We start from the raw sequence: 550,141 nt of genomic DNA on the forward strand, positions 1-550,141 counted from the left end.
ACTATGCCAAAGCCTTTGACTGTGTGGATCACAATAAACTGTGGAAAATTCTGAAAGAGATGGGAATACCAGACCACCTGATCTGCCTCTTGAAAAATTTGTATGCAGGTCAGGAAGCAACAGTTAGAACTGGACATGGAACAACAAACTGGTTCCAAATAGGAAAAGGAGTACGTCAAGGCTATATACTGTCACCCTGTTTATTAACTTATATGCAGAGTACATCATGAGAAACGCTGGACTGGAAGAAACACAAGCTGGAATCAAGATTGCCGGGAGAAATATCAATAACCTCAGATATGCAGATGACACCACCCTTATGGCACAAAGTGAAGAGGAACTAAAAAGCCTCTTGATGAAAGTCAAAGTGGAGAGTGAAAAAGTTGGCTTAAAGCTCAACATTCAGAAAACGAAGATCATAGCATCTGGTCCCATCACTTCATGGGAAATAGATGGGGAAACAGTGGAAACAGTGTCAGACTTCATTTTTCTGGGCTCCAAAATCACTACAGATGGTGACTGCAGCTATGAAATTAAAAGACGCTTACTCCTTGGAAGGAAAGTTATGACCAACCTAGATAGCATATTCAAAAGCAGAGACAATACTTTGCCAACAAAGGTCCATCTAGTCAAGGCTATGGTTTTTCCTGTGGTCATGTATGGATGTGAGAGTTGGACTGTGAAGAAGGCTAAGCAATGAAGAATTGATGCTTTTGAACCATGGTGTTGGAGAAGACTCTTGAGAGTCCCTTGGACTGCAAGGAGATCCAACCAGTCCATTCTGAAGGAGATCAGCCCTGGAATTTCTTTGGAAGGAATGATGCTAAAGCTGAAACTCCAGTACTTTGGCCACCTCATGCGAAGAGTTGACTCACTGGAAAAGACTCTGATGCTGGGAGGGATTGGGGGCAGGAGGAGAAGGCGACGACAGAGGATGAGATGGCTGGATGGCATCAGTGACTCGACAGACGTGAGTCTCAGTGAACTCCGGGAGTTGGTGATGGACAGGGAGGCCTGGCGTGCTGGATTCAGGGGGTTGCAAAGAGTCAGACACGACTGAGTGACTGATCTGATCTGATCTAATCTACCCCTTGGAAGGAAAGTTATGACCAATCTAGATAGCATATTCAAAAGCAGAGACATTACTTTGCCAACAAAGGTCCGTCTAGTCAAGGCTATGGTTTTTCCTGTGGTCATGTATGGATATGAGAGTTGGACTGTGAAGAAAGCTGAGCACCGAAGAATTGATGCTTTTGAACTGTGGTGTTGGAGAAGACTCTTGAGAGTCCCTTGGACTGCAAGGAGATCCAACCAGTCCATTCTAAAGACGATCAGTCCTGGGTGTTCTTTGGAAAGACTGATGCTAAAGCTGACACTTCAATACTTTGGCCACCTCATGTGAAGAGTTGACTCATTGGAAAAGACTCTGATGCTGGGAGGGATTGGGGGCAGGAGGAGAACGGGACGAAAGGATGAGATGGCTAGATGGCATCACCGACTCGATGGACATGAGTTTGAGTGAACTCCGGGAGTTGGTGATGGACAGGGAGGCCTGGTGTGCTGCAATTCATGGGCTCGCAAAGAGTTGGACATGACTGAACGACTGAACTGAAATACAGAAGGAGTAGGAGTTTGTGAACATTTGAATGTCTCAATTATTCCAGGCCTTCACTCAGATCACCTCAACAACATCTTGAAATGTAGACAAAATGGGACACAAGTGATTAAATCAAAGCACACTTGTCTGCTGTAGAAATAACTGTAGAATAGAAACAGTGTAATCTGAAGATTTAATCATCATCCCTTTGCCTGTCTGCAGAGAAATGACATTATCTGAAAAAATTCCTCCTTTCCTTTCTCACTTTCTTTCTTCATGTTTCTTTTTTTTTTTCCTTTCTTGATTTCCCTCTATTCTTTTCCTATTCAATTTTCTTCTAATTAATTCTTCAACAACAAATTCTTATTAAACATCACATATGTGTGGAAGTCTTCTGTTCACAGAGATTAATTAAGCCGTTATTGCCATCCAGGAAGTAGCAGTCCAATTTGTGTAATAAGACATGCACATAAAAATATATATAATACAAGATGAAAAGTATTACTGGCCTTAGACGAAGTTTGGAAGAATATGCAGTGGGGTAAAATGAAATGTCAGGTTACTTTTAACTGAAGATGAGCCTTAAAGGACAGATGGAATGAATGGATATGATATATACATAAAAAAGGGGGAAAGGAACCTCCCGAAAGTTCTGTGCTCTGCAGAATAATGCCCACACCCAGTGATGTCCACATTCTATTAATGCCCCAGAACTTATGCCTATGTTACGTTACAGGGCAGAGTGGAATTAAGGTTGAGGATGGGATTCAGGTTGCTAATAGAGTGACTTTAAAATAGAAGACGATCCCAGGCTATCTGGGTGGGTCCAACATAAGAGTCCTTAAAGGTGGAAGAGGGAGGCAGAAGGAGAGAATTAGAGGAGGTGTGATAAGAGAAGCAAAGGTCGGAGATGCTATGTTTATTGCTTTGAAGATGGAAGAGATATGGTCATGAGTCAAGATGAGGGTAGCCTCTAAAAGCTATAAAAGTCAAGGACTATGTTTTCTCCTAGAGCCTCCAGGAAGGAACACAGCCCTGCCAATACTTTGATTAGCTCACGAAGATCTGTGTCAGACTTTTGACCTTCAGAGCTGAAGGAAAATAAATGTGTGCTGTTTTAAACCACTAAGTTGGTGGTGTTTTGTCATAGCAGCAAATGGTAAACTAATATAGGATGAATCACATGGTGCATGGGTGGGAATTTAATCATATTTTTTTATAACACAAAGTCCACAAAGGAGAAAGTAGGAGATGAGACTTGAGAGGCAGGTAGAGTCTACCAAGAAGGGTAGTAGGAAGGCACTAAAATTATTAAAGAAGAGAGTGACAGGATCAAATCTGCATTTAAGAATGACCAGTGTGGCAGTTGTGTGAAGGAGAAATTAGAGCAGGTCAGGAAAATCAGTTAGGAAGCTGCTGGAGTGGTTTAGGCAAGAAGTGTTGAGGCCTCTGGGAGAGCAACGTCGTGAGAAGAGATAAGGGTAGTCATTCATTAATTCAACAAATTATTTTTGAGTGTCTGCTAAGCACCAGGCACTGCTGTAGGTGTTGGGGACATGGGCAAGCCCATGGCTAATATCCTGACCCTCCCTTCAGGATTTAAAGTCTAATGGGTATAGGGAGGCAATAAAGAAATAGGTATATAATGTGTCAGGGGTGATAAGAGCTCTGAAAAAAATTAAGTGGTGAAAGATGCTTAGAGAGTGACAGGTGCGCACAGGGAACTATTTCAATAGGACTTTGGGGAAGATCTTTCTGAGAAGAGGGTATTTGAACACAGATCTGAAAGAAGAGAAGAAAAGAACCAGGCAAGTATATCAGGGCAGAGTCTTCCTAGCAGAGAGAAGAAATAGAAGTGCATTCACAGTGAAGTATAGAGGCTGGTGTGGCTGGAGGGAAACGAACACAGGTGTGAGTGGTGGGGGCTGAAGGCAGAGGCATGGAACAGAAGCGTCTCTTGGACAGTCTTGTTGATCACTGTGAACTTTTAGAATTGATAGGACTAGGAAGCTGTTGAAACAGAGAGTTAGGGGTCTGAGAATAATAGACAGTCTTCTCCTATGGCTTCAGTTGTCAAATTCATCCTGAGCCAATCAGATGCTCCCACCCAAAGGAAGCCCATTCAGACAAACACAGGAAACATGATCTGGGAAACGCCTCATCTTGGAATCATCCAGTTCCAGCTTGACTTCAAAGTAAATGCTTTTCAAGAAAAGAAATTTCCACATTGCTGTCCATGTTTCCCTCATGGGTCAAAACCAGATTGGAGGTGTACCAGAGAAAATCTGGGTCCCAAATTTTTGTACGTTAGTCTGGATAGAGACAAACCAAGAATTGTGTTCAAGTTTCAACTAGAAAATATCCCGCAGTAATGACGGCACCAGGTGTAGCTTGGTATGTAGCGCTTAACCTTCCTAGGTCTCAGATCCCAAGTGGAAAAAAGGAGGATCGTTTAGGTTCTAAGAGATCACCTGATCTCTTGAAGGCCTTTTGGTTATAGGACCTCTAGTTTTATGCCTGAAATAAAAACCTAAAATACATTCAATAAATACACACACAAGGCTTCCCTGGTGGCTCAGTGGTAAAGAATCCACCTGCCAACGCAGGAGACACGGGTTTGACCCCTGAGCCAGGAAGCTCCCACATACAGCGGAGCAACTAAGCCCAGGAGCCGCAACTACTGAGCCCATGCACAACAACTACTGAAGCCCGCGTGCCCTAGAGCCTGTGCTCTGCAGAAAGAAAAGCCACCACAATGAGAAGCCCTTGCACTCCCACTGGAGAGTAGCCCCTGCTCACAGCAACTAGAGAAAAGCCCACACAGCAACAAAGACCCAGCACAACAATAAATAAATAAAAAGTTTAAAAAGTTTATTAAAAAACAAAATCAATGGGCAAACAGACAGAGGAGGGGAAATCAGGGGTTGTCCATCTGGGATTTTATGTGGCCGGGTGTTCTGATATTACAGAGCAAAAAAAGCATCTCATTGTAGAGATAAGAGCACAGACCCATGTTTTAATTTCATCTCTTATTGGTTGTGGAGTAGAACAAGCCAGCATACAAATACACAAATGTATAACCATGTGACTTTGAACTCATGATTTCCTACCCACTTATGCCCAGATCGTCATCTGTAAATTGGAGATGTTCATATCTATGCCATAGTGGTATTGTGAGATTTAGAGAAAATGCAGACAGGAAATGCTTATGAGGCCCTTCACCACTGAAAGGTGTTCCAGTGAAAGAAAACACTGTTCTTGTTACTTTAAAAATAAAACTAGAAGTAAAAATTCCATTAGAAGTTGAACACTGCAATAATCCCATTGAGGAAAAGCACAATAAAGACACTAGCTTGGGCAGAAGGAGAAAGGTAAGTGCAGGTTCTCCACAGCTGCTCCTAAAGCAGCGAAAGGTCTCAGATGCACAATCTCTGCAACAGTCAACCTAAGAATTGAGGGCGAGCACTTTCTTGTTCTGTAATCCTTGACTCCTACCCAGACCTCTCATTAGCTCGCCAGGAGTTCCCTTAACACTGATTGAGAACCACAGCCCTAAGGGGAACTCAGGGGCTGTTCAAAGTAACACTGATTTCATCTAGACTGTATACACCCCCAGCCATCTCTGCTGAGAGGTCCAACAGGTTCTGTCTCTTGATCTTGACCTGCTCTCTCCCTAAGGCAGGGTTGTGATAGGGGTCTAGCCCTGAAGCCTGCATTTCCCCAGCATGATATGAGCTGCACTGGGCCAATGGGAGGCCCTGGACGGAAATGCAAGAGCAGGAGGAAGGGAGCCATCCTGGGGATGCTATTACTCCCCATTTCTCTTTCTGTTCAGAGAAGAATTTCTGAAGTCAGCGATGTCTTTCCATGGTTCCAGCTCCCACCTGCTGACCCCACACTCTGGAGTCTGGCTTCTGTCCTCTGTTACTTCAGTCTACAGAGGCTAGAGGCTTCCTTTGATGGAAGGTGGGTTGATTTGGTATACCCACTTTGGCTTTGCAGATTTTCTTTTACCTATGTGAACGGTTCCCTACATTAATTTCCCTCTGTTTTTAATGCTTACAATGATTTAGTTTCTGGTTGGACTCTAGATAAATGCAGTCATATTGAGAGCTGGCTGTAACCCGGGTCGGGTGGGGTGAGCTCAGGGAGCTCTCACATAGCAGCAGCACCCAGAGGCTGCAACATACTCTTAAGTCAGTCTATGGTTAAGTTGGTCCAGAAATTCACTTTTGTCTTGGGCCCTGAGCCAAATTAAACTCTAGGAAGTCGACTCACAGATTCTAAACTAGCAAGATTTTGAAGGATAAAGCATAAAGTCCATTTTAAAATTCTGATGAGAAATGGAACTGTGGCATGGACTAGAGAAATCTTATCTGCAGAACCCCCACAGTTTCTCATACAGAAGCCTGATACAATCAGAGGGAAATCTGCAAAGACCAAAGACAGAAGAGCTTATGTGTTTAATTGTGAAGAGTATCATATATTAGTATCAGGTTCTGAGAGCCCACAGAATCCATGGCCACAGCAGAGATGGCCTTGACAATCTGCCAATGTCATTTGTTGGGAAATTCATATCAACAGGATAAACTGATCCTACGCTCATGGAACATTCAATAAGTCTCCAAGTCCAGCGGCCATCCCCTGGGGAGAACTCTGACTGGCACTGCCCACATCCACCTCTGTGACCCCTTTACCTATACTTCCATGACTGACCACCCCCTGCTCCAATGAGCACATTGCTGCTTTGTTTCTCTGTCACCTGGAGAAAAAGTGTCAATCATTCATCAGTTGGAAATGGTCTTAGGTGAGGCAGATCCCAGAACCGGTCCTCTCCAGACCTCCCAAGGGAGACAGGGCTCCTGGGGAAGTTACCATACAAGTGAATCTAAAAACCTTCCTGTTGGAAAGTGAGGCCACACATGGAATGAAGCATTCTCCTCTAAGTATAATATGAAGGAAATGAGTTCATTCTCCCTCTGGAACCTAAAGGAACCATTAGGAACTTAGGGCTGGTGTGGTTTGCAGTGACCACAGGTCAGGGCAGCACTCACACATAAACACTCATACACACATCCTGTAATAACAGCAGGGTCATCTCAACAGTGAGTAAACCATTCAGCATCATCTGTTCAGCAGCACCATACATGGCATTCACTGAAGCCAGCCCTGGAAAACTGGGCCTTCTGTAGGACTGATTATATTCTCTCCATCTCTCTCTATGAAGCACTTGGAAACAGGGGCATTTTACCATCCTCTATTTCTGATCCATACTCTAATAATCTAGAATCTAAGTCTCAAAGATAATTTTATTACTTGAAGCCCAAATTTTGGGAAGGGTAAGGATGGCAGCATGCAAGTGGTATGCTGGGAAACCAATCTTCAAAAAAATGAATTTATAACTTTGACAACTTCTGTTGCATACATTTTCCCACTTTGGCTGACTTTAACAAAGTGTAACCAACCAACTGACAAAATTCCTTTATATTTGACAAAATTCTTTCTCATGAGCTGGGACAAATGCAAACACGTGACTAGAACATTTGTTACCCCCCTCCCAACCAAATGAATGATCATCCCCCAAAATGAACCATGTAGGAACTCAAGAAAATCCATCTACGATTAAAATTCACTTACAGTTTTCTCTGCTATTGCTACCTAAAGCTGTGGAGAAAAATTCTTACCATCATAAGGATCTCAAGTCTATCTCTCAACAGGGATTATGTTTGCTTATTTGCCTGTTTATTTATTTATACCTTCTTTTTTCAATAAAGGATTTACGGTGGATAACCTAAATACATTCAATATAAAAAGTAGATAAAACTGAATTTAAAATAAGTGGATGAGAATAGTGGGACAAGGAGAAAATGAAAGTTTTAATAATAAGAGAAAAAATGCAATCAGGAGTGAGCTTAGCACCCAAAATACACTGTGTAAAGCCTTCTGGGCCATTCATGCAGAGAAGGTTCAGAGGGAACAAGTAGACACTCAGTGATGGGCAACTCACAGGAGCTCCCCTGTCCAGATTTTAGTGTATCTGGCCATCTGTGCAGAGTTCTGTGGCTACTGGACTCCAGTGCATCTGTTTGGACATTAATGTTACACCCAGGACTTCTATGGAAAGGTGGTGAATGGGTCTTGTGTCCCACTGTTTGCCTGTAGAGGCTCTTGGCAGTCTAATGATCTCCCATTGCCCTGCCAATCTGTCAGAATTGCTGTTCTGGAGGAAACCCCAGTCTCCAGGAACAGGCTCGCTAGGGGCACTCTCTGGATGGTGAATTCATCAAGCCCCTTCTAAGTCAGACTGGCAGTCTACAAGCACATCAGTCCAGCTCTGCACAGATAGAACACTGTCAAGTAGAATAGTGGCCCACGTTCTCTCCAGGTGCCAATCACCTAGAACAGCCAGAAAATCAACTCTGGGGACATGAGTGACCAAAGAGGCCGGAGAAGAAGAAAATCATTCAAATGGACATGTATCTAGGCTTTGGTTACATGAAGTCAGTGAATAGCTAGGATATGAACTTTGGCAGGCTTTTCATATGTTGTGATAAAGCTCCATTACTCCCCACTTGGTTCCCCAGGGCCCTTAAGGAGACCTCCAGGTTTCTCCTCTATGATGGGCTCATTCCCCGAGTTGGCCTCATTATTAGGAATGTGTTCCTGCTTAAAACAACAACAACAAAAAAGTACATGCCTGGCATAGAGTGTGGCATTGAGCAATGAGTAGAAAGGAAACCCCATACCTGACTATGCCAGTCATTCCTGTCCTCCTAAAGCTGTCAGTGGCATCTTTGTGGTAAGGTCTCTTTCCTTCTGGGGTCCTATCTGAGGTAAAGTTCATTTTCCCAAGATTATGACCATGAGACGCCTAGATGCCTCTCACCCCCATGCCCCACACCCCTGTGTTCAGCCAGGCCTGATACATATTGAGCTTGCCAAACTCTCTGGGCTCTGGGCCTTCCTGCTTGGCTATACTTCCAGAGCCAATCTCTGTAGCCAGGACAGATTCCTCAATGGTCTTTATTTCATGCCAGGCCCATCCTACTTTCATGCCTTCTCTGGGTATAAATCTGCAGATAAGACCTCTAGAGTGATGTTTTGGGGAAACGGCATTAATCAGGCATTGGTCCATCAGCCTTTAGGGCACCAATACATGGCAGGTCCTGAGAATTCCATATGCTGAATATCGGTGAGAATTGGCAGAACCTGCTGAGTGTTGCATGCCCAGAGACTTGTCCTCTCTAGTCTCCACTCAAAATTTTCCAAGAGCAGGTCATCAAAGCTATGCAGGCCTCAGCCACAAAGCAAAGATTCCTTTTGGAGACAGCTTTGCTATTGTGAGAAAAACACAGAGCTTAGAATCAGCAGAACTGAGTACAAAAGAATTTCATTTATCAGATTCATGAACTTGCATAAAGTAATATTTCCAAATTTCAGTTTTTTAATCTGTAAAATAGGAATAGTAAAAATATCTAACTGGAGTCAAGGTCTAAAAAAGAAAATGTATATAAAAATTCTTCATAAATTGAAGCACAATACAATGTTATATATTATATTCATTTACAATTGACTTTTCAAAAAGTTTGTTAAATTTTAAAAAGCAAACTGAATTTAAGGAAGTTCCAGATTTCAGTAGTGACAAAGTATCTTGGACAGGCTAACTCTTATACAGATAACAGTCACAAAGTGTGTACAAAATATTTTAGGAGCATTGGAGGGTACCACAAACTGGCAGAAACTGAAAGGGAGATCAGTCTTGTTAGATAGGCAATGCATTGGTGAGATTTGTGAATTAACAGTTTTTTACCTGGGGGTATATCCTAATCCTTATATTTCAGGATAGTAGAAAACTACAGTACTGCTAGCTTGAGGTGTCAGAGAATGGAGTTCTGGGCTGGCAAAACTGCTGAAAAGTGTGTATGTGTGTGTTTATGGTAGGGGGAAAGATCCTGGAAAGGAGGGGGCTACAAAGGTCATGAGTACAAAAATCTGTACAAAAATCTGCAAATAGATTCTGCTAAAAGTATTGATTGACTGCTGAAAAAAAGGAAGAATACAGAACTAAAATCTGAGTGAGTTAAGTTGCTCAATTGTGTCCAACTCTGCGACCCTATGGACTGTAGCCTGCCAGGCTCCTATGTCCATGGGATTTTCCAGGCCAGAATACTGGAGTGGGTTGCCATTTCCTTCTTCAGGGGATCTTCCTGATCCAGGGATCAAACCCAGGTCTCCCGCATTGCAGGCAGACTGTTTACCTTCTGAGCTACTACCAGGGAATCCCCAAAAGCTGAAATAATTGTATTGATTAATTCCTTCCAACAGAAGATAACATTTTGGAGTTTAAAGTCAGCCAAGTTAATTAAACAAATGTAAATATTCTTCAAAAGAAGATAACAAAATCTAGAGTCTCTAGATTTTATCTTCCAATATACCTTCCAAATTGTCCACATATAAATAAAAAAATTAGTAGACATTCAAAGCAATAAGACTGTACACCCTGTAGTTCATGGATAAGCAGTACACTCAAGAACTTCTAAGAATATATATCAGTGAATCAAGAATAAGAAATATCAGCAAAAAACACAACTATTTTAAAAAAGCAAAGTTTAAAGCTGAAACCACAAAACAGAGTATTAAAAATGTCAGAGGAAAGAAACAGTAAACTCAAAGATAGATGAATAGAAATTATCCAAACTAAAGAACAGAGAGGAAAATTTTTGAATAAAAATTAACAAAGCTTTAGTGACCTTTGATACAATATCAAGCAATCTAATATACTTATAATTGGAGTTCCAAAAGGAATTCAAAGACAGAATGGAACAGAGAAAAAATATAATGATCAAAAATTCCCCAAATTACTTGAGAAAGTTTGCTTTGTAGATGCAAGAAGTCAGTAAACACCAAGGAGAATAAATATAATCAATACCATATAACACCATATCAATGGTTGAATCCCAAGATAAAAAGAAAATCTTAAAAGGAGCAACAAAAATCATACATTATGTATAGAAACATAATTGCACAAATACAGCTGACTTCTTACCAGAAATCATGAAGGTCACAGGCAATGGAATGAAGTCTTTAAAACAATCAGAGAATAATCAAGAATCCTACAGCCAGTAAAATTGCTTTGTTTGGTTTTGTTTTGTTTTGTTAATTTAATTTAATTTTTTAACTTTACAATATTGTATTGGTTTTGCCGTATATCAACATGCATCCGCCACAGGTATACACGTGTTCCCCATCCTGAACCCTCCTCCCTCCTCCATCCCCGTACTTAAAATTGCTTTTAAAATATTAAAGGCAAAATAAAGACATTTTCAGATGAGCAACAACAACAACAACAAAAACAAATGGGAGGATTTGTAGCCATGTTATTTACTCCGCAAAATACTCTGAAAGAAGTTCTTCTGGCTGAGGGGCAATAACGCCAGATAGAAAATCAGATTAACAAAAATGAATGAGTGACACAAAAATAAGTATTATATAAATATGAAAGAGTTTTCCTTTTTCAAAAAAATATGACCATTTAAACAAAAATAACTAATATTTTTGCTGTGTTTATAGTGTATATAGATTGTAAAACGTGTATGCACGTGTGCTAATTTGCTTTAGACATGACTGACTCTTTGCGACCCTATGGACTACAGCCCACCAGGCTCCTCTGTCCATGGGATACTCCAGGCAAGAATACTGGAGTGGGTTGCTATGCCCTCCTCCAGGGAATCTTCCTGACCCAGGGATCGAACCCAGGTGTCTTATGTCTCCTGCACTGGCAGGCGGGTTCTTTAACACTGGCGCCACCTGGGAAGCCCCAAATATGTATGTGTATGTGTGTGTGTGTGTGTGTGTGTGTGTGTTTATAGTAACACAAAGGTGATCATGTCAACAGAACCTAATTGTTCCAAGTTTCCCAATGTCTTGTGAAGAAGCAGTGAAAAGTAACACTGTGAAGAGTTACAGGTACATACGATAATCATCAGTTAAATGCTGCTGCTGCTAAGTCGTTTCAGTCATGTCCGACTCTGTGCAACCCCAGAGACAGCAGCCCTGGGATTCTTCAGGCAAGAACACTGGAGTGGGTTGCCATTTCCTTCTCCAATGCATGAAAGTGAAAAGTGAAAGTGAAGTCGCTCAGTCATGTCCAACTCTTCACAACCCCACGGACTGCAGCCTACCAGGCTCCTCCATCCATGGGATTTTCCAGGCAAGAGTACTGGAGTGGGGTGCCATTGCCTTCTCTGAGTTAAATGCTGAGTAATTAGTTAAAGTCATGAAAAAAGGTATGGTTAAAAAGCCATTAGTTAGAATAAAAGTGAATATTGAAAACTGCTTACATCAAAACAAGAAAGGTGAAATGGAGGAATGAAGGGATTGTTGGAACAAGCAATAATATGCTAGATCTAAGGGGCTCAGATGGTAAAGCATCTGCCTGCAATGCAGGAGATGTAGGTTCAATTCCTGAATCAGGAAGATCCCCTGGAAAAGGGAATGGCAACCCACTCCAGTATTCTTGCTTGGAAAATTCCATGGACAGAGGAACCTGGTCGGCTACAGTCCATAGGATCACAAAGCATTGAACATGACTGAACAACTAACACACAATAAAATTAATATCAATAATATCAATAATTATATCAATAATATCAATAATTATAGTAATATAAAAGGACTAAACTCTCAAATAAAAGGCAGAATTTGTCAGATTGTATTAAAAAGTCAAGACCCAACAATACGATGCATAGAAAAGACAAATTTTAAATACCAACACAAATAAAGGAAAGCAAATCTCGTGACTATATCTAACTTTCAGGCGAGTACAAAAGTGTAACCCTACCATGTGGTAAGATAATGGAAAACCAGTTATCTTTGCTGCAAAAACAGGTACCATCGGTGATGGTTAAGAGAGTGCTGCATGTGTCTTAAACAGCACACACCCACTTGTCCACCCAGCTGACCACAATGCCTAGTGAACATTATGCCCATGGTTCCTGTGCCAAACCCAATCCCCACTGATAACCATGCATGAACTAAGGGTGGCATTTTCAGAAACCAGTGGAGTCCAAAATATATTGGACAATACCAAAGGGATAGGCAAGTGGCCAACCCAACCCTTTAAAATCCAGCATAGGTGTTCATTACTCCTTAAGCACTTGAGAGAGAGACTTAGACCAGCAAAAAAAACATCTCCTCTATGGCTGGTATCCCACAGAAAGAAATTACACCAGTTATTTTAACAGGAAGAATAAAAAATTTTAATGCAGGTAAAAGAATTGTTATCTAGATATCTGAAAAGACAAAAAGATGCACTAAGGTATCACAGAGATAGCAAATGCATAAAGTTACTACCCCCAGGAGTGGGTAACAAAGAGAAAAGATGGACACTCAACTTGAGAAGTGTGGATGAAGGTCCCTTTGGCTGTTGGTTCTTCAAGAATTGGTAAAATTGGCTTCAGCTGTAGTTGCAGAAACACCCTGCTGCCTAGGTAAAGAAGGAAGCCCGAGGTGACCCACCAGAAGCTCCCAGGAAGCTGAGAGGAAAAAGAAACTCCCTTCTTCCTCCCCCTGCCTCCTAGTTGACTCTGGCTCCCCCTATTGACAAAAACCTATGTTGGAGCTGGGGGCACAGCAGAAATGAGGTGTACAGGCTCCAGTCTCAGAATCACAAATTGGAGTGCGGAAGAATGAGTGTGGAGTCAACAGACAACAGTGTAATACTGGACTCAGAGGGGCTATGGCAAGTCCATCAGGGACTGCTGGGGTGGGTTCCCCAGGCAAGGAATTTGACATGGGAATTGGAGGGAAAGCTTTCCTAGAATATTTGGGAGCAAAATGAGTCACAGGGTGACTGAGTCCAGGGAAATGTGCAGGACCACAGTGTGGAAAGCCAGACTGCATATTAGGGCAAGGGGGATTACAGAGCTCATGTCAGGAGAGGAAAGTGCAGGAGACTAGCAAATGCGGGAGCACAGCAAGGCATGGGGAGAGTAGATTGGTAATGAAACAAGAAGGCACAGAAGTCTGTAGGGCCTAGACTCTCCCTGGGATGGCTGTATGCTGATAGGCAGGTTAAAGACATGCTTCGGATAGGGTGCTCTAAATTGAGACAGAGAGCAATAATAGTTATCCATCTGTTTATCAATCAGCCTTATTTTGTGTTTTAGAGGACAAGAGGTGTATAAATAAGTGTGTGTCTGCAAGTGTCCATGCATGCGAGTGCACACAAACACAGATGCATACCCCAGGGGACTGTTCCAGAAGAACACTGTAACACTGATGCATGGGCAATATCATATGTATTTATTACGGCTGGTGACAAGAACTGTGTCTTAATGGAGACGGCGATTGTTATTCATGATTTCCAAATGGTTAACTAGATCCAGAGGATTTGCATTAAACCAAGTCATTCCCCTTCCTTGCTTGATGGCCATGATCGATGGAAATGTCAAGTCCCACGAGATGTCTGAGCTCACATTCTCGTTCTACTAGAACCGGGGCATTTTCTTCCCGACCATTTCTGCTCTGAGTCTCATTTCCACAAAGAGTGCTGGCGGTATGTCTATGGATTTGATCTTCAATTTCTGACTTCTTTTAAAGGGCATTGTCAGCCTGCAACACAGTTGCTAAAGCAGGTATTGTTTTGGCATCCAGGAAAAAAAATAATAAAGATGAAAGAAGGCAGGTGACTCTGAATGTGAAATGCAAGATTTCACAGAATCATAGATTTTCAAGCTGGAAGCGCTTTAGGGATTACTGAGTCCTGTGTTTTCAAACTCTGTTTTAAACAGGGGAGCTGTTTACACCGGATGTTGAAACTGGTAGTAATTTTCTGAATGAACAAGGCAGAACGTGTGACGGAGGACTTTTCAAGTAGAAGAAATTACAGGATCCAAGATACAGGAGTCACGACATTGTCCACGGTTTTCTGATTCACGGAAGCCAAAGTGTAGGAGAGGGAGAGGAAAAGGTAGAGAACGAACTAGTTTCCTACATTTCCTACATTGAACTTAATCCTATTCAATCTAATAGTTGAAGAACTAGTGACAGATTCTAAGCAAAGGAGATAAACAATTTCATTTGAGTTCCTAATATATTAGATCAGAGGCTGTACCATAAGAGGGGGGTAAAGGGATTTTGCAATAATCAAAATGAGAAATTATAAACTCTGTACTAGAACCTGAAGACTGGGTAATTGGGAATAGGAAGAACAAATTTAAGAGACATTTAGACATTAGACTTGCTGTCTCCAGCAAGTCCTAAGTAACTGAATAGAAAGAGGGTACACAGGGATACAGAAGAGTCTGAGATGACCCCCCAGGACTCCAGTTGACACTGCCGAGCTAGTGACGGTCTTCCCCAAACTGAGGAGCCCAGGAGAAACACTGGTACAATTACTATGTTTGGTTTTAGACATGATAGTTTGGCTCAATGTGGGAACCTTAAAGGCAAAAGTAAAAAAATGAAAAAGCCAAGATAAAATACTGATAATCTTCTGGATGGGATGGCAACCTACATAGACTGAGTGGGAGACAGGACATAAAATACAGGCAGCACCAAATATGGCCACCTAAGTTCCACTATCAATGTCAGAAAAGGTGGGTAAGAGGGAATATCCCAGTAGGTTAGGATTAATTTCCACAGAATTTCCACACTATTGGGCTGGGCCTTTCTCCTATTCATCCCCTTCACAGGGTCTGAAAGACACAGTAGTCCATACACAGCTTCTGAGGGAAGACACGAGAAAGGTTGGCTTTATCTATTACACAGCTTCTGCATTCTACCTCCAAGGAAGCACATAACCATTAAGCTGGAAAAGGACGTCTCCATCTCAAGGGAGATGGAGCTGTGTGGGTAGTGACTTTGGCGAGCAGTCCAACCTCAGAGAGGGAGTGTGAATTGCCGCCCGCACACACAGAGTGGCTCTCCTCGACTGCCTGCCAAGGAAGAGATGGTTCTCAACCAAATCAGTCTGTGGCTGCCAAAAGCTCTTGTGAGGGCCCGGTTTTCCAGCAGGAAACATAACCTGAATTGGAAAACATGAGTGTAAGCTGGAAAACAAACAGCTCAAAATATCTGTGTCCTGAAATGAACTATAAGCCATTCTGTCTCCAGTGCTGAATCCACTTACTCAAAGGAGCAGAGGGTCAGAGGAGACAGAAGGGAGGGAGAGAGGAAGGAAAGACCAACGGATGGAAGAAAAGAAAGAAGGAAATTCAGAACAAAAAGAACACTGAGCTTTTGCTCTATGCCAGGATCTGTGAAGCGAGGTCCACATTCATTTTCTTATGAAGTCTCTCGGCAACCACATGATGGGTGGAGAAGCTGGAGGTACGATTAACTGACTCAAGATCACATAATTAGGATGCAGCAAAGAGGGGATTTGAACTCAGATTCAATGGCTCCAAAATTCACATGCTTTCACTAGAATCTTTTACGTCTGAAAGAGGCAAAGGGGGAAGTGTTATCGGAAACTGCCTTGGAGAAGGTTTCCCGAGTCCCTGTTAGGTTTTCTCTGAAAAAAAGAAAAGGATTAAAGGTTTGGAGGTGGCCTTCATCAGAGAATTCCTGAGATGGACTTACGGAGAGTTGTCCAAATAAGTAATTGAAAGTTTATAGGGCCCATGTTTTTTCCTAGAAAATCTTCCTTTCTCATCTCCCTTTTTTCCTGCATTTCCCCTGCCCTTCAAGGCTCCACTTGAACCATGTGCTTATGCGTGAAACTTTACAGGGTCAAAGGATCTAAGCAATCCTGAACGATAAACGACAGAACTGAGATTTAAACCCAGGTCTTCCGACCCCTCATTCCAAGCAACTTCCACTGCATAACAGCTTTCTCTACAACATCTGCCTACCACAAGAAGATGCAAGATAAACAGTGACCATTAATTTGTCAATTCCAGTTGCCATGATATTTGAGTGACCACTATACCAGAAGGTAATTTCAGAAAGCCAGAAGGATTGGGCCAGTGTCAATGAGGAAATGATTAATGAAATAGGTTAAAACTGTAAAGTGATACCCAAATGAAAGCTATTACTATCATTTTAATAACATTCTCTTTGCTCTTTTCAATTTTAAGTGAGTTGTCCAAAGTCACAAACCTGGAAAATGGTGAAGCAGAAATACAAATTCCAGCAAATGATCTCCAGGAACTACAATTAAAACCACCTCAAAACAATCCAATGAAGCAGGTGACATCATTGTATATCCTCTATTGCATACATAAGGCAATAAGAAATTATATTCTTTGTGCAAAGTATCCATAACCAGTAAGCCATGGAGCTGAGATTTGTATTCAGGTTGTCTGACCTCATAGTTGGTGGCATTAACCGCAATTCTACTGGTGCTGCCTTGGATGGAAGATAAGAGAATATCTCAAAATACAGGACTAGTTTCTCATTGTAATTTATAAAATAGTAGAGCACTGAAAGGTGTTACCATCATGACCCATGACAGTTACCAACTATTGGTTGCTTAAACCCATCTCCACTGAAAACACCTTAATTCCAAGCCATCAAGTCTCCCATAGACAACCTCTTACTTATGTACCTGTCCTCAATCTTTTCCTCCTGCAACTCATCTCCCACTTTACCACAGGAAGAGTCTTTAGAAACATGGATCTGATCATGTGACTCCCCCAACAGAAAATGGTCTCTGGCTCCCTATTTTCTTTAGGAAGATGTCCACAGATGCTAGCACCATGCTCCCAGCCTCTACTCCAGCACGTGACCGCCTCCCGGGTCTTGTCCCATTGCTGCAGCTCTACCACCTTACACTCTCTACTCTACCTCTTTGAGCCACTTCCAGTTCTCTGATTCATCCATGCTGTTCCCTGCCCCTTTGTCTATGCTCACAATGCTCTCTGTCTAGCTGGAACGTTTCCTCTTCCTTGTATACATCTGGTGAACTTCGTAGTCAGGATACCCCACCTTTAAGATGCCCTCTCTTCCCAACGTCCTCAGCTTTCCAGGCCTTCTTTGGGTTGCCTTTATACTAATCATACACCTCTTTCATTCTCCAAGGTGCATGTCTCCTCCATAACCAACCTGCTACAATACAAAGTTAGAGACCCTGTCTTAATTTTCTTTGGTCCTCAGAGCCTAGCATAAGGGTTCAGTAAGTGCTTGTCAAAATAAATTTAGCTGGCATCTCTGTTCCTTCCTTGCTAGCCCCTGGTCAAGATAATAAAATGCCCATCCAGGTACAGAAAATGTATACTTCTTTACTTATTTCTTTCCTGATTCTCTTTCTCTCTCTGCATATCCTCTCTTCTGTTCTATGTACTGTGAAGAGATGAGAAAGCAAGAGGCTGGATGAAAAAGTAAACTTGAAAGCTCTATCCTAATGCCAGTTTGTATTATTCCTTCCATGTCTGTAAGAGACGGAGGAATGGGGAAGGGTGAGGATGTGCATGCAGGTGGCTGTGGGTAGCAGTGTCCCCACTGGGCAGCATCTCACACTGTGTTTAATGGCAAGCCTACTTTGGGGGACGGTGGGGATGGGGAGCAATAGACTGACTGCTGTGTGTGCCAATTTCAAATTGCTAGCTATACCCTTAGCTAACACCAGTGTTTCATGTTGCAAATCCAGTGTTACTGCATGAAACAGTCAGCAAGTACACTTCTGCCAGAGATAGAGTAATTTGTTATCGGCTGGAGTGAGAAGCTGACACAGTTAGCTCACAGAGATGCTTTTATTCAGATGTGCAGGCTTCCCCACATTAACCATGACTGTCCCGGGTCTCCTTGGTGGTGTATGCTCTCAGCAGTAGCTCCGTGGCCAGTGCTGCTGCATTTTTGAAGAGGGTCCCCTGTCTGCTGTGCAAACAGTTTCTGGCTTTCCTATCTTAGCTGTTTCGTGAGGGTGGCACAGGAGGGTAGGTTGGAGAGGAACAAAATTCAGAGGCAGTAGGAAAGGGCAGGCTTCTGTCTCTGGTCTTGTTTCCCTTCCATCCACCCTCCAGTGTGCTTTTCTAAAACTCTGGCCTGACCATGTACCCCTCACTTAAACTCCCTTAATGATCCGTGTCATACTTAGGAAGAAGTTCAAGCTTCTCAGACTAGCATGTGAGCCTCTGTGTAAACCTGGCCCCTGCTGACTAGTCCACCAGCAACTCTTGCCTTTGACTTTTGGATCCTGTAACACCAACCTATTTGCTAGTTTCTTCACGTATTGTTTTTGTCTCCACACCCTCACTCAAGCAGTTGCTTCTGCTTGGAGTACCCTTGCCTGCACCCCTCACCTCTCACCCACTTTGCTTAGCAAACTTCTACTTATCATTTAAGGCTTAGTGAAAGCATCTACTCTTCTAGCTTCTTCCAACTCTCTAGGTTAATTAATTTCTTTCAGACTCTCATAGTCCTTTTCTACTTCTCCCATATGTATTACAGTGATCAGGGAAGCAGCAGAATACAGTGGGTAAAAACAGAGAAGTACCAAGGGGAGTGGTAGGAATGGTCTGCTCAGGATGCAGGCAATTAAGGGTGCATTGTATGTAGAGTATGTAAAAAAAAAAAAGTTTTAAAATGCACTAAAAGTTTTATGTACCTGCAATTCTAAACAATCTCAGGGATAAAATCCTATTCCTTACAAGGGCAATCTACTCCATCTCCACCCTTGGCTAATAATTCAGGGTCTGTAGTGAAACCTCTTAGCTCCATCATTTGACATCATTACATCATGTGTGGTCTCAGGCACATTACTTATCTTTTTGTTCCTCAGTTTCCACCTCTGTAAAATGGAGTCAAGAAAACTATCTGCCTGGTTAGTTCACATGATGATTACATGAGGCAATCCATGCAAAGCATTTAGAATAGTAACTGGGATTGACTAATCACTCCATAATGTTAATTACATTTTGCTGATGAGTCTGTATTCCTCCTCTTTGGGTTAAAACTCCCTCATTAGCTTAAAGATCTTTGAGAATCTATCTTTGTTCACTGTTGTATACACTCTGCCTAACTTAATGTATAAATTAACCTTATAAATGTATAAATGAATTTTATTCATCTCTCTGTGCCAAGTACACAGCAGACAATGTGAACTGGCAATAGGTGCTCAGCAAACATTTGTTGGATGAATGGGTATTATTGAATAAACAACAACTCATAAGAGAAGAAGAAACTTGCAAAAGGAACTGGATGCGAGTGGTCGTAAAGAGACACAGAAATGGGGGCATAAAAAGTAGAGAAAGTCAATGGTGAAAGTGAAAGAAAGACCCCAAGCTACCTCTCCATGAAGTAACCCAGGAGGTGGGACCTAATGAAATGTTGGTCTATGAAAACTGGAGTCATACCAGCCAGTTGCAGGACTTGTAGATGCCTTGAGGAGGGAGAGGAAACTCCATCCATCATGGGGTCCAGGAAAACAGCATCAGTGCAGCAAGAAGACTGTCCCACAGTCTACGCCCCACATAAAATCAGATACATGCTGCAAAGAGGGAAATGCAGATCTGCCAGTTTCTTATTCCACTTACTGTGTTAATGTTAGATTAAAAAAAAAAAAATTTGGTTGACAAAGCTCATTAGTGTAATTATCTGCACCTAGTTTTTTTTTTTTTTTTTTATATTATGCACCTAGTTTTTGAAAGATATGTGACTAAAATGTGATCATCACATGGATTACCCTCAGGTTTTCCAGGGTGTGATACCTCCTAAACCCAGTGAGATATGCATAAAACTCTAGATTGGAGCCATTAAGAGAAGTAATGATGATTATACACTCAAGACTATCTCACAACAACATTTAGAATTTGCCTCCAAGGTTTCAGTTCAAGATGGCAACACGGGAAGATCCTGCATGGACACATCAAATCCACAGCTATATATGGAACAATTCCCTCTGAAAAAAACCCAAATACTGGTAAACAAGAGGGAAACCATGTTGAAGTAGGTAGGAAAGGCTGAGACACAACCTCACCGTAAACTCTACTATTGGCACAGTGACTGATAATCAGGAGGGAACTCAAAACCCAGAGCTCCTCCCTGAGGAGCAAAGGGTGTGAATGCCACACTGGGCAACCCAACTTTTAAGACCAGTACCTGAGAGACGAGGTCCTGATATATCTGGCTTTGAGGAATAATGGTAGTCATGCCCACGAGACCCACAGGACTGCTGCGGATTGAGGAATGGCTCTTAAGTGCACACGTGCAGACCCACCTGCCCCAGGGGCCAATACAGAAGAGAGAGAGAGAGAGAGAGTGTGTGTGTGTGTGTGTGCGTGCGCACATGTGCACAGGCACACACTCAGTCCCTAAGTCATGTCCAACTCTTTGCAACCCCATGGACTGTAGCCCACAAGGCTACTCTGTCCATGGGATTTCCCAGGCAAGAACACTGGAGAGAGTTGCCATTTCCTCCTCCAGGGGATCTTCCTGACCCAGGGATAGAACACAGAAGTAGCTTCCTTGAAAAGCACCCAGACACTATGAGATAAAAACAGGTGCTCTCAAAGAACATAGGCCAGCAGATAACCATATTTGCACCATATCTCTGTCTCACTACAACTCACTGCTATCTCCCAGAAAGAAAGCCTTATGGCAACTATGAAGCAAAAACCTATAGTTGATACACAAAAGATAATGAGAATGTCCCTCTAAAATACTATTCATTAATGTTTAGCTTTAATAAGGAGGAGGAAAGGGCCATGCCTGGGTTCTGGGAAAACTTTGCTAGGTTATATGTCATTACAAGGATTCCAGAGGACCTTAATAAACTGAATTCAAACCAACAAAATAAGACGCAATGAAACAAGTCCAAAGCTTGGTTGGCATTTATATTCAACACGAAAAAAAAAAAAAAGATTGTCCAAGCAGTCACAGTTCCATTCAAAATTGGTTGTCTCCACCTAGTAACCCATATTTGGTCCTCTGGATGCCAAGAGCAGTCATTACCTTCTCGTACATCACAGCTCACCAGTGACATGGCAGTAGCTTTCATGTGCTGCTAACCCATCAGCTAAAACTTATGTTTTCCAGAAATAACTATCCCCAGTTGCTTAAGCAGAACTAGCTCATGTGACATGGTTTTCTGTCTAGTCTTGTCATTTGAATCAGAAAAGAAGTAGCTCCTGAAATGTATTGGACTGATTTAACCTCTCTTCTGATGTCACTCAAAAGCTCCATATCTAAACTGTAAGAAATCACACAGGATATCTGGTCTGATCACCCATTCACTGAAACACTTTCCTCTACAGTCCTTTTGTTTGAACTTCACCCGCTAGTAAGAGGTATACTATCTTCCAAAGCATTTGTTGGAAAGAAAGAATGGAAGAGGTGTTATTTCTTCTTCTGTTACAAAGAGATCCAAAATAACAGTGGTTTTAACAATCTGGTGATTAATTTTTTTCAGGGAGATGGTCCAAGTCTGATATGACAGCTTTACAATCATTATGGATTCTGGTTACATTTATCTTTCATTCTGCTATCTTCAAAATGCAGCTTCCATCTCAGGGTACAAAGTAGCTTTTCCAGCTCCTATTGTCACCCGAGATTACATTTCTACTAGCAAGAAAGAGAGAAGAGGAAGCCCTTTCTGTTGAGGGTCCAACCAGACCAGAAGGCACACAACATTCTTGCTCAATTCAGGTTGATCAGGACTCAGTTACGTTCCATGGATGGCTAAAAGGAAGCCTTTATTCTAGACCACCACAGGCTTATTAAAAAATCAAAGATTCTACCACAATAAAAAGGAAACAATGGAAATTGGAGGAAAACTGGCAGCTCCTTCCATACAATGCTCAAAACGCTTCCTCATGTTTAGGGAAACCAACCTGTTGTTCTTTTGTAACCAAAAATAATTTATTCTCTGGAGACAAAAACAACAAAATTACCCTTGTCAAAAAATTAAATGCAACTGTCATGGAACATCCCCTTACTAAATCTTTCTTTGCCAAGGAAAGCAAGCCCCCATTCTTTGCTCCTTCTATAATGTGATTTCTGCAAACCTTTGCAACTTCACCACATTCCTCTTGTCTTTTTACCAATGTTTCTCACATCACTTTAGAATTATTTTTCTATACCTCTAGGATGACATCTAGCAATCATATTCCACAAATACATATTTATTACTGATATTTTCCAAAACCTATCTCAGTATTGGCAATAACTCAAAGAGGACATGATGTTTAAACTTAAGAAGCTCACAGTCTAGGGCCACATTAGACAACTGATGCATAATGACCTTACAGTCAGTTCAACCCTTGTACACATTTTTCATGAGAACAATTAAGTCACACCATTCAGAACTTAGATAATCGACTTTTTCATTTAACTGAGGGACATGATGCCCAGCTAGGCTGTACTTTGGTTTTCAGCCTATTATTCTATCAGTTGGAAACTTGATTGTGCCCTTACATATTATGCCACCACTCCCAATTTTATGGATTTGGAAATTTTTCCTTTGATAGACATGCTTGGAGGAAGCATCCACACAAGTGATTTGCTGGAACTCAGATAAAATTCTAAGTATAACACTCATCACTCAGAAGAGGGTAGAAAACCATGATTTTTATTTTTAAATCAGAACTCTTTTCTTTTTGCATTTTTTCTTCTGTTAAAGATGCTATAAAAGGATCCTGACAGCATGAATGGCTCTGCAGGTAATTTGCCAATGCTAACTGAGTGCTGCCCCAAAGGGGCCGAAACCCACTGGCACACTGGTGCCAGTGATACTCCATATTAGTAGCTGCTAATGTTGGCATAACTCTAGAAATTGTCCTGTTTCGTGAGTTTAATCCTCATCAACAGAGGCTTCCCCCATGCTCCACCTCCGTTTCTGAAAATGCAAATGAAAGTGATTTATAGTTTGGGATATTTTCAAATTCTCCAAAAAAGGACTTCTGTGTTCTTAGGCTGTGAATGATGAATCAACCAGAAGTTGAAAATTTTTATCACAAGAGCTTCATATCAGCCATGGGTCTATCTCTTTTCAACAGGAACCTTGCACTTGCAGAGTGGGAGATAAATAAAAGCCTTGTTCCACAGTCTCCACTTCTTTGTGTTGTCACACTCATTCCCTGCCTGTGTCATCCATGTGACAGGAAGAAGGAAGTGGTCAATACCACCCTCACACACACAGGTCATACTGCAGAAGAAGATGGGAGGTGGTTTCAACAATGCGGAAATGCTTCACAATTTTATGTTCTCATATGTAAATTGGTGAGCCCTGTCCTCAAAAATAAGAAAAACAGATCTTCCATCATTCTCTTCTAGGGAAAAGACTGAACTCAGGAGGAGGATTAGGGTTAGGGATGGGCGAGATCAACAGGGTGGCCGGACAAGTGAAGAAATAATCCATTCCCTTACTAACAGGAGAATGGGCAAGGAACCTGGTATACAGCATTCAGGGGAAAGTGCATCCTTTCACTGCAGCTAACAAAAGCTCTCCATTTCCGTGACCTTTCAGCAGTAACAGACAGAGAGAGTGGAAAGTCCTTGCAAATAGAAATACATGCTTCAGAGAAGGAAGTGACATCTCAGAGCAGACCTGCTTGGGGCAACTACAACTGAGGAAACACAGTGTCCCTGATAATAGCCTGCACTCAACCTCCTGTCCCTTGTGGCCACAGCCAGAAGACCCAGGATAACTCACTAATGTTGAACACCTACTATGTACCATAGCAGTCGCGATTCTTGTTGCAAGCCATTTTGATAGATGTCAACCAACAAAAGTAACTGAGTCCCAAGGCAGATAAGCACTTACAGAATATTGCTTTTTCAAGGCATGTTTGGGCAGGTTGCCTGCCAGTTACTTTCACATTACACTGTTGCTTTTTTTTTTTTTTTTTTTTTTTTTTTTAACTCCCTGAAGTATACTTCGGAGAAGGCAATGGCACCCCACTCCAGTACTCTTGCCTGGAAAATCCCATGGATGGAGGAGCCTGGAAGGCTGCAGTCCAGGGAGTCGCTGACTTACACACCCTCTATAAGAAAAGTTGAAATTAGCAAATAACATTTATGGATAACAAAGAATTACCTCTCCATGATTTGAGGCTTCTAGTAGCAACAGAAACGTGAATCAAAAATGAAACTGGATTAGGGGTCATGAGGCAGCCTGAGAGTCATCGATTATTGTATGAGATACTTTATGCAAAACCCTAGCATGTTGCCTGGAGAAGACTAATTACTCAAAATATCACAGCTGTTGGCATTGTAATAACAAGTGTTATTGATGTTTTTACTTCTGGTGTTATAATTATTATGACTGAGGCCATTACATATCAATAGTTCTAAAATTATCCCTACTTTATTGGGGCTAATTTCCTAGAGATGAATTGAGGAAAATGGGGGAAGAGAACCTTCCTTTCTAATGAAAGATATATTGGAAAAAGTGCCAAGAAAGGTATAGTGTACATCCTTAGAATGAATTCTTGGGAAAGATGGCAATATTTTACATACAAGTTCATATAAGTAATATAAAACACCATCATGCCTGGACTAGGATCATGTCACACATTAAAGGAGTCAGATGTGGCCTACAGGATGACCTAGAGGTTGGTGCTTGCATTAAGGAAGGAGACAGATGAGTCTGTGTAGGTAGATGGCAGAATATTCCAGCTTTAAATTCATTATATGTGTCAAGCCTAGATAATCTAAAGGCTTCTTAGTTGCAGACAACAGAAGCCATTATATCTAGCTTAACAAGAAAGGTCTGTATTGTAGGGTAGCCTGGTAGGCTGCAGTCCATGGGGTCATGAAGAGTCGGACATGACTGAGCGACTTCACTGTCACTTTTGACTTGCATGCACTGGAGAAGGAAATGGCACCCACTCCAGTGTTCTTGCCTGGAGAATCCCAGGGATGGCAAAGCCAGGTGGGCTGCCATCTATGGGGTCGCACAGAGTCGGACACGACTGAAGCGACTTAGCAGCAGCAGCAGCAGATAGTTCACAGAACTTATTGGATGACTGAGTGCTACCCAGCCTGGAACCACATTGTCAGGAGAAATGTTCAACCACACCATTGAACCTCTGTAGCAGATACCCTGTTGCTGTTGTTACCTGCTGCTCAGTAGTCATGCCAAAAGGGACCAGAAAGAACTTCCACCCAGCTGCACCATGGAAACCACATACATCTGCAATGAGGTCTGATCTCACACATTCTCTCCAAGTCTCCCACAACTGTATCAACTTAGCGGAATCTAGGTAATGTAAGTGGAGAAGGCAATGGCACCCCACTCCAGTACTCTTGCCTGGAAAATCCCATGGACGGAGGAGCCTGGAAGGCTGCAGTCCATGGGGTCGCGAAGAGTCGGACACAACTGAAGCGACTTAGCAGCAGCAGCAGCAGGTAAGGTAAGAAATTCTTAGCTTCATGATAATTGCTAAGAATATAGATTTTTCCTAAAGTATAAGAGAGTATGAGGAAAAGGTATTGGAAGTGGGTGTTGAATAAATTCATCTGTAGCATCTATAACATCAGATTTGGAAACTAAGTAGCTTTTTAAGGGTATCTGGTTATTAAATCTGGGAATCTCTTTTCATACTAAGTGGCCTGGAGCTGCTCCAGGACTATGGAATGGCAACTACTGTCAACATTCAACTTGATGGACAGAAATCCAGACAAAACCTAGAAACCTTTTATTTTGCTGAACTCAGGAAGCCTCAGCACAGACTACATTGGTTACTTTCAATATTGAAAACTGCTTATGTGCCTTGCTTTAACGGTACTCTCAGGCTGGAGGTATGGATGTAGATCAGTGTATCTCAAAATATATCCTGCACGACACCCTCATCAAAACCCCTTGGGGTGTTTATTAAAGTGAACATCACTGGGCCCCCCTCCAAACTCTGGAGCAGAATCTCTGGATTAGTGGGATCTATATAGTTAGAGGACCACTTATCTGTATTTTGAATATATGCTCCCATGCTAATAGAGCCTCGACTTAGAGTGTAGGCTTAGAAATCCCTAGTTATCTCCATAAGAGCTCATTATCCAAGTCTAAAAGTTGTAAAGTAGGAAGTCGGAAACTCCTCTTTGGCCTTGTCAACTCAAACCTTACAAATTTACCTATAAGCTCAGGCCACAAGAGCTGAGAATGACAATATACTGAGACTCAATTAAAATGCATAATGTTTTAAAGCTACATTAGCATACTGTCATATCCTAAGCATCAAAAATATATAAATCAAAATTGAACTCATAATAACCTGAATATTTGCGTGCAGAATCTCTTGCTCAGTTACAGGAATAAGGTCACAGGCCTGAAAAATTGGTTACAGATGTCTCTAAGGAGATAGCATTAAGACATTTACACATGGTGTGCCCTGTTTTTACATGCGAGCTAGCCTCTCTGCTATGTTTTCCTATGAATGTGTTTAACTCTACAGAGAAATGTGACAACCAACTCCTAGCATATGGAAATATTTCCACTAGCAAATTATATGGGAACTAGGGAGAACAAGAAAGATTTGTAAATACTGCGAGTTTAAATGTATCTTTTCAAATGCTATTAGACCTAAATCTTGCTGTATTTAACTAAAATCAACCTACATTTACTGAAAACCTACTGTGTGCCAAAATCATTCTAGATGCTTTTTCATATGTTATCTCATTTAATTTTTAGAACAATCCTATAAGGTAAGCATTTTCAACTCTGTTTCATAGTTGAGAATACCAAAGTTCCAAGAGATTGGGTTAACATGTTACAGAGCAAAGACGTGAAGCCAGGACTTCCTGGCAATAAATCCCATTCTCTTTCTACTCTATAATTTTAATTAATGCTAATTAAGTATTATTTAATATTTAGTTAATACAACCCACTATATCTCACAGCAAAATACATTTTTACCAAGACCATTATCTCCTTTGAGTCTAGTGACAGCACACAGGCCTGGTAGAGAATGATGTTATCATTGCACATTGGAAAAACAGAAGTCCCAGGAGATTCAGGAATTCTTCACAGGCCACAAAGCTCACAGCATCTGAGACCTATTCTTTTGATTTCAAATACATGTTCTATTTGCTATCTCAGAGTTTAGGAAAGGAGAATTAACATTACTCGCTCCTAGTTTATGGTAATCTGCTCAGTGTTTTACATATGTGAGTCCTAATCCTCACCACAACTCTGAAAACTAAGAAGTAGACCCATTTCACAGATGTCTAAACAATGACTTAAGCTGAAGTTGGGGCTTCCCTTGTGGCTCAGCTGGTAAATAATTCACCTGCAATGCAGAAAACCTGGGTTCGATTCCTGGGTTGGGAAGATCCCCTGCAGAAGGGAAAGGCTACCTACTCCAGTATTCTGGCCTGGAGAATTTTTATGGACTGTATAGTCCATGGGGTCGCAAAGAATCGGACACGACTGAGCAACTTTCACCGCAAGCTGAAGTTAGTCAGTGTTATAACCAATTCAAACCCAAATCTCTGAGACACTGATAAAATTACATATTATATATACACATGCACACAGGCTTCCCTCGTGGCTCAGATGGTAAAGAATCTGCCTGTAATGTGGTAGCCCTAGGTTCATCCCTGGGTGTGAAAGATCCCCTGGAGAAGGGAATGACAACCCACTTCAGTATTCTTCAGTATGCAGTCCTGGTGAAACCCATGGACAGAGGAGCCTGGCGGGCTACAGTCCACAGGGTCACAAAGAGTCGGACACGACTGAGCGACTAACTTTCACTTTTGCCATGAAGAAAGTACAGATAGCTCTTAACAGAACTTTCTATTTGGAAACTCCTAGTTTTGATCTTGAAAGTGTTGTTATTCACTATCCTTAAACATGAAAGTGAGCAAATGTAGACAAAAATCTTTCAGTGGATTCCATATAGGCATGACTGTTCCTAAAAGAAGAAGAAACTGGTGGGTCATTTTAAAAGCACTTGGCCATGCCTATGAATGTCCACTGCCAGGAAAACTTCAAATAATTATGTCCTTCATGCCATTCACCCAGTGTCATTCTTGGAAGTGATGTTCTTAACAGACATGTAGAATCAATGAGGCCTTGTGCTTAGAACTCCTTGTAAATGAACAGAAAACTGGGTAAGTAGAACTTGTTTACTGAATGAGAACAGCAGGGAAGCCAGCACTTTCACAGATACTCTGAAAATCACAATTGCTATAAAATACATGAGATTTTACCTGAGGACCAATAAAGTATTTTCTTTGTTAACCAATAGCTCAGCAGGTAAGAATAATAGTCACTAAGACTTGTGTGTATTTTTTATAGATTATAAAATATGTCACACAGAAAGATCATTTGATTTTCAGATTGTAAAACACCTTAATCCCGTTACTTGGCCCACAGTGGGCTTTCAATAAATGTAGTTGCAAAGAAAAGAACTGAACAGAGTTAAGAATTGTTAGCCTTTTCAAACACATGAGAAAATGGATAAGTGACTCACTAAGGGTAAATGACTTGCTCAGTTTCACATGTAAGCTTTGACATGTTATTAAATTCTTTTACTCATTCATGAGTCTTTTAGAAATTATTTAATTCTATATTGCTATCAAGGAGTAACAGTAGACCATCTGATATACATAAAAATTGAATATTTTTTCCATTAAGATGCCTCTCCATCTTAGTCAAAAAACCTGGATTTGATCAATCTTGGTTTCCAGAATAGAACCCCTGAAGAATTTAAATCCAGATTTTTTGAGTGATCCATATGCCTGAATCAGTTGTTTTTGTCAAACATCCATTACCTCATGGCCCAGATTTCCATAATTAAATGAGGTCAAATGAGAATATATGGAAACTGAAAAGCAGTGTGTTAATATTAGCTGTTATCAGTGAGATGTATTCTTCTTATAAACACAAAGATAGTAAAGGGCTTCCTTTATAAAAGAAAGAATTGTCCAGCCAGCTCACAAAAAAGTGTGTTACTGTACATCTTGAATATAGAAATTCAAAGACAAATATGATTGGTAATAACTCTGTTATATTAGACTCTCTGACAAAATAAGCTTAAAGTTCAGAGTTTGATGTTTGAAAGGAAAGTCAAATGTTACAGGTATAGAGAACTTTTACATATTTAGTCCATTATGAAAATCAAAGATTTACCCAGGCATAACCCTCTTAAAACATGGTCATCTATGGTTTTCACATATTACAAACTCAGCCTCCTTGATGTCTTCAATCATTAAAAAGCTGTTACCAAAAAAAAAAAAAATTAAGGCATTGGAAGGAATATATAGTATACTGTATTCAAATAAAGGCATTTATTGAATGCCTACTAAGTGACTGATAACTGCAAAACAATCATTACTATCTCCATTTCACTGATGAGAAAACTGAGATTTAGATTCATTAAAGCGTTTATCAAAGATGATAAAGATAATAATTAACAAAGACATGCACTAAGCACAAGTATTCCAATGGTGTGTCCCATATTAATTTTTTCCTCAACTTCTCTGTAAGTTTCAAAATTGACCAATGTATAGATCCGGAATGGCAACACTAATAGCCTTTTGTTCTTTTCATTGTCTTTTATTAATGTAACTATTTTTAACATTTGCTTACACTTAATCACTCTGTTTTATGTCTCTAAGGACTCAGCTATTAAACATAACGAAAAGACTTCTGGTGTTCAGATGCCTTTTGTTTCAGATATCACTCCCAAAGTAACAAGAAATATGAACAACAGAATTCAAAATCTTTTCTGGATCAAACCTTGAAACATCTATAAAATCCCACTGTATACGATTAAAAGATGTTAAGATGTGGGATCAATGCAAGAAAAGAAGCTTGCAGGAGCAGATCTTAACATGTCAGGAGAGCACAACCACCAAAACAGATGGGGCACTGAAAGAAGCAAAACACAATTACCCATCTTGGGGAAAAAAATAAAGGGAACAAGATGCCCAGGCAATGTAGAGTACCAAAAAGTAAGCAAGCAGACAGACATTCCCTTTCTGTAAGATATAGTGCATTGATGAGTTGCAATGAAAAAGAAAAGTCAAAGGCTAAGGAAATAAAATGTCCAAAAAATTATCACAGAGACATAAACGTACATATACACTTGGGGGTGGAAGATGGGAAGGAAAACAGACAGAAAACTCTCCCTACATTGTGAAATAGGGAGACTCCTACTGGCCTGTGATATACCTTGGTTTTTTTCCATGAACTTCTACACATGCAGTCCGAGAACTCAATAATTCATTTTATTCAAAAGTAAAAGCAATATTCAAAAAGAACCAAAGATTGTTTAAGAAAAAAGGAAGAAATTGACAAAATTGTTTTTCTCTTCTAACACACATACACACACACACACACACATGCAAATATAGCAGAAATGTTGTTAGTGGCTCAGACGGTAAAGAATCCTCCTGCAATGTGTGAGACCTGGGTTCAACCCCTGGGTTGGTAAGATCCCCTAGGGAGGGCATGGCCACCCACTCCAGAACTGTTGCCTGGAGAATCCCCACGGATAGAGGTGCCTGGCGGACTACAGTTCATGGGGTCGCAAAGAGTCAGACTTCACTGAGCAACTAAGCACAGCACAGCACAGGAAACGTTAACAGGCAGAGGAAAAGCATTGTGATGAATCAAAAAGCATTAAAAAAAAATCAAAGAACCCAAAGTAAAAAATACAAGAGTTTAGGGAATATGTAGCTGAATGATAGAAAAAAGTAAAACAAGAGAGGTCAGAGCTAAGAAAAGATGAAGAGTAAAAGGCATTAGGGCTTCCCTGGTGGTCCAGTGGTTGAGAATCTGCTTTGCATTGCACGGAACATGAGTTCAATGCCTAGTTCAGGAAGATTCCACATGCTGCAAAGCGACTAAGCCTGTGTACCACAACTACTGAGCCTGTGCTCTAGAGTCTATGAGCTGCAACTACTGAAGGCCATATGCCCTAGAACCTGCACTCTGCAACAAGAGAAGCCACTGCAATGAGAAGCTCGTGTACCACAATGAAGACTGTGGTACACAGCCCCCACTCGGCACAGCTGAAGAAAGTCCATACACAGCAATGAAGACCCAGCACAGTCAAAAATAAATAAATTAGCTAACACATACATTTTTTAAAATTCTTAAAAAAATAAAGCATTAAAATAATGAAGACACACACACAAAAAAGAATAGTCCTATGAAAACACAGTAAAGAGTAAAGGATGATAAAATGGCAAAAAGTAAACAAAATTAAATTGAAACAATTTATAAAAGCAGCTTAGAAAAATTATATTAATAAAAAATATACTAAGGAGATCTTTCACACATGATTAATAATCCTAAAGAAAACAAAACACAAGGAGAAAATTTAAGATATATTTCAAGAAAACTTTCAGAAAGAAGATAATGCTTGGTTCAAAAATTAAAATGGCCCATTCTAAGAAAATGAATATATTACAGGACAATGAATAAAAACATATCTCAGTAACACCACTGCATGTCAAAAGAAACCTCTGGGTATTCAAACAAAATACTACCTATAATAATAAAACAAAACCAGCTAACCTTAGGTGTCTCAAGGGCAAACTTCAAGAATAAAATAAAGTTACAGGAAACACTATGCTTATCAAATCCTAGAGGAAGATTTGTAATAATTCAAGTAAAAAGACGAGAGAAAAACATTTGTAACTTGTAAAATCCAGAAAATATAAATTATATGAAAAGAAAAAGCCTAAGTAAATTAAGAAATAAATGACTATTAAGAAAAAGTCTGGCAGGGACCACTGAATACAGGTAGTCACAAGCCCAAGTCTAAAACAACTGTGGAAATTATAAATATAAAATATAAATCTCAGAAACCATTATAATGTAAAAATAATTTTAAAATATATATTTAAGCACATAATATGAAAAGCATATATATAAGGTACCAGAAGAATCAGAAAAGAAACAAGAAATAAGGATAGGAAAAAGTGAAGATTGCTACTTTTATCACTGCTTAATATAATGTTGTTTAAAAAGAGAGAATTTAATACTCATATAAAGTTACAATTATGAAGGTAACAAATAGAACTTTAAACAAAATATAAACTTAAACAATCATGGTGATCCAAGCCTATGCCCCAACCAGTAATGCTAAAGAAGCTGAAGTTGAATGGTTCTGTGAAGACCTACAAGACCTTTTAGAACTAACACCCAAAGAGGATGTCCTTTTCATTATAGCGGACTGGAATGCAAAAGTAGGAAGTCAAGAAACACCTGGAGTAACAGGCAAATTTGGCCTTGGAATACGGAATGAAGCAGGGCAAAGGCTAATAGAGATAGGCTAATAGAGTTTTGCCAAGAGAACACACTGGTCATAGCAAACACCCTCTTCCAACGGCACAAGAAAAGACTCTACACATGGACATCACCAGAAGATCAACACCAAAATCAGATTGATTATATTCTTTGAAGCCGAAGATGGAGAAGCTCTAGACAGTCAGCAAAACTCCTTATTGCCAAATTCAGACTTAAATGGAAGAAAGTAAGGAAAACCACTAGACCATTCAGGTATGACCTAAATCAAATCCCTTATGACTATACAGTGGAGATGAGAAATAGATTAAAGGGACTAGATCTGATAGAGTGCCTGATGAAGTATGGACAGAGGTTCGTGAAATGTCACGAGACAGGGAGACAGGGATCAAGATCATCCCCATGGAAAAGAAATGCAAAAAAGCAAAATGTCTTTCTGAGGAGGCCTTACAAATAGCTGTGAAAAGAAAAGCGAAAAGCAAAGGAGAAAAGGAAAGATATTACCATTTGAATGCAGAGTTCCAAACAATAGCAAGGAAAGATAAGAAAGCCTTCCTCAGCAATCAATGCAAAAAAATAGAGGAAAACAACAGAATGGGAAAGACTAGAGATCTCTTCAAGAATTAGAGATACCAAGGGAACATTTTATGCAAAGATGGGCTCGATAAAGGACAGAAATGGTACGGACATAACCAAAGGAGAAGATACTAAGAAGAGATGTCAAGAATACACAGAAGAACTATACAAAAAAGATCTTGACAACCAAGATAATCACAATGGTGTGATCACTCACCTAGAGCCAGATATCCTGGAATGTGAAGTCAAGTGGGCCTTAAGAAGCATCACTATGAACAAAGCTAGTGGAGGTGATGGAATTCCAGTTGAGCTATTTCAAATCCTGGAAGATGATGCTGTGAAAGTGCTGCACTCAACATGCCAGCAAATTTGGAAAACTCAGCAGGGGCCACAGGACTGGAAAAGGTCAGTTTTCATTCCAATAGCAAAGAAAGGCAGTGCCAAAGAATGCTCAAACTACCGCACAATTGCACTCGTCTCACATGCTAGTAAAGTAATGCTCAAAATTCTCCAAGCCAGGCTTCAGCAATACATGAACCATGGACTTCCAGATGTTCAAACTGGTTTTAGAAAAGGCAGAGGAACCAGAGATCAAATTGCCAACATTTGCTGGATCATGGAAACAGCAAGAGAGTTCCAGAAAAACATCTATCTGCTTTATTGACTATGCCAAAGCCTTTGACTGTGGATCACAATCAACTGTGGAAAATTCTCAAAGAGATGGGAATACCAGACCACCTGACCTGCCTCTTGAGAAACCTATATGCAGGTCAGGAAGCAACAGTTAGAACTGGACATGGAACAACAGACTGGTTCCAAATAGGAAAAGGAGTATGTCAAGGCTGTATATTGTCACCCTCCTTATTTAACTTATATGCAGAATACATCATGAGAAACACTGGACTGGAAGAAGCACAAGCTGGAATCAAGATTTCTGGGAGAAATCTCAATAACTTCAGATATGCAGATGACACCACCCTTATGGCACAAAGTGAAGAGGAACTAAAAAGCCTCTTGATGAAAATGAAAGAGGAGAGTGAAAAAGTTGCTTAAAGCTCAACATTCAGAAAACAAAGATCATGGCATCTGGTCCCATCACTTCATGGGAAATACATGGAGAAACAATGGAAACAGTGTCAGACTTTATTTTTGGGGCTCCAAAATCAGTGCAGATTGTGATTGCAGCCATGAAATTAAAAGACACTTACTCCTTGGAAGGAAAGTTATGACCAACCTAGATAGTATATTAAAAAGCAGAGATATTACTTTACCAACAAAGGTTCATCTAGTCAAGGCTATGGTTTTTCCAGTGGTCATGTATGGATGTGAGAGTTGGACTATAAAGAAAGCTGAGCGGTGAAGAATTGATGCTTTTGAACTGTGGTGCCGGAGAAGACTCTTGCAAGTCCCTTGGACTGCAAGGAGATCCAACAATTCCATCCTAAAGGAGACCAGTCCTGGGTGTTCATTGGAAGGACTGATGCTGAGGCTGAAACTCCAATACTTTGGCCACCTCATGCAAAGAGTTGACTCATTGGAAAAGACCCTGATGCTGGGAGTGATTGAGGGCAGGAGGAGAAGGGGATGACACAAGATGAGATGGCTGGATGGCATCACCAACTCGATGGACATGAGTTTGGGTGAACCCCGGGAGTTGGTGATGACAGGGAGGCCTGGTGTGCTGCGATTCACGGGGTCTCAAAGAGTCAGACACGACAGCAACTGAACTGAACTGAAAATTTAAACAATTATCAAAAAGAAAACATATCATTTGGCAAAAGATTTTTTTTAAAGAATCAATAAAAAATGATGTGTGTTTAATATTTCACTGCAAAATTAAGACTAGCCTGTAGGGAAAAAAACTAATTCATAAAGAAAATCTGACTACATATCCACACACAAAATACATTATATGTTAATTACATGTATGAATATATAAATAATATTCTCATATATAATTTTACAACTTAATAATAGACAATCCAAATTAAAATGGGCAATCTGAATTCATTTCTCAAAAAAAAAAAAAACAACACAAATTGCCAGTAAATACTAGAATGTGCCTACTATCATTAGCCATTAAGGGAAAATACGAATCAAAATCACCATTAGGTCTTACTTCACACTAACTACCATCAGTTCAGTTCAGTGGATCAGTTGTGTCCAACTTTTTGTGACCCCCAAGGACTGCAGCACACCAGGCCTCCCTGTCCATCACCAACTCCTGGAGCCTACTCAAATTCATGTCCATTGCGTCAGTGATGCCTTCCAACCATCTCATCCTCTGTTGTACCCTTCTCCTCCTGTCTTCAATCTTTCCCAGCATCAGGGTCTTTTCCAATGACTGGTTCTTCACATCAGGTGGCCAGAGTATTGGAGTTTCAGCTTCAGCATCAGTCCTTCCAATGAATAATCAGGACTGATTTCCTTTAGGATTGACTGGTTGGACTACCATGAGTATAATCAAAAGTAGACACTAGGAAGTGTTGACAAGTATGTGAAGATATTAGAAGCCCCATATATTGTGTGTGAGAATTTAAAATTATGCAGTCCCTTTGGGAAACAGTTTAGTAGTTCCTCAAAATGCTAAATATAGAATTACCATATGGTCAGGAAATTCCACTCCTGGGTATCTGCCCAAGAGAAATGAAAACACATATCCACAAAACTACTTATACACAAATGTTGGTAGCAGCATTATTTGTAATACCTAACAAGCAGAAACAATCCAAATTCCCATGAACTAAAGAATAGATCAATAAAATGTGGTATATCCATAAAAAGAATATTATTTGGCAACAAAAGGGATGATGTACTGATACACTACATAACATGAATGAAACTTGAAAACATGATGTTAACTGGAAGAAGCCGGTCAAAAAAACCATGTACTGTATCATTCCATGTACATGAAATGTCAAGAAAGGGTAAATTTTTATAGAGAGAGTAGTTAAGTCATAAGCTACCTAGTGCTGGTTGGTGAGGGGTTAGGAAGTAGGGGGAAGCTGTGGGTAAATAGGGAGTGATGCTAGCGAGTGTGTAGTTCCTTTTTGAGAGAATGAAATGTCCTAATATTGTGGTGAGGGTTGCAAAACTGTCTGTTAACACTAAAAACTATTTGATTGTGGATGTTAACTGGGCAGATTAGTTGATGTACTGGTTATATCTTAATAAGGCCATTAAAAATAAACTATCAGTTTATAAAAGAGGGCAAAGAACAAGTATATAGATGGGAAACTAGAATAAGAAACTGACCACATATACAATTTTAAAGATTACAGAAGACCATTTTGTTTTGACTCTAGAAATTACTAGAAAACCTGAATGCAATGGATCATTTTCTAGGAAAATAGAAATTAAAAAAAAAAAAAAAAGGCCAATGAAATGTTGGAAAATCTATTCAAACACATGCCTATCATGTTGGTGATACCACCCAACCATCTCATCCTCTGTCGGCCCCTTCTCTTCTCACCTTCAATCTTTCCCAGAATCAGGGTCTTTTCAAATGAGTCAGCTCTTTGCATCAGGTGGCCAAAGTATTAGAGTTTCAGCTTCAGCATCAGTCCTTCCAATGAACATTCAGTACTGATTTCCTTTAGGATTGACTGGTTGGGTCTCCTTGCAGTCTAAGGGACTCTCAAGAGTCTTCTCCAGTACCACAGTTTAAAAGCATCAATTCTTCAGCACTCAACTTTCTTTATGGTCCAGCTGTCATATCCATACATGACTACTGGGAAAACCATAGCTTTGACTAGATGGACCTTTGTTGGCAAAGTAATGAATATAATGAAAACTTTTAATTTTCATAATTAACAAAAATATTAATATCAAATCTGACAATGATAGCACCAACCTCACTTATAAGAATTCATGAAAAAAATCCTTAATAAAATATAAACAAGCATAAACCAGAAACACAAGTGGAAAATGAACCACAACCAAATTGGGGTTGTATCATAGATAGCCCAATGTTAGGAAATAGTATCATATTAAAAGATTAAAGGAAAAAAATATGATTATTTCTGTTGATGCTAAAAGGGCATCTAATCAAATTCAAAGCTATTTTTTATTTTTATAACTTTTATTAACATAGAAATTAATTGATACTTATAAGACATGATATATATGTGTGAGAGAAAACAGCAAACAACCATCAAACCTGCAAAAAAACATTAAAAGCATTCTTAGCCAAGACAGAAAATAAGACAAACATTGTAGAATGTTATCAGTTGGATACATACAAAATTAATATCACACCATAAGAAAAGATTCTGCTTACAGTAGGAAAAAAATAATCATGAACATAAAATATATAGAAATAAGCCTAACAAGACATAGCCAAGATCTAGGTAACTTTAAAACTTACCAAAAACTCCAGAAGAAGGCTCAAATAAAAGAAAGGAATGCCCTATTCTTAGATAGAAAGATAAAATATTTTGAATATGTATATTATTTTTAGACACCTATAAATTTGACCTGGTCCTAATAAGAATATAAACAGGATTTTATTTTTACAATCAGACAAATTCTAAATTTCATGTGGAGAAGCAGGATGGGGAACACATGTATACCTGTGGCGGATTCATTTTGATATTTGGCAAAACTAATACAATTATGTAAAGTTTAAAAATAAAATTAAATTAAAAAAAAAAAAAAATGAAAGAATATACAAGAAAATTCTGAAAAAAGGAGTGAGGGAAGCTACTCCTAAAAGATATTAGAAATATTTATATTTAATATGTCATATATTTATGTTTAAACTAGCATAATTAATTCAATGTAGTACTTGTGCATGAATGGAAAATTTAGAAATAGAAAAACTGTGTATAGGAATTTAGTATACAACGATGTGATCATGTGGGGAAATGATGGATTGTTCAATAAATGAGTAACCTTCTAGGAAAAAAAATTTCCTTGCCACATAACTACTTTCATGGATCTCCACCATAAATTATGGATGGACAAAAGGCTTACGTGGCTGAAACTGCAAAATTCCATAAAGAAAACATCAATTTTTAAAATAATCTTAAAGATAAGATTAATACGATTAAATAATCTTATTTATTTTATTAATAATTAATAATCTTATTAATAAGATTAAATAATCTTAAAGATAAGAAAAGGACCTATAGTTTCAATATGAAACTATGTATGAAAGCTTATTAATAATGAAAGTTAGTAATTATGATATGAAACTCAGTAATTATAAAAGACTGCAAAACAATTAACAAAAAATATTGCTATATCTTTCAAATTTTTATGCATGGCAAATAAAAATTAAAGTTAAAAGACAAAAATTGGGTGGAAATAAATAACACATAGGAAGGCCATTTTTGTGTATAGACAGAGCTCCTGAAGATCAACAAGAAAATGGTCAACAAGAAAATGTAAGAATATGGTCATTTTCTTACAGAAAAGTTGGGAAAGAACATGAACATGTTCTTTACAGAAGAGTAAATACAAAAGTTTTAGATATGGTAAAATGTTCAAATTCATCCACAATAAAAGAAATGCAAATTAAATCTAAATGAGATAACATTCAATAAGCAAAGTCAAAACCCATTCTAAAATTCTGGGTTTTTCAGGGGATGGAAAACAGGGAAACTCTCTTATTCTGTTGGTAGGAATTTAAGTTAGTACTAGAACAGTTTAATAGATATTAAAAAGATACAATAAAAAAAGACACCTTAAATTTCAAAACTGAAAACTGCCATACACTGCTGAAAGAAATTAAAGAAGACCTAAATGAATGAAGAGATATGCTATCTTGCTGCAGCTGCTGCTGCTGCTAAGTCACTTCAGTCGTGTCCGACTCTGTGCGACCCCATAGACGCAGCCCACCAAGCTCCCCCATCCCTGGGATTCTCCAGGCAAGAACACTGGAGTGGGTTGCCATTTCCTTCTCCAATGCATGAGAGTAAAAAGTGAAAATGAAGTTGCTCAGTCATGTCCGACTCCTAGCAACCCCATGGACTGCACTCTACCAGGCTCCTCCGTCCATGGTATTTTCCAGGCAAGAGTACTGGAGTGGGGTGCCACTGCCTTCTCCGATACTATGTTAATGGACTGGAAAACTCAATAGAGCTAAGATGTTAATTCTCCCTAAATTGATTTATAACTTTAATGCAGCAGGTTTTATGTTGTTTTTTAATTTCAAAATTTGTATGGAAAAGAAAAGGTCCTAGACTAGCTAAAACAATCTTGAAGATAATAAAGTGGGGGATTACAATCAGGACAGTGTAGTTCTGGCATAACGGGAGGTAAAGAGAAATGGAATGGGAGTGGGAGGTACAGACTCACTCATACATGGACCATCAATGATTTCAATACTGATGCCAAAACAATTCAATGAGGAAAGGAATGGCTTTCAACAAATGATGCTGGAACAAGTTTTAAAAGATGTGGGGATTATAAAAAACAAGTGCTTCAAAGCCTACCTCACACCACACATAAAAGGTAATCTGAGATGGATTATAGACCTAAATGTGTGGCAAAACTGGAAGGTATCTCGGAGAAAAATAAGATAAGATGGTTGTAAACTTGGGATATGAAAATATTTCTTAGAAAGAACACAGTAAATCAGGATGTAATTATAAAAGAAAAATATTAATAGACTAAACGTCACAAAAATAAAATAATTTGCTCATAAAAATATATTGGTAAGAAACTAAAAAGGCAAGCACAGACTGGAAGAAAATATTCACAAAACTGTATCCTACAAAGGGCTTGTTTCTAGAATTTTAAAACTGCATACAAATCAATAACAAAAAGATAAACAATTTCAGTTTTTTAAATGGCAAGAGACTTGGGACACCTCACATAAAGAAAAATATATGAATGACAAATAAGGACACAAAAAGATACTCAATGCTATTACTCATCAAAGAAAAGAAATTTTAAACCACAATAAGATACAGTTCTCATATTCATTCAAATATATAATGTTTTTTAAATGACAACAAATATTGGTGAAGACGCAGAAAACCTGAACTCTCATACATTGCCTACGGGAATGTGGAGATTGTGTGGCAGTCTCTAACAAAGTTAAACATGCATCTATCCCATGACCTAAACGTTCTATTTTACACATCTACCCAAGAGAAATGAAAACATGTACCCACTAAGAAACTGTTAAAAGAATGGTCTTTGCAACTTTGTTCATAATAGCCTCAAACTGGAAATGACTCAAAAGTCTACCAATAGAGAATGGGTAAATATTTGTAATATATTCATAAAACTGTACACTACCCAGCAATAACCAAACTACTTACATACCCAACAACATGGAATGAACCTCAAAAATACTATGGGAGGGAGGAGCTAAGATGGCGGAGGAGTAGGGCAGGGAGAACACTTTCTCCCCCAAAAATTCATCAAAAGAACATTTAAACGCCGAGTAAATTCCACAAAACAACTTCTGAATGCCGGCAGAGGACATCAGGCACCCAGAAAAGCAACCCAAGTCTTCAAAAGGAGGTAGGAAAAAATATAAAAGACAAAAAAAGAGACAAAAGAGGGAGGGACAGAGTTCCGTCCTGGGAAGGGAGTCTTATAAAGAGAGAAGTTTCCAAACACCAGGAAACCTTTTCACTGCCGAATCTGTGTAGAGCCTTGGAAGCACAGAGGGCAACATAACAGGGAGGAAAAATAAATAAACAATTAAAACCCGCAGATTACGAGCCCTACGGTAACTCCCCCAGCGGAGAAGCAGCGCAGACGCCTGCACACGCCATTAGAAAGCGGGGGCTGGGCAGGGAGGCACGGTGTGGGCTGCATCACTTAGAGTAATGATCTGGCCTGAATACCCCGAGCGCTATCTGAGTGAAATAATTTGGACTAGCAAACCAGACTGTGGGATATCTACCACACGAAAAGCCAGCCCTAACCTAAGACACCACCAGGCCCGCACACGGAACAAAGGACTGAACAGAGATAGCCGGCTACAGACCATCCCCCTCCAGTGACAGGCAGCCAGAGCTGGAAGGGGGCAATCGCAGCCCCAGAGAGACATTATCTATAAAACTGTAAACAGGCTTCTTTGCTAACTAAGATTTCTTGGGGGTCTGGATGGTCAACATCCATCTGAGTAGGTGTGCCAGTTGTACACGTAGATAACTGAGCGGCAGGGAGGTGATAAGTTGCAGCAATCGCACTCGCCAAACACCTCATCATCTGAGCTGCTCGGACCTGGGAAGGGCACAAAACGCAGGCCCAACCAAGTCTGTGCCTCTGAGGACTACCCGAGTGCCTGAACCTGAGCGGCTTGGACCTGGGAGGTGCAAGCAGCCCAGGGCCAGACACAGATGGTTCCTGGCGGAGCAACCTAGAGCCTGAGTAGTGTGGGCAGGGAGGCTACACGCGCCGTGAGCGGGGGCAGACCCAGTGTGGCTGAGGCACTGCGAGCACACGCCAGTGTTATTTGTTTGCAGCATCCCTCCCTCCCCACAGCTCCACTGAACAAGTGAGCCTTAAAAAAAAAAAAAAAAGTGTCCTCCACCATTCCCTTTGTGTCAGGGCGGAAACCAGACACTGAAGAGACCAGCAAACAGAAGAAGCTATAACAGAGGGAACCGCCTTGGAAGCTACAGGCAATGGATTAAAACCCTGTGGTTAGTACCGTCTACATAGGAAGGGGCCTATAGATCTTGAGAAATATAAGTCGGACCAAGGAACTAGTCGAAAATGAACTGAACCCACAATACCGACAACAAAACCTGAGAAAGTCCTAGATATATTTTTACGATCATTTTTCTTTCTTTTTTTATTTTTAATTTTTAAAAAATTTTAAGTCCTCTATTATTCCCTTAATTTTCACTTTTATAACCTACTATTACTTTGCAAAAAAAAAAGACCCTATTTTTTTAAAGCAAACTTCATATATTTTTTTTTTATAATTTTTTGACCTTGTTTTTTTTTTTTTTTTCTTTAACATTGTATTTTTGAAATTCCAAACTCTACTCTAGATTTTTAATTTTAGCTTTTTGGTATTTATTATCAATTTTGTACCTACCTATTTTTTTCTTTTTATAATTTTTTTGTGACTTTTTTTTCTCTTTCTTTCTCTCCTTTTATATAACATTGTATACCTGAAATTCCAAACTCAACTCTAGATTTTTAATTTATGCTTTTTGGTATTTGTAATCAATTTTGTACCTATATTTTCTTTATAATTTTTGCAACTTTGTTTGTTTTTGTTTTTCTCTCTTTCTTTTCCTTCTTCTTTTCTTTAACATTGTATTTTTGAAATTCCAAACTCTACTCTAGATTTTTAATTTTTGCTTTTATGTATTTGTTACCAATTTTGTACCTTTAAGAACCCAATCTTCAGTACCCATTTTTCACTAGGGAGCAAGATTACTGGCTTGACTGCTCTCTCTCCCTGTGGACTCTCCTTTTTCTCCACCAGGTCGCCTGTGTCTCCTCCCTAACCCCTCTCTACTCTACCCAACTCTGTGAATTTCTGTGTGTTCCAGACGGGGGAGAACACTTAGGGAACTGATTACTGGCTGGATCTATCTCCCTCCTTTTCATTCCCCTCTTTTATCCTCCTGGCCACCTCTGCCTCCTTCCTCCTTCTTCTCTTCTCTGTATAACTCCGTGAACATCTCTGAGCGGTCCAGTTGTGGAGTGCACATAAGGAAGTGATTACTGGCTAGCCCACTCTCTCCTCTATTGATTCCACCTCATCTCATCTGGGTCACCTCTAACTCCCTCCTCCCTCTTCTCTTCTCCATGTAACGCTGTGAACCTCTCTGGGTGACCCTCACGGTGGAGAAACTTTTCATCTTTAACGTAGATGTTTTAGCAATGGTGCTGTATAGAAGGAGAAGTTTTGAAACTACTGTAAAAATAAGACCGATAACTGGAAGCAGGAGGCTTAAGTCCAAACCCTGACTCCAGGGAACTCCTGATTCCAGGGAACATTAATTGACAGGAGCTCATCAAACGCCTCCATACCGACATTGAAACCAAGCACCACACAAGGGCCAACAAGTTCCAGGGCAAGACATACCAAACAAATTCTCCAGCAACAAAGGAACACAGCCCTGAGCTCCAAGATACAGGGTGCCCAAAGTCACCCCAAAACCATAGACATCTCATAACTCATTACTGGACACTTCTTTGCACTCCAGAGAGAAGAAATACAGCTCCACCCACCAGAACACCAACACAAGCTTCCCTAACCAAGAAACCTTGACAAGCCACCTGTATAAACCCACACACAGAGAGGAAACGCCACAATAAAGAGAACTCCACAAACTGCCAGAATACAGAAAGGACACCCCAAACTCAGTAGTTTAAACAAGAGGAAGAGACAGAGGAATACTCAGCAGATAAAGGAATGGGATAAATGCCCACCAAACCAAACAAAAGAGGAAGAGATAGGGAATCTACCTGATAAAGAATTCCGAATAATGATAGTGAAATTGATCCAAAATCTTAAAATCAGAATGGAATCACAGATAAATATCCTGGAGACAAGGATTGAGAAGATGCAAGAAAGGTTTAACAAGGACCTAGAAGAAATAAAAAAGAGTCGATATATAATGAATAATGCAATAAATGAAATTAAAAACACTCTGGAGGCAATAAATAGTAGAATAACAGAGGCAGAAGATAGGATTAGTGAATTAGAAGATAGAATGGTAGAAATAAATGAATCAGAGAGGAAAAAAGAAAAACGAATTAAAAGAAATGAGGACAATCTCAGAGACCTCCAGGACAATATTAAACGCTACAACATTCGAATAATAGGGGTCCCAGAAGAAGAAGACAAAAAGAAAGACCATGAGAAAATACTTGAGGAGATAATAGTTGAAAACTTCCCTAAAATGGGGAAGGAAATAATCACTCAAGTCCAAGAAACCCAGAGAGTCCCAAACAGGATAAACCCAAGGTGAAACACCCCAAGACACATATTAATCAAATTAACAAAGGTCAAACACAAAGAACAAATACTAAATCAGGGAAAAAACAACAAATAACACACAAGGGAATTCCCATAAGGATAACAGCTGATCTTTCGATAGAAACTCTTCAAGCCAGGAGGGAATGGCAAGACATACTTAAAGTGATGAAAGAAAATAACCTACAGCCCAGATTACTGTACCCAGCAAGAATCTCATTCAAATATGAAGGAGAAATCAAAAGCTTTACAGACAAGCAAAAGCTGAGAGAATTCAGCACCACCAAACCAGCTCTCCAACAAATACTAAAGGATATTCTCTAGACAGGAAACACAAAAATGGTGTATAAATTCGAACCCAAAACAATAAAGGAAATGGCAACGGGATCATACTTATCAGTAATTACCTTAAACGTAAATAGGTTGAATGCCCCCAACCAAAAGACAAAGACTGGCTGAATGGATACAAAAACAAGACCCCTACATATGTTGTCTACAAGAGACCCACCTCAAAACAGGGGACACATACAGACTGAAAGTGAAGGGCTGGAAAAAGATTTTCCATGCAAATAGGGACCAAAAGAAAGCAGGAGTAGCAATACTCATATCAGATAAAATAGACTTTAAAACAAAGGCTGTGAAAAGAGACAAAGATGGTCACTACATAATGATCAAAGGATCAATCCAAGAAGAAGATATAACAATTATAAATATATATGCACCCAACACAGGAGCACTGCAATATGTAACACAAATGCTAACAAGTATGAAAGGAGAAATTAACAATAACACAATAATAGTGGGAGACTTTAATACCCCACTCATAGCTATGGATAGATCAACTAAACAGAAAATTAACAAGGAAACACAAACTTTAAACGATACAACAGACCAGTTAGACCTAATTCATATCTATAGGACATTTCATCCCAAAACAGTGAATTTCACCTTTTTCTCAAGTGCACATGGAACCTTCTCCAGGATAGATCACATCCTGGGCCATAAATCTAGCCTTGGTAAATTCAAAAAAATAGAAATCATTCCAAGCATATTTTCTGACCACAATGAGGTAAGATTAGATCTCAATTACAGGAGAAAAACTATTAAAAATTCCAACATACGGAGGCTGAACAACACGCTGCTGAATAACCAACAAATCACAGAAGAAATCAAAAAAGAAATCAAAATTTGCACAGAAACGAATGAAAATGAAAACACAACAACCCAAAACCTGTGGGACACTGTAAAAGCAGTCCTAAGGGGAAAGTTCATAGCAATACAGGCATACCTCAAGAAACAAGAAAAAAGTCAAATAAATAACCTAACTCTACACCTTAGCAACTAGAAAAGGAAGAAATGAAGAACCCCAGGGTTAGTAGAAGGAAAGAAATCTTAAAAATTAGGGCAGAAATAAAAGCAAAAGAAACAAAGGAGACCATAGAAAAAATCAACAAAACCAAAAGCTGGTTATTTGAAAGGATAAATAAAATTGACAAACCATTAGCCAGACTCATCAAGAAACAAAAAGAGAAAAATCAAGTCAATAAAATTAGAAATGAAAATGGAGAGAACACAACAGATAACACAGAAGTACAAAGGATCATAAGAGACTACTATCAACAATTATATGCCAATAAAATGGACAACGTGGAAGAAATAGACAAATTCTTAGAAAAGTACAACTTTCCAAAACTGGACCAGGAAGAAATAGAAACTCTTAACAGACCCATCACAAGCACGGAAATTGAAACTGTAATCAAAAATCTTCCAGCAAACAAAAGCCCAAGTCCAGACGGCTTCACAGCTGAATTCTACCAAAAATTTAGAGAAGAGCTAACACCTATCCTACTCAAACTCTTCCAGAAAATTGCAGAGGAAGGTAAACTTCCAAACTCATTCTATGAGGCCACCATCACCTTAATACCAAAACCTGACAAAGATCCCACAAAAAAAGAAAACTACAGGCCAATATCACTGATGAACATAGATGCAAAAATCCTTAACAAAAGTCTAGCAATCAGAATCCAACAACACATTAAAAAGATCATACACCATGACCAAGTGGGCTTTATCCCAGGGATGCAAGGATTCTTCAATATCCACAAATCAATCAATGTAATACACCACATTAACAAATTGAAAAATAAAAACCATATGATTATCTCAATAGATGCAGAGAAAGCCTTTGACAAAATTCAACATCCATTTATGATAAAAACTCTCCAGAAAGCAGGAATAGAGGGAATATACCTCAACATATTAAAAAATATATATGACAAACCCACAGCAAACATTATCCTCAATGGTGAAACATTGAAAGTATTTCCTCTAAAGTCAGGAACAAGACAAGGGTGCCCACTTTCACCATTACTATTCAACATAGTTTTGGCCACAGCAATCAGAGCAGAAAAAGAAATAAAAGGAATCTATATTGGAAAAGAAGTAAAACTCTCACTATTTGCAGATGACATGATCCTCTACATAGAAAACTCTAAAGACTCCACCAGAAAATTACTAGACTTAATCAATGATTATAGTAAAGTTGCAGGATATAAAATCAACACACAGAAATCCCTTGCATTCCTATACACTAATAATGAGAAAACAGAAAGAGAAATTAAGGAAACAATTCCATTCACCATTGCAACAGAAAGAATAAAATACTTAGGAATATATCTACCTAAAGAAACTAAAGACCTATATATAGAAAACTATAAAACACTGGTGAAAGAAATCAAAGAGGACACTAATAGATGGAGAAATATACCATGTTCATGGATTGGAAGAATCAATATAGTGAAAACGAGTATACTACCCAAAGCAATTTATAGATTCAATGCAATCCCTATCAAGCTACCAATGGTATTCTTCACAGAGCTAGAACAAATAATTTCACAATTTGTATGGAAATACAAAAAACCTCCATTAGCCAAAGCTATGTTGAGAAAGAAGAATGGAACTGGAGGAATCAACCTACCTGACTTCAGGCTCTACTACAAAGCCACAGTCATCGAGACAGTATGGTACTGGCACAAAGACAGAAATATAGATCAATGGAACAAAATAGAAAGCCCAGAGATAAATCCACGCACCTACGGACACCTTATGTTTGACAAAGGAGGCAAGAATATACAACGGAGAAAAGACAATCTCTTTAACAAGTGGTGCTGGGAAAACTGGTCAACCACTTGCAAAAGAATGAAACTAGAACACTTTCTAACACCATACACAAAAATAAACTCAAAATGGATTAAAGATCTCAACATAAGACCAGAAACTATAAAACTCCTAGAGGAGAACATAGGCAAAACACTCTCCGACATACATCACAGCAGGATCCTCTATGACCCACCTCCCAGAATATTGGAAATAAAAGCAAAAATAAACAAATGGGACCTAATTAACCTTAAAAGCTTCTGCACAACAAAGGAAACTATTAGCAAGGTGAAAAGGCAGCCTTCAGAATGGGAGAAAATAATAGCAAATGAAGCAACTGACAAACAACTAATCTCAAAAATATATAAGCAACTCCTACAGCTCAACTCCAGAAAAATAAATGACCCAATCAAAAAATGGGCCAAAGAACTAAACAGACATTTCTCCAAAGAAGACATACAGATGGCTAACAAACACATGAAAAGATGCTCAACATCACTCATTATCAGAGAAATGCAAATCAAAATCACTATGAGGTACCATTTCACGCCAGTTAGAATGGCTGCGATCCAAAAGTCTCCAAGCAATAAATGCTGGAGAGGATGTGGAGAACCCTCTTACACTGTTGGTGGGAATGCAAACTAATACAGCCACTATGGAGAACAGTGTGGAGATTCCTTAAAAAACTGGAAATAGAACTGCCTTATGACCCAGCAATCCCACTGCTGGGCATACACACTAAGGAAACCAGAAGGGAAAGAGACACGTGTACCCCAGTGTTCATTGCAGCACTGTTTATAATAGCCAGGACATGGAAGCAACCTAGATGTCCATCAGCTGATGAATGGATAAGAAAGCTATGGTACATATACACAATGGAGTATTACTCAGCCATTAAAAAGAATTCATTTGAATCAGTTCTAATAAGATGGATGAAACTGGAGCCTATTATACAGAGTGAAGCAAGCCAGAAAGAAAAACACCAATACAGTATACTAACACATATATATGGAATTTAGAAAGATGGTAACAATAACCCTGTATACGAGACAGCAAAAGAGACACTGATGTATAGAACAGGCTTATGGACTCTGTGGGAGAGGGAGAGGGTGGGAAGATTTGGGAGAATGGCATTGAAACATGTATACTATCATGTATGAAACGAGTCGCCAGTCCAGGTTCGATGCACGATACTGGATGCTTGGGGCTAGTGCACTGGGACGACCCAGAGGGAGGGTATGGGGAGGGAGGAGGGAGGAGGGTTCAGGATGGGGAACACATGTATACCTGTGGCGGATTCACTTCAATATTTGGCAAAACCAATACAATATTGTAAAGTTTAAAAATAAAATAAAATTAAAAAAAAAGAAAGAAAAAAAATACTATGTTGAGCAAAAATGTGCATGCTGCGAGCTTCCATTTATATGAAATTCAAGAACAGGTGACAGCCAACTACCTTCAGAAATAAGACAGTGATTGTCTAATAAGGAAATGGGAATTGACTAGAAAAGGCACAAGGAACTTTGTGGTAATGGAAATGCTCCATACCTCTATTAGAGTGGTGACTTACATGGGTAGATACACTTATCAGAACCTATCAAATTATACACTTAATATACATGTATTTCACCGTATATAAATTTAGCTTCAAGTAAAACAAACAATGAAGGAAAAAAATCTACATTCACTTTGATCTTACAACTCTAAGAATTTATCTTAAAGATAACACATAGTGTTCACTATAATACATTCTAAAACATTCTAAATATCCACCAATATCCACAATGAAGAAAAAATGATGTACCACAAATGATAAAGAATGAGGTTCAATATATAAAGTGCTAAGTTTAAAAAGCAAGGTATGGAACAGCACTTAACGATACACTATCACAAGTATTTAAAAGCAACACGGTAAATATCTGGAAGGATAAAAGGAGATTAGTAACCCTACTTGTCTCCAAGGAACTGGGTGACTGAGGGACCTGGAGTAGGAAGGACTTGTTTTTCAACATTTCTCCTTTGTATCTCTTGAATTCCATCTTAATTGTACCTCATTTCTTCTAAACTTACACCAATGACTTCTTTCTATGAGAGATAGAAAAAGGGGAAGATTTGGTTAAAAAAAAAAAAGGGTAAAAAACAGAAGAGAAAAGGAAGTAGAGAGGAACAAATGTCAAGATAAAGAATCTTAGAAAAGTTAAGATGGAGTTTACTGGAAGGGAAAGTGGAGCACATTTAAAAATTGAGAAGAATAAAGACTGTTGATTTTGATTTTGTCGACACAGAAACACAAAAATACAAGGAGAATGGCAGTTGCTTCCTTAGGACCCGTGATAGTTAATCAGACACTAGAGGATAAAAGGCCAAAAGGCATATTAAATACCTGTTTCCCATCTGCAGTTACAATCGAAGAAAGTGGATAGTCAGACAAACTGAGGATCAGGTTTCCAGGGATAAAAGAAGACGGGCAGACACAAATCAGAGTGGAAATTAAAAGTTTTTGGAAATTCAGAAGGATCTCGCCAAAGCATGAATCCCATGAAGGGAGGAGAATTCAACATGTGGGTGAGGCTTGGCAAGCCCTGAACTCACAGCTCACGAGGCCTGGCAAAGGCTGCCTCCTTTCAAAATGGATGGTAGAGGCAGAGATGAGAACAGAGACCCAGGGGCTCCTCACAGTGCCAAGGCTGCAGGCTCCCTCCTCTATCCCAGGAGAATGCCTAGCTCAGGATCTTTGCCTTATCTTCAGTTAATATTTGCACAGACTTAGAAAGGCTATGGAACAGCTCTTCCTAGGCTTTCATTTCCCTGGGAGCTCAGCCTCTCTGATGTGCTAGGAAGATATCTGAAGGGATAATAAAATCCACCTGTCCATTCATTCATTCATTATTTGGACAGATGTCACTTGGTTACCAATTATGGGCCTGGTACTCTAAGTATTGATGAAATAAAGATAGGTTAATTATCATTAAGATATCCCAGTCTAGAAGGAGAAAAGAAATAAGTAATAGATAAGGCAGACAGAGCAAAATGTTAATTGTAGAATCCATAAGGTGGGATTATTTGCTTTTGATTTTTCTGTAATTTTGAAAGCCTTTATAATAAAATGTTGAAAAAAAATAAATCACAGTACAACATGACAAGCGCTTATTGACACTGAATTCACAGTGAGGAGGCCACCATTTTTCTAATGATTGTTAATAGGAATAGCACAAATAGAGATGTGTAGTCAAGTAAGTTTGGTTAAAGTAAGTCAAGTAACATTTGGTTAAACAAAAGTAAACCTGTTCTTTACTGCTTCATGTATTGATAGCTCCAAGACATCCTAGGCCACATGATTCTTCTAAGACCAAATGTGCAGAATTTTCCAGGTTTATTTGACTATATGACACTTTTCCTATTCCCTGCAGAAATGTCATGGGGTTACACAGGTAGTATTACATCTGCTATACATGGGGATTCCTTCTTCAGGTCACAGTCTAAACAGGAGTTTATTTTTCTCACGTATGGCTGTTTAATGCATACAAGCTAGTATTACCAGCACCATGTTCATGCATAGAAACACTGGGTGGTGGCCTTATATAATACAAAGATCAGAAACAAACATGAAGACTCACTTCAAACAAATGCTTAAGCAAAATTTAAGCACTTAAATAATATTAGTTAAGGACCCTGAAATGAGAAAGGGGCATCTCAGTCCAGACTGACGTATAGGAGAGGAAAAGCAGCACCAAAATACTGCACGCAGCAAAGACAGATTTTTTTGCCCTGTGGGTTTAGAGTCCTTTGATGAAGGAGATGGATATCAGAACCCGTAAAATAGTATTCAGAATGATACCTAAATAGGACTTTATAGTAAAATATACATAATTCTCATCCAAGATGACATTTTCAAATCCTTCTGTTTTTTTTTTTTTTTTTTTCCTCAAAGTCCCAAATGAAAGAGCCCTGGTAAGTACTGGATAAGGCATGCATATGTCTGCATTGGTAAGGAACCTGCCAGACAATATCTGTTCAATTTTGCTTCACAAAGTGGGTAAACTAAACAGAAAATTTCCAAGAATGTTCTCTTAACAAGCTGAACTTCCCTCTTGCACTATGTCTTCTATAATCACAGAGTATAGCAAATATTACACTTTACTGTAGTTATTTGTTTACATTTTCATACGAGAACACTCTGTGTAGTGCATTACAATGATCTATGTATGCACTGGCCTCCGTAATCAAACTGTGAGCTTACGGAAGAGGGGACTGTACTTTTTTTTTTTCCATTTCAAATCCCATGTGCAAATTCTGAAGGTCCTGGTATGCCGCTCTAAAGAGTTTGGATCTTATCCCAAGAGCAATTGGAAGCGCTAGAGGCTTTTAAATAAGGTCAGTTTTTAATAGGACCAGATTTGCATTTAGAAAGCCCTTTGGCTGGATTGTAGAAAGTAGATTAGAGGCAAGAAGCCAGGTGGCAGAGAGGCCAGCGAGAAGGCTACTGCAGCCATGCAGGTGAGAGAAGCAGAAGCCTGAAATTAGGGCTGCCGTAGACCAGGGGGCAGTCAGAGGGTTTTAGGAGGTAGCATGGGCTGGATTTGATAACTTACATGATGCTAGAGATAACGAAGGGATAGCCTTAAATGACAGATGTTTCTAGCTTTGGTGATACCAGTGACTGAAAAGAGGGAACGTTGGAGAGAGAACCAGACTAGGAGAGCAGAAAATTATTATATTCATCATAAACAGTCTCTCTTGGAAGAAAACTCTGTGCTGTGGAAACACTGGGGAATATTGTATGGTGTTAGTTGCTCAGTTGTGTCTGACTCTTTGTGACCCCATGGACCATAGCCAACCAGACTCCTCCGTTCACGGGATTTTCCGAGCAAGAACATAAATGGTCTAACTTACTACTAGATTCCAATTGTTTATAAGTTGATTGCTAGAAACTGGAATGTATTTTCCCAAAATAAGCAATACTATAGACTCTGATTTGAGCCTAAAGGCTACTTCCAGCCCAGTGGTCACACAGTATGGTATCAATTCTGTGGGAAGGAAGGCAATGTTGAGGGAAAAGCCCTGGGTACATAGGTAGAAGGCTTATGACCTAGACCAAGGTTCATCACTGACTAAGATCGTCATTTGCTTAGTTAGGTTCTCTTTCAATAAAATGAAGAGTCAAAATAATCCTCTGCTTACCAAGGAGGGCTGTAGAGACAGCCAGTTGGAAAATATTTTGTACACTGTAAATTTTTAAATGTAAAATTTGAAGTTATCTGGTACTTCCAAGGTGTAAATGATTCAGGATAGCTGTGTTTGCAACACAGGTTAGAGTTTGTTCCTTAGAATATGCAACAAATTTTTTTTCTAAAATATTAACAACTCTGTAGGTATAGAAAGATTTCCAAAATACAGCCTCTATTACAGAGCACACTGAACATGAGACCAGGACTAAAAACGATCGATACTCGTTGAGTAAAGGTTTATGATCTTATTCTCATGTGGCTGCTCTACTGGTTTCTTCCTCATCTTCCAACAACCTACTCAACATCTTTGTCAAATAAGCTTGTCACATTTAACATACCCAGAATGATTCTGGATTCTTACCCATGCCCCAATTGCAAAACCTGCTCCACTCTCAGACCACCTAATCTCAATGGCAGCACCAGTTGGCTATGGGCTCTGATCAGAATCCTTGGAGTCAGCCCTGACTCCTTTTATTCCCAGTATTCAATCTATCAGCCAACACGGACTGTTCCACTTTCAAGGTCAACTCTTATTCCAACCATTTCTCATCATCTCTATGCTACCTCCATGGCTGAGTTATCATCATTTGTCCTACAAATTATCACAAGAGCCTCCTAACGTTCCTTCCTGTCACCTATTCCTCAAGTAGTGGCCAGTAGGGCCACGCATGTAATTCATGTCACTTCTTCACTCAAAACCCTCCCAAAGATCAGAATAAAATCCAAACTCATTTTAATGATTTATAAGCCCCAGTAATCCAACCCATTTATCCTGTGCCCCCTACTCCTAGGACGAGCAGCACAAGTCCTGACCCAGAGCCTTTGCTCTAATGGTTTCCATTCCCTCAAACTCTCCCTTTGATATCTGCAAGGTTCACACTCTTAATCCCATTCTCTGTTCAAACTTCATGTCACTAGAGAGGCCCTCTGATTTCCTTCAATAAAGCAGCACCAGCATCCTCCAGTTCCATCAGTCTCTCTTCCACTGTTGGCCTTTATTTTCCTCTATAGCATTTTAATGACCCTTGCATATTGTATGTGTATTTGCACATAATATTTCAAGTGGTACAGACTTCTGCCAGCCTGCAAGCTTACCCATCTGCAACAAGAAACAGAAAAAAAATGCTTTGAAACTTGCTTAGCCACTTGACAGAGAAAGTTTATGCTTGTAGAATCTAATAATAAAAAATTAGGGCTTGTGTTTTCTATGTCCTTTTAATTTTTTGAAAAATTTCCAAAATACCAGTCTGTAAGATACGGGAAAAGTTGTTTGTTTTTTTTTTTTTTAAATTTTTAAGGGAAAATAAAAAACCTCACTCTTCATCAAAGATTATCCAAAAAGCACTGGCTTATGTCACGTGTGGGACTGTAAGCCCCAGGAGAAGAGGGTTGCTTTTATCACATGTTCAGTAAACACCTACTATGTCCCTGCTGCTGCTGCTGCTGCTAAGTCGCTTCAGTCGTGTCCAACTCTGTGCGACCCCATAGATGGCAGCCCACCAGGCTCCCTCGTCCCTGGGATTCTCCAGGCAAGAATACTGGAGTGGGGTGCCACTATGTCCCTCAGATCAGATCAGTTGCTCAGTCATGTCCGACTCTTTGCGACCCCATGAATCACAGCACGCCAGGCCTCCCTGTCCATCACCAACTCCCAGAGTTCACTGAGACCCACGTCCATCAAGTTAGTGATGCCATCCAGCCATCTCATCCTCTGTCGTCCCCTTCTCCTTCTGCCCCCAATCCCTCCCAGAATCAGGGTCTTTTCCAATGAGTCAACTCTTCACATGCGGTGGCCAAAGTATTGGAGTTTCAGTCTCAGCATCATTCCTTCCAAAGAACTCCCAGGGCTGATCTCCTTCAGAATGGACTGGTTGGATCTCCTTGCAGTCCAAGGGACTCTCAAGAGTCTTCTCCAACACCACAGTTCAAAAGCGTCAATTCTTCAGCTCTCAGCCTTCTTCACAGTCCAACTCTCACATCCATACATGACCACAGGAAAAACCATAGCCTTCACTAGATGGACCTTTGTTGGCAAAGTAATGTCTCTGCTTTTGAATATGCTATCTAGGTTGGTCATAACTTTCCTTCCAAGGAGTAAGCATCTTTTAATTTCATGGCTGCAGTCTCCTTAGCCCTGTACTAATCTCTGGGAGTTAAACTTGAATAAGATATAGACAATGCCCTCCATGAACTCACAGTTCAGTGGAGAAGAGAAACATGTATAAACAAACAGCAGTAGAGTATAAAAGTCCAACAGTGCAGAGAAGGTACATACCACTCATGATTTACAGGGTTTTATATTTACACACCTGAAAAAAAACCAACACCGGAAGTGGGTGATGAACAGGGAATAAGTAGTCCCAGAGAACACTCTTGGGAAGTCCTTTTGCTACACTGGTATTTGTCTCCCTCTCGATTCATGTGAGTACCTTTGTGCCTCTTCCTTCAGCATCACCTTACATATTATATATCTATTTTTTCATTGTTTACATCAGTGGTAATCAGAGTATGGTCCACAGCCTGTTTGTTACCAGGGACTCAACTGACACAACCCCTTTTCATCCTTTCTGTCTTTCACACATATCACATATTTATGCTCCCTATCCAGAGATGAGTGTTCTCTCTCCCATGTTGGTGTGGCAGGGGTTGAGAGCTCCTGTGGGTCAGAATTCCTCCTAAGTGGCAGAAGTTGTAAGCAAGAAGTAAGAGGACAAGTAACTCCTGAGATCCCGAAGCTTACAAATATCTGCCAGAAACTGTTTATTTCACATTCTCTGGACCAAAGTAAAAACACCACAACTCCCAGCACTGCCTCTAAAAGAGGGCATCTCATTTCATTAAAAACAAATGCACTTCAACATCAGGACGCAGAAGCAATCTAAATGTCCGTCAATGGATGACATGGAGTATTAGTCAGCCTTAGAAAAGAACAAAATAATGCCACTTGCAGTGACATGGATGGATCTAGAGACTATCACACTGAGTGAAGTAAGTCAGACAAAGACAAATACTACATGATATCACTTATATGTGGAAATCTAAAAAATGTATGGTACAAAGGAATTTATTTACAAAACAAAAATAGACTCACAGATTGGGAGGTTGAGATTGACACAGACACATTACTATATATAAAACAGATAATAAGGACCTACTGGGTAACACAGGGAGCTCTACACAATACTCTGATGCCTATACAGGAAAAGAATCCATAAAAGAATTGATATACGTGTAACTGATTCATTTTGCTGTACACCTGAAACTAACACAACACTGTAAATCAACTATATTATTCCAATAAAAATTAATTTAAAACAACAACAACAACAAAAAAAAAAAAAACAAAGTCATCTCACCGTCTCCACTGCAAACCTGGAAGTACTTTGAAGGTACGAATGCAGTTTACATAATGGTTCTCATCCACAAAAATACGACACACATTTGGTACAACACTGTGCAATCCAGGAGCCCTCAACACTAGGGTATTTTAATACTCATTTAAAACTTACTCTTTTCCAAAAACAATTATTTGAGATATTCAGTTCAGTCACTCAGACATGTCCAACCCTTTGCGACACCATGGACTGCAGCATGCCAGGCTTCCCTGTCCATCATCAACTCTCGGAGCTTGCTCAAATTCATGTTCATCAAGTTGGTGATGCCATCCAACCATCTCATCCTCTGTTGTCCCCTTCTTCTCCCGCCCTCAATCTTTCCCAGCATCAGGGTCTTATCCAGTAAGTCAGTTCTTCGCATCAGGTGGCCAAAGTGTTGACGCTTCAGCTTCAGCATCAGTCCTTCCAATGAATATTCAGGACTGATTTCCATTAGGATTGACTTGTTTGATCTCCTTGCTGTCCAAGGGACTCTTGACCATCTTCTCTAATATCACAGTTCAAAAGCATCAATTCTTCAGCACTCACCTTTCTTTACAGTCCAATTCTCACATCCATACATGACTACTGGAAAAACCATAGCTTTGACTAGACAGACCTTTGTCAGCAAAGTGATGTGTCTGCTTTTTAATATGCTGTCTAGGTTGGTCATAGCTTTTCTTCCAAAGAGTGAGTGTCTTTTAATTTCATGGTCACAGTCACCATCTGCAGTGATTTTGGAGCCAAATAAAATAAAGTCTGTCACTGTTCCCATTGTTTCTCCATCTATTTTCTATGGAGTGATGGGACTGGATGCCATGATCTCAGTTAATAATTAACAGCAAAAAAAAAAAAAGGATGAAAACAAGGATTTATTGATCAAGGCATATTGTATAGACCTTTGATTATTTAATCTTCACAGTGTACCTGGGAGAGAGGGAGGTTATTCCCATGAAACAAATGAGGAAACTTCAGGCTCAGGGGAGATGGGTGGGGAGACTACACTTCAAATCATATTGCATTATTACAGAGCTATTGACTTAAGTAGGGCTCTGGAAGAAATATGATAGCAATAATAACTACTAGGCCATCTATGGGGTCGCACAGAGTCGGACACGACTGAAGTGACTTAGCAGCAGCAGCAGCAGCAGCAATAACTACTAGAGTTCCTACAACTGCAATATAATTGGCTACAAATATTTTGGTTTCACAATTTCTAGCAGCTAAAGCATGAAGAGGAGGAGGAGAAGAAAGAGGAAGAGGAGAACAATGGAAAGCAGGGGCAGGAGGAGAAAGCATCTCAACTTCTCAAAGGTAAAATTTCTCACATGAGACTTCAGATTAAAAGTCATGGAAAAAATGTGGCCGTCAACAATTTATTCATTTATTCAACACTACTGAGTGTCCTGTGTGTCTGGCATCATGCCAGAAGCTGAAGTTCTCGGGGATACGATAGAAAACAAGGACTCCTGGTCTCACAGAGCTTAGCGTTCTCCAACACACACAGATGGGACCATGCCTTTTCTCAATAACAATGCTGTCATTTTGAAATAACAATTCACCAAAATAAAAATATTCAACTCTCCATAATATCCAGAGACTAATGATAAGTGGACTTCAGTCAAATCTCTTGGTAAGTTGCTAAACTAATACAGCTCAAGAACATAACATTTTCGAGGAGCTAATTTGATGCAAAGACAAAATACAGAGCTGTGGATAGAAAATGTGTCCCTTTATCCTTTTTCCTCCAAATACTCCATCTCACAGCCTGGCTTAATTGAGGTCATAGTCCTGACTCAGACCCATACACAGGGTTTTCTGTGTTGCTGATGGAAGAAAGATCCATTTGTTTTAGATGCCAAATTAGCAGATAGAAGAACTGTGATCAAGCTCTGGAAAGTTGAAAATCCAAACCAATTTCATTCAAATGGTTCACAAGTAAATTCATATTAACTAAGATTCCTTTTTCCTTTCCTGCTTTAATCCTCTCCAATTGTCCCCACATTTGGAGACTCACTTGGGTGTACACACATTTGGGTGTACACATTTATACACCATATGACACAGAACAGGACAAAAAATATTTCATAGTACTGCACAAGACACAAATGTATGATTGGATTGGGATGACACAGTCCTCATTTGCTTCATTTTAGTGGGATTCTTTCCTTCGAACATTCTAGACTTTAGTTTACTATTAAGTATAATTATAACCACTTATTCACTGAATAGTAAATGAGTATCTATTGTGTGAGTATTGTGTGGGAATACCAGACCACCTGACCTGCCTCTTGAGAAATCTGTATGCAGGTCAGGAAGCAACAGTTAGAACTGGACATGGAACAACAGACTGGTTCGAAATAGAAAAAGGAGTACGTCAAGGCTGTATATTGTCATCCTGCTTATTTAACTTCTATGCAGAGTACATCATGAGAAACGCTGGACTGGAAGAAACACAAGCTGGAATCAAGATTGCCGGGAGAAATATCAATAACCTCAGATATGCACATAACACCACCCTTATGGCAGAAAGTGAAGAGGAACTCAAAAGCCTCTTGATGAAAGTGAAAGTAGAGAGTGAAAGAGTTGGCTTAAAGCTCAACATCCAGAAAGCGAAGATCATGGCATCCAGTCCCATCACGTCATGGGAAATAGATGGGGAAACAGTGGAAACAGTGTCAGACTTTAGTTTTTTGGGCTCCAAAATCACTGCAGATGGTGACTGCAGCCATGAAATTAAAAGATGCTTACTCCTTGGAAGGAAAGTTATGACCAACCTAGATAGCATACTCAAAAGGAGAGACATTACTTTGCCAACAAAGGGCCGTCTAGTCAAGGCTATGGTTTTTCCTGTAGTCATGTATGGATGTGAGAGTTGGACTGTGAAGAAGGCTGAGCATCGAAGAATTGATGCTTTTGAACTGTGGTGTTGGAGAAGACTCTTGAGAGTCCCTTGGACTGCAAAGATATCCAACCAGTCCATTCTGAAGGAGATCAGCCCTGGTATTTCTTTGGAAGGAATGATGCTAAAGCTGAAACTGCAGTACTCTGGCCACCTCATGCGAAGAGTTGACTCATTGGAAAAGACTCTGATGCTGGGAGAGATTGGGGGCAGGAGGAGAAGGGGACGACAGAGGATGAGATGGCTGGATGGCATCACTGACTCGATGGACGTGAGTCTGAGTGAACTCCGGGAGTTGGTGATGGACAGGGAGGCTTGGCATGCTGCGATTCATGGGGTCGCAAAGAGTCAGACATGACTGAGCGACTAAACTGAACTGAGGCATTATACTAGCACTAGAGAGGCTCTCAGGAAGCTTACATTCTAAGGCAGAAACAGAGCAAAAAAACAAAATATGGTAAGCACATTTCTACAATAGAAATGGAAATAAGCTGTGGAGCCCAAAGAAAGAATGTAGTGATTATTATTAGAAAAAGTATTATACAATGACATTATAATCATGGTGAAAAATGAAAGTGGAACAGACACTGTAAATTTTTACATTTCAACAAAACAAAGCATTTTTATTTCCTTGTTCCCTTCCTGCCTTTATCTATGTTCAAAGTTGAATTCCCCAGATGCATATAATTTTATTATTTTTATTTGTTATGAATTAAGAATATCTATAATTGTTCTTTATAATTATCACATAGTAGTCTAGTCTATTATAATTTTCATATCAAGTTCTCTATTGTTGAATACTTGGACTGTTTCTAAACTTCTGTATAAGTGACATTGTAGTATACATCTTTTTTTTAATCACATTTTTCCCTAGGATAAATTCAGAAATAAAATTTAAAATATCAACATTTTGCAATTATTCATTCACTTTTGCCTTATTGTTTCCTAAAAGGGTTGTATTCATTTATCATGCCAGTATTAATGGATATAGGTAATTGTAATCTCATGCATCTCAAATTATTGCAATATATATATATATAAGTTCTTTGCTAAACTAGTATGGTTGAACAATTCCCAAAAGCTTTGCATATTAATCTTTTGTGAATTTTCAGATTCTTCTTTCAAGGTGTGTTTATTCTTTCTATAATAAAAGCATTGTTATGTTGCTGTAAATGTTTTTTTATAATATACTGTTACTTTTTTTTCTTGAACATATATTGTATCTCAGTTAAATTGGACTATCTTCAATTTTGTGATTTAATCTCTCAAAATTTATAATGTAAGCATCATTCCAGAATAATATATTGATTTCCATTTCCTATTACATTGTCTCACTAGGTTTTTTAATGGTGTTTGCTAACTCTATTCTCTAATTCAAATATATTTTCAGGACTTGTGTGCATTTAATTACATGATACTACCTCACTATTCCAATTACTGTGTATTTTCCCATGTTTTAATATGGGATGCACTGGACCACTTTGTTCATCATTCTTTGATTTTTTAGGCTTTTTTTCAGATGAATTCAATAATCATTTGATGACACTTCAAGGAATTCTTAAGAGGTTCTTATTGGTAATTATTTAAATTTATAAATGCATTTAAGAGAAATAAGCATTACAGAATTAAATCTCTCTGCAAGAGGATCTTATATCTTCTTTAAGCTGAGTCCATGATCTGAAATCAAACAGCCTGAATTTAATCTTGTGTCTACATTCACTATGTTTGGCGCAGGAGAAATTAGCAAAAATTTTATTTTTTGTCTCTCAATTTTCTCAACTTTTCCTTCTTTTTTACATAAAAAGGAGTATATGAGATGTATTGTAAAATATGTACTTTTCTTTATGTGACCATCTTTACCTTCCTCTATTTAGCTTTTCGGTGTTTCTGTTGGTATTTGCGAGGGTTTCATTTTTTGTGTGTGCTAGTAGCTACCATCACTGGAGAAGGCAATGGCACCCCACTCCAGTGTTTTTGCCTGGAGAATCCCAGGGACAGAGGAGCCTGGGCTGCTGTCTATGGGGTCGCACAGAGTCGGACACGACAAGTGACTTAGCAGCAGCAGCAGCTACCATTACCTTGTAATCTGTTTCCTTATTCAGGTTTCTGCTATTTAGATTTTCACCTTTAAACATACCCTTTGACTTTTACATTGTTGTTTAGTTGCTAAGTCATGCCTGACTCTTGCAACTCTATGGACTGTAGCCCGCCAGGCTCCTCTGTCCATGGATTGCCCAGGCAAGAATACTGGAGTGAGTTGCCGTTGCCTTCTCCACGGGATCTTCTCGATTCAGGGATGAAACACACATTTCCTGCATTGGTGGGCATATTCTTTACCAGTGAGCCACCGAGGAAGCCTGACTTTCACATTACTTATGAGTCAATCACTGAGTTTTTATTTTTCTTTTTTCTCTCTCTTCCCCCTTATTATGCTACGTCCACTTTGTAAAAGAAAATGTATAAAATTTATACCTTCTATATTGTTATATTGGTCTTAGGCCTTTCTCTATATTTTTTAACTGTGACATCCACAATTAGATATATTCAATGCTGACCAATGTGCCAAACTCTCCCGAGTCATAGCATCCTTGAAGGAAGTTCGTCCTTTATTAGATTCATCAGGAAGTGCAGTGTTCCCTGAATTCTTATATGTGTAAAACTATTTTTCCTCATTCTTGATTTTTAAGTACAAGCTGGCTGAATAGAAAATCCTTCACTAGCATTTTATTTCCTTAAGCCCCTTGAAAATAGCACTCCACTACTGTCTGTCTTTGTATTTTGCTGTTGAAAATTCTGATGCCCTATTTTCTTTTTTTAGTGACTTTGTCTTTTTACTGGAAGTCCACATGCTATTTTGCAATTTATTGTTAAAGACTTTGATTTAGAATGGCTTGTTCTGGGTCAATTATTCCAAGTATTTATGGTGAACTCTTTCAATATGTAGATTTAGGTCTTTTTTCCAGAAATTCTTCTTTGATTATAATTTTAAATACTAGTTCTCTTCCATTATCACATTTTAATTCTTCAGAAACTCCAATTCTAGATATTTGGGATCTTCTTTGCTATGAAAGTGAAAGTCACTCAGTTGTGTCTGACTCTTTGCGACCCTATGGACTATACAGTCCATGGAATTCTCCAGGCCAGAGTACTGGAGTGGGTAGTCGTTCCTTTCTCTAGGGGATCTTCCCAACCCAGGGGTCAAACCCAGGTCTCCCACATTGCAGGTGGATTCTTTACCAGCTGAGTTATCACTTCTTCTTTCAACATTTCAACCTTCCATTATTTTGTTATTTTTCTCCTAGCTATTTTCTTTCCATTTCCCAACTCCTCTTACTGTATTTTCAGTTGAGTCTATTCTCCTTAAGCACCTTGCATTTTATCTTCATTTCTGAGATGATTTTGCCTTTTCTTCCACATTCCTTTTGACTGTATTCAACACTAATATCCAATCTTATTGGATGTTCTGTCTATTGCAAATTCTAAATTCTTGTGGGGTTTTTTTTTTTTTAGAAAGTTTTTCCTGTCTACTTGATTGAGGATATTCAAGTCCAGTTGGAGTAATATGCTATAGTTTTCCTAGGCTTCATTATTGAGCTGAAGGGAAATTTTTTTGCTTTGTTTTCTTCTCAAGATATTATTATCTATTCAGTAGATATCATTATCTATTCAGTTTTCAATGTCTTATAGTTTTCTGACCAGCAATAACTTGTTATGTAAGCAGAAGTGATGGGTTTAAATGACTTATCAGGTTTCCTAGTTCAAGAGTACCCTCTTCTATTGCTATGTGAAGTCAATTCCTTTACTCAGTCCTTAAACAAAGGTTTCATTTGGATGGAGGCTGCAGATAAGGGCTGATGTGTCTTCTAATTTTATGATTATCCTTTGTTTCTGAAATATGCTTTATTTGCACAGCTTACTTTCTGCTTTCCATTTAGCACCAGGGTTCCAAAGATAGCTACTCCCTTCAAATCAGCTTCCTTTTCCTCCAAAGCAGTGGCTTCTCAAACTGCTACTCTTAGTCTACATACTTTAAACTCTCTCTGTTTTGAGTCGCTAGAAATCAGTGCTCCAATGGATGTCTCAGAACCACTTTCAGTATTTCCCCACTAAGGGGAGGTCTCCTTCTTTATAAGGGTGATTTTATTTGATTCCACCAATGTTAGTATTATCTCTCCCCCATTCTTCCTTCTTTTTTAGGAAATCTCTACAAAACTCTTCTCCAGCACAGACTTCAGAGCGTCCCTAGGCACTGGAATATTTACTTCCCTATGTAGTAGTTTCCCCAAGCTTCTGTAACAAATAGCCAGGAACTTGGCAGCTTAAGAACAACACAACTTTAGTATCATGTTGTTCTTGAGGCTGAAGTCCAAAGTGGTTCTCAACGGGCTAGATTCAAGGAGGTGACAGGACAGAGGTCCTTCTGAGGCTCTAGGGAAGAATATATTTTCCTGCTTATTCCTGATCCTAGAGATCATCCACATTCCTTAATGAGTGGCCATGCTCCTCCATCTTTAAAGTCAACAAGGTCTTGCTGAGTCCGTCTCATAGTCTCATCTCTCCAAGTGCTTCCCTTCTTTCTCCTTCTGCCAGTTTTCATATTGAGCCCATCTGGATAATCCAAGATAATCTCCCCATCTCAAGATCACCTGATTAGCCACTATAATTTTCCCTGAAATTTGAATTCCTCTTTGCCATATAAGTAAAATATTCACAGTTTCCATAGATTAGGATGTGGAGATCTTGGTGGGCAGTGTCGAAGGGGTGTAAATATTCTGCCTACCATACTTTGGCCACTTGATTGACTTATTGGCAAAGACCCTGGTGCTGGGAAAGATTGAAGGCAAAAGGAGAAGGCGGCAGTAGAGGCTGAGATAGTTAGATAACATCACCAACTCAGGGGACAAGAATTTGAGCAAACTCCAGGAGATCATGAAGGACAGGGAAGCTTGGTGTGCTATATAGTTCATGAGGTTGCAAAGAGTCAGATACGACTCAGCGACTGAACACAACAAACCCAGGCTCTACTTGCACAAAAACGGATCTGTAGCACTCTATGTCTTTGGGTACGCTGTAGGTATGGATTACAGCTAATTTTATTTGCCCTTATTGACATGTATGATTTTTGGAGGCAATATGCAGAGATTTGGCTTTAGGCAACTACCATTATTACCCTACTAGAAAGTGGATTTCACCCACTCATCATTTCAAAGGCCAGATTATTTTTTTTTATGTCTTCATCCCTTTGTTTGTAATATACTTACTTATCAAAATGTTCTTGATTCTTTATAAAACCCAAGTACAGGTGGCACCTCTCCCATACTCCATAGACAGAATCAATCATTTTTTCTTTGTGGTTTGTTTAAGACTTTGCACTTAATCTACCATTCCATTTGCTGTGTTGTATTAAAATTATTCCTTTATGTGTCCCACTGGATCAGGGGATATTTGAGAGTGAAAAGATTATTTCTTATTCACTGTTGTTTACCTACAGCCTAGTACAGTATACAGAATATGTTCTGGTCTATTATTGTTATTACCTATATTAATGATATCAATATTATAGCTACCATGTATACTGAACACTTGATGCATTATTATTAATGCCATTCTAAAATTCAATGGCATAGGTCTTATCATCCTTATTTTACAGAGGAAAAGACTGAGACTGAAATTGTGTCCAAAGTAATAGGGTCAATAAATAGTGCTATAAACTGATCTTAATCCAAGTCTACTTGCCTATATGCAAGTCTTAAGCTGTTTTCACTTCATCGCATGTGTTCTTGGGGAGTCAAAAGAAAAGTGGAAGATTCTTAGAGCAGTTAGCAAAAGAAGATTCCAGACGAAGATTCCAAAAACTCTATTGTATTCTCTTCCTTCATGTTCCAGTAAAATTACAAGGTCTCCCTGGAGGCCACAAACCTTTGCTAGGTGGACAAATATAAAACTTCTCAACCAAAGCATAGTCTAAATAATCTTGGCAAGGCCTTGATCATTTTCCCAAGAAAAAAGGCTGGCTGAACTTTGGGAGCAGTGGAGAGTGTGGACACATGCCAGAGGCTTTCAGGAAAAGCATTCTTCTTAACACAGACAGCCAGAATGCTCTGGACAACCACCAAAGTCCTCGGGACAGGCTGAGAGAAGTGATACAATTCCTTGTTTTATGCAAAGCTGATAAAATTCCTAGCCTTGGCTCAAAATGACCAAAATTGAAATATGAAGTTGCTACATGAAAACTGATTTGCAGGTACAGACCACCAGGAATCCACAGATTCTATTGTTAAGATGGGAAGACACACCTAAGAGGCAGAGGAACCAGAGAAATGAGTGCCAGGCTCATGCTGGCTAACTGGTTGTAGGCTGGGCCTAGATGCTAAGTTTATAGCCCTCCGGATGTGTTTCATAACTGCAGGTGGCCCCAAACTGGGAGAGGCCAGAGCAAAGCAAACTCATGAAACTAAAATGAAATCCCCTTCAGTTCTGCTTTCAAAAAGCACCTTAACAACTCTTTGAACTTCTTAAAGGAAGCGATAGCATGACAGCCATAGAAAACAATCTTCAGGCAGGTCTGATGCAAAGAAAGACATAGTTCCTGTATGCTGACCATTGGTCCCTAAGACCTGATGTGGACTCCCTAGTATAACAGAATGCAGACCTAAGCAAAATAGTATTAACCAGGAAGGAATTAAAATTCATAAGTCAGTGCCACCAAATACTGAGCAGACTCAGTTCAGTTCAGTTGCTCAGTCGTGTCCGACTCTTTGCGACCCCATGAACCGCAGCATGCCAGGCCTCCCTGTCCATCACCAACTCCTGGAGTTCACCCAAACCCATGTCCACTGAGTTGCTGATACCATCCAACCATCTCATCCTCTGTCGCCCCTTCTCCTTCTGCCCTCAATCCTTCCCAGAATCAGGGTCTTTTCAAATGAGTCAGTTCTTCGCATTATGTGGCCAAAGTATTGGAGTTTCCGCTTCAATATCAGTCCTATCAATGAACACCCAGGACTGATCTCCTGAGTGGACTGAGGAGTGCCAAATAATGTTACTTAAGAGAAGGCTCTCATAGTGCTGGTACCAGAGAAGGCTGGATGAATCAGAATGATCTGAGAGAGACGGGCTCCAAGTGCAACTTCTGCCTCTATTGTTACATGACTTGATGGCTTTAAGAAGGGAACAAAATCAAGCCACAATGGTTGACTTAATGGATAAGTGGCTACAGGCTCTGACCTGCATGGCACACAATGATGATACAGTATCTCCCACTTTAACAAAGGTAAAACCAAATGAAAATGAAACAGACAAAAATAAAAGAAAACCTCCCTTGACCCACAGCTCTTTGTAGTCACTCACACATCATTCTAAGAAGGACAGCCTGTGCTCACTGTTTCTATTTCTCTCCCTTCTATTCTTTAATGAAAATACTCCAATCAAGCTCTTCTCTCCACCACTCCAAACAAATTGTCCTATAAGGGCCACCAGTGCCCTCCACCTGGATGAAGACAATAGATGACTTTTAGTCTCAAGCATACTTGACATCTCAATAGCATTTGGCAGAGTTAATTTCCTTCTCCCTCTTGAAATACTTATCTCTCATCTTCCAGAAACAGTGCACATCCTGTTTTGTTTCATTTTTGTTGATGGTTTGTTCATTGGTTTCTTAGACTTTTCTCCTGTTTCACAGACTCTTCCTTCTGAGGCTTCTTTGCTATTCTTTCTCATTCTACTCTCCAAATGTTGGGATCCTCAAGGACTCTGTCCTCAGCTCTGGTTTCTTCTCTTTTTATACACATGTCTAAGGCACATTCTTCCAGTTCCACAATTAAATGTCATCTATCCTGCATGGTGTCTAAAAGTGATTCTCCAGCCCCAATCTCTCCCTAGGTTCTGTGTGTTGACTAATAAGTACCTCCAAATTCCTACCTGGATATCTAATAGGCTTCTCAATATGAATGTACCCAAAAGAGAACTATTGATCCCCATTCACTCCAGCATCCTGCGTCTTGCAAGGAGACCCTTATCTGATCCTCTTTGGCCTTTTCCAAGTCAGTAAATGAGAACACTGCTCAGACCTTCTGGTCCATATGCTGAACTGTATTTACTCAACTTAAAAAACAAGAAGCAAAACACTGACCACTTCTCACACAGCCACCTCTGCACCCACACCCTAGTTCTAGTCTCCATCTCTCCTGTGAACAAATAGAAGACAACAGCCTCCTCAGTGGTCTTCGCTGATACCTCTGAGCCATCCTCACCTTTGCTACATTGGCCAGTTGCTCCCCACATGGCAGCCACGGGGATGCTTTTCAAATATATGTCATATCATGACACCTCCTTGACACAAAGCACTTCAAGGGTTTCCCACCTTACTTGGACTAAACTCTAAATTTTTGGTCTTCTTGACCAGAAAATATGCATAACTAATGCTTCCACTGCCTTTAATTTTTTGTTCAAATGTAGTTTTTTAAATGATTCTTATACCGACTGCCATGTTTTCAATTGTAGCCTACCATCCCTCTACTTCTGGTCTATTTTTTTCTGATCTTACTCTGATTTTTTTTTTAACAGCATGTATCAACATCTAAGACATTACATAATTTACATATTACAGTTACCGTTTTTTTAAATTATTTATCTATTCTGTTGCACTGCTCTTAGCTGCACCATGTACAATCTTCGATCTTTGTTGCAGCATGCAGGATCTTTCATTGTGGCATGCAAACCCTTAGTTGCAGCATGAGGATCTAGTTCCCTGACCAGGGATCCAACCTAGGCCCTCTGCATTGGAAGGGTAGAGTCTTAGCCACTGGGCTACCAGGAAAGTCTCTAGAGTTATTGTTAATGGTCTCTTGTGCACCACTAAAAGGGAAAGGTCTGTTTTTGTCTGTATTATTCACTGATCTGGCCCCAGAGCCAAGATGAGTGCCTGGCATATGGTGGGGACTCAACAGATACCCACTGGATGGTGACAGCGACTCTGTCTTGCCCTGGTGACTATGTCCCTGCCTAGATCCTTGGTCTCATTCCTATCCCTCCCCTCATGCTCTCTGCCACAAATTGCCTTCTTCAGTTCAGTTCAGTTGCTCAGTCATGTCCGACTCTTTGTGATCCCATGAACTGCAGCACTCCAGGCCTCCCTGTCCATTACCAACTCCCAGAGTCCACCCAAACCCATGTACATTGAGTCAGTGATGCCATCCAACCATCTCATCCTCTGTCGTCCCCTTCTCCTCCTGCCCTCAATCTTTCCCAGCATCAGGGTCTTTTCAAATGAGTCCGCTCTTCACATCAGGTGGCCAAAATATTGGAGTTTCAGCTTCAACATCACTCCTTCCAATGAACACCCAGAACTTAACTCCTTTAGGATGGACTGGTTGGATTTCCTTGCAGCCCAAGGGACTCTCAAGAGTCTTCTCCAACACCACAGTTCAAAAGCATCAATTCTTCAGCACTCAGTTTTCTTTATAGTCCAACTCTTACATCCATACATGACCACTGAAAAAACCACAGCCTTGACTAGACAGATCTTTGTGGACAAAGTAATGTCTCTGCTTTTTAATATGCTGTCTAGGTTGGTTATAACTTTCCTTCTAAGGAGTAAGCATCTTTTAATTTCATGGCTGCAATCACCATCTGCACTGATTCTGGAGCCCAGAAAAATAAAGTCTGCCACTGTTTCCATTGTTTCTCCATCTATTTGCCATGAAATGATGGGACCAGATGCCATGATCTTCGTTTTCTGAATGCTGAGCTTTAAGCCAACTCTTTCACTCTCTGCTTTCATTTTCATCAAGAGGCTCTTTAGTACTTCTTCACTTTCTGACATAAGGGTGGTGTCATCTGCATATCTGAGGTTATTGATATTTCTCCCGGCAATCTTGAGTCCAGCTTGTGCTTCTTCCAGCCCAGCACTTCTCATGATGTACTCTGTATAGAAGTTAAATAAGGAGGGTGACAATATACAGCCTTGACATACTCCTTTCCTATTTGGAACCAGTCTGTTGTTCCATGTCTGGTTCTAACTGTTGCTTCCTGACTCGCATATAGGTTTCTCAAGAGGCAGGTCAGGTGGTCTGGTATTCCCATCTCTTTCAGAATTTTCCACAGTCTGTTGTTATCCACACAGTCAAAGGTTTTGGCATTGTGCTGTTCCTGAAACATGTCACTCACATGCCTCCTTCACACCCTTTGTGCTTCCTTTCCCTTTGCCTAGAACAGGCTTTGCCCAAATGGATAACTGCCTCACTTCATTCAGAGAGCACTTCCCAGATTCTCAGCCAGGTTGAATGTGTGCTCTGTGTTACACTGTATTGCCATCCACCCAATACCCCTGTTTCACTCCCCATTGTGGCTCACTCCCCATGGTGGCTCACTCAGTGGGCACATAATAAGGTAGACATGGCCATTTAATTTGCTTTGATTAATGTACTGTGGACAGAAGTGATATGTATCACTTCCAGGAAGGAGCTTTCAGAGCCAGCCTGTGGTTTATTACATCTCTTTCCTCTCTGCCACCATGACCGGAAGTGCTCCAGATTAAGGCCTCTCTGTTAATCTGGATCCCAAACCATGGATCAGAGGTGCAACTAACCTAAGACAGATATGGTGCAGAAGCAAGGAATAGCTTGCTTATTGTAAGCCACTGACATTTAGAGCTTCTTTGTTACTGCAGCATAACCAACCCTTTACCCTCCAAAGCATCTGTCATGACCTGAAAATCCAATGTGCTTTGGATTTGATTCCTTGTTCAACATCTCCCACTAGAACACTGGGGATGGGGACTCTGTGTTGTTCACTACACAGCTCTCACCTAGAAAATACTTGTAGGTGCTCAACAGACATTTATAGAATTGTTAAGGAAGCTCTGTGCTCTAGGGCAACTAGCACCGGTGGGTCCAACCTGTGTGCTAGGTATTCTAGAGTTTCTACGTCTCTCTCAAGGGAAAGAATGTATTGAGAATGCTGACCCAACAGCTCCCCTGTCTAAGTATCAGCATCCTTCCTTCCCTCCCTCCTGTTGCCTCCAGGTGTTGACAGAGCGGCATATCTAGAAAAATTCATCCAGACCAGGGGCAGCTGACAGAAAATCCCCAATCCACTCTGAGCTATGTGAACAGCAGACTGTGTAATTCCCTCTCTGAAAGGGTCCTTCCACCCAAGATTCTCACTTTTACTTAGCCACGCTCTCCTGCTTAAAGGAAAAAAGTGGGACAAAGCTCTTTCTATTATATATCGTGAAGTCGTGAATTCGCTCAGTCGTGTCTGACTCTTTGTGACCCCATGGACTGTAGCCCACCAGGATCCTCCATCCATGGAATTTTCTAGGCAAGAGTACTGGAGTCGGTTGCCATTTGCTTCTCCAGGGCATCTTCCCAACCCAGGGACCGAACCCGGGTCTCCCACATTGCGGGTAGATGCTTTACCATCTGTCTGTTATATACAGAGGCACACAAATACCATAAGGGGTACAGGGCTTGGAATCTTTGCTTTGGGCCCATTTCTTTTCTTTTCTTTTCTTTTTTTTTTTTATGCCGGTGAATATTAAACTCTCTGTTCCTTATCTACAATAAGGCTAGTAGTGGTTCTCAGTGAAGTTGTTTAGATTCCAAATCAAAAGAAGGAAGGAAAAGAAAAGCATCAATTTTGCTTAATCCCAAACATTAACCAAAGAGAAAATTGCTTGCTTACTTGATGTGATGACAGAGCTTAAACCCATAAAGCCTTGGGGCAGTGAAAACTCATCTCATTTTCTTTTCCTTTCCCACAGGCCAGTGTCCCAGTTCAGAATGTTCTGCTCTCAACCTTCCAAGGTGCTGTCCATCCTGTACTGCTCACTCCCAGTGGATGGGAAGGTGCTCTCCCACTCAACCACTGCACACCTAAACTACTGGAAATGTCCTCCTTGAATTTAGCTGAACTCTGTTCTTGATAGCTTTTTGTACATTATCTCTAGCTCTGATCTCTGACATCACCATCATTAACCTTTCCTGTAGGCCAACTCTTAGGAAAGCCAGAGGAGTCGACTGGATCTTCTCAGAGAAAGGCACTGATAAGCAGATATTTCATAAAATAAGTAGTAGCAAGTCATATGAAGAAGACAGGAACCTTGAAAGAGGCAAAAGGAAGAGCACACGCTTCTGCCAAGAAGGAAGAAAAAATGTGGTAAATTCCAAGGGCTTAAATGCATTTAATGTCCCAAGAGTTCTAGTTCTGGAAAACCTTAGAGAAGAAAGGGCAAGGAATGAGTCTAGAAGCATAGGAATACGGAGGCATTTGTAGAGATGCTTAAGGAGTTTGGATTTCACCCTAAGAACATCAAGGAACACTGACTGCGTCAGCAGTGGAGTAAACAGATATACATTTTAGGAAGACCATCTTGACCAGGATGTGGAGAATGGACTGAATGGGGTATAACGTAAGAAGGAATTAGGGGAGACCATTAGGAGGCTCCTGTAGCAATCAGGGTTCCAGAAGATGGGAGCCTGTTAAAGGAAAATAGCAATGAGAAAGATAGAGGTGGACAGAATTCAAGAATTTGGAGCAAGAATGGACAGAACTTAAGTGAATGATGTCTTGTTTCATTCTCTCAGTATGTGTTTTATTGGGCTAATAGCCCGGCATTCACTTTGTTTCTGTATCACCTTCTTGCCTCTCTTGGGCTCCAGTTCCCCTGACTACTGTTTGCTCATTCTGTTGGCAACAGGCCAGGTGCTTCTCCTTGGCAGGGAGAAAAGAAACCTCAAAGAGGAAGTGAGAACTCTCCCCTCTGCCCTCTGAATGTGACATGTTGCTATCAGTGTATTCATGTAATTGACAAAGAGCCAGAATAAGACTCTGTGTAGGAGGGTGACTGTTGTCAAAAATGAAGGAACACAAAAGTGCAAAAGTATTTGTTTTCTTTTATATTTCAAACAATGCTCCCACATACAGATAAAAGATTATCAGATGTTATGTAAATTTAACAGCATTTATGCTTCCATCATCTCTATTTTGGGAAGCAATCGAGAGATGTGGTTAAGATAGATCTGGGTTTGAATCTCAACTATATTTTCTTAAAAGCAGTGTGACCTTGGACAAGTCATGTAAATTCTTTGGCTCCCAGTTTTCTCATGGGAAAAGCAAGATGAATAATGTTGTTTAGCCTCTAAGTTGTATCCAACTCTTTTGAGACCCCATGGACTATAGCCCACCAGGCTCCTCTGTCCAAGGGATTTCCCAGGCAAGAATCCTGGAGTGGGTTGTTTCCTGCTTCAGGAGATCTTCTTGACTCAGAGATTGAACCCAAGTCTCCTGCATTGGCAGACAGGTTCTTTCCCAATGAACCACCGGGGGAGCCCAAAGTGAGTAATACCTACCTGTTACTGGACAGACAGTTGGAGTCCAGAGCTCTTAATGGCCTGTAATTCACAATCCCTTCCCATCTATAAATTAACTTATAACATGATCTGACTTCTCTAAGGAAATGTCTACTGACTTTATCTGAGAGTTCTCTGTACCCCTGTGAAATCTCAAAGCTAGTGAACCACTGAGTTCTAATCACCAAACCAAGGTAGCATGCTGACAACTCTGGTCATGTGACAGTTGACAAAGCACTTGATCATCTTGGAACCTCACCACCACTCTGAGTGAGAAGCAGAGTAAAGGTCCCCGTGCCTACTTAGAAAGCAAGCCTAGAGAGGTTAGGTCACTTACCCAAGGTTATACAGTCAAAAGAAGACAGAACAAACACTAGAGTGAAGATCTTATAACCCGTGATAATACCTTTTAAATCCTTTTTACTCAGGTTCTCCACTTAGATTCAGCCAACTGCTTGGCCAAGGACTTCTGGGTCTGATGGCTTCATAGAAAGTATACAGGCCAATGGCCTGCATACTGATAGTGCTTGACCTCTGGTTATTCAAATAAACCAGAGCAAAGAGGAGAGTAAGTTAAGGGAACAAACAATTTCACAGCTCTGAAGACCTCAACATGCAACTCCCTGTTCTAGATATGAAAACCATCCTTCCTCTGACATCACACTGAATTCATAGCAGTGTCTCCTTTTCAAACTGAAAAGGAGACAATTTGGGAGTTGACTCCAAAAAATTCACAGAGTCATTATTACCAGGTTTCATTATTACCATTAATTTGATTAACATTTACTGAGCACCCACCATGTGCTAGAGCCTATACAAATTCTGGATTCAGAGAAGGAAAAGATACAATTCTTATTCTGAAGACAATTAGAGTCTCTCTCCCTCTCTAACACACACAGACACATTTATATAAGGAATATTAATTGCATTGCATAATCACATGATCAAAGCACTGTAATCTACACATAAGCACTTTGCAACTTAATTAATCCCATGAGGATAGGCACTGTTATTATTCCTATTTTACTGATAGAGAAATGGAGGCCTCAGAGCATAAGAAATTTTCCCAAGGTCTAAGTAAATAGAGCTAGGATTTGAAACCAGGCACTCAGATTCCAAAATTCATCTGTAAGTCTGCTCTAGTAGAAGGAATACAAACTCCTAAAAAACTAAACCTTTCAAAATATTTCTAACAGATGGTAGGTCAGTTCTGCCTAAGATGAGAGAGACCCTGGAGCTGATGATGGAGCCCACCACACCTGAGATCAGTGTTCTCCTGAGTTGCAGATCAAATAGAAGGTATGAAAGCAATTCATGAGCAAAGCTGCTGTTGGAATTCTATGTCCACTACCCAAGCAGTATCCTACCTCTTTTCTGAATTTTTTCAAAGCACCACTTCTTGATGATTCTGCAGCAGTCCCAGCCAGGATGATTGCAGATACAGCACTAAAAAAAGAAAGCCAGGAGTGGGAGTAGGTGAGAGATGGAGGGGGTTAGGCGGCATGGAGAGATACTTTAGTCTCATTGCTGTTGAATCTGTATTTTATCTTTCAAAGCTGAAACAAGCAATTCAATCCACATAGTCTTTCCCCCCTCCAATAAATTGCATTTTTAAAAGAATCAACTGGTGCAAGATTTATTGATCTGAGTTGACAGTGAACCTCACAAATTCATACAAAAGAGTTTTCTCATTATAGAGTCATTTAGAGGACTTGTTAGTTCAGAGCATTCGTTGTAAAGTTCACCTGTAATATTTTTTAAAAGGCCAGAAAATGTATAAAATTGGGCCCAAGCCATTTTTTTTTAAATCAATTGTATTTTTTCATCATATTCTTTCAGCTATGTTCTCTTCAATTTGGACAAAACCAAGATGTGCGACCTTGACAATTTTTTCACCAAGAAGCAGAAAGAGAAATCTTTCTAGGGGTTTTAGACAGTCAAAGCTTGAATCCAAGTGCTAGAATTAATCAAAAGCTGATTCTAGGAAAAATCATGGTTTTTGTCTGCAGGTTCCCCCATGGCCTCGCTCCATGTGGAAAGGAAGTGGTTTGTCATCAAACCACATATTGGGGTTCTTGGCCTTCATATCAGACATATCAACCCCACCATCTACTCCTTTAACTTCCCAGATACAAAGACTTGTCTTCAGCCAAATACATGAAGCCTCATCACACAGTATCAGTCTCATAATGCCTGCAGTCTGGCCTCTGACAGAAGTTCCTAAGTATCTGGGGAAGATACTCACACTAAAACCATTCCTTTAGGCATTTACCACAAGGTCATGAAACCATGCATGAAACAATCACATACTTGTCCTGAGTTGCCCTTTAATCATATGACCACTGTTTCCATGGAGGGATCATATCAGAAATATTATATTTCTTGCTGTATTTGTCAGAGGAGGAGTTAAAGTCACATGCTCCCTAGGTCAGGCTGCCTAAGTGTTATTACTGACTCTACTGGTAGTGTGTCCTTGACAAGTTATTTAACTTCTTAGGCTTCCATTCCTCCACCGGTAAAGTGGGAATACTAACAGCATCCATCATGTAAAGTGAGAATTAAAAGCAATGGCTGCTGCTGCTGCTAAGTTGCTTCAGTCGTGTCCAACTCTGCGCGACCCCATAGACGGCAGCCCACCAGGCTCCTCTGTCCCTGGGATTTTCCAGGCAAGAGTACTGGAGTGGGTTGCCATTCCCTTCTCCAAAAGCAATGGACATACACATATTTACAGCTATCCCTGGCTCAAGAAATGCAAGTTTTTAGATTTAATCATGCTTATAAAAACTACCGTGTAGACACTGTGTGTTAAATCATCTGATGTCTCCAATGTTGGGTTTTAATTGTAAACTTTTCTTAAGAATTCAAACTAAAGAAAATACAGCATCCACTAAGAATCACAGCATTCTCACATTGAGAACCTCTGTAATCTAACCTGGTTACCATTTTTCCTTTGCAGAAAGTGAAAGTCACTCAGTTAAGTCTGACTCTTAATGACCCCATGAACTAAACAGTCCATGAAATTCTCCAGGCCAGAATACTGGAGTGGGTAGCCAATCCCTTCTCCAGAAGATCTTCCTGACCCAGGAATTGAACCGGGGTCTCCTGCATTACAGGAGGATTCTTTACCAGCTGGGCTACCAGGGAAGCCCAAATCAAATGTGACGACAGCCTGTATCTGACTGACCATGTTTAACATAGTCGTTTCACCTCCTTAACACCAGGATTTTGCTACTGCTTCAAATTCATTTTGGAAAGAGTCTACCTGATTGTTTCTTAGAACCAAGGTGTCTATCATTCCTGTTTGCACCCCATATCCATGCATAGAGCTGAAAATAGCTGTTCATAAATATCTAGTGATTTGCATATTTGAGAAAATTTAAGAAAATGAAAGACATCTAAAAGATAGAGCCTGTAGTGTGATTATCAATGACATTGCCTGAGGTGCAATGAAAGAAATTTGGGCCTTCATCAAAACCTTTCAGTTTACTACCATTAAAAACACTCTTTCAATATAGTATAGTATCTGCTTAATCCAGTGTAATCAGTTAATTGAGGGACTTGATCTCATTCATCTTCCTTTTCCTACATCTAGCCTTTTGGTTAACACATTTGTGATAAAGGTAATAAACAGACTTACAAATGAATATATGACTAAGAGTAACAGATGGTCAGAAAAATCCCCAGAATGAAATGAAACTTACACTTCACATCAAACACATCACAGTTAAAATGACTCAATGGAGGCAGTTAGAATGGGTTCAGGCCATTCTCAGTTAATCTAAAAGAAAGATAAAAAGGAAGAGCACAGAGGAAAAGGTGCAGGAAGCCTTCTCCAGCCACATTTATTCCATCAATAAATATTTCTTAAGCACCTGCTTTATGCCAAGCTCTGTTCTAAACACAGTATTATAAGAGTGATGAATCAAAGGACCTCCTCTCATGGAGCTTGCATCCCAGTGGAGACAAATAAACAAAGAAACAAACAGAATAAATAAGATAAGCTCAGAGAGCAAATGCCACTGGAAAAATGACACTGGGTAATGTAATAGCACAGAATTGACTATATAAAGGTGGGTAACCTTAGATAAGATGTCTAGAAAGGTCTCCTTCTGGTCTCTATTTGAGCACTCTGTCCTATAATCTTTATATCACTGGGTTATGACTATCTTTTCCTAAATTCATCTCCCAACTGCCCAACTGAAGAATAACATATCTCAGCCTCAAGTACAAAACAGTGTCTGCTGTCTATGAGTGAAAGTGAAAGTGTAGCTTCTTAGTTGTGTCCGACTGTTTGCAACCCCGTGGACTGTAGCCTGCCAGGCTATGTTCATGGAATTCTCCAGGCAGGAATACTGGGGTAGGTAGCCATCCCCTTCTCCAGAGGATCTTCCTGACCCAGGAATCGAACCCAGGTCTCCTGCACTGCAGGCAGATTTTTTTTTTTTTCCATCTGAGCCACCAGGGGCACCCTCATTGGTATCTATGAAGCCCTCTATAATTTTTGCATGGATTAAATTCTTTAAAGCAAGCACTTTCTCTAACTTTGAAGACAAAGAGGAAGGAAAAAAATCTTTTATTTCCCCCCTCGGAAGGAAAGAGGGGTTGAAATCAGGGAAAGCTTCAGAAAGTGCATAAGGAAAGGCACAGGACATTACATGCCACATGTGAGAAACAGTGGTAATTCAGGAAAGTAATGAACATTGATTGGCAGAGGTTGGTGGCAAGGTCGAGAAAAGCCATTGTTGCCACGCTTGGATTTTCACCTTTAGGCAAGGTGGGAGCCATCAGAGATTTTACAACAAAAGAGCCACCAACAAGATCTGAGAGGTGGAAAAATCATTCTGGAATCTGAAAGAGTTAGAGGAAAGGGGAAGAGACAATAGGAAGGGAATAATGTCAAAAGCAGTTACAATGGTCTAGTTGAGAATAAAAAAAGAGGCTGAGCTGGGCAGTAGCAGTAGGGACAGACAGTAATGAAAGAGAATCTATAGGTCTTGGGAACAATTGCATCTGAGCACAGAAGGAATTGGGAAGGGGGCATCAGCAGCTGCCGGTTTGGTGAACCTTGTTTTCTCATGGTTTATCCGTATGAGAGACTGAGACACATAAGATGTCTTAAGAAAACAGGTACCTTGAGCAGGTGGCAATTCTGTCAACAAATATGGAATCATTTTCCTTTCAGCCTACATGAGAGTCTGAACCAAGAGGCATCCCAAACCCTTTATGGGTCAGCTACCAGCATGAACTCTCACTCTCAGCTGGCCAGTTTGACATGGAGCCTTTTTTATCTAAGGATGTCAGCCACTGAACTGTGCAGGCTAACTCTCATCTTCCCAAGCAGAGTTTGTCTGCACAGCAATGGCTGGCAACTTAATATTTTGCATAAAAATTCATGAGGAGCAGTATCCATTTCAGCTATGTTATAAAGTAGTAAAAGGAAGAGAGAGGGAGGAAAGGAGAAAGTTCAGCCCTGCACTCAGATAGGGTTCATTTTGAGTGATGATTGCGAGCCATCCTTGGAAATTACAGATGCTACTTGGTTCACTATTATTTTGCAGCATCTCCAGTAATCTTCCGTGATCATTTATAACAGCATGTCTGATGACTTTCAAAATGTAACGGGAAAGGGTACTTCTGTGAAGCATGTCTGCTCAAAGGAAAAATCAATCTTGGCTGCTAAGGGAGTGAACTCTGTACCACCACGATTAGACAGTTAGAGATTTCAACATATAAAAATAGGAATGGCAGGGGTCCAGTCTTCCCAAATATCTGTGTGTATGATGTGTGTTCCAGTTGCTTGAACAGTTTCAAGATTTCTCCTTTCATCCAAACAAAACACAACATGTGTCAGGAATCCAAATTGGCACACTCCAATAGAAAATAATCATGAACCCCATAATAATAACCACTAATGTTTACACACTGCCTTTACAGTTTGGTAAAGTACCTGTCACACACCTGAGCAGCTAATCATCAAAAACACCTCACACTTTGCAACCTTTTTTTCTTCTCTGACAGCCATTCCTACTGCCTGCAATGTTCTATGACAACATCTGTGCTCCCATATTTCAAGGGCAAGCTTAAAATCTCCCTGCCTGTGGCTCAGGCTCTGGTTATTTTAAATCTTCCAAGTGAATAATATTGTACCATGTATAAATATCTCTGAAAGATAGTGGAGTGTGATACAAAGTTAACAGAATCAGAAGACCTGATTTTAAGGACTATGCATGTGTGCTCAGTCATGTCGAATTCTTTGTGACCCTATGGACTATAGGCCACAAGGCTCCTCTGTCCATGGGATTTCCGAGGCAAGAATATTGGAGTGGGTTGCCATTTCCTCCTCCAGGGGATCTTCCCAACCCAGGGATAGAGCCTGGGTCTCCTGCATTACAGCTGGATTCTTTACCATTTGAGCCATTTATTACCTGTATGACTTGGGCACATCTTTTAACCTCAAAACTAGAGTAAATTATTACCTACCTTATATGACTTTTATGTAGATCAGAAGGGACATTATATGAAAATTTGTTTTGTAATACTAATAGGTACATAAACATTAAGTATTAGTTAACTATTGTGTTTATCATGGAGGATTATTTTGATGACTAATTTATGTAAACACCTAGCCCTGTGCCTAGCACATAAATGTTCAATTAATGAAAGCAATTATTATTAAAGTTTATTTATTAATGTAGCAATTATGAGTTAAGCAATGTTATGTGCAATACACTGTAATAGATATAGCATATCACTCACCTTCTAAATTATTTAGTAATAATTTGTATAAAAATCTTACTGTTGATTTTTAATTTAATTTTTTCTTTTTTGGCCACACTGCACAGCATGCAGGATCTTAGTTCCCTGACCAGGGATCAAACCCATGCTCCCTGCATGTGGAAGCACAGTCTTAACCAATGGACTGCCAGGGAAGTCCCTACTGTTGTAAATAAACAGTATAACAGTGATTAGGAACACTGGCTCTGGAATCAGATAACCTAGACTCTAAGCTTAATTCCAATTCTTTAGAACTGTGATCTTAGCCAAGTTACCTAATCTGTCTGTGCCTTCATTTTCTTATCTATAAAATGAGGAAAACAGTAGATCTTTAAATACAGCATTGTCGAAAAGATTAAGAAAAGTAATCCCTGAAAAGAGCCCAAACAGTTCCTGTCACATGGAAATAAGTTCAATAAAAGTTAGGTATTATTTATTCTCTTGCTGTAATGACCTCAGAGATCGCTTTTCATGTGAATCAAGACAAAAACACTTTTGTAGTCAAACATGTACTCAGTTATTCATTCTTTGAATCCATTCCACTGTTCCTAACTCACCTCTCTGCTTCCATTCTTGGCCTCTCTCAATGTTCCCTCCACACTCTAACCAGTCAACTTTCTAAGGCATCAAGCTGATCAAGCTGAAACCTGCAATGGATCCTTAAGATGCTTTATGGTCTCCATCACCTGGCTTTACCTTCCTCTGTGGCTGCTCTTCGGCAACTCATCTCAGCTGATTCTCCTGAATGACCTCATTGCAGAGCCATGGAGATGACTTGGGAGAGATTAATCCATCCTCCCCAATAACACCCAAAAACCACACAGCCTCATTTTTTTAACATGGGCAATGGATAAATTGTCATTTTTGTGTTAAAAGGCAGTGAGAATTCAGCTTCAATGCTTTTCTAGTTCTTTCTCCCAACCAGTTTACTTCCCCCAAACCTATCCCATGTAGAAATTCTGAAGTCATGTTTAACTGCCTGCCCATTCAGATCAACCCATCTCCTTTCAGACCTCCCCATCATTTAGCCAAGCAATTTCCTTTCCCTGGATTCCACCTCTGCCATCAACAACAATGCCAGTTTATCACTTCTAAACTCAACTCAATCATCACCCCCCTCTAAGAAGTCTCATAGTACTCTCCAGGCAGATTCAGCCATTCTCAGGCAACTTCTATACTTGGTGGAAGATCCCTATAGTAAGTGGTCCTCAAAGCAGGATTTGGCTCAGTACTTTTGGCACCTAGTATGAACAAGCACTTAGTAAATATTCAACGAAGCTTAATCTCAGTTAATATTTGGAGGATCATATTATACACAGAGAATGCTTTGGATAACAGAAGCATAAAAGTCAAAAAGCACCAAGGATGTCAGCAACTGTAGACTGCAGGCCAATGCCAGATTTTTTGGTTTAGCATCTTCATAATAATAATGAAACTCTCCAAAAATCAAGATAGCCATTTTAATAAATATCAATAAACATTTTTATCACCATTCAAAAAGACACTGAGGGTTGTAAAATACTCATCTCTATAATGGGCCCTAGATACACACGGAGTGGGTGGCCATTTCCTTCTCCAGAGGATCTTTCCAACCCAGGGATTGAACCCATGTCTCCTGTATTGGCAGGTGGATTCTTTACCACTGAGCCACCAGGGAAGTTCATAGATACACACAGAGATGTTAAAGTAGCCATATATTCTGAATCAAACAAAAACAAATCTTAAGGCTCTAAGACGATAAAGAAGCACAATGATGATAAAAATCTGCCACCAGGACTTCCTTGGTGGTGCAGTGGTTAAGAATCTGCCTTGCAGTGCCAGGGAATGAAGGTTTCCCTGATCAGGGACCTAAGATCCCACATGCCAAGCAGCAGCTAAGCCCATGTGCCACAACTAGAGGAACTGCATGCTGAAACGACCAAGTCTTCGCATCGCAACTTGTGCACCACAACAAAAGATCCCACACGATGCAATGCAGATCCTGAGTGATGCAACTAAGACCCGACACAGTCAAATTAAAAAAAAAAAAACAACTACCACTTACTGAGTACTATGATGTCTCAAGACTATGTCTGAATAGTACAGGCAGTCTCTCACTTAATCCTGCAAAAATTCTGAATGTTAGATATTTTTATCTCCTTTTTCTAGATAAAGAAACTGAGTTTGGAAAAGTTAAATTACTTTCCCAGAGTTATAACTTGGAAATGGAAATCAGAATTTGAACCCTCTTCTGAGTCTTCAGAACCTGTTGTTATACTATCAATTTCAAGAATAACCTCTATCTTGATGAGATAGTTTCAAGTCTCAAAGAACTCTTAGTCTGGACATATAAATAAGCACCAAAACAAGAGCAAGCCTCCAATCTCTTTTGTTTTGTGTATCATGGACTTTATTTCTAAGGCTAGCTTCAATGATAGTTTCTCCAGCTCCAAGTGGCACATGCCTCTCTTCACCAAATCATTCCATGTATTACATATTATATATAACCCTATATATTATGGGGTTGGCCAAAAGTTCATTTCGGTTTTTGTTGCAGCATATGGAAAAAACCAAACAAATTTTTTGGCCAACCCAATATTTCCAAATAAATCACCCTCACATATCACTTAAATTTTGATAAGGTTAAGAAGATAGACTGGAGCAAAGTAGTGGAGGCCTTTTAGAATTTAGTGAAAAATTATCTTCCTATTTGGGAGGGTCCTATTACATTGAACGTTTCTGAGTACAAAAATGTTAAACGCACAGCAAGGTTGTAGAATATAAAATATTAAAATGTAAGACAGAATGTAAAATATCTACCAGTAATATAAAGACAGACAAGAAAGGCAAGGAGACCAGCTCAGAGAAAATACTTTGTTGTGACGGAAAACTAGAGAATCAATAGCACAATGGGAAAGAATGGAGGAGTATAAAAGATGCTGTAAGTGTCTAAGTAATAGGGAAGGAAGCAAAAGTGGAGACAGATTAACTGTGAAGCTGGGGTAATGATTGTGAGCTGTGTTTAAACTATACTTGCTAAGGTGATGAGAAGACAGCTAATTGCTATGTCTGCAAATAATCAGAGTTGTGACAGAGGAAGCAGGAAGACAGATGGGTCAGTGGGTAGCAGCTGAGAGAGTAAGAGTGGCTCAGATTTCTAGGGAAGTCAGGGAAGAGAGAGAATTTCAGGATTAAGCTGAAGGATAAAGCAGTGAAGCAGAACTCCATTCACAAGACTCAGTCATGCAGTCAATCAGTGTTTGTGGAACACCAGCTGTACTTCAGGCACTGCTCAAGGTCCCGGAGATACAGCAGTGAGCCGAGTCCCAGTTCCCCTGCAGTGCACAGCAGAGTCTGAGAAAGAACAGACAGAGAGGCACAGAAAAAATCAGGATGCTGCAATCATCAAGAGTTAGTAAGAAGTTTTGAAAGGAACCACATCAATTTACAGTCCACCCTTTTCACCAGAAACTCAAAAGATAAAACTATGCATCTTCAAGGTGTGACACTGCCCAAATGATCTTCTTCCAGAGCCCACTCTTGGACTATTAGAAACATCTGTCAGAAAAGCTAAAGCGATTGAAAATTAAAAAACAGGTCTCTGAAACCTCTTTTGGATGGATAATTGTAGGACCATCAATGTGTTACTTTTGGCCATTCAAATAAAGTCCCCAAAGTGGGACAGGACCCTAGCCAGAGGGGAGAAAATAGAGAAGCTGAGGGAATCCTATATGTAACCTGTCTCAAACCATTTTTAAAGAGGAATGTGTATATTTTAAAAGGAATTTAATCCATATGTTCCAAATTCTTTAACTACAAATTCTTTTACAGTCTACAAAAAAGAACGAAAGAGTTCTTTAATGTTCAGAGATCTTTCCAATTCTTTTTATGAAACTTGTTATGCAGAATCACTGCCAAAATGGAAGTTTTGTTTTACCCAGAGTAAACAAGCTCACACACAAGCAAGCAAGAGTTTGGATCAAAGAAGGAAAGATACAACCCTTAGTAAACCTGTAAAATGTAAAAATGGTTTCCTTCCTTGACTTCTGTGGTCCACATGTAAGGGGACATGAATCAGCCAAGTATAAAACCAGACTACAAGCAAGTACATCATGTTGAAGACCAGCTGCTATAGACAGAGACAGGGGGCAGGGAGAGTGGCCAGAGAAAACACAATTGATAGTTTGGCCTATGAAGCAATCATAGAATAAATGACTTTTTTAATCTGAGGGGAAGAAATTATTTTAGCCAACTCTCGGCCCAGAAATTGTTTCATCCACCAAAAGCCAGAGAGAGCTATAAAAACTCTCCCATCACAAGAGTGCAGAAAAGGAGGCATTTTGTAATAGGAATTTTACAAAACACGTTTTCCTGAAAGAATATTCTGCCTCCAGCGTTTTCACAGACTTGTGCAATAGCAAATAAAAACAGAAATCATGGGAGAAATAGAAATACAAGAAGAAACCTTTACTATATAGATTGAACTTAAGCAATTTCATTCATAAGGATTAAAAACTGTGAAATCAGTATTGAGAATCTGCCAAGCAGCTTCTGTTTCTCCACTGAAACTGAAAACAGAAATTGATGCAACTGTAAGACTGACTCAGTCATCTACAGCATGAGTGTGGCAAGAGGCGTTGGTGATGTATTATTTTTCACTATAATTGATGTCATTTCCTTTAGAATAATTCTCTCTGTGGGACATTGGATCTAATAAACTCTTTCATTGGTCATTTCTGAGATTTTATGTTTCATTAGAAAGAAATGTTTATTATTTTTAACATCCTTTTACCATCTATGGAGGGCGCGCTCTGACAAATGGAGGACCCACCAGTGGTCAAACCAGGTATCCAAATATTGCAGCGCTGGGACAGAATCAAACTGGTTAGCCTAAGAAGTGAGAATATTAAAGTGAGAGAATTTATGAGAAAGTGAAGAAAGGAGCCAGTTGGATGGGGGGAAAGGTGAGCTGGAAGAAACCCCTCTGATAATACATGTGGAAAGATTTGAAAGAACAGATGAATGTTTGAGACTTTACCTGCGTGATCTGCTATGCACAATTCAGTATGGCCCCATGATGATTCTATTTCAAGCAGAACCTGACAAACAAGTAGAATGTTATGTCAAAATGGGTCAGGAATCAAAAAGAGTCAAGCCATGCACGTGTTAGGGACTGGGACCATCTGGCTTGTATTTGGAAAGAATGATTTATCTCCCTACCACCTGTTCCTCAGCCAGTCCACTGCTCTGAGAGGTAGAAAGAGGCAGGGAAATATCAAACAACACAGACCTTACGCCCAGAGGGCTCTGTCTCTATGGACAACACTGGAACGCCTATCAGTGACACTGAAATCCATGACCTAACCCAGAATGTCACCTGTGATATATACAGCTTAACACAGTTCCTGACACACAGTAATGACTCAACGGATGTTGAAGGAACGAATGAGCAAAGAAAGTAATCAGTCTTATATGAACTGACAAAGGGCAAGGGGATCCACATAGAATTAGATCTGCAGATGCAACAGAACAAGAGAAGGACAATAAAAAAAAAAAAAAAAAGACATCCATTGCCTCGCTACTCAAAGTGTAGTGGCTGAATAGCACTGGCATCAGCTGGGAGCTTTACTGCAGGTCCTCGCATCTGAGTTTACGTGTTAACGAGGTTTCCAAGAGATCGGTAAACCTGTTAAAGTAGGAGAAACACTGATCTAGACCATAACTGAGGCAATACTAAAGGCACACCCAACCAAGAGTTATGACCATCACAGAGAGGTGGAATTGGTGGTTATCTGCAGATCACCCTGTGGTGATGCCTATACATTATTTACCTGTCATTCTAATGAGTGAGCTCTGCCACCGCAGCTCTCCTTTTGCTTCATCAATGCCCAAAGAAAGAACACAGTTAGATAGAAGGATGATAGATAGCTAGGTAGACAGACAACAGGCAGGGTTATTTTCCCTTCTGTTGGGCTCTATGGACATTTGCAGTAGTCAAATCAGCAGCCTAGGGAAAAATAAGTAGTTTTAGATATACCATGTATATTATCTCTTGTAATAGTGATAACTATAACAACAATAATAAAGGCTAACTCAATAATAAAGGCATTGAGTGCTCACAGGCACAGTTCACATGGTTTACACATCTGACCCTCTTAAGAGCTCTGTGACACAGATTCTCTTTTACCCTCATTTACTCCTTCAACACTGCAACATGGGTATTTTTATGCCCGCGTTATAGTCACAGATATACAAATCAGAACAACCTGCATTCTGATAGCAGATTCAACATTTTACATACCAGGGATTTTGGGAAGGTCAATTCACTTCTCTTAGCCTCAGGTTCTTAAAAATGTGGATTAGCAACTCTAAGATCATAGCATCCGGTCCCATTACTTCATGACAAATAGATGGGGAACACGTGGAAAACAGTGGCAGACTTTGTTTTCCTGGGCTCCAAAAATCAGTGCAGACAGTGACTGCAGCCACAAAATTGAAAGACACTTGCTCCTTGGATGAAAAGCTATGACAAATCTAGACAGCGTATTAAAAGGGAGAGACATCACTTTGTCGACAAAGGTCTGTATAGTCAAAGCTATGGTTTTTCCAGTAGCCTTGTATGGATGTGAGAGTTGGACCATAAGGAAGGCTGGAGAAGACTCTTGAGAGTCCCTTGGACAGCAAGGAGATCAAACTAGTCAAACCTAAAGGAAATCAACCTTGAATATTCATTAGAAGGACTGGTGCTGCGGCCAAAGCTCCAAAACGTTGGTCACCTGCTGCAAGGAGCCAACTCATTGGAAAACGATCCTGGAAAAGATTGAGGACAGGAGAAGGGGCAACAGAGGATGAGATGCTTAAATAGCATCGGTGGCTCAGTGGACATAAGTCTGAGCAAACTCTGGGAGATAGCAAAGGACAGGGAAGCCTGGAAAGCTGCAGTTCCATGGGGTCTCAAAGAGTCTAACACAACTTAGTAACTGAATAACAACAACTAATTGAAGCAAATGTTGTAGGCATCCCGACCATACTCCCTCAAATCTTCCACCTTCCAGGAACTGCACTTTTTTGCCTAAGGATTTCTCTGTCTTCAGGTGCCCATGCAGCTCATCCATGGTAGGCCAGCAGCAGTGAAGAATTAATATGCTCCAGAGTGCAGTTCTCAACCACTGAGTGATCAGAACAGTGCATAAAACATCCCATCTCTATCCCATCTTAGTTGGGACAAGTCCAAGGCATTTGTCCTCTGTTTTCCATATTTCCCCAGAGAGAAGCCCAGTTGTCCACAGTGTTTAACTTGCTTGATAACACTCCGTTTATCAATGCTTCCCTTCCCCACTCACCTCCCCAGTCCTTCACCAATGTCTTCTGCATCACTTCCCAAATTAACAACTTGCATTGGAACCTTGTCTTAGGGCCTGCTTCTAAGAAAACCAAAGTATGACAGTGGAATTTGCACTGCAGAATTATTTTCAGTGTAAGAAACTATGCAGGTAAAGAACTTGGTATGTAGTAGGTAACCAGTAAATAGCAGCTATTGAAATAAGTATGTTTCCATTCAAGAGCGATGATAATAGTTGTGAGGAACAGCGACATGAAAAGCTTTGCCTGCTTCTAGAAATACACTCTTCCTATTTTCATACAGGAATGAAATCCCTTTCTGATGGAGTCAAAGTGAATTTTCATTCTAGATTTTATTTAGGAAAGGGAAGGAAAGAAAGCATAAAAGAAGGGACAGGCGAAAAAGGAGGGGAAATATAAATTATTTTCTTTTTTCTTGTTCAAATACCAATTCCATCACCTGTAAAGAGTGTACCCTTGGACAGCTTTCAGAAGCTAATATTAACTTCCATGTAAAGCTGTAAGTGGTGGAGCTGGGAATACTTGGGAAAGATTCATAAAATCTCAAAGCCTCAATTTTTTTCAGCTGACTTGTTCAAGGTCACAAGGGTATTAGGGGATGGAACCACCCACTGAACCCAGGCAGCCTGGATCTAAAGTCTACATATGTAACCATTACGTTCTACTCCTTTCCCCACAGGAAGTGTATTTAATCACCCAGCTGGGACCTGCATTTAAATCAGTCATACATGAAATTCTGAAGGAATAAAATGCCTTTGCATTGAAGTTAATGTACTTTCTGAGGTTTCTATAGCAACAAAAATCTAAAATCACCTCTGGTGGTATTACTTACAAAAGAAGAGAGCCATTCCTGCTGACCCTTTATCAAAGAATTTGTTTCTTCGGGACAGGTCTAGCCACATGGAAGAGAATTGTGCAATGGATTCTCAAAGATGTGATTGCTCCACTTGACTAATACAATCGACAAATATTTTTGAACATTTATTATGTGCTAGACCAAAGACATTAAAATATTGTTGTTTCTTTTCTACAGTCCAGTAGAAAGAAAAAATGTGTATTACAGTTGTCACAATAGCACGTGACCTGATTTAGTGATATGCAAGAGCCAAACACAAAATGTAATGGGAACAAACAAAGGTAAAAATCATAATTGGCTGGAGAATCAAAGAAAACTTCCCAAAAGGTAAAAATTAAAGAGCTGTTCTCCAGATGGAGGGCAAACCAATCATTACCACACAGCTTATCGTTTTTCCTCTTTGCCTATCTTACCTTTCCCATCCCCTCATTTGAGTTTCCTAGGATAACCTCCCAAATAAACTACCCTCACTCAAGAGCTTGCTTTGGGAGTCTGCTTTCAGGAGAATCCAAACTAAGATGACATCAATTGGGTTGATTCATTCTGTTCCTTGGGGACATAATTTATAGTTAACTCAAGTTCATATTAAGAGGCTGGCCCTTCAGCATCCATTAAACCAAGTTCACCTGTATTACAAGACTCAGGGTGACCACCTCCAGCACAGACAGTGGTCCAATTCTTGTCCCTGATCACTTGCCTTCCTTTAGGGGTTAAACTTGACTTTGTTTTGAATTCTTAAGTTACCACGTAGAAGTAGGTACAAAAGCAAAGCTCAAGAGCACGTCTCCTACATTCCCAAGTGTCCCTCTGATGGGAGTCACAAGATAACTGCCTTCACCCTCACAGACTGAGTTAGAGGTCGCTGTGGTCCCTCTGTTGTCCTTCCAGAATGCTAGACGGAGAGCCATTAGAAATTTCCGATGAGTGTGTTGCTAACAGCGCTGTTCAGCACACCCTCCATATAAGGCCCTTCATATAAGGTTCCACACTGGTGAACTGCTGCTCCCAAACAGTGTCAGGAAAAGCTTTGCTTCTTGTGAGTGAGTGAAATACTTTTCTATTCCAGTCATAAGATCCAGGACACGGACTATGTCTTCTTTTTCACTCCTGTCACCATGAACTCAGTATCAAAAATGAAGTTCACCTATAGTCAATAATATCCTTTGGCTCTCAGAGAAACCCAGCTAGTGTTCTTTCTGTCACCAGACTTCATGTTTTACTTCTTTTTTTGATATTTTCCTGTTTTCCTCATTCTGATTCTTCACTTCTATTTGATAATGTTTTATTGCAAATGACCTTATAATCAACTAGCTCAAGTCTTTTGTGGAATTCAGTCAAAAAATGTTTTGAGTGTCTATACATGCCAACATTATATTCAGAAAAAGGAATACAACAGCAGATAAGACAGGCCTGGTCCCGAGCACCACAGAGCTTGCTTTCAGGGGGAATAGGTGGAAAATAGATTTTATTATGTCATAAATATTTTATAGAAGAATATTGGCCCACCAAATGGACATACTTTTTTCTATCAGAAAAAAAAAAAAAGACTTAACCCATTTTCATTTTGTCTTTCTTACTGGGACACTTGGACAATGTTTAACATTAAAGTCCAATAATTCATCTCTGACTCCTCATGCAATTCCTTCATTTTTCCCAAGTTGTTTTGGATATTTTATGGACTATCTCCATCATACTTTTTTTTTTCCTGCAAGAGTCAGTATACCTATCTTAATAAATAACTGCTTTACCTGAAGTCCTAAAATTTCAGCCCCTCTGTTGTATGCTGTTTTCCTTATAAAACCTCTAAATTCAATTTTAACAAGTTTGGAAAACCTGCAAACCCAAGGTTCTCAGTGCACTAATGCTGATCTGAGGTGAGAAGTCATGCCAGGCAAAATGAGATGGCAGCATCTCTTTCCATTCCCACACCTTTAAAATAACTAGGTCTTCAGGGAGAGCAATGAATTTGAGTCTGGAACCCATATCTTGAGTTGACTCAGATGACCAAAGAAAGAGCAACTGGAGTTGGGGAGACCCTCAAAACAACGCCTTGGAATGAACTGATGGAACAATCGGGGAAATTTAACTTGGAGAAGGGAACTCTCAACAAGGAGACCAAGTCTTTAAATATCTGAAGAGGCAACAGATCTGTAATACATGGCTTCATTGGACCAAAGGTAGAATCGTGGGTGGAAGCTTCAACTCTGAACATGGAAGAACTTTCTAAGAGATGTGGTCATGCTCCCTGTGATACAGATGGGCTTCTCTACTGGCTGTTTTGTTCCCTGCAACAAGATCCAGAAAACCACTCTATTTTCCTCTTTGAAATAATGCCATTTGCAGCAACGTGAATGAATCTGGAGATTATCATGCTAAGTGAAGTCAGACAGAGAAAGACCAATATCATATGGGATCACTTAAATAAGTGAATAAATAAAAATGATACTGCTGCTACCGCTGCTAAGTCGCTTCAGTCGTGTCCAACTCTGTGTGACCCCAGAGACGGCAGCCCAGCAGGATCCCCCATCCCTGGGATTCTCCCGGCAAGAACACTTGAGTGGGTTGCCATTTCCTTCTCCAATGCATGAAAGTGAAAAGTGAAAGGGAAGTCGTTCAGTCGTGTCCGACTCCTAGCAACCCCATGGACTGCAGCCTACCAGGCTCCTCCATCCGTGGGATTTTCCAGGCAAGAGTACTGGAGTGGGGTGCCATTGCCTTCTCCAAAAAATGATACAAATGAACTTATTTACAAAACAAAAACAAGACTCACAGACCTTGAAACCAAACTCAGGGCTACCAAAGGGAAAACATGGGGGGAAATGATCAATTAGGAGGCAAGGATTAACATATAAACACTGCTATATATAAAATGGATAACTAACAAGGACCTATTGTATAGCATAGGGAATTCAACATTCTGTAAAAACCTATATGGGAAAGAATCTGAAAAAGAATGTATATACATATGTATACAACTGAATCACTTTGCTGTATACCTGAAACTAACACAACATCAACTCTACTCCAATAAAAATTAAATTTAAAAAACTAAAAGTAATACAGCAGCTCTAAAAGATAATGAGTTCCTCATCACTGAGAGTAATCAAGCAAAAAAAAATTAGACATTTACTAGGTGGCACTGTTGCTGACAAAATATGTCTTTCCCAGCTATCACTCAGAGCTCTGGGATCTGAAAGTACGTGTGTAAAGTACAGGGAAGCAACCTCCTCCCGGATTCTGTCTTTGATGAGAACAAGACATCTTCCTTGTCTTCTCACACTCTGCCTAAGCCTTTCCAATTCGTGTAAGTACATTCCTCTCACCCCCTATTCCAACACATTTCTCACACGAGGTAGAACAGACGCTGGGGTAATGCCGGCTAAAAATAAAAGCAAGAGGAGGGGGAAAAAACCCTCTTTTACAATAAATATCTCAGCAGAAACTTTATATCCTGAATGGATCCGGCAGCAAACGAGCAGCTGCTGCCTCTTTTGCGGTTCTTCCTTCTCTCACTTTTATAACCTGATTAATATGCCAATCAGAGTTTTGTAATCAGGAGCAAGGGACATTAACCTCGTAAAGCATATAAACTGTATCTTATCTGAATAAAGAAGGATGTATTTCATCAATTGGGCTCTTTGCTCTTTTTTAAATTTCTAATTGCACTGAGAACCTAGCCTGTCAATGAAGACCAAAGATCCCTGTCATCTTCCAGGCACTTAAAGCACCCTGGTATGCTCACCCTTGCTCCAATGTGCCAGACAGCCACATCCCAAGGACATCCACTGCACTGAGGGATAATGGTACCTACTGAGGCTGTCCCAAAAGACCACAGTCCTTAAATGAGTCTTGATACCCTCTGGCTCTCTCTAGCTATTCAAGCCAGAGATTGACTGATATATTAGAAAGGCTGACCCCAAGTGGCTACACCAGTTTCTGAACATTAATAAACTAGGCCATCGGTGTGCAGCCTTTGTTGTTCAATTGCTCAGTCGTGTCAGACTCTTTGCAACCCCATGGACTGCAGCACACCAGGCTTCCCTGTCCTTCACCATCTCCCAGCGTTTATTCAAACTCCTGTCCATTGAGCTGGTGATGCCTTCCAACTACCTCATCCTCTATTGCTCCCTTCTCCTCCTGCCCTCAGTCTTTCCCAGTATCAGGGTCTTTTCCAGTAAGTTGACTGGTTGCATCAGGGGGCCAAGTATTGGAGCTTCAGCATCAGTCCTTCCAATGAACATTCAGGGTTGATTTCCTTCAGGATTGACTGGTTTGGTCTCCTTGCAGTCCAAGGGACTCTCAAGAGTCTTCTCCAGCATCACAGTTCGAAAGCATCAATTCTTTGGCACTCAGTCTTCTTTATGGTCCAATTCTCGTCATGGAGCCTTTGATCACACACATACATGCAGTGATTAAGCACCCCTAGGTACAAGGCATGCTGAGAAATACAATCAATAAGGTATGGCAGCTACTCTTTAGAAGCTTATAATCTAGAGGAAAAGACAGGTTATACTAACAACTAATTTTAAAAAGGCAAAATGAAAAGAGGTAGGCGACAAAGAAGCACCACTGATTAAATGAACAGAGGTTCAGAGCAGGGAAAATAATACTATTATATTGGGGGGAGAGAATACACTTAAAAATGGGGAGATGCATTGTGGAATGAGGTGGCATTGGGCCAACTCTTGGGAAATGAGTAAGCTTTGGACAAGCAGAGGTAGGAGGAAGATGGTGGTGGAGAGTGGAAGAGGAAAAGCAAAGATCAAATGAAGGAGACATCCTGAACAAATATAAGGGTAGGGAAGCACAGGGCACATTCTGATGGTCAAGTCACTAATTCAACTAAAGCCTGGAGGAGAGGGAAAAAAAAAGAGCAGAGGGAGGCTGGAGTCAGGGAACAGAACAGAATTCCAGGTTTTACTTTTTATGATGCCATGATGGAATATTAAATCCATAGTCTTTTACAAAATATATTTATTTACTTATTTGGCTGTGCCAGGTCATAGTTGCAGAGTGTAGGATTCAGTTCCCTGACCAGGGATTGAACCCTGGTCCCCTGCATTGGGAGCGTCAAGTCTTAGCCAGTCACTGGACCACCAGCGAAGTCCCAAACCCATAATCTTTACTCCACCCTGTTGGCTAGTCGATGCCACTCATTCCCGAGTATCTTCCCAACCTTGCCAAAAAAAACAAAAAGCAGGGGTGAACCCAAGGTCGGTTCTGGACAGTAGATCCTGTAACATGCTGGCTCCTTTAAACCTTGATACACGGAATCTGTAATCTCCTTTAAAATCGTCCAGCAAATAAATATGTACATGTGTCTGCGACAAGCTTATGTATGTGTAAAGCATATTCAGCAAAATGTTGATAATTGTTGAACCTAAGAGATGGACATCTGTGCATTCATTATTCTCTTCTTTTTGCTCTTTGCAATTATGAAAAGGCTTAAAAACAGTTTTCAAAAGGTTAACAGAATATACAGGATTGATGCTAAAGCTGAAGTTCCAATACTTAGGCCACTCGACTCATTGGAAAAGACCCTGATGCTGGGAAAGATTGAGGGCAGAAGGAAAGAGAGGGTGACAGAGGATGAGATGGTTGGATGGCATCATCGACTCAGTGGACTTGAGTCTGAGCGAACTGTGAAGGACAGGGAAGCCTGGCAGGCTGCAGTCCATGGGGTCACTAAGAGTCAGACATGACTTAGCAACTGAACAACAACAACAACAACAAAATAAATGAACTCCTGGGCTACTGACCTGAGAATCAGTGGAGGGTCTCATTTCCAGCAGAGGCTGGCAGGATTCCCCTACACCTGAACTTCTGTGTATAAACCACCCCCAAGACCACATTGTGCTCAGACTAGGGGTCACTGGGATCCTTGGTCAGGTCTCCGCGGTGCCCAGGATGCAACTGCAGAGTTAAGAGGCAACAAAATATCATCATGTGTGGGAAGCAAAAAGAGCAGAGCAGTTTGCCATGTGTTCATTTTCACAAGTTGTAGGCGCTTTCAGTGGCAAAAATATTCATGGGGTTAAGAATCAGCTTGTTTGGTAAACTGCAATTAGCATGAACTGGGTCTCCTCAGCTTCTGGAAAAGGGATAAATATAGATGTCGATATTTTCTGTGGGAAGACAGAGCCCAGAGCTTCTATTTTAGAAACCCAGAAGAAATGCCTCAGTGAGGGGCATCCCAGCTAGGAAGGCAGGCCTGGGCTCTGGACCCACCATGAAGACAAGGGAATGCTCCCTGGGTAAGTCAGCCAGATTCTGGGTTCAGGGCCTGGAAGTATGCTCTGGCCGATCCCTCTGAGAACTGTGGTAAAGAGACAGAAGGCAGGGAGGCTCAACATGGATTTGGGGAAACAGACAGCCCGCGCTTGATCCCTACTTTGCAGTCCACCAGCTGTGTGACTGGCTGCACACGGCTGAATCTGTCTGTGCTGTTTCCTCATCTATAAGATGGAAATGTGACTGGGCACCAAGGAAGTAGTAGACACATATTAACTGTCATTTCTGGGCTTTCCTGGTGGCTCAGTGGTAAAGAATCTGTCAGCCAATTCAGGAGACATAGGTTCAATTCCTGGTCTGGGAAGATCCCACGTGCCACAGGGCATCTAAGCCTGTGTGCCACAACTATTGAGCCAGTGCTCTAGAGCCCAGCTCTGCAACAACAAAAGCCACCGCTACGCGAAGCCCATACACGGCAACTAGAAAGCAGTCCCCCACTCACTGCAACTAGAGAAAAGGGAGAACAGTGAAGGCCAAAAATAAGTAAATAAAGTTGTTTTTAATAACTGTTAGTCTTTAATCTTATAAAAGGGAAATGCGCATGAACATTACCTACTATACGGACCTTACCTGAATGTCACCAGTTTTTCCACTCCTGTTCTTTTTCTCTGGTTTAGGATCCCGTACTGCATTAAATCATCATGTTTCTTAGACTCCTCCAATCTGTAACAATTCTTCAGGCTTTGTCTTTCATAACCTTGACACTTTTTAAGAAAACTGGCCAGCTGTTTTGCACAAAGTCTCTCAGTTTCAGTTGGTTCTATGTTTTGATGATTAAATTGAGGCCGTATATTTGGGGGCAAGAATATTGCAGAAGTAACACCATGCCTTTCTAGTACATCACATCAGAATGTCCATGATTTCAAAAAATTAATCCAAAATAAAATTTTTTTGAAAATGTATAAAGAACTTGAAGGGAGCTTGAAGACAGTTTCTGGAGACCTAGTAGAGTTCTATTTTTATCCAGGTGCTGGTCACATGGGTGTGTTCAAGTTTGTGAACATTCATCAAGCTATATACAATTATGATTTGCATATTTTTCTGTTTGTTTTGCTTTAGCAAAAAGTTTTTAAAAGGAGGTCACAGAGTTTTATAAATGTGGTTTGAAGGGAATTTAGCTGTAAAATACATGGTAACAGAAAATAACATGCATGAATTTCTTCATGTTGTTGAGTTCCAAATCATCTAGGATCTAGATAAGGGTTTCTATCTAGATCCTACTCAGAGCCCTTCCTTGCTTCTTCTGTGTTCTGTGTCATCTTTTGAGTTATTTGCATCCCCCAAAGTGACCCATCAAGCTGGTCACTTCTTCAGACCTGAACTGAAACATTATCAAGCCTCAGTATATCTGCAATTTCCTGACACTCCATCTCTAGGCTATTCAGACAGTCTGCTTTGCATTATATCATTTTCAGAAAACTTGCATTGATAGTTACTGATAATATTATTTCAATTAATGGATTCTTACCTGTGTTGTCACAGGTATACACCTCTATTAAAACACATGCTATGTTGTTTCTGTAGACTTTGAATTTCTCAAAAGAAGAGAATTAATCTTCCCCATATCTGAGTCTCCAGCGCCATATTGGGGCCTCTCTTAGTAGCACCTGACTTCACCAGAGTGGGCAAATGAGAGGGCCCGGGAAGAGTGTGTTAACAAGATGACCATCACAATCTTTTGTAATCCTATAGTGAAAGTGACATACTGCCATTTTTGCCACAGTCTATCGAATAGAAGGAAGTCACTAGAACTAAGTCATACTCAAGAAGAGGGGATTACACAAGGGCATGAGACCTAAGAAGCGAAGATCACTGGGATCATGTCAGAGATGCCTACTACAAATGAGATTAAGAGACAGTGATAAAGTACAGGTAGCTTTAGAAATCTGTTCTAGAGACTGTTGGCGGCTCTGCTTCTTCATTTCTTTTGGCACACCTATGTGCGTCCAAACATAGCTTATGGTTTACTTCTGACAGAAGTAGCTAAGAAGTGTTTCAGTGGTTCAGGACACTTGCAAGCCATGTAATAAATTTCTGTTAATTCCCTTCTTGATATGACATCACCTTGCAGCAGCCCATGTTTCATCTATTTATTATTAATAATCATGTCAAAGACAAGAAAGAACATAATTCAAATTCACAATCTATGTGTGTTAGTGCATTTCTTCACTCTCTTTCTCCCTCTCTTAGCTAAGAGCCATTTTTGCTCTTCTCTGCCCTCACCTAGGCACGTCAAGGTATAAAGAAACCCCTGATCTAAATGCAAGACAGAAGTGTTGGCATGCATTCATTCGTACCTCTAAGGACTCTATTTGCCTGAAGATGAAAAATAGGCATGAGAGGGAAGAGGAGAGGCAATTAAACATCCAGAAGAAGAATCTGTCAACCTGAGGGCCAGGCAGGACTCAGCACTGATATTTTCCAGGAAGAACACTCTAGGATCTATTGCCCAAGCTATTTGTAAGCTCCCTGAATAGATGGTACAGGCCTTGGACACCATGTGCAGAGGTGAGGCTTGAAAGGACAGCCTTGCTCCATGACCAGAGTGGAACCTAACTAAACATATTAACTCACTCATTAATAAACTAGGAATACAAGGATCTAAGTTGAGGATTAACCCATAAGAACTAAAATATCAGTGAAAGCATTACCTATTTTTATAATTATAACTCACCAATAGTAGCAACTATCATTTTCAAAGGTCTTTTTGTTTTGTTTTGTTCTGTATTATCCAGATAGGATAAATATGATCTTCCTGTACTATCTGGTTAGGATTATTTATCGCTTGTGCAAAGTTGGGTCAGTGGCCTTCCTCCATCCTGTTAGCTATGCTATCTGAAACACAAAGCATCCAATGTGCGCACAGGAGAAGAAAGAGATCGAGAAGATACATACGCTCTTAATAGCCTTGACCTAAATGGACCAATATCAGTTCTGCTCACAAGTCATTGATTGAAATTAGTCATGTGGTCAGACCTATCTGCAAGGGGGTGTTGACTGTAGAGGAAAACATGGATATTTAGCACTAACTTAAGGCATCACTGCAGAGAAGGCAATGGCACCCCACTCCAGTACTCTTGCCTAGAAAATCCCATGGATGGAGGAGCCTAGAAGGCTGCAGTCCATGGGGTCGCTGAGGGTCGGACACGACTGAGCGACTTCACTTTCACTTTTCACTTTAAGGCAACACTGAGGCTCTGGAAGCTTAAACAACATATCCAAGATCATATATTAATGAGTGATTACATTCCTAAATATTTTTCTATGTTCTGTACTTAAATACCACAAATGCTCTTCAACTCAGATTACCTTCTTTCTTTCTCACTCATTTCTACCCATCAGAAAAACAAAATGCTGGTCAACACCACAGATAATATCATTCTTACCCAAGCTTATACAAGTTGTTAGAAAGGTGAAGATGTAAAAAAAAAAAGAAAGGTGAAGATGTTAGACAAAATTCTTGTGAGCCCAAAGAATGTCATGTTACAATTTAAAAATGGTACCATTCATTTGCAGATGGTAAAGTGCGTACATAAATGAAGACCCTAGCCTGCATGAGAAATAAAAATATCAAGGTTTCAAAGGGAAGGAAACATTTTTTTCATGAAAAAAATGTTAAAACATTTTCCTGGCCCATCAGTCACAATGACATAGGGTTTAATTATTCAAAAAGAAATTTTATTTCTGGAATCAAAGATTTAGATCTTTCTTCACAGGGCAAAAGTTTTGAGACATTCACTTTGTTGAGTGATCTGTAAGTTTTTCTCTGACCTTATTAGAATTTAACACTCCATGAGATAAATTGGTGCCCATGACTCAGAATAGGAAGGCTCTCTCAATCTATTTTCCAGAAAAACCATCCTAAACCACAAATCAGATGTCAATCCTCTACTTAAATATCTCCTTGGCTTCCTTGCTAGATATTGGCTGACTGTTTAATCTCCATTCTTTCCTGGCTAACCAAACTCAGATTTTATTCAAGCATTGGATAGATCTTAACACATTGAATATGTCCAATGAGAACATCTCTCCCAAAATCCAGGATACAATTCAAAATAACCTGCATTAATCACCGAAGTGGATGAATCGAGAGACTGTCAAACAAAGTGAAGTCAAAGAGAGAAAAACAAGTAATGCATGCTAATGCAAACATGTGGAATCTAGAAAAATGTATGAATGATCTTATTTGCAAAGCAGAAATAGAGACACAGATCTATGGATACCAAGGGGGAAAGGAAGGAGCAGGAGGAATAGGTAGATTGGGACTGACATAAATACAACTATCTATATTATGCATACAATACATAACTAGTGAGAATATACTGTGCTATATATAGTACAGGGAACACCACTTAATGCACTGTGGTGACCTGAATGGGATATGTTGGGATATCCCACATCATCAATGGAATATGACCTTGAATGGGGAGGCAGTCCAAAAGGGAGGGGATGTATGTATGCATATGACCAATTCATTTTGCTGCACAGTAGAAACTAACACAACACTGCCAAACAACTATACTCCAATAAAAATTAATTTTAAAAAATCACGACCCATTCCGATGCTTACCTTTCTAACCTCACAGTAGCCAGCTAAGGGTGAACATGTGACATAGTTTAGATCAGGGAGATGTAAGAGGGAAGTCATCTTGAAAATTTCTAGGAAAAATGATATAAATCCAAAAGGAGAGGTTTCTGGCACTGCACCTTCATCTTTCTTCCTACTTGAAAGTGATTATGTAAGAGGCAGTACTTAAAGCAGCATTATCCACACTGTAACACGTGACAGAGTCTGCCAGCTGACCAGCCAACATATCTCCTCTTCTTCTGAGGCTCACTGATGCTCTTCATTTCCCATCTTCCCTTTAGGTATAACTGAGTTCTAATCAGTAAAATACAGGGCAAAATACTGTACAACACTTTCAGCACTCGCAAATTCAAAAGCATATATGGTCCTTCATATTCTTTCCCTCTCCCAGATTGAGGCAAATAAGTACATTTGTCTTTGAGGACATACTGAAGCTGGTGAAGAAGATGAAAACTATCTGAATAAAAGCCACCTGCTTATTATGAAACCTGTTTTGGACTTTACAGAAGGGGAGATATAAACTTTTGTTGTATTAAGACACTTAAAACTGGGGGAGTTTTCTATTATAGCAGCTAATGTTACACTGACTATGAGGCAAAAAGCCTATGAATGGAAGGTCAGCATGGGGAGGATGCAAAAGAAATAATAGGAAGATCTTGAGCCTTTGAAGACATTGTTGAGATGCTGCATCAAACCGCATGGATCTCTGGACTTACAGCTCTCTATAAGAAAATGAAATGTCTCTGCACTTATACCACTGTGAGCTGGACAGTCTGTTACTTGTGGCCTAAAACATTCCTAACTAATAAACTACAAATATCCAAAGGAAAAAATACACTGGTCTTCAAGTTCTTTATCAATTGGACCCCCAATCTACCCTTTCAGCCTATCCGCATCTCAAGAACTCATATCCCGTAATGAATTAAACTCTAACCCTGATTTATCTATGGATCATCATGCTTCTTTGATAATGAAAATGTTCATCCCTCACCCAGGACTTTTATTCCTCTCTTCTCCATCAATGTCTTCCTTAAAGATCTCAACTCAAAGGGCACCTCTTCCTGTATTTTCCCCTGACTCCAGCACACAGATTTAACTGGTTCCCTCAACTATATTCCATAGAGCCTTGGAAGAACATCCAGCATGTCCTTGGCTGCTCATTAACCTGCCAGTATACCTGCCTGCCTCCCTCACTAGACCAAAAGCTTCTTAAGGGCAGAGACTATATATTTTTCTTTTTCTCTTTTTTTTTACTTAGCACAGTCCCCATGGAAGACTCTTGACAAATACTCACTAAGTTGAAAAGAATCATCAAATGCTGAATTGTTTATTTTTTCCCTAGAATTGACAGGATCTTTTAAGATTAAACTGTCCTTCCTCCTCATTTCATAGATTAAAAAAAAAGAAACCCTGAAATGACCAACAATCTAGTGTCAGAACTGGTATGGGACATAAACCTTCTGACTTTCGGGCCACTTGAGAATTTTTTTCCATTCCCCAGTTTCTAGGCCAAAGCTATTTTTTAGTTTGACCACTTTATTCAACTCTGGTGACATGACCTTCCCCCAGCTCTAGCTTTACCAGTCATAGAAATAATTTTTCATAAATCCTACTTTGAGCACAAAGAAGAGAGAAATGTCAGAAAGGAAAAAAAGAATTCATCCCAGCTTGGAAATCAATCTTTCCCATGATCATACTAACCTAGCAAGTCCTGCCTTACTGGAGACATCCTGGCTTGCAATCCAGACCCCACACTGGGCCTAGAAGCCATCCCTGACCCCCCAAAAAATGGGTAGGGTTTGGTATCCTGTATGACCCTGCCCAGTCAAAATCCTTTCCTGGAGGCAGCTGAATCCTGCCCTCTAGTCTAACAACCACTGCTTGATCTCTTATTCCAGGCTGAAAAGAACACACAGAAACACAAGGATGACACAGAATCCAACACATTGTATTGTGCCTGGAGACGCCTGCTGCCCACCCACCCCAGATGGGAGGTCTTGGCTACCAAGCTCAGCTGAGATGCTCTTTAATCTCTATGACTGGTCTGACACCAAATCCCAGAATGCTGAGTTCATCCAATATGAGGGAGGAAGAAGAAATGGCAGTACCCTTCTAAGGGAGCCCTGTGTAGGATCAATATTCATTCACCCATTCAACAAAAATTTATATTTCTCAACATCACTAATCAGTAGGAAAATGCAAGTCAAAATCATAGAATATCACAGCACCCATCAGCAAGGTCACAATCAAAAGAACACAAAGCAAGTGCTGGCAAGGATGCAGAGAATGTAAAATGGTGCAGGCCCTGAGAAAAACCTAAGTATGGAGATTCTTCAAAAACTTTAAAATAGAATTACCATATGATCCAACAATCCCACTTCTAGGCATATATGCAAAAGAATTCAAAATAAGATATCAGGTATTCACACACCCATGTTTATTGCAACACTATTCACAACAGCCAAGATTAGGAAGCAACCCAAATTTCCATCAACACATGAATGTATAAAGAAAATGTGGTATACATGCACAAGGAAATAGTATGCAGCCTTGAAAAGAAAGAAATCCTATCACATGTTACAACCTCAAGGATATTATGCTAAGCAAAATAAGCCAGTCACAAAAGGACAAACACCAAATGTTCTCACTCATATGGAACACCTGAAGTTATCAATATCTTAAAAACATAAAATAGAAAGTTGGTAATCAAGGGTTGTTTTTACTTACTGCTTCTTCTCTATCTATATTTTTTGTTCTGCAACATCATATATTTATATGTTTGGTGCCCTGAATCGCTGCCCCAGAAACATTCTTTTTAAGATTTCCTTATTTTTATCTTTCTGCTGAAGTATCCATAACAGATATGACTGGTGCCCTGCTTCACATCACCTGACCAATCTCTGGTGTCAGCTGCAGCTGCAATGTACAGTTTCATGGGTAATTGACTTGCCTTGTGCCGACAGTTAGCTGTCCACTTCAACCACTGCCCACATCTTGAAATACAATAGAGGTAATATTCCCAGGGGTATCCCTCAATCAATGGAGATTAAATTCCCAACATCCGCTGGATCATTGAAAAAGCAGGAGAATACCAGAAAAACATCTACTTTACTGATTATGTCAAAACCTTTGACTGTGTAGATCACCACAAACTGTGGAAAATTCTTCAAGAGATGGGAATACCAGACCACCTGACCTGCCTCCTGAGAAATCTGTATGCAAGTCAAAAAAGCAACAGTTAGAACCAGACATGGAACAACAGACTGGTTCCAAATTTGGAAAGGAGTACATCAAGGCTATATATTGTAACCCTGCTTGTTTACTTATCTGTAGGGTACATCATGAGAAATGCTAGGCTGGATGAAGCACAAGCTGGAATCAAGATTGCTTGGAAAAATGTTAATAACCTCAGATACACAGATGACACCACCCTTTTAGCAGAAAGTGAATTGGCTTAAAGCTCAACATTTAGAAAACGAAGATCACGGCATCCGGTCCCATCACTTCATGGGAAATAGATGGGGAAAGAGTGGAAACAGTGTCAAGACTTTATTTTTCTGGGCTCCAAAATCACTGCAGATGGTGACTGCAGCCATGAAATTAAAAGACGCTTATTCCTTGGAAGCAAAGTTATGGCCAACCTAGAGAGCATATTCAAAAGCAGAGACATTACTTTGCCAACAAAGGTTTGTCTAGTCAAGGCTATGGTTTTTCCTGTGGTCATGTATGGATGTGAGAGTTGGACTGTAAAGAAGGCTGAGCACCGAAGAATTGATGCTTTTGAACTGTGGTGTTGGAGAAGGCTCTTGAGAGTCCCTTGGACTGCAAGGAGATCCAACCAGTCCATTCTGAAGGAGATCAGCCCTGGGAGTTCTTTGGAAGGAATGATGCTAAAGCTGAAACTCCAGTACTTTGGCCACCTCATGCAAAGAGTTGACTCATTGGAAAAGACTCTGATGCTGGGAGGGATTGGGGACCGGAGGAGAAGGGGACGACAGAGGATGAGATGGCTGGATGGCATCACTGACTTGATGGATGTGAGCCTCAGTGAACTCCAGGAGTTGGTGATGGACAGGGAGGCCTGGCGTGCTGCAATTCATGGGGTCGCAAAGAGTCAGACATGACTGAGCGACTGATCTGATCTGATCTGAAGAGGAACTAAAGAGCCTCTTGATGAGAGTAAAAGAGGATAGTGAAAAAGAAATCTGGCTTAAAACTCAACATTCAAAAAACAAAGATCATGGCATCCAGTCCCATCACTTCATGGCAAATAAATGGGAAACAATGGAAACATGAGCGATTTTATTTTCTTGGGCTCCAAAATCACTGCAGATGGTGACTGCAGCCATGAAATTAAAAGACACTTTGCTCCTTGGAAGAAAAGCTATATCCAATCTAGACAGCATATTAAAAAGCAGAGACATTACTTTGCTGACAAAGGTCCACCTAGTCAAAGCTATGGTTTTTCCAGTAGTCGTGTATGGATGTGAGAGTTGGACTATAAAGAAAGCTGAGTGCCAAAAAATTGATGCTTTTGAACTGCAGTGTTGGAGAAGACTCTTGAGAGTCTGTTGGACTGCAAGAGATCAAACCAGTCAATCCTAAAGGAAATCAGTCCTGAATATTCATTGGAAGGACTGATACTGAGGCTGAAACTCCAATAGTTTGGCCCCCTGACATGAAGAACTGACTCTTTGGAAAAGACCGTGATGTTGGGAAGGACTGAAGGCCTGAGGAGAGAGGGACAACAAAGGATGAGATGGTTGGATCGCATCACCAACTCAATGGACATAAGTTTAAGCAAGCTTCAGGAGTTGGTGATGGACAGGAAGCCTGGCATGCTGCAGTCCATGGGGTTGCAAAGAGCCAGACACTGCTGAGCAACTGAACTGAACTGAATGTTCCCAGGAGCATCCCTCAATCAATGGAGAATGGGAGACAGTAGATAAATGCTCCAGCCTTCCATCCTTCAAGGGCTCAATTCTAGGAAGCAGTCTGAATGTTTCTCAGGAGGTCCCAGTGAAATTGAGTCATGTTTCCCTTAGCAAGGGCTTCCCAAGTGGCTCTAGTGATAAAGAACCTTCCTGCCAATGCAGAAGACATAAGAGACAGGGGTTCCATCTCTGGGTTGGGAAGATCCCCTGGAGAAGGGCATGGCAAACCACTCCAGCATTCTTGTCTGGAGAATCCCACAGACAGAGGAGCCTGGCAGGCTACAGTCCATAGGGTCACAAAGAGTCAGACACGACTGAAGCAACTTAGCACGCATGCATGCCCTTAGCAGTGGTTTCATGAATGTATCCTTACAATGGATTTTACTTGTTCCCTGTCTAATTCCCCATCATCTAACTCCTGCTTCTAGAAATCATCTCCAAAACACACTGTCTGCACCCCAGTCCTTGCCTTAGTTTCTGATTTGAGGTGACTGAGTTGGGTAGGAGGAGCCAAACCAAGAAAATAGTTTAAGAGACTTTTTTTTTTTTTTTTTGAGACTCTTGTATTTACTTCTCCAGATCATTAATCTGGGTCTCAATATTAATCATCCTTTCCTTAAACTCAAAATTTTAAATAAATATTTAAGTTATTAAGCCCAAGAAAGCTATATTTTAATTGGTCCCCGTCATGCACTCTCTCTCTCATTCAGATGGACATCCATCTCCTCCAGTAGATCTATTTCACCATTTTTGCATCCTAATTGTTCAATCTGATTCTCTTCTCCTCCTTTCTGGCTGTTGGGGTCCATCAAGCCTAAATGCCTTTATATTCTTAATTATGAGAATCTGCAAGAAGGTAAAACTGTGGGTCTGTGGTTTACGAGTGGGATATCAACCCCCACTGAAGCTACTGGGGAAGCTTGTCTACTCTATGTTCTACCTGAACTCTTCTACCCCAGAGAGAAGACAAGATTTAGGCCAGTCATCCAACTCCCTCTCACTGTTTTACATGGTGGAAAATGAGTATACTCCCAAGAGTTGGCACTAGATTTCTTCTAACATCTTAGGATCTCTGAAAACCAGTCTCTCCCCAGAACCAACACTCTCCTCTCCTCAACCCTGGTCTTTGATGCTCTCTCCAGTGACTGCCCAACAATTAGAAAAAGTCTCATCCAGTTCTCTCTCTGTGACCTCAGCAAAGCTTGAGGCCTTTACCCATACCCAGACAGAGAGATCGTGATAACTAGTTGACTCAAACCTAAGTTTACTTGGAACCAGAGAAGAAGGAACTAGAGTTATTCTCAGGTCACTATGCTCCTAGCATCCCCTTCTCTGGGTTATGCATGATAAGCAAGCCTTGAGACTATTTGAGATCATCTAGGAAGTGTATCAGAGAAGGCAATGGCACCCCACTCCAGTACTCTTGCCTGGAAAATCCATGGACAGAGGAGCCAGGGAGGCTGCAGTCCATGGGGTCGCGAAGAGTCAGACACGACAGAGCAACTTCACTTTCACTTTTCACTTTCATGCATTGGAGAAGGAAATGAAAACCCACTCCAGCGTTCTTGCCTGGAGAATCTCAGGGATGGCAGAGCCTGGTGGGCTGCTGTCTATGGGGTCGCACAGAGTGGGACACGACTGAAACGACTTAGTGGCAGCAGCAGCAGCAAGTGCATATATTTAAACAAAGGGCTGAGGACAGGATTCAGGAAGATGAAAACATTTAGAGGACAGAGAGAGGAGGAGAACTTATCAATAATATAATTTAAATAATATAGATTTAATAAAACTGCATTTATTACTAACAATATAAAAGGGAAACCATCACATCAAAGCTTAAAAAAAAAAAAAATCACAGGATCAGAAAGTGTTGGAAAAAATCTAAAACCCATTCATGATTTTTTAAAAGCTTTCAATAAACTAGTAATGAAGTACTTCCTCAACTTGATTTAAAAAATCTACCAAAAACGTACAGCTAATATCCCACTTAATGATAAACTCTAAGCTTTCCCACTAAGATCAGGTATGACACAAGGAACTTCCCTATCACCACTTCTTTTCAATATCATCCCAGAATCCTTGTAAATTTAATACAATAAGAAAAAGAAATTAAAAGGTACACAGATCAGGAAGGAAAACATAAAACTGATGACATTCACTAATGACATAATCATCTGTGCAGAAAAAAAAATCTACAAAAAAATCTTCTGGAACCAATTAGTGCAGTGTACAAAGTTAATACACAAAAGTCAATTGCTTTCTTACATATGAGCAATGAGCAACAGGAACTTAAAAATACAATATAATTTACATTGGCACCTCCTAAAAATTAAATAATAATATGTAAATCTGACAATATATATAAGATTCACATAAGTAAAATATATATATACATATAAGAGCCACATTCATTCTGATGAATGAACTCAAAGAAGAATTTAATAAGTACGGAGATATTACATGTTTACAGGTAGGAAGACTGATAATGTTAAGATGTCAGTTCTTTCCAACTTAATCTATAAATTCAAAGCAATTTCAATTACAATTCTAGCTACTTATTTTGTGGATATTGACAAACTGACCGTAAAGTTTCCAGGGAGAGGCGAAAGACTTACAGTACAGTCGACACAATATTGAAGAAGACCTCAGCTAGAAAACTGATACCACTCGATATCACAACTCACTATAAATTTAGACTACTCAAAATAATGTAGCATTGATAAAAGAATAGGCAAACAGAGCAATGGAACAGAATAGAGCATCCAAAAGCAGATCGGTTTAAACTTTTAGTCACTGATCTTTGATAAAGGAACAAAGACTTTTTAACTAATGGTGTTGAAACAACCAGCTATCAACATGCAAAAGGAAAAAAAAAAAAAAAAAAAGAATCTAACCACAGACCTTACATCCTTCAAAAAAACTAACTCAAAAATGGATCACAGATTTATACTACAATATTATAAAGTAATTAGCCTCCAATTAAAATAAATAAATAAATTAAAAAAAATAAAAAGTCAGAGTATAAATGAAAGTTAGTAAATAAGTATTCTGATTCCGAATAATAATAAAAAAAATGGATCACAGATTTAAATGCAAATTTCAAACTACAAAATTCCTAGAAGATAACATAGTAGAAAACTTAGATTACCTGGGGTATGGTATTGACTTTTTAGATACAAACCAAAGGCATGATCCATGATTGAAATAACTGATAAGCTGGACCTAATTAAAGACAAAATTAAACATTTTTTTCTTAAAAAAAAAAAAAAAAACTAATGTCAAGATAAGAAGACAAGTCACAGAGTAGGAGAAAGTTGGACACTCAATCATGTCCAACTCTTTGTGACCCCATGGACTATATAGCCCATGGAATTCTCCAGGTCAGAATACTGGAGTGGGCAGCGTTTCCCTTCTCCAGAGCATCTTCCCAATCCGGGGATCGAACCCAGGTCTCCCACATTGCAGGTGGATTCTTTACCAGCTGAGCCACAAGGGAGGCCCCAGAGTAGAAGATGTTTGCAAAGATATATATGAAAATGACTGTTACCTGAAATATATGAAGAACACTTAAAGTTCAACAATAAGAAAACAAACAATTCAGTTTAAAAATGGGCCAAAGACCTTAACAGATATCTCACCAAAGAAGATATACAGATGCCAAATTAAAAAATGAAAAGATTCTCAGCAGCATATCATCAAAGAAATGTACATTGAAACAATGAGATGTCACCATAAACAAGAGAACTGTCAAATCTGTAACACTGACAACAAATGCTAAGATGCGGAGCAACAGGAACTCTCATTCAACGCTGGTAGGAAATGCAAAATGGTACTGTCTATTTGGAATACAGCTTGATGGTTTTTTACAAAATTAAAACACTCTTCCCCTATGATTCAGCAAGTGTGTTCCTTGGTATTTTCCCAAAGGAGTTGAAAGTCATTTCTACACAAAAACATGAACATGGATGTTTACAGCAAGTTTATTCATATTGCAAAAACTTAGAAGGAATCAAGATGTCCTATAGTAGCAGGATGGACAAATACAATGGAATATCACTCAAGATTAAAAAGAATTGAACTATCCAGCCATGAAAAGATGTGAAGGAACCTTAAATGCACATTACTAAGTGAAGGAAGTCAATCTGAAAAGGCTACATACTGTTTGACTCCAACCATCTGATATTCTGGAAAAGGCATAATTGTAGGAATAGCTTATGTGTATATATGTATACATATATATACATACATATATATACACACATATTATCAGTGGTTTCCAGGGGTTGGGAATAGAGGAAGGAATCAAAAGGTAGAGTACAGAGGATTTTTCGGGCAGTAAAATACTCTGTATGTTACTGTAGGTACATGTCATTATACATTTTTCCAAACCCACAGAATACAGGACACCAGTGTTAAACTATAGATTTTGGATGATTACAATGTGTCAAGATAGGTTCATCAATTATAACAAACATACCACTCTAGTGGAGGAGGCTACACAGAGGGAATGTAGGAAATCTCTTTCCTCTCAATTTTGCTGTGAAGGTAAAATTTCTTAAAAAAAAAAAAAAAGTTTTCTGAAATATAGAGGGGTAGTACTGAGAACTGTGTGAGCAAAGAGGCCCTAGAGGACCCAGTGAGTACAGTGGGCGACTCTTCAACCTTAAACAGTATAAGACAGAAAAGAAGAGAGACAACATGACAACCATTAGTGAAATTAGTTCAGGTATCTTTCATTGGCAGAAAATACAAGTTGCAAAGGAATTATCTCATGAATTCAAGAACACATTGGCCAAGCAACTTGGGAGATAGAGCCTGTGTCCACACAGACAAGAGATGAGATGGGTCCTGGAGAGGCAATTTAGACATTTGCTACACTCGGTGAATACCAGCATGCCTCATTTTATTGCACTTCACAAATACTCAATTATTTTTTTTCTTTTTTCTTTTCTTTTTTTTTTTTTTACAAATTGAAGATTTGTGGCAATCCTCAGTCAGAGTCAAGCCTGACTCTGTGCCATTTTTCCAACAGACTTTTCTTAGTTATCTCCCTGTGACATGCTTTGGAAATTTTCACAATATTTCAGACTTTTCCTTATTACCATATTTGCTTTGGTGATCTGTGATCATTGATCTTTGATGTTAGCACAGAGAAATCCCGATAAAGTTGGGAAGCCAAAGACAGGAAGAAAGGTATATCCCCAAGGCTCTCATGATCACGAAAACGGACAGAGTCCTTGGTTTCATAGTAGGGAAACAGTTTGGATAGAATTCTAATTTCTATAAGAAGTCTGCAGATCTAGTACTTCCTATATGGGATATATGATATTTTACATAGGGCATCACTGACTCGATGGACGTGAGTCTGAATTCCAGGAGTTGGTGATGGACAGGGAGGCCTGGCGTGCTGCGATTCATGGGGTCGCAAAGAATCGGACACGACTGAGCGACTGAAAACTGAAACTCTTATTACAGGTCTTGCAAAAGTGCCTTCTCCATATCTCAGAGAATCACAGGAGACCTTGGAAAAAACAAACATGCTATCCAAAAATATCCATGAAAATATTTACTTGGATTAATTTGCAAAAATGTGGATGGCCAGGCATACTACTTAAATAATATGTACACTTAGAGAACTTGCCAGTTTGAATCACCTTCACTTTTCTGCTTTAATGCAATTTTTAAAACAGTCCTGCGTGAAAGGTAGGGCAGGTATCATTAATAACCCCATTTTATAAGTAAGGAAATAAAGGCTTACAGGAATTAAAGTACGCACTCCAGATTGCATGCTAAGTGACAGAACTGAGACCAAGACCCAGGGCTGGTACTGCGCTACTGAGGAAGGCCTGGAAGGAAGGGTAATGACTTGTAATTGAAATGTCTACCAGGAGTGCGATGAGCTCGTGTGGGTAACGGCTGCCCCGACCCGGGCTGGGCCGGCAGCAGGCCAAGAGCAGCCTGTTTCCCAGGCATTTCTTCACTTGTTCAAGAGATCATGAAAATTAAATTGGGCTATAACCAGGCCTTAATTCCCCACCCTTGATGTGAGGAGCCATATTTATCTCATTAGCCTAGGTCATAAACTCCAGCAGGAGGGAGAAGAGGAGGCAGAGGATAAAAGGCAGGAAGGCAAAGGAGACAACTGCATGAAGAGAAAGTGCAAGGGAGGGACGTGCGGGGAGTAAGGGGCAGGCACACCTCCTTCAATGAGGTGCATCCTCTATGTGCCAGAAGCACAGGTACATTTTAAGTTTATGGAGCTCCTTGCAGTTCTCTAAACAAGAGTGTGTGCTCTCTCATTTAGTCCTCATTATCTTTTGGGGAGGCAGACAGGGAAGAGACGACCAACCCCATTTTACCAGAGAAGGGAGGAGGCTCTGAGAAATTGAGAGACTTATCGAGTGGCAGACCCAGGGCCGATGAAACCTGTGGTTTTCGACTCCTACTCTGCAGGCCACTGTTAAAATCCCATTGAGGAATGCAGGGGCAAAGGGCAGAGCTCCAGTATTCTTTTGAACATATCATGCTACCTCTTTGGTACCTTTCAAAATACAGCAATACATTAAATGAGGATTTCTATTCCCCAGTAGGTCAGCAGTAAAGAATCTGTCTGCAATGCAGGAGACACAGGAGATGCAGGGTCGATCTCTGGGTTGGGAAGATCCCCTGGAGAAGGCAGTGGCAACCCACTCCAGTATACATGCCTGGGAAATCCCATGGACAGAGAAATCTGGCCGGCTACACAGTATGGGTTTGCAAAAGAGTCAGATACAACTTAGAGACTAAACGAACCTTCTACATAGCAGTCAGGGGTTGATTATGAAAGTTTTATTACCAAATATTACAAAAGCCAATAGAATGTCTGCTGTCTTCTTCAGTTATATTGGACTATGAATGAATCACCTATTGATTAAGCTAGTGCATCAAGAGTGGGAACTTGAAATTATTTTTGTTTAGTTTATGGAGAGCTGCACCATAATGGTGTGGATTAGAGACATTTGATCCAAATTAAGCATGAAAGTCTTAACTTAAAATTACATCTCTTGGATGCTTGCCTTCCATATACAAGAAATATAGCAATCAACAATCTCCAAAGAATCAGAGAGCTAGAATAGATACATTTTTAGAAAAATAGTGAGATCCTGTACAATGATATAGGCTGTCAAACCAGAAAAGCCGGGTTCAAATCCAGTCTCTACCACTTAACATGAATAATACAATAATTAAGAATGTAGAATTGGGGTTCCAAAACCTTGTCCTACCACCTTAGGAAAGTTATATGAAACTCTCAAAGCTCAAATCCCACCATCTGTAACTTGGCGATAACTATGCTTTACTTGCTGGATTATGCTTAACAAATAGTAATTATTAAGAAATATCTATTCTTCAGTGAAAATACATTTTACGATATCTCTTTCCTAAATAGGACTTAAATAGTCCAGCTGTACCATATAAGGTTTTTTCCAATAAATATATTGATTGGACATCCTTCTTATCTTTTCTCATTTTCAGTATTGGTACTAATTTGCTAAGTGCTTCTAAATCTGCCTACCCTAAAAAAATCAACATAGATTATATTTCTGCTTCAAGTAGATAGAGTTCACTACATACAGGACACTAGTAAACTTCTGTTGAACTGTGTTGGAAAACAATAGGATTTTGTTAATTGAAGTAGATTTCATGGATTCAAAAGAAAGTTAAAATATTTTATATCTTTTAAAAGGAATTCTTAAGGGTTTAGTTGGAGGCAAAGTTGAAGCTTTCCATATTTAAATAGTTCTGCTATATACTGAAAGTAATGCAGCATTTGCTGTGACTTTTTGTTTGCAATGAAGAGACTGGCCCATGTTCATAATACTGAACCTTCAAAGAAAAATCAGTTTATCAATACGTGGTCAAGTAAAATTTTAGATTCTCAAAAAAAAAAAAATCTTTCAATAATTAGAGGGTCAATGACAACCTTCATGACTGGCAGAATTTCCATGTATCTTTATATGGAAATAAATGGCCTCTTGCAGAGGAAATACAAAGTTGCTTAGGCCCTGCAGCCCCTTCTTGGGTGAATCATAAAGGGTTAAAGAAAGCAACTCTACCTCCTGACACCTGAGACATCACCTGTGGCTCTCCATCGACTGAACTAGGATTAGACTATTAAGAGCCAAGCCTCTCTTAGTCCTTCAGAAACTCAAATGTTCCTGCTTCCATCCCTGGAAGAATTTTTTTGGAGTAGAATAGCATAATTGTTCTAGAGTCAGAAGGCTTCCCTGGTGGCTCAGATGGTAAAGCATCCGCCCGCAATGCAGGAGACCTGGGTTTGATCCCTGGGTCGGGAAGATCCCCTGGAGAAGGAAATGGCAATCCACTCCAGCACTCTTGCCTGGAAAAATCCCATGGACGGAGGAGCCTGATAGGCTACAGTCCATGAGGTCACAAAGAGTCGGACACGACTGAGCAACTTCACTTTCACTTTCTAGAGTCAGATGTCTGGATGTGAATCCCAACTACTCATAGCTGACATATGCAAGACTGAATTCTAAGACATATATAATAAACATTTTATATAGATACCCATATAAAAATGCATTCGATCCTCTTAACAACCCTATGACGTAGATACTTGAGTTATTCCCATTTTGAAAGGGAGGAAACTGAGGCAGAGAAAAGTTGAGCAACTTGCTCAGGATCACACAGAAAGTACTGGCGCTAGAATCCAACACAGGCAACCCGGCTCCACTCTTCTCTCTCTCAAGGTCAATCACTTACTAGTTGTGAGGCTTTGAACAAGGTACCCAGTCTCTCTATGCTCCCCTTGCTAAATGGTGATCATCATAGATCACTACAAACTTGTAGGGCTGTTAAAAACAAATTAAGAAAGGCAACTCCCAAATTTTTCTCAGTGCAGCAACTGGCACATGCTAAATGCTAAAAAACAACCACGTATTATTTACAATACTGTCTCCTTGGTGAGGTCAGGGACTGCATTTCATTCATTTATCCACACTTGCTGACAAGCAAGTCATTCAACCTCTCTGTAGCTTCATTTCTTCATCTGTAAAATGGGATGATATTAACATCACAAAATGACACATAAACAAAACTCAAAAACTACTTGATGAATTAGCGGGATCTCTTTATGTAGTACCTAACATAGTTCCACATAAAAATAGGTACCGCAATAAAAACTCCTTGATCATAGCCATCCATAATGTAAAAATGATAATACTGCCGCCTCCGCATCCCTCGGGATCTGTGAGGATAAATGAGACAATCTTTAGGAGAGAGATTGTTAGGAGAAAGGTGCTTTATAAATCTAAGGGGTTGCTATTAATGATCACCATCATCATAATAAATTTGATATTGGAGAAATCATAACTCATCATGCATGACTCCTCCAGGGAAGCCTATGAAGGCCTCCTTCAATGACACAGTGGCAGCTGGTGCCTGAGACTGTGATTCTTTGGGAACATGAGAAGGAACATAGTGATGACAGAGAAACCAGAAAGGTATTCGAGCTGGCCATTTAGAGAGGGTCTTCCCTTCCATGTCCTCCTGCCCCGCCACCCAACACATCTCTCACCACAAAGCACCAATATTTGGGTTCTGGTCTTCTAATTCCCAGGCCTGAGAACACAAATGTGTCCATACATCCAGAGCCCAACAGACTCTTGGAGACACTCCCTATAGGAAAGTCTCAGAGAATCAGACAAGTTGGACAGTGTTTCCTTATGGCAGTCTGATATAAAGTTATCTATTCTTGGGAGACTGTTTTACTCCAAAGGCAAAACACTGGCCCAGATGAGAGAGATGAAGTTAAGATAAAACTAGCACCACATCACAGTGATTGAGGACAGACAGGTCTGGACAGGAATTCAGTTGCTCTGTCATGTGACAAACCTCTCTGCGTCTGTTTCCAGTAAAACAGAAGTATCTCCAAGTGGACTTGTAAAAGTTAAAGGAAACAGAGTCTATGTGTCCAGCACAGCAACTGGCACATGCAATGCCCTCAGATAATGACGGCAATCACCACTGTAGTTGCGGTTAAAATGTATATTTCGGTTATTCAAGGAAGACTGTGTAGCAAAGCCAGGCTAGTATCAGGAGAAAGGAGCAGGCCAGATAGGAGATCAGATGAAGGGTCTTCCCTGTATGTTTCATAATCTGGTCATCAGTATACAGAGTATGGGTGGGTCAATGGTGTCTTTAAAGGAACTGCACCAGGCTGAACAAACTTCCTGAACTCAGGACACACTGACACAGAAACCAGACACAAACATATTCACTTACAGATCCAGGTTTCCATTTTTAGTAACCACACCATATCAAGTACACAGGAAACCCAATTAGCTATGGGAAGATGACTTGGTAAGGTTGAGACAATAGGAAATTAGGAGGTTCAGTAGGGTATTTGGAGAAGGCAATGGCACCCCACTCCAGTACTCTTGCCTGGAAAATCGCATGGACGGAGGAGCCTGGTAGGCTGCAGTCCATGGGGTCGCAAAGAGTCAGGCACGACTGAGCGACTTCACTTTCACTTTTCACTTTCATGCATTGGAGAAGGAAATGGAAACCCACTCCAGTGTTCTTGCCTGGAGAATCCCAGGGACAGGGGAGCCTGGTGGGCTGCCGTCGATGGGGTCGCACAGAGTTGGACACGACTGAAGTGACTTAGCAGCAGCAGCAGCAGTAGGGTATTTATCCCGGTATGTCAAAGCTAAATAGGCTGTCTCCCACAGTAGACTCTACCTCCTAAGTGGTCTGAATACTTGACATTCATGTCAAGCACATGACATTCAGATACTTCTGTTTTACTGCAAACAGAGCCTCAGAGAGGTTGCTGTGTGAGACTAAACAGGGCAATGGTATTCCTGTCCACATCCCAGAACTGTATGCTCCCGTCCATTACACTGCCCTGCTACCAAGTGTAATGTCTCCTTCTGATGGATGTACAGAACTGAAGTCTTACTCCCCTTTCCCCAAAACCCGCACAGAACACTTTCTTCTATGAAGTAAAGGTTTTGAAGTCAACCAAGCCTGCTCCATCATTGACAAGCTGTGTAACTTTGCAACATAACTCAATTTATCTGAACCTCAGTTTGTTGACCCATAAAGTAGGGCCAACAAAGGTCCATATAGTCAAAGCTATGGTTTTTCCAGCAGTCATGTATAGATGTGAGAGTTGGACCATAAAGAAAGCTGAGCACCGAAGAATTGATGCTTTTTGAAATGTGGTGTTGGATAAGACTCTTGAGAGCCCCTTGGACAGCAAGGAGATCAAACCAGTCAATCCTAAAGGAAATCAGTCCTGAATATTCATTGGAAAGACTGATACTGAAGCTGAAGCTCCAATACTCTGGCCACCCGATATGAAGAACTGATTCACTTGGAAAAGACCCTGTTGCTGGAAAGATTGAGGGCAGGAGGAGAAGGGAACAAGAGAGGATGAGATGGTTGGATGGCATCAGCGACTCAATGGACATGAGTTTGAGCAAGCTCTGGGAGTTGGTGGTGGACAGGGAAGCCTGGCATGCTGCAGTCCATGGGGGTCACAAAGAGTGACAAATGAACTGAAAGTAGGGCCAATAGCCTATTTCATAGGCTGTGATGATACTTAGCAAGAATGTACTCAGCACAGCACTTGCGTGATTGTTGTTAAATTAATAGTGGCTACTACTTTAATTCTATTAAGCTAACTGCTTCTAGGTCTTCCCTGGAGGCTCAGTGGTAAAGAATACACCTGCCAACGCAGGAGACGCAGGTTCAATCCCTGGGTCTGGAAGATCTCCTGAAGAAGGAAATGGCAACTCACTCCAGTATTCTTCCTGGGAAAACCTATGGACAGATGAGTCTGGCGGGCTACAGTCTATGGGGTTGCAAAAGAGCCAAATCCAGTGACTAAACAACAACAAAGCCCTAAAGGTAAATCCTAAACACACTGTTTGAATCTATAACTGCTCTGTGTCCACTTTCCTGTCCATTCAATCACACAAGTATAGAACATCTCAGGAGCTGACCAAATCTGACGATGGTTCAATTGACTGAATCTTTGCTGACTTCTGGATACTTTACCTTCAGAGGGCCACCTCATTACCTACCCTTGAGGACATCTAATGTGTGCAGGGAAAAGAAGAGGAATTCTGAAGGGCCAGAGGAATCCAAAGGACTGAATATTCTGCCAACACCAAACAGCTCTTATAACATGCAGCCATTTCTATTTTTCTGCCCAGGACATTTTATTCTTCTCTGAGACCAGCCTTACTCCCCAGGGACAGTTTCTTCCCCTGGCTACTATTTAGTGAAGCAGCTGGCATTAATTTGATGTTACTGGGATCAGCTATAGTGATGTCACATATCACTTTGGGCCATTCTTAATTTACTATAAAATCTCAGGATAAAATGAGCCAGACAGCACTTCCCCCAGTATCTTCAAACAGGCACTTTCTTTCTTTCCAAATACATGCACGAGCCCTGTTCAATGAAGAAACACATTAACAGCAACCTCTCTATTCCCTCTAGGTTACTCGCAAGTCTTCCTGTGTTTTTAATCTTCCCCAAGCTCCAAAACCAACCATGTTGAGTGATGTGAATACCAGGTTTCTCATTTCAGTAAGGAGAGGGCTGGATTGGAGTCTGCGAAGATTAATAAAAAGGGGGAGAAAAAATCCACTCTCAGAAGAAAACCACCAGTTTGAAAAAAATGTAGATCATGATAAAGATTAAGAAGAAAAATAGGAAGGTGTAAAATATTCCCATTTTATCTAGAAGGGTGAAAACCTACAGTACAAGTGGAGCAGTGCTGATGTGCTCTTTAGTAACACGGGAGATAAGGAATAGAGACCCAGAATGAAGAGGGTATCTTCAGCCAAGTACGAGGCTAGGGGCTCGAGATGAGGATCACAGGGAAAGGGGTTGCTGATTAAAGTGGTGTGGGCAAATGGAGAAGCTACTGCTTAAAGCAGTAACCAAAGTTGTTTATTTGGGATACAAGCAAGAGAATATTATTATGGTGGAGAAAAGAAGTCATCTCTTGTGAATTGTCTTGAATTATGCAGTGAGGAGCGAGAGAGGCTCACCACGCATGACATTTAGAATTGCAATTTCTAAGCAGAGTGCCATGTCTGATATATCATTTATTGTCTCTGCGACCATCCTTGCAAAGCTGCGTTAAGGATAGAGGCGAACCTCACTTCCCTTGTTCTCCATTTTCACGTTGATTTGGAGGACATTTACTTATCCTTTGCAAGAGAATCGTTTTTCCCCTTCTCCAAAGGTTTAGTTCATCAGTAAATATTCAGGTCTAGGAGGCGATTTTCTTTTCTCTTTGTGCATGATTTGTCTCTCTCTGGAGCCAAGTCCCTTTGGTTGAAAGCAAGAATCTATACAAATAAAGGGCACAGGTGAGGAGAGAGAGTGGGTGGATGAGGGAGTGAAGGTTTCTTCAGTTTGTGATGGAAATTTGCACTTGAGTCTTCCCGTTTTAGCTGATTTTACAGGAAGGAGGAAACAATGCACATCCGATCGGGTATCAGATCCTGCTGGCTTAGAAGATTCAAAGGGCAGTTTCAATGACTACGCAGGGTATACCTCCTTCCTGCTCAAAAACATTATGCCTACATGCAGATTCTGGGGGTCGCTCTTTAAAAATGAAGTTTGCACTCCATCCTCCCTGCATTTCAGGTGGAAAGAAGCGATTCCAGAAACAGATACTCCAATTTCACAGATTAAGTCAAGTTTCATACTGGAAGGGACTGATACACCCATTTTTTTTTTTTCTTGGTAACTAGAGAAACTGAAGTTTTTGAAGGTAACTGACTTGGTCAAGATGACATTCTCACAAGTGACTATAGATGTAATTTATGTGCTTTCTGCAGCACTTTAAAATTACTATTTTGTTGCACATATACTGAGAATCTCACATTTAGCTCAGGGTCTTTGCCAAGGCCGGGCACTGGAGGTACCTGGAAGTACCATGCAGCCTTTCCTTACCAAGATCAACCTCCGTGGGGCTCTGTGAAGGTGTACAGCAGGTGAAACTGCCCTTGCAAAGCCCATGTGTTCTGGGGGAAAAGTCTATTCCTCTGTTCTCTCTAGTCTGCATCCTTATACAAAGGCATACATCACTCCCTCTCTCCTTCCGGTAACTCCCGCAATAAGCTGAGGCATCTGAATACAATAGCTAGCAAAACTTGTTGTCCTCAAGCAACTTCTGCTTCTAGTCCTGCAGCTAAACCTCTGCAGAAACCAGGTCACAAGACAATTAAAATCTCAGCAAATTGTCCTGCCACACTTGCTTTGTTTACGCCAGGCCCTGGGGCTTTGTTTATGCTTTGCCTTCCACCAAGAGCCTGCTCCCCTTCTCCCCAAGCTATCCAAGTTTTGTTATCCCTCCATATCCCTCCATCATCGGGAAGCCCTCCTTGACCTCTTCACAGAATGCCTGAGGCATTCTCTGTCTCTGTCAATGGCTTTAGCTATTTTATTTTCTGTCTCTGGCCTTTGTGACTTTTTTCTTCAATCAGGTTGTTAGTTCCCAGGTGGCTCTACTGTATACCCAAATTACCTAATAAACCAGTCACGTGCCTTGCAGTGAGGTTTGGATTTGAATCCTGAGCGAATTATTCTCCCTCTTTGTGACAGCATAATAACCACAGAATGTGGCTGGTAGTATTTTTTCCTCAATGGCTTTATTATAACTTTCTTGTTTGTCTTCTGACTATATCAATGATACACTGTCATCGTAAAAAACCCAAAAACTACACGGTACTATAAACAAAATGTAAAGGTCACATGAATTCCACCTTCTTGGTGTAAGCACCATTAACATTTTCTTGGCCGTCTTTCATATATTTTTTTCTATGACTCACTACAAAGGTGTGTGTGTATATATATGATTTGACATTTCATATAAATGGGCTTATTTCATACATCCTGGCTTTTTAAGCTGGAGAATATGGATCGTATGCAAAAGCGTCAAGCAACATTATTTAAATAAAAAAACACTAGCTGAATCTGTGCTCCCATAGCTTTCCCGTAGAATGTGGAGAATAAAGGAAAGCTGACGTTGTCCCTGTGCCCAGGTGGGACATCACTGAAAGTGCTGCACTTACATTAGCCTGGGGCCCAAAGTATGTGGCACAAAGGACAAAGGAACATTTCAATTGGAAATCCTATGACACTAACATCAGATTTCTTCAGCCTAGAGCAGCTTTCAGACTTGGTCTGTATTCTCAGTTTACCAGCTAGAAGGGCCCTTTAATCACCCTGGTGGCCCTGTTCTGCATAACCCTCCACTATCTACATCCTTTCAAGTTGGATATAAACTCCCCCTCTTCCTGCCTTCAAATGAACTGAAAAAGACAAATATATTACAAATCATATATGAAACAAGTTGCCAGTCCAGGTTCGATGCATGATACTGGACGCTTGGGGTTGGTGCACTGGGACGACCCAGAGGGATGGTATGGGGAAGGAGGAGGGAGGAGGGTTCAGGATGGGGAACGTGTGTATACCTGTGGCGGATTCATGTTGATATATGGCAAAACCAATACAATATTGTAAAGTTAAAAAATAAAATTAAATTAAATTAAAAAAAATCAGATCACTCCTCAGAAAATGAGAAATTAACATATTGATTAGTAACAATGTTAACATTTAATTAAAAAAAAAAAACTAAAGAGCCATCTTCGTTTAGTAGTCTTCAGTTCAGTTCAGTCCCTCAGTCGTATCTGACTCTTTACGATCCCATGGACTGCAGCATGCCAGGCTTCCCTGTCCATCACCAACTACCAGAGCTTACTCAAACTCATGTCCATCAAGTTGGTGATGCCATCCAATCATCTCATCCTCTGTCGTCCCCTTCTCCTCCCGCTTTCAATCTTTCCCAGCATCAGGGTCTTTTCCAATGAGTCAGTTTTTTGCATCAGGTGGCCAAAGTATTGGAGTTTAAGCTTCGGTATCAGTCCTTCCAATGAATATTCAGGACTGATTTCCTTTAGGATTGACTGGTTGGATCTTGGTTGACCAGTTGGATTGACTGGTCTTCACTGAAAGTTAAATCCAGACCTATGAGGAATTCTGTTTTCAGATACACAAATATGCTAATGGGATTTTCCACACTCGGTGACAACATCCACTCTCTGGGCAGTGGCCAAGCTACCCAGTTTTTTCTGTCCCATGCAAAGAGCTTGAGTCTGGGTGTGAGTTAGACAATCCATCATCAGCCATTCATGTCACCAGAAGTCTGACTAATAGACTATAAACATTTCTTCTTCTGTCAGCTAATCAGCTGGACTATAAGGCCTGCTACAACACAAAGCAATCCTGCTGTCCTATTCCAAGATGCGTAGGTTGTGACCACCTCCTGGCAGGTATGTGTTGGCCATAGAAGCACACTGACCAGCAAGATGGCCATGGACTGTCAGCAGCCTCATGGAAGAGCCAGACATCCAGGGCTAGAATCTTAAATTTCTCATGCTATCCTCTTTTCTACAAGGCATGTATCACTATTTGAGATTAAATGATTTATTTACTTGTTGTCTGTCACTTCCACTAGATGGTAAAAGAGGTCCCTTGCTCATTGCTAAAATGAACTCCCTCACCTCCCTCTCATCTCTTCCCCTCCTCACTTCCTCAATGAGAAATAGATTAAACTGCAAAGTCTCCAACACACAATTCGCCTTCCTTTTCTGCTTCTGTTAATTACTTTTTTCATCTTCCAACATATTATACAATTATCTATGATAAATATCATTTGTTTATCTGCCCTGCCCTTTGAGAATGAAAGGTCCATGGGGATTGAAATCCTTGTCTGGAACCTGGAAGAATGACTGGATTACAGCAAGTGTTCAATAAATATTCGTTGAATAAATGAAAATAAATCATTCACTTTATTATTAGCTCCTGTAACAGTGCCTGGCACACAAGAACTGCTCAGTGACTGTTGAATGTATTGCTTTCCTATGTAAGCCACTGAGTTTACAAGTACTTTCTCCAGTGTCCAAGTACTTGCCCATCTAAAGGCCCTTCACTCATTTTTTTCTGTTTGTAGTTAATAGCATCTGATAAGAAATAAATGAATCTCTGACAAACTAACCAACTAACAAATAATTGGATTGATCATACTCAATGCTCAGTGCAGTGACTGACATCCAGGCCTGACACTCTTGACACCCCCATCAGCAGCAGCACTAACCTATCCCTACTGCATTTCAATCCAACAAACACTTCCTGAAAACCTACTGTAGGTCATTCTGTGAGATTCTGAGTGGGACAGTCAAGAACAACAAACTCACAAGTGCTTACTGAGCACTCACTTGGTGCCATGTGTCATGCTAAGAACTTCACATGCATGATCCCATTTAATCCTCATCATAACAATATGAAGCAGGGATTACTGTTATGCCCACCTTACAGACAGAGCAACTGAAACCTCTGGAGGTACCTTGTCTAAAGTCTGGCAGACAGTCAGCCAAGACCTGGATCCTCACCCAGACACTACCACCCCAGAGCTCATACTCTCTTAAGTTTGAGGATGAACAATCAGAAAAAGTATGTTTTTTCAAAGAAAATTGGATATATCGAGGGAGGTTAAAAAAAATTTTTTTTTCCAAAAGCTCTGAATCTCTCATCTTTGGGTCCCCCAAAACTACCACAGACTATAGCACACAGCAGACAAGGAATACATTTAGCTAAAACAAAATGATACTAAGCGATAAAAAAAAGTCAAAACTATGAGAGAGAAACATGATTTATACTTGGAAAAAACTGAGGGCAATCCAAAACTGAAACAGTTGAATCAAGAATACTTAGGATTCAAGGAACTTCCCTGGCAGTCTAGTAGTTAAGACTTTGCCTTCCCATGCAGGGGGTGTGGTTCAACTCCTGATTGGGACTGAACTAATATCCCACATGCCTTGCAGCTAAAAAAAAAAAAAAAAGAAAAGAAAAGAACATAAACAACAGAAGCAATATTGTAACAAATTTAATAAAGACTTCTTAAATGGTCCATCTAAAAAAATCTTTTAAAAAATAAGAATCATAGGATTCTAAAAGACTGAGAGTGGAGAGTGTATTGGTCATCTACTGCCACGTAACAAATGTAGTAGATGCAAACTTAGTAGATTAAAACAAAAATAAACCTTTACTGTCCTTATGGTTTCTGTGGGTTTGGCATTCAGCAGCAGCCTGGTTGGGTGATTTCAGTTTGGGACCTCTCGTGAGGTTGCCCTTAAGATCTTGGCTGGGGCTGCAGTCATTTGAAGAGTTGACTGGCAAGAAGATTCTCCTTCAAGGTGAGAAACACATGGCTGGAAAGGTAGGGCTGGTTGCTGGTGGAGGTCTCCACTCCTCCCTGCAAGGGCCTTTCCATAGGCTGCTTGAATGTCTTCAACAACACGGTGACTAGTACTCCACAGAGGAAGGGAGGGATTTGAGAGAGAAAGAGAGTGAGATCCAGGCAGAAGCTACTCTATAACGACATAACCTTGGAAGTCATATAGCAACACTTCTGCCACACACTAATGTCAGAGGCAAGTCATTAAGTCTGACTCACATTCAACAGAGGGAGAATTAGGCTGTACCATTTGAAGGGAGAAGTGTCAAGAATTTGCATATTTTAAAACCACTAGGGAGGCAGCCCACAGGAAAGTATAGGGAAGATTCTAGAATGACAAGTTTTCCAATGTCCCAGTTAATGAACTTCTATAATCTGGTGACCTCTCATTTTTGCAATTTCCACACCTCTGCATCTATTTCTCATACTTTGATCTTTTGGTCTTTGTCATTTTGCAGAGAGAATCTTTTAGCATTTCTTGTCCATTTCATCCATTACCCCATTATACTTAAATATCATTCTATTCCATGTGTTTAGCACTGGAAATACAAAAGGGAAAAAGAAACAACCCTTGTTCTCAAGAAGTTTGTCAATCCATTTCACAATCATATAATGTATGCTCACTCAATCGTGTCTGACTCTTTGCGGCCCCATGGACTGCAATCTGCCAGGTTCCTCTGTGCATGGAATTTTCCAGGCAAGAATACTGGAGCAGGTTGCCATCCCCTACTACAAGGGATCTTTCCAAGGGTATTTAACCAGTGTCTCTTGCGTCAGTAGGCAAATTCTTTACCACTAGTGCCACCTGAGAAGCCCAGTCCACATAATAAGCACATGCAATATACCAAGGGCGATAAGAGAGTTATGACTGAAGTGCATGGTAATACAGAAGAAAGAATTTTCTTGTGAGAGGAACCTTATTGGCCTCCTAAGGAGCTTGCACTTCATTTTCTATGTAATAAAGGATTTTAAGCAGGCATGTTCCAAGATTCAGATCAGTATTTTAGAAAGACAATTTTGAGGATGGAATTGGTGGAAGTTACGTGAACAATGGTATGTGAAATGGAGAGGACAAAATATACTTGAGAGATGTTTATTATAATTGACAGGGCCTAGTGATTAATTCAGAGAAGGCAACGGCACCCCACTCCAGTACTCTTGCCTGGAAAATCCCATGGATGGAGGAGCCTGGTAGGCTGCAGTCCATGGGGTTGCGAAGAGTCGGACATGACTGAGCAACTTCACTTTCACTTTTCACATTCACGCATTGGAGAAGGAAATGGCAACCCACTCCAGTGTTCTTGCCTGGAGAATCCCAGGGACGGGGGAGCCTAGTGGGCTGCCGTCTATGGGGTCGCACAGAATTGGACACGACTGAAGTGACCTAGCAGGTAGCAGTGATTAATTACACATGCAGAAAAAAAAGATTGGAAGTAAATTCTAGATTTCTGGAAGGCATATGATGCCCTCATTATCTAAGACAGGAAATACAGGAGGGGGGTCCAGGTGTTTTGTGGGGAAAAGAATGAAATAAATTCATCTTTAAACATAATGAGTCTGCATTGATTTTAGTTATGTTGATAAAAGATGTATCACATAGGTAATAAGAAATATGCAATCCAAATTTCAGGAGAGAAGTCCCAGCTGAAAGTATAAACTTTGGAATTACTATCACTCAGTACTACTGCACTAGTTAAACTCATAGTATGAAAGGAGATCATCTAAAGTGCTTATGATGTAGAAAAGGCAGCCATGAATGGCACCTCTGGGGATACCAACATATAAACGGTAGTGGAGAAAGAAAAGACATTAAAAACAGTGAAAAGGAGAATCTAAAAGAGGAGGAAGACTTTTAAGAGATTTCAGGGTCATACAATACACAGAAGGAAAGATTTTCAAGGAGAGAGGATCAACAGAGGCAAACAAAAATGTGGAGACATCAAATTAGAGGCAGACTGAAAGTTATACTTCACATTTGTCAATTAGGAGTTAATTAATCACATCAGTGTTTCAGCGGGGTGATGTAGGATGGAATGCAGCTGCAGTAACTTGAGGGGTGAACGAGAGGTGAGGGAGTGAACACAAGGGTAGACCACTTTCACCAAAAGTTTCAAAGTGAAGGACAGCAAAGACATTGAGTGTTATTACTTTGAAGTGGGAACATGAAGAATCCATACATTTCCATTCCATTGCATTTTGTGTGTGCGTGTGTGTGCGTGCGCGCATGCAGTCATGTCCAACTCTTTGAGACCCTCATTCCATTAGGGTTGTGTTTTAAGGTTTCTGTTTTATTCTCAATCCAGTCTCAATAAAGAATATTCATTCCCCCTTCGGTTTTTGCAGCTGCTTCTACCAGAATAATGTTATCAAAGTGAGGCTACTTTAAAGGGCTGAGGAGACGACCAAGAACAAATACAGGATGTAAACTTCAAGACAGAATGCCAGTAATGGAGAGAATCTGGATTTACCAGCCTGCTCATTACATTCAATGGAACAAATCTCTGCTCAATTCTTAAAGGAATTAGCTGGTCAAAAATTTATAACATTTTTCAAGGTAAGTGAAAGTCAACTAATTATTAATGAAGGCAACCAAAAAAGAGGGAAGTATGTGTTTATTTGATTTATGGAAACCCTCCCTTTCCTCTAAGGACACAGCATGTGCCTATGAATACAAAAATCTTAGATTCATAATATTTTTCATCAAAGCAATATTTTCATCATTTATCAAAACATATACAAGAAGAACCAGAATCTAAACATAAATTTCAGCTCTGGTAGACTAGAGGACAAAACTTGGAGATCCAAAAGGTAGGGGAGTGCCACTGAATGGCTGTAATTAGCTCTCTGGTGGGTAAATCTGGACAACTTGGCAGAGCTTCACCAATCAATCTCCGTTATCAGAAGGAACACAGAAACAGAGGCAAACTCTCAAGAATATAAGACTCTGTTTAAAGGTCTTACCAAGCAAAAGTCAATTCTTTCTCTCTCAGTGAAAAATAAAATAAAAAGTATATAGAAAGTATGAAAAATAGAATACTGCCCATAATCCCAATATTTCAGCATTATAATTGTTGTATTTGAGTGCTTCTTTTTAATAACATAGAACTAACAATACTTGTTGACAACCCTTTGTTTCACGAACATTTACTGAGCATTTATCTTAGGCCAGAGACTGTGTTAGATGTTGGCAATCAAAGCAAACCTCTTCCTGGCCGTATGTACTTCATATGCTAATGGCAAAGTAGACATTGAACAACTAGATACATAATTATTTGACAAAAGGGACTGATAAGATGAAAAAGAAGCATAAGGTATAAAGAACGCACTGGTAGCCAAACATCCCCAACTTCTTTTCCCTTATAAGGACCTCTGTCCTTTACCACCTGAATTAAACAACTCAAGCTCCTTTGTGCATTTGGCTGGAAATCCTGTTTCTGCAGGAATGTTCCCAAGAAGTCCTGAGGCAGGTGCTTACAAGTCATGGTTGTCTCTTACCAGCCCAAGTTTTCTCTAAGTCCCCTTGGGCCTGCCGCTCTATCTCTCTCGGATAGATTTCACAGTAATCACAAGAGGGGCCTGCTATTCTTCAAGGTAGCATTTATAATACAAAGTTAACTAAACTGGTTGCTAATATGGGTCTATTAAAATTTTACAGTGATTGAAGAGAAGGAAGGATAAAAAGGAAAATTAAAGCTGTAAGTATTGAGTACCAGATAACCTTGCATCAGCGACACATCCACGCACCTTGTCAAAGGAATCTCCTGCTGGAACCCTCCTCTCTCATCAATCAGATATACTCCTATCTTTCTAAAGGCAGAAAGCTAAGAGGAACTAAAGAATCTCTTGGCAAAGGTGAAAGAAAAGAGTGAAAAAGCTGGCTTAAAACTCAACACTGAAAAAACTAAGATCATGGCATCTGGTCCCATCACTTCACAGCAAATAGCTGGGGAAAAAGTGGAAACAGCAACAGATTTTACTTTCTTGGGCTCCAAAATCACTGAGGATGGTGGCTGCAGCCATGAAATTAAAAGACACTTACTCCTTGGAAGAAAAACTATGACAAACCTAGACAGTATATTAAAAAGCAGAGACATTACTCTGCTGACAAAAGGTCCTCTAGTCAAAGCTATGGTCTTTTCAATAGTCGTGTATTGATATGAGTTGAACCATAAAGAAGGCTGAGTGCCGAAGAATTGATGCTTTCGAACTGTGGTGCTGGAGAAGACTCTTGAGAGTCCCTTGGACTGCAAAATCAAACCTGTCAATCCTAAAGGAAATCAGTCCTGAATATTCATTGGAAGAACCGATGCTGAAGCTGAGACTCCAATACTCTGGCCACATGATGCGAAGAGCCAACTCAGTGGAAAGGACTCTGATGCTGGGAAAGATTGAGGACAGGAGGAGAAGGGGACAATAGAGGATGAGATAGTTGAATGGCATCACCGACTCAATGGACATGAGTTTGAGCAAACTCCGGGAGACAGTGAAAGACAGGGAAGCCTGGTGTGCTGCAGTTCACAGGGTTGCAAAGAGCTGGTCATGACTCAGCGACTGAGCAGCAACAATCTTTCTAGATCTGTGTTTACTCAGAACCAGGTCCTTCCCTCCACCTTCTCTCACCTTCCCAATGCCAAGGCTCCTTACAAACTGCTGATCAGAGATACACTCTGATGAAGTCAAACATGTTTGCATAACAAAAGAGCTTCTAACCTTCAATTTATCATAATACAGCAAAACTTAGTATCCTTAAACTACACTTCATCATACCATCTCACATTATCTTAACTTCACAGCAAAAGTTCCATTAGTATGCCTTCTAAATAAAATACCAGGTTTCTCCTTGAGAATTCCTCATCAACCTTAGACTGCAGAAGTGCTTCCAGTTGTTTCATTGTCATTGTTTAATAGCAATTTTTCCTTTCAGCTACAACAATTCATCAGTGGGGAAAAATGAGCTCTTGGTAAACTAAGAAGTGCAAATTTAAAAGGTCATTCTAATCTAAACCCTGGGCAAAGATTTATGCATAAAAATTCCCAAGCTGGAGTTATACTTCACTGTGGAGGGGGGAGAGGGAGAGAAGCAATCTAAATGTCCCACAATAGGGAAATGACTAAATTATGGTAAAATCATTTGCTGAAATATTGTATAGCCATTCAAATGGTATTCATTTTTGGCGATAAAGGAAAATGTATGTTATGTTAAATTAAAATACAGGATTCTGAATTTAATAGAGGACTTAATATCAAATATTCAAACTGTTTGTATTTCTAGGTCCAGAAAAAGTGAAAAAGTAACTGGTGTGACTGGTTCTCTCTCAACCCTCAATGATCAACCCCATTGATAACTGTGATTGAAAAGGGAGAAGAAAGGAAAGATCTGGGAACTGCCTAATACTATGAGAGCTGCTTAAGGAGCCTAAAGGATACAGTAATCTCAAGAAGGAAAGAAGCAGGAGGACAGTGATATGTATTAGATGCTCCAGGGATAGCAGAGGATGAATTGAAAGATAGCATTTACATTCTGCTCCAGCCTCACTCTAATATCATCTTAAATGGATAATGGCTACCCCATTACCCCTGTGAGATAAAAACCATGGTGTCAGCAGGACAATAACAAGGAAGATCCAAAGCCCTGTTGGACTGAAGAATCAGAGAAAAAAAAGGGGGGGGTAGAAATAGATCAGCAGCTTTCCCCAGCTTTCTAGGACTAGTAGATTATAATCCAGGACAATGACTTTCAAAATGTTTGATTTTGTTTCACAGTAAGGAATACATTTTTTCCCACTTATATATCTTTGTGTTAGAGATATGGAGTTGAAACAAAAGTTTCACTCAACAGTACTTTTATTTAACAACTGTGATGTTCTATGACATTTTCCATTATATTCAATTCTACTTCATTTTTAAAACAGTGGTTGCACTCTATTAAACATTCCCCTGGAAAACCATTCTCTGGGATTAACTCTACTCAGTGCTATTTTTACTAGATAGCTTAGAGAAGAATCCCTAACCAAAGATGTTGCCAGGTAGAGTAGGGGCCAAAAGAAAAAGACAGTCAACAATTTTTTTCTCTCCTTTTCGTATATTCACTTGGAAGAATGTAACAGAGGTTGAGTACTGGTCTCTTGCCCAATATCCACTAGTAGATGGTAGTTAATGATCCAAAGAGAAAATAGACAGCTAAGGTGAACAATGACTTTAAAAAAAAACAACAAAACAGCAAACTGAGTATCCTATGCTACAGGAAGCATAATTATAGGAACATAAATGTTTTACATTAAGTATAATAAATATTTTCAAAATAAGTGAAGATATTGATTAAATAAAATAGAAATAAGAATTAATGAAAAGGACCAAATATTAACTGTGAAAAATATAACAGTTAAAGAATGTAAATAAATGAAATAAATTGCAGAGTGGATGGTGCTGACAAATAAATTAGTGAGCCATAAGATATGATTGAGGAGCTCCTCCAAAAGGCAAAGAATCATAATGACATAAAAAATATGAAAGAAAAGCTAAGCAACACAGAGATGAGATTTGGACACTAACTTCCAGATAACAGAAGTACCAGCAGGTATGAGGAAAAAAATAAAGGAAGAAATAAAGATGATAAAAACTTTCAGATTGAAAACAAGATGAAAAAGATGAAACATGTTTAACTTAAAGGCTCAACAGAGTGCCAATCACAATAGATACAGAAGAACCCTCACTGATACATATTAAAACAAATTTTAGATTAAGGTGAACATTAGAAAGATTAGTACATTTATTTTTAAAATCCAAAAAGGGGCTGCAGAAGACCAAAGAATCATAACATCACATTCTCAAGAGCAAGCACTGGATGTAAGAAGGCAGTGGTTCCTCATTTTCTTATGGGAAGAAGAATATTTGGAACAAGTTTTGTCCAGCCAAATGATCATTTAAAGGTTAAGATCGCAGCAGTTAGCTTCTGGCCATGACAGTAACCAGAACAAAATTTACCTTCTCAAATAGGAAACTGCTGCGGCTACTGCTAAGTCGCTTCAGTCGTGTCCGACTCTGTGCGACCCCATAGACGGCAGCCCCCCAGGCTCCCCGTCCCTGGGATTCTCCAGGCAAGAACACTGGAGTGGGTTGCCATTTCCTTCTCCAATGCATGAAAGTGAAAAGTGAAAGTGAAGTCGCTCAGTCGTGTCCAACCCTCAGCAACCCCATGGACTGCAGCCTTCCAGGCTCCTCCGTCCATGGGATTTTCCAGGCAGGAGCACTGGAGTGGGGTGCCATTGCCTTCTCCAAAATAGGAAACTAGAGAACATATATGAAACATGAGTTTTCAAACACTGGACAACAATAAAATAGATATAGCTCCAATCAGACTAACCAGCAAGAGAGAGAAAGAAAGGAATATTCAACATTAGGAATGATGAGGATACATTACTACAAATCCTACAGCTATCAAAAAGATAATAAGCAAAATACTGATAACAAATTTATGCCAATAAATATGACACTTCAGCTGAAATCGTAAAATACACTGAAAGAGACAAACTACCAAACCTCACTCTCGTTTATTAAAAATAAGTCTTAACTTTATCTTTTTTTAACAATATTTTCATTGGTTTTAGAAATGTAAGTTGACAATTTTTTCTTTCATTACTGTTATATGTTGAATAGTGTCACTCCCAAAAAGATATGTTGCAGTCCTAATCCTCAGTGCCTGTTAATTGGATGTTACTTGGAAATAGGGTCTTTGCAAACATAATCAAGCCATTACAGTGAATCCTAATGCATCATGACTGATGTCCTCAAAGGAAGCAGATTACGCCATGTAAAGAAACAGACAAGCAAGAGGGAAAAGCAAAGTGATGATGGAGGAAGAAACTCAAGTGCTGTAGCTTCACGCTAAGGATTGCCAAATACCACTAACAAAGCATCAGAAGTTCAAAAGAGGTAAGGAAGAATTCTCCCATAGAGGAGATCCTGCCAACACCTAGCTCTTGGACTGTCACGCTCTAAAATTATAAGGCAATATATTTCCATTGTTTTAAACCACTCAACTTGTGGTACTTTGCTACTTCTGTCCTAGGAAACTAATTCAAATACATGAAGTTGCTGCTCCACTGTCTTCTTGTTTGCCTTCTTTCCAAAGAGAAATCTGCTATCACTCTCATTTTTTTCTGTGGGCTTCCCTGGTGGCTCAAGTGGTAAAGAATCTGCCTGCCATGCAGGAAATGTGGGTTCAGTCCCTGGGTCAGGCAGATACCCTGGAGAAGGAAATGGCAACCCACTCCAGTATTCTCACCCAGAGAATTCCATGGACCAAGGAGCCTGATGCGCTACAATTCATGGGGTCACAAAAAGTTAGAGGTCAATGAAGCGACTTAGCACGTGGTGTGTGTGTGTGTGTCCTTTTTCTCTTGCTTTAAAAATTTTATCTTTATAACTGATTTTTAGTAACTGAATTATTATGTTCATTGGTGCAATTTTCTTCATGCCTTGTATTTAGAATTTATTGAACTTTTTGGATCTGAACCTCCAGCTTAGATCAAGACAAAATCTGGCCGTGCTTTTGTGATGTGTTGGGCTGGACAGAACCAATGCTTAGTTGAGAGATGCCCGATCTGTACCACTGAGGCAAGAGCCTTCTGTGTAGTCCACCCAACGCCCAGTGAATCTTGAGTCTTTCCCATTTGTGTTTTCTTGTCCTTTTCTACTAATTCTATCATCTGTGTCATTTCTAGGTTGTCTCCTACTGATTGACTTTTCTTTATGAATAGCATTTTTCTGCTTCTTTGCATATCTGGTAATTTTTTTTAATCAGATAGCAGACATTTTGAATTTAATCTTGCTAAGTCCTGGATATTTTTGTGTTATTACAAATATTTTTGAGCTTTTCTCTGGGATATAGTTAAGTCTTTGGGAACAATGTGATATTTTTTGAGGTTTTATTTTAAGCTTTAATAAGCAAGAACAGAGCAACCTTTAGTTGAGGGTTAATTACACTCCACTATTGAAGCAATATCCCTCTGAGTTCTCTATTTCCTGTTACATGAATCATGAGTTTTTTTCCACTGGACTGGTGGAAACACAAATTATTGCTGGTCTTGGTTGAGCTCTAGAGATTGTCCCCTCTAATCTAGTCATTCTCAACTGGAGGCAATCCCCCACCACCTCAGGGAATGCCTGGTACTGTTTGAAAACAGCTTTGCTTTTCACAACTAGGAAAAGGTACTGCCAGTGTTTAGTGATTAGAGACCAGAGATACTAGGAAACATCCTACAAGACACAAAACAACTCCCCACCCCGCCGACACAGAACAAATTTTTTTGACTAACACTTTAATAGTACCAAGGTTGAAGAATCTTATTCAAACTCTTTCAGATGATTTTCTCCAAGTTTTGGGACAGGAAAATCTTCAAATAGACAAAACCAAAGAAATCTAGAATGTATAAAACCTCTCAAAACATAAAGACAAAATCACAGTAGGTAATAAAAGGAGATGTTATATTCTTATAAAATAAAGAATAGAGCCTCCCTGGTAGCTCCGTTGGTAAAGAATCCTCCTGCAATGCCTGAGACCTGGGTTCAATCCCTACATTGGGAAGACCTCCTGGAGAAGGGAAAGGCTACCCACTCCAGTATCCTGGCCTGAAGAATTCCATGGACTGTATATAGTCCATGGGGTCACAAAGAATAGAGCAATAATATCTAAAGGGCTTCCCTGGTAGCTTAGCTGGTAAAGAATCCGCCTGTAATGTGTGAGACCTGGGTTCAATCCCTAGGTTGGGAAGACCTCCTGGAGAAGGGAAAGGCTACCCACTCCAGTATCCTGGCCTGAAGAATTCCATGGACTGTATATAGTCCATGGGGTCACAAAGAATAGAGCAATAATATCTAAAAATCATGAACCTATATGGATCTAACAACAGAGTCTCAAACTATACAAGGCAACAACTAAAGGCATACAGAAGGAAGCAGATGAGTTGCTAATTGTGGGAAGTGGGCTTCCCCGGTGGCTCAGCAGATAAAGAACTTACCTGCAATGCGGGAGACACAAGAGATGGGAGTTCAATCCCTGGGTCGGGAAGATCCCCTGGACTCCAGTATTCTCGCCTGGGAAATCCCATGAACAAAGGAGCATGGTGGGCTATAGTCCACAGGGTCACAAAGAGTCAATACATCCAAGAGTGTGTGCACACACAACAGTGGTAGTTAATTGGCAATTGTGGTGGAAAATATGCCTTCAGAAACCAGAAAGTAATCAGATATACTGAAGACATAAATATAATTTAAAAGTTTATATTATTAGATATATAGAGATCTTTTCATATTATAAAGACTATCCTTTGTTTTCAAACACATGGTCAAGATTTACATAGACTAAGCATGTTCTGGGCTACAAAGAAAGGGTCAGTATATTCCATATAATTAATATCATAGAGACCAACAGCAAAAACATTGAAATCAAAACACAATCTATGAAATTCCACATCACCCTTACCACCACTGCCTCTACTGCTTTCAGGATCTATACTAAAGGGGAAAAGGATTTGCAAAAATTGAAAAAAGGAAAAAACAACGTAGTCCTCTTAGAGAAGAGTTAGGGAATTTGCATTTTTCCCTCTTGAACTGCCACTGCAGTTGGTCTCATGGTGAGCTATACAGATTCACCTGCTTTCCGCCTGCACAGTGTTTTTTGTCCAGAGAACTTCTGTCATGATTCAATGTATTTCTGTTTGAATCATATGCACTTCCCTCTTCTGACCTCATGTGCTGCATGGCAGACTTACTCCCTCTGACCTTACTCTTTGTAGAAGACTGCAGCAAGAAGTGAGCATGCTCCAATATGTTTTATCTGCCCTTTATATCACCCCACGTGCCTGCTTTCCTCAGTGTACCCTGGGAGCCTGGCATGTGAAGTGGACTTGACTCAAGCACCATCTGAGGGTCGACAGAGTGGCAACTAACTAATATTCAAACTGCCGAGGACCTAAAACCTACAGTTACAGACATGATGATCATATAATTTGTTAGCCAGGCCAAAGCACTTCCAGATGACAAGCCAGGATTGCAGAAATACTCAAGGATGTTTCTAGGAAACCGGAAAACTTCCTAATCAGTCCAGTTAGAGAAATGGTGGCTGGAAAGCCTCTGTGGACATCGTCTGATTGCTCATTAAAGAATTTTTTGCAAACTTGATGGAAATTTCCTGGCTAAACTTTTTTTCATAATTTGGTAATTTAAATGAGAATGGACTAAACTACAAACCCTCAGGCCAGACCAGATCTATTATTGAGGTTTTGTCAGATTTTGATTAAATGAAGATGTAATCCCTCTGAATCTGGTCTTCAGAGCCTTTAGACACTCTGTTAACAGGATGATGATGTTTATGAGGAAATCTTAAGAAGTTTTTTGGTTTTGTTTTTTAATTTGGATCAATAACTACTGTTAAGAGGATGCTGAAAGATTATACAAAGGATTTGTATCTTCTCCCAGAGCGGTCTTCCAAGAACTGAGACGAGCTAGTACATTGTGTACTCAAGTATGTTTCTTTGGCCCAGAGGAAAGAAGGAAAGGATCGCATCATTAACCAATATATCCAAGGATGGCAGGAATGAGAGAGTTACCTGACAAAACAGTTCCATAAGCTCAGGGAAGACCTCCTTAATCAACTGGTTCATGTGAGACCTAAAGGCTGACAGTAAAACCTAGGAGACTTAACGGCTTCTAGGAAATATTAATGCCATATACTAGTCTCAACCATACCTAAGCTTTTTGATCCCTGGACAGTCTCTGGGCCTCTCTGTAACCCCTCAGAGAGTCAAGATTCCCATCACATGCTGAACTTCACAGTTCATGTGGTTCCTCCCCACCCCTCCCCCCAACTGCCTACTTGCAATCTCTTCTGCATCTGAAGATGTTGCCTCCTACAAAAATGCCTTTAAAGTAAGCAGTCCATATTTCACAACACAGAATTTTTGGTCACCTCCACTTGAAGTTTGTGTGCAAATAGAAAAGGGAAAATCATCCCCAGGGACACTGTAGGAAATTAAAAAAAAAAAAAGTTTCTCCCATTTATCCAAATCTTACCCTCAAACATGGCTTAAAAACTCACCAAAATGCAGCCAAAGGTTGGTAACTTTGGGCCTCCACCCATACTGCAGTCTGTGAAGTCCCTCCCTCCAAGTAGATGGGTTGAGGCAACAGCTATGACTTTGCATCCCGAAAAAGGAAGCTCCCCAGTTCAGTTCAGTCGCTCACTCAGGTCCAATTCTTTGCAACTCCATGGAATGCAGCATGCTAGGCCTCCCTGTCCATCACCAACTATAGGAGTTTACTCAACTTCATGTCCAGTGAGTCAGTGATGCCATCCAACCATCTCATCCTCTTCTTCTCCTGCCTTCAATCTTTCCCAGCATCAGGGTCTTTTCAAATGAGTCAGTTCTTCCCATCAGGTGGCCAAATATTGGAGTTTCAGCTTCAGCATCAGCCCTTCTAATGAATATTCAGGACTGATTTCCATTAGGGTGGACTGGTAGGACCTCCTTGCAGTCCAAGGGACTCTCAAGAGTCTTCTCCATCACCACAATTCAAAAGCATCAATTCATCAGCACTCAGCTTTCTTTATAGTCCAACTCTCACATTCATACATGACTACTGGAAAAACCACAGCCTTGACTAGATCGACCTTTGTTGGCAAAGTAATGTCTTTGTTTTCTAATAAGATGTCTAGGTTGGTCATAACTTTCCTTCCAAGAAGCAAGCATCTTTTAATTTTATGGCTGCAGTCACCATCTACACTGATTTTGGAGACCCCAAGAAAGTCTGTCACTGTTTCCACTGTTTCCCCATCTATTTACCATGAAGTGATGGGACCAAGTGCCATGATCTTAGTTTTCTGAATGCTGAGCTTTAAGCCAATTTTTTCACTCTCCTCTTTCACTTTCATCAAGAGGCTCTTTAGTTCTTCTTCACTTTCTGCCATAAGGGTGGTGTCATCTGCATATCTGAGGTTATTGATATTTCTCCTGGCAATCTTGATTCCAGCTTATGCTTCCTCCAGCCCAGCATTTCTCATGATATACTCTGCATATAAGTTAAATAAGCAGGGTGACAATATACAGCCTTGACGTACTCTTTTTGCTATTTGGAACCAGTCTGTTGTTCCAAGTCCAGTTCTAACTATTGCTTCCTGACCTGCATATAGGTTTCTCAAAAGGCAGGTCAGGTGGTCTGGTATTCCCATCTCTTTCAGAATTTTCCACAGTCTGTTGTGATCCACACAGTCAAAGGCCTTGGTGTAGTCAATAAAGCAGAAATAGATGTTTTTCTGGGACTCTCTTGCTTTTTTGATGCTCCAACGTATGTTGGCAATTTGATCTCTGGTTCCTCTGACTTTTCTAAAACCAGCTTGGACATCTGGAAGTTCACGGTTCATGTATTGCTGCAGCCTGGCTTGGAGAATTTTGAGCATTACTTTACTAGCATGTGAGATGAATGCAATTATGCAGTAGTTTGAGCATTTTGGGCATTTGACCTTTTCCAGTCCTGGGGCCACTGTTGAGTTTTCCAAATTTGCTGACATATTGAGTGCAGCTCTTTCACAGCATCATCTTTTAGGATTTGAAATAGCTCACCTGGAATTCCATCACCTCCAGTAGCTTTGTTTGTAGTGATGCTTCCTAAGGCCCACTTGACTTCCCATTCCAGGATCTCTGGCTCTAGGTGAGTGATCATACTATTGTGATTATCTGGGTCGTAAAGATATTTTTTGTATTCTTGCCACCTCTTCTTAATATCTTCTGCTTCTGTTAGGTCCATACCATTTTTGTCCTTTATTGAGCACATCCTTACATGAAACATTTTCATGGAATCTCTAATTTTAATTTTCTTGAAGACATCTCTAGTCTTTCCCATTCTATTGTTTTACTCTATTTCTTTGCACTGATCACTGAGGAAGGCTTTCTTATCTCTTTGTGCTATTCTTTGGAACTCTGCATTCAAATGGGTATATCTTTCCCTTTCTCCTTTGCTTTTCACTTCTCTTCTTTTCACAGCTATTTGTAAAGCCTCCTCAGACAGCCATTTTGCCTTTTTGCATTTCTTTTTCTTGGTGATGGTCTTGATCCCTGTCTCCTGTTCAATGTCACAAACCTCCGTCTATACTTCTTCAGCCACTCTGTCTATCAGATCTAATCCCTTGAATCTATTTCTCTTCCAGTGCATGATTTTAAGGGATTTGATTTAGGTCATACCTGAATGGTCTAGTGGTTTTCCCTACTTTCTTCACTTTAAGTCTGAATTTGGCAATAAGGAGTTCATGATCTGAGCCTCAGTCAGCTTCGTCTTGTTTTTGCTGACTGTATAGAGCTTCTCAATCTTTGGCTGCAAGAATATAATCAATCTGATTATGGTATTGACCATCTGGTGATGTCCAAGACTCTACAGAGTCTTCTCATGTGTTGTTGGAAGAGGGTGTTTGCTATGACCAGTGTATTCTCTTGACAAAACTCTATTATCCTTTGCCTTGCTTCATTCTGTACTCCAAGGCCAGATTTGCCTGGTACTCCAGGTGTTTCTTGACTTCCTACTTTTGCATTCCAGTCCCCAGAGGTGGTTGTTTTTGCTACTACCTGTTAGACCAGGGGGAAAAAAGATTCATGGATTCACAGATTCACTCATGGACTATTAGCACATGGTTTGAAAACTTCCTCCTGGTCTTACAGATACAAATACTAAAACTGCAAGTTTCTTTTGCAAACATTTATTTAATAAGATTAACAGGTCAAGTATCTCTTTTTTAAAAACCTGAAATTTAACAGTTATTTGAATCAATTTTCTAGATTTTTTTTGTGAGTAGCCTAGGCAAAGGTAACCTTTCTCCCTTTACATTCTTTTTTAGTTTAGATTTATTTTAAACTGTTTATATCTTGTGTATCCAATGTACATACCAAATGTTGTAAGTATAAAAATTATCTCAATTATAAAAAAGCCTTCACTTAAAAAAAAACCATATATCTGAAAACTAAATAATATGGTATTAAATAGCCCTTGAGTTTGAAGGATATTAGAATAGAAATTAGAAACACTTAGAACTGAATGGTAATAAACATAGTATGCCAATATTTATGTTATAGTCAAAGAAGTAGTTATAAGTACATGGGTTGAGATACATTTTATTAACAAAGACAAAATAATTTAATGTAAAAAAAAGCTAAGTTTTTAATTCAATAAATTGGGGGTGTAGTCCCAAGAGAACATTTATTCCAAGAAACACAAAAGCAGTACATATTAAGAGATAAGTATATATACCCATAAAATAAGCAAAAGAAGAGGAGAATTTGACTTTAAAAAAAACTGGTTCTTTGAAAAAATTTAATAGATACTACTTGAACAAGACTGAGGAAAACAGGGAGAGGGAAAGAAGGATCTAAATAATTAAATACAGAATTTAAAGACTACTATATAAAATGGAGAAGGAAATGGCAACCCACTCCAGTGTTCTTGCCTGGAGAATCCCAGGGACGGGGGAGCCTGGTGGGTTGCCATCTATGGGGTAGCACAGAGTCGGACATGACTGAAGTGACTTAGCAGCAGCAGCAGTCTATAAAAAGAATATTCTGACCAACTATCCATTAAGTAATCTGAATCTAGACAAAATGAATAGATTGCTATAAAAAATCACAAAATGCTAAAGTTGATGCAAGAAGAAATATAATAGTTGACTGTAACAATAAGCATGCTGCTGCTAAGTCACTTCAGTTGTGTCCAACTCTGTGCGATCCCATAGACAGGCTCCCGCATCCCTGGGATTCTCCAGGCAAGAACACTGGAGTGGGTTGCCATTTCCTTCTCCAATGCATGAAAGTGAAAAGTGAAAGTGAAGTCGCTCAGTCGTGTCCGGCTCTTAGCGACTTCATGGACTGCAGCCCACCAGGCTCCTCCGTCCATGTGATTTTCCAGGCAAGAGTACCGGAGTGGGGTGCCATTGCCTTCTCCGAACAATAAGCATAAAAAGTTAAAATAACAAGGAAGTTAAAACAACCTCCACAAAGACCTCTCTAGGCTCACAAAGCTTTATTGTTGATTCCTACCAAATTTTCAAGGAACAGATAATTCTTATTTTATACAAATCATTCTAGAAAACAGGAAAAAGTAAGAAAACTTTAGATTATCTTATAAGATTACTGTCATGTTGATGCCCCAATAAAATAAACTTGGTACCCTAATCATAGTAAACATTTAGACAGAGCTTACTTGGTGTCAGGTATTCTAAGTGTTTTCTCTACTTTAAGTCATTTATTCATAAATACAAGGTTTACATTATGTACCATAAACATTGATCCCATTTAAAGATGGGGGTAGATGAAGCCAGAGAGGTTTACTGCCTCCTCAGAAAACATAGCTAGTGAGTGGCCAAGCTGGTTCCAGAGATTGCATTCTTAAGCGCTATGCCATACTTCTCCAAAAGAACAGACTTAATTTCATAGAAACAAAAATACAGGCTAACAACATCTGACAGTATATATAAAACAAAATGCATCATGGTCAGATAAGGTCTGTTCCAAGAAGGCAAAGATGATTCAACACACACAAAAAAAAATATTCCAAGGAAACGCAACACATTAATAGCAAGAAAACTAAACCAGAAAAACCCTAGATATAGCAAAAAAACCCCAAAGTTTATCACCTATTTATGACAAAACTAGCAAACCAGGGATTGAAGGGAACTTCATTAGCATGGAAAATATTATATCTAAAAGTTTACGATCTATATTTCTCTTATTAGAAAAAGTTTAATAAGTATGTAAACAAGACAAAGTTGGTTTTCTAACCATGTACCATATGCCAAAGCCTTTGACTGTGTGGATCACAATAAACTGTGGAAAGTTCTGAAAGAGATGGGAATACCAGACCACCTGACCTGCCTCTTGAGAAATCCATATGCAGGTCAGGAAGCAACAGTTAGAACTGGACATGGAACAACAGACTGGTTCCAAATAGTAAAAGGAGTTCGTCAAGGCTGTATATTGTCACCCTGCTTATTTAACTTATGCAGAGTACATGAGAAATGCTGGACTGGAAGAAACACAAACTGGAATCAAGATTGCCGGGAGAAATATCAATAACCTCAGATATGCAGATGACACCACCTTTATGGCAGAAAGTGAAGAGGAACTCAAAAGCCTCTTGATGAAAGTGAAAGTAGAGAGGGAAAAAGTTGGCTTAAAGCTCAACATTCAGAAAACTAAGATCATGGCATCCTGTCCCATCACTTCATGGGAAATAGATGGGGAAACAGTGGAAACAGTGTCAGACTTTATTTTTCTGGGCTCCAAAATCAGTGCAGATGGTGACTGCAGCCATGAAATTAAAAGACGCTTACTCCTTGGAAGGAAAGTTATGACCAACCTAGATAGCATATTCAAAAGCACAGACATTACTTTGCCAACAAAGGTTCGTCTAGTCAACGCTATGGTTTTTCCTGTGGTCATGTATGGATGTGAGAGTTGGATTGTGAAGAAGGCTGAGCGCCAAAGAATTGATGCTTTTGAACTGTGGTGTTGGAGAAGACTCTTGAGAGTCCCCTGGACTGCAAGGAGATCCAACCAGTCCATTCTGAAGGAGATCAGCCCTGGGAGTTCTTTGGAAGGAACGATGCTAAAGCTGAAACTCCAGTACTTTGGCCACCTCATGTGAAGAGTTGACTCACTGGAAAAGAGTCTGATGCTGGGAGGGATTGGGGGCAAGAGGAGAAGGGGACGACAGAGGATGAGATGACTGGATGGCATCACTGACTCGATGGACATGAGTCTCAGTGAACTCCGGGAGTTGGTGATGGACAGGGAGGCCTGGCGTGCTGTGATTCATGGGGTCACAAAGAGTCGGACACGACTGAGCGACTGATCTGATCTGATCTGATATTATATTTCAGTTAGGTCTTTAAGGAACTCAATTTATTCAAAAATTTATAAGGAAGAAAAAAATGCTTATGATTAGCTAAGTCAGATTTGAAAGAGTAAAGAAAGAGTGGAGATGTCCACTCAATATTCTGTGATAAACTACATAAGAAAAGAATGCAAAAAGAATGCAAAAAAAAAATCTTTTTTGCAATCCCTATCAAGCTACCAACAGTATTTTTCACAGAGCTAGAACAAATAATTTCACAATTTGTATGGAAATACAAAAAACCTTGAATAGCCAAAGCAATCTTGAGAAAGAAGAATGGAACCGGAGGAATCAACCTGCCTGACTTCAGGCTCTATCACAAAGCCACAGTCATCAAGACAGTATGGTACTGGCACAAAGACAGAAATATTGATCAATGGAACAAAATAGAAAGCCCAGAGATAAATCAACGCACCTACGGACACCTTATCTTTGACAAAGGAGGCAAGAATATACAACGGAGAAAAGACAATCTCTTTAACAAGTGGTGCTGGGAAAATTGGTCAACCACTTGTAAAAGAATGAAACTAGAACACTTTCTAATACCATACACAAAAATAAACTCAAAATGGATTAAAGATCTAAAACGTAAGACCAGAAACTATAAAACTCCTAGAGGAGTACATAGGCAAAACACTCTCTGACATAAACCACAGTAGAATCCTCTATGACCCACCTCCCAGAATACTGGAAATAAAAGCAAAAATAAACAAATGGGACCTAATTAAATTTAAAAGCTTCTGCACAACAAAGGAAACTATAAGCAAGGTGAAAAGGCAGCCTTCAGAATGGGAGAAAATAATAGCAAATGAAGCAACTGACAAAGAATTAATCTCAAAAATATACAAGCAACTCCTGCAGCTCAATTCCAGAAAAATAAAAGACCCAATCAAAAAGTGGGCCAAAGAGCTAAATAGACATTTCTCCAAAGAAGACATACAGATGGCTAACAAACACATGAAAAGATGCTCAACATCACTCATTATCAGAGAAATGCAAATCAAAACCACGATGAGGTACCATTTCATGCCAGTCAGAATGGCTGCTATCCAAAAGTCTACAAGCAATAAATGCTGGAGAGGGTGTGGAGAAAAGGGAACCCTCTTACACTGTTGGTGGGAATGCAAACTAGTACAGCCACTATGGAGAACAGTGTGGAGATTCCTTAAAAAACTGGAAATAGAACTGCCATATGACCCAGGAATCCCACTGCTGGGCATACACACTGAGGAAACCAGGATTGAAAGAGACACGTGTACCCCAATGTTCATCGCAACACTGTTTAAAATAGCCAGGACATGGAAGCAACCTAGATGTCCATCAGAAGATGAATGGATAAGAAAGCTGTGGTACATATACACAATGGAGTATTACTCAGCCATTAAAAAGAATACATTTGAATCAGTTCTAAGGAGGTGGATGAAACTGGAGCCTATTATACAGAGTGAAGTAAGCCAGAAAGAAAAACACCAATACAGTACACTGATGCATATATATGGAATTCAGAAAGAAGGTAATGATAACTCTGTATGCGAGACAGCAAAAGAGACACAGATGTATTGAACAGTCTTTTGGACTCTGTGGGAGAGGGCGAGGGTGGGATGATATGGGAGAATGGCATTGAAACTTGTAAAATATCATATGTAAAATGAATCGCCAGTCCAGGTTTGATGCATGATACAGGGTGCTCGGGGCTGGTGCACTGGGATGACCCAGAGGGATGGGATGGGGAGGGAGGTGGGAGGGGGATTCAGGATGGGGAACACATGTACACTCATGGCGGATTCAAGTCAATGTACGGCAAAACCAATACAATATTGTAAAGTAAAATAAATTAATTAAATTTAAAAGAAAAAGAATGCAAAAATTCTCTTTATTTTTTTATTTATAATTTTTATTTATTATTCTTTATTATTATTAAAACAAATTTATTATTCTTTTATTTTGTATATTCATATACAAAATATATACATATATGTATATGTATAACTGAACCACTTTGCTATACACCTGAAACTAACTCAACATTTTAAATCAAGTATACTTCAATAAAATTTTTTAAAAAGAGTGGAAACCTGCTTTCTAGATATTAGGATATGTACAAACCCACTGCAATCAAATCAACATGTAACAAGAGCAAACAAACCAATGGAGGGTAGTAGATAGTTTTGAAATAGATTCATGAATTTATGGTAACCTGATACATAATAAAGGTAGCACTCCAAAGCAAAAGAATCAAAAGGGGCTGATTCTTTATAGATGGTATTAGAAATAACTAGCTCAATGTGAAGAACAACTAAAACTTAGACCCTTCTTTACAACATACACAATACTGACTACAGATGAATTGAAGATGTAGATGACAGGGACAATGGGTTTGATATAAAATAATGTAGGAGAATATCTATATCCCTACGATGGGGAGAACTTCTGAAACAAAAATCTGAAATTTTGATAATAAGGCAAAAAAAATGATAGATTTCATTACATAAAAACTATAGACATCCATTTCATGCAGAACACCGTTGACAATGTTAACAGACGAACAACAGAAGAAAATATTTTCGTTGTCTAAAAACAAGAGACTAATATCCAGAATTCATAGGATATACAAGGAACTTGTGAAATCAATAATGAAAGAACAGGAAGTCTAGCCAGAAAATGGAACAAAGACATGAGCTAACAGGACACTTAAGAGGAATTTCAACAGACTAGCAAGCATACGAAAATACGCCCAGACTCATTTACATTTACAGAAAGACACATTGAAACAATGGGGAAAAAAAGGGAAATCACTACAGATCCCATGGGGATTCAAAGGATAATATGGGAATGTTGTGAATAATACTAGGCTTATAAATTTGATGACCTAGATGAAACAGACCATTCCTTGAAAAACACAATTTGCCAAAACCCACACAAGAAGATTATGCCATTATACATTCATCCAAACTCATAGAGTATAGGATACCAATAGTCAACCATAGGGTAAACTATAGACTTTGAGTGATTACAATGTGTCAGTATAGGTTCCTCAACTATAACAAATGTACCGCTTTACTGGCGGACGTTGATAACCCTGTTAAGTTGCTAAGTAGTGTCTGACTCTTTGATAATGGCAGAGGTTATTATTTGTGGGGTCAGGTAGAATATGGGAAATCTCTGAACTGTCATCTTATTTTTGATGTGAATCATAAAATGTTCTAAAAATTAGAATCTTAACTTTTTAAAAATGTTAGTCAATAAAATGAGCAATAAAAACTTCTAAAAACTAGAAAGCTGGCTAAAAAGCAACATGGATAGATGTAAAAACACAGTATTGAGCAAAAGGAGAAAACTTCGTAAGGATCGTTGTTGATGACATTCCATGAATTGAGGAGTACAATTAACTCAACACTTTGTACCAGAGAGCCTATAATAGCCAAGGGTAGATTTTAAAATATATGTAGTTTTGATATTTATATATGGTTGATGTAAACTTTTATATATAAAATGCCTATTTTTATATGAATTTTAATATATGTATATGTACAGTGGAATGTTATATAGCTAATTAAAAAAGTAAGCTGCTCTTTCTGTGCTGATGAATAATCTCTAAAATATACTAAAAGAATATGGAAGATACAAAATGAGGTATGCATTATGCTACATATAAATTATATATACTTCCATGTGTGTATATATATATTTACTTATAAATATATGCATGTATATATACTGAGAGAAAGAGAAAATGAAAAATAAGAAACTGGTACCTGTGGTTGCCTCTAAGATGGGAAATTGTGTGATTAAAGGACAGGGACACAAAACAGATTTACCTCTCACTCGATGCTCTTTTGTAATTTTTGAATTTTGTACTGCTTACATATATTTCTTCAGAGAAGGCAATGGCACCCCACTGCAGTACTCTTGCCTGGAAAATCCCATGGATGGAGGAGCCTGGTAGCCTGCAGTCCATGGGGTCGCTAAGAGTCGGGCACGACTGAGCAACTTCACTTTCACTTTTCACTTTCATGCATTGGAGAAGGAAATGGCAACCCACTCCAGTGTTCTTGCCTGGAGAATCCCAGGGACGGGGGAGCCTGGTGGGTTGCCGTCTATGGGGTTGCACAGAGTCGGACACGACTGAAGCGACTTAGCAGCAGCAGCATATATATTTCTTAATCAAAATGAATAACCAAGCTAATTATAAAAATAAAACCAAAACATGTGCATATGCTGATACAGAATACTAAATTCATTTGTCTGCATGTCTTCCCCTCCAGACTGAGACAAGGGGTCAGTTATATTCATCTTTATATCTCCTATAATATAATGTGACCGTTTGTGCCACATAGTAGGTACTCAATAAATAAAGAAGGATAAAGACAAAAGGAAGACAAATAAAAATATGCTGAGTGAGACACAATGGTTCTCAGTTCCCTCTTTGTGCTTTTTTGTGATTTTCACATTTTCAAAATTGTTTTAATTAAAAAATAAAACTGTGGTAAAAGTGTGGAGTATGACCTGAATGTGGAGGCAGGCTATTACTTAAGAGGCTACTTTCACAGGCCAGGTGGGAGAGTCTGAGTGGCCCAGCCTTGCTGTTGCCAAAGAGCCGAATGCTCTTCCAGGCTCTTTTCTCTGACATTTGCTTGATGCTGCCTCCTCCACCATTGCTAATTATGTACTTGAAGGTAGAGTGGAGATAATGAGCAGGCCAGGCATCACCAGACATAACAGTAGACCAAGCGACAACCTGAGCCTGCTGAGGCTACTTCTTCCTCTTTTTCAGTCAAAGCTGGAGTTATTCTGATTCCCTCCAGGAATAAGGAAAGGGAAACTGAGCTGAACACAGTGTAGGATCACCAGGCACCCAGCATCCATGCAGTCTACCCCTGGGCTCACCTATCTGTCCCAGAGTGGTCCCCAGCCTGTTATTAATGGATCCCAGCCTTTAACATCCATTTGACCTGCCTCTCCTTCACGTCTTTTTCTTTCCATTTCTTAACCCTCAATTCCATCCTCACTTTTCAGCTGCTCTCCAAGGCTTCACCTTTTTGAGTACCTTTTATGTGTTAAATATTGGACTCTGGTGCTGGGCTCCAGTGAATGTTGCTTAAAACACAAAAGGTTAAGCAGAGAGCAACTGTATTGATTAAACATCCATTTTCTTTCCTTTTGTTTTTGTAAGAGCCCTTGATGTTGTCTCTGATTGACAGCCCCACCTGTACACCTCTGGCCCCAGATTCCCCTTGGTAATGTCACCGAGAGCTACAGAGCACCTCACCCACTCCACACAAGCCACAGATCCTTCACGTACAGATTTCAAAGAAAAAAAAAAAGCAACGTAGCTTTTCGCTCTTCTCCTTTCCTTCTCTATTCCTTAGACATATTTTATTTCCACAAGTCCCTGTTGAACGAAGAAAAGTAAACTGGGGAGAAGGGGAAAAGCTTTTGGCACTCACCCTTGCCTTCTTTCAAATGTCTTCAAGTAGCAAGCTTTTGAATATGCTTTCAAGAAGGTGACAACCTTGTTAAATTAGCTTTTCCTTTTTGCCTCTCATGGTGTGAGTGACCTAAAGAATCCTTCCTGCAAGATTAACAAAATTACACCCATTGAGCTCGGTGCGAAAGGCATGGTATGAAGCCTGCTTTGCCCTGTTGTTGGTTCATGATAATGACTACATGAGCTGGCTTTGCCTCTTCCTTGCTCCTCCCTAAAAGTGTAATATTGCAAATAATAGGGCATCACCTTGCCATCCAAGAAGAGGATAAGCCTCTCAAGCAGAGAAGCCAAATGTCCAGTTACTATATGTAGCCAACAATAAATGAAGCCAAACAATTCCAAAAATTCATCTCCTTCCTCCCAAAACTCCATTTACACCATCGGATGAAGCCTATTCATAAGAACAGGGTCGTAAGAATTATCAATAGAGTTGGCAGGACTGACTAGGGTGTCCAATGGTAAAGAGCACAGTTTTAGCAATTGGAACCTCTATGTGGCCCTTTTGGGCTTCCCTGGTGCCTAGGATGGTAAAGAATCCACCTGCAATGAGAAGACCTGGGTTCAATTCCTAGGTTGGGAAGATCCCCTGGAGAAGGGAATGGCTACCTACTCCAGTATTCTGGCCTGGAGAACGGAGCATGCCATGGACAGAGGAGCCTGGCAGGCTACAGTCCATGGGGTCGCATTGGGTTTCACCCTCACCTTCACCTTTGCTAGCTCACTTTAGACGTTTTGTAGGGAGGAAGTCTAATTCAGATCCGGAGAGGGCGATGGCACCCCACTCCAGTACTCTTGCCTGGAAAATCCCATGGATGGAGGAGCCTGGTAGGCTGTAGTCCATGGGGTCGTGAAGAGTCGGACACAACTGAGCGACTTCACTTTCACTTTTCACTTTCATGCATTGGAGAAAGAAATGGCAACCCACTCCAGTGTTCTTGCCTGGAGAATCCCAGGGATAGAGGAGCCTGGTAGGAGGCCGTCTCTGGGGTCGCACAGAGTCGGACACGACTGAAGCGACTTAGCAACAGCAGCAGCAGCAGCTAATTCAGATCAGATTCTATGTCAGTGTTGTTAGGATTTTAACTAGATGAAAGCTATGGGACAAAGAAATGAGGTGCAAAGATGGAACGCCTGCCTCTCTCTTCTTCGGCTTATCAAGACCCTTTAGGGACTAACACAAACATCCAGAAATGTGATGGAGCCAGATTTTACCAACTTGCAAGAGCTGACTCTTAAATTTTCAGGAAATTTGCAATCCAGTTGTCAGTTTAACAGTTATTATTTAAAAATTAAGTTAGATACAAATGAACCTGTTCACAGAACAAAAACAGACTCACAGGTATAGAAAACAAATATATGCTTACTAAAGGAGAAAGGAAGAGAGGGAGGGATAAATTAGTAGGAGTCTGGGATTAGCAGATATAAACTACTATATATAAAATAGATAAACAGCAAAGTCTTACTGTATAACAGGGAACTATATTTAATATCTTGTAATAAACTATAATGGAAAATATGACAAAGAATATGGATGTGTGTGTATATATACATATATAACTGAATCACTTTGTTGTACAGCAGAAACTAATGTAGCATTGTACATTAGCTACACTTCAATTAAAAAAATAAATGAATTAAATATGCTAAAATTAAATTATATAAACATTATCACGTTATATTAAAAACAAAGGTAATAAATGTTCAAAATTCATCACTTAACTATTTCACTATATTTTACTATTATCTATGCTCTTATGGTTATTTACATCTGTTGATTCTGTATAGTTGAAATATTACATAAGGGTGTGCTATTGTGCATCTGTTCTAATTTCATGTTCAGTAATATCCTGTTGGTAACTGGAAATCAACCATGTTGGAAGTATTTATACCACAGTAATTGGAAAACACTACAAATCAGAGATTGACTTATTGTTCTGTTGACCGGCTAGAATGGGGCTCAGTGATCTATGGCTCAATGAAATCTAGCCCTTAACTTAGTTTTGATGGTCCACAAGCTAAAAGTACTTTTTATATTTTTAAGGGGTTCTAAAAGAAAGAAGAGGAACAGGAGGAGAGAAGAAGAGACAAAGATTCGCTTTTCCCTGCTGCTGCTGCTAAGTCGCTTCAGTCGTGTCCAACTCTGTGCGACCCCATAGATGGCAGCCCACCAGGCTCCCCCATCCCTGGGATTCTCCAGGCAAGAACACTGGAGTGGGTTGCCATTGCCTTCTCCGTCGCTTTTCCCTAAAGAACTAAATAATACATATTCTGTGAGGGCTGTATGGTCTCTGTTACAATTCTCAATTCTACCACTGTAGCACAATGGCAGTCATTGGGTATGGCTATGCTTCAGTAAAATTTTATTTATAAAAGTGGGTGGTGGGTTATATTTGACCACTGTTTATCAAGCACTGATCTAGACTTAGGGAGGCATTCTGAGAGAATCAATTAGCTCTATGAAACTGACAATAAAGGGTACTGTATATTTCATCATGATTTATCAATGTGTGCTATACATGCTTCAGAGAAGGCAATGGCACCCCACTCCAGTACTCTTGCCTGGAAAATCCCATAGATGAAGGAGCCTGGTAGGCTGCAGTTCATGGGGTTGCTAAGAGTCAGGCATGACAGAGCGACTTCACTTTCACTTTTCACTTTCATGCATTGGAGAAGGAAATGGCAACCCACTCCAGTGTTCTTGCCTGGAGAATCCCAGGGACGGGGGAGCCTGCTGGGCTGCCGTCTATGGGGTCGCACAGAGTCAGACATGACTGAAGCGACTTAGCATAGCATAGCATACATGCTTCATGTAAGTACAAAGAATAATAAAAAGAACACACATTTTTACTGGCTAGATAGGTCATTAAATATTAGTATACCACTGCTCAAAGCCCACTCCTTCAAAGTCTGTAATCGAGGCTGCTCTCTTTCTTTTCAACAAACCTTTGCCAAGTGCTTACCACATGCCAGACCCAAAAGAAAGTGAAAGAACGTGAAGTCATTCAGTCGTGTCTGACTCTTTTTGGCCCCATGGACTGTAGCCTACTAGGCTCCTCCATCCACGGGATTTTCCAGGCAAGAGTACTGAAGTGGGTTGCCATTTCCTTCTCCAGGAGATCTTTCCAACCCAGGGATTGAACCCAGGTCTACAGCATTGTTCAGTTCAGTTCAGTCACTCAGTCATGTCTGACTCTTTGCGACCCCATGAACCACAGCACGCCAGGCCTCCCGGTCCATCATCAACTCCCAGAGTCCAGCCAAAGCTATGTCCATTGAGTCGGGAATGCCATCCAACCATCTCATCCTCTGTCGTCCCCTTCTCCTCCTGCCCTCAATCTTTCCCAGCATCAGGGTCTTTTCAAATGAGTCAGCTCTTCGCATCAGGTGGCCAAAGTACTGGAGTTTCAGCTTTAGCATCAGGCCTTCCAATGAACACCCAGGACTAATCTCCTTTAGAATGGACTGGTTGGATCTCCTTGCAGTCCAAGGAGCTCTAAAGAGTCTTCTCCAACATCACAGTTCAAAAGCACCAATTCTTTGGTGCTCAGCTTCCTTAATAGTCCAACTCACATCCATACGTGACTTCTGGAAAAAACATAACCGTGACTAGACAGACCTTTGTTGACAAAGTAATGTCTCTGCCTTTTAATATGCTGTCTAAATTGGTCATAACTTTCCTTCCAAGGAGTAAGCATCTTTTACTTTCATGGCTGCAGTCACCATCTGCACTGATTTTGGAACTCAAAAAGACAAAGTCAGCCACTGATTCTACTGTTTCCCCATCTATTTGCCATGAAGTGATGGGACCAGATGCCATGATCTTAGTTTTCTGAATGCTGAGCTTTAAGCCAACTTTTTCACTCTCTTACTTTCATAAAGAGGCTCTTTAGTTCTTCTTCACTTTCTGCCATAAGGGTGGTGTCATCTGCATATCTGAGGTTACTGATATTTCTCCCAGCAATCTTGATTCCAGCTTGTGCTTACTCCAGCCCAGTGTTTCTCATGATGTACTCTGAACAGAAGTTAAAAAAGCAGGGTGACAATATACAGCCTTGACGTACTCCTTTTCCTATTTAGAACCAGTCTGTTATTCCATGTCCAGTTCTGACTTGCTTTCCTGACCTGCATATAGGTTTCTCAAGAGGCAGGTCAGGTGGTCTGGTATTCCCATCTCTTGAAGAATTTTCCACAGTTTGTGGTGATCCACACAATCAAAGGCTTTGGCATAGTCAATAAAGCAGAAATAGATGTTTTTCTGGAACTCTTGCTTTTTCGATGATCCAGCAGATGTTGGAAATTTGATCTCTGGTTCCTATGCCTTTTCTAAAACCAGCTTGAACATCTGGAAGTTCATGGTTCATGTAATGCTGAAGCCTGGCTTGGAGAATTTTGAGCATTACTTTACTGGCGTGTGAGATGAGTGCAATTGTGTGGTAGTTTGAGCGTTCTTTGGCATTGCCTTTCTTTGGGATTGGAATGAAAACTGACCTTTTCCAGTCCTGTGGCCACTGCTGAGTTTTCCAAATTTGCTGCCATATCAAGTGCAGCACTTTCACAGCATTATCTTTCAGGATTTGAAATAGCTCAACTGGAATTTCATCACCTGCACCTGCTTTGTTCGTAGTGATGCTTCCTAAGGCCCACTTGACTTCACATTCCAGCATCTCTGGCTCTAGGTGAGTGATCACACCATCGTTTTTATCTGGGTCGTGAAGATCTTTTTTGTACAGTTCTTCTGTGTATTCTTGCCACCTCTTCTTAATATCTTCTGCTTCTGTTAGGTCCCTACCATTTCTGTAGGCAGACACTTTACCGTATGAGCCACCAGGAAAGTCGCAAGGAATGGAAGAGTTAGAAATACAAGGCCCATGTTCTCTAAGAGCTCACAATTCAGTATGACATCAACAGGTAACAGATCAACAGCAAAGGACAGAGAAGCAAGTGCGGACACACAAACACCCAAAGTGTTATGGAGCACAGAGAAGGAAGAAATCAGTGTTCACTGTTTCAGTGTTCCATAGTGAGAAGCTGACCTCATCCACACAGCAAGCCCACATAGTACACATTATGTCTTCACAGTATACATGGGCAAACTGAGAAGCAGAAATTTAGTTAATATGCCCAAGGGCATAAAGCTAATAAAGCTGGTTACCAAAGACCCTGTTATTTCACTCCACTCCCAATTAATCCCTTGTTTATAAAAATAGGGTATAAAAAAAAAAAAAATTCATGCCTTGATCCATTGCAAAATGTCTCCCATATGCTTCTGAAGAGTTTCCCTCCCTCTCTAGTATGTCTGCCATATGAGTTGATTATTTCCCCAAATGTCAAAAAGTAAACATTAAATAAAAGTTTTAAAAGAACAAGTGTCAATGTATCTCTGAAACTGTAACAGTACTGAGCTGAACTGCGACCAAGTTCAAAGGTCTCGGCATTCATTAATATTAACATGTTCAGGTGTTTTCAGCTCTTTGAGGGCAGGAGTCAGCCATTCTTCCTACAGTGCCCAGTGGAGGGCTGGTCATATAAAAGCTATTGTCAAAGCACTTGAGTAACTGGGGAGCCTGCAGTGGGATCTGCAGAGTCAAAGATCCAGTGAATCACCAACAGGACTTCCCACAGGGTAGTTTTTATCTCTAAAGGCACGAGGAAATCCAACAAGTTGAATCAGTACCTGAACCACAATCTTAGCAAAGAGGAACCTGTTTGATGCAAAGTTGATACATTTATCAATTCACAGAGATCTAAAAAAAAAAAAAATCAACATTTTCTTAAATGTGTAGAGAAGATTCACAATCTCCCTTGAAATTTTCTTTTAGAGCAGAGCTTCTTAAATTTTGATGTGAATCAGAGTCAGCTGGGGAGCTTGTTAAAAGTATCTCTCTCCAGTCCACTCCCAGATGGCCTGATTTACGAGGTCTCCAACCAGATCTGAACACCCCTGGTTAAGAATCTTCTGGAGTTTCTAAATTCCTATTGTGAATACTTTTTTCAACTGTGCCTAACAAAATGATATGCTACAGATCCACACAGTCTTTAATCTGCAATTCTGAAATACAAAAGCTCTGAAATCTAAACGTCTTTACCTAACTCATCCAGGAGCCAAACCTGTTGTGAGCTTAACTCTTTTGGGGGTAAAACCTGACCTGAACTGTCCAAATACGTTTTAGAATCTCAGTTCATCTAACTTTGTGTGGCTATATATACACTTTGCTGCAGAAACATTAACCTGGTGATCGCAAGGTGCCACTCCAGACCCTCTGGGGGTGTCACAAAAGCATGCTCCATTTTACTTTTGTCAAACCATAAACATTTGATATGTGAAATATATTTGGTTCCAAGCACTTCAGATGGAAGACTGTGGGCCTAAATGAAATCCCTTGTAACTCTTGTTACTTCTCAAGGATGGGGGATTTAGGAGGATTAAGGAAGCAAATTCACCAACATGTATCCTTTCAGCAGCCTCAGTCTTCACAAGGTGCTTGATCTTCAGAAAGCAAGAGACAGAAATACTTCACAATGCAGTGAACACAAGCTTCCTGGCTACCAGCCTTTGGAAGTCCTGTCATTTCCAGGACTCACTCCAATACCTATCCACCCTGGTTCAGGTAAGACCAGCTCTTCATCATTTTTGATGCTCAGTACATTTATGTCATAAAAACAGTCTACACCACGTTTTAAGTCCACATTTTAAGTATTTTAAGTCCACATTTTAAGTATTTTGAAAGTTTCCCTGAATCTAAGCCCCTATTATCCAGTCCCCTTTCAAGAACACCACGAAAGCAGAGAGATAAAAGAGTTGGGTTCCAGGGACTGAGGTATAATCAAGCAGCAGTGTTCTTAGAATAAAACAAGAAAGGCATGAGGATGAAACTGAGAGAAGATGCCAAAACTGAGGTTCTAAGTAGATGCAAACTAATTAACATGATCTTCTAAGTCCTGCATTACCTTGTCCAATTGTCTGTGCCCCCCACATCTTCACTCCATCACTCTTAACTTTATCCGGTTCACTGGGAAACCCTGCTTTTTCCTACCCCTTTGGTATAAGCTGTTTTTTTCTGCCTGGAATACTCTTCACACGCATTCCCCTTTCATCTTGGGTCTTCTGTACACTATCCCCATCCCCAGGTAGAGTTATCCACCTCCTACTTCCCAGCACTGTCTCTACCAGAGTCCATAACCACTGCATTTCAATTGCCTGGTAACTATGGTTATACATAGTCTTCACTTTGCACCAGTCAGTGATCACCTTGGGGCTGGAAACCACACCTGTCTTCCACAATCACACTCCCAGTGCCTGACAACAAGCCTGCCTGGAAGTGACCCCATGCTCAACCGATGTGTGCTAAATCAATGTGTGAATGAACAGATGGATGGAAAGGAGGCAAGAAACAGGCCGAAGGCAAGGAATGGTCCAGAGCTCTTTCTAGGAACACTGTTGGCATGTAGGTGTCCTCTCTTGCTGGATGGGCTTTGGCTGGTGAGTGAGAGCTTCACTAAAGGTAAAGAGGCAAGATCTGGAGCAGAAACCCAAACTCCCTCTTCCTGCTCCTTTTCCCCCTTTCCTTCACAGTCCTCAACAAAATTTCCATTATTTGTATTGCTGTATTTATTTTCCCTCTCCCCAGTAAGCTTCACAAGAGTAGAGACTATTTAGTTCCCCACTTTATACTCAGCCTCTATTGTCATGCCTGGAGAAGTTATACATAGAAAGTACTTGCTGAATGACTGAACAGATGTATGACATTTAATCTCTCAAGTTCCAGAGAATCTGTGTTTTGAAATCTCCTAGGGTCCCCCAAGCCTTCTTATGAGTAAGCAGGAAATTACAAATTGAGATAAAAGAATAAAAACTTATCAGACAAAATTTTATCAATCTATCCCAAAGGAACCTATCCACTCATCCCAGACAACTTGTTCTTCTGAGAAATTAGTGAACTTTACTATAAACACTGAAATAATCACTTGTAAAATTCTGCATTTTCTAGTTGATACTCAAAATCCCCCCTTGATTCAGATCCTCCTACTCCTCCTTTCATTCCACCTTTCATCCCAGAATCCCAAGAGCGATTTCTCCAGAAGAGAAAGCCAGAGACCGATGTTTTCATAAACTTTTCTGTAACCATGAAAAGCTGCTTGGCAAAAGGTAGGAGAAAAAGGGATGTAGTCTTCTCTGAACCCAATTTAAAAGAAAATTAGATGTCCTTCCACCTGGAAAATCAAAAGGCTTCAAGGAAATGTCTTGCCCCAGTAAGTATCTATCTTGGGAAACAAGCAATCCGTGGATAGAACAGAAACATATTTGTATCATGATCACTATAAGTGCTGATGAAAACGAGAAGTTGAAACAATCTTCCCTGAAAACAAAGAATTTATGTTCATATTCATATTCCATTCTCCAAGTCTCTAGAGCCCAAATTCTCCTTACTTTTCCCAATTAAAAATAAATACGTAAATAACCAAAATAAGTTTTTGAAAGAGTTTTGCTTCAAAAGAATATTGAATTCCCCAGAGGCTAATGCATAAAATTCCAGAAATGAAGTGGGATGAAAGGAGGCCTTTCAACATAATTTTGGTAGAAAGGGCTCAAATATGTCATACATCCTTTATATTTGAGAATAATGGAACCAAGACTTTTCTAAGTACCTCAATTTTTTCTGCTACCCCTACATTTATCAAATATAGTTTGTCAAATTTCCAAGATCCACATCACTTTTCATAAGAACCAAACAAGACCATGAAGTATATATAAACAATAAAAGCCATATTAAAATATGTTCTGGGGACTTCCCTGGTGGTCCAGTGGCTAAGACTCCACGCTCCCAATGCAGGGGGCCTGAGTTCCATACCTGGTCAGGGAACTAGATCCCACATGCCACAACTAAGAGTTCGCATAGCGCAACTAAAGATCCTGCATGCCTCAACTAAGACCCAGCACAACCAAACAAATAAATAAATCTATAAATACACTATAGATTCTGGGCAGTCCTTAGAGTTCACACATTTGGTTGAAATTGATGTCTGTCCTGGCAAAATTACAGGTGACTGCAGAGCATTAGCCTCTAGACTCATTTTTGAAAAGCAGAAACGTCGGACGTCAGGTCCATGCACACCAAGAGTCTACTGCCTGATTTTCTCTATCCCTTCAGCCCAACCCCGTCAAGAATAAACCATTCTGTACATGCTTATGGTTGACGTAAACTGTAGACTGATCTGGACAAAGGCACTATCCCGACATGAGGACATCTTGATCTGTTAATTAAGAACTGGTTTCTGCCAGAAAGTGAAGAAGAACTTAACAGTCTCTTGATGAAAGTGAAAGAGAAGGGTGAAAAAGTTGGCTTAAAACTCAATGGTCAGAAAACTAAGATCATGGCATCCGGTCCCATCACTTTGTGGCAAACAGATGGGGAAACAATGAAAACAGTGACAGACTTAATTTTGGGGGGCTCCAAAATCAGTGCAGATGGTGACTGCAGCCATGTAATTAAAAGACACTCGCTCCTTGGAAGAAAAGCTATGACCAACCTAGACAGCATATTAAAAAGCAGAGACATTACTTTGCCAACAAAGGCCCATCTAGTCAAAGCTATGGTTTTTCCAGTAGTCATGTATGGATGTGAGAGTTGGACTATCAAGAAAGCTGAGCACCAAAGAATTGATGCTTTTAAACTGTGGTGTTGAAAAAGACACTTGAGAGTCCCTTGGACTTCCAGGAGATCAAACCACTCAATCCTAAAGGAAATCAGTCCTGAATATTCATTGGAAGGACTAATACTGAAGCTGAAACTCCAGTACTTTGGCAATGTGATGCGAAGAACTGACTCATTGGAAAAGACCCTGATTCTGGGAAAGAATGAAGGCAGGAGGAGAAAGGGATGACAAAGGATAAGATGCCTGGATAGCATCACAGACTCAACAGACATGAATTTGAACAGGCTCCAGGAGTTGTTGATGGACAGGGAAGCCTGGCATGCTGCAGTCCATGGGGTCACAGAGTTGGACATGACTGAGCAACTGAACTGAACACCTAGAGAAGTTTCTAATGGCCAGGCAACTACAATCTCAAAGGAGAAAAATATAGAATGGCCAGACAACCAAATACAGAAAAATACAGAATGGCCAGAAAACCAAAATCTCAAAGGAGAAAAATACAGAAAAAAATCCAGGGAAGAGACAGAAACATGAAGAATGAGGCAGAGGAGAGAAGGGAAAGATGAAATCTAGGAAGATGTCATATTGTCCATTTTTTGTGAGCATACAGAGAGGACCTTTGCAACACTCAGAATGATAACAATCCATGTTTTTTTTTTTTCTGTAGTAAATTCTTCATAGACTAAAGAGATAAAAGAATCTGCTCATAAATTATAAGGCCAATTATTCAGAGTGATACATTTTATAGATACATATGCATGTTTATTAATAAAGATCACATAGCCAAAAGGACACACTGGGGAAACTGCAAACAATAATCTACTTTAAATAAATTTATTTTAAAAACTCAAAACATTCGAAAAATATAAGCAGACAATTTCATATGAATATCCCCATCATCTGCAGTTGTTCAGCCAAGCCCATGCACAACTGGCAGTGGAAGGCTTGAATTTAAGTTTCAGGTACTCATTTACTCTGTGACTTTTGGCAAGATGCCCAACTTCTCTGGTCCTGAATTTCTACAGTTGTAAAATGGGATAATGATAACACTTACCTCACAGTAAGTGCTGTGAATAGCAAATGAAGCGATCGAATAGTTCCGAAATACCACAGTGTGACAAGTATTTTACAGTCTGCAACAACAGGGGAGAAGGATGTATGGATTTTGGATAAAGCTACATATTCTATAACATGCCTATTCTTTGGATAGTACTTCTTTCCTCCTCTTTCAGTGGAAAAATCATCTTTCTATTATTAAAACTAAAGAGTTGGCAAAGGTCCAGCTCTTTCTCTCTGTATGGTTTAGTAAGTGTCTATTGTTTTGGGTTTTATTCTGTTTCGTTTATTTTTCTCAGTTGGCAAAATAAACAGTAGGCAATTCAATATTATTTCTGCAAATTGTTTCTGAACTGTTATTGATCTCTGAAGTCCAAAAGTCAGAGTACTACTAAAATATTATGTGAATGGCAGAGGACCCTATATGGACCTGAGCTGTGGTCACCAAACAGCATTGGTTATGTTTGAAGACAAGTAGGGACACCAGAAGGTAGTTTATTTACTTAAAGAACAAAGGAAATTCAGATGAAAAAAAAAAAACTTATTGAAAGACAAAGAGTTCCTCAGGCACAGCAGTTAATGGAGTCAGAAGATGATTCTAATAAGGTCACCATGTTACCTGTCTCTTGAATTTATCTTTGATAATTTTGTATCTCAATAATACCTATGATGGCTAATTTTATATGTGAACTTCACTGGCCTGAAAGACAATGCAAACTGGTAAACATTATTTCCAGATGTGTCTGTGAGGGTGTCTCCAGAAGAGATCAGCAACTGAATCCCCAGACTAAGGGAAGAGGGTCACCCTAGCCAATGCAGGTGGGCAACACTGAAACAGCTAAGAGCTCATATATACAAAAAGGTAGAGGAAGAGTCAGTCCATCCTCTTGGTTGGGACACTCATCTCTCCTACCCTCAGACACCTGCATTCCTGGTTCTTAGGCATTTTGACTTGGACAGGAACTACACACCTGCTTGCCTGGGCCTCCAGACTGTAGATGGAAGACCCTGAGAGTATCTCCCATAATCACATAAACCTATCTCTCATAATAAATCTTTCTATCTATCTATTACCTATCTTTCTAGCTACCTACCTACTTAGCTACCTATCTTTTCGTTCTGTTTCTCTGGAGAACCCTGGCTAACAAAAGGCCTCACTGGGACTTTCAAGAGGACTATAATAAAACTAAAAGGACTATTTTCACCAAACTTCATAAGCATTGGAGTAGGAGCAAAATAGTACTGCTTTGGGGCTTGAGGAATAAAGCCCCATTCGCGTCACAACAGGCTGAGGGTTCCTCCCCACATGGACGTTCTTATCTCAGAGGCATCGGACAGCAGTCACTATGCTTAGGCAGCATCAAGGTGAGGAAAAACACCAGTGACTTTGGGAACACAATGAGACTGGGCCCTCAATTTAAGTTCCTTTGATGGCAGGCACCAGTAGCCATGGCAACAGGGAGGCACCTTCACAATGCTTCTTTTCAGGTGGCAGACCTCACCAAAACAAACCCAACCTGACGAGGAGGAAAATGGCCAACACCAAGCAGTAACTATGAGCATGCACTCATGAGGACCTATGAAAGAGTCCACAGGGATGCCCAGAAATACAAGGGACCAAGACATAGTGTCAGCAAGGCAGCGGGAATACAGAAGACAGAGGTGGGATCAGGAACTGCAAAGTATTCATACTATTTATTACTATGAGGGCCACTGGGGGAAGCCATGCTTACTCCATTATTTCCAGCTATGCGACTATGGTTGAGTCCCTGAACGTTTCAGAGCCCTGATTCCCTCTCCTAGAAAATGGAGTAACAACAGATACTAATAACTACTTCAGAAAATAATTTTAAGAACTAAAGAGGATACCATGTTTGAAAGTGTTTCTTAAATGCTCAAGTGCAATGTAAATATTAGTTTTCATATTTAACAGTGGATCATTATGTGATATTCAGTGCTGGCATCCTCTCAGGATTCAACCTGCAGTACATCCACTCCAAAAATCACAGCTAGGAAAACATCTTTCAAGGAAAAAGAATGAGGCGGGAATGATCTAGCTGGATTACAAAGTGGCATGGATGAGAAAACCCACCCAGTTACACCCAGAGAACCAATATGCCGTCAATGTCGGGTGACACTGTGAAGGAAGGGAATATGATACACATACTGTAATTACGTAGATATTTCCTCTAAAGCTCTGGAAGGGAGAGATTATCACTCTTGTTTTACAGATCAGGCATATGTGACTCAGAGATGTGAAATGGCATAGCCAAGACCAGCTATATAAATAGAAGACAAGCTAATATTTTAAATACAGATATTTCTAGATCTAATATCAGACAACATTTTTTTTTTTTTTGACTAAACAGACAATCCACAATCACAGCAATCGTGACCTAACTATGATGACAAGTCATGAAGCACATGTACCAGGCGCCATACCTTCTACATTTTGCAAGCCCAAATCTTTTCTTTTTTTTTGTACCCAGTAGTCAGCTTTGCTTCTACCAAAAGGGTTCTTCCAGATAGGCTTCTACTTGAACACTTTTTAAAACATTCTTTTGGGTAGTAAACCATTTTATTTGTCTGCATGTATCCTGAATGATAATAGCTCCAGAAAGAACGAAGCAGCTGGGCCAAAGTGGAATGACGCTCAGGTGTGGATGTATCTGTCAGTGAAAGTAAAGTCCAATGCTGTAAAGAACAATACTGCATAGGAACCTGGAATGTTAGGTCCATGATTCAAGGTAAATTCGATGTTGTCGAGCAGGAGATGGCAAGAGCGAACATCAACATCTTAGGAATCAGTGAACTAAAATGGATGGGAATGGGCAAATTTAATTCAGAAGACCGTTGTATCTACTATAGTGGCCAAGAATTCCTTGGAAGAAATGGAGTAGCCCTCATAGTCAACAGAGGAGTCTGAAATGCAATACTTGGGTGCAGTCTCAAAAAGGACAGAATGATCTCAGTTCATTTCCAAGGCAAACAATTCACAGTAATCCAAGCCTACGTCCCAACCACCAACGCCAAAGAAGCTCAAGTTGACAGGTTCTGTGAAGACCTACAAGACCTTTTAGAACACCAAAAAAAAAAAAAAAAAAAAAAAAAAACCATGTCCTTTTCATCACAGGGGATTGGAATGCAAAAGTAGGAAGTCAAGAGATACCTAGAGTAATAGATAAGTTTGGCTTTGGAGTACAAAACGAAGAAGAGAAATGGTTAAAAGGGTTTGTCAAGAGAACACACCGGTCATAGAAAAACCCTTTCCAACAAAACAAGAGATGACTCTACACATGGACATCATCAGATGGTCACTACTGAAATCAGATGGATTATATTCTTTGCAGCAAAGATGGAAAAGCTCTATACAGTCAGCAAAAACAAAACCTGGAGCTGACTGTGGCTCAGATCACCAGCTCCTTATTGCAAAATTCAGGCTTAAATTGAACAAAGGTAGGAAAAAATTAAGAGGCAATTCAGGTATGACCTAAATCAAATCTGTTATGATTACACAGTGGAGGTGATGAATAGATTCAAGGGATGAGATCCAGTAGACAGAGTGCTTGAAGAACTATGGACAGAGGTTCATAACATTGTACAGGAAGCAGCGCCCAAAACCATGCCAAAGATAAAGAAATGCGAAAAGGAAAAGCGGTTGCCTGAGGAGGTTTTACACATAGCTAAGGAAAGAAGAGAAGCAAAAAGCAAGCAAGAAAGGAAAAGATATACCAAACTGAATGCAGAGTTCCAGAGAATAGCAAGGAGAGATAAGAGAGCCTCCTTAAATGAACATTGCAAAGAAGCAGAGGAAAAAGAATGGGAAAAACTAGAGATCTCTTCAAGAAAATTGGAGATACCAAGAGAACATTTTATGCAAATATGGGCACAAATAAAGGACAGAAACAGCAAGGATCTAACAGAAGCAGAAGATATTAAGAAGACGTGGCAAGAATACACAGAAGAACTGTACAAAAAATATCTTAATGACCCAGATAACCACCATAGGGTGATCACTCACCTAGAGCCAGACATCATGGAGTGTGACGTCAAGTGGCCTTAGGAAGCATCACTACGAACAAAGCTAGTAGAGGTGAATTCCAACTGAGCTATTTCAAATTCTAAAGTATTACACTGTTAAAGCACTACACTCAATATGTCAGCAAATTTGGAAAACTCAGCAGTGGCCACAGGACCGGAAAAGGTCAGTTTTCATTCCAATCCCATAGAAGGGCAATGCCAAAGAATTTTCAAACTAGTACACAATTGTGCTCATTTCACATGCTAGTAAGGTCAGGCTGAAAACCCTTCAAGCTAGGCTTTACTAGTACGTGAATCGAGAATTTCCAGATTTTCTAAATCCAGTACAGCTGGATTTAGAAAAGGCAAAGGAACCAGAGGTCAAACTGCCAACATCTGTTCAATCACAGAAAAAGCCAGAGAATTTCAGAAAAATATCTACTTCTGCTTCATTGACTACACTAAAGCCTTTGACTGTGTGGATCACAACAAACTGTGGAAGATTCTTAAAGAGATAGGAATACCAGAACACCTTACCTGTCTCCTGAGAAACCTGTATGGGAGTGAAGAACCAACAGTTAAAATCTTACATGGAACAACTGATCAATTCAGAATTGGGAAAGGAGTACAAAAAGGCTGTATATTGTCACCTTGTTCGTTTGACTTATATGCAGAGTTCATCAAGTGATATGCCAGGCTGAATGAAGCTCAAGCTGGAATCAACACTGCCAGGAGAAATATCAACAACCTCAGATATGCAAATGATACCATTCTAATGGCAGAAAGGGAAGAGGAACTAAAGAGCTTCTTGATGAGAGTGAAAGACGGAGTGAAAAGGCTGGTTTATAATTCAACATTCAAAAAACTAAGATTATGGTATCCGGTCCCATCATTTCATAGCACATAGATGAGGAAAAGTGGAAGCAGTGATAGAGTTTCTTTTCCTGGGCTCCAAAATGACTGTGGACAGTGACTGTAGTCATAAAACTAAAAGATGCTTGCTCCTTGGAAGAAAAGATATGACAAAACTTGACAGTGTACTAAGAAGCAGAGACATTACTTTGCCAACAAAAGTCCATATAGTCAAGGTTCTTCAAGTAGTCATGTACGGATGTGAGAGTTGGACCATAAAGAAGGCTGAGCGCTGAAGAACTGTGGTGCTAGAGAAGACCTGGACTGCAAGATCAAACCAGTCAATCCTAAAGGAAATCAACCCTGAGTACTCATTGAAAGGACTGATGCTGAAAAGCTCCAATGACTTTGGCCACCCATCTGAAAAGTAGATTCACTGTTAAAGACTCTGATGCTGGGCAAGATTGAAGGCAAAAAGAGAAGAGGGCAGCAAAGGATGAGATGGTTAGATGGCATCACTGACTCAATGGACATGCATTTAAGCAAACTCCGGGAGATAGTGAAGAACAGGGAAGCCTGGTGTGCTGCAGTCCAAGGGGTTGCAGAGTCAGACAGGACTTAGTGACTGAACAACAACAACAAATTCTGAAAGCACTATAGCAAGATTGTTCAAATGAGAAATAAAACCACTTTACTGTGTGTAAATGTAACACTTGTAGCCTACATGGGGAAAAAGAAAAAACAACTTAAATTCAAAGCACATGAGCTGGGTGAGAATGAAGCAGGCAGTAAGCAAGGATGAGAACACCATGCAAGGAAAACCACAGGCTTGTGGCTTCCTGCTCTAGAATGCCATCATGCCAAGGGGATGATGTGGGGCAGCACTTCTGGTAGAGACAGTGAACCATTATTCAGCTTTTTGTGAAATGGGGTTTGCAGGACAGCACATGTGGTAGTAATAGGAAAGATGCAATTCTCCTTGGCTGCTTTTCAAGCTTCACTATTTGGATAATTTGGGGACTTTTGTTTTTAAACTTTGAGACATTCTCTCAGAACTAGACTGATTATGAGGGTATGTCTTGAACTCTGCCAACAGAGAAAACTTGGCTTGAGTTTATTTTTTAAGTTGTGTGCAATTTTGCTAGAGACGAATATGCTTCCTTCCAATCAACCATCTTTTTTCAGAAAACAAACTCAAATGCTGCCTTATAAGAGTTTAAATCTTTCCTTTACAGGATGAAGACCCTTCAGTATTGTTCCCAAAATAAAATCCCCAGTGTGCATTGTCAAGAAGCCAAGTTAAATGTTGAAAATAATCTCATTTCTGTCATCTACAGTGCCCTGAACTTATTGGGTAACTTTCTTTCAATGAGTCAAAACCCTAAGCAGTTCATTTGGGGCTTCCCTGCTGGTTCAGAGGTAAAAGAATCCTCCTGCAAAGTAGGGGACCTGAGTTTGATCCCTGGGTCGAGAAGATCACCTGTAGAAAGGAATGGTTACCTACTTCCTACATGGGCTACAGCCCATGGGGTCACAACGAGTTGGACATGACTGAGCGACAGTTCATTTAGTATTTGCTTCCATCATGTCTGACTCTTTGCAACCCCATGCACTGTAGCCTGTCAGGCTCCTCTGTCCATGGAATTCTCCAGGCAAGGATACTGGAGTGGGTTGCCATTTCCTTCTCCAGGGGATCTTCCTGGCCCAGGGATTGAACCCGTATCTCCCACATCTCCTCATTGGCAGCCAAATTCTTTACCACTGCGCCGTGTGGGAAACCCCATTTGTTTGCGATTCATTAAACTATCTGACTGCTGTGGACTCGGTTCATGCTCAAGGACAAATAGCCAAAATGAAGAACCTACAACTATTTGTTTTCACCAAAGCCAAAGAGGCTTTAAAGAAGAAGCAAGTTTAAAACATGACTTAAATGAAACTATCTCCCACACAAAGGAGATTTGGGGAGCATGGAGGAAAGAGGATGGAAGAGAGAAGAGGCTCAGGTATGAGAGACTTAGGTGTGATCTCAGGCAAGTTGCCTGTCACCAATTCTCTGAGCCACATCTGTAAAACAGGCATGCAGACACTTCCCTCTTAGGGAGGGACCACTGTGAAAGTCCCTGGCTTAGTCCCAGAAACAAAGTTATGCTCCATTATCGCTGGTTTTGTTCTTTCCTTTTTTAATCTATCTCACAGGCTGCATGTGAAGACTGAATTCAATCATGGGAGACAGACTGGGGTCCCACTTACACGTGGGATGTTACAATAAGAAAAAATGAAAATACAAGAAACGAGGATTTTAAAGAACAAGGGCTCACCCACAGAGCCACCAAGGTCCAGAGGTGGGTACTGTGCAGGTGTTAGTGACAGATTCAAATCCCTGGTGGTCTCCTCAAGGAGCCAGATCCATGCTCTTACATATAACCTTATCAGAGAACTCCAAGGGAAGTCTATGGAAAGAATGCCAAAATCATAGACTGCACCACTCAATTAACAAATGTTTATTCAATACCTACCAGACACTATTCCTGAAGCAGTGAATAAATGATAAGGTTTCTGACCAAGATGAGCTTATATTTCAGAGGGGGAAAGAGATAAAATATTTAAATGTACACAATAAATACTACGATGGAGAAAAAGAAGAAAAGGATTGGAAATTGTGGGGCCTGTAGTTTTTAAATGGGGTCATCAGGGAAGCTCCCAAAGAATATGAAGATCTGAAATAAGTGGAGCCAGAAGGATACCAGAGAAAGATGCAGGAAAAGCTTACAGAGATCCTAAGGCGAGAGAATGCCTGTTAAGTCCAAGGACTAGCAATGAGTACAACATGGCTATAGTAGAAGAATCAAAGAAAAGAAGTAAAGCAGCAGACAGATTATGGATGATCTTGTGGGTTGACTTTCACTTGGTAAGAAAGGGGAAGTCACTGCAGGTTTTTGAGCACAGGAGAAGAATTATCTAACTTATACTTTAATCGACCAATACAGTCAAAGCTATGGTTTTTTCAGTAGTCATGTATGGATGTGAGAGTTGGACCATAAAGAAGGCTGAGCACCGAAGAACTGATGCTTTCAAATTGTGGTGCTGGAGAAGACTCAATCTTGAGAATCCCTCAGACTGCATGGAGATCAAACCAGTCAATCCTAAAGAACATCACCCCTGAATATTCACTGGAAGGACTGATGCTGAAGCTGAAGCTTCAATACTTTGGTCACCTGATGTGAAGAGCCAACTGACTGGAAAGTATCCTGATGCTGGGAAAGATCAAAGGCCAAAGAAGAGGATGACAGAGGATGAGATGGTTGGATGGCATCACCAAGTCAATGGACATGAGTTTGAGCAAACTTTAGGAGACAGTGAAGGACAGGGAAGCCTGGCGTGCTGCAGTTCATGGGGTTGCAAAGAGTCGGACACAACTTAGACTGAGCAACAATAGCAGCACTTTAAAAGAATCTCTCTGACTGCTGTGTTTAGGAAGATGACAAGGGCAGAAACAAGAAGATAAATCAGGAATGCATTTCCATCTGCCACTGATTGGAAGGCTTGAACATGAGTGTATGCACGCTCAGTTATGTCTGACTCTTTGTGACCCCATGGACTACAGCCTGCCAGGCTACTCTGTCCACGGAATCATCCAGGCAAGAATACTGGAGTGGGTTACCATTTCCTTCTCCAGACGATCTTCCTGACCCAGGGATCAGACCTGCATCTCCTGCATTGGCAGCTGGATTCTTAACCACTGAGCCATCTGGGAAGCCCTAGGCTGCAGCACAGGAATGGTTAATTTCCCTAACAACCGAATCTATGCAGGTATTAGTGAAGACCACCTGCTTATGGAATAATTCCCTAAATCGACACCATTAACTAAAATACCATCCTTCAAAAAATGGTGGGGAGAGGGAGGCTGTGCTGCACAAACATCCATCATTTAATTAGTAGGTTACTGTTTGCCCCGAGATACCATATATGTGTTACTCAAAAGTAATGTAATCTATTTAACCTACCAGATCTTTTGAAATAGATACACCTTTGTAAGAGTACAAATTTATCCCCAAGTTTTTGCCATCAAGCACTGTATAATGTTTTTCATACATCATTTAGTGTTGTAACTAAAAAGAGAAGGAAAAACAAACCCCCTTCAACAACGGGGCAATCTGATCTTATTTTCCAGTTGACTAAGTTCTCAAATGCAAAACAGGGACTGGAGGAGCCAAATTCATCACTGATAGAAGCCTGGGTAGTCTGAATATTGAAACTATTGGGAAGGAGGGATACAAGTTGAAAGAAATCTTAGTTTAGAGAAATGATGTCTCAGAGATTGCAGGACTTTTTCCAGGTTGAAAGACCTCTGTGGAACACAACATGCAGATGCACTGAGCAACTAACTTTATAGAACATGGCAGCAGAGGGCAGTCACTGCTGGGACACTGTTTAAGTGGGAATGCCCAGGAAAGGGAAAGATTCAAGAATGAAGTTTTCCTGTATGAGAAACCAAGGGAATTTCATGACTGAAGAGCATGGCAGCTGGTTTGAGGGATGTTCAACCTGAAACTAATGGAAGGCTGGAGAAACTAGAAGGCAAAAAGTACTCATTTCCTCCATAACTAAGAGAGCCACCAGGGAGACGTGTCCTTCATGGCTGGGGTTACACCACGCCAGTGGAGGACTGTGAAGCTAAGCAGAGCTGACAGTTGAAGTCTGATATTTTTACCAGGCTGAACTGAACAACTGCAACTCCTCCGTTCATACCCAGAATTCCTTTATCTGGTCACAAAAACATTTTTAGACTACCAGAAAGATATCATGAGAAGTAAAGTGTAACCATCAGTGAACCAAAGGCTATTATAACTAAATTATAAAATTGTCAATGCAAGTAGAGTTAGAGATGTTGGCAGAAAGTTACCAACAACAGAAGGGGAGAAATAAAATACAGGCAAGTAAAAAGATCAGACAGAGTTTACAGTTTGGTTCTATGGATTGGAAACCTACATAAGTTTTCGACCATTCATGAGTTTTGTGACCTTAGATGAGTCACTGAACTCCAAATCAAATTTTTCCACTGTACGGTAGTAATTGTAATATAAAAAGCATATAGCACATAGATTGCACAGTATTAAATTTTGATTCCTACTTTCATCTTAGTACATATATAGAGAGATTTAATATATTCAAAGATTAAAATTACAAAATTACAAATAACTATGTAATTTGGTTAACCACCATAGCTGATTTCATTAGCAATAACTTCACCTTGGGTCCCCTGCTAATTTATCTTTAAATTAACCACAAAATTTCTCACATTTCCTTAATTCAATAAACATTTGTTGAATGTGCACTATAGATCATGTATCACATGAAATAACACAGGAGATGGTAAGAACACTGCTGTGGTTTTGGATTTCTTTTTTTCTAAGCCACGGCCTATCACAATCATCACATTGTGATAATCATTATTATAGAAAAATGTATTGTGAGAGATCAAAAAAAGGAATGAGTGATTCAGAAAACAAAGATCATGGCATCTGGTCCCATCACTTCATGGCAAATAGATTGGGAAGCAATGGAAACAGTGACAAACTTTTTTTTCTTGGTCTCCAAAATTACTGCAGATGGTAAAGCTGAAACTCCAATACTTTGGCCACCTGATGCATAGAACTGACCCTGATGCTGGAATAGATTGAAGGCAGGAGGAAAAGAGGATGACAGAGGATGAGATGGTTGGATGGCATCACCAACTCAGTAACATGAGTTTGAGTGAACTCTGGGGTTAGTGATGGACAGGGAGGCCTGATGTGCTGCAGTCCATGGGGTCACAAAGAGTAGGAAATGACTGAATGACTGAACTGAACTGATGGGACCAGATGCCATGATCTCCGTTTTCTAAATGTTGAGCTTTAAGCCAACTTTTTCACTCTCCCCTTCACTTTCCTCAAGAGGCTCTTCAGTTCTTCTTCACTTTCTGCCATAAGGGTTGTGTCATCTGCATATCTGAGGCTATTGATATTTCTCCCAGCAATCTTGATTCCAGCTTGTGCTTCATTCAGCCTGGCATTTTGCACGATGTATTCTGCATAAAAGTTAAATAAGCAGGGTGACAATGTACAGCCTTGACATACTCCTTTCCCTATTTGGAACCAGTCTGTTGTTCCATGTCCAGTTCTAACTGTTGCTTCCTGACCTGCATACAGATTTCCCAGGAGGCAGATCAGGTGGTCTGGCATTCCCATCTCTTGAAGAATTTTGCACAGTTTGTGGTGATCCACACAATCAAAGGCTTTGGCAAAGTCAATAAAGCAGAAATAGATGCTTTTCTGGAACTCTTGCTTTTTCCATGATCCAGTGGATGTTGGCATTTTGATCTCTGGTTCCTCTGCCTTTTCTAAAACCAGCTTGAACATCTGGAAGTTCTCAGTTCACATACTGTTGAAGCCTGGCTTGGAGAATTTTGAGCATTACTTTGCTAGCATGTGAAATGAGTGCAATTGTGCAGTAGTGTGAACATTCTTTGGCATTGCCTTTCTTTGGGATTGGAATGAAAACTGACCTTTTCCAGTCCTGTGGCTACTGCTGAGTTTTCCAAATTTGCTGGCATATTGAGTGCAGCACTTTCACAACATCATCTTTTAGGATTTGAAATAGCTACCTGGAATTCCATCACCCCGTTAGCTTTGCTCGTAGTGATGCTTTCTAAGGCCCACTTGACTTCACATTCCAGGATGTCTGGCTCTTGGTGGGTGATGACACCATCATGGTTATCTGGGTCATGAAGATCTTTTTTGTATAGTTCTTCTATGTATTCTCGCCACCTCTTCTTAATATCTCTGCTTCTGTTAGGTCCATACCATTTCTGTCCTTTATTGTGCCCATCTTTGCATGAAATGTTCCCTTGGTATCTCTAATTTTCTTGAAGAGATCTCTAGTCTTTCCCAGTCTATTGTCTTTCTCTACTTTTTTGCACTGATCACTGAGGAAGGCTTTCTTACCTCTCCTTGCTATTCTCTGGAACTCTGCATTCAAATGGCTATATCTTTCTTTTTCTCCTTTGCCTTTCTGAGTATCTGCTGCTGGTGCTAAGTCACTTCAGCTGTGTCCAACTCTGTGCGACCCCATAGACGGCAGCCTACCAGGCTCCTCTGTCCCTGGGATTCTCCAGGCAAGAACACTGGAGTGGGTTGCCATTTCCTTCTCCAATCTGAGCATTTACTATGCACCAAACAATATTGTAAATACTTTACAGATGGCAACTCATTAAGCATCACAGCAGTCTGAAATAGTTACTAGGATTATTTCCATTTTGCGTATCAGGAAACTGAAGCACAAGGAGGTCAAGCCACAGGTCCAAGGTCACAGCTATCTACTTTGTTTCAGAGTAGATAAAACTTGGAATTTGTTGTATAAGCAAAAGAAGATGCCAGCAGAAGCAAACTTGAAGGTACATGACAGAATGAGGATGGGAGACTGAGCGACACCACACAGAAGACAGGAAGGGTGGCTGGAGACAGGTGATTGGAGACCATGCATATGAACGAGGTAAGGAGATAAACTCCCTGGTATTGGAAATAGGAGGAAAGAAAAGCCGTGGTAATTCATAGGGTAAAAGGAAGAGAGGTGAGGACTGGGCTGTCTGCTGGTCTTGTCTGCCTGGTAAAATGAAGGCAAAGTTCACAGGCATGAGTCGGAAACCTGAGATCCATCCTCAGTCCTGTCCCTCCCCTCACTCCCTGTGTTCACCCGTCACCTAGTCCAGGTGATCCTGCCTCCAAAGTGTATCTACCACAGAGCCACGCTCTCCGTCTACAGAGCCACCACGGCAGTCCAAGTCACAACCATTTGCAGCCTGGACTCTGTAAGAGCTTCCAACTGCTTTCCCCACTTCCTCTATTAACTCTCAATCCACACTCTCCATACAATTGCCAGAAAGAGATTTCAAAAGTAAAAATTGACTCCAGCTCCTCTATGGCTCTTTGACTACAATAAAAATCCCTTACTCTGCCAAAACTGCCTCAGATCATCTGGTCCAGCTCTCCTCTCCAGCCCAATCATAGACCATTCTCCCTCCCTAACGGTAGTCTAGGCATCTTGACATTCTTTCCATTTTTCAAATAAACCCTGTTCCCCTTATTACTCAGACCTTTCTCCATTCTACTTGCGCTCACTGAAATATTCTTTGCTAGCTCTTTCATTTATTTATGACTGTGTGTAGGATTCCTTCTCTTTCCTGAAGCCTCAGGCTAAAAACTTTCTTCTCCAAAAGGCCCTCAATGACCAGCTTGTCTAAGAAAATCCCCTAACCACTGCCCCGGAGCAGGGATTTAGCAGTTAAGATGGTGGCATGAGGAAACTGCCTGATTTCAAATTCCAGCTCCGTCACTTGTGTGACCCCAGGTAAGAAACTGAATTTTCCTCCAGTATAAAATGGGAATAATGTGAAGCAACTATTCAGAGGGTAGTTACGGTGATTCAACGAATTAATAATCATAAGAAATTTAGAAAAGCGCCTGGTCCTTACAAATGTTTAGTACAAATTCATCACCCCAGTACCTCGTCAATTCCGGCTAACACTTGAGTTTGTACTTCGGTGTTTCATGTTAACTGTATGGGTCATCCACTATTTCACAAGTTCCAGGAAGGCAGAGAACTGGTCCATGTCTCCAATATAAAAACACCAGCTGCTTAATACATACTTAATGAATGGGGCATGAATGAATGAGTTCATATCATGTACAATTCAGTGTACAGGGTCTGAGAGAGACCAAACTGTTGTTGAGAAGAGAGCTGAACTCATTAACCATAGTGACCTATGGTGAGACTGTCTAAGGAGCTATGAAGGGTCTGAGAGGCAGAAAGACAGCACAGTGGTTCCCAAGATGGAAGGTGTCATCGGAATCAGGAGAAGGCTCATTGAGAGTGAGACTAGATCAGGTGAAAGAACAGGAAGATGTGGGAGTAGAGGAAACATCTCAATTTTGGGTGAAGATGAGATCAAAAAGTAGTTATTTCTACCCTAGGGACCATGATTAGAGGCCAGATTAGGGTGATCAGAGTTGAGAGGTCAAGAAAGGGAGAGGACCAACGTACTAGTAGAGTTATCAGTGTGAAACTGAATTCCCTGTGCATCAGGAGACAGAAGTCAGGAAGCACGACACCAACTCAGGGGCTAAGGTCACTGAGCAAAGCAGAAGACCCCAAAGGACAGTTAATGAGAGCAAGGAAGATGGGAAAAAACGGTCCAAGTGGTAACCTGAGTTTCTCAAAAAGAAGACTAAAGAGTGTCGATAGAAAAAGCAAGGGGCAGTGGGGAAAACTGCCGGCACTCCTTCTCATTCCACAAATTTAAAGAAATGGGAACACTCTGAAATAGAGAGGAACCATTGTGTAGTCCAGAGGAACGTATTAGTGAAGGGGGGCAGACAGAAAGTGGAGAGTGGTTGAGTCCTGGACAGATTTGACTAACATCAAGGTTGTAGTGATACAGTGAGATGCAGTGATGGTTTGATGGTCAGAGCCTGAGTTTTGCCCTCTGATCTAAAAGGGATGGGAAACCACACGCTGATTTTTAATCTAATCCAGATACTATTTCTGGAGGAATGGGATGCATTCTCTGCCCCAAGGCAGAGAAGCACCTTAAACTTGCTTCATGGCTCTCTCTCAATCTGTCTCTCTCCCCATTTCCCTCTGCCCAGGGGTGACACAAATGTCCTGCTGCAAATTGATTGAAGCATCCTTCCGGTAGGCCTCCCCAGCGGATATCAGGAGACAAAGGACAGAAATCGAGTCCACATTTAGGAAGGAGAAAATACCAGAGGTTACTGACAGCGGCGTAACCCCCGAGGGGAAATCTCTGGCTGGAATTTGTCTAAACAGATGCAGGAATTTGCCATTTTTCTCATCCTTCCTCATGTGTACTGCTCGACAGCCTCTTCAGATCAGAGCCAAGACTGCAGCCTGCATCAGCTAGATCATGGGGAATACTTGGGTGAAATACTAGCACTCAGCCCTCCCTCATTTTGAGCACTAGGTCAGGTGAATTATTTCAAATACATGCAAGGCCCTTCTGTTTCCATGGTAACTGCTCCAAGAACCGTAACAATGTCAATCATAGAAATGGTGAAATCATAACTTGAACCCATCTTGCTGACAAAGATATCTTGAGAAGTAGCCACTGCTCAGTATCAGACTTCTGTGTCTCATTTGGGTGAGAACGCTTTGTTTATGTCCAATCAGTTATGGGAATAAGGGGAAACAGTGGTTAGTCATTTTCCTTCTGCTTCGCCAGGTCCACCTCTGTCTGTACTTTGCTGATAGGCTTGTAACTCATTTTCCCTGCTTGAAATTTACAGATGGAACAATTCATTTTTCCACTTCCTTTTCCTGCATAGGTGTAAGCACTTGAAGACAAATTATTGATCTTTTTTCCTATACACTTAAAAAAAAAAAAAAAAAGAATGGCTTGTTCATTTTCATTCCACTGTGTTCGCTGATTTAATTTCTCAGTGCCCGTTTTGATGAAGCAAACTCACAATATCTGGAGATGAAGTTCTAATTTGGGGAACCTGAAATAAGATCCAGTATCTTTTGCCAGTCCTGAAAAATGGAGCAAACATCTCAGTTCACAGATTCTAAAATAAATAAGGAAGGTGAAGAGTAATTATCATTTGCTGTTCATGCAAAATCTATACTCTGGATTCTAAGGTGATCTCCCCAGAAGCAGTAAAATCACATCTAGAACCTACATGATAATTCCACCAAGAGTGTTTGGGCACATTAACCTTCAAAATCTGTTGGCCATTTTATTGGCTTGGTTTCATTTTTTAATGTATATTTTAGGACACTCTTTCCCTGTACAATATTTTTATCTTCCTTTCTCCTCTAAAGAATTTCAAAGCAAGAACATTTCTGTGGGTTTATGAGAGCCTTCAGTCTGGACTCCGAATTGTTACAAAGCCAATATTTTTTTACATTTTTCTTCTTAATAACATTCTTTGACCCAGAGAGAACTAAAAAAATAAGCTATTTGATGTCTAAAATTGCAGAGATAAACTGACACTGTGTTCTGAAGGTGTCTTTTCATGAGAAAAATGGAATTGTTAAAAAATGTAATCAAGTTATACAGAGCTTCTCACCCTCAGGTCATCAGTTAAGATCTATCTGAGGTGGAAAGTTGCAGAGAGCTGTAGTGGTTGCTGGGCTCCCAGTGCCCTCTGAGAAATGAGTTGGAGGTCCCAGAGGAGGCCTCCGCTTTGTAGTCACCACCCTCGTAAGTGACACCCACAGACTCTTCCAGGAATAACCATTTCAACAGAAGCACAAAGATTTGGCCCTAGATTCCTAAGTTGGTCCTGTGTACCATTATGTTCACAAGTGTACATTCTCAAATGTTAAGCTCCATGAGAAACAGAAGTCTTTTTTTTTTTTTTAGTAACTCTGGAAAATTTTTGCTCAGTATCCTGCTTAATTCAGCTGAGTCGTGACAATCCAAGAAGTATGAAGGTGAACGAGGAGGGAAGAAAGGGAATAGAAGACAAAGAGGAGCTGGAAAGTAAAATAAACTAAATAAGAAAAAACAAAAGCGAGAGAGAACTAAAGATAAAAAGAAGCAGAAAAAGGAGAAATGGAAAAGAAAACAGAAAGGAAGAGGTGGGGAAAGGAGCGAGAGAGGAAGGAGCAGGAGATGTGAAATTCTATCATGACAATGAGTAGAAACCTCTCCATTCCAGGAGGGCTTTTGTTTGTTTTATACTCATTGTTCTCACAACAGGGATCTTCCTTCTATAGGAATTTCGCTTTTACAAAAGCTAAATCTGGTGCACACACACACAAATCCAGACTTAATAATCACTCTCCAAAGAAAGGAAGTCACTGGGGAAGATTTTGCATTTCAATCCCACAGGGAAAGCATCCCTTCATCTCAGATTAGAAGCCCAAGGCATGAAAAATTGTAATAACCCAGAAAAGGACCCATCTGACTGTGTACCATGGCCCCAGGGAAGAAGGCTCACATCGATATTGGATGAGGGAGAAGACTGGATGTTTGATTTCTGTTACGAAAGTGGACTTCTGTGGACCACACTCCCATCAAGGGAACAGCAATTTAAAGAGTAGTTCTTGATTTGTTTGAAATTCTCATTCTTTGCTAATTGATTTGAAAAAATTACTTTGGGGAAAAAACAGTTCTTAGGGCTTCCCTGGTAGCTTAGATGGTAAAGAATCTGATCGCAATGAGGAGACCCAGGTTTGAGCCCCAGGTGGGGAAGATACCCTGGAGAAGGGAATGGCAACCCACTCCAGTATTCTTTCCTGGAGAATTCCATGGACAGAGTTGCCTGGTGTGCTACAGTCCATGGGGTTGCAAAGAGTCGGACACAACTGAGTGACTAACACACACAAAACAGTTCTTGCATTCTCTCCCTCAGGAAGTTAAAGAAGACAAAGAGATATATTTTAGGCTATGGGCAATTTAATTACAAAGAAATGAGAATCAAACAAAAATGTATATAAAGAAATGATATACGATGTTCTGAAGGTGACAGAACAGGAATATGGCAGAAGATGGGATGTGACCCCAATAGTATCAAGAATTCTTTCAGGAAGGAACCGCTCTTCTTCTGTTCTTATCATCAAGGGGATTTCTACTTCCCTCCCTATGCTGCTGCTGCTGCTGCTGCGTCACTTCAGTCGTGTCTGACTCTGTGCCACCCCATAGACAACAGCCCACCAGGCTCCCCCATGCCTGGGATTCTCCAGGCAAGAACACTGGAGTGGGTTGCCATGTCCTTCTCCAATGCATGAAAGTGAAAAGTCAAAGTGAAGTCGCTCAGTCATGTCCAACTCTTAGAGACCCCATGGACTTCAGCCTACCAGGCTCCTCCGTCCGTGGGATTTTCCAGGCAAGAGTACTGGAGTGGGGTGCCATTGCCTTCTCCTCCCTCCCTATAGGACAGGCCTAAGAAGTAAATCTGGAGTGGTCTTCCAGTTTTTCTTTAAACCATATGACTTGGTGTGGAACTAGGTTGGTCAGTGACATTTGTCATCCAACGGGCCATAGCTCTACCAAAGGGTGGGTGGGTCAGTGCATTCAGAGGCCACCACTGTCTAAGGTGTCTTTTCTCTCTTGTTTCTTCTTACACTTACCTGTGTTTGAAAAGACTGTTCTCTAACTGCATTTTTAGACTCCAGAGAGGATAAAGATTCCTGGGCAGAGATTCTGTAGAGCATGGAGAAAGTTAACCACTTCCTAACTCTCTACCTATTTGCAATAAAGGAAGTAAGTTAAGTTGCTTCTACTGGACATATGTAAATAGTGTCCATCCTAGTTGGAAAACAGGAGATCCAATTCCATTCTCCAATCTAGTTGTTGTTAGAGAATCTTGCATTTGAGAAGCATGGAGAGAGATTTACTTGACATTTCCCTGGTACCTCTAATAAAACTGACACTTGAATTGTCTTTGTTCCTCTTCCCCCATTCTCAGTAAATAATAGATAAATGGTACCTCTATCTGTCAACAATAAAATGATATAAACTGCTACTTATCCAGTACTTCTTATATATCATTTCTGAGTTACATGCTTTTTATGTATACTTCTAAATTCTAATAAGTCAATAAGGTAAGTGTTATAATCCTTTTTTTTTAAACCTATGAGACCAAGAGAGGTTCAGTTAATATGCTCAAGGCACATGGCTAATGAAGACTCTGAACCAGGATTTAAATTTCAAGTTTTTGCCTCTGAAATCCTTTATTTCAATAAATAATAAATGTCTCCCAAATATCCCTAGTTATTTTTCTCAAAAACTTTATAGGACTCCTGATCAAGCTGAAGACTTAACAGAAGTGTTTTGCCATTTCTCCCTCTCAAAACAAATCACAGTGATACAGCGGTACAAAAAGATATGACGCAATGACAAGAGGATGGGAAAGAAAGCGAAAGGAATGAAATTCTGGAAACTAGAGAGCAGATGGAAAGGTAGTAACTTATTCATTAGACACATGGAAATTTAATTCTAAACTGATGATGAGGGTATTCCAGAAACAAGCCTATGCAAGTGGAAGAACTCAAAAAAGCTCAGGAATTCATGGCTCAATGTACTTTTGAAAATTGGAGACCAATGAGACAGAAACAGGAGATAAAGTTGGAAATCTGGATCAGAATCTGCAGCTGGGGGAACCTCTCCTCCCATTCCAGCAGAAGACTAGATACAGGCTGCATAAAGAGACTGAACCAGACATTCTGGTCTCAGGGTTATTAAGCAGAGCTGAAGTCTGATTTCATACTGAAAACTGGAGGGGTACCTGAAGGTCTGTTTACTGAATGCTAAAAGCACCAGTCGGAGAAGGCAATGGCACCCCACTCCAGTACTCTTGCCTGGAAAATCCCATGGATGGAGGAGCCTGGAGGGCTGCAGTTCATGGGGTCGCTGAGGGTCAGACACGACTGAGCGACTTCACTTTCACTTTTCACTTTCCTGCACTGGAGAAGGACATGGCAACCCACTCCAGTGTTCTTGCCTGGAGAATCCCAGGGATGGCGGAGCCTGGCGGGCTGCCGTCTAAGGGATCACACAGAGTCGGACACGACTGAAGTGACTTAGCAGCAGCAGCAGCAGCAAAAGCACCAGTCTCCTTACTCAGTTCAGCAACAGGAATGCTTAGAAGCCAAGCATATCTTCTCCAGGAGGAAGACTGGAAGATTCATCTCTGGGGACAGTGATCAGCCTAATAGAAAAGAGCTAAAGGTATTCTTGTTTTTGTCTCTGTACAACCCTACCAGATCATCCTACAATGAAATTCACCATTTAACAAGCTCTGTCCCTGCTCCCAGAATGTTCATTCCCCTAAGTTTTTAGTGTCCTGCTCTTTGATGAAACAGTCCCACATCACCAGATACTTGAGGGAAAGCTTGTGATGTAAAAGAAATCAAGAAGTAAAAGGATCTCACAGGAAAGAAAAATAATGCAGGGACCAGAAGAAAACATCTCCAAAAAACTGACCTCCTCAAAGAAATAAAAAAAAAAAAAGAATATTGTAAGGATCAAGAAAGAGTATGCATCTATTAAATAAGGAGAATCAGTCTGCATAAAATGAGATCTTTTGAAATTAAAAATAAGTGAGCAGAAATAAAATCAATACAAGGGTTGTAAAATAAAGTTGAGAAAATCTCTCAGAAAGTACAGAAGAAAAAGAGATGGAAACTAGAAGGGAAAGAGAAAGAAATTAAAGTCCTACTTTGGAATGTCTAGAGAAGAGAACAGAGAAACCAGAGCAGAGAAGAAAATTCAGGATCATTCTTCCCTATTCCATGAAACTAGAAGCACAGTATTACAGCCAAATATCCCTATTGTCCTGTTTTGAAGAATCTAAGAAATCCTGACAGTCTTTCCTCATTTCATCCATCTCCATCTCCTTCAGTTAAAACGGGCAGTGTTTCTGTGGATATAATCCTATCCCCATTTCTGGTTTCTGCTGAAGCGGCTGACTGAATTCATAGTTCACTTATATACTAATCTCCTTATCAAATGGTTGTTCAACCTCCCTTCAGAACCAGTTTTCTCATTTTTTGCAATATAGTTATGCTGCAAATTTTCTAAATCTTCAAGTTCTGGCTCCTTTCACTTAGTTTCTTCTTCATATTTCTCATCTCACATTTTATCATAGCATTCAAGAGGACCCAGGATGTATTTTCAACATTTTGCTTCAAAATCTTCTCACTTAAATATCTCATTTCATTGTTCACAAGTTTCTCCTTCCAAAACACACTAGAATACAAGTTTTTTGTCACTTAATAACAAGGATTGCCTTTTCCCTGGTTTCCAATGATGTGTCCCTCACTTCCATCTGAGACCTCATCAGAATGACCTTTAACATCTGTATTTCCACCAACTTTCTGTTCGTGATTATTGACATATATTCCAAGAAAACAGAGGCTTTCTCTCTAGCTCTGCTCTTTTCTGAGTCCTCAAAAGAATCATGTTTAATGTCCATATTTCTATCAACAATCTCTTTATAGCAGGCTAGACTTTTCAAGCATGCACCTCAAAATTCTTCCAGCCCCTAACCACCACCCAGTTTCAAAGCTGCTTTCACATGTTAGGTATTTGTTACAGCTCCAACCCATTTCTTGATTTCAAAATCTGTATTTTGTCAGCTTGGGTTAACATAACAAAATACCACAGACTGGATGGCTTAACCAACAGAAATTTATTTTCTCACAATTCTTGAAGGTAGAAGTCTCAGATCTGACAGAGCTGGTTTCTGGTAAGACCTCACTTGTTGGGTGCAGATGGTCATCTTCTCACTATGCTTCACATGGCAGAGAGAGAGAGAGAGATCTCTTCCTCTTCTTAGAAGGTCACCAGTACAAATAAATTAGGTTTCCTCTCTTAGGAGCTCATTACCTCTTAAGGACCCATGGTTTAGTCACTAAGTCATGTCCAACTCTCAAACCCCATAGACTGTAGCCTGCCAGGCTCCTCTGTTCATGGGATTCTTCAGGCAAGAATACTAGAGTGAGTTGCCATTTTCTTCTCCAGGGGATCTTCCTGACCCAGGAATCAAACCCAGGTCTCCCGCATTGCAGGCAGAGTCTTTACTGACTGAGCTATGAGGGAAGCCCCCCTAAGGACTATCTCCACCTAATTAAACTCAAAAGCCTTTGCATAGCAAAGGAAACCATAAACGAAACAAAAAGACAACCCACAGAATGAAAGAAAATATTTGCAAATGATGCAACCAACAAGGAATTAATCTCTAAAATTTACCAACAGTTTATGCAACTCAACATCAAAAAAACCCAACAATCCAATCAAAAATGAGCAGATGACCTAAATAGACTCTCCAAAGAAGACATACAGATGCCAAGAGGCACATGAAAATGTGTTCAACATCACTGATTACTGGAGAAATGAAAACCAAAACTACAATGAGATATCACGGCATACCAGTCAGAATGGTAATCATCAAAAAGTCTACAAACAATAAATGCTGGAGAGGATGTGGAGAGAAGGGAACCCTCCTATACTGTTAGTGGGAATGTAAATTGGTACAGCCACTATGGAGAACAGGGTATGGAGTTCCTTAAAAAACTAAAAATAGAGTGACCGTATGATCCAGAAATCCCACTCCTGGGCACATATACAGAGAAAACCATGGTTTGAAAGGATACATGCACCACAGTGGTCATTCTAGTTCTGTTTACAATAACCAAGACATGCATGCGTGTGTGGGTGCTAAGTAATTTCAGTCGTGTCCAACTCTCTGTGACCCTATGGACCATATCCCACCAGGTTCCTCTGCCATGGGGTTCTCCAGGCAAGAATACCGGAGTGGGTTGCCAGGCCCTCCTCCAGGGGATCTTCCTGACCCAGGGATCAAACCTATGTCTCTTAGTCTCCTGCACTGACAAGCGGGTTCTTTACCACTAGCACCACCTGGGAAATCCAACCAAGACATGGAAGCAACCTAAATGTCCATTACAGGGGAATGAATAAAGTGTGGTACATACATACAGCGGGATATTAGTCGTTAGAAAGGATGACATGATGCCATCTGCAGCAACGTGGATGGACCTGGAGATCATCATATCAAGTGAAGTAAGTCAAAGACAAATACCATATGATATCACTTACATGTGTAAGCTTTAGAAAATGATACATATGAACTTATTTATAAAACAGAAACAGACTCACAGACACAGAAAACAAACTTAAGGTTATGAAAGCGGAAGACTGGTGGAGGGGGAATAAATTGAGAGTTTGGGATTGACATATACATGCTACTATATTTAAAACAGATTACCAACAAGGACCTACTATATAACACAGGGAACTCTACTCAATATTCTATAATAACCTAAATGGGAAAACAATTCAAAAAAGAATAGATTTTTGTATATGGACAACTGAGTCACTTCACTGTACACCAGAAACTAGCCAACACTGTAAATCAACTATACTCCAATATAAAATCAAAATTTTAAGGAAAGACTATTTCCAAATAGCGTCACATTGGATAGGGCTTTAACATGACTTTTCAGGGGTGGGGAGGGGACTCAATTCAGTACACAGCCAAGGACCAAAGGCTCTAAGATGCATGTCACACAAAAAAGAAAATGTAAAACATAGATTATCTGAGGAATTTGAATACAAAGGGAAGAGATATATTCACTGGCAAATAGTTCAGGGATGAAACAGCAATATATGCACAGAAAAGCGAACAAAAAATTTTCCAATCATTTTTAATTCCAAGAAAGTAAACTACCTCCTTCTATCCCAAAAGGGAAATGTAATCATAATACACTCCATGATTCAGGTGTAAATAATATTTATTCAGTCATAACTGTGTAAACACTGAGTCTATTTTTAGATCTCAAGTGCAGATGGTTGAGTCAATCACATTCCTCAATCCCTAGCTCACCAGCCCTGGTCTCAGCAGAACCCTCCCTTCTTCATTTATGCATTTCCCTTATTTCCCTCTCCCCATATATAACCACCTTGATATATGTGAAATGTATCATTTCATTTATATGAATTCTTTTAAAATGTATATTAAATTATATGCACATATTTTCAATTTATACAAGTTTAATTTGCTAAGTATCTTAGGCTTTTTCTTTACCTCTTTCATTCAGTACCATTTTTTAGAACTATGCATACTGCTATGTGTACATCAAATTCATTGCTTTCAACTCACAAGTAGTCCTCAAAATGCATTCACCACATGTACTTATCTGGCCCTTTACTGATTACCAACCCAACTGTCTCCGACCTCCTGTTATCACAAACAAAGTAGAATTTCTGTAGAACGTACATCTTGGAGTGTACCAGAGCAGCAAGTAGTGGCATAGTTGGCGGAGTGCTCTCCAGAACTGCTGCCCTGGTCCATACTCCCACTACGGAACTTGGCGATCTTTGTATTGCCACAGACCTGACAATGCTTAGCACCATCCAGCTTCCCAACCATGGCCAATCTCGTGGAAGAAAAGTGGTATTTTGACATTTTCATTTTTCTAATCACCAATGGGTTTGAGCATCTCTTTATGTCCTTACTAACCCATGGGTTTTTTTCATTTTGGAATTAACTCTTCGTACCTTTCCCTTATGTTTTACTAATTTCTTGTGTTTTTTGACTTGTAGAAGTTCTTCTACAATTTAGAACTTGGTCTCGTTTATTAATAATTTAGAAAACAAAGCATATCACTGATGAACCAGATGCAAAAATCATCAACAAAGTTCTAGCAAACAGAATCCAACAACACATTAAAAGGCTCATACACCCTGATCAACTGGGATTGATCTCAGGGATGCAAGGATTCTTCAGTGTGCATTCTTCAGATGCACCATAGTAACAGATTGAAAGATAAAAACCACATGACCATATCAATATTGCAGAGAACATTTTTGACAAAATTCAACACCCACTTATGATTAAAAAAAAAACTCTACAGAAAATCAGCATAGAAGGAACCAACCTCAACATAATAAAGGCCATGTATGACAAACCCACAGCAAACATTAGTCTAAAAACTGAAAGCATTTCTCCTAAGATCAGAAACAAGACAAGAGTGCCCACACTCACCACTATTACTCAACAGTTTTGAAAGTCATAACCACAGCAACAGAGGAGAAAAAGGAAAGGAATCCAGATTCGAAAAGATGAAACTCTCACTGTCTGCAGATGACACGATACTATACACGTGTGTGCTCCCTGCTGTGCCCAGTTGCTTCAGTCATGTCCAACTCTTTGCAACCCCATAGACTGCAGTCCGTCAGGCTCCTCTGTCCATGAGATTCTCCAGGCAAGAACACTGGAGTGGGTTGCCATGCCCTCCTCCAGGGGATCTTCCTGACCCAGGGACTGCACCCACATGTCCATCTCCTGCACTGCAGGTTGATTTTTTTACCACTGAGGCACAGACACTATACAGAGAAAACCCTAAAAAATGCCACCAAAAAACTGCTAGAGCTAATCAATGAATTTAGTAAAGTCATAGGATATAAAATCAATACACAGAAATCCCTTGAATTCCTATACACTAACAACGAAAAATCAGAAAGAGAAATTAAGGAAACAATTCCATTCACCACTGCAACAAAAAGAATAAAATACCTAGGAATAAACCTACCTAAAGAGACAAAAGATCTGTATGCAGGAACCTCTAAGACACTGATGAAAGAAATCAAAGACAACAAAAACAGACAAAGAGATACACAATGTTCTTGGATTGGAAGAATTGATATTGTCAGAATGATTATATTACTCAAAGCACTCTATAGGTTCAATGCAATCCCTATCAAATTACCAATGGCATTTTTCACAGAACTAGAACAAAAAAATTCACAATTTGTATGGAAACACAAAAGACCCTGAATAGCCAAAGTAATCTTGAGGGGAAAAAAAAAATAAGAGCTGGAGGAACCAACCTCCCTGACTTCAAGTTATACTACAAAGCTACAAGTCATCAAGACAATATGATACTGATGTAAAAATAAAAATATAGACCAATAGAACAAGATAGAAAGCCCAGAGATAAACCCATATACCTATAGGCACATTATCTTTGACAAATGAGGGAAGAATATACAATGGAAAAAAGCCTCTTCAATAATTTATGCTGGAAAAATTAGCTATGTGCAAAAGAATGAAATTAGAAATAAATGAACTAAAGACTTAAATGTAAGGCCAGAAACTACAAAGTTCATAGAGGAAAACATACTCAGTACACTCTTTGATGTAAATCACAGCAAGATTCTTTCTGACCCACCTCCCAGACTAATGGGGAAAAAAAAATAGGTGGGACTCTGTTTAAAACTTAAGTTTCTTACATAGCAAAGGAAACATAAACAAGATGAATAGACAACCCTCAGAATGAGAGAAAATAGCTGCAAATAAACCAACTGACAAAGGGTAAATCTCCAGAATCTACAAATAGCTCGTACAGCTCAATATCAAAAAAGCAAACCACCCAATGAAAAAAAGGACAGAAGACCTGAACAGACACTTCTCCAAAAAAGACATACAAATGGCAAATGAACATACAAAAATATGCTCAACATCACTCATTATTAGAGAAATTCAAGTCAAAATTACAATGAGGTACCACCTCATACCAGTCCGGATGGTGTGACTGTTCATTCACCATCAAGAAAATCTACAAACAATAAATGCTGGAAAGGATGTGGACAAAAGGGAACCCTCCCGCACCGTTGGTAGGAATGTAAACTGATAACACCATTACAGAAAATTGTATGGAGATTTCCTTTTAAAAATATTAGGAATACATCTGCCTAGGAATGTATGGGCAGGAATGTATGACCCAGGAATCCCACTACTGGGCATATACCCTGAGAAAACCACAATTTTAAAAGACACATGTACCCCAATATTCATTGTAACAATATTTACAATAGCCAGGACATGGAAGCAACCTGGATGTCCATCAAACAGATGAATGGATAAAGAAGCTGTGGTACATTTACACAATGGAATATTACTCAACCATAAAAAGGAACAAATTCGAGTCAGTTCTAGTGAGTTGGATGAATCTAGAGTCTCTTACACAGAGTGAAGTAAGTCAGAAAGAGAAAAACAAGTATCATATATTACTGTGTACACATGAAATCTAGAAAAATGTTCCTGATGAACCTAGTAAAGAATGGACTTCTAGACACAGTGAGGGAAGGTGAGGGTCAGATGAACTTAGAAAGTAGCACTGACATACATACAATATCATGTGTAAAATACAGTAAGTGGGAAGTTGCTAAACCACACAGGAAGCCCAGCCTGGCACTTTATGATGACTGAGAGGGATGGGATAGAGGAGGAATATATATATATATATTTCCCTTAATTTATATATATATAAATACATGTATTTCCCATAATTATATATAATTATGACTGATCCACATTGGTATATGGCAGAAACCAACACAAAATTGTAAAGCAATTTCCACCAATAAAAAGTTTTAAAAATAAACAAGAAAAAGAAAACTAAGCAAACAAGGACATAAGACCATTAATAATTCCATGAAAACCAAGAGTTGCACTGAAAGGAAAATTTAATCATACTCATTACATGACCCAGATGCAAGTAATATTTTCACAATCATAACAGTATAAACACTAAATCTAACAAAAACCATTACCAGACAGATAGGAAGCCTAAACGTGAGTGGAAGGAAGATGTAAAGATGAGAGCTGAATCTCATCTTGTATGTTAGGAAAACAATAGATAATCCTTATGGGTTGAATTGTGTCCACTCTCCAAAAAGGTATATTGAAATCCTAACCCCTTGTACCTCAGGATGTGACCTTATTTGAAAACAGAGTCTCTATAGGGTCAATCAAGCAGAAAAGAGGTGCTTAAGCTGGGCTCTGATCCAATATGTTTAGACGTGAGTTTGAGTGAACTCCAGGAGTTGGTGATGGACAGGGAGGCCTGGCGTGCTGTGATTCATGGGGTCGCAAAGAGTCGGACATGACTGAGCGACTGAACTGAACTGAGGGTCCTCATGAAAAGGGAGAATTTGGACACAAACTTGCATAGCGAGAATGTCATGTGACAATAAAGACAGAAATCAGAGTGATGCAGCTACAAGTCAAGGAACACCAAAGTTACCCAGCAGGGACAGATTCTGCCTCATCACCCTCAGAAGGAACCAACCCTGTGACACCTTGATCTCAGACATCTAGCCTCCAGATTACAGGACAAAAAATTTCCGATATTTAAGCCACAGATTTGTAGCACTTATTTATGGCAGGGCCAAGAAGTTTCAGTTGGTAGGTTGGTAGATAAGTAGGTAGGCAGATAAGTAAATAAACAAACAAAAAATGGCAGTATATATATATATAGAGAGAGAGAGTGCATATGTATACATATATAGCACTATATATATATATATATATATAGCACATATATAATAGTGCATGAGGGCAACCATAAATGTGAATGGTTGCCTCTGGGAAGTGGGAAGAGGGATGGGGGTGTGGGCAGGAGACTGCTGTTTTCCATTATAAGTCATGTAAAACTACTAGACTTTTTAAACTATGTGTACTTGCAACTTTTATAAAAATGTATCCTTAAAAAGCTATCTTGCCACATTTTAAGCTTCTGCAGAATCTTAGGGAAGACATGTTCTACATTTTTACTATTTGCACAGCATCAAAGGTTTTGTTGTTGTTCTGTTAAGAAAATGCTGGTCTTTAAGTTTCAAAGGACATTTTGGTATGGCTTCATGGCCTTGTATAGTATTGATCAAGTCTTGAGCTGAGGCCTAAATTCCAGCTGTCATTAATGGGCAAAAGCATTCACATTTCATGAGTTTGGACAGGGAGCAAGCAGAGAATCTTCTGCTGCTTGGATAATGGGCAGAGAAAGTACAAGCTTTAAAAGGAGACAGAAATGGGTCCAAGATCAAATGCTTCTGCTTATTAAGTTGTATGGCCTGAGGTGAATTCATTTAAATCTCAGAACCTCAATTTATTCATCTGTATGATTGGAAAACAGAACAGTATTTCCCGGGAATTCTGTTGGTTTTCCTGAGAAACACAGCATAATGCCAAGTTCATGATAAGTACTTGATAAATGGTAGTCATATGGTTCTTATATCCATATTAAAAAGCCTTTCCATTTTTTGCAACTGTCTTCAGTCACTAGTTTGAAATTCTCCTTTCTAACCCTCCATCCTTCAGTCTTGAATCACATCATTAGTCAATTTTGCTCCCTGGTTATATGATAATGTAGAACAAAACCTCTGGTTTAAGATCTGCCACCTACTTGACCTCTGGAAAGTCACTTAAATTTTCTGAGCCTCAGATTCCTCATCTGTGAAGTAGGTTAAATAATAGCATTTGTAATGATAAAATGGTATAATGCACAGGCAGAGCGTAGGTGCTCAGTTTATGATGGCACAGGGTAAGCTGATAGGCAAAGCCATTTCCCAAAATATAAAATAGAGTTACAGAAACAAAACACTGCAGGCTCTTCAGCTATCTCATAGAAATATTTTGTGAATATTTAAGAGCCAGCTCCACTCTTTAAAAGGATACCTGAGAAATGAGTTGTAGATCTAAGAGACATGCGTGAGTGCCCAATGCCTTTACTTCATAAAATGCCAAAGAATTAGATTCACACAGCACTCCAAGCAAACTGTCCAGGTTACTTCAATTAATTTCCAATGATATCTAGAACTTTGCATTATTTGGTAATTCTATACAGATGCAAATATTACATACAGCCTGCTATAGTACTTAAGAAATCCACAGTAAAACTTAAAACAAGCAGCTTTTTGTCAGTTACCAGTATTGTCCGTGTTTCAAAAACAATGCAACTTACAAAAAACTCCAAATGTACCCAACATTTAAAACTTTCACCACAGAAAAAAAGTTTCTCAGACTTCCCAGTGAATTCCAGAAAATAATGATTTGGTTTACTGAAAACTGCCTTGCACACAAGTCTCCAGGAACACAAACAGCTATCATCCAAATGAGGAACACTCACAGCTGGAACAAGATTTTCCCTACTTTGCTGCCCATTATCCAAGTGAGTAGGGACTGAGTTTAAATCACCATGTCCCTGCCAGAACAGTCCCATTCCCCCTCACCCTCACCACGGCTGCGGTGTCCTGTCAGGGAGATGTAGGGCTTTCTGAACAGTTGAGTTCAGCAATCTCCTAAAATGCTGATGCAGCTCCCTGGGCTAAGTGAACACAATATTTCTGTGACAACCTTCCATCATCCAAGTAGAGCTCTCTCAGGTCAGCAGAGGTGATCATGGTTTTCTGTCAACCAGGAGAGACTGCTCCAAGTTGTCCTTCAGAGCTGGCAAGGATGTCTTCTCTTTTTATTCATTTATTTTCCTAATAAAATCCACATCCAACAGAAAGTACTGAAAAATATCACTGAAATCTATCTGCTCTTGTGACTGTTCCATACCTAGAATAACATCCCACAACTGGGCTTGATGGCTAATTATATAATGGGGTAAGCCATTTGCACATGCATGAATTTGATGTTGCTGTTTAGACTGAATTCCTCCTCATATTGGCCCATCGTAATGCCAAAGATACAGACCATTCTTTTACTGTTAGACACCCTGACATACCTGTATCATTTATTCTTTCCAGTGAAATTTGCTCAGTCTTGTCCAACTCTTTGTGACCCCAGGGACTATACAGTCCATGGAATTCTCCAGGCCAGGATACTGAAGTGGGCTGCTGTTCCCTTCTCCAGGGGATCTTCCCAACCCAGGAATTGAACCCAGGTCTCCTGCACTGCAAGTGAATTCTTTACCAGCTGAGCCACCAGGGAAGCCCAAGAATACTGGAGTGGTTAGCCTATCCCTTCTCCAGCAGATTTTCCTAACCCAGGAAATCAAACCAGGGTCTCCTGCATTGCAGGAAGATTCTTTACCAGCTGAGCTACCAGAATGTCATCTTCATCATATAGACAGGGAAGGAAGTTGTTGAACATGGTCCTTCTGGACAATGATCCTTCCTAAATGCTGCATCAAAAGCATGAATCAGTGCTTTTGATGACACATGAGCAGAGCAGAACAAGGCTGTGTGCCTTCTGTTGGGGTATATTCAGGTTCTGGTCACTCCCTGGAATCTGATCTCACCCACTTCACACAAGCATATATATATTCAGGAGGGAGAAAGGAGACAGCCAGCTGCAGAGAGCCACCCTAACTCTGAAAACTCAGGAGATACACAGGCCTCTTTTGTGAAAATGAGGTTGCACTTTTAATTGAGTCCCTGGTAGCTCAGCTGGTAAAGAATCCACCTGCAATGCAAGAGACCTGGGTTCGATCCCTGGGTTGGGAAGATGCTTTGGAGAAGGGAACAGCTGCCCACTCCAGTATTCTGGCCTGGAGAATTCCATGGACTGTATAGTCCCTGGGGTCGCAAAGAGTCAGACACAACTAAGTGACTTTCACTTTAATTATGAGATGACATCTGGTGAGTACTTACCCTGGGCCAAGCACTAGACTTACTGCTTTCCACGTTATCATCTCATTTAACTCTCAAAACAAAATGATGCATGCTATTATTATTCCCAAATTTTTCAAATGAAGAATGTTCTCCAGAGAAACAAAACTGATAGGATCTACATAAAAAGAGACTTATTCTGAAAGACTGACTCACATGATTATGGAGGCTGAGAAGTCCCATAATCTGCCACCTGCAAACTGGAGGCCCAGGAGGGTTGTTGTATCAATAGTTTCAGGACAAACCCAAAGGCCTGAGAACCAGGGCACTCGATGGCATACATCCTGATCCTAACCAAAGGCCGGAGAACCAGGAGCACCAATGTCTGAGGACAGAACACAGATGTCCCAGTTCAACCAAATAGAGACTATTAGCCTTTCCTCTGCTTTTTTGTTCTATTCAGGCCCACAATGGACGCGATGATGCCTACTGGCATTGGTGAGGGGCAGCTTCTTCACTCAGGTTACATATTCAAAAGCCAATCTCGTCCTGAGACACCCTCACAGACACACCCGGGAATGTTTTACCAGCCATCTGGGCATCTCTTCGCCCAGGCAGGTTAATACACAAAATTAACCACCACAAGGAAACACTGTAAGTTGCTCACTCAGGCAGCTGATGCCACAGTCTGGGTCCAAATCTCTCTGTTTTGCTGTTCCCATCACTGCCAATCCGCCTCATATCCTTTTTAAAAACAAAATGCTCTTTGTCTTTTAGCCCCACTCTCCTAATTCACACTCCCAACCTCCTGGGAGGGGAGAGGGACTGGAAACTGGATTCAGTCACGTGGCCAATGATTTAGTTAATCATACCTATGCGACGAAACCCCAGTAAATATTCTGGATCTGAGGCTCAGTGGAGCTTCCTGGTTCATAAACACATTGATATGCCATGATGATAAGGCACTGGATTATGTAAGGAAAGGGCATGAAAACCGCGTTCCCCTCCTCCTCCTCCCTTTCCTATGTTTCTCTTCCATTCAGTTATTCCTGAATTGTTTTTTTATAATAAAATTTAGTTGTGACTACAAAATTTTTTTTAATTTAAATAAAAAATAAATAAAAATGAAATGTCCACAGATATCTCTTTACAGTTCCCTAATGTCCCAGTCTAGAGTTGATGTAGCCTTAGATTTGGAAATCAAGAATTCTCAGAATAAACTGGGAACATTCATCCATCACATTTGATAGTAACAAAATAAAAGAGCCCACCTCAATGCTATTGCTTGATATTTCATTTTTATAAACCTGGCTTTTTGTAGCACAAAATATTTCTAAGATATATATGGATTTTGCAAAAATTTTGTTCCCTGCTCACAAGTCTCAAAATTCACCTCTGTTTACTCTGTGATGTAATGGCTCAAAGCTAGATGTACCTACATGGTGTTAGAGATTTAAAACTGGACACAAGAGAGGTTAACAGGCAGAAAGCAACCAAGTTCAATATAATGAATGCGACATTAATGGTATGAACCAAATCCTCTGATGACCAAAAGTAAGAAAGAGTAATGTATTCACTCTAAATGGTGGGGCTATGACTTTATCAAGGTGGTGATATTTGAGATGGGTTTTAAAGGTTGTGTACGAATCTACTATGGACTGAAGGGGAAGAGAAGGGCACCCAGGCATGATCAAGGAATGACTGGAGCACAGAGACAGCTAGTTACGGGGTTTGTGAACTAAGGTATCAAATGGTGGTGGGAGACGACTGCAAAGAACCCTGAATCCGTGATAGTAATTAATTTTTGTAATTCAAGAGAGTTCCAGAAAAACATCTATTTCTGCTTTATTGACTATGCCAAAGCCTCTGACTGTGTGGATCACAATAAACTGTGGAAAACTCTTCAAGAGATGGGAATACCAGACCACCTGATCTGCCTCTTGAGAAATTTGGATGCAGGTCAGGAAGCAACAGTTAGAACTGGACATGGAACAACAGACTGGTTCCAAATAGGAAAAGGAGTCTGTCAAGGCTGTATATTGTCACCCTGTTTATTTAACTTATATGCAGAGTAAATCATGAGAAGCGCTGGGCTGGAAGAAACACAAGGTAGAATCAAGATTGCCGGGAGAAATATCAATAACCTCAGATATGCAGATGACACCACCCTTATGGCAGAAAGTGAAGAGGAACTCAAAAGCCTCTTGATGAAAGTGAAAGTGGAGAGTGAAAAAGTTGGCTTAAAGCTCAACATTCAGAAAACGAAGATCATGGCATCCGGTCCCATCACTTCATGGGAAATAGATGGGGAAACAGTGGAAACAGTGTCAGACTTTATTTTTCTGGGCTCCAAAATCACTGCAGATGGTGACTGCAGCCATGAAATTAAAAGACGCTTACTCCTGGGAAGGAAAGTTATGACCAACCTAGAGAGCATATTGAAAAGCAGAGACATTACTTTGCCAACAAAGGTTCGTCTAGTCAAGGCTATGGTTTTTCCAGTGGTCATGTATGGATGTGAGAGTTGGACTGTGAAGAAGGCTGAGCACCAAATAATTGATGCTTTTGAACTGTGGTGTTGGAGAAGACTCTTGAGAGTCCTTGGACTGCAAGGAGATCCAACCAGTCCATTCTGAAAGAGATCAGCTCTGGGACTTCTTTGGAAGGAATGATGCTAAAGCTGAAACTCCAGTGCTTTGGCCACCTCATGCGAAGAGTTGACTCACTGGAAAAGACTCTGATGCTGGGAGGGATTGGGGGCAGGAGGAGAAGGGGACGACAGAGGATGAGATGGCTGGATGGCATCACTGACTTGATGGACATGAGTCTGAGTGAACTCCGGGAGTTGGTGATGGACAGGGAGGCCTGGCGTGCTGTGATTCATGGGGTCACAAAGAGTCGGACACGACTGAGCAACTGATCTGATCTGACACTCGGCGTAACTCTCTCACCTTTATTCTCACTTGATACTTAAATTAACTACGTAGAGTTGTTAACATTATCCATTCTTTGCAAAAAGTAAGAGGTTAGCCCCAAGTCCTCATAGTTGGAGCTAGAAACTTTACAGTCTTTGGCCTCTAAATCCCATATTCTTTCTAATACTTACAAAAAAACAAAACAAAACAAAACATACCTCCCTACAAGAAACAAATATTGGTGAAGGTGTGCAGAAAAGGGAACCCTTTTCTGTGGTAGGGAAGTAAATTGCAGCTGCTACAGAAAGCAGTATGTAGTTTCTTCAGAAAGCTAAAAAACTGATTCAGCAAAAAACTATCATAACTCAGCAATTCCACTCCTGGGTCTATATCTAAAGAAAATGAAACACTCATTCAAAAAGATACATGCACCCCAATATTTATAATTGTTAAGATGTGTTCAACAGATGAACGGATAAAGATTGAGATATTTATGCATATATAAATATATTTATACATAAAGACTAGAATGTTAGTCATAAAAAAATGAAATTTTGCCACTTGCAACAAGGTAGATATATCTAAAGGGTATTATCCTTATGAAATAAGTCAGAGAAAGATAAATACTGTTATCACTTATACACAGAAACTAAAAAATAAAACAGATTCACAGAGAGAACTAGTGGTTACCAGTGGAGAGAAGGAAGCAAGGAGGGGCAAGATAGTGAGAGAGAATGAAGAGATACAAAATACCAATACTATGTACAAACAAACAATAAGGATATACTGCACAGCACTGGGAATTATAGCCATTATTTTATAACCTCAAATAGAGTATACTCTAAAAATTTATCGAATCACTATCAGTTCAGTCGCTCAAAGAGTTGTGGCCGACTCTTTGCGACCCCATGAATCATAGCACGCCAGGCCTCCCTGTATACGGTACACCTAAAACTAATTTGTAAATCACCTATACCTAAATTTTAAAAACCCAGACTGCCATGGGAAGAACCCAGAGGAAGGTCTCTCTGAAATGTTCAAATTGAATTCTATGCCCTTTGTGCTTGGTGTTCTGCAGACAGGAAGTGCAAGGGGTCAGCACCAAGCCACCATAAGCCCTTCCTATTAGCTTTATCTTGGAAGTTCTCTCCCTATCCCTGGTGTAGATGTCAAGATTGGAAGCAGCTGGGAATGAGGTGATGTAATTTGATGTAGATGAGGAAAGCCTGAAGTCAATTTCAGGATTTCCTTTCCTCGCTCCTTTATCCTCTTAACTTGCTCACCCAAAGTTTGTTCCAGTAAGGCTTATTTATGGGTACATTTGTTTATTTACTTACATATTGCCATGTTCCACAAAGAATTCAAAGCCATTTATATTACATACATAGAATGATAAAATATTTGTCTTTTAGTCAAAGAGAGAAAGAGAAAGAAAAGGAAGGAAGGGAATTAGAATATGAGAGTTAAGCCATGGGATAAAAACAATGTGGTTAAGCAGGTGATGGCATCTCTACCAAGGCTCTGTTTGAGCTGTTCTTTTTGCTCTAAGCTTCCTGGCAGACAAAGCAAAATTGGAAACAATGCATAACCTAGGTCTTTTTATCCATGAGAAGGAAACATATAAATTCTTCAGTAGAAGTTTTTTTTTTTTTTTTTTTTCCTGGTTATTAACTCTAAATTTTTCTTAGGAAGTGTCCCACAGGTGACCCTGAGAAATGCAGCAAATAATGCCAACAATAAGATTTGTGTAGTACCTTAAATGCAACAGAGTTTCATCCAGCACCGAGGTACACGCCGGCTTCCATGTCTTAGACTCCAACAGTCCGCACTTCTTCCTGCTCCCATTTCTTCCCGTTGCTCAGAGAGCACGCAGCCCAGGCACACGCATGCGCCCTTGCTCTCTCTCGCTTTCTCTCTCTCTGGGAGCTCCTCCATGCCCTAGAGGGCATTTCATGTTGGATGCCTTTTTCTCTCCCACTTGTCGGCAACATATTTTTCAAATTAGCACTTGGTAGCTTTGAGGGAAACCCAGACATTGTGGGGAAGACAGTGAGAGGCCAACTAAAAAAAAAAAAAAAAAGTATACTCTATTCTCAGTTTGTTATAAATTTGCAATACAAGCAAAGAAAAATAAACTATTCAGATCCTGCAACTGATATAGAAGTTCTCTGGCTTGATGTGATACCAAAACTCGGTCTTCCCCCAGACCGTCTGCTGTTTACAAGCAGGGAGCTGTTTCTTGTTGGGAAGAGGGGAGCTTAGCCTCCATTCCCACCTCATCCCTGTCTTCACTCCCCTGCTTTCCTGTGGGTGGAGAGAGGTGGAAGGACATCAGAGGCCCCGCCTGGGAGACTCCCTCCTGCCCAAGAAGCCACATGGGTTCCAGGTTTGTGAGAAATATCTGCTTCTGAAGTTGCATTTTTAACTCAGTGAGACGCCTCCCTGCTCCTCTGAGAGGCAGGAAAACTCAGAGAGCTCAGCTGATCTTCATAAGCAAATGGGATGAGCTAGGCTCCCACCAAGGCCTTCCACCTAGGCCCTCTCCTGCCCCTCAGGGGGACTGTTCCCATGGTGACTAAGGTCTAAAGAGAAGAGAGGGGCAAAAAGGAAGGTTTTTCCCTGAGAAGACACTGGGAATAGATTAAGAAAATTGATCTCTTCATTTTAATTAGGGAGGCGGCATTCAGGGTCCGGCAGGGTAGATGGATTTTTGCTGTCGAAAGACACCTGTCTGAAACCCAACTCAGGCAATTGCCATCAGTGTCCTTGAGCAAGTCCTTTTACTTCTTTGAGCCCCAGTGTTCTTCTCCATAAAATGGGGATAATGCCTTCGTAATTGTAAAAATCGAGATGACATTTGTGAATGTGCTTTGACTCCTTGCTGCTGCTGCTAAGTCACTTCAGTCGTGTCCAACTCTGTGCGACCCCATAGACAGCAGCCTTAGCACGATGCAAATTCTAGTTGTTATCAGACAATAGAAGATCTGGTTTCCAGACTCTCCAAGACCCTCCAATTCTAACATTTACTGGCTGGATTGTTTTAACCAATCCCTTATCCTATCTGAGCCGCAGTAAAAATATTGTGAAAAGAGTTACCGCAGAGCACAGGGCTGTTGTGAGAATCAAGTGAGACTAAACATCAGGAAGTACTTTGACAACTGTAAAATGCTAGACAAATATTACTTGTTAATATTATTAAGCAACAGCCTAAAGGCCTGTGCTCTGGTGCCAGCTTTGCATGTGTCTTCGCCCTTGGCGCTTTCTCAGTTGAATTTATCACATTCTCCTACAAGCTGTCTTTTCCCCTGACAATTATTTAATTCCTTTCTCAATAACCAAGTTCCCTAAGTGGAGCCCCAGAATCCAGGGGGAAAATAAATCTATTCCTGTCTTTGGGGAACTTTCACTAGGCAAGGCAGAGAATAAATAACCAAGATAGCAGAAGGAAGATAAAGTGAAAGAATATGGATGTTGAAGGGGAAGATTTGTTTCTGATGCCCAAGACTAACTGAGTGATATTGGGTGAGTCTCTTGGCTTCCCTGAGCTTTAGCGTCTTTTTCTATAAAATGGGTCTGATGATAATAATAATAATACCTGCCCCATGCACTTGTTGTGAGGATTAAATGAGATATTGTCTATTCACAATGCTGTATAAATGCTGTCGTTATTTTAAAGGAAATGTTAACTGATGCCACTTACTGAGCATTTTCTCTGCCAGGCTGTGGGCTAAACCTTTTAAATGTATCATTATCATTAATCCTTACAACAACTTTTACATTAGGGGTTATAATCTCAATTATAGAAATAAGGAAATCGAAGGACAAAGAGGCACATTACTTGGTCCAAGTCTAAACAGGAATTTCTGGAATAACTTTGAATCCATGAGGCTCATTAGTCCTCTTAATGGATAGAGAGCTATAGGGAGAGTGAAATGACATGAAAAGGAGGAAAGAAGAACCTTGGAATGTGGGAGAGTATCGGCCTCTCTCTCAGAGCTACTTTCTCATAGATACTTCCAGGTACCTCTCTGCTAATTCCTTGAACTTATACTTACTGAATACCCACCATGTGCCAGGCACGGTGAAGAGCACTTACATGTGTTACTGCATCATCTTACACTTTTAGACGGACATTATCTGCATTTTATCATGAACAAGACTCAGGAAGGGTAGGAAAGTAAGTTGTGGAGAAAGTTCTGGAGCCCAACTTTGTCTGATTCCAAAGCCCCCTGTTGTTTTCACTACCCACCTATTTTTTTTCCGATAAACTGATAGCAGCAATAATACAACTTCTCAGGATACATTTATTAGCAGAAGAGTGGACTCCCACGCCACTTTCTGCTCATGGCAGACTTTCAATACATGCTTTCTTATTCAGCTTTCCACAGAAGCAGACCCTGAAACAAGGATTTGAGTGCAAGTAAGAAGAAGAGGTCGGCAGAGGATGAGACAGCTGGATGGCTTCACCAAGCAATGGACATGAACTTGGGCAAACTTTGGGAGATGGTGAGAGACAGGAAAGCCTGGTGTGCTGAAGACCATGGGATCTCAAAGAGTCAGACGTGACCGGGTGACTGAACAGCAACAAGTTTATTTGAGAGTGATCCCAGGAAACACCAGTAGGGGAGCTGAGGCATGAGACAGTCACTGAAGGGTTTACTGCCAAACAAGGAGTTTGATTCCATTAGAAACTCTGGGTAGGGAGTGGAAGATATGCTTCAGACACCCCTCTCCTTTGACTGAAGGAACTGGAATATCTATACACAAACTCCTGGCTGGTATTAGTGTTTTGGTACTTCTGCCCTGCTGTGCAGCAGAGCAGCCCAAGACATGTATATACACACCAAAGAAAAGGGAAAAAAAACCTCCCAAGCAAGAGATGTAAATGTTAGAAACCACATCACTGAGTAAATAAGTGAATCAAGACCAAGTAAATGATATGTTGGTGGTGTTGCATGGGAAATGGGGTGTCAGGGGAGGGTAGGTTGGGTAAGGAAAGGTCAAAAAATTTACCCAAGTAGTGGCTTGAGGATTCATCAGTCTCTAATCATTCTTATCATGCCAAAGAATTTGTGTTATTGAACTGTGATGCTGGAGAGGACTCTTGGGAGTCCTTTGGACAGCAAGGAGATCAAACCAGTCAGTTCTAAAAGAAATCAGTCTGGAAGGACTCATACTGAAGCTGAAGCTCCAATATTTTGGCCACCTGATGCGAACAGCTGACTCATTGTAAAAGACCCTGATGCTGCGAAAGACTGAAGGCAAATGAAGAAGAGAAGGGCAGAGGATGAGATGGCTGGATGGCATCACCAATTCAATGGACACGAACTTGAGCAAACTCAAGGAGATAGTGGAAGACAAGGAGGCCTGGCCTGCCGCAGTCTATGGGGTCACAAAGAGTCAGACGTGACTTAGCTATTGAACAGTCATTCTTATGGGGGCTTCCAGGTGGCTCAGTGATAAAGAATTTTCTTGCCAATGCAGAGACATGGGTTTGATCCCTGGTCTGGGAAGATCCCCTGGAAAAGGAAATGGCAACCCCCTTCAGTGTTCTTGCCTGGGAAATCCCATGGACAGAGGAGCCTGGTGGTCTCCAGTCCGTTGGGGGTAACAAAAGAGTTGGACACAACTTAGCGAATAAACGACAATCACATGATGTCATGTACATCAAGAGACCTGAGGCAGTCTGGGTTATTGTTCTAACTTTTCATGCCCTGTCCAATAATGGAATTGCAAATCACCCTTTGCCATGTAACTTGGCAGTGCCTCCTGCTTTGGGTACGGTGTACCTCCTTCCCCTTTGACTCTGGGCTTAACCATGTGCCTGGCTTTGGTCACTGGCAGGTTTGACACAAGCAAAGACTCGGAATAGGGTTGCTTATTGGAGTTTGTCAAAGTTATTCAGCTGGTTGCAACAGGAAGCTAAGCTACCCCTATACAAGCCCAGCCCAGATCAGCTAACCCCAGCAAGTCACACAGACACATGAGTGAACCCTGCTCAACCACCTGTATGAGCCTAACCTAGAACTGAGCTGATCCACAGACACGAGTTTAAAAAATGCTTATCTTTGTATACCACTGAAATTTTCCTGGTTATTAAATGCTTTGAAGCCAAAGATAACTGATACAAAAATTATACTTTCTTCTGTGCTAGCACCAAAGATTCATTCAAAAATTTTAGTTCATCTAACATTTTACCAGTGGCTGCTTTGGGTCATCAGAGGAAATTATTTATTTACTAGTCATTTATTTTCCTTCACAAACTATGAGTTTCATGAAGTCAGGAATTTTGTCTGTCTTGTTCACCCATATATCTCAAGTGCCTAGCACAGTGTTTGTCATTGAGTAGTTTTTCAATAAATATTTGTTCATTGAATTAATATCAGCTGTTGTACTATATCCATTCAAAATGGGATTCTTGTTACATTGAATTTATTGGAAAAGACAATGCATCCACACAAGTAAAACTGAGTCCTCGAATCATTATCTCATGGAAGCATAGAAGAACAAATAATTAATTCTAAGTGGAGAAACAATGGAAGCCTGCTAAAACAATAGCATTGGAGTCACTATTAGTTGACTGAGGGCAAATAGCAATTTTCCTGATGGAAGTGAGAAAAGAAGGCATTCCACCCAGAAGGGACAGCATGAAGAATGGGAGAGAGGTGTAAAAGAAAATCCAGAGTGGCTGAAGCATAGCATGTGTGTACAGGGAGACAGTGGGTGGGGCCCGCTATGAAGGACCATAAATGACATACTAGAAAAAGTGCAATTTGTCCTCTAGGAACGGGGAACTGTGGGAGGCTTTTAATCATACAACTTCTATAAAATAAAAGTAACTATTATTTTAATAAAGACATTAGAAAACTAAGAGGAAAGGAAAGAAAGAAAAGGTAATTAGCTAAGGTTCATCCTGGAATGTGAGGCCAAGTGGGCCTTAGGAAGCATCACTACAAACAAAGCTAGTGGAGGTGATGGAATTCCAGTGGAGCTATTTCAAATCCTGAAAGATGCTGCTGTGAAATGCTGCACTCAGTACGCCAGTAAATTTGGAAAACTCAGCAGTGGCCACAGGACTGGAAGAGGTGAGTTTTCATTCCAATCCCAAAGAAAGGCAATGCCAAAGAATGCTCAAACTACCACACAATTGCACTCATCTTACACACTAGTAAAGTAATACTCAAAATTCTCCAAGCCAGGCTTCAGCAATACATGAACTGTGAACTTCCAGATGTTCAAGCTGGTTTTAGGAAAGGCAGAGGAACAAGAGATCAAATTGCCAACATCCACTGGATCATCGAAAAAGCAAGAGAGTTCCAGAAAAACATCTATTTCTGCTTTATTGACTATGCCAAAGCCTTTGACTGTGTGGATCACAATAAACTGTGGAAAATTCTGAAAGAGATGGGCATACCAGACCACCTGATCTGCCTCTTGAGAAACCTGTATGCAGGTCAGGAAGCAACAGTTAAAACTGGACATGGATCAACAGACTTCTTCCAAATAGGGAAAGGAGTACGTCAAGGCTGTATATTGTCACCCTGCTTATTTACTTTATATGCAGAGTACATCATGAGAAATGCTGGACTGGAGGAAGTACAATCTGGAATCAAGATTGCCAGGAGAAATATCAATAACCTCAGATATGCAGATGACACCACCCTTATGGCAGAAAGTGAAGAGGAACCAAAAAGCCTCTTGATGAAACTGAAAGAGGAGAGTGAAAAAGTTGGCTTAAAGCTCAACATTCAGAAAACTAAGATCATGGCATCTGGTCCCATCACTTCATGGGAAATAGATGGGGAAACAGTGGAAACAGTGTCAGACTTTATTTTTGGGGGCTCCAAAATCAGTGCAGATGGTGACTGCAGCCATGAAATTAAAAGATGCTTGCTCCTTGGAAGGAAAGTTATGACCAACTAGATAGCATATTCAAAAACAGAGATACTACTTTGCCAACTAAGGTCCATCTAGTCAAGGCTATGGTTTTTCCAGTGGTCATGTATGGATGTGAGAGTTGGACCATGAAGAAAGCTGAGCACCGAAGAATTGATGCTTTTGAACTGTGGTGCTGGAGAAGACTCTTGCAAGTCCCTTGGACTGCAAGGAGATCCAACCAGTCCATCCTAAAAGAGATCAATCCTGGGTGTTCATTGGAAGGACTGATGCTGAGACTGAAAGTCCAATACTTTGGCCACCTCATGAGAAGAGTTGACTCATTGGAAAAGACCCCGATTCTGGGAGGGATTGGGGGCAGAAGGAGAAGGGGACGACAGAGGATGAGATGGCTGGATGGCATCACCGACTCGATGGATGTGAGTTTGGGTGAACGCCAGGAGTTGGTGATGGACAGGGAGGCCTGGAGTGCTGCGATTCATGGGGTCGCAAAGAGTCGGACATGACTGAGTGACTGAACTGAACTGAAAAAATGAGTCTGGCAAAATTAGAGAGTAATAGTAGATATATCTCTATTAGAAACAGAATAGACAAATCTATTTTGATTGTGAAAGTCTTTTTCACAAATATAAAGGGAAAATCAAGATACACATATGAAGGAAAAGCTGAGGTTCCCTAAGAACTGAAAGGAAAAGTGCAAAAAGTTCTAATAGGGAAATGAGAGGAAAAAATTATGATGTAATCTAGGAATATTGGATGCTTCTAGGAATCTGGAGTAAGAAAAAACAATCAAAGACATAACTGAAGAAAATTTCCCAGAGGCCAAAAAATTTTTGACTATTTTTTGAATATTTGGTCCAGCAAAATCAAGAAATAGCTGAAATTTTTGTTAATTATATAGTTAATAGAGAAAGTCTTAAAAACCTCCAAGAAGAAAAAAAGTAGCCATCCTTAAAGGAACAAAATTCAAACTGACCTTAGATTTTTACTCTGAAACACTAAAATTTCAGAAGGTCATAAACCAATGTCTATAAAGATTTGAGGGAAAACATTGTTATATGAGTATTTTTGAAGCCAGGAAAATCATTCTTCATTTGAGATTCTTATGCTGGGTTCTGTGTTACATGGGAAGTGATTCTTACCTGATATCTTCCCACCAATTTCTTTACTTCCAGTATATCTTCCATACCCTTTGAATTGGGCCTGCTTCCTCACTAAACACTTTTTAAAGCTATGTGATTTTTAAAGTTATGGAACTAGAACGACGCCCCTTTTCCCTAGGCAACATAATTCTCCTAAAAGAAAAGGGGGGAATGAGAGAGTCAGTTCCTAGGCAGGTTGATAGGGAGTCTAGGGGTCCCCAACGAGAGAGGGGTCTGGAATTCTCAAGGAGGAAGAAAGGACAAACTTTTTTCTTTCTCCACATTCCTTAGGATTATATAACAATAATGTATCCTGCCTGAGGACAGTCTCTGGATTAAGGACAGTCTTTGGATTAAACCTTCTGGCTAATTGTGTTATCTTAAAATGTAAATTATGGGAGTAGGTCTGATGAGGTCTTTACAACCTCCAGACATTCTTTGGATTCACTGGAGAGTATATAACTTCATTGTTAACACTAGCAAGGGGGTACTCTTTCTACCCCCTTCTGATGCCTATGTCAGAAGCTTTCTCTATCTCCTTTATACTTTAATAAAACTTTATTACACACACACACACAAAAAATAAAAGTGTGATGAAACGCTAATGATGGAATCTAGGTGATGAGAAGTGTTCACAATCAAAGTCTTTCAACTTGACTTATGAAAATTTTCATTTTTATAAAAAAAAAAAAAACTTTCACACCATCTTAATTGTCTACTAGATAAGATCTAAATTACCTGCAAAGAGGTATGCAAACCGCTTCAGTCTACCTCAACTTACCTCTCCAGTAGCATCTTCTACCCATTATTCTCACCCCATTTCCCTCTTCCAGTCACCATGAACTCCAGCCATTCCTGAAATGCATTCTTCTTTCATGACCTTCTTATTTATACTCTTCATTTGCCTGGAATTGCCCTCCCCCAGCTACTCTGTTTATCTCTATTCATCCTCAAAGACCAGAAGAAACATTACATCTCTGTGTACAGCAATTAACTGCTCCTCTCCTTCTCCAGGAATTCTTGGTTTATGCTTCTCTTAGAGAACACATTACTTTGCCAACAAAGGTCCATCTAGTCAAGGCTATGGTTTTTCCAGTGGTCATGTATGGATGTGAGAGTTGGACTGTGAAGAAAGCTGAGCACCGAAGAACTGATGCTTTTGAACTGTGGTGTTGGAGAAGACTCGAGAGTCCCTTGGACTGCAAGAAGATCTGTATTTGTTTGTGTTCCTATCACTTCACTCCAACATCAGTGGGCATCTTGAGAATGGTGACTGTGTCCTTCATCTCTGTGTCTCACATAAACTAGAGTCCTACAGAATACATACTCATAAAGGACCTGTAGTTTCTCTCCAGGGTATGTGGGGACGATAGGGGCCCAAAAGGAGAATTTTAATTAAGACAGCATTAAAGTCGAATTTGTCCTGCAACAGCTAGCTTCGAAGACAGACAAAAATGAATACTCTGACATCTCACATAAGTTAGATTTTTATGGCAATATGCAGTGAAAAATGAAAATAACAGGTGTTCTTGTTCAAAAATTATCAAGAATTTCAAGATCTCAACAGCACAGCATTAAACCCAGTGCAGGACCCTTTTGAGTATGAGTCCCGGTGCACTGGTAAAGGTAACACACTTATACATTATATTACCCTGTTTACTCAAGAATATCAACCTGACTGGGGATTCCTGAGTCTCCATCAGTTCCCTTGAGTGCCATCAACGCTGTCTGTCTGTACTGGGTGAGGTACAACCAGGGAATGGAAACACCCAAGTGGGACCTCAGCGAGTCTCTTATCTCTCCCTGCTATGTCATTCTGAGACTTTATGTCTCAGAATGTCTTTAGCAAGCCACATCTGAATCTGATGTCTGGGTCCTGAGTACAGCTTTCTACTCTGCTGGTCGAGTCACAGTGCTATATATTGTCCATACGGTACTTGTATTGCAACAGGGTAATGATGACTAGTCAATGATCAGGCCTCACTATGTATCTCCTACTTGACAGGAGTAAAGAACTGAGCATGGTGTCTATGAGCAGACAAGACATTTTTACACTAGTCGGTCTCCTCATTTAAGAATATAGATCATGCTATGTCTTTTCACTTATCCAAATGCTCTTTATACTACTTCATATAATTTGCTAAATAGTTCCTTCATGCTTTAAAATTACTGCTACTTGTTTTTGTTATAATTGTTATATATTTTTATCTATCATATTGCCCAATATTTTATTTGTGATATAGAGAAAACCTATTCATTTTATATATTTATCTCATATATAGATATTTTACTTAACTCAATACTTATAGGAGTTTTACAGTTAACATTTTCAGGCTTTCTAGGAAGACAAACATGTACAAATAGTGATGTCTTTATGTATTTCTTTACCATAGTCTTTTATTTCAGTTTGATATCTTATTGCATGGCCCAGAACTTCCAGAAAAAAGTTCTGATTTTGGTGGCAATGAGCCTAATGTTTCATTATTAAATATCACAGTGTTTATTTTCGAATAGTTCATTTTTGGCACATTGGAGAAAAAACTACTCTTAATTTCTTAAGATTTATATTTTTAAATATAGAATGTAATGGCAACCCACTCAAGTACTCTTGCCTGGAAAATCCCATGGGAGGAGCCTGGTAGGCTACAGTCCATGGGGTCGCTTAGAGTCAGACACAACTGAGCGGCTTCATTATCACTTTTCACTTTCATGCATTGGAGAAGGAAATGGCAACCTACTCCAGTGTTCTTGCCTGGAGAATCCCAGGGACGGGGGAGCCTGGTGGGCTGCCATCTATGGGGTCGCACAGAGTCAGACACAACTGAAGCAACTTAGCAGCAGCAGCAGCAGCATGTTATTATAAGTCTTTTCACTGTCTACTAAGATTATCATATAGTTCTTTGTTCTTTTACCTAGAGTTATGATGTATTATATTAATTGATTTGTTTCCGTCCTGGAATTAATAAAAGAACTACCTTCATTTTCCCAGAATAAAGCATACTAAGTCACTATGAATGATTCTTTTGATGTTATTGTATTCAGTTTGTAATCATTTTATTTAGGATGTTTGTATCAGTTCATTAGTGAGAATGTCTACCATTTTCCTCTGTATACTATCAGTATTATATTGCTCTAAAAATTTCACAAGATCTATTCATACTGTGCATTGCTCGTTTTAGAGAATTAAATGTAATATTATAGGAATCTCTACCTTCATATTTTCACTTCTTTGATTAAAAAGTTAACCACTGCAAATTCCCTGCAAAGATGGAGTATTGCTTTAATTTCCTTAACAAGATGGGAGGATTCCAGGGGCTTCCATATGTACGCCTCTGTAAGTTAAAAGAGAGGACAGTCCATAGGTTAGTAACAAAGCTAGGAAACCAGTCCTGTAAATCAAGGGACCCTGGGTACATGACCACTGACACTTCTATCATTGGACTCCAGGTGCCATTCCCACCATTCCAGATTCTTTATTCTAAACTGCTCCTATTTCTTTGCTCCACTGATTCAGATTCAAAACTCTGGTATGACAGCCTGCACAAAGCCCAGTTTCTGGGCCCAAGGAAGGCAATTACATGTTCATTTCAGCTTATATTATTTCAGCTTATATTAGGCAATTACATGTCCATTTCAGCATGAAGTGGGTCATGCCTCCTATGAGGACTCACACAAACAGATGGAGGGAGTTTGGAGTATATGCCACTTCCCTTACAACAAAAAATGCTTCTTACTCATTTCTTTGCAATAGAAAATAAGTTATGTATCTGTCCTTTTTAATTCTGAAATAACTTAGCACTAAAATCATCTGGTTCCAGAACATTTTATCAATAATTCTATAAAACATTACCTGTTTCTTTCATGATTGTTAGTATGTTGTAAGAGCTTGTGTTTGGTATATTCAAAGGTGAGTAAAACAAAGCCATTACCCTCAAGGAACTTATAGCTAATACTATTGCAATTATAGTTTTATTTGTATTCTAGCCTCAATCAGAATGCCTGCATACAACTGACTCTCAGATAAAGTTTTGTGAGAAATAGTTTCCAAAATGTAAAAAGAAAATTAACAGGTTCATTTAAAATACTGCTTTGTTTGGGGATTCTGATTTAGTGCCTGCATTAAGATTCTTCTAAAAAAATCAAACCCAGCAATTAGATAACCAGATTGGGCATTAAGGGTGATCCATGCATAGATAAATGAGACGAGTTAATCTATGAATTATAGAGGAATAGGCAAAGCCAAGTGTAGGTATCAATATCCTCCTCAAAAATATATAATTTGAATATAACAATGATCAAAAAATAGTGAAAGTTAGCTACTATTATAGATAAAAGTATAATAAAAATTGCTCAGTATTGTTCATGATAAACCCAGAAGGAATATAGAAAACTGTAATAGCCAAAACTGAGCTAAACCATCTCATTTCACAACCATAAGGAGTGGCCACTAAAGGCAAGTCCATCCACCATTTGTCAGAGCAAACATGTTAAGATTTAGAACCATCAAAAACTAAACCATCCAATCCTCACGGTGAAAATTATAAATATTCTGGTAATCATAAGAATCCTTTTAGAAGTGAGCATATGTTTACAGAAGATATCATTATGGTCCTGTTTTCTTAACCAAGGATTCCTAACTCAGGCACCTGAATAAGGATGCAAGGCCAGAATCAGGCAGGAAGTGGCCATTTCAGAAACCTCTAACTGTGGAGCATGGGAGTGTTTTTTTAAGGCTTTCTTTTACTGCTGCTTTTTAAACTTTTTTTTTTCTTCACTAACTGGTCCAGAAGGAAAATTACAAGGTAGAATGAAAAAGAGATGAAAACTCTCAGCAAAATGATGACATGTCAGTCCTTTGAAAAGATGCTTGGAAGACTCTTTACAATGGCCCCTGTTGATTTTTAAGCATCCAAAATGTGCAAATCGTTGCATTATTTTTCATCACACCAGAAAGCGTTTGCATTTTTATTTTCGTGGGGCAGGGGCAGATGAACTCCTGGAAAAGAAGCTGGCACTGTGCCATCTCTCAGAAGCTGATGTGGATGGGAATCCAGAATCTGGGCGGGAAGGTGACTACTGTATGGATTATGTTACTGTTTTACGCTTTGTCCTCATGCTCAGTCACATCTGATTCTTTGGGACCCCACGGACTGTAGCTCGCCAAGCTTCTCCGTCTGTGGGATGTTCCAGGCAAGACTACTAGAGTGGGTTGCCATTTGCTCCTCCAGGGGATCTTCCCAACCCAGGGATCCAACCCACATCTCTTGCATCTCCTGCATTGGCAGGTGGGTTCTTTACCACTAGAGCCACCTGGGAAGCCCATGTTACTTTTTGCAAATAGCCTTTTTGACATACATCATCTTAACCCTGTAAGGTAAGGAATTAAGATCCCAACATAAAAAGTAAGAAAATTCAAAAAAAAAAAAAGTAAGGGACTTTCCAAACATAGGTTCAGGATAATAAGATTTGGCTTCAACAAGTATGCACCAAATTGATTCAGCTATGTGGTCACCCAGGTAGGTATGACCTTCCCCTAGTTCTGTACTCTTTTGAAGCTGCACAAATGGCCAAACCTTCCTGACTCAAAGACCATCTTCAGTAAAAGAAATAAATAAATAGATCCAGCTCCCACAGAAAACTCCAAACCAGCTTTGAGAGTTCCCTGAACATGGACAGGAACTATGACTTGCTTCTAACCCAGTGTTAGTCACTCAATTGTGTCTGACTCTTTGCAATCCCAAGGGCTGTAGTCCACCAGGCTTCTCTGTCCATGGAATTCTCCAGGCAAGAATACTGGAGTGGGTTCCCCATAGAAAACCTCAAAGGAGATGGGATGTCAACCTTGTGATTACATTACTTAATGTGAGACTCCACTTCACCAGCCAGCTCACTCCAGCTCTTCTGGTGGCCTTGAAGAAGTAAGCTGCTGTGTTTGAACTTCCTGTGGAAAGGGCCACTTGGCAAGGAACTGTAGGGGACCAATAGCCAGTAGCCAATAGCCAATAGCCAGTGAGAAGCCAAGATCCTGGCTTCTATAAACCATGATGATATGAACTCTGCCAACAATCTGAATGAGATGGAGTTGGATTCTTCTCCTTTCAAGCATCCAGATAAGAACACACTTTGGCAGGCACCTTGTTTGCACCCGCTGAGACTCTGAGTAGAGGCCCTGACTCAGCCAGGCCTGAACTTCTGAGCTACAGAAACTACAAGATAATAATTGCATATTATTTAAAACCACTAAATTTAATTATTATTTTTTTCTGGCCTCACTGCAAGCATGGCATGTGGGATCTTAGTTCTCCCATCAGGAATCAAACCTGCATCCCCTGCACTGGAAGTGTGGCTTCTTAACCACTGGACCACCAGAGAAGTCTCAAAGCCACTAAGTCTACATAACTAATGCAAGCAGAGTGGAGCGTGAACCCGGGTTATCCTAACACAAACCTTTATTTCTTCAGTTGCACAAGTAAGAAACAAACTGGATAGCCAGAACAAGCTTACAAACTGTGGATTTAAGTGCGGCAGGGGCTCAGCGGCCCCAGTGAGATGACTATCCCTGTGCTAAGGCAGCAGCTACATCATTGATCACCACTCCATGAGCATCAAAAAAACATGTGATGAACAGAATCTCAGTCATCAGCTCCTCCCTCTACCTACAGACCCTGGCATCACAAAAGGAGCCTTGATGCTCTAATTTTTTATCACTTATTTATTTATTTGGACTTGTGTGGACATGTCCTCAGCCTCCATTTTTCTCATCTTTAAACAGGAGACATCAAAACATACTTTGCAGGGACAGAATGGGATTTAGAGCTATAATGTATACATGAAAGTGTAAGTCATTCAGTCATGTCCAACTCGTTGCGACCACATGGACCTGGAATTCTCCAGGACAGAATACTGGAGTGGGTAGCCATCCCCTTCTCCAGGGGACCTTCCCGACACAGGAATGGAACCCATAGATCGAACCCAAGTCTCCTGCATTGAAGGCAGATTCTTTACCAGCTGAGCCACCAGGGAAGCCCAAAAATACTGGAGTGGGTAGCCTATTCCTTCTCCAGTAGATCTTCCCAACCCAGGAATTGAACCAGGGTCTCTGCATTGCAGGTGGATTCTTTACCAGCTGAACTAAGTGGAAGCTGTTACTATTAAATCATCTGTATTACTTTCCCCATCTTACAGATGCAAAATTAGAATGACTTATCCAAAGCCACAGAGCTCTTATTAATCAGTGAAACTGGGAGAAGAGGCCAGGTTATCTAACTCCAGAGCTTTTCCTACTGCATTTCCCCTCTAATTTTCAAAAAATGTTCAAAACACAGTTCGTTTAATTTATGCTAATTTGAAAGATAAATATGTTCCATTCAGCTCTTTGAGGAAAAGGGTTGTTGGGTAATGAAAAGAAATATTTGAGCTGTCTCTAATCCTTTGTGGAACAGATCAGGATAGAAATGCATTTCCAGAGAAGACAGGAATCCTTGGTTCAAATAATTACACTTAAAATAACCTCCACAATTAAGCAGCTCCTAGAATCAAGTTTCTGGGTTTTGGCACAGGCAGCTGAGTTTCCCTTGAACTTTTCCATCCTAGTTACAAAACAGGATTAATTGAATCACTATGACCGGGTTCCTCCTGCAACTCTGGGGAAGACCAGAGACACGTATGGACATGCAACACATCTGTAATAGCGTATTAAGGCTCTATCCACAAACCACCAAGGACCTACCAATTCTCACTGACTGGTAATAGTCAACACATTCTAATCTAACAAAAACAACAAGAACAAAGTCTGCTCTTTTGAAATTAGCACAACTGCAGACTTAGTCATGAAAATGAAAAATCTGTCTCTTGAATTCAGCAACACACTCTTTTCTTTTCCTCGCCTGTCCAGAACACACAAGCAGGTAAGAAGTTCTGATATCTCTATGCTGCCAAGAAAGTCAAGCAAAGCATCAGATAGGGATTCAAACTAGACCCCCTTTCAGGTCTCACTGAGCCCTGGGAGCCCATAACTCAGATGTGTATTCTGCTATTCCCAAGATACAAAGCATATGAGTCCATGGAGGAAATCAGATTGATAACAAAATGAATAGGTTCTATTCAAGGGTTGCCACTTAGAGTCACACAGCTAGAGAAGTTTGCTGAAGGTACTTATGGACCAGGTTAACCACAGACCCACAAGAATTTCCATTTACCACCTTAGGAAGAAAGGACAAGAGAAGAACCACCAAATCAGGGGGAAACAGAGGTGATGTTTAAAGACAAGCTCAAAGTGTTTTCAAAGTTTAAAGTAACCAAGAAATAGGAAAACTGGCCATTCAATAATGAACATACGCTGAAACAGCAACAAACATTAATTTCTTAAATTACATTAAGAAATTAAGGTAATTTCTTACCTTAAGGTAAGAATACCCATAGATATTAACTAATATAATACCCTAACTGGCAGTAAGTTGCATTATTAGAATACATTCCCAGTAGAGAAATGGCAAGGGAAACCATCAGATCTCCTGAAAAGCTTATACAGAAGTAGAGACAGAGGAAAAGAAAAGGGGGGGGAAAAGATACGGAACAATTATGCGGCATCTGTTTCTTACACATCAGTGGGGGGCACTTTTCCCTAAATCAATTGAACAGTCAGTGATGTGAAGGATGAGGACTCGTTAGGCAGCCTGCCGACAGCACCTGAAATGGTTTGTCAAACAGCCGTGCCTCTAAAAATCAACAAGAAACCAGGAGGTGAGGCTTCTTTTGTAAGGGGAAAGGCAAAAGCAATCTAGACCCAGAGACAGGTTCCTGAGATTTTCAACAGGCTCATTATGCTCAGTTCTGCTTAAAAGTGAAAAAGATGCAGGATGCCAGAGTGGGAAATAAAATCTAAGGTGGCAACGGTTGCACAGAGAAGCTGTTGCAAAGGTTCACAGAAGTTAAACCCCACCTCCCACCACCCTGCATGGCAACCCACTCCAGTATTCTCGCCTGGAGAATGGACAGTGGAGCCTGGGGGGCTACAGTCCATAGGGCCGCAGAGTCAAGACACACCTGAAGCGACTTGTCATGCACACCACCCTGAACTGTGAGGACACTTCCCTCTTAACCTCCGTCAGCATCACAACAGTCAAGAAAGATAATGGTACATTCTTAGGAGAAACAGAGGCAACATTGAGAGCCCTCAGCTCTCAGTGTAAATGTGTCTGTCTTCGGCGGGACCATCTGGTGATCTTGGCCCTTTTTATTTATTCTTTTTATCTTAGCCTCTTTTAATGGCATCCTTTCAAGACCTCCTAGGAAAGACAGAGACTAAATTAGTCCCAGATTAAATCAGTAAGTAGATGCTGAATGTTTAGAACAGTGTCAAGTCCATTGTAAAAACTATCAGTGTTCGTTATTTTAGTTTTCCTTCCCATCACAGTCATCACAGGCTATAGGAGGGGCTTCTGGTTTGGTTTCCCTCCTGAGACCTGATCCCTGCCCCAAATCCCAGCCCATGTGACTGGGTCCTAGGCATGGCAAAGCTCTTGCCAGCTCCCTTTTCCAGTAAAGTTCAGTGTGTTCTATTTTCAGCCCAGCATGGAGTTCTGCTATAAACCAAACACAACACACTCTGATATCAAGAATCACCCTTGATTGGACCCACTCAGCTTCTCAGCTCTCCAGTTTTGACTGGTGTAGCTAAAACAAACCCCATGGGATGTGCCACCCACTGACACCCAGAGGCTTGTGTGTGAAGGTAACAGGTCTCAGGGCTACAACTAAGCTGAGAATATTTTTCAAAAGTCATATATATAGCCAGAAAGAGTCTGGGTTATATCAGTGAGGGGACTCCAGAGAAGCAGTGTTAAGTCTCTGCTATAAGGTTACACTGAAGCAATAAAAAGGCAAATAACCAGGAACTCAGAAACACAGAATCTTGGGGACAGGTCAAGAAGGCACAGAAGGGCCTGAGGCAGTCTAAGTCAGAGACTGTGACGGCCATCTCTCCATGAGAACAGAGATTTTATTTCTTTTGTGCCCTTTTATGACCCTGCACTTGGAAAATGCTGCAATATTCACTGAATAAAGAAATGGATAAAGAAATTTACACATGGACATCACCAGATGGTCAACAGCGAAATCAGATTGATTATATTCTTTGCAGCCAAAGATGGAGAAGCTCTATACAGTCAGCAAAAACAAGACTGGGAGCTGACTGTGGCTCAGATCATGAACTCCTTATTGCCAAATTCAGACTTAAATTGAAGAAAGTAGGGAAAACCACCGGGCCATTCAGGTATGACCTAAATCAAATCCTTACGATTATACAGGGGAAGTGACAAATAGATTTAAGGGACTAGATCTGATAGACAGAGTGCCTGATGAACTATGGACAGAGGTTCGTGACACTGTACAGGAGACAGGGATCAGGACCATCCCCAAGAAAAAGAAATGCAAAAAAGCAAAATGGCTGTCTGAGGAGGCCTTACAAATAGCTGTGACAAGAAGAGAAGTTAAAGGCAAAGGAGAAAAGGAAAAATACATCCATTTGAATGAAGAGTTCCAAAGAATAGCAAGGAGACATAAGAAACCCTCCCTCAGTGATCCCTCAGCAAAGAAATAGAGGAAAACAACAGAATGGGAAAGACTAGAGATCTCTTCAAGAAAATTAGAGATACATTAGGGAACATTTCATGCAAAGATGGGCTCAATAAAGGACAGAAATGGTATGGACCTAACAGAAGCAGAAGATATTAAAAGAAGTGTCAAGAATACACAGAAGAACTATACAAAAAAGATCTTCATGACCCAGATAATCACGATGGTGTGATCACTCGCCTGGAGTCAGACATCCTGGAATGTGAACTCAAGTGGGCCTTAGGAAGCATCACTACGAACAAAGCTAGCGGAGGTGATGGAATTCCAGTTGAGCTATTTCAAATCCTAAAAGATGATGCTGTAAAAGTGCTGCACTCAATATGCCAGCAAATTTGGAAAACTCAACAGTGGCCACAGGACTGAAAAAGATCAGTTTTCATTCCAATCCCTAAGAAAAGCAATACCAAAGAATGTTCAAACTACCGCACAGTTGCACTCATCTCACACACTAGTGAAGTAATGCTCAAAATTCTTCAAGCCAGGCTTCAACAATACATGAACCATGAACTTCTAGATGTCCAAGCTGGTTTTAGAAAAGGCAGAGGAACCAGAGATCAAATTGCCAACATCCACTGGATCATCAAAAAAGCAAGAGAGTTCCAGAAAAACATCTATTTCTGCTTTATTGACTGCGCCAAAGCCTTTGACTGTGTGGATCACAATAAACTGTGGAAAATTCTGAAAGAGATAGGAATACCAGACCACCTGACCTGCCTCTTGAGAACCTTATATGCAGGTCAGGAAGCAACAGTTAGAACTGGACATGGAACAACAGACTGGTTCCAAATAGGAAAAGGAGTATGTCAAGGCTGTATTGTCTCCCTGTTTATTTAACTTCTATGCAGAGTACATCATGAGAAACACTGGACTGGAGGAAGCACAAGCTGGAATAAGATTGCTGGGAGAAATATGAATAACCTCAGATATGCAGATGACACCACCCTTATGGCAGAAAGTGAAGAAGAACTAAAGAGCCTCTTGATGAAAGTGAAAGAGGAGAGTGAAAAAGTCGGTTTAAAGCTCAACATTAAGAAAACTAAGATCATGGCATCCGGTCCCATAACTTCATAGCAAATAGATGAGGAAACAGTGGTAACAGCGGCAGACTTGATGCAAAGAACTGACTCATTTGAAAGGACCCTGATGCTGGGAAAGATTGAAGGTGGGAAGGAAAGGGTACAACAGAGAATGAGATGGCTAGATGGCATCACCGACTCAATGGACATGAGTTTGAGTAAACTCTGGGCTTTGGTGATGGACAGGGAGGCCTGGCATGCTGCAGTCCATGGGGTTGCAAACAGCTGAACACGACTGAGCAACTGAACTGAACTGAACTGAAAGAAATCCATGGATCATCCCGGTATGGAATTCCTCTTTTATATGGTGCTGGTTAATGGCATGGCAAGATTGGGAGAAGCAGAAGCTTCAAATTGCAAAGAATTTGATGAATTAGACACTATCCACCCCAAGGATCAACTCTAACTATTCCTCCTTCAGCCTGTATGCTGAACTGCTGGCTTGCTGCTCCAGTCTCTGTGTTTTGGGGTCCCTCCTCTGCTGTTTGAGCCCCTGTATTTCCCTTCATCCATGCACTTATTACCTGAAGAAGAATTTCCTCTTTTCTGTCTTCCCTACTGAACTTGACACATCACCTGGCACATAATAAGAACTCACAGATGTTGTTAAGTAACCCTGTCCTGAGGATTTACCCACAGAGATGAAACGCCAAGGTTTTCCTGGAAATAAGGGCAATACTGAGGCTTCTGCTTTTACCTCAAGGCAATAGGATCAACTGAGAACCAACAGGAAAATACCCAAGAGGGTCCGACTTTCTAAAGTCACCAAGACAGCAAGTGGGCTTAAAACTGAATTTAAAGAGATAATAGCAATGTTGACAATGACTGACATAAAGAGAGGAGGTGGGGTTATTAATCAATGAGGAATTGGACCTGAATCAGCAACGTGTCCACCATGAGAGCTGACGTGCCCCTCAGCTGCACCCAGAAGAAGGGAAAAATAACCTTGCCTATCTCTGCACTATCGGGCCACATCTTGAGCAGTGGCTGCTCTCACCTCTGGATTCCACTCCACAAGAAGAGAATGGAAACCTCAGTTGAAAGTATCCATAACATAAGTGGACTTAAACTCATGGCACAAGAGAACTTGTCAAAGAAACCATCTGGCCTGGAAATGGCTTTAAGTGATGTAAGAGCTGTGATCGTATGAAAAGGCCTGTTAGGATAGAAACCAAGGCTCAGGGAGTTACTTGATCAAAATCACAATGACTTGGTGGTAGAGCTGAGAATCAAACTCGAGTCTTACCATTCTAAGTCCCAAAACCATTATGCTTGAAATAGGGCTTGATGTCTTCGAAAAATCCCTTTGGGTCTCAAATCCCCATCAGTATGAGGATGCAGATCCATCACTTCAGCTACTGATGTCTGGCAGCCTTCCGCAGTATATGTACATTAAACAGAGGAAGGGAAATCTTAATGCCCTTGGCAACCCGGGCAAACCATCTCAGGGCCAAGAAGCTGACCTACCTTTAGGCATCCTGGTCTGAAACATGCAATAATGGAGACTGTATGATGGCTGGAGCCTCTGTATTCATTCAACAAATATTTTTTAGTGCCTACTCAAACCAAATTCCATGCTAAGTGCTGGGTACACAGTGGTTAATAAAATGGCAATGTAATAGCAGAGACAAGCATTATAATCAATAAACCACAAATAAACTGTATATAATTAACAACTGTGATAAATATAATGAAGACAAGTAACTGCATTTTATAAGAGAGAATAATAGGGGGGTGAGGGTTATTAAACAGAGCAAGCACTACCTCACCCTTCCATGTTGTTCTCTCTGGGAAAAGCTGTATTTTAGAACTAGGCTTGCCTTAAGGCCAAAAATAAGGACCTGTAAGTTCAGGCATGCCTCCAGAGAATACTCTGGAGCTTCAGTAAAAAAAAAAAAAAAGCCCATCGCAGGTTGAACAGAGGCTGATGAGCATCTTCATAAAGGAGAGGCACCACCTGAGTAAGTGTTACCACCTGGAAATGAAAAATACAAGAGAAGCCCTCTTAGGTCGGCTATGTTAGTTGGAGGGTAAAAGGAAGCAGGAAACAGGCAGGAAGAGATACAGCACATGAGGAGTAGGTAATCTTTAACACACACCACCACCCACTAGTCACAGCAATAGTAGACACGACAACATGTGTCCACATAAGCAGTCATGCATGGGTGTTCACAGAAGCTACACTCAGAACACCCTAGCACTGGAGACAACCATAGTGTTCATCAACAGGTGACCAGATAAATCCATAGTGGTATACTTTTGAAATGAAATAGTAGTCAACAATAAGGAGTATACTACTGACATATGAAAGGATACTGAATGAATCTCACAGACTTTATACAAGATGAAAGAAACGAGACACAAAAGAAGCACCCACATCGTATGAGTCCATTTATATGAAACACTAGCCAGACCACCAATCTGCTGTGATATGTCAGCTTGTGCCTGGGGTGGGGAATGGGGAGAGGAGAAAGGAGGCAGAGATTAACCGAAGAAGAGAGAGACATTCATAAAACAGTCAGAGGAGATGGAAATGTTCTGTGTCTTCGTGGGGTGGGAGTTACACGGGTCAGTAGCCTGTACACTAGCAAGTGTAAGTTTCATTATATGCAAATTGCACCTCAACGAAGTTGATTTTTTTTTAATTTCCTCATTCTTTCAGTCCTGTGCAATATTCTTTCAAAAAAAGAAACAAGTTCCTTAGAGGGAAGGAGGTCGACACAATTACAGTGCTCTATCTGAAGTCACTCCACAGTCCTGGCATTTAATTAATGGGGCGGGGGGAGGTGAATGCCAACTCTCACCAGTGTCCAGTCCACTGCCTGAGACTCTGAGGACACCCTCTGTTCCCCTGACAGGTAGCAACCAGACCTAGCAGCAATAATGACAATTTCTTTCGGGAGGTCTGCCAACATGTTATTCATATAGACCTACACTGCCAGGCCAGAATGCCTCAGGTGACCACTGAGGACCCCTTTGGGTAAACTGCATTATAAGGCTAGGGCCTCTACCTAGGAAATCTACTGTTTTAATTACATAGAAAATGTTGTTGAGGACATTGTTCACTATTTCATCCTGTCCCCAGTACAGAGAAACATAAGAGAAATTCTTCTCTGAGCTTAGTTGCAGGATTAAAGGAATCAACTGTGCTAAATTATTTTTCACATATGAATATTAATACATATTGGTTGGTTTAGTTGCTAAGTCATGTTTGACTCTTGTGACCCCATGGACTATAGCCAGGCTCCTCTGTCCATGGGATTCTCCAGACAGGAATACTGGAGTGGGTTGCCATTTCTTCCTCCAAGGATCTTCCTGACCCAGGAATCAAACCTGGGTTTCCCGCTTTGCACGCAGATTCTTTACCAACTGAGATACGATCAGCCCTTAATACATATTGGGTTAGCCAAAAAGTTCGTTCAGGTTTTTCTGTAAGATGGTATGGAAAAATCCAAACAAAATTTTTGGCCAACCCAGTACTAATATGATTCCTTTTTTTGAAATTATCTGTTTGGAAGTTAAGTATGTGACCCACCTCTAGCAAGTGTGCAAAAATTTGAGGCACACGTTTTATCCATTAACCTCACCCAGGGTTCCCATTTATTTCCCTGCCATTATTTTCCTTTTGACTTAATTTCCCCAATTACACTTTCAATAAACTTTATTTTAGAGAGGTTTAGATTCACAGAAAAACTGAGCAGAAAGTAGAGGTTTTCTATATATTCCCTTCCTCTACCCATGCAATCTCTCCTATTATCAATGTCACTCGCCAGACTGGTTAATCTATGAACCTACATTGACACCAACTGACCTCAGTATTACCCAAAATCCATAGCTTACATTGGGGTGCACACTTAAGTTGTATATTCTGTGATCTTGGACAAATGTGTACCCACCATTATAGGATCACATAGAATAGTTTCAGTGACTTATGTTTCATCATTTAATCCCTTCCCCAACCCCTAGCCCCCAGCCCTTAGTAACCACTAAATTTTTACTGTTCTCATAGTTTTACCTTTTCCAGAATGTCATATGGTTGGAGTTATACAGTATGTAGCCTTTCTGATTAGCTTCTTTCACTTAGTAATATGCATTTAAAGCCTTTTTCGAGGCTTGATAGCTCATTTCTTTTTAGCAATGAATAATATTTTACTGTCTGGATATATTATAGTTTATCCATTGACCTACTGAAGGATATCTTGGTTGTTCTAAGTTTTGGAAATTATGCATGAAATTGCTATCTGTGTGCAGGTTTCTGTGTGGACACATGGTTTCAAGTCCTCTGGCTAAATCCCAAGGAGTACAATTGCTGGACTGTATGGTAAGAGTATATTTAGTTTTGTAAGAAACCTCCAAACTGTCTTCTAAAAGGACTGTACCACTTTGCATTCCCACCAGCAATAAAACAAAGAGTTCCTACTGCTCTACGTCTTATTCAGCATTTGATGTTATCAGTCGTTTGGATTTTAGCCATTCTAATAAGTGTGTCTAGTAAGAAGGTCTTAACAATCTGGATAACCACGATGGTGTAGTCACTCACCTAGAGCCAGACATCCTGCAGTGTGAAGTCAATGGGGTCTTAGGAAGAATTACTATGAACAAAGCTACTAGAGGTGATGGAATTCCAGCTGAGCTATTTCAAATCCTAAAAGATGATACTGTGAAAGTGCTGTACTCAATATGGCAACAAATTTGGAAAACTCAGCAGTGGCCACAGGACTGAAAAGGTCAGTTTTCATTCCAATCCCAAAAAGGGCAATGTCAAAGAGTGTTCAAACGACCATACCATTGCATTCATTTCACATGCTAGCAAGGTGATACTCAAAATCCTTCAAGCTATGCTTCAGCAGTACATGAACTGAGAACCTCCAGATGTACAAGCTGGATTTAGAAAAGGTAGAGGGACCTGCCAACACTTGCTGGGTCATAGAAAAAGCAAGGGAAATCCACAAATACATTTATTTCTTCTTCACTGACTACACTAAAGCCTTTTACTGTGTGGATCACCACAAACTGTGGAAAATTCTTAAAGAGATGGGAATACCAGACCACCTTACCTGCCTCCTGAGAAACCTGTTTGAAGGTCAGGTTTTACTATGAGAACAGTAAAAATTTAGTGGTTACTAAGGGCTGGCATATTGAAAAGCAGAGACATTACTTTGCCAACAAAGGTCCATCTAGTCAAGGCTATGGTTTTTCCAGTGGTCACGTAAGGATGTGAGAGTTGGACTATGAAGAAAGCTGAGCGCCGAAGCAACAGTTATAACTGGATATGGAATGATGGACTGGAAAAACTCTAGAAAAGGAGTATGACAGGGTTGTGTATTGTCACCCTGATTAATTAACTTATATGCAGAGTATATCATTCAAAATGCCAGGCTGGGTAAACACAAGCTGGAATCAAGATTGACAGGAGAAATATCAACAACTTCAGATATGTAGATGATGCCACTCTAATGGCAGAAAAGGCCCTGATGCTGGGAAAGATTGGGACAGGAGGAGAAGGGGACAACGGAGGATGAGATAGTTGGATGGCATCACCAACTTGATGGACATGAGTTTGAGCAAGCTCTGGGAGTTGGTGATGGACAGGAAGGCCTGGCGTGCTGCAGTCCATGGGGCTGCAAAGAGTCAGACATGACTGACTGAACTGAACAGTTCAGTGAACTGAACTGAATGGCAGAAAGCAAAAAGGAAATAAAGAGCCTTCTTGATGAGAGTGAAAGAGGTGAGTAAAAAAAACTGTTTTAAAACTCAACATTCAAAAAACTAAGATCATGGTATCTGGTCCCATTACTTCATGGCAACTAGATGGGGAAAAAGTGGAGCAGTGACAGATTTTCTTCTCTTGGGCTCCAAAATCACTGTGAACAGTGACTGCAGCCTTGAAATTAAAAGACACTTGCTCCTTTGAAGAAAAGCTAGGACAAACCTAGACAGAGTATTAAAAAGCAGAGACACCACTTTGCCAACAAAGGTCTGCATAGTCAAAGCTACAGTTTTTCCAGTAGTCATGTATGGATGTGATAGTTGGACCACAGAGAGGCTGAGCACCGAAGAATGGATGCTTTCGAATTGTGTGCTGGAGAAGACTCTTGAGAGTCCCTTGGACAGCAAGGAGATCAAAGCAGTCAATCCTAAAGGAAATCAGTCCTGAATATTCATTGGAAGGACTAATGCTGAAGCTCCAATACTTTGGCCACCTGATGCGAACAGCCAACTCACTGGAAAAGACCCTGATGCTGGGAATGAGAGAGGGCAGGAGGAGAAGAGGACAATAGAGGAAGAGATGGTTGGATGGCATCACCGAGTCAATAGCCATGAATTAAGCAAACTTCAGGAGGCAGTGAAGGGATAGGGAAACCTGAGGTGCTGCAGTCCATGGGGTCTCAAAGAGTCAGACCCAACTTAGGGACTGAACAACAATAAGTGAATAGTGGTACCATGTTGTTTTAATTTGCATTTCCCTAATGACATGTGATGTTGAGCATCTTTCCATACAGTGTGTGACATCTGTATATCTTCTTTGGTGTGGTGTCTGTTCAGATCTTTTGCCCATTTTTAACTGGGTCATTTTACTTTTAAGAGTCTTTTGTATATTTTTGGATAACAGTCCTTGAATCAAATATGTCTTTGCATATGTTTTCTCTGAATCTGTGGCCTGTCTGCTCATTCTCAATCATAGAAATCTTTTTGTAGTGTATATTTTTAAAAGTCACCCTGATCCTTTTGGAAACAAGTTAGTATATTGACAGTTTTTTAAATTAATTAATTAATTTTAATTGCAGGCTAATTACTTTACAATATTGTAGTGGTTTCTGCCATACACTGACATGACAGTTTTTACGTATTTTTAAACAAGAGTAGAATCATGACGGTTATACCAGGGGTGATTTTTTTCTTTCTTCTGTTGTCTTCCGTTGCTTCGTTTGGACTCACCTACTGACTGCAAAGCCTTGAACAAATCCCCTCCTCTCTTAAGGCCTCAGTTTCTTCTTCTGCAAAATAGATGAGCTGAATTAGATGATGCCTGGGGTTCCTTAAAGTTATCACACCATACATACCCCCTGATGGCACAGCCAGTGAAGGGCAGAACTCCAGCTCATATCATAGCAACAAAGACTCATACCCTGAGCAATCTGAAAAATGGATTTAACATGCTGACATAAGGTGAGATGCCCAGTGACTCTCTCCAACCTTCACTAACGTCTCTGTAAGGAGATACACCAAAGAATGGGTATTATTTGATCACTTCTTGGAGAAGGACCTGGAATAGAAATCTCTCCAGTGCTGAACTGTTGACTGATAAAGTAGAAGACACACCAGTACTCTGGATTAAAAATGAATGTAGGGGGAGATTGAGGGAAAAAAGTAAGTGAAAAGGTTTTATAAACCTACACCTAGGGCTTCTCTGATAAAGAATCCACCTCCAATGCAGGCGACACTGATTTAATTCCTGGTCCAGGGAGATTCCACATGTCTCAGAGCAACTTAGCCCATGAGCCGCAACTACCGATCCTGTGCTCTAGAGCCCAGGAACCGCAACTACTGAGCCAACGTACCCCAGCTACTGAGGCCCACGTGCCTAGAGCCTGTGCTCCACAAGAGAAACCACTGCGACGGGAAGCCCAAGCACTGCAGCCAGAAAGTAGCCACTGGGCAGCCACAGCCAGAGAAGAATGCCCTGCAGCCACGAAGACCCAGCACAGCCAAAAATGAATCAATAAAATTATATACAAATATTTAAACTTAAACCTGGAAACAGTTAGGAAACTGAATAAGAAGCATTTCAAGCCCAGGGAATCCTAGCATCTCCGGGTGCTCTCATAGCCATTAGTACCACTTCACTGATGGCAAAGCGTCCTTGGAAGCTCAGACGTTTCTCCTATGATTCTCATTTCTTACCATTACTAGCTAAACTAGTGGTTCTGAGTTTTTTTAAACAGATGAAGAAACTGAGGTTTAGACAGATTAAATGATCCACCTAAGACCACACAAGGAGTGACAGAAAAGGGCGAGAGTCCAAGGCTTCCAACTTCAGATCCAGGATTCTTTGCACCTCGCATTCTGCCCCCCGCCCCCGTGACTAGCTCAAATTTCATCACTTTCCTGGGCATACATCTCCTTCCTATGCCCATTTCCATTCTTCCTCTTCAGTCCCAGCTGCTGATCAATTTTATAGGGCTTTATGAACACATTTCAGATGACTCTAAGTCAGGAGAGATGATTAATATCACAGATGTTAGGTGAAGAATTGAAAGCAACAGGTTGGAATGTAGAGCAGAAACCAATCTGATGAAATTTTACAGATTTAATATTGAAACCTGAACCAGGTATGCGCCACTGCCCCTGGGTGCTGCTTTGTGCCTCCACCTTTCATGCTGGTTCCCTGCCTAGAACAGCTCCCTTCCTGGCCTACCTAGCCAGGATCTGCTCTTCCTTCTGCACATCCTGGCTGGATTGTCTTCTCTTGGAAGCCCTACCGAACACATCCAGGCAGAACTGTCAAATCTTTTTTGTAGTGTCACAACTATACCTAGAACACTTTTATTGATGCCTTGACCTCAGAGTACTATGTAATCGTGTGTATACATCTGTTTCCTTTCTGGAAGCCAAAAGTCAGTTGAATCATCGTAAGAATCCTGTGCACATCATCATTATTTGTTTACATGTCTATAAACTTCTGGAGAGCAGGATCTGGGTCTTTCTCATGCTGTATCTCCAGCCAGGACCAGACCAAAGTATATAAACTTTGATGCCAGCCAGTATGCTAGTGAAGAAGACAGACAAAGCCCCTAAGCCTGCAACCTTACATTCCGGTAGAGGGAAGTCAATAACACCCATCAAGGCAAAACAAAAGAACAGGAACATTTCAGACAGTGGCAAGTGCTATGAAAAAATAAAGAGGGTTATTAGAAAGGAACCAACCAAGGGTTACCTTCAGGTCAAGAAAGGGTTTTGAAATTTGAGCTAAGACTTAAATGATGCATAGGAACCAGCTGTGGGAGGATCTGGGGCAAGACCACTGCAGTCAGAAGAGCAGCGGGGTCAAATAAATCACTGAGCCATGAAGAAACAGAGCACATTCAAGGGACAGACTCAAGCTGGGTATTAAGTTGAGAATCATACCACAGTCTTCCCTGGAGGCAGGAGTGGAGGAATAGAGGGGGGTGAGACTGATATTTCTTGAATGCCTTCCAGATCCCTGGAACTCAACATAGATGATCTCGTATCATCCACATGACCATAAAGTAGACGATCCCCATTCTACAGGCATGGAGAACGAGGCCCAGAGAGGAGGTGGGGCAGAAGCCAGATCTGGCTGACCCCCACCCCAGCACTTCCTGTCACGCCACCCTGTCACCCTGCACCAGCCGCCTCCTGACACAGTGGAAAGTGAAAGAGGGCACAATGCAGGTTAATACTGGGTAAAAAGCAGCCAGAGCCACCGGGATGGGCAGACTAAAGGCTGCTGGAATTTCGGGACACGAATGAGCAGAGCCCATCTCTTCTGCTCCTGCCCCTCTGCCATTCTGCACCATACCATCGGCACCCAGACAAGCCCTTCAAATGCATTCTCTGAGTCTTACGGTAAGGACTGGGTCTGAAAAGAAACCTGGCTGTGTGAGCTGAGCTGTAGATAATTCCCCAAGCTCTCTCCCCCTAATTATGGTGCACGCAGACAGCCCGAGAAACAAAGGCCTGGGCCCTCTGTTGATTCAACGTCGTCGCCTCATCTGAAGTCTAGGTATTTATTTTAATTCAGGACTTGGTTCCTTTTAAAGGAAAAATCAAAGAGTCCCTGAAGAGCTTCTCCTGCTAAGATTTCAATCTCCATTTCCTCCAAAATGGATGTCAAAGGCAAAAAACCCTGGGATTCTTGTGACCATCCATGCTGGGTTTCTAATTTTGACAAGGAAACCATAATCTGGTGGTCTAACCCCTGATGAAGAATGCAAGGGGGGAAAAATGAAAATCAAATTGAGGAATCGATCAAAACACACAAAAAAAGGCCCGAGCACAACGGCACTCAGAGAAATAAAATCTCCTGAGGTTCTCAGCTAATAGGAGCAGCTGGTGAAGACCACCTAAGACAAGAGAGTGAGAAAGGGCTTCCAGCGAGAGAAAGGAGAGTGGCTTCCGAGGGACAATGGGGCAGAAATTAGCATTCCAATGAACCAGCACAAAGGGACCCTGGCCAAGCCTGGGAAGGAGGCCCCTCCTGGACCTTTCTTAAGGTCCATTTGTATCTCTCTGCAGCCTCCCCACAAAATCGGTTGGCTTCCTACATGTTAGCTTCTTGTGTATTTTTTAATAGAAGTGTGTTGCGGGGCTTCATTTAGCTAAAAATACATCTCTCCTCTGCTTGGTATTTGGGCAGAATATGGCCCAGACATCTAAACACACACTTGTTGTCAGAACTTTCTGTCTCCTTTTCCCTTTCTTTTAATGAAAGTTTGGATGCCACTGAGCGTTCTTCCAGTCTTAAGCTCCAAACATTTCAAACAGCACAAAAGATATGACAAGATGAAAGGAAGTGTCCACAAATAGACAGCTAGACAACTAGTTAGCAGCTGTCTGCTTTTCTTCGGGGTTTTTTTCTTTTTTTTCTGCAGGGGGGAAAAGTTTATTTTTCATTCTTGAAGGAGGCTGACTAGAGAATGTCTCTCCCTCTCTCTTCTTGCTCTCTTTCCTTCTCACATTGGCCCTTTTCCAAGCCTGTTTAGTGTTAGACGCAGAAAAACACTTACCAAGCCATGTGTAACCCTGAACTTTAGAACTCATTGTCCTTCTGGGGCAACGTGTGGAGAGCTGCCGCGTTTAAGTGGAATTGCTCATTCTCCATCTTTTATAGTCCCGTGTTTGCAATTTAATGAGGTTTTGGTGTTCCATCAAGTAAGGGCATTTCTTTAACAAAAGGAACCCGAAGCCTCAGCTTTGATTTAAGGACCTGCCCTGGCTTGGTGGAGCTGCTTTAAATCTATTTCAAACCCAGATCAAGTGAGGTTTAATTCGAACTTACTTCTCTTCTCCACTGACAGGCCGGGCAAGCACCTGATGCTCTAATTCTTGGTTTTAATTGCAGTTGCTTTACAAGTGTTTGCCTTCTTTTCTCTCCCCTCACTGCCTGAGCACACCTTAAACTCCTGAGATGAAGGGCCAGGAGTGTGAGGACACATGTTTGGAATTGAGAACACCTCCCCCTCAGGGCTGGTCCAGACCCTGTCTCAGGGATGAAGGCGATGCTTCGGGAGAGAACAGAGGGGATGACAGCCCTCTGCCGGACTTCCTTCAGAGTTGGAAGGACGCACCTCTGAGCACCGTGTGCTCGGCCACGCTGGACCCACATCCCCTCCTGCTGGGTACACACCACTGCGGGGCTCTCTAGTTTTCCTGGCCAGACTGGATTCATCCTCCACCCCTCATTTTCCTGAGCAGCAATGCTCCCCTTGTCCAGGAAGGGTTGTCGGCCCAGAGTCTTCCCTCTGTCCCCCGTCACCTCATCAAATCCATCTCCACTGAGGTCAACCTTCTCTGCGGACTACTTCTCAAATGTACCCACGCCCTCTTCTCCAGCCTGTGAGGGTGACCCAGTGTAGCCTTCTTCATTCCTAACTGATGTTGCAGCCTGAAGCCTCACTTTCCTCTAATTCATCCTCTATGCTGCAGCAGGAAAGTGCGTGTTTGTTGTTGTTGTTTTTTAATTACTATTCTGTTCACCTTCATCACCACCTCCCAGTGATTCTCACCTGCCTCAGCGTAAAGTCCAGACCTAGTCTGGGCTCTGGGGCCCCTCATCATCTCACCTTTGTCCATCTCTGAAACCGGAGGAAGGGGGCAGGGCACAACATTTGAAAGAATGACGCAGCCTAAGGACACCACACAAACCAGTTAGAATCAAATGGGTCGAGATGACAAACAAGTTACACTTTGACTAGAACTTGATCCTGAATCAGCAAGCTAAATGATACACCCCGAGGCACCATCAAAAGAACAAAATGTGAGCGGCGGCCCAACTCATGGGAATCTCCAGCCCTTCACTAAAATAGCTGGATAATCCTCCTGCTCATTAGCCTATGAAATTACCCAGCCCATAAAAACTAACCACACCATATTTCAAGGCCACCGCACTTGCTCTCTGCAATGGCCCACATTCTGTCTGTGGAGTGTGTTTCTCTCTGAATAAATCCACTTCTTACCATCACTTTGTTTCTTTTCTCACTGAATTCGTTCTGTGATGAGACGTCAAGAACCTGGGCTTCATTACTGTGGGTTTTGGCTGGGTTCGAGTACCAGCCATGTAGGTTAGAGTCCCAAGCAAGGTTTTGGCCAAGTTTGAGTACTGGTACATGGGTTCAGTCTCAATCTGAGGAAAATGGTTTCATCTCCATGGCCCTTTCTCCCATCACTGCCCAAGCTCAGCACCAGTCAGATAAACCTACCCACTCTCAGGCGTCCATGACTTTCTTCAAGCTGACCCCCCTGCCTGATGTCCCTTCCCCACCCCAGCCTGGCCGGCATCTCAACCCACTCCATGAAGCTCTCCCTGACCCCTTCTCTTGTCCCAGCACTGCACGGGCAGTCAGCCACTCACTGGCGCTAAGTCTCATCCCCTCTTCCTCATCCCTCTGCATCTCAGCCAGACAGGGGACAACTCACACACCTCTCTCCCCTCAGCCTAGCCTAGGATGATCATCAATAAAAACTGATGCGTAGATTAACTAATTCACTGAACATCAAACAAACTAGGATTCTGCAGTCCTGGCAGCCATGGCAGGAAAAGAGGCCAAGAGGTCTTCATGAAAGCTCCCCTGCGTGTGTGCTACGTCACTTTAGTTGTGTCCAACTCTTTGTGACCCCATGGACTATAGCCCACCAGGCTCCTCTGTCCACGGGATTCTCCAGGAAAGAATCCTAGAGTGGGTTGCCATGCCCTCCTCCAGGGGATCTTCCTGACCCAGGGATCAAATTTGAGTCTTCTGCAGCTCCTGCATTGCAGGCAGGTTCTTTACTGCTGAGCCACCAGGGAAGCCTGAAAGCTTGTCTGTCTAGGGCTGACCTTCCGTAGGATGGAGGGATGGTGCCACGTAAGGCACAGGGTGAGGAAACATCTTGTCCCCACCCTGTAGGCACCTCCTGGGAAGAGATACCTCAGTGACACGATTAATCCTTCATATCCTGGAGAGGCAGCCTGGGGGTGCAGAACAAGCCAGGGACTGAAGTCCAAAGGTGTGGATCCTCTGCCTCTTGCTTTGCAACTCTCCAGAAGTCACATGACTCTCTGGGTCTTCATTTGTTACTTAGGATTATACCACCCATCCTGGATGTTTCATAATCTGGACAGAAGGACAGTATCACATGTAAGAGTATTCTGCTAACCAAGGGTGATACAAGCTATCGTCCTTGTTTGACTTTCTCAAGGGTCTATCCTCTGGTCAGCTCAGCAAATGTGCCTAAATTCTTTAAATGCCTGCCCCTAGAAATGTTCTTTCATTAAAATCTTGAACATACATTTACAAGCAAGCAGGATATAAGATGGCTTCCCAGGGGGCTTAATGGTAAAGAATCTGCATGCCAATGCAGGAGACACGGGTTTGATCCCTGAATTAGAAAGATCACCTGGAGAAGGAAATGGCAACCCACTCCAGGATTCTTGCCTGGGAAACCCCATGGACAGAGGAGCCTGGCTACAGTCCATGGGGTTGCAAAGAATCAGACACCATATGGCTACCAAATGGCAAAAAGGATATAAGACACACCTATATGGTACAAAATAATACTTTGGAGGAGTAATCAGTGTGTTTTTCCTTCATGACTGATTTTCTTCACTGCTCTTCCAAGGACATCCACCTCCACATATGTGAGTCATCTAATGTGTGGAAGCAAGAGAGAAATGGAGGAACCAGAAAACTAAGAGGGAATATTCTTAAATATTAAGTTCAACATCCCTGGTCCAAGTATAAGACAGATCTAGAGCATATTCTCAGAGTGAGTACTTCTTGACACTAGACTGGACTAAAAAGACAGGTTGAGAGAGTAGAAGAGGAGAGACCTGGGAGCTGAATGGAAACCCAGCTCCCTCACTTTCATCTACTGATGACAACCAATCAACGACAGCCCCACATCCCCCAGGAGGGGAGGGGCTCATCTCCTCTCCATCCGAAAGTTTGCCCAGCTTCTCATCCAACCCACTCCATGTCAGAAATGGCCCAGGGCACTTGAAGGGCCCCCTCTATACACACACACACTCGCACACCTGCACTAAGTAGAAAATAGTGCCTTGCAGACACAGGGATGGGGCTGGGGGTTATCCCCACACTTGTTCATGGTGAGACCAGTGGAACCAGCTTAAGGTCTCCCACCAAGGTAGCACTGGGATGGACACACACACACACACACACACAAAACTCCATCTGCTGCGCTTACCTATGCATAAAGTACCCCTCAGACCTCACAAAGATTTTCAGAAATTAACCAACAAAGGCAAATTTTTAGGGAGAAAATAACTCAGCCCCTTAACAAATAAAATAGAATATTTGCTCTGAAGAACTGACTTAAAATAATATCAAAGTCTTACTTTAAGTAGTTACTATAATAAAACTCTCTGAGGGCATCATCCTTATTCATCAAGTGTTTGACACATTTTGCTGATGTCAAGGAACACTTCTGGAGCCAGATGACACCAGGTATGAAAGGGTTAAACACTGATACCCACTGAGTTGGTGAGGGAGAGATGGAGCGAGTGAGGGATGTTGCATGATACTATATACAGATAGTGTCTGAGCATCCATGTTTCTGCCCAACAAGGGATCTGCTTTTTATTTATTCATACTCCAATCTATCTGGCAAGAACCAAGCAAGATTAAACCTTTCTCACATCTCTGCAGTAAGAACAGCACAGCGACAGCTGACCGAAGCCTGGAGCATAAAGATGAGGAGAAGGCAGAGGGCGCAGAATCCTGCAAATAAATGAACAGCCCAAGTCCTAAGAGAGTAGAGAAAAAGCAGGCTCACAGCCACATATGTAGGAGAATATAAACTTCACTCATTCATTTGGCCATTAATCTCTAGGCACCCTTATGCTTCAGGCATCCTGTACCGTGGGACCGGAAGTCACACCATCAACAGAACTATTAGCCTCGTGGAGATGACTATCTGCTACAAGACAAACAATCACCAAGGCAATTACAATACCGTGCAATTAAAACAAGTGCCATGGCAGGGAAGGCAGGCTTCCTGTAGAGCCCTGCCATGGAAACACCCTGCACAGAGACAGGACACAGTCCAGGGTCGAGAGCGGTGGTTACGGAAAGTGACTATCAGAAATAAATGGTAAGTTGTGGCCTAAAGGGTGAGTAAGAGCTTTTCAGGTAAAGAGGAGGTAAAGAATGAATCAAGCTATTGGAACATTCAGCGTTCTAGCACGACAGGACCAAGAGGAAAAGCAAACTCGTGAACGTACTGTGTGTGGCCCACGGTTTTGTCGGCTTGTCGTTGTTGCTCTCATTCTGCTGCTGTTCATTCCTGGCCAACGATGAAGGTTTCACATGAAAATTCAGATTTCTGATTTCTCTGGAAATTCCCTTATAAAAACAATCTGGTAGAACTGAGTACTGACTGGCCGCTTTAAACAGGCCCTAATTTGCTACAGTCCCCACCATTCCTTCTTGTGCACCAGCAGAGAAGCTTAGTTGATGTTCATTGCAGAGCTTGTGATGTTGTCTTTCTAACAGAAGAGTTCAAGAAAAAGCAAGATGTTTCTTACATCCGTGTTTTTGCCAAAATAGGGTAGGAGAGAGGGAGGGAGCCATGTTTCCCCCCGCTCTCTGCTCTCATCAGTATGGTGACCAGACCTTATACACATTTGAGTGTTGAGCCCCTGGTCTAGATCTCCATAATGGTAGGAACCATGTCTTTATCACCTCTGTGGATTCAATACCACGTATAGTGCCTGGCACTTAGTGGAGGAGAAATAAGTGTTTTTTGAATGAATTAAAAGTGTGTACAAGGGGCCTGATGCAAAAAAGAGCACGCCTTTTTCAGGGAGCTGGGGGCAAAAATTAAGACGAATGTAAAGGTGGAGCCTGACAGAGGGTGGAGAGCAGGGCAGAGGCCATCTCAGCGAGGTCTGGCCAGGTTTCCTAGAGTCTAGACTTTCTCCTAAGGGCAGTCTCCTAAGGGGACCTGGAGAAGGGTTTTAAACAGAGGAGTGGACTTAACCAACCTGGTGGTTAGAAAGATCTCTCAGCACCATTGTAGAAGCTGGTTCAGAAGAGAACATATTGTAGTCTGGTCTAAGGATGCATCATGATGGTCAAGGTCCTCAACCATGCAAGCCTCAATGGATGGTGGGGGCGGGGGAGGTGGCGGTGAAGGTAAGGGGTTTTTAGGTGATGGCAAGTAATGGTTTGAGGGTAGAGAGGGGAGGGAGAGAGTCTGACTTAGGTCTTCGGGTGGAACCATCCCATTCTGGAAACAAACAGGGGCTCCCATGAACCCAGTGAATCAGAATGAGTATACTTTCCATGGTCTCTTCTTTTGTTTTCCAACTCTTGCCCTTCTAGAGGTTCAGCTACTGTTTCAGTGAGGGCTTGCCAGATAAAATATAGAACACCCAGTTAAACTTGAATTTCAGATGAACAATAAATTTTTTTACACCTACGTATGTCCTGTGAAACATCTGGGCATTCTGATTTTTTTTTTAATGTTTATTATTTTTTGGCCACACACGTGGCATGTAGGATCCTTGTTCCCCAGCTATGGATCGAACCTGAGTTCCCTGCAGTGGGAGAACAGAGTCTTAAACACTGGACTTCTCGGGTAGTCTCAAGGCATTCAGAATTTTTATTTGCTTAATCTGACTATGTTTCAGCCCACGTCTTCATCCAGGGATTCCCCACTGTGACCCTGCCCATGGCCTGGAGTAGAAATCTGAGGAGGAAATCTGAGCTAGGAAATCTAGCCACAGAATAGGAGTCTTCAAATGCTGTTCTAGAGTGCTCCCCTCTTGGCAAATAAGCAAAGTCATTTTTCTGCAATGCATTCCTGTGGCTCATCAAATTTTCGAATAAAGAAACTACCACCATCCTCCTCCAGAGTCGTTCCTGAAAGAACTCAGGGATTAGCCACAGGAAGAGAATAAAGACCAAAATCAGAGACACAAAGGAGGGCAGGGGAAGAGAAAAGGCAAATATGAGAAGAGGAAGAGGGGCAGGACAACGGAAAGGAAACCACCTCCATCATAGGTTAGACCCAAGATTTCGAGGACTTTGGGAAATCGTACCACAACATGGGCGAGGGAATTACAGATACTATTTTATTCCCCAATGTTGTTGTTGTTGTTCAGTTATCAGGTCATGTCTGACTCTTCATGACCCCATGGACTGCAGCACTCAAGGCTTCCCTGTCCCTCACCATCTCCTGGAGTTTGCCCAAGTTCATGTCCATTGCATCAGTGATGCCATCCAGCCATCTATCTCATCCTCTGTGCCCCCTTCTCCTCCTGCCCTCAATCTTTCCCAGCATCAGTGTCTTTTCCAATGAGTCAGCTCTTCGCTTCAGGTGGCCAAAGTATTGGCGCTTCAGCTTCAACATCAGTCCTTCCAATGAGTATTCAGGGTTTATTTCCTTTAAGATTGGCTGGCTTGATCTCCTTGCAGTCGAAGGGACTCTCAGAAGTCTTCTCTAGCACCACAGCTATGAAGTTCAAAGCATGAATATTCATACTTTTCCTTATTTCCAAAACTGCTACATTGACTATACGCTACTTTTTAATCAGATCTTTAAAACTCAGTTAACTCTAAAACTCAGTGTCGTTTTAAAAGGAAAAGTAGGCTATTTGAAAATTTTGCCATGAAAATTTTAGGATTTATCCTCAGACCTTTGATAGCAGTGCCCGTTGAGTTCATGGGGCAGATGCATTTGCAACAAAATCAGTGGGGCAGACAAGGCTGTCTGACGACTCTGCATAAGCAGTCATAAACCAGAAGCACCTGCATTTAGGAACACCACTTAGGAAGAAGCTACTGGTCCAAAAATGTCTAAAATCTCAGAAGAACCCTAACCACAGGCCATAGCTTTTTAGCAGAATGGTTACAATCTGATGCCACCGTGCACCCAAAGTGTCGACCCAGAGAGGAAAAAGATAAAATGATATGTTTTCTTTGTTACGATGCCAATTTGCATATTTTTTTAACCCACACATGAATTCCATTGGGTGCAAGCTCTTCTCTCTAGTGAGGAGGGGGAAAGAGGTAATCATGACAAATTATCCTTTTTCCAAGTTATCATCATCTTGCTCTGTCTCTGTCAAATTGTTCCTCCAACACAGCAGCCTGCAAGCCCAACTCACCCTCCCCCCTCGCATGCTATTTATACCTTTTGGATCAAACCAGCACTTTTGCATATCTCAGCCATTTCAGGGGCTCAGATGATGAACTGCACCGCTTTCAGTCTTTCCATCAGAGTTGTTCGTGGTCACGTCCCTGAATATCTTAAAAGGACAATGCCTTCCACAATCACTTCAATCTAAATCTGTCGATAATTATGATAGAGGGGGATAGGCAAAGTTTCACCCAGCAAGGAAAGGTTCATTTTTCAAGCTTACATGTTGCTTCCACATAATCTGTGAGCAAGAGCACAACCGAGACCTGCAACTTTGCAAAGAGGTGGACCCAAGCTTCTGCTTCTTGTTTTTTTTTTTTTTTTGTTAATTCCCCAGGAAAAAACAAATTACTGTTTCTCTTAAGAAAATGGCAGAAAATGGCTTCTTAAGCTATTTTCTTTCTTTCACAGCTGTTTTTTTCTTTTGTTCCAGTGGGTAGTCATGAAAAGAAACACAATATCCAAGGTGGTGGAGGAGTAAAGAGTGAGGGAAAAGAACAGAAGAAAAGCAAAGGGAAGAGCGAGCGCTGCAAAGGGAGAGAGAGGAGATGGATGGGAAGCAGGAAGCTACAGAGATGATGATGCTTTGTCTTGGAACAATCAGTTCAGCAGGACACTGCAGCTGGTTCTTACCAACAATGTGTTTTTTTTTTGTTTTTTCTGAATGAGAAGTACACAGGGCGGCTGCAGAATTTTTAAGCCTCCCCATGATGGTTGATAAGCTTTCCTTACCACAGTCTCATTTCTCGCACTGAGATTTTTCCTCCTTTCTGTAGTCAGCATCCCAGGAGTTTATGTCTAAAGCATTTAAAATTACAAGATGTGGTTCTATTCAAAACAAATTATTGATGCTACAAAATCAGGAGGCTTAAACATGAAAACGATACTTTTGTAAAAGTTTAAGTGAGGAAAGAATAAGGGGTAGAAAGAGAGGAGAAATTTTTTTTTAAGAATTCTAAGTGCACTTTTTCCAGCCCACTAGGAGTCCACACATTTGGAAAATCCAAGGAAACTCATGGTGTTTACTGGAAACTTGTTGGACACTAGACAATAAATTAGGCTATGTTTCACCCATCTTCCCACTCGGGTTTAGGAAAATCTATAGGAAGGAGCTTGACGCTGGCCAGAGTTTCCCTTAACTTTCAAACTAGGAATGCAGTAAGCAGCCAGCTTGGACCTCTGTGACCTCAAAGGAAAAATTAGCTTTTCCATTTAATTCCTACCTGATGTGGGAAAACGGAAAGAACACAAGATGTGGAATCAAGGGCCTGGATCAAGTCTTGCCTATTTATGGATATGGATTAAGTCTCAGTTTCCTTGCCCTTAACATTAGAATAGTAACTACAGATCTATGTGCTGCTGTGCTTTGTCGCTCAGCTGTGTCCAACTCTTTGGGACCCCATGGACTGTGGCCCACCAGGCTCCTCTGTCCATGGGGGTTCTCCAGGCAAGAATACTCGAGTGGGTTGCCATGCCCTTCTCCAGCGGATATTCCTAATCCAGGGATTGAACCCAGGTCTCCCACATTGCAGGCAGATTCTTTAGCGTCTGAGCCACCAGAGAAGTCAAAGATCTGTAAGCATTACTAAATGGATGGATTTACATATGGATGCAAAAAACACCAGGTAAATTGAAAAGCTCTAGGTATGTTGGTTATAGCCATCAAGTGTCCTGGCTCCAGGGGAGGGTAAGCCCCTAAATCACCCTCATTGTTTGGCTTTTGGCCTTTCCTTCCAAAACATCAGCCTCAGGAGTTTAGAGTTCTCCTACCTGGCCCTGCAGTAAACCCTTCTCTGCTCCAAAATAAAAAAACACAGATTTCTGTTCACCCTCTGAGTGTATTCAGAGGAAAGTGATGACTCTTTCCTTCATGATTAAAATATGACTCTAGACCAAAGTGCTCACATCTAAAACAATACTGGAAGTATTTTCTGCATGTTTCTTATGGTGGGAACACGGTAGTTTAAGAAGCAGAAAGGAAAATGGGACAAAAATTAATTTACTCTAATAATAGAAATCTTATGGGTCCCTTTCCACATTAGGAAGTAATTCAATTCTTACTCTAGACCTATGAGGTATGTACTATTAAAAACCCATTGTACAGATGAGGAGATTGAGGCCAAAGGCATGTGAGTGACATACACCCAAAGTCTCAGTGTGGCTGAATTCTGGCTAATTTCAGCACACAATCTAGAATCAGTGGCGGTAGAGTGTTGGCAATGCAGGTGACCGACACACCTTTCAAGTGGTTCTGCTTTGCCTTCAGGATACAATTCAAGCCCTTCAGCAATACCTACAAGGTCCTCCCTGGGTTGGCCTTGGATGACCCCTCCACCTTCATCTCCATCCTGCCACATCTTCATATTCTGTAGCCACACCCACCTCTCTGCAGCTCCTGGAGGTACATGCTTTACTCTTCGCTTTCTTAACCCACACATACACTTCCCACATCCACTCCTTGTCTGCCTGGCGATGGCTTACTCATCTGGAAAATTTCAATTCAACCCAGTCCTTAAACCCGGTTAGCTCCACCTACTCCTCCTCCCCATCCTTCCCCTCTGCCACTCAGGGTATGCCTGACACAGATCCACCAATAACAAATAACACAGGGGACCAAGTTCTTTGACTTTAAATCAACTGGACTCTGACTTCCTTGAAGACAGCATCTTCTAATGGAATATACTGTGTGCAAGGTATTAGCCGCTAATTAATATTGTGGACTGAATGACCAGGAACAGAATGTGCGGGAAAATTGCAATAATAATATGTTGACACCACATACTATTTATCTTCAAGCATTTTAAAAACATGTTCATAGATTTTTTTGTTTCACCCTCAGAGGGTTTTATAAAGTCAAATCTTGCCATGAAAATACATATTTGCAAATTATTTTCCCATCCCCTAACCAAAAAAGAAAAACAAAAAAACTACACAATTGTTGTGTCAATTTATAGAAACTCTCTGCTTTGAAAAATAATCATTTTCCCTACCTCTCCTTTCTTCTCTTATCCATAAAAAGCTCCATCTGATCCACATTTTTACACATTTCCAGGTTTTTCTGATGTCTTAAAGGGTTCGTAACTTCCACTTAGGAGGGGGTTTGTTCTTCCTCCCTTTTCTTTCTAATAAAATTCTACAAGGTCTTGCTTTGTGACCATAGCTAGCCACTCTTCTTTTTTTTTTTTCTTTCTGCCTTGTAATTAGTCCTCTGGCTCTAAAGCCTTTTGCTATGGGGCATGAAGAAGCCAGGAACTTTCTGTCTTTCACCGGCAGTCTGCAATGCATAATATTGTGGGAACTATCTCTTTTGTTCATATTCTGTTCTTTTCTGCACCTCTCACAGTTTAGCCTCCTTACCTTCTATTCATGGATTTCTCAGACCGTTCTCTGAGAATCAGTGGGAACTCCTGAGAACCCCAGCAGGGGGCACGGAGGGGGCAGCAGAAGGGGAGCCCCCTCCCCCAACCTCCAGGCAAAACCACTGCATCTGGTACTTCTTGGGTCTCAGCTAAAACACCACGTGAAGAAAGGATTCTGAGTCTGAGGCTTTAGTCAGTGTGAAAATCACTGCTCCACCCGCTGCATTGTGTTGGAGACTCCTGCTCGTATTTTTTATGACACTTGTCTCTGTCTCCTTTTTGGGGCTGTCAGTCTTCTTTCCTTCAGCATTCCCAACATGCCATGCTGTGCTTAGTCGCTCAGTAGTGTTTGACTCTGTAGCCCGCCAGGCTCCTCTGTCCATGAGGATTCTCCAGGAAAGAATACTAGAGTGGGTAGCCACGCTCTCCTCCAGTGGATCTTCCCAACCCAGGGATCAAACCCAGGTCTCCCACATTGCAGGAGGATTCTTTACCCTCTGAACCACTAGGGAAGCCAATGTACATGCAATCCGTAATGCTCTGAGTTAGCCTGGACTCTACCCTTTTTCTCCTCCTAAATCAGCAAGAAGGCTTGGTTCTACCTCAAAAAGATCCTGAAAGCTGGCTGCTCTTCAATACTCTCCCTGCTTTTTTTTTTGGTTTGGAGTTCATTATCTCTCAGTTCAGTTCAGTCGCTCAGTCGTATCCAAGTCTTTGTGACCCCATGGACCCCAGCAGCACGCCAGGCCTCCCATAACCAACTCCCAGAGATTACTCAAACTCATGTCTATTGAGTCGGTGATGCCATCCAACCATCTCATCCTCTGGCATACCCTTCTCCTCCTGCTTTCCATCTTTCCCAGCATCAGGGTCTTTTCAAATGAGTCAGTTCTTCACATCAGGTGGCCAAAGTATTGGAGTTTCAGCTTCAGCATCAGTCCTTCCAATGAACATTCAGGACTGATCTCCTTTAGGATGAACTGGTTGGATCTCCTTTCTGTCCAAGGGACTCTTGAGAGTCTTCTCCAACACCACAGTTCAAAAGCATCAATTCTTCGGCACTCGGCTTTCTTTATAGTCCAATTCTCACATCCATACATGACCACTGGAAAAACCATAGCTTTGACTAGATGAACCTTTGTTGGCAAAGTAATGTTTCTGCTTTTTAATAAGCTGTCTAGGTTGGTCATAACTTTTCTTCCGAGGAGCAAGTGTCTTTTAATTTCATGGCTGCAGTCACCATCTGCAGTGATTTTGGAGCCCCCAAAAATAGTCTGTCACTGTTTCCATTGTTTCCCCATCTATTTGCCATGAAGTAATGGGACCAGATGCCATGATCTTAGTTTTCTGAATGTTGAGCTTCCCTAGGGGCTCAGATGGTAAATAATCTGCCTGCAATGCAGGAGACCTGGGTTTGATCCCTGGGCTGGGAAGATCCCCTGTAGAAGGGACTGGCTATCCACTCCAGTATTCTGGCCTGGAGAATTCCATGGACTGTGTAGTCCATGGGGTCACAAAGAGTCAGACATGACCAAGCGACTGTCATTATCTCTCAAGAAGGCTTTTTTACCTTACGCTCTTCCACTGCATGTCTGTCCCTCTTCCTTTATCTTCCCCTTCATCTCTTTCCTTTCTTCTCTTTCTCCCAAGAAGAACATTCCTCACATACAGATATCCCCGAGGTCCTCCGTCCTCTGCATCTCCAGCTCCTCACTCCCATGCATGCTCTCTTTACCCCACATCAGGCCAAATGGCAAACTAAACCCTCTTCAGGATCCTTCCAATAACAAGTGATGAGCGAAATCACCATGACTCAAGACCTGTGGAGAAGATGAAAGAGGAGCCTGACAATTTCCTCCCACACAAACCACGTAAGAATTCAGGTTAGACCCCATCTCCTCCGGTGCTTCTTCTGGGCCAGGCTACCACCAGGGCTTTCTTTCCCTGAACTTTCCCCTGAGCAGCTCCTGAGAGGAGGCTTCTCCTCCCAGTGACCACAGATGCACCTCTACATGTCTCACTCCTCCTACAGGTGTAGAGTTCACACACGGGACTTCAACGTGAGAATCAACAGGAAAAGATGTTACTTTGGGATCAGGCAGATCCGACTAGACTCCCAACCCTTCCACTTGTTCTGTGACCTTAGATAAGTTACTTTATGTCTCAGAGCCTCGTTTTTCTTACATCTATGAAATGGGACAATAATATTCTTCTCAACAGGGTCTACATAAGGATGAAGGATAATGCACATAAATCATAGAACACATAACAGGCAACTAACAAATGGAATTAAAGCTAATTCTGTGCTCTTGTTGCTCCTGCTACCATATCTCCACCATGCTTGCTCTAAGGAACCGAGTTCCTCATCCATGAATCTTGTTCTATGACTGCAGAGCTTATGCACTGTACGCTGTCACTCTCACCTGATTAAGCGCTAACAGAAGGTCTTCTCCAGGTCCATCTTCTTGATGGCTCTAACATCAAGACGTAGGGATGGCAGTAACTATTCTCCCGAAAGGCGTGCAATAGAAAGTGTCCCCTCTGTGGCAGGGGAAAGACAGCTAGGAAGGGAGGGAGCCCTGTGGGGGCCCCAAACTAGTAATGTGGAACTGAAAGATCTAGAGTCACAACATCCCACCTTGATTTTCAGCCACAAAAGGTCAGCACACCTAACACTTGTGCTTTTCAAGGGTCAACTGTACTGTTGCATCCTGGGTATCCTCAGAAAGTGGAAGGAAGATGAGAGTCCAAGAAGGTGGCACTGCTCTTCAGAGTGGTGCCAGGACAGCTTCAGGCTCTTTCATAACAGCCAAGTCATCGACGTGCTTTAACTAGCTCTGTTTTTACTTGTCTGAGACCATTTTCCTCTCTATCCCCTTCAGAAACTGCTCCAAGCCTGATCACTCACTTCAAACCCCCACCTCAGATGATCTCACAGAAAACTATTTCAAAGACAAAATAGGTGACCCAGCCTGGATTCTCTTACCCCCCGCCCTCTACACCAACCACCATCCTATACAATGGTATCCTGACCGTCTGCCTCCAATACCCAAAGAAGAAATGTTTCTCCTCCTGCTATAAGCACATTCTTCTTATCGTTCTTGCCTTAACTTTTCCCATCAATTGTCCTTCAACTTTGGACAGTCCAAATCCTCCCTCTCTTACTGACTCCTTCTCCACCTCTGAGAAACATGAGTAAGCGTCTCCTAACCTTGATGTCTTCTCCCATCCCTAAGTAGCTGCTGCTCCTTTTTTCCCCTTTTTAAAAAAATTTTTTATGTGGACCATTAAAAAAATTTTTTGAGCTTGTTACAATATTGCTTTGGTTTTATACTTGGTTTTTTGGCTGCAAAGCATGTGGGGTCTTAGCTCCCCAAGCAGGGATCGAACCTGCACCCCTGCATTGGAAGGCAAAGGCTTAATCACTGGACCACCAGGGAAGTCCCTCCCTCTTTTTTAAAACCAAGTATCTAGAAAGTTGTTCACTTTCAATGTATTTTAATTCTACCATTCATTCTCTATTCAACCCCCTAAATGCTCTCACCAAGAATACCTGTGAACTCCACATCACACAACCCAATGAACACTTTAATCTTCACCTGTGTGAACTCTCAAGTCTTGACCCAGCACTACCAGTAGCTCAATTATTGATTTTATTCTTATTCTAAATTTCAATAATAGTAGTAGCTACAGAGCAGCAACTATAGTTGAAATTTCTTTAGATCTTAAACATATAAACAAACACACAATCTATTCTACTCAGACAAGAGTAGTTCTTCTTGTATTTACCTATCAAAGATACCAGATCTGAAATCTGTAAGAGCCAACAAGACTCATCGTAATCACTGTCAGAAGGATAGTTTTACAAAGGTTACACTGACATTTGCAATATATCCAAACTGTGCTATTAATAAAAATAGCAATAAGAGCCTTCATGGCGCCCCTTACAGTTTATGAAACACTTCTGTCTTACTCATGATGATACTGAGATTCAGAGAGGATAAGTAATTTGCCTATGTTCCACAGTCGAATAAGACAAGGATGCTTAGGTTACGGTTGGGTAAACCAAGTTTCCTAGTTTCCCACGGAACTGCTAAGAAAATTTCTAGAATACATATATAAATACACAGACAAACCAATGCATACGATACATAAAACTGAAAATCCCCATGCTAGCTACTCAGGAAAATTGTTAAAGTCTATATGTAACATTTTCATTGTTTTGAAATTCCAGTGGAAAAAACTGACAAAAAGGCCACAGAAAAGTGGCCCCAATCACACAGTTCACTTCAGTTCAGTTGTTCATTCATGTCAAACTCTTTGTGACCCCATGGACTGTAGCACGCCAGGCTTCCATGTCCATCACTGGCTCCAGGAACCTACTCAAACTCATATCCATCGAGTCGGTGATGCTATCCAACCATCTCATCCTCTGTCATCCCCTTCTCCTCCTGCCCTCAATCTTTCCCATAATCAGGGTCTTTTCAAATGAGTCAGCTCTTCTCATCAGGTGGCCAAAGTATTGGAGCTTCAGCTTCAACATCAGTCCTTCCAATGAACACTCAGGACTGATCTCCTTTAGGATGGACTGGATGGATCTCCTTTCAGTCCAAGGGACTCTCAAGAGTCTTCTCCAACACCATAGTTTAAAAGCATCCATTCTTCTGCAATCAGCTTTCTTTATAGTCCAACTCTCACATCCATACATGACCACTGGAAAAACCATAGCCCTGTCTAGATGGACCTTTGTTGACAAAGTAATGCTTCTGCTTTTTAATATGCTGTCTAGGTTGGTCATAAATTTCCTTCCAAGGAGTGTCTTTTAATTTCATGGCTGCAGTCACCCTCTGCAGTGATTTTTGAGCCCAGAAAAATAAAGTCAGCCACTGTTTCCACTGTTTCCCCATCTATTTGCCATGAAGTGATGGGACTGGATGCCATGATCTTCGTTTTCTGAATGTTGAGCTTTCAGCCAACTTTTTCCACTCTCTTCTTTCACTTTCATCAAGAGGCTCTTTAGTTCCTCTTCACTTTCTGCCATAAGGGTGGTGTCATCTGCACATCTGAGGTTATTGATATTTCTCCCGGCAATCTTAATTTTACCTTGTGCTCCATCCAGCCCAGTGTTTCTCATGATGTACTTTGCATATAAGGTAAATAAGCAGGGTGACAATGTTCAGCCTTGATGTACTCCTTTCCTGATTTGGAACCAGTCTGTTTTTCCATGTCCAGTTCTAACTGTTGCTTCCTGACCTGCATACAGGTTTATCAAGAGGCAGGTCAGATGGTCTGGTATTCCCATCTCTTGAAGAGTTTTCCACAGTTTATTGTGATCCACACAAAGGCTTTGGCATAGTCAATAAAGCAGAAATAGATGTTTTTCTGGAACTCTCTTGCTTTTTCCATGATCCAGCAAATGTTGGCAATTTGATGTCTGGTTCCTCTGCCTTTTATAAAACCAGCTTTAACATCTGGAAGTTCATGGTTCACATATTGCTGAAGCCTGGATTGGAGAATTTTGAGCGTTACTTTACTAGCATGTGAGATGAGTGCAATTGTGCGGTAGTTTGAACATTCTTTGGCATTGCCTTTCTTTGGGACTGGAATGAAAACTGACCTTTTCCAGTCCTGTGGCCACTGCTGAGTTTTCCAAATTTGCTGGCATATTGAGTGCAGCCCTTTCACAGCAACATCTTTTAGGATTTGAAATAGCTCAACTGGAATTCCATCACCTCCACTAGCTTTGTTTGTAGTGATGCTTCCTAAAGCCCACTTGACTTCAAATTCGAGGATGGTGGCTCTAGGTGAGTGATCACACCATCGTGATTATCTGGGTCGTGAAGATCTTTCTTGTATAGTTCTGTGTATTCTTGCCACCTCTTCTTAACATCTTCTGCTTCTGTTAGGGCCATACCATTTCTGTCCTTTATTGAGCCCATCTTTGTATGAAATGGTCCCTTGATATCTCTAACTTTCTTGAAGAGATCTCTAGTCTTTCCCATTCTATTGTTTTCCTCTATTTCTTTGCATTGATCGCTGAGGAAGGCTTTCTTATGTCTCCTTGCTATTCTTTGGAACTCTGCATTCAAATGAGTATATCTTTCCTTTTCTCCTTTGCTTTTTGCTTCTCTTCTTGTCACAGCTATTTGTAAGGCCTCCTCCGACAGCCATTTTGCTTTTTTGCATTTCTTTTTCTTAGGGATGGTCTTAGGTCTGTTGAAAAAGGACCATGGGGCACTTACAGAACTAAGTGCACTCTGAAATGTATTGAGAAAATGCATGTGTAATGTATAGGCATCTCTTTCCAACTATGCTACATTCCAGGAGAACAAGTCATTGGAGTGCTAAAGTGATCTCACTCATCTGCTTTCAAACACTGGCCTATGGACCACACCCAATGTTGGATAAAGTTTTTATTGCTGCTGCTGCTGCTGAGTCACTTCAGTCGTGCAACACCATAGACGGCAGCCCACCAGGCTCCCCCATCCCTGGGATTCTCCAGGCAAGAACACTGGAGTGGGTTGCCATTTCCTTCTCCAATGCATGAAAATGAAAAGTGAAAATGAAGTTGCTCAGTCATGTCTGACCCTCAGCAACCCATGGACTGCAGCCTTCCAGGCTCCTCCATCCATGGGATTTTCCAGGCAAGAGTACTGGAGTGGGGTGCCATTGCCTTCTCCAAGTTTTTACTAGGTTATGATAAAATCAGAATAAAGAAACATCTCGAGATTTTCTACAATTATTCCTTTCCACCTAATGTTTTTTATATTACGAATGCCTTTATTTAAGTCAGATAAACGAAGCAGTAGTAAATGGCAATTTTGTTCAGATTTTGCTTACTTGTTAATGCCTTTACTTGGCAATCTAAAAATAAGCAAGTCAATATTGGTCTTTGTAACAGTCAGGGTCTCAGCAGGCAACTGAATTCACACCAGATGGTTCAATAAGGAGACTTTAATGAAGGGATCACTCACAAAGCTGAGAGGGCTGGGAGAATAAACAAGGGTGGTGAGATGCCCAGAACGGTCAAGGCAAGGAGACAATGTCTCTGGAGCATGGTAGGAGCTAGAGCCTTGGAAAAAATGCCACCCAGCAGAAGCCATGGGCTGAGTGGACATCACTACTCTTGACATGCAGCACTGAAGCAAAGTTTCTCTCTTGTCACCCCCAAGTCTTCTGCCAGGGACTTACCTGGCCACATCCAACTGGCACCCAGCCAGCAAGTTCAGTTCAGTTCAGTTCAGTTCAGTCGCTCAGTCGTGTCCGACTCTTTGCGACCCCATGAATCGCAGCACGCCAGGCCTCCCTGTCCATCACCAACTCCCAGAGTTTACTGAGACTCACATCCATCGAGTCAGTGATGCCATCCAGCCATCTCATCCTCTGTCGTCCCCTTCTCCTCCTGCCCCCAATCCCTCCCAGCATCAGAGCCTTTTCCAATGAGTCAACTCTTCGCATGACATGGCCAAAGTACTGGAGTTTCAGCTTTAGCATCATTCCTTCCAAAGAAATCCCAGGGCTGATCTCCTTCAGAATGGACTGGTTGGATCTCCTTGCAGTCCAAGGGACTCTCAAGAGTCTTCTCCAGCACCACAGTTCAAAAGCATCAATTCTTTGGTGCTCAGCCTTCTTCACAGTCCAACTCTCACATCCATACATGACCACAGGAAAAACCATAGCCTTGACTAGATGAACCTTTGTTGGCAAAGTAATGTCTCTGCTTTTGAATATGCTATCTAGGTTGGTCATAACTTTTCTTCCAAGGAGCAAGCGTCTTTTAATTTCATGGCTGCAGTCACCCTCTGCAGTGATTTTGGAGCCCCCAAAAAATAAAGTTTGATACTGTTTCCACTATTTCCCCATCTATTTCCCATGAAGTAATGGGACCAGATGCCATGATCTTTTTTTCTGAATGTTGAGCTTTCAGCCAACTTTTTCCACTCTCCTCTTTCTCTTTAATCAAGAGGCTCTTTAGTTCTTCTTCACTTTCTGCCATAAGAGTGGTATTATCTGCATATCTGAGGTTATTGATATTTCTCCTGGCAATCTTGATTCCAGCTTGTGCTTCCTCCAGCCCAGCATTTCTCATGACGTACTCTGCATATAAGTTAAATAAGCAGAGTGACAATATACAGCCTTGACATACTCCTTTTCCTATTTGGAACCAGTCTGTTGTTCCATGTCCAGTTCTAACTGTTGCTTCCTGACTTGCATATAGATTTCTCAAGAGGCAGGTCAGGTGGTCTGGTATTCCCATATCTTTCAGAATTTTCCACAGTTTATTGTGATCCACACAGTCAAAGGCTTTGGCATAGTCAATAAAGCAGAAATAGATGTTTTTCTGGAACTCTTTTGCTTTTTTGATGATCCAGCGGATGTCGGCAATTTGATCTCTGGTTCCTCTGGCTTTTCTAAACCCAGCTTGAACATCTGGAAGTTCACGGTTCACGTATTGCTGAAGCCTGGCTTGGAGAATTTTGAGCATTACTTTACTAGCATGCCAGGCTGCGACCCAGCCAGCAAAGATGGCTAAAATTGAAAGGCTTATGATGGTCAGCCTGCTAGGCACAGAGAATGTCAGAGGTATACACAGAATGGATTGGGGGAAGGAGAAAAATTAGGAATAAGCTGCATTGTTCCCCTCAATTTTCACAAAAATTTTATTGAAGTATAGTTGATTTACAATGTTGTAAATTTCTGCTGTACAAAAAAGTGATTGTTATACATACATATATATATATATATACTCCTTTAAACATTCTTTTCCATTATGATGTATAACAGAATATTGAATATAGGTGATTAAACCAGTTAATAATAAAGGAAATCAACCCTGAATATTCATTGGAAGGACTGATGCTGAAGCTAAAGCTCCAATACTTTGGCCATCTGATACAAAAAGCCCACTCATGAAATAGTCATATGGTAGGACTTTGTTGTTTATCCACCCTACATATAGTAGTTTGCATCTGCTAAATTCCTAATTTTTCCCTCTCCTACCCACCTTTGGCAACCACATATCTGTTCTCTGTATCTGTGGGTCTATTTCTGTTTTGTAGATATGTTCATTTTTGTTGTAGTTTAGATTTCACGTACAAGTGATATCATATATTTGCCTTTCTCTGACTTATTTTGCTTAGTATAATAATCTCTAGGTCTATCCATGTTGCTGCAAATGGCATTATTTCATCTGTTTCTATGGCTGAGTAATATTCCATTGCATATATATGTACTACTTCCTCTTTATCCATTTCTCTCTCAAAGGACATTTAAGTTGCTTCCATATCTCTGCTATTGTGAGTGCTGCTACTATGAACATCAGTTCAGTTCAGTCGCTCAGTCGTTCTGACTCTGTGACCCCATAGACTGCAGCATGCCAGGCTTCCCTGTCCATCACCAACTCTAGGAGCCTACTCAAACTCATGTCCATTGAGTCGGTGATGCCATTTAACCATCTCATTCCTCTGTCATCAACTTCTCCTCCCACCATCGATCTTTCCTAGCATCAGGGTCTTCTCTTCACATCAGGTGGCCAAAATATTGGTGTTTCAGCTTCAGCATCAGTCCTTCCAATGAACACCCAGGACTGATTTCCTTTAGGATAGACTGGTATGATCTCCTTGCAGTCCAAGGGACTCTCGAGAGTCTTCTCCAACACCACAGTTCAAAAGCATCAATTCTTCAGCGCTCAGCTTTCTTTATAGTCCAACTCTCACATCCATACATGACTACTGGAAAAACCATTGCTTTGACTAGATGGACTTTTGTTGGCAAAGTAACGTCTCTGCTTTTTAATATGCCATCTAGGTTGGTCATAACTTTCCTTCCAGGGAGCAAGTGTCTTTTAATTTCATGGCTGCAATCACCATCTGCAGTGATTTTGGAGCCCAGAAAAATAAAGTCTGACACTGTTTCCACTGTTTCCTCATCTTTTTCCCATGAAGTGATGGGACCAGATGTCATGATCTTAGTTTTCTGAATGTAGTTTTAAGCCAAGTTTTTCACTCTCCTCTTTCACTTTCATCAAAAGGTTCTTAAGGTCTTCACTTTCTGCCATAAGGGTGGTATCATCTGCATATCTGAGGTTATTGATATTTCTCCCAGCAATCTTGATTTCAGCTTGTGCTTCATCCAGCCCAGCATGTTGCATGAAATATTCTGCATATAAGTTAAATAAGCAGGGTGACAATATACAGCCTTGATGTACTCCTTTCCCAATTTGGAACCAGTCTGTGGTTCCATGTTCAGTTCTAACTGCTGCTTCTTGACTGCATACAGATTTCTCATGAGGTAGGTCAGGTGGTCTGGTATTCCCATCTCTTTAAGAATTTTCCCAGTTTCTTATGATCTGCACACTCAAAGGCTTTGGCATAGTCAATAAAGCAGAAGTAGATGTTTTTCTGGAACTCTCTTCTTTTATCAATGACCCAACAGATGTTGGCAATTTGATCTTTGGTTCCTCTGCCTTTTCTAAATCCAGCTTGGACATGTGGATTCACAGTTTACATACTGTAGAAGCCTGGCTTGGAGAATTTTGAGCATTACTTTAAGCATGCAAGATGAGTGCAATTGTGTGGTAGTTTGAGTGTTCTTTGGCATTGCCTTTCTTTGAGATTGGAATGAAAATTGACCTTTTCCAGTCCTGGGGCCACTGCTGTTTTCCATATTTGCTGGCATATTGAGTGTAGCACTTTCACAGCATTATCTTTTAGGATTTGGAATAGCTCAACTGGAATTCCATCACCTCCACTAGCTTTGTTCATAGCGATGCCTCCTAAGGCCCACTTGACTTCACATTCCAGGATGTCTGGCTCTAGGTGAGTGATCACACCATCGTGATTATCTGGGTCATGAAGATCTTTTTTGTGTAGTTCTTCTGTGTATTCTTGCCACCTCTTCTTAATATCTTCCGCTTCTGTTAGGTCCATACTATTTCTGTCCTTTATTGTGCCCATCTTTGCATGAAATACTTCCAAATAATTTCCAAAAAGGAAAAGGAGTATGTCAAGGCTGTATATTGTCACCCTGTTTATTTAACTTTTATGCAGAGGACATCATGAGAAACGCTGGGCTGGAGGAAGCACAAGTTGGAATCAAGATTGCCGGGAGAAATATCAATCACCTCAGATATGCAGATGACACCACCCTTATGGCAGAAAGTGAAGAGGAACTAAAGAGCCTCTTGATGAAAGTTAAAGAGGCGTAAAGCTCAACATTCAGAAAACGAAGATCACGGCATCTAGTCCCATCACTTCATGGCAAATAGATGGGGAAACAGTGGAAACAGAGGCTAACTTTATTTTTCTGGGCTCCAAAATCACTGCAGATGGTAACTGAAGCCATTAAATTAAAAGACACTTACTCCTTGGAATGAAAGTTATAACCAACCTAGACAGCATATTCAAAAGCAGAGACACTACTTTGCCAACAAAGGTCCATCTAATCAAGGCTATGGTTTTTCCCGTGGTCATGTATGGATGTGAGAGTTGGACTATAAAGAAAGCTGAGGGCAGAAGAATTGATGCTTTTGAACTGAGGTGTTGGAGAAGACTCGAGAGTCCTTTGGACTGCAAGGAGATCCAACCAGTCCATCCTAAAGGAGATCAGTCCTGGGTGTTCTTTGGAAGGACTGATGTTGAAGCAGAAACTCTAATACTTTGGACACCTGATGAGAAGAGCTGACTCATTTGAGAAGACCCTGATGCTGGGGAAGATTGAGGGCAGGAGGAGAAGGGGATGACAGAGGATGAGATGGTTGGATGGCATTACTGACTCAATGGACATGGGTTTGGGTGGACTCCGGGAGCTGGTGATGGACAGGGAGGACTGACATGCTGCAGTTCATGGGGTTGCAAAGAGTCAGACATGATTGAGCGACTGAACTGAACTGAACTTGCATGAAATATTCCCTTGGTATCTCTAATTTTCTTGAAGACATCTCTAGTCTTCCCCATTCAATTGTTTTCCTCTATTTCTTTGCATTGATCACTGAGAAAGGCTTTCTTATCTCTCCTTACTATTATTTGGAACTCTGCATTCAAATGGGTATAGGTCTCCTTTTCTCCTTTGCCTTTTGCTTCTCTTCTTTTCACAGCTATTTGTAAGGCCTTTCAGACAACCATTTTGCCTTTTTGCATTTCTTTTCCTTGGGAATGCTCTTGATCATTGCCTCCTGTACAATGTCACAAACTTCTGTCCATAGGTCTTCAGGCACTCTATCAGATCTAATCCCCTGAATCTATTTCTCACTTCCACTTTATAATCGTAATGGATTCAATTTAGGTCATACCTGAGTGGTCTAGTAGTTTTCCCTACTTTCTTCAGTTTAAGTCTGAATTTGGCAATAAGGAGTTCATGATCTGAGCCACAGTCAGCTCCCAGTCTGGTTTTTCTGACTGTATAGAGCTTCTTTATCCTTGGCTGCAAAGAATACAATCAGTCTGATTTGGGTATTGACCATCTGGTGATGTACATGTGTAGAGTCTTCTCTTGTGTTGTTGGAAGAGGGTGTTTGCTATGACCAGTGCATTCTCTTGGCAAAACTCTATTAGTCTTTGCTCTGCTTCATTCTGTACGCCATGGCCAAATTTGCTGTGACTCCAGGTATCTTCTTGACTTCCTACTTTTGCATTCCAGTCCCCTATATTGAAAAGTACATCTTTTTTGGGTGTTAGTTCTGGAAGGTCTTATAGGTCTTCATAGAACCACTCAACTTCAGCTTCTTCAGCATTACTGGTCGGGGCATAGACTTGGATTACTGATACTGAATGGTTTGCCTTGGAAATGAACAGAGATCATTCTGTCATTTTTGAGATTGCATCTAAGTACTGCATTTTGGAATGTCTTGTTGACTATGATAGCTACTCCGTTTCTTCTAAGGGATTCTTGCCCACGGTAGTAGCTGTTACGGTCACCTGAGTTTAATTTGCCAATTCCAGTCCATTTTAGTTCGCTGATTCCGAAAATTTTGATGTTCACTCTTGCCATCTCTTGTTTGACCACTTCCAATTTGCCTTGATTCATGGACTTAACATTCCAGGTTCCTATGCAATATTGCTCTTTACAGCATCGGACTTAACTTCCATCACCAGTCACATTCACAACTGGGTGTTGTTTTTGCTTTGGCTCAATCTCTTCATTCTTTTTGGAGTTATTTCTCCACTGATCTCCAGTAGCATATTGGGCACCTAATGACCAGGGGAGTTCATCTTTCAGTGTCCTATATTTTTGCCTTTTTATACTGTTCATGGGGTTCTCAAGGCAAGAATACTGAAGTAATTTGCCATTCCCTTTTCCAGTGGACCACATTTTGTCAGAACACATGGGTATATACATCCATTCCCCTCAGTTTTTTAATTGGCCCATGAAAATTAAAACTTGGCCATCCCTGATCTAGTAGGCTGACCACCCAAAAGAAAAACAGAATCTTGGATTCTACCATGTTGTCAGTCATTCAGTTATATCCAACTCTCTGCGACCCCATGGACTGCAACATATCAGGTTTGCTTGTCCTTCACCATCTAAGGATTCTACCTTAATCCCTTCTAATTATTAGCTGGATGATCTAAGCAAATTCCTCAGCCTTGCTGGAAGACAGTTTCTTCATGTGTAAAGTGGGAATAATAATCCCTGTATTACCAAACTCCAAGGTTATTGCAAGAGGTTGTTGTCAGAAGAGCCAACACATACAGAAGCGTTTATAAGCTGCAAAATCCTGTTGAATTTAACCAGCACTTATGTAGTCCTTACTGTGGGCCAGTTTGTGATCTCAGGCGTTAACAAATAATAATCCCAGCCATCCCTCCTTCAGGTTTTTTCCATATATGGTGGGGCATATATTTTTCTCACAGGGGCAGAAAATATTAAATGATGAATGTCAGCCTCATTTTTACTATCAATGATATAACAGAAATCAATTCATTCATTATGAAACAAGTATACTAAGGTAATCTTTATATGTTTGTGAGGTTTCAGGGTATCTTGACACTTTTTTCAAAATAAGACTTACTGAAAAACAAACAACCCAATCAAAAAATGGACAGAAGACCTAAACAGATACTTCTCCAAAGAAGACATACATATGGCCAGTAAACATATGAAAAGATGCTTAACATCATTCATTATTAGAGAAATGCAAATCAAAACTACAATGAGGTATAACCTCACACCAGTCAGAATAGCCATCATCAAAAATTCTATAAACAATAAATGCTGGAGAGGATATGGAGAAAAGAAAATCCTCTTGCACTGTTGCTGCGAATGTAAACTCATACAGCTCCTATGAGAACAGTATGGACAGTCCTCAAAAATCTAGGAATAAAACTACCATATGACCCATCAGTCCCTCTACTGGGCATGCATTCTGAGAAAAGCACAATTCAAAAAGACATATGCCCCTCAGTGTTCACTGCAGCACTATTTATAATAGCCAGGATATGGAAACAACCTAGATGTTCATTGACAGATGAATGAATAAAGAAGTTTGGTATATATATATATACAGTGAACCATTACTCCACCATAAAAAGGCATGAATTTGAGTCAGTTGTAATGAGGTGGATGAATCTAGAGCCTATCATACAGAGTGAAGTAAGTCAGAAAGAGAAAAACAAATATAGTATATCAAAGCACATATATTTGTTGCTGTTCAGTCACTAAGCCATATCCGACTCTTTGCAACCATGGATTGCAGCACGCCAGACTTCCCTGTTATTCACTATCTCCTGGAGTTTGCTCAAACTCATGTCCATTGAGTTGCTGATGCCATCCAACCATCTCATCCTGTGTCATCCCCTTCTCCTCCTGCCTTCAATCTTTCTCAGCATTAGGGTTTTTTCCAATGAGTTGGTTCTTTGCATCAGGTAGCCCAAGTATTGGAACTTCAGCTTCAGCATCAGTCCTTCTAATGAATATTCAGGGTTGATTTCCTTTAGGATTGACTGGTTTGAACTCTTTGTTGCCCAAGGGATTTTCAAGAGTCTTCTCCAGGACCACAATTCAAAAGTATCAGTTCTTTGGCACTCAGTATTCTTTATGGTTCAAGTAAGACGTCCATACATGACTACTGGAAAAACCATAGATTTGTTGGCAAAGTGATGTTTCTGCTTTTTAATACACTATCTAGGTTTATCATAGCTTTTCTTCCAAGGAGCAAGTGTCTTTTAATTGCATGGCTATATGATATGGCACCCCACTCCAGTACTCTTGCCTGGAAAATCCCATGGACGGAGGAGCCTGGTAGGCTGCGGTCCATGGGGTCATGAAGAGTCGGACATGACTGAGCAACTTCACTTTCACTTTTCATTTTCCTGCATTGGAGAAGGAAATGGCAACCCACTCCAGTGTTCTTGCCTGGAGAATCCCAGGGACGGCGAGCCTGGTGGGCTGCCGTCTATGGGGTCACACAGAGTCGGACACAACTGAAGCGACTTAGCAGCAGCAGTTACCATCCACAGTGAAGCATATATATGGAAATTAGAAAAACAGTACTGATGAACCTGTTTGCATGGAAGGAATGGAGACACAGATGTAGAGAACGGACTTGCAGATGTAGCACTGGAAGGAGATGGTGGGATGAGGTGAGAATACAGCATTGATATATATATATATATGGACTAGATAGTTAGTGGGAAGCTGCTATACAAGACAGGGAGCCCAGCCTGGCACTCTGTAACGACCTAGAGGGGTAGCATGGAGGGGGGTGGGAGGAAAGTTTAAGATATATATGTATAGTTATAACTGATTCAAGTTGTTGTTTGGCAGAAACCAACACAACATTGTACAGCAATTATTCTGCTATTAAAAATAAAAAGAGTAAAAAGAAAACAAACAAAAATAAGACTGATTGATGAATGAAGAAAATACAGTGTGTGTGTGTATATATATATGTAAGTATATACATACATACAAAATAGAATATTATTCAGCCTTTAAAAAAGAAGGAAACTGGCCATTTGTGACAACATGGATGAGCCTGGAGGACATTATGCTAAATCAAACAAGCAAGACAAAGAAAAGCACATATTGCATGATCTCACTTCATGCAAAGATGGGAATAAAGGTCAGAAACGGTGTGGACCTAACACAAGCAGAAAATATTAAGAAGTGGCAAGAATACACAAACGAACTATATAAAAAAGATCTTCATGACCCAGATAAACACAATGGTGAGATCACTCACCTAAAGCCAGAAATCCTGGAATGTGAAGAAAAGGGGGCCTTAGGAACCATCACTACAAACAAAGCTAGTGGAGGTGATGGAATTCCAGTTGAGCTATTTCAAATCCTAAAAGATGATGCTGTGAAAGTGCTGCACTCAATATGCCAGCAAAATTGGAAAACTCAGCAGTGGTCACAGGACTGGAAAAGGTCGGTTTTCTTTCTAATCCCAAAGAAAGGCAATGCCAAAGAATGTTCAAACTACTGCACAATTGCACTCATCTCTCAAGATGGCAATGGCACCCCACTCCAGTACTCTTGCCTGGAAAATCCCATGGACGGAGGAGCCTGGTGGGCTGCAGTCCATGGGGCAGCTAGAAGTCGGACATGACTGATCGACTTCACTTTGACTTTTCACTTTCATGCATTGGAGGAGGAAATGGCAGCCCACTCCAGTGTTCTTGCCTGGAGAATCCCATGGACAAAGGAGCCTGGTGGGCTGCCGTCTATGGGGTCGCACAGAGTCGGACACGACTGAAGCGACTTAGCAGCAGCAGCACATCATGGCAAAATAATGCTCAAAATTCTACAAGCTAGGCTTTAACAATACATGAACTGATAACTTCCAGATGTTCAAGCTGGACTTAGAAAAGGCAGAGGAATCAGAGATCAAATTGCCAACATCTGCCGGATGATATAAAAAGCAAGAGAGTTCCAGCAAAACATCTACTTCTGCTTCATTGCCTAAACCAAAGCCTTTGACTCTGCATAACAACAAACTGTGGAAAATTCTTCAAGAGATGGGAATACCAGACCACCTGACCTGCCTCTTGAGAAATCTGTATGCAGGTCAAGAAGCAACAGGTAGAACTGAACATGGAGGAACAGACTGGTTCCAAACCAGGAAAGGAGTACATCAAAGCTGTGTTTTGTCACCCTGCTTATTTAACTAATATGCAGCATACATACATCATGAGAAACACTGGGCTGGAAGAAGCACAAGCTGGAATCAAGATTGCTGGGAGAAATATCAATAACCTCAGATATGCAGATGGCACCACCCTTATGGCAGAAAGTGAAGAGAAACTAAAGAGCCTCTTGATGAAAGTGAACGAGGAGAGTGAAAAAATTGGCTTAAAGCTCAACATTCAGAAAACAAAGACCATGGCATCTGGGCCCATCACTTCATGGCAAAAAGATGGGAAAACAATGGAAACAGTGTCAGACTTTATTTCTTTGTGCTCCAAATCACTGCAGACGGTGACTGCAGCCATGGAATTAAAAGACACTTGTTCCTTGGAAGGAAAGCTGTGACCAACCTAGACAGCATACTAAAAAGCAGACATTACTTTGCCAACAAAGGTCCATCTAGTCAAAGCTATGGTTTTTCCGTAGTCATGTATGGATATTGGAATATAAAGAAAGCTGAGCACTGAAGAATTGATGCTTTTGAACTGTGGTGTTGGAGAAGACTCTTGACAGTCCCTTGGACTGCAAGGAGATCATACCAGTCAATCCTAAAGGAAATCAGTCCTGAATATTCATTGGAAAGACTGATGCTGAAGCTGAAACTCCAATATTTTGGCCACCTGATGTGAAGAACTGACTCATTAGAAAAGACCCTGATGCTGGGAGAGATTCAAGGCAGGAGGATATGGGGACAACAGAGGATGAGATGGTTGGATGGCATCACTGACTCGATGGACGTGAGTCTGAGCAAGCTCCGGGAGTTGGTGATGGACAGAGAAGCCTGGTGTGCTGGAGTCCCTGGGGTCACAACGAGTGAAACATGACTGAGCGACTGAACTGAACTTATATGTGGAGCATTTTTTTTTAAATAGCCAAACTCACAGTAACACAGAGTAGAACAGTGGTTTCCAAGGGCAGCAAGGGGAGTGCTGTGGGGAGTTATTATTTAAGCAGTTATGAGTTTCAGTTTTATAAAATGAAGAGAGTTCTAGAGATGGATGGTAATACAACACAATGGTACTTGATGTCAATGAACTGTGTACTTCAAAATGGCCAAGATAAGTTTTATGTTATGTATCTTTTACTGCAACATAAAAGAAATTTTAAAAATAAACAGAATAAAACTTCATTATCTCCTTTTCATGTATTTTACTGTGTGTGTTAGTCGCTCAGTTGTGTCCGACTCTTTGCGACTCCACGGACTGCAGCCCCCCAGGCTCCTCTGTGCATGGAATTGTCCAGGTAAGAATACTGGAGTGGGTTGCCATTCCCTTCTCCAGGGAATCTTCTCATCCCACGGATCAAAACCCGGTCTCCTGCACTGCGGGCAGATTCTTTACTGTCTGAGCCACCAGGGAAGCCCATGTATTTCACTACTTGAGGAAAATAAGAACCAGTGGCAGACTGTGGACATTTAGTACTGTCATCATTGTTATTACTATTGTATTAGCCAACCAAAATTGAGACTCTGTGGTGGCCTAGGGCTAAACACAGAACATTCTCTTGGGAATATTACCCATTTTTATGGCATTCCTTCAGTTTGTTTTTCCAGACATTCCCAAATGAATCATAATAATCATGAACACCGTAACTGTTTCCATCAACAACCAGTAACCCATGTGTTCCATCACCCATTCTCGGTTTTGCCAGCTGGCTGACCATGAATACCCGCATATCTGTCTGTGAGATGTGCTGCAAGAGTGGGTTGCTCCAAGCCTGTTCTGAATACCCTTCCTTTTGCCTGGAGCACAAATAATCATAGAATTTCCAGTGAGGCTTTTGGAGACCATGGCTGAGGTCAAAGTCACTGAGTTTAGTGACATACTAGAGATCTTCTTTCATCCTAGAGAGGCAAAGATCTTAAGCAGAAATAGGGCAGCAGGAAGAACACAGACACTGAAGCCAGAGAAATTGGAAGTCAAATCCAGCTCCCCCACTTACTAGGTGTAAGACTTTGGGAAGTCACTTCATGTGAATGAGCCTCAGCAAAGTAGCAAAATAACTTCTGCCTTAAGGGATTGTTGTAGAAATCGGTAAGATAGTGTGAGTAAAGCACCAGGTCAGGTGTCTCACACATAGCAGATCCTCAGTAAGTAAGGATGACATGCAGAGCTCAGACTTGTGGTTGCCAGGGAGGTGGGGAGGAAGGAGAGGGATAGACCGGGAGTTTGGGCTTGGTAGATGCAAACTATTACATTTCGAATGACTAAACCACAGGTCCTAATGTACATCACAGGGAACTACATCCAACCTCCTGGGATAAACCATAACAAAAATGAGTATTAAAAAATAATGTATATGTTTATAACCAAGTTGCTGTGCTATACAGCTTTTTTTTTTTACAGTTGATTCATAACACTGTAAATCAACTATACTTCAATTAAAAAAAAAAAAAACAATAAGTATGATCAGGAGGAGAAAGAGGAGGATAGCCTAGGATGTCCCTAAACCAAAGGGGTGGCTGAGGATGAAAACATCTAAAGTGATGAATCCAAGGCTTGGGTTACTCTTCCGCCAGGAATCAGTGTTGATCAGTGTGTGCTCCCTAGGCTGTAGTGAACTGCTCCTTGTCTGCCAAGCGCATCTCCCTCTTTCTGGGAACAGCATCCCCTTTCTAATATAGGTGCGGTGCCTCTCGTTTCTCCAACCACCTACTCTAGTGGGGTTGGCCAGTCACACTTCCCACCCCACCACAGGCCACACAAAAGGCCACGGGACTCAGCCAGACCAATCAGTCCATCCCCAGGATTTGCCAAACTGCAAACAAGATTTTCTTCCCCGGACTCCAAGCTAAAAAAATATGGCCTAGCTCTGGCCCGAGCCTTGGAATATATAAAGATAGTTTAGACCTGCTTTCAGAGAAATGTGACCTTGATAGCAAGTATCTGAAAGGGTCTCGGTGTCCTATGCGACCCCAAACTTCAGCTGTCTGTTTCCCTGCCTCTCTTCCAGTAGCCCACGAGCCCCTCCAAGTTGTGGATCTCATTTCATCTACATTTGCCACCCACTAAGGACTCAATGAATGTTTGCAGAAATAAAATTAAATAAGCATCTAGAAAACAAAACTGAAACATGTAATATAAAACTCACACACTCTTCACAGACACAGGATGGTTTGATTTAGCATTACTCCCCACCTCCACACCAGTTAACTGAGTCTAAAACATGTGGAAATCACACTATTTACCCACAAAATAGTTACACTATGCCCCCACACACACATACACACTCCAAAGGGCTCAATGAGTTTATAAGCCAATAAAAGGGCATTTTTTTTTTCCTCTTCTCCTTTGTCAGAGCATCTCCTGGTTTGGAAGGAAGAAGGAAGATAAACAGCAGACTCTGAGCACTTTTGAAGCTGGGCTATCAACAAAGGATCTTCTAAATCAATTCACCACCAGAAACGGAATGCGGGTGCTTCTCAGAAACACCTCACAAAGAAGCACAGAGAAAGGCTCTCTGAAGGCAGAAGCAGGACATCTTTCCACTCTGAAGATGGAAATGGAGGACTGTGCCCACAAACCTTTCCCAGGGTCAGCGGGGCATGACAGCTCCACGGCCATTTCAGCACAAGTCATGCAAACAAGGTCAGAACGCTTTCTCCAGGCCACACGGGGAGTTGTCATTCCAAGCATGAAAGTCAGATTTCCCAGACATCCACCCAAATCCACCCCTCTACCCAGACATCCTATCGTTTCTGCCAGCACCAGGCCCACTGTGCAGTGACCGCCAGCAGAGGAGCAAGGGGCACTAAGAGGCACCAAGTTGAGCACCTGTCAGTACCATCTGTAGATTTCACAGACCGAGGGGACAGAGGCAGCCTCAAACCCTGCTGAATCTAAAGAGCAGGCGTGTCAGACGGGGACTCACAATGTCAGCTGACCTCCCTCCCTAGGGCTGGTGCCTGTGGGGGCTTGGTGTACCCACTTAGATTTCCAGATCCAAAAATATGATTCTGCCCAGGTAACTTGAGCTGATCAAGTTCTTAAGAACTCATGTTCCAACTAAGCTCATGAAACTGATGTTTAGAGCAAAATAGCTTTTTTTTCCAATAGACTAGGGCAGTTTTAGATTCACAACAAAAGTGAGTGGGAAAAAATGGCTATTTTTAAATTAGTAACTGGGGTCAATAAATATGCTTTGAGTTTCTACTATGAGCCATGTGCTACTCAGAAAAGGAGCAAATAAGATTTCACTGTTCTGACACTAAGTTGCTCACAGTAGGTGAAAGAGAAAATAAAGTGAGGATTATAAGAGAAGGTAATAAGGATTCATACAAAAGTGAGCAGACAATATTACAGTAATACAGATGATAGGCCCCTAGAACGTGCTGAGGGATCAAGGACGTCATTTGGGAGATGTAATGCCTGTACTGGGTTTTAAAGAATGCATAGGAGTTTTCCAGGTAAGTGAGCACACCCATGACACTCACTGATGTTTGATGTTGTTATGAACCCTTCTTGCCCAAGCTCACAGCCAAAGGGGCCTTAACAAAAATTCCCTACAGTTACCTTCTCTAAATCCAGGAAGTCCTCTACGTTCATCTTTAAAGTTTGGTCCCTTAGGGGCTTGAGATTAACAAACACATACTACTATAGATAAAACAGATAACCAACAAGGACCTGCTGTATAGCACAGGGAACTCTACTCAATACTCTATAATAACCTATATGAGAAAAGAATCTGAAAAAGAATGAATGTATGTTATAACTGAATCACCATGCTGTATACTTAAAACTAACATAACATTGTAAAGCAACTAAACTCCAATCAAATTTTTAAAATATACAAAATAACGTTCTGCCCTAATTTTTTACTTTTTTCCATTGTAAATTCAACCTCTCTTCAGCTTCCCTGGTGGCTCAGACAGTAAAGCGTCTGCCTGCAATGTGGGAGACCCAGGTTCGATTCCTGGGTCAGGAAGATCACCTGGAGAAGGAAATGGCAATCCACTCAGCACTCTTGCCTGGAAAATCCCATGGATGGAGGAGCCTGATAGGCTACAGTCCATGGGGTCACAAAGAGTCGGACACGACTGAGCGATTTCACTTTCACTTTCAGCCCTTTCAGAGGGATGACCCATTCGGTGGTTTCCACACTTTGATTCAGTTTCTGCCTCACATGCTGTCTCTCTTGTCACTCCTTTCTGCCCTATCCACTGGAACATTTGGATATGATGTGCTACTTCCCAAGGCATTATGCCTGAGTCCCTAGCTCCATGACCTTCATTGGCTTAACAATGAGGAGACTGGGCCATTGCAGACAGTGGGAATGATGTACAATGTCAATATGGCCTCTATCAAGAGTCCTCTGCTCCTCTCAGACCCCCTAGTCAGGTTAAGGACACTGGCTCCAAGCCCACAGAATTTAAGATCCTAAGAGTGAGTCCTCCAGGTTGTAGCCAAAGCCTCATGAAGTATCACATCATCCCAAAGGTGACAAGAGAGGACATTCTCGACACACCTGGACACTGTTGATCTTAATTCAGTGTGAACATCTCTAATGTTTGTTAAGTGAACCGATCTAAGGACCGCCCCTCGAGCTCTTTTCTTATGAAGACAGCCAAGCTTAGCCATTCTGCACTGATGTTTATAACTGTTCCTCTTATTTTTGAGGACCTTCTGCCATCACGTCCAACATTTTCTTCAACACAATTAAAATGAGTCATTTCACCAACAATCTCTGTAGCTTCCTCCCATTCCTTCTCATTTCCCCAGAGTGAAGTCTTTTCTCAAAGCTAGCCTCTGCCTCAGCCCACCCTTATGCCTGTCTATAAAGATACACAGACTTGTTCCGTGAATTAGAGTCTCCTTTCCCCATCTGGATTGCGAGCTCCAAAAGGGCTGGAGCCACATCTTCAGACTTTTTGTGTGTGCCATGCAACGTGGAGCGAGTCACTTAGCCTCTCTGTAAAACTGGGGGAAATAATACAATCAACCTCAGAGGGTCCCTAGGAGCATGACATGAAACCATGTATAAAAAGTCCCAGCATGGCATAAAATAAGTATTCAAAACATATTTGCTATTATCATTAATATAATTATCTGGATTTTAGATCCTGCATCAATTAAATAATAACAAAGTAGGTACCCCATTGGGTTGCAGTACGTAAATGCAATGATGCATGCAAGGACCTGGCATGGTGCCTGGCACACAGTAGGCTCTTTATCCATGGAGGCAATTAATCCTGATGCCCTAGGTAATTGCTTCCTGGCTTGTACACCAAAAGAACTAAGTCTATACTTGGAAGTAGAAGATCTGAAACATAGCATCAATCTTTTATTTCGTGAAAATTCACTCCACAGAATAGTGACTCGGGGGCAGAAAGGGAGATGGAAAGCTATGCCCCATGAGTGAAATCAGTCTGTTTCTTTGACACAATAGACATTAATGAGCGCTTACTAAGTGTCAAGGTGGAACTTGGTGATGTGATGTATTTCTTTGTGCCAACAGCTTGAAATATCAAACTCTCTTTTTTCTCTCTAGCTTATTTCTCACCCAGATTATCAAAGGCTACATCCAGTGAAGACTATACAAGGTGGTGTAGACAGTGCCAGAAGAAGTGACAGCCTGAGACAAAAAGCAAGATGGGGAAGAGAAACTAGAAGGGGCTGTGTTAGCTTCCTAGTGCTACCATGACAGATTACCACAAGCTGGGTGACTTAAAACAACAGGATATATTCCCTCAGAGTTCTCAAGGATAGACATCCAAAATCAAGGTATCCGAAGGGCCATGATCCCTCTGAAGACACAAGGGGAGAATCCTTCCTTGGCTCTTCAAGCTTCTGGGAGCTGTAGGGGTTCCTTGGCTTGTGGCAGCATCACTCCAATCTCTGTCTCCATCTTCACATGGCCTTCTTCTCTGTGTGTGTCCTCTCCTTTTCCCACAAGGACATCAGTCACTGCATGCAGAAGCCACCCTCACCCAATATGAAAGTGTTAGTCAGTCAATTGTGTCTGACTCTTTGCAATCCCATGGACTGTAGCCGGCCAGACTCCTCTGTCCATGGAATTCCCCAGGCAAGGATACTGGAGTGGGCTGCCATCCCCTTCTCCAGGGCATCTTTCTTACCCAGGGATTGAACCTGGCTCTCCTACACTGCAGGCAGATTCTTTATCCCTAAGGGCTTGCCTGGTGGCTCAGACAGTAAAGAATCTGCCTAAAATGCAGGAGACCCGGGTTCAATCCCTGGGTCAGGAAGATCCCCTGGAGAAGAGCATGGGACCCACTCCAGTGTTCTTACCTGGAGAATTCTATGGACAGAGGAGCCTGGTGGGCTACTTATCCTTGGGGTCACAAAGAGTTGGATACGGTTGAGTGACTAACACTTTCATATCGGGTTAGGGTGGACCATATATCCAGTGACTGATGTCCTTATGGAAAGAGGACTGAGCTACTAACACTAACCTAATATACACTCATCTTAACTAATCACATATGCAAAGACGCTATTTCCAAATGAAGTCACATGCACAGGTACCAGGGTAGTGCTGGGACTTGAACAGATCTTTGGGGGACATGATCTCACCCATTACAGATGGTGTCTTCAAAACTAAAGCAGAATTTGGTGATTTGGGGGATCAGACTTTGGTGCTTGGTCCTACCCCCTCCTCCTCCTCTGCATCGTCACTCACAGAGAGGAAGCTCAGCCTGCACCCTCTGACTTTGGGTGCTGCCAAGAGGAGTGAGGGTGGCTCTGGAATGTGAGATGAGGACACTGTTTTCTCTGGAATTTCTGGGGGATCTCAGAGGATGTTTGCCCTAGCCCACCCCCATGGATTCTGGAAATTTTGAAATCAGGGCAAAGAGAACACTGCTGCAGAGCCTACTGGAAAGTGTTCATCCTTCCTTCCATTCATCCATCCATCTATCCATTTACAGCACAGAGGCTCTAGAGACAGGACAGGCTTCCTGAGTTGAACCCATGACTTACTGGATATGTGACATGAATGAAGCACTTAATTTCTTAAGTCTCAATGTTCCCCTTCTGTAAAATGGAAATAATAATAGTAATGACCTCACAGGCTTACTTGGTAGGAAAAAAAACAATTCCTGTGTATAATACCTGGCACAGAATGAGCATCACTACATGCTAGCTGCTACTATGATGATGACAATGATGATGGTGAGAGACTGTAGGAAATCTGCATGAAGGTGAAGGATAGAGATGCATAAAGCGAACTGCAGATGGAGAGCACCAGGCAACAGGTCAGACCCAGCCTGCATAATCTGGGCGGGGGCTACTGCATCTGCTACAGGGCTCTGTGAAGGTCTGTTGGTTCCTCAAAGGGAGGAAGACATCCTGCCGCATCCTCTGAGCTTCCAGTTTACGTGGGTCAACTGCACACCTGCAATCACACCTTGAAGGGATCTGGGGAGCCCTCCTTTTCAGCAGCCTTTTTTTTTAAGCATCCTTCTCCAGGTTTGCTCCCTCAGTCACTTGTCAATGTGTCACTTCCCTTCAACCTTCCCTCTAATGCATTTGCTAAAAAACAATTTCCAAACTCTCCTTGTTACCAGGACAGATGCTGAGACAGAAAGGAGGGAGAGCTAGAAAAGCTACCAACTCTCTTTGAGGAGTCAAAGATTCTAGCATTTCCCTTTCCTTAATACTCTGCCTTTGACTGACACTGGGGGCCTGTTTATAAATCTTTAACGTGAGCCAGTGATCCTTTTCCAAAACCTCCACCTGCAGACCAGCATCAACCTCTGAAATGACTACAGTGGGTCTGTTTGGTGGCACCTTCTTGGGAGTCTTAACGAGCAACCTTTCAAGGGTTGCGGTGGGAGCATTGATGTCATGAGAGGGAGGATGTGAGAGAATGAAGGCTTCCCAGACCCCCGCACCCACTCCCACTTTCCTGCTGGATTAGCTCCTTCTTCTTGCTACTTTCTGAAGATACCAGCTCACTCTCATCTCCTTCCTCTGCCTGGGCCCGGGACTGTTTCCTCCTCATGCCAACTGACATTCGAATTGACAGCATTAAGGAGAGCAGTGGGAAGAAAGACAGAAAATTCTTCAGTGGGTTTTGACAATTCTGTTTTTTCAGACTACCAGAATTGTGCACGTGGAAAAAAAAAATACAGAAAAGCAGTGTATCTCCATTATTATCAATGTACGCCGATGTATACATGTCTGATGACTCCTCGCATCTCATCAGACACCACTGGTGACATCAGATGTTAAATCATTAAAGTAACAAAAATTCAAGGTGGCCACAGCCCCTCCCAGAGACCCAGAATGAGCAACTGCATCCCTAATAAGATGCATTCTCAGGCATCAGGCCTTGACCTGCTTACTGAGCTCTCAGCAGCCCATCCTGCTCAGCGAGACCTCTGCAGCTCAAAGGTGACAGAGTCTACAATCACAGGGCAGGGTCACCTCTGGTGGTCACCCTGGCCACTCCAACTGGCCGAGCTCAGACTTGGCCTCTTTCTGTGGAGACAAGAAAACTACACGAATCTTTCCGCTCAGTCACACCCGGGGGATGGAGCCTGCAGCACAAACGTGCTCGGAGCTATGCCAGCCAGACAAATTAGCTAACAGGCAGGGAGAACAGAGGCCAGGGCCACCTGTGCGGGCAACCTGCCATTAGGCAGGCTCTTGACACATCAGGGCAGAGGGACCACAGCCCAGGGGGCAGGACCGTGTGCCTGCTCAGGCCTGAATCTGCCCTGTACGCCCATGGCCTGGGCCAGGCCTCTGCTCCCACCAGCGTAAGCAGAGCTGGAGGAATTGCAGGCACCTTCACCACTGCTGGGAGTAATTGAGCAATAGCCTCCCAGCAGGCTGAATCGCAATGTGTTCCTGAGGAAATTATATACTTTTAACCTCTAAAACAATATAATTTGAAGGTGAATGTATTTTTCCTCAATAGTTACAGGGCCTCTTATTTTCTGTAAAGATCTGGGGTGGGAGGTTATTTTGCTGCCCCTCTATTTTGTATTTAAAGAGATACCTACAATGAATTCACCTCCAAATGTAAGTTTTGGCAGAGGAGTGTTTAGAATGCCTCTGAAAGTCATGTTCTATAAAAGGATTTCATTTCTAATTAATACAGTTTTGCAGCCAAAGTATACATGCCCACCCTGATATACCTGTCTTTGACTCACTGCCCTCTTTAATTCCTCACATCCTCATTCCATCACTGAGCTAGTCAAGAATCCTCTATTGGGCTCTCTAGAAACACAGAATCAATAGGATATTTAAAGAGACAGAGAGACATAGACAGAAGACAGAGAGAAATAAAGATAGAGCAGATGTACTTGTGGGAGAGCAGAAGGGCATGATGTAATCAAGAAAGTCTTCATTAGAAAGGTAGACTCTGGAGCATGGTTAGACTTGAGTCACAGTGGGAGAAGATGAAAGAAAATTCCAAATGATGGGGGTAAAATATGGGCAAAAGTATAAGGTCTAAGAGATGACCTCTCTCTGTGAGAGAGAGTGATTCTGAGGAATTGGCTCATGTGATTATGGAGGCCAAGAAATTCTGCAATCTGCCATTTGCAAGCCAGTTCTGCTTCAAATCTAAAGGCCTAGAACCAGGATTGCTGGTTATCCAAAGGTAGAAGACTAATGTTCCAAGTCAATCAGTTAGGTAGACAGATAATTCTGCCTTTCTCTGCAGAAAGGTTTTTGGTTCTATTCTGGCCCTCGGTGGATTGGATATACCCATCCATATTGGGGAAGGCAATCTGAACTGGTTCCACAGCTTCAAATGCGAATCTTTTTGTAAACAACCTCATGGACACATCCAGAATTGATGTTTAACTAGATATTTAGGCATCCCATGGCCTAATTAAGCTGACACTTAAAATTAACCATCACACATTCAATCTGACTTATTTCCTATTGAAATGACTCTCATGTCTATGGCTATTCAGTTCCAATATCCCTGTAGCAAACCCGCCCTTATCCTGGGATTGCTGTGTCAATTCCAATTAAACCCCCTAGATTCCAGCAGTTCTTCCACATTATGCATTCCTGAACTCAGGATCAGCTTCTTCCCATGTTGCTCTTGCCAGGTTACTCCTCCACTTAAAAATCTCCAAAGCCTTTTATCCTACACATCATTTAGAGCCAAGTTTCTCTGCATCACCTTCCAGACTATCCTACAAGCAAGCCTCATCCTGCCTGTTCCACTGCAATCTTGATAACCCCTGGGATGTACGCACACACTGCAGCCAAATCAATGTCTTTTGGGTCCACAAACATACCACATTCATTCATCTCTTAGACCTTATACTTCTGTCCATACTGTACCCCCATCATTTGAAATTTTCTTTCATCTTCTCAAAGCCTTTGACTGTGTGGATCACAATAAACTGTGGAAAATTCTTTGAGAGAATTATCAAAGGCTACATCCAATGAAGACTATACAAGGTGGTGTAGACATGGGTAAGAATGCCAGAAGAAGTGACATCCTGAGACAAAAAGCAAGATGGGGAAGAGAAACCAGAAGCGGGTATGTTAGCCTCCTAGTGCTACCATGACAGATTACCACAAGCTGGGTGACTTAAAACAACAAGATATATTCCCTCAGAGTTCTCAAGGATAGACATCCAAAATCAAGGTATCCAATCAAGGTATCCAAGGTCAGGAAACAACGGTTAGAACTGGACATGGAACAACAGACTGGTTCCAAATAGGAAAAGGAGTATGTCAAGGCTGTATATTGTCACCCTGCTTATTTAACTTCTATGCAGAGTACATTATGAGAAACGCTGGGCTGGAAGAAGCACAAGCTGGAATCAAGATTACTGGGAGAAAAATCAATAACCTCAGATATGCAGATGACACCACCCTTATGGCAGAAAGTGAAGAGGAACTCAAAAGCCTCTTGATGAAACTGAAAGAGGAGAGTGAAAAAGTTGGCTTAAAGCTCAACATTCAGAAAGTGAAGATCATAGCATCTGGTCCCATCACTTCATGGGAAATAGATGGGGAAACAGTGGAAACAGTGTCAGACTTTATTTTTCTGGGCTCCAAAATCACTGCAGATGGCGACTGCAGCCATGAAATTAAAAGACGCTTACTCCTTGAAAGAAAAGTTATGACCAACCTAGATAGCATATTGAAAAGCAGAGACATTACTTTGCCAACAAAGGTCTGTCTAGTCAAGGCTATGGTTTTTCCTGTGGTCATGTATGGATGTGAGAGTTGGACTGTGAAGAAAGCTGAGTGCCGAAGAATTGATGCTTTTGAACTGTGGTGTTGGAGAAGACTCTTGAGAGTCCCTTGGACTGCAAGGAGATCCAACCAGTCCATTCTGAAGGAGATCAGCCCTGGGATTTCTTTGGAAGGAATGATGCTAAAGCTGAAACTCCAGTACTTTGGCCACCTCATGCGAAGAGTTGACTCATTGGAAAAGGCTCTGATGCTGGGAGGGATTGGGGGCAGGAGGAGAAGGGGACGACAGAGGATGAGATGGCTGGATGGCATCAGTGACTCAATGGACGTGAGTCTGAGTGAACTTCGGGAGTTGGTGATGGACAGGGAAGCCTGGCATGCTGTGATTCATGGGGTCGCAAAGGGTCAGACACGACTGAGCGACTGAACTGACTGACTGACTTCATCTTTTCCCACTGTGACTCAAGTCTAACCATGCTCCAGAGTCTATCTTTCTAATGAAGACTTTCTTGATTACATCATGCCCTTCTGCTCTCCAACGAGTACATCTGCTCTACGTCAAACAAGGCGCCTCATTATAGACTGTAACCAGGTAACTGTCTCATGTTCTTTCACAAAGCGTCTCAATTTTTCAAAATTGCAAGAATTGGGATGTCACCAGTCATCTGTATCATTTCAGGGCAAATTCTAGAACAGATTAGCAAATAGGCAGTTTCTGCAGACTTGGAAAGAAATAGAAAGATGCTATGATGCCAGCTCGGCAAGAACAAATCACACCAGGTGACTTATTTCCTTCTGTTTGGGAATTTTACAAAGGTAAGATGGAGCAAATGCAATGCTTCTGCATCCATTAAATACTTCATAAAGTCTCCCCACACCAAAAATTTAAGAGCAATAATAATCCTGATGAACTTTCTAGATAATCCGATGACCACACCTAAAGGATGCCAATCATTGCATAGTTGTAAACTAGCAAAGAGAGCTCTGACAGTGTGCTCACAGGTCCATCCCTAGGACATTTCTGTTAATGGCAGGATGGTAATAATTATGGCACTCTGATCAAAACATATCAGAGGAAAAAAATATTAAATGATGAAACAACATTACAAAATTTTCTGAACTAGTTGGAAAAAAGCCAACACTGACAATAAGGCACTCAATGGAAACAAATTTAAGGTGTTTTACCCAGGTCCAAAGAGATAAGAAAGCCTTCTTCAGCAATCAATGCAAAGAAATAGAGGAAAACAACAGAATGGGAAAGACTAGGGATATCTTCAAGAAAATCAGAAATACCAAAGGAACATTTCATGCAAAGATGGGCTCGATAAAGGACAGAAATGGTATGGACCTAACAGAAGCAGAAGATATTAAGAAGAGGTGGCAAGAATACACAGAACAACTGTACAAAAAAGATCTTAATGACCCAGATAATCACGATGGTGTGATCACTGACCTAGAGCCAGACATCCTGGAATGTGAAGTCAAGTGGGCCTTAGAAAGCATCACTACGAACAAAGCTAGTGGAGGTGATGGAATTCCAGTGGAGCTATTCCAAATCCTGAAAGATGATGCTGTGAAAGTGCTGCACTCAATATGCCAGCAAATTTGGAAAACTCAGCAGTGGCCACAGGACTGGAAGAGGTCAGTTTTCATTCCAATCCCAAAGAAAGGCAATGCCAAAGAGTGCTCAAACTACCACACAATTGCACTCATCTCACACGCCAGTAAAGTAATGCTCAAAATTCTCCAAGCCAGGCTTCAGCAATATGTGAACCGTGAACTTCCTGATGTTCAAGCTGGTTTTAGGAAAGGCAGAGTAACGAGAGATCAAATTGCCAACATCCGCTGGATCATGGAAAAAGCAAGAGAGTTCCAGAAAAACATCTATTTCTGCTTTATTGACTATGCCAAAGCCTTTGACTGTGTGGATCACAATAAACTGTGGAAAATTCTTCAAGAGATGGGAATACCAAACCACCCGATCTGCCTCTTGAGAAATTTGTATGCAGGTCAGGAAGCAACAGCTAGAACTGGACATGGAACAACAGACTGGTTCCAAATAGGAAAAGGAGTACGTCAAGGCTGTATATTGTCACCCTGTTTATTTAACTTATATGCAGAGTACATCATGAGAAACGCTGGACTGGAAGAAACACAAGCTAGAATCAAAACTGCTGGGAGAAATCTCAATAACCTCAGATATGCAGATGACACCACCCTTATGGCAGAAAGTGAAGAGGAACTAAAAAGCCTCTTGATGAAAGTGAAAGAGGAGAGTGAAAAAGTCGGCTTAAAACTCAACATTCAGAAAACGAAGATCATGGCATCTGATCCCATCACTTCATGGGAAATAGATGGGGAAACAGTGTCAGACTTTATTTTTCTGGGCTCCAAAATCACTGTAGATGATGACTGCAGCCATGAAATTAAAAGACGCTTACTCCTTGAAAGAAAAGTTATGACCAACCTAGATAGCATATTCAAAAGCAGGGACATTACTTTGCCAACAAAGGTTCGTCTAGTCAAGGCTATGGTTTTTCCAGTGGTCATGTATGGATGTGAGAGTTGGACTGTGAAGAAGGCTGAGTGCCAAAGAATTGATGCTTTTGAACTGTGGTGTTGGAGAAGACTCTTGGGAGTCCCTTGGACTGCAAGGAGATCCAACCAGTCCATTCTGAAGGAGATCAGCCCTGGGATTTCTTTGGAAGGAATGATGCTAAAGCTGAAACTCCAGTACTTTGGCCACCTCATGCGAAGAGTTGACTCATTGGAAAAGGCTCTGATGCTGGGAGGGATTGGGGGCAAGAGGAGAAGGGGATGACAGAGGATGAGATGGCTGGATGGCATCACTGACTCGATGGACGTGAGTCTGAGTGAACTCCAGCAGTTGGTGATGGACAGGGAGGCCTGGCGTGCTGGGATTCATGGGGTCACAAAGAGTCGGACATGACTGAGTGACTGATCTGATCTAATTCATCCAACATGACCGATAGGAAATCTCTGACACTGAAGGTTTTCTGATAGAAGCTTTTTTTTTTTTTTTTTTCCATTCTTAAAATATTTACAGACTATTCAGTATCCAGGAGAGGGCTGAAATATAAGATGTCAAAAAACACTCCCAACTTCAAGATTGTAATATTTTCAGATTCTCCACATATCCCTATCTTGTACCCCAAGTAAATTATGAATCTATGGGCATGGACATCATAGCAAAATGAAAAGCATATGATATTTAGAGCTAAGTAGACATGAGTTGCCGGGGACCAGCCCCAGCTGATCCAGGGAATTCGAAGCGGGGACGGCGTTGGGAGGATCAGGAAACAACTGCTTAATTAAACGTTTATTAAGGATATAAAGAGTGGTGAAATAAGGATAGCTCAGTGAAGAAATTCAGTGAAGAAAAAAGGCTGAATAAAATTCCAAAGCAGGGAATTTACGTCACCTACGAAGGCCGCAGGCGTCCTCCCGTTCTCCCGAAGGAGAGGAGACACTAAGGCCTCCCCGGTCAGATCTTAGAAGCCCAGGCAAAATTAGTAGGCTTGACGAGCTTCCCTGCCTCAGAGGAAAAGTTCAGCTAGAAGGTGAAAGAAAGAACGACATGGGGAGACCAAATTCCGGTGAACAAAAGGACATACTTTATTTTCCAAAGCAGTTTTATACCTTAAGTTGTGCATAGAGGATAATGGGGGGAAGGGGTAGAGGCATGCAAAGACAGCAGTTCCTGATCCTTATCGAAGTCAGGCTTTCAAACTTATCATATGCAAAAGTTTAGGTGATTTACATCATCTTCTGGCCAGGAAGCCTGTTAACATTTTAAGAAACTTATTTTTCTCTAAAGGTGATTATTCTAAAGTCAGGCGCCAGCCTCAAAAAAAGCATTGAGAAAGTTGCATTCCTATAGGGCAGAGGTGAGGTGGGCTCAATCAAGAAAAGAATTAACTCAAGGGTCCAAGATTACAAACATTGAGGCAACTGCTTACATTTCTATACACCCATTATATCAATCAGTACACCGCCAAGGACACAGTAGGTAAGGGATATGGAGACTTAGCAGCAAACATTGGCCCAACAAGTGAAAAACCCTTCACCAATACAATTTCTAATCAATCTTTTAACTACTCAAAGGAATCTGTGTTTAGACAGTTTAGAACATCTCCTGCCTCTCACAGTTGGGAGGCTCTGAACAATCACATGTTGCCGGAAAAAACCTATTCAGGCAGGCTAGAGGACTTCCAAAGGAGTTTGTAGGTTGAAACACGGTCACACCCAAGAATTATTAACTGGAGCTGTAAGCTAACTCTTTTTTCAGAGAGAGGTAGTGGGGGGCAGCCCCCCGTAAAGTCAGAGGTGTAGGTGACAGCACAAAGCAGAAAGTAGGCAGACTCTGGTTTTGGGGGTAGATTGCTTGAGAATTTCCAGGAGACTCCTGAGGCTTGATCCCGCCTTTGCGTATGTCAAGCCTCCTTCCTCATGACCTTTGCCACGGGCGGAGCTCGCTCCCCACAATGAGTGTTTTGGGCTTCCCTGGTAGCTCAGACGATAAAGAATCTGCCTGCAATGCAGAAGACCCAGGTTCGATCCCTGGGTCAGGAAGATCCCCTGGAGAAGGAAATGGTAACCCACTCCAGTATTCTTGCCTGGAGAATTCCATGGACAGAGGAGCCTAGCGGACTATAGTCCATGGGGTCACAAAGAGTTGGACATAACTGAGCAACTCACATTGGCAGATACGGGTTTAGTTCTTCCATTTATTAAGTGCATAATTTCCTAGTCTGTTTCTTTATCTACAAACTAGAAATTGTAAGATGCAAGAGTTGACTCAGATAATGCTCCATGCAAATGGTCTTGTCCAGCGCCAGGCACATAGTTAGGTGCTAACTAAATGTTAATTATACATCTTTCTCCATATCTGACACAGCTAACAGAATAAAAGGAACTTAGTAGGACCTCAGTAAGAAATCATTTAGTTCTTTGATTTTGAGAGATAGCGTGGAAAAGTTACTCACTCACTGGAAAAGTAGCTTTAGAGATGGAAACTAAGGAAGGCAAGCCAGGTAAGAGAATGGCCGGAAGAAAGGCACGGAGGTGAGAATGAACAAAACACTCCACGAGGAAAGTGGCGGGGTCTCTGACCCACCAGGATTGCAGGCTGGAGACAGGGTTAGAGGAGTAGAATGAACTAGATGGTATGAAACGAAATACCACTCAGCCAAGTGATAAGAAATGGATGCCCTGATGCTAATATGATCACTCAGCCCTCACACCCTTTCTTTGGAGTAAGACCATTAAACAATGACTGGAATTAAGAATTTTTCTCTTTATCTGAGAGCAATGGTATGCCAAACAGAGTTTACAAACGATGCCTCTTCTAGCACCAAACAACCAATTTCATTATCATTTTTCTGGTTTTCCTTCAATAGCCAAGGTTTACTGACTTAAACCAGCATATCGTACTGTAACCCTGCAAACTTTCTAGCTGTCAGAGGCTTTGAAGACCTGCTTCACCTGCTCTATTCCTTTTCTAACACTAATGTATTTCACAGGAATAGGAGTGGGTGGAAAACAATGTCTCCAGTTGAAGTTCACTAGCGAGCCTCTAGGACAGTCATTTTAGAGATTAAACAAAGGATCGTTTGAATACGTGAATTTGAATATATTTTATAGATTACATGCAGAGACTTAACAGTTATTTATCTCTCAGACAATTGTCAGAATAGACAGAAGTCGAGCAGCAGGAGGTAGGCAGCCCTTAGAATGAGGGGAGAAAATGAAATCTGAAAATGTTTGGTGCAGCAATTAATATTTCAACCTTCCTTGGGCAAGAAAGAAAAGAATAAGATCACAGAGATGTTGGACTTCATGAATATGGGAAATCAAATCTGTGAGGGAACAGGAGAAAGGGGAAATGGGAAGGAGGAGACCCTAATTAGGTATTATAAGCCTAACCTCTCAGGCACATAATGGGATATTTTTACATGTTAAAAAATATCATCGAAACTAAAAAAACCTGTTTTTATCAAGGTTTCTGTAGAACAGTTCTAGCACATTCCTAAGTCACGTTATCAAAGAGAAATAATGCATAGGCAAGCTTCTTAAGAGTTCATTTCAGTTCAGTTACTCAGTCGTGTCTGACTCTTTGAGACCCCATGGACTGCAGCACATGGACATCACCAGATGGTCAACACCGAAATCAGATTGATTATATTCTTTGCAGCCAAAGATGGAGAAGCTCTATACAGTCAGCAAAAACAAGACCAGGAGCTAACTGTGGCTCAGACCATGAACTCCTTATTGCCAAATTCAGACATAAATTGAAGAAAGTAGGGAAAACCACTAGACCATTCAGATATGACCTAAATCAAATCCCTTATGATTATACAGTGGAAGTGAGAAATAGATAGGGCCTAGATCTGATAGATAGAGTGCCTGATAAGCTATGAAATGAGGTTCATGACATTGTACAGGAGACAGAGATCAAGACCATCCCCATGGAAAAGAAATGTAAAAAAGCAAAATGGCAGTCTGGGGAGGCCTTACAAATAGCTGTGAAAAGAAGAGAAGCAAAAAGCAAAGGAGAAAAGGAAAGATATAAACATCTAAATGCAGAGTTCCAAAGAACAGCAAGAAGACATAAGAAAGCCTTCTTCAGCGATCAATGCAAAGAAATAGAGGAAAACAACAGAACGGGAAAGACTAGGGATCTCTTCAAGAAAATCAGAAATACCAAAGGAACATTTCATGCAAAGATGGGCTCGATAAAGGACAGAAATGGTATGGACCTAACAGAAGCAGAAGATATTAAGAAGAGGTGGCAAGAATACACAGAACAACTGTACAAAAAAGATCTTCACGACCCAGATAATCACAATGGTGTGATCACTGACCTAGAGCCAGACATCCTGGAATGTGAAGTCAAGTGGGCCTTAGAAAGCATCACTACGAACAAAGCTAGTGGAGGTGATGGAATTCCAGTGGAGCTATTCCAAATCCTGAAAGATGATGCTGTGAAAGTGCTGCACTCAATATGCCAGCAAATTTGGAAAACTCAGCAGTGGCCACAGGACTGGAAGAGGTCAGTTTTCATTCCAATCCCAAAGAAAGGCAATGCCAAAGAGTGCTCAAACTACCACACAATTGCACTCATCTCACACGCCAGTAAAGTAATCCTCAAAATTCTCCAAGCCAGGCTTCAGCAATATGTGAACGTGAACTTCCTGATGTTCAAGCTGGTTTTAGAAAAGGCAGAGAACCAGAGATCAAATTGCCAACATCTGCTGGATCATGGAAAAAGCAAGAGAGTTCCAGAAAAACATCTATTTCTGCTTTATTGACTATGCCAAAGCCTTTGACTGTGTGGATCACAATAAACTGTGGAAAATTCTTCAAGAGATGGGAATATCAGACCACCTGATCCGCCTCTTGAGAAATTTGTATGCAGGTCAGGAAGCAACAGCTAGAACTGGACATGGAACAACAGACTGGTTCCAAATAGGAAAAGGAGTACGTCAAGGCTGTATATTGTCACCCTGTTTATTTAACTTATATGCAGAGTACATCATGAGAAACGCTGGACTGGAAGAAACACAAGCTAGAATCAAAACTGCTGGGAGAAATCTCAATAACCTCAGATATGCAGATGACACCACCCTTATGGCAGAAAGTGAAGAGGAACTAAAAAGCCTCTTGATGAAAGTGAAAGAGGAGAGTGAAAAAGTCGGCTTAAAACTCAACATTCAGAAAACGAAGATCATGGCATCTGATCCCATCACTTCATGGGAAATAGATGGGGAAACAGTGTCAGACTTTATTTTTCTGGGCTCCAAAATCACTGTAGATGATGACTGCAGCCATGAAATTAAAAGACGCTTACTCCTTGAAAGAAAAGTTATGACCAACCTAGATAGCATATTCAAAAGCAGGGACATTACTTTGCCAACAAAGGTTCGTCTAGTCAAGGCTATGGTTTTTCCAGTGGTCATGTATGGATGTGAGAGTTGGACTGTGAAGAAGGCTGAGTGCCAAAGAATTGATGCTTTTGAACTGTGGTGTTGAGAAGACTCTTGGGAGTCCCTTGGACTGCAAGGAGATCCAACCAGTCCATTCTGAAGGAGATCAGCCCTGGGATTTCTTTGGAAGGAATGATGCTAAAGCTGAAACTCCAGTACTTTGGCCACCTCATGAAGAGTTGACTCATTGGAAAAGGCTCTGATGCTGGGAGGGATTGGGGGCAAGAGGAGAAGGGGATGACAGAGGATGAGATGGCTGGATGGCATCACTGACTCGATGGACGTGAGTCTGAGTGAACTCCAGCAGTTGGTGATGGACAGGGAGGCCTGGCGTGCTGGGATTCATGGGGTCACAAAGAGTCGGACATGACTGAGTGACTGATCTGATCTAATTCATCCAACATGACCGATAGGGAAATCTCTGACACTGAAGGTTTTCTGATAGAAGCTTTTTTTTTTTTTCCATTCTTAAAATATTTACAGACTATTCAGTATCCAGGAGAGGGCTGAAATATAAGATGTCAAAAAACACTCCCTAACTTCAAGATTGTAATATTTTCAGATTCTCCACATATCCCTATCTTGTACCCTAAGTAAATTATGAATCTATGGGCATGGACATCATAGCAAAATGAAAAGCATATGATATTTAGAGCTAAGTAGACATGAGTTGCCGGGGACCAGCCCCAGCTGATCCAGGGAATTCGAAGCGGGGACGGCGTTGGGGAGGATCAGGAAACAACTGCTTAATTAAACGTTTATTAAGGATATAAAGAGTGGTGAAATAAGGATAGCTCAGTGAAGAAATTCAGTGAAGAAAAAAGGCTGAATAAAATTCCAAAGCAGGGAATTTACGTCACCTACGAAGGCCGCAGGCGTCCTCCCGTTCTCCCGAAGGAGAGGAGACACTAAGGCCTCCCCGGTCAGATCTTAGAAGCCCAGGCAAAATTAGTAGGCTTGACGAGCTTCCCTGCCTCAGAGGAAAAGTTCAGCTAGAAGGTGAAAGAAAGAACGACATGGGGAGACCAAATTCCGGTGAACAAAAGGACATACTTTATTTTCCAAAGCAGTTTTATACCTTAAGTTGTGCATAGAGGATAATGGGGGAAGGGGTAGAGGCATGCAAAGACAGCAGTTCCTGATCCTTATTGAAGTCAGGCTTTCAAACTTATCATATGCAAAAGTTTAGGTGATTTACATCATCTTCTGGCCAGGAAGCCTGTTAACATTTTAAGAAACTTATTTTTCTCTAAAGGTGATTATTCTAAAGTCAGGCGCCAGCCTCCAAAAAGCATTGAGAAAGTTGCATTCCTATAGGGCAGAGGTGTGGTGGGCTCAATCAAGAAAAAGAATTAACTCAAGGGTCCAAGATTACAAACATTGAGGCAACTGCTTACATTTCTATACACCCATTATATCAATCAGTACACCGCCAAGGACACAGTAGGTAAGGGGTATGGAGACTTAGCAGCAAACATTGGCCCAACAAGTGAAAAACCCTTCACCAATACAATTTCTAATCAATCTTTTAACTACTCAAAGGAATCTGTGTTTAGACAGTTTAGAACATCTCCTGCCTCTCACAGTTGGGAGGCTCTGAACAATCACATGTTGCCGGAAAAAACCTATTCAGGCAGGCTAGAGGACTTCCAAAGGAGTTTGTAGGTTGAAACACGGTCACACCCAAGAATTATTAACTGGAGCTGTAAGCTAACTCTTTTTTCAGAGAGAGGTAGTGGGGGGCAGCCCCCCGTAAAGTCAGAGGTGTAGGTGACAGCACAAAGCAGAAAGTAGGCAGACTCTGGTTTTGGGGGTAGATTGCTTGAGAATTTCCAGGGAGACTCCTGAGGCTTGATCCCGCCTTTGCGTATGTCAAGCCTCCTTCCTCATGACCTTTGCCACGGGCGGAGCTCGCTCCCCACAATGAGTGTTTTGGGCTTCCCTGGTAGCTCAGACGATAAAGAATCTGCCTGCAATGCAGAAGACCCAGGTTCGATCCCTGGGTCAGGAAGATCCCCTGGAGAAGGAAATGGTAACCCACTCCAGTATTCTTGCCTGGAGAATTCCATGGACAGAGGAGCCTAGCGGACTATAGTCCATGGGGTCACAAAGAGTTGGACATAACTGAGCAACTCACATTGGCAGATACGGGTTTAGTTCTTCCATTTATTAAGTGCATAATTTCCTAGTCTGTTTCTTTATCTACAAACTAGAAATTGTAAGATGCAAGAGTTGACTCAGATAATGCTCCATGCAAATGGTCTTGTCCAGCGCCAGGCACATAGTTAGGTGCTAACTAAATGTTAATTATACATCTTTCTCCATATCTGACACAGCTAACAGAATAAAAGGAACTTAGTAGGACCTCAGTAAGAAATCATTTAGTTCTTTGATTTTGAGAGATAGCGTGGAAAAGTTACTCGCTCACTGGAAAAGTAGCTTTAGAGATGGAAACTAAGGAAGGCAAGCCAGGTAAGAGAATGGCCGGAAGAAAGGCACGGAAGTGAGAATGAACAAAACACTCCACGAGGAAAGTGGCGGGTCTCTGACCCACCAGGATTGCAGGCTGGAGACAGGGTTAGAGGAGTAGAATGAACTAGATGGTATGAAACGAAATACCAATCATCCAAGTGATAAGAAATGGATGCCCTGATGCTAATATGATCACTCAGCCCTCACACCCTTTCTTTGGAGTAAGACCATTAAACAATGACTGGAATTAAGAATTTTTCTCTTTATCTGAGAGCAATGGTATGCCAAACAGAGTTCACAAACGATGCCTCTTCTAGCACCAAACAACCAATTTCATTATCATTTTTCTGGTTTTCCTTCAATAGCCAAGGTTTACTGACTTAAACCAGCATATCGTACTGTAACCCTGCAAACTTTCTAGCTGTCAGAGGCTTTGAAGACCTGCTTCACCTGCTCTATTCCTTTTCTAACACTAATGTATTTCACAGGAATAGGAGTGGGTGGAAAACAATGTCTCCAGTTGAAGTTCACTAGCGAGCCTCTAGGACAGTCATTTTAGAGATTAAACAAAGGATCGTTTGAATACGTGAATTTGAATATATTTTATAGATTACATGCAGAGACTTAACAGTTATTTATCTCTCAGACAATTGTCAGAATAGACAGAAGTCGAGCAGGAGGTAGGCAGCCCTTAGAATGAGGGGAGAAAATGAAATCTGAAAATGTTTGATGCAGCAATTAATATTTCAACCTTCCTTGGGCAAGAAAGAAAAGAATAAGATCACAGAGATGTTGGACTTCATGAATATGGGAAATCAGATCTGTGAGGGAACAGGAGAAAGGGGAAATGGGGAAGGGAGGGAGACCCCTAATTAGGTATTATAAGCCTAACCTCTCAGGCACATAATGGGATATTTTTACATGTTAAAAAATATCATCGAAACTAAAAAAACCTGTTTTTATCAAGGTTTCTGTAGAACAGTTCTAGCACATTCCTAAGTCACGTTATCAAAGAGAAATAATGCATAGGCAAGCTTCTTAAGAGTTCATTTCAGTTCAGTTACTCAGTCGTGTCTGACTCTTTGAGACCCCATGGACTGCAGCACATGGACATCACCAGATGGTCAACACCGAAATCAGATTGATTATATTCTTTGCAGCCAAAGATGGAGAAGCTCTATACAGTCAGCAAAAACAAGACCAGGAGCTAACTGTGGCTCAGACCATGAACTCCTTATTGCCAAATTCAGACATAAATTGAAGAAAGTAGGGAAAACCACTAGACCATTCAGATATGACCTAAATCAAATCCCTTATGATTATACAGTGGAAGTGAGAAATAGATAGGGCCTAGATCTGATAGATAGAGTGCCTGATAAGCTATGAAATGAGGTTCATGACATTGTACAGGAGACAGAGATCAAGACCATCCCCATGGAAAAGAAATGTAAAAAAGCAAAATGGCAGTCTGGGGAGGCCTTACAAATAGCTGTGAAAAGAAGAGAAGCAAAAAGCAAAGGAGAAAAGGAAAGATATAAACATCTAAATGCAGAGTTCCAAAGAACAGCAAGAAGACATAAGAAAGCCTTCTTCAGCGATCAATGCAAAGAAATAGAGGAAAACAACAGAACGGAAAGACTAGGATCTCTTCAAGAAAATCAGAAATACCAAAGGAACATTTCATGCAAAGATGGGCCTGATAAAGGACAGAAATGGTATGGACCTAACAGAAGCAGAAGATATTAAGAAGAGGTGGCAAGAATACACAGAACAACTGTACAAAAAAGATCTTCACGACCCAGATAATCACAATGGTGTGATCACTGACCTAGAGCCAGACATCCTGGAATGTGAAGTCAAGTGGGCCTTAGAAAGCATCACTACGAACAAAGCTAGTGGAGGTGATGGAATTCCAGTGGAGCTATTCCAAATCCTGAAAGATGATGCTGTGAAAGTGCTGCACTCAATATGCCAGCAAATTTGGAAAACTCAGCAGTGGCCACAGGACTGGAAGAGGTCAGTTTTCATTCCAATCCCAAAGAAAGGCAATGCCAAAGAGTGCTCAAACTACCACACAATTGCACTCATCTCACACGCCAGTAAAGTAATCCTCAAAATTCTCCAAGCCAGGCTTCAACAATATGTGAACCATGAACTTCCTGATGTTCAAGCTGGTTTTAGAAAAGGCAGAGGAACCAGAGATCAAATTGCCAACATCTGCTGGATCATGGAAAAAGCAAGAGAGTTCCAGAAAAACATCTATTTCTGCTTTATTGACTATGCCAAAGCCTTTGACTGTGTGGATCACAATAAACTGTGGAAAATTCTTCAAGAGATGGGAATATCAGACCACCTGATCCGCCTCTTGAGAAATTTGTATGCAGGTCAGGAAGCAACAGCTAGAACTGGACATGGAACAACAGACTGGTTCCAAATAGGAAAAGGAGTACGTCAAGGCTGTATATTGTCACCCTTTTTATTTAACTTATATGCAGAGTACATCATGAGAAATGCTGGACTGGAAGAAACACAAGCTGGAATCAAAATTGCCGGGAGAAATATCAATAACCTCAGATATGCAGATGACACCATCCTTACAGCAGAAAGTGAAGAGGAACTAAAAAGCCTCTTGATGAAGGTGAAAGTGGAGAGTGGAAAGGTTGGCTTAAAGCTCAACATTCAGAAAATGAAGATCATGGCATCTGATCCCATCACTTCATGGGAAATAGATGGGGAAACAGTGGAAACAGTGTCAGACTTTATTTTGGGGGGCTCCAAAATCACTGCAGATGGTGACTGCAGCCATGAAATTAAAAGACGCTTGCTCCTTGGAAGGAAAGTTATGACCAACCTAGATAGCATATTCAAAAGCAGAGAAATTACTTTGCCAACAAAGGTTCATCTAGTCAAGGCTATGGTTTTTCCTGTGGTCACGTATGGATGTGAGAGTTGGACTGTGAAGAAGGCTGAGCGCCAAAGAATTGATGCTTTTGAACTGTGGTGTTGGAGAAGACTCTTGAGAGTCCCTTGGACTGCAAGGAGATCCAACCAGTCCATTCTGAAGGAGATCAGCCCTGGGATTTCTTTGGAAGGAATGATGCTAAAGCTGAAACTCCAGTACTTTGGCCACCTCATGCGAAGAGTTGACTCATTGGAAAAGACTCTGATGCTGGGAGGATTGGGGGCAGGAGGAGAAGGGGATGACAGAGGATGAGATGGCTGGATGGCATCACCGACTCGATGGACGTGAGTCTGAGTGAACTCTGGGAGTTGGTGATGGACAGGGAGGCCTGGCGTGCTGCGATTCATGGGGTCACAGAGTCGGACACGACTGTCTGATCTGATCTGATCTGGACTGCAGCATGCCAGGCCTCCCTGTCCATCACCAACTCCCAGAGCTTACCCAAACTCATGTCAATTGAGTCAGTGATGCCATCCAACCATCTCATCCTCTGTTGTCCCCTTCTCCACCTGCCCTCAATCTTTCCCAGCATCAGGGTCTTTTCAAATGAGTCAGTTCTCCGCATCAGGTGGCCAAAATATTGGAGTTTCAGCTTCAACATCAGTCCTTCCAGTGAACACCCAGGACTGATCTCCTTTAGGAAGGACTGGTTGGATCTCCTTGCAGTCCAAGGGACTCTCAAGAGTCTTCTCCAACACCACAGTTCAAAAGCATCAATTCTTCGGTGCTCAGCTTTCTTCACAGTCCACTCTCACACCCATACATGACTACTGGAAATACCATAGCCTTGACTAGATGGACCTCTGTTGGCAAAGTTAATGTCTCTGCTTTTTAATATGCTATCTAGGTTGGTCATAACTTTGCTTCCAAGGAGCAAGTGTCTTCTAATTTCATGGCTGCAGTCACCATCTGCAGCAATTTTGGAGCCCAAAAAAATAATATCTGTCACTGCTTCCACTGTTTCCCCATCTATTTGACATGAAGTGATGGGACCAGATGCAATGATCTTAGTTTTCTGAATGTTGAGCTTTAAGCCAACTTTTTGACTCTCCTCTTTCACTTTCATCAAGAGGCTCTTTAGTTCTTCTTCACTTTCTGCCATAAGGGTGGTGTCATCTGCATATCCAAGGTTATTGATATTTCTTCCAGCAATCTTGATTTCAGCTTGGGCTTCATCCAGCCTAGCATTTCTCATGGTGTACTCTGCATATGTGTTAAGTAAGCAATATACAGCCTTGACGTACTCCTTTTTCTATTTGGAACCAGTCCATTGTTCCATGTCCAGTTCTAACTGTTGCTTCCTGACCTGCATACAGATTTCTCAAGAGGCAGGTCAGGTGGCCTGGTATTCCTATCTCTTTAAGAATTTTCCACAGTTTATTATGATTCACACCGTCAAAGGCTTTGGCATAGTGAATAGAGTAGAAATAGATGTTTTTCTGGAACTCTCTTGCTTTTTTGATGATCCAGCTTCTTAAGAGAGTAGACTTTTATTTCCTTTAACCTCATCAGTTAAGTAAGTGTTTGGCAACCATGCCCTGTGGGTCTGGCAGACCACACCTTTTTACTCACTAAATCCTACTCCACTTACCAGTGTACACACACTTTCATAAATACACAAGAACAAAGATACATGATCCAGTCCTGAGGGGTTTTACCATCAGTTTATTGTAGAAGACAGACAAAAGCTGTAAAAACGTCTGATGTGTTTACCTCTCTGGCCATCACTTGAGGTGCTTCTAGAGTTCCAGAAACAAAGACTGTAGGTGAGCTAGAGAAGTTGAAGCTCTAATACTCTGGCCACCTGATACAAAGAACTGACTCATTGGAAAAGACCCTGATGCTGGGAAAGATTGAAGGTGGGAGGAGAAGGGGACGACAGACGATGAGATAGTTGGATGGCATCACCAACTCAATGGACATGAATTTGAGCAAGCTCCGGGAACTGGTGATGGACAGGGAGGCCTAGTGTGCTTCAGTCCATCTGGTCGCAAAGAGTCAGACATGACTGAGCCACTGAACTGAACTGAGCTACAGAAGTCAAAGGAAGCTTCAGAGAGAAAGTGCTAAGGCATCTGGGCTTGTGAGATGGCAGAAGAGGACAGGCCGACAGAGAAATGAAGAACCTGTGTTTGGCCAAGGGAAAAAGGTGATTTAAAGAAACATAGAGGAGAGACTTCCCGGTGGTCCAGTGGCTAAGACTCCATGCTCCCGATTCAGGGGACCTGGGTTCAATCCCTGGTCAGGGAACTAGATTCCACATGCAGCAACTAAGAGTTTTCATGCTGTAACTAAAGATGCCATGTGCCGCAACAAAGCCTCAGTGCAGCCAAATAAATTAAAAAAAAAAAAAAATACTTCAAGCAAATCAGTCACCCCACCATTATACATGTCTTTTTCAGTAATTCTATTCTATTCCACCTTCTATTTCTAGCTGATACACCACACACACCACCTCTCCATCAACTGGGTTCATACTTATATATTGATATGATAGAAAAAAAATTTTGTCTTGATCAAATCAAATACAAGAAAGTGAGCTAGCTGTCACAGAAATATTGAAGAACACTTGCAAATTGTACAGCTGCTAGGATAAGATCAATAAAGAATAGCAGTTGGGAAAATCACAGTCCAAAGACAATCAAAGCACCCTTAAGGTGCAACAGAGTCTGAATAAGCAGAGGGTTCATCATCAGGGCAATAAACTACAAAATGATAACAGGAATCACAGTGTTAATCAGACCTTTGTTCTGTCCCCAGGCTTACAGAGCGTTAAGAGACTGGCAGCAAAATGTTATGCCCCCAGGATGAAGCATGAAAACTTCTCTCTATGAATAATGGGGATGCGACTGGGAAAGGGAGTGAGTTAGTATAAGAAACCTGAAAGAGTTTGAAAAATAAATCACTGTCAACTTCCACATTAGACCAGGTAGGGGAAGGTCTTAGCTCCATTTAAGCACAAAATAAACTAGAGTTCTCTAACCTCAGATAAAGTTCACAGAAATTTCCCTAGAAATTGTGGGAACATGTACTTTACTTGCTTATGGAACATATGGGAAAATCTGTCCACTCATTTACTTTTATAGGTGCCCAGAGTAAGACATGGAGAAGGCAATAGCAGCCCACTCCATTACTCTTGCCTGGAAAAAAATCCCATGGGCAGAGGAGCCTGGTAGGCTGCAGTCCATGGGGTCACGAAGAGTCAGACACGACTGAGCGACTTCACTTTCATGCTTTGGAGAAGGAAATGGCAACCCACTCCAGTGTTCTTGCCTGGAGAATCCCAGGGAAGGGGAAGCCTGGTGGGTTGCCGTCTATGGGTCGCACAGAGTCGGACACGACTGAAGCGACTTAGCAGCAGCAGCAGAGTAAGACATCCCAGTCAGGAGAGAAGCCTACCGAGGACACAGACTTTTAAAACCTGCAAAGAAAACTTCATACGTGGTACCCACATGAATCAAACTTCTCCTTCATTTATCATTAAGATCAAAAGACATCTGAGAAGATCAGTTTTAATTAAAAGGATGAAGCCAATATGACACCAAAAGAAATAGAAATGATTAAAAAAAGTGAAACTAATTTTAAATATTCTAATACATGTCTTCAGAGATATTTTAGTGGATGTTGAATATACATCAAAATAAATTAGTGATTATAACTGGAAGTTTGTACCTCTTTTAAAAACACAAAAATAAATAAAAAAAATACTTAAGTGTAATTACTGCTGTGCTATAAAAGCAATCAGAGTACAAGAAAAAAATCCCTGAAAATTAAAAATATGATTACCAAAATATTTTTTAAAGCAATGTATAGAATAGATCATTACAATGGATAAGGTTAAAGACTGGAGAAAACATTTTCTATTAAGAATAAAAATGAAAAGAGAAAATACAAGATGATGGATGACAGAGCCAGGAAGTCAACATATATCTAATATGATGCCTAGAAGCAAAAATTGAGACAACAAAGAGAAGAAGATAACAAAGAAATAACAGGAATGAGGGGAGAGAGAGGAAGTTCCAGAGGTAAGCAAAGAGATATCTCTTTATAATGAAAAGACCTGCCAAGATAAAAGCAAAGTGAATAGAAACAGCATACATCTGAACAAACTTCCATAAAATTTCAGAACTCCAAGGGCAAAGATAAAAATCCTAAAAATTATCCTAGGGAAGAGAGGTTACCTACAAAGTAATAAGATCAGAATGACAGCATATATCTCAATAGCAATACCATCAAAGTACTGAGAGAAATGTTTGACATTAGAAATATATACCCAGCCAAACTATCAGGCAAAAGTGCAATAAAAATAAAAATATTCTAACAACAAACAACCAAAACAAAACAAACAAGTACACACATACACACAAAAATTCTCAGACATGCCAAAAAAAAAAAAGTTTCAATGAGGTGCTCCAGTAAAACAAAAACGTAAGAAGAAAACAAGATATGAGAAATACCTGAAAAAAGTATATATATAGCTAAGCATGACCCAGGAGCAAAGAGAGCTCTGAAGAAATCAAGAGAAAAACCCCTAAGCCCTTGACTCAGGATCTCTTGCAAATGACTTAGCATTTTATTTCCTTCTCTTTGGATCCAGTCACCTCACTTGGTTGAGTTCTGTCATTATTTGGTTAATATTTAGAATGAACCTATGCAAAAAGCACCACTAAATACAATTAAAAATGACAGGACAGAATGCAAATGTTGCAAAACTTAATAACATAAAAATAAATACAACAAAATTCAGGAGCAGAGGGGAGTTGTAAAAATAAATGTAAGTGGACTATATAGTGGAAATATCATATGCACAATGACTCAATGTAAAAGACAAACAGATAAGGGTGAATCTGTAAAGGCATGAAGCTAACCATTAGAATTACTGAATCTCAGGAAGCAGAGAAAGAAAGATGGACAATGCTGAAAATGACTAACACCTCAATTTCCATAACAGGATGTCAGATTACATGCTCAGATCCTGATATACCAAAAACATAAATTTATTTTATTTAGAATTTCAACTGTATCCACCAACAAAACCAAAAGAAGAAACTTTAATTTCAGAGGAATGAAATGGGGGGTGGGGGTATTTCTTTCCTTTAGAAAAAGGAAATGGTAAAGACAGATATTTACTTTTCATTTTAGATTCATGTGTACTTTGAACGTTTTTTTCTATTTGCCACACGAAGGTTTTACTCTCATTTTTAAATTAATCTTTAAAATTTTAAAGAAAAAAAATAAGCTGTATTCTCCCAGTGTATCAAACAGTGAGTGGTGCCCCCAAGGTAAGCTGGCTCATTTTGAGTATTAAGAATTTGTTATGGCAGCTATGAAATGACTCATTGGAAAAGACCCTGATGCTGGGAAAGACTGAAGGCAGGAGAAGAAGGGGACGACAGAGGATGAGATGGTTGGATGGCATCACCGACTTGATGGACATGAATCTGAACAAGCTCCAGCATGCTGGACAGGGAAGCCTTGCGTGTGCAATCCATCGGGTCGCAAAGAGTCAGACATGATTGAGTGACTCAACTGAACTGAACTGATGGTAGTTAAGGCTGAGAACTAGGACTTGGGATTCAGGATTTCAAGTCAAAAATTCTAGACATGAGATACACAACAGGGCTAGACTAGAAAGACATGTATGCTTGTTAATTAGCACAGAAAAGTCATTAATTTGCTCATGCATTTATTTGCTCTCTCATGCTCCATTTATTCCCTCTGACTCATTTCCCCACTTATAAATCATTTATTCTCTCATTGATTCATTCATTCAGTGAATACTCAGAAAATATAAGACAGGCTGCCTTCAAGGAGTTTAAAAAATATACTTGCAGGTAAAGCAATAACCTAACACATTACCCCCTAAAAGCACAAATCATGCTGAAGAGAGAGATCTCATGGGCGAAAGCTCATGAATGGGGTAACGAATGTACTAGGTCTTGAAGAATGAACAAGCTCCAACTCAGAGGAAGGAATCTGTGCTTCATTTTAAATATTTTCATACTTTTGCTTAAAGTTTCATGCCACTCCTTGAGATATTGAGGGGACAGATAGTAAGATAGTGAGTAACTCTGATTTTCCAAAGTTCAGAGTCCACTGATTGAAAAGAGATAGGGCAATTAATCCACATAAAAACAAACAAACAAAAAAAGATTTCCTTCAACTGTGGAGAAAGTTCCGTTACCCACTGGGGTAATTGTTTAAGCTGGGTTGGGTCTTTGCAGGGGGATGTGGGCAGAACGGACTGCTCTGAGTAGGATGACCAACCATCCCAGTTTTTCCACTTTTTGCACTGAAAGTCCTTTCCTCCAAGCAACCTTCCTCTCTTAGCTACCCTCAAGTCAGCACCAAGTTTCCAACACCTTCACAGGCTTACTTCATCTGATTCATACAATAAACTGCTGTGATTCAAGATGTTGGTATCCCCACCTTCCAGATGGTAAAACTGAGGAACCAAGAAGTCCAATGACTGCTAAAGATCACAAACTTAAAGAAAGTGGCAGAGCCAGGATTCAGTCCCAGATCTGGCCTCTTTGATCTTGAGCCACCTCCAATAACCCCACTCCATGCCTGGTGCTTCTCTGCATAGATGGACACAAAAACAAAAGTGGTGGAGCAGGCATATTGGAAATTCAGGCTCTCTGTGCACAGAGTGACTGAAAAGAGACCAGGAAATCTTGAGTTTGTTGATGCCCGGCTCTAAACCAAGGAGCCAAGGAGCCCAATTATAAGAAGAAAGATGAAGCAGCATATACACGGGGTATTCAGGGTCTCATGGAACTGTTTGCAGGTTATGATGAATTTTCCATTTAACCAGATAGGAGATTATAGATACAGACATAGATGCAGATACACATACAGATGTAGTTATAGACACAGATATGGTCACTGCAGGTTTTTAGCAAAAAGTTTGTAATTCTTTATCAAGGATACTAAAGATTATCTGCATATCCAGTACAAAGTAGAAACTTCTGAGGCCCTTTGCAACCTTGGAAGAAGACAGTTTTTGGACTCAAAAGAAATGATACATATTTCTAGAAAAATCTTCACATACGCGTGCCCTGCTAGAGTTTGGCTTTCTTTCTTTTTTTTTTTTTTTTAATGTAGAAATTCTATAAAAGAGAAAGAAAAAAGAGCTAGGAGAACATGAAGCAAAAGGGAAACATGGGGGTGATGGACATAATACAAGAGGGGAAGGTAGGAAGGAAAGAAAGAAAAAGGAGAGCTGGACCTGCGTGGTGAGAAACGAGAACAGATAAATGAGGAACGACAGCACGGAAAGTCCTGGAGAGCTCAATTAATTAGTTATTGTCCATTTCCTTGAGAGACCTCTAACAAATCTGTCCTTGTCAGTGACAGGAAATCTTTTTGAATTCTGTGTAAAAGGATATTAATGGCGGTGGTAAGCTTCAACACCCCTGCACGGTGACACGCGGAGGTGGTGGAAGTTTCTGGAGGTCATCCCAGCAGCCAGCCTGGACGCACAAGCAGCCCCTCTGCCCTGCGCACAAGGAGAACTTCCCCAGCCCACAGACTGTCAACCCTCTCTCCTCGACTGGTACATCAGGAGGCTGACATTTAATACCCTAAGGATATAGATGTTTGAGAGCTGGTTATTGTAACAAAGGAGGCCATCGAAACTCTGCAAGACCAAATGGATCAGATAAAGCTGACACAGAGATAAATCTGTTTTACATCCATTCTTGCACAAGTTTTGCTAATCTATGTAGTTATAGCTTTCCCACTGAAGAGGAAAAAAAATAAAAAATAACCCACCACATGTCGGCAAGTCCACATCAGCGTTCCTATTTTTAATCTCTGAGGTATAACATTCTAGGCAAAGACCATTTTTGTGCTGACTTTTGCATGAACTCCATTAACAAAGGATGACACAGGAAGAAAATGAGAAAGGAGGATCAGAGAGGGGAGGAAAGGGGGGTAAAGAGAGAGAAGGAGAGAGGATTTCTTCTTGAATGGCTATAGAAATGCAGTTTTTTCCTCAAATGAATGAATCCTGCCCCATCATTGAGACAGGATCCCTTCTCTCCCAGTCAGTCAGACACCTACTCTTCATTAGCCAGTATTTATGCTGCCAGATTGGACTTTCATATGGGAGCCTGAAGCACAAATGGTACAGATGGCAGGAAAGCTCTCATGAGATTGATAACGATGAAGAAAGATGCCACATTAAGTCAGAAGGTGCCACTGTTAACATCCCAGCTCAGAGGAGGATATTTCTAGCAAGTACTCCCCTCCCAGGGCTGCTTTTCTTCTGGCTTCAAGTAAAATTCATTCCCCTCCCCAGAAGCTCTCCACCCCACCGAATTGCTGGCAAGTGAGTGATACATTCGCTGGAGTCTCTTTGGTATGTCAACTGATTTCTCCTCAGATACTTAACCTTTGCTTTCCAGAGGTGGTTGAGATCCTAGCAGTGAAAGGGGGCTGGAGGGAAAAGGAAGGGTGGGGGACGGCATTTCAATCCCTGTTTCCCTCAACAAAGGCACCACTATAAGAAGCTCCGTGCGGGAAATCTGAATGGTATTTATTGTTTCCATCCGGGGCCTCATTGCATCTGCTGTCTTTCAGAGACAGGCACTGAGTTCATAAAACCAGGGCCCCGTCTCAAACACTTTGGACAGAAGGCAGTCTCCAAGGTGTAGGACCGAGGGTTTCATGGGCAAGTCAGCACCACCGGACGATCACAGTGAGGGGCCTTTGCTGCTGGGATAGAAGAGGGCCCTCTAAGGACCCATTGTCAGAGGAGACACCATGATTCTTTGGAATCTTCAGCTGCTGGCTCAGACAGTCGGTTCCTCATTCAAATGAAAACACAAGTCCTCATCCATGAAGTTCAAGCCTTTCGACTGAAAAGGTTTAAAAAGAATCCACTTTTCAAAAGAAAAAAAAAGACAACAACTTGTCCTGATTTTTCATTTTTTCATCTCTAAGGGCCTGGTCACTGATTTTATCTCTGGCATCAAAGCTGAGACTGAGTTTTCTGGTTCCTCCAGACATTCCGGCCTCCGTAGATGGCAACCTGACACCAGCCCAGGAAAGGAGAGTGGGGGAAGTTCTCTAGCCCACAGAGCAATCAGATCAGGAAAGTGTCTCCCTTGTTCAGCAAGAGTCAGCCAGAAGCCCAACCAACAGAATAGGGCATAATGGGACTTGCAACTTCAAAAAATCTGGCAGCTCTGGCCCAATCTGAATGATATATTATCAGAGGTCTGTTCTAGAAAACACAGGCCGGGAGACAAAGGGAGGCCACATCAAGAGCCCCAGTGCAGCAATCACAAATTCACATTGGTGTGTAAGCATTTAATTAGCTTCCTGGATTCACAAGAACTCCAGTCAATTTAAGACACTCTAGGCAGTTCCTTCCAGATTCTACCAGCCAACTCAGAAGCTTGGACCTAGAATGCCTACCGCCTGGGAAGGGTATTTGGAGAAACTTAATTGAAGGGAATTCCTATTTTTATGTCTATATGATGTACCATCAGTATTTCCTCCCCTACAAAAATACACTGAGGGGCCACTAGTCCAAATAACTGGTTTAAATCTGTAAATTACAGCACTGCTTCAAGGAACTTTTAAGGTCATTTTGTGTCTACAGGAAAGTTAGATGGCATCATAAAATTTTTAGAGCTAATGTAATCTTTATACAGTGGATTCAACTCAACTGACGAGATGGGTTTGAGGCATTACCCTTCTCTCCCCCTTTCTTCTGACCATCCTGGAGTCCTTAGGCAGAATTACTGCTCTAGAAGCATTCACACCATGACTACACAAAACATCTTCCTCCCTGCAGGTCTCAGAACCTAGGTCTTCATCTCCCTCCCCTCCACCAAGAGAAGGGATTGCTAAATATGGTTAATTTTCTGAGTCGGTTGCATTTCTGCTGTGGAATCTAATCCTCTTTCACATCTCCTGTGTGTATTTCTTCTTGGCGCTCTGGTCTTTGGTGACCTTCTCATACCGTTTCATTAAATGCCCTCCGCCTCGGTAAATTACAGTACTTTGAAGCCTTGGAGTTTAGCATATAAAAAAGCAAGAGGCTCTGTATACTGCCTTGGGATAAGGTGTGATGAAAATCCCATACAAGCTGAACTGTACTTCCTAATCAAATGGGTGTAACAGATGGCTGCTGGAGCAAACCATCACAATGGAAATATCTGCAGTTCTCATGGTAACGGAATCTGCCAGGTCTGAGGGATTTGCTGTTTTTCAGGACATCTGAGCTGCAATCTCTTTCGAGCTGTCTAGCAGTCTCCGTCTCGCTCGCTCTCACTCTCTCAGCATGATGGAGATAGAGTTGAAAGGTGGAGCCCGATTTTGCATTCCAGCTGTGATTAAAGACACAGGCACACATCCTGGGAGATAATGCACTGCATATTCATCACGCTATCTAGAACCTCTTTAGCTACTGGGACACGACTGTCATGCAATTACAATATGCCTTCTTCAGGAGCAAAGTGGGGGGCTGGGATGAAGAAGATCAGAGGAACAACAGACAGGGAGAATGGGAGGAATTAAGATGCATGGGACGTACCTTGTAATAAAGATATGGAGCGATATTAAAACTAGCAGTTGTTTCCACTTCGGGGCAGCATGTCAAGATGACTTAACGTAGCAGGATAAAACATCTGGCCTAGGGAAAAAAAAAAAAATACGTGATGTTGAATTTCCAAATCGTAGACTATGTGGAAGAAAAACAACAGATAAGCAACTGTGTACCTTCCCAATAAGTGAAAGCATGTGGAAGATTTCCTTACCCTCTGCAATCAGAAAGGAGATCCATCTCATAAGGGGAGGTTCGTGTATAGACACTGAGCTTTCATTATAAATCGAAGGTTTGGGCTTAAACCCACAGGACTACATTAGAAACGGGTTTTTTATTATTTTTTTTCCCCTCATGCCATTCATAACCTTCTGATTTTACAACAGTGCTCGGGAAGGGGGAAATAATCAGTCACAGTTCTATTTTATTAAAGGCTTTTCCTCCAAATCCCTATCGATTTAAAGAAATAAGGAAAAGTATACTGTCTTCTTTGCTATAGTACCTGCTAGCTGACACACACACACAGACAGGGTTGATTCACAGCTGCCTGGTCCCTTGGGTATTTGAGCTTGAAGATCAGACAACATATAAGAATTCAGCCATGACTCAAAATGGAAACAAAGAAGACCATTCTTAGCAAAGCCTGCAATGTGAAATGAAAAACTACAGGCTGGAGGCTGGAGCCCCCTAGCACGCTTCCCCACCCCATTGTCCTTGAGGGCACTACTGTTAAATACATATGACAGCCAAAGAGATGAGGAGAATAGTCTCCAGAAAGCAGTGATTGGATCTCCCTTTTCATGAGGTAGAATAGCCAGGACTATGTAAGCCTCTAAGTAGCACTTGAGAGCAGGTCCCGTAAGGCAGCTTTGTCTCCCCCTCATACGGCGCCTGAAGAACATATTATATTATATAACCTTTCTCCAAGCCCGCCCCACTCTGCCTGAGACCCTCTTCCTTTAGAAGCCTGCTAATAACAACTTGTGGATGACGATCTCCATCTTAACAAGCCGGATTAGTTAGTTTCAAGCAATGAACTGAAGCCATTTGTGCAGATGCTAATCAAAAAAAGAAAAAGGAAAAAAAAAAAAATTATAAAAGCCCCATGTGCCTCGTTCTCTTGTAAGTACAATATAGATAAAGAGGAGGGTGGCCCACGGCCACATCTGTGAGCTGACCTCTAAGGCACACAAAGGTTTCGAGGGGCCACAGAGTTAGAAAAGGAGGAAAAGAGGGTTTGGATCAAGCCAGCAGCAGACAACGGAGGCTCTGAAAGGGCAGTGATTGGGGAACCGTCTGAAGCTTTTTTTCTTAGAAATCATTCTTTCGTTGTCTCCCATGGGGGCTTTGCTTTTTGACAAACACTTCTCAGCTCCTAGCACAGAGCCTGGCATGGCGTAGGGGGTTGGCAGGGTGGAGGGATGAGCGTGGAGGGATGGATGTATAAGGAAAGATGCCCAAATGTCAAAATGTCAAAACCAAACAAATCCCACTGGTCTGTAATCATCCTCTTTCCTCCCCACACCAAGAACATAAAATTGCATGAAACGTCAGAGTCAGCACATTTGGAGAGGTACTCTGCGTCTTCAGAGATCAATGGCCAGATTGACTATTAACATTCAACCACAACTGGCACTCTTAAAACCTACACACAAAAAGGAGAGCTACTCAGATGATGCTTCAGACTTGGAATATTGCAGAACATTTAAGCCCATTAAAAAAAAAAAATCTGTCATTTCATCAGCTTCTCTGACAGCTTCTCTGCCTTTTTCTATACCACAACTAGGAAACTGACTCATGAAGAAAGGAATGTTTCGTTTCCTTTAAAATAGTCTAGGAATAACATAATATACACTCTGTTACATATGGGATCTGAGTGTGTAATCAGGGTGAGAGAAAAAAATACCAATTTTGAGAGAGAACACCAGCTCTCACATTCCAGAGAGTGCAACACACACACACCCAGAGCTTCCAGCAGCTTCTTGAATCTCAACTGCCCTTCAGAGTACATATTGCTTTTTTAGGAATTCTCTAAGCCAAATGTTTGTTGGAATGCTAACCTCCTCAGAAGGTCAGGATGTCTTGCCGAGATCATTCAGTTAGAAGACACCCAACTGCCCTACAAGTTAGAAAAGGGTAAGTTTGAGAATTGAAATTATTCTTTAAGAGTAAAACATAAAAGTTGTCTCTGTGGATAACACTCATCTCTAACAGTCATCACAAAGAATATTTTTGTACAAGAAAGTTGCAGTCAACCTCAAAAAGATCCCACTATAACTCCAAAAGGTTCCTTCTACAATTTATAGATATTTCAAATCCAAAATATTAGGAAACTAATATATATATATATATATATATAGTAAATTTATATATAAATATATATATATATTATATATATTCAAGTCCTATTACTTTTGATTCCCATAGATTTTTTTGGTTTACTGCCAAAGGATCAAGCTTCCCAGGTGGCACTAGTGGTAAGGTACTCGCCTGCCAATGCAGGAGACATAGGAGACGTGGGTTCAATCCCTGGGTCAGGAAGATGCCCTGGAGGAGGGCATGGAAACCCATTCTAGTATTCTTGCCTGTAGAATCTCATGGACAGAGGAGCCTGGTGTACAGGGTTGCAAAGACTTAATTGACTTAGCACACACGACAAAGGATCATCTTATTTTTTCACGTCTCTGTCAACACAAGTGAAGGAAGGGCATTTTGTGGGGTTGCTATTCCCAATAAGCTTGAGAATCAACTTTGTTTCAGGCCTCACCCACTGCCCTGAAGTGTTCAAAGCCCAGTAGGACAGACCTGTTCTTTCAGAGGACGATCTTTATTGCCAACCTTCTCTGGAGTGGTTCGCTTGGAACTGAACTGGAGTATTTTTATTGCAATTGAGTTAGCTGAGCCCAAATAGGAAACTATTGCACCCAACACCCTGCGAAGCACTGCACGGACAACAAAAATGAGTCCGTACCTTCTTGTCCCCGAGGAGTTCACGATCGGCTAGGACAGGTAAGACCAGATTACTAATGTTGACAACATCTGGCTGCACAACAGAGCACCACAAAAGAGGTATAATCCAAGCATCCAAGCAGAGTCAAAGGAGGCATTATAAAAGGCTCCATGTGAAATGCAAAGGTTGATGAGCCTTGAAGGGCTATAAGTAAGATTTCAACAGATTGGGGCATGGACGAGGATATTCCAAATACAGGAAATGACAAGAGTCTGGATGCAGAAAAGCGTTGTGACTAGTTTGGGCACGCTGAAGGGACCTGTTTGTCTGAGGTCAGAGTACAGGGACGTTTAGGTGGGAGAATTAGAGAAGGTGGGATGTGATCCCAGGAGCATTTGGGCACCACTGACCTTCACTAGGCTCACAAAACACCTTGCTCTGTGAGAAGTCCAAGGATGCTCCAAGCAAGGAACACTCCTATGGGTCTGTAACCAACAGGAAATCCACAAGGGCACTAAATTTGCATAAAGCACCCCCATTTTTAAGAAACATACTCTCTGAAAGCATGAACCTTTAAGAGTCAAACCAGTAAATTGCAAAACCTGTCCCATTCTGTGCATCTTCGGAAATAAATAAACTTTCTATTTCAATATTTGGCATCGTGACAAGATCTAAGAGGAACCAGAGAGATAATTAATAAGGGCATGAGGGGAAAGTGCAATTAAAAATGGCAAAGACTACTCCATCAATAAGTGCTTCATACTGAGACAGATTATTACTGCGATCTCCAGCTTCAAACCCGAAATCAAGTAACTCTGAATGGATAATTTGACCATTATGGCGGGGAGGTGGGGAGGGCGGAGCGGGGGGAAAGCATCATGGTTCCCAGCCTCTAAATTACAGGAGAAACAAGATTCTATTCTGACCTCACCTTTCTGTCTCTAAACCAACACAATACTCACAGCTTAGTCCCAGTTGGCATAACTTCTATAACCTCAAGTTTTAATGTTGTCCGTCAGATTCTTAACCAGAAGAGGAAGTCAGACTGAGAATGCCTCTAGAAGAGCCTTTTCTAGGGAACTAAAAAAAAGGAATTTTTTTTTCCCTAGGAAACAAGGAAGACAAACTCTCTTTATCTAAATAAGGGCCTTTGTCAGAAATAAAAACTAGCTGGAGCAAATCTGAAAGCTCCAGCCCCACCAGGCCTGGAGATGTCTGAACCTCTGGCCCAGTTTACAGAGGCTACTTAAAGATGTTAGCCTCTCTAAAAAAGCAGTTCACATGTTTGCCACTCCTCAGAGAACTTTTGGCTTCTGCCTTTTTGAACGGAATGGTTCAATATGGAATCTCTTCCTGCAACTTAATTTAAGAGCTGAATGCAAAGTATAAGAAGATAAGGTCACAAGGACATGGATATTTCTCCAGAAAGCGATCACACACCCTGAGATCCCGAAAGTGGAGATTTAATTGGACACAGTAGGTTTTGCTACTGTTGCAACGTGGAAATATATTATTTTAAAAAAGGCCAGTGACCACAGCAGGCACAGCAGTCAGAAAAAATTTTTTTGACTTTCAATTATTGCCTCAGATGGAAACAACTGCTTATGTCAATCTCAAATGGCTGTGAGTAGCTTCATTATTTCATAATCATCATCGTTGCTGTCATCCTGCCCTATATTTATCTAGCCATCTTAAAAAGGGACAATGACCAGAGAGAGAAAAACTATGCTCTTTTGATCTTTGGTTAAGGAGGTCCACTGAAATGAAAATGGGATGAACACCTCTTGACTATCATTTCTGCTCAAAATATTGTGGTCACCTTCGTTTTAGTCAGGGTTTGGCAAACTACACCCACAGTCCAAATCTAGATCACTGCCTGTATTTGTAAATAAAGCTTTATTGGAACCCAGACACACTCATCACTGATGTATTATAAACGGTTGTTTTTGCAGTAGAATGACAGAATTCAGTGGTTAATGATGGAGGCTGTGTGACCTGCAAAACTTAAAATGTTTACTAGCTGGCCCCTTACTTTGCCAACCCCTGCTTTAAAGCATCGTCATCCTTATCATCATTATCCCTTCCATCTGCAGAGGGCATGGCTGTCAGAGGGGCTTCCCAGGTGGCATGGTGGTAAAGAATTTACCTGCCAGTGCAAGAGACACGGAATTGATCCCTGGGTCAGGAAGATCTCCTGGAGGAGGAAATGGCAACCCACTTTAGTTTTCTTGCTGGGAAAATCCCATGGACAGAGGCACCTGGCGAACTACAGTCCATGGGGTCACAAAGAGTCGCTATAAAGATGGAGATAACTGCAGTGACCAGAGACCTACCAGACCAGTGTCACTTGTCTGTGAGAGATTCAGACTTGGCACCTCCTCATGTTGGGACACTCGGGGTAAGAACGCCACTTTATGTGTGAGAGTGAGGACCAGTGCTCCTGGTTTTCATCAAGAATGAAAGGCACTAGGCTTGACCCATAGACGGGTGATTCATGGGGAAATGACAGCAAGGGTTGTTAAACTTGGAAATTGCATATTAAACCACCGTGTGTTAATACATTTATAACTGTACATATTCTCACCCATCTGGAGTGGAAATATGTAAATGGAGAAACATAAAAGTTGAGAACATTAACCTGATTGTGCTCTTGGAAATTGCAGCAGCAGGACAATATACTGAAAATGATTTAGAGTTTAAATAATTGAGTTTAAACTCAAACCTGAGTTCAAATCCAGACATCCATTAGCTATCTATCTTTGGGCAAATTTCTTACCCTCTCTGAGCTTCAGTTTCTTCATCTTTAAAATGCAAATGTTAATAGATAACACTTTTCAGGGTTGCTGTAAAAATGGAAAGCAATAATTCCTGAATAATATCTGGCACAGTGCAATAAATGCTCAAGAAATGGCAAAGGTAAGCTGAGCGCCGAAGAATTGTTGCTTTTGAACTGTGGTGTTGGAGAAGACTCTTGAGAGTCCCTTGGACTGCAAGGAGATCCAACCAGTCCATTCTGAAGGAGATCAGCCCTGGGATTTCTTTGGAAGGAATGATGCTAAAGCTGAAACTCCAGGACTTTGGCCACCTCATGCGAAGAGTTGACTCATTGGAAAAGACTCTGATGCTGGGAGGGATTGGGGGCAGGAGGAGAAGGGGACGACAGAGGATGAGATGGCTGGATGGCATCACCGACTCTATAGACGTGAGTTTGAGTGAACTCCGGGAGTTGGTGATGGACAGGGAGGCCTGGCGTGCTGCGATTCATGGGGTCGCAAAGAGTCGGACACGACTGAGCGACTGAACTGAACTGAACTGAATAACTATTACAGTATTTGGCTTCAACTAAGACAGCAGGAAAGTTCCTTCCTAAGAAAGGCTGATTTAAATGTCATTAGAGAATGGGAGAAAATAACAACAAATGAAACAACTGACAAAGGCTTAATTTCCAAAATATACAAGCAGCTCATACAACTCAATACCAGACAATCCAATCAACAAGTGGGAAAAAGACCTAAACAGACATTCCTCCAAAGAAGACATACAGATGGCTAACAAACACATGAAAACATGCTCAACATTACTCATTATTAGAGAAATGCAAATCAAAACTACAATGAGATATCACCTCACACCAGTCAGAATGGCCATTATCAAAAGGTATACAAACAAAAAATGCTGGAGAGGGTGTGGAGAAAAGGGAACCCTCTTGCACTGTTAGTCGGAATGTAAATTGATATAGCCACTATGGAAGACAGTTTGGAGATTCCTTAAAAAACTAGGAATAAAACCACCATATGACCCAGCAATCCCACTCCAAGGCATATATCCTGAGAAAACCAAAATTGAAAAAGACACATGTACCCCCAATATTCATTGCAGCGCTATTTACAATAGCTAGAACATGGAAGCAACCCAGATGTCCATTGACAGATGAATGGATAAAGAAGTTGCAGTACATATACACAATGGAATATTACTCAGCCACATTTGAGTCAGTTCTAATGAGGTGGATGAGCCTAGAGCCTATTATACAGAGTGAAGTGAGTCAGAAAGAGAAAAACAAATATCATATACTAATGCATATATACAGAATCTAGGAAGATGATACCAAAGAATTTATTTCCAGGGCAGCAATGGAGAAACAGACATAGAGAACTGACTTATGGACATGGGGAGAGGGGAGGAGAGGGTGAGATGCATGGAGAGAGTAACATGGAAACGTACATTACCATATGTAAAATAAGGTAGCCAATGGGAATTTGCTGTATGTCTCAGGGAACTCAAACAGGGGTTCTGTATCAACCTAGAGGGATGGGGAGGGAAATGGGAGGGAGGTTTAAAAAGGAGGGGACATCTATATACCTATAATTCCTGTTAAGGTTTGACAGAAAACAACAAAATTCTGTAAAGCAATTACTCTTCAATTAAAAAATAAATAAAATTTTAAAAAAGAAAAAAAATAAATTTTCTTAGTAAATAGGACTAATATTCCCCAAATGAGATACTTCTGTATCCAATGTGCTCTGAACATTATGCTTAAAAATAGTATAGCTTGTATTTTCACATTGCTTCTCCTCTCAAAGCTTCTTCAAATAAACTCAGTATCTCTTGTGTATAAAGCAGGGCATAAGGGTCTTTATTTGCCCATTTTACAGATGAAAAAAGTAAAGTCATACATAGAGTCCTATAGTTAATGAGTTAAGCTGAGACCCTATCTCTCCTCCTCATGGCCCAAGGCACTTAGTACTACCCTGGATGTTATGTAATGGTCTTTTAACTAACCAGATCTCTAACATCCTGGGGAAGGAAGAGACCCAATTAGAAAGGTACAGTGGAAGGAATGAGAACTAGGGCAGAAGACCTGGGGAAGAAAGCAAGACACTCAAGAAAGCAAGACTCTAACAGAATTATGATGCTTCAGACTGCAGACAAATGCAATGTGCCTTTAAAAAGGACCACATCTATACCTCTATATTGCTTACTATCTGAAAGTAAGCCAGAGGGATGTACATAGTGAGATTTTTGTCTCATTTCAGGAAGGATACAGGATAAAGATTCTGTGCCAGTAATCTTCCTTGGATTAATGGTTTCTCTTTTATCTGCTGTATTTCTGCTCAGATGTCTCTTCTTTGAATGAGTCAGAGGAATGCAAATGCTGGGCGCAGTCCGCCTGAAATATTTAAATCCAGTTTTGCAATGTTTTGCAGGTTTTGAGGGACAAATTACACACACACACACAGAGGATGGAGGAATGGCAGATGAGAATTACAGATATATCAGCCAGCGATACAAAAACGTGGTATTTCAATTTGACAACAAACTCATTTTTCCTTTTCCATTTCTTTGTTTCTCCAGATCAACATTTTAGAGGTTTGATATGAGTGGAAGGAATCTGCAACATTCTTTTGTGAGGCTCGGAATCTCATCAAGAATGTATCTGACTACACAGAAAACTGATTTTCTTTTGGCTCCCAAATGACAAGACTTCATTATGCAATGAGCACGTCCCTGGAGAAAGCATTCTCTACATACTGAGAGAGAGAAGGTGGGACAGGTTGGACAGTTGGACATGATTTGTTGCATTTTCTCAATCTCTCCTTTTATGGATACACTCTGAACTCTTTATTCTTACGTTCAGTCATAGTCTTGCAGGCAGTGTCTCACTATTGTGACTAAGAGACCTTCTTCTAAAAGGAAACCCGAATGGCATTAATATTCAAATCCTCTAACTCGGTCTGCAGTGGCTTGGTGGAGCTTGCATGGAGCTTCTGTCTGCCAGGGAACAGATCTTGGGAAATACAGCTGAGTAAATTGGGATTTAGCATCCATCCCCATGAGCAATTCTTAACATGAAACCCCTAGAATGAAAGGTCTCCTCCAAAGGCTTTTATTGCTGCCAGAAAGAATTCCTACCATGTGAACCCAAGGACAGAGGGAGGCTTTCTTATTTTCCTTTCCACCTCATGTGAAAGAATAATCTCATGCCTTTGGGACAAAGGCTTCTTTAAACAACAAAGTGAAATGCTTTCAACGTCCATGAACATCTCCCAACATCAATGAGATTGCTATTCACAGATGAAAAGCAGCAGGGGGGACACACTGGCCATGAACAATTGGTCAATACGGCGTTACCCTTGAAAACCAGAAAGCCAGGATTTGAAATGTGAAACATCTCCCACTCCTAGTAAATGAGGATTGATGAGTTCCCAGGGACGTTCAGCTTCCTTTGACTTTATGTAAGTGATTTATAACCTTTCTCTATGCCATGGTTTCTGAATTTTCTCCAAGCATGTACCTGAACTAAGGCTGGGAAAGGCTTGGCCCAAGAGCATAGAATCATACTTCTTTTTCTCAAAATGTTTTCATAAATCAGTCCATGGACTTCAGTACTCACCAAGCACCTAGAATGTGTGGGTGCTACACTAGGTCCTGCACCACAAGATCGGCACAACGCAGTCCACGATCTCAGAGAGAGAGAAACAAAAAACCTAAGTCACTTGAGTGGTGGCTTAAAGACATTAACCGTTGGAGAGAAGGACAAAAGAGAAAGAGGCCTCAAGTGAGGTCCTCATCTTTAGACAAGCAAATAAATATACCTCGAAATACAACAACCTCCAGGAACACAAAAATATGCTGGCTGTGCCAAGTCAGATTTGTTCTATTATCCATGCTCCTTATTGACCAAGAACTAATTCATGTCACCCAAGGGTCTACTTTAGAAGTTTCCATGTTATAAGACAGGTCAGACTTCAGTCTCTCTGAGTTGAGACTTTTGTGGCCCTGGCCTCTGCCCAGCAGTCAACTCTCTAGCTCATTCCCTCTCCAGAAAAAAACCCTGAAAGAGCCCAATTCTCTGAGGTCCCTGGCAGCTGCAGACGTGATACAGGTCTTCTTCAGACCCCATTCAGTCCATCAGTAGGCTATCAATTGTAGGGTCTAAATGAGAAGGGAGAAGCAGGGCTGGGACCCTTTCTCAAAGAAGTTCAGTGAAGTCTCTGCCTAGCCGGGAGCTTCATCCTGCCTGGTACAAAGATGGGAGCCACACTGTGAAACAACTGGCCATTCATATCTCCTTGGGAGGACTCCAAGTGTTACTGTCATCCTGTGTGTTCTCCAGAACTGAACGATGATCAAGGCATATATCAGATATATCATACACACATATAAAATTAATATATTTATATATATTAGAATAGAAATGAATATATTTACTATATATTAGAATAGAATATATGAATATCTTTGCTATATGTATTAGAATACTTTTATACATTCATATATATGTATATTAAAATCCCAGTTGCAGTGGCTACAACTGACCCACTGAGTCCTCTTCATGAACCAAATGTGGTTTACTGACATGCCTTTACTCTCTTGACACCAGAATCCAAACCATCATCCATGCCACAAAGAGACAGAGGTTTTACACCCAAAGACACCTCCCAGCCCACCAAATTAACCTTCTCTGGCTAGGGAAGCATGTTGCTGAGAAGGATTTTTTACAGGGCTCCTTTAAATGAGATGGAAGCTAATTTACTCTCTTAAATGATATTCTGGCTCTGGGTGGCACAATGTGAAAAATGACAAAGTCCACTCATGCATCAGACAGGATAATTCTGGCAAAGTTGGTGCTGACAGCATTAAAAAACAATGATGAAAGAGCCTGGCCTTGTTGTTGTCATTTTAATTGTCACTGTGAGTGACGAAAAATGCAGTTCCTGCTCCCACTTACTTACCTCTCAGCTTTGTAATACCTTCACTGGGTCCGTATCATTTGAAAGTGGTTAAAAAAAAAAAAAAATCAGGGGCGGAGGGAGAAAAAGAAGTGTGTGTGTGTGAACACATGAGAGAGAGAGAAAGCAGGAAGACAGAGAAAGACAGGAAGGGATAAGAGAGCACTAGACTCAGAAAGAGACAATGAGACAAAGACAGAGAGAGAAAAAAAAAAAAAGATAACCAAACACGGATTATTTCAGATGGCTTCTCCTGAATATCAAATGCAGAGTGCTGTTAGTACTCTCATGGAAGAGGCTAGTTTTCACAAATCAAGAAACCTGCAGTGTTTCCAAGATCCACTCTGAGTTTTCAGGCAAGACAGTCCAGAATTTCTTGTTAAAAGCTTAAGGGCTCAATTTATGCTAAGCATTCAAGGAAATGTCTCATCCAAACAGGATATCGTTTTTCATATTAAAGAAGCAAACCCGATCTCAGAGCATAAATGTTATTATTCACAGTTGCAAAGGAAAATGGCATTTACTTTCTCTTTCTCCATAGGAAGGGAAGGAGGAGGCTCTCCCTTCTCTGGGGCCAGAAGAGGGCTCAGAAATTCTGTTTACACCCCTGAAAGAAATACATTTCTCTCTCCCAACCCCAGCAGGTGAGTCCACAGACTTCCTCCACAGCACTGATTGTTGCTTTGATGGGTCAGTGTACTGTATGCGCATGTTGCTTTTCAACATATGTTTGGGGGAAGAATCAAAGCTAATTTCAGTGTGTGAAAAGCTAGCAGATTCCATTAGTGATTGTGACTTCCCTTCAAAGTGATAAGGCTGCTGGATGCAGGTTCTCAAAACGGAATGTCCAAATGGGAATTTATGATGTAGAGCTTGTTTTATCAACCGTAGGCTGCAACACACATACAAAGGGAGAAAGACATCATTTTTTTCCCTTCGCAGAAATGTTAAAAGTTAACCCAGAGAACCACTTGTGCATGCTTTTCTCATTCCCCAGCCCCGTCCAACCCACCCACATCATTTTCCCCTCTTCAAACAGGTTAGGGTGGAGAAGGGGGGTCATTGAGGCCATCATTTCTGATTTTCACATTGATGGATCTGAGAGAATACACATTCAATGAATTCACACTAGCTCTTCTGCAAATGACCACAGCAAAATCCCAGAAGGAATTCAAGTGGGACTCGACCACAGCCTGATTCTCTGAGTTGTCCTTATAACATCTATATCTGGTAGTGTTCTTCATTATCTTGGTCTCAAAGCCCACAGAGTCATTTCTCATCTTTATGGAAAGCAAGCCCAACTAGAGCTTTGAAAAAGTTTTGGTCAGTGATACTTCATGGTTGTCATCACATTCAAGATGCACCTGATCCATAAGCATACATAGACTACTCAGAGGTCCATGCACTGCTAAACTCTATTAGGATGCAGCACACTTTACAAGAAAGTTTGTTATGAAACAGCATGTGGTATTTCCACCTATAAAACTGGGTGGCCTCTATTTAATGATATGTGATTTTTTTTTTTCAAGACAAGATTTACATTACTCCAAACATGAAGAGCTCATAGCTGGGTCCACCAGTTTCATAAAAAAAAAAAAGCTGGGATTCATACCAGTTCAGCACGATCTCAGGCAGAGTAATAATACACCTCCTTGTTCCAGGTCCAGGAAAAGAAAACCAGAGTCACTGCAAGTGATACTGGAACCCCTCCTTGTTTGATCTGGCCCCGTATTCCTCTGCAGCCATTGTCTGCTGTGTGTTCAGCATGCGCGGTGATGATCAGTGGAAGATACAAAGACACAGAACGAAGTAAAAGATGACTTATGTTTACTATGTGCCGGGCACAACTGATCATCTCTTTCAATCCTCGGAGTTACCCTATGAGGTAAAGATCCCAATACACACTTTCAGTTCAGTTCAGTTGCTCAGACATGTCCGATTCTGTGTGACCCTACAGACTGCAGCACGCCAGGCTTCCCTGTCCATCACTAATTCCCGGAGCTTGCTCAAACTCATGGCCATCAAGTCAGTGATGCCATCCAACCATCCTCATCCTCTGGTCATCCTCTTCTCCTCCTGCCTTCAATCTTGCTCAGCATCAGGGTCTTTTCCAATGAGTCATTTCTTTGTATCAGGTGGCCAAAGAATTGAAGCTTCAGCATCAGTCCTTCCGATGAATACTCAAGACTGATTTCCTTTAGGATTGACTGGTTTGATCTCCTTGCAGTCCAAGGGACTCTCAAGAGTCTTCTCCAACACTTGACAAATGATCAGATGGAAGCACAAAGTCTTGCCCACAATCTCATAGTTGGAGACCGTGGGACTGAGAATAAACTCAGACCTCAACCCTTCTGATTCCAAGCCTATGTTCCAGAAGACTAGAGAAATGGCTTTCAGACTGTGTCCCAGTACTTTAGGGGCTCCTCAAATTTGATTGATTTGAATTTTCAAATATCTTTTGTAATACTTTAAGACTAGAATAAAACACAGGAGGTACATTCAAGTATTATATACTCAATGAGAACTTTTCGGAGACTCCCAGAATATTGACTGGTTTAATTGTTGGCTGACTTTGCGACAGAACACGTTTATATAATTTAACATTTAAAGTACATGTATACTACTAAAATGATGCCTTTTATCAATTTCATATATTGAATTTGTACAGAATTTGTATCAGCTTAAAAAAAAAAAATAGGCTTGAATATCCCTGCTGTAAGGCATGCAATCTCAAGGAGAGGGTGACAAAATTTTGTTTTTGACGGCCCACAATTTTAGCTAGTGCAATAGTTTTTCCCGCCTTCCCGAGGCTCACAGTATTTACATAAACAAGTATCCAGTATTTTTGCTATATTAAATATTCATAGGGAGAAGGGGATTAGGAAAAAGTCTAAAAAGTTCTTTATGGAGGAGACAATGAAAAAAAGGTTGAAAAATACTGCTCTAGGGTATTAAGAATTTCAGAGTTTGAAACAGAAAAGAGGAATAGCTTGGTCCTTACTCAGCTTGAGCGGCCTATGTAACGTGAATTGTAACTCTGTGAGGAGTTCTCCTTGGAGAATAAGCCTGGCTTGTTTGCAACCCAAGGATTTGCTCTCTGTAAAAGGCTTTTATGAGCTTCAATCCCTTTGCTTCTGCGAGGAAACTTAGCAACTTGAGCCAGCCCCCTCATTTTGCAGAAGGAAAAACTGAGGTCCAGAGAAGCAAAAGGTTTGTCCAAAGATGTAGTATTGTTTGTGGCAGTCTGAATTCAAACCCAGAACAACACCTTGCACGAGGAGGTGTCCAAACAGTATTTGGTTACATGAGTAAGGGAAGGGAAAATGGACTTTGATAAAGAGATTTTGTTGAAAAGATCAGGTACAATAATTTTTTAAACCAAAAAATAGGAGTAGACTGCCTGTTTCACACCACCTATTGATAGGGAAAAAGAGAGAGAGGGAGGGGAAAAAAAAAAGAATCTCACCACCTAAATCTGCCTGCGAGTTGGAGACCTCTAAAAGAAATGTTCCACCGGCTCCGCCCCAGCTGAAGCAGAACAGTGTCAGGAGCCAACATAAGTGAGTCCTTCCTCCAGCTGACCCAACCGCACATCTTTGCTTTGCTTGTTTGTTTTCTTTCTTTAAAGCTCTTACAACACTCCTAGCATACTACCATCTGCTGAAGCAGGATGAACAGGTAGCTTTAAAATGATGATAGCTCTGGGAAATGATAATCACTAGGTCATAGAAAGCGGCACTGCAGTGCATAAATAAGATAAGTAAAAGTGCTGAGGACGGCATGTTTGCTTTAATAAAATGTGGTTTCCCTTTGTGTGGAGAATGCCTTTCTCAAATGCCTGGGGAGAGAGGCTGAACTACAGACCAGAAACACACAGCCGGTTCCAGAATCTGGCAATGAGGGTGGGATCAGAGGGGAGAGGAATGAAATATGACTTACTGAGACACAAAAGGAAAGGAGTTGGACCAGAGCCTTTGTGTTGAACTGCTGAAGCAATGGAATGAGATCAGAACTTCCAGGTCTAATTCCAAAGCTCCCTTGGTGGAGGCAATAACGCTGCAGTGGAAAGAGCGAGGGCTTGGGTTACAGCATAGCTCTCCTTGAACTATGTGACCTTGGGAAACACCATCTCTTGTATTCTGATTTTTCTCTTATATGAAAAGGGGATACTATCTCACAGGGTTATCAAAAGTTTTAAACTACAGATTGTATACAAAGCACCAGCCATAATACCTGACATACCTTTGGCATTTAATAAATAAATGGTAGTGATGATGAGCAGGATGTAGCTAATGCAAGAGGATACAAGAGGTGACGATGGTGACAATAAGGAAGATGAAGCACAGGCCTTTTCTAGAAAGCAGCTACAAATACACAGAGTCCTAAAGATCACAAGTACCTTAGAAAAGACCATCACCTGTTAGAAATGACATTGGAAAGCGTAATTCATACAGTGAGCATTCCCTGTGCAAAGTATCTCAGTGAGCAAGAACTATGTCTTGAAAACATGAGCAACTTCTGAATTTTTGCAGATATATCATCTTACTTGGACTTTCTACAAAGCATTTTCACTGATGTTCTCTCATTTTAACCCCATACCAGCAATGTGAGGTTGTGAGGACAAGTATGCTGCTGTTGCTGCTGCTAAGTTGCTTCAGTCGTGTCCGACTCTGTGCGACCCCATAGATGGCAGCCCGGTCCCTGGGATTCCCCAGGCAAGAACACTGGAGGGGGTTGCCATTTCCTTCTCCAATGCATGAAAGTGAAAAGTGAAAGTGAAGTCGCTCAGTCATGTCAGACTCTTCATGACCCCGTGGACTGCAGCCCACCAGGCTCCTCCGTCCATGGGATTTTCCAGGCAAGAGTACTGGAGTGGGGTGCCATTGCCTTCTCCAGAGGACAAGTATAAGTATAAGATACCCATTTAACAGATAAGAAAACCAGAGGCCTCGAGAGGTTGTAGTCATTTAGTTACTAGCTCGGTGTTGCAGAGAGGTGGTGCAACAATCTATACTGATTAGATTATCTAGACCCCCTAGTTTGTCTAGGTGATCTTGACAATCTAGACCACAAGCCTGGTTGTCTGCTTTCCATCCCCATGGTACGCTGAGCTGACTACTTAAACATTTCCACCTGGAAACAAGCATGGAACTCGTGCAGGTCTGGCACAGTTGTGCCCTTTCTGTTCTCTGCATCCTAATGTGCAGTCATCTAGCCTCCACCTGACTCCTTTCATCTGAGTCAGCACAGCACTCTCCTTAGTCATCTAACTAGCTCTGTGTCCTTCGCTCCTGATCCAGAATAGAAAATCCAGAAGAAGAATCTTTTCCCTTGGAAACTAGTAACATGAGATGTCCATCAAACCATACACATAAATGGTATCATCTAACCATTGTGTGATTGCTAGCGGAGCAAGCCTGAAAAAGCTCTGGAAGGCTTTGCTCTACCCAGTGGACAGAACAGAGCTGACTTTGTCTGCAAGGTACCATCACTTGCTGGGGGTACTCTCTTTCTCTACCCTCAGATGCAACTCTGATCATATAAATGATGTAGCCTCCTCCTCACAACAGTCTTATGATGAAGATGGAGCAGTTGCGGAAACTGAAAAATCAGAAGTAGGGCAAAATATGTAGAAACAAACAACTCAGTTGGAAAACCATGTCTTAAGCACAGATTTCCTCACTCCAGTCCCATGTTCTTTGAACTATACCAAAGTATAGTACTGTCGTCATCAGTTGGAAATCTTTTGATGGCAAATAACAGAAAATCCAATTCAAATCTTCTTAAACAAAAAAGTTAATTTTTTTTCTTTTCTCTCTCCCCTAGTTTTTCCTTTTTTGTTGTTGTTGCTGTTATTTTTTTTTTAATAACTAAATAGTTCAGGGATAAGTCTGGTTGCAAAACTCAGGTTAAAGTCTGAGTTGGCTCCCTCCACGTGGTGGCGCTCTAGCAAGTACAAGATCTCTTCCCATGGTAGAGGCAGTTTCATTCCTCAAATCCTTACAGTGCCATCCTCCATGGGAATTGTCTCTGTAATGCCACAGGGTGGTGAGCTTCACTCTGATTGGACTAGCTTAATCATGTGTCCATCCCTGAACCAATCATAATAGGTAGAAGGAAAGGATATTTTGGTTAGTTTAGGCTAATCAGAGCCTACCATCAGAGTCAGAAGTGAGGTCAATCCAACTCAATCTACATGAATGACTATGGTGGAGAGGTACTTTTTCAAAGGAAATTCAAGGTGCTGTTATCAGGAAAGACAGGCAGTGGAATCTGGGCAGGAACCCCACAATGACATCCAGTCCTTTATTCTATAGATATTCTTTGCTCCTTGTTGTTGCTGTTCAGTAGCTTAGTTGTGTACAACTCTGTAACCCCATGGACTGCAGCACACCAGGCTTCCCTGTCCTTCACTATCTCCTGGACTTTGCTCAAACTCATGTCCATTGAGTCAATAATACCACCCAATCATCTCATCCTCTGTCACCCTCTCCTCCTTCTGCCTTCAATCTTTCCCAGCATCAGGGTCTTTTCCAAAGAGTTGGCTCTTTGTATCAGGTGGTCAAAATATTGGAGCTTCAGCATCAGTTCTTCCAATGCATATTCAGGGTTGATTTCCTTTAGGATTGACTGGTTGGATCTCCTTGCTGTCCAAGGGACTCTCAAGAGTCTTCTTCCAACACCACAATCCAAAAGCATCAATTCTTCAGGGCTCAGCCTTTTTTATGGTCCAACTCTCACATCCATACATGACTATTGGAAAAACCATAGCTTTAACTATGAACTACGAACTACAAACCTTTATTGGCAAAATGATGCCTCTGCTTTTTAATACACTGTCTAGGTTTGTCATAGCTTTCCTTCCAAAGAGCAAGTTCCTCCTAATTTCATGGCTGCAGTCACTGCCTGTGGTGATTTTGGAGCCTAAGAAAATAAAACCTGTCACTGTTTCCACTTTTTACCCTTCTTTTGAATTCCTATTGTGTGCCAATTGCAGGCAAGAGGTAAAAATTAATAAAACAATGGCTAAGTGGAACTCAGTCCAGCGTATCTGGACCCAATCATCAACTACTTCCCCATTTTAACCTCTAACTCACCCAATGTACTCTTCTGTCCAGAGCCTAAGCCAGGCTGTCAAGGCCCAGCAGGATGGTGAGTTCAAATTGTTTTCTATTTGCAAGACAACTAAAACCCTAGAGTCATGTTTTCTACAGCAAGAAGGGCAGCTACAGTGTAGCAGTTAAGAGTTACAGGTTCTGGAGTCTGAGGACTTGAGTTTGAATCTTGAGTTGGCCACTCCCGAACTGTATGACCTTGCAAGGTGTTTGACCTCTCTAGGCTTCAGGTTCTTTACTTGTAAAATGGGGATAATTGCAGTCACCTATAATTATGAGATGAGATGGTTGGATGGCATGACCAACTCAATGGACATGAGTTTGAGCAAACTCCAAGAGCTAGTGAAGGACAGGAAAGCCTGGTGCACTACAGTTCACCGGGTCGAAAAGAGTCAGACACGGCTTAGTGACTGAAGAATAATCTCCTAAGGATATCTGGATTTGATCCTTGAGTCAGGAAGATCCCCTTGAGAAGGGAATGACTACCTGCTCTGGTGTTCTTGCCTGGAAAATTCCATGGACAGAGGAGTTTGGTGGGCTACAGTCCATGGGGTCACAGAGTTGGATACAACTGAGCAATTAATACTTTCACTTTCAAGGATATTTGGAGAGCCAAATGAGTTAATACAGAGGTCAGCTAACTTTTTCTACAAAGGACCAGACAGTAAATATTTTAGGCGTTGTGGCCCATGTAGTCCTGCGGCAACCTCTCTACTCGGCTATCACAGTGTGAGAACGGCAATGCATGATATATGAACAAATGGCAGTGCTTACAGTCACTTGACACCAAGTAAGAGCTCAATGAGAGCTCAACACATTTATAGCAAATAACACTTAACTGTGTTTATTATTTTCTTTCCACACTGTCCCTCTCTCTCAATGGACACTACACACCCTTTCTTGACCACATGGATTGTAGATATGTTATTTCACATATATACACATTAGCTATCTGTCTTTATTTATTGACTTAGTGACAAGGATCTCTACTCTTCTAATTGGATTACTCATCACATTGTTAAATTGTTCTGTCCCTATGCCTTAAGAAGGAAACAGCAAAAACCTTGGCATGTTGTAGATGATCAAGTGCTAGGGTGATTTATAGCAAGTAAAGAATAATAACTGTTATTATTTGCTATAAACAACCTCTCAGCCTCATTAGTGAATGCTCACTTGCAGACATTCCCATCAAAACGATTTTATTATGTTACAGGTCACCCCTCAAGTTTCCTCCTCTACAACCACACTCCAGGTCCAGAAATCACTGCTCAGATTTCATGGTGCTCAGTCATGCTGAGAGGTCTCAAGAGACAAAAAAACAACACTGGAGTTAAAAGTTAATTCTTCCTGCTGGGTTAATAATTAGGTAAAGCCCATTTGAAGTAAGGAGAAATCAGTGTGTCTGGAGTTCAGAATGAATTAGTAAGGAAGGAGGCAAAATAAGAAATTACAGAGTTAGAATGGAACTGCCAAGAACTCCACCTTCTGCTGGGTGGGAAAGAAGAGATGACAAGGAAACCCATTCAGGAACTTCAACTTATAATCAGCAAGGAATCCCCGAACTCAGACGCAGATCCCTGTCTGTGAGAAGGCTTTTTAGCTAATCCAAATGAATAACTCTGCTGTTTATTGGTGAGACAGAGACAACCACTTAAAACGTGATAAATTATAAAATGTCTCCCTGTTAGCACTTCTGCTGGCAGCCTAACTCACTTTATTTTGCACCAAGGCATCTTCTCTTTAATTCAGCATCTTCCCCCGAGTTCATATGTTAAAGGAGAAACTCTACATATCATTTATACATTTTGTTTGGATGGCTGTGACCCCCAATCAATATGCACATTACCCAGAATGCCAAGTGAAAACCCTGGGAAAAACAAGAAGGAAAAGAAAAGCTCATACTTCTCTGCTTACTAACTCAAAAGCACAATGCCATACTCTACATCTTTCAGTAGAAAGGTTCATAGGTGAGTCCATTTATGGCTCATAATTTTGTTACCAGGAAAGGAATCAGTGGAGTTGGAAATATTCCACATATTTGGCAAAGCTGTATCAACATCATTCAGAATAAAGAAGCTCCCATCCATTGCAATGCCTTGTACAGACCTCGACATATACCCGAAGGCACTCAGTGTAATTAGTTGGAAATATACCAAGGTCAAGATTACATTCATAAGGAGTGAAATGCCACAGATTCATTGGTCATGCTGCTGGTGCCACCTACAGCCAGTTAACCTAGGAGTTGCACACTCAATTAGCCACACGATCCATAGTCCTGCTCTGTACTTTTTCTACAAGGAGAGCTCCTGGCATCATTTGAACACACATAGCCTCTGCCATCCACCCATTTCCCCAAGACTAGGGTTGAGAATTTGAGTGGAAGGAACTAAGAAATCCTGATGAGCCTAGAGAAAATCTCATAGGTTTTAAGATAGGGTCAAGTTCGATTTTCAGTGCTGCCCTTACTAACTGTAGGACTCTGATCAAGTTACCCCTCTCATTTCTTCACCTGTAAAATAATGATAATACCTCCTTTCTAGTATTGCTGTAAGAATTACAGAAATAGATGTTAAGTATTTAATATGTGTTAAGGTTTCAATAGATAATATTTTTCTGGAAATACAAGTTATATGGGCCTGAAGCATAATTCCTCCAGCCTTGCTCTCTGTTCCTCCCTATGTTGGCACATCTTGTGGTCATCTCAGGAAACACAAGAATGGCCAGGATGCATAATACACAAGAAGAAGAAAGAGAAGGACAAATAAAAGAAGAGAATGAGGGCCAACAGCAGCAACTAATACTGAAAGTGCTTACACAGTACCAAGAATTGTTCTAAGCTGTTCATATTTATTAACTCAGTTCCTATTCATAACATCTCTATAGAGTGGTACCATAGTTATCCCTATCGTACAGATAAGAAAAATGAGGCACCAAGCAAGGAGTACGGGATTTGCTCAAGACTACATTGCTAGTGGGCTTTCCTGGTGGCTCAGACGGTAAAGCGTCTGCTTGCAATGCAGGAGACCCTGGTTCGATCCCTGGGTCAGGAGGATCCCCTGGAGAAGGCAATGGCAATCCACTCCAGCACTCTTGTCTGGAAAATCCCATGGACGGAAGAGCCTGATAGGCTACAGTCCATGGGGTCTCAAAGAGTCAGACACGACTGAGCAACTTCACTTTCACTTTCACATTGCTAGTGTCAGAGTCAGGATGCAAACCCAGAGACAATGGCTCCAGGGTGTGCGCTAGTGGCTACTGCTATAAGACCCACAGAAGCAACTCAAGCTATCAGAGTGCTCTCAACTAAAGACATCAGAGATCTCTAAGTGTTAGGTATGCCTGTCACTTTCCTAGAGGCACTACAATGTCATTTTGAACAGAAAACAAGAAACCCAGGGGCTTAAAAATACGCTCTGACGTGAAAAATTCAGAAAGGGCTGTGGTAGTACATCCACTAGTTCAAAAAAGTGGTGCCCGAGTGAGCCTGTACCTGCTGCAGTCTGTGTCTTATCCGATCAACCAACCCCAAATCACTGGGGAAAGTGAGGAAGCTTAGAAGCACACTGGTTCTTGCCTTCCTTTCCATGTCCTCTTTGGGCTTTAGAATCAGTCAGACGAATGGCTGAGTGTCCTTACTGGTTGAGTGGTACCTTTGAATATTGAAGGAGATATATGGAAGTGACAGGGGAAGGCATCTTCGTTGTCTAATCTCTGACACTGGAAATCTCTGTCAGGCAATCTGTGACAGGCAAAAACCAAGAGGGAGACTTGGTTCAGATGTCATATTCTCTGGGTTCCCTCCCAGAGAGGATTTGTTGATGTTACAGGTACAGGAGGTTAAAAGCAAGCATATTTCCATGTGTTTAGCAACCTCCCAAGCTAAAAAGCCCCTCAGAATTTAAATTTACTCTAAAGTTCACAAGCTACAACCAAAATGCTATCTTCTGTCCCAATTGTATGGTACAAATAATATGGATCCAAAAAGCACAGAGATTGAGAATGGGAAACTCCAGAGGTGGCCTAGAAGCAATGTCTCACAGCTGGGAAACCAGGAGAACCTTAAAGGAGTTGACCATTAAGGTCCAACTTTTGTATCCTCCCCAGGACAAGAATAGAATGAATGGAACTGTGTTGGCTGCAGTGTGGGAAAAGCCAGTATACCCGCCTCCCTACTGCAGTACTGGTGGAAATCACTCAAGAAGGGGGTTTGAAGGAGGGGAGGGGATTCTGTTAGATGACAGAAGGACCAGAATCAGCTTAGTTATTCTCCTCCTAACTTTGCATGCTCCAAGTCCTTGGTGGTCTTCACAAAGTTCAAAGTGAATTCTCAGTACATCAGTGAGTCAAAGCTTGATACTTGGGATTCTTGTGTATCTCCAAATTCATCTCAGAACTATAAGACTGACCCAGGTTAAAGGTTCTGGGAATGTCACTAGGCATCTCTACAGGTTCAGTGTGACCAAGAGCTGTGAAAGCCATGGTAAGTAAACCAGTCACCTCGAATTTTAGATTCCAGGCAATTCAAAGTCAATTGCTAAAGGTAGCCTAGGAAAAGAAGCTTATTTATGTGGATTAAGTGCTAACCACCTTCTTCCTCTCACTCACTCACTCTCACTTTCTCTCATCCTTCTTCCCTCTTTCTCCCTCTCTACTTGCTTTAGGCGAGGAGTTATGTAGTCAGCAGCCCTTTAGAGAGGCCCATGTGGCAAAGAACGGAAGCCTTCTGCCAAATGCCTCCTGCCAACAGTGACTGAACTTAGAAATAAGATTTTCCAGCCCCAGTCAAGTCTTTAGCATTGCAACTTTGTCTGACAGCTTCACTACAAAACCCCATGACAGAGTCTGAGCCAGAACCATCCATCTAAGTTAGCTCCCAAATTCCTGACCCTCGGAATGTCTGTGAGATAATAAATGTTTCTGGTTTTAAGTTACTAAGTGTTCGGGTAATTTATTATACAACAATAGATAACTAATACAAATACTTGCTTAAGTCCTATAGCTGAAAGAGTGGTATGTCTGTTTCCCAAACCTTATGCCCTTGCCAGTGCCCCTTTATGCCAAGTCTATAGCAGTTCTCTGCTCCATAACTAATGGCTTCTGTTATGGTTTTGAAAGAAAGAAAAACACAATCAAGCTAGCTCAAGTAAAGTGGGGATTCCTTAGAAGGAAGCACTAAGCAAATCATAGACCTCCAAGGATAGGAAACAAAGTACAAAGTTCTGGTTTTAACAAGGAGTGAGAGTGTAACAACTTATCCTCCCATAAATAACATCTATAAATGGTGGAAGAAAAACATAAAGCCTTGAGGGCTCCAGGAACTCAAAAAAAAAAAAAAAAAAGCAGGCATATTTTGGAAGGCAATCAAAAATTATAGCAAGAAATCAACACTAAGTGAGCTCGAGTTTTTTCCGGCATGTCCTGAAGGCAGCCAGAATCGTGGCCAAAGTGGCATGTTTGAAATTTAAAAAAAAAAAAAAAGTCTGCTACTATTCTGGCTGGAAGAACCACCTGAAAAAAAAAGCCCAGGGAAAATGGACAACCAGAGAGCAGAGGGAGAAGAGAGTCAGGAAAGAAGAAATTAAATTTGTGCTTAAATTTAGCCTGTCTGTGCCTGACCCCTAAACCATTCATTGGTGGGTCAAATGGAAATCAGCTAGCAGTTAAGACTTGAAGAACTGATCTCAGGTCTGAAATTCCACTCACCATAGACATTGCAGTTTCCCGTTTCAGTCAAACCAAGTTCATTGGCCACTAAAATAAAATATCAACACTCCTTAGGGCAATATAACAAAATCCAGAGTCTCTCCATGATAACATTCACAATATCCAGGATATAATGTAAAAAATATTCAACATATGATTCAATCTAAAGGGAATGTAAATAATAGATGCCAACCTCAATATGGTCCTTATTTTGGTTTACAAGAAAAGTATTTCAAAATAGCTATTATAAATATATTCAGGGAAGTCAAGGAAAATACACTCATAGTGAATGAAAGAAACTTCAGCAGAGAAGCAAAAAATATAAAAATGTAACAAATGGAAATTTTAGAACAACAACAACAAAATCTGAAATTTAAAATTCAACTGATGGGCCTAAATGGTAAAACAAAGATGAAAAGTAAAAGTGAATCTTTAAATGGATTAATAGAAGTTACTTTATTTGAATAAGAAAGATGAAAAAATTGAAAAAAGTACTTCCCTAGTGGTCCATTGGTTAAGAATTTGCCTGCCAATGCAGGGGACATGGTTCAGTCCTTAATCTGTGACGATTCCACATGCCACTGGTAAACCAAGCCCATGCACCACAACTCCAGATTCCACACTTAGAGCCTGTGAGCCACAACGACTGAGCCCACGGGGCTAGAGCCTGCGCTCTGCAACAAGAGAAGCCACTGAAAGGAGAAGCCACTGAAAGGAGAAGCCATTGAAAGGAGAAGCCATTGAAAGGAGAAGCCACTGAAAGGAGAAGCCATTGAAAGGAGAAGCCTGTGTGCTGCAACTAGAAAGTAGCCCCTGCCCGCCACAACTACAGAAAAGCCCGCACAGCAACAAAGACCCAGCACAGCCAGAAATTAATTAATCAAAACCAAACACACAAAGAATAAAATGGCAGACCATTTTCTAAGTCCAACCATATCAATATATTAAGTGTTAGTTGGCTAATCATTCTGATTAAAAGACACACATCAACAGAATGAATTTTAAAAACTCAAGACCAAATTAAATGCTATGCATAAGAGACACATTGTAAATGTAAATAATGGACAAGAAAAAGACACCATAAACAGTAAACAGAGTAAGGATGAAATGGCTGTAGTAATATCAGATAAAACGGATCTCAAGAGTATTACGAAAAATGATGAAGAACATTTCATAATAATAAAAGGATCAGTTCATTAGAAAGGCATAGCCATCATAAATGTGCTAGTGCTGCTGCTGCTAAGTCGCTTCAGTCGTGTCTGACTCTGTGTGACCCCAGAGACAGCAGCCCACCAGGCTCTCCCATCCTTGGGATTCTCCAGGCAAGAACACTGGAGTAGGTTGCCATTTCCTTCTCCAATGCATGAAAGTGAAAAGTGAAAGTGAAGTCACTCAGTTGTGTCCAACTCCTAGCGACCCCATGGACTGCAACCTACCAGGCTCCTCCATCCATGGGATTTTCCAGGCAAGAGTGCTGGAGTGGGGTGCCATTCAGAGCCTTAAAATCTATGAGTAAAAAAACTAACAGGATGAAAGGAAGAAATAAATGAGGCTACAATCAGACTGAGAGAATTTAACAGCCCTCTTTTCAACAAATAATAGAAAAGCTAGACAAATACCAGTAAATATACAGAATAGAATGACTGGACATATCAGTCATATAAATGTGCATACACTGCACAATACACATTATTTTCACATGCATATTGTAATTTCATCAAGATAAACCATATGTTAGGCCATAATGCAAGTTTCAACAATTTCAAAGAATTAAAGTCATACAAAGTATGTTCTTTGACTATTAAAAGATTAAATCAGAAATCAGTACCAATAATATAGCTAGGATAATCACAAACATCTAGAAATTTGACAACAGTCTCCTCAATAATCCAAAGGTCAAAGAAGAAATCACTGAAGAATTAGAAAATATTTGGAGCTGAATGATAATGAAAATACAACATACAACTATTTGTGGGATGTAAACAGTTAAAGTAGTACTTAAAGGAAAAATTATGGTTTAAAATATCTATATCAGAAAAAGAAGATCTATTATTAATGACCTTGAGAACCTAGAAAAAGGACAGCAAAGCATTAACAAACTCAAAACAGGAAAAAAGGAAATAAAACTAAGAGCAAAAAAACAATAAAATAGAAAGCAAACAATAAATAGAATACTAAAGGCAGAAGCTTATTCTCCGATCAACAAATTTCCTAGCTCCCTAGTCAGACGAGCTGAAAGTGGGAGGGGAAGTATGAGAGGAGGACACAAATGACCAACGTCAGGAATTTTTGCTAAGTTGCTTCAGTCGTGTCCGACTCTGTGCAACCCCACAGACGGCAGCCCACCAGGCTCCCCCGTCCCTGGGATTCTCCAGGCAAGAACACTGGAGTGGGTTGCCATTTTCTTCTCCAATGCATGAAAGTGAAAAGTGAAAGTGAAGTCGCTCAGTCCTGCCCAACTCTTAGCAGCCCCGTGAACTGCAGCCTACCAAGCTCCTCCGTCCATGGGATTTTCCAGGCAAGAGTACTGGAGTGGGCTGCCATTGCCTTCTCCGCAGGAATTTTTAAAAAGTGTTAAAACTAAAATACTATTAAGAAGAAAAATTATAAACAGTTTATATAAAAATTTTGACAACCTAAGCAAAATAAATATTTTTCTTGAAAGCTAGCACAGTACAATCAAGAAGAAAGAGACTGCTTGATAGCTATTAAAGAAATGAAAATACCTTGTTAAAAATTCTTATTACAAAGAAAAACACTAGACTCAGATGTCTTTAGTGGTGAATTCTGCCAAACTTAAGGAAAAAAATACCAATTCTACACAAACTGCTCCAGAAAATAGAGGAGAAGAGTGAAATTGTCCTGATGCTAATACATGTTAAGATATTACAATAAAACTAAAGATTCCATGTTGGTCATGGAACAACAGGCTGGTTCCAAATAGGAAAAGGAGTACTTCAAGGCGTATATTGTCACCCTGCTTATTTAACTTATGTGCAAAGTACATCATAAGAAACGCTGGGCTGGAGGAAGCACAAGCTGGAATCAAGATTGCCGGGAGAAAGATCAATAACCTCAGATATGCAGATGACACCACCCTTATGGCAGAAAGGGAAGAAGAACTAAAGAGCCTCTTGATGAAAATGAAAGAGGAGAGTGAAAAAGTTGGCTTAAAGCTCAACATTCAGAAAACTAAGATCATGGCATCTGTCCTATCACTTCATGGCAAATAGATGGGTAAACAGTGGAAATAGTGGCTGACTTTATTTGGCGGGGGTGGGGTTCCAAAATCACTGCAGATTGTGATTGCAGCCATGAAATTAAAATACGCCTACTCCTTGGAAGGAAAGTTATGACCAACCTAGACAGCACATTAAGAAGCGGAGACATTACTTTGTTAACAAAGGCTCATCTAGTCAAGTCTATGGTTTTTCCAGTGGGTCATGTATGGATATGAGAGTTGGACTGTGAAGAAAGCTGAGTGCCGAAGAATTGATGCTTTTGAACTGTGGTGTTGGAGAAGACTCTTGAGAGTCCCTTGGACTGCAAGGAGATCCAACCAGTCCATCCTAAAGGAGATTAGTTCTGGGTGTTCATTGGAAGGACTGATGTTGAAGCTGAAACTCCAAATTTTGGCCACCTGATGCAAAGAGCTGACTCATTTAAAAAGACCCTGATGTTGGGAAAGATTGAGGGCAGGAGGAGAAGGGGATGACAGAGGATGAGATGGTTGGATGGCATCACTGACTCAATGGACATGAGTTTGGGTACACTCCGGGAGTTGGTGATGGACAGGGAGGCCTGGCATGCTGCAGTTCATGGGGTGGCAAAGGGTCGGACACGACTGAACTGAACTGGACTGAAAGATCCATATATTTCATGAACATAGATGAAAAAAACCCTAAACTTTAAGAAAATCAAATTCAGTAAGATATCAAAAAAGTAATACATCATGATCGAGTAAAGTTTACACCAGTAATGCAAGGCTGCCTTAATAGTTAAAAAGAAATCAATGCAATTGACCATATTAACAGAACAAAAGAGAAAAATAAAATGCAGGGGGAAATTACGTAACAAAATTTCACTCCCGTTCATGATAAAAATTCTCAGAGACAAACTATGAATAGAAGGAAACCTCCTCTGTGTGGTAAAGGACATCCAGGGGAAATCTTACAGCCAATGTCATCATTATGATGGCACAATGAACACTTTCCCCTTAAGATCAGGAAGAAGGCAAGGATGTCTTAACACAGGTCATGCTAGCCATTGCAATAAATTAAGAAAATTTAAAGTCATAAAGATCACACCCCCAAAAAGAAGGAAAACTGTCTCCTCTTGCAGAAGACAAGATTATTTATGTAGAAAATCCTGAGGGAGATACAAAACAACTACTAGAACTAATTAGTGAATAAAGCAAGATCTCAGAATACGAATTTAAATTTCTAAAAATCAAGATTAAAATAAAGGTTAATTGAATTTTTATATAATAGCAGCAAACAATAGGAACACAATTTTAAAATGTTATTTCTAATAGCACCAAAAAATGAAAATATTCTCAGGAATACATTTAACAAAATCTATATAAGACTCCTATACAAAAAAAGGACAGAGTATTGCTGAGAGAAATTAAATATCTAAATGGAAAAACATACAATGTCCATGGATTAGAGGACTCTATGTAATTAAGATGTCTCTCTCCAAATGCACCTGTGATTTCAACATAATAAAAATTCCAGTAAGGCTTTTTATATAGAAAATCACAACTATAAAAATTTTACATATTAATAGATGTATACGGAAATGAAAAAGAACAAAGTTGGCATACTTATACTATCTAACTTCAAGACTTACTCCAAAGACACAATTAACACTGATTATAATACTGGTTAATTCTGATTCATTATTATTAAGTAAAGTTCATATTTTCGTCACATTTTCTTATTTTCTCTAACAGCCTTTTCCTGTTCCAGGGTCCCATTCAGGAGGCCACACCACATTTAATTATCATGTCTTCTTGGTCTTCTCTTCTAGCTCAGTTGGTATAGAATTCGCCTGGAATGCAGGGGACCCCAATTTGAATCCTGGGTCAGGAAGATCTGCTGGAGATGAGATAGGCTACCCATTCTAGTATTCTTGGGCTTCCCTCATGACTCAACTGGTAAAGAATCCACCTGCAAGGCGGGAGAACTGGGTTCAATCCCTGGGTTGAAAAGATCCCCTGTAGAAGGGAATGGCTACCTGCTCCAGTATTCTGGCCTAGAGAATTCCATGGACTGGAGTCCATGAGGTTGCAAAGAGCTGGACACAGCTGAGCGACTTTCACTTCAGTCTCCTCTTGACTATGACAGTTTTTTTTAGCTTTCTTTATTTTTGATGACTTTTTTGAGACAGTTTTGAGAAGTATTTTGTAAACTGACCTTCCATTGGGATTTGCCTGATGAATGATTATACTGGGTTCATGGGTTTAGAATTACAGATTTATCTTTAATGATTATGCTCAAGGCTGAGAGAGGTGCATTAAGAAAAGCATTCTCATACTGTGAGAGTAAAAATTGCTACACCTTTCCTAGAAAAAAATTTAATACTGTGATGATACTTCATACAAACAAGTGATTTTATTTCTAAGACTTCCAAAAAAAATTATCAGAGATAAAGACAAGGACTGAACTCTCTCTCTGCTCCACATTTAGGAGGAATTGGATGAAGACATCTATGTAAGACACAGAACTAGGAAAAAGAATCTAAAGGAAGTTCTTCCAAAGGGTTCACAATGTTTCTCTCTGGATCATATATCTTTTTAAAATTATTTTCTATATTTAAAAATTTTCCTACCATGAACACATATTACATTTATTATCAGAGAAAACAATATTTTTTAAGAGAGTCACGTAAATACATTTTAGGTCTGAATACATTCTGTAGGCCAGGAAACACAATGGTGCTGAGGTGATATACCATTCCCTGCCTTCAGAATGCTAGAACTCTGCCAGGGACTTGATTTAAACTGTCCCCAGGACACACAGGCCAGGGGTCTTTCTATTTAATAGTTGACATTAGGATTCTCTCCTCTCTACATCTGTGACATGGCTCATGGAATGCTTGCATTGTGATACCCATGGTTCTTTATCTCCAATAGAATCAAGACCAAGATCCTTACCCTGACAGTTCTCCCAATATTTGGTCAAACAGTACTGTCCAAAATTTAGGTTCTACTACTTTCCTTATGGTTGTTTGTCTGCTGAATTTTCTGAAGACCAAGTTGTAACTAATTCAGCTTTTTACCTTCTGCCCATAAGTTCTTATTGTGTTGAATTAAGATGTTAACAATTACTGTCCAGTATAATCAGACTAATTTTTTTCATCATTGCCCTGAATGTACCTCACTCACATCTGCCTCTGAACCTGTCTTTGTACCATCCCCGCCCCCAACCTAGCAACTTCCCATTGACATCTTTGCCAGCCCTTCAGGTTCCAGATAATTCTGAGTCCCTCCACGAACTTTCTGCTCCTGATTGGCTAGTCCCTGCTTCTGATTTCCTGAGGCTCTATTCAGTTATGGCTGCTGCACTGTCTCACAGTGTCGTCAATTAATATCAAGTTTAGTATCACCTCATACCAGTCGGAATAACCATCATCCAAAATACTTGCAAACAATAAATGCTGGAGAGGATGAGGAGAAAAGGGAACCCTACTGCACTGCAGAGGACATCATGCGAAATGCTGGGCTGCATGAAGCACAGGCTGAAATCAAGATTGCCAGGAGAAATATCAATAACCTCAGATATGCAGATGAAACCACCCTTATGGCAGAAAGCAAAGAAGAACTAAAGAGCCTTTGATGAAGGTGAAAGAGTAGAGTGAAAAAGCTGGCTTAAAACTCAACATTCAAAAAACTAAGAACATAAACCCTGAGAAAGCCATAATTCAAAAAGACACATGTACCCCAGTGTTCACTGCAGCACTATTTAAAACATCTAGGACATCCTTGGAAGAAAAGTTATGACCAACCTAGATAGCATATTGAAAAGCAGAGACATTACTTTGCCAACAAAGGTCTGTCTAGTCAAGGCTATGGTTTTCCAGTGGTCATGTATGGATGTGAGAGTTGGACTGTGAAGAAAGCTGAGCGCTGAAGAATTGATGCTTTTGAACTGTAGTATTGGAGAAGACTCTTGAGAGTCCCTTGGACTGCAAGGAGATCCAACCAGTCCATTCTGAAGGAGATCAGCCCTGGGATTTCTTTGGAGGGACTGATGCTAAAGCTGAAACTCAATACTTTGGCCACCTCGTGTGAAGAGTTGACTCATTGGAAAAGACTCTGATGCTGGGAGGGATTGGGGGCAGGAGGAGAAGGGGACGACAGAGGATGAGATGGCTGGATGGCATCACTGACTCGATGGATGTGAGTCTGAGTGAACTCTGGGAGTTGGTGATGGACAGGGAGGCCTGGCGTGCTGCGATTCATGGGGTCGCAAAGAGTCAGACACGACTGAGCGACTGAACTGAACTGAGGACATGGAAGCAACCTAGATGTCCATCAACAGATGAATGAAAAAAGAAAATATGGGTACATATAAACAATGGAATATCAGTTGTAGTGAGGTGGATGACCCTAGAACCTGTTATACAGAGTGAAGCAAGTCAGAAAGAGAAAAACAAATATCATATATTAACATATATATATATATGGAATCTAGAAAAATTGTACTGATGAACCTATTTACAGAGACGAAATGGAGACACCGACGTAGAGAACACAGCAGGGGAAGGAGAGGCTATGACAAATGGAAAACGAAGTAGCACTGATGAAAACACTATCATGTGTAAAACAGGTAACTAGCAGGAAGCAGCTATATAACACAGGGAGCCCGGCCTGGCGCTCTATGACCATCCAGAGAGTGGAGCTGGTGGCGGGGGGGCGTGGGTGGGAAGGAGGCTTGAGAGGGAGGAGACATATATAATTATGACCGATTCATGCTGATGTACAGCAGAGAACACCACAACATTGTAAAGCAATTATCCTCCAATAAAAACATGAAAAAAATAAAAATATCAAGTTTACATGTGCCTCAGCCAGGAGCAATTAGTGGAAAGTCCCAGAATTTTATAAAAGAGAGAGCCCGAAACCAATATTGCTATTCCCATCTGGGAAATCACAGTCAAGTATTTCTGCTCTTAGAGCTCTGTTTTTGTTTACCATCTGTAAAATGGGGATACTATGGCAAAGGGACTGTGCCAAGATCAAAAGAAATAAGACATCAAAAAAGAAACCAAAAGAAAAATAGGCTTTATTATTATTTGTACCATGATCAAACCCTTTCTCCTCCAGAGAGTTTATAGTTTCATGATACCGTGCACTCCTGTGTATCTTCCAAGGCATCTCACCCAATATACCACACACAGCACACTGACTTGAAAGTAAGAAGATATGCCTTATTTACTATATGACCTTGAACAACTCACTTGACCTCTCTGAGTTTCCCTGTCTGATATGTGAGTCATATTACTGTATTTCCCCTCGTTATTTCACACCACTGTTAAGAGACAACAAGTAGATGATGATGTATAGTACTGCATTATCTAAAAAGTACCTGCAGTCTGTGAAATGTGACTGTTAGCCTTAGTTACCATCAAATATACTCAATATATGGACTTCCCTGGTGGCTCAGGAGTAAAGAATCCACCTGCAGGAGATGCAGATTCGACCCCTGGGTTGGGAAGACCTCCCTGGAGAAGGAAAAGGCCACCTACTCCAGTATTCTTGCCTGGGAAATCCATGGACAGCGGAGCTTGGCAGGCTATAGTCCATGGGGCTGCAAAGAGTTGGACACGAGTTAGCAACTAAACAACAACAATACTCAATATATATGGATCAACTTCAATTACTCTTCCCTCTTTTCAAATTCTGCTTAGTACATTCAACCCCTCTGGTGTTCCCTTGGGAAATAAACACCTCCCTCCCTTCCCTCCCTCCCTGAGCTACACTCTACTAACTCTGACTCAGACTTAACATCAGATACTAGCTTCCTTCTCTCCCATGGGCACCATGGTTCACACAAGTGATGAAGTTCTCCTCTGTACCTTGGCTTCTAGGAGCCCAGATCCAACCATGCCCACCTCTAGCAACTATGCAGGACTTCCAAGCATGCTTTCTTACACTAACAGTGCTCCTGACTTCATCTTTTTCTACTATTTCATTTTTATCCTATACTTTTCATTTTCTCTTTTGTGTTGTTACTTGAAACTCTAAAACCCAACCCAAATTTCTTCTGAGGTGAAAAAGAACAAAAATCAACAATCAAAGTTCCACTTAGTTGCTAAAGACAATGCCTTGTTTTCTTACTGCAGTATGCTATGATTCCATAGCAACTGTGGCAATCTCTGCGGTCACCCAGTGCCAACAGGAATGGCTGTGGTAGATAGTTCAGAAAAATGAATACAATGGTTTTGTTGCCTGTGTGAATGTGACTTTGCAGCATGACTTTGCACCAATGTCTCTCAAAAGGTGGAATTTACTTCTCTACTCCTTGAATCTGGGTTTGACTTGTTTGAATAAGTAGAATGCAGCATAAGTGAAGTTAAGACAGTTTGCTAAGATTCAAAAGAACTCGAAAAGTTCCCATCCCCCTTGAAATCCCATCCAGCCATCAAGTGATCAAGCCCAGGTTATCCTGCTGGTTAATCAAAGACATGACACCTAGTTACCCCCATTTCCCCTGCTCACCACAACTACAGAGAAGCCCGTACAGCAACAAAGACCCAGGGCAGTCAAAAATAAATAAAATTTTTTTTAAAAAGCAAAGAATGAAAAAAATAGAATGTACATTAGTAAACAAACCTCTAGTCTGAAAATTACTAATTTTCAAGACTACCAAGAGCAAAGCTCCTCAATTTTGCAAATGATGAGAATGAGGCTTGGGGAATAAGTGGAAACTAGTCATAAACCTAGGTCTCCAAACTCCAGGTCTTGCTGCAGTTCAGAATACTCTCATCTTCACCACAGGAATCTCTACAAATAATTGACCATGGTTAAAGAAAAAAGAAATACACACACACACACAGATATCTCCTAAAGGAAATGCTATGTCATCTGTCATTCCTCATCCATCCTTTTGGCCAGAAATCCAGATCAGCTTTTGTCACTGCCATATTATCAGGCTGGCTTCACTCAAGACCCACTTATTGTCTGCAAATGTTGCTATAATTAAATCCAAGTGGCCGCTGTGAGTTATCATCACATACCCTCTCCAGCCATTAGTCAGATTTCCAGGGCTGCAGCTCTTTCTAAAGAGGTCACTCTCTCTTCTCTTTCCCCCTTGGCTATCTCAGCAGGTTTCTGTTTCCTTTTCTTGGGCAAGGAACCTTTAAGCCAAACTCATTTTCAGGCAATGGGCCAACCTTCCCATTTATCCCCGTGACCTTACCGCAGCCAGGAAATTTCTCACCAACATCACTACTGAGCTGGGGTTGGGGGTTGAGGGGCAGAGGAGGAGGGAGCTCTGAAGCAGTATCTGTGAGAGCAGAGGATGGGGCGGGGGGCTGTTTCTAATAGAGAGCAGGACTGCCCTCACCATCACCGTCGACGTCTATGTAGCACAACACGGTACTTCAGCTCTCTAGACACTCCCAATAATCTTTCCAGCTAGGGAAGAGGAAACTGAAGAAATTTGATTTGATGGAATCATCAGAATCACCTGATCAAACTTCTCCCCATACCAATAAGGAATCTGAGACCCCCACGAGGAAAAGTGACCAGCCCCCAGTCATTTAGTGTGTGAATGACAAGATGGGTCAGACCTCTCTCCCACCTGAATCTAAGTTCAGGAAGCATTGCATTCTTTGCTCCTGGGATCCCAGAAGACTAATAAGCAATGGTAAAGGAATATGTCTTGAGGATATCCTCTAAGAAACCATGTTGTGTTGCCACCATTTCTAGTCAACATGACTCACTGGAGGTTGACCATGCTTCCCAGTTCCAAGAAGAGGCACATGGCCCAGACCTAGATTTTTTTTTTAATTTATTGAAGTATGGTTGATTTACAATGCTGTGCTAGTTTCAGGTGTATAGCAAAGTAAATCAGTTGTAAATATATCCACTCTTTTTTAGATTCTTTTCTCAGAGAGGCCATTAGAGTATTGAGTAGAGTTCCCTGTGCTATACACTAGGTCCTTATTAGTTATCTATTTTATATACAATAATGTGCATGTCAATCCCAATATCCCAATTTATCCCTCCCCCACCTTCCCGCTTGGTAACCAGAAGTTTACTTTCTACATCTGTGACTCTACTTTTGTTTTGTTAATAAGTTCATTTGTACTATTTTTCTAGATTCCACATATAAGCAATATCACATGATCCTGGATCTTTTAGAACACACACTCTTCTTCTGGCCACAGTTATTGGTTCAGAGATAATTATACTTAAATAAGGCCAATGAGAATCATCCCCAGGATTTTTGCTAGAACTTTCAGAAAAGAATCTATGTTCTCTGGGACTGTAAATTGTAAGGATTATAAAAGCCTTGAGTTGCTAGAGGCCATCTTTGTCACTAGTTCAAAAAAGCCTTCCTTAGAATAAATCCAACACATTAACATTGTTTGAACTCCTAGATTCAAATAATGTCTGAAGACCTAGACTTTTCATTTATAGGTCAATAAATTTTACCTTAAAAAAAAGTCTGAGTTGTGTCATCATTTGTAAGCAAGAGAATCCTAACTATCACACCAACTTTTCTCAATGAGTTTCAATGATGACTGAAGGCTTCTCTGGTGCAACACAGCTTTGAACATGATCACTGACAGTATGAGCACCCCCTTCCCCTACCCACTTACACATCTACACCCAACGGACCCCCTACATGGAATTACTCCCCGAGTCTCCCAAATGAATTATTACTAGGCACTACTTTTTTGCATGATCTCTGACTACACTGTCATTAAATTCTTTCAAATTCCCATAAGGGAAAAAATACACATAACTGAAGCAACTGGGTTTTTAGGACTCTTGTTTACCTAATAGAAAAGGGCCCCACTGTGAGAGCATACGCATCCAATCCACAATCCTACTGCCTTGGTACCTACCCACCTCCAGCCAAAGGGCAGTATTAATGATGGGCATTCAGACTGGACAACCTATCTGAAACAAAGCCTGCTATAGGGACCTCTGCTCAATATTCTGTAAGAACCTAAATGGGAAAAAAAAAATTTGAAACAGAATAAATATATGTTCACATGTAACTGAATCACTGTGCTGAACACCTGAAACCAACACAACATTGTAGATCAACTATAGTCCAACATAAAATAAAAAGTTTCTTAAAGACTGCTAAAAGTTCACAACAGCATTTTTTAATTCACTATAAAGAGCTTCTCTGAACAAAGTAAAATGTTATTAGTGAAACCCCCTTGGCAGTCACATCAGCTTGGCCCTCTCCAAGACCTATCTTCTAGGTGATAGAAAAGGTTCTCAGAGAAAGTTAATAAAGACGCTTCAAGAATCGCCATATGCTTACCATATACTGTGGTGTGGAAAGTGAAACTGCAACCAAACAAAATAATAATATAATAGGAATAATAATAATTAGAATTGCTGGTACAGACACAGAATTGTCTGTGAAAAGACAAAGCACCCAGCGCCAGCGCACCACTTTTTAACGAAAGCCTTACTAACAGCTGAGATTTGTGGACACTAAGAAAGCAGATGCTTGGCTGTCAAAGCAAATCAGGCAAAGAAGCCCTTCTTCTTACTATAAACATACCTGTTTCTCCATGTACAGTGTGGTACCAAATGCTAGCCCAAGGATGATTTTTCCATTTTTGCATTAGAGCCAAAATTGTACTTGATGGGATGGATGGATGGATAGACAGATAGATAGATAGACAGACAGACAGACAGACAGATGTGTGTGGGCTAAGTTGCTTCAATCATGTCCTTCTCTTTGTGACTCTATGGACTATAACTCCCCAGGCTCTTCTGTCCATTGGATTCTCCATGCAAGCTTACTGGAGTGGGTTGCCATGTCCTTCTCCAGGGGATTGTCCTGATCCAGGGATCGAACCTGCATCAATTACACCTCTTATGTCTTTTGCATTGGCTGGTGTGTTCTTTACCATAAATGCCACCTGGGAAGCCCCTAGATAGATATTGCTTCTTAATTCATTTCAGACCCAGGCAATACTCACCCTTTGCCATCACCTCTCTGAGATAATTATGCATGTGATGCATTCTGGTAAAAATTTATGTCCTTAACTTAAAGCAAATAGTATCCTTATCCTCAAAATGTATTGCATGCAAACAGAATAATTTTACTATCAGGGCACAGATGCATGATGGAGAAAAATGAAGCAATCAACAAGAGAGTACACATTAATTCAGGAACCTGAATAGGAGATCCCTACCTACATTATAAGCTAACTCACCTTTGTGCAACTTCCATCATGGGATGTTCATTATTTAAATAAGTATTTATTAAGTACCTACTCACAAGCTGGAATCAAGATTGCCAGGAGAAATAATAATAACCTCAGATACACAGATGATACCACTCTAATGACATAAAGCAAAGAGGAACTACAGAGCCTCTTGAAGGTGAAAGAGGAGAGTGAAAAAGCTGGCTTAAAACTCAACATTCAAAAAACTAAAATCATGGCATCTGGTCCCATCACTTCATGGCAATACATGGGGAAAAAGAGGAAACAGTTATAGCTTTTATTTTCTGGGGCTCCAAAATCACTGCAGTGACTGCAGCCATGAAATTAAAAGATGCTTGCTCCTTGGAAGAAAAAATATAACAAACTTAGTGTATTAAAAAGCAGAGACATCACTTTGCTGACAAAGATCTGTATAGTCAAAGCTATGGTTTTTTCAGTAGTCATATATGTATGTGAGAGTTGGACCATAAAGAAGGCTGAGCGCTGAAGAATTGATGCTTTCAAACTGTGGTACTGGGAAGAAGACTCTTGAGAGTCCCCTGGACTGCAAGAAGATCAAACCAGTCAATCCTAAAGGAAATCAACCCTAAATATTATTGGAAGGACTGATGCTGAAGTTCCAATATTTTGACCACCTGATGCAAAGAGCCAATTCACTGGAAAAGACCCTGATGCTGGGAACGATTGAGGGCAGGAGGAGAAGAGGGCAACAGAGGGTGAGAGGGGTGGATGGCATCACTGACTCAATGGACATGAGTTTGAGCAAACTCTGAGAGATAGGGAAGGACAAGGAAGTGTGGCATGCTGCAGGCCATGGGGTCACAAAGAGTCAGACACAACTCAACAACTGAAAAACAAGTACCAATACTGAAATAGAAGTACCAAGTACAAATGAGTGTCTCAGTACTGGGCTAAATAAGCACACAGTGTGAACAAACCATGCACGGTCCCTGTGGTCTTCACAATGCTTACAATCTAAAAGAGAAAATAGATATTAATAAATAAATAAACTTGAATCTGTTATCCCAGTCATCTATTACTGCAAAACAAACTATTCCAAACCACAGCAGCTTCAAGCAGCAACCACTGTATTAGATCTCACAATGTTGAGGGTCAGGAATTCAGGCAGGGTTCAGCTAGGCAGTGTGTTCCACATGGTGTCAGTGGAAGTCACATGACAGAGTTCAACAGGCAGGTATGGTGTAGTCTGCAGGGTCCAGTGTAGTTCACTCACACGTCAGATGCCTTGGCAATAACAGCTGGAAAACTACACTTGGCTAGGACGGTCGATCAAGGGACTCTATGAGGACCCTCTGGCCTGGCAGTGTCAGAGTAATCAGGCATCTTTCTGAGGGGTGTGCAGCTTCCAGAAAGTGCCCCAAGAGACAGGAAGCAGAAGCTCCCAGTTTATTAAGGTCAGAGCCTAGAAACTCTCACATCATAAGGGCTGCCACATCCTGTTGGCCTCACGGTCAGAAAGCCTGCCCAGATTCAATGCAAGGACAAACGATCTCACCTCTTTCTGACGGAAGAAGAAAGAATCTGCAGCTGCAGTCAATCTACCACAAATATATAATTTCACAATCGTGAAAAATACTGTGAAGAATGAGAACAGGGTGCCATGAGGGATGGGGGCTGAGGGGGAAAGTCTAATTTAGCTCAGGTGAACAGGCAGTGCTGGGTTCTCTCCAGCTCTGAAGGGTAAGTAGGCATAAGCTTTAAAAGGGAGCCTGTCTTCATCATACAACAAATACAGCCCATCTTCAACATCATCTTCCCCTTCCCCTTCCCCTCCCCAAGGAAAGCTATCTTTATTGGTGGTTTAAAAAAAAAAATTTCAATAGGGTGTTTTGTGTTTTTCTAACTCCTTGGAAGACAGGCATATGCTTCAAAACTCTTGAATTCCTTCTATTCTCTGAGGAGTGAAATAAATTATAGCCCTGAGAATTTATTTAATGATATGGAACAGCAAATTCCACTCTAAAATCAAATACAACATCTGTAATAGTACAACAAAATAATAAGCAATCAAGTAGAAAACTTTGTTACTAAATATGAATATCTGGAAGGAACAATTTGTCATCCTAACACAGAGAACATTAGACACTTCAAAATTGCCATAATTCACACTCACTTTCTGTAATGAAAGTAAATATTTTAAAATTTCCAGATATGCATGTTTATCATAAAAATTATATAGCTGGTATAGGTGAGTGTGCATCTGTATATAAATGTCTAACTATATACATAATACGATTCATCTGTATTCAACTTTCACCTCACACAGTAAGTATCTATTTTGTTTCAGGTCCTTTCCCTATACCATCTTTTTTTTCAACTGAAGTATAGTTGGTTTACAATGTTTCAGGTGTACAGCAAAGTGCTTCAGTTTTATATATTCTTTGTATATACATGGGCTTCCCTGGTGGCTCAGACAGTAAAGAATTTGCCTGCAATATGTGAGACCCAGCTTAGATCCCTAGGTTGGGAAGATCCCCTGGAGAAGGAAATGACAACCCACTCCACTATTCTTGCCTGGAGAATTCCACCGACAGAGAACCCTGGTGGGCCTACAGCCCATGGGATAGCAAAGAGTTCGACAAGACTGAGTGACTAACACCCTTTTTATATATACATAGTTCTATATATTCTTTTTCTGAGTCTGTTCCACTATACATTTTTATAAGATACCGAATACAGTTTCCTGTGCTATATAGTAAGATGTTGTTTATCTACTTTATATAAAGCAGTATGTATCTGTTCATCCCAAACTCCTACTTTATCCCTCCCTCCCCCTTTCCCCTTTGGTAACCATAAGTTTGTTTTCTATGTCTGTGGGTCTATTTCTGTTTTGTAAATAAGTTCATTTGTACTTTTTTTTTTTTTTGGATTCCACATATGAAAGTGAAGTTGCTCTGTTGGGTCCGATTTTTTGCGACCGCATGGACTGTAGCCTACCAGGTTCCACCATCCATGGGATTTTCCAGGCAAGAATACTTGAGTGGGTTGCCATTTCCTTCTCCAGGAGATCTTCCTGACCCAGGGATTGAACCGGGGTCTCCTGCATTGTAGGCAGACGCTTTACCATCTGAGCCAGTAGGGAAGTCCCAGACTCCACATATAAGTGATACCATATCGTATTTGTCCTTCTCTGTCTGACTCAGTATGATAATTTCTAGGTCCCTCCATGTTGCTGCAAACGGCATTCTTTCTTTCTTTTTATAGCTGAGTAATATTCCAGTGTGTGTGTGTGACTACCAGGGCAACCTTCCTCCAGTCAGTTCTCTCCAGGGCAGTCTCAATAGCTCCACCCACCCCCCAGAGGGATCTTTCAAGCTATTAGCACAGAATAATGTCTGTGCTCCAAAGTCCAACTTGGAAGGCCCTTCACAGTTGGGTTAAATTTCTCTCCAGCCTCTTTTCCTACTTCCCCAGACACTCCATATGTACCATGATTCTGTGGGTTTTGCCCACACTATCTTCCCCATTTTGCTGACTTATCCTTCAAACCTCATCTCAAAATTTGCCTCCTCTAAGGAAGTTTTTCTCCCATGTTCGCATGGTCTCCTAAGCTCTGAATCACGGAGTATTAAACCGGCCTCTCACCTATCTGTTCCTGCCCTGCAGCCTCAGCCTGATCTCTGCAAGGGCAGGGCTGCGCCTTCTTCACCTCGTCATCTTCAGTGACCAGCAGGACCCGGTCCAACATCGTCATTCCATAAACATTGTTGAATAGCTTCTCTTTCAGGCGCCAGATGACCTTCTAGAAGGTTGATTTGCTGGCTCGAGAAAAGTTTGGCTTTCCTGAAACACTGAAAATTCATGATGCCAATAGGGGTATAAAGAAAAACACAGGGACTTTCCTCGTGGTCCAGTGGTTAAGACTCCATGCTTTGAATGCAGAGGGCACAGGTTCGGTCCCTGGTCAGGGAACTGAGATCCCACATGCCACATGGTGTGGTCAAAAAAATTTTTTTCTTTAGTTTAAAAAAGAAAAATACACATCTCTTCAAGTTCACATAAGTACTTCTATTTTTTTCTCCATTAAGCAGATGATTCTTTCCCACAGTTCATTATTTGTCTCCATGTGGATATCTGATGCACTCTGCCTAGCTTTATTTTGCAAGTCATGAAGCTGGGCCTCTGGGACTTCATTTGACAGATCTAACCCCCATACATTTGATTCGCTACAACGGCTTTACAAACAGTCCCTGAAAATGATGCCTTCTGTGTAGCTGGGTTCCCTGTGACAGCAGAATCTGACCAATGGCACAAGAAAGGATCAGAGAGGGAGATCACAAGGAGTGCCCCAGAACATAGATACTTCCTAACGCTGAGGCTTCAAGCAGATCACTCCATCTCTATGCCTCAGGATCCCCATCTGGAAAGTGGGCATGGTACGGAAATAATAACTGCCTCACAGCGTTTGGAGAGGCAGTGTACACAGAGTGTTTAGCACAGCCCATGGCACCCACCTTGCTCTCCTCCTCCATCCCCGGATGAACACTGCAGGAGGCACAGACAGGCAGCCAGCCCCTGTCCAGAGCCCGTGCACAGGCAGGATCTTGCTTTCTCTGGCCCCTGGCTGCCTTTGCAGGCTGAGACGCCTGGTGAGGAATTCCCATTCTTCAGGTGATAAGGTTGAGACTCTAGATACGATTAAGCACCAGTTCCTTTGTGCCTGTTCAGCCAGAGGAGGTGTTACAAAAGGCAAATGGGTTTCTCCCCATCTTTACGGAGGCTGCTGGCAATAAATCCCATCTGCCTCTCACGTGCACTGCTGCCTGGAAGGATCCTTTTTCCCCCAGATGTCATCACCTGACACCCTGCATTAACACCACTCAAGAGTCTCCAAACAGAGGGGAAACGCTGGGTCCCCCTAAATAAACTGCAGGCTGCATCTCAACATAATGACTTAGTTAAAACCAAGTTGCTCCTGTCAAAGTTGCTTCAAGGGGACAGTAGTAGAAAAACTGGAAACAATCCGGGGTCAGGACTCAGAGGGGATTTAAAGATCATTTGGAGAGGAATAACGACTTGCTTAAGCTTGTACAGCAAATTAATGGCTGTGAGGCACGGCTTCCCTAGGTCGGGAAGATCCCCTGGAGGAGGGCATGGCAACCCACTCCAGTCTTCTTGCCTGGAGAATCCCATGGACAGAAGAGCCTGGTGAGCTACAGTCCACAGGGTCGCACAGAGTTGGACACAACTGAAGCAACTCAGCACGCATGATGGACCAAGGTTCTTAAAGTCAACTCCAATATTTTTGCCCAGTAACACTGAAAAGATGATGGATTACCAAATAGACTGTGATTTGGAATGGCGAAGGGTTTTAAGAGCAGAAGGACTACACAAGCATGATTAATTTTTGCACCAAAGGTTTGTTGAGTGCCTACCACAGACCAGGTACTGAGGTAATAGTGACAATAAGTGTTCCTGGTCACGTGTGACTTAGTTTGAGCTGGGCGAGGAACAGGGATAGATAACAAACAAGTAAGCAAATACACCAAATACAGAAAGTCCCCTACATACTAACCTTCAAGTCGTGAACCGTCAAAGATGCGAACGGGCGTTCCGTCAGTGTCAGGTGTGAGTGAAAACGCAGCTTGCCCTCCATAACCTACTGCTGACGATCCTTCAGCTCTGCCCTCTCCCACCTCCTCTCCCTCTTCCAGTCAGTCGCCCTTCTTGCCTGTTCACTTGATGCCAGCCCCTGTATGCCAGCTGTTTTTACTGTACTTTTACTCTACTTTTCAAGGTGCTGTACTATAAGGGTAAAAACGTTTTATTTTTTGTGCTTTTATGTATGACATGTGAAAAGTATTATGTGTGTTAGTCGCTCACTAAGTCATGTCTCACTCTTTGAGACCCCATGGACTGTAGCCCACCAGGCTCCTCTGTCCATGGGACTTACCAGGAAACAATACTGGAGTGGGTTGCCATGCCCTTCTCTGGGGGATCTTTCTGACCCAAGGATTGAACCTGGGTCTCCTGCAGAGTAGGCAGATTCTTTACCATCTGAGCCACCAGGGAAGCCCCAAAAGTATATTACTGTGCAGCACTACATAGTTTTTTGTGTTAGTTGAGTGCCTAGGCTAATTTTGTTGGACTCTACAAACAGATTGGACTTATGAATGTGCTCTCGGAACAGAACGTGTTTGTATGTAGGGGATTTACTGTACGTAATTATAAGTAATGACAAGCACCATGAAGAAAGCCAGCAAGGCCCTCTGATGGCAACTAACGTGGTGGAGGAAGCGTCTTTAATAGGGTGGTGAAAGAAGTTCTCACAGAGAGACTGGTCTTTAAACCAAGACCTGAAGGGCAAGACTCAGGCCATATGAAGAGCCAGGAGAAGAATGTTCTAAGGAGAGAAAAAGAACAAGAAGGGGGGAAAGCTTGCTCTTTTCCAGAAACAGTCAAATGTGTATGGGGGAGTAGAGCTTGGAGAGCAGAGGAGAGAGTCAGGAGATAAGAGGGGCGGGAAGGTCAGGGCCAGATGCCACTAGCTTTTACAAGCAAAGGTGAGACAGTCGAACATTACTCTAGTACAGCAGGAGATCTACAGAGTCCCAAACAGAGGAGAGACACACTGCATCTTAAATTTCTTGGAAGATGGTTCGAGCTGCTGTGAACCATGATGCCAGGTGAGCAAGCATGGGAGGAGGGAGCACACCTAGGAACCAGGGAAGGGGTCAGAGGATGGTGGTGCTCCGGGGACGATTCTACTAACAACAGAAAGAAATGCATGCTTTCGTGATCGGTTTAGGAATACAACTGAGAGCACTTTTCAATGGATTAGATTTAACTGGAAGGAAGAATCAGACATCTTACCTAGGTTTGTCACTTAGGAAACCATCTGGCCCTGCTGGAATTTAGAGCAATTCTAAAGAACTAGAAAGATTCTCAAATGAAGAGTAACAAACTCTGTTTAGTCCAGGTAATCTGAAGTCTGAGCAAGTTGATAGACCTCTTTCAGCCTTGGTTTTTCTTACATATATATATATATATATTTTTTTTTTTAAGGGGGATAATAATATGTACATTGTCCAGTGATCATAAGAATTTAAAGAGTACTGGAACATCTTGGCCCTAGATTAACATTAGTTTCATTCTTCCTAAAAATAACATCTCATTTGGGATCAGATACAGTCCTCTGAAGAGGATTTTTTTCACTTAGTCTACTTTAAAGCACAAAACTTTTAAATATTCTAAATAAATATTTTCTAATACAAATTAGTCAGGTATATCACTAGGTTATCATTAGGAAAAACCATAAAGCCTTTTAGAAGCTCTATTTTCCTTTCATTTCCTTGGAGTTGTTTCTGACTCTCAAAGTTAATCTGTTTGGTCTTATTGTGATTTAGTCTAGAGAGAGTCTTAAAATTCTTAAATTTACTGCCTTGTAAGTATGTCAACTTGATTAAACAAACTGAGAGGCAACTGTGGATTTCTCAACCACCCATGATGCTAAGTTTCAATACTGGGTCCTCCAAACAATATTTACAAAGCTGCTCAGTTAACAGAAAAATAAGGTCCCATGTGTGAATTCCTGCCACTTGGGAGGCAGAGTGGAGCTCAAGAGAGTAGGTATTACAACTCAATCCACTTAGCACATTGGGAAATTCAGCCTCTTTTCCACACCAAACTCTGGAAGGGCCAGAAGCAGTTCTGGGACTTCAGCTGAGTCTCTAAGACAATGGAGTAGAGTTCTGTTTCTCCTCCTGCCCCAAATGCTTTCAGCATGGGGACACAGAAATTGACTACTTAAAACAGAATAATCACTTTTACGCTATCATCTAAGATTGTTTCCCCTAAAGCATATAAATATGTATGTGGAACATGCATAAACTTCTCTACAAAGTCTCTGCCCTGTGATTGGGTTGGCTCGCTTGCTGGAAGAGCCAAATTTATATAAAAAGAGAGGGTAATCACTGTAATTTCTGCCCTAACACATTCATTGGAGAATTACACTTATACCTCAGGGAGAAAAAATTATTTTTCTCTCAAGACAAGTAATTTGGAGGCTATCATAAAGGTTTGTTTCAGCTTTATTTGAATATCAATCTCTTATTCAATTTTCCTAAATAAAGGCAGAGAGTGTACACATAACATCTTGGGAAGTATATACCGCGATATAGGGGTGTACCCGGAAAAGACTTTGTCTACGTATTTGCTATTCTGCTGCGCATTCCTATGAAAAAGAGGAACAATACTCAACTGCTGATAACCAAAGAACCTGCTATTCTAAGAGAAGGTGGTGATATGTTTCTAAGGCTAAATATCTCCTCTCACAGTGGCTGTCATTTAAATTCCTGCCTAGCAAAGGGATTTTTTATGGAAGGTTAATGCCTTCTATAACATTTATCCTGGATGGCGGAGCTTTTCGCATAATTTTCTGGGCTTTATTCCTACAGTGTTATGGAACCTTATCTTCCCTGTAATGGTCTGCCAGTAAAGAGCCAGTGCATATAAAAGCAGTCATTATTTCTCAGTTCAAGCCCTGATTTACTGAAATTCCAAATCTCTAGGAAAAGGAGGTTTAGGGTTAAGCCATGAAGCCAGGAGGGCAGGCTGAAAGCAAGATGCTGTGGCCCTTCCTGGGACTGGGCTGTAGGAGGTTACTCAGGACACCCTGCTCTGGCCAGTGGAGGCCACCTGAGGCTACAAAAAGAGCATAAGTCAGGCCAGTGGACTAAGTCGAGGGCGCAGTCATTGCTTTTTTGGAAGGGATCTTTGGCTGGAGGAAGCCTCTTCCAATACTCCCCATTTGCATTTGAACTTCTTTCCCTTTCCATTATTTTCCTAATTCCCTTTCACTATTTTTTTAAATATAAGGTTATTTATTTTAATTGGAGGCTAATTACAATATTGTATTGGTTTTGCCATACATCAACATGAATCCACCACAGGTGTACACCTGTTCCCCATCCTGAACCCCCCTCCCATCTCCTTCCCCATACCATCCCTCTGGGTCATCCCAGTGCACCAGCCCCAAGCATCCTGTATCATGCATCAAACCTGGACTGGCGATTCATTTCATATATGGTATTATACATGTTTCAATGCCATTCTCCCAAATCATCCCACCCTCTCCCTCTCCCACAGAGTCCACAAGGCTATTTTGACATTTTCTAGAGACCCAGGCACTCAACAGAACATTTCCTTCCCTGGAACCTATCCATCTTCCTTCTCTGTAACATTGATAATGACCATGGCAGACTGTATTTTCCAAAAACAGCCACGACAATGTTTGTGGGTCCACTCACCCTGCTCAAACCTTACCACGTCCCATAAACAGGCAGAATCTGTTTCACCTAGCCTTGGGACAGGACTCTGTGACCACCATGTTGAATAAAATGCATAAAGTGCATGGTGTGGATTTTCTGGGGTGAGACCATGTGTCTCTTCTAGCCTTTTGAACCCAGTCGCCATGCTATGAGGGAGGAAGCCAGAACCAGTCCACACAGGGAGACAATGTGGAAAGGCCACCCAGAGAGGTTTGAGCTACCTAACTGACCAGCAAGTCCATGAGTAAACAAGTTTCTTTGGCTGTTTTCCGCCCTTAGCCTTCAAGTCCTCCAACTGAGGCCTCGCATGCCTGCCATTCGGGGGTGATTTGTTTTATAGCGGTAGTAACTGGAACAGTGATGCCCTATAACCGTATCTTTGTAAGTAATGACAAATGTTTCTTGCAAAGATCTCTCATTCTCTAGCAAAGTCTCCAGCTACATGCCAGCTGATCCTCAGAGCCAATCTTAGCCACCCAGTATTGAAGGGTGGCTTTGAGACAAGGGAAAGCATCAGGTCACTGAAGACCCAAGTCTGGGTTCTTTTTGTGACCTTAACTAAGTTCCTTAACCTCTCTGTTTCATCTATGAAACAGGGATAATAATGTCTACCTCGGGAAACGAGGCATGTGAAGCTCTTACACATAGTAGGACCTGTTATCACTAATTGAAAATTCTTTCTAGGAAGTGTCTACATTTTAGCTGGGCCATTGCCTAAGGCTTAGACACTGCTGGTCACTGCAAGGAGATATCCATTCCCCATCGTAGCCTGTGCACTTGGATTACAGATTCCCACACCTTCTCTTATTCCACAAATCCACAGAGGAGCAGAGGAACCTCATGGGAGGAATAAAAATAAAACGCTGACTCTCTTGCTCCTTTCTTATTAATGTTCAAGGATTAAAAACATTTCTTCTCTGATCATTTAGGGTGGTAGCAAAGTGGGAAAACACAAGAGACTCCTAAAAAGGGAATTCACTGTAAGGGAAACAGAGTCCAGATTGCTAAACCGGACACAATACTATGTCAAAAAGAATAATTCTAGGTACAGTAGATAGTATATTGACTCCCCACAGATGCATCCAAGCTTAAATCAGAAGTAGGTTTTCAGGAAAAATAGTTGCATGTGGGTATCAAGACCTGTACTACTGGAGAGGTGGACCACTCGGAGTCCGGGTAGTTTCGTTTCAGAATGGTGCTGTTCCATTTAGTGGCCACTAGCCACCTGCAGTTACTGAGCAATGAAAAGGCGGCTAGTCCAACTTCAGATGTGCCATAAGCATCAGTTCAGTTCAGTTCAGTCGCTCAGTCGTGTCCGACGCTTTGCAACCCCATGAATCGCAGCACGCCAGGCCTCCCTGTCCATCACCAACTCCTGGAGTTCACTCAGACTCACGTCCATCAAGTCAGTGATGCCATCCAGCCATCTCATCCTCTGTCTCCCCTTCTCCTCCTGCCCCCAATCCCTCCCAGCATCAGAGTCTTTTCCAATGAGTCAAGTCTTCGCACGAGGTGGCCAAAGTACTGGAGTTTCAGCTTTAGCATCATTCCTTCCAAAGAAATCCCAGGGCTGATCTCCTTCAGAATGGACTGGTTGGATCTCCTTGCAGTCCAAGGGACTCTCAGGAGTCTTCTCCAACACCACAGTTCAAAAGCATCAATTCTTCGGCGCTCAGCTTTCTTCACAGTCCAACTTTCACATCCATACATGACCACTGGAAAAACCATAGCCTTGACTAGATGGACCTTTGTTGGCAAAGTAATGTCTCTGCTTTTCAATATGCTATCTAGGTTGGTCATAACCTTTTTTCCATACGATTTATTAATACACCAGTTTTGAGATATATGATTTTAAAATAATGTAATTATGTCATTAATAATTGTATATGTTTTATATGCTAAATAATAGATACACTGCATTAAATAACATATTGTTGAAATTAACTTCATCTATTTCTTTACACATTTTAATATGGCTGCTAGAAAATGTAAAATTATACCTGTGACTGACATTATATATTCTCTCACACTAAAACATCACTATGGAAAAGACTATCAGAAAACCAGGTTAGCTTGGTCCAAAAGGATACATGAACCCCAATGTTCATTGCAGCACTGTTTACAATAGCCAAGACATGGAAGCAACCCAAACATTCATCAACAGATGAATGGATAAAGAAGATACAGTATATACATACAGTGGAATATTACTCACCCATTAAAAAGAATGAAATCATGCCATGTGCAGCAACATGGATGGACCTAGAGATTGTCATGTTGAGTGAAGTGAGAAGACAAATATTGTATGATATTGCTTATATGCAGAGTCTAAAACATGATACAAATAAATGTATTTATAAAACAGAAATAGCCTCACAGACTTAGAGAACAAACTTATCATTACCAGGAGAAAAAAGTGTGGGGGGCGGGCAGGGAACAGTTATGGAATTTGGGATTGACATGTATACACTGTATATTAAAATGGAAAACCAACAAAGACCTACTGCATAGCACAGGGAGCTCTGCTCAATATTACGTAACAACCTAAACGAATTTGAAACCTAACAACCTAAATGAATTTGAAAAGGAATAGAGTGGCTCATATGGTAATCTGCCCCCAATGTGGGAGACCCAGCTTCGATTCCTGGGTCAGGAAGGTATCCTGGAGAAGGGAATGGCTACCACTCCAGTCTTCTTGTCTGAAGAATTCCATGGACAGAGAAGCCTGGCAGACAACAGTCCGTGGGGTTGCCAAGAGTCAGACACGAATGAGCAACTAACATATATGTATAACCAAGTCATTTTGCTGTATAACTCAAACTAACACAACATCGTTAATCACCTACCAGTGAAGTTGCTCAGTCGTGTCCAACTCTGTGACCCCATGGACTATAGCCTTCCAGGCTCCTCTATCCATGGAATTTTCCAGGCAAGAGTACTGGAGTAGGTTGCCATTTCCTTCTCCAGGGGATCTTCCCAACCCAGGGATCGAACCCAGGTCTTCCACATTACAGGCAGACACTTTGCTGTCTGAGCCACCAGGCACTCCCATGTAACATAAGAAGTTAAAAAAAAAAAAAAGAGCACCAGAAAATCAGGTTGGCTTGAGCAAATCTGTAGATATATATTTTCAATGGATAACAAGAAAGTCCTGGGGCTCCTGGGGCCCAGTGGGGCTCCATCAGATGCTCCTATGGAAAAGTGCCAAGGGTGGGTGGTGCCCGCTCTGGCCAACAGCTGCCCTCCCCCACTAGCTATGTGCCAGAGGCGTGCAGAGCTCAGATAGGGCCGCGTGGAGAGCCCCAGCTGAGGAACTGCATCTTGAGGAACGCGTCCTGGTCTCCGTTCTCCCTTTCCAGGTGAGCATCAAGGGGACAAAGTGAGAATGAAGGGGAACCAATGATTCATGAACTGGGGATTCTCAACAACACTGGGAAAAAGGAACCCTCAGTAAAGGCAAGAATTCCAGCTAGTAGACTGAGCCGAGATTCAAATCATGACAATGTGGCTGTAAAAAGTCACAAAGTCTTTTTTATAGTCCTAGATTATCAATGCCTCCTCATTTTGGTTACATGTATGGTTCCCTTCTACTTATCCATTCATCTCACATAGGAAGAAGAATAGCTCCTGCTGAATGGTTCTGCTAGACATTTGGTATGTATGTTGAATGATCACCAAACCCCTAGAAAGTAGGCATTATTACCCACATCTTACAGATAACAAAGTGGATGAGACTTAGAGATGTTAAGTCTTGCTCAAATTCTAGTAAATGCCAGAATTCAAACTCAGATCTGTCTCATTCTAAGTCTCACAGTCTTCAGGTTTTGGAATTAAAGAATTCTAACCAACAAAATAAACGTATTATAGTTACTTTGCATTAAATATATATTTAAACTTTTATATGTACATTCCTTTGCAAAGATGATGCTAAAATCAGTCAGTTCAGTTCAGTCACTCAGTTGTGTCCAACTCAGTTGGGTCACTCTTTGTGACCCCATGGACTAAAACACACCAGGCTTCCCTGTCCATCACCAACTCCTGGAGCCTACTCAAAATCATGTCCATCAAGTTGGTGATGCTCTCCAACCATTTCATCCTCTGTCATCCCCTTCTCCTCCTGCCTTCAATCTCTCCCAGCATCAGGGTCTTTTCCAAAGAGTCAGTTCTTCACAGCAGGTGGCCAAAGTATTGGAGCTTCAGCTTCAGCATCAGGCCTTCCGATGAATATTCAGGACTGATTCCCTTTAGGATTGACTGTTTGGATCTCCTTGCTGTCCAAGCAACTCTCAAGAGTCTTCTCCAACACCACAATTCAAAAGCATCAATTCTTCAGTGCTCAGCTTTCCTTATGGTCCAACTCTCACATCCATAGATGATGCCATAGATAGAAAGTTGTGAACAGGTTTCTACTTTAAATACTGCAGTCTTTTACCCTCAGTTTCCTCATCTATAACAATGACATCTGCATTCCAGGACAACTTGAGGGTGATGCCTTCACTTGGTTCTGAGGCTATCAATCTTGTTTCCTCACTAGAGTCTATAAACCTTGGATACAGGGTCTTATCAAGCTAAAACAGTCTTTTAGTTTTTCAAAAGTCACGTAGCAGACATAGTTCTGTCTTACATAGTTTAATCTTTATTATGAAGGCAGTAGAGATCATTTTTAAACTGGGCATGAGATAATCAGATTTGCATTTCAGAAGGATCCCTGTGGGGTACTCTCACACACACTGGTGGGAGTGTAAATTGATACAATCCTTTTGGAAAGCAATTTGGCAAAGTGTACTAAGAGCTCTAAAATGTTTGACACAGTAATACCACTTTTGTGACTACTCCAAGGAAATAATCCCAAAACCAGAAAAAGCTTTATGCACAAAGCATCTATTGTAACATTATTCATAATGGCAAAAAAATGGCAATGACCTCGCTCCTCAACAATAAGGGAATGGTCACACAAGGTTCAGCAATGCACTGGGTGGTACATTACTCAGCCATCTAAATACATTCATAACAATCTACCAATAACATCCAAAATGATGATTTACCAATATTAGTATTAGCAACACATTTGTGGTAGATTCTAAAATTGGCCGCAAATTCTTCTCTTGCCTATAGCCATACCCGTACTAAAAAAGGCCACAAATTCTTCTGTTTATATTCACATCCTTACAAAATGATGCTGCAGATTCTTCATCAAGAAGTGGAGTCTATTTCTCCACCCCTGGAGTGTAAATTGACTCTGTGGCCTGCTTTGGCCAATAGCAGTATTAGTGAGCTACAACCAGAAGTTTGAAAAACACTTATGCATTGGCACTTGCCTCTTGCTGTGGTTGGAAGCCTTCTATCACCATGTGAAGAAGCCTAAGGATAACCTGCTGAATGACAAGAGATACGGGGACCCAATTCCTCTTGTGGCCCCTCATGTCAGCCAGTCAATCCCAGAAGCAAAGCCATCTAGCTAAGTGGCAGCAAAACATAGATGCAAGACTGAGGCCAGCCATGACTAGCCGAAGAGTCACACAGCTGAGTCCAGCCAAAATCACTTTTCTAGAGAATTCTGAACAAAATCAATAGTTACTATTTTAAGCTACCAAAGTTTGAGGCTATTTGTTGCACATCAGAAGTTCATGGATACAATGCTAATAATTTTTAAAGCTAGGTGTTGGGTACATGGGATGGGTAGTAGGTTCATTGCAATATTGCCTCTGTTTGGTATATGTTTCATACTTTCCATAATAAAAGAAATTTAATACATATATGCATTTGGGCTAAAGGAAAAATAAATGTTAAGTAAGGTGTTTAAATATAAAAATACATATACATATACATTTTGATCATGACTCTATAAAAAAAATTTTCCACAAAAAAATACTACGAAAAAAAATACCATTGGTTCCCTTTAGGTGCTGAGACTATAAACTTTTTAATTTGTATGTTTTTTCCAAATTATCTATAATAAGCTTGATTTATTCTGAAAATCTGTATTTATAATTTTATTCATTTATTTCACTTTCATCCCTCTGTCGATACATTTTCTTTTTCCCATAGAATGTGAAGAGGTGATTGGATAATAATCTAAAGACAGAAAGACAAAGGTAAAGAAAATTAAAGTAGTCTAAGGGGAAACTGACCCTCAATAAGAGTCCAAAATGGAAGCAACAGAGAAGGAAAGAGGAGATAGATGGGGGAGACAGAGAGGGAGGGGTTAGATATTGAAAGGGATATTGAATGTCCATAATGTTGGGCATTGTCTTATATTAGAAGGACATTTCGGAGAAGGCAATGGCACCCCACTCCAGTACTCTTGCCTGGAAAATCCCAGGGACAGGGGAGCCTGGTAGGCTGCAGTCTATGAGGTAGCTAAGAGTCGGACACGACTGAGCGACTTCACTTTGACTTTTCACTTTCATGCATTGGAGAAGGAAATGGCAACCCACTCCAGTATTCTTGCCATGGGGTCGCACAGAGTCGGATACAACTGAAGTGACTTAGCAGCAGCAGCAGCAGCAGGACATTTAATCTGGGACCATGTTTGAGCTTCAAGGAGACCCACAAACCCAACCTAAAAGTACACCCTAATTTGGATTTAAGTGTGTAAATGCATCTCTCAAGTAGAAAAATCCACAGATTTCATCTGATTCTCAAATAGTAAATATGCTCTCAAGCGCTTAAGACGCATGAAGCCTTGTCTCCCTGTAGACAGGGAAGAATTTGGTTTTGTCTTTCCAACCCTATTCAAATGTGACCACCCACGGACACCCTGAATAGGACACTGAAAGGATCAGAATACAGTCTGGGACTCTGGTGCTGAGAACATGATCTAAATGCAAGATGGCCCAGGAGGTGTCAAGCCTGTTGAGCCACAACTCATCACATGAACTTTCCTAGTGTCCCTTAGAATCTGGTTCCAATGGGTTCCAATCTGTAGAAAGCCAAATCCTCGTGGATATCAACTCAAGAGTGTCAGAGCCATGGGTCTAACTGGGAACTCTGACTTCCAGGAGGCACTTACAAAACCAGTTTTTCCAAATCTTGGGCTCCGGCAGAGCCCAGCACAGCCTGGTCCCTGCTCCACCTCCAACCTCTAGTCTCTTCCTCTTCCTTGTTCTGCTTCATCCTGGCCTACTCTAAATCCACAGATATCTGTGCTTCTTCCCACCAGAGCAGCTTTGCATATGCCATTCCCTGGAGTCTGTTCCATTCTCCTTCAACTGGTGAACTTATCCTTCAGATCTTAAGCTTAATCACTACTTCCCACGCTGAAGGAATCCTCCTGATATGTGTTCTCAGAGCACTTAGTACAACTGAAATGCTATATTTATTTTTGTGCTTATTGGATTAATATATACCTCCTCTACCAATAATAAAAATAAAAGTCAACATCATTAATGCACCAGGTACTATAGGAATCCCTTGACATGTATTCCTTTATTTCAGTAGTACCATAATCCCATGAGGAGAACGAGGCACAGAAGAGAAACAATTGGACTAAGATTCTCTAGCAAGCAAGAGCTGGTATTGGGCTATAGTCCCAGGTGGCAGCAGCTGGAATGGTTCCATGTCTATTTTCACTGACTATATCCCATGCCCAGCACAAGGTCTAGAACTTAATAGGGACTCCAATAGTGCTGACTAGATTGACTTGTCTTGCCCAGCCTGAAGTTGCTTTTACACATGAAAGCCAGACTTGGGGACAACTTTACAAATCACTTTTACCAGCTCCCAAGAGAAGAAGAACAGGAGACCTGGAGGGGGAATGAGATTCTCGTAAGGTCACACAAAACCACAACCTGAAGCAGCATCTCCCAATTCAGCCTAGTGCTCTTTCCACTTCAATGAATGAAAACTTAAAAAATTAAGTATATAATGCTTAATAAATATTTTTAAACCAATAAAGAGACATGACACTCCCTTTGCCTCTCCTAATTTTGCTATGGGATCTGATGAAAGATGGGTGGGTAAGGAAAGAAAACCATTCTTCAGAAAGGCAGAGAAAAGCACAAGGATTACAAAAAATTGCTATTTATAAAAATTGCTCCTTAAAAGAGGATTTTTTTAAGTTTATGAGTGTTGACCATTTTTTAACTCAAAATAACCTTGATTTAGCAAGTCCGTGTCTTAAGCTTACAATTATTTCAACGTGGTCATCTGTCATCAATTTCATTTTAGTGCAATTTCATTTGTCGTCCTGATACTGATTCACGCAGTACAGCACCATCATGGGGGTCCTGGGGGCATGCAGTGACACAACCTGGCCATCAGAAAGACCTTCATCATGGCTGGAGAGGTATTTTGACTATCTCTTTAGTTTGAATAGGGGAGGTCTGGGGATTGTGAAAACAATAGTGGGTTTTGAACTGTTTCTAGAGCTTCAGCTATATTCTTACAAAAACTTGATTTGTAAGTTAAGTACAGTTATTTTGGGGGCTTCCCTGGGGGCTCAGTGGTAAAGAACCTACCCGCCAATGAAGGAGACACGGATTTGATCCCTAGGTCGGAAAAATACCCTGGAGAAGAAAGTGGTGGCCCAGTCCAGTATTCTTCCCTGGGAAATCCCGTGGACAGAGGAGCCTAGCAGGCTGCAGTCCATGGAGTCGCAAAGAACTGGACATAGCGACTGAGCACATACCCAGAGTTGTTTTTAATTCCTCAAATCATTGGGTTGCCATCTGAATTATATCCAGCCGCTGATCCAGCCATCCAACTACAGTATCTTTAACTCACTTTTATATTAAGGAGAAGATCTTCAACTAAGACGGAAATCAAATGATTCCCATGTTCTAGATTTAGAGCTGTATTTCTTTGGAATGTTTTAGTAAATCTTTCCACAATGGCTTCATAATGTTTTTCTTTCCCTCCGTGTACATAGTTTCATTTTAGCTTAGGGAAAAGGCCTAAAAATTTTTTTTTTTCCTATCAGGTTCTGAACATTAGCTTCCAACTTGGCCAACTTCTGACCACAGAGATACTTACTTTAAAAATCATTTCAAACATCATATCAAGTTTCAGTTTGGACAAATAATAAAAATATCCCTGCTAGTACTGAATAACTCCCTAGACACCAGAATGTTCAAAAGAACTTCCCTTCCCAAGATTCAGAGCCACTCTCACAGATAACCAAAAGAAAGAGATAGTTCCTCTGTTGTTGTTCAGTCGTTAAGTCGTGTCCGATTCTTTGTGACCCCATAAACTGCAACCTGCTAGGCTTCCCTGTCCTTCACTATCTCCCGGAGTTTGCTCAAACTGATGTCTATTGAGTCAGAGATGCCATCCAACCATGTCATTCTGTCACCCCCACCCCTCTTGCCCTCAATTCTTCCCAGCATCAGGGTCTTTTCTAATTAAGAGTTGGCTCTTCACTTCAAGAGGCCAAAGTATTGGAGCTTCAGCATCAGTCCTTCCAATGAATATTCAGGAGTGATGTCCTTTAGGATTGACTGGTTTGATCTTCTCACTGTCCAAGGGACTCTCATGAGTTCCCCCTGAGAGCCTGGCTATAGTCAGTAGGACCCCAGCTGCAAATAGGGTGCAATCCACATTTCTGTCCAGCCATATTTTAGAGGCCCCCAACTTGATGGCTGTCAGCCACATTCTTAGAACACAGCATGAGACAAGCTTCCATCTCTGGGACAGAAAAAATCAGTACCTCCTCTGTCCATAGGATTCTCCAAAAATACAGGAGTGGGTTGCCATTCCCTTCTCCAGGGGATCTTCCTGATTCAGGGATTGAACCTGCATCTCCTGCACTGCAGGCAGATTCTTTACCATCTGAGCCACCAGGGAAGCCCTTAGAAAGGAAGGAACAATTTGAAATTTTATCTTAGTCTCTGGAACAGGCACCACAGATAGGGATCAAGGAAAGCCAACTTTGGGAAGAATTCTTACCCTTTGCAGGCTTCTGCTAGTTTTCCTGGGGTGCTGTCTAGAGGCTCCAGAACATGTTGGTGTCTCAGTGGGTCTTATCCTGGTCCCCAGAAACTGTAAAGAAGGAAAAATAATTTTCCCTCCACCCTTTAAAGTGGCCAAGACTCCTTTTTTCTCTAGGGCACCTTTTAATGGATGAGCTCATCTGGGTTAAAAGTTCTCCACCATGCCAACGGTAGTTCAAGACGATCTTTGGAAAGGTTAACCTACTTGTTCAGCCTTAAAGTTTATTCACCTGAGGCCTCACAATGGCCCCAGTCCAGCTTAAGTCAGACCCAGTTCTGACTTAAGCCCAGACTCAGACCAATTTCTAAGTAGGATCCAATTTATTACTGTCCAGGTTCCAGACCCAGTCTGGAAAAAAGAAATGCTCAAATCAAGTCTGAAAACTGTAGAGCTGGGATCCAGGACTCAGGAGGGGCTCACCCACCACGTCCAGAGACCACAAGAAGGCAGCCACTGAGGGGGCTATAACAGTCCCCACTGATGGCTGCTTCCTGCTCCTGGAGACTCTGAGGGGCCTCCTGCAGCTCTTTTTCTGACACCAGAGCTGTTAAAAGATGAACTACACTGTCGTAAAAATTTTAAGAGTTTGTTTCAGTAAAAGATGCTTGTTAGTTGGAACAAAGGCTACGATGAACCGAGACAGCATTTTATAAAGCAGAAACATCACTTTGCCAACAATGGTCTGTATAGCCAAAGTTATGGTTTTCCAGTAGTCATGAACTGATGTGAGAGCTGGACCATAAGGAAGGCTGAGCACCAAAGAATTGACGCTTTTGAACTGTGGTGCTGGTGAAGACTCTTGAGCATCTCTTGGACAGCAAGGAGATCAAACCAGTCAATCATAAAGGAAACCAACCTGAATATTCATTGGAAGGACTGATGTTGAAACTGAAGCTCCAGTATTTTGGCCATCTGATGCAAAGAGCTGACTCACTGGGAAAGAACTTATTGCTGGGAAAGATTGAGGGCAGGAGGAGAAGGGGGTGACAGGGGATGAGATGGTTGAATGGCATCACCAATTCTATAGATGAGTTTGAGCAAACTCCAAGAGATACTGAAGGACAGTCCATGGGGTCACAAAGAGTCATACACAACTGAGTGACTGAACAACAAAAACAACAAAAATCCATTCCAATCAGGCAGCACCAAACCCCACCAATAGGAGCTAGGGAGAGACTTTTATAGAGAAGACACACGAGTAAAGGAAGGAAATTATTGATTGGCGGGAGCTTAGGACTGGTGGGGCCTCTGTGATAGGTTGGCCTCTGTGATTGGCTGTCTTCAGTGTTTTGATCTCGTGGCTTCTAGGCTTTGGGGTACCAGACCCCCAGCCACTGCCCCTCCCAACTGTGCAGTGGCCACCATGGCAACTGCCAGAGCATATGGGCAGAACCTCCCTCACCTTCACAGGAAGGGGTGCGCCAGCCCTATGGTGGGGCCCAGCACCACTCTTTGTTTAGGGCTTCCCTGGTGGCTCTAATGGTAAAGAATCCTCCTGTAATTTGGGAGACCTGGGTTTGATCCCTGGGTTGGGAAGATCCCATGGAGGAGGGCATGGCAACCCACTCCAGCATTCTTGCCTGGAGAATCCCCATGGAGAGAGGAGCCTGGAGGGCTGCAATCCATTGGGTCACAAAGAGTTGGACACAACAGAGCAACTAAGCACAGGCATTTACAGCCTTATATTTTGGTTTGCTGATGTGGGCACCATGGCATCCAAGCCAACTCAGTCTAATGTTCTCCTTGTTTAATTAATTTAACACTGTTAAGACAACACTGAGCTCTATAGATATGGATATGAAAGCCTAAAGAGGGAGAGGTATGTGCCCAAGGTCACACAGTGAACGGGAGATGGCCTGATTCTGAGTCAGGACTCACTCCATGAGAAAGACAACTCCAGAGTGTCAACAACATGATTACCTTTCATAAGTTGGGAGGCTAGTGCAGAGGGTCTCATCAGGGATGTGCCAGTGAGCTGTGGAGATTCCAGCTCAGAGGCCAAGTTAGATATCAGAGCAGCTGTCTCTGCCAGGGCCTGGGAGGACCACCACAAAAACCCTGCAAGAAGGCTCCGTCCCTTACTCTGACCCTGGTTTTCCCACTGGCCATGGCATGGAAGCTCAACCCTGGCTTGTTGTAATACTCTGGATTTTTTAAATGCCTTCTCCCTGAAAGGGCTGTGGAAAAAGTTCACCATGTGCTCTTTGGAAAGCCTCCCTCCTCACCCAGAATAGATGCCTTCATGGGTCCCTGTTGCCAACAGAGCCCACGGTCTCCTAATAGAACTAGGCAACAGTGATAAGGTCTCTTCAAAATGTTCCAAACGGAAATGACATATGTTTTGAGAAGAGCACTGGTAAGCCGGAAGGGGTCCAGAGGAACTTGCCAAACTGAGATGCAATGTCAGTTGACATGGAACAGAAAAAAAAGGAAAACTGGGAGGCAGGCTGAGGGACAGGAAGGCTGCCTCAAATGTCTGAAGGGCTAGTGTGTACAAGACTGGCAAGGTGTTCTCAACTACAAATTGGCACTTGCCATGGGTGCTTGCCAGCTAACCTCTACTAGGGTTAAATCATGTGCTGCTGCAGCTGCTGACCTTCAACACCGCCTGAAAGGAGTTCAGGGTGGAGAGCAGAAATGAGGCACTCTGTGCTTGGTTGGGGGCGGGGGGTGGGGGGGGGGTGGGTACCGGCAGGACAGATCTTCAGATAGTTAGGTATTATCAGGAGCGATTTTATGAGCTCAATTCTTGTATTAACATCTCCTCATATCTAGAAAAGCACTAAAATCCTTCATGGTGACAATGGTTTCTAACAACCAGGAGAAAGCTTCACAAGACTAGCACAAACCTTCTGGGGAAATATATGCTTGGTTGCATGTACACTCCCTTCATCAAAATCACATATACGCTGTTCTTCCCCCCTACCTCTTTGGAGCAGTTTCTCAGAGCTATCTGAGGTGCTATCTCCCAGGCTACAGTCCTCACTTTGCCCCAAATAAAATTTAACTCGCAACTCTCACATTACGCTTTTTGTTTAAGTTGACAGTGTATTCCAAGTGTCTCCAAGAAACAAAAAATAACAATTGAGGCTGCCCATGATGGGACAGCCCACGGGACAGCCCGGGCAGGGGGTGTGTGCAGGGAATAAGAACGCACACTCTAAATTCCTTTCTCTGCAACACACGAAGCCTCTTCCCCCATCTGTAAAGTGATGGTGCAATCAGTGCTCATAAGGTTGTTGCAAACATTAAATAAGACCATGATTTTTCAAGGCTTATCACAGGCCTGACCCATAGTAGGTCCTCCATTTGTGTCACTGTTGTCATCACTGTTTAGAGGAAGTGAGTTCTTTGTCCTCAGAGGTATTCAAGCAGCACCTGATCAATGCACTGCAAAGCTGTGTTGGGAAAGAGACTCCTGCATTAGACAAAAGGGAAGATTAGGTGACCTTAAGTTTCCATCTATTCTTGGCTTTCAAATTCTTTGTCTCATTGAAACTGAGGTTAACAAGAAGTCCTCTATTGGATTACCCTCGAGGGCTCCAGCTTTGGGGTTTTGTTTTCCCACCTTTGTACTTGCAAAGCCTTGCCATGGAGCAGATTCTGAGAGCATAAGCCAGGAAGGAAAGCTTCTTTTGCTTGGAGGGTGCATTCCTGGAATTCCCAAGATTCCAGTCCCTTCTCCTCCTCACTTTGTCAACATTAGGTTCTTGTGGGAAGGACAAAAACGGTCACTCTCCAAACCACAGTTGGTCCCAGGCTCTGATCTGAATAACTCAACTCATCCTCCACAAGAGCCCCAAGCCCATCTGACAAGAACCGGGCTGATTTAGGCTAACAAGAAGTTATTGTTTGGGTAGGAGAGTGACAACCTCACTTCTTGGTGAGCAAAACCAGGTCGGAAAACATAAATCCAAGGGACTCCTTGCAGCTGAACTGGAGGCAGCCTTCCCCAGATTCCCTTCTTAGCAAGACCAAGCCCTAGAGGAGGAGGAGGAGGAGGCATTTATTGGGGATTGCTACAAATTCAGCTTTACTGCCACTGCCTTTAAAACCACAATATAAAGTAACTCCCACAACACACTGAAGATAAGCTCTTTAAAGAAAATGTAAAAAGCATTAGCTTGGCAATTCACCCAAACCTCATCACGCACCATAGACATTTTTGAAGTTTAACAAAGAAAAGCGCATCATTAAAGAATACTGCTCTATCACCATTCTTATGCAAATCCTTCCAGATAGTTGGGTGGGAAATTCCATCTAACACGCAGCAAGAAAGAAATGTTGCAGGGTGGAGATTTCAGCTATACTGAGTGCATCTATCACCTGTATAATCCAAACTACTGTATGTGCGCTGACTACAGAATTAGTATTGATCCATTCACCATGTAAACATCAAGTACTTTCTATTATTACTTGAAATAGCATGCTATCACAATTTCTATTTCCTCCTTCTATCTTAAATAGAAGTATTGCACATTAGCCCTTTCCTTCATGTACTTTTTTGCACAGCTATCTAACTACAGTGTTCGGTGTGGTGCTGAGTTTCCTGCAGACATCTGCAGTATTAGCTTTAAAGCACTTTATTTTCAAGTCATCTCTGATGGGAGACAATACAACTTTCATTTACCCAGAAACCTGTTACCAGAGCCTTTCTTAGAGAGAAACAGGCACAGGGCACATTCCCTCCCTCTCCTTCTCTCTCTCATCATCAACATTCTTTGATGCTCATCCCCCGACCCCCCCACCCTCACCCCACTGCTGAGACCAGGAGCACCAGGATGCACTTCCAGCTTCACTCCCCCAAGTGGACAGGACCTCCCAGGTCTCTTCCTCTGAGGTCATGAAATATACATTTACCAAGCTGAGAATGCTATTTCATTTCAGGTCACCTTGTTACGGAAGCTCAAGACTTGACTCTGCCGCAATGTTCAAATGTCTGGATGCACAAACAAAAAGTATTCTGGAGAATCAGTTCTGATGTTCGAGAGCATCGAAAAACATCTCAAGGGGTGAGCCTTCTCCTTCCTTTCCTGCATTCCCCAGTATAACAGCTGGAGGAAATTTGGACTGGGTTCCAGACCCTGGAGGGGCAATTTTAGCTCAAATTGCTTGGAGCTACCTACAGCATAATTATTGTTCTCCGCTGCCTGTGGCAATCCCCGGGCACCATGGGCATCCAGACCCAGTGCACAGCGCTTCTCGTGATCCCACACGCTCTGAACGGCACAAGCTGTGTGTGACTTAACTAGATTTCCAGTGTCTTCTGAGCCCAGCAGCCGCTCCAGTCAGAACATATTAAATCTCATTTCTGTCGATGGGAATCTACACGTTGCAACTGTAACCTGCCACAGAGCCCGAAGTACTCCTTGAGGATGACCCCCGTTGCACAACCCTACTGTTCTCTTTAACCAACATGTGGAACCTGCACATTTTCATTGGGAAAAAAAAACAACAACAAAAGCTGGGGCTTTGTTTCATGGAGAGAAAATACCCGGAACCAGCTGAGCACTATTTAGCTGCCATGCTCATGTCCCAGCTCCTTTCAACCCATTGAAAAAAATAATAATAATTAACCAATTCATTGAAATTCTTCTTAATAAATGGTAGCTTTGTTACCAAACTAGACTGATGCAAACTCAAAGAGAGAAAATTCTGCAATTGGATAGTGTGTGTTCAATAAATATTCAAAGAAGAGAGAGTGAGGACATCGTAAAGGTGCCGTACATGTAATCCGCAGCCTCCAATAAATTTCCAACTTTCTTTTTTTTTTAACTTTATTTCTTGACACCAAGTATTCAGTCTCTTGAATGCTCAGTTGTGTTCACAGCAAGAAAGTGTGACTCACTTCCCCGACCAAGTGTCCCTTCCAGAAGTGGAGCCGGATTTAAGACACGTACACGCACTCTTTCTTACGTATCTGATCATTTGAAGTGAACTGGAAAACCTCATAGTAGTGGGTCAGATTGCTCCAACAATAACTGTGCTAATGTTTGGGGGAAATAAAATTAACTGATTACAATAAAAGCAGCTCACAGCAACCACTGTCAGTTGCCTCTTCATCTCTCCCTCCTTCTGAACGATGACCTTTCCTGGTTTTGAGCTTATCGCCACTCAAGGGAAGGGGACCCTTTCCCCAGATGAGGTTCAGTCCACCAACCACCACAGGTGAACAGGCGGTAAACGACTGAACTACTCTCATCCTCTTGGCAGTGACTGGTCCAGGAGACCAATACAATTCCTGTGTGGGTCACATTTCTCTGATCTTTTCCTGTAGCAGTTATCAACCTGTATTTAGGTAGATTTCTTCCTTTTTCTTTTTGGCCAAGATTTCCAGGTAATCCCACTCTGGGGACCACAGGTGAATCCTGACCTCGAGGTGAGGCGGAATCTTCCACTGGCCTTGCTGACCTTTTCTCCTGTGCTGTTATGGTGCTTCATCACTGATTTCCACGTTTTCCTGCAAACAGAAGTACTTTTGTTTGTTGAAACTTTTAGGATTTCATGGCCTTGTGTTACTTGAAAAGCTCTATTACCTACAGCGTGGCATGGCCCCTCAGCATTGCTGTAGACATTCATTTCTAAAGCTGCTCCAGGAAGTCCTAGGGATTCAGCGGTATCCACCATTGACAAGGTGGGGTTATACCATAAACGATATTAAGAGACCAAAGACAAGGATTTCCCTGCTGGTCCAGGGTTAAAAATCTGTCTGCCAATGCAGGGGATAGAGGTTTGATCCCTGGTCCTGGAGGATATGATACATTGAGGGGTATCTGGGTCCTGTGCCACAGTTACTGAGCCCTCGCCCTAGAGCTTATGCTCTGCAACAAGAGAAGCCACCGCAATGAAAAGATCGCACACTGCAACTAGAGCGCAACCCCCCCTCATCACAACTAGAGAAAGCTCACATGCAGCAACGAAGACCCAGTGCAACCAAAAATAAAATTTAAATAAATAAAAGACTAAAGACAGCTTGGGAGAAAATATCTGCAATCTACAAATAAAGTTTGAATACCCATACTATATGGAATTTACAAATCAACTTAAATTTTTTTAACAGACAACTTGATATTAAAAAATAAGGAAAGAATATGAACATACAATTCATAGAAGAAATACAGGTGACCAATAAATATATGAAAAGCTTCTCGGCTTCACCCCTAATTAGGAAAGTGCAAAATAAAACAATGAAACACCATTCTCAGCACTAGATGTTTGCAAAAATGATAAAGACATAATATCCGGGGTTGCAAATGAAGTAGCAAAATGGGCACTCTCACACATCTTGATGGAGTGTGAATTGGAACACAGTTTTGGAGGACAATTTGGCAATGTCTATCAACTTAAAATGCAATTCTATTTTAGGAGTCTGCCCTACAGATATATTTGCACATGGCTGCAAAGATATAGCTACAGAGATACTCACTACAACACGGTTTGTAATTGCAAACACACAGGAACCAATGTAAATGTCCATCAATAAGGACCAGATTAAATATATTCTGGCAAAGGCATAAAATAGAACAGTGAGCAAACATTAAAAAACAGTGAGGCAGATACAGGTCCTGTTATAGGAGCATCTGAAATGTGAAAAAAAAAAAAAAAAGAAAGAAAAGAAAAGCACATCTTCCAAAAACAAGTTTAATAGAAGATAATATATGTATCTTTTTCTAATATAACTATACAATGCCAGAAATATAGTAAATACCCAATAAATATTGGAAGTATAAGTGGCTTGTAAATATTTGCTAGAAGAATGAATCACTGAAGAATAAATGAATGATATATGAATGTGCATATAAACATGAAAAATGTGAAGATATGCAAGGTTAAGTTAGTGTAATAGGAGAGAGTCACTTCTTATTCAATGACTGAACTGAAGTGAACTGATAGATTGCTTTTAAATGTTTACAGGTATACATGCTATCTTCACAATAACAGAAAAAGTTAAGGATCCAAAGATATTAATAGCTTAAACAACGCTGAAAGATAAAGGAAAGACAAACAGAGACTATTTGCAACATACATAACAAAGGAAACTCCACAAAACATAAAGAGCATTACTAATTAATAAGACGGAGATAAACAGCCAGTAAAAAGTAGTAATAGCCAAATGATGTGTGGCTGACGGTGGTACTCTCTACCCATCGCCTAGTTTTCTTTCTTACAAACAGAACTATATTAGGGAGTGGGACCAGCACAGTGTTTATCACTCAAAAGAAAATTATCAATGACAAAAAACATGTGAAAAGATATTCAACTTCACATAATCAGAGAAATACAAATCAAAATAAAATACCTGATTTTTGCTCCTAACACAGGCCAAAAAGAAGGAAAAGATTTTATGATCCAGTGTTGACAAGGACTTAGAAGAAGGCGTTCACCATCAAAGTCAGTGGGAGTGCAAATTGGAACAGTAATTTGGGCAGCAATTTGGCATATCCATCAAATTTTAAAATACATCACCTTGGACCTAGAAACTCCACTTCTAAAAATGTGTCCCACAGAATCCCTTCCACAATCACCCAAAGATGTATATATGCCCAAGAATGTTCACTAGAGCCTTGATCATTAGCAATGATCTGGAAACAGTTTTATTTATTCATCAGTGGATCTGTAAACATGAACATGAGTCAAAATCTCTGCCCTGACAGAGCCTGAGTTCAGTGTGTGTGTGTGTGTGGGGGGGAGGGGGGCAGAGGAGACAGATGATAAACAGGAAACAAATAAGCATGATGCCTTCCAATAAACTGAGAGCTACAAAGGAAATAAAACAAGGTGCGGGATAGAGCATGTTTGGAGGTGTAGAGGGGGGCAGAGCAAAAGGGCGGCTGTTGTACCTGGAGCCATGGGGAATGCCTCCCTGGAGGGTGACACAGAGTTAAGATCAGAATGATGACAAAGAACTAGCTCAGCAAATGCAAGCCCTGAGACACGGAGGGTAATGAATAAGGAGGTGAAAGGGACGTGATGAGGCTGGAGAGAAGGACCATGGTCTGAGATCACTTAGTCCTTGAATCAGTCTGCAGATGAAGAGTCTGGGAAGCCACTGGGGTATAAGCAAGGAGCGACATGACCAGGTTTACCAGTTTTAAAAGACCACTCTGGCTGCTGGGTGCAGAAAGAACCGTAGGAAGTAACAAGAGAGGACGAAGAGCAGTGAGGAGGTCCTGGCGAGGTGTACTGGTGGCTTACACCAGGTTGTTGGCAGTGGGGTATAACAAGCGTCCAGCAGGGACATGTTTTGGAGATAGAGTCTATAGGATTTGCTAGCAGACTGGACTTGGAGTCCTACAGTAAAGGAGAACCAAGGATGTCTCCCAGCCTTGGGGCCTGAACACCTGGCTGGGGTGGTGATATTATTTTCAAAGAGGAGAAAACCCGGGGGAGGAAGAAGTTCAGCAGAAAAAGTCCAGAGTCCATTTTGGCCTTGATGAGCTTGCCTGTCCTACAAGACAAGTAAGCAGACACAAAGTTGGAAATTAACATATATATTCACAATTGCAGAGAGAAAAATCCGGGAGGTTATCCACCTAAGTGATAAAGGGATTCTCTTCAAGAAGTGGAATTAGGGGTGGAGGGTGGGAGAGGTGAAGCGGGAAGAAGTCACTTCTACATTTGACTGTATGTACATTAACAAGGTTGGAAATTGTTACAATGAATATGTATTACCTTTGAAATTTAAATAAATGAATACAAATAAAAGAAGACTGAGAGATTTCCAAATCTTTCCACAGAGAGTTTTCTTAAAACAAAATCTTATCCAGAATGTTCATTCCACTGTCATCATTCAGGCCTTAGCTCAAATAGCACCTCCTCAGAGAGGCCATCCTTAACCATGGGACCTGAAGGGGCCCCATCCATCCTTACCCAAGTAGCTCTATCCCACACCCTGTTTTACTGATACCACTTATACCCCAAAATTAAATTGTCATTTATTATTTACCTGTCCTCCCTACTAGAATATAACAGTCAAGAGAGCACAGTTGTTACATGTTTTGTTCTCCAAATATTAGGTTGGTACAAAAGTAATGATTGTTTTGCATTGTTGAACTTTGCTGTTTGACTTTGGAATACATTCTTAAATGTGGTTTTGTTATAAATCATTTGAATGCATATTTCTTGCTTTATGTTTTTTTGCTAATGACGTTACTTGCTGTTTATTTTATATGTATTTTAGAATATGACTTATTACTTGCTGTTTATTTTGTATGTATTTTAGAATATGATTTATTACTTGCTGTTTATTTTATATGTATTTTAGAACACAGAAATAATGTTGGACAAAAAGCAAATTCTAGTGATTTTTTTTTATTCGTGTTCAAAATGGGTTGTAAAGCAGCAGAGACAACTCTCAACACCAACAACACATTTGGCCCAAGAACTTCTCATGAATGTACAGTGCAGTGGTGGCTCAAGAAGTTTTGCAAAGGAAATGAGAGCCTCAAAGATGAGGAGTGTAGTGTCCAGCCATCAGAAGTTGACAAGGACCAAATGAGAGCATCATTGAAACGGATCCTCCTACAACTACACAAGAAGTTGCCAAAGAACTCAATGTCAACCATTCTATGGTCATTCAGCATTTGAAGCAAATTGGAAAGGTGAAAAAGCTTAAGAAGTGGGTGCCTCATGAGCTGACTGCAAATCAAAAACATCATTGTTTTGAAATGGGTTGTCTTCTCTTACTCTATGCAACAATGAACCATTTCTCAACTGGATTGTGACGTGCAATGAAAAGTGGATTTTATATGTCAACCAGTGAGCCAAACTTGCACCCAAATGAGGGTCCTGGTCACTGTTTGGTGGTCTGCTGCCAATCTGATCCACTACAGCTTTCTGAATCCCAGCGAAACCATTCCATCTGAGAAGTATGCTCAGCAAATCAATGAGATGCATAAGAAATTGCACCGCCTGGGTCAAGAGAAAGGACCCAGTTCTTCGCACAACCAATACTTCAAAAGTTGAACACAGTGGGCTACAGAGTTTTGCCTCATCTGCCATATTCACCTGACCTCTCACCAACTGACTACCACTTCTTCAAGCATCTGGACAACTTTTTGCAGTGAAAATACATCCACAACCAGCAGGAGGCAGAAAATGTTTTCCAAGAGTCGCTGAATTCCAAAGCACGGGTTTTTATGCTATAGGCATTAACAAACTTGTTTCTCACTGCCAAAAATGTGTTGATTGTAATGGTTCCTATTTTGATTAATAAAGATGTGTTTCAGGCTAGCTAAACTGATGTGAAATTCACCATCCAAAACTGCAATTACTTTTTCATCAATCTAATATCTCTAGAATGTACAACAGTGAGATGCATACAGTAGGCACTCCATAAATACTCCCTTGATTAAAAATGAATTCCAATTTGTACTCAAGATTAAAAAAAAAAAACAACAACTGAGCAGCTTCAACTGAACTGAAGCCAGGGGTCCAGAGTCTTGCCATTGTCTCCCTCTCCTTCCCACCACCACTGGGCTGCCTTAAGGTACATCCAGGTGACCCCCAGGGCCTGACAAAAAACTGTATAAAACCCACAGGATCACCTGATGGCTCCGCTCTTTTCCAGTTCAGTCTGCAAGGGTCTGACCTGAGCCCTCCTTCTCAGGAAGCCTACCTCCTCCAGATTCCAGCCAGCACAACCAGAATAGGTCTGGTCCAGACTCAGCATTAAGTTCCACCTGTGTCTTCCCATGATGCCTCCATCACCCCAACTGCTACACCCAGGTAGCAGGCACTCCCACTCCGTGCTCCTGCTCATGAAGGCACCCGTGAGTGCCAGCCTCAGCTCAGCCCTGCACTGGGCACGGCGGGTCCAGACATAAGCAGCCCAGGCCCTGTACTGCAGAATCAGCACCTGGGAGATAATCCAGGCCCGAGTCAATACCAGCAGTGACCCTGGCATTCTGGTGGCTCTCGCAGGCACGTGTCAAGTCCAGTGGGTCCCAAGTTCTTTGTCGAGTCTTCCTGATTACAATTCCTGAGGTCGCACAGTCAGGGCTGGCTGTCTTTGTGGCACTCACGCTGCCTTCAAGATGATGTTACAGCCCCTCTTTCAAGAAAGGGAGCCATCATCTGTCCATCTTGCCACTTCAAGCAGGGGTTAGCAGGCATCTCTAGGCATTATCTTCTGCCGCTTCTGTGGTCCACAGGGAAAGGGCCCTTGTCATCAGACTGCACCCCTCCCAGGCCTCAGTCCAGGCCAGGGGGTTTCGCCTATGAGCCTGTTGCCTGCCAAGGTCCAGGCCGAGCACCTCTCAGCAAGAGCCCAACAAGGAGCCAGGAGGGCGGTAGGTCTTCAGCAACCTACGGAAAGGTCAGTCCCCACCATTCTAGGGAACCTGCCCCAGGTCAGAGTCATTCTCCAACGCCCAATGTCTCCCTTGGCTATGGATATACCTCTGCTTCCATGTGGGCTGAGGGCAGGAGAGAGGGCTAAAGCCAGGAGGGACTAGAGCAGAGAGGAAGGCCCCTGCAGTCCTCATCATGAGTCAAGAAGGCAGGATAGACGCCGCCGGCCCCCTTCCCAGGAGCCCCGCACGTGGTACTCAGGGGCCCCCTGCTGGCCGTTGGGCGCGTGTGTGACTCTGGGGGGGCGGGGCTGCTCAGGTCCAGGGCTGCTGCTGGGACCCACAGAGACACCCCAGTCCATGACGTGCACCCACACAGAAACACACATTCCACACCTCCAAGCAAGCATGTGCACACAGACAGAGCCATGTATGCCTGGATGTGCAGATCGGCGCTCCAGCATTCAAGCAGAGAGGGAACACAATGCGCGTGCTCCTTCGCACGCGCCTGCGCATCTCCATCGACAGACAGGTTCACTCACGCAGGTGCACAAGCCCGTGAGCATGGCCCCTTGCAAAGCCCCGCCCTCCCAGCCACTACCTAGGGGAAGAGGGCCCTGTGGCTCCTGCCCCTCCGCACTCCTGCTCTGAGGGGACAGGCAGAGCTCACTCTGTAGTTTAGGTTCCCCAGGGCCTTGGCAGGACCTCAGCTCCACCTGGGCACGGGACTCCCCCACCTGCACACGGCCTCTCCTCACCCGTGGCCTGGGGGTCTGGATTGAAAGTCCGTGGTGCAGACGTGTGCCTCTGCAGCATGAGGACAAAGTCTGAGGGCCCTGGCTAACAGTGATCTCCCTACTGGGGCCCATAACGTGGTAGGCAACAGCAGCCAGGGGACGGGGTCAAAAAAGCTGGGAGCTGATGCTCTTGAATTCTCCGAGAAGTTGAGGCTGTAGGCAGACATCCGCAGGCTGGGACAGGGGCTGGGGGCTCCAGGGCTGACAGAACCCCAGAAACCCAGAATGGAGAAGGGGCAAGGAAATAGTACACTGAATGCCTGCTGTGGGCAGATATGGTTCCCACCTCGTCTGGTTCCAGCCTTACTCCCCCAGGAGGGGAGGAAGTGTTACTAGTCTTCACAGCCTCCATAACAAGCCGTCACAAGGCCCATTTTCTCCTTAAATAGCCCTCGGATTTTCCCACTGATGCACCAGCAAGTCCAGGTGCCCCTTAGCTCTTAGTTCGGCCCTTTCCCCACGCTGTCTAATCCAACCTACCTCCATCATTCAGGATAACCAGTTTTAACAACACGAAGTTTTTAAATTCTCTTAGTGGCTTCCATGACTTCCTGTTCTCAAGACTGAGAAAACAAAATCTTCATCTCTGCTTTGTGCCCTCACCTACCTGTCCAGTCTCACTGATCCCCTCTCAGCCCTGACTTCCTCCATTCCACACAGTTGTTGTCAATTTCTCCAGTGCCCTGCACTTTTTCTCATTTCAGGGAAGCAGGCTTTGCACCTGCTCTGCCTTTCCCCCCCACCCCCATTCCCTTGCCTGATAAACTCTCTTTCACACATCATGTCCCCCTGGAGGCCTTCCGTGCCCCGATCCTCTCTCCCTGTTAAACACTCATAACTCCCTGCAGTGTCCTACCACGACACACAGCAGTGCTTGTTATCAATAATTACCTATCTGTGCTGTTATGTGGCTTCCTTCCATCTGCTCCATCCCCTAGGCTCCTAGCTATGTGAGGATAGAGACCTTGTCGCTTGCTCGCTCTTTGATGCCCGAGTTCGTAGAAATTGTACATGCTAGAGATCATGACATCCAGACCGGATGCCTCTGCCTGCAAACAACGACCCCTAATTCAACAAGCTGCTCTGTGTCCCAGAGGGCAACGCCAGGAAGGAGGACTAGTCGTTTCTGGATCCCGAGACGCAACCTTCTAGGTTAGTCCCTGCTTTGAATGATCCAATCCAGCCCATCCTTTCACTAGCCCCAGCACTCAGCAGGGTAGACTGCGTAAAAGTTTCTATGTGGGCAGGCCTGAATTATTATCTTTCTTGGGCAAAACGATAGCTGTCCGATTGGCAAAAGGCAGTGCTTACCTGCAATCTCAGGTTGGCAGATAAATAAAAATAAACCCAGTAATTAATGAAAAAGACCAGCAGATACATCATCTTGGGAAGGCAGGGAGATGCTTTCTCACCATGAAGCCAAAAGCATACATAATGAAGAAAAGCGATCAAGTAAGAATGTTCAGCTCCTGTACATCGTTTTAGTCACCATCCAAAGGATAAATCAGTTTTTTGGAGCTCCTGAGAGCTTGTGGTCGGAAAACTCTTAAAGTAAACAAGCCTCCTTGGGGCCAATTCATGATTCCCAGGGGCCCTTATTCTAAAATCATTAACAGTTTCAAGACAGAGACAGCAGAGAATTAAGCCAACATCAGGGCCTTTCTAACTGGGCAACTACACAGGTCACATGCCCACAGAGCTGACCCTGCTCTTTCACACACACAGTTCAATTCTGGAAACACTGATTCACTAAGCATCTCACCTGAGCCCAGTTCTCGCCCTCATGAAGCCCAGAGCCCAGTGGTGGAAGATCAGCCATCACACAGCTGAGAAGATAACCCGATGTGTCTCCACTCCCCTGCAGGCAGGCGAGATGGATGGCCTCCATTCCAGACCCCAGAATCCCAGGAGCACACAGTGAGCTGTCGAGGTGCGTGTGTCCTGGGGATGCTGTCACACACAGTGCCCTGTGGATGACTTTACTCACACTCTGCATGGGCCTGGGTGCCTTTTGGAGGAGGGAGTCAGGGAAAATCTGAACAGAGCTAGTCCTGGTACTTCAAGAAGGCTTCGGTCTTTGGAGAGACAGGGGTCCCTGCTTGAGGTCCTCTGTGGTCCCACATCAGCAAACTACACTCTAACAGGACTTACGATTGACAGCACCCAAGACGGGCCTGCGTCTCTGTGCCAACCAGGGTGGGAAGTTTGAGGACTTCCTTTCCTGGAATCCTGAAGCTGCTTTTGCCAAAGAAGGTCCAGAGGAGGGATCAAGGCCACCTTCACCCCCCTGTGTATCGTAAAAACAGTCACCGTTTGTCGGAGAACCACTGTGCTGAACCAAGCACTGCACTGGGAGCGTTTACATTTAACCTTCACATGAGTTCCCTAAAGTGTGTCTTATTCCTGTCTTGAAACTCGACTTGAAGCTTGCTGGGTTTTGCCTGTGATTTAATTTAGCACTAACAGTGTCAGACTTTAGTTTTGGGGCTCCAAAATCACTGCAGATGGTGATTGCAGCCATGAAATTAAAAGACGCTTACTCCTTGGAAGGAAAGTTATGACCAACCTAGATAGCATATTGAAAAGCAGAGATATTTCTTCGCCAACAAAGGTCCGTCTAGTCAAGGCTATGGTTTTCCCAGTGGTCATGTATGGATGGGAGAGTTGGACTATAAAGAAAGCTGAGCACCAAAGAATTGATGCTTTTGAACTGTGGTGTTGGAGAAGACTCTTGAGAGTCCCTTGGACTGCAAGGAGATCCAACCAGTCCACTCTGAAGGAGATCAGTCCTGGGTGTTCATTGGAAGGACTGATGCTAAAGCTGAAACTCTAATACTTTGGCCTCCTGATTCGTAGAGCTGACTCATTGGAAAAGACCCTGATGCTGGGAGGGATTGGGGGCAGGAGGAGAAGGGGATGATAGAGGATGAGATGGCTGATGGCATCGCTGACTCGATGGACATGAGTTTGAGTGAACTCCAGGAGTTGGTGATGGACAAGGAGGCCTAGCATGCTGCGATTCATGGGATCACAAAGAGTCGGACATGACTGAGTGACTGAACTAAACATACCACGCATAGTTCTAAAACATTTACAAATAATAACTCATTAAATCCATGTAGCCACCCTATAAAATACATACTATGACTATTACTCCCATGTTACTTACAGGGAAGCAGACCAGAGGGTGAAGTTACTCACTCAGTCTCATGTAGAAAGTAACTGGCAGAACAAGGATGCAAACCCAGACAGACTAACTCCAGATTCCATGACCTTAATGGTTATGTTGTGCTGCTTCTCCAGACTCAAAAAGCAAACAGTATAGACGGCAAGCTTAATTCAAGGCCTGGACTGTTATTTCTTTCTGGGATTTTCTTCCATAGGTATTTGCAAATGTCAAGTACATCATTCTTTCTAGAAAGCAGCTAACATGGATTACAACTTTGTGCTGGGGACTGAGACAGTTCAGTTCAGTTCAGTCCCTCAGTCATGTCCGACTCTTTGCAACCCCATTAATTGCAGCACACCAGGCCTCCCTGTCCATCACCAATTCCTGGAGTTTACACAAACTCACGTCCATTGAGTCGGTGATGCCAAGCAACCATCTCATCCTCTGTCGTCCCCTTCTCCTCCTGCCCCCAATCCCTCCCAGCATCAGGGTCTTTTCCAATGAGTCAGCTCTACGAATCAGGAGGCCAAAGTATTAGAGTTTCAGCTTTAGCATCAGTCTTTCCAATGAACACTCAGGATTGATCTCCTTCAGAATGGACTGGTTGGATCTCCTTGCAGTCCAAGAGACTCTCAAAAGTCATCTCCAACACCATAGTTCAAAACCATCAATTCTTTGGTGCTCAGCTTTCTTTATAGTCCAACTCTCACATCCATACATGACCACTGGAAAAACCATAGCCTTGACTAGGCAGACCTTTGTTGGCAAAGGTCTCTGCTTTTTAATATGCTGTCTAGGTTGGTCATAACTTTCCTTCCAATGAGTAGCGTCTTTTAATTTCATGGCTGAAGTCTCCATCTGCAGTGATTTTGGAGCCCAAAAAAATAAAGTCAGCCACTCTTTGCCATGAATTGATGGGACCAGATACCATGATCTTAGTTTTCTGAATGTTGAGCTTTAAACCAACTTTTTCACTCTCCACTTTCACTTTCATCAAGAGGCTCTTTAGTTCTTCCCTTTCTGCCATAAGGGTGGTGTCATCTGCATATCTGAGGTTATTGATAGTTCTCCCGGCAATCTTGATTCCAGCTTGTGCTTCTTCCAGCCCAGCGTTTCTCATGATGTACTCTGCATAAAAGTTAAATAAGCAGGGTGACAATATACAGCCTGAAATACTCCTTTCCCAATTTGGCACCAGTCTGTTGTTCCATGTCGAGTTCTAACTGTTGCTTCCTGACTGGCACATAGGTTTCTCAAGAGGCAGGTCAGGTGGTCTGGTATTCCCATCTCCTTCAGAATTTTCCACAGTTTATTGTGATTACACAAAGGCTTTGGCATAGTCAATAAAGCATAAATAGATGTTTTTCTGGAATTATCTTGCTTTTTCCATAATCCAGCAAATGTTGGCAATTTGATCCCTGGCTCCTCTGCCTTTTCTAAAACCAGCTTGGACATCTGGAAGGTCACGGTTCATGTATTGCTGAAGCCTAGCTTGGAGAATTTTGAGCATTACTTTGCTAGTGTGTGAGATGAGTGCAATTGTGCAGTAGTTTGAGCATTCTTTGGCATTGTGTTTCTTCGGGATTGGAATGAAAACTGACCTTTTCCAGTCCTGTGGCCACTGCTGAGTTTTCCAAATTTGCTGGCATATTGAGTGCAGCACTTTCACAGCATCATCTTTTAGGATTTGAAATATCTCAACTGGAATTCCATCACCTCCACTAGCTTTGTTCGGATGCTTCCTAAGGCCCACTTGATTTCACATTCCAGGATGTCTGGCTCTAGGTGAGTGATCACACCATTGTAATTATCTGGGTCGTGAAGATCTTTTTTGTATAGTTCTTCTGTGTATAGTTCTTCTGTGTACCTCTTCTTAATATCTTCTGCTTCTGTTAGGTCCCTACCATTTCTGTCCTTAAATGTGCCCATCTTTGCATGAAATGTTCCCTTGGTATCTCTAATTTTCTTGAAGAGATCTCTAGTCTTTCCCACTCTATTGTTTTCCTCTATTTCTTTGCACTGATCACTGAGGAAGGCTTTCTTATCTCTCCTTGCTATTCTTTGGAACTCTGCATTCAAATGTGTATATCTTTCCTTTTCTCCTTTGCTTTTTGCTTCTCTTCTTTCACAGCTATTTGTAAAGCCTCCTCAGACAGCCATTTTGCTTTTTTGCATTTCTTTTTCTTGGGGATGGTCTTGATCCCTGTCTCCTGTTCAGTGTCATGAACCTCCGTCCATAGTTCATCAGGCACTCTGTCTATCAGATCTAGTCCCTTAAATCTATTTCTCACTTCCCCTGTATAATCATAAGGGGTTTGATTTAGGTCATACCTAAATGGTCTAGTGGTTTTCCCTACTTTCTTCAGTTTAAGTCTGAATTTGGCAATAAGGAGTTCATGATCTGAGCCACAGTCAGCTCCTGGTCTTGTTTTTTCTGACTGTATAGAGCTTCTCCATCTGTGGCTGCAAAGAATATAATCAGTCTGATTTCAGTGTTGGCACCTAGTGATGTCCATGGGTAGAGTCTTGAGACAGACCTGGATTCAGATCCCAGCTCTGCAGTTCACCAAGCTGGGAGGCTTGGACAACTAACTTCAGATTTCTGTGCTTCACTGTCTTTGATGTAAAATGTACATATTAAAACCAACTACCTTTTAGAGTTGTGGTGAAGAGGAAATGGGTTGATGCAAATAAAATTCTTTGCAAAGGGCCAGGCCCAGAGTACTGAACACAGGTTCGTAGTTACTCTTTTTAACACTATCATCTTTATTTCATCCATATAGAGTGAGATACTGAGGGGCAGAGTGAGAAGAACATGGAATCTGGAGAAAGGAAATCCTGGATTAAAATATAGCCACATAATGTGTTCCCTGTATAGCCATAAGCAAGTCACTTCTAACACCCTTTCCTCCTCTTAAATAGAGATTCTGACAAGAGCTACTCTCTCAGCATTTGTCAGGATCTCATAAGCTCATATCTGTCAAAAGGGTTTCCTGCTTATCTACCAAGAAACACAAAAATTTTGTTCATCATTTATATAAAATAACCCATCAATAGTGGACTGAATGGTGACCCAAAAAATACATCTCAACCCACAGATGAGGAGAAAATATTTGTAAATGAAGCAACTGACAAATGCATTAATCTCTAAAATATACAAATAGCTCATGCAGCTCACTATAAAAAAAAAAAAAAAATTAAAAAATGGGCAGATCTAAATAAACGTTTCTCCAAAGAAGACACACAGATAGCCAAAAAGCACATGAAAAGATGCTCAACATTACTAAATACTAAAACATTACTACTGCTGCTGCTAAGTCGCTTCAGTCGTGTCCGACTCTGTGCGACCCCATAGACGGCGGCCCACCAGGCTCCCCCGTCCCTGGGATTCTCCAGGCAAGAACACTGGAGTGGGTTGCCATTTCCTTCTCCAATGCATGAAAGGGAAAAGTGAAAGTGAAGTCGCTCAGTCGTGTCCGACTCTTCAGGACCCCATGGTCTGCAGCCTACCAGGCTCCTCCGTCCATGGGATTTCCCAGGCAAGAATACTGGAGTGGGGTGCCATAGTGAAATGCAAATCAAAACTACAGAGAGGTATCACCTCACACCTGTCAGAATGGCCATGATGAAAATATATATATATATATATACATACACACACACACAATAAACGCTAGAGGGACATAGAGAAAAGGGAACCCTCATACTTAGCAGAAATGTAAATTGGTGCAGCCACTATGGAGCACAGTATGGAGGTTCCTTTAAAACCTAAAAATAGAACTACCACATGACCCAGCAATTCCACTCCTGGCCATATATCCAGAGAAAATCATAATTTGAAAAGATAAATGCATCCCACTGTTCAGTGCAGCACTATAATATTTATAACAACCAGGACACGGAAGCACATATTTCACACAAACAGAACTAGAGATTATCATATGATATCACTTACATGTGGAATCTAAAAACAAACCAAAAAAATGATACAAATGGACTTATTTACAAAATAGAAACAGACTCACAGGCTTCAGAATCTGGTTACCAAAGGGGATGGATGGGCAGGGGGATAAATTAGGAGTTCAGGATTAACATATACACTGCTGCTGCTGCTGCTGCTGCTGCTGCTGCTAAGTCCCTTCAGTCGTGTCCGACTCTGTGCGACCCCATAGACGGCAGCCCACCAGGCTCCCCCGTCCTTGGGATTCTCCAGGCAAGAACACTGGAGTGGGTTGCCATTTCCTTCTCCAATGCATGAAAGTGAAAAGTGAAAGTGAAAGTGAAGTCGTGTCCAACTCTTGTCGCAGCCTACCAGTCTCCTCCGTCCATGGGATTTTCCAGGCAAGAGTCCTGGAGTGGGGTGCCATTGCCTTCTCCAAACATACACACCACTATACATAAAATAGATAATCAATAAGGATCTACTGTAAATTATATGGAACTCTATCCAATATTCTTTTATAGCCTATATGAGAAAATAATCTGAAAAAGAATGGATATATGTATATGTATAACTTAACCACTTTGTTTATACAGTTGAAACTAACACAATATTGTTAATCAACTATACTTCAATATAAAATAAAAATTAAAAAAAAAAAACAAAACACACATCTCAATCCTAACCCCCAAAACCTGTGAGCATGTCCTTTATTGCAAAAAGAGTCTTTGGAGATATAATTAAGTTATGGATCTCAAAATGAGATTATCCTGGATTATCTGAAAGTGAAAGTTGCTTAGTCATATTCAATTCTTTGTGATCCCATGGACTGTAGCCTGCCAGGCTCCTCCGTCCATGGAATTCTCCAAACAAGAATACTGGAGTGGGTAGTCATTCCCTTCTCCAGGGGATCTTCCTGACCCAGGGATGGAACTCAGGTCTCCTGCATTGCAGGCAGATTCTTTATCGTCTGAGCCACCAGGGAAGCCCAGATTATCTGGGCAGACCCTAAATCCAATGACAAGTGGCAGGAGAAGATTCAGAGAGAAGGAGAAGCGATCTGAGTTCTGCTGGCAGAGCCAAGGAAGGAAGCCCTAGAGCCAGCAGAAGCAGGAAGCAGCAAGGAGGATTCCAAACCAGAAACTTCCAAGGGAGTGTGACCCTGCCAGCACCTTGATTTCAGACTTGATTTCAACTTCCAAGGGAGTGTGACCCTGCCAGCACCTTGATTTCTTGAAACTGTGTAAGAGAATGAATTTCCGCTACCTTAAACCATCAAGGGTATGGTAATCTGTTTCGGCAGCCCTAGGAAACTAAGACAATGTCCCCGGGGAGAAAGAAGAAAGAAAACCCATGAGAAGGCTGCCTCAGTTTCCTTGAGCCACCATAACAAAGTACCGCAGACTGAGTGGCACAAAAACATTTATATCTCACAGTTCCAGAGGCTGGAAGTCCACAATCACGGTGCCAGCAAACTTGCTTTCTGGTGAGGACTCTCTTCTTGGCCAGCAGACGTCCCCTCGCCATTGAGTCCTCGCATGGCCTTTCCTCTGTGCTCACACAGGAAGAATGCTTCCTCTTGCTATAAGGACACCAGTTCCATCAGATGCCAGCCTGCCTTTCTGGCTTCCTCATCTAAAGTGAAAGTGAAAGTCGCTCAATCCTGTCCAACTCTTTGCAACCCCAAGGACTGTAGCCTGCCAGGCTCCTCTGTCCATGGAGTTCTCCAGGCCAGAATACTGGAGTTGGTAACTGTTCTCTTCTCCAGGAGATCTTCCCAACCCAGGGATGGAACCCAGGTCTCCCGCATTGCAGGCAGATTCTTTACCATCTGAGCCACCAGGGAAGCATCTAAAGGCCCTCTCTCAAAATACAGTCACATCGGGGGCTGGGGCTTCAACATGCGAATTAGAGGAAACACAATTCGGTCCATGACAGAGGCCATGTGAACAATATGTGAAAATCCAGAGCATGCAGAAGTGGCTCCACCACCGCACGTGGAGGCAGGCATTCTGGAACACAAGCTAACTTCCAGGAACTGGGCCCAGGACATTCCGCAATGATGGCCCAAGAACAGGCAGCAGCAAAGGGAGGGCCTAGGGGAAAATCTCCTACCCTCGGCCACCTCCCCAAGTCGGCCTCACATGTAGCTTATGCCCAGCCCTATTATTGCCCTTTATTTTTGTTTTTTAATTGAGCCTGCAGTACATGTAGGTGTCTTTTTTTTTTTTTTTTTTTTTTTTTGGCCATGCTGCTCGGTACATGGGATCTTAGTTCCCAAACCAGGGATCAAACCCAGGCCCTCTGCAATGGATGCAAGGAGTCTTAACCACTGGATCACCAGGGAAGTCCTTGCCCTTTCTCAGTCAATTGGCTGGTCTCCCCACAGGAACAATCACAAAATTTCCCCACAGGGACTTAGATAAACCTATGGCTGATTCATGTTGATGTTTGGTAGAAAACCAATACAATTCTGTAAAGCAGTTATCCTTCAATTAAAAATAAGTAAAATTTTTAAAAAATTTCCCCACAGGGAACAACCACAAAGTTTCATTTTCAAAAAGTGAATTCTTAGAGTGGAAGTATCTCCAAAGAGTATCTGAATCCCTTCACACCACATGAGATGGTGTGTTTATAAATAAATATCTGCGTGCATTTGGGTTTCGAACAGCAAAGATGGCTGGAGTCATTTTATCAAAGAATCATTAAAAAGGCCGTTTATCCCCAAGTGGACGGGAATACACACCAAATCCAAATGGCAGAATTGTGAACAGGATTTAGGATTATACAGCAAAAGCATCCAAGGTAACTGCTCTGAAATCTGAAGAGTTGCAGCATGTTAAATTAAGTCCTCTGGCACCTCTTAAAATCTAGGGAGATCAGTCTTAGGTTTCTCTAACAGGTTAGGTTTTGGTGAAAAACAATGCAAGCATTTTATATCATGCTGGCTTTGAAAACAAATAACCGATCACCATCCATTCCTGCAACATCCTTTACCTTGTTGTTGCTGTTTAGTTGCTAAGTCGTGTCCAACTCTTTTGTGACCCCATGGACAGCAGCCCAGCAGGCTCCTCTGTCCATGGGATTTCCCAGGCAAGAATACTGGAGTGGGTTGCCATTTCCTTCTCCAAGGGATCTTCATGACCCAGGGATCAAATTTGCATCTCCTGCATTACAGGCAGATTTTTTTTTTTTTTTTTACCACTGAAACACCTGGGGAACCGTATTCTTTCCCTTAAATGTTTACAATTTATTTATTTAAAAAAAAATGTATTCAGCTCTTACTATGTGCCAGGCATAAGGCTGGATCCTGGGCTATTAATCATAAACAAAAAATGGACAATGCCCAACCAGAAGGTGGGCCCACCATTGGCACTGGGGGTCAGGCTAAGAGGACTGGAGTTGGGAAACAGGAAGGCAGCCTTAAAGAAGGGAGTCCCCCTCCACCACACAGGAAAACTAGAACACAGGCCAATCATAGGGAATCCATCAAGATTTAGAGGAACTCAGGAGTAGTAAAATCACTGCCGGAAGTGGGTGTCCTGATACAAGAAGGGGAGGCAGGGGGAAGGGGCACATTTCAGGCAACAGCCGGGGTCACAGGGACCCATGCCGGGAGCCCCATCCCTACTCTAACAAAGAGGCTGATGCACCGCCAAGTCCACCCTCCCCCACCGTTCCTGCCAGGAATGCCCTCGTCTTGGTTCAGCCTGGATGGGTTGGGGGCAGAGAGGAGAGAGCACGTGTTGAGGGCATCAGTGCATCCTGTGAGGCAGGAATGGATTCAAACCCACCTGGGGAGAATCGGGTGGCCAGAGACTCCCACAGCCACTGGGACTTTAAAGGCCACAATCCAAATGCACGCCACAGGGTCCAAGCACACAGCGAGTTTGGCCCACCAGCCCCTGACTTCCTGGACCTGTCACTGTCTCACTGAGGAGCCCCTCTGGTCTCTGATCACTGTCCAGGGAGTCTCCCTGCCCTGGAGTCTGCGTGAGAACATCAAGACGGGGAGGAAGGAGAACGTGCAGGACAAGAGGAGCTGGCTGCGCACCGTTCACCACATACCCTCACAGTCCAATCCTGTTCTTGCATTTGTTTCTACTTGGTCTTATCTTTTCTGGGAAGCTGCAAGTCTCCAAATTTACACAGTGTCCCCAAATAGCAAAAAAGTGAGGGGTAAATAGACTTATTTACCTGCTCTATATTAAAGACATCATGAAATCTGATTTTGGAAAAGCCATGGCCTCTCTAAGCCTCATTTTTCACCTCTGAAGAATACATAGAGAAGGTTTACTCGGGTGTGATCTGGGGGATCACCATCCATGGAAGGAAAGGGAGGGAAGGGGGCAGAACTGGGGAGAGGGAGAAGCTGGGCTGTGATGGAGCCTCAACCGAGGCCTCCACTCTGAGGCCCTTCATAGCTGCCAGGCTTGCAGGGAGCCGGCAAGGCCTTTATTTCCCTGCTATATCATGGAGGCGGCCAAGGAAGGGGCCAGGACTTCGGCGAGGCAGCTGTCTACAGTGGAGGTGACGCTAGAGAGGGGTCTGAGGGTAACACTCCTGGCGGCTGGAGGACTGCAGCCTGCATTGCTAAGAGGGATCTGAATGGTCATCCCAGCATCCAGCACAGCAGCACTGGGACAGTGCATGTGACCACAGGGGCTGGGCTGGGCTCCCTGTGAGGGGACTGGAAATCAGGACAGAGACCCAGGCAGACAGAGCCAGGTGGTGGGGGTTTTGTGGGTATGAACGAACCAGAGCCCTCCTCAAGCTCCGTGGGCAGCAGGCTGAAGGCAGCAGGAGTTCTGCAGACCCCATGGAGTGTTTGAAGCCCCACTGACCACCGTTCACAGACTGGGATGACTCAGTCCGGGCCAGGTCCCTGGCAGCCACTGCTGGCCTGTGGGCATGGGAGGGATTGGCACCAGTTGCTCTCAATCCACGATCACCTGGGAACATCTGCCTGTCCCACAGCAGGCCACACACGAGTCAGTCAACGTGCTTCCCTTCATAGACCTGTCCTACAGCCTTTGAAATAATTCCAGTCACTTTCAAATGACAGGAAAAATCGGATTCATTGGGCAGAGAAAAGCACATGAAATATGCACCTTATCGGTGTAACTATAAAAATGAGCTCTGCATATGGACAGGCATTGGCAGCAAACCCAGCAAATGAAACCACTGATTTTTATGATTGAGGGAGCATTTTTAATTCCTGTTATCATAGTGTGTAATAAATACTTCTTTTCCAGCCTTGACCGTCTCCCACCAGAGGAAGCTGAGGACACATCCATGCTGGCGGGCAGCCGGCAGACGCTCTTTTGCATTTCACACTCGCAGTGACAGCTGTGCGCAGCCCACACTCAGGCAGACCTCCAAGCCCACGAGGAGACTGCTCATGGGCAGCCACCAGCAAAGCCTCTGAGCAAGATGGGTTCAAAAGCTGGTGACAAGGGAAAAGTTTTTTTTGGAGGGAAGAAAAGAGGATTTTGTTCTTCCCATACCCAGCAACTAGCAAGGGGGATGTTAAAGGAGGCGAGTTTCGATCAATACTTAAGGAAAGTGTTTGTAATAACAACTGATGGCCTGTCTCCAGAGCATTAAGGCCACTAGCTTCAAGCAGAGTCTGAAAGATCGTTGGTCAAGGATGCCACAGAAGCAGTTCAGTTCAGTGGCTCAGTCCTGTCCAACTCTTTGCGACCCCATGGACTGCAGCATGCCAGGCTTCCCTGTGCATCACCAACTCTGGAGCTTACTCAAACTCATGCATCAAGTCGGTGACGCCATCCAACCATCTCATCCTCTGTCGTCCCCTTCTCCTCCTGCCTTCAATCTTTCCAGCATCAGGATCTTTTCCAATGAGTCAGTTATTCGCATCAAGTGGCCAATGTATTGGAGTTCCAACTTCAGCATCAGTCCTTCCAATGAATATTCAGAACTGATTTCCTTTAGGATTGGCTGGTTGGATCTCCTTGCTGTCCAAGGGACTCTCAAGAGTCTTCTCCAACACCACAGTTCAAAAGCATCAATTCTTCGGCACTCAACTTTCTTTATGGCTTAGGGAGGGTCAAAGACTCTGGCTTAATTTGTTTAATCATAAGATTTTATAGATGATCATTAAAATAATTCAAAACTTAACTCAGGGAAGGTGGGATATGGAGCAGCTGGGTCAGATCTCCATGGGTTCCTGAAGGGACAGTGGTCCCCAGTAGCCCATGGAGAAGGGGATGGCACACTCTCGCCGCCAGCACCCTCTGGTGGTGACCGGCTCAACCGCATCTGGGCTGTACAATAGCCCAGACCTTTCAAGGCCGACTCACTGAAGAAGCCACAAACTCCCATCTCTTCCTCATGCTCAAAAGCATTTGTAGAAGTATGGTGAAAAAAGCCCCACAGTTAACCAAGGGGTCTTATTTGCATTATTTTTTCCCCTAAAAGTACTTTTTATTTTTACACTGAATTTAACACCATGGCCAAAGGCATTTGAATGCAGGCTCACAACAAATTTTTATGACAAATTGTCAAGGAGCCCTAAACACCATTTACACATCAAGCGGGCTTGGATTCTGTCCATAATTCCCAAAGAAAACACTCTGTACCTTTCCTGTAGACACTCAGCAAACGTCTCGTCAACTCCTCATGTGCCAGGAACTATGTCAGGTGCTAAGGACCCAGAGATGAACTAAGCAGCAACTGAGAGATGGAAACACAGACAGACAGAGAGGGAGAAAGGCACTTAAAGTAACATTACGTATCAAATGTGAGAAGAGCCGAGAAGGGAGCACAGAGCGTAATCCGTGAGATTCCACGACTCTTCAGATAGCGGTGACATCTCACCTGGAACAGGAAAGTTAGTAGAATCACTCCGGATGGAGAAGGTGGCACAGGATATAACAGGGGCTAATATTTGTCGGGAAAGATGAAAAAGGTGAGTTTCCTAATGTGACAGAAAGTTAAGGTGGAAAAAGAGAAGTTGCCTGGAGAGGTAAGGAGAGTTCTGATTGGGAAAGGCTGTGAGTGCCAAGCCTAAGAGTCCGGGCTCTATCCTGAGAGTCATGGGAGCCGTGGGAGTTTTCAAGCAAGGATCCAGTGGAATTTGTGGTTTTTATTTTAATCTTTCTGGCACAGCGAGAGGATGGGCCAGAGGCGAGTGGGACAAGTGACAGGAAATTATAGCCATCTGTTATAATTTCACCTGTCTCATTTAATCCTGATATCTATCACCATGATTACCTGTCCCTCACCTGACAGACAACCCACCGTGATAAAGAACTGATTCTGTACTGGAAAACCTCCCTGGTGTAGTTTAAAGAGTACAAGAACCCCCAAATTAGAATTATGGCTCCTCTACTGACCAGCTGTGTAACCTTGAAAAAGCCACTTAACAACACTGATTTCTAGCTCACTTAACTATAAAGTAGGAACGCCTGCCTCCCAGGGATGTTGTGACGATTCTGAGACACTATGTGAAAACTCAGGAAATCACAGAACTCTGTGAAAACAGAGTTTTCACAGTAGCTAATGCCACTGTCCTCTCGCTACGCTGGGATAAAGAGGTCCTCATTCCCCTTGGCATTAACTTTGCAATGGGGATCTGCCCAGATCTGGATTCCTTCTTTTCACTGTATTAAGAAAGTCTTCAATAATATGTCTTTTGACAAGACTGTAGTACATGAAAGAAAGTGTCTGTCTTTCTATATTTACCTGTGTCCCCAAGAAAGTGAGGTTGTGCCAAACCACACTCTGCCACTAGAGGGAGCTCATTCTTTAGCATCAAAGAAGTCATTCAGTTCAAACTGAAAGTAAGAGATCATCTGTTAGGAGAGACAAAAACCTAGAAAGTGTTGGTTGGCATGATGGTAGTGGTGATGGGTGTGTGTGTATCTGTGTGGGTGGGTGTGCCTCTCTTGGTGGTGGTGATGATACGGTGTGAATGTGGGTGGGTGGGTGCGTTAGGGTATTCTAATTGTTATTCATCATTAGTCTAAGAGTAAAATCTCTGCAGAGAGGGACTAGAGGCTGACGCCAGTGCCACCATCTCCTAGTGTATGGACTTGGAAAAGTGACTTAATTTCTCAGAGCCTAAGTTTCTTCATCATGCCTACCTGATGGGAATGATTAGACAATGACATATTAGACACAGTGTCCAGCGAGTACCTAGCACAGAACAGGAATTCCATCAATTTTAGCATCCTTTCCTTTTTACATTCTGCTACAAATAACAATAACTGAGAACTATATTTAAGTGACATTGAAAGGCAAACAGGAGAAAACAGGAGTGGAGGGAGGCATGAAGGTGCCACAGAAAGCGCCTAGTGTTGGATGAGGGTCTCCCTCATCCTCCCAGCTGCTGAGTGAAGGCATCCATAGATGTGGATACCGTTTTATAAGCCCCCTGGCTAGACCAGGCAGCCACGAACAGATGGCCCACTAGGCGTGACTGCAAAATGAAGTGGGCATATGGACCGCAACTATGGCTCCCTCTCCCTTCTGTTGGAGCCGTTCCCCTCAATCCTGGAGTCATTACCCTGAGGTGGGAGGGGAAACATGATTTAATCGATTTCATGTCACCCAATTTTATGTTTCCAAAGTCACCATATCAATCCTGCCTTGTATTTCCACAGAGTCTCTTCTTTTGGTATTCTAGCAAGTGGCTCTGACAAACGCTATGCTGAGACCATGCCAACACAACTGGTGGAAAAAGAAAATTCGAGTCAGACAACCAGTTTCCCTTGACTGAATTCCAAATATCAGAGGGGGTGATTTTTCCTGTCTGAATTCACACCCCCACCCCCGGCCCCATTTTTTTTTTTTTTAACTAAACCAACAGAATCAAATAGATCTTTCGGTTCTTCTTAGACAGATGGGGAAATTCACCTTTGTTAAGCACCTTTCGTGTGCCAGGCTCTGTGCTGGGCACATCACACACCGTCATGTAATATTCACAATAGTCTTGTGACAAAGTCATGTTTGTTTCTGCTTTCCCAAGGTGGCACCTGAGGTTCAGAGAGGTTGAGTAACTTGCCTGAGGTCACACAGCTCAGGTGGGAGAGGTTTGGTTTGGGAGAGCTCAGGTTTGGTGCTCTTAGGTGCTAGACACCAAGTCTGTTTTTCCACCCAGTGTAAGAAAAGCTGTGTCCAACCTAGACAGCATATTGAAAAGCAGAGTCATGACTTTGCCAACAAAGGTCTGTCTAGTCAAAGCTATAGTTTCTCCAGTAGTCATGTATGGATGTGAGAGTTGGACCATAAGAAGGCTGAGCACTGAAGAACTGATACTTTCTAAGTGTGGTGTTGGAGAAGACTCAAAGAGTCAAACTAGTCAGTTGTAAAGGAAATCAACCCTGAATATTTATTGGAAGGACTGAAGCTGAAGCCAAAGCTCCACTACTTTGGCCACCTGATGCGAAGAGCCAACTTATTAGAAAAGACCCTGATGCTGGGAAAGATTGAGGGCAAGAGGAAATGGGAACAACAGAGGACGAGATGGTTGGATGCCATCATTGAGTCAATGGACAAGAGTTTGAGCAAACTCCAGGAGATGGTGGAGGACAGGGAAGCCTGGCATGCTGCAGTCCCTGGGGCCGCAAAGAGTCGGACACAACTGAGTGACTGAACAACAAGAACATACCAACAAATACGCCAAGAGCCTCTCTGAAAGCTGCCGCTTTCAAATGTCCCTATGTGATATGCTCCCTCTCAGATCTCAGCCTTCTCAATACTTTCTTGAGTCTTCCTCATTATAAAATTTTTCCACTTAACTCACCCTCAAAGTTGATCATGGGCTTCCTAGGTAGTGCTAGTGGTAAAGAACCTGCCTGCTAATGCAGGAGACTTAAGAGACGCGCGTTCGATCCCTGGGTCAGGAAGGGAGAAGGAAATGACAACCCACTCCAGTATTCCTGCCTGGGAAATCCCAGAGGCAGAGGAGCCTGGCCAGCTAGAGTCCAAAGGGTCGCAGAGTCGGACATGACTGAATTGATTTTGCATGCAAAGGATCATCCCCTCTTTATTCACTGTAGCAATTACCCCACAAAAGCTAAGAATCCCTGTCTCGCAAGCAAAGAAATTGTGTGACTTGGCTGTCTCAGGCCACTCAGTTGGCATGCCTGGAACCACAGAAAAGCAACTTTCTCTCGTGTAAGAAACTGCCTCTAGGCTGAGCTGAAACTGCTCCCCAGTGTCCCAGATCTCTGAATACAAAACCCAGGAGTCTAGCTTTGAAACTCAAATGCTTTCCTGAACTCTCATCTCAATACTGACTAAACATACCCTGAATTCATCTCTGTCCCCACTGTCAGTGCCCCCGATTAGGCTCTCTGCTGGATCCTCGCACAAGTCAGCCACCTGCTGACCCGACTCCAGTCCTCCCTGGTCAACTCAACTGCTCGCTGTCAACAGAGGACTTTTCCCTGTGCACAGTTGCTTTACAATGTTGTGCTAGTTTCTGCTGTACAGCAAAGTGAATCAGTATACATATAGTCCGGAGAAGGCAATGGCAACCCACTCCAGTACTCTTGCCTGGAAAATCCCAGGGACGGGGGAGCCTGGTGGGCTGCCATCTATGGGGTTGCACAGAATCTGACATGACTGAGGCGACTTAGCAGCAGCAGCAGCATAATACATATAGTCCCCTCTTTTTTGGATTTCCTTCCCATTTAGGTGACCACAGAGCATTCAGTAGAGATCTCTATGCTATACAGACAGTTCTCCTTAGTTATCTATCTTATACACAGTAGTATATACATGTCAATTCCAATCTCCCAATCCGTTAACAGAGCACTCTTTTTAAAAATTTAACTCCATCAGGTCACAGGTCTGTTGAAAACAGTGACCATCCCCCACCATCACCCCCAAGTGAAAGTCACTCAGTCGTGTCTGACTCTTTGCAACCCCATGGACTGTAGCCTGCCAGGCTTCTCTGTCCGTGAAATTCTCCAGGCCAGAATACTGTATCCTGCAAGGCTCCTCTGGCCATGGAATTCTCCAGGCCAGAATACTGGAGTGGGTAGCTGTTCTCTTCTCCAGGAAATCTTCGAACCCAGTAATAGAACCCAGGTCTCTCGCATAGAAGGCAGATTCTTTACCAGCTGAGCTACCAGGGAAGCCCTTATTTAACAGAAGTGTTTCTTCATTTGTACTTAGTCGCTCAGTTGTGTCTGACTCTCTGCGACCCCATGGACTGCAGCCCACCAGACTCCTCTGTCCACGGGGATTCTCCAGGCAAGAATACTGGAGTGGGTTGCCCAGCAAAGAGAGCCATAATTCGTTAACCTGCCTAACAGCTTCCTGCATATTCTCACCCAGGTTGCCTCTTTAACCTCACCACAATCCACCCACACCCCCACTCCCTCCCCCTCGATTGCTTAGAAACAGTATAGTGTAGTGTCTCTGTTATTGTTGTTTAGATGATCAGTAATGCTGACTCTTTTCCGACCCCACTGCAGCTTGCCAGGCTCCTCTCTCCATGGGATTTCCCAGGCAAAAATACTGGAGTGGGTTGCCCTGCCCTTCTAAAGGGGATCTTCCTGACCCAAGAATGGAACCCATGTCTCCTGCATTGCCAAGCAGATTTTTACCACTGAGCCAGGGAAGCCCACCTCATGCTAATCCATCCTCCACTCTTTCCTTTTAGAGATGGAACTCTGGAGTTTTCGCTGAGCACAAGGACTCCCTTGCAGACAGCTATGACTATCTGACGAGACTGTGACCCATGGGATATAAGGGAAAGTGATGTGCACTACTCCTGGGACATGTCACTCAAAAGAACCTTCTTCTGTACTAATATTTAGCCCTCACTCCCCTTCCCACCCCCTCACCTCCCCACCCTTGGCCTCTAGCATCTACCAATGTACTCCCTGATTCTATGAATTTGACCATTCTAGGGAGCACATATAAGTGAAATCAAACAGTGCTTGTCTGCACCTACTGTATATTGGAATGCATTTTTAAAGTTAACAATGCATGTCCCACAAACAGACTGCACCTTTTTCCCCCTATGCTATACAGTAGGTTCTCACTGGTCATCTACCTTATACACAGTACTGTGTATGTATCAATCCTAACCTCTCAATCCATTCCCTCATCCCTTCTAATAGAGTTTCAGCTTAGGAAAGTGAAGATTTGAGAGATGGATGGTCGTGACAGTTGAACAACAGTGTGAATGTACTTAGTGCCCCTGAAATGTACAGTTAAATATGGTTAAAATATTATGTTTTATGTGACTTTTGTCACGATAAAACATTTTTTAAAAAGAAGCTTCTTGCTCTTCACTTTCTATTTGTTCTCAGGAATGAGAAAATGGATGTATTGGTAATACACCAGCTTTGATCATGTAGATGAAGATAACACCCTGGTGGGGTGGGAGGGGTGATGCAGCAACAAGATAGAAGGAACTTGGGTCCCTGAGGCTCTGCAGAGTACACCACGGCTGGACTTGTTTGGGCTGCCCTGTCGCAAAGAGTCGGACACGACTGAGCAACTGGACTGAACTGAACTGAACTGAAAGATTCCACTGCACTGATTTCAGAGGCGATTCCAGGAATCACCACTAGGGGGTGGGGAAGTGAAACAGAGAAGGGAGAGAAATCAATGAGGTGTACATTACCTACTGACTGCATATGGGCAGCTGGACCTCAGTCACAATGGGGAATACTGGGAGAGAGAAGAATGTGACTCAGATGTCCTGGTCAAGGAGCGAGGGAGCTGGGGTAGTTATGTACCAACAGCTGCGGAAACTCACTGAGGGATACTAGAGAAGGGGGCACTCTTGACTCCAGGCAGAGTGCTCTGGGGTCAGGGAGAGCCCCAGGCAGGTACAGGTGTTAGAATGTCAGTAATCTGGGTGGACAGATGTGATAAGTCTTGAGAAGCCTTGGCTATCTCATCATACATATGCGTCTGCTACACTCACCCACCTCTCCATCCCTTTGACCTAGCTTGGAATTTTAGGAAAGAAATAAACCTATTTTAAGTCACCATTTTTCCTTAAGTCACTTAAAACCTATTTTAAGTCACCATTACTTAGTCTCTGTTAATGCATACATTTCTGTTACAGATCAACCTACTTTATACACTAGCATGAGACTACCTGCATTCAAAGCCCATCTCTACCACTTACTAGAGGCAAGGGACTGAACTTTTCTGGCCCTCGGTTTCTCCTCCTGAGAAATGGGCCTGTTTATATTTCTTCACGAGGCTGGTGTTCAGGGGCACCTGGGAGAATGCATGCAAACCACACTGCCTGGCCCAGAGCAAGCCAGCTGCTGCTCCTGTTTCACGCATCGGAGCCCTTTTTGAAAGCTGCTCTTGAATTTGTTTTGACAGTTCACGTGGTCCCTCCAAAGACAGAACACAATGGGTCATCCCAGGGCAGCGCCAGAGAATGTAACAGCAAAGGCTCAGTCTGCTTAGATGCTGCTGCCCCAGAGTCAAAAAGAAACTGGGACCAGAAGCTAGAGCCAAAGATCAAAGCCAGGAAATGACAGCCAACCTGGGAAGAAAACGACAGGAAATGAGACCAGGCCACAGGGAAGCCACGAGAGGAGGGAGGAGATTCCAGCACTTCTGGAGTTTACAGCAGAGGTTCCCCAGGCTGCTGAGCTTCTCTGGCCCAAGCTTCCAGCCAGTCAGCAGGAAGCCAGTGCCCCACAAGAGTCTATGAATGAGCAAGCAGGTGCCCCTGGCGGTGGCCTGGCTGATTCCCAGCTCTGCTCAATTAGCACCTCCCTCATCATGCACCTGGACGTCTGCAGATGACTGGCCCTCACCCCTTCCTGTACGCCTTCTCATTCCCCCAGCACCCATGGGAGCAGAGAACACGCCCCAAGACTGGAAACAGCAACTTCAGCCTTGCAAAGACCAGGCAGTGGGGACCAGGAATCATTAACAATTGCAGCATTGCCCAGGGTAAATGCCTCCTGATGGAGTCAAGAGAGAAATGACTGCAAGCAAGTGCTGTGTCATTAAGATTAGTTGAAACTGAACTTAGGGGGTTATTGTTTTAACCGTTTCTCTCCACGGGTGCCATCACAGATGCAGAACTGGTCGTTAATACTAATTATTCAGTCCACTTCTATGGAGCACTTTCCTGAGCCAGGTTCTGTATCAGCCCAGGGTCTCAGAGACTAGGAGACAGGCTCCACGACTTTGATTAAATCATGTCCAAGTGGGGAGCAGCCAAGCAACCAACTGTATGATGAGCCAGTGATTTTTTAAACACTGACTGATAGTAAGTACGTGAGTGTGTGTGCTACATCGCTTCAGTCGTGTCCGACTCTGTGCAGCCCGCCAGGCTCCTCTGTCCATGGGTTTCTCCAGGCAAGAATTCCAGAGTGAATTGCCATGCTCTCCTCCAGGTGATCCTCCCAATGCAGAAATCGAACTGACAGTTTCCTATTTCTCCTGCATTTGCGGGCAGGCTCTTTACTAGGGTTTCCCTGAAAGCTCAGTTGGTAAAGAACCCTCCTGCAATGCAGGATAAGTGATGTGAAGTCTCTCAGTCGTGTCTGACTCCTTGCGACCCTGTGGACTCTAGCCCACCAGGCTCCTCCATCCATGGGATTTTCCAGGCGAGAATACTGGAGTGGGTTGCCAATGCAGGAGACCCTGGTTCAATTCCTGGGCCGGGAAGATCCACTGGAGAAGGAATACACTACCCCCTCCAATATTCTTGGGTTTCCCTTGTGGCTTAGCTGGTAATGCGGGAGACCTGGTTTGGGAGAGATCTCCTGGAGAAGGGAAAAGCTACCCACTCCAGTATTCTGGCCTGGAGAATTCCATGGACCACAGTCCACAGGGTCGCAAAGAGTGGGACATGACTGAGCGACTTTCTCTTTCACTTTTTCTTTACTACTAGCGCCACCTGGGAAGCCTCTAGACGTGGAAATCCGCAGCTTCCTGGGCCCCACCCCCAGTGACTTCATCCAGCATCTGCATTTTTTTTTAAATAGACTTTATTTTTTGGAACAGTTTTAAATTCACAGAAAAATTAGGAAGAGAGTATACAGGGAGTTCTTAAACACCCTCTCACCCTTACATTCCCAAAATACACTTATTAAAATTTATGAACCAATGTAGATATTTTTATTAAAGGCCAGGAAGCAACAGTTAGAACTGGACATGGAACAACAGACTGGTTCCAAACAGGAAAAGGAGTGCGTCAAGGCTGTATATTGTCACCCTGCTTATTTAACTTATATGCAGAGTACATCATGAGAAACATTGGGCTGGAAGAAGCACAAGCTGGAATCAAGATTGCCGGGAGAAATATCAATAACCTTAGATATGCAGATGACACCACCCTTATGGCAGAAAGTGAAGAGGAACTCAAAAACCTCTTGATAAAAGTCAAAGTGGAGAGTGAAAAAGTTGGCTTAAAGCTCAAGATTCAGAAAAACAAAGATCATGGCATCTGGTCCCATCACTTCATGGGAAATAGATGGGCAAACAGTGGAAACAGTGTCAGACTTTATTTTTTGGGGCTCCAAAATCACTGCAGATGGTGACTGCAGCCATGAAATTAAAAGACGCTTACTCCTTGGAAGGAAAGTTATGACCAACCTAGACAGCATATTGAAAAGCAGAGACATTACTTTGCCAACAAAGGTCCGTTGGACTGTAAAGAAAGCTGAGCGCCGAAGAATTGATGCTTTGAACTGTGGTGTTGGAGAAGACTCTTGAGAGTCCCTTGGACTGCAAGGAGATCCAACCAGTCCATTCTGAAGGAGATCAGCCCTGGAATTTCTTTGGAAGGAATGATGCTGAAGCTGAAACTCCAGTACTTTGGCCACCTCATGTGAAGAGTTGACTCATTGGAAAAGACTCTGATGCTGGGAGGGATTGGGGGCAGGAGGAGAAGGGGACGACAGAGGATGAGATGGCTGGATGGCATCACTAACTCGATGGACGTGAGTTTGAGTGAACTCCGGGAGTTGGTGATGGACAGGGAGGCATGGCGTGCACAATTCATGGGGTCGCAAAGAGTCGGACATGACTTAGCGATTGAACTGAACTGATAGTTTATTCAGATTCCCTCAGTTTTTACCTAGTGTATCCTTCTGTTCCAGAATCCCATCAGGATACCGTATCACATTTAGCTATCAGGTCTCCCCTCTTGGCTGTGACAATTTCCCAGATTCTCCTTGTTTTTGATGACCTTGACCATTGTGAGGAGAGCTGCTCAGGTATTTTATGGGTTTCCCTTCTACTGAAGTGTATCTGATGTTTTCCTGATGATCAGTCTGTGGCTATGATTGGGGAAGGAAACCAGAGAGGTAACGCACCCGTCTCATCACATCATATGCCTGGGTGCAAACAGTCAATGTGACGTTACTGTTGATACTAATCACCTGACGAAGGTAGTGTTTGTCAGTTTTCTCTGCTATAATGCTATTCTCTCTCTTTTTTCTTTTTAGTCACTTCCCTACTTTACTCTTTGAAAGGAAATTATGTGCAGCCCACACTTTAAAAATGGGGAGTTGTTGGCCACACCACCCAAATCAATCTACAGATTTAAAACAATCTCTATCAAATTACATTTCTCTCAAAACTATTACCAAAAAATCCCAAAATTTATATGGAACCATAAAAGATCCATAACTGCCAAAGCAATCCTGAGGAAAAAAGAACATAGCAGGAAGTATAACCCTCCCAGACTTTAGACAATACTACAAAGCTATAGTAATCAAAATAGTGTGGTAGTGGCACAAAAACAGACATGTGGATCAATGGAACAGAATAGACAGCCATAAATAAACCCACATACCTACAGTCAATTAATCTTTTCTTTTTTTCCACCTAGCATTCAGTTCAGTTCAGTTCAGTCGCTCAGTTGTGTCCAACTCTTTGCAACCCCATGAATCACAGCACGCCACGCCTCCCTGTCCATCACCAACTCCCAGAGTTCACTCAGACTCACATCCATCGAGTCAGTGATGCCATCCAGCCATCTCATCCTCTGTCGTCCCCTTCTCCTCCTGCCCCCAATCCCTCCCAGCATCAGAATCTTTTCCAATGAGTCAACTCTTTGCATGAGGTGGCCAAAGTACTGGAGCTTCAACTTTAGTATCATTCCTTCCAAAGAAATTCCAGGGCTGATCTCCTTCAGAATGGACTGGTTGGATCTCCTTGCAGTCCAAGGGACTCTCAAGAGTCTTCTCCAACACCACAGTTCAAAAGCATCAATTCTTCGGTGCTCAGCCTTCTTCACAGTCCAACTCTCACATCCATACATGACCACTGGAAAAGCCATAGCCTTGACTAGACGGACCTTTGTTGGCAAAGTAATGTCTCTGCTTTTCAATATGCTGTCTAGGTTGGTCATAACTTTCCTTCCAAGGAGTAAGCGTCTTTTAATTTCATGGCTGCAGTTATCATCTGCAGTGATTTTGGAGCCCAGAAAAATAAAGTCTGACACTGTTTCCACTGTTTGCCCATCTATTTCCCATGAAGTGATGGGACCAGATATTTAGAGAGCTAAATTAATCAATATTTGTCAACATTAGTAACAGGCTAATGTCTATGAAGGATGAAGGCCTCTCTCTCAAAGGAGGTAAGTTTTGAGTGAAATCTGAAATGAAATAAGTCATGCAGAAATCTGGGAAAAGAATGTTCCAACCTGAGAGACTACTCAATGCAAAGGTCCAAAGTTGGATATGCTTGGCATGCTCAAAGCTATCAAAGCGGCAGAATGTTGGGACATTCAAAAGCCTCAGACAGGATATCTGACCTAGGTCTTACAGGATGAATAGGAGTTGTTGTTTAGTCACTAAGTCGTGTCTGCCTCTTTTGTGACCCCATGGACTGTAGCCCCACCAGGCTCCTCTGTCCATGGGATTTCCCAGGCAAGAATATTGGCGTGGGTTGCCATTTCCTTCTCCAGGGGACATCCTGACCCAGGGATCAAACCTGCACGTCCTGCATTGGCAGGCGGATTCTTTCCCACGGAGCCACCTGGGAACCTGAATAGGAGTCTGCCAGACCTAAAAGGGGCAGTGTGCTCCAAACAGAAGGCACAGCAAGGGCAATGAAAGTGTGGGGACAAGATTAAACTACACAGCGCTTTATACAGTATAAAGGGCTCCAGTCACACCAGCTGTTGCTCTTACTCATCAAGAAGGCATACAGAAGAGGAAGCAGTGGTACTAGAACAAACGGTAAAGAAAGCTGAAGAATCTGGGAGGTAGCTTTGTCAGGGAAAATAAACCTATGAGATTAAAAAGAAATCAGTGACAAACACTGGCATTAGTAATACAGATGCAGCCTTCATCTGACAAGTCCTCTTGGTGCTCTAGAAGCCCTGGAGAAAGTTGCAGAAACTGTACATACTTGATCAAAATCACTCTTGCTGGTTCTGCTGCCACTGCTCCTACTGCTACTTAGAAAAGTTACAAGAAAACTCAGGGGAAATCATAATAGGAGATTAAGCATCACATTAGAAATTAGCCTGATTAGATGTGTATTAGTCCAGGCCCTCCAGAGACACAGAACCAACAGGAGAAAGAAATAGATAGAGAGACAGACAGATAATGAGGAATTAGCTCTCGTGATTATGGGGGCTGAGAAGCCCCATGACCTGCCACCTGCAAGCTAAAGACCAACCTAGGAAAGCCAATGGTGTACATTTCACTCCAATTCCAAAGGTCTGAAAACCAAAAGCTCTGATGGCACAAGTCCCAGCCTGTGGGCAAACCACTGATGTCCCAGCTCAAGTAGTCAGGCAGAGAGAGAGAATTCCCCCCTTCTCTGCCTCTTTGTTCTGTTCAGGTCCTCAATGGATTTGGATGATGTCCATCCAAATTTGGGAGGTCAATCTGCTTGACTGAGTCCCCTTATTCAAATGCTCATCAGATCCAAAAATACTCTCAGATACACTCAGAAATTAATGTCTATTCTGAGTATCCCATGGTCTAGTCCAACTGACACATGAGATTAGTCATCACAAGATGCCAGTTCCCAAAGAAAGACATGAGCAAGTCAACCCATTCTTCAGAACCAAAATTGACAGTCCTGGGCTCAAGAAAACCAGAGGAAAATGTCTGCTTTAAAAAGTTGTTTTGATGGATACTCCCAAAGAGAAAAAGAGGCTCAGAGCCTGGATCCCAAGGGGTGAGGGAAAAAAACAACTTTTTAAAGCAGACATTTTCCCCCACCAGAAGAATCTGTGCAAACATGGCAGCGTTTTTACTTGTTTAATGAGCTTAAGACATTACATGATGAAAAAGAAGCAGTTTGGACTCCTGCATTTTTATTTACAATCCCAGACTGACAAAAAAAAAAAAAAAAAGAAAGAAAGAACAGAAAAGAAAAAGAAACCCTAACAGCCCTTCTCTAAAGAAAAAGGAAAAATCGGCTGTAAGATTAGAACATTGCCACGAAAGGAATGCTGCATGTTTTATCAAAATGCAATGAGCAAGAATGATGATTTAAACAAAACAAAACCACTTTCCCTCCACCCCTATCCCCAAACCCTGAACTGCAATCAGGAAAGACAGAGGAAACAACCAAAATCACCATTCTATTGCTTTGATATCTTTACTAGGTGAATTGGTGGCATTCACTAAGCTAATAGGGACATTTATATCAAGAAACATTTCTGTATATATTGTTGAATTTTAGTTGTACATATACTTTGTATGTTTTTGTCTTCTTTCATATATGGAGTAAAAGCCAAAATGCTGAGAGTGAAAAAAAAAAAAGAAAACCAGAGGACTGATGTTGACCACCCCCTCCCCTCCACATGGACCTATCTCTCCAGACTAGGAAACACTGGCAAGTGATTATCTTTCTGGAAGCAACAGAACATGGTAATTAAGAATATAAGGTGAGGGACTTCCCCGGTAGTCCAGTGGGTAGGACACCGCACTCCCAGTCCAGGGGATCTGGGTTCAACCCCTGGTCAGGGAACTAGATCCTACATGCTGCAGTGAAGACCTGTTGCAGCCCAATAAATAAATACAAATATTGTTTAAAAAAGCATATAAGGTAGATCTAGTCTCATCTCATATCTGCCATTACTATGTGTGTGTCCTTGGACAATCACCTCCCTCTCTCAGCCTGCTTCCTCATCTGTAAATTGAAAATGATAATTATAATACTATCTTCCTCAAAAAGCTGTGGTGAGAATTCAAAGATAATGCATGTAAAACACTCCATAAATGTTAGTTATTATGGATACATTTAAATATTATTCTTAAGAATCCTATTACAGTTAGAAAAGGGTTGGTAGAAAGCCTGAGAATAAAATGTATAATGACAGGGTTAAACCGCAGATATTCAAATTGTGACCAGAAGGAGGAAGGAAGAAAGAATTCAACTTTATTAAGCACTAACTGTGTGACAAACACTCTTAGACCCTTTAAATCGGAGTCTCATTCACGTCTCACAACCATCTCTGAAGAGTGAATTAGGCACTTACTGTCTTCATTTTTCAGAGACCAAATTTCAGGAAAGTTCAGTAACTTGTTCAAGGTCACAAAACTCCTAAATGCCATTTTTTTTCTGACTGTTCAACTCTGTTCTCTTTCTATTACAGCAAATACGTTTCTGCATGTTACCAACATCCATGCTGTTATTCTAAATTCTAAGGTTAATCATTAATCTCTCAAAAAAGCACATTCAAATTCAACTCTTCAGGCTCAAGAGCAATTCATTTCAAGGATAACTGTGATTTTTTATGATGAGGTCTTCAAGAAAGTCACAGCTCATACTAGCAATGTAACTTGGGGGTGAATTCCCTAAACTCTCAGAGCCTTTATTTGCTCACCTGAAAAATGGTGATCATATATTTGCAAAGTTGCTATGTAAATTAAATGAGATTACATATGAGAAAGCACTCAGCACAGTGCCCATGTCTTTAATCTGAGTCTTCAAATTAGTCCTACTGAAATAGTTGGAAATCCTTTTCAGTCAGAATCCACTAAAATGATAACCTCACTGCTAACAGCCTTGATTACTTTTGTAGCTATAAAAAATATTTCCTTGGACAAATTCTTTTGGGGAATTAAGAAAGCAATGGATACAGTCCATTATACAGTGAAGTAAGTCAGAAAGAGAAAAACAAATATATTAATGCATATATGTGGAATCTAGAAAGATAGTACTGATGAACCTATTTGAAGGGCATCAGTGGAGACATAGAGATAGAAAAAAGACTTATGGACATGGGTGGTGGGGGAGAGGAAAGAGAGGGTGGGACGAATGGAGCGAGTAGCATGGAAACATACATTCAGTTCAGTTCAGTTCAGTCGCTCAGTCGTGTCCGACTCTTTGCTACTGCTGCTAAGTCACTTCAGTCGTGTCCGACTCTGTGCGACCCCATAGACGGCAGCCCACCAGGTTCCCCCGTCCCTGGGATTCTCCAGACAAGAACACTAGAGTGGGTTGCCATTACCTCCTCCAATGCATGAAAGTGAAAAGTGAAAGTGAAGTCGCTCAGTGGTGTCCGACTCTTAGCGACCCCATGGACTGCAGCCTACCAGGCTCCTCCGTCCATGGGATTTTCCAGGCAAGAGTACTGGAGTGGGGTGCCATTGCCTTCTCTGGTCCGACTCTTTGCGACCCCATGAATCACAGCACGCCAGGCCTCCCTGTCCATCACCAACTTCTGGAGTTTACTCAGACTCACGTCCATCAAGTCAGTGATGCCATCCAGCCATCTCATCCTCTGTCATCCCCTTCTCCTCCTGCCTTCAATCCCTCCCAGCATCAGAGTCTTTTCCAATGAGTCAACTCTTCGCATGAGGTGGCCAAAGTACTGGAGTTTCAGCTTTAGCATCATTCCTTCCAAAGAACACCTGGGGCTGATCTCCTTTAGAATGGACTGGTTGGATCTCCTTGCAGTCCAAGGGACTCTCAAGAGTCTTCAACACCACAGTTCAAAAGCATACGTTACCATATGTAAAATAGATAGCCATTAGAACTTGCTATAGGACTCAAGGAACTCAAATTGGAGCTTTGTAACAACCTAGAGGGACTGGGGGGAGAGTTTGGAGGAAGGTTCAAAAGAGAGGGGACCTAGGTATACCTGTGGCTGAATCATGTTAATGTATGGAAGAGACCAACAGAATATTGTAAAGCAATTATCCTTCAATTAAAATTAAATAATTTTTTAAAATAACAACAACAACAACAAAAGCAAGGGAGTTCACCTTTCCATTCCCAAGTTAGATTCTTTACCACTAGTGCCACCTGGGAAGCCCCAAAACAGAAAGACAATAGAAACTAAACTAACTTCATAACTCAATATTATAAATTTTTTATTTTTATAAACCGGGGAGTGTGTTTCACTTTTGCTGTATATGAGTATGTAGGGGATATGCAAAAAAAAAAAAAATACACACACTGGATTTGTTAAAATAATATATATGTTGAGTTTGTTAGCTTTTAAAACTAAGATTTAGGAATAAGGCAGGAATACTAAGACAGGTATAAAAAATATCTCCCAGATGTACAAAATCAGTGCTTTCCAGAGTTGCCTGATGCTAAGAATTAGCTGATTCATGCCCTCAAGGGTGGCGGGGTGCGGGGCAGGAACTCTGTGCTTTCGAGAGCACCCCAGGTTATTCCTGAAACCCAGCGAATTAGGAAAATACTATTCAAACCCAACTTGCAAATTTCAAGATGTTTCACCTCCCCATGAGTCCACTAATTTTGGCCTCAAGTATTTTTGGCAATGCAACTACCAAATCATTAAATAATTCCCTAATGTGACTGACAATTAACTTTTAATAAAGAAAAGTACTGCTATAATTAATTTCAGAAAAGAAAGTACAATATGAAAACTGTCTGTCTCCGTGAGTGGTAAAGAAAGTCTTCTGACCGCGCTGGAAGGGAGAAGCCCACTTCCAGCAGAGAAAGTGATCCAGTGTGTCTCTCTGACCAGGTGATTTCAATCAGGTCCTACCCGCCACCCCAGGCAGGTGTTATACATGTTAGTAACTCCTGTCATCCAGCCAGAGAGAAGGTATCACAAGAACAGGGCAGATAGGAGATGACTGAATGGGAAGAAATTATGAACAACTGAACTAAACAAAGTTAATCAACATTTGCATAATGTCCTAGGATTTACAGAGCCTTTTTATACAAACATCTTTTCATTTAACCTTTAGAACAATTCTGCGAGGTAAATGATCCCGACTCTACAGTCAAGGAGATCACGGCTCAAGCTAATTATCAAATGGTCCCTGGGCACAGGTTTTTCAGATTCTAGATTCCAGGTTTTTCTACACTTGGAGCTGCTTTGACGGACAATACTGGGTTAGAGGGAAAAGGTTTCTTTGAAGCAATGCAATAAAGAGGGAAACTGTCATGACTCAAGCAGAATAAAATATAAAGAGAAGAAAAGGATAAGGACTCTTAAGCAGAAAACATGAGAGAAGGCATTAGAGAATTCAGAACAGGAAAGTGACCAGTGACTGCAAATCAACCTCATAAATCTTGAAAGCTGTGTGAGGGGTAAAGCTTGTCAAGGCAGACCCAACACTGAAAGGTCCTTACCAAGACGGAGAATAGTCCATTATTCCTCACCAGGTGCCAGCTCCAAGAGCACGGGAGTGCAGCAGACTTCCAGGGTCAGCAAAGGTTCATCACACTGAATGTGGTGCCCTGGGCCTGAAGACCATAAATCAGAGACAGACGTGCAGGGCTGTGAGGCTGGAAGGTGGGTGTGAGGTCGGATGTCCCCTCCAGGGTCTCCCCTCCAGCCCTCTAGCCTCTGTCCTGATCCAGACCTCCTTATCTCTGCCCTGATCTCTTGAGCAGTCACCCTGCCTCCAGCCTTACGAACTGTCTGCAAAGCACCATTTCAAATTGCAACTTGAGGACCCAACTTGATTCCTCTAGTAAAAGGTATCCAGTAACTCACATGATGCCTGAGATATGGCTCAGGGTCACATTCATAACTCCAGCACTAGGGACTTCCCTGATGGCCCACCGGCTAAGGTACTGTGCGGAGGTGGGCCCAGGTTCAACCCCTGGTCAGGAAAATATATTCCTGGTCAGGAAAATACATGTTGTAACTCGAGTTCGCACGCTGCAACTAAAAGATTCCGTGTACCACAACTAAGACCTGGTGCAGCCAAATAAATAAATAAAATATTAACGATAAGAACTCCAGCACTGCAGTCAGGCTGCCTGGGTTCAAATCTCAGGTCCCCTCCCACTGGCTGCAGATCCTTAAGGATTCACTTACCCTCTCTGAGCTTCTTCTGTGAAGAGTGGGTAATGGTGATACCAGTAGCACCTGCCTCCCAGCCGGCAATGAAGCACTTTGCACAATGCCTGGCCAGTGGCGTCTGCTCAGTTAGTGGTGGCTGTGATTACTGCCAATGAAAATAGCACTCCCGGGAAGATACAACTGGATTGTTTGTCCAGCGCATCCTTTGCTAGGAACTGTCCCAGTTTAGGATGAACTCCTGGCCATCACAAAATGATTCAGGCCTCCATCTACTAGCTCATTCATTCAGCAGTCTTTAAGGGTCTACTAGGAGTCCATGGGGTCGCTAAGCGTCAGACACGACTGAGCGACTTCACTTTCACTTTTCACTTTCATGCATTGGAGAAGGAAACGGCAACCCACTCCAGTGTTCTTGCCTGGAGAATCCCAGGACGGGGGAGCCTGGTGGGCTGCCGTCTATGGGGTCACACAGGGTCGGACATGACTGAAGCAACTTAGCAGCAGCAGCAGCAGGAGCCTGAAACTATTGTCAGTGCTGGTAAACCTCTATTTTTTAACATTTTATTATTCTATACAAATTGTATATATTTAAAGTCTGCAACATGATGTTTTGATATACACGTTATGAAATGATTACTACAGCCAAGCTAATTAACACATCTATTACTTCACAGTTACCTTTTTTAAATGTGGTAAGAACTTCTGAAGATCTATAATATTAATATCATAATACAGTGTTATAACCATAATTCCACCATGCTGTACCTTAGACCTCTGTAACTAACTCATCCTGCAAAACTGAGATTCTGTACCCTTTGACTAGCATTTCCTCTTCCCCCCACCCTTTCCCTGCTCTGGTTCTATGAGTTTGACCTTTTTGGATTCCACATATAAGTGAGACCATGTGGCATTTCTCTTTCAGTGTTTATTTCATTTAGCATAATGTCTTGTAGGCTCATCAGTGTTATTGGAAATAGCAAGATTCCTTCTTTTTTAAGGTTGAATAGTATTCCATTGTGTGTGTGTTGTGTGTATTTATCACAATTTCATTATCCATTCATCTATCAACAGACAATTATGTTGCTTCCACAGCTTGACTACAGTGAATGATGCTGCAGAGAGGATGAGATGGTGGTTATCCCCTCAAGATTCTGATTTTATTTGTCTTCATGCTGTCAGTGCCCTGGCCTTTCTCCCACAGGAGCAGCTGCTGAAGAACATGACTGTTAATCTTCAGGATGAGAGTGACAGGAAGAAGAGCAGCCTGGTTCCTCAGTGCAAAGACTCGGATTCACAACCGGGACAAAAAAACAATAACTATATTGCCCAACGCTTAAAAAATAAGGCTTCACTTTAATAAAATGGCAACCCACTCCAGTATTCTTGCCTGGAGAATCCCATGGACAGAGCAGCCTGGCAGGCTACAGTCCACGGGGTCGCAAAAAGTTGGACACAACTGAGCGACTTCACTTCTAATAAATCATTGGCTACATCTCTTATCACACACCCTCAACCTACATGTCTCACTCTGACCTCCTCTACTGCATTCCCAGCACCTGAGTTTTATATAACATCACAGAGCCCGATTTCCCAAACCAGACTGCTGCCCGAATCATCTGGAATGCTTGCTAAAAGCAAGATCACCGGGCCTGTCCCCTAGAAATTCTAATTCTAGGAAGCAGCCCAGCAATCTGTATTTCTAAGCAGAGTTCCAGATAACTCCTACCTTTGAGAAACATTGAAAAACTCTGATATAACACATAAGGCCATGATAAGTAATTTCGGAAAATTTCTTAGCTAGAAAACAATCCTATGCAGTTAACACCATTGCCTTAGGGCAGCGGTCCCCAACCTTTTTGCTCCAGGGACCAGTTTCGCTGAAGACAAGTCTTCCCCAGACAGGATCCGAGAATGACTCAGGCCGTAATGCGACGGATGGGTAAAGATGGAGAGCGGCAGACGAAGCTTCTCGCTCACCCCTGCTGGCATCCTGCCCTGCGGCCAACAGGCCTCAGGGCCGGGACCGGTCCACGGACCCTGTTGGGGACCCCTGCCTTGTAGTTTTTGTTAAACGGCTGATATTTGTGCATTACGCAGCAGCGACTTCAATGGACTCTTACACAATCACCAGGGGGGTTAAGTGGAAATTGGAAACAAAGAAGGTAAGTGACTTACTTGTCCAGGAGAAAATGATGAAGTTAGGCTTTCAGACTCCAGAGTCAGCCACACTCTTGCCTATTTGTTATTCTGCAGTCCGTTCAGTGGTGCGCTGGTGGAGACTATGACTACAGCAGCCGCAAAGGTTCTCCGCCGACACATCGTCCACCTGGGCGCCGGATGGGGCTGGGCGGGAGGAGGAGGGGAGCAGGGGAGGCGAAGATACAGCTGGAGGGGCCAGGCGGAAGGTAAGCCGAATCACTCCCTATAACGGAGACTGTAACACTGCGGGCTAAGCAGGGTCAGGGCCTGGGCTCCAACTACACTGGGTAGCTTGGAAATTATTAAAGGTCAAAGAACGCAAGCAACCAGCCAGCCAAGGTGATGGTGACCTCTGACCCCTGACCCGACTCTTGGCCTCTGTCCAGTCTACTCTCCTGCTGGGTCAGGGTCTGTGTCCTTTCTGCTGCTGCTTCCACCTCCTGAAGGCCCCCTTCCCCAGTCACCGCATCCCTGACTGTTAACACCCCCTCGGCTGGATACCTGCACCTCCAGGAAGCCCTTACTTGCATTTTCCTTGGAGTCTCTTACTTTGAACCCGTCATACTAATCCTCTCCCCCACTTGGACGAGGAGTCGCATGAGGGTGGCCGGGAGGCCAGGATACAACACTGTAGCTCAGGCCTGCGGGGTCACGGAACCGGCAGAACGCGCTCCGAGACACCCTGGGCAGCGCGGCCAGAGCGCAGGTCGTTCTGGACCTATGCTGTGGCTTTCTTGCTCCAGGTTGCTTTCTCCTTCTCTCTCGCTCACTCTCACTTGCCATCCCTTTTCCTACCTCCTCCTCTCTCCCCACCCTGTTCCCTCCCCTCCTGACTCAAAATTTCTTCCAGTGGGCTTTCGCTTAAGCACACTAAATCTCAACATGCACTCTCTCCATCTCTCCTCCTCCCTCCCCGAGCTCACCACGATCACGGGCTTAGGCAAGAGGTGAGGCCAGTCCACCATATCCGGTCTTCTGGAGGCACACGCGCAGCCAGTCGCCATGACCAGCTTTTGTCCAGAGCCAGTTTCCTCTTTATTGCATGTTTGTGGCCCACAGTGGTAGCAGGCATCACTTTAATCCACTTCACAATTCAATTCCGGCTCTCCACTGGGTTCCCTCCAGATCCTGTGGCTCATAGAGACTCAAGATGGCAACAGGAAGTCCCCAAGACAGCACCAGCCAGTGGTTCCAGAAGTCTCCTTCGGAGTGAGGGGGCGGGGTCTCAGTTCATTAATCCAACTGGTTGAAGATCAGGTTCCTCCAAGCCTGGCCTGTTCCTGTCTGGTACATTTTCTCAAATTAAACAGTTCACACCATATCTCTTGTTAGATGGGAATATCGCTGCTGCTGCTGCTAAGTCGCTTCAGTTGTGTCCGACTCTGTGCGACCCCATAGAGGGCAGCCCACCAGGCTCCCCCGTCCCTGGGATTCTCCAGGCAAGAACACTGGAGTGGGTTGCCATTTCCTTCTCCAATGCATGAAAGTGAAAAGTGAAAGTGAAGTCACTCAGTCGTGTCTGACTCTTAGAGACCCCATGGACTGCAGCCTACCAGGCTCCTCTCCCATGGGATTTTCCAGGCAAGAGTACTGGAGTGGGTTGCCATTGCCTTCTCGGGGGAATATCACTAGTGTCTCAGAATTCTCTTTGAAGCCCAAAGGTCACAAGTGGCCACAAATGGGTCACGGGGCCCTCCGTTTATCACCCACCTTCAGCCTAGACAAGCTTAGGAGAGTCGGAGGAAGGGTTTTGTGGACAAGGGTTGCCCATCCGGCAGGAAGTATGTGACATCCCCGTCCCCTCTCCATGAAGGAAGGAAATGACAAGGGTTCCGGTGTTCAGCCCACCTCAACCCCCAGGGAACTGCCTGTGACTGCAGAGTGGAGATAGAACCCCCTACCCAGAAGGTGAGGCATGTGTGTAGGTTTACCATGGGTTAGGTGGACTCCACTAAGAGTACTGGGCTGGAGCCATACAGGAGGATGGCCCGCAGGCTGAAGACATGCGAGCGGGAAGAGTCCGGATCGGTTCCTTCTGAGTCAGAACTGAGGGAAGGCTGTTAGCCAGCCAGAGGCTGCATCATCCATGCCAGAAATATGCTGCCCCTCCATCCCCTGGGTGGGGCGGGGCTTCAGGGACTTAGAGAATCTCTCCTTGAGCATTTGGGCATCTGCCACACTGAGAACATCAAGACCCAATTATGCCAGCAAGTGTCAAGAATTACTACTTCCCTCTAATTCCTTCTCCCCAGAAGCAGGTGAATGGAGAGGAGAGGGCAGGAGTTGGAAGGCAGGGTGAAAAAACAGACCTCCCTTCCAAGGCAGGAGGCTGAGTCTGAGTCTGCCCTGAGCTGGGAACTGGAGGACAAAGAGAATTGGGTAAGAGAGTGAAATTTTAATTTAAATCAAACAGAACTTGTTAGTACTCTAAAAATGAGTCTGTTCTGATACGTGAAATTGCCAGAAAGGCTCATATCTCTGAGATTTTACCCACAAATAGGAAGTGGGTATTGATTTAAAGAGTCTTGGTTGGGGGAAAAAAATTATTTTCAGATTTTATTCTACAACATTCAGCCCTTTCAACATAAATATAAATTATACTTGTAGTTGGTTGCGCTCAGATGTGAGGTATGCTGAAACCTTGCAGGAGACAGGGGTTAAATGTGGACTCTGAGCTGGGAGGAGAATCAAGAATATGAGACCAAAGAGAAGGGGTCTGAGGGAGCTAACCTGGCTCAGGACAGGCTGGTGTGGACCAGTGTATGACCCCCCCACCCAGCTCCTAAAGTCTGGTTCTCCACATACCTGTCTGGGCCAGTCTGACCACACATGAAGATGCTGTAGCAATGGGAGTCCAAGGCTCAGGTATCAGAGGGGAAGGGGGTACTGGTGGGAATTAGGCATGGAACTTGGGGTCTAGTCAAATTCACTTCTAGTCAAGATCTTCCAACCAAAGGCGGGACTGGAGAATTAGAAAGAGCAACCAGCAAAGTATGAGGCAGAGAACTAAGGCAGAAACAAGTCCCATGGACAGAGGCAGAAGTGCTGGCTGTGTGCAGACTCAGTTCCATGAATTTGCTTCCAACGAAACGTCTGCACAACTGCCCTCTCTGTGCTCTCTGTTCAGCCCTTGACTGGGTGAAGAATCTCTTCTTCATAGCATTCTGGGCTTCACTCTAACTTAGCCTTTATGTTACTATTGTATAATTGTCCCCTTGCTTTTCTGTCTCCTTTGTGAGGCCTGGGGGAAAGTCTGTTTGAGAGCAGGGATCCAGCAAATCTTTCTTGAGTGGTTAAGTGAATGAATGAAGGAAGGAAGGAAGGACTGCATAGGTACCTTGAACCAGCTCCTGGTGGTGCATAGGTCCAAAATTTGGTTACCACCAAACAGACTTTAGTAAATGGCTTAGGGGATAGGTCAAAAAAGAAACCAAGATTGGTGGCTAGCTGCTGGGGCCTGGATCTAGGGTACAGGTGAATTCCTTTTAAGGACCATAGTGTTAAGGGAAAGGAGTACAGGAGCTTTCTTAATCATGATGGGCTCAGGACTTGAGGAAGAGAAATCCTATAGGTGGACGATGTCAGGGAACCCAGTGGGAAATTGTTGAGGAAGGCAGAGTTCAGGGAAGCAAGATGGCAGCTATAACACTGTGGTCTTTCTAGAGTGTTTCACAAAGGACCCTGAATTGTTTACAGCATAGGGGCCATATCAACCGTTGTTGTTTAGTCACTCAGTCGTGTCTGACTCTTTGAGACCCTATGAACCGCAGCACACCAGGCTTCCTTGTCCTTCGCTATCTCCCGGAGTTTGCTCAAACTCATGTCCATTGAATCGGTGATGCCATCCAACCATCTCATCCTCTGTCATCCCCTTCTCCTCCTGCTCTCAATCTTTCCCAGCATCAGAGTCTTTTCCAATGAGTCAGCCCTTCACATCAGGTGGCCAAAGTATTGCAGTACATCTTCTGTATTAAATACTAATAACACAAGGACAACCATTCATCTGTGATGCCTAACACTGTGGCACTACGTCTTATAAGTAGAGGAATCACATCCAAGGGGCAATGATCCAGCTCCTACTGAATCTAGTTCCCACTGAATTACAGCTACAGAAGAATAATGTCATTTGGGAACATATGCTAAGAACACCTTCCCAATAAAATGCTTTAAATTAAAAGGCAGTGTTTAAATCAGACTGAGCATGTCAATATCAATGAGATGCAACTGGTTCCAACTGCCAGAGGGACACATCAAAATCCACATCATCACGCATATCCATTTCACCACGGAAAGGAAAGCTGGACAGACAAGGAGAGGATGGTCAGACATCACACCCAACATAATTTCAGATCTCTGAGCCCCATGCCAAGATTCTGCCAAACCTTATGGCATCCAAGAGAAGGGAGTTAGATAGAAAAGGCATATGGCTAGGGTGGGAGGGGGCTGGGGATAAACTGCACAAGGAACAGACTTGCTTTTCCAGAGGAGGTCTGCTTCAGCATCAGACTGTTGAGACAAAAATATGCTGTTTGAAACCCCCCAAAATGTCCTCGGCATTGTTTTTTAACACCAGGAATTGTGTCCTGGGGTGGGAGAGCTGCATTCAGCCCATACCTTACATACACACAAAGTGCAGACATGTGGACAGGAACACACGGGAATGCAATTCCCAGAAATCTAGACCTTCTTGGGTGCTGTCAGAGGCATCTGGCAGAAGTAACTTGATTACTTGATTCAAGACCCACACTGTATGTTTTGCAAGTATAATTTTTTTTTATTATTTCTTAAGGGGTAAAAAAAAAAGTACACACATAAAATTAAGGTTTGGCATATTTTTAGTGTTTTTGCCAACTGTTACATGGGGGAGGGGTGTTAGCTTCAGTTCTTTAAATTATGTATAAAAAAAAAAATAAAAAACCAAGTGGTCATAAGTAATTTGAAAAGAAACAAAGGAAAAGTAAGCTATCACAGAAAGCCAAGAGGCTACTGAGTGAGGAAAAGCCGCCATCGGGATTTCAGAAGTGGATGAAAACGGCGCTCAGAGAGAATCGGGTCAAAGCATGGAACACCCAAGCAACAGCCAGTCCTTCTGTATTGAACATGAGTCCAGGCCATAAATCTAACAATACTTAGACACGGTGCCCAAGGGCATTCCTTAGTTCAATCAGATATGTGACATTGAGCAAGTCACCCTCTCGCAAAATTAATTAAGAGCTTGGAGGACCTACAACATGTCTGCTACTATGCTAAATTTCATCATCATGCACTTTTTAAAATCCTCATTACAACTGGCATGTTCAATTGTTATTCCCAACTTCCAAGTGAGGACACTGGAAGAAACAAAGGTTTCATAACATTCCCAATGTCACACAGCACCCTAACACATCAGGACTGGCTAGGGGATGGAATGCCAGAGTCAGAGGGTAGTACCAAACCAGGAAACCAGCCAAGCGAGGAGAGGAACCAGGGCAGAACAGTAGCAAGGACATGTGATGTTCTGCCCAATCTGACCCCATTTTATCTCATCCACCGAAGCTTCTGACCCTCAGAAAACCTGAAGGAGGACTCAAGCACAGGTCGTGATGATGATGAAGACTGACGAGGATGTGGATAATGGTAAAGATCCATGATGAAGAGCATGAGGGTAACAGTGATGATCAATAAAGCGGTACATTTATCAAGCCCTTTCTATGCGCTAGGCCTTGTCAGGGATTTTAAGTCCTTTATCTCCTCTGTCCCTTACCATAACCTTGTAAGGGAGAAATGGTCATTATCCTCCATGTCACAGATGAAAAGACTGAGGCTCAGAGGGAAATGAATCCCCTAAGGCAACACAGCTAGTAGGTAGTAAAGCTGAGACTCACATTCAAGCCTAGACACTCCAAAGGCCATGCTCTTAACCAGTACACTTACTTGACGGCCTTCCCATAGCTCAGGTTAGTCAGAAATCCACTACGGGTCTACTAGCCTACACTGCACCCAGGGAGGAAAATGACCAAAGAATTGAGTTGGCCAGAAAGTTCATTTGGGTTTTTCCACAACATAGTACAAAAAACCCGAATGAAGTTGTGGGCCAACCCAATAATTCCTAAGGTTCCATGTAGATATTAAATGCTAGGATCATGACTTTGTCATTATCATTACCTTTCAAAGTAGGTTTACCTTTTAAATTCTGGTTATTTTTGTTGATGGACAGAAGTTTTCATTTTATGGACTCAAACTTGAAACTCTTTAAATGATTATTTTTCTGTGACCTCAGTGCTTGGTAAGGTATTCTGCTGCAGAGGAAAAAAAAATGGTAACAACTCTATTTTACTTTTGTTCATTTTCTTACTATACATTCTTTAAACTCTTGAATCCATCTGGAATTCATTTTGAATATGGTAGGAATCAAATCTGAGATCCACTTGTCTAGCTAACCAGTGTTTCTGATAAAAGTCTTCTTGTCGCCTCTTCCCGCAATTACTATCACAAGATAAGGCATTCTTCTCTCAAAGCTGAAGTTTTCCAAGTGCTTTTCCAATTATGTGAATTCCTACCAATACATCTGTGACTCTCAATCTTCCTAAATTATGACGAGGTAATTCAATATCAAACCTTTTAACAGATAAAAAAAAAAAAAAAAAGGACTGGCAAATAGAGCTGATATCTGATATCTTACAGCAGACATTTGATATCCCCACTCACAAATTTCAATGAAAATGGCAAACAAACTTTAGTTAACACTCCATTAGCTATTTGTAGACTGATCCCAGGGAAGACAACTAAGACTGGCATTACCCCAGGGCATGTACAACATTTAGGAAACAGCTAATTAGTGTTCATTGTGGAAGGCCAGGCAGTGCTGTCTTGGAGATGGCATGCCCCAAGTGGAGAAACAGTAAAGTCACATCTACAAAATAAATAATAGGGAGAGAAAATCTTTTTTAAAAAATTCCTCTTATGAAAGAGATTTACTCCAAGTAGCAGGAGACATTTTTGAAGCATTTATGTCATACTCTAAGCAAGATTCAAGGATATATTGCAAAGAGTCATGAAGAAGTAATAATCTGACACCAAGACAGACTGCTGCTGCTGCTGCTAAGTCACTTCAGTTGTGTCCAACTCTGTGTGACCCCACAGATGGCAGCCCACCAGGCTTCCCCGTCCCTGGGATTCTCCAGGCAAGAACATTGGAGTGGGTTGCCATTTCCTTCTCCAATGCATGAAAGTGAAAAGTGAAAGGGAAGTCACTCGGTCATGTCCGACTCTTCACGACCCTATGGACTGCAGCCTACCAGGTTCCTCTGTCCATGGGATTTTCCAGGCAAGAGTACTGGAGTGGGGTGCCATCACCTTCTCCTCCAAGATAGACTGGATAGAGATAAAAATGAAACGGGAATTAAAGCTGTAATGGAAGCAAATAGATACTGCAGAAGATCAAATTACTGAAGTAGAAGAGCAAAGTAGAAAAATAAACATTTTTTAAATTTAAGAAGACATGCAGGATATACTGAGATTCAAACTGCGTATGACCCTAATGTCTGCAGTATTCTAACCTTCATAACAGCTTTGTGCTCAATCGTGTCAGATTCTTCATGACCCCATGGACTATAGCCTGCCAGGCTCCTCTGTCCATGGAATTCTCCAGGCAAGAATACTGGAGTAGGTAGCCATTCTCTTCTCCAGGGGATCTTCCCGACCCAGGGATCAAACCCAGGTCTCTTGTCCATTGCAGAGAGATTCTTTACTGTCTGAGCCACCAGGGAAGCCCCTTTGTTGAGATATAATATACATACCATATAATTTACCAGATAAAGTGCACAACTCAATGCTTTTTAGTATATATGTACAGAGATATGCAACCATTATCACAAAATAATTTTTAAATATTTTCATCAACCCCAAAAGAAACTCCATACCCTTTAAGAATCCCTAAACTCCTTATCCCCCATTAACCACTAGGATAGGCAACCAATAATACACTTTGTTTCCATAGATTTGCCTATTTGGATATTTTGTATAAATGGAATCATAAAATACGTTGTCATCTGTGGCTGGGTTCTTTCATATACTGTATTTTTTAGATTCATTCTTTTCAATACTTTTCAAAATCCAGTAATGGACAATTGGGTTGTTTTCACCTTTTGGCTATTATGTGCTCATATAATATATAATATTATATAATAATAATATATCACATACATATTATAATAATACATAATGCTGTTATGAATATTCATGCACAAGTTTGGTTTTTTTGTCAGTCTTCAGCAGAATTACTGGGTCATAGAATAACTCTATTATCTACATTTTCAGGAACAGACTGGTTTTCCAAGGTAACTGCACTATTTTACATAACTACTAGCAGTATATGAATGTTCTAATTTCTTCACACCCTTGCCAACACTTGTTATTATCTGTCTTTTAAATTATAGCCATCCTGGTAGGAATATAGCAGTGTCTCATTGTGATTTTGATTTGCATTTTCTTTAATCAGCTAATAATGTTGAGCATCTTTTCCTATGTGTATTGGCCATTGGTATGTCTTCTTTAGAGAAATATCTATTCACCTCCTTTGCCCATTTTTAATTGTGTTGTTTTTTTATTATTGAACTGTAAAAATTCTTTATTCTAGATCTAAGTCCTTTATCAGATTTATGATTGACAAAAATTTTCTTCCACTCTGTGGATTGTCTTTTCATTTTACTGATGATGTCCTTTGAAAACTTTTGAAGCAAAAGTTTTTAACTTTGATTAAGTCCAATTTGCTATTTTTTCTTTGAGGCTTGTGCTTCTGTTGCCATATATAGGAAACAATGCCATATATAGAAAACTGAGATCATGAAGATTTGGGCCTATTTTTTTTTAAAGAATCTTATAGTAGTACTGCTTACATTAAGGTTATTAATCCAGTTTGAGTTAATTTTCCTATATTGAATGCAATAGGAGTTTGCCTTCATTATTGTGCATTTGGATATCACGCTGTCCTAGCACCACTTCTAGGCTTTTAAGTCACTCTGTTAATAGCCAAGAGAAATAGCTCAAAACCTCAACCCAAATAGCTGTAGGAAGTTCAGTGCCATCACCTCTATTCGTAAGGATTCCTGCATAGAGAAATGTGTCACACTTCATCATTGCTCTTTCTAAACCTCTTTCTTCTGGGTTTTTTTTTCTATCACAGATGCTATATGGCTCAGAAAGTAGATGCCCATGAACTGCACACATTGCAAAAGAAGTCCATAGTTTGCCTTCCAGTTCACTTTCCTCCTGAGAAAAGGGACCCCAAGCAGGTCTCTTCCACAAGCATGGCCTGGCTGAAGTACATATGTCACATATGCAACCTTGCCACTCCAGCCATAGCTGATGGTAGCAGGGAGGAGCTTCCAAGGTATGAAGAAAGCCGGATCTTCCTGACTCGGGGATCAAACCTGGTCTGCTGCATTGCAGGCAGATTTTTTACCGTCTGACCACAAGAGAAGCCCCATGAACTCTTAAGATGGCTTGATATAGACACTGCTTTAGAGGTATACACCATATGTGTGAGAGCAAACTGAACCCATCAAATCCTCTATTTTGGGAAGTGTAAATACTCCCACTGAAGTTGTGAGATTAATGGGAACGCTTGATCACAACAACCGATTATACCAAAGATGATTTTGGCTTAGACATCTTTTTTCAGGGATCCCACTGTGACACTATGGATATGATGTCTTATTGTAATAAAGTCCTGAAAGTAATCCTTTCCTCCATGGAATAAGCCCTAATTGGTTTTGTTATGTCATTCTCCATCCACTTTTTTTCGTAAGCTTTCAGATTCTTAAGAATGATCTCCAGGTTTCCTTTTAATCCATCTCGGTTGAGAATATCTAGATTATGCTACTTTGTGATTGGCTTTAAACTCATCAGGTTCCATATTCTAAAACAATACAAGTAGTGAAGTGAAGTGAAGTCGCTCTGTCGTGTCCGACTCTTTGCTACCCCATGGACAGCAGCCTGCACCAGGCTCCATGGGATTTTCTAGGCAAGAGTACTGAAGTGGGTTGCCATTTCCTTCTCTAGGGAATCTTCCCAACCCAGGGATCAAACCCACAAATGATATGAAAATCTCCAATTCTTATCAACTGGGGAAGAATTATCCATAATTACCTCTAGCCTAGAGTATGTTTTTTTTTTTTTTTTTTTTGAGATTTAATAATTTTGTTTCTATTTTTTTCCTTGATTATCATGCCATTCAGGCTTTCTATTTCTTAGAATCAATTTTGATCATTTCCTCCCTCCCCAGGAAACCATCCATTTCTAAGTTACTCTGCTCCAGCTGTTCACATGATTGATTTTTAATTTGTTAATATTCTGTATATCTATTATTACTATTCTGAGCTACATTTTTATTTACATAATTTCTCCACTTCTGTTGTGATTAAAATTTCCAGGTTTGTCTCTTTAAAGAACCAGTTCTGACAAATCTACAAATTCCACAGTTTTCTACTTGTAAGTATATTTTTTATAACTGCCTTATTTATACTTTCTTTAAAGTTTTTATTCTTTTTCTAGCTTCTTGGTATAAAAAATTAATATTTTTTTCCAAAAACTTTAATTACATATTTTTCTACCTCAATCTTTATAAATGGATTATTTATAAAGGTCTATAAAGGTACATTAATTTGTGGTTAAATCAAATATTCCATGCATCCTTGAAAGGATGTTATTTGCTATGATATTAATATAATAATATAATATGTACTATATAATAATGTTAATATTTAGATAATTTCATCCCTTTAAAAATTACTTCTGTTTAAGAATAACAATGTGTTGAAATGTGTTATTTTCTTTCTTAATATTTCCAGTGCTTTTGCTATGTATATTTTGATGTTTCCTTAGCACATGCACTTTCATTACTATTGAATCTCCACTCTCCACTGTTTCTCAGTGACTGGCAGCATCAGCCTCACCTGGGAATTTCTTAGAAATGCAAATCCTCATGACCCAACCCAGACTTAATAAATCAGAAACTCTGTGGGTGGGGCCTAGGGATCTGCTTATTAACAGACCCTCCAGGTGATTCCGAAGCAGCTTAACTCAAAGAACCACAGATCTATATCAGCTGTTCTAGCAGTATAAGACCGGAGAAGGCAATGGCACCCTACTCCAGTACTCTTGCCTGGAAAATCCATGGACGGAGGAGCCCGGTAGGCTGCAGTCCATGGGGTCGTGAAGAATCGGACACGACTGAGCGACTTCACTTTCACTTTTCACTTTCATGCATTGGAGAAGGAAATGGCAACCCACTCCAATGTTCTTGCCTGGAGAATCCCAGGGACGGGGAAGCCTGGTGGGCTGCCATCTATGGGGTCGCACAGAGTCAGACATGACTGAAGTGACTTAGCAGCAGCAGCAGCAGCAGCAGTATAAGATAATTCTGACTTGGCTAACAGTTACTATAAGCACTCTACTTTCTTTCTTGTTTCTGTTTTCCTGACATATTTTTACATTTTATTTGATTATTGAATATAGCAAACCACTGAATTTTGTGATCAAATTTCAGAAATTTTAACTTGTTTAAACAGTAAAGTTTAAGCTTTTTTACATTTACTCTCATACTTATTATATTTGGTCTCTCTAATGCCATTGGAGCTTCCTTGGTGGCTCAGTGGAATCTGCCTGCCAATACTGGAGACATGGGCTCGATCTTTGGGTTGGGAGGATCCCCTGGAGAAGGAAATGATAACCTGCTCCAGTATTCTTGCCTGGGAAATTCCATGGACAGAGGAACCTGGCAGACCCACAGGGTCGCAAAAGAGTCAGACACGATTTAGCGACTCAACCACAATGCCATTTTATGCTTTCTGGTTTTTGTTTCTTTGATATTTCCTTTCTGTTCTAGTATTCTGTAGGTTAAACTTTATTTTACTCTTCTAAAACGTTTGAAAACCTAGTAGTGAATTGCATGTAAAACTTTCAAAAGCACTCTCAAATCTATCTTTATTTACCAAATACAGACTGTCATTTTTACTGTACTCTATTAAAGACATGAAAATCAGCAGCTGTATTTTTCCCTTGCCCTCCATTCTTTCTTTCATTTTGAATTCAGATAATATTATTTTCTCCTTTAGATATATAAAATATGTATAATTTCTTAATATATAGTCCTGTGCCTTCTGTGCAAATACATTTACCACTAAATTAATATATTCAATGCTTACCACAGTGTAAAATATGTCTTAATGATCTGGAACACCTTGTCACTAATTTGTTAAGCAATATTATATGGGTGTTATGTCTCTCCAGGTACCAAACATACCTGACGGTGTCTTCTTACACCCTTCATATGAGAGCCACAGCATTCTCCAGTAAGTTCTACATACACTACGACATTGTTTTCTAACATTTACTGTTGCCAAGAATTCTAAAGTCAATCTACTTTTTGGTCATTTGCCAGAACTGGGTTTTTTCCTTCTTATCAGGATGTTTGTACGATTACTTCTTTTTCTTTGAAATTCAATGTTCTTAATTTTTAAAGTTTTTTAATCCATAAATCCTTTTTTCATATTTTCCTCTATTTCCTCTACTGCATTTGTTCTGGATTCTTTTCCTAGAGTGCCTATTAATTATGAAGTTAATTTCTTCTTTCTGTTGCTTATAGAGGTTTCCCTGGTGGCTCAGTGGTAAAGAATCCGCCTGCCAATGCAGGAAATGCAGGTTCAATCCCTGGGTGGGGAAGAGCCCCTGGAGGAGGAAATGGGAAACCACTCTAGTATTCTTGCCTAGGAAATCCCATGGAAAGAGGAGCCTGGCGGGCTACAGTCCATGGGGTCGCACAGAGTCGAACATGACAGAAGCGACTAAAAAACAACACCTTTCTCTTGCTTATAGATGTCGTTTTGTTTGATATTGCTCTAATATCTTTGCCCCTTTCTTCTGCATTCTAAGAACATCTAAAATTTGTCTTCCACCTCACTTAATTGCTTCTTTTAATAGTATATGGTCTCCACTTTCTTGGTTCCTATATGAACTTCAGCTACTTTATTTGTTCCTCTGTATGCATCCTTTTGTTTTCTTATTCCTCTCCCTTCCATACCAGCTTGGTCAGTTAAATAGAAGCAACTGCCTTGTCTATCTTGTTAGGAATTATATCTTTTAATGTATTTTTGGTTTCTCATAAGAGTTATTTCAGAGGAAAGTGAATTTGCTTAGTCACAGTACATTACCATGCTTCTCTTGTGCTGAGAATTTTTCCATAAACCTTATATTGATTTTTTTCTGTTCTCATCTTTATGAAAGAGATAACACACTTGTCCAGGATTGAAGCATTACCAAGAAAGAATTGCTTAGAGACTAGTCAGTATTTGGGTGATGAGTAGTAAAAGAGGGTGTCCCCTCAACTCCTTCATATCCTATATTCAAATCCACAGGAGAAAAAAGTAGCAACGGGTTATAAATGCAGAGATTTAGCAACCTGGAGATTAAACAGGGCCACTTGTGAAATCAATATCTGTAACATCAAAGAGAGGAAAATACCTCATGCTGTGCCCTCACTGGGTACATTCCTGCTCCTACAATTTTCAGAGCCAGAAGGAAATTAAGGCCCAGAGAAGTCAAGCCATTTCCCCAGCTGTGACATAGTCTAAACCTGAATCCAGGTGTCTGGCCTCCAAACTCAACTTTTCTTCTTTTCCCTGAATTATCCCTGTTTTCTCTGGGATCAATTCTGTTATTGCATTATGATTTTTTCCTTCTTTTCTTCAGGCATCTGGTGATCTGTGGTTGTATTCATATTGCTGAATAAAGGACTAGGTTAATTAATGATTAATAATGAGTGTGTGTTTGCTCAACCATTACCAGCGTTCCCCTCCCTACCCCTTAGGGAGAGGCATGAACGTGGGCTCTCCCTCTGCAGGTGGAGTGTGTTCACTGGGAAGCATCTCTTTAAGGTGTGAGCGTAGGGAACAGGCAGCAACATCTCCAGTGCCCACTGGCCCCAATGTCTAGATAAAGAAAACTGATAAAATTTGTGGGGCTTGGCCTCTTGCATGCAGATTTCTTGATTTCTTCAGAAAATATGCTTTTCTCTTCAGCCTTAGATGGAAAGGACACCCACTCTGCAGGTAGATTTAATGGGGGAAAGGAGGGAAGTTTAAAAAGTTAAACAAGCCAGCCATCCTACAGACTATTTTTTTTTTTTTTTTTTATCTCTGTTGTGGCCACTCCTCCAACTCCCATGCTGTGTTCCTCCATACTGTTGACTTTGGGAGGTGGGCAGGCTCCCCTTCCCAAAGAAACCTGCCTCCCCTCTGTCCTGCTGCTGTCTCTAGGGCAAGACTGAGCCCTGGCCCTCTCTATTCTGGCTTGCCCATGAGTTTAAACTCAATCTGCCTTCTATTTTCTAGAAATTCTTCAAAATATTTGATGTTCTAACATGCCACACTACTTTCTCATTTTAATGAATCATGTTGATATTCTTAAGGGTGAAAGGGGTTGAAAGCTTGTGCTCAGTCTGCCTTCAGGAACTGAAACTTGGGCAGAGAATTTCCAGCAATCAACCTAACAGACAGAGAGCTGCAGAGAATATAAAGAATACTATTTTTCTGTAAATTGGTGCAGCCACTATGGAAAACAGTATGGAAGTTCCTCAAAAAACTAAAAATGGATTTGTCATATGACCCAGCAACCCCACTCCTGGGCATATATCCAGAGAAAACCATAATTTAGAAAGATACATGCACCTCTATGTTCATTGCAGCAGTATTTACAATAGCCAAGACATGAAAGCAACCTACATGTCCACTGACAGATGAATGGATAAAGATGTGATATTTACAAACAATGGAATAAATACTACTCAGCCATGAAAAAGAATGGAATAATGCCATCTGCTGCAACATGGATGGACCTAGAGATTATTATACTAAGTGAAACAAGGCAGAAAGAAAAAGACAAATACCATATGATGTCAATTACGTGGAGTCTAAATGACACAAATGAGCTTATCTACAAAACAGAAGCAGACTCACGTAGAAAACAGACATGGTTGCCAAAGCGGTAGAGAGGTGGGGAAGGGACTGATTGAAAGTTTAGGACTAGCAGATGCAAGCCATTATATAGAATGAATAAACAACAAGGTATGACTGTATGGCACAGAGAAGCATATTCAATATCCTGTAGTAAACCATAATGGAAAAGAATGTGAAAAAGAATGTATACATATATATATACATATGATTGAATCACTTTGCTGTACAGCTGAAATTAACATATTGTAAATCAACTATACTTCGATAAAAATTTTTTAAAAATATTATTTAAGACACTTTCTTAAGTGCCTTAAAATAATATATTATTATTCTAAAATTTAAAATTTTATAATTATGTGTCATAATCCTGGATAGTCTATAAAAATTCCATTTGTTCTATGAATTCTATAAATTTTATAATTTATATTTATATATTGATAATTTATATTTTATATAAACTATTTAAAATTCTGTATTTTTTAAACTACCATATATTTTTTCATATTGATAAAAGAATGTTTTAAGAGTGTGTTGGGAAAATATCAGAATAGTGGCTTAAAACTCTGTCCCAAAATTCTATAACTATGTTGGCGACATGTTAATTAGATTTATTGTAGTGATCATTTCACAATATACACAGGTACTGAATCATTATGTTGTATACTTGAAAGTAATATAATGTATGTCAATTACACCTCAATAAAAAAATAAATCGAAGTCAGAGGAAGACAAACACTATATGATATCACTTACATGTGGAATCTAAAATAATACAACAAACTACCAAATATAACAAAAAAGAAGCAGACTCAAAGATATGGAGAACAAACGAGTGGTCACCAGTGGGGAGAGGGAAGGGGGAAGGGGCAATAAAGGGGTGGGGGGAAAAGGGTTATTAGAGAATACATTTAATAGATATAACCTATAATTTAGGCAATAGCCTAAGATATTGAGTTAAAATGAAGTTACAATGAAGCTATTTTCTCATAAAGAACCATTTGGTAAAAGTAAAATAAAAATAAAAATTTAATAATAATAATTTAAAAACGAAACTCTGTCCCATGAAGCCCTGAAGTTCAGCAAAGGTGGCTCAAGGATGAAAGAGCAGGATGAGAACAGACTCCCAGTGTCCCTGCCCTACTTCAGAAACAGTACCACTCTTCCTGCCACTCTCATCTATTTCATCTATGAGATTTTGTATATGATTTTACCTGAAAAATGGCCACCATTGCCTAAAACACTATTTGAAACACATTGTATTAGAAGCTTTATATTTGGTTTATTTGGGGACACTGTGATTTGTAAATAGGCTTTTTTGTTTATTTAATAATCATTAAATTGGCTTCTTTTAACAAGCACAATTTATCTCATTCTAGCTTTTGGAACGTTGTGTTCTCCTTGATTGCATCACAGGTTTCTCCTGCCACCTGGTGGCAACATATGTCTATTGCAGGGGCAATGTCTAAATTTAGCGGGTATCTGCTGAAGTTGCAAATACAGCTCACAAAGCTATTCTTAGAGATTTTTTAAAACATCCAATTACAAGACAATTCTACATCCATTGTATCATTTTTTCCTCCCACCAGCTTTCACAGTGGGTATTCGTATTCTTTTCTATTTTCAGCAGAGAAAGAAGGAGCTCAAGAGCTAAGAAACTGACCTTAGATGATAGCCAGACAATAATGGGATTAGAACTCAGCCCCAAACTTGCAACAGCCATGAGAGTGATAGCTTCGTGACAATCTTTAGGGTCTTAAATCTAGAAAGATATTTGGGCTGGAGGTACAACATTGGTGGCCATCAGAATAGAAGAAATATTTGAAGGTTGATCAAAACTTGAAACCAAGAAAAATGATGCAATGGGGTTCCAATAAACAAACCAAGATGGCCTGGCTTAGGAACAGTGGGTTAAAGAAAAGGACGCTCATACTGGCAGTCTGAAGCCACAATCTTAGGAATGGACATCTTTGTCTATTATGTGAAAATGCATAGTAAGGAGGAGGAGGAAAGAGAGGAAGGGGCAGAGGAGACATGACAGCTCTACTCTCCACTCTACCCTCCACGTTCTAGGCCAAATTAAAAACTCTAGCCTGTATTTGTTATGAGAAACACAGATGAGACAAAAATCAACAATGAAGTATGACTGTTCACAGCCTCTTTCCCTCCTTACCCCTCATTCCCTAAGCGACTATTTCTTGCCAATTATTCAATCAGTGCCTGGACATTTTTATAAATAGTGGGATAATCAACGAGAGGGAATGTAAGAGGGAGAGGATACCTCTTAAAAGGAAAAGGAGAATTAAAAGCAGAAAAGGAAAAGAAGAACAAATGGAAAGAATGTATCCAGACATAGGAGACCTTACAAACTGGGTTTAGAGTTTAGGGTGGGACAGAAGTGAAGCTTTGATAGAGTGTGTTGTATGGGAGATTAGTAAAGAGAGAATCTAGCTGGGCATAGCCTTAGACAGGTCACCAGGTAGGAGCAGTCACACAAGCAAGACAGCAAGTCACGAATCCAGGCAGATGGCCAGAGGTGCACAAAGGGCCAAAGGTCAAAATTCCTGAGGAAGAGCCCAAGGCCAGTGTGACTTTGAGGCGAAGTCTACGACAGAACCCAGCTCATCAGCAGAGATGGATCCTGAGCAATAGATGCCAAAAAGAAAGGGTCATATTCCACTGAGCAAAGGAGAGAAGGAGATTGAAGAAGCCTTCTGACATATTCAAGTGCAATAGGAGAGAACTCTGTCCAGACTTAAGAGCACAGCTCTGCCATTTTCTAACTGGTGAACTTGGAGACTTCCTCCCCTCTCTGAGCTTCCACACATCCTCTGGATAGTGAGAAGATGTGGCTGGGGGATCTCTGAGGGCTCTTTTGGCCCTGACCCTCAGCCTCAGCACCCCACTTGGCTGCAGGCACTCTAGCTGTCTCTTTTCCCTGGGACAGGTGAGACTAAGAGAAGTTGGTGCCCTTTGACTGCTGTTGCCAAGGGGAGTCCCACCACCAACCCCAGCCTAGCAGCTTTCTCATCACCACACCCTTCTCTGTTGTCTTCCACCTGCCTTTGGTGCATAACCACCACGAGGTTCCAACACTGTATTCCTCAGCATTCCCCATGCTATGGGACTCTGCTTTTGCTCTGTCCTCTCTACCCAAAACAGGAATGTCACCTGCCAAATACTTTTTTATGCTTCTAAATATTGTCTATGACAGGAAGGAGCATTGCTCTCTTCTCTGATTCCTAGACTCCTAGAACTCTGGAGTCAAATGAGCTTATGATAATTATTTGTCTTCCATTTCAGATGTAATCTCTGTCGGTATTCAATAAATACTTACTAATTCATTTATCAAGTGATGTGTTAAGTTAATAAACAAGTGGATGTGCAATGCTAACAAATGCACACACTTCTCACTATATTCACTGCCAACATCTCTATCATCTGAATTTTTCTAGTAATTCTTAACTGTTCTCCTTATATCTGCCTCCTTGTCCATTTTTCCTCCTTTTAAAACTTTAGACATAATATTTATCAGAGCTCTCTGCTCTACTCAGAGCTCTCCTGAGAGAGTTAAAGGCATTTGCAAACTCCTGTATGATCAAGGAAATCCCCTGTACCACGCTTCACCTCCATCACTCCACTCCAGCCACACTGACTTCCTTGGTGTCCTGCAAACATGCCCTAACTCTAACTCTTCTGGGACTCTGCCCCCAAATACCTGCCTGGCTCACCATATTTAAATTTTTCAACATGGAATACCCTACAGCTTCTCCAGTTTTACAATAGATGACATAATCTACGTAGTGTATGTACTGTCTATCTCTTCCAGGAAGTTCCACAAGGAGGGGTTTGGGGTCTGTTTCATCCATTGTTATATCCACAGTAGCTTGGCACTCAACATTTGAAATCCCTGGTTCTCAAGTTTTTCGACTACAGCGTGGTATCTCATTCAAGTAAGCTAATCTAGCAGCCAAAATAGTTTGAACCTTTTGTTGTGGTCTTTAAAAACTCTGAAGAAGATTGCAATCATAATCCAAGCAAGATGTCTTAAAAATTTTCCCTTCTACCCTAATTCTTAGATTCCAGAGCTGCTTCCTCTAACATCTTCACGTCTCTCTCTGAACCCTCCCCAGGTACCCTGTCCATGTGAGGTCTTTATTCTCCTTCCTCGTGGAACCATTCCACCTACATCCCCAGCAGGACTTCTGCTCCTCCCGCCTCAGAGCCACACTAGGATGGCTCCCTACTGAGGGAAGTGGGTCGAGTCCTCTAAGGAGCAAGGTTCTCTCACTCTGTGTGCTCTTCCCAAGGTAAATGTAATAAAGAAATTTGGGGGTAATAAATTTGTCCATTTCTTTAAAATGCAACCTCAGACAGCAAACAGGCCAGGAACTCCAAAATGTTCCCAAGGAGTCACATGTGTGTTAGTTGAGGCACTTGTCATTAACTTACCTATGAGCAGTGGGGCAGAAGTTAGAGACTTCCCTCCCGTCTAGTCTGTTTTTTCTGGAGAGTTTGGAGGCTGGGGGACTGGAGCAACTAGCTAGAAGAGAAACTGAGTCAAGCCCTGGCAGTCCTGTCCACAAACTCAGGTGCTCAGCTCTCTGTTTGGGAAGTCTGGCTACCTAGAGAAGCATATTCCAGGAAATAGCCAGGCTACAAAGTTCTCAGTTCCAGAGACCTGGTTATCTCAGTTGGTGGCCAAGACTCTCGAGTTAAGAGAATAGGCACTTATTTGGAGAAAAACCCAAGAGTGACAGAACCTCAGAGCTTCTGTCCTTGAATCAGAGGAACTAAAGAACAGGGACCAGAATTACCACCTGAGCCATCACCAGAAGGGAGAGGGAAGAGCTGGGACCCGGTGAGCCAAGCACTCAGGAATTCCCTTGAGAGCAAATCTCGTGCAGGAAAGGAGACCGGGGGAGTCGCGATGGGGTCACTTGGTCCCAATCAGGCCTGAAGACCTTGACTCTAAGCATGTGAGCAAAGCTGCCCTTGGTCAAAATAGACACAAGGTCCGAAGCAGAATGAAGCTACAGGTAGGGCTGTCAGAGGACATAGGATGGTCAGAAAATTCATCTGTTCATCCCACAAATATTTATTGAGTGCCTACTATTATTGTCAGGTACTCTAGGGGCTGACATCCTAGTCAAATGACAAATCTCTATTTGGGGGACTTCCCTGGGAGACACGGGTCTGATCCCTGGTCCAGGAAGATCCCACGTGCCAAGGGGCAACTAAGTTCATGCGTCACAGGCACCTAAAGCCCATGCTCCACAACACAAGAGGCTACCGCAATAAGAAGGCTGCGCACAACTAGAGACCAGCACCTGCTCACAGCAACTAGAGAAAGCCTGCACACAGCAACGAAGACCCAGCCAGTGCAGAGAAAAAAAAAAACCTCTCTCTGGGACAAGTCAGAACCAGAGAACGTCCTCAGTACCTGCTCGGTCCACGCCTATGGTAACTCTGACAACAAACTGCAGGGAGTCCAGTTGGCTTGTGCTACATATTTATTTTAACCCCAGAAAAAGTTTAACAACCAAAATAAAATCATAGTGCCTTGAAAAATAAAAGAATGTCCATGGCTGATTTTATTATTGTTATTTCCTAGAACTCTAGGCAGCCTACTCAGGATTCCAGGATTCCACAGAGCACAATTTAAAATCCTTTGTCCTCAGTCAGGCTGACCTTCCAAAAACCAGGTGGGCACACTCTCTATTCCCCGAGCAGCAGTAGCAGGGAGATATATCAAAGGAGAGTGAGCTAGGCTTCATTACGGGAGCTCTGAGGCTCGAACTGGGCCTCCCAGAGGGTCCATGTGGACTTATAAATAGATGCAGTAAAAGAGTAAATAATGAATTTGTGCAATTGGAGGGAAAAGCTCTAAAGCAGTTCTGGCGATGTGGAGACAACCATTTAAAAAACAGTGCCTGTGCACGCATCTCACCCGGCAGATATAATGGCTTCATATACATTCATGAGCTTTGGTCTCCCAACTCTTCCTCTTTTTCAATCACAATCATAAAAGACAAAGAAAAAGTGAGAGGGGAGAGAAAGACAGATAAACTTTAAGGCTCCGAATTGCAAACACAACCTACAGTTTGTAAATTGCTTGGAGACCTTTGGAGGGAGAATCAAGGAAATGAAAAGTAGAACATACAGGAATATTGCTGTTTAGGGGAAAGTCTCTGCTCTGGGCATAAAATCTTGTCTGGAGAATGGCTGAGAGGCACAGTACAGCCTGAACGCAAGATTGCTTTGTATAAAGGACGTGCCTTGCTCTTCACTCTGCATCCCTCTGCCTGCCTCCTGTGGCTGTCTCCAAGCTCATTTATTTGTGCAAGTGCCAAGGCTCTACGGTTTTAGTGATATGGAAAAACAAGGGCCCAGGAGTCCTGGCTCTGCTTGTCAGCTTCTGTTAGCCCAACCCTCCCAAGTAAATCTTTTTTAAAGTGAGATACAGTTGATTTAAGGATATTAGTTTCAGGTGTAGCCCGGGTGGTGCAGCGGTAAAGAATCCTCCTGTCAACGTAGGAGACGCAAGAGACGCAGGTTGGATCCCCGGGTCAGGAAGATCCTCTGGAAGAGGAAATGGCAACCCACTCCAGTAGTCTTGCCTGGAGTTGGACAGAGGAGCCTGGCTGGCTACAGTTCATGGGGCTGCAAAGAGTCAGACTTACTGAGCTGTCACACATGGACCAGGTAGCTCTTCTGAGAGGCAACCTGCCACCGAGTCAGGGGGTCTCAGAGCTCGAACCATGAAGTCTGATTTCCTGAGTTTAAATCCTAGCTCAGCCACTTTTTGTTTAACCTGCACTTTCTTCCATAAAAGAGTTGGGTCATCTGCAAAAAAAAAGGCTTTTCAGTTTTGTGCATTTGTACACGTATCGCCTGGTGATTTGGGTAGGGGAATTTATTGTTTTTAGAAATAAACACACATGCACACACAGTGAGGAAATCAGCTGCCAGTAACTTGAGGTCAAGTTATTGTTATGTGCTAGGGTCTTGTGTCCTCAAAGGCAAGTGCACGGTCTAACTTCAGCGGGAAGGAATTGAGCAGTGCGGCCGAAAGGGATGAACGAGAGATCACAGGCCAGCTTCCGTTTCCACACCAGGCTGTGTGCTTAGACCAAAGGCAGCCGAGAGGCAAGCAGCCAGCTCAGCGGGGTCACGGGGCTCGGGTGCCCCTTCCCTGTGGGTGAGACTGACCCCAGGCCCTGGCAAGCTGTTAGGGGGCTCGGGGCTGCCGGAGGAGCAGCTCTTCAGAAGAGATGTGAGATGAAGGTCGTACCCATTTGTGTTAAGCCCTGGCCTCGCTGCAGCGCTGAGTAGCCTTGGCCCAGGGCCAGCTTGGATAATTACATTTCACCTGCCCAGACTCCCCCATGGCTTCCCCTGAGAGGCGTATTCCTCTTCCACGGCTGCCGTGATCCAGAACATAAATACTCTCTCAAAGGCAGTATTCTATGCCTGGGCAGCTGAGGTTTTGTTCCTTAAAAGGAAAATCCTCTTGTAACTACATACTTACTCCCATTCCTTCATTCTTCAGCAAATAGTTATTAAGCAGCTACTTAATAAGTGCTAAGCACAGTGCGGAGAGCCGGAGTGAGGAAATGAGTAAGACAATAAATTCTCTGGCCCTGAAGCAGCTCACAGTCTAGCAGGAAAACCATCAGGATGAATGGTGAATGTCTTTTAAAATGGAATCTAGCTGGAGAACCAAAAAGAAAGATTCCAGATCTGCACAGAAGAGTTAAGGATGGTTTCCAGTGTCGGCGATGTGGGAACTGAGCTGTTAACTAGAACCTCAGTAAGCAGATAATAAGAACGTGCAAAGCAGCGGACAAGACGATATGCAGAGCAAGAGGGTATGAAAGAGCTTGGAACTGACAGAATAGAAGACAGAGTGGCAGGAGTATACAGTATGAGAGGGGTAGGAAGAGGAGGAGGCTGGAAACGGAGTCCCTGGCAAGAAGTGAAGAGCCTGGAGTATCACAGTAAGGATGTGTTTGCAGCACTTGAAGATTTTAAGCCTTGGAGCAACCGGTCCATCCATGTTTTATAAAGTCGCTCTGTAGCAGTGTGGAGGAGAGTGGGGAAACTAAAGAGCAAAGATCAGAAACATCAAAAATACGGCACTCTTCTCCTACACCCAATAAGAGGTAGTGGGAGAGAGGGGCAGACAGTAAGTGTTGGGGGCCAGAGTGAGGTACTCCGCCCGTGGCAAAGGTCATGAGGAAGGAGGCTCGACATATGCAAAGGCGGGATCGAGCCTCAGGAGTCCCCCTGGAAATCCTCGAGCATCTACCCCCATAACCAGAGTCTGCCTACTTTACTACTTTGTGCTCTCCCCTACACCTCTGACTTTACGGGGGGCTGTCCCCCACCACCTCTTTTCGGAGAAGGAGTTAACTTAGAGCTAATAAAAAATTGACTTAGAGTTAATAAAAACTCCTGGGCGTGACAAGAGTGTTTTAACCTACAAACTCCTCTGAAGGTTCTCTAGCCTGCCTGACAGGCTTGTCCGGCCACATGTGATTGCTCACAGCCTCCCAAACGTGAGAGGCATGAGATGCTTTAAACCTTCTAAAAACAGGTTCCTTAGAAAAGTTAGAAAACTATTAGGATAAGTATAATGGGCTGATTAGAAACTGTATTGGTGAAGGGTTTTTCATTTGTTGAGCCAATGTTTGTTGCTAAGACTCCACATCCCCTGCCCTTACACACATTAATGAATATATAGAAGAAATAAGTATTAACCTTTGATATTAATTACATTAGACCTTAGGCTAAGTAAATTCTTTCCTTAACTAAAACCCACTATACCGTCACCCTATAGGAATGTAACTTTATTTGGGTGGTGTCTGTTTTAAGAATAATCACCCCTGGAGAAATAAGTGTCCTGGTTGACCGCTGTCACAAGGAGAGGGTCATAAATTGTCAGCAGGCCCCCCTGGCCAGAAGATGATGTAACACCCCTAAGACCTCTGTATACATTTGTATGAAGCACCTGACTTTGATAAAAGTCAGGACTGCTGACCCCACGTGACTTTTGCATAACATCTCAGTGTATAAAAGTAGACCATGGAAAATAAAGAATTGGGATCAGTTTCTCGAAATACTGGTCTCCCCATGTCGCTCTCTCTCTCACTCTGGTTGAGTCTCCATCTGGAGCGCGGAACCCGCCATGCTTACTAATTATGCCTGGGCTTCTAAGATCCGACCGGGGAGGCCTCAGTGTCTCCTCTCCTTCGGGAGAACAGAAGGATGCCTGCGGCCTACGTAAGTGGTGCAAGCTTCTTGTCTTGAAGTTTTATTGGTCTCCTGCGTAAACCAAGCTACTCAGCCTCTTTTCTCCACTGAATTTTCCTACTGAGCTATCCTCATCCTATTACTCTTTATATCTTTGATAAAATATTTAAATAAATAGGTCGCCGACGCCGTCCCCGCTTCGAATACCCTGGATCAGCCGGGGCTGGACCCCAGCAAGTAAGTGTTCAGGATGGGAAATCAACAGGTTCCTAGTGCCTGGTGGGATGAAAAGTGAGAGAGTAAAAGAATCTAGAAGATTGGGCAGCTGGGTGGATGGTGGGACTATTAACCAAGATGCCACAGGGAGGAGGCGGGGCAGGGGGCATAAGGGACTTGGGCGGGGACCAGAAAAGGCAGCCACGAACGTAGGTCTGAGCTCATGAACTCACAGAAGTTCTCTGCAAGCACCGTCAGCTGCATTTCATCAACAAATTTATCTCTAGAGGTTCTACACCTGGGTCCACAAACCTGAGCTACCAATCCCTGAGAGGGCATGTTAAAACACATATTTCTGGGCTCCATCCCAGAATTTAAGATTTAGAAGGTCTAGGGCTCCCCACAAGAATTATATTTCCAGCAAATTCCCTGTCATGTTGATGCACCTGACCTGGATGTCATGCAAGAACTTCTACTCTAGACTTTTGTATGGGCTGTTTACCCTGCTTGATCTGAGATTGTCTCTGGGTGGGTGGAGATGATCAAAAATGTTCCTTTTTACCACCAGAATTTCAAGGATTCAGTTATAACCCTTAAGAACAAGTGTTTGTATTTAGTGGTGCTTAATCTCCCATTTTTTTTTTCTCAAATGACAGGGTTTTAAAAAGTGTTAGCCGATAATAATAGGTAACGTATTTTTTTTTTTTTTGAAGGTCAGCTACATGCCAGGCATCATGCTAAACATTTTTCATACACTGTCTCATTTAGTCCCATGGAAGTGAATACCATTACAATTCCCATGTCTCAGGTGAGGATAAGAGTAAGTGAAAGTCACTCTCTATGCGACCCCATGGACTATACAGTCAATGGAATTCTCCAGGCCAGAATACTGGAGTGGGTAGCCTTTCCCTTCTCCAGGGAATCTTTCCAACCCAGGGGCTGAATCCAGGTCTCCCACACTGCAGGCGGATTCTTTACCAGCTAAGCCACCAGAGAAGCCCAAGAATACTGGAGTGGGTAGCCTATCCCTTCTCCAGGGGATCTTCCCGACCCAGGAATTGAACCAGGGTCGCCTGAATTGCAGGAGAATTCTTTACCATTCTGATAACAGTTAAAATCAACCCAAGGTCAAGTTGTTATTAAATGGCAGATTTACTAGAGTCTATGCTCCAATACTGGAGAAGGAAATGGCAGCCCACTCCAGTGTTCTTGCCTGGAGAATCCCAGGGACGGCGGTGCCTGGTGGACTGCCATCTATGGGGTCGCACAGAGTCGGACACGACTGAAGTGACTTAGCAGCAGCAGCATGCTCCAATACTATAGTTTACCACATTCTTTAGCATCCCATATTTTGTTCTATAAAATAGGTTAGCTATTTTATAGAACAAGACCAGAATTTTTCCACATCCTATTATGTCATTAACCTACAGTGGTTTCCTGAATCTGTTTGCAAAAATCTGCCAGCACATAGCTGGCAGACACGATGGAGTGTAACAATCATCTTTCAGCTCCTTAATAACCCTTGTGCATTGAACAATCAAGAAAATAGAAGGGTCAAGTGGAAGGCAACGCCCTGTAGTGCTATGATTGTGTTTGAGGATTTTCTGTGATGACGCTTGGGGGATATATGGGCATTCTCAGCATATTAAGAGTGTAAGAACCTCTCACAACATCTGTTCCAACAACATCTCTAGACAGTACATGCAGTATCATCCTTAAAAGACAATGTTCAGAAAGCCCTAAGCCATTGTTGATTTTTTTTTGGCCACCTCCAAAGAGGAAAGCAAACAAAGCAAGCAATTCAAGTCCCAGCTCTCTATATGCAGCTCTACTGGTTATTTAGAATCTAGTAGTTATTTAGCCACTAGGTTACATGCCTAAACTGTGAGACAGAACGTGCCCTAGGAGACTATACGACATCAGAAATTTGTGACCTAGGACTTCCCTGGTGGTCCAGTGGTTGAGTCCACCTGCCATTGCAAAGGACACAGGTTTGATCCCTGCTCAGGGGAGATTCCACATTCTATGGGGCAACCAATCCCATGCGCCACAACTGCTGAAGCCCACATACTCTACAGCCCAGGCACCACAACGAGAGAGTAGCCCCTGCTCACCCCAACTAGATAAAGTTTATGTACAGCAACAAAAACTCAGCCCCCCCCCCCCAAGAAAAAATTGTGACTTGTATCCCAGGGTTATTTTAATGTACTGGGGATTATGAGTATGGCTGCTTGAGGAAGCCATGTGGACCAAGACACCCCTCTTGTGAGGACATGAAACTCTTTAAAGGGTATATGTGAGTGCCCTTCTGGAAAAGACAGCGCTAAAGAAAATTTCAGGAGGAGGACCCTCCCCAAACTGTCCTGGAACCAAGCCTGACTGACAGTCTGAAGTTCACCAGCAGGGTTCCTGGGATTAGGTTTCTTGTCATAGGCAAAGAATTCCCAAGGTAAGCCTTCATATGTAAGCCTTCTCCCAAATCTCTGTCCATATTACTGGATTTCAGTATCAGCACGAACCTGGACTTGACTCTCAGTCCCTGAGGCTCAGGTCTGGAAGTCTCACTCTACTTGATTCCAGGAGCCCTCCCACCCCGTTTTCCAGGGCCTACGCACTAGTATCCGTAACAGTCCCACCACCAAAATTATCTCCACACCTGCCGCTGGCTAACATCTTACTTCAGACGGAGCAGAACAGCACTAACAGAATGCTGACTGCTGTCTGAATTCCAGCAAAACCTTGGCTTTAGCTCCTGCTGCCTTGCTCCAGACACCACAACACTGCCTGTTGGACACAGCTGTGTCCAAGGCTGCTGCTGCTGCTGCTGCTAAGTCGCTTCAGTTGTGTCCGACTCTGTGCAACCCCACAGACAGCAGCCCACCAGGCTCCCCCGTCCCTGGGATTCTCCAGGCAAGAACATTGGAGTGGGTTGCCATTTCCTTCTCCAATGCATGAAAGTGAAAAGTGAAAGCGAAGTCGCTCAGTAGTGTCCGACCCTCAGCGACTCCATGGACTGCAGCCTACCAGGCTCCTCCGCCCATAGGATTTTCCAGGCAAGAGTGCTGGAGTGGGGCGCCATTGCCTTCTCCAGTCCAAGGCTGCTAGTTCTCACCAAATTCATCTCCTCTTCTTGGGCTCATAGTCCAGTCTCTTTCAGTTAGATGTGGCTGTATCATTCAGTTTTACCAAAGGGAGGTGAGTCATGGTATTTCAAGTTTAGCTCATAAAAACCTTGTATGTGCCTCTTTCCCCTTCCAGGGCAACCTTGAAAGTCATTTATTGAAAATGGCAAAGTTGTGCTCACTTTAGCAGTACATAAACTAAAAACTGGACTGATACAGAGATGAGCATGGCCCCTGCAGAAGGATGGCACCCAAAGTCATGACGCCTTTCACTTAACCTATAATGGAATATAATCTGAGGAAAAAAAAATAACTGAATCACTTTGCTCCTAAAACACAATATTGTAAATCAACTATACTACATTTTTTTTTTAACTGCAAAGCTTATCAGCCTGGCTGTCTGAATGCCTGTGCAAAGCATTGTTCTCCACCAACTTGAAATGTCTTGAACTCTTCTTGGAACTGAAAATCAACTTGAATGTATTTGAGCCATTATACATTCTGGAAACTTTGGTTACTGCAGCTGGCGTAACCAACTAACACAAGTGGATCAACTCCCAATTCACTAAATACCCTTTAGAGAATCATCCACGAGAACCCTCCTCCTTGATGAGTTAACCTCCCTGGCCCTGCACTCAGCCTCTGCTTGCTGGCTTCTCTTCCCATGCATGGCTGAGATCCCAGCTTATCTGCCAATCCCATCTAAATAAGCATGGCAGTCTATGAACTCAGGGAAGAAGCAGCTGGATTTAAGGCAAGGAGATGAGGATGCATACACACGCACAGCCCTGAGCCTGTTCCTCTCAATCTGCTCATCCAGGAGTGGCTTGCCTGGTATCCCTCAGTGAGGGAATGCAAGCCTGTAACTTTAGTTGTCACTCTGTGAAGAGATGACAGGATCCAAAAGAATCCCAATCAACATATTACTCATTTCCTTTGCTTTTCTAGAGTAGTTTGTTGTTGTTATGATAGGAGATGTGGAAATTGCCTTCTTTAGGGTAATCAGGAACTTCTGAAACCAGCTGGAACTTCTGTTAACCCAGGTTATAAACACTGTTAGCAGTGTTCTGGATCCCTATCTGAAATATACTCTTCTGGCCATGCTTGAGAGGCTTAGAACCTGAACCAGCAGAGTGCAGAGATGAGACACAAGGGAGAAGCACGGGGAACACAGTTAAGACCAGTGAATTATCATGACCATGGGCCAATTGTTGCACTTTATTTCCCATGAAGGGAATTCCTTGATCAGAAGAAATACTATGTGGAATACTATGGTGTACGTAAGGCATTCTGTTTTGGTAAAAGCATTGCATTCAGGGATGCAAAATCCATGTCCAAAGTGTCTGTTCCAGTAAGAGCAAAGCGCTGCCCCTTCCATGATGAAAGCAGTCCAATGCAATCAAACTGGTGCCATGATGTAGGCTTAGTTCTCTATGGCTGGCAGATTGGGCACTCAGCAGCAGCTACAGCCAGGATGGCTGTGGAGAGAAGTCCATGTTGTTGAACGCATATATAACCTCAATATAAATTGAGGATTGGCCTTTTCATTTTTTGAAAAAAAAAAAAAAAAAAAGGACTATTGGAATTTTTATAGGGATTGCATTTGGGTCTGTAGAGTGCTTTGGGACATACTGTCATCTTAACAATATTAAAGTCTTCTAATGCATGAACATGGGTTATCTTTCCATTTATTTAGGTCTACTTTCATTTCTTTCAGTGAGGTTTTATGTCTTCTTAAATTTGCTGAAATTGTTTTGTGGCCTAACATATGGACTATGATGGAGAATATTCCATATGCCTTTGAGAAGTATGTTCTGCTGCTGTTCAGTGGAATATTCTGTATTTGTCTGTTAGGCCCATTTCGTCTATAATGTTGTCCAAAACCACTGTTTTCTTATTGATTTACTGTCTATACGATCTATGCATTGTTAAAAATAGAGGACTGAAGTCCCTAGTATTATTATAGTATTTCTTACTCCCTTCAGATCTGTATTTGCTTCATATACTTAAGTGCTCTCATGTTGGGTGCATATAAATATGTTATATCCTCTTAATGAATTGATCCTTTTATCACTAGTTATTGACCTTGTCTCTTGTTACTATTTTTGACTTACAGTCTTATTTTGTCTGATGTAAATATAGTTATACCTGGTCTCTTGAGTTCTACTTACACGAAATATCTTTTTCTATGTTTCCACTTTCAGCATATGTGTATCCTTAAAGCTTAAGTGAATCTTTTACATACAGCATATAGTTCGGTCTTATTTTCTTATTCATCTAGCCACTCTATGACTTTCCAATGGATAATTTAATCCACTTACAAGTTATTTTTTGATGACTTACTAATAAAGTGAGGACTTACTAATGGCATCTTATTGTTTTCTGGATGCTTTTTAGTTCCCTTATTCCTTTCCTCTTCTCTTGCTGCTTTCCTTTGTGAACTGATAATTCTTCATTTTGATATGCTTTGATTCTCTAATCTTTACTGTTAGTTTATCTACTATAGGTTCTGCTTTGTGGTTACTATGAGGCTTACATATTTTATAGATATACCAGTCTATTTTACACTGATAATGATTTACCTTCGATTATATACAAAACTCATGGGGTCGCAAAGAGTCAGACACGACTGAGTGACTGAACTGAACTGAACTGATATACAAAACTACTCTTACTTTTCCTTTCATGTTTTCAATATCACAATTTACCTTTTTATATTATGTATTCCTAAATTATTATTTTTAATAGTTTTGTTCTTAACATTTATACTGGAGTTAAATGGTTAACACATCACTATATTACAGTATTAGGGTATTCTGATTTTGACTACATACTTACCTTTTCATATATATTTTCACACTACTAATTAACATCTTTTCACATTTTCATGTTATTAATTAGCATCTTTTCATTTTGGCTTCAGTACATCCTTTCAGCATCTCTTACAAGGCAGGTCACTGGTGAGCCACTCCCTTCAGCTTCTGTCTGTCTGGGAAAGTACTTATATTGCCTTAATTTTTGAGATACAAGTTTGCCAGTCAGATATTATTGGCTGGCAGTTTTTTCCTTTTAGTTGCATAGATTTTCTTTCAGTTGTATATATTTCACTTTGAATATATCATACTACTCTCACATAGCCTGCAAAGTTTCTGCTGAGAAATCTCCCAGTAGGCCTATAGGAGTTCCCTTGTAAGTACAACTTTCTTCCCTCTTGATGCTTTTAAGATTCTCTTTTTGTCTTTAATTTTTGACAGCTTTCTTATAACACAATGTGCCTTGGAGAATATCACTTTAAGTTGAGATTGGTGACCTACAAGCTTCATGAATTTGAATATCCAAACTGTTCCCCAGATTTGGGACATTCTCTGCCATTATTTCTTTAAATAAACTTTCTTTCTTCATCTACCTCTCTTCTTCTTCTGGGACTCCAATAATTCACAGATTGTTTCTTTTTAATTTTAGTCAGTTTCTACTCTTAGCATAATAGTAGCTAGTCATTTCCCCACCCTAGCCCTCTCAGGCATTCATACATGTGTTCCAGGAACAACCTGCACACAAGTTGCAGGAGCCAGGGCTGGCAAAAAAGACTGTCTTCCAAATATGAGGAATCTATGTTTTGCTTGCTGATTGATGTTTTTGATCACAAAGGTGCAAAGTAGGCAGCCATTTTTGTTTCACCCCTTCCCCCCGAATTAAATAACTTCTAGGGGATATGCAGGGCCAGTGCCCTTTTTCCTCTCTTCATTTTTCTCTTTTCCCCCTTTTAGGATCCAGACATTAACGGCTAGGACGTTCAAAAATAACTGTATCTATGGAAGAAATGAGAAAGTGACTGTGCATGCCCAGTAAAAGGCACAGGCTGAAAACAGACATGAGAAGACCTTATGTTTATACCTCAGGCTAACTCCTAACACAAAAATAATCTGCAACAAACACAAGACAAAACAAAACAATAAACAATTTCTTATAAACCACCAAACCCTAGGAAGGGAGAGAACCTGATTTGCATTTACAACATTATTAGATTCAAATGTCCAGCTGTCAACAAAATTCACAAAAGAAACAGAAAAGTGTGGCTCATTCAAAATAAATAATCAGAAACTGTCACTGAAACAGACTCATAAATCTGGTGGCAGATTTACGAGATAAAGACTTTTAAAAAGTCTTAAAAATGCTCAAAGAACTAAGAGAAGATATGGAGAAGCGAAGACAACAATGTGTTAAAAAAAAAAAAGGAAATATCACTAGATGGAAAGCTAAAAAAAACAAAAAGAAATTCTGCAGCAGAAAAGTACAATAATTGAAATTTAAAATTTACTTGAGAGAGGCAAAGACAAATTTGGATAGGCAGAAGAAATAATCAGCAAAACTGAAGATAGGACAATGAAAATTATTAGAGGAACAGAAAGAAAAAAGACTGAAAAGTGAACAGAGCCTTCTTGACTACCATCTAGCAGAACATTATCCACATTGTAGGAGTATCAAATGGAAAAGAGAGCAAGAAAGAAGAGACAGTATCTGAAGAAAAAAATGGCTGAAAACTTTCCAAATTTGATGAAAGACATAAACATTCAAGAAGCTCAATGAACTCTAAGTAAGATTAACTCAAAGAAACTCATACCAAGACACATTAAACTTTCAAAAGGCAACCTTGAAAGCACTGAGAGAGAAGTGATTCATCATATATAAGGGATACTCAATAATACTGTCAGCAGATTTCTCATCAGAAATGTTGGAGGCCAGAGGTAGACCAACATATTCTAAATGTTAAAAGAAAAAAACTTGATGACCAAAAATTTTACATCCAGCATAACTGCTAAGTCATTTCAGTTGTGTCCGACTCTGTGCGACCCCATAGATGGCAGCCCACCAGGCTCCCCCATCCCTGGGATCCTCCAGGCAAGAACACTGGAGTGGGTTGCCATTTCCTTCTCCAATGCATGAAAGGGAAAAGTGAAAGTGAAGTTGCTCAGTCGTGTCCGACTCTTAGCGACCCCAGGGACTGCAGCCTACCAGGCTCCTCTGCTCATGGGATTTTCCAGGCAAGAGTACTGGAGTGGGGTGCCATTGCCTTCTCCGTACATCCAGCATAAATATCCTCTAAAAGTGAGCAAGAAATCAAGGCATTTTCAAATAAACAAAAATTGAGTTTGTTACCACTAAATCTTCCCTAAAAGAAATACTCAAGTGAGTTGCTATGTGAAATGAAAGGATACTCAACAGTAACTTGAGGTGATACAAAGAAATATAGAATTAATAAAGGCAAATAGATGTACAATGATAAAAGCTGATATTACTGTAATAATGGTTGACAACTCCACATTTTGTTTTCCACATTGTAAGAGACTGATATATCTTTTAAAAACAATTATTAGTTCAAAAGTAATACTGTAACTATGGTTTGTAACTCCACATTTGGTTTTCTACTTAAGAAGCTGATGCATTTATATTATTAGTTTATATTTGGGGGGACATAATGTATAAAGATGTAATTTTAGGACATCAACAATCAAAAGGGGTGGAAATAGAGCTATTAAAAGAGCAGAGTTTTGTTGATTTTTGCTATGGTCTCTTTTGTTTCTTTTGCATTTATTTCTGCTCTAATTTTTAAGATTTCTTTCCTTCTACTAACCCTGGGGTTCTTCATTTCTTCCTTTTCTAGTTGCTTTAGGTGTAGAGTTAGGTTATTTATTTGACTTTTTTCTTGTTTCTTGAGGTGTGCCTGTATTGCTATGAACTTTCCCCATAGGACTGCTTTTACCGTGTCCCACAGGTTTTGGGTTGTTGTGTTTTCATTTTCATTCGTTTCTATGCAAATTTTGATTTCTTTTTTGATTTCTTCTGTGGCTTTATCCCAGGGATGCAAGAATTCTTCAATATCCGCAAATCAATCAATGTAATACACCACATTAACAAATTGAAAAATAAAAACCATATGATTATCTCAATAGATGCAGAGAAAGCCTTTGACAAAATTCAACATCCATTTATGATAAAAACTCTCCAGAAAGCAGGAATAGAAGGAACATACCTCAACATAATAAAAGCTATATATGACAAACCCACAGCAAACATTATCCTCAATGGTGAAAAATTGAAAGCATTTCCTCTAAAGTCAGGAACAAGACAAGGGTGCCCACTTTCACCATTACTATTCAACATAGTTTTGGAAGTTTTGGCCACAGCAATCAGAGCAGAAAAAGAAATAAAAGGAATCCAAATTGGAAAAGAAGAAGTAAAACTCTCACTATTTGCAGATGACATGATCCTCTACATAGAAAACCCTAAAGAATCCACCAGAAAATTACTAGAAATAATCAATGACTACAGTAAAGTTGCAGGATATAAAATCAACACACAGAAATCCCTTGCATTCCTATACACTAATAATGAGAAAACAGAAAGAGAAATTAAGGAAACAATTCCATTCACCATTGCAACGGAAAGAATAAAATACTTAGGAATATATCTACCTAAAGAAACTAAAGACCTATATATAGAAAAAACTATAAAACACTGGTGAAAGAAATCAAAGAGGACACTAATAGATGGAGAAATATACCATGTTCATGGATTGGAAGAATCAATATAGTGAAAATGAGTATACTACCCAAAGCAATTTATAGATTCAACATAATCCCTATCAAGCTACCAACAGTATTCTTCACAGAGCTAGAACAAATAATTTCACAATTTGTATGGAAATACAAAAAACCTCGAATAGCCAAAGCGATCTTGAGAAAGAAGAATGGAACTGGAGGAATCAACCTACCTGACTTCAGGCTCTACTACAAAGCCACAGTTATCAAGACAGTATGGTACTGGCACAAAGACAGAAATATTGATCAATGGAATAAAATAGAAAGCCCAGAGATAAATCCACGCACATATGGACACCTTATCTTGACAAAGGAGGCAAGAATATACAATGGATTAAAGACAATCTCTTTAACAAGTGGTGCTGGGAAATCTGGTCAACCACTTGTAAAAAGAATGAAACTGGACCACTTTCTAACACCATACACAAAAATAAACTCAAAATGGATTAAAGATCTAAACGTAAGACCAGAAACTATAAAACTCCTAGAGGAGAACATAGGCAAAACACTCTCCGACATCACAGCAGGATCCTCTATGACCCACCTCCCAGAATATTGGGAATAAAAGCAAAAATAAACAAATGGGACCTAATTAACCTTAAAAGCTTCTGCACATCAAAGGAAACTATTAGCAAGGTGAAAAGACAGCCTTCAGAATGGGAGAAAATAATAGCAAATGAAGCAACAGACAAACAACTAATCTCAAAAATATACAAGCAACTCCTACAGCTCAACTCCAGAAAAATAAACGACCCAATCAAAAAATGGGCCAAAGAACTAAATAGACATTTCTCCAAAAAGACATACAGATGGCTAACAAACACATGAAAAGATGCTCAACATCACTCATTATCAGAGAAATGCAAATCAAAACCACTATGAGGTACCATTTCACGCCAGTCAGAATGGCTGCGATCCAAAAGTCTACAAATAATAAATGCTGGAGAGGGTGTGGAGAAAAGGGAACCCTCTTACACTGTTGGTGGGAATGCAAACTAGTACAGCCACTATGGAGAACAGTGTGGAGATTCCTTAAAAACTGGAAATAGAACTGCCTTATGATCCAGCAACCCCACTGCTGGGCATACACACTGAGGAAACCAGAAGGGAAAGAGACACGTGTACCCCAATGTTCATCACAGCACTGTTTATAATAGCCAAGACATGGAAGCAACCTAGATGTCCATCAGCAGATGAATGGATAAGAAAGCTGTGGTACATATACACAATGGAGTATTACTCAGCCATTAAAAAGAATACATTTGAATCAGTTCTAATGAGGTGGATGAAACTGGAGCCTATTATACAGAGTGAAGTAAGCCAGAAGGAAAACATAAATACAGTATACTAACGCACATATATGGAATTTAGAAAGATGGTAACAATAACCCGGTGTACGAGACAGCAAAAGAGACACTGATGTATAGAACAGTCTTATGGACTCTGTGGGAGAGGGAAAGGGTGGGAAGATTTGGGAGAATGGCAATGAAACATGTAAAATATCATGTAGGAAACGAGTTGCCAGTCCAGGTTCGATGCATGATGCTGGATGCTTGGGGCTGGTGCACTGGGACGGCCCAGAGGGATGGTATGGGGAGGGAGGAGGGAGGAGGGTTCGGGATGGGGAACACATGTATACCTGTGGCGGATTCATTTTGATATTTGGCAAAACTAATACAATTATGTAAAGTTTAAAAATAAAATAAAATTAGAGAAAAAAAAAAAAGAGCAGAGTTTTTCTGTTGTTGAAGTTCAGATGGTATAAATTCAAATAAGAATGTTATACCTTCAGAATGTTAAATGGAATTTTCATGGCATTCAAAAAGAAAATAGCTGTAGAATATATACAAAAGGAAAAGGGAAAGGAACTTAAACATTTCACTACAAAAAATCAACTAAGTGCAAAAGAAGAAAGTAATGCAGGAAATAATGAATAAAAAGTTATATGCCATACATGAAACAAATAGAAAGTGACAAGAGAAAGTCCTTCTACATCACTAATTGCAGGCATATCTCATTTTATTGCACTTTACACATATTGTACTTTTTTTTTTAATTGAAGTTTGTTGGTAACTCTGCATAGTACAAGTCTGTCAGTGTATTTTTCCAAGAGCATCTGCTCATACTTTGTGTCTCAATGTCACATTTCAGTAATTCTCACAATATTTCAAACTTTTTCATTTTTATTTGTTATGGTAATCTGTGATCAGTGATCTATGATGTTACTATTGCAAAAAGATTAATTTTCCAAAAGATTCAGACGATGGTTAGCATTGTTTAACAATAAAGTAGAAACAGATTAAACTCCATCAGAAGACAGAGATTGGTAGAATGGATTTTAAAAATGATCCAACCAAATGCCCTCTACAGTAGACTCACTTTAGACCCAAAGACAGAAAGACTGAAAGTAAAAGGATGGAAAAAGGCATGTAATGCAAATAATAACCAAAAAAGAGCATGTCAAAATAACTTTAAATCAAAAACAGCTGTAAGAGACAAAGAAGGGCATTATGCATTAATAATTATACCTTAAGGCAAGATTCAATAGAGCATGAAGATACAACAATCATTATTGTATTCACTATACTTACATAGCTAATAACAGACCATCAAAATACATGGAGAAAAAATTGACAAAATTGAAGAGAGAAATAGACAGTTCTACAACAATAGTTGAAGACTTCAATACCCCATACTCATAATAATATTAACAGAACAACCTAAAAAAAGGTAAGAAAATAGAGGACTTCAACAGCACAATAAACCAACTGGAGCTAACAGACATATACGGAATACTCTACCCAACAAGAGCATATACATTCTTCTCAAGTGCATGTGGGACACTTTCCAGGAGAGAGTATATCTTAAGTCACAAATTAAGCCACAAGAGAGGCAAACAGATATTATGCAGAGTATCTTCTCCAATCACAACAGAATGAAATTTAAAAATCAGTAATAGGATTAAATTGGAAAATCCACAAATTTGTGGAAATTAAACAGCACATTCTTAAACAATGGACCAAAGGTTAAATCACAAGAGAAATTAGAAAATACTCAGAGACAAATGAAACTAAAATACAACATATCAGAACTTACAGAATTCAGTAAAAGCCAGACAAAGGGAGAATTTTATAGCCCAAAATGCTTACATTCAAAACAAGGAAGATTTCAAATCCACAATCTAACTTTACCACCTAAAAAACTATAAATCTTAAGAACAAACTAAACCCAAGCTAGCAGAAGAAACAAAATAGAGTGTAGCAGTGATAGAGAACAGAAAAATAATAATAAAAAGTAATGAAAACAAACCAACAAACCTTTAGCTAGAGGAACTGAGGGAAAAAAAGAGAAGATTCAAATTCCCAAAATCAGAAATGAAAAGGAATAAAGGAATTCTAAAGGAATAAAAAAGGACTGTAAGAGAGTACCATAAGCAACTGTATACCAACAAACTGGATAACTTAGATGAACAAATTCCTAGAAACATAAAACCTGTGAAGACTAAATCACAAAGAAATGTAAAATCTGAGAAAACCTGTAACTAGTACGGAGTAATAAAAAAAAAAATCCCAACAAAGAAAGCCCCAGATCTAATGACTTCACTGGTGAATTCTATCAAACACATAAAAGAACTAATAATAATCCTTTTCACACTTTTCCAAAAAATTAAAGACAAGGCAACACTTCATAACTCATTCTATGAGAGGCCAGCATTATCCTGATACCAATGTTAAGCAACAACACTACAAGAAAAAACAAAACTATACACCAATATCCCTTATGAACACTGATGCAAAAATCTTCAACAAAACATTTCCAAACCAAATTCAACAACATACTAAAATGATCATATACCATGACCAAGTGAGATTTATTCTTGGAATGCAAGGGTGGTTGAACATATGAAACTGATCAATGTAATATACTACATTAATCCCATGAAGGGGAAAAAAAACCCACGTGATCACCTCAACAAATACAGAAAAAGCATTTGACAAAACTCAACACATTTCCATGATAAAAACACTGAATAAACTAGGAATAGGAGGAAATTACCTCAACATAATACAAGCCATATATGAAAAACATACAAAGAACATCACGCATGATAGTGAAAGACTAAGATTTTACACCAACGATCAGGAAAAAAACCAAAGTTGTTTACTTTTGCCACTTCTTTCAAACATAGTACTGGAAGTCCTAACCAAAGCAATTAGGAAAGAAAAGGAAATAAAAGGCATTCAAATTGGAAAGGAAGAAACAAAACTGTCTCTATCTGCTGATGGTGCTCTATGTAGAAAACTCTAAATATCACAACAAAAAAGTTAAAAATAATGAATTCATCAAAAAGGCAGGATAAAAAGTAAACACACAAAAATTAATAGCATTTCTATACACTAAAAAAGGAACAATCTGAAAAAGAAATCATGAAAACAATTCCATTTACAATAGTATCAAAAAAGAAAAAAATTTTTAGGAATTAGCTTAACCAAGAAGGTGAGATACTTACACAATAAAAACTATAACAATATTGCTGAAAGAAGTTAAAGGAGACATAAATAAATGGAAACACATCTCATGTTCATGGATTAGAAGTTTTGTCAATAATACCCATGACCTACAATAGAATTTCTGTCAATATCTTGATTTCTTTAGAAAAACTCATCCTAAAATTTATATGGAATCTCAAGCAACCCCAAATAGCCAAAACAATCTTAAAACAGAATGAAGCTAGAATACTTACACATTTCAAAAACCTGCTCTTTTGTGATCCCATGGACTGTAGTCTGACAGGCTCCTCTGTCCATGGGATTTTCCAGAATACTGGAGTGGGTTGCCATTCCCTTCACCAGGGGAATCTTCCAGACCCAGGGATCGAACTCAGGTCTCCTGCATTGGAGGCAGATTCTTTACTGTCTGAGCCACCAGTTGAGTTCAGTTCAGTTGCTCAGTCATGTCCGACTCTTTGCGACCCCATGAATTGCGGCACGCCAGGCCTCCCTGTCCATCACCAACTCCCAGAGTTCACCCAAACTCTTGTCCATAGATAGGTGATGCCATCCAGCCATCTCATCCTCTGTCGTCCCCTTCTCCTCCTGCCCCCAATCCCTCCCAGCATCAGAGTCTTTTCCAATGAGTCAACTCTTCGCATGAGGTGGCCAAAGTACTGGAGTTTCAGCTTCAGCATCAGTCCTTCCGAAGAACACTCAGGACTAATCTCCTTTAGGATGGACTGGTTGGACCTCCTTGCAGTCCAAGGGACTCTCAAGAGTCTTCTCCAACACCACAGTTCAAAAGCATCAATTCTTCCACGCTCAGCTTTCTTCGCAGTCCAACTCTCACATCCATACATGACCACTGGAAAAACCATAGCCTTGACTAGATGGACTTTTGTTGGCAAAGTAATGTCTCTGCTTTTCAATATGCTATCTAGGTTGGTCATTACTTTCCTTCCAAGGGAAGACCCCAAAACCTGATTATAAAGCTACAGTAATCAAGAGTGTTCATACTAGCAGATATACAGACATATACACCCAACTAGATAGAATCGAGCCCCCAGAAATTAACCACATATATGGTCAAATTTTTGACAAGAGTGCAGAGATTGTTCAATGGGGAAGGAACAGCCTTTCTAATAAATGGTGCTGGGAAAACTGAATGAACACACACAAAAGAAAAAAGTTGGACCCTCCTAACACTATATGCAAATATTAACTCAAAGTGGATCAAAGGCCTAAATAATAACACCTAAAACTATAAAATTCTTAAAAGGAAAAATAGGACAGATCTTCATGACACTGGATTTGGCAATGATTTCTTTAATATGACACCAAAGGCAAAGGCAACAAAATAAAAAGTAGACAAAATGGACTTCATAAATATTTTTAAATGTGTGCACCACATTTAAGAGTAAAACAGGTAAAATATTGAGAGTAAAAAGGTAACCCACAAAATAGGATAAAATATTTGTAAGTCATATATCTGATAAAGGATTTATACAACCAATATATACAGAACTAAAACTCAGGGACGGGGGGGAAAAAAAGAAAGAAAAGACCAAATTAAAGCATGAACAAAGGGCTTGGAAAAAGATTTCTTCAAAGATTTACAAATGGCCAGTAAGTTCAGGAAGATCCTCAAAGTCACTAATCATTTGGGAAATGCAAATCAAAACTACAATGAGATACCACCTCACACTGATAAGGATGGCTACTATCAAAAAAAAAAAAAATGTTTTGATTTGGGTATAAAAAACTAGAACATTTATGAACCTAAATGTCTAGAACCCCAAAGATTTGGTTCAGACAGGGGCTGCAACTTAAAAGATTCTGGACAGTTTGATTTCAAGTCTTTTTTACAAAGAACAACATGAATAACACTGCTCTAGATAAGGAGTCAGGACCAAACCTGAAGAGTCTTGAACACATACCCACTTTAGAGGGAGACAGAAGGATTTTAAAAGATTGTATTCAACTGAATTTAATTACCATAAAACCTATCATAATACCTACTTGCAATCAGAAAGGAGTATAATGTGAGCTTCTGAGGACTTGCATTCAACTAAGAACATGAAAGACATAAGGTGAATGCAGTAACTGGCATAGTAGTGCAGTAACAGCAATGAAAGAATTACTTAAGTGCATGAGTCAGAAGGCCATACAGAGCAAGTGAGCTCCTCCATAATATCATAATATCATTATATCACCATAACACCATAACAGTAAAATAAAACGCAGTAACAGTGTAATGAAGAGAAGAGACTTCTGAACAAATCTTACTGACCTGTGGTATTTAAATATTATACATAGGAAATGACTGTGGCACAGTATTCTGCACTCCAAACTGCAGAACTCTGGTTATATCCATAAATCAACTAGATGTTTCTCTGTGAAATAATGTTTTAAACACATTTTCATATACCTCATTTTCAAAACAGTCCTTTAAGGTAAGCTGACATGGCAAAGACAGTTATGTATCCTCTAACACAAACTGTGCTCTTCCTCAGTAATATAACCCCCAACATACCAGCTGCTCAAAATGAAGACCATAACAAGCTAATGTTTCATTAACTTGTTATTCATATTTTTATAAAATACATTCATTTTTCCTTAGGTTTAGACCTCATATAGTCTTCCCAGCTGTATACTTCAACATTTTTAAGCTGAATCATTTCCCAAGCATACTATTAGTCCTTCGAATTTTTCCTGTCACTTACACAGGTTTTCATAATACCAAATGTCCTCTGCAAATTTAATCAAGATGTTATGTACTTCTCCTCACATCTCATTAAGATGTCAATGTAACAGTGTTTCTTATCAGCCACTGTAGCCTATTCCTTTCACTTCATATTATCAAGAAAGGTTTTTTAGTCTACAGTCTATTTTACTGAGATAGACTGAATTTTTACATCAAACTTCATATGATTACACAAAATATTTCTAAAAATAAAAATATTCATTATTAACTTTATTCTCTTTACTAATACACTCTACAGGGATGAAAATACATCTAAAGTTATTTTATACAGCAGGAGAGTCCCCTTTTCTCCCCCACACCAAACCACAATCCCACCATACGAATTGCTTATTTTTATCCCAATTAAATCTTAATCCTCTTTACTAAATGTAGTAAAAAAAAAAACAATAGTTTTCAACTTCAATTCAGTGTGCCATATAACTTTGTATTGTCATGGATTAATAGACAGCCATGTAAACAAAGCTGTACTGATTTTCAAACTAGATGCATTTGGATTGTATATTTCAATACGGATCACTACCTTCCCAACTAATCCCATACCTAGACTGAGCTTAGAGGATTTTTATTGTCAGATTCTTATTCACCATCTCTTGTAAAAACCAAAGTTGTGATAAACCAAGGACAAGCCTACATACAAACTCCCTAAATAGACATACCCTGGTAGCTCAGCTGGTAAAGAATACACTTGCAATGCAGGAGACCCCAGTTTGATTTCTGGGTCAGGAAGATCCCCTAAAGAAGGGCTAGGCTACCCACTCCAATATCTTGGGCTTCCCTGGTGGCTCAGTTGGTAAAGAATCCGCCTGCAGTGCGGGAGACCTGGGTTCGATCCCTGAGCTAGGAGATACCCTAGAGGAAGGCATGGCAACCCACTCCAGTATTCTTGCCTGGAGAATCCCCATGGACAAAGGAGCCTGACGGGCTGCAGTCCATGGGGTCACAAAGAGTCAAACATGACAGAGCAACTAAGCACAACACAAAAAGTCTTGTGTATTCTTTAAATACATTATAGGAATTTACACATTATAAATTCCTACAGACAAAATGGCTGCATATATAACATGTACGGTGATTTTTGAGAAGCAGAACCAAAAATTAGGCCCAAATAATAGAATCATTACATAATAGCATAAAGTGTTCCTCTTTTAAGTGCTTTTCAGAATAAAAGCGAGGCACTCCTTTATTTGGGGTTCCTCAGACGGGCAAATGTATTTGTCTTGTGTGCTCAGTTGCATCCAACTCTTTGAAGTCCCATGGACTGTAGCCCACGAGGCTCCTCTGCCAGGGAATTTTCTAGACAAGAATACTGGAGTGGGGTGCCATTTCCTACTCCAGGGGATCTTCCCAACCCAGGGATGGAACCTGCATTTCTTGCATCTCCTGCACTGGCTGGCAGAATCTTTACGACTAGCACCACTTGGGAAGCCCATATTGTAACTCAGAGGTAGGCAAAAGTTTCTTAAGACATAGAAAACAGTAACTGTAAAACAGAATTCTGGGAAATTAGTTTTTTGAAATTTAAAATGTGTGCCCATTAAATGACATCATTATAAAAATAACATCATTATGTAGGTAGTCCATCAGTCAGTTCAGTTCAGTCGCTCAGTCGTGTCCAACTCTTTGTGATTCCATGAATCGCAGCACGCCACGCCTCCCTGTCCATCACCAACTCCCGGAGTTCACCCAGACTCACATCCATCGAGTCGGTGATGCCATCCAGCCATCTCATCCTCTGTCGTCCCCTTCTCCTCCTGCCCCCAGTCCCTCCCAGCATCAGAGTCTTTTCCAATGATTCAACTCTTTGCATGAGGTGGCCAAAGTGCTGGAGTACAGCTTTAGCATCATTCCATAGCCCCCACAAAAATATGTACAAAACACCTACTTAACAAAGAATGGATATCCAAGATACATGAAGAACAACTTAATAATAATAAGATAAATTCAATAAAATACAGGCAAAACATCCAAAGAAACACTTTACAGAGCAAGATATACACATGGCCAATAAGTACACATAAAATAGTGCTCTACGTCACGTTAATCATTAAGGGAATGAAAATTAAAACCATAAAAACTATAAACCACTCACTGGAAATGAACAAAATTAAAATGCTTGACAACACTAATCCTGTGTAAGACTGTATGTAGATCAACTGGAACTCTCATACGTTGTTGTGAAGTGTAAAATGGAACAACTACTTTGGAAAAGACGTCTAGCAGTTGCCTTTTTTTAATAAAACATAATTCTACTCCAAGGTATTTGTTCAACAAAAATAAAAACACATGTTCCCCAAAAGATTTGTACAAAAAAATGTTCACAGTAGCTTGTTCAGAACATCCCAAACTAGTAACAGCCTTGATGGGCATCAATCTGATAAACAAACTGTGACATAGTCATATAGTACAATGCTATAAATAATTAAAGAGGAATGAACTAGTGATAAATGCAACAAGATGCATGAATTTCAAAAACATTATGCTGTTTGAAAGATGTATTATGCCAAAGAGAATATACTGCATGATTTTATTTCTATTCAGTCGTGGGGAGGAGGCTTAACTAGAAATGAACTTCCTGAGGCACTGATAATGATAGGAGTTTAGACTGTACCAGTTGCATGCATTTGCCAACTCTTTAAATATATGCTTTCATTGTATGTGAATTTTAACTTAAAAAAGAATAAACTGTAAAGACAAGAAAAATCTTATCAAAGAAATATGTTGGTTAAAAACAAGTGTGCAATTGTACTAAATAAGAAAAATAAATTCAATAATTTTGGGGAAAAATACATAATCTAACTCAACTAAGTGAAGAAACAGAATGACCCTTGCACTTAACACAGATGTTTGCCTGACTTATTCCCCTACTTCCTCTCCAGTAAAATACAATTTTAACAGAAAGGCCTTTCTAACTCCTACTTAAGAAGTACCCCTAGCTCTCTCACTTTCTGTCGTTGGGTCCTGCTTAATATATATTCATAACCTTTAGTATTACCACAAGAACATATCTGCTTGCTTATTCTATGTCTCATCACCAGCAAAATGTAAACAACAAGAAAGCAGTGGGGGGAGAGATGGTATTTTTGAACATGTTATTCCACTTCTAATGTATCACTCATTTGCAATCAACTTGTGATTTGTGGTAGATTTTAACAGAATGATGTACGTACGCCTTAATAGACCAAAAAAAAAAAAAATTAACCAAAGAGGGAAAGTCTCTCCTCTTCTCTCCACATTTTGCTTTCTGCCTACAGCAAAGCTGGAATTTCCCTGAAATCCATTCACTCCACATTATCTGTGCAGTCCCTCTCCAGCCATTACACCCTCAACAAGGAAGAGTGACGAATCTGATAAATCAAGAGTTTGATATTAATTTGGTCTTATTTTACTAGAGGCTGAGATCACTGAGTTAAGCCAGCCCATGTTCTTGCCAGTTTCTTGTCTCCTCTTATTTAAGAAAACCTACCAGATCTTAATTTTCTCAGTGCTACCTATCTGTCTGTGTGAAGCAGGTCCACGGGCTTCATTCATGCTATATGTTGGGTAAGGAATGTAACAATCTGCTTTGCAAATCCAGTCAAGTTCCTGCAGGCAGCATGAAGAGTGGGAGGTTTCAGGCCTAAGCCATGTCCTCCAGTAGAGCTCTTAAAAATCCTGAATTAAAGGTTATGGATACTTGCAAAGATTAATAAAGTTTGTATATCTCATGTGGACTAACATTTGGATATATATCAAATCAACCAAAAGGCCACAGGAGCTATAAACTCCTATATCAAGAAAAATAGAAAAAAAAATAAAAATAATATAATACTCCATTGGTACTAAATAATTTATTGCAATAAGTTTATCTTTAACACAAGTGTAAAATAAGATTCCTGACATTTCAATTAGTTAAACCCAAACTTCAAAACTAAGCCAGTAATTAGCAACATTTTAATTCTGAAAAGTTTTTAACTATAAAAGTATCAAATATAATACAGAACCCTTAAATATTTAATGACTTTTGTCAGAATATTAAAAAATTAACTTCTGATCATTCCAAAGCTATCAAAGGTCCTCCCCCCTCACAGAAAAACTTTCTTAGCAAGTAAAAGTATAGTACCTGCTGGTGTTTATATTATTTTTTTTTATTTTAAAAACCAAGACTTTCAAACTGAATATGATTTGAATATTTTTATGTCATCCAAAAATGTCTGATACATACTAACTCTATGCAGGCTCATGGTCTTAGCAGAAGAAATCATGTCAGTCACAGAGTTTTTAAAATTATAACTGGAATTTTAAACTATAAAATAAAGAAGGTTTAACATTATTTAATGACTTTTCTACTTATTATTATTGTAATTATTTTTGCCAATAAGGTACAAAATGTAAAGTCATCATTCTTTACTCAAGTAGACTACTACCATACAAGATTTTAGTTTGTTTCTTCTTAATTAGCTGGTTGCTGTCAAATGCCCCAGGACAATTCTCATTAGAGCTGTAACTAGTTTTAATGTCAAATAAGATTAGTAATATATGTACATGTACATTAAAACATAACAAACATATGTAACACTAGTAAGAGACATTCAACTAGAAAACTGACAAGTACTCATAAGAAAGGAAACATAAAGGTAATTTTTTTTAATTTAAATAATCCTTAAGAATATACGACACCCATGGCAGATTCATGTACGCCCGTGGCAGATTCATGTTGATGTGTGGCAGAACCAATACAATATTGTAAAGTAAAAAAAAAAAAAAAAATTTTAATAAAAAAAATTAACAAACAAACAAACGAATATATGAAATGCTCTGAAGAATTTCTCCCACAGGTAAAACAAATGTGTTTTAAGGAGAGAGAAAAATATAAGCTCCTCAAAACTTACAAAGCAAAACATGGACTTAGTAACTTATTAAAAATTATGCCCCTGATTTTCTTTTGAGAAAAAAGAAATAGTACAAACAAGGGCATGAAACACAGTTAAAATTAAGACTAATATTCTATTCTCACTGAAAAATGCTAGGAGAAAACAATTAAATTTCAGATATTTCCATTTAATGTGGGAAAAAAATACAATGTTCATTTCTGAGATATAAGCTAGTAATTTATTTTCATTCATAATATAAAGTGATTTAGGTAAAGTGTATTCTTCCCAGTACTCAAAATTAAACAAGAACTTTTTTTCATATCTAGGAATTATAATGGTAATGTGAAATAAAAGTTTAATTTTGCTGAACTAAAATTTATGAAATATCTAAACAATAAGAATTTAATTTTTGTTATTTTGCAATGACGATAGGTTTACTTTTTCTAACATTTTTAAAAAATCCAGCCTTCTTTTATCCATATAAAACTTTTAAAAATCACAATAGAATCTTTTATATATAACTTAGAAAAACAATTTCACATGATATACTAATAACACTCAGGAAATTACAATCCAGAAAGGGACAGTCTCCCTGAAACAGAAAGAAGTTCTTTCTTTTTGTCACCTCCAATCCTTATAATCTTTATTTACATCATTTACAAGAAATATTTATCACAATCTGACAGGTAGATAAGAAAAAGAAAATTTTTTGCTTTCTCAAGCTCATCAAGTGAATTTACTCAGTCTTCTTACTATGTTTCTTTTTAACTTTATCTGAAGCATTAGCTACAGGTTTTGAGGTAGATGAACCAGTACCATTGAAAGACGATTTTGTTTCACTTTTCTTTTCACATGGTGAAAACTGCTGCTGCCAGCCAAACAGCATCCGACTCAATGTATCTTCAAAACAAGCAAAAGGCACAAGAGCAGTCTTTGTAATCATCATGGTTATCTGAAAAAAAAAGTTCAATTTTGAATTTAAATACAAATGTTTTCTGTTTCCCAAAACTGAGAGGAGAAAGTGAAAAGAGGAAAAGAGTCAAAACACATTTTTTTATTGAAGTATAACTGACATATAACAATATACTAGTTTCAGGAATACAACACAATGGTTCAATATTTATATACAAAGTGAAATCACCACCACAGTAAGTCTAGTTAACATTCATCATGCACAGTTACATATACAATTTTTTTATGTGATGAGAACTTTTAAGAGCTACTCTTAATGACTTTCAAATATTACAACAGTTACCATGCTATACATTACATACTTGATGACTTATTTATAACTGAAAGTTTGGACCTTTTGACTCCCTTTAACCTATTTCACCAAGCCTCACCAACCCTACCGCCCCCCCCACCCCCCCGCCTTTTGGCAACAACTAATCTGTTCTCTGTATCTATGAGCTTGGATTGTTTTAAATTTTAGATTCCACTTATAAATGAAATCATAGTGTATTTGTCTTTGTCTCATTTTTTCACCTGGCATAATGCCCACTTATGACGTTAGCTGTGGGCTTGCCATATATAACCTCTATTATGTTGAGGTACATTCCCTCTATACCGTTTTTTATTGTAAGTGGACGTTGAATTCTGTCAAATGCTTTTACTGCCTCTATTGAGATAATTATATGATTTTTATCCTTCATTTTGTTAATGTGATATATCGATTCATTTGCAGATGATGAACCATTCTTGCATCCCTGGAATTAATCCCACTTGATCACAGTGTATAATTTCTTTAATGTATTGTTGAACCTGGTCTGCTAATATTTTGTTGGTTTCTGCATCTATGCTCATCAGGGATATTGCCCTGCAATTTTCTTTTCTTGCGGCATCCTTGTCTGATTTTGGTTTCAGGGTAATGTTGACCTTGTAAAATGAGTTTGGACGCATTCCATCATTTTTTTATTTTTGGAAGAGTTTGAGAAGGATTGGTATTAACTCTTTTAATGTCTGGTAGAATTCGCCAGCAAAACTCTCTGGTCCTGGACTTTTGTTGGGAGATTCCTGATTTCTGATACTATCTCCTTACTAGTAATTGGTCTGTTCAGATTTTCTTTTTCTTTGTGATTCAGTCTTGGTAGGTTATATGTTTCTAGAAATATATCCATTTCTTCTAGCTTGTCCACTTTGTTGGCATATAAGTGCACACAGTAGTTTTTTACAATCCCTTGTATTTTTGTGGTATCAGTTGTAATGTCCTCTTTTGTTTCTAACTGAGTCCGTTTGAGTTCTCTCTTTTTCTTTCTTGGTGAGTCTAACTAGAAGTTTGTTCATCTTGTTTATCTTTTCAAAGAACCATCTCTTACTCTGATCTCTTCTGTTGTCCTCTTAGCTTGTATTTCATTTATTTCCACTCTATGTTACGTCCTTGCTTCCATTACCTTTGGGCTTCATTTGTTCTTCTTCTTCTACTTCCTTTAGGTATAAAGTTAGGTTGTTTGAGATTTTTCTCATTTCTTGAGGCAGGCATTTATCACTATGAACTTGCCTCTTAAAACTGCTTTTGCTACATCCCGTAAGATTTGTATGTTGTATTTCTACTTTTGTTTCAAGGTACTTTTTAAAAAGTTTTCTTCACTGATTTCTTCATTGACTCACTGGTTCTTCTATAGTATTATGTTTAATTCCCACTTCTGTGATGTTTCCAGTTTTTTTCTTGTAAATGATTTCTAGTTTCATACTATTCTGGTAGAAAAAGATTCCTGATATGATTTTCATCTTTTTAAATTAACTTGTTTTATGATCTAACATATGAACCCTGGATAATATACCATGTGTGCATGAAAATAAAATGTATTCTGTTGCTTTTGGATGGAATGTCCTATCTAAATTGTAGTTAAGTCTATCTGAGGCAATGTTAAGTCCTTTGAGGCAATGTTTCCTTCTTGATTTTCTGTCTAGTAATCTATCCATTATGGTAAGTGAAGAGACTTTGATAAGTCCCTTACTATCACTGTTTTGCTGTCTGTTTCTCTTTACAAAGTGTCAGTTGCTCAGTTCTGTCCGACTACAACCCCATGGACTGAAGTCCACCAGGCTCCTCTGTCCATGGAATTCTCCAGGCAAGAATACTTGAGTGGATAGCTATTTTTTTCTCCAGGGAATGTTCCTGACTCAGGGATTGAGCCCAGGTCTCCCATATTGCAGGTGGATTCTTTACTGTCTGAGCCACCAGGGAAGCCCCCTATTTATCTTTAGGTCTGTTATTATTTGCTTTATATATTTATGTAGATACATAAATATCTGCAGCCAATGGACATAAATTTGAGTAAACTCTGGGAGATAGTGAAGGAGAGGGAAGTCTGGCATGCTGCAGTCCATAGGGTCTCAAAAGAATTGGACAGACTTAGTGACTGAACAACAACAAAACATTTGCAAATGTTATATATCCTGTTAGACTGACCCCTTTATCATTACTTACTACCCTTCTTTCTAGTCTTTTTTTTTTAAGTCTATTTTATCTGATATAAGCAGAGCTACCCCAACTTTCTTTGGGCTTTCCTTTGCAGAAAATATATTTTTCCATCCCTTCCCTTTCAGTCTGTTACTCTCCTTACATCTGAAGTGAATCTCTTGCAGGCAGCACAGAAATGGGACTTACTTTTTTTCTTTTTTCCCTTCGGTCACTTCATGTATTCTAAATAGTAAATTTAGAGTAAATAATAAGTATGTGAATGCTAAGGCTTCAGTTGTGTCCTACTCTTTGCAACCCTACTTATTGTCATTTACTTAATTGTCTTCTGGCTGTTTTGTAGTTCCTCTCTGGTATTTTCATTCCTTGCTCTCTTCTCTTATGGCTTGATGACTTTCTTTAGAATGCTTAGATTACTTTCTCATCATCTTTTGTGTATTTATTATGAGACTTTCATACAGCAACTTACATAAATAACAGTCTACTTTAAGTTGACAACTTAAATGCATTTTAAAGCTTTATACTTTTACCCTTCCCCTCCATGTTTTTTATGTTTTTGATATTATATTTTACATCTTTTTATCTTGTATGTATTCACTCATTGTTGTAGTTATGGTTCTACTACTTTTATTTTTTAAGATTCATACTAGCTTTATAAGTGATTAAGCTACTATCTTTCCTATATATTTATTATTCTTTACCAGTGAGATTCATATTTTCATGTTTTGTGGTTACTAATTAGCATCCTTTTCTTTCAACTTAAAGAAGTCCCTTTAACACTTCTTGTAAGGCCAATGTAGTGGTGATGTACTCCTTTAACTTTTGCTTGTCTGGAAAAATTCTTTAACTCTCCTCTAATTTTTAATGTAACTCTGCCAGGTAGAGTAATCTAGACTGGAATTTTTTCCCCTCAGTAATTTGAATATATCATGCTACTCCCTTCTGGCCTGAAAAGTTTCTGCTGGAAAAATCTGCTCATAGTCTTCTGGGGGTTTATTTATACATAACACATTGTTTTTCTCTTGCTGCTTTTAAGAATCTTTTTGCCTTAAACTGTTGACATTTTAATTATAACGTTCACTTCCCTGGTGGTCCACTGAAGTGGTGGTCCACTGCAGAAGCTGCCTGCAAATCCAGGGTACACGGGTTTCAATCCTTGGTCCAGGAAGATCCCACACGCAAGCTGCACATGCCACGGAACAACTAAGCCCATGTGTCACAAAATACTGAAGCCAGCGTGCTCTAGGGCCCATGCTCCACAACAAGAGAAGCCATCTCAATGAGAAGCCCACACACTGCAATCAAGAGTAGCCCCCACTCGCCACAACTAGAGAAAGCCTGCACACAGCAATGAAGACCCAGTGCAACCATAAATCAATTAATATTTTTAAAAAGAATAATTATAATATGTCTTGGTGAAGGTCTCTTTGGGGTCCTCTTGTGTAGAATGCTCTCGGCTTCCTGGATCTGCATGTCTGTTTCCTTCCCCAAATTAGGGAAGTTTTCAGGCATTATTTCTTCAAATAATTCTTCTGCCCCTTCCTCTCTCCTATCTCCTTCTGGGAGCCCTGTTACGTGAATGTTAGTCCTGAGATTGCTCCATAAATTCCCTAAGTTATCTTCACTTTCTTTTGTTCTCCTTCCTTTTTGCAGCTCTCAATGGGTGAGGTCTACTGCCTGGTGGTTAAGTTCACTGATCCTTTTTGCTTCCATCTAGTCTGCTGTTGTACCCCTCTAGTAAATGTCTTAGTTCAGTTATGATAGTCTTCAGCTCTGTGACTCTAGTACTTTCTTGAATTCCCTATTTTCTATACTGAAGTTCTGTGTTCAAAATGCATTCTTAATTTAATCTTCAGGAGAAGCAAATTAAGCTAGATTCTAGGGAAAAAAAATCTGTTCTCTATAACTTTACGCTTAACTAATGGAAAAGAACACAACTCCTTAATAATAAAAGATACCACATTGTGAGTGCCAAATGAGCAGCATAAACAACAACAACAAAAATACATTTAGTAACAAAAGGAAATAAGAAGACAAAATAATATACACCAAATGACCAATAATAGCTATTACTACTATGCACTTAACACGTGCTAGAGCTGTGTGATAATGTGTTTGTATTACTTTATTCTCTTTAAATGTAATCCAAAAACTAATCTATCATTACTCTCATCATAAAGATGTAGAACTCAGGTTCTGACATGTTAAGTAACTTGTTCAAAGTCACAGAGCTAATAAGTGGTAAAGTAGTTTGGAACACTCAGATTTTGACTTCAGTCACTAAATATACTGTAGTCTACCACTATCTGAAGTCACAGTCTTCCAGTAAAGTATAGATAGTGCCAGTAGGAGGGAATGTACTAAGTCTTTAGCCATCCAAAATTTCCCATATATAAATTGAGATAGCGGGAGGAAGAATGGAGAGAGGTACCAACCTATTATCTGGCAAAATATACAATGTTCAGAGATATTTAGATTTGCTCAAGAAATTATCCTGGTACCAAAATGAATCTGGGAGAACTTTACGATTCAGAAAGGTTCCCAAAAGTCTATGAATTTTCAAAAGTCAATTCCTCCAGCAGATCGCAGATAATGAATCAAACTAGGTATTTCTGGGAATTAAATATTCACAAGAGGTACCTACATAATCAGCTTTCTTAAGGACAATGGAATCAAGAGTAAATTCCTAGTATCTGCAATATACTTTAGGTAGTAGGGAGCTGGAGACAAAGTAGGTGCCCATTACAGAAGAATGTATAAGTAAAATAAACACTGTGTAATTGTTAAAAGTAATAAATAATAAAGTCATATGGAAAAATTCTTGAGATATATTGTTAGACGAAAATGCGACAAAGAACAAAAGCTCTAAAATACTATCATTGACATTAATTTTAAAAAAACGCACACACACATAGCATTGTGAATGTACTAAACGCCACTGATTGTACAATTTTAAATAACTGAATTTGCTATGCCACTTTGACCTCAATAAAAATGAACACTTTTACTCATGTACATAAACTCCAGACCAACCATGACTAAATAGCTTATATCAGACTAGTATCCCAACAGAATCAATATAAAAGACATAAATACATAAAACAACTGTTAAAAGGCACTGGAGTACAACCAATACAGGTGCAACCTGGTGGGATTATGATCCCTAAAAGAAAGGAAGTTGAACAAAGTGAACTTCACATTTATCTTGGCATTTTCTTTTAAGGAGAGAACAACAGCTGGGAGGCCAAAGAGCTGAGCAGCCTGCTGCTTGATACTAGGAAGACAGATTGGAGTTCAAAGTCAAGCAAGATGGAGCTGCCCAGGAGTACAACTCAGGCTTAAACTGAGACCCCCAAAAGGATCACATTCTAGAAAGGCAAATACGAACTACAATAGCAAGCACTAACAAAGCCTAAAACCAACAGGCTTTGTGCATTAAACTTGACTGCGAAAGGAATGTTGAGTGTAATCCCGGACCTCAAAGATCTTACAGACTAGTCAGACAGATAAGTAAATTAGTAATAATACAACAGCAATGGAGTAAGTGCAATAATAGACACTTGCCCAGAAATGTTAAGAAATGGATTTGGAGTCATTATGACACAAGTAAAAGGTAAAGGCATAAATATGAATGTGATCACCTAGAGAGAATATAGAATGAGAAGACTCCAAATACAATGTTAACATCCGAGTTTATGTCATTACTGGTTAAGATCCAGAAGAATTTCTTTAGATAAAATTATTCTTTAGAATAAACAGTTACAATGACATGTACTACGATAATTATTCTGGTCATAGCTTGACTTCATGGACTGTCAGGAAAATGCAAAAGAGTTCAGATTAAACAAGGGTCCACTGTCTGGAAAAGAGCAATGTATTTTTATAAAATCCAGAAAAAAAGAGTGTCAGGAACTAAAGTAATTCCTGAGAATGTGAACTATAGTTAAGTATTTTTCAAAGTCAAGTTTTAATAGAATTTCCACTCCCAGTAGACTCATCACTCAGCTGAGGAATACTGTTGACATCAGAAATTACTGCTGAGATAGACTTATGAGGTTCATGGACAGATTTCTGTGAATTCAGCCTCTTCTTAGGGCTTGATTCAGCAAGGTGACACAAATGTAATGGTGACAAATGAAATGAACCCTTATTCTTCTACAAATAAAACATAAAACTCTCCCTACTCAGCAAGTTATTAAAAGAAACAGCATATTACCTAAATTAAACAGCATTTGACTCACAGTCTCTAACTTAAAAAGGGAAGGAAACCAAAGAGTCTAAAAACTTTAAAGATACTCTGATATTTAAACATATTCTAAAATATAACTTAATTCCAGTAAAGAAATTGTTTGAAGCTCTTCCACATTCTTTATATCTAATATTGTATCATTTCAAAATATGCCCAGAAAAATGTGATTTAAAATATAAGTTCTTCAAAGGCACAAATAGGACTCATATACTTTTACATCCTCTATAGTGCATAGCAATAAGAATAGAGTACAATGAAAAAACACAATTTCTAATCACATGAATAATTCAAAGACTATTATAATACATCTGTATAAGCAAAATTTGCAAATTTAATCTTTCTCTTCACCCAGAACATACTTTTCCTGTCTCTATCTGCCCAAATTCAAACATCCTTTGCAGTGTAACTGTAAGGTGTCTATTCCATTAAACGTTCTCCAGCACCCTCTAATGAAAATAATGTTGCCCTATAAGAAGCTTCTAGAATATGGTACATTCAACCAGGTTTTCTGTCACTCTATACTTCTTTGGTGATATCATTCACTCAGACACTAATAATTACTAACCTGAACGACTGTCAAATCTTCAGATCCTCATTTTTATAAATCTCTTCAGTAAGCTGGGCAAGCAAATTGTTCACCTAGTAGTATAGACTTAGATAAATAAGTGACTATGCCAAAGCTTTTGACTGTGTGGATCACAATAAACTGTGGAAAATTCTGAAAGAGATGGGAATACCAGACCACCTTGACCTGCCTCTTGAGAAACCTATATGCAGGTCAGGAAGCAACAGTTAGAACTGGACATGGAACAACAGACTGGTTCCAAATAGGTAAAGGAGTACATCAAGGCTGTATATTGTCACCCTGCTTATTTAACTTATATGCAGAGTACATCATGAGAAACACTGGGCTGGAAGAAGCACAAGCTGGAATCAAGATTGCTGGGAGAAATATCAATAACCTCAGATATGCAGATGACACCACCCTTATGGCAGAAAGTGAAGAGGAACTAAAGAGCCTCTTGATGAAAGTGAAAGAGGAGAGTGAAAAAGTTGGCTTAATGCTCAACATACAGAAAACGAAGATCATGGCATCTGGTCCCATCACTTCATGGCAAATAGATGGGGAAACAGTGCAAACAGTGTCAGACTTAATTTTTGGGGGCTCCAAAATCACTGCAGATGGTGACTGCAGCCATGAAATAAAAAGATGCTTACTCCTTGGAAGGAAAGTTATGACCAACCTAGACAGCATATTAAAAAACAGAGACATTACTTTGCCAACAAAGGTCCATCTAGTCAAGCCTATGGTTTTTCCAGCGGTCATGTATGGATGTGAGAGTTGGACTGTGAAGAAAGCTGAGCACCGAAGAATTGGTGCTTTTGAACTGTGGTGTTGGAGAAGACTCTTGAGAGTCCCTTGGTCTGCAAGGAGATCTAACCAGTCCATCCTAAAGGATATCAGTCCTGGGTGTTCATTCGAAGGACTGATGTTGAAGCTGAAACTCCAATACTTCAGCCACCTCATGCAAAGAGTTGACTCACTGGAAAAGACCCTGATGCTGGGAGGGATTAGGGGCAGGAGGAGGAGACAACAGAGGATGAAATGGCTGGATGGCATCACCGACTTGATGGACATGAGTTTGGGTAAACTCTGTGAGTTGGTGATGGACAGGGAGGCCTGGTGTGCTGCGATTCATGGGGTCGCAGAGAGTTGGACACGACTGAGTGACTGAACTGAACTGAATTAAATACAGAGAGACCTATGAAAGAACATTTTGGCCATTTATCAGTCAGTCAACAAATATATATTAAAAATCTACTATAGGCACCAGACACAATGCTAGGGATACAGTTATGAATAAAACAAACTTGGTCCCTATTCTCATGAAGTTTAAAAGCATAGTGCTTTGTATTTCTTTTTAGACAATAACATCTTGAAGAAACAGTCTCTGTCTTAGTCAAAGTTTATGTGTCCATTTGTATCCCCCAAAAAGCTTAATACCATTGTCCCTCATTCATGTATTCAATAATACATGATATTGTATTCAACAATATACTATCCCAATAGTAAGTAATAAAGTGTTAGTCACACAGCCATGTCCGATTCTTTGTGACCCCATGGACTGCAGCCCACCAGTCTTCCCTGTCCATGGAATTCTCCAGGCAAGAATACTGGAGTGGGTTTCCATTTCCTCCTCCAGGGCTCTGACTGACCTGAAGACACCTCTCAAAAGTATTCAGCATAACTGACCATCCCTTTAATACCATCTCCTGGTTTTTAGCAGCTTCTTCCCAGTTTCTCACTCTGGATCTTCCTTCTCTAAATATTAGAAAATCTCAGGACTCTGTCCTTTCTCCTGTCTCTAGCTTTTGTCCCTGTGTAATGTAACTACCTCCCTAAGATAATCTATAAACCAAATACAATCTTAGTAAAAATACCAACAAATTCCATTATGGAGTTAGAGAAACTACCATTAAAAGTTCGTATCAATATGCCAAAAAAGCTGGGGAAAAAATTGAAAATAAACAAACATGCCAGAATATCCAGAAAAGACTGAAAAAGTGCCCAGTTCTCTTTGTATATAGGATATGTAGAGATGATACCACCCTTATGGCAGAAAACAAAGAAGAACTAAAGAGCCTCTTGATGAAAGTGAAAGAGCAGAGTGAAAAAGTTGGCTTAAAACTCAACATTCAGAAAACTAAGATCATGGCATTTCGTCCCATCACTTCATGGCAAATTGATGGGGAAACAGCGGAAACAGTGACAGATTTCATTTTGGGGAGCTCCAAGATCCCTGCAGATGGTGGTTGCAGCCATGAAATTAAAAGATGCTTACTACTTGGAAGGAAAGTTATGACCAACCTAGAGAGCATATTAAAAAGCAGAGACATTACTTTGCCAACAAAGGTCCGTCTAGTCAAGGCTATTGTTTTTCCAGTGGTCATGTATGGATGTGAGAGTTGGACTACAAAGAAAGCTGAGCGCAGAAGAATTGATGCTTTTGAACTATAGTGTTGGAGAAGACTCTTGAGAGTCCCTTGGACTGCAATGAGATCCAACCAGTCCATCCTAAAGGAGATCAGTCCTCGGTGTTCATTGGAAGGACTGATGTTGAAGCTGAAACTCCAATACTTTGGCCACCTGATGCGAAGAGCTGACTCATTTGAAGAGACCCTGATGCTGGGAAAGACTGAGGGCAGGAGGAGAAGGGGACGACAGAGGATGAGATGGCTGGATGGCATCACTGACTCAATGGACATGGGGTTTGGGTAGACTCCGGCAGTTGGTAATGGACAGGGAGGCCCGGTGGGCTGCTGTAATAATATATGAATATATATATATATAAATCACTCTGTTGTACATGTAAAAAATGACAACACTGTAAGTCAATTATATGTCAATAAAATTTTAAAAAGCAGAAAACAAGGAAGCAAAGGCCAAATTTTTCAAACAAACTGATGAAACTAATAAACCTCTAGTTAGACCAATTTGAAACGAGAGATAAAGATACAGATGATCAATACCAGAAATGAAACTGAAGACATCACTATAGATACATAAAGGATAACAAAGAACTACTATTAACAATTTCATGTTAATAAAATCAAAAGTTTAAATGGCACTTAAGAAATGAGTGAAAAATACAACTTACCAAAATGAACACAAATTAAACAGATAATGTGAACTGTCCTATATCAAATGCCTAAAATAATGCCAAATCTACCTAAACTCTTTCAGAGAGTAAAGAATTGAACATTTCTCAACCTATTTAATAAGCTTAGTCTTACGGTGATACAAAACCATACAGATTACAAAGAAAATATACTTCATGAACACAATGGAAAAAAATATACTTGAAAAATATTAACAAATTGAATCTGGCAATGCACAAAAAAGATACATCATGACAAAGTGGGGTTTATGACAGAAATCAAAGGTTTATACAACATTTAAAAAAATAAATTAGTATAATCCACTCTATTAACAGAACCAAACAAAAATTCGGGAGCCGAAGAACACACTAAATGAGACAGAAGAATGTGTTAGAAAGCACTGGAAATAGAGCAAATCATGAGGAAGAGAGCATTAGTGAGCTTGAAGATAAAAATCTAGAAATGATAGAAGCAGAAGATGAAAGAGACTCAAGATATTTTAAAAATAGGAAAATTCTATGAGAGAGATCTGACTCTTAGCAAGGGCAACATTAGGGTAATCGGTAATCCAGAAAGAAAAGAGAGGAAGAAGGGAGCAACTTACCTTTTTTAAAAAAAATTAATAGCTGAGAACTTCCAAAAGTTGGAGAAAGAAGTGGATATTTAAATCCATGAAAAAATACCCAACTACCTCAGTGCAAAAAGACCTTCTCAAAGACATATTATATTAAAATTGTCAAAAGTCAAAGAAATAATTTTTTAAAAAGAATAGTAACCTACAAAGGAACCCTCATTAGGCTATCAGTAGATTTCTCAGCAGAAACTATAGGCCAGGAGGAAGTAAAATGACATTCTCAAAATACTGTAAGGTAAAAACTGTCAGCCAAGAATACTCTATCCAGCAAAGTTATCATTTGGTTTTGTTTGTTCCCAGACAAAAACTTGGAGAGTTTAACACTAGAGCTGCTTTATAAGAAATTTAAGAAATAAACAGGTAAAAGCACACAATATTTTCAGTAAGGTAACAAACAGAATCAGAAAATTGCGACTCAATACCAAAATACTTTTTTAAAATTTAATATAGCATTGGGGTTAAAGGGCAGAGGGAGAAGAAAAATAACTACAGCTATTACAATATGGTAACAAAGTCACAACATAAAATGGAAATCTGAGATGACAAAAACAAAAAAGGAGAAGAAAAAAGAATAGAACTTACATAAGTAAATGAAAATAAAATGCTATCCATGGAAAAGGATTATTTATGATGTGGTATTATCTATGATTTCATGTGAACCACAAAACATAAATCTAGACATGAAACAGAGAAAAAGAAGAAACTGAGAAGAACATCATAGAAAACCACCACACAAAACGGTAGACAGAAACACAAGGAAAAGAAACAATGGAGATACAGAGCAATCAAAAAACAAAAGATAAAATAGTAGTACAAGTCCTCATCTATCCACAATCACACTAAACATAAATGAATTTACCAATCAAAAGACAAAGTAGCTGGATGAATTAAACAAGACCCAACTATATGTGCTCTAGAAGACTTACCTCAACTGTAAAGACAAACATAGGTTTCAAGTGAAGGGATGAAAGATGATACTTCAGAAACAGCAGCCAAAAGAAAAACAAGTGTAGTCATACTCATATCAGACAAAACAGACTTCAAGTCAAAAAATTTAACAAGAGACACAGATGGACAGTATTTGATGATAAAGATGACAACGCATCAAGAGGACATTAACAGTTATTAATATTATATATGCACCTAACATAGGAACACCAAAATATATAAAGCCATTAACAGACCTAAAGGGAGAAACACCCTTATGGCAGAAAGTGAAGAGGAAATAAAAAGCCTCTTGATGAAAGTGAAAGAGGAGAGTGAAAAAGTTGGCTTAAAACTCAACATTCAGAAAACGAAGATCATAGCATCTGGTCCCATCACTTCATGGGAAATAAATGGGGAAACAGTGGAAACAGTGTCAGACTTTATTTTTGGGGCTCCAAAATCACTGCAGATGGTGACTGCAGCCATGAAATTAAAAGATGCTTACTCCTTGGAAGAAAAGTTATGACCAACCTAGATAGCATGTTGAAAAGCAGAGACATTACTTTGCCAACAAAGGTCCATCTAGTCAAGGCTATGGTTTTTCCAGTGGTCACTGGATGTGAGAGTTGGACTATGAGGAAGGCTGAGTGCCAAAGAATTGATGCTTTTGAACTGTGGTGTTGGAGAAGACTCTTGAGAGTCCACTGGACTGCAAGGAGATCCAACCAGTCTATTCTGAAGGTGATCAGCCCTGGGATTTCTTTGGAAGGAATGATGCTAAAGCTGAAACTCCAGTACTTTGGCCACCTCATGCGAAAAGTTGACTCATTGGAAAAGACTCTCATGCTGGGAGGGACTGGGGGCAGGAGGAGAAGGGGACGACAGGATGAGATGGCTGGATGGCATCACTGACTCAATAGATGTGAGTCTGAAGTGAACTCCGGGAGTTGGTGATGGACAGCGAGGCCTGGCGTGCTGCGATTCATGGGGTCGCAAAGAGTCGGATACAACTGAGCGACTGAACTGAACTGAATTGAACTGAACTGAAAGGGAGAAATTGATAACAACACAATAATAGTAGGGGACTCTAATACACCACTTACATCACTGGATAGATCATCTAGACACAAAGTCAATAAGGAAACAGCAGCCTTAAATGAAACATTAAATCAGATAGATTTGATAGATTTGCATAGAGCAGTCCATCCAAACACAGCAAAATACATATTCTTCTCAACTGCACACAGAATTTTCTCAAGGATAGACCATATGTTGGGACACAAGTCTCAGTAAATTTAAGAAGGCTGAAATCAGATCAAGAATCTTTTTCAACCATAATGGTATAAAACTAGAAATAAACTACCAGAAGAAAATGGACAGAGTCACAAATATGTGGAGACTACACAACATGTTACTTAACAACTATGGGTCAATGAAGAAATCAAAGGAGAAATCAAAAACTACCTGAAGATAAATGAAAATAAATATGCAATACACCAAAATCTATGGGATGATACAAAAGTGGTACGAAGAATGAAGTTTATAGCACTAAAGGCCTACTGCAAGGAACAAGAAAAATCTCAGATATACAATCTAACCTTGCACCAAAAGAAAGTTGAAGAACAAATAAGTAGAAAGAAGGAAATAATAAAAATCAGAATGGAAACAAAACAGACACTCAAAAGACAATGGAAAAGATCAAACTAAGAGCTGTTTCTTTGAAAAGATAGACAAAGCTGACAAAGCAGGATGGAAAAATGAGTAAAGGAAATCAACTGTATGGTGACAGATGGAAAATATTTTTTTTTAATTAAAAAAAATTTTTTTTGCTATACTGCACAGCTGGTGAGCTCTTAGTTCCCCACCAGGGATTGAACTCAGGCCCCAGCAGTGGAAGCACAGAGTCCTAACCACTGAATCACCAGGGAATTCCCTAAAGTAAACTTTTGATGGTAAGCATACAGCTGTAGTCTCTGCACTACTAGAACTACAATGTACATGCGAAACTTGTGTGTTATAAACCAACATTACCTCAATTAAAGATAAATTTTTTAAAAAGTTAAACATAAACTTTCCATATGACCCAATAATTCTATTATCTATCCAAGAGAAATGAAAACATATCTCCACACAAAGTAAACATATTCATAGCAGCTTTATTCATAACAACCTTAGTCAAATAATCAAAAGTTGGAAATAATCCAAAATCCATTAATAGATAATACAGTTCAGTTCAGTCACTCAGTTGTGTCTGACTCTTTGCGACCCCATGAACTGCAGCATGCCAGGTATCCCTGTCCATCACCAACTCTTGGAGTTTACTCAAACTCAGGTCCACTGAGTTGATGATGCCATCCAACCATTTCACCCTCTGTCATCCCCTTCTCCTCCCACCTTCCATCTTTCCCAGCATCAGGGTCTTTTCAAATGAGTCAGTTCTTTGCATCAGGCGACCAAAATATTGGAGTTTCAGCTTCAGCATCAGTCCTTCCAATGAACATTCAGGACTGATTTCCTTTAGGATGGACAGGATGGATCTCCTTGCTGTCCAAGGGACTCTCAACAGTCTTCTCCAACATCACAGTTCAAAAGCATCAATTCTTTGGAGCTCAGCTTTCTTCATAGTCCAACTCTCACATTCATATATGACTACTGGAAAAACCACAGCTTTGACTACACGCACCACTGTTGGCAAAGTAATGTCTCTGCTTTTTAATATGCTATTTAGGTTGGTCATAACTTTTCTTCCAAGGAGTAAGTGTCTTTTAATTTTATGGCTACAGTCACCATCTGCAATGATTTTGAAGCCCCCAAAAATAAAATCTGTCATTGTTTCCACTGTTTCCCCATCTATTTGCCATGAAGTGATGGGACCAAATGCCCTGATCTTAGTTTTCTGAATGTTGAGTTTAAAGCCAACTTTTTACTCTCCTTAGATAAACAAACTATGGAATATAATGCTACTTAGCAATAAAAACGAATATGCAACAACATGGGTAAATCTCAAAAACCTTCTGCTGAGCAAAAGAAGCCAGACACCAAAGATGCATACTGTATTATTTCATCATGGGTGGTGGTTGGGATTTACTTGAGTAGAGCACAAGCAACCTATCCAAGTAATGGAAACATTCCATATCTTGGTTGTAGTGGTATACAAATTTACTATAACTCTAGAATGAGTGTATTTTATTATGCAAATTCAGTTCAGTTCAGTCGCTCAGTCGTGTCCAACTCTTTGCAACCCCATGAATCACAGCATGCCAGGCCTCCCTGTCCATCACCAACTCCCGGAGTTCACCCAAACTCATGTCCATTGAGTCGGTGATGCCATCCAGCCATCTCATCCTGTCGTCCCCTTCTCCTCCTGCCCCCAATCCCTCCCAGCATCAGAGTCTTTTCCAATGAGTCAACTCTTTGCATGAGGTGGCCGAAGTACTGGAGTTTCAGCTTCAGCATCATTCCTTCCAAAGAACACCCAGGACTGATCTCCTTTAGGATGGACTGGTTGGATCTCCTTGCAGTCCAAGGGACTCTCAAGAGTCTTCTCCAACACCACAGTTCAAAAGCATCAGTTCTTCGGTGCTCAGCTTTCTTCATAGTCCAACTCTCACATCCATACATGACCACAGGAAAAACCATAGCCTTGACTAGATGGACCTTTGTTGGCAAAGTAACGTTTCTGCTTTTGAATATGCTATCTAGGTTGGTCATAACTTTCCTTCCAAGGAGTAAGCGTCTTTTAATTTCATGGCTGCAGTCACCATCTGCAGTGATTGTGGAGCCCCCAAAAATAAAGTCTGACATTGTTTCCACTGTTTTCCCATCTATTTCCCATGAAGCGATGGGACCAGATGCCATGATCTTCGTCTTCTGAATGTTGAGCTTTAAGCCAACTTTTTCACTCTCCACTTCCACTTTCATCAAGAGGCTTTTGAGTTCCTCTTCACTTTCTGCCATAAGGGTGGTGTCATCTGCATATCGGAGGTTATTGATAGTTCTCCCAGCAATCTTGATTCCAGCTTGTGCTTCTTCCAGCCCAGCGTTTCTCATGACGTACTCTGCATATAAGTTAAATAAGCAGGGTGACGATATACAGCCTTGACGTACTCCTTTTCCTACAGTAAAGTTGATTTTTTTTTTTAATTTTTAAAGGAGCTCATTCCTAAGTTTTTTGTAAATTATTCTTTGCTAAAACATTTTTTAAGAGATCCTGATAGAGCTGTGCTCTGTACTGTATACCTTGAAAGACTCAAATAGGTTACAACCAGAAATGGAATTACTAATTTACAAGATACATAAATCTCCAACTTCGTCAGATATTGCTAAACTGCTCTCCCAAGTTGTTTTTGTTTCAACTCTAAATGCCTTTAAAGTAGTTCATACTCTATGTCTTTACTTCCTCTTATTCACCTAGTCTATTAAAAATAGTTTTCTATTCTCTAACAGTCCATTGAAACTACTTTTACCAGGGTTATCAAATACCTCTTAATTTCAAAATTCAACAGCCTTTTCAGTTTTAATCATTCTTGACCACTCAGTCTCCTTTTCTTTTATTTCACAATTACACTATTTCACATAATGTCTTACACTGAGGAACCAAAAGATATTTCATACTTCTGAAACTTTTCTCAAGTTGTCTCTGGTGGGAGAAAGTAAACTTGGCCAAAATAACCAAGTGAAATGACAGTCACTTAGTCATGTCCAACTCTTTGCATCCCCACAGATATATAGTCCATGGAATTCTCCAGACTAGAATACTGGAGTAGGTAGCCTTTCCCTTCTCCAGGGGATGTTCCCAACCCACAGATCAAACCCAGGTCTCCTGCATTGCAGGCGGATTCTTTACCAGCTGAGCCACAACAGAAGCCCAAGAATACTGGAGTGGGTATCCTATCCCTTCTCCAGCAGATCTTCCTGATCCAGGAATTGAACTGGGGTCTCCTGCACTGCAGGATTCTTTACCAACTGAGCTATCAGGGAATCCCAATAGCCAAATATATCCCAATATACAAATATCCCAATAGCCAAAACAACAACCAAAGACAAGCCAAATATGTCATTTTTTATCTTAAAAATGTATGTGAATTTTGGATTCTATTCTGTAATATATTCATATTCAACTTTAAAGCATTTAAAATAAATTAACATTGAGACTAATCAATGATACATAATGCATCGTATTTATAATATGACTGTACATAATGTCAAAATATATCCCCTGGGTTATGTATAATTCTAGCCTGAGAAACATAAATGACTTACTCAAAATTGTGAAGCCTAGATTTTAACATGTCTAATTCCAAAGCCCATGTGCCTTCCCCATACCAAGAGTCTCAGTTGGCACAAGTTTCTTTCCTCTGAGACTTGAGTTTTAACAATCACAAAGGACTTGAAAGTGGGAAAAGTAAAATAAGTCCTCCTTGAAAGAAACTGGGACCCCCGCCACGAGGACAGAACATTCAAAGAATGTTCAACTTGCTTGGGCTATGGAAGAAAGGAAAGGAGGAAAAAAAGACAGGAGGGAGGAAAAAAATGGAAGAAAAAAAACAAGAGGAGAAGAAAAGATAAATTAAACATACTTCCCTCTGAAAAAAAGAAAATTAATAGATGAGACAAGGAAAATGTAACTATATATCTGAAACATAACGAACAAGTATATATGTAGATAAAGGTAGACTCCCTATGCCTTCAAAATAAAGAATACATTTACTTTTCACACATACAAATAATAATTACAAAATCTCATCAATAACAATAAAAATGAAGTCTCAACAAATATCAAACAATAACATACAGTTATATAATAACCACATATACTGTCCACAATGCAGTTCTAAAAAAAATCATTTTCTAAAAAGATTTTTTTGGGGAGGACTTCCCCACTGGTCCAAGGCTTAAGACTTCACTTACATGAAATATTAGAATAGACAAATTTATAGGTATAAAGTAGATCACTGGTTGCCTACAGTTAAGTGGAATGTGAAAAAACATGAAGGGAATGCTAATGGGTATGAGGTTTATTTTGGGGTGATAAAAACGCTCTAATATCGACTGTGGTAACAGCAGCACATCTCTGTGCTAAAAACCACTGAACTGAACACTTTAAATGGATGAATTGTATAGTGTGTAAAATGTACTTCAGTAAAGCTATTACCAAAAAAAAAAAAAAAAGCATCTCAAAATTTAATGACTGGAAGAAGAGGGCACATATGAAGAGATTTTGCCTTAGACATCTGAAGTACAACCACCACAGATGACCTCTACTGCAGAGAATACTGGAAAAAAAAAATGATCTCTACAGTGATTTGATTCTTTCTAAGATATAAATTTAAATAACATATTCTGTTTTCCTTCTAAGCATCTCATAGGTATGGTTTTAGCCAGAAGTATCTATGCTGACAGAGTTATCTATAAGATTTCTCTAGGCTTAAATAATACTTTAAAAATCAACTGTAGCTGCTGAATAACCAACAAATCACAGAAGAAATCAAAAAAGAAATCAAAATATGCATAGAAACGAATGAAAATGAAAACACAACAACCCAAAACCTGCAGGACACTGTAAAAGCAGTCCTAAGGGGAAAGTTCATAGCAATACAGTCATACCTCAAGAAACAAGAAAAAAGTCAAATAAATAACCTAATTCTACACCTAAAGCAACTAGAAAAGGAAGAAATGAAGAACCCCAGGGTTAGTAGAAGGAAAGAAATCTTAAAAATTAGGGCAGAAATAAATGCAAAAGAAACAAAAGAGACCATAGCAAAAATCAACAAAGCCAAAAGCTGGTTCTTTGAAAGGATAAATAAAATTGGCAAACCATTAGCCAGACTCATCAAGAAACAAAGGGAGAAAAATCACATCAATAAAATTAGAAATAAAAATGGAGAGATCACAACAGACAACACAGAAATACAAAGGATCATAAGAGACTACTATCAACAATTATATGCCAATAAAATGGACAACGTGGAAGAAATGGACAAATTCTTAGAAAACTACAACTTTCCAAAACTGGACCAGGAAGAAATAGAAAATCTTAACAGACCCATCACAAGCACGGAAATTGAAACTGTAATCAAAAATCTTCCAGCAAACAAAAGCCCAGGTCCAGACGGCTTCACAGCTGAATTCTACCAAAAATTTAGAGAAGAGCTAACACCTATCCTGCTCAAACTCTTCCAGAAAATTGCAGAGGAAGGTAAACTTCCAAACTCATTCTATGAGGCCACCATCACCCTGATACCAAAACCTGACAAAGATCCCACAAAAAAAGAAAACTACAGGCCAATATCACTGATGAACATAGATGCAAAAATCCTTAACAAAATTCTAGCAATCAGAATCCAACAACACATTAAAAAGATCATACACCATGACCAAATGGGCTTTATCCCAGGGATGCAAGGATTCTTCAATATCCACAAATCAATCAATGTAATACACCACATTAACAAATTGAAAAATAAAAACCATATGATTATCTCAATAGGTGCAGAGAAAGCCTTTGACAAAATTCAACATCCATTTATGACAAAAACTCTCCAGAAAGCAGGAATAGAAGGAACATACCTCAACATAATAAAAGCTATATATGACAAACCCACAGCAAACATTATCCTCAATGGTGAAAAATTGAAAGCATTTCCTCTAAAGTCAGGAACAAGACAAGGGTGCCCACTTTCACCATTACTATTCAACATAGTTTTGGAAGTTTTGGCCACAGCAATCAGAGCAGAAAAAGAAATAACAGGAATCCAAATTGGAAAAGAAGAAGTAAAACTCTGTTTGCAGATGACATGATCCTCTACATAGAAAACCCTAAAGACTCCACCAGAAAATTACTAGACCTAATCAATGATTATAGTAAAGTTGCAGGATATAAAATCAACACACAGAAATCCCTTGCATTCCTATACACTAATAATGAGAAAAAGAAAGAGAAATTAAGGAAACAATTCCATTCACCATTGCAATGGAAAGAATAAAATACTTAGGAATATATCTACCTAAAGAAACTAAAGACCTATATATAGAAAACTATAAAACACTGGTGAAAGAAATCAAAGAGGACACTAATAGATGGAGAAATATACCTTGTTCATGGATTGGAAGAATCAATATAGTGAAAATGAGTATACTACCCAAAGCAATTTATAGATTCAACGCAATCCCTATCAAGCTACCAACGGTATTCTTCACAGAGCTAGAACAAATAATTTCACAATTTGTATGGAAATACAAAAAAACTCAAATAGCCAAAGCTATCTTCAGAAAGAAGAATGGAACTGAAGGAATCAACCTACCTGACTTCAGGCTCTACTACAAAGCCACAGTCATCAAGATAGTATGGTACTGGCACAAAGACAGAAATATTGATCAATGGAACAAAATAGAAAGCCCAGAGATAAATCCACGCACATATGGTCACCTTATCTTTGACAAAGGAGGCAAGAATATACAATGGATTAAAGATAATCTCTTTAACAAGTGGTGCTGGGAAAACTGGTCAACCACTTGTAAAAGAATGAAACTAGAACCCTTTCTAACACCATACACAAAAATAAACTCAAAATGGATTAAAGATCTCAACGTAAGACCAGAAACTATAAAACTCCTAGAGGAGAATATAGGCAAAACACTCTCCGACATACATCACAGCAGGATCCTCTATGACCCACCTCCCAGAATATTGGAAATAAAAGCAAAAATAAACAAATGGGACCTAACTAACCTTAAAAGCTTCTGCACAACAAAGGAAACTATTAGCAAGGTGAAAAGACAGCCTTCAGAATGGGAGAAAATAATAGCAAATGAAGCAACTGACAAACAACTAATCTCAAAAATATACAAGCAACTCCTACAGCTCAATTCCAGAAAAATAAATGACCCAATCAAAAAATGGGCCAAAGAACTAAATAGACATTTCTCCAAAGAAGACATACAGATGGCTAACAAACACATGAAAAGATGCTCAACATCACTCATTATCAGAGAAATGCAAATCAAAACCACTATGAGGTACCATTTCATGCCAGTCAGAATGGCTGCGATCCAAAAGTCTACAAGCAATAAATGCTGGAGAGGGTGTGGAAAAGGGAACCCTCTTACACTGTTGGTGAGAATGCAAACTAGTACAGCCACTATGGAGAACAGTGTGGAGATTCCTTAAAAAACTGGAAATAGAACTGCCTTATGATCCAGCAATCCCACTGCTGGGCATACACACTGAGGAAACCAGAAGGGAAAGAGACACGTGTACCCCAATGTTCATCACAGCACTGTTCATAATAGCCAGGACATGGAAGCAACCTAGATGTCCATCAGCAGATGAATGGATAAGAAAGCTGTGGTACATATACACAATGGAGTATTACTCAGCCATTAAAAAGAAAACATTTGCATCAGTTCTAATGAGGTGGATGAAACTGGAGCCTATTATACAGAGTGAAGTAAGCCAGAAAGAAAAACACCAATACAGTATACTAACACATACATATGGAATTTAGAAAGATGGTAACAATAACCCTGTATATGAGACAGCAAAAGAGACACTGATGTATAGAACAGTCTTATGAACTCTGTGGGAGAGGGAGACGGTGGGAAGATTTGGGAGAATGGCATTGAAATATGTATACTATCATGTATGAAACGAGTTGCCAGTCCAGGTTCGATGCATGATACTGGATGTTTGGGGCTGGTGCACTGGGACGACTCAGAGGGATGGTATGGGGAGGGAGGAGGGAGGGAGGTTCAGAATGGGGAACATGTGTATACCTGTGGCGGATTCATTTCGATGTTTGGCAAAACCAATATAATACTGTAAAGTTTAAAAATAAAATAAAATTTAAAAAAATCAACCGTATACCAGTGAACAATATATAATAACTTTAAGAATAATAATCAGAATTAGTCTCATCATAAAGCTGCAAGTAAAATTCATAAGATGTGTCAGACACAGTCATAGAATAATACATGTCATCTCCAATCCTGTCAACAATCGATACAGTGAAGATGAGGAAATCAGGTTCAGAGATACTGAGTAACTTGCCTATTCAGTGATTAGACAACAAAGCTAGGATTTGAATTTAAGACTGCCTGTCTCTAAAACCTATGATATCGTACTATTTCCTATCTTTAAGAAGGGATAAAACATCCAATCAGGCAATAGTAATTAAAGAGATTAACCACAAATATGTACTAATATAAAAATATTAAAAGTTTAAAAGAACTTCAGAGAACATCTACGCAAAGTACCTCATTTTACAAATGACACAATACTTTGCAGTCTCTGATCAGCCTTGGCTATTTCTGCTACTCTCTGGCCTCCAACGTATTACAAAGTCAAAGGGTTAGTCAGTTATGTCTGACTCCTTGTGACCCCATGGACTGTAGCCTGCCAGGCTCCACTATCCATGGAATTCTCAAGGCAAGAATACTGGAGGGGGTTGCCATTCCCTTCTCCAGGAGGTCTTTCTGACCCAGTGATCAAACCTGGGTCTACTGCATTGCAGGCAGACGTATTAAAAGGCTATCTGCAAATCCTTCATGATAGCCTCAGCATAAATCAAACGAGGAATCATAGAAGAGCTATGTTTCAGTAAGTCATGGATGTGCTGAATAAACTCCCCAAAACTGATATTTTTAGACTATCATACAAAGTAATTATTTCTGTTATTTGCCTTATGCAGAATTCTGGTTACACATAATCTATAATACTGATTTATTGCTACTTTGAGCACCTACCTTCGTGGCCACAAGAAACACAGTAAAGAGGAACATAAGATTATGCTTTGATATTGCCAAATACTTGGTTTGCTGAAATGTGAAGATAACTGATCCCAGCAGGGTTACCTTGGCAGGGCTGAAAATAAAACACATTTTAACTCAGTAAGTATTAAGCATGATTTATCTCTATATTTCTCAGAGTAGTCTCAAAATATTAATTAAATGAGTTATTAATAGATGTAACACAAAAATGAATTCTATAAACTTTTGGAAATGCTGAGTTATATAAAGTTAAACACCCTTCTTCTCAGCATAAAGTATCAGATTTTAGAATGTTCATACATACTGTGACTTTCTGATAAGACAGTACTTTTGTATATGCAATATTTCTGAATTGACCATATAACATTGTTTCAAAAGGATACGAAAGTCCCACGTTCTATAGCATGATTTGAGAAAAGCTTATTAATCCTGAAAAATCTTACAGTGCTAACCAAGCTCCTCGGGTGGGATGGGGAATGGAAAAGAAAGTCTTGATCTGTAGCAGTTCCTCATCTTCTAAGGTGTAAATATCTTGTGGTATTCGCAGGCAATTTGATCCAGTTCAGTTCAGTTCAGTCGCTCAGTCATGTCCAACTCTTTGCGACCCCATGAATCGCAGCACACCACATCTCCCTGTCCATCACCAACTCCCGGAGTTCACTCAGACTCACATCCATCGAGTCAGTGATGCCATCCAGCCATCTCATCCTCTGTCGTCCCCTTCTCCTCCTGCCCCCAATCCCTCCCAGCATCAGAGTCTTTTCCAATGAGTCAACTCTTTGCATGAGGTGGCCAAAGTACTGCAGTTTCAGCTTTAGCATCAGTCCTTCCAAAGAAATCCCAGGGCTGATCTCCTTCAGAATGGACTGGTTGGATCTCCTTGCAGTCCAAGGGACTCTCAAGAGTCTTCTTCAACACCGCAGTTCAAAAGCATCAATTCTTCGGCGCTCAGCCTTCTTCATAGTCCAACTCTCACATTCATACATGACCATAGGAAAAACCATAGCCTTGACTAGACGGACCTTTGTTGGCAAAGTAATATCTCTGCTTTTCAACAAACTATCTAGGTTGGTCACAACTTTTCTTCCAAGCAGTAAGCGTCTTTTAATTTCATGGCTGCAGTCACCAGCTGCAGTGATTTTGGAGCCCCCAAAAATAAAGTCTGACACTGTTTCCACTGTTTCCCCATCTATTTCCCATGAAGTGATGGGACCAGATGCCATGATCTTCGTTTTCTGAATGTTGAGTTTTAAGCCAACTTTTTCACTCTCTTCTTTCATCTTCATCAAGAGGCTTTTTAGTTCCTCTTCACTTTCTGCCATAAGGGTGGTGTCATCTGCATATCTAAGGTTATTGATATTTTCTCCTGGCAGGACCCCCCACAAATACCAAAACTCACTGATGCTCAAGTCCCTTATATATACTGATGTAATTGCATATCATCTATGCACATCCTCCCACAAACTGTAAATAATCTCCAGAATATTTATAATACCAATATAAACGCCACGTAAACAGTTGTAAATACAATATGAATACTACGTAAATAGCTCTCAGCATATGAAAAATTCAGTTTGCTTTCAGAAACTTTCTGGAATTTTTAACAAATATTTTTGGTCCACAGTTGGTTAATACAAAGGCAGAAACCTTGGATATACAGGGCCAACTGTACTCCCAGAGCCCACTTCAGGCTGCTGTGCATAATCGGTCTCATAAAACAGCATGAGCCAGCACCAGCACATTACTTAGCTAACTCCTGTACAAAACATTAGCATTAGCCAATATCTTAAAGTCTATAATAAGATATTAATCTACAAATAAGAAGTACTATTTTCATGTCATATATTTGCCACACACTTAAAGTATATCTCAGTAACATCATTTTCTAGCTGTTTATGCTTACAACTAGAAAAAGATAAATAATAAACTCTCAGAGAGCCATACTGTAAAACATGACAAATGTAAAAGTCCCTATAAGTAACTCTGTGAAAAATAAGTTCTTTCTTTAATTAGTACAAACTAAGGATTGAGTTCAAAACAGAATTAGGCTGGGGTAACAGGATTTGGATCTTGCTTACCAATAACTGGGCAGCGTTCCTGTTTTAGGACAGTGGTTCACAAGCTTTTTGACTGTGAGTCTCTAATGGTAAAAGTGTTTAAGACACTCCTTAATATATATCAATTATTTTATAATTACGTACCTATACAATTACATCATAAAATGTACACCAAACTGACTTTTTTAAAAGGATGAGATTTAAAAATTGGTTAATTCCACTAAGACATTGTCTTAATGTCATTTTGCTACTCTGTTTCTAATAGTTCAGTTTCTATAACAGAGTGCCTCATCAAAGGCATCTCAGCATATACACACTGTATTTTGGATTGTGTTCTCTTAGAGCATAAATTCACAAGCAATGAATCAGAGGAGCAAGGATTGTGAAAACAATAAATTGGAGCAGGTGGTTGAAGCAGCATTAGGATTTAGAAGACAGTGAGATTAGTTAGGAAGATCAGAATGCATTCAGAAAATTCTTATGCCTATTAATTTCCTGTGAATCTAGTATATAGCAATCTGCTTCCAAAATACAATGGTGGAACGGGCAAGGATAACAGCTACAGACACTGCTATTCCAAAAGGAAGAAAATGTAAAGAAGAAAGTGATCACAGACCTATGCAATTTCAAAATTCAGCAGGTCAAATTCCATTAGATTTCAAGGCCCAGGACTAACTCTCCATGGCTTAAGGGAGTCCACCCTCCGAGTCTGCAGCTCTAATCTCTGCACTCATGACTCTGGCTTATTCACCTGTGATTCCAGCCTATGGGTCTAACCTCGGTTTCTAAGACCACAATTCCCACCTTAAAGCCATACTTCCTTTTCCCTGAATGGTAGCCTATGTGTACAGCTAAGAAGTTTTATCAGCCTGTTACTAACCATAGAATTTTGACAGTCTGAATTCTTTTATTTCATCTTATCTCTGTCCTTTTCAGTCCAACCTGACAGTGATTCCGTTGATATAACATCTTCAAAAATCTTTAGGGCTTCCTATGTGTGACACACGGAGAAGGCAATGGCAAACCACTCCAGTACTCTTGCCTGGAGAATCCCAGGGATGGGGGAGCCTGGTGGGCTGCCATGTATGGGGTCACACAGAATCAGACACGACTGAAGCGACTTAGCAGCAGCAGCAGCATGTGTGACACATGGGCTTCCCAGGTGGTAGAGTTGGTAAAGAATCTTCCTGCCATTGCAGGAGACACAAGAGACACAGGTTCAATCCCTGTGTCAGGAAGATCCCCTGGAGTAGGAAATGGCAACGCACTCCAGTATTCTTGCTGGGGAAATCCCATGGACAGAAGAGCCTGGCCGGCTACAATCCATGGAGTCACAAAGAGTTGGACACAACTCAGTGACTAAACAACACATACATATATACATCCATATATTTATTACCAAACACTTTTGCATAGTGGAGAAACCCTTTATGGTCTTAGAGAATATGTATGTTGGAATAAACAGAATGTTGGTAAAAACACGAACATTAGAGGTGCTGGTGAGGTCTCAGAAGGAAATGAGGAACATGATACTGGAAACGGAAAGAAAGGTATTTAGTTACATGTGCTACAGTTTTGTGGAAAGCATAATCTGTGAACTTGGATATTTAGTTGAGATTTGGAAGCAAACTGCTGATGGTCTGAGTTGGTTTCTTCTTGCTTCTTACAATGAAGTGTGAAAGGAAAGCTTTGAATTGAGGGAATAACTGCTAAACAAAAAAAACAAGACTTGATGATTTGGGAAATTATCAGCCTATCCAGTCTGTAAAAAATGACAAAATTAGGAGAGTTATTCTTAGGAAAAGCTAGCTGTGGAGAGAAAGTTAAGGATGTGGCTAGGCAACTTTTGCTAGTGTTAAGAGATTAGGTGTGTAATTCATGGACCCATTCAGCTCTCACAGCAGAAGCCAGGAATAAAGATGAGATTATCCAGGAAAAGTCTGTGGAGGATCATCTTGACTAATGGCATGGATCCCCTGTGTCATATTTGTGTGCATGCATGCTCAGTGGCTCAGTCATGTCCAACTCTTCGTGATCCCATGGACTGTATACATAAATACACACATGGCCTTCCCTGGTGGCTCAGTGGTAAAAGAATCCACCTGCCAATGCAGGAGACATGGGTTTGATCCCTCGTTAGGAAGATTCCCTGGAGAAAGGAATGGCAACCCACTCCAGTATTCTTGCCTGGGAAATTTCATGGACACAGAAGCCTGGCGGGCTGTCTATGGGAGTAGCAAAAGAGTCGGACACAACTGAACAGCTAACACTTCCACTTTCTCACACACACACACACAGAACTATTTTCCAAGTTTCACACACACACACATACATGCGTACACAAAATATCATAATGGACACACATACACAAAATATCATAATGGACCCCATGATTTCACTTGACAAACTGTTAAATCATTCAATCATTCACATAGCATTTACTAACTATCTACTATGTGGTAGGTGCTTCAGATATAAAAGCAATCAAAAGAGAGAAAATCCCTGTACTTGGCCTCTGGTATTCTTTGAAGCATGAGGGAAAGCCAAGGGGATAGAAAAACAAACATAATGGATAAGTAAATTATAAAATATGATAAATGCTGGGTGGGGGGAATAGAGGGAAGTGTTTCAATTTTAAGTAAGGTAGTTTTCATTGAGAAGTTAAGCTCTGAAAAACTACGTTGAGCAAAGTAGATAAGGGAGCTAGCCACCTAAGGAAAAATATTCTAGACAGAGAGAGAAGTTAGTTTTAAAACAGACAACACCTGGCTTGTTCAAGGATACAGTGCAGTGAGCAAGGGAGAGAACAGTGAGAGCTGAAGTCAAAGCAAATTGGGTGTGGTGGAGACACATATCTTGGAGGGTCTCAGAGACCAGTTGGGCAGACACTACAAGGTTTTAAAAAGAGGACAATCACAACTTGATTTCAGTTTTACAGCCTTGAGAAATGTTTCATGGTTTCCTCAGTATGTATGCCCAGCAGTGGGATTGCTGGATCATAAGGCAGTTCTATTTCCAGTTTTTTAAGGAATCTCCACACTGTTCTCCATAGTGGCTGTACTAGTTTGCATTCCCACCAACAGTGTAAAAGAGTTCCCTTTTCTCCACACCCTCTCCAGCATTTATTGCTTGTAGACTTTTGGATCGCAGCCATTCTGACTGGCGTGAAATGGTACCTCATAGTGGTTTTGATTTGCATTTCTCTGATAATGAGTGATGTTGAGCATCTTTTCATGTGTTTGTTAGCCATCTGTATGTCTTCTTTGGAGAAACGTCTATTTAGTTCTTTGGCCCATTTTTTGATTGGGTCATTTATTTTTCTGGAGTTGAGCTGTAGGATATTTTTGAGATTAGTTGTTTGTCAGTTGCTTCATTTGCTATTATTTTCTCCCATTCTGAAAGCTGCCTTTTCACCTTGCTAATAGTTTCCTTTGTTGTGCAGAAGCTTTTAAGTTTAATTAGGTCCCATGCACTGTTTATAATAGCCAGGACATGGAAGCAACCTAGATGCCCATCAGCAGATGAATGGATAAGAAAGCTGTGGTACATATACACAATGGAGTATTACTCAGCCATTAAAAAGGATACATTTGAATCAGTTCTAAAGAGATGGATGAAACTGGAGCCTATTTACAGAGTGAAGTAAGCCAGAAAGAAAAACACCAGTACAGTATACTAACGCATATATATGGAATTTAGATAGATGGTAACAATAACCCTGTGTACGAGACAACAAAAGAGACACCAATGTATAGATCAGTCTTATGGACTCTGTGGGAGAGGGAGATGGAGAGGGTGGGGAGATTTGGGAGAATGGCATTGAAACATGTATACTATCATGTATGAAACGAGTCGCCAGTCCAGGTTCGATGCACGATACTGGATGCTTGGGGCTGGTGCACTGGGACGACTCAGAGGGAGGGTATGGGGAGCGAGGAGGGAGGAGGGTTCAAGATGGGGAACACAGGTATACCTGTGGCGGATTCATCTCGATATTTGGCAAAACTAATACAATATTGTAAAGTTTAAAAATAAAATAAAATTTAAAAAAAAAAAAAAAAAGAAAAGAAATGTTTCATGGAAGAAATTTCAAGGCATATACTCAAAATGAGAAAAATGTCCCCTTTCACTAATGTCTTATTTATAACTTATTTACTTATTTATCAATCAAAGCTTCCTTTGTTCCATTTCTAAATTACTTCATTCAAGCTTTAAGAGATACATTCTAAGTTAAACATCCTGAAATCTACTGGTTCATTCAAACACATACTTCATCATTCATACTACTTCTCAACCTTCATTTTTAATCCATTCTAATGAGTTTATTTTACATTAAGTCTTCCTCACCTTGCTTATTATGGCCATTAAAGCCTAAGTCTTTCCTTACTGAACTGTGCAAATGGTAACTATATTTCTCTATTTCATTTTCAGTTGCATCAGGAATACATTTCTGACTTATTTGATTGGGTCAATGTCTGTAGAGAAATCTAACAATTAAATTCTCCTAAATGGGTGCAAAAGGTGGTATGAATTGTACAAACACAGAATGGGTTATTTCCTCTTTTTCTTATTTTTTGTATGTAGTTACTCAACTCTCATTTTTAAAGTAACTAACAGAGCTTTTTGATAATGTATTGACTATTCACATAAGTTTGACATTTTACTACCAGAACTATGAATAATTTGGAATCTGGGCGATGATGTAGCCATTAATGAAAATGCCAAGAGGCTGCCACTGATTCCAGAGAAGTCTGCTCCTGTTCTCAGTTCATAAATGCACTCTCTTCCCACAACCCTACAACAATCCAAGAGCTTTTGTTTGGTTTTATTTTCTAAGAGGAGGAACCCACAGAAAAAGTAATCAATATTTATTTTTAAAGCTACATTTAAGACAGTAGACTTTCTGAAAAAAAAAAAAAAAAAAGATAGGTTTCCTGGTTTTCTCCCCATTATCATTTTGTCTTTCTGTTTGTTTGTTTCATTCACATATAGAGTCCAAAATGTTTTAAAAATAAATTTGGTAAAATCTAAAGATAAAAGACCACGTCTCAGTACAGTCTATACAAACTCACTAGGACATCTTCAGCCATTCTTCGGCTTCTGGTTTCCAACATCCTTTTACCAACTGCTCAAAATTCGTGATAATGCTACCACCTGCACCTAAAAAGGCCAAGATAAGATAGGAATGTGTTAGTTGTTCAGTCATGCAGACTCTTTGCAAGCCCATGGACTACAGCCCACTAGTTTCCTCTGTCAATGGACTTCTCCAGGAAAGGATACTGGAGTGAGTAGCCATTCCCTTTTCCAGGGGATCTTCCTGAGCCAGGAATGCAACCCAGGTCTCCTGCACTGCAGGCTGATACTTTACCATCTGAGCTACCAAAACAAGAATGCTGCTGCTGCTGCTAAGTCGCTTCAGTCATGTCCGACTCTGTGCGACCCCGTAGATGGCAGCCTACCAGGCTTCCCGTCCCTGGGATTCTCCAGGCAAGAACACTGGAGTGGGTTGCCATTTCCTTCTCCAATGCATGAAAGTGAAAAGTGAAAGTGAAGTCGCTCAGTCGTGTCCAACTCTTAGCGACCCCATGGACTGCAGCCTACCAGGCTCCTCCATCCATGGGATTTTCTAGGCAAAAGTACTGGAGTGGGGTGCCATTGCCTTCTCCAAAAACAAGACTACTTAACCAAATATTCTTGAGAAAATATATGAAATGAAGCCATAATTCTATCTCCTGACTTAAAATTCCAAGCTATAATTCTAGGGAGGAAGAAAAAAGTTGCTTTGTACATTTATGGTACCAAGACAACTGCAATTCTTTCTTGGCAGCTGTCTACTGTACTACAATTAAGGTTAAAACTGGGGTCTCAGACAGAGATGTAACTTGAGGTTTGTTTCTGACCTGAAAAAATAAACTCCTCTGCTTTATCATTTCCTTCTCTGATTTTAGTTTTAGGTGCAATAACTGTAACAACACACTGAAAATTTAATTTCAACTTATAAAAGAACAATAAAGGTAGATAATATAGGGTGAACATAAACCCATAATCAATCACATTTACTATTTCAGATTATTCAAGATGGAAAAAAATACAGAAAAAACAAAAAGCAAAATTTCTTTAATTAGATAAACCACATAATTTCTTATGTAAACTTGTTTTTTATATGGTGACAGCTACACCTTAATTAACTATGAATCTCTCTGGTTACAGCTATTAAATAAACCAATAATATATATTGTATATTTTAAGACAATCAGCTGTAAAATAATGGCTGATGACTAGTAATAGTTAAGAGTGCCAGTTTTGAATTAAATTAACCAGCCAACAAAAACAAAGCTTTCATCTTCCAAAGAAGTCTCTGTTACTAAAGTATGTGGTCCCCATTAATGTAACCAAAGAACTATTCAGTACTTGTAGTACACCAATAACAGAATATTTATGAACATATGTTATTAATATTACCTCGGGCCCATCCAATAGCTATCATGACTATCCAGCCATTTTTGTAATAGCTATTAGCATGTGTGACTCCACCTACTATTTTCCAAGTTCTGGTCACTTCCTTCATTCCCGCAGCCAACAGTTGAACAGGTAGGAATGAGTATGCCTGGGAAATTAGGTCACATGGGCAAAAAAATGCAATATACCTGAAATTAAAATTTAAATATTTTAATATGACTGTAATCAGAACAAAAAAATCTAGCGTATCAGCAATAACAATCTGATAAAACACAACAAATGGAATTATCCAAATAAACATGGAATTTGACTGCAAGAAAACCACAAATGATCTGAATTAAGTCGTTTTTTTTTTTCTTGGCTGCTCCATGAGGCACGTGGGATCTTAGTTCCCCAACCAGGGAACAATCCATGCTCCCTGCAGGAAAGCATAGAGTGTTAACCACTGGACTGCCAGGGAAGTTCCAAAGTGAATTTTTTAAATCACATGAAGCACATAAAAAAATCTGCCAAAAAGTCATAATGAAAGAGGAATATAAATTTTGTACTTCTGAGTACTCTATATATGCTGTAAGTTCCTAATCTGTGTCTATACTACTCTAGAAGCTAAGTACTGAATGCACCAACAATATAAAGCAAGTGTATAATCACCATTATGGCAGAAAGCGAAGAACTAAAGAGCCTCTTGATGAAAGTGAAAGGAGAGTCAAAAAGTTGGCTTAAAACTCAACATTCAGAAAACTAAGATCATGACATCTGGTCCCATCACTTTAGAGCAAATAGATGGGAAACAATGGAAACAGTGAGAGGCTTGATTTTTGGGGGGAGCTCCAAAATCACTGCAGATGGTGACTGCAGACATAAAATTTAAAAAAGCTTGCTCCTTGGAAGAAAAGTTATGACCAAACTAGACAGCATATTAAAAAACAGAGACATTACTTTGCCAACAAAGGTCCGTCTACTCAAAGCTATGCTTTTTCCATTAGTCATGTATGGATGTGAGAGTTGGACTACAAAGAAAGCTGAGCACCAAAGAATTGATGCTTTTGAACTGTAGTGTTGGAGAAGACTCTTGAGAGTCCCTTGGACAGCAAGGAGATCCAAGCAGTCCATCCTAAAGGAGATTAGTCCTGAATATTCATTGGAAGGACTGATGTTGAAGCTGAAACTTCAATACTTTGGCCACCTGATGCGAAGAGCTGACTCACTGGAAAAGACCCTGATGCTGGGAAAGATGGAAGGTGGTAGGAGAAGGGGATGACAGAGGATGAGATGGTTGGATGGCATCACCAACTCAATGGACATGAGTTTGAGTAGACTCTGGGAGTTGGTGATGGACAGGGAGGCCTGGCGTGCTGCAGTCCACGGGGTCACAACGAGTCAGACATGACTGAGCAACTGAACTTGAACTTGATAATCACTTCTGCTTTTGAGTATCTCTAGATACAAAGTGAAAGGCCCTCAGTCGTGTCCGACTCTTTGTGACACCATGGACCATACAGTCCATGGAATCCTTCAGGCCGGAATACTGGAGTGGGCAGCCTTTCCCTTCTCCAGGGGATCTTCCCAACCCAGGGATCAAACCCAGGTCTCCCGCATGGCAGGTGGATTCTTTACCAGCTGAGCCACAAGGGAAGCCCTCTCTAGGTAGAGAGTGTCTTTGGAATTAGAAAAGAGCCTTTGGTAGCTGAGCAAGGAGAAGCATTTCAACCCCACTTACATCTTTACCTGTGCCCCTTTGTGTATAAACTGCAACCTATACAGAGAAAGGTCACAGCTCTCAACAAGACAGATTCATTCATGTTAAGGAAAAACACATTTCCATACAGTTAAAAGAATATGAAGCTTGTTCTTCAACTCAGTTGAGTAAGTTTAAGTTTCAACCAATTAAATTGTGATATTAGTTTAAGAATAATTCACTCCTCAGGTGAGTTATTTTCTGCAGCTTCATTTGTTCTAAGCATCTGTTCAACAATTTAACAGTACTATTGATAGGAAGACATAGCACTCCCCCACTCCCATATTCCTAATACTCTCTGGCAGACAATTTTGTGCTTAAAGCAAAATATTTATCTGGAAGCAATGAGGAATATACTGCTCAAAAGAGGTACTCTATCTTTTCTAAAAGAAGTTGTTAATCTTATTTTAATTCATGGTTCATAAATCCAAATTCCCAAAAGTATTCATGGAATATGAAAACTGTTCACCAAAACATTACTTCAGAGACCAAGTATAAGATGCAATGATTTGTTAGGCCTGAAGCACCCTCTCTTCAACTCCACTTACCAATTCTTCCTTTTCTTGAAGATTTCACTCAAATACTACCATATACATTGACTTTGGGAGTTTCATTTTATAGTCTCAGTTCAGACTAAATTCTGATGGTTCCTATATACAATGTAGCTCTTCTATACCTTTTCTTTATAATAAATTATAACAGTCCTTAATGACAGGAATCATTCACTGTGTTACACCCTCACCTAAAACTCAGCATAATAAAAAGTAGCCCTGAATTAAATAATTTATTAACAGTTAATAAATTCAGTTCAGTTCAGTTGACTCACTCAATCGTGTCCGAGTCTTTGCGACCCCATGAATCGCAGCATGCCACGCCTCCCTGTCCATCACCAACTCCCAGAGTCTACTCAAACTCACATCCATCGAGTCAGTGATGCCATCCAGCCATCTCATCCTCTGTCGTCCCCTTCTCCTCCTGCCCCCAATCCCTCCCAGCATCAGAGTCTTCTCCAATGAGTCAACTCTTCATGAGGTGGCCAAAGTACTGGAGTTTCAGCTTTAGCATCATTCCTTCCAAAGAAATCCCAGGGCCGATCTCCTTCAGAATGGACTGGTTGGATCTCCTTGCAGTCCAAGGGACTCTCAAGAGTCTTCTCCAACACCACAGTTCAAAAGCATCAATTCTTCAGCGCTCAGCCTTCTTCACAGTCCAACTCTCATATCCATACATGACCACAGGAAAAACCATAGCCTTGACTAGACGGACCTTAGTTGGCAAAGTAATATCTCTGCTTTTCAATATGCTATCTAGGTTGATCATAACTTTTCTTCCAAGGAGTAAGCATCTTTTAATTTCATGGCTGCAGTCACCATCTGCAGTCATTTTGGAGCCCCCAAAAATTAAGTCTGACACTGTTTCCACTGTTTCTCCATCTATTTTCCATGAAGTGATGGGACGAAATGCCATGATCTTCGTTTTCTGAATGTTGAGCTTTAAGCCAACTTTTTCACTCTGCACTTTCACTTTCATCAAGAGGCTTTTGAGTTCCTCTTCACTTTCTGCCATAAGGGTGGTGTCATCTGCATATCTGAGGTTATTGACAGTTCTCCCAGCAATCTTGATTCCAGCTTGTGCTTCTTCCAGTCCAGCATTTCTCATGATGTACTCTGAATATAAGTTAAATAAGCAGGGTGACAATATACAGCCTTGACGTACTCCTTTACCTATTTGGAACCAGTCTGTTGTTCCATGTCCAGTTCTAACTGTTGCTTCCTGACCTGCATACAGATTTCTCAAGAGGAGGTCAGGTGGTCTGGTATTCCCATCTCTTTCAGAATTTTCCACAGTTTATTGTAATCCACACAGTCAAAGCCTTTGGCATAGTCAATAAAGCAGAAATAGATGTTTTTCTGGAACTCTCTTGCTTTTTCCATGATCCAGTGGATGTTGGCAATTTGATCTCTGGTTCCTCTGCCTTTTCTAAAACCAGCTTGAACATCTGGAAGTTCACGGTTCATGTATTGCTGAAGCCTGGCTTGGAGAATTTTGAGCGTTACCTTACTAGCGTGTGAGATGAGTGCAATTGTGCAGTAGTTCGAGCATTCTTTGGCATTGCCTTTCTTAGGGATTGGAATGAAAACTGACCTTTTCCAGTCCTGTGGCCACTGCTGAGTTTTCCAAATTTGCTGGCATACTGAGTGCAGCACTTTCACAGCATCATCTTTTAGGATTTGAAATAGCTCAACTGGAATTCCATCACCTCCACTAGCTTTGTTCATAGTGATGCTTTCTAAGGCCCACTTGACTTCACATTCCAGGATGTCTGGCTCTAGGTGAGTGATCACACCATAGTGATTATCTGGGTCGTGAAGATCTTTTTTGTACAGTTCTTCTGTGTATTCTTGTTAATAAATTAGCAGGAGGCAAAACACAAAATATATCAAAAAACCATCTGATAATCAAAGAGCTTTAAAGAAAGAAAGAAATTACCTAAGAATAGTTAAAAGCTTTTTGAAAATGACTTGCTAAATCACTTCAGTCATGTCCGACTCTGTGCGACCCCACAGAAGGTAGCCCACCAGGCTCCCACGTCCCTGGGATTTTTCTCCAGGCAAGAACACTGGAGTGGGTTGCCATTTCCTTCTCCAATGCATGAAAGTGAAAAGTGAAACTGAAGTCGTTCAATCATGTCCGACCCTCAGCAACCCCATGGACTGCAGCCTTCCAGGCTCCTCCGTCCATGGGATTTTCCAGGCAAGAGTACTGGAGTGGGGTGCCATTGCCTTCTCCTTGAAAATGACTGGTATGATATAAAAACTTTACATGTTTATAAAATATTTTGAAAGCCTCTCTTTAAATTCTCTCTTTAAAGGTAAAACAAATTTCTAGGAAGTAGATTAGGTGCCAGGAAAAGAAAAGAGTTACACTTAAGCAATTTTTTAAAGTATATTTTTAAATAAAATAAAAATAATGTATGCTCAAAATACTCAAACAAAAACACAACAAAACAAAAATAATACAAATGGCCTCATTTTCATTCTCCACACAGAAACTATCTTCAGATCAGATCAGAGATCAGTTGCTCAGTCATGTCCGACTCTTTGCGAGCCCATGAACCGCAACATGCCAGGCCTCCCTGTCCATCACCAACTCCTGGAGTTCACTCAGACTCACGTCCATCGAGTCAGTGATGCCATCCAGCCATCTCATCCTCTGTCGTCCCCTTCTCCTCCTGCCCCCAATCCCTCCCAGCATCAGAGTCTTTTCCAATGAGTCAACTCTTTGCATGAGGTGGCCAAAGTACTGCAGTTTCAGCTTTAGCATCATTCCCTCCAAAGAAATCCCAGGGCCGATCTCCTTCAGAATGGACTGGTTGGATCTCCTTGCAGTCCAAGGGACTCTCAAGAGTCTTCTCCAACACCACAGTTCAAAAGCATCAATTCTTCAGCGCTCAGCCTTCTTCACAGTCCAACTCTCACATCCATACATGACCACAGGAAAAACCATAGCCTTGACTAGCCGGACCTTTGTTGGCAAAGTAATGTCTCTGCTTTTGAATATGCTATCTAGGTTGGTCATAACTTTCCTTCCAAGGAGTAAGCGTCTTTTAATTTCATGGCTAAGTCACCATCTTCAGTGATTTTGGAGCCCAGAAAAATAAAGTCTGACACTGTTTCCACTGTTTCCCCATCTTTTTCCCATGAAGTGGTGGGACCTGATGCCATGATCTTCGTTTTCTGAATGTTGAGCTTTAAGCCAACTTTTTCAACATGAGTCAAAGCCTAAACTACAAGAGAAATCTTGACATTTTTTCCCCCTAACTTAAGGGATCAAATCCATGCCCCCTGCAGTGAAAGCACTGCATCTTAACTACGGACCACCAAGGAAGTTCCAATCTTGGAGTTTTTATATGCAGCTATGTGACATTTTGGCATATGGTCTAAAAATCTGTAACTACTGCTATTTCTAATAAATAAGTCTTTATTGCATTTCAGGTATTTCTAAAGTATACCTATAACACACTAGTATTTCAAACAAAAATAGTTCTCATTTCAAGTGTTAAACAGCCACAGGGCAAAAGAAGAATTGTTTATTGTGCTCCATAGACTTACAAGTAAGCAAATCACACCAGAGGCTCCCTAAACAGCCATTCCCGCTCTATAACACGTTAGCTTTTTAAAATTTCTTTGATGACTCACTTAACCAACACTCATTAAGGAATCATCATGTTCCTCCTTCTGTAAAGATTATAACTTCACCTTTAATTAAAATTGTAGCATCTAAGGAACTTTTAACTTTAAAGCACTTAAAGAAAACATATCAGAAAAGAAGGACTGCAACATAACATGAAATGGAACAAGAACGCAATTTATTTCTCATATATTTTTAAGTCACTTAGATTAACAGAGAGAAAAAAAAGACAAGGAATAGTGCTAAATAACAAAAGTTAGTCTAAAATAGGATACAAACAGGATGCGAGGCCACTGACAAATCAAAGTTGAAACAGTTAAAAAATAGGAAGATGAAATGAGAATTTAGTTTAATACCAAGAGTTGAGCTTCCCATGGTTAATCACTGAGAACTCTGCCTTCATTTTCCCTTAATTCCCCTCCTCTGACTACCAAAACCAGGATAACTTCACCAAGTCAAAAGAGAGCAATAAACTAAATGCAGTTCATATTAGTCCAATAAGATAGCTTTTCTCTTGCTCTCATTACTCTAACAAATGAATAACTTTATGTATATTCTCTGAAAAAGACTATTACAGAATGACAAGACTTATATAACTATACTTTTTGTTGTATTTTTTCCTCATAAAAATGCAGTCTCAGTTATGTAAATGTGCAATATATAATAACTGATACTTAGAAGTTAAAGGAAAATAAACTGGGGCATAAAAATCAATACACAGAAGAATTATAAAATATTTACTTCCTCCCAGAAACAGTTTTCAAAAGGAAAAATCCCATGAAAGGCTATACTGTTTTCCAAACAACACTAAACATACCATGACATACCAAGTTACTGTTTCCCTTTGCCAGCAGATGGTGCTGATTTCCAGATGTGAGCACTATGAGCTATTATACTAAAGATGACCTTCCCAATAAGTGTATTCACATACTCCCTTAGTTTAGCTTGCTAGAGTTAAAAGTAAATCACAAACATTTTAATCTCTCAAATTAAAATCAAATGAAGCAAAGATTAGAAACTTGTTCTCAACATTAAAACTTGAACAAAGAAAACATTAAAACACACTGTGTCTTTAAGCAAGCACCATTTTTTTTTTGTATTTAAGGGTCTGTGAACACAAAGACAATGTATTTCCCAAATCCAAAACAAAATGCTGTGCAAGTGCAGACTAAAGGACTAGGTAGCTTAGGTCTGAATCCTGGCTCCAGCTACTAGACACCTGTGATTCCTTGGGCAAGTTGTCTCAGATCCCTTATCTACCAAATGAAAATAAAACAGAACTTGCCTCACTGGTTTCCTGTGAGGTTAAATGAGAGCACAAATGTAAAGCCCTTAGAAAAGTGTCTGAAACAGTAAATACTACATCAGTGGCTGCTATTGTTGTTGTTTAGTAGTACCCAACAAAACAACTAGAACCAATAAAAAAGGTCATCAGAAAAACAATGAATATAGATATTAATATAATAGATTATACAGCAATGAGAAGGAATGTACCACAGCTACAAACAAAACACAGATGAATCTAAGTAACATAATGCTGAGTAAAAAAAGCCCTAGAGAACTATATAAAGTATAACACTCCATTTTAAAACAGGGCAAAAAACAAACAGAACTAAAAAGATATACTGTTTAGATATTCATATGTAAGATATACACCTTTTTCTAAAAAAGTAAGATAAACACAAACAAGGTAGAAATTATCTGTATGAAAAGTCCAGGGAGATGGGATGAGAGAAATATGAGTATTTAAGTTATTGGTGCAGTTCAGTTCTTAGATTTAAGTGCACTACAGTGGAGATGTAAATTAGCATAATCATTTGAGAAATGATTTGTCATTATCTAGTAGAGCTTAAAAATCACTTTCCCTATAACTCAATAAATATATTCTTAAGTTATACCAAGAGAAAAATCTCTTGGTATATCATGTGTATCATGTTCCTAACAACATTGTAATAGAAAAAAAAAACTGGAAATAATTCTATGTCAACAAAGAAATGGATGAAATATGACCACAATTCATTCTGATAAGCTATACAGGAGAGAAAATTAGTAAATTATAACCATACACCATAAAGCTGAATCTCAGGAACAAAGGCTGAACAAAAAAAGCAAGTCAATGAAAAATACATATATTATGATTCCATTTATAAAACTGTCACGAAATACATTGTTTAGAAATAATATATACCAGAACTACACAGAAAAGTAAAGAAATGACAGGTACAACATTTGAACTGTGGCACTGGAGAAGACTCTTGAGAGATCCTTGGACTGCAAGGAGATCCAACCAGTCCATCCTAAAGGAGATCAGTCGTCCATTCTAAAGGAGATCAGTCCTGGGTGTTCTTGGAAGGAATGATGCTAAAGCTGAAACTCCAGTACTCTGGCCACCTCATGCGAAGAGTTGACTCATTGGAAAAGACTCTGATGCTGGGAGGGATTGGGGGCAGGAGGAGAAGGGGACGACAGAGGATGAGATGGCTGGATGGCATCACCAACTCAATGGACATGAGTTTGAGTGAACTCCGCGAGTTGGTGATGGACAGGGAGGCCTGGCATGATGCAGCTCATGGGGTCGCAAAGAGTCGGACATGACTGAGCGACTGAACTGAACTGACGGAAGAAAGGAGGTGGGACTGGGCTGAGTGTGGAAGGTCACACAAGGAACATCAAAACTAATGACAAGTGTTCTGGGAAGATAGTGGCAGCAGTAGTCACACAGATTTAGATCTCTTCAAATCCCCACATAAAAACAGACAGGGCAACTAGAGAGCAAAGCCAAAATCCCATCCACAGCACTTGCAACAAAACTATGTGACAAGGTATCCCTTCAAATCCCAAAGGGTAAAGGGGTAGAGGCAAATCACCAGCACCCAAGACCTAAACTGCTTGACAGGAAGAAGAAAGTAAGTGGCAACTAATGGACCTAAGAACAAAACAGCTTCAAAATAACTAATGGGTATTCACTAGAAAACACAGCAGGCCAACTTGGAAAACAACAGCTGAAACTGGAAGGATTCCAACATTTCCAATACTAGGTGAGACAGAGTCCATGATAAGAAGGTCCATAGGGGTTCGACCAACGTAGTCCCCATGAACTCTGAACACTGATCCACCTAGGCTCCCTTCTGGAACAAGTGCCATAATGAGAATCAAAACTGAGCATGGACTTCCCTGGTGGCCCAGTGGTTAAGACTCTGAGCTCCCACTGCAGAGGCCTCAGGTTTGACACCGGTCAGGGAAGTTAAACATGTCACGGGCTGTGGTCAAAAAGAAAAAAAAGAAAAACAAAACTGAACGGGACAGAACAACAAAAGCAGGGGAAGGTACAGACCAAACTGGGGAAGAGGAAAAGACTGGTGAAATCTCAGAAAGCAAGTCATCATCTTTTGAATACTATATAACAACAACCGATGCAGGAGCTCTATGAAGTCAGAGAATCTTTCATGAATTTTACTTTATCTTAAAAGTTCAAGAAACTTGATTCCACATAAAAATGACCAACAGAAAATTATCAAGGTCAAACCCTATATAAATTTATTATTATAAGAGAAAAAAAAATCCCTATAAAGAAAGTACTCAGGTAAATGTGTTCACAAAACAGATCAAAACTGCAACCTATTTCAAAACAAGGTAAAGACATTAAGAAAGCGATACAACACATAAAAGAACAATGCACATCAAAAATACAGAAACTGAGAACTGGAGATAAATACTCACAAAGAGTAAGAAAAAGATTAAAAAATTATTTCAGTAATGAAGACCAAACTAGAAGGAAAACAAAAGTGCCTTCTAAAAAAAGAGTAGGTAAAAAAGAAAATTTAAAAAAAATTTTAAAGACATAAAAAGGTTCATTGAAGAAAGGCAAAAAAGAGCCAATAGGAGTTCCTGGAGAAATTCAAAGCAAGAGAAGAGTACATATAATAAAAGTTTTCTCAATTTAAAACACACACACACACACACACACACACACAGCTACGAAAAAGGACAGACCACATACCTAAAAATATTGACCCCAAAATGCCCAACATCTAGTAACATTTAATTTAAATTACTAGACTTTTATGCCAGAAAAAAAACTTTGGAGCATTTAGAAAAGAAGAGCATGTGACTTCTAAGAGAAAGAAAATTAAATGATCAGTTTTTCACAGACTGCTTCATAAACAAGAAAACTGAGTAACATATTTAAAATACTCAGACCTAGAAAGTATGATCCTATATCCAATAAAACTGACTTTCAGGTACAAAAAACAGAAACTTATCAACACATGAGAAGTAGGGGACTAGTATTCCAGATGAATGAATTAAGAAAAAAAACCTTCAGAAAGCCAAAATTACTATAGACACAGACATAAGGACTGATAAAATAACATTAAATATACAGTTTAGCTATAACTCAAAGACTGAAAAAGAATTAAGAAGGGAAGAGTATAGTACGCAAAAACTATTACTATGACAGTGTAGAATAGTACATCTATTTTAAAAATAAGAAGATAATGAAAAGAGTATATGCAAAAAAATTATATTTTCAGTAATCGTATCAGTGGTGGTATTCATATGATTACTCCAAAACTGTTATGTAATACATGAATGATACAGAATAAATGGGCGGTGTTGAAATATCCTAATTCTATCATGTCTTGTGTCCTTAAGGATCAAAATTCTTCATTTCAGTTCAGTTCAGTGGCTCAGTCGTCTGACTCTTTGCTACCCCATGGACTGCAGCACACCAGGCCTCCCTGTCCGTCACCAACTCACGGAGTTTACTCAAACTCGGGTCCATTGAGTCGGTGATGCCATCCAACTATCTCATCCTCTGTTGTCCCCTTCTCCTCCCGCCTTCTATCTTTCCTAGCATCAGGGTCTTTTCAAATGAGTCAATTCTTTGCATCAGATGGCCAAAGTTTTGGAGTTTCAACTTTAGCATCAGTCCTTCCAATGAATTTTCAGGACTGATCTCCTTTAGGATGGACTGCCTGGATCTCCTTGCTGTCCAAGGGACTCTCAAGAGTCTTCTCCAACACCACAGTTCAAAAGTATCAATTCTTTGGCACTCAGCTTTCATTATAGTCCAACTCTCACATCCATACATGACCACTGGAAAAACCATAGCTTGGACTAGACAGACCTTTGTTGACAAAGTAACGTCTCTGCTTTTTAATATGCTGTCTAGGTGCATCATAGCTTTTCTTCCAAGGAGCAAGCATCTTTTAATTTCATGGCTGCAGTCACCATCTGCAGTGATTTTGGAGCCCAGAAAAATAGTCTCTTACTGTTTCCACTATTTCCCCTTCTATTTGCCATGAAGTGACGGGACCAAATGCCATGATCGTTTTCTGAATATTGAGCTTTAAGCCAACTTTTCACTCTCCTCTTTCATTTTCACCAAGAGGCTCTTTAGTTCTTCTTCACTTTTTGCCATAAGGGTGGTGTCATCTGCATATCTGAGGTTATTGATATTTCTCCTGGCAATCTTGATTCCAGCTTGCGTTTCCTCCAGCCCAGCGTTTCTCATGATGTACTCTGCATATAAGTTAAATAAGCAGGGACAATATACAGCCTTGACGTACTCCTTTCCCTCTTTGGAACCAGTCTGTTGTTCCATGTCTAGTTCTAACTGTTGCTTCCTGACCTGCACACAGACTTCTCAAGAGGCAGGTCAGGTGATCTGGTATTCCCATCTCTTTTAAGAATTTTCCACAATTTGTGGTGACAGAAACAGTCAAAGGCTTTGGCACAGTCAATAAAGCAGAAATAGATGTTTTTCTGAAACTCTCTTGCTTTTTTGATGATTCAGCAGATGTTGGCAATTTGATCTCTGGTTCCTCTGCCTTTTTTAAAACCAGCTTGAACATCTGGAAGTTCACGGTTCAAGTACTGTTGAAGCTTGCTTTGGAGAATTTTGAGCATTGCTTTACTAGGATGTGAGATGAGTGCAACTGTGCAGTAGTTCGAGCATTCTTTGGCATTGCCTTTCTTGGGGACTGGAATGAAAACTGACCTTTTCCAGTCCTGTGGCCACTGCGGAGTTTTCCAAATTTGCTGGCATATTGAGTGCAACACTTTCATAGCATCAGCTTTTAGGATTTGAAATACTTCAACTGGAATTCCATCACCTCCATTAGCTTTGTTCGTAGTGATGCTTCCAAAGGCCCACTTGACTTCACATTCCAGGATGTCTGGATCCTGGTGAGTGATCACACCATCCTGATTATCTGGTTCATGAAGATCTTTTTTGTACAGTTCTTCTGTGTATTCTTGCCATCTCTTCTTAATATCTTCTGCTTCTGTTAGGTCCATACCATTTCTGTCCTTTATCGAGCCCATCTTTGCATGAAATGTTCCCTTGGTATCTCTAATTTTCTTAAAGAGATCTCTAGTCTTTCCCATTCTATTGTTTTCCTCTATTTCTCTGCACTGATCGCTGAAGAAGGCTTTCTTACCTCTCCTTGCTATTCTTTGGAACTCTGCACTCAAATGGGTATATCTTTCCTTTTCTCCTTTGTATTTTGCTTGTCTTCTTTTCACAGCTATTTGTAAGGCCTCCCTAGACAGCCATTCTGCTTTTTTGTATTTCTTTTCTTGGGGATGGTCTTGATCCCTGTCTCCTATGCAATGTCACCAACCTCCGTCCATAGTTCATCAGGCAGTCTATCAGATCTAATCTCTTGAATCTATTTGTCACTTTCATTGTATAATTGTAAGCGATTTGATTTAGGTCATACCTGAATGGTCTATGGTTTTCCCTACTTTCTTCAATTTAAATTTGGCAATAAGGAGTTCATGATCTGAGCCTCAGTCAGCTCCCAGTCTTGTTTTTGTCTGACTGCTCAGAGCTTCTCCATCTTTGACTGTAAAGAATATAATCAGTCTGATTCGGTACTGACCATCTGGTGATGTCCATGTGTAGATCTTCTCTTATGCTGTTGGAAGAGGGTGTTTTCTATGACCAGTACATTCTCTTAGCAAAACTCTATTAGCCTTTGCCCTGCTTCATTCTGTACTCTAAGGCCAAATCTGCCTGTTACTCCAGGTGTTTCTTGACTTCCTACTTCTGCATTCCAGTCCCCTATAATGAAAAGGACATCCTTTTTGTGTGTTAGTTCTAGAAGGTCTTATAGATCTGATAGAACCGTTCAACTTCAGCTTCTTCAGCATTACTGGTCGGGGCACAGACTTGTATTACCATGATACTGAATTCTTAATTCAAAATTCTTAGTGTAGAAGAAAGAAGATACATACGTAACAGAGAAAAGTTACATAAATTCTATGATCCTAAATTTCAGTTAGAAATATCAGTGAACTCGTGAGTTATTTTATCCTTATTTTTCCTAGCTCTGTGCACTGAAAAGACCTAGAATACATAAATAGTTTGGAGAAGGCAATGGCAACCCACTCCAGTACTCTTGCCTGGAATATCCCATGGACAGAGGAGCCTGGTGGGCTGCAGTCCATGGGGTCGCTAAGGGTCGGACACGACTGAGCTACTTCCCTTTCACTTTTCACTTTCATGCATTGGAGAAGGAAATGGCAACCTACTCCAGTGTTCTTGCCTGGAGAATCCCAGGGATGGGGGAGCCTGGTGGGCTGCCGTCTCTGGGGTCGCACACAGTCGGACACGACTGAAGCGACTTAGCAGCAGCAGCAGCAGTGTTCAGACTGTGACCTTGAAATACCTTTCCTCCTAAAAGGAACCAGAGTTTCCTACAAAAATCAGTTAATTCCAGAAGAACGTACAAGGTGAATCTTGTATTAATTAAGTAGCAAGGAAGCTAATCAAAGTCTTACAAGCCAATCTGAAGAAATTCCCACTAGTCAACAAAGCGTCAATTTGAGCTTTAATAATAAGAAAATTCTAATTTATTGAAACCCATAAAATACGCTTAATCCATGAGCTCATACTTACTTAAAAATTTTTTAAATTACAACAGCAACAACAAAAAAATACTGGTCACTTCTGAAGAACAGCAGGGGACCAATTCATAATCCTGAAAACTGTAAATAAAAGGCAAGAATCAAGTATTTATCCTTCCTTTCCTTTATGAACTATACAACTTGGGTAACCAAATAATGGATCATTAGTGGGAAGTATTTATTTATAATACTACTTCAATTAATATACAGAAGAAAAGACGGACTACTGCCATTTTGAAATTTTCAATTAGTTATCAGATGAAAGTCATTAAAAGAGTACTAACATCAATAAAAAAAGAAAGCTTATCACACATTTTGGTCTCTCATGGTCTTGTTAATTAAAGGGATCTAGGAGAAGGAAAATTCTGAAAGAGACGGAAATACCAGACCACCTGACCTGCCTCTTGAGAAATTTGTACGCGGGTCAGGAAGCAACAGTTAGAACTGGACATGGAACAACAGACTGGTTCCAAATAGGAAAAGGAGTACGTCAAGGCTGTATATTGTCACCCTGCTTATTTAACTTATATGCAGAGTACATCATGAGAAACGCTGGGCTGGAAGAAGCACAAGCTGGAATCAAGATTGCTGGAAGAAATATCAACAACCTCAGATATGCAGATGACACCACCCCTATGGCAGAAAGTGAAGAGGAACTAAAAAGCCTCTTGATGAAAGTGAAAGTGGAGAGTAAAAAGTTGGCTTAAAGTTCAACATTCAGAAAACGAAGATTATGGCATTTGGTCTCATCACTTCATGGGAAATAGATGGGGAAACAGTGGAAACAGCGTCAGACTTTATTTTTTGGGGCTCCAAAATGACTGCAGATGGTGACTGCAGCCATGAAATTAAAAGACGCTTACTCCTTGGAAGGAAAGTTATGACCAACCTAGATAGCATATTGAAAAGCAGAGACATTACTTTGCCAACAAAGGTCCGGCTAGTCAAGGCTATGGTTTTTCCTGTGGTCCTGTATGGATGTGAGAGTTGGACTGTGAAGAAGGCTGAGCGCTGAAGAATTGATGCTTTTGATCTGTGGTGTTGGAGAAGACTCTTGAGAGTTCCTTGGACTGCAAGGAGATCCAACCAGTCCGTTCTGAAGGCGATCAGCCCTGGGATTTCTTTGGAAGGAATGATGCTAAAGCTGAAACTCCAGTACTTTGGCCACCTCATGAGAAGAGTTGACTCATTGGAAAAGACTCTGATGCTGGGAGGAATTGGGGGCAGGAGAAGGGGACGACAGAGGATGAGATGGCTGGATGGCATCACTGACTCGATGGACATGAGTCTGAGTGAGCTCTGGGAGCTGGTGATGGACAGGGAGGCCTGGTGTGCTGCGATTCATGGGGTCGCAGAGAGTCAGACACGACTGAGCAACTGAACTGAACTGAACTGAACATGAATCTGCTCTGGATTCTGGCTCAATCTGCCAATTATCAGGAAACACAGAAAATAGAAGAATATAATGATCTGCACCATGAGTATGCAATCAGCAAACTCACTAGTATAGAAAAGTCTACATTTCAAATAGCTCTGGTTCTTCATGAGATAACTATAAGGAAAAACGGAATGGAAGGAAAACTGATAAAATCAAACAGACTTAAAGAGACATTAAAATTTTTAATGTGTGTAACTAAATTATAGTGTCTTGGAATGAACATCTGGATGATAAAATTTTGTATGCAAGGAAGTCATAAACATAAAAGTCAGGATAATGGTGTGCTATCATCTATTATTTGGTTACCTAGCTGTATACTTCATATAGGAAAGGAAGGATATACACTTGATTCTTGCTCTTTGTTTACAGTTTTCAGGATATGAATTGGTCCCCTGCTGTTCTCCAAAAGTTTCCAGTTCTTTTTGTTCCTGTTATTTAAAAAGAAATTTTAAGTAAGTAAGAGCTCATGGATTAAGCATATTTTATGGGTTTCAATAAACTGCAATTTTATTATTAAACCTCAAACTGTCCCTTCATTGACCAAGGGGAATTTATTCAGATTGGCTCTTGAGACTGATTAGCTTCCTTGCTAGTTAATATAAGATTCATCTTGTACTTTCTTCTGGAAGAAAGAATCCAAATCAAATTCAGGTTAGATCCCTTTATTTAGCAAGACCATAAGAGACCCAAAATGTCTGATAAGCTTTTTTTTTTGCTGACGTTAGCACTCTTAATGACTTTCATCTGATAACTAATTGAGAATTTCAAAATGGAAATAGTCAGTCTTTTCTTCTTTTATTATTTATGGTGGAAAGGGAGTAGTGATTGGAATGTGACACCCAGAAGGAACTTCTGGGACAGATGACAAAGTTCTTTATTTCTTGACTTGGGTCATGGTTTCAAGGATATACCTAGCAATAATTCATTGGGTGATATACTTGGATTTCTGAATCTTTACTTTATAATAAAATATTTTATAAGACGACAAAGGATGAGATGATTGGATGGCATCACCGACTCAATGGATATGAGTTTGAATGAACTCCAGATGGTCAGGGAGGCCTGGCATGCTGCAGTTCATGGGGTCACAAAGAGTCAGACATGACTGAGCAACTGAACTGAATATTTTTTTAATGTAAATGATGGATATAAAAGTTTTTATTGTGTCATCATTCTTTGTCCTCTGCATATATTATAAATATTCCTTTGCACCTACTCAATATTAACTGAAACTTTTAAATTAAAAAACACATATTGTTTATAATGAAAGTTCTTCTTGGTTAAGATTATGCTAATTTGAAATTGAGACCCTGTCATTTATCAATATATCAAGCATCAATTTCCTCTTATATTAAATGGGAATAATAAAAGATTTCAAGTTAACAACTAAATACTATACTATTAGTTAACTACAAAAAATACATTTATTTTCCATTTCTAACATATCTTAATTTCAGCCAAGAAAGTATATATTTATAGACAAGCAATTTTATTTCATTTAATGAACCACTAATCAAGATCTGTAATTTCTTGCCACTCAATTACAGAACTCCCATGTAACACAAGCAGTCCATTCCTTTAGCAATGTACTTACTGAGACTGGAACAGTAGTACTTGGCACACAATCAACAAAACAAAGTCCCTGCTCTGATAGGCTGCTATTCTAGTGGAGTGAGACAAACCATCATAAAAAGAAATAAACAGACAACACACCAGACAGTAATAAATCTAGGAAGAAAAAAAAAGAAGTATGATGAGATAGTCATGGGAGAGGAGGTATGTTTTTTAGAGAAGACCTCTCCAAAAAAAGAAAATACGAGCCTCCTGGGAAAAGAACATCACAGAGAAAAGAGAGCAAGCACAAGGGCACTGAGATAGAGCAATATCTTTGTGTTCAAAAAAATGGCACAGCCAACATGACTAGAGCAGACTGAGCAAGAATAGACTAGAAAGACATTACAACACAGAGTGGAAAGGAAGATTTTACAGTCTTACAGGGTACGCTAAGAGTTTTGAATTTTCCTCTTAATAAGAAAATACTGATCAGAGAAGTAATATGTTCTAATAAATTATTTTTAAATAATCACTTTTATGTACTATGTCAAAAAGAGTTGGATACGACAGCAACTAAACAGCAGCAAAAACAAAGACAAGACTCAGGGGGGATAATGGAAGAAGCAGCTAGACCACGTAGGAAGCTACTGCAACTGTCCAGGCAATAGTGGTAGTTAGTATACAGGAGTAGAAGTGAAAGTGATGAAAAGTGTCAGAGTCTGGATATCCTACTTTCATATAGTTTCAGCATCGAGACACATTAAAAAAAAAATTCTCCAAAGTGTTAATATCCTCTTAAAACATAGCTATAGAAATAAAAGTCCTTGAGAAAGTGTTTTAAAACACACAGTAACTGGATGGTTATACTTTAAGAAATAGTTAAGCAAATAAATGAGAGACAGTGGTTGTTAAGTGTCAAGGCTCTATAGGCAAGCTTCCTGGTTTTGATCCTAGCTCAATCACTTACTAAACATGAAAATAACAGCAAAGTTTCTCTATGCCTCAGTTTTCTCATTTTTCAAATGGAAATAATAGGAGCTACTTCATTAGACCCTTGTGATATGACAATGAATATAAAGAATTTTAGCTGACACATGGTAACAGCTCAATATGTATTTGCTATCAAACTTACTGTTCTACTCCAAACAGTTTCTATGGCTACAGGTTCCCACTATTTTTCCCATTGCTACCACTATTTATAATATCCCCTTTTATAATTGGTTACATATTTAAATGGAGAAGGAAATGGCAATCCACTCCGGTATCTCGCCTAGGAAATCCCATGGACAAAGTCTGAGACTAGCGGGCTACAGTTCATGGGGTCGCAAAGAGTCAGGCATGACTTAGCAACTGAGCACATATTTAAAATTATCACAATAGGGACTTCCCCAGTGGTCCAGTGGTTAAAAATCTGCCTTGCAATACAGGGGAGGTAGTTCTATCCCTGGTCAGGGAACTAAGATCCCACAAGCCATGGAGTAACTGAAGCCCCTGTGTCAAAACTACAGAAGACCAACTGCCACAACTAGAGAATCCATGTGCCACAACAAAAAGCTCCCACAAGATGCAATGAAGATCTCTCATGCTGCAACTAAGACCCAATTCAGCCAAATAAATAGTTTTTAAAAATTAAAAAAAAAATTATCACAATAAAAATTAACTTCAAATGTTCCTAATGTTACATATTTCATTGATTTGATTTTTAATCAAAAGTTTCTCCTTTAGGTTTAACAAAGCTCTCTGATTGGTATTATACTTTTTTTTAACTTGGAAGATCACTCCTCTTAAAGATAACTGAAGTTGAATTTGCAAGAATCCAAAGCAATTCCTATTAACATTTTTTTCTTCACTTCAAAAAAAAAGTAATGTTAAATTTCATAAGGCTCTGAAAAATCAGAGTATGACAAGAACAATTAACAGAAATATCATAATCACTTGGACTTTTTGTGTAGTTGGTCACACTCTTGATTATTAAGTTGTATAACTATGAGCATAGGTTAGGTTCACAAGATCAACTGTTGGGGGTCCAATATTTGATGTCCTTTCATACTTGAAATGCTTCCACTAAAGACACATAAGAAAATGGTAACAATACCTACCTCTGAGAGAGAATAGGGGAGAAGGGTGATAAAGAGATATACTTTGCATTTAAAACCTTTGGCATAATTTGGGTGCCTTCCCTTGCAAATGTATTAACTTCTAAGAACATAAAATATTTTTTAAAGAAAAAAATACCATTTACTAACAATTTACAGAACAATTTTTTAAATAGTTCACCACAATGACAGCTTACCAGATTGAAGATGCCAGTAATATATTAGTGTTGTTTGCAAGAAACCTAAGTGGAGGCTCTGCAAGCAGTACACAGGATAAAATTCCTCCACCAAAGCAGTGGAGCATAGCAGTAAACCAGCTTGACAGAGGATTCTTCCATGCCAGCGCTGCTGCTCCTGAAATGATAAAGTAAATGTTTGAGATACTGTACACTAAACAAGTCCTGAGGTACCAGTGGCACTAAAGAAACACACTTCTTAATTTCATAATTTTCTAGAACTTACTATTACTCATAAGTATGACAATCATGATCATCATAAACTGTATCTCCTGTTCTTTAAATCAACACTGGAAACTTTTGTTAAGACATGGGTGATGTGGGGCATCTTTAAAATACCCTCTTTAGGATCTTATTGGACTTACCTGGTGGCTCAGATGGTAAAGTGACTGCCTACAATGAGGGACACCCAGGTTCAATCCCTGGGTCAGGAAGATCTCCTGGAGAAGGCAATGGCAACCCACTCCAGTATTCTTTCCTGGAAAATCCCATGGACAGAGGAGCCTGGTAGGCTGCAGTCCATGGGGTCGCAAATAGTCAGACATGACTGAGCGACTTCACTTCAGGATCTTACTGCCAGTTTCCTAGTAGTACATTATTATACAGACAATCTCCCCATCTACTGTCTCCTTTCATTTCCAAACCTACTGTAAGTACGTCAGTTAATATGTCCAAGTGATATATTAAGAAAAATTTATAATCTTAAGTACTTTAGAAAATAAAGCTGGAAGACTAAAGTTTCAATATGACAGACTTGAAACAGAATGACAAAATAAACTCAGAGGTGAAAGGCTGATGAGAAATAGGTATTTACGTCATCTCAAATGTCTCCTAACAGATTATTTATTACAGAGAGAAATAGTAACTTTAGACTGGGCAAACCTTACAGACATCACTATAAACAGACAATTTCAAGTGATCTCTGATACTATGCACTAAGGACACATCATTGCTACTGTAGTATTTCTACTATACCAAAAATGTATAACCTCAACTAGTTTAACTATACAAACTCAAATTGAGGGCTATTCTAAAAAAAAAAAACTAACAAACACTTGGCCTATATTTTAACAACATAAAGGTCAAAGAACACACACACAAAAAAGGCTGATTAAATGTTTCAGATTAAATGACATTAAAGAGACAACCAAATGCAATGCAATTCATTTCCCTAGATCATATTTCAGAATGAGAAAGAACATTTATAAAAGAACTTTATGGACAACAAATTGATAAAATTTAAACATGGACTGTGGCTTTAATAATAGTATTGTATCACTGTTAAACTTCCTGATTTTGATAACTGTATTGTGACTCTTAAAATCAACACACTTAAGTAGTCAAAAGTAACTGGGCAAAATGCCTCCAATTCACACTCAAGTGGTTCTGCAAAAATACTCTACAGAGATAAAAACATTCAGAGAAATGGTAAGGTACAAACTTTTAGTCATACGTGAATAAGTTTTGGGATCTAATGTACAGCATAATGACTGTAGTTAATAATACTAAATAATACTATACTATATCCTTGAAATTTGCTAAAAGAGTAGATTTTAAGTGTTGTCACCACACATACACACACACACACAAACACTCAAAAGGTAACTATGTGAGATGATAAACGTGTTAATCACTTCACTGTGGTACTTCACAATGTGCTGCTGCTGCTGCTGCTGCTAAGTCGCATCAGTCGTGTCCGACTCTGTGTGACCCCATAGATGGCAGCCCACCAGGCTCCCCCATCCCTGGGATTCTCCAGGCAAGAACACTGGAGTGGGTTGCCATTTCCTTCTCCAATGCATGAAAGTGAAAAGTGAAAGTGAAGTTGCTCAGTCGTGCCCGACTCTTAGCGACCCCATGGACTGCAGCCTACCAGGCTCCTCTGTCCATGGGATTTTCCAGGCAAGAATACTGGAGTGGGTTGCCATTGCCTTCTCCACACAATGTACTATGTATATCAAATCATCACATTGTACACTTTAAATATATATAATTTTGTCAATTATAGGTTAATAAAGCTGGGGGAAAATTAAATAAATGGGGCTAAATGTCAGTTGGTGATTCTGGGTAAAGTACATGGGAGTTCCTTGACCTAGTCCAGCAACTTTCTATAAGCAAAATTATTACAGGAAACAGTACAAAAAATTTTTTTTACCTGGCCAGAAAAATAGAAGCAAATTATAAAAATGAAAATAGAAATTAAACTGATGCTAGAGACAGGCAAACAATAAAGCCAACCCAAAGCTTTTCTTGGAAAAGACAAATAAAACAGAATATTGTTCAGTAAGTCTAAAAAATGGGTGTGGAGAGGGGACGGAATGAAAATAATGTATAATATTAGAAGCAAAAAATGGAAATAATTTGAGATTTTATTATAAGAAAACATTTAATCTAATAAAGGTGAACATATAGTTGAAATGGAAATTGAAATGGACAATTTTCCTAAAAAACTATATATTGCAAAATCCCCTTGAGAATAGGTAGAAACTTGAACACACAAATAACTATGAAAAAAAATTACAGGGTAGTCCAAGATCTATCCTAGGAAAGGTGTTAGACCCAGATAAACTAATGGACAAATACCAAATAATTTCTTATTACTCATTTTTATATTATATAACCATTATAGAGTTTAGAAAAACTTAAATTATTCTGTGAAACAACATAACTCCAACATAAAAAAACTGTAAAGAAAAATAAAGAAGAGAGACTGAGAGAGGAAGGAGGATGGGAGTCAGGAAAAAGGGAGGAGGGAAAAGCAGGAGAGAAGAAAAAAAAGAAGACGACGAGACTGTAAGTCACACTATAATTTTAACTTATACAGTACACAAATATATCCATAACAAATTAAAATTAGTAGTTTTTCAAAAGGATCACAAATCAAAACCAGGTAGATTTTTATCCAAAGAATTTAAGGAAGGTTTAACACAAATTCATTAAAATCATTCACTATACTAACAAATTAATATGATCACTCCTTTAGACAGACATTAAAAAATCACTTGATGAAAATTTTAACATTCATTTTTTTTTAATCTAGTAATCTAAGAACAGGGGGGAAAAAAAGCCATGAAGAAAAAGATTTATAAGTTTGACACCATCAAAATTTAAAACTTCTGAACTTCCTGGTGGTCCAATGGTTAAGACTCTACCCGCCAATGCACGGGACATGGGTTCAATCCCTGGTCGACAAAGATTCTACATGTCACAGGGCAACTAAGCCCGTGCGCCACAACTACTGAGCCGATGAGACCCAGAGCCCATACTCTGCAAAAAGCACCACCTCAATGAGAAGCTCGTGCACCACACCTAGATAGCCCCCACTCACTGCAACGACAGAAAACCCACACCCATCAAGGAAGACCCAGCACAGTCATAAATAAATAAAAACAACTTGTTAAAAAAATTTTTTAACCTCTATATAACAAAACACTAGGATAAAATATTTTTTAACCAATAAGGCAAATTCCAGAGTCCCCACAGAGCCTGAGAGAGAACTGGGAGTGTCTCCTGTGGAGGTACAAGTCAGCAGTGGAGTGCCGCAGGGGCAGGGGCTCTGAGTGCAACAGACCTGGGTAGGCATAAGCCCTCTTGGAGGAGGTCGCCATTACCACCACCATAGAGCCGCCGGAACTTACACAGGACTGGGAAATAAATTCTTGGTGGACACAGACAAAACCTGGTGTGCACCAGGACCCAGGAGAAAGGATCAGTGGCCCCACCAGAGACCGACCCAGATTTGCCTATAAGTGTCCAGGAGTCTCCGGCAGAGGCGTGGGTTGGTGGTGGCCTGCTGCAGGGCTGAGGGCACTAAGTATAGTAGTGCATGCACGGGATCTTTTGAAAGAGGTCACCATTATCTTCATTACCCCCACCATAATTACAGTTCAGTTCAGTTCACTCAGTCGTGTCCAACTCTTTGTGACCCCATGAATTGCAGCACACCAGGCCTCCCTGTCCATCACCAACTCCCAGAGTTTACTCAAACTCATGTCCATTGAGTCGGTGATGCCATCCAGCCATCTCATCCTCTGTCGTCCTCTTCTCCTCCTGCCCCCATTCCCTCCCAAAATCAGGGTCTTTTCCAATGAGTCAACTCTTCGCATGAGGTGGCCAAAGTACTGGAGTTTCAGCTTCAACATCAGTCCTTCCAATGAACACCCAGGACTGATCTCCTTTAGAATAGACTGGTTGGATAGACTGCAAGATCTCCTTGCAGTCCAAGGGACCCTCAAGAGTCTTCTCCAACACCACAGATCAAAAGTATCAATTCTTCGGTGCTCAGCTTTCTCACATCCATACATGACCACTGGAAAAACCATAGCCTTGACTAGATGGACCTTTGTTGGCAAAGTAATGTCTCTGCTTTTCAATATGCTATCTAGGTTGGTCATAACTTTCCTTCCAAGGAGTAAGCGTCTTTTAATTTCATGGCTGCAGTCACCATCTGCAGTGATTCTGGAGCCCAGAAAAATAAAGTCTGACACTGTTTCTACTGTTTCCCCATCTATTTCCCATGAAGTGATGTGACCAGATGCCATGATCTTCGTTTTCTGAATGTTGAGCTTTAAGCCAACTTTTTCACTCTCCACTTTCACTTTCATCAAGAGGCTTTTTAGTTCCTCTTCACTTTTTGCCATAAGGGTGGTGTCATCTGCATATCGGAGGTTATTGACATTTCTCCCGGCAATCTTGATTCCAGCTTGTGCTTCCTCCAGCCCAGCGTTTCTCATGATGTACTCTGCATATAAGTTAAATAAGCAGGGTGACAATATATAGCCTTGACGTACTCCCTTCCCTATTTGGAACCAGTCTGTTGTTCCACGTCCTATTTTAACTGTTGCTTCCTGACCTGCACACAGGTTTCCCAAGAAGCAGGTCAGGTGGTCTGGTATTCCCATCTCTTTCAGAATTTTCCACAGTTTATTGGGATCCACACAGTCAAAGGCTTTGGCATAGTCAATAAAGCAGAAATAGATGTTTTTCTGGAACTCTCTTGCTTTTTCCATGATCCAGTGGATGCTGGCAACTTGATCTCTGGTTCCTCTGTCTTTTCTAAAACCAGCTTGAACATCTGGAAGTTCACAGTTCACGTAATGCTGAAGCCTGGCTTGGAGAATTTTGAGCATTACTTTACTAGCATGTGAGATGAATCCAATTGTGTGGTAGTTTGAGCATTCTTTGGCATTACCTTTCTTTGGGATTGGAATGAAAATGGACTTTTTCCAGTTCTGTGGCCACTGCTGAGTTTTCCAAATTTGCTGACATATTGAGTGCAGCACTTTCACAGCATCATCGTTTTCCAGGGGATCTTCACAACCCAGGGAGTGAACCCAGGTCTCCTTCATTGCAGGCAGATTCTTTACCAGCTGAGTCACCAGGGGAAACCCAATAAGATACCCAGGAAAACATAAAAAATAAATGAAAAAAAAAAAACCCCTATACTATTAGTCAAAACTAAAGGGGTAATACCAACCTTCTCCAAAAGGACTTATGGCAGCATGCTGCACCTCCCAGGACTGCTGCTGCCAGTGCCTCTGACTTCACAGTAGGCCGCTGTCAACCCAAGCCTCTGCCAGACACTCCCAAATACTTACAGCAGAAGATGAGTGCACGTCCTTCTACATTGCCCTCATGCTAACCAAAATGATCACGTGGATCACAGTTTTGTGTAACTCAATGAAACTGACAAGGGAATATTTCATGCAAAGATGGAAACACTAAAGGACAGAAACAGTATGGACCTAACAGAAGCAAAAGAAAGATATTAAGAAAAGGTGGCAAGAATACACAGAAGAACTGTACAGTAAAGGTCTTAATGACCCAGATAACCACAATGGTGTGATCACTCACCTAGAGCCAGACATCCTGGAGTGTGAAGTCAAGTGGGCCTCAAGAAGCATTACTAAGACAAAGCTAGTGGAGGTGATGGAATTCCAGGTGAGCTATTTCTAATCCTAAAAGATAATGTTGTTAAAGTGCTGTACTCAATTCATCAGCAAATTTGGAAAACTCAGCAGAGGCCACAGGACTGGAAAAGGTCAGTTTTTATTCCAATCCCAAAGAAAGACAATGCCAAAGAATGTTCAAACTATGACACAATTGCACTCATCTCACACGCTAGTGTGAATTCTATACTTTTTATATGTTCACAAGTACTAGTACTAGAATATAACATTTTTACACCTGGTGGAGTACTGTATCAGTGTCCAGTTAGTCCAGTGGTCCTTAAAGATTTTGGTCTCAGGACTCCTCTGCACTAAGTCGCTTCAGTTGTGTTCGACAGTTGTGTCCGACTCTGTGCGATCCCATGGACTGCAGCCCACCAGGCTCCTCCGTCCATGGGATTTTCCAGGCAAGAGCACTGGAGCAGGGTGCCATTGCCTTCTCTGCAGAACTCCTCTACAGCCCCCCAAAATAGTGAGTAGATGAATGGTTGCCAGGGGTTTGGGGAGGGCTGACTATAAAGGGGTAGGAAAGAATATGGGATGGATGATGAAACTGTTCTATATCTTGACTGTGATGGTAGGTACATGACTGTATGTTTGTCCAAAATAACAGAATTTTATATTTAAAGGAGTGAATATACGTAAATTAAACTTTCCAAAAGTCTGACTCAAAAAAAAAAAAAAATTCTTGAAGATCCCAAAGAGCTTCTGTTTATTTGAGCTATCAATATCTAGCATATTAGAAATTATAAATGAGAAAAATCAGGGATTCCCTGGTTGCTCAGTGGTGAAGAATTTGGTTGCCAATCCAGGAAATACAGGTTGATCCCTGATCAGGGAAGATCCCACATGCTGCAGAGCATCTAAGCCCATTTGCCACAACTATTGAAACTGTGCTCTAGAGCCTGGGAGCCACAACTACTGAGGCCCTTGTGCGCTACATACAGCCTGTGCTCTGCAACAAGAACAGAGAAACCCATAAGCTCATGCAGCAACAAAGACCAAGCACACCCAAAAATAAATAAATAAAACTATCAAAAAAATTGTAAATGAGAAAATCTTTAGTTTTTTATGTATTCATTTTTTAAATAATAAATGCAGTGGATGTTAACAAATAATGTATTCTTCATGAAAAATAACTATTTTCCAAAGCAAAAAATATATAAGTGAGAAAAGTCACATTTTTTGAGTCAATCTCTTTAATGTCTGCCTTCAAATAGGAAACAGCTGGATTCTCATACCTGCTTCTGCATTCAACCTGTTACAGTATGACAGGTCATTTGGCCTCCGGAAAACTCCACTGTACACTTGTAAGAAAATGAGTGTGAAAAGACAACACGTGCATATTATTACAAAAATAATTTTCAGCTGGAAATGTCAGGAACCCCAGGGCTCCTGGACCATACTTGGAGAACCTTTGATCTAACCTATACAAGAAAATATCAAGTATTAAATATGGTAAAGTGATAAAATATATTTATTTTCAAATCAAGTAAAGTGTCTCTTATGATTATCCATTCCAATTTAATACACTAATATTCCCTTCATCCAGGTCAAAACTTCTATCAAACAATGATTTAGACTGAGCTACCAATCTCAATTTAAATTAAAAACATTTCAGAGGTCCATGAGTTTAAAAAAAAAAAAACCACCAGAGACTTCCTTAGTGATCCAGTGGTTAGGACTCCAGGCTTCAAAATGCAGGGGGTGCGGGTTCCATCCCTGGTTGGGGAACTAAGGTCCCACATGCCATCCTGGTTCAGCCAAAAATTTAAAAATTAATTTTAAAATGTTTTAAAAAGAAAAATCATACCATAAGAGGCACAGCATCATCCTCGAGCCTTCACTCACTGACTGTAGGACAAGGCACATCAAAGGCAGCATGAACATGGAGAGAGTAAGGCAAAGAAAACACCTGACCTCAGGTAAAAAGAAGAGAGCACAAAACGAAAAGGCAGGCAGAACAACTGCAAAAGTCAAGCAATACAGGAGCAAACATATCCTGAAGGAAAAACACAAGAAAAAATAAACACTGCTCCCTGTATGCACACTTAAAGGAACTCAAAACTCTGTTTTAAGAACACATCCCCATTCTACTGGCAGTGAAACTACACCAAACGGCTCTTCTTGTGCAATGTCACTCATATGACCCCGAATGGGAATCCACTCTCCTCTCAGCAATCTGTGTCTAACATGCTAAGCAAGGTGGGAGACCTGTGCGTTACGGGGAATGTAGAGGGTGCCTACTTGAGGCTTTTTCAGTGTTTACACAACTTTCACAACCGGAGAGCAGTCCAGAACCAGTTACTAGTCCAAGCGACGAAGTCAGACCTGCTGTCTGCTCGGTTCCCAGGTCCTTTTAAAATATTTCCCAAGGAAGAGGGGGCACCGCCAGGAGACGGCGCCACCCCAGGGCGAACAAGGGCAGTCCTGAACTGCCAAAAGTGGCTGCGGCCGCCCTGTCACCTGTCCTGGCAGTCCCTCCCGCGGCAGTGGGACGGCCCCGCACTCTCCCCCGTAACTCCTTTGGCGGGGTCCGGGGCCACCTTCCTCAGCGGCCTCAGTTGCCCCTTCTATACGGCGGTCGGACGGGCCCCCTCTCCCCTGCGCCCCTCTAGCTTGACTACAGGACTCCCGGCGCGAGGCAGCTCGGCCGCTCACCCAGCTCAGGCCGTCCCCGCGGTGAGTGGTCCCTGAGGGGGACGATCCTCGGCGCCCAACACTCACCCGGCTGATGCTTCAACGCCATCACCGACACCAGGTAGTGGGCGATATCAAAAAAGGGGAACATGGAAGTGCGAGAAAAGGCAAGAGTCAGCTCATTCCACGGAGACTCCATCGCGACTACCGACCGCCGCAGCCGAAGCAGCCGCGGAGACGGGTTCCCGGCGTGCGCGGCGAGGGGTTGGGGGAGGAGACGGCCGCGGCCGCGCGCTCCTCGACGCGCCTCCGGGAGCCCTGCGCGTGCGCCCTGGCTCGGGAGGCTGGCGCGCGGAGGGGCGGGGCCGCGTGTCTCGGGAGCCTCGGGCGCGCGGGCGGTTGGCGGGTGAGCGGGGTGAGCCGGCTGCCGCCGCCACAGCCGAACCTTGTTCTCCTAATAAGGGTCCAGCATCTTCTCGGTGCAGGGGGTTGTACCAGATCTGGAGAATGGGCAGATGAATGCAACATAAGTAATGAATAAAAAATGTTTTATTTCTGTTAACATTTAATTCGTTTGTTATTTTTAAAACGAATAAAGAACTATTTAAAATGTTTCTTAGTTATTTCTAATATGCTAAATATTGATAAATGAAACCCACAAAAAGTCTCAGGACTCTGGGATCCTTTACAATTTTTTTTAAGGCAGTTTTTTTAAAGGTTTAATTTACATACATTTTATTCAGCCTTTTTAGTATAACGTTCTATAATTTTGGATAAACGCAGTCCACAAGAGGAGACGCTCAGAGTTGTGCGTGCTAAGTCACTTTAGTCGTATCCGACTCTGTGTGACCCCATTAACCGGAGCCCACCAGGCTTCTCTGGCCATGGGATTCTTAAGGCAAGAATATAGGCGTGGGTCACTAGCCCTCCTCCAGGGGATCTTCCCCACCCAGGGGTCACACCCCCTCTCTTATGCCTCCTGCACTGGCAGACTGGTTCTTTACTACTAATCTTACCAGATGACCTTGCACCAAACTAAGGAAAAAAAGCAACTTGTGATTATTTACATTTTGATGTTTCAGTATGTTCTTTCCACAATTTTTATACATTTCTTTATCTTTGGAATTTTAGTATTGTGAATTTAGGGGCAGAACTTTGATGTTATTTCCCAAAAATTTAGTTTTAATGTCTTAAACCCCACAAAGTATGTGTTTTTTCCTTGGACTTAAAATACTATAATATCTCTAAATCATGTCTAGGCCAACATCACTCTGAGGCATAATTAAATTCATTACTAACACCAATAGGCCAAGAGTGAAAAGCCCTAGAGTTTTTGGTTTTTTTTTTAAAGAAATATCAAACATTTTGCTTACCCTAAACATATTAATTCCAACAGAAAAGAACAGATCATTTCAGACTCTACAAGTAATCTGAAACTTGTTTCATTTCAAAATCAAAAATATGTTAGATGCCTCCCACCTGCCTAGAGCCTAAAGAATTTTTTTTAATCTAAGAGAAACGAAATCATAACCTCATAAAAAGACACTTTCTATCTACATTTTAACTGTGCTCACCGTATGTGCTTCTGGTCAGTGCTTTCAGTTGTTCTGTCTAATGAAATGGGCCGAACAGATTGAAGCAGGCAATGAAAAGAGGGGAGACTTTAAATTGGTAACAGGGAAAGGCAAGATTTAGGGAAATTATTCATGAAAATTAAAACCTGCCCTGACTTTTAGAAGCAGTTTACAAAGTTACATAATTATTGCAGATAAAAGAAATCCAAATTATAAAAGTATTGGTTATATAATAGAATGCAAAACTGGCCTAACCATATGAAATCTGGAAAAGAGTTTTGACTAAACATATTCGAAGCATTTTTAGTACAAAAACATGTGAAACTAATTGTCATACACCAAGTCTTTCAACAGCAATGCTCTTGATATTTTGGACTGAATAATTTGTAGTCCTGTGGGATGTCTTATGGAATGTTTAACAGCATCCCTGTCCTCTACCCACTATTAATAAATGCCAGTAGCACACACATACACACACACACACACACTGTGACAACCAAAAATGTCTCCAGAATTGCCAAATGTCCCTGAGGCAGGGGGTGGAGGAAGAGCAAAAAATCCCTAGTTCAGAATTACTTTATAAAAAAATAAATTTTGGACAGCATGTTCTATAATGCATATACAAACATTATCAATATGCATCTAATATTAATCATCAAGTTAATTCTGCATAATTTGATCATTTATCCCCTGGATCAAGTTGAAAACATCTCAAAACCCAGCACCACAAAGGTATATGTGTGTGTATGTGTGTGTGTGTGTCACTCGATCACTTGCATCCAACTCTTTGGGACCCTATGGCCTGCAACCCCCAGGCTTCTTGCTGCTACTGCTAAGTCACTTCAGTTGTGTCCGACTCTGTGCGACCCCATAGACGGCAGCCCACCAGGTTCCCCCATCCCTGGGATTCTCCAGGCAAGAACACTGGAGTGGGTTGCCATTTCCTTCTCCAGGAGATGTTCCTGACCCAGGGATTGAACCGGGGTCTCCCGCATTGTAGGCAGATGCTTTACTGTCTGAGCCACCAGGGCCAAAACTGCAGTCAGCCACTGGTGCCATGGCTGCCAGGTGTCTATGGTTACCAGTCCTCCAAGTTATTATTCATTTCTGTTCAAGAGTAACAGGTACCATTAAATCAAAGGATAATAGAATTGTGCAAGTTGAATGGACTCTTTAAAAAAAGTAACTTTGGTTGTGAGTCGAATAAAACAGTTCTGAGCAGCTTAAACATAGTGAGGGATTTACTGAAAGGCTACCAGGGAATCAGCCATCAATCCCCCAAAAGAGCAAAAAGTTGGGCATTTCTGAGGCCAGCAGCAGCAGGTGGGTGTGGGCTGCTCTTGGTTACTAATGATAGTCAATGTCAACATTGTCTAGTCTCTGTGTTCCCAATTCAATACTGCCAGGAAAGAAAGCCTGCTCTCTCCTGGGACAGATACCCTCTCCTGGTTAATCACCTCGGAGGGATGCTGGGTCACTTCCCTAGGTATCGGAGGCAGTGTCCTGAAAATGGATGGAGTCACACAGTCTTCACAAGAGGTGTCTATTACAATCATTTTTAGGCCATTTATTTCAGAGAAGGCAACTCAGAGGTAGAGAGAGAGATCACAAAGGCAGGCAGTGACAGACCAGGATTTGTTATTATCCTGTTATAATCAATCTCCCTACTGGGCTTTCTCTGGTTCCATGCAACCCAAATGGCTCTCCTAAAGTTGCCTTTTACTGACAGATCTAGCATCCCCACAGCAATGAAAAGGCGACCAGATGAGAGCGAGAAAGACCTACTAGGAGTCAGGGCTGTGGGTCAACAGCCAGGATTAAAGGAGTTTGTAGTTTCCAGCATAACCAGTGTGTTGAAGAGGCTGAACTCAGTGAGGCCGCCAGGAAGTGGATTTATTATCCTCCAGATAAAGCCCCCAACCTTTATTTTTATGCCAGCAGATTCCATTACTTCCTCATCATTTAAGATACTAAAAAGTTAAAAGTCCAATTCAGTTAAAATATCAATGTTGCATCTAATTCAGAGCTTTTCCCCAGTCCCTCAGCTCAGGTCTGCCTGGCCCAGAGCCCTGCAGTGGGGGAAAGGGGCAAGGGGTGGTCTTTCAGCCTTTCCTGATCTTCTCTCCCTTACGCCTTCTGTGTCCTCCAGGGTCAAGGTATCAGATAAGGAAATTATAGAAAAGGAACAAAAGGCTTTCTAGTTCACAAGTGTGTTATAGTTTTTGTTTTTCTTTTTGCTATTGATACTCTATACAGCAGGCTCCCAGTGCTGACTTATTCATGGAGTACATTTGTAAGTTTCACAAAGATGCCATGGACCTCTAGATAGCAAGTTTTCCCAACACCTGCGGTTATGGCAAATACCATCAGATGGCTAACCCAACAGGCATATCCAACTTTGTATGTTGAGTTAAAACATTAATGTGTTTTTTTCCAGTCTCTCAGCAAGGGGTGGCAATGTATTAGAATATTGGCAAATGAAAATGAAGCCAATCTGTTTGACATGCTTCCAAAGACAAAGTGAAGAAAAATGAAGTTGAAGGACTGACACTACACGATCTTAAGGCTTACTATACATCGATAATAATCAAGACAGTGTGGCATTGGGAAGAGACAAACAAGTGGATGAAAGCAATGTGGCTTCTCTAATTAAAGTGACTACACCCTTGAGACAGGCCCTTTTCTTTTTTTTTCTGCCTTGAGCTGGGGCAAGCCTTGTGACCATAGAAGAAGGGTCAAGAAAATAGTAGATAGCTGACAGTATCAGTTATCTCTTTCAGACTAGCTGCTATGTGAGAAAAAAATTATCCTTCATCTGTTTAAATAGAGTCTGAATTGGCCTGGGGAAGGGAAGCACCTCCTTCCTCATAGAGGAGTAGAATAGCACAGCACTCTTAACCTTTTGAATTCCCTTCTGTGAATTTTCTCTCAGATTTCTGATCTCTTGGACTGTTGGGAGTGAAGTACTCTGGGCCAGTTTTTAGCTTTAATTAAGTCGCACTTGCACAGCCTAGCTCCTCTCTTTAGAATGTGAAGGTAACATCCTTTGTCTTTAGAGCTCTGTCTGGAATTCCAATATAATAAATCCCAATTAAGGGCTACCCTGGTGGTCTAGTGGTTAAAAGTCCACCTTGCAATGCAGAGGACACTGGTTCAATCCCTGGTCCAGGAAGATCCCACATGCTTCATTAACAACTAAGCCAGTGAGGCACAACTGCTGAGCCTGCGTTCTGGAGCCTGCAAGCCACACTACTGAGTCCATGTGCAGAAACTACTGAAACCCACATGCCCTAGATCTTGTGCTCCACAAAGGAGAAGCCATGGCAATGAGAAGCCCGCCTACTGCAACTAGAGAGTAGCCCCAACTCTCCACAACTAGAGAAAGCCCAGGTGCAGCAACAATGACCCAGCACAACCAAACATAAATGAATAAATAAATATTTTTAAAATGCCAACTAACATCTTGTTATAGCAAAGACAGGAAAATAGAAGAAATTTTTAAAGAGAGGTGAGTGAAGTTTAAAAGAAAATGCATGTAGCTAAAGCTAGGAGCTCACAAAATGTCAGTGGTCTGTGTAGATGAGTTGATTAAACCAAAACATTAGTAAAGAGAACACAATGTGCACCTGATGTTTGGGCAAACAAAAGGAATCTCACCTACCTAAGGAGTCATAAATATGTCCAAATAACAGGGAGTTCCATAAGTACAAACAGAGCCAATGCAGTCACAGGTGGGTTCTGACCCATAACTATGGAAAGAAGTCATTTTAATGTAAAGCTGTCCGTATATGACAACTGACAAATAAACACATTGCTCGAGCCCCAAGATGTACAGATTTTATACAAATATATATATATATATATATACACACACACACTGGGGCTTCACCAGTGATTCAGCAGTAAAGAATTCAACTACAGTGCAAGAGAATTGCAAGAGATGCAGGTTTGATCCCTGGATTGGGAAGATCACCTGGAATAGGAAATAGCTACCCAGTCCAGTATTCTTGCCCGGGAAGTCCCATAGACAGAGGAGCTTGGGAGGTTGCAGTCCATTGGTTGCAAAGAGTTAGACACGACTGAACAATGAAACAACATCTACATTACATATCTCCTGAGTTAATTTTTTAATTCAATGTTCAGTTAGTGGAACTGTATGTATATCTATAGATACGTATTCCAGGGACTGCATCAATCACTGGATGTTCCTTCCATGTCTGTAAATCTGTGTAAGTCATGGAAGATGTAAACTCTCTAAAATGTAAAAATCTCTTAGCATTTATTATCTATGAAGCCAAGTATTCTTACTTTTGCATACAAAAATATAAACATTTCCTTAGTTTAAAAAAAGCTAAAGAGAATATTTTTAATATTAGCACAACTTCTTATAGGCATTAAACTTATCTTACAAGGGGATAATTTCTCAAAATGCTTAGCCATGGAAATCTATTTTTTCCTCTCCAAACAGTTCACAAAACTGGAAATCCAGCTTGAAAACCCTGTATAAAGTTTTTCCTATCTCCACTATAGTCAGTTGTACTATCGGGTTATATACAATGTTCATTTACTCAATACCTATGTATCTTAGGAGAAGGCGAAGGCGAAGGCGAAGTCCAGTACTCTTGCCTGGAAAATCCTATGGGCGGAGGAGCCTGGTAGGCTGCAGTCCATGGGGTCACCAGGAGTTGGACACCACTGAGCGACTTCACTTTCACTTTTCACTTTCATGCATTGGAGAAGGAAATGGCAACCCACTCCAGTGTTCTTGCCTGGAGAATCCCAGGGATGGGGGAGCCTGGTGGGCTGCCATCTATGGGGTCACACAGAGTCGGACACGACTGATGCGACTTAGCAGTAGCAGCAGTATGTATCTTATCTTTCAGATTAGCCCCATCAGATGACAACGGCAAAGTCTTTCCCTCCATCTCTTCAGCTACCTTTCTGTTAGGCTTAGCCAGCCATAAATAACATACCAAATTATATTCTTGACTTTATACCAAGGAGTTCATTTGGGAAACTCTCTCATCTTGGGAGATGGTGTACAAGGGTGGTAACACAGAATCCACAGGCTCTAGAGTTAGACATTCTACTTACTGTGTAACCTTATAGAAAAGCAGTTGCTAGATCTCTGTAAGCTTCTGTCTTCATCTTTAACCTAGGAATAACAGTAGTTAACAGTGTTGTTTTCAAAATTGAGAGCATATCACAGATACAGAAAATAAACTAGTGGTTACCAGTGCGGGGAGGAGCAATATTCGGGTGAGGAAGGGGGAGGTACAAACAATTGGGTGTAAAATAGGCTGCAAGGATATATTGTACAACACAGGGAATGTAGCCAATATTTTGCAGTCACTATAAAGGGAGTATAACCTTTAAAAATTACATAAAAAATGTAAAGGGAAACAAACAGGAAAAACCAAATCAACCTGACAGATAAGCAGGACCTAAGGAAAAATTAGGTGAGAAATGGACTGTGAAGAAAGCTGAGCGCTGAAGAATTGATGCTTTTGAACTGTGGTGTTGAAGACTCTTGAGACTGCAAGGAGATCCAACCAGTCCATCCTGGAGATCAGTCCTGGGTGTTCATTGGAAGGACTGATGCTAAAGCTGAAACTCCAATACTTTGGCCACCTCATGCGAAGAGTTGACTCATTGGAAAAGACTCTGATGCTGGGAGGGATTGAGGGCAGGAGGAGAAGGGGACGACAGAGGATGAGATGGCTGGATGGCATCACCAACTCAATGGACATGAGTTTGAGTAAACTCCAGGAGTTGGTGATGAACTGGGAGGCCTGGCTTACTGTGATTCATGGGGTCGCAAAGAGTCAGACATGATTAAGCAACTGAACGGAACTGAACTGAACTGAAGGAAAAATGAAAAGAGCATACACATGAATTGCTTAGCCCAGTACCTGACACATGGTACTTGCTCAATAAATTTTAGTTATGACTCTTCTATGATATTTAGATCTCTTAAGAGGAACTTGGAAGTCCCTTTCCTACTGCTTTTCTAACTTCTAAAGTTTACAGATTACACTACTTTGGAGAGGGCTTCCCTGGTGGCTCAGAAGTTAAACCATCTGCCTCCAATGTGGGAGACCTGGGTTTGATCCCTGGGTTGGGAAGATCCCCTGGAGAAGGAAACGGTAACCCACTCCAGTGTTCTTGCCTGGAGAATCCCATGGACGGAGAAGCCTGGTGGGCTACAGTCCACGGGGTCGCAGAGTCGGACACGACAGTGGTTAAGCATGCAGTGCTAAGCCAGATGTCCTGAGTCAAATCCTGATTCTGGCTCTTGCTCACCAAATTACCTCACACAAGTTTCTCTATACCTCAGTTTTCTCATTTCTAAAATGGTGAAAATAACTCATGCAGTTTTGTGAGGATTAAAAATGTTAAGGCATGTAAAGAATAGTGCCTAGAAAATAGAAATCCCATAAATGTTAGTTATCATTATTCAAAATTTACATACCCAGCATCATAGTTTAGTTTTCTCTTTTCATGAATACAATTCAATTTGGACCTAATTTCATAGAAAACACCTACATTCAAATTTGTGTTCCAGTATACTGACCTGAGCATGCACACACACTGCAACAAGATTACAATAGAACTGTCTCCTACTTTCATATTATCACTTTAATAGTAAAACACACCAGGAGAATCATGTTAATAAATGTAAAATGTAAAATGCATAGAAATATGGCTCCCCTGCTTAGTTCTTTGTTATACTTAAATGTTATATATATGATATTAGATTATGTTTCAGCAGTTGTTTTTTTTTTAATTTTCCTTTGAGATTAACACACTAATATTAAACATATGAGGGCTTTCCTGGTGGCTCAGATGGTAAAGAATTCGCCTGTAATGCAGGAGATGTGGGTTTGATCCCTGGGTCAGGAAGATCCCTTGTATGAGGGCATGGTAACCCACTCCAGGATTCTTGCCTGGAGAATCCCCATGGACAGAGAAGCCTAGTGGGCTACAGTCCATGGGGTCACAAAGAATCAAACACGACTGAGTGACTAAGCACTCAGCACATATTGACCTAAATAATGATCAGAATGATTAGTGTGCAATAAAAAAGGATGCAGACTTACTAAAGTTCAGTAAAACGTCCTTAGCATTCCAAGATGCCTGCCAATGCAGGAGATGCAGGTTCAATCCCTGGGTCGGGAAGATCCCCTGGAGAAGGAAATGGTAACCCACTCCAGTATTCTTGCCTGGAAAATTCCATGGGCAGACGAGCCTGGTGGGATACAGTCCACGGGGTTGCAAAGATTCAGACACAACTGAGCAAACATACACACATTCCAAGAACAAGTATAGGCATTTCTCCTTTACTTGTCTCCTTTTTGATTTTGTGTTGTGTTTTCTTATTTCCTTCTCTTTAGCACTACAACCTCATAACAATAATGTGCACCCAAATAAAAATAACATTAATGCTTCCCGAATACATGAAGAAAACGCTATTGCTTTAACCAAAGGCATGTTTTTGAGGTTTTCTAGTTCTCTTATCACATTCTCTCATACTTCCCTGGTGGCCCAGATGGTAAAAGCATCTGCCTAAAATGTGGGAGACACGGGTTCAATCCCTGGGTCAGGAAGATCTCCTGGAGAAGGAAATGGCAACCCACTCCAGAACTCTTGCCTGGAAAATCCCATGGATGGAGGAGCCTGGTAGGCTACAGTCTACGGGTTGCAAAGAGTCAGACATGACTGAGCGACTTCACTTTATCACATTCTGTCAGTCATAAGTCATGTACATTGAAATCTACTAGTTCAGTTCAGAAAAAGTCATTAGCAGGACCTCCGGTCCTCTAAATTCACCCAACTTTTATATGTCAATGTAAAAAAAAAAGAAGAGTTATCCAGGGCATATTCTAAAGAAGAGCTGGGAACATTCACTCCCAGACACAGGTTAAGACTGGGCCAACAGTTGTTGCAAATTCATAACGGAGAGAGACTGAGGATAAAATTAGACATGGGGATATTGAGACTGGCTCATTGGAGTGAGCAATTGGCAAGCTTTCTCAGTGAGATTGTAACTGAGACTAAGAAATCCAACCTGAGGACCAGATGAGGTTTAGTCAGCAGGCATAAGCAGGAATAAAGTCAAACATTACCAGAGCAAAAATGTCAGGTGAAAAAAGTTAAACCAATGAAGCAAGAAACACATGAGTGATAAGGTATGAATGATTAGCCATAGTAAAACTCCTGATGTTAGCACTTGGCAGGAGCCAAACAAAAATTTCCCCCCGATGAGTGAAAAGTTATACCAAAAAGAACTTGCTATTCAGAAGACGTCTTCGCAGAAAAAGCTCTAACTCTAAAAGAAAAAATTGATAAATAGGATTACAATTTATCAAAAAGAACTTCCAATTACCAAAGGCACTATAAAGAGAATAAAAAGGCAAGCACAAAGTAGAAGATTCTTGCTACATGTGTTTATCTTCAACATAGGAGTCTAACCCGGAAAATACAAAGAACCCACATAAATTATTAAGTAGAAGAGAACAAGTATTCTTAAAGTTCAGTACAAAACTGAGCAAGAAATTGAGCAAGTAATTTACAAAAAGAAAGAAGAAAGTGTCAGTCACTCAGTCATGACTGACTCTTTGTGACTGCATGGACTGTGGCCTGCCAGGTTGCTCTGTCCATGGAATTCTCCAGGCAAGAATACTGGAGTGGGTTGCCATTTCCTTCTCGAGGGGATCTTCCCAATCCAGGGATTGAACCTGGGTCTCCTGCATTGCAGGTGGATTCTTTACTTTCTGAGCCATGAGGGGGCTAATTTACAAAAAAGGATATACAAATAACAAACATATGCAGACATGCTCAACTTTAATAGTCATCATAGAAAGGCAAATTAAGACTACAAGATACTACTGTATGCACATCAAAATGGCTAAAATGAAAGAGATAAAATAACAAGTGCTGCTGAAGATGTTAAGCAAACTTGAACTCTCTTATACTGCTAAGAGTATAATTTGATACAACCACTTTGGAAAACTGGTGGCATGTCCTAAAAATGAACACAGATATCCTTAGACCCAGCAATTCCATTCCTAAGAGATCATATATTTACCAAAAGATATGTATACAAATGTTCATCAGTTCAGTTCAGTTCAGTCTCTCAGTCGTGTCCGACTCTTTGCGATCCCATGAAGTGCAGCACACCAGGCCTCCCCTGTCCATCACCAACTCCCAGAGTCCACCCAAACACATGTCCATTGAGTCGGTGATGACATCCAGCCATCTCATCCTCTGTCATCCTCTTCTTCTCCTGCCCTCAATCTTTCCCAGCATCAGGGTCTTTTCAAATGAGTCAGCTCTTTGCATCAGGTGGAGTCTCAGCTTCAACATCAGTCCTCCCAATGAACACTCAGGACTTATCTCCTTTAGGATGGACTGGTTGGATCTCCTTGCAGTCCAAGGGACTCTCAAGAGTCTTCTCCAATACCACAGTTCAAAAGCATCAATTTTTCAGTGCTCAGCTTTCTTTATAGTCCAACTCTCACATCCATACATGACTACTGGAAAAACCATAGCCTTGACTAGACAGACCAATGTTCATCAAAAGTAATACAAATGAATAAAATGAATAAACTCTATTATATACTTGTAATATATGTGTGTGCGCTAAGACACTTCAGTTGTGCCTGGCTGTTTGTGATCCCATGGACTGTAGCCCACCAGGCTCCTCTGTCCATGGGATTTTCCAGGCAAGACTACTGAAGTAGGTTACCATGCCCTCCTCCAGGGGATCTTCCCACCCAGGGATTGAATTCACGTCTCTTATGTCTCCTGTATTGGCAGGTGGGTTCTTTACCATTAGCACCACCTGGGAATGAAAATCATGAAATATTGCTACTGCATCAATTTCAATGCATCTCAAACATAATGCTAAAAAAAGAACCAGAGATTTAAAAATAAGAATACATTCTGCATGATTCCATTTATATGGAGTTTAAAAACAGGCAAAACTAATATATGGAGATAGAAGACAGAGTAATGTAGTGGATATTCTTCAAGGCAGGAGTTTTGGTTTTGTTTTATGATATTGGTGCATTCACTGTGAAAATATATAGAGTTGCACTTTTATGGTTTGTGCATGTTTTATACATATATTATACTTCAAAATTTTTCATTTAAAGAGGAAGAAAGACATCTTCTAACAAATTTACCAGGGCTTGGTAGGTAGTCTGGCCCTGACTAGGTTTTCTGTCTCCAGAAGAAACCCAGTGTCTGTGGGAGTAGTATGGTGAGCCAAGGTTCAAAAGCCTATCCTGATTCATGTTAAGTTTTTGCAGTCCATTTAAAGGCATTGTTATGTCATCAGCTTCATCAGAGGTTACACAATACCTAAGCTGTCTGCAGTTCCCTTGGTTCCATACTCTTTTGTTTCTAAAAAATTCCTTCCGTGGCACTTCTCTGGTTAAGAGTGCCCCTTGCAATGCTGGGGACACGGGTTCAATCCCTGGTCAGGGAACTAAGATCCCACATGCCACAAATCAACAAAGGTCGTGTGCCACAACTGCTGAGACACAACTAGAGAGCCTGTGGTCCTCAATGAAATATCCTGCATGATGCAACAAAGATCTCATGTGCTTTTACAATTAAGGCCCAATGCAGTCAAACAAATAAATATTGAACTAAAAGAATTCCTTCCAGAGCAGATGAAGTCAATAACAATCATTCTGGAGTTAGTCATTGCTACTGCTAAGTCACTTCAGTTGTGTCTGACTCTGTGCAACCCCAGAGACAGCAGCCCACCAGGCTCCCCCGTCCCTGGGATTCTCCAGGCAAGAACACTGGAGTGGGTTGCCATTTCCTTCTCCAATGCATGAAAGTGAAAAGTGAAAGTGAAGTCGCTCAGTTGTGTCCGACTCTTAGTGACCCCATGGACTGCAGCCTACCAGGCTCCTCCGCCCATGGGATTTTCCAGGCAAGAGTACTGGAGTTAGTCATTAGATGCCAGTACTTTCAGGTCTTAATGACTGGCTCCTTGAATCATTTGCTTTTTAAAAAATTTTTACACTAAGGACAGAGCTGCTTAAAAAGTGGGAGTGGAGGTGAGAGGTGGGGATGGTCACCAGATACCAAGTCCACTCTGGGGTCCCTCAATTATATGCCTCTCCATATTATACGGGATCTCTTCTCCTTCCTGAAAGGATAGTAAAATTAGCTAAGTAGGGTTCAGAGTCGTGTGTTGTTGTGTGAGAAAATGTAATCTGGGCTCCAACTATGCAAATTTTGTTGGATACTTTGAATTCAGAGCTCCATGGCAAGGGAACCTAGAGTCAGGCTCAGAATTCACTAAACAGTTATTCTCCACCAGGATGCTAGATCATGAGAGGTAGTGGCGGGGTGGGGGGACAGTGAGAACATAACAACTCATCCAAAGATTGCCATTCAGATGGGGATGGTGAATGGTTCAACCATTATATGGAAAATGACCACCATCACCACCATCTACATCGGGCTTTTGTGAGGAAACGCTAACAGGTTGGTTCATGCATCTTTATGTATAGGTGAACTACTTTCTGTGTAGATGAAAACACCTCCAGGCTCTCAGGAGCTTTTCTGTAATGGCATACAGACCAATGAACAAAGGTTATATGGCTTGGTAAGTACTATATCCTTACCATAGTTACTATATAATTACCAACAGCAGGAAGCAGAAGGTACTATGAGAGCTCTTAGAGGATAAGCCCTTAGCCCAGACCCAGAAGATTGATAAAGTCTGGAAAACATCTGTTTGCTTAGAAAATACACTAGAGTCATAACCCCATATTGTACACCACGGTGTTTTGCCTGCCATCCCTGGCTATGAAATAGAGGATTTCTTTCAGGAGGCTCCTAACCAATCACATGGCAGCAAATTAGTTCTCTGAATAGTAGATATTTATCTCCAGATATTAATTCACAGTGTGTCTAGCTTCCAACTAAATAAACAAGACTTGGGACTTGATCAGGACTCTGGTCTACAAGTCTAAAATTTGTCACAGCTGTCTCCTAGAAGTCCAAATCCAAGTCCATGAACTGATGCAATGATTTCTGTTTAAAGTAGGTGGAAGAACGGTTGCCTTGTTCTTTGCTCTGCCTTGCAGCACTCTGCTTCTCAGATCATGAACATAATTGTAGACCAGATCATAAGCTCCTTATTGAAAATTCAGACTTAAATTGGAGAAAGTAGGGGAAACTATTAGGCCATTTAGATATGATCTAAATCAAATCCCTTATGGTTATACAGTGGAAGTGACAAGTAGATTTAAAGAATTAGATATGATAGAGTGCCTGAAGAACTATGGACGGAGGTTTGTAACATACAGGAAGTATTAGGGGAAGCACACTGATTGAAATCGCCCACCCTGGCCGGCACCATAGTAACCATTTGGATGCGTTGTTTTATGAAAGGAGGTCCCGGTAACGAACATGGAACTAATAAGCCACCACCAACCAGAAGAGTTCAGGAAAGGTCAAAAGGAGACACCACATGTCTGACCACTTCCCAGAATCCTTCTCACTGGCATCCATCTTGGCTGAAAAAGGTGTGCACCACCAGGAAGGACTCTGAGTCAGGGTGATTGGCTAAAGACCCAATCCCATCACCATAAAACCCAAGACTGTGAGCCGCATGGCAGAGTAGTTCTCCTGGGTTCCCTTACCCTACTGCTGTCCGCCCAGGTGCTCTTTCCCAATAAAATGTCTTGCTTTGTCAGCACATGTGTCTCCTTGGACAGTTCATTTCCAAGTGTTAGACAAGAGCCCAGTTTTGGCCCTGGAAAGGGCCTTCCTGCAACAGAAGCAGTGATCAAAACGATCCCTAAAAAAAAGAAACGCAACAAGGCAAAATGGTTGACTGAGGAGGCCTTACAAATAACTGAGAAAAGAAATATCAATAACCTCAGACATGCAGATGACACTACTTTAATGGCAGAAAGTGAAGAGGAACTAACGAGCCTCTTGATGAAGGTGAAAGAGGACAGTGAAAAAGCTGGCTTAAAACTCAACATTCAAAAAATGAAGCTCATGGCATCTGGTCCCATCAATTTATGGCAAATAGATGGGGAAATAATGGAAACAGTGACAGACTTTATTTTCTTGGGCTCCAAAATCACTGCAGATGGTGACTGTAGCCATGAAATTAAAAGACACTTGCTTCTTAGGAGAAAAGGTATGACAAACCTAGATAGCATATTAAAAAGCAGAGATAGCACCTTGCCAACAAAGGTCTATACAGTGAAAGATCTGTTTTTTCCAGTAATCATGTACAGATGTGAGAGTTGGACCATAAAGAAACCTGAGCTCAGAAGAATTGATGTTTTCGAACTGTGGTGTTGGAGAAGACTCTTGAGAGTTCCTTGGACTGCAAGGAGATCCAACCAGTCAATCCTAAAGGAAATCAATCCTGAATATTCATTTGAATGACTGATGCTGAAGCTGAAGCTCCAAAGACTCTGATGCTGGGCAAGATTGAGGGCAGGAGGAGAAGGGGGTGACTGAGGACGAGATGGTTGGATGGCATCACTGACTCAGCGGACATGAGTTTGAGCAAACTCTGGGAGGTAGCAAAGGACAGGGAAGCCTGGCCTGCTGCAGTCCGTGGGGCCGCAAAGAGTCAGACACAACTGAGTGACTGAACAACAAGTACCTCTCATGCTCCTTTTACACACCCATGAGCCAAGCACTCCATACATGCTCCCCCTGCTGGCCCCCAGCATCATATTAAGGGCTCTGTAAGACCCACTACTATGTCTGTAGGTACTTCAAGTGGCCCCTGTTCCATCACATATTCATCTACCAAAGACCAGGCTTAGAAAGCAGATAATCTTTAATAACCCTTCAGAATAGTGAAAAGTTCAAAGACTTCCACTAGCATCAGAGCAATTGCAGCATTTAGTGGATGAGAATTGGGAATTGGGAAAATGGCCAAAAAGTGAAACAGAAAATTTGCTGCCAATTTCTATAATACCTCAAACATATGGGATTCTTCCACTATCATCTTCCTACAGTTCCAAAGCCTAGCCACTACTTAGGCAAAGAACTGGCATAGAGCTGCAGGAAAGAACACCATGGTGGGAAGCCAGTGTCACCTATCAGTTCAGAGAGCTAGGTCTTATGAACAATGAAAGACAACCACAGGCCTGGGACATCATATCTTTATAAGAAGCCCAGATACACCCAACTACAACATAGATCTGATAACTATTGGGTCTTTCCTATTTAAAAAAAAATATGAGGTGTGATTGACATACAAATTGCTATACATATGTAATAAACAATTTGATGAGCTTGCAAGTAAGTATACACCCATGAAACCATCACTACGATCCATGTATAAATACGTTCATTATCTCCAAAAGTTTCCTCTCGTCCTGTTCATTATGTGTGTAAGAACCCTTAACCTAATATTTACACTGTTAGCAATATAATAAGTATTATTTAACTATAAGCTCTAAATTTTGCAGTAGATCTCTAGGAGTTATTCATTTTATATAAATGAAACTTTGAGAAGGCATGCTCAGTTGTGTCTGACTCTTTGCGACCCCAAAGCTTGAAGCCTTGCAGGTTCCTCTGTCCATGGGATTTTTCTTGCAAGAATACTAGAGGGGTTGCCATTTCCTCCTCCAGGGGATGTTCTTGACCCAGGGCTTGAGCCTGCATCTCCTGTGTCTCCTGAATTGATAGGTAGATTCTTTACCACTGAGTCCCCTGGGAAGCTGAAATTTTGTACCCTCGGACTAATAACATCCCTGTTCCACCCTTCAACCCCCTGCCCCATTAACCACCATTCTATTCTCTGCTTCTATGAGTGATTATTTTAGACTCCTTGTGTGTGTGTGTTAGTCACTCAGTCATGTCTGACTCTTTGTAACACCATGGACATAGCCCTTCAGGCTTCTCTGTCCATGGAATTCTCCAAGCAAAAATATTAGAGTGGGTAGCCAGTCCCTTCTCCAGGAGATCTTCCTGACCCAGGGACCGAACATGGGTCTCCTGCATTGCAGGAAGATTCTTTATTGTCTGAACCCCCAGGAAAGCCCTTAGACTCCTTATGTTACCAATATTGTATCGTGCTTGTCCTCTATGTCTGGCTTATTTTACATAACATGATGCCCTTAAAGTTCATCCATGTTGTTGCAGGAAACAGTAGGGTTTCTTTCTTTTTGAAGCTGAATAATATTCCATCATACCCCCTTTTCTTTATCCATTCATCAATGGATTCTCTGACATTATTCTTTAAATAAGTTTTCTTTTCTTTCTCTTTTTTTTCCTTCTGAGACTTTCTACCACAAATACATTTGTTTTCTTGAAGATATGCCATAAGCCCTATAGGCTTTCTTCACTTTTTTCTATTCTTTTTTCTTTTTGTTCTTCAAACTGGATAATTTCAAATGATACGTCTTTGAGACTTTTTTATTCTTCCTGCTGCTTGATTTGGTCTACTGTTGAATATTTCTATTGAAATTTTCAGTTCAACCACTGTATTCTCTTTTTTTTTTCATTTTTGTTGCAGTATAATTGCTTTACAGTCGCTGCATTCTTTAGCTCTAGAATTCTGTTTGGCTCTTTTTTATGATTTCCCTTACTATAACTTTTTGTTGTGTTCATGTATTGATTTTCAGATTTTGTTTAGTTGGCTATCTGTGTTCTCTTATGCTGACTAAGCTTCTTTAAGATGATTGTTTTGAATTCTTTGTCAGGCAGTTCATAGCTCTCCATTTCTTTAGGGTCAGTTATTGGAGCTTGATTCTGTTCCCTTGGTGGTATTTGTTCATGATCCTTGTAGCCTTCCACTGGTGTTTGCACATTTGAAGAACCTGTCATCTTTTTCCAGTTTCTATAGACTTGTCAGGGAGGGCTTGTCAGGTAAAGCCCTGACAAGGTGGAGCGAAAGCCCTCCACCAGTTAGCCCAGTCAGAGATTCTTCATGGGCTGACTGGGGGTCCTCAGGCAGATGGACCTGGTCCCAGGGATCAAGAGTGGTCTGCTTGCTACTGGGTGTTGCAAGGCAGCAGCTGAGATCTGTGCACCCCTTGTCTTTGTTCTTAGCGACTTCCCAGAGATCTAGCCTTATCAATTCTCTCAGGGTTTTGGGTGAAGCGTGACAGAAAAGGGCCTCCCAAGTTGCAGTCTGAAAGGCAGGGGAAGTCAGGCTCTCACTTTGCCCTCTCCTTCCCCCATGGTGGACGATCAACTGAAAGGGATCTCTTTTAGTATTGTGCTGTGCCAGCCTGGGGAAGGGTGGCATGCACAGAATGAATCTGTTCTTCTTACCTTTTCATTGTATCTTTTCTATTGTCTCTGAATAGAAAATAGAATGGGATGCTGTGACCTCGCACTCGATTCCAGAGCTCTAACGAAGGTATTCATGGATGGTTGTTAAATTGTCGTTTCTGTGTGGAGGGACAAGGACTAGAACCTCCTGTCTACTTTCTTGGTGGTTATTCCTCTGATCTTCCCTATCAGTTAACTTTCTCTGGCTTTAATCCCAGATGTGACAGTGGACTTTGATTTTTATGTTGCATTTGCATTTGGGAATTTCCATTGTGACCTTAGAAACTGATCCTAGGCAAAAACACTCAGAGATATCTGGATTTTGCTTTGGTATCCTGTGTATTCTAACCTGATATATAACTCCTTTCCCGTTTTTGCACTAGCACCTCTTAGACAGTACATCCCCTGCTGTTTAACTGGAGAGGAGAGGCTCATTCACAGTCTTCCACATTCAGAGATTTGCTGGAGTCTGGCTTTAAGAAATCCCGAGATCTACACAAAACATACGGGAAAAACTGCCAGCATGAATTCAGTAATGGTTTTCTATTAGTACATCTTATGAATGTCTAACTTTAAGCATTTTCTATTCAACAAGTTTTCTTAATCTTAGCCAAGTTTTTTAATCTTCTAGGTTAAAAAAATCTATTATTGCTACAATTTTCATAAAGAAGTCATTTTTTTAACAAAGCTGTGTCTGTAGTACTTGATTTGAATGAAGTCAAGGCAGTCACCTTCGCAAAGTCCCAAGACTTCAACACACATCAAACCTAACCTCTAGTCCTTAGTACATTATAAGAATTTGATGAAAGAATTTGGTGAAAGAATGGAGCAGTAAAAATCCAATAGGGCTTCATGTTGAGGTTTGACAGAAAACAACAAAATTCTATAAAGCAATTATCCTTCAATTAAAAAATAAATTTGAAAAAAAGAAAATATAAGAAAAGGTAAAAAGACAAGAGAAAAGCTGTAAAAAAAAATCAATATAGGGAGTCCAACATACATCTAGTAAGAGTTCAAAATGAACAAAAAATAAAAAATGGTGAATGAGTGGATGTAGGGGGGTGGGAGAGGACCCAGATTTGAAAATTCCAACCAGAATTATACCATAAATGAAAACCTATGCTGACATACATAATTACAAAATTAACAGAATACCAAAGATTAAAAGCTCAACTGGAATTCCATCACCCCACTAGCTTTGTTCATAGTGATGCTTCCTAAGGCTCACTTGACTTCCCATTCCAGGATATCTGGCTCTAGGTGAGTGATCACACCATCATGATTATCTGGGTCATGATGATCTTTTTTGTATAGTTCTTCTGTGTATTCTTGCCACCTCTTCTTAATATCTTCTGCTTCTGTTAGGTCCATACCATGTCTGTCCTTTATTGAACCCATCTTTGCATGAAACGTTCCCTTGGTATCTCTAATTTTCTTGAAGAGATCTCTGGTCTTTCCCATTCTGTTGTTTTCCTCTATTTCTTTGTGTTGATCACTGAGGAAAGCTTTCTTATGTCTCCTTGCTATTCTTTGGAACTCTGCATTCAAATGGGAAATCTTTCCTTTTCTCTTTTGCCTTTAGCCTCTTCTTTTCTCAGCTATTTGTAAGGCTTCTCAGACAACCATTCTGCCTTTTTGCATTTCTTTTTCTTAGGTATGGTCTTGATCACTGCCTCCTGTACAATTTGACGAACCTCTGTCCATAGTTCTTCAGGTACTCTGCCTACCTAATCCCTTGAATCAATTTGTCACTTCCACTGTATAATCGTAAGAGATTTGATTTAGGTCATACCTGAATGGTCTACTGGTTTTCCCTAAGTAAGTAAGTGAAGTAACTCAGTCATGTCTTACTCTTTGCGACCCCATGGACTGTAGCCTACCAGGCTCCTCTGTCCATGGGATTTTCCAGGCAATAGTACTGGAGTGGATTGCCATTTCCTTCTCCAGCGATTCTTCCCGACCCAGGGATCGAAGCCGGGTCTCCCACATTGTAAACAGACGTTTTTACTGTCTGAGCCACCAGGGAAGTTATTGGTTTTCCCTATTTTCTTCAATTTAAGTCTGAATTTTGCAATAAGGAGTTCTGAGCCACAGTTAGCTCCTGGTCTTGTATGTTCAACAGTATGTGAATGTATGTTCAACAGTATGTGAACCATGAACTTCCAGATGTTCAAGCTGGATTTAGAAAAGGCAGAGGAACCAGAGATCAAATTGCCAACATCTGTTGGGTCATTGAAAAAGCAAGAGAGTTCCAGAAAAACCTCTACCTCTGCTTTATTGACTACACCAAAGCCTTTGACTGTGGGGACCACAACAAACTCTGGAAAATTCTTAAAGAGATGGGAATTCCAGAACACCTGACCTGCCTCTTGAGAAATCTGTATGCAGGTCAGGAAGCAACAGTTAGAACTGGACACGGAACAATAGATTGGTTCCAAAGAGGGAAAGGGGTACATCAAGGCTGTATACTGTCACCCTCTTATTTAACTTATATGCAGAGTACATCATGCGAAATGCTGGGCTGGATGAAGCACAGGCTGGAATGAAGATTGCCAGGAGAATATCAATAACTTCAGATATGCAGATGACACCACCCTTATGGCAGAAAGTGAAGCAGAACTAAAGAGCCTCTTGATGAAAGTGAAAGAGGAGAGTGAAAAAGTTGGCTTGAGACTCAATATTCAGAAAACAAAGATCATGGCATCTGTTCCCATCACTTCATGGCAAATAGATGGGGAAACAATGGAAACATTGACAGAGTTTATATTTTGAGGCTCCAAAATCACTGCAAATGGTGACTGCAGCCATGAAATTAAAAGATGCTTGCTCCTTGGAAGAAAAGCTATGACCAACCTAGACAGCATATTAAAAAGCAGAGACATTACTTTGCCGACAAAGGTCTGTCTAGTCAAAGCTATGGTTTTTCCAGTGGTCATGTATGGATGTTAGAGTTGGACTATAAAGAAAGCTGAGTGCTGAAGAATTGATGCCTTTGAACGGTTGTCTTGGAGAAGACTCTTGAGAGTCCCTTGGACTTCAAGGAGATCCAAGCAGTCAATCCTAAAGATCAGTCCTGGGTGTTCATTGGAAGGACTGATGCTGAAGCTGAAACACCAATACTTTGGCCACCTGAGGCGAAGAACTGACTCATTAGAAAAGACCCTGATGCTGGGAAGGATTAAAGGCAGCAGGAGAAAGGGACGACAGAGGATGAGATGGTTGGATAGCATCACCGACTCAATGGACATGAGGGAGTTCCGGGAGTTGGTGATGGACAGGGAAGCCTGGTGTGCTGCAGTCCATGGGGTCACAAAGAGACATGAATGAGTGACTGAACTGACTGACTGAGGAAGAAAAGGAATGCAGGAATACCTGGTTTTGTCATGCTTTGCTTTACCATCCTTTGCAAATGTTGTTTTTTAAAAATTGAATGTTAGTGGTAACCTGTATCCAGCAAGTCTATCAGCACCATTTTTCCAACAGCATCTGCTCACTTCAGATCTTTGTGTCACCTTTTGGTAATTGCAATATTTCACATTTTTGCATTATTGTATATTTGTTATGCTGACCTGTGATCACTGATCTTCTATGTCACAACTCACTGAAGGTGCAGATGACAGTTAATTTTTTTTTTTAGCAATAAAGCATTTTACAAGTCAAAAGAAAAATCCAATCGTGGTGAAAAAAGGCCATTTGCAGCTAAATTAACGCCAACGTTAATACGTTTACATATTCATTATTGTTTAGATTGCTGGCTATTAAACTAGTAGCAAAAGGAAGTCTGAAATTGGCCTATAATATTCAACTGTATAAGGAAATTTATTCAAAAATACTGGTGGAAAATTTTCAGGCAAAAAAAATCTATCTTAAATAAATTGTAAATTGAGTAAGAATAACATTTTTGTGGCAAGAAATGGTTTATTTAAACACACCTGGGGTTGGAGCCGGAGTAACAAGATGGCGGCGTCGCCGGAGCGACAGGGGTCCCTCCGTGCGGGACCGGCGGCAGTGGTGGCAGCGGTATCGCCGCCCTAGCTTCACCGCTCTCCTTTTCCAGCCCTCGGCGTCGCCGGGAAAGCGGGACAGCGGTGGCCGCCAGAAACAAGTGGCTCAGCCTGGTAACCACGAGAACTCCTTCAACAATCTGCGGCCTGGCCAAAAAACCTGACAGCAGCGGTGATCAGGTTCCCCTTGGCCGATTCTGGGCCCTGTAACGCCGAAAAAGAGCCATCGTTTTCTGTTTCCTGCCGCTCTCCACAGCCTTTCCGTGGTCGAGCCCTAGAGGCCTCCATCCTCCCCTTAGAGGTGTCGGGGCTTAGCCCCAGCCTCCATCTTCGTCTCTCAGGATGGGGAGCAGCAGCGGCTCCAAGGCCGAATTCATTGTCGGAGGCAAATACAAACTGGTACGGAAGATCAGGTCTGGCTCCTTCGGGGACATGTATTTGGCGATCAACATCACCAACGGCGAGGAGGTGGCAGTGAAGCTAGAATCCCAGAAGGCCAGGCATCCCCAGTTGCTGTACGAGAGCAAACTCTGTAAGATTCTTCAAGGTGAGGTTGGCATCCCCCACATAGGGTGGTATGGTCAGGAAAAAGACTATAACGTGCTAGTTATGGATCTTCTTGGACCCAGCCTTGAAGACCTCTTCAATTTCTGTTCAAGAAGGTTCACAATGAAAACTGTACTTATGTTAGCTGACCAGATGATGGGTAGAATTGAATATGTGCATACAAAGAATTTTATACACAGAGACATTAAACCAGATAACTTCCTAATGGGTATTGGGCGTCACTGTAATAAGTTATTCCTTATTGATTTTGGTTTGGCCAAAAAGTACAGAGACAACAGGACAAGGCAACACATACCATACAGAGAAGATAAAAATCTCACTGGCACTGCTCGGTATGCTAGCATCAGTGCACATCTTGGTATTGAACAAAGTCGCCGAGATGACATGGAATCATTGGGATATGTTTTGATGTATTTTAATAGAACCAGCCTGCCATGGCAAGGACTAAAGGCTGCAACAAAAAAGCAAAAATATGAAAAAATTAGCGAAAAGAAGATGTCCACACCTGTTGAAGTTTTATGTAAGGGATTTCCTGCAGAATTTGCCATGTACTTAAACTATTGTCGTGGGCTGCGCTTTGAGGAAGCCCCAGAGGCACCTATTCCGCATTCTTTTCAGGACTCTGAATCACCAATATGACTACACATTTGATTGGACAATGTTAAAGCAGAAAGCAGCCCAGCAGGCAGCCTCTTCAAGTGGGCAGGGTCAGCAGGCCCAAACCCCCACAGGTTTCTAAGCATGAGTCAAGGAACAGAAGAAGCAGAGCAGATGATCGGAGCAGCATTTGTTTCTCCCCAAATCTAGAAATTTTAGTTCATATGTACACTAGCCAGTGGTTGTGGACAACCATTTACTTGGTGTAAAGAACTTAATTTCAGTATAAACTGGCTCTGGGCAGCATTGGTGATGGATGCTGTGTCCTGAGTTGTAGCTGCTGTAATTGTGAATATTAACTGAGATAGTGAAACATGGTGTCAGTTTTCTATTGCATTTTTTCAAGTGGAAAAGTTCACTAAATGGTTGACACACACAAATTGGTGGAGAAATTGTGCATATGCCAATTTTTTGTTAAAATCTTTTATTTTGAACTATAATGCTTTGAGACCTCATTTCAGAAGAACAGCATGAACAGTCTTCAGCCACAGTTGTGATGGTTGTAAATGCTCATAATTGTGCATTCTTAGGAGAAGGCAATGGCACCCCACTCCAGTACTCTTGCCTGGAAAATCCCATGGATGGAGGAGCCTGGTAGGCTATAGTCCATGGGGTCGCGAAGAGTCGGACACGACTGAGCGACTTCATTTTCACTTTTCATTTTCTTGCATTGGAGAAGGAAATGGCAACCCACTCCAGTGTTCTTGCCTGGAGAATCCCAGGGACGGGGGAGCCTGGTGGGCTACCATCTATGGGGTCGTACAGAGTCGGACACGACTGAAGCGACTTAGCAGCAGCAGCAGCAGCAGGGTTTATCCATCCATGGGGTTTGCAAGTTGTTCACTTAAAACATTCTTAAAATGGTTGGCTTCTTGTTTGCAAGCCAGCTGATAGGGTAGCAACCAAAGATTCCAGTGTTTAAGCACATGAAAGACTCTGCCTGCTTACCTGTGCTAGAAATAACAGCATCTAAAGTGAAGACTTTAAGAAAAACTTAGTGACTACTAGTTTATCCTTAGGACTCTGCATTAACTCTATAATGGTCTTGGTATTAAAAAAAAATGCATATTTGTCACAGAAATTTATTTAACATCTTACAACTGAACATGTATGTATGTTGCTTAGATAAATGTAATCACTGTAAACATCTATATGATCTGGGATTTTGTTTTTATTTTGAACTGGGAGCTTTTTTGTTTACAAATTCATTAAAAACTAAAAAACTGTTTCTGTAAGGAAAAAAAAAAATAAACACACCTGAAATTTTCACATTCCATCCTAATGAGGATCTGAGGCTATAAGAGTATAAGAATAAATTTTTAGGTATTAAAAACAGCAAAGAGAGGGGACAGAAGGTGGGAGAAAGGGACAGCAGAGATGAAACATGCTTTGCTTTTCTTCTCTTGATGGAAACATTACTGCTGCATATTTAAGCTACTTTAGGGGTGATGGAGAGGGAGGTGTGGTGAAATGAGCATGTGAACTGAGAAAACCTCAATCATTCATTAATTTCAGGACACTAGATGTTTTCAACTCTGTAAATGGATGTGAATTATAAGCATCTCTCAGATCAGATACCAGAACTCAGTGTGAGACCCCAGAGGTAATGAGGGCTTTGAAATAAGAGAAAGTTGTGATAGAGACAGGTATGTGGCAATCTCCAGAGAATATAGCTGCAACAGCTGGGACTTCATCACCAAGAGTGTAACCGGTTTAGAAACTAATAAGCACGAGGGCTGAGTTCTAACCACCTAGGGCAGCAAGAACCTGATGTGTGAAAGGGTCAGGCTCCTAAATTGGTAGAAGAGACCAATTCAGGCAGCATTTGACTATGTCTTGACCAAGAAAGGAGGAAAGTGAATGGTATAAATATAGAACAGTGGCAGGAAAGTTAAGGGCTAAAAATGAGCTGAAGTTAATTGAAAACCCTTGTCTAGATTATTCTAGAACAATTTCACTTACCTATATGAAAATTCAAATTGGCTTTTCCAATTTCACAATATGTGAAGCTTTTTTGAAGCCATTGGTATAAAAGTTAATGTTTTGTGTACAGTCTTATAGAATGTAAGTCAACTTGAGGTAGCATGTGAAGCAGTGTGAAATCAATATGAGACAGCACGCAGGGGTTGGGGGCAGGGAGCACACTGGATTTGGACTCAGAACCTCAAATTATTAACTGGAGGATTCTCCTTGGATTGACTCCTTTAACATGTCTTAAGTTGCAGTTTTGACACTTGAAAATGGGCTTGAAAATACCAGTTTTGTTGATCTTACTGTCCATTATGAAGATTAAATTATATACTTCTATATTTTGAATAAACATAAAGCTTTAAATGAACATAAATTATTTTTAAAATCAGGTGTGGAAGATTCTGGAAGATGCCCCTAGCGGAGTCAGCAAACACAAGACAGAGAACAAATACAGGAATAGCAATTGCCTCATTGAAGTGTTTTCTAATTTCCATACCTAGAGTATCTTTCTCTACCAGAGCGCACATTTTGAAGGCAAGAGTTAAGTGGTAGACACTTTTGCACCTCCCAACCCAAGGAAGAAAGTCATCCTTCAGAGGTAGTAGGTGCCAATAAATGTCTGTTGAATTGCACCACCTGGCTTCAGCTTCTAACCTTATATATTGAGTTGCCAAGAGGGTAAATGTGAGTGAGTTGGGAAGGAAGAAGAGGAAACTTACTTTACAACAGGGGCAAACAGCCTTGTCATTTTGGTCCTCATTGTGCCTTCACTGTGCTGTCTTGCTTTTTCTATTTTGAACACAGCCGGCTACTGGGCACTCTCAGTTGTCAAGAGCTCGGTGGGCTTCCTGGACTAGCAGCTTTGTGTGAATGAACACACGATGTACTTTCTTTTGGCACTTTTGGGGGGTAGGTTTACTGACAAAGTCGTTGTCCCTCTCTTCCTGGCCCTAGCTCTCTGCAGATCTAGTTATGCTGTTTAGGTTCATGAAGTACAAATTAGCATAATCCGATTAGATGAGCTGCTGAGGGGCATTTTTTTCCGTCTGAAAAACAGAGAAAAGAAAAGTGCCTCACAAAGAGGGGAGCCTGGAGCTGGAAGGGCAGAGGGGACAATTGTTCCTGGGCTGCTGGCCTGAAAGCTTGCACCTGCACAAGCCCTCTTGTAAATAAGGACTCTTAGATGGTATTAAACGGGGAACTGAGAAGTCCGAGGGAGCTGGGGGAGGTAAGTATGGGGAAGAAAAAGGCAGGACAGCGGCTCTGCATCCCATTAATTGATTTATCTGGATCGCAAAGCGGGGCTTGCTGACAGAAGAGAATGCCCATTTGATTCCTACTCAGCATTGAGAGTGGGTCAGCCCCATAATCGGGTCTATCGAGATAAGCATTTTAGAATCTCTGCAAGAGACTGATAAGGGGTTTACTTGTTGGGAACAAAGTTCAGTGGATGTTTGATTTCAGTACTTGCTGAATTGGACTTCTGTATTTTTCCTTTATTTCCGGAAAAGAAAACAAACAAAAAAGCTGGGTGATGGTAGTTGTTTTAGGATTGTGGGTGATATGTGCTTAGAAACCACAAGAGGAAAACTCAGCTATCAAAACTGTTAAAATAGGGGAAGCCAGGGAATTTTTTTTGACTGAGTGTTCCTTTCTTGGCTATAGACAGTTTATGAGTATAAATGAAATTTTCATTATTTTGAAAAATAAGAAGGACCCTAATCTATGTGTGTGATAAATTTTGAATTTCCAAGAGGTGATTTCTTCTACCCTTCCCACTTGGAAGAAAGATTTTTTTACCCTTAAAGATGAAAGAGTCCTGAGACGACATCCCTGTACTCACTAGGAAGATTGACCCTCTGCACCAGTTTACATGATGCTAAGAGAACATCTGAATGTGTCCAACTCTATGAGAGTAAAAGGAAACCTCGTTTAAATCTGACTTACAACGTGAACATCAAAGGCCAGATAGAGGAGGCTCATTTCTGTTGATACATCTTCTGCAGTGGTGTTCAAAATAATTTAAAGTGGTGTTCAACAACATAACAGAGAAGGCAATGGCACCCCACTCCAGTACTTTTGCCTGGGAAATCCCATGGACGGAGGAGCCTGGTAGGCTACATACAGTCCATTGGGCCGCTAAGAGTCGGACACTACTGAGCAACTTCACTTTTACTTTTCACTTTCATGCACTGGAGAACATAATAGGAACAGAACCTCCACCATTTCCTTTGGATAATTTATTCTATCAAAGAATTCTTGTGGATAGAAAACCCAAATTACCAATCAAATTACTCTGTACTTAAAAAAAAAATCATTTCAATCATTGCCTACCTGTAAGTAAGGCAGTGAGCCTTACTTCCTGTGTGTGTGTTAGTTGCTCAGTCATGTCTGACTCTTTGCAACCCCATGGACTATAGCCTACCAGGTTCCTCTATCCATGGAGTTCTCCAGGCAAGAATACTGAACTGGGTAGCCATTCCCTTCTCCAGGGGATCTTCCTGACCCAAGGATCAAACCAGGGTCTCCAGCATTGCTGGCAGATTCTTTACCATCTGAGCCACCAGGGAAGTCCACTTAGAAACCCAAGTCCACTTAGAAACCATACGAGGTTTCTATTCTTCAAGGTAGAAGAACACAGAGAGATTTGGCCTGTGCTGAAAGGCAGATATAGATTCAGAGCCTTGTCTTGCTGCTTGCTCATTGCATGAATCTTAAGTTGGTCTCCTAGACTCTTCAAAGCCACAATCGCCCTGACTGTAAATTAAAGCAAATACCTCCACTAAATGGTAGTTAGAAGTATTGAAGATGCCGTTTATAAAACGTCTGGCACATAGCAAACACGTAACTAATATGAATAACCCTTCCTCAAGGCATTTATATTTCCCATCTCCACCTGCAAGCTGCCATCTTCAGTTCTCTTATGTCGTGTGTCCAGGTAGATGTATCCTGATAGCCAAACACAGTGCAGTTTTCTAGTCCAAATAACTGTCTCTCCTCTGCTTTATCTCCTCTCTTTTTCACCAGTATGTCTATCCTCCATTTCTATGGTGAAGCATCCTTTCTCCTGGAGCCTAGAGTCATACAGCCTCTCAGAGAGGAACAAGGAAGACAGTGGGAGGCTGTTTTCAGAGGCTTTGGAGGCTAGGGAAGAAATTTAGTCTAGGAAGGCAGGTAAGGAAAGAATTTCTATTTGCCAGAAGCCAAAGTGAACATGTGAAATACCTTAAGTGTGATCTGGAGATCTGGAGGCCTGATATTCAGAGAAAAGAGGTGAAAAGTAGATGGAGTAAGGCCTGAGAAGCTCATGAGCTCTGACAGGCACTGTATCCCTTGGGCGGTGGGCTGAAACAGTTGCATTTCACACATCCTCTTACATAGAATAATGGGGTGGCAGAAAAGGCAGCAGTGTGAGGTATCCTTATAAAAGGTGCTCTCACTATCCACATAGGTTTGGCAATAGTCAAACCTATGGTCAATTAATCTACAACAAAGAGGGCAAAACTATACAATGAAGAAAAGACAGTCTCTTCAATAAACGGTCCTGGAAACACTGGACAGCCACATGTAAAAAAAAAAAAAATGAAATTAGAACATCCTTTAACACCATACACAAAAATAACCTTAAAATGAATTAAAGACCTAAAGGTAAGACTGGATACTATAAAATTCCTAGAGGAACACATAGACAGAACACCCTTTGACATAAATTGCAGCAATATCTTTTCTTAGCCATCTCCTAGAGTAATGGAAATAAAAACAAAAATAAACAAATGGGACCAAATTAAGCTCAAAAGCTTCTGCACAGCAAAGGAAACCATAAAAAATGAAAAGGTAACCCACAGAATGGGAGAAAATATTTGCAAACATTGTGACTGATAAGAGATTAATCTCCAAAATTTACAAAGAGCTCATGCAGCTCAATATTCAAAAAACAAACAACCCAATCAAAAAATGGTCAGAGGACCTAAAAAGACATTTCTCCAAAGAAGACATACAGATGGCCAAGAGACACATGAAAATATGCTTAACATGGCTAATTATTAGAGAAATGCAATTCAAAACTATAATGAGATGTCACTCACACCAGTCAGAATGGCCATCATCAAAAAGTCTACAAAAGCTAGAGATGGTGTGCAGAAAAGAAAATCCTCCTACATTATTGGTGGGAATGTAAATTTGTACAGCCACTATAGAGAACATCATGGATGTTCTTTAAGAAACTAAAAATAGAACTACCATATGATCCAGCAATCCCACTCCTAGGCACATACCTAGAGAAAAACATGGTTTGAAAGGATATATGCACCCCAGTGTTCACTGCAGCACTGTATACAATAGCCAAGACATGGAAGCAATCTATATGTCCATCCACAGATGAATGAATAAAGATGTGGTAATACATATGATGGAATATTACTCAGCCATTAAAAAGAATGAAATAATGCCATTTGCAGCAACATAGATGGATTTGGAGGTTATCATACTAAGTGAAGTAAGTCAGATGAGAAAGACCAATATCATGTGGAGTTGCTTATATAGGGAATCTAAAAAAAAATCATACAAATGAACTTACTTACAAAACAGAAACAGGCTCACAGACTTAGAGAACTAATTTATGGTTACCAGGGGAGAAGGGTTGTGGAGAGGGATAGATTGGGAATTTGGGATTGACATATGCAAACTGCTATGTTTAAAATAGATAGCTAAGACTTTCCTGGTGGGCCAGTGGTTAAGACTCCACACTTTCGATGTAAAGAGCACAAGATCTCTGGTCAGGGAAGGTCCACATGTCATGTGGTGCAGCAAAAAAAAAAAATAAATAACCAACAAGGATCTACTGTATAAGCATAGGAACTCTGCTCAATAGTGTGTAAAACCTAAGTGGGGAAAGAATTTGAAAAAGAATAGATACATGTATAACAATCACTTTGTTGTACACCTGAAAATAACACATTATTTAACTTTTATTTTTGATCAGAGGATAATTACAATATTGTGATGGTTTATGCCACATATCAACATGAATCAGCCACGGGCATACACATGTCCCCTCCCTCTGAAATCTCCCTCCCTATCCTACCCCTCTAGGTTGTCATAGCACTGGCTTTGGGTTCCCTGCATCATACAGCAAATTCCTACTGGCTATCTATTTTACATATGGTAATGTATATGTTTCAATACTATTCTCTCAAGTCATCTCCTCTCTGTCCCCCACTATGACCAAAGGTCTGTTCTTTATGTCTGCATCTCCTTTGCTGCCCTGCAAGTAGGCTATTCAGTACCAACTTTATAGATTCATATATATGCACTAATATATGGTATTTGTCTTTCTCTTTCTGATTTACTTCACTCTGTATAGTAGGCTCTAGGTTCACCAACCTCATTAGAGGTTGACTCATTGTGTCAACACATTGACTCAAATGTGTTCCTTTTTATACCCAAGTAATATTCCATTGCTAATACAACATTATTAATCAACTATACTCCAATATAAAATAAAAACTTAAAAAATTCATCCTTTAAAAAATCATCATCTCCTGAATTTCAGTTTTGTCATCTGTGAAATAAGAACAAAACATATAATTGATATTACAGTAACAATATAAATTGTATAAATTGTCATGAAGATTAGGTGAGCTGATATGCTAGAAGCTCTTGTCACAGTACCTAGCATATTGTAGACAAATATGTTCAGCAAATCTTGGCTCTGACTCTTACTGTTATAAATTTATTTTATTTTTACTTACATTGTAAATAACTCTGAAATAGATACCCACACAGATAATCCTTTGACCATAATTCTGATTACTTCTTTATGATAGCTTCCTAGAAGGAGAGTTACTTAGGTTCAAGCGTATGAACATATTGGATAATGCTGAGTTTTAAAATTATCCAGAAAAGGCAATTCTACAGCTTGCCTAGTTCAACTACCCCCTTGAGCTCTCGAAATTAAATTCTTAAATATTATTTGATAGATTACAAACCTAACTAAGGTTTATGTAAAAATCTAGTGCTTTTTAAAATCTAGAAAAAAATTTTAAACCTAGTGATTTTAATGCTAGTGATAGGTCATTAGCAACAAAAAGAAAATAGAACAGAAAGTTTCCCAGTTTATAGTAAGCTCTAACAGTCACAGAAGGGAAACTGTGTTTAGGAGGCCACACCCTGGCTTCCTATAATCCTTTAGCCACACTCTCCCCTTGGCATTCCTTCCTAGCACCTGCCACTTTAAATCCCCCACTTTGCATTGCCATTGAGCTCTTAGATTCCTTCCTTATCTTTGACCTTTTTATTTAAGGATGTGACTTTCAGCTAACCTTTGGCCTATGGGTCAGGAGTTAAGCTGTCCATTCTCCTGGCTCCTTTCATCCTTTAGCCTCTTAAGGACAAAGCCGGTTGTGTATAACTTACATATGTTTGGGTCATCTCAAGCCATTCTTAGGTGGTGAAACCTCATCAGGCAGGTGCTGCGAAGGCCTTGTTGAATGGAAATTCTGAGAAACAAACTTTTAAAAAGAGCTTTAGACTTTGGATTTCTCAGGGAAATTCAGCTTGTTCAAGATGCAAAGTTGCATCATTTTCTTTCTTTTTTTTTTAGTTGCACAGTGAGGCTTGTGGGATCTTAGTTCTCCGACCAGGAATGGTACCCAGGCCATTACTCAGTGAAAAGCTAAGTACTAACCACTGGACTGCCAGTGAATTCCTTCAAGTTACATTTCAATGTTATCTTTTAAGAGAGGCTAGAGAAGTATTCTTAATGGACCCAGTCTTGATCTAGTTTTCTCATTTTGAAAGTAGAGTCACTGGCAGGGTTGTTGTGAGGATTCAGTGTTATAAATTGTCACTGCCCTCAAGGAGATCTTGTTGCTGGGGACAGAATATACACAAGATGTCTGTAATACAGGGAAGAGGAAGCAAGGGTCTTGAAGCAATAAGAGTATTCTACAAAAGAAGAGATTATATTGAGTGGTGGAAATCTAGGAGGACTTCATGTAAGATGGTGTTTAAGATGAGTCAAGCTTCCTGAAAGAGTGGTATCTAAGATCAGTCACGAAGGATTTTAGAAAATGGAATTTAGTGCAAGCAGAGAGACTCACAAGAGTAAAGCTGGAGGTATCAAAGAGTGGAGAGTGTTTGGGGACCATCAAGTGAAGCAGTTTCCTTAGCATGTCTGATACATTCAGGCAATTGTGAAAAGAAGGGTATGCTGAGCCAGTCTACAGAGGGCCTGGTTTGCTGGGATACAGTATCTGTCTGGTGGACAAGACACTGAAGGTTTGATAGCTGGGGATGACTGTAGTTGTGATTTGAGAAGGACAATTAGGAAGCTGTGTGAAAGTGAAGGAAAAGGAGGCACTAATCAGGGAATGCTATATTTTTTTAGAATAGAGATAACAGAAGGAGTGAGGTTCAAAGCCAGGACACTCGTTGTGAGAATGGAGAGATTGGAGGGTATGCTTAGTAAATTTGTGAAATATTTTCTAAAAAGGAAAAAAAATAACAATTTCTTTTCTTAAATAATTTATTTTCAATAAATTAATAGTTAAATAGCAAATTAGAATCGATGATTAAAAACTCTCAAAACATCAACAAATAAAATCCTTGGTTGGTACCTCTAATCCCATTCTATAAAGCACATTGATTCAATTTCAATTAAAAGGCATATGAAGAAGATCACCGAACAGTATTGCAAAGAGATGAGCCTAGTAATAAGATGCTTGTCCATTTCCAATCCTAAAATCCTTCATGGCTGAATAGACTGGATGCTGGGTAGGAGATCTTGCACTATGTTCTGGGTTTCCACTAACTGTCCGTGTGACCACTAGAAAGTTACTTCAAAACTCTCTGGACTGTTTTCTCCTCTGTAAAGTGAGGAGTAGAACAAGCCAATCTAATGATCTATATAAATAGAAGGACCTGTTATACCTGGTTTCTGGAAGCTTCCAGTGGTGTCCATAGCAGAACAAGTAATAGGGAAGCACAGGTGATATAATTGGTCTAAATTTTTCTGTTGGGTTCAAATGATCCATAAAGAGATGTACCATCAGTGAACTATAATTCATTTGAACCATAAATTCTTACTACTCCAGTCAGCTGTAAATATAGGACACCAAGGAAAGCTGTGGAGTGATTTTAGAATTAGCTTCCAGTCTCATGTGTACCTTGCCAAGCTTCTGATACACAGGTACCTACAATTCCTTTTGACAGTCACTTTAACCTAATACAACTTGACAGCCTAAGACTCAACTTGCAAAAAGAATAATTTGAGATGAATTATATTAAGTAATACATTAAATGTTTATTCACTTATCATAGAGTTTCTTTAAAAAACTGTTCCCCTCATTTAATTTAATGATACTCAATCTCCTCATGACTTTTCAGCGGCACTCAGTTACATTTCAGTGGAAAGGCCCCCTGAGCACAGCAGACAAGGCCCCAACAGCAGAGAAGTGCACTCATTGTGAGAAGAGCAGTAAAATCCTATGTTCACACAAAAAGGTCTCCTGTGCCTTCCTCGGCTACAGTTCAAATGAAGCTACTAGTGGCTCAGTGGTAAAGAATCCACTGGCAATGCAGGAGACAGACCCAGGTTCAATCCCTGGGCTGGGAAGATCCCCTGGAGGAGGACATAGCAATGCACTCCAGTATTTTTGCTGGTAAAACCCCATGGACAGAGAAACCTGATGGGCTATGGTCCATGGGATTATAAAGAGTCGGATATGACTGATGCACAGCACAATACAAAAATACTGTCAAAAGTGTTAATGTGATTTAATGCCAGATGAGAGAATAAGCAGTATTACTCAATTGACAACTGTCACCAGAGTTTTGAGATGTGATATCACGTGGTAGTCTGGGGACAAATTTAAGTCCACATAAGCTCATGAGAACAATAAAAGCTCATGAGAAAGAAATGCAAATTTGGGGGAATCCCCTGGTTTCTGTGTTTGCCTGGACTACTCTGGGTGTGTGGTGATGTTTATTGAATGCAGTTTAAAGAAAGGACCTACACACAAGAATGCATTGTTTCTTTTTTAAAAAAATTATTTTATTATTCTCATTATTTATTTTTATTTTTTGTCCATGCTACACAGCATGCTTTTTTTTTTTTTTTTTTTCATTTTCTCGGGCTCCAAAATCACTGCAGATGGTGACTGCAGCCATGAAATGAAAAGATGCTTGCTCCTTGGAAGAAAAGCTATGACCAACCTGGACAGCATATTAAAAAGCAGAGACATTACTTTGCCAACAAAGGTCTGTCTAGTCAAAGTTATGGTTTTTCCAGTAGTCATGTATGGATGTGAGAGTTGGGCTATAAAGAAAGCTGAGTGCCAAAGAACTGATGCTTTTGAACTGTGGTGTTGGAGAAGACTCTTGAGAGTCTCTTGGACTTCAAGGAGATCCAAGCAGTCAATCCTAAAGGAAATCAGTCCTGAATATTCATTGGAAGGACTGATGCTTCAGTTGAAGCTCCAATACTTTGATGCTCCAATCCACCTGATGCGAAGAAGTGACTCATTGGAAAAGACTCTGATGGTGGGAAAAATTGAGAGCAGGAGGAGAAGGGGATGACACAGGATGAGATGGTTGGATGGCATCACCTACTTGATGGACATGAGTTTGAGTAAGCTCTGAGAGTTACAGATGGATAGAGAAGCCTAGCGTGCTGCAGTCCATGGGGTCACAAAGAATCAGACATTACTGAGTGACTGAATTAACTAACACGGCATGTGGGATCTTAGTACCCTGACCAGGAATCCCACACCCCTTGCACTGGAAGTGCAGAGTCTTAACTTCTGGACCACCAGGGAAGTCCTAAATGCATTGTTTTAATAAATGCATTGTGCCGTAAGTGTGAATGCTGTGTAGAGTTTAATGACATTATGAACTTGCTGTTTTGAGAATGAGATTTTGAGGATGCCTCATCCACATTTCTTCTGATCACCAAACCAAAGAGGTTCATTTCAGCCTTTCATAAATTGAATCTCTTCTTTCTAGAGTGGGCAGAAAATTTAAATTCCTCTATTGTATATACATAATCTCAAACCCATCAATTTCCTACCTATAGTTCAGGTTTTAAAACCAATGTTCTGTCAATAATTTTGGGAAAATAAAACATTCCAGAGACAATCAAATGACATTATTTGTATTCTGGGCTTAACTATGGGATTCATTTTTGAATCCAAGCGTCATCATGGTGGCATATGGTTGTGAGTTCTGCCAGATCCACGTCGTTCATTCTTTTGTGGGCACCACCCCTCCAAGTGTAAAACTGAGCTAATGCTCCTCAGCGGGGAAAACAAGTCACACATCCCTCAATTCATTAGAGTCTGGTATTACACTCCTATTGTCTACTCTAAATCTTTTGTTAAGCTCTCTGTTAAATGAGCTGTTAAATGGTAATATTTAGATTTTCATCATTCTATTTGAATTTCACAGGTCTTAAATCATCAAGAACTCATGCTGAATTAAAAGTTTTCAATACCTGACATGTGAAGCTAAAGGATTAGGAAAACTATTTTAGTTGAATTCTTTTCATAAGAAAACCATGAGCTCTCACAAATTATCATGTCCTTTCCTCTCATAGGTAGAATCTACCATTTGGCTTTAGTGATAACGCATATACTCGTGGTCCAGTGCAAAGGACACCTCACATTTCCATAGAGACAGAGGATGCAGAGCTCTCCTGCACGCATCTGCTGCCTTCTTGCGGTCCTCACGCGTCAGAAGGGTCTTTTATCCACAGATTCCCCACAAGTCTCCAGGCTGCTTTCTGCAAGGGCTATCTTTTCATTTGTCTTATGCTGTTTACTCTTGATCAGATACGCCTCATTTTTCAGAACAAACTTTAAAATATGTTCAGAGGGCAGCATTTTCTACTCATCCATCTGCGATCCATTATGAGGAAGCTCTTCTTACAACTGAAAACATATTACATAAAGCAGTGATTTTCAAACCAGTTTTTAGTCTAAGGGTCTTTTTTCCCCCAAAAACAACATCTTATGCAGGAACCTGGATTTATAAAATCAACAGATACAGGCTGCTCTGCCTGAAGCCCCCAGGGAAGGGGATGTGTGACCACCTCCCTTTTGGCCTCCTTTTAGCATTCTGCAGCTGACCATGAGACACCTCCTATGAAGCTTGAGTTCATGCCTCACAAATTATTCACCATGCTGACTCTGGTACTTGCAAAAAGGCTGTTGACAGCTAGTGACTTCTGAACCAGTGCTGCCTAGGGTCACAACAGCCAGAGCCCCACTATTACGGAATGTGGTGGCTTGAGCCGGGTGATGGAACCTGGTAGTCACCAAGGAGAGTCCTGTCTGGCAGGTGGGGTCCTTGGGGGAAGAGGCCCAGAATGTTTCCTGGAGCGGCCACTCCTGTTTGCTGTAGGCTCTGCTCTCCCAAGACCTTCACCAGGAAGTTGATGTACCTCATGGCCAGGCGAAGTGTTTCATTTTTGCTCAGCTTCTTATCTGGAGGGTGAGTGGGGATGAGCTTCCTCAGCTTGGCAAAGGCACTGTTGACGTTCTGCTGCCTCCACCGCTCCCTGGTGTTCGTGAAGATCTTTCTGGTCATGTTGGAGTTCCTGAGACAGGAAAGAGAAAGGGCCCTGAGGGCCAACACCTTGTCAGAGGCCTGCTGGGTAGCCCATGTCCTGCCAGGAGCTTGAGTTGTTCATCTTCTCCACCCAGATCTTAGGGGATGTGCTGCCTCATTTCCAGGTGTTGTGGATCTTCCTGTGACAAGAGAAGAAAATGCGGCAGAAGGGCAGGGTGAGAACACTTCCTGTCAGCTTTTCTCCCCTGGTTGTTTCGAAGCCTCTGGGTAAAATGGTGGTTTTATCCTAATACTCCCATTACTTCTTTTATAACCAACTCTTCCTAAGTGTTCAGAATCAGGCACAGCATAGGACTGAGTACACATGAGAATAAAATATATATTTGTTAATAGGGAGAGGGGGCTGTGATCGAGGTTTCATTTACAACATAACTTTTGCAATGAAGACAGTGACAGCACAACTCTTTTGGCTGGTGGACTTTATCTGCAGGATTGGGCGCACTGCGTAAGAGCTAAAATGTCTAGACCAGACCACAGTTAGAGGAGGATGAACAGGGTGATGGAGAATCTTGAAGTTCAGTTATATGAAGAATAGCAATGGGGTTATTTAGCATGACAAACAAAGAAAAGGAGCAGGTGAAGGGCGACAATTTGATATGGATGCTGCAGAAGATAGCCAGGCTCCCCAAGGTTGAATCTGGATGACCTTTCCAACCGTCGGTGAGGTGATTGTTATCACGTATTGCCAATCCTAATTGTGCCATTTTTTCCTCTGAGAGGCACGGGCCCCTTTGTTCAGGTGGCTTGGATTAACATACATCAATGGCAATGTTTATGGCACATCAGGAAATAAGCCAAAACCCAGCACCAGACATTTGGTACCCTTGGCTCATGGCTATCAGTTTGCCACCTGCTCCAGTCTCAGCAACCTGGGCAGAGGGTCCCTTCCTATCCCCCATGCCACCACCCCCACCCAAAGAGTAGTAAGTATTCTCAATTCCATACCTTTGCATTTTCTGTCCCATGAGTTCCCTCCTCACTGATTTCTTGCCTATTTCTACACAATCTTTAAAGAGCAGAATAAACCCTCTTTTCCATTCCTACAAACCCTTCCAGGCCATCCCAGAGCCTCCCATATCTTTCCCTTGCTGAACCCCTGCAGCCACTGGTGGTTGACAAAGGCTATTAGGAGAATTAAATAAGCTTAATATTTGTAAATCACTTTCAACAGTGCCTGACACACGATAATGGCTATAAAATTGTTGAGGAATACATACAACAAAAATATGTTTATAAATAAAAATGACTTGTGAAATACTGAATTGTGAATACTAGGGGGAAGGTAATATCTTGTTTTTCTATAACCAAGTCTGGTTATACAACCTCCTGGCTCCTGCCACCTTTGTTCCTTTATTTTAACCCTTCCTGTAGACCTGCTCTGTGCTAGGCCCTGTGCTATGAGCTGGGCTTGTGGACTTGGCTGGATGGGATACTTGTGCTCAAGGAGCTTATTGGATGGCCTGATGGAGAAGGCGGCACATACAGAAACATTTAAGAATCACAGGACAAGATCCCACACTAAGGGCCAAATCCAGAGAGACACTTGCTGACTAGAGAAAAGTCTCAAAGGACCATATCAAGACCAAAATGATCAGGTCAATGCTGCTGAACTTTTCCCTAAATTCTACCTCTCTTCTATTTTTATTTGGGCTTTTCTGAGGATATGAGGGGCTTCCCCAGTGGCTCATTGGTAAAGAATCTGCCTGCAATGCAAGAGATGTAGGAAACTCAGATTTGATCTCTGGGTCGGAAAGATCCTCTGGAGGAGAGGATGGCAATCCACTCCAATATTCTTGTCTGGAGAATCCCATGGACAGAAGAGCCTGGTGGGCTACAGTCCATAGGGTCACAAAGAATCAGAAATGACTGAAGTGACTGAGCACGCACGCACACACAAGGATATGAGTCCGTAGGTAAACACTGAGTATCTGACATAGGTTACATAAAAGCAACATATAGAATATCAGGAAGTTGAAAGGTGCCTCTCAAAATGCCAGCTTCCTTCCAAAACTGTTTGTGTTAATGGCCCACCATTGCAGGAAGGAGTTGGAGGGTTACAAATTGGCACCTATGGTATGAAACGGTGAGCCCATTTTATTCAAAAAGGACCTAAAGATGTTGAAGCCCTAGCGACTTGTGAGAAACCAGATCCTTTTCTAACTTAATAAACACTTGGAACTTCTGCTCCAGAAATTTTCTTCTATTTCAGTGGCCCTTGACTTGGGCTGCTTATTGGATTCACCCAGGCTGCACCCCAGACCAATTAAATAAAAATTTCTGGGGGCATTGGTATTTTTTAAAACTCCCCAGGTGGATCAGCTTGGTCCTCTAGGAAGCAGATGCCAAGCTGGAGTTGGATGTACAAGCAGTTTATTGGGAGTTAAGGCCTGTGAAAGATGAAAAAGAAAAGAAAGACTTGGGCCAAGAATGTCTTCAGACTGAAACACACATCTGACACTTGCAAAATCAAAGCAGGGAGGCTGCAGGACTGGTCAGAAAAGCCTCAGGCTGCAGTACAGAGCTGGAAAAGTGGCAGCCAACCCAACAGGGAGCTCTGGAGCAAAAGGTGCCTGTGAAGGAGACCCTATCGGGCAAGAATCGCCAGGTCCCAGCAGCGCTGCCACACTCACTCATAGGCTGGGGGCTACCTGAAGAATGGAGGCCCAGTCCTGAGTCCTGTCAGCACTGCTACTGATGGCTGTCAGCTAACTGCACTCCCTGCAGCTGAACTGCAAGTTTTTTCCTGAAGTGAGGTCCCAACAGTGCACCCCTCACACGATCTCCCTGTGTGGCTAATGCTAAAACATTGCCTTACTCTCCAAACAGAAGCTCTGAGCCCTAGCAAAACTATGTTTAAGAAGGAAGCAGTATTTAGGGGATTACGAATGACAAAATATTAATATTACATAAAATATCAGCTAGAAGGATATATGCCCCTAGGACATTTCCCCATGCAGGTTCTTGTTGACTTTCCTGCTTCTGCCCAGGTAGGAGAGGCCAGTGCTGTGCTGAGAAACCAGTGGTGAGCAGAATCATGGCAGCTCAAGTTCACTGGCTGACTCAGGCCCCCTCCGGCTTCCTCCATCAGCCACTTAGGTTTACTTCCTCTATCTCTGTAGAGACACTCTGGTTGGATCCATGATCCAATACAGTCACATGTACTCCAAACTTTACATCAACAATTACTGACCCTATGTGCCCAACACTGTACTGGCTGCTGGACACTGAGGAACCCTCTGCCCTATGACACAGATGGGAAGCCCAGGGTCTGTAGCAGCAGAGAAATAGCACCTAACTCAGGCAATCCAGGGGACTTCCAATCTGAAGGGGGTGATACCCAAGGCCTCTTTCTGTGCTGAAATGCCACGATGCCCTGCCTTTGCCTTTTATCTACCTAAAGTGAAAGTCGCTCAGTCATATCTGACTCTTTGCGACCCCATGGACTATACAGTCCATGGAATTCTCTGGGCCAGAATACTGGAATGAGTAGCCTATCCTTTCTTCAGGGGATCTTCCCAACCCAGGGATCAAACTCAGGTCTCTCACATTGCAGGTGGATCCTTTACCAGCTAAGCCACCAGGGAAGCCCAAGAATACTGGAGTGGGTAGCCTATCCCTTCTCCAGTGGATCTTTTCAACCCAGGAATCGAACCAGGGTCTAACCTGGCCTTTATATCTACAATGAGCATTGTCGGACCTGTATCTAACTATACCTAAAATATGAAAGTATAAACCTAAATCAAGGGAATTTTTAAGACCATCCAGTTTTGCTCATGTTGAAACTGGCTGCTTTGCAGCCAGGACTGTAGGAGTAAAGTTACTTTTAAGCTTCTCTTGTCAAAAGAGGCTTTAGCTTATTCACTAGTCCCACGGGAGGCTCATTTTCAAGCTGGGAAGAAAAGATTAGCCAGGATAAACTAACTGGTGTTCTCTTCTGAGAAAGCTCCATCCTATTGTGAGAAGCAGAAACAGGGAGGAGAGAAGGCAGGCTTCTGAAAGGCAGCCCTGCCATTCTAGGAGGTGCTTAATAATTACTTGTTGATTTATCCTCAAGTGTGTTACTCTCCTTCTCCACATTGGGAAATAAAAATCAGTGATTCAACAAGCTGCAAAAACTCAAAGTAGAGGTCACTGGAAAATTATTACAGTATTTATTAAATCAAAGGAAAATGGCATTTAGTGTTTTTCCTGTTGCAAGTACTGATCGCTGCAACAATCAGTAAAGTACTCTTGGTTCAGAGTACTTTAAGAGCTTAAAAAATACTCCAGATGCCACAGAATCAGAGAGCATCAGACAGATGTTGAAACAGAGGTGCAGTTCTTTGTCCCAGGTCACACAGCCCAATGTGGCAGAGCCTGTGTCCCAAGCCTGAGTCACCACTGACACCAGCTGAGTCGGGGCCGGGGAAGCCCAGGGACAGATTTCATCTCAGAACAATTATTTCAAATTCATAAAGGGAAAAGTCTTCTCAGAATATGAAGTTAAAAGGCATGAATTAAAATACATGGACACATAAAATAACCAGTTATACTTCATAGATATGAAAATAATTCTAAAATTCAAAACAATAAAACCTATGCTTCACTTTTAACACATTAAATAATTAGATTTGTCACCATCATTTCTAACTGGTGATTGGTAAGTGATTTTTTCAGAAGATCAGCAACATCTGTAACAAAAGCTGAAAGTGTCTATGATTTCTCTTGATGACAAAAGGCATCGGCACTGCTGCCGCCACTGTAGTTTATTCATAATAAACTACATAAACATTCATAAATACAGGGAATGCTCAATTCAGTTGAAAGGTTAGTAGATAAAAAGATGTAACTTAGAATCCCCTGAGTTTTATCCACACATCCCTGGGTGGGTAAGTGTCATGGGCCAAAGGTTAAGAATGCCTGGATAGGAGGAACGTCACAGTCAATTGAAAAGGAATATAGGTGAGCACAAACTTCGATACCACAGAAGGTAAAAGGTTACTGGAGAAAAGTACATTATGCCCCCTGAGAAGGTGACCACTACCTGTAACAGATGCTGCTGCTTTTTCGTGTGGATGTTTCCTGGACATGGAGCCCAGGTCAACCAGAAAGGCAGCAGCACAGGCGTACAGACAGCTAACCTTCCTACAGTGGCCTGTGCCAGGCATTCAGGCTCACACTGCTCTTTTCTCCTAAGATGTTAAATTTCTCTTTCTGGCATTTGGTCCTGTGTATTTCTCTCTTCTTTCATCTCTCTTTGAAAAGTAAATGAAAACATGATACAGAAGGAGGGTAGTGAAGGGTGGTTTATACAACTGGGTTTGGGGAAGGTGCCTAATCTCAAACACCAGGCACAGGTTTGCCTTTAGAAGTTGCTATAGAAGTAACACAGGCTAACTTAAGCGGGGGGCGGGGTAATCAAGCGGTACACAAGTGATAACGCCAAAAAAAAAGTCCCCTCCCTTATCCATCTACCTATTCAAACTCATTCCCCAGCAGTAGCCAGTTTGGTGTGTGCTATTATAATATATCCTATATATATATATATATATACATATATATATATAAATCATGATATGTGCTATTATGCAATTACTTTTCTTACCAGACAGCTCTGCAAGTTGATGTTCTAAACAAGTGCATTTACTGTGAATGCGGATCTTTGGGTGGGCTCCCGGTGCACTGAGAGGGCCACCTGTTTCAAAACAGCGCTCTACACCTGCCTTCCCGCCCCACGCCCACCAGACCCAACCTGCTGCCCTTGACCGCTTCACTTCCCAGCTTTTCCCTTTTTCTTTTTCTTATTCTTGCCTGCAGCGCCTGCCCTGCGACTAAATTCAGGCATTCTGGAGAAATATCTATAGTTTCGCACCTGCCAGGTTTCCAGGAGTCGCTCACCCCAGCTCAGAAGCTGCCAAGACGGCCCTCGGAGATGCTCCTTGGTGTCCGGGACATCACATATCAAGGCTCAGCAGCCCCGCCGACACGCGCTAGGTACCCGCTAGGCTCCCCCGGAGCTGCACCACGGCCCCTGCTCTGAGGAAAGTCCCCACGTCTTCTCATCGAGTCGCCTTGGTGGCTGCCACCAAGTCACCTCCACACCCCTGTCCTCCGCGGCGAGTGCGGCTCGGACTGGGGAACTGCGCCAGAGACTCGCTGGCGCCCAAACCCAGCAGCGCCCGCAACCCTCTTGGAGTCCACGCACCTCCTCTCCGAGAAGGGAGCCCGCGCCGCCGTTGTCGCCCTCGCCTGGGCGCTGCGCCTCCGCCCCAGCCTTTATAGACATCGCCTTTTGTCTAAGGACCCACGGGGCCCCTTCCCCGCCCTAGACTCCCGCAGGTCCCTCCCATACCCACCCTCCACCCCAACATCCCGGCTTCCCGGGACCAGTCTCCCTGTGCCCTAGAAACCAAGCAGAGGCGGAAGGAGAAGCCAGCTTTGTGTAACGTCTGGGGACGCGAGGGGGTCCTGACACTCACCCGGACTACAGCATACCCCGGAGGGCAACTTACCAACCCTTTTCTCCAGTGGCTACAAACCTCCGGAAGTGCGTGCCCCGCGGTTAACTCATCAACTCATCAGATGTCAATCATTTAAGCCCCAGTCCGTCTCCCAACTGTAGTTCAAGAACCACTTACTCCAGAATCATGGGTGAGGGAAGGTATAGACCTCAACACCCACAGCCAAGACCACCAGATCAGGTTTTCTGAGGATAGGGTCAGAAATCTGCCTTTTTACTAAGTGTCCCAGGAGATTAACATGCACAGAGAAGTTTAACAATCACTGCACTGGACAGATTCCCAGATTTATTCATCCCAGGTTCAGAGTGCCTCCTCATTGGTCTTACTGCTTCTGTACTTTCCTCTTTCCATCTATTCTCCAGCATCACTCAGAATGATCCTTTGAAAACCCAAGTCAGGTTCCTGTTGCTTCTCACTCAAAACCCTCCTCTGGCTCCCCATTTCACTCAGAATTAAGCTGAAGTCTTAACATTGGCTCCCAGATACCCTTTACCTGACTTGTCTGTTCCTTCTCTGCCTGAGAAGAAGCGGAAGAAGTGTACTCAGCTCTAGCCACTCTGACATCTGTAGTTTCATGAACATTCCAGGCACCCTCCTGCCTTGGGGCCTCTGTATGGTCTGTTTCCACTGTCTGCAACACTCTCCCCTCAAAATCCAAGTAGTTCCCTCCCTCATCTCCTTTGATTCATTCAGAAATTATTAATACTGAGTGTCTACTATGAGCCAGTGCCTATTACAGGCACTGGGATTCAAACAAAACAGACACAGATTTCTGCCCTCAAGGAGCTGACGTTCTCCAGGTCTTTGCTCAAATGTCACCTTCTCAATGAAGATTCTCTGACCACAAGGTCTGAAGCTGCACCTTCACACACACAGGGCTCTGCATCTTCCTACCCTGCTTTGTTTTTCTCCTTAGCACTCACCCCTATGTTGTAACATTTTACTTATTTGTTGTATCTGTCTCCCCAGTCCCACTGAATAGGCATTCTTCAAATGCTGGTTGATAAATCAAACTTCTAGGTATCACGCTGTCTGAAGGTACCAGCATAGGATTTGGCACAATAAATTCACAGATGCATTAATGCTTAGTGGATAAGAGCAAAGGACTCTGGATTTGCATTACCCAGGTTGAAATCCCCTATCTATCCACTTATATGACCATAGGCAAATCATGTAACTTCTCCCTACCTCAATTTCCTCATCTGTAAAATGGGGACAACAATAGGGTCATGAGAACTAAATGAGAAAAACAAAACAGGTAAAGAATTTAGCACCGGGCCTAGCACACAGTCAGACTAATGCAAATTTTACTCTGATAAATCACATTATTGTTACAACTACTGGCTCCCCCCCTTCCTTGTGAGAGGATTATCATGTGACTGGGAGTGCTTCCCTGTAGGTAATTTAGGTAAAGAGACAGCTTGCTCCCTTCCAGGCTTGACCATATGACTTGCATCAGACAATGGAATGTGAATGGACTTGACTTGGTGGTAATGGAGTAGAAGCTTTAAGAGTGATTGCTGATTGAGCTCAGTCATGAGAAAGTCATGTTGGGGGTTGCTCTCTGAAGAAACAAACCCATAGCCAATCCCAGCCTTCATAATATGAGACAGGAATAAATCTTTGCTGTTGTAAGCCACTGAGATTTGGGGGTTGTTTGCCCCCCTCTTCAAAAAAAATGAATACAGTTCTTATATAAATACGAAAGCTATTGCCCAAATTGCTAGGTTCTCAGAGGGCAGGGAAGTTAAGAAAATTATATATCTGCCTTCAAGGAGTTAGTTCACAGTCTTTGGGAGGGAGAGAACATGACAAAAATGACCAAATACAAGGCAGACAGTCCTGAGTTCCACAAAGTATGAAATTGGAGGTAGGGAGGCAAAGATTCTAGCCGGAGGATCAGCAATTGATCATGGGAAGGATGACATTTAAACTAGGCCTTGAGGCAAGGCTGCCTCTGATATTGGTGGACCCAGGACAAGGGTACAAATGGAGACTCCTGACCCATCCCCATCCCTTTTCTCTTCCCACCTCAAGCTGTCCTGCTCTGTGAGAGGCCTGGTATATAACGGGGACTCCCAGTCCACATGGACCTAAGGAAAAGGCCTGTGTAGGTTCTGACAATGGACTCAAGGCCATTTGAGCAGAAATGCTGGGGTTCTGGACACAGAGTGTGATCTCAGTTCAGGTGTCCCTGATACCCTGAGCGTGGTCTAGAATGTGGGAAATGGGCAGGTACATGGTGGGCACAGGAGTGAGGCCAGAGCAGGGCAGGGCCATCTAAAGCACAGAACCCAAGGCAGGGACCTGGGTTGCCCGGGTACAAGAGTGGGAGGTGCTGGGTAGGAGTCACACATGCAGGAGTGGAGGAGAGGGCAGTCCTTGTGAAGACAACTGTGTGCCTCTAACATAAGAGTGATATGTTTAGATTTACAGGTTCCGAGGCTCATTCTGGTGGCAGTCAGTCAGAGGATGGATTGGAGGGTGGGTTGGAGAAAATGAATTGGTCAATGATGCACAGGCTCAAAGGGGCCTTTGGGAACCTACTCTGGTGTTTGCAGTGAGCAGCCCTGATTTGTCCTTTCTGCTGCTTGTCTCTGTGTGCCGTTGAGGAGAACCGCTTTCTCACAGGGCCTCTTGGTGCCCATGCTTTTCCACCCAACCTCAGTCCTGATAGAGCACATGTTAGAATTTAAACCAAGAACCTACACTATCCTTCCTCTCAGGCAAAGCCTGCGAGGTAATATATTCTTAATTCCACATTCTACAGTTGTAAAGAAGTGTAAGGAGAAAGCAATGGCACCCCACTCCAGTACTCTTGCCTGGAAAATCCCATGGGTGGAGGAGCCTGTTAGGCTGTGGTCCGTGGGGTCGTTAAGAGTCGGACACGACTGAGTGACTTCACTTTCACTTTTCACTTTTATGCATTGGAGAAGGAAATGGGAACCCACTCCAATGTTCTTGCCTGGAGAATCCAAGGGACAGGGGAGCCTGGTGGGCTGCCGTCTATGGGGTCACACAGAGTCGGACACGACTGAAGCAACTTAGCAGCAGCAGCAGCAGGGCTTCTTTGGTAGCTCAGCTGGTAAAGAATCTGTCTGCAATGCAGAAGACCCCAGTTTGATCCTTGGGTTGGGAAGATCCCCTGGAGAAGGGATAGGCTACCCATTCCAGTATTCTTGGGCTTCCCTGGTAGCTCAGACAGTGAAGAATCTGCCTGCAATGTGGAAAACCTGGGTTTGACTCCTGGATTGGGACGATCCCATGGAGGAGGGCGTGGAAACCCAATCCAGTAGTCTTACCTGGAGAAACCCCATGGACAGAGGAGTCTGGCAGGCAACAGTCCATGGGGTCGTGTCCAAAGAGTTGGACACGACTAAGCGACTAAGCAAAGCACAGCACAGCAACTAGGAAGCAAGACTGGAAATATGTGAGGTTAAGGGAAACAACAATAATTGTAAAACAGGATCTGTGTACAAGTGGACCAGGATTGAAAGACAGGACAAAGGGAAAGATAAGCACTGCAGAGAATGGAGCACAGAGGTGCCAGCACAGTGCAACTGGGGTCAACATTTGGTTTCTTCTCCGAGGTTTCTTCCATGTTATTGCTGGTTTTATAATTTTTGAAGTGGGGAAAGCATTTTGGTGCAGCATTCCATTAGCAGTGATTCTTCAGCATGCTGTGCTGTCTTTCCTCCTGGTCCCACAGTATGGAGAGTTTAGGGGCGAGGTCTTGCAGGGGAAGGGGTTGAAGTAGGAATTTACATAATCCGATTATCGGCGGATTAAGTTTGGGCAGCTAAACGCCTCTGTGTGCTTGAGCTAAGACCCTTACTATTCATGGCTCTCACCGCCCCCTGGAGAGACTGCACCTGCGGGAGGGAGGTGGGGACAGGGTCCTGAGGAGGGATGAGGGGGCTGGGGAGGGAACTAGGTCGTTAGGAGGGCTCCGGCTTTGTTAGCCTCTCTGATTCTGCTGGCTTAATTGATCTGTCTGGATTAGCCTGTGATGCTGGATCTCTAGTCCTGTGTGCTGGGATTGTCAGCTTCAGGAAAGACCAAACTGAGGTTTTCAGAAGGGATTCCGGTTAGCCCAGGTGATTGTGGGCTAAGGTCATTTTGGCTCAAGGTCAAGCATCAGCTCTATCCAGTCTTAAAACTCTCTTCTTTCCTGCTCATCTTAACCCTCTTCCCAGTTCCTAATTCTGCATTATCCAGGCCCTGATGCATCCATCTTTTTCTCCATTTATGCAGTTATACATCCAGCTCTCTTTCTATCCATTTATTGTTAAGCTTCCATCAGTTCATTCATCACATGAATTAGCTGGTTCTTGACAGTTAATAGAATTTACTAGTCAATCTTAGATAGGTTTTGTTCCTTCAAGTGTGCTACCTTTCAAGTTAATTTTGGTACTTTGACATAGAAAACTTTGACATTTTCACATTCATTAATAAAGTGTTACATGGCACCCCACTCCAGTACTTTTGCCTAGAAAATCCCATGGACGGAGGAGCCTGGTAGGCTGCAGTCCATGGGGTCGCTAGAGTAGGACACGACTGAGCGACTTCACTTTCACTTTTCACTTTCATGCATTGGAGAAGGAAATGGCAACCCACTCCAGTGTTCTTGCCTGGAGAATCCCAGGGATGGGGGAGCCTGGTGGGCTTCCGTCTGTGGGGTCGCACAGAGTTGGACATCTCGGTATTTACTTTATCACCTTTCTCATTCCTCATATATTTATGACTTCTCTGTTATTAGCTTTGTAGAACTTGTCCATTTTTCTTTTAAAAAACTACCTCTATGGTTCATCATTTTTCTCATTTTCTAATGTATTAATTTATACTATCTCTTTAAAATTTTTTGGACTTTCTAGGTTCCATCTTCTTTCAAAAACTGGTGTACCTGGTTTATAACACTATATAAGCTTCATGTGTACAATAATATATTTCAACTTCTGTCTGTTCAGTTCAGTCCAGTTCAGTCGCTCAGTCGTGTCTGACTCTTTGTGACCCCATGGACTGCAGCATGCCAGGTTTCCCTGGATACTACCAAAAGTAGAGAGTGCTTACCATCAAAAGCTGAGTTTCCCTCTGTCACAATACACTGGCCCCTCTTTAGCTATTGTGCCCCACCCCCACCCCTTTCCCTCCTAGTAAGAACGAAATGGCAACCCACTCTAGTGTTCTTGCCTGGAGAATCCCAGGGACAGAGGAGCCTGGTAGGAGGCTGTCTATGGGGTCGCAGAGAGTCGGACACAACTGAAGCGACTTAGCAGCAGCAGCAGCGGCAGCAAGAACTACTCCATTTTCTACATCTAAGTTTTACTTTTTTTTTTTTAAGTATTCCACATGAGTGAAATTATTTGTCTTTCTCCCTTTGACTTAATTCACTTTCTACTATATCTTTGTTACATCGGCTCTTTTTCATTTGCCTGTGTTTATTTTGTCCCTTCTCTACCCCCCATTCTTAGATTGTCCATATTAGTTTACACTCTTTTTAAAAAGAACAGCACTTCAGGCTATGAATTCTCTTCTGACACATCTTTGGTGTCATCCTGCACTTCCACTTGAGTATCTTTGCCATTAACCTCTAACATGGGTTGTTTAAGTTTTCTTTTGGAGAGGTTTTTTTTTTTTTTAATTTCCTTATTGTGGTATTTTTTTGGTAACCACCTGCTATTAATTTATAATTTTCTTGCAATGTAGTCAAAGATATATCTTGTATTGTTTTTGCTTTAGGATATTTATTGAGAGTTTCTCTTTGGTAAAACATATGATCAGCTTCCATAAATGACCCATAGGTAACAGAAACGGAGGTACATCCTCTGTTTGAAAAATAAAATTTTTTATACACATCCATGAAATCGATCTTCTGTATTCATGGGAGTTTGGGTCTATTTGATCTGTTAGAGAGAATTGTGTGACTACCTTCCTCTACTGTTTTGTGTCTGTTTCCTTCCTTTTGGTTTTTCCAGGAGTGTTTGCTTTAGATTTTTATACCCTGAGATAAAAGGCATTTCACATATAAAGACTCATGGAAGTTTTATTGACTTAAGAGAACTGTGTCCTGTGTCAACATAAAATAACCTTCTTTGCCTTGCTTCTTGTCAGGAATTCCATTTTGTTTTATGATACTACAACTCCTGTTTTTAAATTTGCATTTTCCAAATAAACTGTCTGTTCTTTTACAACTAAATTTGTCAGTATGAGGGTGTTACTTTTGGTCATAGGTTTTATCTTTCTGTGACATTTTATCTGGGAAATTTAAGTTCCTTTGAGTCCTTTGGTTTCTTCAAGGAGCCCCCATCTTCATTTTGGATTCTTTAAAACAAGTCTCATTCCAGTTTATTTGCTTTCAATGAATGAACATAAGACAGTAACAACTCATTCTCCAAATGGTTGCCTCCAGCCTGCCCCACTCTCCATCAGAAGTCACATAACTTGTTTCTGTGAAGTGAATGCTTCTAAGGCCAAGGAAGGAGTTTCTTTAATGATTGTTTAAGGAAATGAGAAGAACATTCTGGTCACTGTATGGAGGGGGCCAAGAAATGATGTGGGGAGACTAGGAGGCTGTGATAGGGATACAGCTGAGAGAGAATGATGGCTTGACAAAGGGGTGGCATCAAGCACCAACTCCAGGCCACACACTGAATTCTCTATCCCTTATGTAGTACTAAGTACTAGTGTCATGCTAGGCATTTCACCCAGTTTTCTCATTCTTTATGAAATAGATGGGGACACAGTGGAAACAGTGGCTGACTGTATTTTTCTGGGTTCCAAAATCACTGCAGATGGTGACTGCAGCCATGAAATTAAAAGACGCTTACTCCTTGGAAGGAAAGTTACGACCAACTTAGACAGCATATTAAAAAGCAGAGACATCACTTTGTCAACAAAGGTCCGTCTAGTCAAGGCTATGGCTTTTCCAGTGGTCATGTATGGATGTGAGAGTTGGACTATAAAGAAAGCTGAGCACCGAAGAATTGTGGTGTTGGAGAAGACTCTTGAGAGTCCCTTGGACTGCAAGGAGATCCAACCAGTCCATCCTAAAGGAGATCAGTTCTGGGTGTTCATTGGAAGGACTGATGTTGAAGCTGAAACTCCAATACTTTGGCCACCTGATGTGAAGAGCTGATTCATTTGCAAAGACCCTGATGCTGGGAAAGATTGAGGGCAGGAGGAGAAGGGGACGACAGAGGATGAGATGGTTGGATGGCATCACCGACTTGATAGACATGACTTTGGGTGAACTCCAGGAGTTGGTGATGAACAGGGAGGCCTAGCATGCTGTGGCTCATGGGGTTACAAAGAGGCAGACACAACTGAGCGACTGAACTGAACTGAATGAAAAATTAAATATTTTCATTATAAAGTTACATTAACAACAAGTTGTTATCCTAGACAAAACAAAATATTGTGAAAATGAAAGTTGCTCAGTCGTGTCTCTTTGCGATCCCATGGACTATAGCCCACCAGGCTCCTTTGTTCATGGCATTCTCCAGGCAACAATACTGGAGTGGGTTGCCATTTCCTTCTTCAGGGGATCTTCCCAACCCAGGGATTGAACCTGGGTCTCCTGCATTACAGGCAGACTCTTTACCATCTGAGCCACCAACAAAATATTCCTCCCACACAATTTAGCTCCCAAATAAATTTAGTATTTCCCTAAATACTAAAATGTATGCCCAAAGAAACAAGTCTTCACATGCAGCTGACTGTATTACTAGCAGTACTTATACAAACATCTTTCCAGAGCCAGCAGAGGCTATAAATTCTCATGGATTTAATGTCACTCCATTCACAGGACCCACAGGGCAACTGACTGATGAGCACCCCTCCTCTAACATCCCCCAAATAGAAAAATAACAGAACAAGTAGCTAGCTCCTCTATGATGAAAGTAGGTGATATGGGAAACCAGGGTACGTGGAAGGGAGAAATACACTGACATGGCCCATTGGGAGGGGTGGGAGCTTTGGTCTTCTCTCCCAAGAAAAGAGAGATTTGGCTTTTCATCATCACTTTGGGACTTCCCTGAGATTATTCCCTAGTCATGACAGAAAAGTGAAGATGCTAGAATCTTTAGACCAGAGTCCCTAAGTACACAGGTTTTGTAGCCCTGGACATACGTCTAGATAGGAACAACAAAGGAAAAAAATGATACTGATTCAGGAGAAAGCAAACCTGCTGAACCAGGTCTTCCCGCTGTAGCACACAGTGACTTTCCTTGACAAAGGAGGAGAAATCACATTCCACTGTGAACAATTACCCTTACTTGGAAGCTTGCCACAGCCTGTTACCAAGCATCCTGCATCTAAGAAGCAGCAAATGATGGTCCTCAACTGGATCCGCACGTGAGGAGCCCTGTTTGACTAAAGAAGGTAGGGGTGGGGAGAGTGATCTATCCACAATCCGGAATCAGATTTGCAAAGGCTCCCTGCACTGTTGCTTAACACTGTTCAACTGCCTCTTTTGATGCCCTTTCTTCTTGTCTCCCCTCTTTTCTATCTGCTAACCCAGTGCCTTGCCTGGGATGAGCACAATGATGAGGTTACTGGTTTGGATTTAAGTAGAGGAATTTGTTAATTGGTTTAAAGGCTCAGTGCTGCAAGGTAATATTCTCAATTAAATTGGCCACTTGCTTAAGAAATCAAAAGTTGGTCAAATTGGAAAAAAATACTCTTCTGAGCCTGTTTTCTATAAAATGGGGGTGATAAATATTCACTGATATGCAGTAGACTAAGTGGGAAAAAATACTGAGGAATACCAAGTGGAAAGCAGTCTGGCATAGAAGCTGAGAGGCCCTTCATTGGGCTTTGGAGGCAGACTGGAATTTGAATTCCTGCTCCAACACCAGCTGCCATAGAGACTGGGCAGGTTACTTAACTCCTCCCAGTCTCAATTTTCTCAGCTGTAAACTGGAAATAATATCAACTTCATAGGTTACTGCAAGATTCAGTGTACTAATGTATGTAAAGTCAATGCTTGGAAATAAATGCTAAACCATAGCTGATCAATAAACAATCATTTTATTACCAGAAAACTTTACCCAAAAACTAGACAGGGAATATGAACACGTGCCTCTAATTCCCCCTAATCAAATGGCACTTTTTTCTTTCATTTGCTCAACTCATTATCTTGGCTATCACCTCTCTCCTTCCAGTTGCTTTGGATCTTGTGCTACTTACTAAAGAAGCATTTATTTCCTTCCACTAACTGAAGCCAACATTGCAGGGCTGGATGAATGAAGGAGATGTCAGAGGAAGAGAAGGAAAAACTTCTCTTGATCAGTAGGCTCTCTTTTACAGTTAATTTTCACTCTCCAGCTCCCTAGACCCAAGACCCTTGGTAACCTCCCCTCTGCCTGCCTTAACATTTCGCCACCAAGACACCTGGTGTTGAGGCTGGGTGGGTATTTCATTTTTGTCCAGAGCAAATGTTGACAGTTGCAGCAGAAACCAGGGCACACAACGGCTTCAAGTGAGTGGGCTTTTCTTCCCTTAGTTACCAATTAGGGGGATGCACACACAGCCCTGAGTGTGCCCAGCTGCTGACACTTTCAAGACCAGGCTGGCTTGGCCTCAACTCTGTAGGACTGGAACTGTGAGTGCTTCTATTTCCAGCCAATAAACCCGAGGGCGGTGGGAAAGTAAGGGCAGTGAGAGTGGGCAAAGCCAGGTACTGGAGAAAAGAAAAGGGTGGGAATGTGACTCCCTTTTTTCTTTTTATACTCTCTGGTCTTTGTAAGAGACATGATTCATGAATGGGTCCCCTAGATGAGGATTTAGATGCTCTGTGGGTAGCAGATAAGAGTGCAGCCTTCTTGCAGAGAGTAAATTCATTGAATGCTCCTCATAAAGTCAATAATGTCAGGCTTATCAGCTGTCCTCATTCTCCACTCAGCCCCTGGGGAACCAGGACTTGAAATAAAGGCCACAGCTCCAAAGGCTGGAGAGTGGAGGTGCAGCATTGGGCTGGGGAGGGGCCTTTGCCCTCCTGGGCTGAATTTTAGGCAGGTGGGGGAAATCTGCCAGGCCTGAATTGCCCAGAGCCCTGAGCTTCCCAGACTGACAAATCCCACACCAAACCCATACACTGAGGGGATGAAGGAGGTACCCCCGGTCCCCTCAGATCCAGCAGATGTTCCTGGAAGGCTCCCTGGGACTTCTTAGAAAGAGCAATGTCAGTTGTTAGCATAAGCTGTGCTCCCAGGACAAGTAGAACACCTCCTCCTTACCCACTGGAAACCAGAGTCTCCAGAGGTGAAGAGAAACTAGGGAGATGAAGGTCAGGCTAAGATCCAGAAATGAACATCTTGACTGCGCCCTTCTCCTTTCCTGGCTTCAGTTCCCAGCTCCCACAGCCAGGCCTTACAGTGTTCCCACAGGAGGGCCCATCCTGTCCTGGGTCCTAACTGAAGTAGCAAGTATAGAAATGGCTCCAGCCTCTTCCCTATATCTGTCACATTACTTACACTGTGGTACCCAGGCCTAACTGGGTACCCTGACTTCCCCTGAGCCAAGGATCTCACTATCAGGTCTCCTGCCTCAATTCATCTAACTGAGCTTTGGCTTTCAAATGCCTGTTCTAACTCCTGGAACTCCCTGGATAAGACCCTATCCTGGTCCCAGCATGCTTCTCTGAGACCTGTACCACTGATCTTGAGCCCCACTTCCTGGAGCAACAGCAACTGCCCCTCAGCCTCAAGATCGTCCTGTCCCTGAACTCCCTGTGTCTTTGCCTGGCACTAGATGGAAATTCCTAGAAGTGACTTTACCTGAGCCCCCAGAATGGCTTATCCCTACCTGGCAAGGTATCTGTGCTGTGACTCTACAATTGAGAGATCCCAGGGTTCTGGGAATGAGTTTCTGTGAACCTCAATTTTCCCACATCTCTACTCTGGCCTTAAAAAAACTTCATGAATGTTTAGTGAGTCAGTGAATGAACCATAGTCCTAGCACAGAGGCTATGAGTTGTAATCTAGCCAGAAGAGTTCACTGAAGGCATCATGCTCTGATTCAAATAAACTTTTCCCATTTTCTTTCATCTAAACTTTCAGCTTATTCCTTGGAAAGAAAGTTAAGACTGCATATTAAAAAGCAGAGACATTACTTTGTCAGCAAAAGTCCTTCTAGTCAAGGCTACGGTTTTTCCAGTAGTCATGTATGGATGTGAGAGTTGGACTATAAAGAAAGCTGAGTGCCGAAGAATTGATGCTTTTGAACTGTGGTATTGGAGAACACTCTTGACAGTCCCTTAGATTGTACGGAGATCCAACCAGTCTGTCCTAAAGATCAGTCCTGAATACTCATTGGAAGGACTGATGTTGAAGCTGAAACACCAATACTTTGGCCACCTGATGCGAAGAGTTGATTCATTTGAAAAGACCCTGGTGCTGGGAAAGATTGAAGGCGGGAGGAGGAGGGGACAACAGAGGATGAGACTGTTGGATGGCATCACCGATTCAATGGACATGAGTTTGGGTAAACTCCGGGAGTTGGTGATGGACAGGGAGGCCTGGAGTGCTGCGGTTCATGGGGTTGCAAAGAGTTGGACACGACTGAGCGACTGAACTGATACTGATTCTGAAACTTTATAGCAGGGTATTTAGAGTCCCCGAGATCTTGCCCACTTTTCTAGCTGTATTTTTTTAAACTATTTATTCATATGTAGACAGATGTTCTTTTTCACTGTCCCATAAAACCCATTCTTTGACTGTACTGATTCCTCTTCTTCAAGAATGTTTTCTTCCCTTTCTTCATTTATTCACATTTTGTTCATTAAGTCTTAAGATCCAGCTGAACCTCACTGTCCCTCTCCCTGCCCTCCTTTCTGGAGCTTTTTGTAGCCTAAGGCCAACCTCCTACAAAGTGTGGGACCTCTCGTTCCCTTATCTAAGCCTAGTCTTCGAAACTCAATTCTATTAAGTGTTATGTTTTAATCCCACCTCCTTGTACATGTGCCCTTGAGGCCATGGTCACTGCTTAACACCAGTCTTCAGGATAGGGTCCTCTCACAAGGAAGGTTATGAAATACCTAATCTTATAGAACAATTATTGCTTGGAATTATCAGAAAAATACAAGTTCAGAGGATTAATGTCAAAGGTCAAAATAAAAGCAAGTAAAGATAGTAATATTAATGGCTATCATTTATTGAGCATCTACTGTGTACTAAGCAGTATGCCAGATTTCCTATCATTCTTATGAAAACTTATAGACAGGTATTAATTTTAGTCCCACTAGTTGGAAAAAAAAAAAAATTGGGACTCAGAAGTTAAATAACCAGCCTGAGGTCACAAAGCTGGGAAATAACATCCCTGGATTTGAGTCCAGATCTCTACAACTCCAAAGCTCTTGCTAGTCCCATCAAGTCCTCAGGATCTGCATGGTCCAATATGCTGGGTACAAGCTATAATATGCTATTTAATTTGATTAAAATCAAAGTAAACATTCAGTTCCTCATTTATACTTGCCACATTTCAAGTGCTCAATAGTCACACATGCTGGTGGCTACTGTCTTGGACGGTACAGACAGAGGTCATTTCTAGCATCACAGAATGCTCTCCTGGCTTTAAGCAAATTATGACTGGATGATATGAGGAGAGGACTTAGCTTCTTAAAAAGTAAGTCTTTCCCTTTGTGAGCTCACCATTTGCTTTTTCTGCTAAGCAGGGTCTGGCTGGATTAAACAGCTGCACAGTTTAAGCTCTAAAACAAACTTGTACACACTCCAACTATGAGACTATCATTCTTCCAAGACCTGAAAGGCATCTGGTGGTAATACATTTTCAGGAAATTAGTCAGTCACCTTTCCCGCAATATTCTCTAGAAAATATTCTCCAAAGTATTAAGACTAACTAGAAAAAATTGAATTTAGATGTTTTAAACGAAAAAAAAAAAAGGTGATAAATATAAAATTAATTTAAGTTACAGAGACCGAAGAACAAGGATATCAGCTGCTAACGGGCTTTTGCTGATAAATCTTCTTGGGGAAAAGTCAACTATAAAGGACACAAAAGAATAATGAGAAAATAAATTTTAAAGAGGGTTAAACTTACAGAGTAAACCAATAAAGAATTGGAGGAGAAAGAGGAATAA

General features: G+C 41.1%; 2 protein-coding genes, 1 long non-coding RNA gene, 1 other non-coding gene and 1 pseudogene across 7 annotated transcripts; 2 read left to right on the forward strand and 3 right to left on the reverse strand.

The window, feature by feature from the left end:
* Positions 1–73,588: 73,588 nt before the first annotated feature.
* On the reverse strand, positions 73,589–398,706 carry LOC138988866 (uncharacterized). Of its 4 annotated transcripts, XR_011465052.1 has the most exons (10): positions 388,569–398,706; positions 387,622–387,789; positions 384,768–384,881; positions 367,871–367,964; positions 341,028–341,120; positions 340,789–340,929; positions 284,912–285,010; positions 216,861–216,919; positions 190,927–191,233; positions 73,589–73,669 (listed from the first exon to the last, which is right to left on the reverse strand). It is a non-coding gene; the product is annotated as an uncharacterized lncRNA (long non-coding RNA). The 4 variants fall into 4 exon arrangements; XR_011465051.1 differs by lacking the exons at positions 73,589–73,669; positions 190,927–191,233; positions 216,861–216,919 and adding an exon at positions 282,746–283,226; XR_011465053.1 differs by lacking the exons at positions 73,589–73,669; positions 190,927–191,233; positions 216,861–216,919; positions 367,871–367,964 and adding an exon at positions 282,746–283,226.
* Positions 398,707–415,402: 16,696 nt separating this feature from the next.
* LOC138989015 (U6 spliceosomal RNA) lies at positions 415,403–415,507 on the forward strand. Its single transcript, XR_011465262.1, has one exon. It is a non-coding gene; the product is annotated as a U6 spliceosomal RNA (small nuclear RNA).
* An 18,048-nt stretch (positions 415,508–433,555) lies between these two features.
* TMEM38B (transmembrane protein 38B) lies at positions 433,556–494,143 on the reverse strand. The gene is made up of 6 exons (XM_005895810.2): positions 493,951–494,143; positions 485,237–485,393; positions 466,112–466,296; positions 464,722–464,809; positions 457,569–457,686; positions 433,556–434,886 (listed from the first exon to the last, which is right to left on the reverse strand). The coding sequence occupies exons 1-6, from the start codon at positions 494,060–494,062 to the stop codon at positions 434,671–434,673; spliced, it is 876 nt and encodes a 291-aa protein (XP_005895872.2). The 5' UTR covers positions 494,063–494,143; the 3' UTR covers positions 433,556–434,670.
* A 21,596-nt stretch (positions 494,144–515,739) lies between these two features.
* Positions 515,740–517,448, forward strand: LOC102273802 (casein kinase I pseudogene; annotated as a pseudogene).
* Positions 517,449–528,187: 10,739 nt separating this feature from the next.
* TAL2 (TAL bHLH transcription factor 2) lies at positions 528,188–530,654 on the reverse strand. Its single transcript, XM_070376081.1, has one exon. The coding sequence runs from the start codon at positions 530,501–530,503 to the stop codon at positions 530,186–530,188; it is 318 nt and encodes a 105-aa protein (XP_070232182.1). The 5' UTR covers positions 530,504–530,654; the 3' UTR covers positions 528,188–530,185.
* Positions 530,655–550,141: the final 19,487 nt, after the last annotated feature.

The sequence above is a fragment of the Bos mutus genome, chromosome 8, assembly GCF_027580195.1.
Source record: "Bos mutus isolate GX-2022 chromosome 8, NWIPB_WYAK_1.1, whole genome shotgun sequence".
NCBI lineage: Eukaryota > Metazoa > Chordata > Mammalia > Artiodactyla > Bovidae > Bos > Bos mutus.

What these genes read in the sequence shown, in the direction of transcription:
- TMEM38B (XM_005895810.2), bottom strand. Translation starts at nt 494,062, where the DNA reads ATGGAGTCTCCGTGGAATGAGCTGACTCTTGCCTTTTCTCGCACTTCC. An exon ending in GGCGTTGAAGCATCAGCCGG is followed by an intron (nt 485,394 to 493,950) that starts GTGAGTGTTGGG and finishes TTATCATTTCAG; the next exon opens with GAGCAGCAGCGCTGGCATGG. An exon ending in TTACTGGCATCTTCAATCTG is followed by an intron (nt 466,297 to 485,236) that starts GTAAGCTGTCAT and finishes TTTTAATTTCAG; the next exon opens with GTATATTGCATTTTTTTGCC.
- TAL2 (XM_070376081.1), bottom strand. Translation starts at nt 530,503, where the DNA reads ATGACCAGAAAGATCTTCACGAACACCAGGGAGCGGTGGAGGCAGCAG.